This window comes from Vicugna pacos, chromosome 9, assembly GCF_048564905.1.
Source record: "Vicugna pacos chromosome 9, VicPac4, whole genome shotgun sequence".
Taxonomy (NCBI): domain Eukaryota; kingdom Metazoa; phylum Chordata; class Mammalia; order Artiodactyla; family Camelidae; genus Vicugna; species Vicugna pacos.
This window is the reverse complement of record NC_132995.1, coordinates 15,092,732-15,640,436: the sequence shown is the minus strand read 5'-3', so window position 1 is coordinate 15,640,436 and position 547,705 is coordinate 15,092,732. Positions and strand designations below refer to the sequence as shown.

Sequence of the window (547,705 nt, the reverse complement as noted above, 5' to 3'; positions counted from 1 at the left end):
GGCGGCCATCTGCCCGCCTCCTGGGACAGAGCTACTCGCCAGTCTGGAGGTTATGAGGGGAACAATTTGGGAGAAAATAGGCCAAGGAGGTCCTGCTGTTTTAGATTATCATTTAGATACTTCAACTTTTCGCTTCCTTTTACTTTTGATCTATTTTGAGTCTTTCCTTCTGAAAAGATAATCTCTGCATGTGGTAAAAAAAAATAGTACAAACATTCTTTACTGGAAAGTAAAGCTCCCTTTAAAAACAAACTGAAGTGGAAAAAGGTAAGTAACCAAACGAGGTTTACAGCCCCACCAAAGTTTTGCAGCTTTTAACAACTCACACCCACACAGGCACTCCAGCTTTCCCACGGATGCCGGTGAAGGACATACCTGGCACGTCCGAGTGGGTCCCCGCAGGGCTGGGACGGGGCGAGGGACCAGAGATGGCAGGAGAAGAAGCCAACAAAACAGGGTGGGGAAAGGGAGAGTCTCCCTCCTCCCGCTGCCCCATTTCCCCTCCTCAAGGACGTCAGTGCGGCCAGTTCCCTGTGGCCTTCCAGAGGGCTTCCCGGTGAACCAGCGCCTCTGCACTCAGTTGTCCGGAAGTTTCCATGACTGTTTTCATCAAGTCTGAGGTGGAAGTTTACACTGGTCACTTCTTTGTATTCAGATGTGTCTGTTCTCTTGTCCCTCGTGTTGAGAGCATCTTTCTCTACTATTTCTTAGTGAGGGCACCTCGCCTTTTCCCTTGTCATTGTCAAGTTCACCGTATCTTTGGTGGATGAACAGATGATACATCAACAGTTGGAAACAAATAACTTTACATGTTAGGAGCACCTAGAAGGTGAGAGACAAGAGAGGGGCTCTTCTCACGGCCCCTGCTCATTTCTAGGCCAACAGTGAACAGGTGGCGGAAAAAATTACCCATGTATCCAGACTGAGGTGCGCTGGCATACTGATATTCAAGGTGTCCACGGGCTGTAACTCCAGTGTAACACAGGTCAAGTAAACTCAAGGCACTTGTTGCAAGCTTGGACAGGTGGGGGTGTGAGGCCTGGCTGGACACCTTACCTGTCTGGAAGCCCAGTGAGTGACCTCCCCTCTCAGCCCTAGTTTCCTCTATAAAATGAGGCCATAGCAGAGCCTGCTGTACAAGGTGAGTTGGGATCCGGCAAACTGCTGTGTCCGGCATTCATTGTGCGGCTCGGCCTGCATAGAGGGCTCCATGCCCACTGGCCGCTGGACTTGGCCGCTGTCAGCGTCGGTGATGACCGAGGGCCAGGATGCAAATCACAGCCCTGTCCCTCCTACCATGTGACCTCAGATGAGCAGTCTGTTTTCCCTCTCTGCAAGGTCCTGGAGTCACGGGGGGTGTCATGAGCGGGGGTGTCATGAGCGTTAAAGGAAGATTGTGTGCAAGGGCCCAGCATGGGGCCACAGCTCGGTGCGTGCAGGTCACTGAACTCAGCGGTGGGCAACCTGCTCATCACCATTTAAGTACCACTGCCCTGACAAGAGAAACCCACTGCTCTCTGGAGGCCCGTGCTGGCCTTCCCCTCTCCCTCTCGCCATTAGTTGAGAGCTTCTTGCTTCTTGCTCAGGTAGCGGGTGTTAATCCACTTCATGGGTGGGGTAGGAGCCCCAAGGGCTGCAACCAGGTTTGCAGTTACCCCACTAATTAAGGCTGGGACCAGGACTGTGAATGCCTGTCCCAGGCCCCCGTTTCCTCCATCCTGAGACCCTGTTACCCCAAACTGAGGTCCTATTAACTCCCTGCCGGAGGCCCTGTTATTTCTGCCATAGCCACAGCCGATCTGGTGCAGCAACTCCCACAGCTCATTATAAAACAGCAGATCAACTGAGCACTCTGAACCTTCTGCTTCCCAACTGAATCAGAGGCGAAAAGAGCTTTCTGAGCCCGTCTCCCCACTCCACCTTCCAGTCCCAGGAAGGAAGCGACTTGCCCAGGCCCAAGACTTGGCTGCACCAGAACCCAGCCTCTTGCCCGGGAGGGAGGCAGCGAGGAGGATTTGCCCTTGAGCTGTCAAGCCTAGAACCGGTGGAGGGGGGTGGGCGGGGTGGGCGTGGCCCCAAGTTGGAAACACTAGAGGAGATGCTTTGCTGCTTGGCTGAGGCAAGTGAGCGTTGAGGCTCCCAGGCTCCTGCTTCAGACTGATTCCCATCATGTCTGGGTCTGGAAGACCCCGTGGGGGGCACCCAGCAGGCACGAGAGGGGAGCGGGCATGGGATCCCCCTGCTCCAGATGATCCATTTTTCTAGAGCAGGGGTTCAGCTGCCAAAGGGACTGCTTGATTCTAGCGTGTGGGTCCAACACATGGGCATCCCTGCCCCTGTTGCTCTGTAAGAATGCAGGCCTGGGGTGGCCACGTTTCGTGGTAAGTTGGCAGGAGAGTTGGGATTTTATGTAAAACTTTGTCAGATGTTGGCAAACCATTATACAGTCAAACCAACCATACTGACCTGTCAGATAGGCTACGGGCTGCCAGTGTACACCCGCGTCCTAAAACTTCCGTGAGGAATGACACAGGTGTGGACTCAGTGAAGCCGATTTCCCCTTGCCTCAGGGACCCTGCAGAAACCATCCAAGCACCTAGGAAAGCTGCTCAGCTGGTGGGGCGGAGGCCTTGGGGGGAAGAGTAGGGAGAAGGCACATGTCCCTCCACATCCTCCTCTATCAGTGAAGGGCATTGTGGCTCCTGGGCCTTCTCATGCTTTGTGTCCTCCCCAGTGTATGCTGCTGGCAAAGCAGCCACCTCTGGCGTCCCGAGCATCTACGCCCCCAGCACCTATGCCCACCTCTCCCCTGCCAAGACCCCGCCCCCACCAGCCATGATTCCCATGGGCCCTCTCTACAACGGGTACTCTGGAGACTTCGACAGGAATAGCTCAGGTGAGGCCTGGGGGAGCCAGGAGCAACCAGGGCAGGGGGTAGGCTGGGCATTTGGCCATTAAGGGGTCTGGGGCTGGAAGAGGGATTAGGGGCAGGGGAGAGGGGGCTGGGAATTCAGGATTTTGCTCCAGATGGGCAGTTACTGACAGCCAATCTCCCCCAGTTGGCGGCCACAGCTCCCAGGTACCCCTGCTTCGTGACACAGACAGCAATGTGACCTCTGGTGAGAACCAATCGTTATGAGGTTGGACATGCCTGTAGAGGAGGGGGCTGGGTCAGTGTCCATTCTCCCAAACTGATCACCTCCATCTCTTGTCCCTAGAAATCCGTAGTGGCTATAGGATTCAGGCCAACCAGCAGGACGACTCCATGCGGGTCCTGTACTACATGGAGAAGGAGCTGGCCAACTTTGACCCTTCTCGACCTGGTCCCCCCAATGGCCGTGTAGAGCGAGGTGAGCAGGTGCCTTGGGATCTGAGGGATTCTTGAGGGGGTTGGGGGAAGCATGTCTTCCTGATACCTGCCCTTGGGATGCTTGCTCCAAATCCTAGACACAATTCCTCATTCTCTACCATCATTCCAATGAAGTGCACAGGACCCTGCACATCATCACTCAATAGATGAGAAGCCTAGGGCCCCCTAGAGAGTGTATGAGCCAAGGGGTGACACCACTGGACCCCAGGGCTCCTGCCATTAGGTCCTGATCTCCTCCCACCAGTAAGTGACACCTTCCTTCCCTCCAGCCATGAGTGAAGTCACCTCTCTCCACGAGGACGACTGGAGAGCCCGGCCTTACCGGGGCCCTGCCCTCACCCCAATCCGGGATGAGGAATGGGGTCACCACTCACCCCGGAGTTCCAGAAGGTGGGAGCAAGAGTCTCCCAGGGAGCGGCCAGGGAGTGGCTGGAGGTCCGGGCGGCCCCGGGCTCATTCTGTGGATGCTCTGGATGACCTCACCCGGCCCACCTCTGCTGAATCAGGGAGGAGGTCTCCCCCAAGTAGTGGGAGGAGGGCTTATTCACCCCCCCGAAGCCGCAGCCGTGATGACCTCTACAACCAAGACGACTCAAGGCACTTTCCACACTCCCGGGATCCCTGCTACGATGACTTCAGGTCTAGAGACCGCCCTCATGCTGACTCTAGAGCCCGCTACCCTCGCTCCAAGGACCCCCGGGATGATGGCTCTAGGTCTGGGGACCCCGAATATGATGGGCGGTTACTAGAAGAGGCCTTGAGGAAAAAGAAGCCAGCAGAAAGGAGGCCTTACAGGGAGGAAGAGGAGGAGGCCTACTACCCTCCAGCGCCTCCCCCTTACTCTGAGACTGATTCCCAGGCCTCACGGGAGCGCAGGCTTAAGAAGGTAAGTGAATAGCCCTCCCTGGCTCTAAGAACCTTTCTGGACCCTCTTCTCCAGTCTTCCTCAGCTCACACCCTTGTTTCTTTCTTTCTCCCTTGCAGAACTTGGCCCTGAGTCGGGAAAGTTTAGTCGTCTGATCTCAACGTTTTGTAGGTAGCTTTTGTACTTTTTTTTTTTTTAATTTGAGGACTACTGATGATCTTCCCCTCCTAAGACTAATAAAATTTATGATCACAAGTCCTAAGTCCGGAGGGAATCGTTTGTTTTACTGCGCGAGGTGGGGAGCCCAAAAGCTGCTGTGTGTGTGTCTGCAAAGGCCGCATGTCCAGTTCTCTCATGGGACTTGCATCCAGAGCCAGGAGTAAAGGACCCGCTCTGCCTTCTCCCAGTCTCCGAGGCCAGGAGTACGTGCCCCACGCTGGCCCCGCCCCACCCTGCGTGCGCGCCCCGGCCCCGCCCAGATGTGCGCATGCGCTTCGCGGCCCCGCCATCGCACATTTCAGCCCCACCACCGGGGGCGCGCGTGCGCGCTCCACGTCCCTTCCACCCCATTCTCCCCTCCCCCACGACCTACTTTTCTGTCTCCAAACCCCGCCGCCTGCCTCGTCCTCGGCGACGAGAGCCCCTCCTCTGGGTCCCCCGGCGTTCCATCTGGGCCCGCGTTCCACCCAGGCGGCCTGCCGGCGGATGCCGGGCGGCCGCGAAGGCGGTAGTGGCGACCTCCCGCCCCGCTGAGACCCGGCCCGCGCGCCCGCCCTCCATCCGAGACAGACAGCGCGCGCGCTCCCCGGGGGCTGCCCTCCCCCCGAGCGCGCGTCGGCCCCGGGCTCGCGCCGCCGCCGCCGCCGCCGCGCGCGCGCAGCTCAAGTAAAGGAGGAAAAAAAAGGGGGAAAAAATAGAAAGCGGCGGCCGCTGCAGCAGCGATCCGCCGCCGGACTGGGCCAGGCCGGGCGGCGGACGCGCGAGCCGGCGATCCGGGGGAGAGGCGACGGCCATCCAGGGCGGGCCGGGTCTAGGAAAAAAGTCGCGGCGGCGGCGGCGGCTGCTCAGGGAAGGAGGCCCAAGGGCCGCGTGCAGCGGGCGGGGGGCGGCCTCGCTGCGTTCCGGAGCCTAGAGCTGCCCGGAGCCGGCCCGCGGGCGAGCGAGCGGAGGCGGCGGCGGCGGCTGCAGGAGCAGCGGCGGCGGCGGCGGCGGCATCTCCTCCTCACATGACCCCACTGTTTGTCCCCGTGATCAGCGCGAGCGGCTCCCGTGTCTCCTCCGTCCCCTCCTGCCGCGCGGCGTGAGCGCCGGGCTCGGGGCCCCCCCGGCCGCCCGCCCCCTCCCCTCCCTCCCTCCCCTCCCCTCCCCTCCCCCCCGGGCCCGGCGCCCCCCCCGCCCCCACCCCCCCATGGACATGCTGGACCCGGGTCTGGATCCCGCTGCCTCGGCCACCGCTGCTGCAGCCTCCAGGTAAGGACGCCCGGCCGGTCCGTGCCCCCGCGCGCCCTGCCCCGGCCCTTTGGCCGAGCGGCCGGGCCGCCATGATCCCCAGCGGCCGCCGGGCCCAGCTCAAAATGGAGGCCGCGAGGGAGGGGGGACCCGCGCGAAATACCCCTGGCCCCTGGTCCCCGCGGAGCCCCAGCCCCAGACTGGGCCGGGCGGCATGGGAGTCCTGCACCTGGGCAGGGGGGCGGGGGAGCGGTTGGCCCTGACCCCCTCTTCTTCCCGTCCTCCCCGCAGTCACGATAAGGGACCCGAGGCAGAGGAGGGTGTCGAGCTGCAGGAAGGTGAGTGCTCGCGGGGTCCACCGGGGCCGCGGCCTGCGCCCGAGGTGGGCACTGGGGGCGCCCCGGCCCGCGCCACCTCTGACCATCCCCCCTACCCTCCTCCGACCGCAGGCGGGGACGGCCCTGGGGCGGAGGAGCAGACGGCGGTGGCCATCGCCAGCGTCCAGCAGGCGGCGTTCGGTGACCACAACATCCAGTACCAATTCCGCACAGAGAATAATGGAGGACAGGTGAGGCTGCGGGCCCGGGCCCCGGCGGGGAAGTGGAAGATTGAGCCCAGGGCTGAGCGGGCGGGCTGGGAGGGGCTCGGACCTGGCCCCTGCCCGGACCCCAGCGCGGGTCTCGCTGCTCTGCCGCCCCCTGCAGGTGACATACCGCGTAGTCCAGGTGACTGATGGTCAGCTGGACGGCCAGGGCGACACAGCAGGCGCCGTCAGCGTCGTGTCTACGGCTGCCTTCGCGGGGGGGCAGCAGGCTGTGACCCAGGTGGGTGTGGATGGCGCCACCCAGCGCCCCGGCCCCGCTGCTGCCTCTGTGCCCCCAGGTCCCGCAGCGCCCTTCCCACTGGTAGGTTTCCAGCAACCCCTGGGGGGATGGAGAAGGGACACTGACTCTGTTTTGGGGGAGCCCCAAGGGGTAGGGCGGGGGGGACACAGATGCTGCCTTCAGGTCTTCTGGTCAAATCCCTGTTTTGCACAGTGAAACTTTGGGCAAGACTTTTGGAGCATATTTTTTCTCTTTTTCTGTAAAATGGGGATCATGGTAACAGGAAAGCCTTTTAGAGTTAAAAGTGGGTCAGTTCACCAAGTGATTGCTGAGTACCTGCCAAGTATCAGGGCTGTGAGACACGGAAGAGTGGCACACACAGAGGAGTTCCCTACCCTCTGTAGAGAATATGATAAACATCAAACACAGCAACTAGAGGATGGGTTGGGGAACAAAGATGGCTAAGGGTGGCCTCTGTGTCCTCCTACCCCTTAGGCTGTAATCCAAAATCCCTTCAGCAATGGTGGCAGCCCGGCAGCTGAGGCTGTCAGTGGGGAGGCACGATTTGCCTATTTCCCAGCGTCCAGTGTGGGAGATACCACGGCTGTGTCCGTACAGACCACAGACCAGAGCTTGCAGGCCGGAGGTAAAGGAAGGAAGGGGCCAGGGCGGAAGGCAGGGGAGGCAACAGGCCTAGCAGGGAGGGAAGCCCCCAGCCAGTTCTGACTCTGTCCCCATTTGTAGCACTAATCCCCGCTTTCCCTGCAGGCCAGTTCTATGTCATGATGACGCCCCAGGACGTGCTTCAGACAGGAACGCAGAGGACAATTGCACCCCGGACGCACCCCTACTCCCCGTATGTACAGGAGACCTGGCCCCAGGAGTAGGGGACACTGGGAGAGCCTGGTGCGGGGGCCCCAGAAAGGGAAGGTCTTCTGGAATGGGAGCTAGGCAGTTGAGCACACAGCAGGCAGTTGGTGTATTTTGTGGTCAGTTTCTGCTTCCCTAGTTTAAGTAAATAAGATATCCTTTTTCTCTCTCCATGTGGATTTATTTTGCATAGATAATTTCTAAGTCTGACTCCTTAAAAAACATTGGGACAAACGGCCCTGAGATGACTCGAGCCCATTTTTTCCATCCTTTTCTAGGAAAATCGATGGAACGAGAACGCCACGGGATGAGAGGAGGAGAGCTCAGCACAATGAAGGTAAGGTCAGGATGGAGCACCTGGGCCTCACAGGCACGGCCGTGCCTGGTGCTGGAAGTCATAGGTCAGCGGGTATGCTGCAAGGAGTGTTTGTTGAAGGCTGGGAAGGTGGAAACAGGGAGGAGAAGTTCATTGTCAGGAGCAGGTAGGCAGGAGGTACCAGCTGCAGTGGTTTGTCATCGTGGCTAGTGACTTTGAGTTAACCACCAGTGTTTTAAATGGCAAGCTTCACATTCACGTATGGCTTTTCTGCTCCTCTTGAAACGCTGGGTTTATCTGACTCTCCTGGACCTGCCTTCCTACGTGACAGCTCTTTTGCTCAAGTCCTTCATTGCCCTGCCAGCCTGGCTTCCGAAAATGGCTCTGCTCTAAGAGCGGGCACGGCGGAAGACGAAACTGCAGGAAGCTGTGCCGCTGGCTGAGGCTGGAGCATCCTGTCCTTCTCAGTTGATGTTTACCAAATCCCACCCTCAGGTCACTTTGGCTCTCCATACGGTGCCCCCGTCCCCAACCCCATCAGCAGCCACTGCAGTGGACGTAGCCACTCACCAGTCCAGGGGACACTTCTACCCACACATGTCACTCAGCAGATATTTCCTGAAGGTGGAGTCTAGGCTGGACAGCACATGTCCTGTGTCAGGTCTGGGGCCGGGTCTGGAGTGTCACCGAAGCTCAGAGTAGTTCAGGCTGGTGTCTGACAGAACAGTGACTTGGGGTCAGGTGACATTTCTCCAGGGAGGTGGCCTTTGGGAGTGCCTGTCTGGCAGAGGGAAGCGCAGGAAGGCAGGGTGGAGTGAGGCTGCTTTGGGGGTGCTGGTTTGCTTATGGCAGAGGTTCCATGTGAAATGCTTGGGAGGAGAGAGCTGGGAGGGTCAAGGAGGGCCTTGAATGTCAGGGCAAGGCCCTGAGAGTCCAGAAGATGTTTGATTGGGGCTGGGCTCACGCAGCTGTGTTCAGCTGCTCGGTGAACTTAAGTGTTCACCCAGCAGATACGTTACATACTATGTGCCAGCCCCTGTGGTAGGCCTCGGATACAGCAGATAACAGAACAGATGACAGCTTGGCCCTCCCAGGACGTTCACTCCAGTGGGAGAGACAGAAACTACACAAAGCTACAAAGTAACATCAGGTAGTGAAAGTCATAAATCACTTAAAGGAACATAAGGCCAGGAAAGGAGGTGCAGGGTTATGGCAGCAGTGTGATCTCTAGGCTTTTCTAGAAGTGACACTTGAGGCCTGAGTGGGCCAACCACGTTCCTGAGGAGGAGTCCCAGGTAGAGGGAGCAGCGAGTGTCAACACCCAGGCCTGAGCCGGCACACACTTGGTTGTTGTGTTTGGAGACAAGCAGAATTCAGGAAAGGAAAGAGGAAGTTGGCGGGGTTGTGGGAGGACTGGCCAGGGCCAGACCACATGGGGCCTTGTCAGAGGCTTTCCTGAGGTCACCCCTCCTCTGGGATCTTTATTCTAGTTTGAAGGGAAGCCAGCAGAAAATTTGTGTATGGAGGCTGGGTGGTAAGGGTGATGGGATACCAGAGTCTAGGAAAATGGGCGGTGACTGCAGACGTGAACCTCAGACAGGACGGGAAAAGGACTTGGGGGCGGGTAGGGAGAAGATTCTAAGGCTGAACAATCAAGGTTTTCTGAATCAGGGTTTCATGACTGGGTCAGGTCTGTTTAAAGGGAAGGGGTGAGTTGGAGCTTGGTTTTGGGTGTGGCAGGTTTGAGGGGCCTCCGACCGGCTACCCGGGCAGTCTTGGTTCTGCTGCTGACTGCTTGTGTGACCTTAGGCTGGTTCTTACTCTCTCTGCCTGTTCATAGTCTCCTGTAAGAATGAGTTAGCGCAGCTACCCCAGAGGCTCATAGCAAGGGTGCAGCGCTTTGAGACTGAACCCCCCAGCTCAGTCTCAAAGCGCCTCCTGTGTGCCTCCTGGTAAGACTGTAGCAAACAGCTCTGGGGGTACCATCCGGCCACCCTTCTCCCCACTCTCACTCTTGGCCTCTCAGAGGATTAATCCACTTCCAAACAGTCTTGAATCTTTCTCATGCTATAAGTCAGTCTTGGTCATAACCTTGCCCTTGCCCTCCAGGTGCAGCCTGCCCCCTCTCCAAACCTGCGGAGTGTTTGACAACCACCCCCCCCCCCGCCATCCCCCATGTACCCTGGGCAGTCTGGTTTCTCTACCAAAACGGCTCCATTTAAGGTCACCTGCGACAACCTCATTGCCAAATTCACTGGCTTCCTTTCTTGTCTGCGCTCCAGGCATCTGACCCTGCCTGTTCTCTCCTTTCGGGAATGTTCCTTTCTGCTCTACCTGTCTGGTTCTCCTACGCTCCTTGCTTCTCCTTCCTCAGAGGAGGGGTCCCCAGTCACTCTGGGAAACTTGTTAACAATCATGATCTGCAGACTGTCCCCACGAATCGCTGAATGGGCAGGTCAGAGGGAAGCCTGGGAGTCTCTGTCTCAGCCAGTTCCCCAGGTGACTCTTCACAGCAGGTGAGCTTAGAAACTGCTTTGGCTGTTGGTGGTTCTTACGGCCCGGCACCTCCTTCCAGTGACCTCGGGAGAGTGAAACATTAGGCCCAGGTTTGGTCACTGTCCCCAAGACCCTGTCCCCAGTTGTCAGTGTTCATCAGTTCTCCCAGGAGAGAGTCTGCGAGCTTTCTCCAGAAAAGTATGTGACTCCAAAAAGGCCCTCCAAGAAGGACACCTGCTCCTCAGTGTCCTCCCAGGGCCTCCCCCGCACCCTGCATATTGACAGTGCACAGAGCTGTCTCTGTGGAGCGCCGTCTCTCTGGAGCTCTGGGCCCGCATGTTGAAGTGCCCTTTCAGAATCTCCATTTCTGAATGTCCTTGAAACACCTTGAACCCAACTTGTCCAAAACAGAACCTGTCCCCCGTCCTCCCAGAGGCTCCTGTGCAGCATTGGTTCTTCCAGAGCAGCAGAAGTTGCCCATGTCACGATTACCCAGCCGGTCCAGAGAGCCCGGCCACCTCCAGCTCTGCCCTCTTCCCTCACGTCCGCAAGTCCTGAGAGGCTGTGCTGAGGTGGAATGGACCTCAGATCTGCTCTTTCTCCTGTATTCCCTCTTTCCCACATTTCTTGGTACCACAGGAGCCCATCTCTGGGCTGCGAAGTCCTGTGGGGCCCTGAGGGACTAAGTACACTTGGTGTGGCCGGAAATGGGTGGATGGCCCATGGTGAACTGGGGCCTGTGTGTCCCACCTGACGGGCGGCCTCCCAGCACCAGCCACTGCTGCCAGAACCTCTGAGAAGCCAGAGATCCAGAACTTGATGAGAAATCTGATTTTTGAATTACTTTTTCTATTTAATTGGTTTTCACTCTTACTCATTTACTCCTATTTAATTTGAGTTAAATTTGCTGGGGTTCCCCCGCCCACTTTTAAGGATTACTTCAAGCTTTTCTCTTTTCTCAGTACATCCCTTTACTGTTGCAGATTGCAATCTAACACGGCTTTAGCTACGTCCCGTCTGGATATATATTGTGTTTCATTATCATTCAGTTCAAAACATCTAGCTTTTCTCCTAATTCTTCTTTGACTTGGGTTATTTAGGAGTGTGTTTAATTTATAAATACTTCTGGATTTTCTGAGTGTCTTTTTGTTAATGACTTTAATCTCGTTTCGTTGTGATTGGAGAACATACCCTATGGATATAATTTCAGTTCTTTGAAATTTATCGAGACTTATTTTATGGCCCCAGACGTGGTCTATTTTAGTAAAAGTTTTTGTGTGCACTTGAGAAGCGTGGATATCTGCTCTTGTGTGTGGAGTGTTCCCTCAGCGATAACTAGGTCAAATTGCTTGACAGTGTTCAGGTTTCAATCCTGATTTTTTTGTCTCCTTGTCCTGCCCATTACTGAGAAGGGGAGTTGATGTTTCCAGCTCTGTTTGTGAATTTGTCTGTTTCTCCCATCAGTCTGCAGATTTTCCTTCTAAGTTATGTTTTGAATATTCTGTGAATATGACTGAAGCACTCTGTGGAACGGACATGGCCTGGGTTTTAACTGATCCTCCTCCATTTCAGTTGTGCCAGAGTAGTCTGCCCAAGCTGCAGGCCTGACTGCATCACCACAGAGGGATGAAAAGGCCCTAGACTCGAGGGCCTAGACCCCTGGGGAAGAGAAGATGAGGTCCAGACCTGCTGGTGGGACATTCAGGTCCTTCACAACTGGTTTTTACAACCTTTTCCTGCCACCCTGCCCCACTCCCCCACTGACCAAAGTATTCCCGTGTCACTGTTTCTGGTTTTGTTTTTTGTTTGTTTGTTTTTAATGGAGGCCTTGGGGATTGAACCCAGGACCTCCACTGAGCTATACCCTTACCCCCCATTTCTCGGCTTTTTGACACCTGTCTACCTTATGTCCCTCCTCTCAGAAACCAGCCCAAATGTCTCCTTTCTAAGCCTTTCTTTGCAGAAACACCCCACCACTCTCACTCTCACTCTTGGCGTTGCTCCACCCTGGCATTGCCCAGGCACTCAGTACAGCCTTTGGTTATAACACGTAATCCTGTGGTGTCAGTGTCTCCTGTTCACGTGCATTTCCTGGTGGTGCTGTGAGTGCCAGCAGGACAGAGGTTGAGTCCACCGTGGACTCCGGCCTCGTGGAGTGCCCTGCGCACAGCAGGGTGGGCAGTCCATTTTAAAGAAGGAAATGGGAACTGAGGAAGATGTGCCACGCCTCCCCCCCAACCCCGCCCCGGTGGCCTGAAGTGAGTGCGTGGGGTAGAGCTGCAGCCTGGTGCCCGGGCCCGGGGATGCCGGACTGCATAAAGGTAGAGACAGGCTGAGGCACCATCTGCCCGTCGAGATCCTCGGTTGGAACCTTAGACCCAAACATGCTGCCGGCTACGTGGTGGCAGTGCTGCCAGGCCCCGGCTAGACTCAGCTCTGCTGCTGCTTTGGGCCACGGAGTTCCCGGGGACTGTAGGGCGTGGCTGTCCCCGCCAGGAAGGTTCACTCAGCACAAATAATGGGGCCCAGGTCCTGTGCACTGGCTGACCCTAGGGCCAGGATCAGGTGAAGCTCCAGCCTGGGCACCGTTCTGACCGTGGTCTGGGGGAGGTTTCGGTGGAAAAAAGAGAGGGAGAAGGAGGGTCTGTGTGGGAGAGTATTGTCACCTAGGCCAAAGTGAGTGACACTTGGAGGTGGGGAAGGACTGGCCAGCACCGAATGGACAGGACCGAGCAGCAGGAGAGGACAGGACAGTTGGATTTGCCTGTGAGAGGCCAGGCATGTTCTTTGAGGGAACAGCTGGGTTGTGTGGCAGTGCTGGCCTCAGAAGAGATGAGGAGTAAGGGACGTGCTTCTGGCCCACCCCACCTTTGTCTTCCTCTACTAGACCCTCACCCAACCCCAAGAAAATGCCCTCTCGCTCTTCCTTCCAGATCCCACTTATCAGCCCCGTCCCCCCTCCTCCACAAACACTGCCTTCATTTGTTCGTGGGCCGTCCTGGCAGGGGAGTTGGGGATTGGTGGGGTGGGGACTTGTGTGTCCTCAGCAGGACCTGTTGCTGGGCAGAGTGGGTAAGGAAGGGCTTTGCTCAGGGAGCCAAACAGGGGTCTTGGCCTGCAATGTGGGCAGACGGCAGGCTGCTGTCACAGGTCGTGACGTGGGCCTGGTAAGGAGCCAGAGTGAAGACACATGAGCCCTGTCTGAAGGGGGCAGCTGCCACTTGACTCAGCAGACATAGTGAGATGGTGGCATTTTATGAAATAAAACCACAAATCTGGACTGTTTAAGTAAAACCTACCACTAGTTTGCAAACCTGCCCTTCAGGATAGGGTTCATGTTCCTGGGTGGTCCAGGGCCAGCCTGGGTTGCTGAGATTGCTGCTGGGGCCCTGGAGAAGGATTTTAAGTAGATGTGAGGCGTGTTCAGACTGTCATTTTCAGGGTGAAGAGGAAGACAGGATCATGGGCCCCAGAACACCAGGGAGACCCGAGGATTGTGGAGAATCAGACGCAGGGGCCATGGGGACTGGAGAGGGGCGCTGGGTCCTGTGTACAGGGGCTCTGGCCTGTTCTTGCCTCCCAAGAATATGTGCCCACCGTAGTCACACCTCCATTTCTCAGAAGAGGCCAATTGTTATGTGGAATTCTAAATGTTGGCTCCAATTTTTTAAAACCTACGGGGCAGGGAAACAACGATCCCCACAGCCCCCAGCCATTGGTTCTGCCCTTCAGGTGCCTGTGGCCCTTGATGGCGAGAGTTTCTTTGTTCCTCCCAGGAGGCTGCCTGGGTTCAGATCCCGGCCCCGTGCTGGCTCATGGTGAGCCTGGGCCCGCGCTGGGCCTCGGTGGCCTTGGGTCTCCTGGCATGTGCCTTGGGGGTAAATGGCCTCGGCGCAGAGGAGGCCCTGTGAGCACAGCCTTGTTCTTGCTGTCATTCCCGCAGTGGAGCGGAGGCGAAGAGACAAGATCAACAACTGGATCGTCCAGCTTTCAAAAATCATTCCAGATTGTAATGCGGATAATAGCAAGACGGGAGCGGTGAGTGTCCTCTGGCCCCTCTGCCCTCGGGGCTGCGGCTGGCCCGCAGAGCCCCGGGCGGCCCGTCCTGGGCTGAGCCGGTGGGCTGAGGCCGGGCGGCGCCGGCTGACGGGTGCCCACCCCGCAGAGTAAAGGCGGGATCCTGTCCAAGGCCTGCGACTACATCCGGGAGCTGCGCCAGACCAACCAGCGCATGCAGGAGACCTTTAAGGAGGCCGAGCGGCTGCAGATGGACAACGAGCTCCTGAGGCAGCAGGTGAGGCCCAGGCCGCGGGCTGTCGGGGGGCAGGAACCCCAGGACGCAGGGAGCCAGCCCCGGGCTGCTTGTCCCCTGTCATGTCACAGATCGAGGAGCTGAAGAACGAGAACGCCGTGCTCCGCGCCCAGCTGCAGCAGCACAACCTGGAGATGGTGGGCGAGAGCGCGCGGCAGTGACGCCCACCCCACCGTGCGGCGGGGGCTCCGGCCTCCGCTGTCCCCTTCCCCAGCCCTTAGCACAGAGAGGGACAGACGCCCCTCCCCCAGCTGCGTTTTTTTATAGTAGATTTTTAACAAAAAACGGAGAGAAATCATGCATTTCTGTGGATAAGCGCCCACCGCTCTCCTCAACTTGGAAAGGATGACCCTCCTCCCCCGTCTGTCTGTCTCCCTTCTGGCGGCCCCCACGAAGCCCCGGCACTTCTACTGGTCTCGCCCGGAGGCAAGAGGGAGGAGGACAGAGGCCCTGCCATATGCCTCTGCCTCCTTGGTCTCTAGAGGTACTGAGACAGGGTGCTTACGGGAAGGAGGGGAGCCTATGGGGGTCCCCGGGGCCTGGACCTAAGCAGGGAGGCCATGTCCCACCCCACCTCTTGTTTCTGGAACCCTGCTCCCCTTTGGGTGTGTGAGTGTGTTTTAATTTTCTTTATGGAGAAATGGACAAAAAAAAAATAGAGAGAGAGAGGTATTTAACTGCAATAAACTGGCCCCATGTGGCCCCGCCTTGTCTGTCTGTGTATCTGTCCATCTCGGGTATGGGGAGGGGGTCTGGGGCCGGTGCAGAGCTCCTGAGGATAGGGCCTCAGCTGCTGTGTTGGTGTTCCAGTCCCTGCCATCCTGTACTGCCTGTTACCCAATCTGTTGATGATATGGATGGTGAAATTAAGGAATGAGGAGCCTGTTTGAGGCCCCAGGTGTGCATGTATGGCGTGGGGGCAGGGGGAGCTGGGGTCAAGGACACGTCCCATGTTTTTGGAGGAGAGGCTGGGGTCTCCCATGTCACCAGTTCATAAAAAAACAAGACTGGCTCTTGGCCTTGCCCCTCCAGGCCGACGCCCTCCCCTCCTCACCAGCCAATGGTGGGGCCTGGCCTTGAGCCCCCCACCCCCAGGGAGGGCAGATGGCCAGGAAGCCAGGCTTGGCCCGTCAGCCTGTCGCCTTGCGCTGTAGCTCTGGCGCCTGTGCTGTGACCCCTGCCCCTGGCTGATGATGAAACCTGGCCTGAGCCAAGATGCAGTGATGCCTAGCGGTGCTGGGGGATGCTGCTCTGGCCCCCGGGGGTGAGTGTGCGGCCCCTCACCAGACTCAACCTCAACCTGTGTGCAACTCCAGCCACTCCAAGAACCTAGGCCTGCCGAGTCTGATCACCTTGCTGGGCTCGGCCCGCTGCGCCCACCCCAGATGCCCCCCGCTGGTCCCTTCCTTCTCTCCCAGAGCCCTTTCTCCTTTTCCTGGCTGTTCTCTGAGCCTGTCTTGCGAGTGAGGGTGTGTGCAGCAGGGGGACCCTAAGGTGGAGTAAATGGGGAGGCATGTGGCAGGGAGCAGCGTTACTTTCTGGAGGCCCCCTGTTTCTGTGCTGCTCCAGCGGGCCCTGGCAGGAATTCAGGGCTGGGAAGAATGTTCATCCCTTGGCAGCCCCGTACCCAGGCTCTGGTGGTAGGGTTGACACCAGATGGCCCTGGAGTGAGTGGGAGAGGGAAAATGGCCAAGGGCTCGTCTCTGGAGTCAAGGTTTGCCGTTCCAGGCCATGTGCACCCTAAGGTGGTTTGGTCATAGGTAGGGGTAAGGCTGCCACAGTTAGTTCCCCTTCCAGTGGAGTGCAGGGGACTGGCTCTCTGAAGAAAAGCCTGGTTTGTAGTGTTCGCTGATGTCTGCAGTGTAAGTACTCCTGTACCCCCTTCGCTGCTGGTTCCAGGTACCTGCATAGTGCCCCTGACTGAAGCTGGCGTGAGACACGCACAGTCTACTTGTGGAGCCAGTATGAGCCAGATCCAGCAGACCCCTGTGCCCTCCTATGTTTTCAGGGAGGCAGGAGAGCCTGTTGAGAAAGGCACAGGCCCCGGTCAGGCTGGAAGCCCAGCTCTGCCTCTGACCGGGCAAGATTGGGCAGAGCCCTCGTCTTTGCCTTTAGTTCCTCTCCTGTAAAGTGAAGGGAATCAGTCTCAGGTGGGCAGAGTGGGCTTCTGTCTCAGGGGCAGGGTCTGGGAAGCTGGGCAGCCAGGGGTCAGCAGCTGAGAAGGCATCTAGGGCCCCTGAATACAGAGCAGAGCCGGGACTGGGGCAGGCGGGAGCTGCTCAGAGGAGGGTCCCACGGGCTGAGTTAACACAGAAGTGAGTCACTACATCTGCTTGGCTCTAAGGTGCAGTTGTCAGATGGTAGCTGTCACTGTCACTGCCATCTTTTTGGCCAAAAGTTCACAAGAACATTTCCCAGACACCAGGACCAAAACTTAAGGTTCTGACACTTGGAAAAACCCCACATGCATGCTGGGGGCTCCTGCAGACACACTCTCCTGCACGTGGCCGTCACAGTGTCCCTTCCCAGAAGTGAACCCCCCAGGGACCTGGCAGGCGACAGCCATCCTCTGGGAAGTTAGGGGAGGAGGACACCTTGCTCCTGCTTAGTGACCAGTTCAGCTCCTGGGTCAAAAGGGAATTTTTTTCTGAGATCAACAGGGTGATGTCATGTTGGGGAAAGTGTTTCCCAGGTGGCTGGCCAGAGGCATGTGTCTGTGGCCGCGGCTGCCCCACCTCCTGGACACACCTCTGCTGGTGACACAACCCTGTTCCCTGCTACTCGGTTCCCGCTTATCTCTCCCGCCTTTTCGGCGCCACCACCTTCTTGGAAATGAGTGGGGCCAAAGGGGAGGGGGCTTAGCATCCCCGCCCCGCCAGGAGGTCCCATAAAAGCAACTGTAACTGGGTCCCCAGACGGCAGAGCCAGTCATCCACCTGACAGCTGGGCAGCCAGACAGACGGCAAAATGGCACTGAACATGCAGATCCGGGCTGCCTGCCTCCTGCTGCTCCTCCTGGCCAGCCTGACCAGTGGCTCCGTTCTCCCGCACCAGGTGAGAACCCCCTGGGCCGGGGACTGGCTGGGCAGCTGGAATCAGAAGGGAAAGCCAGGCCCCTGGGAGGGGACTGCTGAGGGCAGCCGGAGACCCCAGCACAGGGCCAAGCTCAGGACTGGGCAAGGCAAGGGGGACGGGCAGCTGCTTCAAGGGCAGAGATGGGGTACTGAGTGGCAGCAACCAAGGGACCCCAGTCTAATTCCACAGTGATTTACTGAGTGCCCGCTCTGTGTTAGATCCTATTCTAGACAGTAGAGATCAAGCAGTGAACAAAGGAGATGAGAGGAGATATTCTCATGGAGCTTACGTCATGGTCGGGGAATCAGTCGGTGAACTTAAAAAAAGTAAACTCTTGTGTTTAGTGAGTGCTCTTCATGAATAACTAAAAGATGGTGGTAGAGTAATGATGAGTTAGCGGAGGGGGGGACTGCTTTAGATGGAATCAAGGGCTGTTTTGTGAGGAAATGTTACTTGACCTATGACTTGGAGGATAAGAGAAGGGGACCGCAAGCCAAGACGGAGGTCGGGGCAGGTGTGGTGGACTTGAGGATCGGAGGGCTTGGTGAGTGAAGGAGATGGTACTTGGAGATGAGACCAAGCCGTGGTCGTGCCAGGTCTTGTGGGCTACCGTGCAAACACTGATTTTCCTCCAAACGCAGGGGAAGACCTGCAGGCTTTTGAAATGGGGAAAGCTGAGAACTGACTGATAATGTGTTGGGGAATGGATTGTAAGGGATGAGATGCTGGCAAGGGGCAAGCATCCAGGCCAGGGAGAATGCTCTGGAAGAGTTAACAGCTGTGGAGAGAGGAGGAGACAGATCTGGGATATTGGAGGCAGGAGACACACCTGTAGGATGATGAGAAGAGGCCAGAAAGCAAGTTCACTCCAAGGATTGCAGCTGAGCCAGGGGATGCTAACCACCTGGGGACAAGCTGGCTGGTGGGAGCAAGTCTGAGGCTCCACCTGGGCCCTGCCATCCTCAGTACCTCTTTGGCTTTCACAGACAAGACAGCTTGCAGACCTCCAGACCCAGGACGCAGCTGGAGTTGCAGCTGGCTTAACGGTGAGAACACGTGAAACCCTCTTCTGAGCCCCCCCCCCACCCCTTGCCTTCCCTACTCCCAGGCCTCGCTCATGCGCCCCTCCTGCCCACAGCCCGTGGTCCAGAGGCTAAGGAGGCGAGACACCCACTTCCCCATCTGCGTGTTCTGCTGCGGCTGCTGTCACAAATCAAAGTGTGGGATGTGCTGCAAGACATAGAGCCGCCCTGTCCCCCAACCCCTTATTTATTCCCGCTGCCCTCCAACACTCGGTGAATGGTCTTGGAATAAAATGGCTGGTTCACGCTTTTATTTTCCAAACCGAAGTCTGTGTTCTCTTTTCTCTTTGACAAAAGCCCGTGCCGGAGACTCGCTGCGGCCCCTGTCTTGTGAGGGCCAGAGCTTGGTGAGGTGTGTGGGATTGGTGTGTTGCAAGGGGTTGCAAGGAAGCTTGGAGGCTTGGTGGAGGGAATTTGTTTTCTCTTCTTCCCCTTCTTCCCCCACCTCAAAACACCTCGAATTTAGGTCATCGCAGCAGGGAATGAAAGTTAAAGTTTCCTCCTTGAAATCTTAAAACAAGGGTACAAATTCAAATGCCTAGCCAGAGTTCCCAAAGTAAGGTCTGGGGACTCCTCCAGGGCTCCACAAGGTGGAAACTACTAAGACGTTACCTCTTTTTCACTCTCGTTCTCTCGTGAGCGTACAGCGGAGCTTCCCAGAGGCCCCGGGACATGTGATGCTGTCATCACTCTCATGGCCAGTGGATTGTGTGCTTGTGTATCCTGTGCTTTAAACATTTCCCACTTTCAATCTCTAATACATTAAGCAACAATAGATATAACTCAGTAAAACTAAAGGTTTTTGGAGTTTGCAATAATTTTTCAGAGTATAAAGGGGTCCTGAGACCAAAAAGTTTGAGAATCACTGGCCTTCAGGGACCAGACAGGTGCAGTAAACAAGTGAGGTGTGATGAATTTGTTCCACAGGAGCCTCTAAACTTGTATTCTCTCAATAAGGACACACATTGCATGGGAGGCACATGGGAACTGTTTATTCCCCTCCACAAGGGGTTGAATTCCCTCCCTTTCCTCTTGAAAACTGTATCCTCAAATTAGGACTTTGGGTTTAATAGAAACACACTACTATATATAATATAGATAAACAGCAAGGACCTAATGTATAGCACAGGGAACTATATTCAATTTCTTGTAATAAGCTATAGTGGGAAAGAATCTGAAATATATATATAACTGAATCGCTTTGCTGTACACCTGAAACTGACATTATAAATCAACTACACTTCAATAAATAAAATTAAAAAAAAAGAAAAATTGTATCCCTCTCAATTGACCTAATTTCCCCACTTTGATAGAAAAAGAGATGCAAGACACATTTCACTATCTCCTTAGCCCAAGAAAACACATCAGGACTAGAATGATGATAAAGCCACTTGGCCTCAATGTTTCATAATGATAGGCAGGGGGGAGGCTTGGGACCCCACAGAAAGAGGCTGCCAGGCATGGGTGCCATGCCCAAAGGCAGGCCAAACATAGCTGGAGCTTCTTTTCAAGAGAAGGTGGCAATCCTTATGTTTCTCGGCAATTTCCTGATTTTTAAAATAATCAGTTTGGCAGATGATGAAAGGAATCTGATTTAAAAAAAAAATCAACATGCTGGGAGCCAAAATAACCCAGCTGGGAGCCAGCTCAGCCCTGTGCATCGTCAGCTCCTGCCTTGGAAGCCACGAGAGGCTGGTCCTCTGGGAGAGGGTTTCCTGAATGGAGACCAAAGGACGGGTAAGGAAGGCGAGGTGGGGAACTTGGCCTCCTCTCTGCTGCGGGATCTCACTGGCATCCTCTCCCTGCCCTGAAACCCCACCTCCTCCTCTGTAAGAGGAGAGAAGCGTTTACAGCACTCGGCTCCCTGGGCTGAGGAGGAGCGAGGGAGGGGCTTGAAGGGGTTTTGGAAATTGTCAAATGCTTCGTCAATGTAAGGGATTTATATTGACAGGGGAGAGGGAGGGGGAGGCCTTGAAGACCCCTGATCAGCGCCCAGGAGGTGGGAGAACCAAAATTGCTAACTGCATTTAATGACATCAGTGCTTTTCTCTCAGCTTAGCCAGTCCTCCAGGTGGTCCTAGTGATGTGAGGCAGTTAGCGGGCACCAGAATCTTCCCGAGGGCCTGGTAAAATGCAGATGCAGCAGGTCTGGGTGGGGCCCAGAAGGTGCATTTCTAACAAGGTCCCAGGTCACATTTTGAAGACTCCTGCTGTGAAGCTGCCAACTCTGGCTGAGGCGAGAGATTGCCTCCTGGTTGGACCAAGCACCAGCTCCCACTCCAGAGAGCATGGAGTAGGTGGGCCTGAGGGCTTGAGTCTGCCCTGAGATGAGTTTTGCTTGGTCTGCACAGTGTTTTAGAGAAAAATTGTACTAATACCTAAAGATCAAAATATTTCACATAAAATCTGAACTGCTGTAATGGGTTGAACTGAGTCCTCTAAAATTTAAATGTCGAAGTCAACCCCTGGACCTCAGATTCTGTGATCTTATTTGGCAATAGAGTCTGCACAGAGATAATCAAGTTAAGATGAGGTCATTAGGGTGGGTCCTAATCCAATAGGACCGCTGTGCTTATAAAGAGGGGCAATGTGGCCCTCTTGACTTCAGACTTCCAGCCTCCCGCACCTTGAGACAATAAACTGTTTTTTGAGTCACTGAGTTTATGATACCTTGTCACAGTAACCCTAGCAAACTAACGCACCTGCCTTGTCTGGAAGAATCAGGTGATCGGGCGGCACTGGTAGCTGGATCTGAGTGACATCTCGCCCTCCGGCTGGCAGGGACTCTGCAGTCCTCCATCCTCTGAAGGCTGGAGACGCGAGAATTCAGAGCTTGGTGATAGCGCCCTCTATGGGACACACTTTCCTGTGTATCCTGCCCCCAGGGACTGGCTTCAGTTCACACCCAGAGGGATGACAGACCCTCAAACTGCACAAGCACCCAACCCCGAGGGGGCTGGTGTTGACGCTGAAGGCTGTGACATATGAGTCCCCCTGGGATCTCTGCGTCCTCCCCAAAGCCCAGGCACCAGGCCCCTCTCTCCTCTGGGACCTAGGCGTTCAAGCCCCACCCCATTCTCAATGGGCCTTTGTCCCTGACTGGGAAAGGCACGGGCAGAGTCTGACATCATGAAGCCTGAGGTGGGGGTAGGACTCCCCCTCCCCCTCCCCCTCCATCCAGCCCGCTCTGACTCCTCATGCCCGCCTGAGGCTGCGGGATTTCCCCGCCCCTCACCCCCGCCCCCACTCCCCAGCCCAGGGCAGGGTTCTCCCTTGGGAGAAAGGACCCTCCCTCCTTTCCCACTTCTCTGGCCCGAAGGAAGACAGAGGATGCCCCAGTGTGACTGGACAGCTCATGGTCAAATCACTACTACACTTAGTCACACTACCACCACGGAAAGGTCATGACCAGTGCGAAGGGCTGGGGCAGCAGGAGGATCACTGTGATATCTGCTCATGGACAATCCCCACCTGGCTCCAAGAGTTGGCACAGTCCTTGCTGAGCACCTTCTGTGCACAGGCAATGTCCTAGGAGCTACAGAAGTGAACAAGATAGACAGACAGGCAGGAATCTGAGCTCAGGTGCCGGGGGCGGGGGGAAGCAGCTCACCGAGGGTGCAGGTGGGCAATACCGTGCTGAGGACCATGGAAGGACAGGGTAGCATTGAAATCGAGGGGCTTGGCTTGGTGAGAGGGGCTGGGCAGGCTTCCAGAGGATGTGGCATCCAAGATGGGAGCTGAAATGAGGCCGCTGCGGGCGGCGGAGTGGGGAGTGGGATGGGGTTGGAGGAGCTTTCCAGGAGGAAGGAACAAACGCAAAAGCCTCTGTTCAGAAGGTGCCACAGGGTATTTGAGGCACACATTCGTGCACCCAAACTGCATTTATGCATCTTAACTGCCAGGAGCCATTCTACCGGCAGGGTAGCCTGGGAGTAAACAGGCAAAGCCCTGTCCTCCTGGAGGTCATGTTCTCACGGAGGAGACAGTCAGTATACAAAGTCGTTTGTGATGGCCAGAAGAGCCTACAAGAGAATAGAGCAGGATGTGGGCACCAAACATGATTCAGGGAAGTAATTCTAGAGGGGGTGGGGGTTACTGGGACCCAGAGTGGGCATCCTGCCTCCTCTCCTGGCCACACTGGCCTCTGTGGCCTCCTGGGGCTGGGATTATCTCTAAATCACCACCAAAATTCCCTAGAAGCTTGAGGACAATGCCTTCTGCCTCTCAGTCTGAGACTTCCAGAGATATCAGAGCACCCTCCCAGGGTCCCAGAACCAGGGTGCGCAGTGATGGAGGGGGAATGAGTGAGGCAGCCACCCCCATCCCCTCCAGGAAGGAGCTCATGGAACCCAGGCGTCAGGCTGCCCAGTTCGAGCGGTGGTGACAAGGGCCCTTTGTGCCCCCCTCCCCCGGGGGCAGGGAGGAGCTGGGCCCTGGAGGCAGGCGGCCCCTGGCACCCAGGGGGAGGGGAGGGGCCGGCAAGTGGGGGCCTAGACCCTGGGAGGCCAGGGGACTGCGAGCGGGCCTGCGGAGCAGAGGGTGCAGAAGCAGGAGCATCAGGTGAGTACTGCAGCCGAGAGGGCCGGGGCCAGGAAGACAGCGAAGGACCAGGGCTGAGAGCCAGGGGCAGGGTCGCCCAGGGCCTGCGCAAGGCATTGTGGTCTGGGCCACGGCGGGTCGCTGTGAACTGCCACTAATTTAGAAGGGGGGACAGTGTTGCTTAGGACTCCTTTGGCCATGGGCAGGGACCCCAGGGGTTTGGGAAGAAAACACAGAGAGAAAGAATGAAGCACGCTCCTCAGAACCCCTCTGGTGGAGGTTCTGCAGCAACAGCTGCCCTGAGGCTCCCATGTTTGGGGCAGATAGGGTGGAAGTGGTCCTGGGCCAGGTGAAGAGCAGAAGGATGCCCAGCTGATCAGACACCTGCATCCTGCCATCTGGGAGGGGGTAGGGGCAGTGAGCTGTGAGTGAACGAGTTCCAGCACCTGAGTGCACGACAGGGGCGTGTGTGCGCACGCGCAGGCACCTCTCCGCGTGAGTCTTAATCCACATCAGTATTTCTCTGCCTCTTTTGACACCCCATTAAGGAAACTTTTTAGACCTGTTTTTCCTAATCTTTCTTCCCCCTTGAAATGTTAAAACTACGGATTTACTGTATATGTTTAGGTGCTGTGGCCCTTTAGAGAGCCACAAACCACTGTAGTAGCTAAGACGTTTCCGGACCCCACCCCAAGCATCATTTTTCACCCCCATTCAGAATGCCCGGTCTACACCTGCATTTTGCAGGTCTGCCCAGGCACTGTGGCCCTCACCTGTGTCAGTACTGTACCTTCCTGTCGCAGGTACAAAGATAGCATCTGCCTCTTGTCCGTCAGCACGTGTCTGGGTGTGTCTGTCCATGGACCTCAGAGTGTATGTCCAACCGATTGCCTTTGTGAGCATGTCACGCAGGCAGGTCCAGGTGTGTGTGCCTGACGGCTGGGCCCTTGTCAGTCCAGGTGTGTTATGGGCAGGATGGAGGGTGGCGCAGGTGTGCCTCTGTGACTGTGTGTGTCTCAGTGCCCGTCCATGCGTGCAGGGCCCTGGCTTCTGTCCATGCGGGTCCCTATGGTGTGCGCCTGCTCCTTCTGGCTGGGTCTAGATCTGTCAGATTTCATACCAGCATTTGCATGTGTCTGACCGTGCATGCGTCTATCCGTGGGAAGAGAGTGTTGAAAGTCAGCCACTTGGAAACCTTGGCTCCAACCCTGAGGCGACCCACAGAGCAGCCGGGTGCCAGGGGCTTACTCACCCCAAACCCTGGTCCTTCCTGGCCCCTCTCCGAACCCCGCCAGGAGTGCCCAGCTCTTCTCTCGCCCCCATCTACTCCAGAAGCCCCCCAGGATGAGACCCCCTCCCCCTGAGGGAACAGGGCTCTTTTGTACCGGGCTTGGTCCTTGGGAGGGTGAGGACACCAGGGGCCGTCTGTGGGGTGGGAGAGGGCGGCAGGAATTCACACGGCATGTTGGGAATGCTGATGCTGTGAAACCCAGTCATTGATGGGGCCGGGTCCCTGCCTGCCACCCCCAGGCCTCAGCCGTGGGACATCTGCTCCCTCCCCCCACTCACCGCCCGCCTCCCCCCCACCCCAAAGCTCTGCTGCTCTCCTTTCCTTCCCCAGAGTTCTCTTCTATCACAGCTTGTGGAGGAGAGTGGAGGGGGGTGATCTGAGTAGCTTTGAGGCTGTGTGGGAGGGTCCCAAGCATCCCTGAGCAACAGAGACCATGCGGGCAGCCTTACGACAGCCACAACTCATAGTAGATCCTGGAATTGGGTGGCTGAGGCTCAGGCCCCTGTCTCCTTGCACTTTTCCATCTCTTGTTCCAGGTTGGCTGACCGACAGCTTCAAGTGGGACCAGAAGACATTCCCAACTCAGGGAGACGGAGGTGAGGGGTGGGGTTCCAACTTCCCCTTCCTCCCAGCTTCTCCTGCTTCCTGTGGCTGGTCCACCCTGGACTCTGGCTTTACTTTTTGGAGATCCCCAGGGGCATGATGGTAGTAAAGATAATTATTAGCACATCCGTACCACATAGAGACAGGACAGTTTGGTGGTTAAGTTTGCAGACCTGAACGGGGTCTGCAGAGCTCCAAATGCTTGAATCTGAGTTCTGCCACTTACCAACTGTGGTAAGTTACTCAACCTTGCTGAACCTTAGCTATAAAATGGGACTAAGAATTGCATCTACCTCAAAGAGATCAAATTAATTCATATAATAGAGTAAAGCACTGGGGGTGGTACCTGGCTGATGCCACAGAAGTGTTCGTAACAATAAATAATCATAGCAGCAGCGGTGAACATCCGAACAGGTCTGCTTCCTGGTCTTAGGAGGGGCGCCATTTCCACTCCCGTGGCCTCTACTTTCCTTTCCCCTCTCCAGCTGTCGCTCACTCACTGTGCAAAATGATATTCCTCACGGCACTGCCTCTGTTTTGGATCATGATTTCAGGTAATGGCTGGGGGTCTAGGGATTCGGGGGTCTTGGCCCCTGAGCAGGCTGGGGTTGTTTCTGTGGGTCCCTGGACCCCACTTGGGCAGTGGAAGGTGATGGGAGCAGGGGCTGGGGGCATCCGGGAAGGACATGACCCTCCATCTCAGCGGTCCTGCTGGCCCACAGCCTCTCGCGGGGGTCACTGGGGGGCCTGGATGCCCTCGTCCATCTCAGCCTTCGAGGGCACGTGCGTCTCTATCCCCTGCCGCTTCGACTTCCCGGATGAGCTGCGGCCGGCGGTCGTGCACGGCGTCTGGTACTTCAATAGCCCCTACCCGAAAAACTACCCGCCGGTGGTCTTCAAGTCACGCACCCAAGTGGTCCACGAGAGCTTCCAGGGCCGCAGCCGCCTCCTGGGGGACCTGGGCCTGCGCAACTGCACTCTCCTGCTCAGCAACCTCAGCCCCGAGCTGGGCGGCAAGTACTACTTTCGCGGGGACCTCGGCGGCTACAACCAGTATACCTTCTCCGAGCACAGTGTCCTGGACATCATCAGTGAGTCTCCCGAGGCTGCTGCGCGGGCGCGTACAGGGGGCAGAGCAGTGCAGGGGGCGGGGGCGCGTCAGGAAGTCCTCCCAGAAGCTTTCCAGGGATGTCTGGCTGGCAGGACCAGGGACTTGTCGGTTTGGCTGGGGGGTAGGGGGATGGTAGTACAAACGCCCATACCCACACGGACAGGGCAGATGACAGACATGGGCAAAGCAGGGGTCCCAAGTAGTCAGAGGAAAACAGTGCTCTTACTCTTCTAGAAACACCTGGAGGAGGGCAGTGGGGCCCGGGGGTTGCGGTAAGGACCCTGGATCCCTGCATGAGCTGGCCTACTGTGGGCAAGTTATTTAACTTCTCTGGGCCTTGTTTTCCTCTTCTGTAAAATGGGAATAAGAATAGCACTGAAAACTCAAGGAGGGAACAGCTGTCAAGCGCTCAGAGGAGTGCCCGGCACACGGCGCCCAGCTCTGGCCGACTGGTGCTGGCTGAGAATGCAGGGCCATGGCTGTGAGATAGTCTGAATTTTCAAGGGAAACCAGAGCTGTGTATTCTGTGTATTTTCAACATTCGTTGCTGATTCAGATATTAAGAGAGTACATCCTAAATTTAGGCCAAAGGAAATGCAGCGCTCAGTGAGTTTTGGCAATCAGAGTAGGGCCCACTGGCTCATTTCTGAGAGGCATGGAGTCCTTAGATTCTGGCTTCCCATCAACTCAGCCTATCTGAGGAGCCAGGTTACAGCCTTGATGCAGAAACAGACTCCCCCAACTCACAGCCAGACATAGACACGTCTCCAGGACATACTACACACACCACACCACACACACAGGAAGGTAAACCAAAGCAAACGTGGGAAGGAGAGAGGTTTCTTTCTTTCTTTCTTTTCTTTTTTTAGTTTGATTTTGGGGGGGAGGTAACTAGGTTTATTTATTTATTTTTAATGGAGGTACTGGGGATTGAACCCAGGCCCCCGTGCATGCTAATCATGGGCTCTACCACTTGAGCTCCTCCCCCAGGACAGAGGTTTCTTGAGGAATATAATGAAGTCTGCAGAGCACAGATGATGACGCCAGAGTTATAGGGTTTGAAGGTCAGTTTACCCTGAACTAGCTGAGGCCTCAGTTTCCTCATTGCGAAATGAGCAAAATAATATTACCCACGTTCTAGTTTTAGCATGGCTGGAAGGACTGGCAAGTTAGATGCTAAAATGTACTCAGGCCACGCTATTGTTGTTTCCATTATTACATCCGGTGTTGGATCTGCGGAGGGCTTCTGGGTGCAGGGTACCCAGGAGAGAAGGTGGGAGGAATTCTACATCCATGAACAGGGAGGGGACCAGGTACCAGGAACGGAGTCAGACAAGGTGGGGGTGTCCTGGAGTCCAATGCTGCTTCCTCACGCTCCTTCTCCCCCTCTCACGTAGACACCCCGAACATTGTGGTCCCCCCGGAAGTGGTGGCAGGCACGGAAGTGGAGGTCAGCTGCATGGTGCCCGACAACTGCCCAGAGCTGCACCCAGAGCTGAGCTGGCTGGGCCACGACGGGCTGGGGGAGCCCACTGTGCTGGGGCGACTGCGCGAGGACGAGGGTACCTGGGTGCAGGTGTCGCTGCTGCACTTCGTGCCCACCAGGGAGGCCAACGGCCACCGGCTGGGCTGCCAGGCCTCCTTCCCCAACACCACCCTGCAGTTCGAGGGCTACGCCAGCCTGGACGTCAAGTGTGAGCCTGGGTGTGGGCCGGGGGCGGGCCGGGGGCGCGGCCGGGGCCGGGGTCTGCGGCTCAGGCCCTCTGACCTCGGCCGTGTCCCCGCTGCCGCAGATCCCCCGGTGATAGTGGACGTGAACTCCTCGGTGGAGGCCATCGAGGGCTCCCACGTCAGCCTGCTCTGTGGGGCTGACAGCAACCCGCCGCCGCTGCTGACCTGGATGCGGGACGGCACGGTGCTCCGGGAAGCCGTGGCCGAGAGCCTGTCCCTGGAGCTGGAGGAGGTGACCCCCGCAGAGGACGGCGTCTACGCCTGCCTGGCAGAGAACGCCTACGGCCAGGACAACCGCACCGTGGGGCTCAGCGTCATGTGTGAGTCGCCGCCCTGGGGGCGCAGGCGCCTGGCGCTGGGGACATGGCCTCACTCAGGGCCGAGTCGGGGGTCAGGGCGGTCAGGGCCACACCCCATCTGTGGTTGAGGTGAAGATGGAGAGGAGGCTGCAGGTTAAAGCGTTCCTTCATTCTTTCTATGGGTGTCTGGTGAACACCTACTCTGTACCCCTCTCATCACTAGGGCAAGATGGGAAGAGACAGGTGTGGTCCCTGCAGCCCAGGAAAGCTTGTTAAATTCAGTTTCCTGGGGCCAGATCTGGGCTTGGTCCCGGAAGTCTGCATTATAAAATGAGGGTTGAGGGAAACCCAGGACTCACCCAGACGCCATGGGCACCCCAAACATTATGGGGACCCAAGGGAAGGGGTCTGGACAGACAGGATTCTTAGCTAGGAGCCAAGGAAAGGTCATTCGTTCATTCATTCATTCACAAATATTTATTGAGGCAAAATGCCCAGGGCTGGGGATAATAATAATGACAGCCCCAGCCAACGTTTACTCAGCAGTTTCTGACTGCCTTACACAAATACTCTTCCCCCAGGCATCCCCACGCTGGCTCCTACCCGCCTCCTTTAGTCTCACGGGAGCCTTCCATCAACATCCTAGTTAAAGCTGTTCCCACCCCGATTTCCCATCCCACCTTTGTTTTTCTCCAAAGCATGTATCCCCATCTTGTCAACTTTATATTTGATTTACTTACATAACATCTGTCACATGGGCAGGGGTCTTCATCTACCTTGTTCAGGCTAAAACAGTGCCTGTCACTTAGCAGATTCTCATTGACCCCTATGAGGTTGGGAATATTGTTAAACCCATTTTCTGGATAAGATAAATAGGGTCCAGAAGGGTGACGATATGGGTCCACACACAGCTGGGAAGGGGTAGAGCCGAGATTCAAACACAAGAACTGGCTGCAGAACTCCTGTTTTTGTTAACGAGACAGCCAGGCCTGGGCTTGCCTGAGCCATCTGAGCTGGTGTGCTCAGATTAGGGGGGTCGGGGGGTCACATTTGGGGGTGGGAGTTGACTGGCAGAAGAGGCACCCCTGGCTTCTGACCATCAGCCCCCTGTCCTGCCCCCCAGATGCACCCTGGAAGCCGACGGTGAACGGGACAGTGGTGGCCGTGGAGGGGGAGACAGTCTCCATCTTGTGCTCCACACAGAGCAACCCGGATCCTATTCTCACCATCTTCAAGGAGAAGCAGATTCTGGCCACGGTCATCTATGAGAACGAGCTGCAGCTGGAACTGCCCGCCGTCACGCCTGAGGATGATGGGGAGTACTGGTGCGTGGCCGAGAACCAGTACGGCCAGAGGGCCACTGCCTTCAACCTGTCTGTGGAGTGTGAGTACCCCCTCTGCTCCCCTGCCCCTCCTGCGAGCGGCTGGACAATATTCCTGCCCACCCCTACCCCCGTGCCCTGTGGTGGGGGACACCTGAGTTCCTGGGAGACACCCACGCACCCCAACCAAGGGTCAGCTTTGCTCCAGCAGAGGAGGATCAGGGAAGCAGGGAATCCACAGCAAGAAAACAAAAGTTCCACCTGAGAGTGCTGCGTCCTCAGTTGGCTTTTGACTAAGGAGATTTCTGAACCCTGTGGCCACTGTACCTTTGCATTAACTAAAATCATAACCACAACATCTAACCCTTGTGGAGCATCACTAGGTACCAGGCACTTGTTAGAAGCTCTGTACAGGGACCCAGACTTTCATTCTTACAACAGCCCAACAAGGGAGGTTCTGTTACTGTTACCAGTTTCCAGAGAAGGAAACTGAGGCCCTCAGAGGTTATGCCACTTGCACAAGATCACACAGCCAGAAAAACGGCAGAACTGAGATTCAGATCCAGAGGTCTGGTTCCACTCTTCTGTACTCCCCAAAGTTGACCTCATCCTATGTTATGACATCAGAATACATTGATCAAGCTATTGTTATGTGCAAGGGCTGTGTGGCTTGGTGGGAGGTGGGGGATAGGACCAAGAGGACACCGAGCTTATCAGCAGATATAGTATAACCAGAGAGATGAGATGGATGCATATAAAAAGCTGACTGTCTTAGGAATGAAGCTCATTGTTCCACTGCCAGCCCGGGCCCTTCCTGCCCTCCTCTGTGCGGACAGCACGGCCAGTGCCCCACCCCCAACCCCAGCCACCATTCTAGGTCATAGCTCCCAAGTCACAGTGTCCACTCCCCCTCCTCCAGTAACTCCCTCTGGAACATCACCTCCATATTTCCATTCCCCTCTGCTTCCTCCTCACCTCCAGCCTGGCCTCTGCCACTTATCTCCAAACGTCACCACTCCAGCCTCAACTATTCCACCTACGATGGTCCCCACCACACAAAGTTGCCAGAAGGCATTGAGTACAGTGCATACTCAATACTCTGCGTGTGGCGATAGTGGTAGATACGAGTCATTCCTGGAGGGCCATCTCCCACCACTTGGCGATCGCTGTCACTGCTCCGCTAACCTTTCATCCTGGGGCACCTTCCCTCCCGGTCTTTGCTCACTCACAGCATCCGATGCTATCACGCGTGTGGGTTGTGCGATCCCCTGCCTTCTCCAAACCTGCCCTCCTGGGCCAGCTTCCCCTCTGCCTCATGCTTTTCCCTGTTACATCTGCTTCCCAAGCCAGGGGTTCTTTGGTGTAAGAGTCAGAGACCCCTCTGACAATCTGATGGATGCCCCTGAACATACATACACCTCCATCTCACGTACATTTTCGGTCACAGACCCTCCCCTATAGGAAGAGTGGCTGCAGCAAACGGTTATCAAGGGCTGAGGATTATATCGCCGGCACATGTTATTTTGCTGGGCCCTTGTGGTCGCCCCTTGGAGCAGCATTGTTCTCAATGTCTCCCTTGACTGAGGAGAAACTGAAGGTCAGAATTCCCCAAGGCCATGCAGCTGGAAGGCTGGCCAGAGCCAGGATTCTTTTGGACTCCTGTCTGCCCACTTCTAAACGCCTGGCTGCTTCACCCCCCACCACAGTCCTTGGTACCCAAGGACTCCCTTAATCTGGCCTCTTTTGAAAACAAACAACAGATTTGGAGAATAAGGCCTTCGATCTGCTGGACCGGAGGAGCAGCTGTGCCACCCCGTCCACCACTGAGCCCCTCACTGGGAACCAAAGCCTGTGTTGCCGCCTGGGAGTCTGGCCTCAGCCTGCTGGGTAGAGCCACCCCTGAGGCCCCTCTCTGTCCCCTAAGTCTGTGTTCCCTGGAGCTGGGCCTTCAGTGCTCGCTGCCACTGAAGTGGGTGCTCCTGGAGTGGGGTTCCCAGACCGTGTGGGACATGCAGGGCGCTCACACTTACTGAGAGCTCATGACGGGCAGGAGACCGAGCCCTTTGCACGTGTTGACTGACTTTGTTCTCGCAACAATGTGATTGGGGGCAGGGACTGCCCCTTACCCCAGTTTAATGGGAGGAAACTGAAGTGTTACTGATGTCCGGCACCCCGACCTGGGTCCGAATCCCAGCTCTGTCTCCATCCTGCTGCGTGATCCCGGACAAGTGACTTCACCTTTGCTGAGCCCTAATTCTCTTCTCTGAAGAATGGGTATAACAGTATCTTACCCTAAAGATGGTGGTGAAGAATGTTATGGTGAGTGGCTACAGCGCCTGACAAGTCCCACGTGCCCTGTAAGCCTTAGGCATCCTCAGTTTCCCACTCATCTCTCCTTTGGACTCCAGGCTGGAGTCGGCCCCGCCCTCCTGCTGCCAAGGCTTTGCTCACGTGCGCCCTCTGCTGGAATGGTTCCATTTATCTAATCCTGAATCCCTGGCCGGGATGTTAAGCCTTTCCAACATACACACGAGCCCACTTCGGAGCAGGGTCCTCATGGCCCTTCACAAGTAAAGGACCATTACTCCTGTTGGCACAGATGAGAAGTCCATCTTGGAGGTCCAGGAAGCTGAGTGGCCTGATGGTGGCCACTAGCCAGTAGGTGGCAGAGCTGGGATTTAAGCCAAAGCTGTCTCACTCTAAACTCATTTTTTTTTAAACTGACATATAGTCAATTTACAATGTTGTGTCAATTTCTGGTGTACAGCATAATGTTTCAGTCATACATATGTTCAGTCATACAAATATTCTTTTTCATATTTTTCATTATAGATTACTATAAGATATTGAACGTAGTTCCCTGTACTTTACGGTAGAAATTTGTTTATCTAATGTATATTAGATGCAGTTAGTGTCTACAAATCTCAAACTCCCAATTTATGCCTTCCCACCCCTTTTCCACCTGGTGACCATAAGTCTGTTCTATATCTGTGAGTCTGTTTCTGTTTTGTAAATAAGTTCATTTGTGTCATTTTTTAGGATTCCACATATAAGTGACATCATGTAGTGTTTTTCTTTCTCTTTCTGGCTTACTTCACTTAGTGTTATGATCTCTGGGTCCCTCCATGTTGCTGCAAATGGCATTGTTTTATTCTTTTTTATGGCTGAGTAGTATTCCATTGTATAAATATACACCACATCTTCTATCCCCAGTCATCTGTCGATAGACATTTAGGTTGTTTCCATGTCTTGGCTATTGTAAATAGTGCTGCTGTAAACTTCCCATTCTTTGTGGGACTTGGGGTTTGTCTAGCATCAGTCAGGGTTTTGTAGGTATTGAGGCTGCTGGCAACGCCACAGAGATGCTGAGCATGTGCAGCAAGGGTGTCAGCATTCCCACAGCACTGGGGACGGACACTGTCACAGAAGCACCAGCGGTGCGGTCTTTTTTTTTTTTTTTTTTTAGCAGTGCAGTCTTGAATGAAAGGGTTTACACAATTTAATCACTGTCAGTTCAAGTTTGTCAGTAATTTATTCTGTGATCTGTTAATACTACAAGCATAGTGCGTGTCTGCCTACCAGAATTTGGAATATTTAACTTTTAATTTACTAGACTTAGAAACGTGTATATACATTGAGGTTCCAATTGGAATCATCTCTTGCAGATACACTGGTCATGTAACTCACCTAACAGCCCATCACTGTTACCTGCATATTTTTTTTTTTTGCTGGAAATGGAAAATAAGTAGGGTAGATGGGCCCAGGGTTTTTTGCCGCTGTGTGACTTTTGGTCAGAACTGAGAACCAGACAGAGCTCAGACTAGAGTGAGCAGAAGGGAGTGCCAGACTCTCCAGGAGGGAAAAAGAACATAGTTGAAAAAAAGCAACATTCAGTGTTCACTGAATTCAGTGAATTGGAATTTCGTATTTTGGGAAATGAAAGGAAAAAAACACATACCCGTACCATTATTGTAATTCAAATGGGAGCAAAGCAAAGCTCAACATCATGATCTTGGGTGGAGGGTGGTGTCTGAGGCCCGGGGAATCCCATGTGGGAGGGAGGGTCAGGATGCAGGGAGCTCTGGGGATAAGAAGAGGCAGCTCCTGGATGGCCTGAAAGAGAGGCTGGCTGAATTCAGTGCACAAGTCTTCCCAGAGCTCCTGCAAGGTGAAGGGCAGGTTCTAAGTAGGGGGGACAGAGTGGGACAGAGCGAGAGCCTGTCTTTTTGTTTTGTTGGGTTTTTCTTGGGGGGGTGGGATGGGGGCAGCAGTAATTAGGTTTATTTATTTGCTTATTTTTTTAAGGAGGTACTGGAGATTGAACCCAGGACCTTGTGCATGCTAAGCATGCGCTCTACTACCTGAGCTATACCCTCCCCCCTGCAAGAGCCTGTCTTGATGGAAATAAGAGACCAGGCACATCAGTATATAACACAGGGAGGGCTAAGTGCTGGGGAGAAAACCCCAGTGGATGGTTAGCGAATGGAGGCACAGCGCACACGGGGTGGCCACAGGAAGAGTCGTGGTTGGCACAGAAGCTGCATGGAGTGAGGGCGTGAGTTTGGCAGGTGTCAGGGGAGTGTTCCAGGCTGAGCGAGAAACCAAAGGCCCCAAGGTGGGAAGAAGTTTCAAGCGTATGAGAAACAGCAAGGAGGCTGATGTGACTGGGAGGGAATAAGCCAGGGTGAGAGGAGACCAGAGCGTGGCTAGGGCCCGCGGGGCCTTGCAGACCAAGGAGAAGAAGTTGGTTTATTCCAAGTGACACGGGGTGGGGGTGGGGATGTGCAAGTGGAAGGCGGTTTTGAGCAGGGAGCACCACAATCTGTTTATGTTCTACAAGGCGAACAAAGCTAGAGAGGGTGTAAGAGATAGTGCAAAGGGGAAGCCCATCTCTGCGCCGGCTGCCACCCCTGCCCTTGGTCCTCAGCCCGGGAGTCCCTGCGGCCTGGCCTCGTGTTGTCACCAGCCCACCGGGTCTCGGTCTCTCCCCCACAGTTGCCCCCGTGATCCTCCTGGAGTCCCACTGTGCGGCGGCCCGAGACACGGTGCAGTGCCTGTGTGTGGTCAAATCCAACCCGGAGCCGACCGTGGCCTTCGAGCTGCCCTCGCGCAACGTGACCGTGAACGAGACAGAGCGGGAGTTCGTGTACTCTGAGCGCAGTGGCCTCCTGCTCACCAGCATCCTCACGCTGCGGGGGCAGGCCCAGGCCCCACCCCGGGTCATCTGCACCTCCAGCAACATCTACGGCACCAAGAGCCTGGAGCTGCCTTTCCAGGGAGCCCGTGAGTGGTGTGGCCAGGGACGGGGAGCCACTGGGGAAGGGGGGGTGCTCCTCTGGGATCCAAGCTCCCCTCCGCCAGGCTGACCATCGGCCCCTGAATACAGGTCAGGCTCTGCAGTGGATCAGGTGGTAAAGATTCCCTTTCCAGTCAGTTAGGAGAGGCTGCTCTGAGTTTGCTTGTACTGTACCGGCCCCGCTTCAGGGCCCTCGAGCAACTAAGGCCTCCAGGCCAGTCAGTCGGGGCGAGGATGTGCCGGCTGTGCAAATGTTTTCACTCTGCCCTAGCCTGTCTCCTAAAAGCGCAGGTGTCCTCACTCCCACCAACAGATCTGAGGGCGCCTGGGTCTTCTCTCTCCTCAGACCGCCTGATGTGGGCCAAGATTGGGCCCGTGGGGGCCGTGGTCGCCTTTGCCATCCTAATTGCCATCGTCTGCTACATCACCCAGACGCGCAGAAAGTGAGTGGCCTGCCGTGGCTGAGCTAGGGGTGGGGAGCCTTCAAGGGCAGAGCGGGGGCTGGGCGAAAGCTGGGCAGGTGGTGGGCTAGGTATGGGTGTGGAAAAGGGAATTCTGCTCTGAGAATGTTCAGCTGGATGGAGGGGAGAGGGCTCCCGCTGACATGAGCCACTGCGGTCGGGTCACGCCTGCCAGTGCCCGGGCCCAGTACTCCCCACCAGTCATTCCCTGTTCCCCACATTCTATGCTACGGGCTCCTGCCCTCCTGGAACTCTCCCATACACACTCCAGTGTGATGGGGAGAGCCGGTACCCCTGGCTTGCAGCCACAGCATCAGTCACAGCTGGTCCCAGAAGCCCCCCCGTGATTACACACATCTGTGGGAACAAAAACATTCCCCTCCCCAAACCACACCCACCTGCCACAAGTGCGCTGCTGCTGTTTTCCTTAATTCCTTGCTGGGACCGCTGCTGTGAGAGCCCACACACGTCAGCTCCTCCGACAATCAGTGAAACTCCCTGCTCCACATCCTGGCAGCGAGAGGGGCAGACAGCCCCAGGGCATATGAGGAGAACCCAGAGGAGCAAGGCTGGGGTCCTGAAAGCGGCAGAGACCAGGGGCCAGGTGGCTACTCCTCAGCCGTGAGGCAGGGGAGAGACGGGCACTGGTGGACAGGAAGAAGCTGTCACTCTGAAGGGGCTGCCGGCCCCACCTTAGGGAGATGGGGAGCAACTCTGGGGTCTTTTGGACCAAACTCCTAAGGTCGATGGGGTTGCAGAAAGGGAGGGGGAAGGGAGGGCTTGGGGTCCCACTGGGGCTATGTTCTGCCCCACAGAAAGAACGTGACAGAGAGCCCCAGCTTCTCGGCGGGGGACAACCCCCCGGTCCTGTTCAGCAGCGATTTCCGCATCTCCGGGGCACCAGAGAAGTATGAGGTGAGACTGGAGCCCCGTAGCTCCAAGCTAGCTGGAGACCTTGGATGCCAGGGACACCAAGGGTCTGGGAATGGCCTGGGGGCAGGGGGAGCTGGTCCCTCAGAAGGGAAGGAGAGGAAGTGTGGAGGGCTGGCTTGGACCTGGGCTGGGAGGCGGCGCCCAGACTGAGGCCATGAAGGGGGCTGTGGAGCTCGGGGCCGAGGGACGCCCTCATCCTCCCCACCTGGGTCTATGACTGCATTTCCTTCTCTAATAGTCCAGAGAGGTCTCTACCCTGGAATGAGCACCCCAGAAGGTAGGTTCCGGGGGCCTCAGTGTGCTCACCTCTGGGCCCTCGTTGGGCCGTGGGGTTGGCGTGCATGTGTCTGCGTCCCTGTCAGGCGTCCACAATGGTCCCCGGTTCAGTCTGGCCCTACCCAGCACTTCTGGCCTTGTCTCTTCTGTCCCACTGCTGCTCCCCTCTGTCTGTCTGTGGCCACTGTCCTGTGTGTGTGTGTGTCTGAAGGCCTGTGTCGGGGTGAGGAGGATGGAAAGCTTGCCAGGGATGCCGAAGTTACACCTGCAGCATCTCCCAGGTTGAGGAGGGGACCACACCAGACCCAAACGTACTGAGCCAGACATTTACAAAAATTGAGGAAAGCGGGCTCCCGACCAGGTGGCTTTAATTTGGTGAAGTGTTATGGACTGAATTGGATGCCCTCAAATTCCTATGTTGAAGACGGCTTCCTGGTGACATTGACTTGTAGGTGACTTTCAGGCTTAGCAGTGAGGGGGCTGTTGTGTGTAGGGATCAGCTTGAGCAGGGGCCCCAGAGGGGGCCCTGGACACTATGGGGCTGGCTGGGCTGGTGGTCCTTGAGGAAGGAGGCTCACCCAGGGTGTTGGGACTCAACTCTGGAGCCGTGGGGGTGCCAGCAGGTCTAGCCTTTGCCTCTGGAAAAGGTAGAACACGACCTCCTAATGGGTTGGTTCCATTCACAGAGTGAGAGGCGCCTGGGATCTGAGAGGAGGCTGCTGGGTCTTCGGGGGGAACCCCCAGAGCTGGACCTGAGCTATTCTCACTCGGACCTGGGAAAACGACCCACCAAGGACAGCTACACCCTGACGGAGGAGCTAGCTGAGTATGCTGAAATCCGTGTCAAGTGAGGGAGCTGGGGGCAGCCCGTGTGGCCACCCCCCCCTCAGGACCCTCGCTGGCCCCCACTGGCTGTGGGCTCCCTTTCTCCCAAAAGTAGTGGGGGCTGGGGCAGGAAAGGGATGGGGCAGGTGACCGTGAGGTCCCGGGGGGCCTGGCCTCCCCCTCCTTCCCAGCTGCCCCTGCCCTGCCAGACCCCCCACCTCTGCATTGTGGCTCCCCTCTAACCCTCTTTAACCTCATCTGTCTGGAGGGGAGCTCCGTCTGTCCGTGTTATTTATTGCTACCCCCTGCCTGGTCTCCTGCCCCTCCCCCACCTGGCCCCAGGGCCTGTACGGAGGGACATGAAATAAATGCCCTGAAGCCAAACACCCATCTAAATCCTAACGACTCTGATCCAACCCTGAGGAGCCTGCCACCCACTGCATTTCCTTCACCAAGTCCTCAGAATTCTAGCCCTGAGCCCAGGCCAGCTGCCCTTAAGTTACTCTGACTCCGAGCTGACAGCTGTGGGCTGGGTCTGGTCCACAGGGTGTCATGCTTGACTTCTGAGTGATTTCACATAATGACTCTCATTCCAGTTTCTGCCAGTCAGAGTGACTGACAACACCAGGCTTGTGCTTACACATTGCCACGTCTCACTGAAAGAGATGGTGGCTGCCCCTTCTGAAGGAGCCTGGCTCCTGACTGGCCACAGTCCCCACCTTCCCCTTTTGTCCTACACCTGGCTGGCTTCACTCACTGATGTTTCAGATCTTATGCCCTGCAGGCTCCCCCCGCTTTCAATGTTTCCAGAGCCTGTGTTGGCTTGACTCCCTCACATCCGTGCTGTACTCTGCAGCTTCAGTCTTTCCAACTTCATTTGGTTCAAGAACACCCATCAGGCATCAGCTGTGATTTATGCCCCTTCAGGGAGCTCAGGCTGTCCTGGGAAGTGACCCCCGCCCCAAGACAAACCCGTGAAGATGAGAACGCTGGGACCCAGTGACGCTAGGTGATTTTTCCCAGGGTCCCAGAGCCAGGAAATTGGCATGGCCAGGCGATAGACTCAGTTCTGCTTTGTCCATAACCCCTGTCAGGAATTTAAAGATGGCCGGATGCTCTGGCATGAGTGGTGTTAAAACTAACATTTTTGTCAAGTGCTTACTATGAGCCACATGATTCTGCCTGATTTTTAGGAATTACTCTATCTCCCTTTGCCTTCCCTAATGACCAGGACAGCAGTTCTCAGAGTGGGGTCCCTGCACCAAGAGCATGAGCCTCACCTGTGCCCTTGTCAGAAAGGCAGAGCTCAGGCCCCACCCCAGACAGCAGAAATCAAAACCTCTGGTGGGGGGTACCCAGCAGTCTGGGTTTTGACAAGTCCTCCAGGAGAGTCTGATGCACGGGTGTTGAGAAACTGGAGGAGCCGAGGCGCAGAGGTGAAACCACTTCCTCCAGCCTCCTGCTGCGACTGTGCAGCCCCAACCTGAGCCCAGGGCCCTGGCCCCCGGGGCCCACGCACTGACCGCCGGGCAGCCCTGGCGTGTCAGTGAGGAGCCGCGGGAGCTCACGCGCTCTGCAGGTGACAGAGCTGCAGGGCTGCGGGTGACTCAGGTATGGTTCCCGAGAAAGGTGGTTTTCCCTGGTTTTCAAGGAAGGCAGAGAGCACAACAGAGGCCGAAATCAACATCCAGAGGCAGGAATAACCACACTAGGCTGGGAGGGAAGGGGACGAGGCCGCTTCAGCTGGGATGGGAAATCCACACGCAGGCGACGGGAAGAGATGCGGGTGGCAGTGGGGCTGCGGGTGGCGGGGTTGGGACCCTACCCTGAGGCCCTCTCCTGATGTAGGGAGTCATGCAGGGAGGACAGTGAATAAAATACCTCACACACAAGCCTGGCTGCAACGTGCGGTCCCTGTAACAGGGACAGCTGTTACAGCTGAGAATGGAAGTGTGACTTAGGGTCTCGGGGTCGGGGAGGTGTCCATGTGGAAAGAAAGTCACTCAAGAATGCCCTGTGTGAGGGCCCCAAGTGACTCCAGGAGCTGAAAAAAGCCTGGAGAGGGTGGCCGAGGACAGCAGGGGCTTCACGGCAGCCACACTGGAAGTTTCGACCAGGTTTCCTGCACACAGGCAGGAGCCCCGCCCTGACACATCTGTCCCCTGACGAGGGACCCTGGCTCCAGCAGGTCTGGCCTGGGAGGAAAGCCCTGAAGGACTTTGCCCTGAGAAGCTGAGCATGTCAATAACAAGGGCCTTTGGCTTGAGCACCTGGCGGTGAGCCGGGGCCCCCAGGAGGGGTGTGAAGCCACTTTTACGTTAATAGTCACTTAGTCTGTAGCAGAACGAAAAGAAACCAGCAGACCAAATTTTTTTTTGTTTTTTTTTTTTTGTTTTTGATACAAGCTTAGGATGAGACTAAATTAAAAAAAAATCAAGTGAATTGATTTAAAGAAATGGATGAAATAAAAATATTTCAGGTGGTTCACAGGCAGGACAAATGTCCTGATGGTCACAGGCAAACCTTTAAAGTTTGGGAAACAATGAAATGATCTGACACAAAGACCATATCATCTCTTAGGAGGGACTAACATTCAGCGATGACACACAATTGAGTTGTCACACACCCCCCGGAGTTCATGGTTACTGAGCACCTGCTGTGTGCCAGGCCTGCGCTGGGCTCTAGCGATGCCACAGAGACTGAGAAAACTGCACTCTGACCTGGTGGAGCTGACATCCTGTGGAAGAGCCAGAGAATAGCCAGATAAGCAGGGGCGCTCGGAGAGGGAGTGTGCTAAGACAGAAACTAAGAGAGATAGGACAGGGTGTGATTGCAAGGCTGCTGATTTAGAAAGCAGTCATTTGCGTAGAGACCAGAAGGAAAGAGGGGAGGAGCTCTGTTGATTTCTGGGGAATGTGGGTCCAGGGAAAGCCAAGATCAGGTGCAAATGCCCACTGTGGGGATATACTTGTCGTGTTCATGGAACAAGAAGCTGGAGTGGTTGCCTGATCACAGAGGGACTTTAGGTCACTGTCAGGACTCAGGCTTTTGCTCTGAGGGAACGGGGGAGTTGCTGGACAATTATACACAGAGAAATGTGATGGAGGGGCTGGAAGTTTCAGAGACCCTGCTGGCCGCTGTGGGGACAGTGAGCGCCGGGGTTCAGCAGACGTGGGCAAGGGGCTCTGGGGACCATAGAGCTTGTCCGACAGAGGGGAAGTAGAGATGGTGAGAGGGAACAGCATCAGGACTCATTTTGGAGGAGGAACTGCTGAGACTTCCTGATGCTGGAGAGGAAGGAAGAGAGGAGTCTGAGGTGGCTGACCTCTTTTCTTAGATGCCAGAGAGGCCTAAAGGAACTAGTTTGGTGGAGAACACAAGTGTGCCCTGCTCAGCATGTTCAAGGAAGGCCCCTTGGGAAATTTCAAGCTGAAGGAGAGTCAGAAACCACAACATGGTGACTCAGGGAGATGAGGACACCTGCAGAAGAGGTCTGGCCGGGCCAGGATAGAGGCGTCTCATGGTTCTAGCTGTCAGGACAGATGGGCCACCCTGTGCAGGAGAGAGGACATGCAGGCACCAGGCCAGGGGCATGACAACATTGTCTCTCTCCTCCTGCCAACCTCTTGGGTCAATCCTGGCTGAGATGAGCCATCCCTAGTCACCTACCCTTCCCCGCCCCCAGGGTTGTCCTGAGCACTGTGCCTGGGGCGAGCACCTCCATTATCCCCATCAATGAAAAGGCTCCAGGCGGGCACTGGCTACTTCAAAGGCTCCCCAGCTAGGGGAGCACTCCCAGCTCGGCTCAAGAGCAGCCAAGCCTCCTTCTTTCCCCACCTTCCTCACTCTCTGCTCCGGTCGGCTGCCTGGACGGGAGGTGACCACCTCAGCTCACAGGCTGGGCAGCAGCCTAGCAGAAAACCCCTCCCCACCCCGGGGAGCTTGGTCTGCCTGGAATACATCTCCCCTGGGGAGTGAGAGGGGAACCACAGTTTGGTCTCAAAGGGCCTCTCTGTCAAACTCAGGCTAGAGCTGAGTAGCCAGAGGTATATAACTCAATGTCACCATGGAGTGTTGCACCAAGCAGAGAGAGGGGCGATGTCCCTGATAATGACAGCTCACTTTTACAGAGCACTCATTCCATGACGCCACTGTGCAAAGTGTTTTATGTGCTCGTGATTTCTTATGGCACACTCTGGAAGTCAGAACCGCCAATATCAGCATCGCCCTTTGAGGGGAAACTGACGGAGGTCACAGCTGACAGATGGCAGCACTGGAATACGAACCCAGGTCTGTTTAGCACGTGCTTGGCATATACTGCACATGCAGCTGTGTGCAGCCAGTGTGTGGCCTCACAAGAAAGGCAGTGTCATCCCTGTCTTATAGCCCTGGACAGGGGGCTCAGAGAGGGCACACAGCCAGGTGGGGAAGGCAGCCCAGGCCTCACCTAGTTGCCTGGCTCCCCTGTTTCCCGGGGCAGGGTGGGTACAGTCAAGTCAAGTCACCCAAAATAGAGATCATCTACCTCTTTGGAGGGAAAGATGGAAGGAAGAATGAAGGCCCCACAGCACGGTTGTCTGGAGTCCTGCCTCCCCATCACTCCCCTGCCCCTTCCTGCTGCAGCCCTTGGCCTTCCAGCAATCCAGACATGCTCTTAAGCTCTCAAGCCCAATTTCCTCCTGAGACAGGGCCCTCAGCAATGCCAGACACTCCTTCTAGGTGATAAGCAGGAATATCCATTCCCAGGGGACCCCTTGCAGAAGACCTCTGGGACCCTGTCCCCCCGCCAGGGAGTTTCCCATGGAGATCACTGAGCTGTTTTTTTTTTTTTTAATTTTTATTTTGAAATAACTACAGAGTCACAGGAAGTAACAAAGAACAGAGAGGTCTGGTGCACTCTTTGTTGAGTTGCCTCCGATGGTTACTTCTTGTGTAATTATGTATAGTACGGTAGCAAAACCAGGAATTTGACACTGGTCCAAGTTCTAAGTCTTTTTATCACATGTCTAGATGTATGCAACCACTGCAGTCAAGATACAGAATTATTCCGCTGCTTCAGAGATCTCCCCTGTAGTCACATCCACTTCCCTTTCCTCCGCTGTCTGTAACCCCTGGCAACTAACTGATAATCTCTTCTCCATCTCACCATTTTGTCATTTCAAGAACTTAACATAAACGCAATGGTATGTGACCCTTTAGGACTGTTGGTTTTTTTAATTTTTCCACCCAGTATAATGCCCTTCAGAATCACCCAAGTTGCTGCCAGTTCAGTACATCATTCCAGGGCTACATAGCGCCCCGCGGCACGGAGGCATCATGGTTGCTGACCGTTCAGCTGTTGAGGGACATGGTGGTTTTCCAGTTTGGGGCTATTAGAAATAAAGCTGCCATGAACAACCGGGGACAGGTTTTTGTGTGGACAGAAATGTTCATTTCTTGGGGATAAATGCCTAGAAGTGTAATTGTTAAGTTACCCGGTAGGAGCATCTCATTAGTGCTTTAAGAAGCTTACAGACGATTTTCCAGAGTAGCTGTACCATTTTACATTCCTGCCGGCCACGCATGAATAATCCAGTTGAAACTCACCAGCATTTGATATTGTCCTTATTTTTTATTTTAGCCGTTTTCTTGGTATGCAGTGATAATCTTATCGTGGTCTTGATTTGCATTTCACTGATGGTTAGTGGTGCCTAACATCTGTTCATGTGCTTATCTGCCATCTGTATATCCTCTCTGATGAAACATCTCACGTCTTTTGCCTGTTTTCTAATCGCCCAGACGATCCACCTAAAGTGTACAGTTCAATGGTTTTAAGTATATTCACGAAGTTTGGCAACCATCACCACAGTCAATTTTGGAACATCTCATCACCCCAAAAAGAAATCCATGCCTATTAGTGGTCACTCCTCATTTCCTCTCAAAACCCTCACCCCAGCCCTAGGCAACAATTAAATCTACATTCTGTCTCTACAGATTCCCTTTTTCTGGCCATTTCATAGAATTGGAATCAAACAACATGTGGCCTTTTATAATCGGCTTCTTTCACTTAATGTTTTCAAGTTTATTCATTTTGTAGGATCTATAAATTACTCCATCTCTTTTTATTGCCAAATGATATTACATGGTATGGATACATCATATATTCTTTTTTAAAATTGAAGTATAGTTGATTTACAGTGTTGTGTTGGTTTCCAGGGTACAGCACTGTGATTCAGTTTTACAAACACGCTATGCATTCTTTTTCATATTCTTTGTCATTGTAAGTTATGACAAGATATTGAATATAGTTCCCTGTGCTACACAATAGGAAACACCATGTATTCTTTATCCACTCATCACCTGATAGACATCTGGGTTGCTCCCATTTTTTGGCTTTTATGAATAATGCTGCTGTGAACATTTGTTTTCAAATTTCTGGGTGGACATGTTTTCATTTCTCTTGGGTGTACACCCTAGGAGTGGAATTACAGAGTTATGTGGTTATTCTGTGTTTAACATCTGAGGAACTGTTTGGAGAGTGTTTTCCAAAGTGGCTGGACAATTTTACTCTCCTACTAGCAATGTAAAAAAGATTCCATTACTGTACATCCTTTCCAGCATTTGCTATTGCTGCTTTTTTTTTTTTATTTTGGCTGTCTAATAGGTGTGTGTGAGTGAGATCTCACTGTGATCTTAATTTGCATTTCTCTAAAGGTTAGTAATGTTGAACATCTGTTTGAAATATGTAAGTATTTTCTATTCATATACCGTCTTCAGTCAAATGTCTCTTCATGCCTTTTGCCCATCTTTTAATTGGATTGTTTGATTTTTTTTTTGAATGTCTTGAGCGTTCTTTTTATATTCACTCTAGGTATGGGTTCTTTGTCAGAGTAGTGGCTAGCAAATATTTTCTCCCAGTCTATCGTTTGTCCTTTTATTCTGTTACCAAAGTCTTTTCCAGAGGAAAAAAAAAATTATTTTGAAGTCCAATTCATTGAGTTTTAGGGGTCATGTTTTTGGTCTTGTGTCTAAGAACTCTTCGTCAGCCTCTACGTCCCCAAGATCTTATACTATGTTACCTTCTAAAAGTTTAATGTCTTGCCTGTAAATCTATGATCCACGTTGAGTTAATTATAAAATATGAGATTTAGGTTGAAGTTCATGCTTTGCCTGTGGATATGTGTTTGCCCCACCACCATTTGTTGGAAGGCCTATCTTTTCTCCATTGAACTGTTTTTGCTCTTTTATCAAATATTAGTTGGCTGTAGATTGTGTAGATTTTTGGGTGCTCTAATGGCCCCGATTGATCTATATGTTTATCCCCCCACCCAAACCACACAGTTTAGATTATTGAAAATTACTTTATAATAAGCCTTGAAATCAGGTAGCGTGATTCTGCTTCCTTCATCCTCCATTCTCAGAAATGTTTTTTATTCTAGCTCTTTTTTCTTTCTGTATAAACTTTAGAATAATCTTGTCTACATCTACAAGAAAAAATATTGCTGGGATTTTTACAGCAATTGCATTAAATCGCTATGTCAACTTGGGGAGAATTGACATATTTACTAAGTTTAGTCTTCCAATTCATGGACGTGATATTTATTTTCTTTCTTTTTTTTAACATTTTTATTGATTTATAATCATTTTACAATGTTGTGTCAAATTCCAGTGTTCAGCACAATTTTTCAGTCATACATGGACATACACACACTCATTGTCACCATTTTTTTCTCTGTGAGCTACCATAACATTTTGTGTATATTTCCCTGTCCTATACAGTATAATCTTGTTTATCTATTCTACAATTTTGAAATCCCAGTCTATCCCTTCCCACCCTATGCCCCTTTGGCAACCACAAGTCTGTATTCTCTGTCTATGAGTCTGTTTCTGTCCCGTATTTATGGTTTGTTTTTGTTTGTTTGTTTGTTTTTGTTTCTGTTTTTGTTTTTTAGATTCCACATATGAGTGATCTCATATGGTATTTTTCTTTCTCTTTCTGGCTTACTTCACTTAGAATGACATTCTCCAGGGACATCCATGTTGCTGCAAATGGCGTTATGTTGTCAGTTTTTATGGCTGAGCAGTATTCCATTGTATAAATATACCACATCTTCTTTATCCAGTCACCTGTTGATGGACATTTAGGCTGTTTCCATGTTTTGGCTATTGTAAATAGTGCTGCTATGAACATTGGGGTGCAGGTGTCATCCTGAAGTAGGGTTCCTTCTGGATACAAGCCCAGAGGTGGGATTCCTGGGTCATATGGTAAGTCTATTCCTAGTCTTTTGAGGAATCTCCACACTGTTTTCCATAGTGGCTGCACCAAACTGCATTCCCACCAGCAGTGTAGGAGGGTTCCCCTTTCTCCACAACCTCTCCAGCATTTGTCATTTGTGGATTTTTGAATGATGGCCATTCTGACTGGTGTGAGGTGATACCTCATTGTAGTTTTGATTTGCATTTCTCTGATAATTAGTGATATTGAGCATTTTTTCATGTGCTTTTTGATCATTTGTATGTCTTCCTTGGAGAGTTGCTTGTTTAGGTCTTCTGCCCATTTTTGGACTGAGTTGTTTATTTTTTTCTTATTGAGTCGTATGAGCTGCTTATATATTCTGGAGATCAAGCCTTTGTCGGTTTCATTTGCAAAAATTTTCTCCCATTCCGTAGGTTTTCTTCTTGTTTTACTTCTGGTTTCCTTTGCTGTGCAGAAGCTTGTAAGTTTCATTAGGTCCCATTTGTTTATTCTTCCTTTTATTTCCTCTAGGAGAAAATTTTTGAAATGTATGTCAGATAATGTTCTGCCTATGTTTTCCTCTAGGAGGTTTATTGTATCTTGTCTTATGTTTAAGTCTTTGATCCATTTTGAGTTGATTTTTGTATATGGTGTAAGGGAGTGTTCTAGCTTCATTGTTTTATATGCTGCTGTCCAGTTTTCCCAACACCATTTGCTGAAGAGACTGTCTTTATTCCATTGTATATTCTTGCCTCCTTTGTCGAGGATTAGTTGACCAAAAGTTTGTGGGTTCATTTCTGGGCCCTCTATTCTGTTCCATTGGTCTATATGTCTGTTTTGGTACCAATACCATGCTGTCTTGATGACTGTAGCTCTATAGTATTGTCTGAAGTCTGGGAGAGTTATTCCTTCTGCCTCTTTCTTTCTCTTCAGTAATGCTTTGGCAATTCTAGGTCTTTGATGGTTCCATATAAATTTTATTATGATTTGTTCTAGTTCTGTGAAATATGTCCTGGGTAATTGGATAGGGATTGCATTAAATCTGTAGATTGCCTTGGGCAGTGTGACCATTTTAACAATATTGATTCTTCCAATCCAAGAGCATGGGATGTCTTTCCATTTTTTAAAGACTTCTTTAATTTCCTTCATCAGTGGTTTATAGTTTTCCATGTATAATTCGTTCACCTCCTTGGTTAGATTTATTCCCAGATATTTTATTACTTTGTGTGCTATTTTAAAGGGGATTGTTTCTTTACTTTCTTTTTCTGTTGATTTATCGTTAGTGTAAGGAAATGCAACTGATTTTTGAACGTTGATTTTGTAACCTGCTACCTTGCTGAATTCTTCAATCAGCTCTAGTAGTTTTTGTGTGGACCTTTTAGGGTTTTATTTATTTTCTTCTTTGATTTTTTTTCAGCCTTGTTTTGCAGTTTTCAATATAGACATCTTATATATATTTTGTTAGATTTATATCTAGGCATTTCTATTTTTTTAAGCCATTGTAAATGGAATTGTATTTTAAATTTCAGTTTCCACATATTCATTAGTAATATAGAGAAATGTGACTAAGTTTTGTGTTGATCATATATTTTGCAACCTTGCTGAATTCACTTACTAGTTTTAGAATTTTTTTTGTAGATTCCTTGGGATTTTCTACATAGACCATTATGAGGTGGGAGGGAAATAGCTCAGTGGTAGAGCCCATGCTTAGCACACACGAGGTCTTGGGTTCAATCCCCAGTACCTCCACAAAAAACAAAATAAGAGTACATAAACCATTATGTTAGCTGTAAGTAGGAACAGTTTTATTTCTTCCTTTCAGATCTGTATGCTTTTTATTGCTTTTCCTTGCCTTATTATGCTGCCTAGAACTTCCAGTATTACACTGAATAGGAGTGATAAGAGTGGACATCCTTGCCTTGTTTCCAAGCTTAGGGGAGAAAACATTCAGTCTTTCAGTGTTAAGTATGTTCGCTGTAGTTTTTGTAGGTTAGTTGTAAGTAATCAAGTTGAGAAATTTCCTCTCTATTCCTAGCTTTCAGAGACGTCTTTTTTTTTTTCTTTATCATGAAAGGGTGTTGAATTTTGTCAAATGCTTCTTCTGGGACAATTTATATGATCATGTGATTTTTCTTCTTTGTCCCATTAATACGAGATTCCGTTGATTGTATTTTGAATATTGAACCAGACTTGTATCCCTGGAATAATCCCCACTTGGTCACAGGTGTATAATTATTTTTATATATTGCTGAATTCTCTCTGCTAATATTATGTTAAAGAATTTTGCATCTATATTCATGAGGAAGATTGATCTGCAGTTTTCTTTTTTCTATTATCTTTGTCTTTTTGTTTTGTTTTGTTTTGGTTTCAGGGTAATCCTGGCTTCATTGAATGAGCTGGGAAGCATTCCTTCTACTGTTTCCTGAAAGAGATGATGTGGAATTGAAGCTAATTCTTCTTTAAATGTTGGGTAGGATTCTCCAGGAAAACCATATTAGCCTGAAGATTTCTTCTTCACATTTTATATTACCTTAGTAGACACAGGGCTATTTGAATGATCTAAGTCATATTGAGTGAGTTGTGGTAGTTTGTACTTTTTGAGGATTGATCCATTTAATCTAAGTGGTCAAACCTATGTGTCAAGAGTTGTTCATTGGGAGTTGGAGACTTGCAGATGCTGACTGATACATATATAGAATAAACAACAAGTTCATGCTGTACAGCACGGGGAGCTATATTCGATGTCTTGTAGTAACTTACGGTGAAAAAGAATGTGAAAACAAATATATGTATGTTCATGTATGACTGAAGCATTGTGCTGTACACCAGAAATTGACACAACATTATAAACTGATTATACTTCATTAAAAAAAAAGAGTTATTTATAGTATTTCCTTATTACCTTTTTAGATGTTAGCAGGATATGTAGTGAGATCCTCTGTTTTGCCCTTGCTATTAGCAATTTTTCTCCCTCTTTTTTAAATTTGTCAGTCTTGCGAGAGATCTGTCAATTTCATCGATCTTTTCAGTGAACTATTTTATTTCCTCTATTTTTCTGTTTTCACTTTCATTGATTTCTGCCTTTATTTATTATTTCCTTCCTTATGCTTTTTTTTGCATTTGTTTTGCTTTTATTTTTCTAGTTTCCAGAGATGGAACCCTATATTAATGATTTGAGACTTACTTTTTTAACGTAAGCATTTAGTGCCATAAACTTCCCTCCTGTGCTTTGGCTGTGTCTCACAAAATTTGGTAAGTTCTATTTTCATTTTCTTTCAGTTCAATGTATTTTTTAAATTTCCCTTTACATTTCCTCTTTGACCCATGGATTATTTAGAAGCTTGCTATTTAGTTTTCAAGTGTTTGAAGATTTTTCAGATATTGATTTCTAGTCTGATTGGGGTTAGAGAATATACTCCAGATGGTTTCAATTATTTCAATTTTTTTGAGGCTTGTTTTATGGCCCTAAATTTGGTTTATCTTGGTATATGTTCCATGTGTGCTTGAAAGGAATGTGTATCATGCTGTTTTGGGGTGGAGTGTTGTAAAAACATCCATTAGATACTGATGGTTGATGGTGATGTTAAGCTTTTATACATCCTTGCTGATTTTCTGACTAATTGTTCTATCAGTTGTTGAGGGTGGGTGTTGAATTCTCCAGCCATAATTGTGGATCTATCTATTTCTCCTTTCACTTCTGTTGAATTTTGCTTCAAACTTTTTGTAACTCTGCTCTTTGGTACCTACAAGTTTAGATTGCTGTGTCTTCTTGGTGGATTGAGCCTTTCCTCATTATGTAATATCCCCTCTCTGGATTTGGTCATTTTCTTTGTTATGAAGTCCACTTTATTTGTTATTATTATAGTCCGTCCTACTTTCTTTGTTTAATTGAGATATAATCAACATATAACAATATATTAGTTTCAGGTGTATAACAATAATGATTCGATATTTGTATATATTGCAAAATGATCACCACAGTAAATCTAGTTAATGTCCATCACCACACATAGTTATAATTCTCTTTCTTGTGATGGAAACTTTTACAGTCTACTCTCTTAGCAATTGTTAAATGTACAGTAGAGTATTATTAACTATTGTCACCAGGCTGTACGTAACATCCCCGGGACTGATTTATTTTATAACCAGAAGTTTGCACCTTTTCTCCTCCTTCATCCCTTTTGTCCATTCCCATCCCCGCCCCCTGCCCCTGGCAGCCACCAATCTGTTCTCTGTATCTATGAGCTTGTTTTCCTTTGTTTTAAGATTCCACATCTAAGCGAGACCACATGACATGGTGTTTGTCTTTCTCTGACTTATTTCACTTAGCGTAAGTGCCTCCAGTCCCATCCACGTTGTCACCAATGGCTAGATGTCCTTTTTATGGCTGAATAATATTCTTTTGTACACATTTTCTTTATCTACTCATTCATCAATGGGCCCTTAGGGCACTGCCGTGTCTTGGCTACTGTAACGAATGCTGTGCAGGGAACAATGGGGCGCAGATAGCTTTTCAAGTTAGTGTTACAGTTTTCTTCAGATAAATACCCAGAAGTGGAACTGTTGCCCCAGAGAGGCAGGGGGTGTGGCCAAGAGGAGTGAAAATCAGTCACTGGCGATATTACTGTGCTTCCCCTTTCACTCTTAGATGCTGCCAGGGTCCCTGAAGAGCGAAGACACGAGGAAACAGGTAAAAACTATTTTGTCTTTTTGCTTTCAGCAAACACGTATGGAGCAGCTGCTGCGTGCCGCGCACAGTTCCCAGGGATGGGGGCACTGTGGGGGCTCCCCTGCCTTTCCCTTGCCTGTGTTACAACAGGTCGGTGACCTCTGTCTCTGAGCACCTCCCTTGCCAGGCCTGGCACGTCTTCTAGGGTAGGATGGGTCACCGGATGCCCCGGAGGGAAGACTGGACTCGGGGAGGCCAGCTCTGAGGTCCTGCAAGGACCACAGGTCTGGACAGCATGACCTCGTCCTGAGCCTTTGCACCCAGTGCTGACTCCATGCCCTACCCTGCTCAGCAGCTTTCCAATTCCAGGCCCTGGGCGCACTCCTCATGCTCCAGAGACTGCCTGGAGCTCCCTGGGGTGAGCAGGCAGCCCTGCTCTGAGAAGCGCCCGTCTCCCCCTAGTCCTGGTGGCTTACTCCAGCGGGTCCCCAGCGAGGGTGTGACTGGGGGCTGCTGCCAGAGGGGGCGCCACGGGGAAAGGAATCCGGCCCTTGCCAGAGCCCTTGTGGAAACCCAAAGGGCATCCGTCAGAACACAGACCCTGCCGCCCTAGCAAGGTTTTCATGGAAGTTGTAAAACTCTTCCCACAGCTAAAGAAGTCCGGGCTACGTGCTGTACACCAGCGTCCATGTTGGGAGACATACCATGCACACAGCTAGTTAAAGGGTTGGAAAAGACCCGCACTGAAGAATCCTATTTCACTTTTTCTAACCCAGCTTCTCTCAGATGGCTGTGACCTGGAAGACTTTTTTGGGTGTAACACTATTAGCACCTGCAGAGCTGTATGAGTTCTGTCTGGAGAGTCCTGAGGGGTTCAGACCACGTTCCCCTCCCAGCCCTGAGTGGTATCCGGGCCAGACCAGAGTGGCTGCTACGCCTGGGGGCAGATCCCCTTCCTACTTTCAGCAGGCAGCCTGGCTTTCCCCAGCAGCCCTTAGCATCAGCCAAGCAGTCTGCGGAGATAAACAGGTGGAGGGGCTGGGGGCAGGGGCGCCGACGTGTGGGAAACGCTGGCCAGGCGGGTGGGAGAGAGACAGGTCTGTGCTGAGACCGGAGACACACTCTGCTGGCACGTCCTGCTGGCTTCCCCAGGGACGGGCCTGAAGGGCACAGCCATGCAAATTGGGACTTAAATTAACTCTATGTAAATAGAATTCTATGTAAAAGTCTAATGCAGTAGCAGTGAAGCTCACCGCACCCACCCACACGGAGATGGGCAGTGGTTGCACACTGGTAGCCCCTGGACCACCTCTAGCCCACAGATAGGTTCTGTTTGCCCAGCCCTGTGTTTGTTTTATTCAAAGCAGGACATTTCACGTGAGACTTTGGCTTCTTATTTCTTTTAAAACAGTAGAAGATCAGGCAGTGCTGAGCTGACGTTCCCACTTGGCAACAATTGGGACTGAGATAGTCATGACCTTGTCCCCACCTGGTTGATTTATGTTTCCTCCCCAGCCCCTGGGGGCATTTGAGTGGGATCCTCGGACCACATTCTCTTATGTCCTTTCAGACCCACCTAAATGCTCTCCTGGCATCATACTTATCTATTGGTTTTAGAGTTGTTTTTCTCCTGGTCTTTAAAATCAAGGTTTGATCATATCCCTCCCCTATGTGAAGCCCTTCGCTAGTCGCCCCAAGGCAAGTTCCAAGTGACCCAGGATCTGGCATTCGAGGTGCTCAGTGGTCTGGTGCCACTCAATGCTTGAGAGTGGGGCAGCAAGTTTATGCAATTCTGGATGAATGGATGGATGGAAGGAAAGAAAGAGTGCTGGGAGAGAGAGGCTAGCCCTGCATGGTTCTCAGGATGATGGGAGAGGCACGGCGTACCCAGAAAAACCCCGTGAGCTTCCAGAATTCCATATCCCACCATGCAACCAGACGTGGTCCTCCCGGGATCAGGGAAAAGGGGTCGGAGCTCAGTGGGTGAGCAAGAAAAACTGTCTGCAAGATGTAAGTGACCAGATGGCTCAAAGACAAACTCTTCCCAGCCCAGGCTCCTGCCTAGACACAGCATCATGCATCTCCTTGGCCTCTCGCTTCTGCTTCTCGGTAAGGACAGAGCCGAGGCTGGTACTTGGGTTCTGGGATGACTGTGGGAGATGGAGGAGGGGGAAAGATCGGGGGTGGAGAAGAGTCAGTGTTGGGCAGAGTAGGGACAGGGAGTGTATACCTGTGTATAGATACTTCTCTCTTTGTGTATCTCCCTCTCCATCACTCTCTCTTCAGAGAAAATTGTTTACTCCTTTGAAAGCTCTCAGTGTCCTCTAGTAATGCTTTCTCTTCACTCTGGTGGGTTCCAGAGTACTTGGCTCTCTCTGATTCAGCTTTATGGACATTTTATCATCCCAAGACCATCTACGCCTGGGACGGGGCCTGTGTCTGGATTCCCTGCAACTACAGGATCCCAGGGAAAGAAAACATCTTAAGCCACCTGATCCTGTACCACAATTTTTCTTATGACAACACCAACAAGAATTATAGCGGGACCATCCTCTATAAGAACCAGAAAGCCAAGGAGTTTCCTCCTCATCAGGAAAGGGTACAATTCCTGGGAAATGAGAGAGGCAACTGCACCCTCTACATCAACCCTGTGAAAGTCAGCGACAGTGGCCAGCTGGGGCTGAGGCTGATGACGGTGGGGCCTGAGAAGTGGATGGAGTCCATAGGCCTCAATGTCTCTGGTAAGGCCCCGGGGGCGGGTTCCTCTGTCTCGGGCAACCAGGGAGGTGGGAAAACACCTGACTCCTGGAGCAGATCACAAACTGGGTTGCCTGTGGAGGCCGGTTGGGGGTGCCAGCGAGCGATGGGGGCAGCACAAGACAGTGGGACTGGGGCAAGCTGGAGCCTGAGCACTTGTCCCCCTCAAGCATCCCACCTGCCACTCGGCTCCTGCCCATTCTAGAACCTGGGCCCCAGGGTTGCCTGATTTTTCCCAGAGAAGATGGAAACCTGAATTTTCGAGTGAAATCTCCCGATGTGTTCATGGCAAGCTGATTAATTCTAACTAGCCCTTTGTAGCTCCACGACACACGGAGGGGAGTTAAGCAAACACAGGTCTGGGGCCTTCACCCCAGGGAGTGTGTTCACTCCATTCCGCAGCCCGTTTATTCAGTGGGTGGGTCTAAGCAGCACTATGTTTGGGGTGAGGGATGGAGCTTCAGATGCTGCAATCGGAGGGCAGCCCGGTCCCGGGCAGAGTGAGGCCTGGCTGCACACAGGCGTCTCCCACTAAAGGAACCCCGACAGGAGTGCTGTGTGGGACGTCTCCAGTATTGAAGCCTTTGGACGAATGCAGGTTTGTCACCCAAGCTAAGAAAAAAAAATGCATGTTGAACGAAAGTGGTGAAATCCACCGAGAAGAGTGGGGTGATGGAAACGTTTGAAAACAAACGTCAGGGAGTGTGGACGAAGCAGAAGACATAAAACACAGTTCCTAGGGAGGATCAGCACAAGAGCTTTCAGAGAGGGTTCTGGCCGAGCAGAGAACGGCAGGCCCGGAGAGAGATGCGCTGGGCTGGCCAGGGATTCCTGAGGGGTTATTTGGAGCAGGGCGTCTAAAGGCAGTCGTGAGAAGCTAGCGCACGCCAGCCCTCAGTCTCCCAGGCCTCCAGCATGGTCCCTGCTCCTTTGCAGAGAAGGCTCCTCCACCCCACATTCAGCTCCCTCCGGAAATCCGGGAGCTCCAGGAAGTCACCGTAACCTGCTCGCTGAATTTCGCCTGCTTTGGGTACCAGATCCATTTGCGGTGGTCCCTGGAGGAGCCTGCTGTCAACGTGACCACCCTGGCCCCCAAGACCCCCCCGACCACCCACATCACCCTCACCACCAAGACCATCTCCAGCCAGAGCAACCTCATGTTCCAGCCGCAGTGGACTCACCATGGCAAGAATCTGACCTGCCAGCTCTGGGACCCCACGGAACAGCACATACTCTCTGAGAAAACGGTGCAGCTGGATGTGAAGCGTGAGTCTCCCCAGTGCTCCCATGGGAGGGACGAGGGTCATGTCATCTCTCCGCCCTCCTCGGCGGGCACAGAGGGTAACAGGGGCCCATACAGAAGGAAGGAAGTGCAATGGGTCTGTGGGCACCCGCGGCTGGGAGTGGTCCAGGCAGAGCTGTGGTCCACACTGGTGTTTCAGGCAACAGATTCCTATTAGCATCTGCTTTAGTCCAACGGAAGAAAATAATTTAGTCTATCCTCAAACCATGACATGATTGGGGGATCCCCTGCTTAAGGTTTTTTGGTTCCCCTGGGAGGCATGTGAGGAATTTTTGTCACATCCTTGTTTGTGCCTCATTCATGCATTCAGTAAATATTTACCGTGAACCTACTAGGCGCCTTATCATAGAGCAGTGAGCAAAGTTCTCACCCACGTGGAGCTAGCACTGCAGTGGGGGAGACGAACAGTAAATAGATTAACGAAGAAAGAGAGAACACCATTGTAGGCGGTGCTAAGGGTATGAAGATAAAATAGAGCAGGGCTAGGACAGAGGGAGTGAGGGACGCAGGCTTCTCTGAGGAAGGTGAACTTGAGCTGAGACTTGAGTGAAGAGAGGGACTGACCAGGCAAACGCTTGAGAGAATGTTCCATGGGGAGGGGAGAGCCAGTACGAGGCCTTGAGGAAGGAACCTGGAGTGTCTGCCTCAGTGCAAGGGGCCAGAGAGCCTCAGCACTGCACCCAGGGGGCCGAGTGGTAGGAAAGAAAGGCCGAGAGGGACGGGGACACTGGATCTCATGGGCTGCACTGAAGGTTTGGGGTTTAACTCTAAGTGTGGAATCCACTGATCGGGTTTCAAGCCGGGGAGTGGCGAGGTCTGTTGGACTGCCCTGGCCGCTGGTGGAGACCAGATCTTTGGGGACCGGGGTAGCGGGAGCAGAGAGACCAAGGAGGCGGCTGTGACAGTCGCCTGGTGCTTGGACAGGCCCACGCTTGTTGACAAGGGTGACAGTGAGGAGCCGCACACCCTTGCCCGCTCTGTACGGGTCCCTGCTTTATCAGAATAAAAACCCTACAACTTCTCACCGCTTTATACCCTCTGGGAATTCCCTGTCCCCACCTCCACTGTCCCTCTGCTCCTCCAGACTTGCCCAAGTTGAAGATCCAGGTCCTTCCCCGAGAAGCCACAGTAATGGAGGGGGCGTCCGTGACCATGGAGTGCCAGGTCATCAGCAGCAACCCACAGCACCGGCAGATATCCTGGTTGAAGAATGGGAACCCGCTGCCGGGGACAAAGAATGTGCTATTGCTGCCCGAAGTGACCAGGGACATGAGTGGGAAGTACCACTGTGAGGCCGTCAATGTCCTAGGCTCAGGAAAGTCGGAAGCCGTGGACCTCCAAGTGCTCTGTGAGCCCCTGGGTGCTGGGGGAGGGGCGGGCAGGGAGCTGGCAGGGGCGCAACCAAAGCCCCTGGGACGGGAGTGATGAAGGCCTCTGCTCACCTCCCCGCTTCCTCTGCCTCTTCTTCCAGATGCTCCGGAACCTTCCAGGGTTCAGCTCTCACCCTCGACAGTTCAGGAAGGAAATCAAGTGAAGCTGACTTGTGTCTCACGAGCCAATCCTCATCCAACAAATTACACCTGGTATTATAATGGGATAGAAATGCCTGGAAGGACAAACCAGAACTTCCAGATCCCAGAGGCCCTCCTCAGGCATGCTGGGAGGTACTCCTGCCTGGCGGAAAACAGTCTTGGTCTTGGACAAGTTGGTGAGGAAGCTGAGCTGGACGTCCAATGTGAGTGGGTGCAGATTCTGGGTTCTGGAGGGAGAAGATGGAGGTAGGAGCAGAAGGAAGGCCGGGGAGTCCTAGAGTGGACAGCAAGCAGAGGCCAGGGGCTCCAGACAGATTAGCTTCTCGGAGCGAGTGTTCTGCTGTTGATCTCAGTTGTGTCCTTAGCTTAGCAGCACAGGGCCTGGCTCGTGGGAGGTGAATGAACTGCAAGATACCGGGGTCCCATGAGGGACACCGAGACATGGCATCACTAGGCAGTGGCTGAGCCCCTGAAGGGGTCCTGAAGTTTTCAAGGAGAACCAGGGCAAAATGCCTCATTGCCTCTCTGTAGTCAGACTCTGTCTAACACGATGAGTCTGATCACTGAGGCGAGCGAGCCCAGGACAAAGAGAATCCATAGGTTTGATCCTTGCACCCTGGGATGTCATAGTCTGGGCCGCACACACTGATAAGGATGCCCAAATCCTGAATATCTAGACACCGGACATGGGGATACAGCAGCAGCAGCAGCAAGTGCACTGAGTGTTTAGCACACGTCATGTTGTTCTAACGGCATCGTGTCACTTCATTCTCACAGCGATTCCACAAGGTTAGGTACTCGGAGGACCCCATTTAACAGATGAGTAAGCTGAGGCCTGCAGCCCCAGGTCACACAGCTCTAAGTGGCAGGATCCGGCAGTCTGGCTCCAGAGCCATGCTTTTCTTTCCTTCTTTTAAATTACTGCCCTCGCTTTAGCAACCCGGCTCCATGCCCCAGACCCACGCAGAGACCCACAAACAGCAGCCCCTTCTGTGCACAGCGCCATGCGTACCCTGCCTGCCCAGAGCCGGGCTCTTAACCCCTGCACCATCCTGCCTCAAGCCACAACCAGGCCAAATGGCCAGGGCAGGGTTTCTGTCTTCAGATGCAAGGGGGAAGCACAAGTCTTCCCTTAGTTAATTAAGGAACAGTGTGAATGCAGGGGCTGGGGAGGGGGCAGAGGAAGCAGGAAGGAAAAGGTATTATGGACGGCTGACTTTTCTTCACCCGTCTCTCTGGTTTTTCTCCCAGATCCCCCCAAGGAGGTAACCACGGTGATTCAAAACCCCATGCCGATTCGAGAAGGAGACAGTGTGACCCTGCTCTGTACCTACAATTCCAGTAACCCCAGAGTTACCCGCTATGAATGGGACACTGTAGGCTCCCGAGTATTACCTGCGGGGCTGACCATTCAAAATGTTGCCTGGGACACAGGGCCAGTCAAATGCGCAGCTTGTAACCAGTGGTGTTTTTGGTCTCCCCTCGTCAACCTGGATGTCCAGTGTGAGTGTCCTGGGCGGGGGGAGCTGGGAGGTGGCCCAATCGGGGTACGGGGCTCTGAGGGTGAAGAGATTGAAGCCTGGACCAGAGTCTGCACAGAGAACCGAGGGATGAGAGTCAGGCCTCAGGGCCAAGGGGAGAGGAAGTCTAGGGGACAGGAAGAGGGAAAGGAACCCAAGAGGTCAGCCTGAGGTCCTTGCTCTCCAGATGCCCCCAAAGATGTCAGAGTCCTGATCAGCCCTCATACTGAGATTTACTCTGGGCACCGGGTCCTCCTCCAATGTGACTTCTCCAGTAGCCGCCCCGCGGACATCCACTTCTTCTGGAAGAAAAATGGAATCTTTCTGGAGGAAGGAAAGGACCTGAGCTTTGACTCCATCTCTCCAGAAGATGCTGGAAGTTACAACTGCTTGGTCAACAACTCCATTGGACAGACTGAGTCTAAGGCCTGGGCCGTCCAAGTGCTGTGTGAGTGGCTGGAGCTGGAGGCCGGGAGCAGAGATGGGCAGGTGACGGGCTGCTGGGATCCTGACTTTGTTTCTCCTTCCAGATGCACCCAGGAGGCTGCATGTGTCTGTGAGCCCGAAAGACGGAGTGATCGAGGGTGGGGAGGCAGTCCTGACGTGTGAGAGCGATGCCAACCCTCCCATCTCCCATTACGCCTGGTTTGACTGGAATAACCAAGACCTCCACCATTACGATCAGACGCTGAGATTGAATCCTGTGAAGGTCCAGCAGTCAGGCGCCTACTGGTGCCAGGGGACCAACAGGCTGGGCAGGAGCCAGTCGCCCCCCAGCACCCTCACTGTCTATTGTAAGGCCCCTGTCTATCCTCTTCAATGGTGCTGGCCACTCCTGCGGCTTGCTCCCAATGCTGTGCATTCCAGACCACCTCCCCATCCTTCCCTGCCCCTCCTTCCCCTGTCCTGCTGGGCGGCCCAGCCCCAGTGCTCAAAGGCTCGCCCCCAGCTCCATACACAGCTCCCCCGCCTTCCCTCCTTCTCACTCAGTCTCTCCTGACTCTCAGGTCAAGCTGCCTGTACCTTCCAGACATCCTGAGCTGCTACTGGCTCCCAACCCCCACTGCCTCTAGGTCTCACCTTGATGGGCCACTTGTTTGTATCATTTGAGATGCTTAGTGTTTTGTTTTTTCGTTTTTAAAGACAATACAAGTACACGATAAAAAATTAAAACAGCATGAAAGTGTAAAGAGTGGAAGGGAAGACACCTCTCCCTCCTTGCTCCTTGAGAACTCTACCCCCTCCCTCGAGGCTTTCCCTGTTGGCAGCGGGCTGTGGCCTCTCACAGAGATAGTCCGCACATGCGCAGTAGGCCTATATAGATCTGTGTCCACGCGCAGACGGTGAGAGAGCTCACACTTGGCCTTGAACTTTCCTTTCTTCCATGTGATAAAGCCACGTGGAGATTGTTCTGTATCTTCACATTATATGGGGTGTCTGAAGAGTCTGGAAACTTAGGGCAAGTATTTATTTTCTGTACTTTTTTCAGATTAATGATCGGCACCTTGCCTTTAAATGTCGAAGGTCATCACCTGCAAACTGGACCCTCAAGGGAGCCAGCCTGAGTGTGTTATTTGGAAAAGTAACATATTGTATGAAAACACGTTCCCTGGGCCTCCACCCTGGAGACCCGCCTCTTTTCCTAAGGGTGTGCTGCGGCCTCATGCACGGATGGTGCGTGGTTCTCTAGCCAGTGCCCTCCTCAAGGCTGTGTGCAGGCTATTGCTCTGGGCACACCCGCAAGGAGAGTTGCAGGATAGGTTCTTACATGCGCTTGCTGGATCAGAGGACAAACAATTGTAGGTATGGCTGAGCGGTCCTCTGAAGAGGCGGTGCCCATTATGAGGGTGACGTGCTCTGTGTGTGACCTAGTCTGCCACAGAGCAGGAGCTCCTCATGAAAAAGAGCTGCCCTTCCCTCCTGGTGAGGTGTCCAGAGGACAGGGCTGGCTTCTCTCTCTCGCTCTGCATCACGTCCCCCGTGCATGGCGGAGGAGTCGCACAGGCCAGGAGCACAGCGGGGCAGAGCTGGCCAGTACCCGACTGAGGCAGTGGCATCAACTGATGTACCCCCTTTCTCCATCAGACAGCGCAGCGACCATCAGCAGGCGAGCAGCCCTGGGAGTGGGGTTCTGCCTGGCCGTCTTCCTCCTGGCAATCTGGGGAGTCAAGCTTCAGCGGAGGTGAGCTCTTCCCACGCCCACCTCATTCGCTCTCCCTCCGCCCCTTCCAGGCAGTTACCCCAGCTACTCCATCCTGTAGATGGCCCCAGCATGCCCATCCACAGGGTCCTCTTCCCCGTCTCTTCATCCTCACTGAGCAGATCTTTACTTCTCAGCTGGAAGCGGATTCAGAGCCAGCAGAGGCTTCAGGAAAATTCCAGTGGACAGAGCTTCTTTGTGAGGAATATAAAGGTAGGATGGGAGAAAAATGAAATGGAGGGCAGACCCTGAAGTCAAGAAAGAAACAGTGGAGAGGGGTGATGAAGGGTACTTTGGGGGTGGTGCCTGGGGTATCAGAGACCAGAGAAGGGAGCTACGGTCGGGGGTGAGTGGTAAGAGCTGAAACCTTGTCTCTCTCCCAGGCTAGAAGGACCCCCCAAGCCGAAGGTCCCCACTCCCTGGGGTGCTACAACCCGGTGATGGAAGATGCAGTCTCCTATGCTGCTTTGCGCTTTCCCCCTGGCGAGACTGACTCACCAAGACTTGGGTACTGAGGGTACTGGGAGGTGACACCTGCACCCAGGAGGGCTGCGGGGGGAAGGCCAAGGGTTGCCTGCCCCCTCGGGGCCAGGCCTGTGCCTCACCCCCTCAGTCCAGCTCCGTAGCACCACCCTGGGTGATGGTCTAGGGAACTGCATGCATGCTCCATCACCAAGGTCGAGATTTTGTGATACACACATTACATACATGCATTCACTCATTTGACATATTAGCTCCTACTGTGAGCACTGGGCATAATACTTAAGGGGCTGAGAGGCTGGGGGTGCTCTTAGGGTTTAGTGAAGTTGAAAGAAGGAGCAGAGTTCATGCAATAGGTTTCATTGTGGTCATCCATCTGCCTCCCCTCTCAGAGATGCAGGGACCTCAGAGATGCAGGGACTTTCCCCAAACAGGGACGACACAGTCACTTACTCCGTGGTGCAGAAGAGTCAGCTGGTAAGAGGGCGGGGCTATGGAAGGTGGTGGGTGGGGGACCTGGCCTTGGCTGTGAGTCCCAGACAGGAAGGACTTGGCTGGACTCAGTGGTGGCACAGGCTGGGCAGTGGGGCGGGCTGCTCAGGCCCAGGTGTGGGCAGAGCCAGGGCAGGACCCTCCCAGTCTGAGATGCTGGCCGCAGCCAGTTTCTGGACAAGAGGACTCCTGCTTGGGGCTCTTGGACCCCCAGGTGGAGTCGGGGAGATAATGGGCAGGGAAAGCAGACTGTGGGAGGCTGGTGACCGTGAGGCCAACCTTCCCACAATGTGGCTTTCTCAGGGCGACTATGAGAACGTGACTCCAAGTGTCCTGGAAGATGAGGGGATACATTATTCGGAGCTGGTTCATTTTGGGGCTGGGGAGCGGCCTCTGGCCCAGGAAGGAGTGGAATACATCATTCTCAAGCACTGAAAGGCCAAACTGGTGGAGGTGGAGTTGCCCATGGGCTGAGGCCGGGGTGGTCCTGGGGCTTTCTCAGCCCCTGCTGCTCAGCTGCAGTTACACACCCTCCCTCTATACATACATACGCACGCATGCACGCACGCACGAGGTTACTGCAACACGAGTTGGTGCAGAGAACTTTGTGCATGGTCCAGAGACAGTCCTCCTTCTCAGAACTGATAGCCCTGACCCTCCAAAGGGTCTGTCTCTGGCCCTTTCCCACTTGCCTTCCCACCCAGAAATTACCCTGAGCTGTACAAACCCCCCTACCCCACCCCAGCCATCTACCACCACCTACCGCCTCCCAAACCCCATCCCCAGGTGGCCATGTCCCTGCTCAGATCAGCTGGTCATTACTTTTCTTTCTTTCTCTCCCTATGCCTTTGACAGCCCACCCCTGCTCTGATAGCCCCACTCACTAATCTTAAGCCTAATTTTTGCCTCGGGGGCAAAGCCCAGGGGAAGAGTGACAGAAGTGAGGTAGAAAGAGGCACTGCCCTGGGCTGGTTTCTCCTCTGTGCAAGCGAGGCATTCCACGGAGAGGACTATGCTGCTGCAGCCCCTACCCTCAGGGGTCTCGTGGTCTAAGACACCCACTGATGTGGACACACGTGTAACAGACACAGAGCTGCACAATAAAAATGGCTCAGGTACCACACCAAAGAGCCAGTGAACAACTTCCAGTCTGCAGAGTCTGAGTGGGGACAGGGCAAAGGGGGAGGCATCATGGGGTTTGGGGAGAGGGGAAAGGTGATTTCACGATCCAATCAGCAGATCAGAGAGTTCATTGTCTTGTTGTAAAGAGGGCATTGGCTCTGCAGGCAGGCACACTCTTCTACTTAACCAGCCAGTGATCTTGGGCAAAGTTCGCCAGCTTCTCTGAGCCTCATTTTCATCTATTGTAAAGTGGTGGTTCAAGATAGGAAGTGAGATATAATCTTATGTCATATTATATATAAGAAGGCTAACACAATAGCCCAAAGTCCCTAAATACCAAATTCCCATCTGATTTGCATCTCTTGAAGACTGTGAAAAGAGGAAGCCAATTCACTACTCACAGCTATTCTTAAAAGTGACCCAGCTAAGTTCTTTCACAACCCACAGTTGCCTGACTTCTTGATGGCCAGCTGCAGTGAGAAACCTCATGGCTTTTCTGTCTTCCCCCGTCACCCTCACTGGTTCTCTGTTGTGTGCACTAACTCCCACTTGCCAGGGAGGTCCTTCGGACTTCCCTTCCGCTTCTCGGTCTGTTCTCTCTCCACCCAGCCTCCTGCTTCTGCCAAAGGGCCAAGGCCCACCCTTTGAGGTGGGAGCTCGTGGTAAGTCAATCAGTAAGATGGCCGTAAAACTCCTGACCTGTGGTGGGTGCTTCAAAAGTGCGCCTTCCTTTCCCGTCTGCCCCACACCAGATGCTCTCGGAGAGGAGATGTTCAGGTCGTCCTTGTGATGCAGGAAAACGGATGTGGGGTGTGAGGAGGGCCGAGGCCCAGGTCTTGGTTGAGCCCCTGGGATGTGCCCCGCCAAGTGTGGGTCCTTGGCTTCACAAAGGAAAGAATTCAAGCATGAGCCACCATTGAGTAAAGGTAGATTTATTTAGAGAGATACATACTGCACAGAGTATAAGGCAAGAGAAAGGCAAGGAAAGAGGTGTGGGAATTGGGTGCTCAGGTTTAAGTCAAAGTGGGTACACACTCCATAGACAGAGTGCGGGCCGTCTCCGAAGGGGAGAGAAGAGCGCCAAGGGCCACTAGGCGTGGTGGTGTCACTTTTTATGGTCTCAGTAGCTTCACAGGTCTACAGGTGGGATCAATCCAATTGCCCTGGGGAAGGGGCTGGGATTCCCAGGCATTGGGCCACCGCCCATCCTTTGGCCTTTTGCAGTTTGCCTTGGGGCTGTCATGGTGCCTGAGGGCATGTTATTTGATCGTGCTGTTACAATGAGCATATAATGGAGCTCAAGGTCTACTAGAAGTTAAACCTGTTAATCCTCAAGGCCAACTAGGAGGTGAATCTTCCACCATTTTGGTGCTAAATTGCTGTCATTCCTTGATTGGCTGTACCCTGCCCTCTTCCATCCTGTCTCATTTGGGATACCAATGGCAGAGTGGAGCACTGATTTCCCCATCCACCCACTTTGTCCCTAGTTTAATTTCTCGTGAGCACCATTTGCATTTCTGGAGAAAGGGAAGGCATTGAGAACTGCTGAAATGAGATGGGGAGGGTTTGGGGGCCAGTATTATTCAACCCCTTACCCAGCAAACATCTACTAAACACTTACCACTTCATCCAGCACAGAGCCAGTTGTTGGGGGTTCAACAGAGACGTGACCTGGTCTTAATCTTGGGGATCTCTAGTCTAGGGTGCCCAAAGTGTTTTAGGAGCTGAAGGCAGCCGCCATCCTGATGAGGCGTGGCACAGACTACCTGGCACCCAGCCATGTCTTCCCATCCTGTCCCCAAGCCTGGCTGCTGATATAAACCTACTTCACGACCAATTGACCGAGAGATCTGCCTGTCGACAGGCCCCGCCGAGGCGTGCACAGCAGGTGACTGGGCAGCGCTGAGGACAGGGACTCCAGGACACAGGTGGCCCACGACCCAGCCCCAGATCTCACTGTCCTTCCAGGGCCCAGGCAATTGACCATTCATCCGACTCACTGAGTCCCTACTATGTATGCAGCAAGCAATGGACACAGCAGACAAGTCTCTGGCTTCACTGGCCAACGTTCTAGCAGAGGAGCTAGCAAAGCTGATGTCACAGAGGCGTGGCTGCTTGGGATAGACACAACGTGAGATGAAAACAGAGGGACTGGACAAGGGGAGCTGTTTGGGATGCTGGGGTCAAGGAAGACCCTCTGAGCAGGTGACACTGGGCAGACACCTGAATTGCCAGGTGAGAGGGCCAAGGCAAGAAGAGCTCGAAGACGTGCGGTCTCCCTCCCTGTGCACCTGGCCTCGCTCTTCTCCCAAAGGCTTGCCACAGGAGGTGAAATGGCGCTCCTGCTGATTTTTCCCTGGGTTGTCAGCTCCTCAGTGCTCCCCAAAGACAGAATACTACACAACAGATGTCCCATTCTTCTGCACTCCAAGGGATGCACTGGACGACAGATACAGGACTTGGGAGGGAGGTGACCGAGAGTCAATTTAGTCACTGAAGGAAATTAGATCATTTCTTTGAAGGGAGTTGTGGGTAAGCTGAGAATCTCCTGCTGCCTGCGCTTGAAGCCTGGGTGGGAAGCACTTCCAGAAAAACCACTCAGAGAGGCTTATTCTGGGTGACTTGGAATTTGGGGAGGAGGGGGCACGGCGACCTGGTGACTGACATACAACCAAGAAAACTGTATTGTCAGTCAGAGGCAGGGAAGAGACAGAGGGAGAGAGGCAGAGAGATAGAATTACAGAGATGGCCTGTAATCTCTAAATCTCACTTAGGAGGTCTTCCTAGAAGGGCCAGGTGACCCCCAGGGAGGTAACCCCCTGAACTTCCCAGGTTGAGAGGAAAGTTAAGCATTCAGCTGGAGGCATGAGCCATCTGTGTCTTAGCGAGCATCACCCAGCGTCCCTACAGGTGCCCCAGAGAGGCATCCCCTTTGACATTCGTGCAGCCCAGAGTGGCGACCACAGCCCGGGCACCTTAGCGCCACCAAGCAAGACTGTACTTGCTCCCTGTCTCTCCTCCTCCCTGCTCCCATCCGCACCGCGAGGGTCAGCAACCACTGTCATCAAGCCAGAGGGGAAAGGAGAGGGAGATGGAGGAGCCCGAGGCCTGCACCGGTCGGGGGAGAGCGGAAGCTCCAACTGGGAACGCAGATCTCATTGTCCCACGTGCTAACTGCCACGAGGAGATGGTTGGGTGAGTGAAGGGAGTGGAGTGAGCCCAGGGCCAGCTCACGAGCTCAGGAGAAAAGACTTAGCCCCCAGAGCAGGTTTGCACAGGCGGTTGGGGGTGGGGGGGGGAATACCGTTATGCTCTGGCAGTTTGTACCCCACCAACCCTGCTCTTTAAAAGTGCTATGTTCCTCACTTGGCCAGAAAAACCCAACATTGCTAACCTCTCCCCTTCCTGTGTTCGCATCACCTTGGACCCTCACCTCCTTCAGTCTGGCCTCAGTTCCAGCCTGAGATGCCCCATTAGCTGCTCATCCAGGCTGCGAGGGCCTCAGGCTAATGGCCCTGCCACTCCGCCCTCCTCTCTTTTCCAGTTCACTGCCTATCCTGGCCACCCTCCCTCGGGGGACTCCTGAGCCTCAGAGACATCTGGCAGCACCAAGAGGTGAGTCCCTCTTTCTGTGGCTTCTCTCCCCACAGCAGTTATTCCCCAGACCCCCAGATGTCCCTGCTTGGGGATTCCCCAAAAGGCTGCTGGTGTCATTCCCCGTGACACTGATGACTTATCCCTGGACCCTCCCCCGGAGCCCTCTGCTCCGGCCCTTTGCCACAACCTCTACCTTAGCCAAACCTAGCTTCTCCCTGCCTTAGCTTGGAGTTGCCATCACCCTGACCTGCCTACTGGCAGTGGGGGGTGGGGGGTTTGGGGCAGCTCCTCTTTCCAGGGATTTGAGGGAAGGGCGCGAACACGGGAGTCTAACTTCCACTCCTAAGAAAAACACATACTGTCAGGCTCAACTCTGTCCTGAAATTCTCTCTACCCCTTGTCTCCCCAGAGTCTCAGAAATCAAGAGGACTTCCCTCTTATGGGACCTGCACGCTGTGTTCCATCTCCTCCTGTTACACTGAGGTCGCTCTCTCCATTTTAAGGGAGGGGATGTGGTGGAAGGAAAGCAGAGGACTGAGAGCTAGAGGTCCTTGCTTCTAAACCAGCTCCACGGCTAACGGGCTGCTCCCTCCCTCTATGGGCACCTGTCCACTCAGGTCTCCCATCCCGAGCAGCAGTGCTGAAACCAGCCTGTGACCCCAGGAGCTCCCCTTCCCCGGCCCCGAGATCTGAGGGCAGGCAGCACGCGGAGCGCAGGGGTGGCCCCATGGACCTGCCCCCGCAGCTCTCCTTCGCCCTCTACATGGCCGCCTTTGCGCTGGGCTTCCCGCTCAACACGCTGGCCATCGCGGGCGCCGTGTCCCACGCCCGGCTCCGCCTCACCCCCAGCCTCGTCTACACCCTCCACCTGGGCTGCTCTGACCTCCTGCTGGCGACCTCCCTGCCCCTGAAGGCGGTGGAGGCGCTGGCCGAGGGAGCCTGGCCTCTGCCGGCCCCTCTCTGTCCCGCCTTCGCCCTGGTCCACTTCGCTCCCCTCTACGCGGGCGGGGGCTTCCTGGCCGCCCTGAGTGTGGGCCGCTACCTGGGTGCCGCCTTCCCCTTGGGCTACCAAGCCGCCCGGAGGCCGCGCTACTCCTGGGGCGTGTGCGTGGCTATATGGGCCCTCGTCCTCTGTCACTTGGGATTGGTCTTTGGGTTGGAGGCTCCGGGAGGCTGGATGGACAATACCACCAGCCCCCTGGGCATCAACACACCAGTCAACGGCTCTCCGGTCTGCCTGGAGGCCTGGGACCCGGCCTCTGCGGGCCCTGCTCGCCTCAGCCTCTCTCTCCTGCTCTTCTTTCTGCCCCTGACCATCACAGCCTTCTGCTACGTGGGCTGCCTTCGGGCACTGGCCCGCTCAGGCCTGAGCCACAGACGGAAGCTCAGGGCGGCCTGGGTGGCCGGCGGGGCTCTGCTCACACTGCTGCTCTGCTTAGGACCCTACAATGCCTCCAACGTGGCTGGCTTCCTGCACCCCAACCTGGGAAGCCGCTGGCGGAAGCTGGGGCTCATCACAGGTGCTTGGAGTGTGGTGCTCAACCCGCTGGTGACCGGCTATTTGGGAGCGCGTACTGGCCGGGGGACAGCATGTGTGGCAAGAACAAAAGGAGGGCCATCCCAGAAGTAATAGCCACGGTGAGGGGGAAGGGGCAGGGTGCAGAAGAGCCTGACTGCTTCTCTAGGCTCCTGGCGAGGCCCTGCTCCAAAGGAACTGCAGGGTGGCCTTGCCTGGGGGCATCCCTGGAGCCACTTACGGGAAGAACTGAGCCTGGCAGAAGACGGCATCACAGTCACAGAGAATGGAGGCCTGGAGCTGGGACGCAGGAGGAAGGTAAGCTGGCCTCTGCACAAATCAGCGTGACTTCCCACCTCTGTCTGTCTCTCTTCTCTAGTCCTGACTGGCCTGTCCGCCTGTGCCCCACATGGGGAAGGAGGTGGGAAGTTTGCCTCTAAGCTAGAGGAGCTGCCACTCTGATGGTACACTTTGGGAGATGTTACTCCAAAATCATTTCCTAGGAAAGAACATTTTAAATTTGTGAATAAGAGCCAGGAGGCAAGATAATGACACTGCTATATCATTTAGAACTCACAAGGGGGCAGCATTGGAACTGGGAACAGGAAGTTGGTAGGAAAAGATGCGGCAGCAGGGTGGGAGAATACACTCGCAACACCAGAAACAGTCGCAAACAAATACAGAGTCTCTAATACAGGACAAGTACCATGCCAAGTGCTTCACAAGTGTCTTATTTCATCCTCGCACAATCCTTTGATTTAGCCACACGACTGCTGTACAGTTGAGCAGGTTGCTCACTGCACAAGGGTGACCGGCAGAGGCGTAAACACTGAGTGAATGCCAGCCTATGCTTTGCTCACCAAGCCACGTGCTTGGCATGGGGCTGCTTCCATCCAAGGGAAGGAGCTACGTATTCTACTTTGAACAAAGACGCCACCCACTCCTTAAGCAGTGCACCATGATGGGGGGCTGTGCTCACCAGAGGGGGTACCTTTTCCTAATTTGCACTCAGGTGCTGCATGAGGTAGCCACAGTCCCAGAACCAGGAGTTAATATCGTCTTTATTTTGTGGGGTTAAGAAATTTGCCCGAGGTCCTACAGCAGTGAAGACGCGAGTGTAGGATGTGATCCTTCAAGGCAGGACCCTCCAAGGATGGGGGGACAGTTGGAAAACTTGAGGTATCAGGATTAATACCCATCCTTGTGGTCCCTTTTGCGAAGCTGAATGGTAGTGCCCTGAACCCGAGCGAGAGAGTGGGCAGAGGAGAGTGGCCACAAGAGATTAACATCGGGCACCCGCTCGGATGAGGCGAGGTGTAGCAAGCAGACTTGTTCCTCTAATGACAATGACATGAACACACAAAAGCAAAAAAGTGGTAGCTACGTGCCTGGCGTGCACAAACTGGTTTATACAAGTCATCTCTTTGCATGCTTAACCGTCTACAAGGGAAAGGATTTTTGTTTTCCTTGTCAACGTAACCCCAGCATCTAGAAGACAGCCAAGCACATAGTAGGCTCTCAGTAAATATTTGCTGAATGAATGAAGGTTCATAACAGCCCTCCAAAGAATGTTTTATTACCTCGGTTAAGAAATGTGGAAATATGCCCTACAAGTTAAGTAACTTGCCGGAGGTGCCACCGAAGGCAGAAACAGGTTTGTTCTCTGCGCGCTGGTGACACCAGGGACTGTCAATCACAGCCCGAATTCCAGCCCAGGTGGCCCTCTGCCCCTCCTGTAACGCCAGAACCAGTCTCTCTCCCACTGAGCCGGAGTGCCTGCTGCTGCCAGGCCACTTCTTCCAGTTACTTGTGCCTCCTCCACTTGGGGGAGATTTCAGCTCCTCCTGGGGTCCCCCAGCATCCTCTCATGACCGTCACCCCTCGGGCCCTGAACCTCAGGCCAGTGCACTGTTTCCTGCAGGGGTTCTCTGCCTCTGTATTACCGATGTCTTATTATCCTCTCACAACTCAGTCCCCGCAAGGACACCCCCCGCCACCAAGTGCCAGCACCATGACAACAGAAACTTTGCTTTGTTCACAGCTATACTTCTAACAACGTATTTGAGATAAAAGTTACCTATGATAAAAGTAACCCATTTTCAGTGTACAATTCCACCATTTTTAGTGAATTTTCTGAAGAGTGCAATTATCACTGTAATCCAGTTTAGATCATTTTCATCACCCCAGTAAGGCTTAGTTATAGTTAATCCCATTTCCATTCTCAGTCCCCAGGCAACAAGTAACCTACTTTCTGTTCTTATAAATTTGCCTGTTCTGGACATTTGGTAAAAATGGAAACATTCATAGTCTTCTGTGTTTGGCTGGTGGCACTTAGAGTAATATTTTTGAGGTCCATCCATGTGACAGTATGCATGGGTATTTCATTCCTTTTTCTTTGCCAAATAGTATTCCACCAGATAGCTATGCCACATGGTTTACCCATTCACTAACTGATGGACCACCAGGTGATGTTTCCACTCTTTGGCTACCCTGAAAAATGCTATTATGAGCAAGTCTCTGTGTGGACAAATGTTTGAACTTCTCTTAAGTAGATACTTACAGAAGAACTGGGTTGCATGGTAGATTTGTGTTTATCTTTTTAAGAAACTGCTTTCCAAAGTGACTCCAGCAATGTATGAGGATTCCCATTTCTCCGCATCCTTGCCAACACTTGGTATTATCTGAATTTTTTTTGTGTGTATAGCCATTCTGCTGGGTGTGAAATGATATCTCACTGCACTCCGTAAATATTTGAATGAATGAGGACATAATCTCTGAAGCTGGACAGAAGTTGGGTTTGAACCCTGCTGGTGATACTTAACAAACTATATTACCTGCAGCGAGTCACTTCCCCACCGTGAGGATTTCCAGACATATGGGGATGAGACAAATATCATATGATATCACATATACGTGGAATATAAAAAAAATGACAAAAATGAACTCATTTATAGAACAGCAAGAGACTCACAGACATAGAAAACAAACGAACCAGGGGGGGAAAGAGGGGAGGGAGGGATAAATTGGGAATTTGAGATTGGCAGATACAAACTACTGTGTAAAGAATAGATAAATAGCAAGGTCCTACTGTATAGCACAGGGAACTATATTCAGTGGCCTGTAGTAAACCATAATAAAAAACAATGTATATATTTATAAAGTTATAAAGTTATATATATACTGAATCACTAGATTGGTCACCAGAAAATACAACATTGTAAAGTGAAAAAAAAAAGACATGTTAAAGGGTCTTGTTATCTCACATCTTATGGAAATCCCTTTCCCTTTTTCCCCACACTTAACTTTCAGTAAAACAATAATTTCTCAAAAAAAAAAAAAGACATATGGTGATGCCCTGAGAAGCAGTATGTCTGCTGTAGATTACACGCCCACTAAAACATAGCTGTCACCATCACTGCCATCATCATCACTATTACGATCACCCCAGAGACAAGCCCGCACCAGTGACTGGGATGATGGAAGCTGACATCTGTTCGGTGCTCACCACAACATGCCAGGCTCCATTCTAAGCCTCTGACATATATTAATGGTTTAATCTACACAAGAACCCTATGAGATCGGTGCTACAATTATCCTTGTTTTACAGATGAGAAAGCACACATACAGAGGGTTTAAGTCACTTGCCACAAATCGTGGAGTTAGTGAGTGACAGGGCCAGCCCTGAACCCCGGCTCCAGAGCCCACGCTCTCCATCACTGCATCGCACTTCCTGCCCTTACAAGGCAAACTGGATGAGTGCCATTCTAGAGGAGCAGATAAAATTCAAGTGGAGGATCAGGGAGAAGATGATGAAGTCTGCTAGGGCCTGGTTAGGACATCCCCTCTGAGGCTGCCGAGGAGCAAAGCAGGCAGACAGTCGTGGAATTTGCTCCTCATTTGTGTACTGGCCCAGCAGCGCTGCTAACGGAGCTAAAGGCATCTTGTGTGCTGTTGCTCAACAGTGAGTGACGTCATGGGCACTGCTAGGTTTTTATCAGTTCTGCCAGATAATAGCTAACCATACTTGTTGTGGAGGAGTCGGCAAGGTGCCGAGCAGCAGAGCACTCTCAAACCAGCAGGTGAGCACGGGGCCCTGAGGAGCTCTGTGGAGGGTGCCTTGGTGCTTGGGGAACGGGAACAGGAGACAGGGCACCACCAGGAAGAGAGGCAGGCTGACTCTGCTGGGGAAAGCATGGGGGGCGTGAGGGCATGGGGGGCGTGGGGATGCTCCCTGCTGATAGTCAAGAGGCAGATGGTGCAAGATCCCCACCCAGACTGCTTCCATCTCTGTCTCTCTCTCGCCAGTGGCCATGACCATGGACACCAGCCCAGACAGGTCCTCCTTCCCCGGCAATCACTGGCTCTACTTCTCCGTGTACCTCTTCACCTTCCTCCTGGGGCTCCCCCTCAACCTGGTGGCCCTGGCGATCTTCGTGAGCAAGCTCCGGCACCGCCCGGTGGCCGTGGACGTGCTCTTGCTGAACCTGACCCTCTCGGACCTGCTCCTGCTGCTCTTCCTGCCCTTCCGCATGGTGGAGGCGGCCAGTGGCATGCACTGGCCCCTGCCCTTCATCTTCTGCCCCTTGTCCGGATTCCTCTTCTTCACCACCATCTATCTCACGTCCCTCTTCCTGGCAGCTGTGAGCATTGAACGCTTCCTGAGTGTGGCCCACCCTGTGTGGTACAAGACCCGGCCGAGGCCGAGGCAGGCTGGCCTGGTCAGCGGGGCCTGCTGGCTCCTGGCCGCCGCTCACTGCAGTGTGGTCTACGTCACCGAGTTCTCGGGGAACTCTTCCCACAGCTCAGGTATCAACGGGACCTGCTACCTGGAATTCCGGGAGGATCAGCTGGCCCTTCTCCTGCCTGTCCGGCTGGAGATGGCTGTGGTCCTTTTCGGGGTGCCCCTGCTCATCACCAGCTACTGCTACAGCCGCCTGGTGTGCATCCTTGGCAGGGGAGCCAGCCATCGCCGGCGGAAGAGGGTGGCGGGCCTCGTGGCAGCCACGCTGCTCAACTTCCTCGTCTGCTTTGGGCCCTACAATGTGTCCCATGTCATTGGCTACATCCAAGGCAAAAGCCCGGCGTGGAGAGGTTACGTGCTGCTTCTCAGCACCCTGAATTCCTGCGTCGACCCCCTTGTCTACTACTTCTCATCATCTGGGTTCCAAGCTGACTTCAAGGGGCTGTTGGGGAGGTTGGCTGGGGCCTGGGGCTCTTGGAGGCAGCAAGGCTGTGTGAAACTGAAGAAGAATGAAGGAGAGGGGCCGCCGCAGGAGCTGTCCAACATAGAGACCAGGTAGTGGACTCCAGGAGGGCGCTGGAGCGGGCGGCCGGGTGGACTGGGCTGAAAGGCAGATCATTCCTGGGAGCAGTTCCTCACTCAAGTCAGGTGGGACCTTGGAGGGGCAGGCTGGGGACTGACGCAGTCTGGGGCAGAGGTGGCCCCCAGCTTTCCTCAGGATGTGCTCACCGAAATCCAGCTCTCCATCTCACCACACTCCTCCCTTCCCATCCCCCCACATTCGGCCCTGGGAAGTAGTCAAGGTGAAAGAGGGCTCTGGAGGAAACTGAGCTCTCCGGGGCAGCAGGCCAGCTCCTGCACTTTTCTGAAGGTAAAGGAGGAGGTGAGAACAGTGTCCAGGGTCCAGAGGAGCTGCCCAGTGACCTGGGACAGGAGAGAGGCAGAATCTACCCCCACAGAACTAGTGACCCAGCAGATCAGGAGTGGGGACATGGGCTGTAGGCACAAAAGAGCATCCTGCTCTCACGTGGGCCTGTCCAGAAAATTCCCACTGTTCAGTAAATTCAGATTTTCAAGGACATTTATGAAAAACGATAGAAGAAAAATCACCTAAATAAATTTGGCAGCATGCAAAAGGAAGTGGCTTTTTCTTATTCTGTTTTTTTCTTATGGTGTTTGTGGGTGTTGTATATGGGTGTATCTTAGGTGGAATTAATGAATGGAAGATGCTGAAGGAAAATGATTAAACAGAAAGATGCCTAGCTGTTGGGAGAAGATCTGGGCTGGAGGGATAAAAGTAATAGCTAAACTGTCCTCAGGACTTGGCCCGACTCTGTCTTCTTCAATCTTCTCAATAGCCACGTGGCAGGTATTCTCACGGCTCCCACTTTACAGGTGAGGGAATAGGCCCAGAGAGGTGAAGCCTCTTACTGAGATCCTATAGCTAATAAGTGATTGAAGCAGGACTGGATTAGCTGACTCTGAAGCCAGTCTGCCTCCAGCTGTGTGTCATCTGCAGGGACTGGGCCCAGTCACACTTCCAGAGTCAGTGGAGGCAATCTGACCAGGACAACTGAAAACAGGCCACGCTGACAATTGAACTGATGCAAAGCAATCGACCATTTGTGTTGATACATCCTATTCTCAGTAGAGAAATCTGCGAGGCCAAATGACAACCTTCCAAGTCCAACGACACCCTCTCAGACGTCTGCTTGTGATCCCTCAATAGAAAAAGTACATTCTTTACAGGGCGTGTTTGCCCTAACAAACTGATAGCCCTAGGCAATGCCTAATCTCACAGTAGCTCAGGCTGGCTTGTTGCGCCCACCTTATCAGTCATCAACCCCACCGCCCTTCACGGACCCTAAACCTCTTACCTCACCTACAGCCAATCAGAGACTAGTGCACAAGCCGATCAGTCACCTTGGGACCCGACCTTATAAAAGATCCCAACAACCTCTCGTCTGTGTGGCCTGCTGTTGTCTCTCACAGCGTCCCCCTAATAAACTCCTTTACTATTCTCCTCCTTCATCTCTGGTAAATTCTTTTACCAACCCTCACGTCACCATGTCACCAACCAGCCACCGTTGTGTCCCACAACAGAACCCCTTTGGAAAAATAAAATTAAGAGAATTTGTCAGCCCAGTTCGGGTTACTACAAAGACAGATGTATGTTCTTCAGAGCTATTTTTATCAAAACGGGATCATTTAGTAATTTTTCATTTTCCACTGAGCGATGGTACATGAGAAAGAGTTGGTCAAGGCTTCCTCCCCCGGCAAGGCAACCCGAGAAATGCTGGCACGTGTTTGCACTCAGTCAGTTTTGGTTCTCAAACATTTATTGCTACTGTGTGCAGATGGCTGGGCTCAGAACTTCAGGGATTTCAATATTAACGTCTTTAGCATCTGCTTTCTTCCCGGGGTTAAGGTCACTGGGGAATGAGGACTGGCTATGGGTGGGCGACTGGGTCTCAGGTGATGGGAGAAAGACACTGTCTCTGTGCAGAGATGAAGGAGTGAGCTGTGTTTCTGTCCCATGGCTTATCTGTCTGTCCCGAGGCACAGGGGCCTTGATGTGAACATGGGTCTGAACATGGTTCAGAAGGGAACGAAGGTGTGGTGGAGTCCTGCAACTCCAGGCGTGGAAACAAGGACCCAAGTCGGAGGACAAAGAGGAGCTGGAAGCCATGCATTCCAGAGAGAGCCACGAAGAACAAGAGCAGACTCCTTCCCCAGGGTTTATGCTGAGGAAGAAGAGGCAAGCATCACCCAGCACCGCCCCACCCCCACCCCAGTTGTATAAGCTGAGGCTGAGGGGTGGGGACGATGAAAAGTCATCAGAGCCTGGGTGGTGGTGACGGGAGAGAGTTATAGTGTTTTCCGTATCCCTCGGAAACCAAGGGGAAAGAGGTACTCATGGGGTGGAGGGTGTACTCTGAGGGTGCTGCCCTGTGCCCATCTAGGCAGGGGAAGGAGATGGGCAGAGACGGCATGGGAGCATCTGTACGAGTGATGCAGGCATCACGCATTCTCCCCATTTGGCAGAGCAAGCAGGTGTGAGTCTCCCATGGGTGAGGGGATCCCAGGCGCAGGTGGGAGCTCTGGGGGTGCTGCAAGAAGTCAGACCAGGTTGGATCTCCCAAGACTGAGGTTGGAAGAACGCAGTCTAGCTGCAAAAGAGAACCGACGATTGGGTACCTGACTCACAGCAGATACCAAAATCTACTCAGTATAAACTAAGGCAGTGCCTCTCAGACTTTTTGTATCACTGTTCCTTCAAGGAGCCTTTCTGGATTTTTCCTCCTACTCAGTATCTTCCCTTCCCTGTCCATGAAATTTTAATGCAACAGGCATACTATATATCTGTTCATGTGTGTGGCCCTCTGGAAGGCCACAATTCGCTGTAGGATTTTTTGACTCCCCCAGAATTAATTTCCACCTCTACGGGGGCAATTTTGCCCCTGCTGAGAAAGCATGAGCTAGAGACCAGGTCTCATCGCTCACAGAGTGACAGAGCCTGTCTCACACGACAGCAGCCCAACAGAGTTAGGTTCATTATCTTGCTGGAGCAAAGGAGACCACGCTCCAGAGGAAGGGTGGAGCATCTCACAAAAAAAGAAACAGGATTATTATAGGTTTGGGGTCAGGGTGACATTTAAGTGATATTCCACTGAAATAGTGTTTGATAGGTTCAAAGCAAAGCACACCTGGGTGGAAAGAGGTGAATTTTAGGCCTGGGTTAAAGCAGACTCAGGGTCCTATTTCTTTGGAAAATACAAAATAAAGGTAAACGTAGAATTTTGTGTCTGAAAACTCTTTATCTGAAGCTCTGGGGGCTGAAGGCTGCTTCTCTGGGTCAGAGGGTTCCGCCCAGATCCTCCAAGCCGCAGTGAGGGGTCCATTCTCACTGATAGGGTTTCAAACAGCCATGTTTCTGACAGTTTGTGATTTTAGAGAACAAGGTTTCTTAGCAGCATAATGTTGTTAATTAACACAAGGAATTTTTGGGGGGGGTAATCAGGTTCATTTACTTAATTTTTTTTTTAATAGAGGTACTGGGGATTGAACCCAGGACCTTGTGCATGCTAGGCGTGCTCTCTGTCAGTTGAACTACACCCTCCCCCAGCACAACAAGTTTTTTAATGTTTACAAAAGGAAGTCACTGATGGCCATGAAGTAGGAGTTTTTCCCTTCTAGAAGGAAGGGTCTCCGTTCACCAAAACCCAGGGCAGTGCAACCGAGAAAGATGGGAAGAAGGGGAGACTTGACTCATCCCTGTCAGAGGTTCCCTGGGCCACAGGGCAAGTCTCAGCTTATTGGGAAATGGGGAGGAGGCTAGAAGTTTTAAATCACCAAGTGTCACCAGAAACCTAGGGAAGCTAACTCAAGAAGTCATGAAGAGGGAGTGGGAAGTATAGCTTAGTGGTAGAGCACATGATTAGCATGCACGAGGTCCTAGGTTCAATCTCCATCAAAAAAAAAAAAAAAAGTCATGAAGAAACGGGCAAAGACATTCACTGCAGCCTGACTGAACGTAGTGAGTGGTGAACCCCCTCAGCACAGGCTAGTCAGGAACCAGCAGCAGAAGAAGAGGGCAGAGGGGCAGGCAGGAAGCAGAGAGGACACTAGGCTGGCTTCATGCCTTTTTCCCGAGTTGAATACATCACCTGTCACCAGAGACTTTGGCTAATTTAGCAGGTTGCCTCCCAATGTGCGTATATGGGCTGGGGTTGTTGGGGGAGTGCAGGGGGTTGGCGGTGGAAGCTGGGTGAGGCGGGGGGCAAGGGAAGCTGTGATGCAAAGCAGGAGAGGTAAGTCGACTTCACCTGCACCCTGGGAAGGGGAAAACATTAGACTAGGTTAGGGCTGGGGGAGGAGGGCAGTGAAGAACAGATTGAGGGGTAGGAACAAGAAGTCTGGGAGTCTGCAAAATTAGTCACAAGAATCATCTCAAAAGGAAGTAGCAGAGCAACAATGTAAGTAGAATAAGACTTGGAAGAAAAGTCAGACCATAGACTCCAAGACAGGAGAATCAGAGGTGGAAGATAGAGTCTAGTGGAGGGGAATGGGATGGGGACAAACACAGTGAAGTAGTGTGAGAAAGCGCTCAAATTTTTACCTTCCTCTCTCTGACATGACCCCTCTGGTTAAAAAAATTTTTTTAAGATCCAAGCAATACAGGGAGTTGTGGCCCCTAAAACTTTGCAAAGAAAAGAGAGAAACTTGCTGACTTCCTGTTAAGGCCAGTTCTGAAAAATTATACGGAAGGACATCAAAGCATCAAGATGGTGTCCATGTTCTGGGGAAAGGATGCTGGGATCACATGCCAGAAAAGAATGGGCTAGAAGGAATGAAACTGATAAACCCTGGTGGAAGTAGGAAGGTGCATGGAGTTTACACCCTCCTCCCCTCCCCCACAATGGAGATGTGGGACTAGGGGACAGAAAATGTTGCAGAAGAGGAAATGGGGTACAGAAATATTTCTGGAAGAAGGTGATTTCACTGGATTCAGAACAGAAGGGTACAGTAAGACAACCAAATCAATCATCCCCTGCTGTAGAGCCCCCAGGAGTTGAATCACAGTTAGAACTAATCATGATAATCTTGTTCCCCTTTATTGGTGACTGGTCTCAGGATGGACATGTGACCCAATTCTAGCCAACAAAAGGTCTGCTAAGGGTCTCTGGGAAAGATTTTCCTCCATGCTAAAAGAGATGAACGTGTGAGGAGCTGCCCTCTCCCTTCCTGGTTTGGGAGCTTTTATGTGAGAAGGACCTGGAGCTGCAGCAGCCATTTTGGGGCCATAAGGCCGCAAACTTGAAGAGGAAAGATAACAAGCTAAGGGTGGCAGAGAAGAAGGATGGAGAGAGCTGGGGCCTTTGATGATCTTGTTAAACTGGGATCACCACCTCCAAAAGCAACAAACATTCCTATGGTTGACTCGGTATTGGCCAGATAGTCTCAGCCAAATGCATCTTAACTCTAATAGGTAAGCCTAACCTAAGAGTCCTATACCCTACTAGGATCTACCCAATGACATCTTCTCTTATTTTAAATTATTTTATGATCCTGGAATTTCTGAACTCTATTTGCTTTGCAGGAGATATGAAATCTTAGTGTTTACCTTAGTTATTATGGCTCAACTAAGGGGAGATTCCTTAAGGTTCCAGTCAGTAGCTCTGGCACCAAGATATCTGGACGCTGCTCATTCAGAAAGGGGCTTTTGAAAGCTGGCTGGCTGAGGCTGCAGGGACACAGCATTACTAAATGAAGAACAAACCTACTGGATGGACCCTTTCTAAGGTCAAGTATCATTTAACTGGTAAGTCTCGACTAAAAGCTCTTCTCCTTTTATTGATTAAAAAGTCCCACCCTTATTATCAGAGCTTGGTTGCCATGGAAACAAGAGAGGGTTGAATGAGTGGGGTGGGGATCATGAGGGATGTTGCCCTGTGGAAGGGTACATGGCCCTGCTTGGTGTTCTTGGGAACAGGAGAGCTAACCAGTCTTCTTGTTCATGGAGTCACTACAACACACATTGTGCCCATGTGAAGATGAGGATATGTGTTCCTGGATGCCTAAGTTACTACTTGTAATTTATGCACAGTTAGGGGCTTGTGGCTCACTGATTCCCTTGTCTCCTTGTTTTTCTAGTGGTTCTCTACACTTTGAGCACAACCCTCATCTTTTTTTTTAATTGAAGTATAGTTGATTTACAATATTGTGTTAGTTTCAGGTGTACAGCAAAGCGATTCAGTTACACACATATATATACATATTCGTTTTCATATTCTTTTCCATCTTGGTTCATTATAGAATATTGGATATAGTTCCCTGTGCTATACAACAGGATTTTATTATGTATTTTATATATAGCAGTTTTTATATACCAATCCCAAACTACTAATTTATCCCTCCCCCATTCCTTTTCCCCTTTGGTAACTGTAAGTTTGTCTTCTATGTCTGTGAGTCTGTCTTTGTCTCATAAATAAGTTCATTTGTGTCATATTTTAGATTCTACATATCAGTGATATCATATGATATTTATCTTTCTCGGTCTGACTTACTTCACTTAGTATGATCATCTCTAAGTGCATCTATGTTGCTGCAAATGGCATTGTTTCATTCTTTTTTATGGCTGAGTAATATTCCATTGTGTATATGTATCACAGAGCCAGTACCCTGTGGAATCTGAGACAGCTGGTACCTGGAGAATTGCTTGTCAGTGATGGGGAAAACACCCTGCCAGACTGGAATTGGTACCAGAATCCCTTTAACTGGTAGAAAGCAGATCAGTGGTTGCCAGGGGCTGAGAATGAGATGGGGAAGGGGTTGATGGCAGGATATCAGAGGGACATTTTGGGGTGATGGATAGTCTCTAACTTGATGAGGGAGGAGTTACACAGAGGTCTACATTTGTCAAGTTAGTGACCTCTGTACTTAAATGGGTGCAATTAATTGAATGTAGATTAAGCCTCAATTTAAAAAGTTGATCAAAAATGTTATGGCCCCTCACCTCTGTGCCCATGTTATATAGGTGTACATACCATCAAAAAAATCTTCCCATGTTTCAATAAGCCAAGCAGGTCTTTGCTTTTGCTGTGCCACTCTGCAGAAGTTGGAATGGCTGTGGGACAACTCAGGTTACACAAAAGGGCAGAGATCGGGGCACAAACAGGTGACAAACCAGCTCTCCTCTGGGTGCTGGAGATGCGTAGGGAGCAGTAGTGACTGCTGCAGGGCACGTGCTCATCTAAGTTCAGCTCCTGTCTTGTTACCCAGCAGGGCAGTGGGCTCAGTGCTGCCATACCTTTCAGTTTTTCAAGTTGAAAATCCAGCTGCTGTTGATGTTTTTGAGCTCTTATATTCAGAGAACCAATTCAAAATATTAAAGGATTGTGTGTGGTGAGGACAAAACAGGCCTGAAGGCTGCGGACTGGCGGCCAGTTGGCGGGCCCTGCAGCAGTGGAGGCTGAGGAGGGTTCAGCTGTCGGGGACGGATGAGTAGGGATGGCTCAGAGCGGGCTTGGGTGGGTAGCAAAGGAAGCAGGAGGAAGCATCATTTTGCCGAAAGTGCAGCTCAGAGATAATTTTGCCCAGATCTGATGGCAAACAGTTGCAGAGACCTGCTGACTTTCTAAAATCATTCTTACCAAGCCCTCATTCTCATTTCAAAGTCCCTGCCCCACTCCCTGCAGCCCTCCCCACAAGGGAGGTCTCTGGAGGACACAGCCAGGCAGGGGAGAGGTGCTCCTAACAACCCGCAGAGCCCTCCATCTCAACCCTGGCTCCTCCTCCTGCCCCCACCCTCTGGAAGGCATTATTCTGGAAGGCTCTCCCCTTCTGCTCTTGCCCTACACCCTCTCCCCAGGTATTCTAATTCATTACTAGGCTTTAATCATTAATAACTCCCAGATTTCTATCTCCAGCCTCAGACTCTTGTGTATCCAGCTGTGTCCAGGGAACAGCTCAACTTCACAAGTCCAGGCCAAACTCTTCATTTCTTCCGCCCAAATCTGGCCTCACCGCTCAGCCTAGTCCACCTCTGTAAATGGTGGAATCTCCCTTTTTTGCCCATGCCAGAAGCCCAGGTATCATTTTTTTTAATGATTTTTTTAAAAAATGGAGGTATTGGGGATTGAACCCAGGACCTCCTGCATGCTAAACATGTGCTCTACTGCTGAGCTGCACCACCCCCTTATGATTGATTGATTGATTTTAAAATGACCATAGAATAAAAAAGAACTTTTTTCAGGGAGGGGTGCACAGTTCTGTGAATTTAACACACATAGATTCCTGTAACACCACCATGATCAAGATAAAAAGCAGTTACAGACATCTTCCCCTCAGCCCTAACCACTGATGACCACAGACCTGTCCTTACCATCAGAGCTGTACCTTTTCAAGAATGTCACATACAAGGATTCATATAGTCTTTAACCTTCTGAGACTGGCTTCCATCGCTCAGCATAATATCTTTGCACTTCACCCTAGTTATTGTGTCATAGTTTGTTTCCTTTCATTGCTGAGTGGTTTGTCTGTTATATGACTCTGCCACCGTCTGCTTATTCATATATCCACTAAAGGACATTTGGGTTGTTTCAGTTTAGGGCAACTATGGACAGAGTTGCTCTGAACATTCACGCACAGGTTTCTGTGTGGATATGAGTTTCCATTTCTCTAGGTCAGATATCCAGGAGACGGATGGCCAAGTCATATAGTAATTGTGTTTAACTTTTCAAGATACCTTCAGTCTGTTTGGCAAACTGAAGGCGAATAGTTGGCTGTGCCATTCTGCATCTGCATTTAGTATTTTTACTTTAGCCATTCTGATAGATGTATAGTGGTCAGGGAATCATTTTTGATGCCTTCTCTCTTACTAGCCCCGTGCAATTCACCGTCAAGTCCAATTGTGTTTATTTCCAGAATATACCTTGTGTGAATCTACCTCTCTCCAACTCCATGGCAGCCATTACCTCTCACCTGGCCTACTGTGAAAGCTTCCAACCTGGTCTTTCCTCTTGTCTTTGTTCCCATCAGGTCGTACCACGCCAGAGGGACATTTGAAGAATGTAAATTACATCACGTCATTGCTCTGAATAAAATCTTTCACTGGCTTCTCATTCTGATCCCCTTTTCCTAGCTGACCAGCCCTGTGCCCATCTGGCCCTGCCTCTCTCTCCAAGCTCCCCCACGGCCTTCACTGATACCATTCTGCTGGCCTGACCTCAAGCTCTTAATCTCCACACACAGTCTCCTCCGCACTCTACTTGGCTGGCTCGTCCCCTTCTTTCAGGTTTTCTCTCCAGTGTCTCTCTTTAGAGAGGCTTTCCCTGTTCACCCATCTCAAGTAGTCCTCCTCCCCTCCATTATCTCAAGCTGTGCTGTGACAGTTTGATTTACACATTTGCCTATTCATTTGTTTAATATATGATTCCTCCGTGTAGACCGAGAAGCCCTTGACAGCAGTCACCGTTTGTTTTATTCATTACTATATACCCAGGTGCCAAAAACAGTACCTAGCATGGAGTAGGCATTTGGTATTTGATAAATGAATGAATAATAAAAAAGAACCTCTGACTGGTCACTATTATAAATAATGCTACAAGGAACATCCTTTTACATAAATGCTGTACATTTGGACATTTCCTAAAAGTGATCGTGCTGTATTAAGTGGTGCATACATTTGAAATATTGGCAAATTACCTCCCCTCAGTAAATCAACCCTCTCTCCCCTAACATTCTGTAAAAGACCCCATAACTTATCCTGCTAGTAAGGAAAAATACCATATTTTAATTTTTTTAAAAATTAACATTTAAAATTGAATGAATCAGTGTATTAGTTAGGGTCCTCCAGAGACACAGAGCCAATAGGATGTTGAAAGACGCATTGAAGGAGAGTTATTTAAAGAACTGACTCACTTGATTGTGGTGGTTTGGTGAGGATAGAATCTGACGGAGGAGGCCAGGAGGCTGGAGGCTCAGGAAGGAGCTGCTGTTCAGGTCGAAAGGAAAATCAGGTGGAGATGATATTAAAGATAAAGTCTGGTGGAGTACTCCCTGTTGCTCAGGGGAGGTCAGCTATTTTTTCTATTCAAGTCTTCAATGGATTGGATGAGGCCCGCTTACATCAATGGAGGGAAATCTGCCTTACTCAAAAGTCCACCAATTTAAGTGTAAATCTCATCCAAGAATATCCTCACAGAAACATTGAGAATAATGTGTGATCAAATATATAGGCACTGTGGCCCAGAAAAGCTGATAACATAGAATAAAACATCACATTCAGAGGGGGAAGGGAATAGTTCAGTGGTAGAGAGCATGCTTATCATACACGAGGTCCTGGGTTCAATCCCCAGTATCTCCATTAACCAAATAAATAAATAAACCTTATTACCTCCCCTCATCAAAAAAAAAAAAAAAGCCATCACACTCAGCTCTATTTTAATTTTAATTTCTTGGATAAAAATTGAGATAGAAAATATCTGTGTACTGTACACAGTAATTTATGTTTCTTTCTATACTGGCTTTTTTCTTATTTAATTTGCAGGAATTCTTTGAATATTAGTATATAAACCCTTTATCAGTTATATCTGTAGGAAAGTAGTGGTCTTATTTTGTTAATGATAATTTTTTCCATAGTTTTATATTTTATGTGCTCATATTTGCCATTTATTTGATGACTTCTATGATTATGTCACATTTTTTGAAAAAGGCTTATCATTTACAAGACTTAAAAATTACATAATATCTATACAACTTTCATATTTTTGAAAAACACATTTGATCTTTAAAAAACCTGAGTTTTCCTTTTGTTATCTAATTGTAACCCTTCCAAACAGACAGTCAACTACCCCAACATTATTTACTGAATAGTCCATCTTTTCCTGTATTGATATGAAACAGACTTGGATCACTTAAGTTGAAAGAATCCTCAAAATGTAAGCTAAAACAACAAGAGATCATCATTTCTACCTATCCTATTAGCAAAATGTTAAAAGATTCAAAATAGCCAGTGCTAGAGAATGTTCACGGAAAAGGTTACTCTCACACACAGCTGCTGGGGATTGTACGTCACTGAGCATCTTCAGGAAGGTAATATGGAAGTATCTGTCAAAAACTTTAGAGAGGGAACCCCCTGCTCTCCAATGAGATACACAATAAAGGGACCTCAGGACAGCCACTGGCAGAGCTTGCTATGCCCCCTGAAGTTTAGAGGATGCGAGGGCTCGTGCCAGATGCTTGCTGGGAGAAATCAAAACATGAGAGGCTCGCTGGGCCTGGCAGAGCCAACCAGGAGAGAAGCTTACACTGGAGTGAGCTGTTGTTCCACCAATAATGCGACAAAGGCGCATGGCTCTCTTGGACCAAACGAGGATCCTTTGCTGAGGAGCCAGCCTGTAGTCATTTTGTAACGATCTCATCCAAGCGTCAGCCTAGAGGAGCAATGCAGTCTACAGAGGGGATATCCAGGGGCTGAGAGGGGGTTGAATGTGGCCAAGGAGAGGAGGCACCCCACATCCAAGGGAAATGCAGGGAAAGGTGCCAGCCAGGGAGGTCCAAGAACTGGTGAGAGGTCCCCATGGGAGAATGAATGTCCCATCCGGAGGGCATCAGCTCCAGGTCATAACTATACCAGGCCAGCCCTCCTCTCTGCCCAGAGGGCAGAACCCTAGGCGGGTCCAAAGCAGCAGCTAACAGTAGCAGAGGTGATAAGACCACGTGGAGCAAAGAAAGAGAAATGGAGACTGTGCCCCACCGTCCCCTCCAAGCTATGAGTCCGAGGCGCTGCAGAGCCTGGTGGGGGGAAGTGCTACTGAGAACAGAATTCAGAATTGTCATATTAAGCTGGCCTGAAGCCATGTGATTATTTAACTGGACTGGACTTTCTATTGTCTAAGAGTGTCCAAAGAAGCCATGGTACCCAAGGAGCCATGCAAGCTGTAGGAAGAAGGAGTGCAGGGGAAGAGTAAAGTTAAGTCCAGCTCATTCAATAACATGGTTACATTTAATTTTAGATGCCCTCAGGGTGAAGTAATGTGCCTCTTTGGCACACGGCATCTGCACAACATCTACAACATTTAGGGCAGCTCTTGGCTGAGGCTGGTAGGACCAGACTGCCTGAGGAAGGGGCTGCTGCCCGAGAGTGGATCCGGTACTCAGAGCATCGTAGCTCGGGACCGTCTGCTCACACCAGGGCCTGTCAAAGCGCCAGCCTGGAGGTGTCTGGAGGTGTCTGGCCCAGGCCTCATAATTACTCTTCTGATGTGATCACTTAATAAGCTTAAAGATATCCAGTTGCAGGACTACCTTGACAGGCCCCAACTTTAAATCTGTGGCCCATTTCTGGCTCTACCCTGTTATGAAGCCCATCAAAATACAAATGAAACCTTAAAACTATTTGTGAATGGTACAATTACATTTCTTACGTCTTGTTAAGAATGCTGCCCCACTATTCAGTGCCATTTGGGCCTCATCACTTGCTTTTCATATACTGGGAACCTCAAAATATAGAAGGTGATCTAAACTGTCTTGACCTCCGAGAGGCCCCACATAGGCCTCTGGTCAACCTCTGTTTGCCTAGCATCTGAAACCCTTTCCGCGTTTAGAAAACTGACCACGTATGAATCTTGAATCTTGGTGGGAAGCAGAGCCCAGCTCCCACTGGAGAAGCGGAGAATTCTGGGCCCTTATTTTCTGAGCAGTTCTCTTGTGTTCAGCCCATCAAGTGCAACTGCCCAAATTCTGAATCTGAGGCTACGAAGTGGCACAAAGAAGCAGTGGTGGTGAACAGAATGCGGCTCTGGGGCCCGCGTTCAGTGTGTGTGTGTCTGGGGGAAGGGCTCCTGTCTCCTCACTGGACTGGGTCAGTGGCACAGCTTTTAATGTGGTCCCGGCTGGACAGCTTCATTTATTCTCCAAGCCTGGTTTTCTGGCCTTCCTGGCAAGTCTCCACTCTATCCAACATCGTATCGTATAATCCCTAAATGAGCCAGAGTTGACCTCTGTTGCTTCAATTAAAAGCCGTCTGAGACACTGTTCAACACAATGATTGTGAGCTAAGAAAGCTTGCGTTCTGTTGAAAGATGCTCAACCCATTAGTAATCAAAAAATGGGACTGCGTTAAAACAGCAAACAGACATTGCCTGATATCTGTCCAACTGGCAAAACCCCAGAAGCTGGATAATACCAAGTCTGGGAGGGAAAGTGATTCAGAGATCCCAGGGCTGTGAGGCTGGTAGCTCTGCCCATCTTGCTTTTATGTCTCCCATCTGGGGCAGCTAAACACAAGAAAAGGCTGTGGCTGGGTGATGTGGGCTGCACTGTCTTCCACTTACACGGACTGTCTCACCTCAATTAATCATAAGGGTTCACTGTGATAAGCGGCATGGATCATAGTAAATGTCCAATAAATATTAGTTACAAATATTTTTTTCCTTTTCATTTATTTTTTGAGTAAAGATTATACACACACACTCGAAAGATTTTTTTTCACAGTACACAGATTATATGGAGAAAGGTAAGTTTCCTTGCTACTCCAGCCCCCAGTTCCCTTTCCCAGAGACACGCCACTGCTAGCAGTTCCGTGGGCATCCCTTCCCCCAGTCGACTCCTCAGCCAGCATCCAGAGATCTCCTTTGGAAATGTGAAACAGGTAACACCCCACCTCAGCCCATCGTAACCCGGATGTCATCCTGACTGACATCCTGACCACAGCCACAAGGCCCCACACACTCCCTGACCTCATTCCCACGACTCTCCCTCACTCAGCATCCTGGCAGCTGCTCTGGCCTCCCCGACCTCCTTGGACACAACGTGGCTCGTCTCAGGGCCAGCCGTGCTCTGCCTGAACGTCCCCCCACCCCGCCCGGTCACACTGCTCATACTCTTCTTTCCTGCAGGCCTCTGCGCAAACATCACCTCCTCGGAGAGGCCTTCCTGGACTGCCTTTGCTCTCTGTCTCCCCTCTTAGCGCCAGCCTAGCGCCTGGTCTGAGGTTATGTATCTGTGTGGCCGCGTACTGCCTGTCTGGCTGCAGTGGAACGTCAGCTCCGGGAAGCCAGGCCTGTTCACCGCTGATTCCCCAGTGTCAGCAAGTGCAGTTCCCGGGGGGCTGCTCAGGAAGCACTCACCAAGCGTATGTGTGGGTGTATGTCCCTGCTCCTTCACAGCTCCCTAGTCTCAAACCTTGCTTTTTTCATCTCACAGCACATCCTGGAGTATGACCTACACTGGCGTACGTAGATCTGCTTAGTGTTTCAGCTGACTGGACGCCCCATGGTTTTTATTTAACCGGCCCTCTTGCTGATGGACACAGGTGGTTCCTAGTCTTTCATTATCACAGAACAAACAAGCGAAAAACACAGGGATGTGGCCTGTGTTTGTGCACACGGAAAAGTGTATCCACATAAAAGTCAACTGGTGGGGTCAGATGGTATGGGATTTTTAATTTTGAGAGATATCATCAAATTGCTCCCCCCTAGAGAAGTGTCCCAAATAATGCGGGGAGAGAGAAGAGGAGGAGACGAGGTCAGAGGGTGACGGGGGCAGGAGGTCAACAGAATTGAACTTGGAGGCCACTGTAAGGACTAGGGCTTGAGAGAGATGGGGAGACCGGGATTTTTGAGTTGAGGAGGAACAGACCTCCTTGTGTTTGAAAAGGATCACTCTGGCTGCTGTGTGGAGAACAGGCTGAAGGGGGCAACAACAGAAGCAGGGGACCAGACGGGAGATCATGAAGGAGCACAGGTGAGAGACGCTGAGGACAGCCTGCACCGGGCTGGTGCAGTAGATGTGCTGAGAAGTGGCTGGACTGGGGGTGTATTCTGAAGACAGAGTGGACAGAATCTGCTGATGGAGGGGTCAAGCCCTGAGAGATATCTTTAAAGTATCAAAAGGATCCCTCAGGATTTTGGCCTGAGCAACCGGAAAAATGGGGAGGCAAGGTCTGTGTCAGCGGGGGTCCCACTCCGAGATGCTGGAAGTGAGGGCCTGGCCAGGCAGAGTGCTGGCAGAGGAGAGGTGTCTGGGAAACCTCAATTTCTTAGCAGATGAGGTTTCTTGATCTTGGACTGTGTGTGTGGCATCAAAGGGCTGCCACTGAGCTGCGGGGAGCTAAGCTGTATGGGGGCCCAGCTTGAAGGAGAGCGGTGACTAACTCACGCCCCATTCCCTGGTTGGGCCCTGGCGCCTCCTTTCCCTTGGCATCCACTGACGGCGCACGCTGGGCTGCACACCTCTGTTCGCTATCATCTTAAAACGTTTTCCAATTGCACCATTTTTTGCCACCTCCTTCTGACCGTCACCCCACCTGTTGTTACTGGGTGCTGGAGAGGACAGCTGTGGCTCTGTGTCATCAAGATAGCGGGAGGGCTCTGAGTCAGGATAAGGGTTCGGACTGGCCCTTATCAGGACGTATCAAAGCCCAGGAGACGAAGATAAGATACACAGATGAGACAACAGCTCAGCTGAATCAGCACTTACGCGCCCAGAGGCCGAGCAGCCCGTCCAGGCCTCACTGGCCTCCTTCCTGTTCCCCCAACATAGCGAGCCTGTTCCTACCACAGGACCTTGGTACTTGCTGTTTACTCTCCCTGGAACGCTCTTCACATGGCTGGCTCCTTCTCATCAGTGCAAATATCCCTAATCAGCCCGGGCCTTTCCTGACAACCTTATGTAAAAGAGCCCTATGCCAGTCTCTCTCTCTAGATTTCCCTATTTCCTTCCTTCCTTCATTTGAAATTACCCGGTTTGTGTGTCTGCCTGTTTCCTGTGTGTTTCCTTCACTCACGTCCCCAGCACCCAGAGCAGTGCCCTGCACAGGGTAAAGCTCGGGGCGTCTGACGACTGGGAAGCGGAGTGATGGCGAAAGGGGTGGCACTGTGGAGGGGAAGCCCACAGGCATAAATCAGTGTGAACCACTGTGAAGTATCACTGAGTTGAGTTTGACCTGAGATGCTGCACGGCCCGCTCCCGTGATGGCAGCTGTGTGGGGTCGATGAAGCCTTGTGATTCTGTAAAACAGCTTAGTCTGAATTTCCTCTCTACCTCGGTGACCCTAAGACCCCCGCATCAAGGATGTCCCAGTACTGGTAAGTTGGGTGACAGAATGGAGATGAAAGAGGAATAGGAAAAAACACAGGTTCTGACCCACCCTTTGCTTGTCTCGTCAGTCAGTAAGCTCTTTCAGGCACATCCAACTTTTCATCCTTTCCCTCCACAAGTATTCAAGTGCCTGTTATATGCAAGGACTACGTTAGGTTTTTTTTTTTTTCCTAAGGACAGACTTCAAAATAGTCATTTCCAGAAGAGCAAGTCTTACCGAGACTCAAAACTAACACCCCATGAGAAGGGGTGGGGTCACCCCAGGAGGCACTGCCCTTTTCCAAGCTGAAAGGAGGTTTACTGAGTGATTCCAGAGGCCTTGGTGCCACAGTCCTGGCACCTAAAAGAGAGGGTTCTGCAGCTCTGGGAATCAGCCCTGCATGGCTGGGGATGGGGATGGAAAAAAGAGGCCCCTTCCTTAGCATTTTAAGATAATAAAAGCAGCCCTAACCGGCAATCATCACCTTTCCAGTAAATTTCTGTGGCTCAATCAAATGTACAAAGCAAAATGGCACAAATAACTTCAGTAGATAATGAAAGATAAAGATGTGGAGGGTGGGAAGGGATAGACTGGGATTTCAAAATTGTAGAATAGATAAACAAGATTACACTGCATAGCACAGGGAAATATACACAAAATGTTATGATAACTCACAGAAAAAAAATGTGACAATGAGTGTGTATATGTCCATGAATGACTGAAAAATTGTGCTGAACACTGGAATTTGACACAACATTGTAAAATGATTATAAATCAATAAAAAATGTTTAAAAAAAAAGATGTTGCCTTCATCTCATGTGTATCAAGCAACAAATCACTTTCTCAGTGTCCATCTTAGGATATGCACCATGTGTGTTAGGCAGGGCCAGCCTGCAGACATGTAGAGAAAGCACTTGGGTACCAAGGTGGGGAATGATAAGCTAAGTGAGAAGAGATCCTTTCTGGAGGAGACACTTGGCTGAGGGTCACTCTCCCGGGTCATGGGGAGAGAACGAGAGTGTCTGCTGAGAGGGTCAGGCAGCCAGGGGAAGACAAACACATTCCTTGAAGAGAGACAAAGCATCCTCCTTGAGTGTCCGCATCTTCTATGTCTGCCTGGAGACGCCACCAGAGAGCAATGTGGACCCTACACAGGTTGGTGAGAGAACAGTGAGAAGAGGAAGTGGTCTAGGCAGGACACAGACGATGGGGAGAGGGGATGAGTCGGGGCGAAGAGTCATAAACAGACTGCCTGGCAGCAACATGGGCCCAGGATAGTCTGAGTCTAAGGAAAAACATTTGTAAGAGGGGACCTAATGGGCCAAAGGAAGCCAGGCAAAGCTCAAAAGAATAATTACTATCTGGATTCTGGAAGAACTATGTTTGATAGGAACAGAAGTTGGTAGGGTACCAGGTCAAGCTGCCTTGGAAAGGGCTCAACTATTGACCTTCCTCTTTTTGACTACGTGACTCTTCCAGGTACAAGACTGCTGTTCGTGGGAAAGAGAAAGTTAGTCCAGCTAGACAAGGCTCGATACGCTTCTGAGAGCTGACGTATTTGAAAAACCATCCATCTGCCCCCTGGAAAAAGTAAGGCACCCAACTTTGCTTGTGCTCAGGAAAGAGGCTGCTGGGATCACAGCCCTAGGAGGAGATGGGATGGAAGGTGTGTATGTAGGTCAACTTACAAAAAGGGAGCAGATTATGGGGTTTATTCTCCAAGGAGGGGAGGGAAGAGGTCACAGGAATGAGAAGGGAGCCAGGACGAGTCAAGGGAGAGAGGGTGCTGGTGAGGGTGGGGGTGCAGGTGAGCGCAGGAGAGAAAGAAAAGGTGAGCTCAGTCCTAACTCGACCGGACCAGGGACTCCACCTGTTTACCCGGCCCTCTACTTCGGAGACTTCCCAGTTTGGGAAAGAGTTACGCACATGGGCCACCAGCAATACATTGCCTGTAATAGGTTAAGGACTCAAGTTTTATTTTAAATATCTATCTTTTAATGATGAATTAGAGATCAGAGGTTACTCTTGATTGATGTAATTCTCACTTACATATGCTTTCTACAGGGGGAACTGGGAGGCAGCGTATGTGAATGGTGGTAATTCTGGTGAAATCACGTATGTGGTGCAGAGGAAAACAAGCTGATGCTGAGAGGACGTAGAATGGTTTTCCCAGAGTCACCTGATCTGAGGCACGGCCCGGACTGGAATCCTGGTTACCTGGCCCAGGTCAGTCCCCTTCTGCTGCCCTGACCCAAATCTACAGGCTTTCTTTGAATGGCTCAGCGTGGAATCAAGAAGCTGGCAGCTGGGATTCCTCTTGGGCTTAAGCTGTTTTACCCTCATGCTTAATCAAACTCCCATTGGTCAGAGGTGAAGCTGAGAATCTTGTGTTCAAGCCCCATGTCCTGCAGGGAGAACAGAAAAACAAAAGAGGCAAAGATAAGGAGAGGAGAAAAGCCACAGCAGACCGAGTAGAATCTGGAGAAACTCAGAGGCAGTCTTAGGACTACCTCCTCTTTGCGATGGAGCACAGTTCCCACAGCCATTCATGTACTGACACGTTTGCTCAGCACCCACTACTTGTCAGGCACAGTTCCAGGGACTAAGGACACAATGGTGAACGAGGTAGATGATGTCACTGCCCTCGCGAAATGCCCTTTCTAGTGGGGACTTGAGATCTTAGAACTTTTCCTGTGGGAGCTTCTGAGTCATCAGCATTCTTAGGAGACCCTCCCTCCCTCCCTCTCTCCCTCTCTCTCAATCTGTAGGGTGGAAACGGAGACGAGGAAGGTTCTAAAGAAGCAGTTTGACTGGGAAGCAAGGAGGTCTTCTCTGCCCACTCCACACAGGCAGCAGAGCAGCACTCTGTCTGAAGGGTCGGACAGTCACTCGGTAAAGCAGGGCCGGGAGATGCAATGGATCTGATCTACATTGGTTTGGGTCTGGGAACCCAAAGTCATAGAGAATTCTGATCTATTTTTTGTTTCTTCAGGAAGGATGGCCCCAAATCCCTGAAGCCTGGGGTGTCTCATCATCTGTTTTATATCTTTTCTCATCGGTCTCCCTGCCAACCTCCTGGCCTGCGGGCCTTCCTGGGGCGGGCCCGTCAGCCCAACCCTGCCCCCATCCACATCCTCCTGCTCAGCCTGACACTGGCGGACCTCCTGCTGCAGCTGCTGCTGCCCTTCATGAGGGCTGAGGCAGCCCCTGACTTCCTGGGGGCTGGCCCTTGGGGGACACACCCTGTGTCCTCACTGGCTACGGCTTCTACCGCGGCACCTACAGCAGCACGTGGCTGCTGGCGGGCGTCAGCCTGGAGCGCTACCTGGGAGTGGCCTTCCCCGTGCGGTACAAGCTGTCCCGCCGGCCCCTGTACGGGCTCATTGCTGCGCTGGTCGCCTGGATCTTGTCCTTCAGACACTGCAGCATTGTGGTCAGTGTCTAATACTTACCAGCTACCAAGAGGCTGGTGAGAGACACCCAAGGCCTCCCGGTCTGCTATGAGAACTTCACCCGAGGGCAGCTGCGCCTGGTGCTTCCCGTGCGGCTGGCGCTGTGCCTCGTCCTCTTCTTCATCCCCATGGCGGCCACCACCTTCTGCTACCGGCGCTTTGTACAAATCATCCTCTCCCAGCCCCACGTGGGGACCTGGAGGCGCTGGAGAGCCATGGGGCTGGCTGTTACGACCCTCTTCAGTTTTGTGGTCTGTTTTGGGCCCTACAACGTGTCTCACGTGGTGTGGTTCTTCCAGTGGAAAAATCCAACCTGGCGGGCATGCGCCGTGTTGCTAAGCACTCCCAACGCTTGCACTGACCCCCTGATTTTCTATTTCTCCTGCTCAGCTTTGCGCAAAGCCTTTGATAAAAGGCTAGGGAGGCTGCAGAGCTGGGTGCCTCACTGTCAGGGTACTGGGGGAGCAGAGCTGGAGAGCCGGCCACAGAGAGAGGGGACGGGCGCTTAGGTGTGGCCAATGTCAGCTTCACAGGTGACTAGACCTGCCAGCTCAGTAATTTTTAAGAGTGTAAAAGCATCTTGAGGTCAACAAGTTTGAAAACTGTTGATCCAGTTAGATGACAGACATACTTGTTCTGCTGAATGCAACTGCACACTTAGAAAACATTACGCTACCTGGTGTATACGCACTTAATGATTCAAAATTTCACTGTTAAAGTTTGGTGTCACTCAGGCTGTCAGAGATGTGAGTTTAAAGTCGGCCTGGTGAAATGCAAAGCTTTTTGATGCATCAAATGAGACATAAAACCCAGAACTATTCTGTCATGAGACAAAGAATAACAAAACTGGTTTAGATAAAAAAGCTACAATTGCTCCACACAGGCCTGTATGTTCACTACTTTGTGCCCGTCAAGAATCTGGTTCTAAAGATTTTCTGAACTGCAGTTTTCCTGTTTTATAAGACAGGATTACTTCAGCTGCATTTAGGTGGTGGTATGTTGATCTAAAATACAGGTGGGATTTCTGATCTTAGAAGCTGTATTAGCAGGAGGAAGGGAAGGCTCAATACTAAACATACTTGCCAATGTCATCCTGAAAAAAACTGTACATTTGATTTTTGTCAGCCAAGATTAAGGACAGTTCGTCAGGGTAAAGGTTATGAACATGCTTAGTGAGCTTTATTTTGGAAGGGGGTGTGTTTCACAAAGCCCCAGTGAAAGCCTCAATTTTGCACTTAGATTACTTGAAAACATCTAGTTCATGCAATCTGGTTCAATGCAACCACTGTTGCCCCTGCTAAGAAAATGAATGGCTACTGGAGCACTGTGTTAAGGGGGAAAAAAGGAAGGTTTCTTGAAGATACCACTAGCAATGTCATACCTCAGCCTCTTATGGTGGTCAGGAGGGGGCAGGGTGAGCTTCCAATGGGAAGGGACTCTGATGTAAAATCAGGTCACTGGGTTTATGTAAACTCATTGGGGAGCTTCCTCCCTAAGCCGGGCTCAGGCTACCACACCCCGACTCAGCGCCTCACAACCTTTGAACACATGCCTTTTTGACCATAACACGTTGCTAACTGCTGTCGTTTATGTTACATTAAACAAATATAATTTGGCAAAGAACAAATTATATTAAACACGCATTTTCAAACCATCCCCTCCATCCTGCTAGGACAGTATCCCTCTGAGATGGTCACCAGTTCAGCTGGCAGAGGCTATGTTCCCGCCCCCACCCCGGGTGGAGAACTGATGGCTTACGGGAAGGCTGCTGAGAGCCTCGCTCTAGCACTGACAACGTGGAGGCCCCACCACAGGGGCGGGGTGCACAGCGATCAGAGGGAGGTGGGGAAGGGCGAACCGACTGGTGGACTTGAAGATTACAGTTTTATCCCATTGTGCTCTGCAACCCCATTTCCAAAAATGAGCCAGCAATCAGAGGTGGGCAGTTGCTGCTTCGGCCTTCTTGTAGCATCTCTTCTTCTCTGGTGACAGCACTCCCCTTCTGTAATGACTTCACTCCCCACCTCAGGCTTCAGTGGTAGATGTGTGACCCAGGTGATAGATCGGGGATCTCAGCACAGTTCCCCTCCGACCACGGTGATGGTTCACACGTCGGGGTGTGACTCAACCCAGGCCAAGGAAAGCTGAGCCCTGCCCTTCTCTTCTAACCACTTAAGAGGAAGAACCTCTTTTCTACTGAATTAACCCTTTAAGAATGGTGGCCCATCGCACTGGAGGCCACTTTGAGGAGAGAGGCTAAAGTCAACTTAAGGGAAGGTGGAACAGGAAGAAACCAAGTCCAGGCATTTGCTATCCTGGAGCAGATATATTCTGGGGCTTTTCAGAGTGTGACCCCTCCCCCTCTTTAGCTTAAGCCAGTTTGAATTGGGTTTTCAGTCACTTGCAACCAAAAGATATGTCATTTCACAAGTGATCAGAGTTGCAGCCTGTCTTTCTTCCATTATTTAAAAAATCTGGATGAAAAATTTAAGTATAGAAACTTAAAAACGTAACAAATCATGCAGAGCGCATGCTTATTATGTCATGTTTCTTCAGATTTTTAAGGCTGACGTTCCTATTAATGTTTCTCCTTCACTAAGCTTCCTCTCTTCAGAATGTAAGTGTATCTTTCCTGTCCATGAAATGTACTCTGTACTTGAGTCCACAAACACTGTTCAGTATTCTTTTGCGTTTTTTTTAATGCCCATAAATATCACACAGTACAAGTCTAACTAGCTCTTTTCCACCCCAGACTGTGTTGTTGACATCTACCCCTTTGACATTCGTCACTGAAGTGGACAGATCTCATTCATTCCTTTTGTCTACTGAATAATATTCCATCATATTAATAAGCCATTTTACTTTTTTTATTCTACTCTTTATAGACATTTGGATAATCTCCCATTTTTCACCAGCATAGCACTGCTGCTTCGAACATCCTGTGCATGTCCTTTTGTACACATGTGGGAAAATTCCTTGAAGGAGGGAAATACTGGGAGCATTGGTGCATTTTCAGCTTCAACAGAAACTGCCACTCTACTCTCCAAAGTGATGGCATAAATCCAGCACTTTCTGAAAAAAGGCTCACAATAGCGAGCCCCCGCTCCAAAGTCCACTCCCACCTTCCCGCAGGTTATTTTTCTGACTCTGGCCCTGCAGCCGACATACGGTGATGAGTGGGAGGGAACAGACCAGGTATGTACTACCTGCCAAGAGGAAAAAGAGCTCAAACGAGGCCTGAGACACCCAAAGTAACCCAGTGGATTGGCATACACGTCAGACACCCACGTGGTGCGTATGTATAAATGGATGGTGTGTGCATGTCCATATACATACATACACACGGGCCTAGTGGGGCAGACAACTTCTCCAGGCCCCTAGGAGTAAAGAAGTGGTCCACCTCCTTATTCCTCACCTTTCTTAACCGAATCCAGATTGTCGTGAACATTCAAGGAAAGCACACATGCAGAACCACACAAGTCAATGCAACAGAGATGCGTTCTCCTCCCTTTCTGTTGTTTATGTAAAAAGTGCTTCTGTGCTGCGGAGAAACAGTGACTGGGAGGCTAGAAAATCTTGGTCTTGGAGGAGAGCTCAGACTGACAGTGGAGTAAAGGGGAAATAAGATGTTGGGGTCCTACACTTGGGGGAAGCAGTCAAGTGTCCTGGTTCGTGGGGATGAGAATGTAGCCTCCTTTGGCTCTGGACCATATAATACAGACCAAGACAAGACACAGTTCCCGGGGAGCCATGAAGCACAGTTTGTCTGTTATGTGTTTATGTGTCTTTGTCAAATGGTTCCCAAGGAAACTGGAGCCACCTTGGCGCTATATGGTTTAAGCAGAGAAGAGGTGAGAACAAGGCAGAGGTGGTGCAGAGGCAGGCAATGGGACAGTGGGAGACAGAATCGGAGGTCTCACCTGCAGGCAGCCATGGGCCACATGAGGACCCTGGCCCTCTGGGGACGCTTGACCACGTGGCTATGCTTTCTTCTTAGGTGCTCACGTGTCTAGGGATTCTAGAGCAGTTCTGTGAGACAGGACTGGAGAACAGCCAATTCAACTGGATTCTGAGGAGAGAAAACAGACCAAACAAGGAGTGTGGCCAGGGGCGGGGACGGGAGTGCATGAGCACGCTGGCAGGATGCAAGCTCGTTTCAAATTACCAGCCCAGGGAGAGACGTAAAATAGGACACCTTAATTATGGAAGCAGAGCCAAATCTGAAAAGAATAATCATGGCTTGAGATCTAGGAGAGAGCAATTAGATTTGTGGGAACAGAGTTTGGGGGGAATAGAGAGGGCTGAGTGGCCTAAGAGCTCAACTCTTGACCTTCCCTCTTCCTGACACACAGTAAGTTCATTTACAAATGTTCCTGGCTTCTGGGAGACCCTGAGGTGGCAGAAGTCCTTGTGTCTCTGCACCTGATTCCTTGTGTCTCTGCACAAGATGGTAAATGGGTGCTTCAGGGCTGATCTCTGAGAGTCATCTGCTTGGGGACGGGATGAGGCCAGTCACCCAAAATACTGAGCAAGTCCTGGGAGAAGATGCCCTGAAACCTGACCCCGGAAAGGAAGGGGGTGAGAGGCCCAGGTGACCACAGGGTCAGCAGCTGGGGAACAAGGTGAGGAGGTCACTGCCAGTGGAGGGGTGAAGCCAGAACAGTAAAGGTCAAGAAAACTGAGTGAGGACTTAAGAGATCAGCTGCTGGAGGGATTACACAAGCTGAGGTGGGGAAGCACCAAGCAGAACTGGTCTTCCTCATCAGAGCAGAGACATACTCTGGTCTTCAGCAGTCCTAGCCTCTCTGCTGGGCCCATTTCCTGGGTGGAGACCTACCGTGAGCGGACATCTGGGGCTGTGCCTGTCTAGCATCCTTTCCTCCTTTTCTGGTAACATCCCACTGTTCCTTTAGTCTACCTCTCCTTCTATACTCTCAGTCCATGTGGCACTGGGTGGGGGGTTGGGGACAAAAGACTGGCCCCAACTCAGCTGCAGGGGAGGGCATATAACCTAAACTCAGGCTCATGCCCAAGCCAGTCCACCAAGAGTCAACCATCTCTAGACTCTTCTTGGGGAGCCATCTTTGCCACTACTTAGAGAGGGCTGGCCTCAGAATGGACCTGGTGTAAGAAAACAGCCAAGAGATGGAGACAGATGACCAACAGCTTCATTTAAGCACCTGGATCTGGCCATTCCTGAAGGTGCTTTGCCCCAGACTTTTCAATTACATAGCCAAAAATTCCCATTTTGTTTGATGGGACAAGTTTCTGGCACCCAGAATCAAGATATTAATACAAACAGTTGGTAAATAATTTGTCACTAATAATAGAGAATGAGTATTACTGATTTATATCTCTTATGATATTTTAAAAGTAAATTAGAGCTGATTTACAATTACAATTCACCAACTCATTTGCATCTGACATGCAAGGGTTAGAGGCACAGCACATGACTAGGAATGGCATATGGCTCTGGGCATGCTGGTGACTGTCTTCGCGACTCTAATAAATCAGATGCCTGGTTAACAACAATAACTTGAATGAGAAGAAATGTGTTCTGCAGTTTTAAAAGTGTTTCCGCACATATTATCACACCTGAGTCATAAGACAATCCCTGAGGTTGGTTTTTTATGCCTTCTTCGTAAGCAAGGACTCCAAGGTCCCAAGAGTCTAAATGCCTTCCTCAAAGATACACAGCCAGACAGGGATCACGCCTGGACCAGAATCTATGTTGACCCTCCAGGTCCAGCGCTCCTTCTGCTCCATCAGCTTTCTTAAAAGTCAGGAGCCAGTGTGTGGGACTCGGAGACAGCAGTACAGAATTTCATCCAACAGCAGCTGGGTGTGATGCAAGGAACACTGAAGGGCCAAATGCTAGGACCCCTGGAGGGGAACTGGGGCTGCTGGTGCTTCTCCCAGGGTCCTGGGGGAACAGGATACGTTACAGAGTACGCACAGTGGGCTTGGCATTGTTCTAAATGTTTCATATGCTCTAAACCAGGATGCTAGCTCTCCCAAAAGGCTCGCATTGCAGGGCTTCAGGAATACAAAGACCCACTCCCTTCTTCAGAGATAGAGACACCTATCTGCATCCTTATCTGTCTGTCTTTCATTCCTTCACTCAACTATATTTACAGAATACCAGCTCCACATCAGGACTCGCTCAAGGTGCGGGGAATACTATGGTGAACAAGACAGAGAAGCTACCAGCTCTTAGGAGGCTGACATTCTGGAGGCATGCTGGCGTTGGTACACCCCACCTCAGGTCTAGCATTTGGACTCTCCAGGAATGAGATGCACTTTAGATGATTACTATGTGACCGAACTAACAAAAGACTCCAGATAGTTAACAACGTTGTTTTGATAATATAAGTGTGGTTTCCTCCTCCTTGTTTCTGGGCCAAGGGGAGGTGAGAGGCAGCAAATTAAACAAAACAAAACAAAAAAATTATTTGTTTGACCCAAAAGTATGCCTATGTGTGCATTTCTAGTTATCAGGCACAGTAAGAAGCTGTTCCCGGAGCAATACAAAACCAAGTCTGCGACCTGAGTAGGACCTCCCAGTCACCAAGAACTGTGGACAAACAAAAAGATAAATGAAAAAAATAATTTCACATTTTGATAAAATATGACGAAGAAAACCAAGTGGAGCACTGTAATAAGGAGGAGAGGAGGACTCCTTCAGAGGCGGTTGCCAAGGAAGGGCTTTCTGGGGAAAGACAGAGAAGTCATCAACACTGACTTTCTGCTGATGACGCGGCCTGACCCTGGAGCAGAGCCAGATGAGGCAAGGCAGCTCCAACTCCGCCACTTTGTTAAGGAGCCCGAAGACTTCCTTTTGGGGGCTCCCGCCCCCTTGCCCAATAAAAAAAATCAAAATAAAGCAAATTCTCAGGTGGCTGCTTTTGTTCCGGGAAGGGACCATTGGTGGCAGGGAACAGAAGGAACCAGGGGAAGGCCACGCTGCTGGGGACAAAGCAAGGGGTTCACTTCCAAGAGACAGACAGGGCCAAGGAGGGGAAAGAGAGACACAAACGGAGAGGCTGGACAGCGTGAAACGGGGCTGGTGTAGGGGAGAGGGAACTGATAAACTCATGCCCACAGGCAGAGAGACATCTCTTCAGCCCCTTGGAACTTCTGACTCAGAGGCTGTAGATTCTGTCTGTTGAGCAGGAGAGGAATGGGAGAAGTCGCAGCTGGCATCCTTGGGGAGTTTGTCCAAGACATGAGCACAATCTGTCCCATGTGCAGCCACTGGAAAAAAGTTGAGGATCCCTCTAGTAAGGAGTTTAGTTCTGGTTACAGTTTACAGTAGAGGAGTAGCCGCAGTTCTGCAAAGTGTTTTCACGTGTGGGACCTCATTTATTCCCCCAAACAATCCTGCTCCATTCACAGCGGGCTGCCACTCACAAGGAAGCCCAGAGGTTAAGTCACTCCCCAAGACTCCACAGCTGATCAAGAAAGAGCCCATGTGGGAATCCAGGCTGTCTTCCCAGCTGCCTAGGGACATTCCTGAGCTCCGCCTTTGGAAGGTCCAGGAAGGAATCAGCCCAAAAGGCATTCAGAGCAGTCAGCTGGCCCCACTCTGACCTCCCCTTCTGTCTCTGGTCCCCATCTTCACAACTGAGCTTTACAGTTTCACCTGAGCACCCAGTGTCCGGGACAGGACTGTGAACTTGAACAACCCCAAACAGCCGCTGGACCTGCTCTTCCTCCGTGACAGTGGCTCTCAAACCATCATGTGCACCAGAGTCTCCCAAAGGGCTGGTTAAAACACGAACTGCGGGTCTCGCCACCCCCCCAGGCTGTGATCCCGCAGGTCTAGGGTAAGGGGTCAGCAATGTGCATTTCCAGCAGGTTCCCAGGTGATGCTGATGCTGCTGGCCCTGGGGCTGCTTTCTGAGAAGCACTGATCTAGGATATAACAGGTAGCTCCCCTCCTGAAGGGGACAGTGGTTATGGGACTCCAGGATCCTGATGAGAATAATCCTTCAGGTGGAGAAGTAGAAAGGGTGAGAGGGCTAGAAGAACTCAACAGAGACCTCAGGCGCTGGTTTTCCACGAGGTATGTGACAGAAAACCCAATAAAGAAAAGAAGCAGCAGGGTAAGAGCAAAATTTTAGTGGGAAGCAGTGAGATATGAAGTAGAGGACAGAAGTGTGTGGTCCAGCCTTGTGTTTCATTTCACTTCTCAAGCAGCAGTATCACAACTTTCACTGCATCCATGTACCATCTGCAGTATGACTGACTTATGGCTTTTTTTTTAAAATGGACTTATTTTTCTCACATATAATTTAGCCTTCTCCTAAACAAAAATAAAATAATAATGGTAACAGTCGGTACTTGTATGCACTTGCCATGTGCCAGACACACACTTACATACATTTATACGTATATGTACACATGTCCACACCCACAGACACGTGCACGCATACATAGGCATGTGCACTTCAATCCTCACAGCGACCCTACGAGGTAGGTATATTACTACCTCCATTCTACAAATGAGGAAACTGAGGCAGGCCTGGAGATGAGTCACCTGCCCGAGGTTACCCAGCTAACGAGAAGCAGAAGCAGGACTCCAACCCACATGGCTGGCTCCAGAGTCCGCGCTCTTAACTCCTGAAATTAGGGGTTTAGTGGGCTAGCTGTGGATTAGGTAACCTGCCACAGAGCACACAGCTAGCTACGGGATGGGACCTGAGGTCTGAATACAGCTCGGATGACTCTGAAGCCTGAGTGTTGAACTCCTGCACACACCCCTACGTGGGTTATGGGTGGTGACGGCAATGGAAGGGGTGCTGAGCTGGGAAGGAGTCCTGGAGAGGAGCTTGGAGCTTAACCTACATAAATCCTGGAGACAGCTCCCTCCTTTGACTTGGGGTTGAGACGCCAACTTGCCTTCTCAGGACCTCTCAACCTTTAGTAAAAATAAACCAAAAGCTGACTTGCATGGGCCCGTATCATAAAAATCGCTTTTTGTTTTGTTTTCTTCAAATATACAATTACATTAAATATGCTTTTTCAAAGTGCTTACTCCACCCCACCCCATCCCATCCCTACTCCACCCCACCACCCTCTGCTCTTCAGAGACTAAAAAGGTGGGTGGGCCAGGCCTGGGAAACAAACGCTGGCCTATTTAAAAGTTTCTTAATACTCTGCAAGGCAGAGTACAGTCCCCGGTGGCCCCAGGAAAGCACTGGACAGGGGTGGGTGAGTCATGAAGTGTGGCCTTCCTCATTCCCTATCAGACTGCAGGGCAGTAAAAGAGGGAAGGGGCTGAGCCCTGGGCGGAAAGCAGGAAGAGCTCAGCTTTATCCGGGTTGCATCTCCCCACCCAGAACCTCCCTCCCTTCCCTGCTGATCCGGGCTTAACACCTGGAGAGGAGCATCACAGACTGTCCCCAGGCGGTCACGGGCAGAAAGGAGGTAACACCAGGGGTCTAAGGATCCTGGGAACCACTTGTGGCTTGACCAGAATGAGGTTCCTCAGTAACATTCCTAGTCAGCCAGGGCGGCAAGGAAAGACCCAAGGAGAAGAGCCGCTGTCCTCCTTCCCCACACCCCCACGCCACCGAGTCTCTGTCATTCACTAAAACTCAGAATGCCGTGAGCTCCGGAGGAAATAATAAAGTAAAATGATGCAAGTAAAATTAGTCAAGAGACATGAGACTAGTCAAGAGACTAAGTCTAGAAAGTGGGCCTGTGCGGGAGGACTGTGGAGCCCAGAGAGAGTGAGGAGGGGTGAATGACAGATGCCAGGTCCTGGCGGGGCACTTGCATTGTTAGGCCCCCAGTGCCTGGGGAAGAACAAAGGCCTGACAGACAGCGGAGCAAGACACTCTTGTACTGCAGCAGGTACCCAGAGAGAGGGGTCTCCCAAACCCACGTGTCAGATCATTTCATTTCTCGCCTGAAAACCCTTCAATCGTTTCCTACTACTTTGAGAATAAAACCTGAACCTCACCTTGCACTGGAGTCCTATCTGACAGGCTTTCCCTCCCCGAGGTGGAGTCTCTGACCTCAGTTCCCATCGCTCTCCCTCATGCGTGTCCCGCCCACCACACTGGCCTCCTTTCGGTTCCTCTATCTCATTGAGCTTCGAGCTTCATGTGGCCGTAAAGTCTTTGCACAAACTGTCTTGCCTGCCCAGAGCACTCCTCCTCTGTCTCTTCACATGGAGGGCTCCCTCAGGCCTCTGCTCAAGGGCCACCCCTTCACGCTCAGCGAGAGCACCCCTCCCCACCCCAGGTCACCATAATGTTACCCTATTTTATTTCCTTCTTATTGAATGTGCCACAAAAATCATGTTCATTATGGATAATGTTCTATTCTCCCCCTGCCCCCAACTAGAACGTAAATCCCATGAAGCCAAGACCCACATCCGTCTTGTCTGATGCCCCAGCACCAGTCGTTCACCGAGGGGTGAGACACATAATCTGGCTGTCACCTTGCCCTTGGCTGTCTGATCCAAGCGATTTTCAGGAGCATCTGAGGTCTTGAGCCTACGAAGCTCAGAGAGAGGACATTGGGGAGAAGGGAGGAAGTGTGGGAGCAGGTGCTGATTCCCCAGACAGCCATGGGCTTCGTGGAGCCACCTGGACTCAGAACATTTTCCTGGGCTGGCTGAAGCCCCTGGACTTGAGGGCCCACATCCCAATTTCTAGGAAACAAACTCTGCTGGCCAAAGAATGCTTTGTGATGCAAAGCTGGAGAGATGAACCGGTTTTGACGGGATCATGCTGGAAAGGGAACAGGAACTTGGTGAACTTGACTGAGCCCTGGGTGGGGCTGGACAGGAAGGGAGGTGAAGAAAGAACAGAAGGAAGGGTACGACCCAGCTGGAGAGTAAACAGAAATGACCTGGAAGAATCCTCTGAAGAAGAAAATCTGTGTCATGTGAATTATGGATGTAAAGAGACGTCTGGGAGAACAGTCAGAGCTCAGATTCGGAGAGATGAATTAGATTTGCAAGGGCAGAGATTTGAGGACCAGCAGGGTGCTAGCTGTCTCAGAAGAGCTCACCCAGCTCTCCTCCTCTCTGACAAGTGACTCGTGGATGGGAAAGCTCTGTGCCCCGAGGACAGAACAGCCATCGAGGTGCTTGCAAGCCCATGCTCTCCCCCAGAAGCCTGGGGACTTTCCCTGGGAACGCGTGGCGAGCGCTCCAGCTCGCCAGGTACGCTGACCGCTGTTTGTGTCCGGGGAAGTGGCGTGTGGAGTGCGCATCAGATAAGCACAGGGACTTTTGCAGAACTAAGTGGATGGTGCCGCTCTGGGCAACAACCCATGGGTGGCAGCAGTGAAGAAAAGTAGATGGGGTCTGACTGAATCCCAGCAGATGCGAACCCTGGTGCCAGCCTCGACAGGGGCCCCCGGTGGAGTGGTCATCCCCGGCCAAGCCAGGACGTCTTTCCACTTACCTGATCCTCTAGCTTAGCATTTCTCAAAAGATATGTGGAGACACACTGATACGTGGCAACCAAGGGCAAGAGACACAAGTCAGTGGCTCCTGGAAAGATCGAAAGGACCAGGGTTTGGGAGGTGAGGTAAACGTAGAGATGAGCAGACACAAGGTGAGCAGTTACAAAGTCATTGCCAGAGGGGGACGGTCACAGTGTGGACTGGGAACCGCAGGTCCCGACGCGGAACTCCCTCCTGCGGTGCTTTGGGAACTTGCCTTTCCCACTCTCACTTTCTGTGGTTCAAGCAGGGCTGACCCCAGCCTTCGGCTACGGCTCAAGCAGAATGTTCTCAGAGAGCCTCACTTGATTCCACAAGTCTCTGTGTCTACGTATGACCAGTCTGGCCACCTCATGCATGTCCTCTGCCGAATGCTGCCAGACCGGCCACTTCCACCCCTTACGGCCCACTTCAGATGCCTGAGCACGAAGTAAAGCTTCGACTTTACCTCATCTTGCCTCTGCTTCTGAAGCAGTGTCCTCTGTGGCCCAAGGCTCCTGGCTGGACTGGCACTGAGGATACAGCTGCGTGGCTCTCCCTCCACCCACTGTGTGGGGCGGCTGCTCCTTCAGCGGCCGGGCTCCGGGCTCCAATCCCACAGTGCTGCAGGTGAGTTATTCTACCAAGCAACAAATGGCACTTGTGTCAGAGAAAATACAAATAAAAGTAATCTAAATTTTGCCCGGTGACAGCTGGCTGCAGTGCTAACAGAAAGCTCACGTCTAATCTTGTGTTCCTACAACAAAACTGACCACTGCTACCTGAACATGGTTTGAATTACGTTCATCCAACCCCAGGAGGGACTCCAGGGGCCACAGAACCAGACAGTAGTGTGGCTGGTTGCAACATTCTGTGTAGGATATTCTCTCCCATCTGCTGAGGTTTTCCCTGAGAAGGCCACATCTGATGGTGTAAGCTGAGATGTGCTCTTCCTTGGGCACTCATCACCAGGCCTTTGAGGATGCAATGCGAAGGCAGCAGAATTAGGGGAAGAGGAGGCTCACTGGCAAAAGTTGCAGAAGTGCAGTGTGGAAGAGACTACCAGTTTTTCACTAGTAAAAAGTCTGATTTTTAACAGCACACTGCACCCAACTAAAAGACCATTTCCTAGCCTTCTTTGTCACAGGTGTGGCCATCTGCCTAAGTTCTTATCAATGAGCAGAAGTGTTGTGGGGGAACTTCTAAGAAGTCTGTTCAGTTAAGAAGGGGTGAACTTCTTTTTCCCTTTCTTTAGTCAGTTTCCAGGAATTTAGATGTGATGGCTAGAGCTCCAGCTGCCATCTTGGACCATGAGGACAAGGGCCACACAGGACTGGTAGAGCAAAGAGCTAGAGAGAGCCAAAGTCTGCCTGGAGCTGCCAAAGACAGTCCAAGGCTACATATCTCCAGGCTGCTTTTATGTGACAGAGAAATATAAATCTCTCATTTATATCACTATTAATTACCTAGGGGTTGTTATATTGTATGCCATGGAATCCAGTCCTAACTGATTGAAATTTCATCATATGTCAACTTTACAGCAAACTAAAATTTCTATCTTCAGTTTTTGATAACTTTTTAAAAGGAAGGTTTTCAAAATGGAATTAGACTCATTTAAGAGGCAAAGGAGAGTAGCAATATCACCAAAGCAATCATTCATTTGCCCTCACCCTTCATCTCTTTTGTTCCTCTCTATCTGTTTTCCTTCCAACATCCGTAATAGTTAACGCCCTTCTCTAAGAGGTAGAAGTTGGAATGGTGGTTATCTCGAGGGTGGGAGGGTCGTTAACTGAGGGGGCACCAGAGGCCTTCTAAATGTGATGAAAATGGTCTCTGTCTTCACCTAGTCAAGTGGCTATACAAATAGATACATATGTTAACAGCCATCAGCTGTACCCCTAAGATTAGTACATTTTATGATATCTATGTTACACCTTAATCAAAACAATTTCTAAAAACCTTCTCTAAAATTCCACACCTTTTAATGCCCACCATAGATATTATAGCCTTAGAGGTATTTTTCCTCCCTATACTTGCTATTTAAGATTTGTACAATTTTGGTACTCTCCCCTTCTTCCTAACCTTATTTTGTTGGATTGGGAAAGTGCTCAGTTAAGTTTCCGAGACACCCTTGCACCCAGGAGTTGTCATGAGATACAGTGCTGGCCAATGAGATATAAGCAGAAATTGGCTAGGTAGGGCTTTTGGAAAAGCTGTAATTTTCTTGATTAAAAAAGGGATCGATTAAGGTGATAATGAGGTGCAGGTTCATCAGCTGTAATAAATGTACCACTTGGTGGGGGATGCCGACAGCGGGGCAGGCGATGCACGTGTGGAATATGTGGGAAATCTCTGCACTATCTGCTCAGTTTTGCTGTGAACCTAAAGCTACCCTACAAAATAGTCTATTAGAAAAAGGTTTTCTTACAGACCTGGCTCTCATGGGTTCTTTGCTCTCTGTCCCATCTACCCTGTTTTTTGGCTCAGAATGTAGCTGCTTCTTAAGATTGTGAAGCAAAAGGCCAAAATCTAGGGATGGGGGAGCAGAAAAGCTAGAAGGAGCAGGGGTTTTCAAGGGCTGTTCCTGAGCCACTGCGCTAGCATTGGACTCCCTATTTCCTTCATGTGACATGAGGAAAAGAAATCTGTGTGCCCAAGTCTCTGTTATTTGGGTTTCCAGGCACACTTGGTAATCCTCAACTAAGATTTCAGGCTTCTGAGCTCTATATGTGGCCAAGACTTCTTGAGACAGATGCTAATTCATGGTGGCTTTGTATCACTACATAGCAAGGGCCCAAGGCAAAAAAAAAAAGGACTCCGCAGACACCTGCCAACCCAAGACTCCATTTGCGTGGTACTATCCTACCTTCTCCGGTAAGTTTTCACTGCTCACTAGCGAACCTGAATTCTTCTGGTGATGGAAGGAGCTAGAGAAGGGTGACTCAACATGCAGAGGATCTTGGTTCATATAAACTTTCCTGGGAGCCAGCAGTCAAGTATTACATCAACTACATCACTGTTTCTCAATCTATTTTTAACCGTCTTTTCCCCTGCTTTCCGTAAACACAAACTATACTTTCTATAGACTGCATTAAGAAAACCAGGGCTTTCCTCGCTCATTACCCCCGCCCCCAGGGGTTCCTGGTATGCTCCCCACACCTCTTGAGAATCAGCGGTCTGATTTAAATTTCCCAAGATTCTGCAAACCAGAGTTACCCTGGTAAATTCCAGTGATGCCACAACTAGAAGAAGATGATGAGCTGGTAAAGGGAGGAAAGCAGAGGGAAGGCTGGGCTGAAAAAAGGCACGCAGAGTGTTCCGTTTTGCCCTGAGTCGGCTCAACTTTTGCAGGATCAGCCAGCCCCCGACTGCAAGCACCTCCAGCTTTACTGAGGGAATCTGCCCCACTTCTACTTCCAAAGACTCCCCTGCCCCTCCTTCTTTGCTCAGGGCTGAATTGAAAGGCAGTACAAGTAACAGCCTTCTGCTCTTTTCTAAGGGTGGATGAGCCCATGTAAACTACTCGGTGATCCAGACTGGAAGCTGTGTGTGACCAAGGGGACAGTGGGTGGGGTTTTATTCAGTCCTGTTCTTGCTCTAAAGGTCAGCTCTGCACAGACAGCAGATGGTGAAAAGGGGTCGGGAGGAAGGAAAAGGTCAGACAACCTCTTCAAGATTCCAAGAATAAAGGAACAGTCTTCCCCTAAGTTCTTATTTCACAATCAAAGGCAGGACCTTATAAACAGTCATGCTCAAACATGCTAAATAACGGTAAATTTAGTAGCGAGCAACAGTAAATGGTGTTTCCCCTCTATACCCTATGTATCCAAAGTGTTGACAGACAGGGAGGGAGGGATCGATGAAAGATCACAACATCTGGGATCTGGGGTTAGAGCAGGAACTAGGATGTGTGAAAGGCTGAGAGCTGTCTGTGGATCCTAGGAAACTGGGATTGAAGGTCATTCCTTCGTGATTTCAGGCAGAGTGAGGGCTGCCGGCAGGAAGCTGGGCGACCATGCAGATACTCCCTGTAGGATGCAGATGACATGACCTTACACCCTTGCCTGTGCCCTGTGTCCTCCTGTGTAGGATCTACAGGACTCCTGGGGGCTGCTAGGGAAACTGGTTCTAACCTGGACCCTCCCAGTACAGTGGGGAGCACAGTGCAGTGGTGAACACCGTGGACTCCAGAGCCAGACTGCCTGGGTCCTGAGTTCAGAGTTCAGCTCTTACATTTACCAGTCGTGTGACTTCAGGCAAATTACTTAACCCCTTTACACCTCAGTTTTCTCATCTGTAAAGTGGGGGTGAGTGTGCCAATCTCACAGAATGTTTTAAAGATTAAGTGAGTTCACCTTTGCAAAACTCTTAGCACAGTGCCTGATACACAGTATCACAGAACAGGCAGCAATGCTGGCGGGTGTGCTGGTTTACTATGTCTGCTATAACAAACTGTAACAAACTGGGTGGCTTAACTCAATAGAAATTTATTTTCTTGGGGTGGGGTTATAGCTCAGTGCTAGAGCATGTGCTTAGCATGAGCGAGGTTCTGGGTTTAATCCCTGGTACCTCCATTTTGAAACATAAATAAAGTATGAAAGAAAGAAAGAAAGAAAGAGAGGAAGAAAGAAAGAAAGAAAGAAAGAAAGAAAGAAAGAAAGAAAGAAAGAAAGAAAGAAAGAAAGAAAGAAAGAAAGAAAGAAAGAAAGAAAGAAAGGAAGGAAGGAAGGAAGGAAGGAAGGAAGGAAGGAAGGAAAGGAAAGGAAAGGAAAGGAAAGGAAGAAAGAAAGGAAGGAAGGAAGGAAGGAAGGAAGGAAGGAAGAAGAAAGAAAGAGAAAGGAAGGAAGGAAGGGAAGAAGGAGGGAAGAAATTTATTCTCTCACAGTTCTGGAGGCCAAAAGTCCAAAACAAGTATGACTGGGTGGAGAAAAACCTACTTCCTGCTTCTTTCAGCTCCTGGCAGCTCCTGGCATCCCTTGGTTTGTGGCCACATCACTCCGATCTCTGCCTCCGTGATCACATTGCCTTCTCCTCTCCTATCTGTCTGTCTAAAATCTCCCTCTGCCTTATAAGAACATTTTTTTAAAACATTTTTTATTGTTATAGTCAGTTTACTATGTTGTGTCAATTTCCAGTGTAAAGCATAATTTTTCAGTTATACATGAACATACATATATTCATTGTCACATTCTTTTTCACTGTGAGCTACCACAAGATCTTGTATATATTTCCCTGTGCTATACAGTATAATCTTGTTTATCTACTCTACATATGCCTGTCAGTATCTACAAATTTTGAACTCCCGGTCTGTCCCTTCCCACCCCACCTCCCCCTTGGCAACCACAAGTTTGTATTCTATGTCTATGAGTCTGTTTCTGCTTTGTATTTATGTTCTTTTTTTTTTTTTTTTTAGATTCCACATATGAGCGATCTCATATGGTATTTTTCTTTCTCTTTCTGGCTTACTTCACTTAGAATGACATTCTCCAGGGACATCCATGTAGCTGCAAATGGCATTATGTTGCCCTTTTTATGGCTGAATAGTATTCCATTGTATAAATATACCATATCTTCTTTATCCAGTCATCTGTTGATGGACATTTAGGCTGTTTCCATGTCTTGGCTATTGTAAATAGTGCTGCTGTGAACATTGGGGTGCAGGTATCCTTTTGAAGTAGGGTTCCTTCTGGATATATGCCCAGGAGCAGGATTACTGGGTCATAAGGTAAGTCTATTCCTAGTCTTTTGAGGACTCTCCATACTGTTTTCCACAGTGGCTGCACCAAACTGCGTTCCCACCAACAGTGTAGGAAGGTTCCCTTTTCTCCACAGCCTCTCCAGCATTTGTCATTTGTGGACTTTTGAATGATGGCCATTCTGACTGGTGTGAGGTGATACCTCATTGTAGTTTTGATTTGCATTTTTCTGATAATTAGTGGTACTGAGCATTTTTTCATGTGCCTATTGATCATTTGTATTTCTTCCTTGGAGAATCGCTTGTTTAGGTCTCCTGTCTCCTGCCCATTTTCAGATTGGGTTGTTTGTTTTTTTCTTATTAAGTCGTATGAGCTGCTTATATATTCTGGAGATCAAGCCTTTGTCGGTTTCATCTTTGGCAAAAAATTTTCTCCCATTCCATAGGTTGTTGTTTTGTTTATGGTTTCCTTTGCTGTGCAGAAGCTTGTAAGTTTAATTAGGTCCCATTTGTTTATTTTTGCTTTTACTTCTATTGCTTGGGTAGACTGCCCTAGGAGAACATTTTTGAGATGAATGTGAGATAATGTTTTGCCTACGTTTTCTTCTAGGAGGCTTATTGTATCTTGTCTTATGTTTAAGTCTTTGATCCATTTATAGTTTATTTTTGTGTGTGGTGTAAAGGAGTGTTCTAACGCCATTTGCTGAAGAGACTGTCTTTATTCCATTGTATATTCTTGCCTCTTTTGTTGAAGACTAGTTGACCAAAAGTTTGTGGGTTCATTCCTGGGCTCTCCATTCTGTTCCACCTGTCCATATGTCTGTTTCTGTGCCAATACCATGCTGTTTTCATTACTGTAGCTCTATAGTACTGTCTGAAGTCTGGGAGAGTTATTCCTCCAGCCTCTTTCTTTTTCTTCAGTAATGCTCTGGCAATTCTATGTCTTTTGTGGTTCCATATAAATTTTATTATGATTTGTTCTAGTTCTGTGAAATACGTCCTGGGTAATTTGATATGGATTGCATTAAATCTGTAGATTGCCTTGGGCAGTAAGATCATTTTAACAATACTAATTCTTCCAATCCAGAAGCATAGGATATCTTTCCATTTTTTTAAGTCTTTAATTTCCTTAATCAGTGTTTTATAGTTTTCCATGTATAAGCCTTTCACCTCCTTGGTTTAATTTATTCCTCGGTATTTTATTACTTTGGGGGTCATTTTAAAGAGGATTGTTTCTTTATTTTCTTTTTCTGTTGATTCATTGTTAGTGTAAAGAAATGCAACTGATTTTTGTATGTTAATCTTGTAACCTGCTGCTTTGCTGAATTCTTCGATTAGTTCTAGAAGTTTTTGTGTGGACCTTTTAGGGTTTTCTATATATAGTATCATGTCATCTGCATATAGTGACATTTTTACCTCTTCTTTTCCAATTTGGATCCCTTTTATTTCTCTCTCTTGCCTGATTGCCGTGGCTAGGACTTCCAAGGCATGAATAGGCATGGTGATAGTAGGCAGCCTTGTCCCAGATTTTAGTGGAATATAAGAACATTTCTGATCACTTCAAGGCCCATACAATAATCTAGGATAACCTTCTCATAGTAAAATTCTTAATCACACCCAAAAGTCCCTTTTTGCCATGCAAAGTAACATTCGGTTCCAGGGATTAAGATGTGGGTATCTTCTGCGGGGACCATTACTCAAGCACAATAGCTGATTTTATTGGCCAAGGGTGGAGTTTGATTCACAGTAAGTGGGTGGGCAGAGAGCGAAGGAAGGAGAGGTCTTTGCAGAGGGAGGTTGGGGTATGGTTACCAGCAATGGGTGGCAAACCCCACAGCGCCCACTATAGAAGCCAACAGAGATGGCGTCTGGGGAGTACTCCCAAGATGCTAGTCCTGAGCTGCTCCTTATTTCTCTTCTTTAGAAGTGCACCAGCCCTGGGGATGGCTGTGCAATTGGAGGACTGCAGAATTGGAGGACATCGCTATTGGGATGACAAAGAAAGGCTGGACAAGTGGCAACTAAAAGAGGAGATGCAAGTGGTGAAGAGCATAAATTGTCACCTTCACACTGTCATAAGGCCACTGCAGGGGCTCAGAAGGGGTAATACACACATGGAAGGAGGGTGAGCTGCACCAGCACAGGGGAGCAATGAAATCTCAGAGTCTCTTTAGATATACTGGTCTAGAATCAGCTTCCCTTTAATTCCCCAGGAGAGTTCCATTTCTCTCTGGCATCCTGCAGCTCTTCATTTATTGCTATTTATTTAAAGTTATGTAGCCCAAATCCCAGTGGATCCTCTCCACCTCCACTGCTGCATTCTCCTGAATCCATGCCATCATCAATCCCCCACTGGATGACCACAGTGGACTTCTGTTTGATCTCTCTGCTTGCAGTTTCATCTCCTGAAGACCATTCTTCACACGTGACCTTCTCAAATCATCAATCTCATCATGTCACGCTCCTCTCAGAGCCTTAAGTGACTTCTCACTGCTTATGAATGGAACCCCAGCTCCTTACTGTGATCAATAAGTTCTCACGTAGTCTTATCTCCTACTGTCATTGCCCTGGCTCACCACGCTCCAGCCACCCTGGCATTTCTGTTCCTACCACACGCAAAGGTGTCTTCTACCTGGCATGAGCCAGTTCCTCCCCCGAGACCAGCTCAACATGTCAGATGTCAGCTCACCGGTAACCCCAGAGATGGCTTCTCTGATCCCTCGGACTAAAGAAGCCTCTGTCACGCCATGACCACGCTCTGTCTCATCACCTTGCTTCCTCTCCTTCACAATGCCTATCGCTGCGTAATCACTCCCATATTCCTATTCACCTGTTATTGTCAGTCTCCCTCCGCTAGAATGTAACCGTCTTCTATGAATGCGAAACCACTTCTATTTTTTTGACCCTGATATTCCCCGGGGTCCATCACATCCTAGGGAGTAGATAACACATTTGTTGAATGAATGAATGAAATGACAGCTCTTTATTTACTGGTGGTGCTGCTACTATGTGAAATCCTGCATTTCCCTTCACTTTTGAATACTTTATATCTATACCTTCCTCATATTTGCTAAGCAGGGTCTTTATAATAAAGGCACATCACTCTGAATTATCAATATTGACCATGAGGAAAGATCATTGTGGCTTCCAGCAAAAGTACCGGGAGTGCCTTAATCTGCAAGAGAGCTCTCAAGTGGTTACTGGCTGGGATTTCTTATGATGGTCCCAGAAGAAGATAAAATGAGGCATTTGCGGACAAATATCTGAGCTTTCGAAAATGACCTCTCTCTATTCCATTCTTCCACTTACCCACCCACACATCATCCAGGAAATAACTCCTGAGTGTCTAATATGTGCCAGGCTGTATGCCAGGCCCTGAGGATACAGTGGAAGCAAAACCACCATGCTTCCTGAGTTGTGGATGGTCTTGTAAGAGAGCTGGACATTAAGCAAATCCTCACACAAATAAATGTATTATTATAATAAGCTGAGATATGTGCTATGAAGGGATAGTAAATGATACTATGAGAGCAACAAATAGTGAGAAAACAAAGATTTTTTTCAAAAAATGAAATCTGCAACTGCACCAAAAATACTTAGGAATCAATTAGAAAAGATATGCAAAAGCTCTATGCTGAACATTAGAAAGCACTGCTGAGAGAAATTAAATTCCTAAGCAAATGGAGAGAGACATCATGTTCATAGATTGGAAAGCTCAATATTGTTCCAGCGTTGATGGTCCCAAACTGATCTATGGATCCAACACAATCCCAATCACAATCACAGCAGGCATTTTTGTAGAAATTGATTTATGTGGAAATGCAAATGGCCTAGAAAAGCCAAAGCAATTTTGGAAAAGAAGAACAAAGCTGGAGGACTTATACCACCCAATTTCAAGACTTATTATTAAAACTACAATGATCAAGACTGTGTGGAAATGGTGGAAGGAAAGACATAAAGATCATTAGAGCAGAAAAGAGATAAGACCAACTTATATGCATACAATAGATTCATTTTTAGTTAAGGTGCTTAGGCAATTTCATGAGGAAAGGAAAGTCTGGATTAGGTAGGTAGGTAAAGATTTCTCGGGATGTAAAAGCACAAACCATAATAGAAAGACTAGATAAACTAAACCTTATCGAAATTCAAAACCTTTGTTCTTCAAGAGACAATTAAGAAAGTGGAAAGACAAGTAACAGGGTAAGAGAAAATATTTATAATACATATATATATATAACAGATGACTAGTACCCAGAACATAATAAAGAACTCTCAAAATTTATGAAAATAATCCAGTTTTTTTTAAATGAGCAAAAGGCTTGAACAGACACTTCACAAAAGAAGATACAAAAATAGCCAGGAAGTACTTGAAAAGATGCTCCACATCAATAGTTGGCAGGGAAATGCAAATCAGAACCACAACGATATCCCACAACACACAGATCAGGATGCCTAAAACGGAAAGACTAACCAACAGCAAGTGTTAACAAGGATGTGGAGCAACAGGAACGCTCGTACATTGCTGATGCGAATGAAAAGGGTACAGCCAGCTTGGAAAACTGGCAGGTCCTTCAAAAGTTAAACAAAATATTTTCCGTACCACCTAGCCAATACACTCCCAGGTATTTGCCCAAGAGAGATGAAAACATATTCACACAAAGACCTAAATGACAATACACATAGCAGCTTTATTTACAAGAGCCAAAAACTGAAAGAAATCTAAATGTCTATCATTAGGTGAATGGATGAATGAAACATAAAACATTCTAAAACACAACACTATTCAGCAATAGAAAAGATGCTAGGAGAATATATAATAAGGGACTCTAACTCAGTCTAGGGGGTCAGGGAGGGCTTTCTGAAGGAAGAGGTGGATACCTGAAAGAAGACTAGGGATTAACTGGGGAGGCTGGAGCGGGTAATGAGAAGTAGAGAGCATTTCAGGCGCCCTTGGCGGTGGTACATTCACAGAAGTGAAAGATGGTCTCGCTTAGGGAGCAAGGAGAGAGAAGGCTGTTGTGAGTTAAGGCTGGAAGTTGGCAAGGGCAATGCCAGGCCAGCCCTAGAGGCCTTGTTAAGAGTTTTGATACTCATCCTAAAAGCAACAGGAAGCCTCTGACATGGTTTTAAACAAGAGAGTAGTATAACTGACTTGACATTTTGAAGACTATCCCACTAACTGCAGTATGGGAAACTGACTTTCAGGAGAGTGAGTGGCTGTGAGGGAGCTGGTCATGGCCTGCTAATAGACAATGGTGGCTGACACTGAGATGGGAAGATGGAGATGCAGGGAGATGGACAAATCTGTGATGCATTTGAGAAGTATGTTGGGCTGCATCCGGAGCATAAGGAAGAAGATGGCGTTAAGACTGATTTTTTAGGATTGACTCTGAGATTATGACTCAGGGATGGAATGGGAAGAGATCCTATTCTCCAACATGGAGAATTCTGGAAGAAGGCTTAGTTTGGTGGAGAATGTCTAAAGTCAATTCCAGACACAATGAATTTGAGGTGCCTGGGAGACGTCCAAACAGATATGTCTACCAGGCCATTGGGCATGTGGATGTGAAAGCTCACAGAAGCCCAGGGCAGGGCTCCAAAATTGGATGTAGTGAAGATGGGAATTCATGCTGTAGAAGTAGATGCAATAGATTGGAGAGAGAGCATAGGATGAGGATAGGAAAGACCCTAGAACCAAGTCTTAAGGAACTCCAACGTTTAGAGGATGAGCAGGAGAAGGTGAGCCAGCAAAGGAAATTACGGAGTGACCAATGAAAAGGCAGGGAAACCAGAAGAGCACAACATATCAGAATATGTGGAAAGAGAATGTTTTAAGAAGGGTGTGGAAACTGTGTTGAATGTTAATCAAATAGGAAGAAAATGTCTTCTATTTCTTCTATAGGTCTTTTCAATCAAAATGTCTTCTATAGAAGTGAACTGAGTAACACAGAGTCACTGCTAATCAGATAAGAGTCTATGGAAAAACAGGGATGTAATCCAGATTTGTGTGAACTGAGGGGTGACTACTGAGGAATAAGGAAGCGGAGAAAGTAACTGTATGGAACTTTAGATAATAATGGGTCTAATTTCCTATTATAATAAACTGGGTGATGAGGACAGAAAATTGAACTTGAAAGAGATTGTGAAAGATATCGCTTTTATGAAAGCTCACCCCATGAATTCAGCTGGAGGCTGCATTTCTTTTTCCTGTGGCATAGGTGGGCATCGTGAATCATGAATTCAAAATTTTCCTTTCTCATGCTACCTCCATAACCACCGTGAACGTGGAGAAGGGGCTTTATGGAGGAACTTCAACGTAGGTAACACACAACAGTGATATGAGAAAGGCATGGGGGGTGCGGGGAAAGGAGAGGCAGAGATAAAGAAGCAGTCCTAATTCCTCAACACCTGTTTTCCAGTAAGTTTCCATTTTGCAATTAAATCCCAATCCTGTGAATATTTATAGAAAATCATAAAAGCCAAATGACATAAATAAATTTGGTAGCAAGCGACAGAGAATGGTCTCTTGCCTAGTTCCCCGGTTAATCTGGGAAGTACAGCTGTATGCTGGGGGAAGGAAACAAATGAAAAGATAGAACTCTTCAGTTCTAAAGGAGAGTAGAGCTGAAAAGAAAGAAAATCTAAATATTAAGATACCCAGACCCTGGGACTCTAGGCTACAAAACGAATGGCTGATTGACTGAATGAATGAATGAATGAAGAAGCAAACAGTATGGGAATAAGTGTAATAAGTGTAAGTCCCAGGAAAAGAGCGAAGAGTCTCTGAGTGGGGATCAGGCCCCAGATGGCAAAACTGAGGCCCATTCCCCAGGTCAAGAGGAAAACATGTTCTGACTGTCTTTGTTTCTTCAAGTGTGTGTTTCAAGAAAGGACTCTGAGGAGCTTCTAACCTGGAGCAACACAGGTCAGAGAGGGAGAGATTGTGAGAAAAGGACGAGGATGGCTCAGGAAGAGGGAATGCACGGGGGAAGGAAGTGCAGCCGAGCACCGTTTGCCTGCAAAGAGCCACACAGGCGCTGAGACCCAGGAGGCCTTTTCTCAAGTCAGATGGCACGTCTGGATATTCAGCCTCTGGACAGTCTACCAAGTGGCTCACTCTCTATGAAGCTGTCCAACAGGATTGGGAGGAGGGACCACTGGCACGGGCACTAAAGCACCCGCACGGCTTTACATGTACTATCTCAGGGACTCGTCACAGAAATCCTGGGGTGTAAGTATTCTCATCCTCACTTGACTGAAAAGGAAACTAAAGTTCAGAAAATTGATCTGCCCTGAGGTCACAATGAAGGGACTTGGATCTGAGCCACATCTGAGTGACTCTAAATCCTGTGCTATTTCTACCACCACGAGACACAGGCTAGGAGAAAGCAATCTGCTTCAACTGGAAGGGCAAAAGAAACTCGTTAAAGTCAGAGGGCAGGAAACTATACAGAAAGGGGAAAGCTGAAGAATAAAATGAAGTAGAAAATCCTTTCTGAGAGTGAGTAGAACTTACAGAAAAAATCACCTAGAAAAGAGAAGATGAGATGATCTGACTTGAGAAATGGGAAAAATGCCTGGGATTGAAAAAAACACTCAGGAACTAAGGGCAGAAAACCTGGGTTTGGAAATCAGAATGAGCATCTCTAAGGGGAGAATAAAGATGCCAGAGCCCTTTCCTTTGGGTTTGAGAGGAGACAGCGCTCAGTTACTGACCTTCCTCTCCCAGGTCATGTGACTTGGGCTTGTATAAAAGCTTTCTGCCAGCCAGGTTCCTTACAAGTTTTTCCTGTGTGAAATGGGCAGTAGCAGTGGCTAAAGCTCTGTTCCTCTTTTCCAGGAGCTTTCAGACTTTCCTTCAGGACAAATCCCAAGGAGCCATCTATCCGGAACAAAGACAAGGCAAGGCTGCTAGCTTAGTGCTTGCGCTCTGGGAAGTGATGCCGGGATCAGAACTGGAGGGGAAATGTTGGGGGGAGCTGGAGGAAGTCTGCTGGAAACCAAATGCAAAGATCATATCCACAGACAGAGCCAGCGGGGGCAAGGAAACGCGGACCAGCCCCTAAGCCTGGAGAGAGGATGGAGGGGCCTGACTGTGTGTGGGCAGCGAGGGTCACAAACCAAGTGGAAACCAAGTTACCCCATTAAGAAGAATTCCTCTGTTTATTGTCAAAACACCAGGCTCAGGAGCCAGTTACCACCTGTGTTCTTCTCTGAACATTCTCTGGAGTCTTTTGGGGGACCAGCCCCAAAGGACCGTGTTTCACTAGGCTCCCCTTTTCAATACAGCCCCAGGGTCAGTACTGGACAGGGGAGGCAAAGGTGGAGGAGCGCCTTCGTTCCGCAAAAGGAGAGGAAAGCAGGTAGGGAGATGGGCTGGGGGCTGGGCACCTGCTTCCTGGGCGGGCAGCGGGGTCCTGAGGAGAAACCAGCGCAGGGTGGCCCGGCCTGGGTTTTCACAGCCTGAGTTCTCCTGAGAGGCGTCTTACAGCTCCCTCCTCGCTGTGGTGAGGCTTGCCTTTTCTCTCTGCAGGTCTCTGACTGAGGAAACGGCTTAAGAAAGTTCGAAACGGAAAACAGTAACTTCCTGTGTCTGTGAGGAGAGGAGAGAGGCTGGGAAAACCGGAGGGGGAATTCCCTTGGGAAGCCAAGGGTTGGTCTCCCCAGAGACACAGGATGGCAAATGTAATAACCACTGCTTAATATCCCGCCCCAGGCAAAGTCAATAATTGCTCTGGGCAGTTCTGGCAGGTGGTGTGAGCAAGCAGTAGTAACAGCAGAAAGCCATGACCTGGGGAAAGGACAGCGCCTGGGAGGATGTCCGCAGACTGACCCAGAGGAGGGTCTGCAGACTGTGCGTGGGGCCTCCTGACCCTGCCCTCTCTCACCCTCTTCCAGAACAGTCATGCCCAACTTGCACAACTCCTTGATCCTCGCAGCCTATATCGTCATCTTCTTCATCGGTCTCCCTGCCAACCTCCTGGCCCTGCGGGCCTTCGTGGGGCGGGTCCGCCAGCCTAACCCTGCCCCCATCCACATCCTCCTGCTCAGCCTGACGCTGGCGGACCTCCTGCTGCTGCTGCTGCTGCCCTTTAAGATCATCGAGGCGGCATCTGACTTCCGCTGGTATCTGCCCAAGCTGGTCTGCGCCCTCATGGGCTTCGGCTTCTACAGCAGCACCTACTGCAGCACGTGGCTCCTGGCGGGCATCAGCCTGGAGCGCTACCTGGGAGTGGCCTTCCCCGTGCGGTACAAGCTGTCCCGCCGGCCCCTGTACGGGGTCATTGCTGTGCTGGTCGCCTGGACCTTGTCGTTTGGTCACTGCACCGTCGTGATCATCGTTCAGTACTTGAACTCAACCCAGAGGGCCACAGATGTGAGCGAGACTACCTGCTATGTGAACTTCACCCGAGAGCAGCTGCGCCTGGTGCTTCCTGTGCGGCTGGAGCTGTGCCTCGTCCTCTTCTTCATCCCCATGGTGGTCACCATCTTCTGCTACTGGCGCTTTGTGTGGATCATGCTCACCCAGCCCCATGTGGGGACCCAGAGGCGGCGCCGAGCGGTGGGGCTGGCTGTCGTTTCGCTCCTTAATTTCCTGGTGTGCTTCGGGCCCTATAACATCTCCCACCTGGTGGGGTTTCACATGAAGGAAAGCCCCAAATGGCGGGCGGAAGCTGTGGTATTCAGTTCCCTCAATGCCGGTCTGGACCCCCTGCTTTTCTATTTCTCTTCTTCGGTCGTGCGCAGGACCTTTGGGAAAGGGCTGCAGGCACTGCGGCATCAGGGCTCCTCCCTGCTGGGACGCAGAGGCAGGCAGACAGCAGAGGTGGCGGTGGCGAATGGGGACAGGGCTGTGAGTCAAGCAGAAGGAGGGCCAAGTTCTGACTTCACCACGGACTAGGGATGTCCCTGGATGAGTTGAGCAGGCCGGAAGAGGGAGAGCGTGAGGGTTCCTGTCTCAGATTCAGGAATCCTCAGACCCAATCCGATGCTGGGACTGTCAAAATCTGTCTCACTGGTTTGGTATCCCTTCCTGTCTGAATTTTCCTTCCCAAAGGAACACAGCTCCAAGACTAAAGAAGAAAATGGTTGGGCCTAGAAGCACTATCAGACCAGAGTTTCAGAAGCAATGTAGGTAATACGAATTCAGTCATTGTGAGGTGGTCAGGAGCTGAAGGAGAGAGTCCTAACGCAATCTCTTGCTAAACACCACCCACACACTGGCCTAGCTGTTGGGGCTGGAAAGAAGCCAACGGGAAAGAGATGGAAGAGAAATAGAAAAGGAGGTCAAAGAAGATGTAGGAAGGTTGTGAACCAAGGGGACTAGGAGGGAGGACTGGGGCTCAGACCTCTAATGATCTAGGTGTGGACGGTGTCCATCTGACCCGCTGCTTTGTAAGTATGATCCAGTCGTCACCGTGTGTGTGTGTTTTGTCACCCCCATTAATCTGGGAGCCACCTGAGGTCTGGGTCTTATCTTCTCCCTCCATGGTGCCACCCACAGGTCAGAATCCAGCCTGGCACCCATCAGTTAGAGGCCATCACTGACTAGCACAGGAAAAGACAGTCTGGGGTGGCAGATTGAAAATAAAGAGTATAAAACACTGAAGAGAGTGTCCACAATTTTTGTAACATTTTTGCAAGCAAAAGGAGGGCAAAAATGGGATAGAGAACCAGACCCTGCAGCAAAGGGAGAGGACGGTGCATCTGAAACCACAGAAATATGTTAAGATAAAGACGTGGAGTAAGTGAGTCATGGAGTAAGTACTGATGGACTCCTGTTTAGACTGATGAATAGAGATTGGACTCAGAAAGAGGATGAGGTGAGTCCTGGCTCAAAGCTATCAATGTATCACAGGGACTTAAAACATTTTACCCTCCCACTTAGAAACCTGCAGAGTTTTCCTATCATCAAAAGTTTTCCTCCCAAGAACTCAAATCGTATCATCTCATTGCCAGCTTTGTATCCTCTCTTCCTTCCCAGTTCCACTTGCCTAACTCATTTCTCCGCAGTAAGCACCCCTAGACCGCGTTCTCTACTTAATAGGCCCTCCAGCACCTACCCTAGTGGTTTGCACCAGAGGCTACACATCAGAATATCACACAAACGTATAAAAATAATACAGATGGCCACCCTAACCCTACTGACTTGGAATCTCTGAGGGTGCCGCCCAGCAGACGAGCTTTAAAAAGCAGCCCACGTGATTATGCTAGGCAGCTGAGGTCAGGAATCACCAGCCTAGTTCAGGGGCCCGATCTGTCCAAGAAATTATTCTTCAGAGACCTTCCCTACTTTTAAGTCCCCCTCACCTAAACCCCACATGGCTCCATCTTCCGATTGCTTACTTTTTCCCCTCTTGCAAAACCACACTCAATAGTCACTTTCTCCAGAAAGGCTTCCTTTCTTACTCCCACTCAACTGAGAGCTCATTTTCTGTTTCCCTTCCTCAAAACAACACCGGACTGGTGTCTTAAGAGCACTGAGTTCAGTGTTGATTACTAACTGGATGACCTTGAGCAAGTCACAACCTCCAGCCTCCGTTTCCAAACCATAATAATGAGGATACTGCATGCCTCTCAGGGTTATTCTGAGAAGTCAAATGAGACTGCGTAGATTAAATTGTTGGGAAATTACAGTGGTATTTAGCTCTAAGATATCAACCCATCTGAACACAGACGTACTCCCACTTAAAAGAAACGTAGTAAGCAGAAATTTTAAATAATGGAAATACCATATTAGATGGTCAACTACATAGGATGGTTTGACAGTAATGTATAAAAAAAAATCTGTGATTTTCAGCTGACTGTGAGCTTCCTATGCATCTGTGATATATTACACCTTCCCCCCCAAAAAGCTGATTTGATTTTGGTGGGGGCATTAAAAGAAACAGAGTGCAAACAAGCTGATGATAATCTCACTGTGCTGGGGATAAGCAGCAGCATGCCGAGCGCTAAGCAGCACATTTGTAAAAAGGACGTGAACTTAAAAAGAATCAAGCCCCTAAATTGACCAAATGTTTTGGAGATTTAAAACCTAATAATAATAATTATAACAATAACAATACACATTAAGTGCCAGGCACTGTTCTAGGGAAGAAGCCTGAGACAATTAAGGGCACTTTCCAAGGTCAATAGTGCGAGGGAGTTTGAATCCAGGTCTTCCGGATTCCAAAGTGCCTGCTTTTTTCACTGGCATATAAGAAGCCAGTAAGAGAAGGCTGAACACATGGCTGGAACAAGATAAGGTTCATTTTATAGAAGACGCGTTCTCTGCAGCCCCAAAGAGAAGAACAGGGACCATGGGCCAAAGCAGCAGGGGGTTCCATCTTCAACAGCCAGGGCTCAGCAAGGTAATCACTCCCGGTCTCCAGGAATATTGAGGTAGAAGATACAAAACACTCAACTTGGGACGTGGAGGAAGCTCACGCATCTGATTAGGGCTGAACCAGTGAACTGCCAGACCCCTTCCAACTCGGAGAGTCCCACCATTTTAGGGACCAGGTTGTGCCTGCTCAAAAGTGCAAGAAAACTTCCAGACCTGGTCTGAGACTTTCAGGGTGAAGCTTTAGTTACTCACCAACAAGTATTTGATCTTCATCAAGTCACTTTCTTTACTGGGAAATTAGTAATTCACTTGCTCAACAAACAGGTATTGGTTTTTATCTACTTATCTGCTAAAAGCCAGATACTTTCCTAGGCGCTGAGGATGCAGATTGTATGAGAGACAAGGTACCTGCCCTCCTGGGACTTCCATTCTAGTGGGGAAAAAATCGTTAATAAACAAGTAAACAAACAACAAGGTAATTTCAGAATGTGGACCAAAATAGGGATACGGAAGAAAGCATAAAGAGGGGTTGAGAAGTTTTAGAAGATTCTCCTGAGGCAATGGTGGTCAGCTGAGATCTGAACAATGAGAAAGAGTTGCATACAAATGCCCAAGGGAAAAGCATTCTAGAAACAGGAACCACTGGTGCAAAAGCCCTGGAGGAGGGAGAAAACCTGAGCATCTCAGGGGCAGAGAGGCGGCCAGTGTGGTGCTAGAGCAGCGGTCTGCAAACTCATACATGTATTAGGATCACATGGAGGATTTGCTGAAGCACAGATTGCAGTCTTCCCTCCGAACAGTTTCAGAATCAATAGGTCTGGCACAGGACCCAAGAGTTTGTATTTCCAACAATCCCAGGGGATACCGATGCTGGTGGTTCAGGGGTCGCACTTTGAGAACCACTGGGCTGGAAAACTGTGAATGGGAAGAGAGTGAAAGAAGAAGTCAAGGAAGTCGGCAGGGACCGGACCATGCAAAGTGTTTTACGCCCCAAAGAGAAGAATGAATTTATCCCAAGAGCTTCTGAAGCCATTTGAGGATTTTACGCAGGAGAGTGAAATAATCTGATTTCCATTTTAGGATGATCACTCTGGTATCTGTGCCCACCACTAAAGGGAGATGGTTGTTAGGATCAAGGAGATAATATGCACAGCAGAGTTAAGAGCCATAAAGTAAGGAGCAAACACGGAGGGTTTTCATCAGGCTGGTAGCTCCCTGAAAGTGGGGGCTATTTCTTCTTTCATTAGAACTGGCCGACCAAGAACCAAATAGCCAGGAGGGGGCCTTATAAGTTACCATGCATCTATTTGATAAATAGATGTCCCCAGTGTGTGCCGGCAATGTTTAACAAACAGTTCTTGGGATGGGGGTTCGGGGGCTGAGGGCAGAGGGTAGCACAGGTCCTGACCTGCAGCACCTGCCAACTTCGATGGCATACATCCCCCTCCAGGGTCAGTTTCTATCCATGTGAAGACCCTGAACATGGGTTTGGCCAGCCATGCTAATAAACCACACTTCTAAGCGAGCTCAAGCACATCGCTGGAGGCACCTCCCAGCACACAGGCACAACCAGCAGGCGGATCACAACCTACCTGAGAAAACTTTCTCTCTCCCTGGCTACATATAGTTCAGGGCTCTGGCACAGGACTTTTGACACTGAATAAACACGAGCTAAATGTGGCTGGCTGGGCCTGACCCAAGAGGATCTGGGTGGCTGCTTAGATTGTGGGACTCCTCTGAATCCCCTGCAGGATGACAGATGGGTAAACAGAAATATTAGTGCCTGGTTAATGAGTAACACAGACAGCAGCCCAGAGCCGCTACCAGGAAACAGGGGTGGAGGGAGCTGGCTGAGGCTGCCCCCGGGGTGGGGGTGGGGGGCCACCATCAGGAAATGAGAACCCTGCATTGCCTATTTCACTTCCCCTTTCTGGAAAAGATGCTGGTGTGCCCCTTCCTCAGAAATTCTCATCTGATGACACAGCCTGAGCTCCCATGCAGTGTGGTTTTGTGGGGGACACTGTGGTCGGAGAAGGCAGGCATGGGTGGGCCTGGAGAGAGGGGCTGAAGGCAAACACGTGGCCGAGATTTCAACTCCACTCCCTTTAACTTTCCTGCCCCCTCCCTCCAGGTTTCTGTTAGTTCTCTCTCCTTCTCTCTCCCTCCCTCTCTGTCTTTTTTTCAGCTTTCTCTACCTCCTGTGGTTAAATACTTCTGCCCCATTTTTTTCCATTTCATTTGTTTCTCTGATCACAGGAAATGACATTTCTCATCTACAAGTTGCACATTCAACCAGGAAATTGGGCCAAAGATCTCTAAGCCCTCAGACACTGTAGTCCAGTAACCCACTTGGTAAAGTTTCGAGCGTCTGATGAGGCAGAAGATGTGAGGTGGTGGAGGTGGGGAGCCAACAACGGCTGCGGTCAACTGTCCACCAGCAGCTTACCCAAGGAGGGACTGGCCACGGCTCTAGTCTAACCTCAGGCTCCCTCTCCCCAAACATTGTCCCCTGCCATCTGTTGCCCAAGCTACACTGGCCTCAAGGAAACAGTGTTAGGAAAGTAAATATACTACTCCCAAAGCTAGATGTTTTAAATAAAAAGCCCATACTCGTGTACAGCAGTCTAGAATTTCTGAAATGCCATGGCAGACATTAGATCATCATACGTAGGCATTCATTCATCCACAAAGCTCTGTGCAGGCCTACTATGTGTCAGGTCCTGCTCTAGGTGCTACAGACACAGCTGCGAACAAGGACAAGACCCCTGCTCTCACGCCGTCCAAGTTCCAGTGGGAGAGGCAGACAGGGAGAAAATAGACACTCTGGGGTGGTGCTAAGGGCTGTCAGTAAGACAGAGTCAGGGGCAGGCAATGACCTTGAGCAATGGATGAGTGGCTTGGGAAGGCTGCTTGAAGGTGACATTTGAGATGCAAATGTCCGGAATGACAAGAAGGAATCATGCAAGCCAAGAATGGAGGCAGGGAACAAGAGTCCGAGCAAAGGGTTCAAGGCAAGCGCAAGGCTTGAACAAGTTGAATTTGCACAAGGAACTGAAAGGCCAGGGTGACTGGGGCTGAGTGATGGTGGAGAGACAGGCAAGGGTCGGATCATAGGGGGCCTCGAGGTTTGTGATTGGAGGCACAGCACAAATCTTTCCCCTGCTTAACAACAAGGGCAACTGAGGCTCAGAGATGTCAAGTGACCGTGTGTCAGTCTTCATAAAGACGGTCTTCTGACCCCTGGACCCTGGTGTGGACTACAGACTCCCTCTCAAAACTCTCTCTCTCTCTCAATCGGTTACCTGGTTGTGGAAGAGAAAGGAGGGCAGGAAACGTGATTCATGCAAAGTGCACTTGTTCACTACAGAACGCTGGGGAGGGAGGTGACTGACTGCTGAGATTCCAAGGAAAGGAAGGATGCAGAAGTGGTACAAGACACCTGAGCGCCGAGGGCAGAGTGGAGAGAAGCCCGGGGGGAGAGCTGGGTTCTGGGAAGCAGTGGTGGCTGGGGAGAGGCCGGGGCGGGAGGCCGAGGAGGTCACCAGGAGCAGCCTCATGCCGCCTGGAACAGAGATGGAGGCATGACAACAGAATCGTGGAACTCTGGCGAATCTTCGAAAGCCTCCAGCCGGAAGATTCTCATCCCTGGCTGTACTTCAGAGCCACCTGAGGAGTGTCTAAAAATTTCAGTGCATTTGGGCACTTTTTTTGGGTTACAGCTCCCAGCTGCTTGGGAAGCCTGGAGGGTTGAGGATCACCGTGTCTAGACTAGGCTGGACTAACCAGAAGGGTTTCCACGGAGTCAGTGGGCCGTAGTAACTGGGCCTGAATCTTGGCTTCTTACGCTATGCAACTCAACTTCTCCGTGCTTTAATTTAAAAAAAAAAGGGAGAGACTTCTTCATGTTATTATGAGGATTAAGTGAGTTTAATATTATTGTACATACAAACACTTAGAATAGCATCGAGCACTCTGCAGATGTTTATACATAGTGATCTTTTAAAATTTTATTTTTCTGCCTAGAAGCCTCCCAGTGCTTCTCATGCAAGGCTCTCAGAATAAATCTTGAGGCCCTCCCGTGGCCAGCAAGGCTCTGCATGATCTGACATTGGTCCATTTGCCAAAGCTCATCTCTCTCTTCCCCCGCGCCCCATCCTCCTCACTTCATTCTTCCTCTGTGCTCTCAACACCTTGCTCTTGCCTGCAGATCCTCTGCACTTGCTGTTCCCCTTTCCTGGAGGCCCTCCTTCCCAAGATTTTCACATGGCTGAGTCCCCATCCTTCAGGCTGCCTGTGACTTAAATTTCATTTGCTCCCAGGGCTTTCTCCTCAGTCTGGTCCAAAATTGCCTCCCTCTGGAACACTCACTCATATCCTGAGTTACAGACTTTCCTGCATTGATCACTCTCCGGTATCATCTTACTTGCAATTTTTATAAAAGAGATACATGCATGAGGTTGAATGAGTCAGATGGTTTGCTGTGAAAAACAGCATCCCTCACCCTCTTGTCCCATCAGCTCATTTACCCCTTCCTGTAGGAAACTTTCACCTCTTTTCAACTAAATATTTATCCCTCATGTCTGTACGGAACTTACTTATTTCACTTTACTTTCTCGTTTTTTTCAATTATCAGGTTTTATCTGTTAATTTCTCCCTGTGGCTCTCTCTAATACATAAGTACGTGTGCGCCCTTCCCACTCTGTATCATGATAATATAATTACATCTTAGTGGTGTCAGAACAATACTCAATGTTTACAGTACTGTGACTATGTAAAGAATGGAGCTCTACGGCAAACAATGATTTTTTAATATCCTGCACAACTTTCCCCTCTCCCAGAATTAATAATTGTCTTATTTTTCATTTTCTTAGTTTTTGACATACTTATCACTGATTCCACCCAAACTCTTTGCCAATTGTCTTATCTCCTCTCAAGACGTTCAGAGTTAACAGGAGGAGATTCCATCTTCTTGAAGAGATCTCTCCTGGAACTTTCTGCTCCAGTCTGAACTGGTGGTGGTTTATGCCAGGTGTATAGCTGACCCCTGGATGTTTTTAAATTGAGAATGCTTTTTGCTTCTCTGCTCTTGCATCTCTTTCTTGGTTTATGTCCTCTAACAACTTCTCTAGAAAGTAAATGTTTTGAGACTCTGCTTGTCAGAAAATGTCTTTATTCTACCTTCATGCTTATTAATTGATAAGGGTTAGGTGTGGAATTCTAGATTGGAAATCATTTTTCTTCAGAATTTTCAAGGCACTGCCATACTGCTGTCTGGCTTCCAGTCTTGCTGAAAGTTCCCAAGACCTTCTGATTCCTGATTCCTTGATGATGGCCCATCTTCCCCTCACTGGAGGCTTGTAAGGTCCTTCAGCTTTCTCACAAGCATTCCAAAATTTCATCTGCTGCACAAGGCACTTGGACTCTTTCAATCTGCACAATAATATCTTTAAATTTGGGGAAATTCTCTTAAAACATTTTGTGATTATTTCCCTTTGGTTTCTCTTTTCTCTCTTTCTGAGACTCCTATTATTTGGGGGATCCTGGACCTCCTAGACTGGCCCACGAAATTTCCCTTCTTTCCCACATGCCATTTGTGCTACTTTCTGTGAGATTTCCTCAGGTTTATCTGCCAGCCCTTCTGTTTCATTTTTCCTTTTTGCTATCACGTTTCATATCCAAGTACTCTCTTTTATTCTTGACCTTATTTCATGGTTGTGATATCCACTTGGATTTCTTTGAGGAATTTTCATCTCCTTGCTCCCAGTTGCCTTTTTTTGGTATTGGTCTCTATCCTTTATGTCAGAAGTTGTCATTGGATATCTGGTAAAACTTGGTTGTCTGCTCATCTTAAAGAGAAGGAAGGAGACTTTTCCTGAGATATATAAAAAAGTAAATAAAAATAACATGACATGATGTCTAGGGTTTGATTTAAAGGCAGAAAAGGAAAAAAAAAAGAATGGAATATGGCAAAATCTCCATAAATGTTGAATCTGGGTGATGGACAAGATTCTACTGTTGTATTTCCCCTGCTTTTAATCATACTTGAAAATATTCACAATAAAAATGTGGTTGCTGGCAGAGTTAAGTTCCTTGAGGGTTTTTGGACTGAGGGCTTCAGTTCCTTGCTGGCTGTGGGCTGGAGGCCTCCCTCAGTCCCTTAGCATGTGGGCCTTTCCATAGGGCAGCTGGCTTCCACCAGAGCAAGCAAGCAAGAAAGCAAGAAAGGACAAGATGGGAGATAGTCTCTTTATAAACCTAATCTTCAAAGTGACCTTTCATCTTTTTTGCTGAGCCCATTTTCAAAGGGAGAGTGAGTTACACGAGAATACAAGGAGGTGGGATCACTGGGGCCATCTTGGAGACTACCTTCCATAGGTACTGAACCATGAACGGAAGCTGTGAGCACACATATTAGGCTTCATCATAGGGTGATTCAGCGGGTCATCTAGTTGGGGAACCTCCAATGTCAATACTTACGGTGTTTCTTCTTGGACTGGTCAAATTTCCCAGAGAAGACTCTTCTAATCTTCTGCCTTGAGGGTGAAAGTTGGACTGCCAGAAATGTATGAGTCAAATGGAAAAGACAGCTAGGGGAGGAGGGTCTCAACATACAGCATTCCTTTAATCTCTGATTTACATTATGTTGCTTCCTCTTCCAACTGCATCTGGTAGCCCACATTTGAAAGATCCTTTGTGTTCTCCTCTTCCAAGAATAAAACTCCAGTCTTTTCCTGGATGAGGGGGGAGTAGCTTCACATCAGGAAACTGCGGAAGAGATCTGGGGGTTCTTTTCAAATAAACTTTCAACTATCTTCCTTATGTCAGCTTGCCCTTCACCCCCATTTCCAGAGGCACCTGTTGCCTCTAGCTGGTGAGCCTTCTGTGGGCTCTGCAGCAGAAACTTGGTTGAGTCTTGGCTTTTCTTACTACTGGCTTGGGATTCAACTTTCATAGGCCTGCCAAGTCAGTGACCAGTTAGCACTTATTTATCTGCTTTCCAACTTCCAAAATCTTGGCACGATTGCATCCTCTTTTCCACTCCCTGCCTTTATGGGTCTAGTGCCTTTCAAAAAGATCTCTTTACTGTCACATACACTGTGATTTCAGGAGGGAGGCAAAGGAGACACGGGTATTCAATCTACCATCATTGGCCTCAAGTATTTCTTCTTTGTTATTGTTATTTGTTTACTTGTTTATTGCCCGTTTTCCCTTCTTGAATGTGAGTTCCAAGATTACTTGTCTGTTTTGTTCAGCTAAGCGTCCCCAGCACCCAGAACCATTCTTGACACAGGTGGGTGTTCAACAAATGACTGGATCAATTTGTTGGAGAAGGAAACTTGCTACTCATACTCAACAAGCTGGTGGCAGACCCAGGTCTCTTGACTTTCCATCTTGTATTCTTCTTGGCACAGCTGGGTAGCATGTGAGTGATTTTGCTGACTAACGATACCTAACAGGTTATAAAGTGCTCTACAAGTTACAGAGTGGTTTCAGAATCTTATCGCATTTAATCCTGACAAGAGCCATGGACAAGATAGGAAACAGATTATTATTATTATTATTATTGCCCTAATATAGTTATGAGCCTTGCCAAGAACTGTCCTCTGCCAAAGAAATCACCAACCTTGTTCCTGACCTTTCATCCCCTGCTGCTGTCATTTATCTGGCCCCTCCCATCACTTCCACTGCAAATTAGACTTTTAAGGTTTGTCGCCTTTCAAGGAAATGGTCCTCAAGAACACAAGATGAGCTCTCTCATAAAGAAGAAAAAGAGGTGCAGAGTACAGATGTGGTTAAATAATCCAAGGATCTTTGGGCAAAGAGGATGTCTGAGTTTTGTGACATGCTTAGAACAGAAAAAGAAGAAAAGCAGAACTGTTTGAATTAGTAAAGCATAGAGAAAAGGTTGGTAGTAGGAGGGTGCTTAGATCCCAGAAGGAGAAGGAATAGGTCCCAGAATGAAAGAGCAGCATTATGTGTATGGTGAGAGAGAGGTGGGATGAAAATAACCATCTATCATAAACAGCAGACTCTCAAAGAAAAAAAAAAAGAATGGAGTAGGGAGGGGATGAAAAGAAAAAAACTACTATAATCATAAAGCCAGTTACAAAATACTCTAGACTGGCATCAAGATCTCGGGATCTAAGACAAGATCGGTCTCGGGACAGTCTGAACTCTGCTTGAGGCTCCCCAGTGAAAAGCAGAAGGAGGGAATGTGGCCACCTTGTGGGAAACAAGATGCAAGATGCAACCTCAGAAGTCCCAAGGGCACAGGTCACAGAAGTGCAAGACTGCAAGGGCCCCACACTTTCCTTGTGCCACTCGCTGTCCTCTCTTGTAGTCTGCCTGCCACCTCCTGGGGAGATAAGGTTATTACCTGCCTCCAAAGCCTGGGAGACCCAGACACAACAGAAGCTGTGGTCTCTGTTGCTCACGTGCAGCTAAGGCATCTCTGAAGCAGAAATTTAGGGATGAGGAGTTGACAAGGGGTCCATGTCCTTAACCTTGCCTCAAATCAAGATGAGCTTTGGTGTGGGAAGAGGCTCAAGACATCCTACTAAGCTACAGAAACAGATGCAAGATCAATTGTATGGTGATAGATGGTAACTAGACCTTTGCTGGTGATCACTCTGTAGTGTACACAGATGTCAAATTATAATGATATACACCTGAAATTTACATACTGGTATATATCAATTTGCCTCAATACAAAAAGAGAAAACTTAAAAACTTGAAACTTTTTAAAGTGTAAAAAAAAAACAAAGAAAATTGCAGAAGAGCATAAAGGAAAAAAACATAGGAATTATAACCTTCTAAAGTGTTAATAAAAAAAAGGAAAGAAAAAACAGTTGCAGAAAAGCATAAAGAAAACAGCATGCCCATTACATTAAAATAAGTATATATAATAAAAGCAGCTAAGTGTCCTGAGATCTTCATATATGCAGTCACAGTGCTGCACACATTATTCAGCAACTCCTTTGTTCCCTTCTTGAAGTTTTATTTTATTTTTTTAATTGAAGTCTAGTCGATTTACAATGTTAAGTTTCTGATGTACTGCATAGTGATTCAGTTATACATATATATATTCTTTTTCATATTCTTTTTCATTATAGGCTATTATGAAGTTTTTTTATTTTATTGCAGTATAGTCAGTTTGCAATGTCATTTTCTGGTGTACAGCATAATGTTTCAGTCATACATATACATACATATATTCATTTTCATATTCTTTTTCATTACAGGTTACTACAAGGTATTGAATATAGTTCCCTGTGCTCGGCAGTAGGATCTTGTTGTTTATCGATTTTATGCATAGCCATTAGTAGCTGAAAATCCTGAACTCCCAATTTATCCCTCCTCACCCTCTCCCCACATTGGGAACCGTAAGTTAGTCTCCTATGCCTGTGACTCTGTTTCTGTTTTGTAAACAAGTTCTTTTGCATCATTTTTTTTTTTAGATTCCACATATGAGTGATATCATATGGTATTTTTCTTTCTCTTTCTGGTTTACTTCACTTAGTATGACAATCTCAGGTCCATCAATGTTTCAGCAACTCTTTACCAGCAGTACTGTTATGACTTTTCTTTTTACAAAAAGGGAAATTGAGACTTGGGTTGACTGTTAAATAACTTGCCCAATACCTCACAGCAATAAAGCGGCAGGGGTAGGACTAGAACCTGTGCTGCGCTGGAGCCTGAGCTCCCAGCCACTACCTTATACTGCATCCCTAAGAAGGACGTAACACACATGCACACAATGGGCGTCTGTGAAATTCAGAAGGGCTATGCAACAGTCCATAGTGGTTATTTAGGGAGTTATGGGAAAGAGTGGTAGGTCAGCTTTTATCAGCTGCTTTACAAAATCCTTTACTGTCTGCATCTTCCCAAGGAACACATATTATTTCATAATAAAAATATAAAGACTTATTGTAAGTAATAATTCTGCTCCCCAGACACACGCACACACACACACACAGAAGAAAATTCTAATTACTCTAACATTTAGGCCCTGTTTACTGAGCAATTACTATGCACTATGCCGAGTGCTAAGCACACTGAATCCTCACAACATCGTCTGGAGGGAGGATATTATCATTAGCCCCCTTTACAGAAGAGGGACCTGAAGCTCAGAGATGTGAATTGCCTTGCCGAGGTCACATAAACAATGCAGGGACTCAACCCAGGTTTGACTGGTTTCAGAGTCCATGCTTTTATCTACTTCAGTACACTAGTCACGCAGGAATGATCACGATGATAATAACAGCAATTTGAGTGCTTAATGCGTGCCAGATCTGTGCTTTTCATGCATGATCTCATCAAATCTCCATGGCAACCCCCATTTTACAGATAAGAAAACTGAGGCCCTGCAGAGAGTAAGTCACTTATTTTTCTCAGGGTCACCCAGCAGAATTGGGACCAGAATTCAAATCAACATACACGGCACTGGCATCTACCCACCTGCTCAGACCAAAAACTCAGTGGTTATCCCTGGCTCCTTCCTTTCCCTTTTTTTCCTCTCCATGTCTATCTAATCCATTGGGTCCAGATGGTTCCAGTTTCCAAGATATATGCTCACATCTCACTAACCAGCTACTGCAGCACCAGCGGAAGGCACTGCCATCTCTCATCTGAGTCACTGAGAAAGACTCCTCACTGATCGCCATCTTCCATTCCTGCCTCTCAGCCCCCATCCCATCCCAAGTGATTTTTCACATCTCTTGCTAAATATCCCCTCATGCAGCCTTTTTCAGGGTCTGGGGAGAGAATTAAGCCCTGCAGAGAATGGCATGAGTGAATGTTTTCTCAATTTCCCTAAGGATGATACTGGCTAATACCATTCTCTGTCTAATACAATAGGAGATGACCTAATTCATGACATGCAATGGATGCCTTAGAGTGATAGGGCTTAATTCTCTGCAAGAATGGGGTGGAGACAGCTGCAAAAGTTTCCCATCACACTTCAGCTATCCATGACCACAGTCCACTAGGCCCTTGTGACCTGCAGACACCACACCTCCACCTCTGCAGGCTCATTTCCTATTGCCGTGTCCCTGAGCACAAGAGTTCTTTTTCATTCCTCCATTACAGAAGCCTCATTCCTACTTCAAGGCTTCTGAAGTCTGTTCCCTCTGCCTGGAGCTCCTGCCCCTAGGCCTTTCAGGGCCAGTTCCTTCTGTTAGTCATTCCGGTCTCAGATCACGTGCTACCAGCTCAGACAGACCCTCTCTGACACCTTAAGTAACTGAGACACTGCCAGTTCCCGCTGTTCCGTTGCCCCCGTTTTGTTTCCTTCATAGCAGGTATTTACCATGATCTGAAAGTGCCTTCTTTCTGAGTTCACTTACCTATTGTGTGTCTCCCCAGTTAGAGCTGAGAATCACACAGGGCAGTTCTATTTTTTTTTCACCGCTGCATCCTCCATAACCAGCAGAAAACTTTTTAAGGGGAAGCAATCTGTAAAAATGTGTTTAGAGAATTTATCAGATATTTACTATGTGTCAGTCACTGGGCTAAGAGCTTTGCAATGTATCTTTCTATCAACCCAGCTCTGTCCAATGGAAATACAATGTAGGCCATTTTCAATTTTTTAATAGTCACATTAGAAGTAAAAAGAAACAGACGAAATTAATTATGTATTTCACCTAAGCCAACATGTTTAAAGTATATTATCTCAACATTTAATTGATTTTAAAAGAAAAGTTTTACTTTTTTCTTCTAGTCCTCTTTCATCCCTCTACTCCACCTTCTGGGCTCTGAAGAGCTCAGCGCTGCCTCAAAATTTGGGGATTCTCAAGCCCCCACCTCAGGACGGAGCCTCAACGTCCCTCAAACTATGTCTCACCTTTCTCATCTTTTCTGCACCTCTCTCAGTGCGCATGTGCCCTTTAGGGCCTGCCTGGAGAGAAACGGGGAGGTGGTCCTCGAGCGAGGCGTGAAAATGCCTTCCGGTGCAGATGCTCAAACAAAACAGGAGCGTTCAGGCGTCAGCAGCGCACTCCGGGGCCAGCCTCCATCTTAACCGGAAGTGGGTAGGGAGGAGCCGAGCAAGGGGCGCCAGACCACAGAGCATGCGCGCAGGGTAGCTCTAAACCGGAAGTGCGTATGGAAAGAAGAGAAGCGGCTGCGCAGTCTTTGAGGTCTGTGATGTCGGTCCATGCAAAAAGCCAAAGGGCTGAGATTCCCAAATCTTGAAGCTTGGCATCCCGCCCAGGCTATGGAGCTGGGGCAGCCAGGAGTTAGCGTTGGTGTTTGAAGCCAAGTTGGAACTGGAAATTGACTTCTCCACTGAGGATAATAAGAACTGCAAGTCTGATGGGAACAACCTAAATGTCCATGGACAGATGACTGGATAAAGAAGTTGTGGTATATTTATACAATGGAACACTACTCAGCCATGAAAAATGATAAAATAATGCCATTTGTAGCAACATGGATGGCCCTAGAGAACGTCATTCTAAGTGAAGTAAGCCAGAAAGAGAAAGAAATATACCATATGAGATCACTCATATGTGGAATCTAAAAAAAAAAAAAGACAAATGAACATATATAAAACAGAAACAGACTCACAGGCATAGAATACAGGCTTGTGGTTGCCAGGGGGAGGGGGATGGAAATTGGGAGTTCGAAATTTGCAGATACTGACTGGTATATATAAAATAGATAAATAAGTTTATACTGTATAGCACAGAGAAATATGTTCAGTATCTTGTAGTAGCTTACGGTGAAAAGGAATATGAAAATGAATATATGTATATTTAGGTATGACTGAAGCACTGTGCTGTACCCCAGAAATTGAGACAACATTGTAAACTGACTATACTTCAATTAAAAAAAAACATACACACGTGGTTAAGGACAATAACAACAACAAAAAAAGAACTGCAAATCTGGGCCTCAAGGGGAGGAAGGTTTATTCCTGGGCAGGGTCTTTGCACAGAGCAAGCTAGGGACAGCTTTTCTGACGTCAGAAGAAACCTTGGGAGGTTTCTTTGAGGCATATTGAGAAATGAATCCAGGCCAAAGTAAAATGTGTTACAAAAACGGTGCCATTACTTAAAGGTTTACACTGAATGAATTATACAAAAATATATCCAAGACAAAATGATTGTGCAATTTGATGTGCAAGAAATAACAAGGTGGCCTGGTAATGGGACACAACTTTTAAGCTGTACAGTGAGTGAGACGTTGGTTTCTCAATCTAGTCAGCCTGTCCCTGTGTCTCTGAATAATCTGATTCGAAGATAATTTAAGGAGTCAACAGTTAGTTTTCCTGGCTCTTGCTTCCATACGGGAGGAGCCACAGACATTCTGTTAGGAATTAGTGAGGAGGGCTATCCTGAGAATAAGCTGTAAGGAGGAACTGTGATAATAGGAAATCTCTCTTTTTTTAAATTTTTTTTTTAAATTTTGGGGGGTAATTAGGTTTATTTATTTATTTATTCTTAGGGGAGTTACTGGGGATTGAACCCAGGACCTCATAGCATGCTAAGCATGCACTCTACCACTTGAGCTATACCCTCCCCCCAATAATTGGAAGTCTTGAGGGATCTTTCCATCGGGTCAGCCTCCACTGAGGCTGCCCTGGGAATGAGTGATGAGGGGTGCTGTGTGTAGGGAGGGAGGTTTGTCATGGGAGGGGAGGATTTCTGGTTGAGACTGTAACAGTGACCCCATGACCACACATGATATCAGGAATGCAGGGCATCAGGTGAGATGCGCTGGGGGATTTTAAGGTAAAGTTCCTTGCCTATTGGAGAGGGAGTGAAAGAATAGTATGAAGGGAGGTTTACCTGTGGGCGATGTTGGGGTCATCACTGTAGGGCCAGGATTGTGTAGTACCTTGGAGAGGCGGCTCTCAGAAGGAACGTGTGAAGGAAAGTTATTGTTTGGCAGTCTCTGAAGGAGACCTGGTTGTGCATGATCAGATGTAGGCTTAGGCATAAATGGGGGCTGGTCCTTCGTTCAATTCACAAGTGTTTATTGCATGCCTACTGTGTGTGTGCCAGGCACTTGTGCTAGGGATACAGTGGGAAACAAAACAGTTCTCATCTTCTTAAGACTGACCTTCTTCTAGACCAGCTGTATGTAAGAAATAGAATTTGAGCCACATAGGTAATTTAAAATTTTCCAAGTCTTGAAAAAGTAAGAAGAAACAGATAAAATTCATTTTAAATTTAATATACTTCCTGTAACCAAATATAACCGAATGTAACCAAATATATTTCAACAGTTAATATAAAAATATTAGTGAGATATTTGTATTCTCTTTTCTTTTCTTTTTAATGCTTTTAAAAATCAGTCTGTGTGTGTCACAGTTGCCCCGTATCTCAGATATGACTAGGCACATTTCAAGCACTCCAGAACCACATGTGGACAGTGGATGGCTGCACTGGAGAGGGCAGCTCTTGCGTCCTATAAAGATAACAATTTAGTAGAGATATTTTGGGTGGTGATAAAAGCGATATCAAAAAATAAAGCAGAATTAGAAGATCAAAAAGGCAGGTGATTCTTTAGGTAAGATGGTCAGACTGGGAAGGTCTCACGGAGGAGGTGTCATCTCAAGAGAGCCAAATGAAGCGAGGGAGCAAGGGAAGGGGCAGGGGGATGAGTCATGTAGGAGGCAAAGCAAGCTTGGCCTGTCTGAGGAGGAGCCCCAAAGAGGTTGGGTGGCTGGACCACAGTGAGCAGGGAATTCAGGGAGACAGGAGAAGAGGCCTGTAAAGTCTGTCAGGTTTATCCTGAAAGTAATGGGAAATCACTGGGGGTCGAGAATGGAAAGATGGTATGATCTGATTTGACATTAAAAAAAAAAGGAGCTCTCAGGGCTCCTGGGAGGTGACTAGGTATCCATGGGTGATGGAGAGTCTGTTAGGAGGGTAGACGCCAAAGGGGTCAGCTACAGGAGGGGGCACTGAGGAGCATTACCTCCGGTCACCGGTCTGGGAGACTCAGGTTCATATAAGGAACGGGAGGATTCTGTTAGTGGGAGACGATGGGGGGAGCCTGTCTTTTGGTCTTTTGTTTGTTTGGGTTGTCACTGGTTTAAGGGAGGAACACTGGGAAATGTAGTAGGTTCATCTGTTGGGTGTCAGGAAACACAGTGGGAGGTCTTATAGGAGGGGAATCCTCAAGGGTGGCCTGTGTGTTCACTTCTCAGAAGCATCTGAGGCCATTTCATCTGTTGAAGTTCTTGGGCTGCCTCCACAGCTCCGTTGTCGCAGGGGGTTGTAACGAAGCCAGCCAGGCTCTCAGGAGCCGCTGGGCTTACGAGGCAGCGTGAGGATTGTCGGCCACGGAATTCCTTCGAGGCTGAACGGCTCTGGGCAGGTTGAAATTCAAGTGTCTTTGTTGTTGCTTTAAAATATTTTATTTTGAAATATTTCAAACATGCATAAACATATGAGAAACCATACTAACAAAGCCTGGGGTACACATTCCCTGGCTTTAGTCAGCTTAAAAATTTGGCTTATTTGCTTCTGACTTGTTTTAAGAGCTAAGCATTACAGATAGAGCTGAAGCCCTGATTGTACATTTCTTAATCCTGTTCTCGTCCATTCCCAGAGGTAACATAATCCTGAAGGTGGTGAAAATTCTGCCCACCAGGGTTTACACTTTTACTGCAAGTAGACGTAGCCACAAACATATAGTATCGACTTGCGTATTTTTAGACTTTATGTTAATGGTTTCACACCAGAGGTTTCATTTTGCAACTTGCATTTGTCACAACGTTACATTTTTCTAGACTCAGCCTTCTTAACTCCTATGAAGCATCAGTGTTGTTCTCACTTTACAGATGATAAAACTGTGGTCAGGACGGAGTGGCCACTTAGAGATCACATCGCTAGTAAAGTGGACGGAACAGAATTTGAAACCAGGTCTGACTGATGTTAAAACTTGTGTTCTAACCACCAGGCTATAGTGACTCCCGTGACTTTGGCAGCTGCCCATCATTCTCAGCAGTGATTTCTAAACTTCTTTTTTTTTTGTGAAATGGAAGCATTTTGTCCAGCAAAATCTGACATGAAACCCCAGTTTATAAAGCAAACAAAAGTTGTAGGACTCCTATGAAGGTGGGGGTAATGTCGTAGGTCCATGCCAGTTTAATCCTGGCTTTTTCTAAGTTTGCTTAGGATTTTTCTCTTTACGTACACAAGTGAATATTTATTTACAACGAGGAAAGAAATCACAAAAGTGGCAACTTTAAAAAAAGTTGACAAATGCAAAATTCAGAAAAACAGCATAATATTTATATGTATTTATTAATAGACTTTATTTTTTAGAGCAGTTTCAGGTTCACAGCAGAACTGAGTAGAAAATACAGAGTTTGCGCATAGCCCTCCCCACCCACACACATATACTCCCCTACCCTCAACATCCCTCATCAGTGTGACATATTTGGTACAATTGATGAACCAACACAGACACATCATTATCAACCACAGTCCATAGTTTACATTAGTGCCCAGTCTTGATGTTGTACATTCTATGGGCTTTGACAAATGCATAATGACATGTAGCCACCACTACAGTATCATACAGAATAATTTCATTGCCCTAAATATCCCCTGTGCTCCATCTATTCATTTCTCCCTCCCTCTCCCCAAACCCGGAAACCACGATCTTTTTATTGTTTCTGTAGCTTTGTGTTTAGGCTTTCTTTAGTTTGTTTTTTTAATTTGTTTGGGCTGAGTGAGCCTAAACAAATTACTTCAGCTCTCTGAGATTCAGTTTCTTCATTTGTGAGATAGCGATAATGATGCCAACCTAACAGCGTTCTTTTGTGGATGGACTGAGCTAATACATGCAACGCACTTGGCAAAAAGCCTGGCCTGTGATAAGAACCAAATAAGAGTGGCTGTTGTTGCCGTTGTGACCGTGGTTGTTACCACCTGCAGGAATCTCTTCACTGACCACAGGGTGGAGTGGAAATTTCTCAGCCTTGCATGCATTCAGGGCCCTCCGACATCTGACCCAACCTGCGTTTCCAGCCTTCAGCACCCACTCCATAGCCAAGCTGAATTACATCCCCAAGCCGGTCTCCGGCACTACCAGTTATGTGTTAATGCCCTGCCCACTGAGGGGACCCTCCTCTGTCCTCTCCTTTGCTCCCCAAGTACGAAAGTACGCTTTTTAAAAAATATTTTTAAGAAAACTTTTATTATGGAAAATTTCGAAATAGAAGACAAACCTAAAAAGCTGGTGTAATGAACCCTCAGGTATTTAATCACTTAGCTTTAGTAATTACTAATCTTCTTTCCTATAGATAGCCCAACTTACTCACCTCACTAGGTTATTTTGAAGCAAATCCCAGTTTATTATTTCATCTCTAAATTTGTCATCGTGTATCTCGAAGATAAAGACTTTTTTTGAAAAACATAACTACAATACCATTTTCACATCTTAAAAAAGATTTCTTAATGTCAACCTGCCTGTTCAAATTTCCTTCATCATCTCATAATTTTTTTAAAGTTAATTTATTCAAATCAGGACACAGGGAAGATCTATACATTGCATCTAAATGATATACTTCTTAAATTTGTCTTTATCTTTAAATTCTTTCTCTCCCACCTTCTGTTTTTTTCCTATGATGTTTTTGTTGAAGAAACTGGGTTATTAGTCATCGAGAATTTCCCATGGGAAGTGTCAAAGAGGGGTTGCTAATTTCTTCTCCCTGGAATCCTTTACCAGGTTCCTCTGTACTTTTTTTTCCCCCCGCAAATTGGTGGTTAGATTTAGATTCTAGAGGTTTAATCAGATTTGGGGGTGATTGTTGGTGAGAATACTTCAGAGGTGGTGACCTTTCCCTTGTCTTGAATCAGAGCTGCAGCGGCGGCTCTCCTTATCTTTCTGAGACTGTTGGATAGATCCATGGGTCCGCAGATTGTCAGCCTGACCCAGCACTCTGAAGGTCCCTGCCAGTGGTTCACCTGATGGTTTTAGCAGCCTTGGTGCCAGCCTAGCTCCATTAATTTATTAAATTTTGCCAAATGGTAGTATTATAATTCTATTATCCCTTCTTCGTTTATCAGCTTCAAATCTTTGTATAAAGAAAAATTATTTGCTTGCTCTGAGGTACAATTCGGACAGAAAAGAGAATAAATGCTTGGTCCCCTCCCTTTATTTAGCAGCTTTCAAAAGAGTGAATTGGTTCCCAGCAGCCTCTAAAGGTAACCAGTGAGTTTGTTATTCTTTTCTGGTTCCATTTTGAGTTCTTCAATGCCCAGCCCCAAAATTACTTCCCCCAGTTTGTTGGGTTTCTTGTTCGTGTGTTTTACCCTGACTCAGACGGAATTTCTCCTTCTTGCTGAATTTAAGCGCATCATTTCTAGTGGTATCCAGAACTTTCTCTATCTTCAGCTGGATCAGAAGCTCCCTGAAGTGATGCTAATACTGCTGGTCGAAGGACCACACTTTGGGTGGCAAAAGGGTGTGGTAAATGTATGGGAAATCCCTTTCATTCACTCAGTGAGAAGTGCCAGCTCTGGGCCACTTCATGGGCCAGGCTCTGCTACCTTAAAATGCAGGGGGATTTGGTGTATTTATTTGTTTTATTTTGCATTTTGGTTTTTTAAATTATTCCTTTGAATATGTAATAGTGTTCTTGGCAAAAAAAAAAAAATTTTTTTTTAGTAAAGTCCAAAAGGGCATACAGTAAAATTACATCAGTCCCCAGAGGTGACCACTGTTACTTCTCAAGTTTTCTTCTAGAAACACTTCATGTATACAAGAGCACATATTTGTAGCATCTCTCGCTCGCTCTCTCTCTTTTTTTAACGTATTGTTCACACTGCTCTATCACTTTCTTTTTTCATTTTACTTTATCTTAGAGACTGTTCCATATTTCACCATGTATCTCTACATCTTATTTAATGAGTGTCATAGAGTCCACTGCGTTTGTTGCTTTTACGAAGTATACAGTGAGGGGAGACTTCTTGGCTTCTTCCTCATCCTGCACGTTCCCCAGAGAGAACAGGTGTCTTGTCTCCTGTCCTTTGAAACCTCTGAATTATCTGGCCCGTGCTGGTGCATTTTTGTCAGCTTCATTTGATCTGGAGTACGTCTGCCAGTCGTTACACAAGCACGTCTACACTTTTTTTTCCCTTTAGATTCCAGTCTTCCTAGACTCCAGTTGTTTCTTGACTCTGTATTCCCTCAGCACTCACAAATCATTCAGAGACATTTTCTTGTTTTAATAACGTATCATTGTGGAATAGTGCATACATAAGTGTGTATAAAATGAATATATTGGAGGGGTTCAGGACGCACTATGGCAGGCACTGCAACTACCCCAGAATACAGAACCTTAGCACCACATTTCAACTTGAAGGAATTTGAGAAAATAGGTGCAAGGAGGACTCCCTGCCCTTCCCTTGAAGGAGGTCATAAGGCCCTCATGTGAGAAGTGCCCCCCTGTACCCAGAGGAAAGGATAATCCTTGTCCCCAAGATGGAGGGACCCCCAAGAGGAATCTGAGTGAACATGCCTTTCTGAGTTTCCGAGGTTCCCACACCGACCTCATACCCCTTTGTCCTATCACATTTTCCCATGACTTCCCACTCTTCATCAAACTGAGCGTGAAAACATACAGGTTTAGCTGCTTATTAAGGTCTCCTTTGACTTGTGAAGGCTCCCATGTCACATAAAACTTATGCTAAATAAATTCGTATGCTTTTCTTTTGTTAATCTGTCTTTTGTTACATTATGCCTCTCTTTAAAACAGGATGTAGAGATATACGTTGAAATATGGAACAATCTCTAACCTAGAAGGATGGAAGGCAAAGATATTTTTCCCTCCCCTTCAATATATATAAGGAAAAAATAAAAACATTAATAATAGAAGGCTTCTGTCGCTTCCCTCCTCCTCCAATGTGCTCCTTTCCTATACATGATATTCTCTCCACCTACAAGATGACTACCATCCTGAATTTTGTATTAATCATTCTCTGGCTTTCCTTTCTCAGTGGTTCTCAAGCCATTAGAAGCCACCTAGAGAGCTTGTTTAAACATGGACTGCTGGGCCCCACCCCCAGTTTCTGATTTAGTAGATCTGGGGTGGCACCCAAGAATTTGTGCTTCTTGTAAATTCCTACATGATACAAATGCTGCTGATCCCAGGGCTACACTTTGAGAACTGCTTTATTTCAGAGATACTCTTGACGTCTGTGTCATGACTCGTAGCCTCCCCTAAAACCTAGCCACTCAGTAAATGTAGCTAAAGGACTTCCTCCTTCGTCCTCGACTCCATTTCCTGTCACCCAGTTTATGAGCATTCAGTCCTTGTTAAATATTTTAATTGATTGTAGCATTTGACTAGTTTCCATCTTTTTTCTTTTCTGTTGATGATCCCACTCACAGGTTGCTGCTTATTGGTGTGTGTTGTGTGTCTGTCATTGCCAGTTAACCAGAAGGACAGGTATAAGCAACATTTACATGTCTTATTCATCTAGACTTTAAGCTCTCTGAAAGCAGGAACCAAGTGAAGGGGTTCAGAACGTGTCACCCCAAAATATTCTGCTTTGACATATTGAGTATTTTGAGCTGAAGACACTTATGAAACAGCAGATACAAAGGGGCCTCTGACCTCCCCCTTTCGACCTGAAAGCAGGTTGTAAATTTTTCCTTGAGAAGGATGCCCTCCTGGTACCACGAAGAGAACATTCTTATCTTCAGAGACTGGGAGTCGACTCCAGTCCATACAAACAAACCTACCAAAATAACCCTTATCTTCCATCAGTTTTCCTCACATACTTCCTAGTCACTGTCCCACCAGGTATGACCCCTAGTTCAAGCCCCTTTGCTTTGTCACATCCCCACAACTATTGTTCTTTCTGGAAAAATCTGTATACTATAAGCTTTTGGACCTAACTGCTTCTTCAGGGCTTCATTTTCTTTTCTTCTTCTTCTTTTTTTTTTTTTTAATGTTGCAAAGAAAACTGATGAGTTTCCTAAAAGAAAAGATTAATTCAGCAAAATGCAATTTATGTATCTGTATTTTTATGCTGCCTTCCTTTAAAACAAGCTCTCTTAGGACATAGACTTCAGTCAGTGTTCATCTGGAAATCTCACCACGTTGCTTTTGGCGACAGCAAAATGCCACCCGGGAAATCCCAGCAAGAAGGAGGACTCATTCTTCCTGGTCACCTCTCATCAAGGCCCAGTCTTGGCTCTAACCCTCCCTTCCCTCTCCACTCCCTCCCATCCTAAGCCTCAGGAGGAAATAAAAAGCATCATTATCTCAGGAAAAAGTTGGGGGATCTCTATATGGCTGACAAGCTGGGTTATGGCAACAACCTAGAATAGCTTTAAATGTACATTCTTCAGCAAGCCTTCATTTTCCTTCTGAAGACTCCTGTGTATACTTTAAAAAAAAAACTGTATGCTTTTCTCCTGTTAATCTGTCTCATGTCAGTTTAATTGTTAGTCCAGCCACATGTTTAATTTCCCTTCGTAGTCTACTTCCTCAGCAAGCTACAGGCCACAGTTTGCAAATTCAGTTGCTCATAAGGACCAAAAAAGCAAGGTCAATAAGTGAAACTTGTCAGGTGGAACGTTACCGATCTGGAGACCATGTTCTGTGTAAAAAGGGCAGCTTTAAGCCAGTTGCAGGTCCACTATTCTCCCATTTTCCTGGTTTTCAAGAGAAACCAGAAATAATCCCAACTTATTCAACATTGTAAGTATAAGAGCAGGCCCAGGGGGTACAGATATTCCACACGGAGTTCATCGGCAGGAATTGAAATGAACCATTCCGTGTTTCAAGACCTTTGCAGTGAACGGATGGATGGATGGATGGATGGATGGGTGGAATGGTGAGTGAGTAAGTAAATAATGAATCTGGGTCTTTGCAGTGGGAGTGGAGAAAAGAAGCAATTGTTGGGTACCTACTGTATACCCAGCCCTGTGCAAAGAACTTGACATACTTATCTCAATTGTCCTTTATAACAACACCTCGGGGTAGTTATTATCATTCTTGTTTATTTCCATGCTCATTTCACAGATGAAGAAAGGAGGTTTAGAAAGGCCCAGGGTCACACCACTAGTTTCCTTTATTTATAACCTACCTAATTCAATAAAAACACGAAACGATCTTAGATGGGCTCTAATGATTTAAGTTGGGTCCTGAGGCTTGGATTACAGATAGCTCTGTTATACTGAGCTGCCACCACCAGAGGAATCAGGTTCTCAGAAGGCAGGTCGGGGAGGGAGGTTTCCAGCTGTTTGGGTCTGATTCCTTGGGGGGCTTAACCAAGCAGCCCCAGCTTCGTGCTCCTCAAGGAGGGCAGCCAGTACCGAGGAGCTAAGACACAAGGGGTCTTTTGCCACCTTGCTACGTCCTCCCCACTTCCTCCTGTCTCACTGCTTACTACCCCCTCAGAAGTCAAGGTTTCCACCTGCCAGCCTTAGGGTCCACTCCATCGTAATTCCCTTCTGAGCCCAGTCAGATAAGAACAGAGACGCAGATACAGGAGCTGTTTGTTTGGAAAATATTTTATTGTTATTGAGCCAGCGAAGAGTGATTATAGGATGGTGATCAGATCCCACACTAGTGCCCTCTTTCACTGGGTATCGACAGCGCTGGGTCTTGAAGGGGATGGTCACTGGGCATCAGGAGTGGCACTTCTCATTCCTTTCAGCTGGAGGAGAGGGGGTACGGTCAGATTGGAGACCCTCGGGTGTGGGGAGCTGAAGTTCCAAGGAAGCCCAGGAGAGGGCGGGGCAGTGATGAAAAGGAATCTCCGCCCCATCTAAGTTGCTGAATATAGTAGCTAAGCTTTCCCTTGTTTCCCTTGGGTTTGATCAGAAGAAAGCTACACCCCGCCCCGCCCCTTTCCCTTTCCCCACTCTCCCTCCCGGATCCTCTGCTTTGCCCTCACCGCCAACCTCCCTACTCTCCTGATGCCCACCACCTCTTACCTTTGGAAAGGCATCCCAGTTGAGGAAAGGAAGTTTCCTTTTGATGGACTGAAACAGAAAAAGAGAACAAGAGTGGTTCTCTCTTACGGGTCAGGTGAGCACGGACCAGTAAGCGCTTGCGGAACGAGCTCTCTGTAGTGGCGACGCTGTTACTGTTTTATAATTACAGTAAGAACTAACGTTTCCTGAGCCCTTATTCCGTGCTCGCCTTAGACTAATTGCTTTCTAGGCGTCATTTCATTCGGTCTTCACAGCAACCTTTTGACATCGGTACTGTCATCATCCCCATATCACAGATGAGGAAACTGAGGCTCAGAGACCTGAAGACATTTGCACGAGGGCATATAGCAAATACATGCAGGGTCATGCACTGTGGCTCGAATTCCAGCGCTGCCGCTGACTTCGCCTTCTATGTTGGGGTAAGCCACCCCACTTAGGACCTCAATTTCTTTCTAGCGGATGAGAGGATTTGCATAAACTTGACCAATTAAGTTCTTCCTTTTCAGGGATTGTCTTTGCGGGCCTGCTGCCCCTCTGCCACGTTAGGAAAATAAGATGCGGCCATGACAGCCCCCCGGGGAAGCTTCCCACAGCTGGGCAGCATCCACGCAGGGCAGTCACTCCCTCCGAGAACTCAGGAGAGAACCGAAAGGGCTAAGCTAGAGTGTGTTACCACCACCCGGGAAAGACGGGCAAACCGTCAAGGAAGGAGAGGGCAGCCAAGCACTCACCTCAAAGAGGGCGTGCCAGTTCAGGAACTCTTCGGGCTTGAAAGCCTGTGCAGAGAGACAGCAGAGGAGCGTCAGCTCCGGGGAAGGGCAGGGCTTGGCCCCGGCCTCTGGGAAAGAGGAGGCATCACTGCAAGCTCTCTACCCAGGCCTTAGCGGCCTCTAGGATGAGGATGCTCGTGGGGCCGTACTAGAGAATTGCACTTACGGCTCGTAACTTGTCGATGTTCAGGAACTGGGTATTAACGGCCTAGGCAAAGGAGCGGAGTGTTAAGCAAGTTACTAAGCAGCATGAAGAGATAGGGGACAAACTCCTAGTCAGATGGTGGGAAGAAAGGGGGTTTACCTCAGGTCCCGATGCGTAATTACCAATGGTGGATTCTTCCTGGAAAGTGAAGGGGAGAAAGGGGCCAGATGATCACATGATGGCAAGTCCCTCACCCCAAACCCTCTCTGCCAGCTCCGCCTCCCTCCACAGGCCAGCTCTGTTCTCCACCATGGGGCCTGTCCCGGGAAGGCAGCTGGTGGGCAGATGTGTGGACCACGAGAAGGGATAGGAGGGTGGCACGTGTGACACAGGGAAGTCAAACCCGGGCCGGCCATGGTAGGCAGGGGGAAGAAGGCATGGGGAGAAAGGACTCCTCCCATGAAAAACGAGCTGGTGTTATTCTGCCATTGACTTGGGGTGTTTCTGAGACACCCACACTCGGCCCGTGGAGCTGGGTCAGGGAGATTAACATGCAGGTGGGAGCCACGCTGCCTTTAATTGATGGAGATTGGTTTGCTTTGTGACTTTATTGCCACCAGCATCCGAGTGTCCATTTCCCTCCTTCGTCTGGTAAGCCCCCAGGCCTCAGCGCGCCCCATCCTGTCCCCTCCCAACCTCAACTGCTCTGCTTCGTTGCCTCCTTTTTTGTTCCTTCTCATAACAAAGGTTACAAATAGGTCACCTGCATGTGAGACCCAAATGTCTCGATCTCATAGTAACTTGGCTTGTTTGATTTTCCATTTGAACTAAACATTTTTGATCAGCAAGAATTCATAAATCGGATTTCCAGTTTCTCTTAAAAAGTTTTAAACTCCGGCCACACGGGGTACATTTTCCCACTTAGCAGCCATCAGTAGAATGTCCCCATTTTAGACCCGGCAAGTTCACGCCCCCTCCCCAGAGGCCCCGCCCGCCCTCTGGCTCACTGACATCTCTTGCTCGAATCCTAAGCAGCTGAGTCTGTGACACTTCTTACAGACTTTTAAATGCAGCATGGACACTCTCCCCCCGCAGTGGGGTAAGGAGAGGAGAGGGGGACCTCAGGATTTTTCTTGGCTGGAGACTGGCTCCTAAGGATTCTTACTCTGGCCCAGGATCCAGAGATAGCAGGGCGCTTCCAGCCACCTGGGGGCCATTCCCAGGGATACAAACAAAACAAAGGTGGAGCTCAACCCAGACCCCCAACCTCAGCCCCCGTCTCCTCCCAGGGTGTCCAGGCTCTGCCCCACACTTCACCATCCCTTCCAGCAATGTAAGCATCTCCATCCCTATGTGTCTTCCCAGGAATGCTTTGTCTCCTTCCTTCTTTGTTTCCTTCCTCAGAGCCCCAGCTGCTCATTCCGCCCCTGGCAGCACCCCCAAATAAGAGCCACTTTTCCCATAACTGATGGAAGGTAAAGAAATCGAGAGGTAAGTGAGCTACCAGGTATAAGAGAAAGAGAACCCAGGTGCCGTGCTCACCTCCGAACTCCCCAGGGCCGCGCCCTGAGCGGAGTGGAGCGCCAGGAGAGAGAGGAGCACCACAGCGGGGAGGACTGCGATCTTCATGGTGTCAGGCTTGGGGTGCTTTGAGGCCAGGCCTCGCCGCTTGCCTTTTATAGTCCAGGGAGGCAGACTGAGCAGAAGTGGGGTCCCCACCCCACTGACTCAGCCCCAGATCCTGTCACCACCCCCGGGGCTCTGGGATGGGGAGGTAGGGACTGTTCCCTACTTACCTTGGATTTCTCAATTCCCACCTGCCCGGGGGACTGGGGAGGTGAGCCAGCGATGGGTTCTTCATGCAAATGGAGCTGCGATGGAGACAGGTTGGACCTGTCCCTCCAAGGGATTGGCATTGACACCCAAGCAACCTCTCCTATTGTCTTTGTCTCTTTTTCTTATACCTTTTCGTTCCTCTCTTATAATTCAGGCTTTTTTCCACCCTACCTGATTCTGCCTAAACTCCTTAGACTGGCATTGAAGGCCTTCCATGCCCTGGCCTCAACCTACCCTTCTAACTCTTTTGTCTTTTCCTCCCTTTGCATGCACCTCTTCTTCTGGCCGAACTGGACTCCTAACCGAAGATACCCTTCTTTTTCCTCCTGCAAGCATCTGTCCCTGCTACTCCTTATGCCTAAAATGCCCTTCTCTCATCTCTTGCTCTCAGAACCCAACATCCATCTTGGATAAAGCTTCCCTGATGTCTCCCAGCATCCGCCAGCCCCCTACCACTCCCTCCTCAAACTTCCCTTCTTGAAATTGCCAGTGCAATTCATTTGTGTTTCTCTGGCATTGAACCCATAGTAACTTGTGTTCTTCCTTCATAGAATATCATGTTCCTTGAGGTCAGGAACTATATCTTAAGCCCCTTTGTATCCCCCAGCACTGCATTTTACACCGTAGAGGTGGAGGTCAACATTTGCTAGATTGGCTATCTTAGAATCCAAGCATCCTTCCATCATGCTGCACACTTTCTCCCTTTGGGGGTTGGACCCATTGTCCAGACTCCCATCTTTTACTCTTGGGTCTTTAGAGAGGTAACTGTCTTGAGCTGAGAAGACAAAGGATAGAGAAACACTAACAGATCTCAGAGAGACCCGCTTGGCGATGGGATCTGGGTCCTGAACCTTGGGCGCCCACTCCATTTCATTCATCTTATACCTCTCCCCACCCCATTCCCCCGGCTTGGGAGTCACATTGCCTCAAAGTAACAAAACATCCTAATCAAGCAACCTTCCACACAAAGAGGTTCAGGAGGCCCAACCGGTTCCTGGTGTAATAGGGAGGTGCTGCAATCCAGACGGGCCCTGACTGGACAAAGCAAGACCTCATTTAAGAGTGGGTCGCTTTACCCCAACCTGATGCAACGCACAGAGGGAGCAGGCCTCGGCGGGGTGCGCTCCATGGCGTTCCCGAGCAGTCTGCATGACCCCAGGAGCCGGCACTTCAGTTCAGTTCTCCTGCTGCCCCCACACCCTGGTCCTGAACATCCTGCCCACATTTAGCCTCCTCAGTTTTTCTAGTGGCTTCTCCCCCTGTGCAGAGCTCCCTGAGAAGACAGTGCTCAAGGAACGCTCACTAAACATGAAGATGACCACGTCACAGCGGAGGTCCTGTGCGGTTGGCGCTACTGGAGGGGATGAGTGAGAAAATGACAGGAGGGCGGAGCACCTCCCAAAAAGGCTTTCTGGAGGACACAAGTTTTCATGTGTAATGAATTCTTACCAAGTAATTAGCAGGGACTGAAGGAGCTCAACCACCATCTGTCAGCATCAGGTCAACTCCAAGAGCAGAATGAAGAACCAACAAAGGAGAACTGATATGTAACACGGTCCAATTAGACATGCTGATGGAGGAGCACACGGCAGGGGTAATCCGAAGCCACAGATGAACCCAACACCAGCATCTCTTGGGCTTCAGGGCCCTTTTGCAACAAATTGACTTCCCTATGTTTTCCTGTCCACCGCATGCTAAGGCTGCTAATAATAATCTTAGCCAATTTATTGATGGCTTGCTACATGGCAGGCCTTATGCTAAGTGCTCTAAATGCATGCTTGTCATTGAAACATCGCAGTGCTTCTGTGAGGTAGGTCGTATAATTATTTGCATTCTGTAGGCAGGGGAGCCACAGCACATAGAGGTTAAATAACTCGCCCACGGTCACCTAGCCAGTGTGTGGCGAGGCCCGCGTTAGAGCCCCAGGAGTCCAGAGCCCGCCCCTGTCCTGCTCCTTTGCTCACTGCGAAGTCGTGTCCAGCAAAGGGCCTCGGCCAGCCCACGGAGCACCTGGTGTGAATTAATAGACCCAAGCCCTGAGAGCTGGGGGGCCAGGCTGCAGTTCGCCCAGCTTTGCCCTCTTGACAGTGTCCTTTTGTGGCGGGCGGCGTGCACAGCCACAGCTGGCAGCTCTGAGCACACGCGCATTAATTTCAGCGAATCAAACTGTGCGCTCTTGGCCAAATGAAAACAGAAAACTAAGAGATTAATGGTATTCAAGGAGTACATGTCTGGGAAGGAACCTGCGGTTGCCTGAGATTCCAGTTGCCTCTTCTTGCTCAAGCATCTTACCACACCAAGTGTGTATTTAAAGACAGTCTTCTAGTTCTAACATTTAAAGTTCTAGTGTTTAAAGACAGGTACTTTTGGGGGGAGGGTATAGCTCAAGTGGTAGAGCACATGCTTAGCACGCATGAGGTCCCGGGTTCAATCCCCAGTGCCTCCTCTAAAAATAAATAAATAAATAACCCTAATTACCTCCCCCAGCAACATAAAAAGAAAAAAGAAAAAAAAAGAATTAAAACAAAAAAGATAGGTACTTTTGTACAATGCCTCTGAACACAAGCCTAATGCTTCACATGCACAACCAAAGAAATTCTCAATGCTGGAGAAAAAACTGGCTGGGCTTGACTTAGAATTTCTTCCCATTTGGTTCCTTCTTGATGGATTCTCAAGGGTGATTTTGGCTTTACATGATTTATGCCATGGGTGCTAATCTAGAACCCAGTATCTGTCTCCAAGCTCCCTCCCCTTCTCCAGTCTAAATTGCTTCATTGAGTTTGTGTTCCCCAAGTGTCCAGTGATGGGACAGGTTGGGGAAGAGGAGGGTAGAGGAATTCTCACTGGCAGGGGGTCCCAGCATCTCGGGGAATGGATGGTGGCAGGAGAATCTGCCCTGGATTCAGCGTCACTTTGGATGCATCACAAAGGGTTAGCGGAGTCAGGCAGAGTCACGGAGTCTGGCTCTGCATGGCCCCATCTCCAGGTCTGGTTGATCTCCTGGTTCCCACTCTGAGAATACCAGTAAAACCTTGTTTTCCCACCCCGCCCCAAATCTGCCAGAACTTGAGTGTGGGTAGGAGGCGAGGCCCGGCCCTGATTACCACACTACAGACACACCTAGGGGCTGGGAGCCAGCCTCTCGGGCTCGGGGAAGGAGTAGGGGGTTTGAAGGGATGCACACTGGGCCTCGGGGCCTTGTGAACATCAGGGTGAAAAGCCTAGAATCTTTGGAGGGAAAGGGGGCTGGGGTGTGGGGTATTGGGGGGCAGAGCTCAGGGCAAGCCTGTCCCATCCTTTCCTCCCTCAGCCAGGGTTACTGTCTCACCCAGGAAGGCAGCCGCACTGCCCAGCAGGTCTGGTTTCTTCCTTTGCCGCCCACCCTCTGCCCTGTGTGCCCTTTGCTTCAGCTTCTCCTAGGAAGACTTCCTGGGTTGAGCCCACATACTTCTGATCCCTCCTTCCAGTCTCTAATTCCCAAAATGCTTATTAAACAGCTGCTTTGGCACTTGCTGCTAGGAATTCAAGATGGATGGGATCCCTGTCCTGTGGATCTTCTGTTCTAGTGGAAGAGACAGATCATAACCTAAACAAAAAACTGGGAAACAAGGTCATTTCAGAGAATGACAAGTTCTGTGAAGAAAATAAAGTGATGCGATAGTGTATAGCGTAGGTATCCTTGGTGAACCTGACTTGGGGAAGGAAATTGAAATTAGAAATTAGACCAAAAGCCATTAAGGCTCCAACGTTGTCGGGATCTCGGGTTCCAGGGACGGTAGCAGCAGCGTTCCCTGTGAGCCTTTCCCAACAGGTCCGGGACGACCCAGGAGGGAGGCCAGAGCCACACCCCCCTGAGGATGGGATACCCCCCCTGGTAGGGAGTTGGGATATTATTCCAGGACCGATGAATCTTGTGGGGTACTCTGAGCAGCGAATCCTCACTGTCTGCCACGGGAGGATGGATTTTAGGGCAAAAATGGATGTCAGAGGCTACGCTGAGTAACTACTTCAGAGGCCCTGCGAGGAGAAGGGGGTGGCCTGCCGTTTTATTATATCCTTTATACCAGAGGGCCTTACGCTTCTTCAGGTGGTACTTTAAACTTTAGAGGGTGGACCAGGGGCACCCCAAGTCCAGAAGCCTATTGACCACCTCAGCATCTCCCTGAATCCCTCCGGGACCGGCTGGCGGAGACCCGGGATGCCTCACCCAGGCTCAGGGAAGCTGGCCAGCAGGAAGCCCTGGGACGGTCGCGCTCGCCTCCCTGTGGCCGCGAGGAGGTACTGCAGAGCCCCCCTCCGCAGTTGAGACCAAAGATGCCCGTAAAGCAGTAGCCCCGATTTAAGGACAAAAGTGAGCAGAGGATGCGGATCAAGTCGGTTTCCCCTAGTGTATTTTGGGCCCGGTTTCTTTCATGTATTCATCAGCTGTTGTCCGGCCCTGTGCTCAGCACTGGGGATGGAGCAGTGACCAAGGCAGACAGGGGTAACACCCTCAGGGAACTGGCAATCTCTGAGGGAGTCACTGAAGCTGGCAGGGTGCTTCCTGTCCTCCTTTTATGTCCTGGGTCCCCGCAAGGACGTCAAGGACATCAGAGGTGTCAGGAAGTGGTGGGGCTCCTGGGTTTGGGCACCCTGTGTGGGCTTGGTGGGATTTCGCTCAGAGACTCTGAATGCAGACTTTCTGGCCCTGTCCCCAGGGCTCCTGGCTTGTGATCAGCCTGAGCTCAGCCTGCACCCGAATTTCTGCCAATTTCATTGGTACATTGACAGAGCAGAAGTTTTTCACCACTTCCTCTGCCTCCTGGAGGCACAGAGCAGCTGCACTGATAAGGCACTGGGTGTGAGCCATTCCCCACAACTCCCCAGCCCCAGCTTACCCTCATCCACACTTCAGTGTTTGTACGAGGCCGGGGCTTATTCTCCACCGGCCCACGTCCTCCTTCCTGCCTCTCCCTGACCCGCTGCAGCAGCTCTCCTTTCTTGGAACAGCGTCTTTAATATCCTTACTCCTGTTTGCATAGCTCCCTTGTTCCTTTTACAGGCTGGCAAACACCCAACTGCTTCAAGTGCAGTAAGCCTGATATTCAGAGGTAAGTTGGGCAAAGATTATTTTTTACAGATGGAGAAACTGAGGCCCAGGGAGATCAGTTAGCTGCTTCCTGTCAGGACCACCTGGGTCTTATCACTCTCGGCCCAAGGCAGATTATCTGCCCCTAAACCCCTCTTCTATTCTCCCTGATCCAGGCCATCAGCGTAGTATTGAAAAATAAAGTTTGCCAGAGTCTTAGGGAAACAAGATTCATGTTTTATTTCCACAGAGAAACTCTAAAGTAGGCTGCGTCTCCTGAATGTCTGGCGTGGTGACCTGAGGTCACAAAATAGAGCAGGTGAAGAAATGCCTGGTGTATCCGATGAGGCTGGTGGTCAAGGAGACCCCACAGTGGAGGGGGGGGGACGGGACAGACAGGCCCCCCAGGCTAGAAAAAGCAGGTGGCAGCACCCAGACCAAGAGCTGGTGATTGGTGTTTTTCGGGGCCTCAGTCGCTATTGGAAGTGATTTTCTAGAAGAAAAGAGCCAGTGGTAGAACGCGGCCACTCCAGGCTGAAAGCAGGCATCCTCCCACCCTGCTGCTGTGTGCCGCAGGTCCTCAGGGCCTGCCTGTCACCTGCGGTCCCCTCGCTTTCACTCCGCTCTAAAACAGATATCACCTCTTCTTCCTGCCTCTGAACCTTTGCACCTGGTAGGCTCACCGCTCGAGGCCCCCCACACAATTCCTGTCCTGTCTGGCTCCTTCATCAGGCCGCCCTGCCAGCCTTCTCTGTCCCCGCCTGGCCCCGCCTCTGTCAGGCCTCCCCCAGCACTCTGAGGGGTGCTTTCGAAAGTTCAAGTTCATTTTCTTAGGAGTCTCTCTCCACACTCTACACCGGGGTCTCCTCCTCTTGAATACCTTTAGCACAACCGCCCAGAGCGGGATCCCAGCCCTGCCCCGGATGAGCGTGCCCTGTGTGGCTCCCTCTGACACTCACCTACCAAAACTTCACCCACTGCAGCAGGCCAGGCTGCACCCGGGACGCCTGTGGGACAAGGAGAGTGTCTGAGGGGACATGGCACCGTCCCCGGCACCCCCTCGGGTCTCAGACCCCATCTCTCTTGAGCTGGATGTTCTGCGCCCCAGTACTTACCGAGGAAGACGGCGTGACTCCCCCCTGTAAAGAGATCAGAGAGGGTGAGGTAAGGGCTCCAGTGGCCTCTCTGCTCGGCCATGTCCTCAGGGCTCAGACCAGGATTATCGCAAAGGTCTGAGTGTGGACTCTCAGCCCATGGAATTGTTTTCCCAGGAGATGTATCAGCCTGAGTGCATTTCACCCAAGATATTGAATGTGGTCCGTGAACACACACTGACCGAGGGGAGTGGAAAGAGGAAACGTAGGTCTCCCTCTGCCAGCTCTGTGGGTAGAAATTGACCACAAGGGATGGGCGAGGTGGGTACCCACAGGTGCTATTGACTGCATCTCAGCCTCCTCTCAGTCAGCAGGCGGTTTCTGATCTCTCAGTAGACGTCCTCTCCCCGAGGGCAGGGGCTTTGTTGTTCTGAGAGATGGTGGGAAATACCGCCTGATTTTTCATCAGCCTAATTAGCATTTAACACGTTCATTTTCGGAATTTACCAGATTGCTTCCTTTGCAACCCAATAAGACCAAATCCTCCTGTTTTTCCCGTTATTTCCTGTGTGGAGTGAAGCATTTACTTTCCCGCCAACCAGGAGTTCCCAGGCTAGCTTTCCCTAACTGCTAGCGTCCCCTCCTCTCCCCTGACCCCACTGGCCCCAAAGTCAGCAACTAAAAGCTGGAGAGCAGACACTACAAAGGAAAGCTGGCTGTTTTGCCATGTGATTTTTTCTTCTTTTCTGGATCCGTGTAGTCCTTGCGAGGACACTGGCTCCCTGTTTTCTTCCTGGCACGTGACTGGCCACTGCTCCCTTGTAAGTGAGGGGGTGGGTGAGTGGGTGTGGAGAACCTTCTACCCTCTTCTTCCAAACTGCTCTCAGGGGGCTGGAGTCTCCCTCCACAGGGGTGGAGAGACATGACTATCAAAGTGAGCAGGATTCAGCCCCAGCTAACCTACGCAGAGGACCTTAGCAGTGCAAAAACTCCCTCCCTTGCCCCGATGGAGACCCCAGTGGGGATCAGGGCAGCTGCAAGTCTTACCTTAGCAGGGATCTTGGTTGCGTACTGCCCGCCAGAGGCGTTAGGGTGTGCCTGCTGGTTATAGTTGTTCTGCGGAAGGAAGCAGGGGCGGTGGGTGGGGGCAAGGAGAGAAGGGATGAGGGCACTTTGCCCCCACTCCCCTGCCCTGAATGGACCTTCTCAAAGCCCCTGCCTCCTCCGCTCCTCACGTCGCGTGTTTCCTTCTGTGGAATCTCCTGCGGCCAGGGCCCACACCTTCACCTCACTATACGGTCCTAGCCCTCCTCCGTCCCTCCCTGCCTCTCCCAAATCCTCGAGTGTCGCTGGGGAGGTGACAGTAGGAGACAAGGAAGAAAGTGAAATTTAAATCAGGTGGTGGTGGTGGTAGTGGCGGTTGTGGGTATAGCTCAGTGGTAGAGCGCAGGCTTAGCATCCACAAGGCCCTGGGTTCAGTCCCCAGTACTTCCATTGATAATAATAATATAATATAATAAATAAATCAGTGGTCGGTGGCAGTTATCTTACCTTAGAAGTTACAGGTACCACGTCTTGCCATCCTGCGCCAGGCTAAGGAAATTATAGAATAGGACATAAAGGAGAGTTTCAGGTTGGCCAGACCCAGGAATGGGGCTGAGAGGAACCCAGGGCCGGCCCCGGGGCAGGGCAGTCTGAGGGAGAGGCTCACCTGGCCAGCGCCGCCTGCCCTCTTCTGGAGCGACGAGGACGCCTCAGCACCCTGGGAGGGAGAAGGAGCCGGAGAAGGAGGCGTCGTGAGGGCATCTCCATGGACCTGCAGGCCCCAGAGTAGGGGGCTCCAGCATCCCACCCGGCCTGCCCCGCCCCCTCAGTGGTCTCAGATACGTGCTGCCTACAGAGGCGACGGCAAGCCTGGAGGGAACTAATGGCCCAGACAGATATGGGACAGATTTTCCTGCACAGTGTCAGGGGTCGTGGATAGGGAGAGGTAACCCCACTGCCACCCATGCACCTGGGGCCCTGGCAGCAGCGCTGGCCTGAGCCTGAGCTAGAAAAATCGGGGAGCTGTGCCGACCCGGGCACCTCGGCCCCACCTGCCTTCTGCCCGCAGCACACCCTGCTCCCCACACAGGCCTTTTCATCCTTGTTCCCAAATGCTGTTCTCCCCAGGGTCCTGGGAAGGATGGGCTGTTACCCACAGGGGCGAAGGGACGTGCCTTGGGTTCGCTCTGGCTCAAAGGAGGGAAAGGAAGGGGAGAAATCCAGGAAAGCAGAGGGAGCCCTTAAGAAGCACTGCAGGTGCACTTGCCCCCCAAATCCCCGGAGCAGGGCAAGGGGAAGATCTGCGCAGGAGAGGAGCTTAGTTCCTGCCATCAGCCCTTCTCTACTGGGAACACACACTCACACACACACACTCATACACTCGCGCGCGCACGCACACTTACAGAGTCAGGATCAAGATGTTCTTCCCAAGTCAGGCCTGACTCCCCGCCTTCTCCACACCTGAATGCACTCTAAACCCACTGAGGGCACAAACTGGTGGACCACAGGCCTCCAGACATTGTTTGGTCTGGATGTTTAAGTTAAGTTAGTCGCAAACAATTGAAAACCAGATTTCTAGCTTTTCTTGAAAGATCCCACGATGTGGCCCTGTCTGTCCAGCCTCACGTGCCTAGCCCATGTGGAAAATGAGTGGGCAACACTTGCCTCGATGCCCAAGGGCCCTGATTCCGGAAAGCCCCTGGCCAGATGGAATCGAAGTGTGGCCTTCTGTAGGACCCAGGGGCCCTGCCCAGATAATCTGACCCCTTCCCCCATTCTTCCTGCTCTCCTGTTTCTCTTCCACGTTCCTCCCTAGTGACCCCTTTCCAGCCCTGAGAGTTAGCCCCAGCCCCAGGCCCCTCCCTCTTCCCCACCTTGTGGTCCCCTCCACCTGCTCACCCTGCGGTACCCACCCAGCTGTGGCTTCCCTGGAGCCAGGCCACCCCCAGCAGCAACAGCAGCAGAGCGGAGACGGTGGCCGGCTTCATGATCCTGTACCTGTGGAGGCCCCAACCCTCGGCCTCGGCTTTTATCCTGGGGAGGACCCGCCACCCTACTCCTTCTTCGGTGACTCACAACTTCTCTCTTCCACTCCACCCCTGCTCTGCGTTGCATAAGGGGAGGGGGAGGAAAATGGGAAGGGAGGGAAGGGAAGGATCTGGGACAGAATCTGCAAGCCACTGCCCCGGGTCAGAACCCCAGTCCCCGGAGCTGAGCTTCCTGCCCCAGCTTTCTGCCGCCCTTACCTGAAGAATTGCTTTCCAGTTCAAGAAAGGAGTGTAGTGTTTGAAGTCCTAGAGGGAGAAGGAGAGATGAGTGGGCCATGGGGAAACAGAATCCAGAGGGTGGAGTCTGGCAGCTGGTTGGAAAAGTTTCAAGATCACGTGCAAGAGAGGGTTTTGGCACCTGGGCGTGGTCTGGGGCGGGATGAAGATGAGCTTACAGGACACTGAGGGTGTTCGCATTTCTGATGGTATTGGTGATAAGCTTTGGGTGAGATTACCTATCTCACCAGTGAAAAGAGGGGGAACTTGGCGGCAAGTAAGCTGCCTTGAGGGAGGTGGGGGGAGGACAGGATGACCAAGAGTGAGACTTCTCCTACCTCCCAGAGTCGGCTGAAGTAGAGGAGGGCGCGAGTGCTGGGGGGTGGGGCTTGGCCCTGTGGATGAAAGTAGGGCGCAGGTGAGCCGGGAGCCTGACCCCCTGCTCACCGAAGCCCCAGCTCCTGCAACCACCATCCTCAGCCTTCAGAATTCATTGTGACTAAGGTCTGGGGGAAGCTGGGTGTCTTTAGGGACATGAGAAAACTTTCTGGGAACAGAGGGTGAAAGAAGCCAGGTCTCTGGAGCCACTCGCCACCCCTCCGTCACACATACCGCACAGCGCAGCATTCTCCTCTAGCCCAGTTTCCCTCAGCCTCAGGCAGAACACAGCTGTAGTAAAACCTCAGAACCAGGACCTGCCCCCAGACCTTCCCACCTTTCACCTGCCATGCCACCTCCCGCCCATCTCCCAGAGCTGGGGGGCTGAGATCACCCTTTCCAACCCCCCTGGAACAACAGTGGAGACATAAGAAAGGAGCAGAGACCAGGAGTGTGGGACAGCTAAGATTTATTTCAAGGGCAAATGTTGGGGTTAGTGGTGAGATAGTGGTGTTTTAAGAAGGGATGGGGGCTCCCATCCATCTGGTAGCTCCTTGTCGGGAGGTCACGGGGTGCGAAAGCTCCTCTGGTCCTGGGCAAAGAAATAAGTTCTAAGAGGGAGCTCGAGGACTAGGAATTCGGGGGTAGTGGACCAAGGCAAGGGGAGAGATTGGGCCCCTGCTCCAGAAAACTGCAGGGACCTTTTCACCCATGGCTGTCATCCAGTCCAATCCAGATATTCCAGCTTGGGCTTAAAAGCCCCCATACTTGGCCAGGATGCTAAGTGGAACCCCCCTGTCCTTAGTCCTCACTCTGGCCGAAGTCCTCCTCTCCCTCATCCTCTCCCCACCAGGAAGAAGCTGGGGTTCTCCATTTCTTTGCACATCTCTGTCCTGCCCTGCTTCCTAGGAGATTGCTCCTGAGGGGAGCCACCCCAAACGGATTCTGCACAGCTGCGAGCACCCTCTTTGCTGCCACCCACCCCGCTGCCAGGTGTCAGCCTGGGCCCTCAGGGAAGCATCTGTGTGGGCCCTGGCTGTCCCGTCAGACCCTAAGTGCCCCACGCTCAGGGGCCTGGTCTCCGCATGGTCCACAGTAAGGAGTTTCGCCCAGACCAGAAACAGTTTTTCACGAAATCGGAGCAGTCTGCTCTGTTCATCTGGTTCATTCAGACCACGACTCTGCCGTAGCTAGGAGTTTGCACCTCCTGCCTTTCACCCCCCACCTTACTCCCAGGTGCCTTTCCTGAGGTGTGGGTGATCCCTTTGCCTCCCCGCCTTCCACCGCCCACTTCCCCAACAAGCTCTGCAGGGCAGGGGTCCTGGTCTGCATTCTCTTACATTAAGGGTCAGAAACTCCACTGCTCACAGGGACCAGTTGGGTGGCAGAATGACAGTGATGGGCGGGGGCAGTCTGTCCAGTGCAGAGCAAGCCCCCGTGGCAAGAAGCAGCTGCTACTCAGCTCTAGGCCGTCATAGGCCGTAGAAAGAGGGGCCCAGGGTGGACATATTGTTTTTAAAAACTAGATCAAACCAACCAATCAGTGGGCCACCGATGGCAGCTTCTGCCTCGGGGATTTGTTTGGATGGTTCGTCTGCCGTCCCGCCTTCCAGTCCACCCCCTGTGCCCTGGAGGTACACCTGCTATTCTGGAGTCAAATCAGCCTGGCCAGGGGCTCCCCCTCCAAGGATGGGGTGAACAGGGCAGAAGGAGCCGGAGGATCTAGGCCCCAGGTGTTTCCTAAAATGATGTACGTTCAGGGCCCAGACTAGAACCGGGCACCAGCAGGCTCTCAGCCGGCCAGCGTTCGTTCCTTTTCCCTTCCCTCTCAGTGTCAGTCCTCAGCTGGCCTTTTAGCTCCTGATGGTTCAGTCCACCCCCTCCCCCTGCCTCTACTTCCTCCCTGGTTCCTGAGGATCAGGCCTGAGAACTCACTCTCCCCTGCACCTTCTAGTGTCGAACTGGAAACTGAGGTTCAGCCCTGCTCAGGTCTGTGTGCTGAGACATAAAAGAGACCCCTTCCCTCCTCATCCCCAACTCCCAGCTCTTTCCAAATTCTCCCTCTGTCTTCAGGGCTCTGCTGTCCTTCCCCCTTGTTTCTATCTTTTTTTTTTAAAACACTGGCTGAAATGCTCTCCTAGAGGCATTGACATTGTTCCCTGACTCACCAAGCAGGAATTAGCTTTCTTCTCTCTGTCTTTCTCCCACAAAGATCAGAATGACACAGCCTTCCAGCCCTTACCTTGTTTATGGCATCCCAGTTAATGAAACCCAGCTTGGATTTAAAATTCTGCAGAGAGAGAGGGAAAAAAAAAGAAAGAAAGAAATGACCCAACTGGTCCACAATGTAATCAGCTCAAGGTCTCAGGACAAGAGAGGTCAAGAACCACCACTGATGGTCACTCTAGAAAGAAGGCTGCAGCCTGTGGGGCCAAGGGACAAAAGTTTGGTTTTCCAAAAGAGAGTGAGCAGAGCACTATTGCCGAACTCACCTTCCAGAAAGCTTCGAAGTTGAAGGGCCCAGGAGTTGTCGGAGAGTCCTAAGAAACCCATGAGAACAGGGTAAGAGTCAGAACCGACTTTGTGAGTATGGGGCAGGGGCAGGAGACATAGGGAGAGGCAAGGGTGGGTCTCAGCCCAAGGAGGAGTGATGCCCCCACTCACCAAGGTGTTGATTCCACTGACGGCTTCACCTGCTCCACTGGACCCTTGCCCCTGGGTGGGGAAAAGGCGACTGGTGTTCCAGGCTCATGCATCTGGCCACCAATCAACCTGCTCCTGGCCCACTCATCTCCGCCTTTGCTCAAGTTCTCTGTCCTCCCTGTAAAGCCTCCTTCTTCTCTTCTTTACACATTGCCTAAGAGCCCTACCTCCAGAAAGCCTCACTCGAATGACTCACTACTCATTACCCAGAATAACCCTACCGAGTCCTTTGAATCATATCCATATTCTTACTTCCACCCATTCCTTGCTCCCAAAACACCACTAGTAACCAATATTTAATCCCACTGTGTGCTGAGCTCTGGGTCCCATCCTGTCCCATTCCCATGCGGAGACGCCTCCGCTTTGCAGATGGGGAAGCGGAAACTGGGAGCTGTCCAGCAACTTTGCTCGGCACCTGTCTCCATGTCAGACTCCAGCGTCAGGACCCTGATCCACCTTGGTCCGGTTATGGTGCAGACAGCTCTGCAGTAACTGAGGAGGGGTGAGCAAGTTAGGCTTCACGGTCCCTCTTTTACCCAAGAGGAAGCCCAGGCTCAGAGAAGTCAGCTGACTTCCCTGGAGACACACAGATGATTGATGATACTGCTGGTGTTTGAACCCCCATCTTCTAGGTCAAAGTTCACTGCCTTTCTTTCCACTTGTCAACTTGGCCTTCTTAAATCTGGTTTTTAAAAATACCCCCTTGACCATTTTATTATTTTTGTCTGTTTTCCCCCCTCGCTACATATTTAAGACTTTGGTATATTAAAAAACCGGAAATAGAGTTACAGGCTGGGAGGAGGTTTCTTAAAACTTGTCTCCTCATAAAAGTTTAGCATCCCTGATACGTGAGAGCTTTCTCAATGTAGCCCCACTGCCCCCATGCCTCCTTCTCCCCAGGGGCGCGCCCCTCACCCTGCAGGCCACGCTCACACCAGTGCGCAGACCAGCAGCGTCGGCCTCATCCTGAAGCTTGTTAGAAGCCAGAACCTCAGCCCCACCCTAGACCTGCTGAGTCAGAATCTGCATTTTCACAAGACCTCTAGGTGATGCCTTAGCCTACCCCCTCCTCTGTCAGCGCCGCAGGTGCCGACAGAGGGCCAGATTTCCAGAATAAGCTAGGAGGGAAATGCATACATCCAAAGCACTATTTCAAAATGCTGTCCAAGAGGTCACCGAATTCTGTTCACGGGCCAGTGGAAACAATTTTGTTTCCAAAAGGACTGGTTTTCCTATGATTTTTCACCACCCCTTCTGTGGAGATATCATGTAAGGAGTTGCAATGAATGAATAATTTGGAACTTAATACACTTTCTAGGGGCACACATTTGGTTTCTTCCCCCTAAATTGTAAAGTCCCCCAGGAGGGTTTGGGACAGAGGTTAGCGTTAGGCACGGGGCCGAGCAGAGTTGAATTGAGGAGTGGGCACAGTTGCCGTGACAAACCACAGTCGCTGCAAGTGTGGCTCTCACCTGACTCCTGGATGCTCCGGACTCACGGACTTCATTCCCTGGGTTGTTACACTGTGGGAGGGAGAAAGAGGGGACGCTCTCAGTCCCTACCCAGGCACCAAGTCCAGACCCCAGACTGCAGCATCTTAACCCTGAGGCCGGCCCAGGTCCCGCATCCCCACCCCAGCCCAGCTGTCCTCTCCCCTCGGCGCCCCCATCACTCACCGCCTCTTCCCCTTCCCACAGGTAGGGGGAGATCTGCGCAGGCGCACGCTCGCCAGACACTCACCTCGGGTTTGTTTCCGCCACCACTTCCACCACTGCTACCTGAGCTGCTGCCGTATCCCTAGGAGGGGAGGCAAGAGTCTGTATGGGGTCTTCAGAGGACCTGGGCGGGGCCCATATAGTTCCCATAACAGGGATTAATCCCATAATTGGGATTATGATATTTTAACCCCCTCTCCTCAGCCTCCATGCCTTCCCAGCTTTATCCAGTCAATCACTGGGGGAAGTTATTTGGAGCACAGAGGAGGCCAGGTGTGGCCAAGTGCATTTGGAAATGTGGGATAATTTGGGGATTCTGAGCTGTTGCCCTCCAGCCCCACCTCACGCCAGGGGCAGGAAAGGCCCCGGAGCCCAACTTCATAAGAGCTGTGACCCTGGCAGCGGGGAGTTCGTTCTGCCCTCCTCCTGCCTCGCCTCCCCTTCTTCCTCTCCTGGGACCCAGAAAAGGGAAGAGACCCCTGGGGAGTCCTACCTGGGAGCCCGTGTAGACCCCTTGATCAAAATTCCTAGAGTTTTCCAAGGGTTGGTCCTAGACAGAGTCGGGTGGGGCGGTCCAGGGAACAGTAAATTAAAGCAGCTCACGTCAGCTGGCTGGTTCTAGTTACTTCCCTCCTCTTGCCTGAGACCTTCCCCAGACCCCCAAGGGACCCAGCTGTGCTCTGATGGGAGTGCCACCCTAATCCGGCTGCCAGGTCGTGGTCGCCTCCTGGTCCTCTCACCCCTCGCGTAGGGGCCTCCTGTGACTGTATTTATTAGTGTCATCTACCCCGCAGCTCACAATGTCCCTAAATCTCCACGTGCGGTCCTGCCCTCGTTCTCCTGGGCGCATCCCAGACAGGGGTTGTGTCACGGGGCTTCCATCCACCAACAAGCTCTAGTCAGATTTGCCCAGTGGACACGCCTGCAGGAGCAGAGCCTGGACAGGGGACAGAGCATCCCCGCCATCGCCGAGTGGAAGATGAGGGGACAGAGTGAATGCGGTAAGCAGGGCACATCTTCCGGAGAATCTGAGTGTGTGCATAAGCAACACTGCTCAGTGGGGCTGGGAAGGTGGGGACCAGAAGCTGGGGAGCCCCGGGGTGACAACTACAGTGACGTCACCTACCCTGGGGCTGGCAGCGTTCAGGGAGGCCTTGGAGGGGATGTCCTCAGCAGGGACCACCAGGGGCCTCCGTCCTGTCTCTGCCTTCAGTCAGAAGCAGAACTTACCCAGCTGGGTCCAGAACTGCTGCTGCCGCCACTGCCAGTGCTGCCACTGCCACTGCCGCCACTGCCACTGCTGCCACCATGGCCACTGCTGCTACCACCGCCACTGCCGCTGCTGCCGCCTCCACTGCCGTTGCTGCCGCTGCCGCTGCTGCCACTGCTGCCACCACTGCCACTGCTGCCACCATGGCTACTGCTGCCACCATGGCCACTGCTGCCACCACCGCCACTGCCGCTGCTGCCGCCGCCACTGCCATTGCTGCCACTGCCGCCGCTGCCACTGCTGCCACCGCTGCCACTGCTGCCACCATGGCCACTGCTGCCACCATGGCCACTGCTGCCACCATGGCTACTGCTGCCACCATGGCCACTGCTGCCACCACCGCCACTGCCGCTGCTGCTGCCGCCACTGCCAGTGCTGCCACTGCCGCCGCTGCCACTGCTGCCACCACTGCCGCTGCCACTGCTGCCACCACTGCCACTGCCGCTGCTTCCCTGAGGGGCAGGAAGTGAACAGAGCAAGGTCTAAAGATGAGAACACCAAGACTGCCTTCCTCCCTCCCCTCCTCTCCTGCTCAGGAATGCGTCTTCCCCGGCTGAGGGGGCAGCATCTCTGTTTTCTCCCTGTGCAAAATGCCCTGCTCGCCCTGTCCTCTTACCCCAGAGTGGCTGGAGCTTCCACCCAAGCCAGATGGCGGGGGGTTGGTGCACTGTGGACAGAAGGGGACCAGTGAGTTTCCAGACTCCCGTGGAAGCCGTCCCCATGGGCCAGGCTCTCCTGCCTCCTGTGGCTTGGCTCTCTTTCCCAACATGTCTCTCCCTCAAGGCCCAGCTCACTCTCCAGAGCCTCCTCCCCGCACCCACCTCTCCTCCCAACCAATCTGCCTCTTCCCTCAACCGTCCCCCCTCCATTTTTCTTCCCCTTTGGTCTCTCCCACTCTCCACCCCACGCATCCAGATTCCCCTTCTTTTCCAGACTCTTCCTCTTACCTCTGTATTTGGGTTGTTGCTGCCTCTCACTGACCCATAACCAGGTTGGGCCACAGCTCCCTGTTGGGAGGGTGAGACTGAGTATGGGATCGGGAGGGACACAAGGGAGGCACTGAGAGAGTGGGCTCAAAGGGAGGGAGGTGGCAGGCATCAGGGCTGGGGAGTTACTTTACCTGAGTGTTGGTCCCCAAGTTGAATGGCCCTCCATGGCCTCCTTGGCCCCAGGAGCCTCCTTGAGAGTTGGTTCCAAAGCCGCCACCTGAGCCCCCAGCGTATACCTGGTCCCAGGGAGTCCTTGGACCTCCAGGATTGCCCTGAGAGCCAGAGATGCCATGGCCATCAGCTGGGGGCTGGCCGTTGGTTCCCTGCAGGAACAACATGGCTACATTGAGTGTGTGTGGCCACCTGACTCCAGGGCAGGGGAGAGCAGGCAAAGCAACTAAGACAGAGAGGAGCCAGGGCAGGATGGAGGGAGAGGCAGGTAGAGAGAGACCCCAGGGTGGTGGAGGAGGGAGGACCACATGGAAGGAGGCTGGCTCATACAGCCACCAATAAGCGAGCCATTCACTCTTTCATCCTTTTTGCAAGATTCTCCACCCTGCTGCCCACTGCCTCCCTTTCCAGGCCTGGCTTCCAGCCACTCACCCAAGCACTGTTGCCGCCAGGTATCCCCTGCCTGGAGCTGTGGGCAGCATCTGCTCCATGTTGAATGATACCCTCTACCTGTCTGCCAGTGTCTCCAAGAGCCCGGGCTCCTTCCCCAAGGCCATGGGCGGCAGCACCTCCCGCCTCATGGCCAGGGACCTCAGAGATTCTGTGGCTGTTGGCTTCTCCCGACTTGCCTCCAAAGGCTTCTCCCAGCCCCTCTCCAACGGCTTCTCCCAGCCCCTCTCCAATGGCTTCTCCCACCATGTGTCCAGCGATCTCCCCAGCATCTGTTCCCTCACTCTCCCCTCTGTCCACCAATGGGCCAGCCTCCCCACTGCCCAGGCACAGGGCCAGCAGGAGGCAGGCCAGGGACCCCTGGAGCTTCATCTCTGCCTCTCTCCTCTCCTAAGTGTCTTCTTCCCACCCAGGTTGACTCGTTTGCCCTTTCTTTTCCTCTGCGTCTGCGTGCCCTCCTCCGTCTTCCCCTTCCTTCTGACTTTTTGTTCTCCTCACTCTAGGTCTGCAGTCTTCTCTCCTTTCTCAGATGCCCCCGCCTTCCCAGAGTCCTCCTCCCTGCCGCTACTCCTTATACTGGAGCTTGGGAGAAGGTGGCAGGGCTGAGCAGCCCAGAGTCCCTCCCCTCCGTGACTCAGGGCCAGCCACCCGATAGCGTAATGAGCTGTAATTGTGAGTCTGAGAGTCTGTGTTGAAACAGAGAGGGAGCCCGTGCAGCAGGGAGGGAGGGAGCAATGGGTCGAGACTGGTACAAAAGTCTTCCGATTTCCCAACCCCAGGAATTTGGGGCGCAGGGTGGGGGTGGGGGCATCTGAGGAGATGGACTGTTGGGTCTCCCAGAGGTGGATGGAGAGGACTTAAGAAAGAGGACTCAAGCAGGAGCCCACGGAGGGTGAGGAGGTGCGGGAAAGGGTAGGGAGCCCAGTGGAACAGGACCCACCCCAGGTGTAAGCCAGCCTGGGTCGGGGGCACCTGAATGAGCGGCAGGTGACCCTTCATGGCCTTCCCCTCTCAGTTTCAGGCAGCCTGTGTCTCTCCCATCTTGGCCCCCAGTGCTGCCCTCTTCAGGTGACTGACCACCTCACAGTCTCCCACACCCTCCAGCGGCAGAGAGCCTGGTTGCTGGGAGACGGCCCCGCGGTGGGGACCCCAGGCGTCAGAGAAGGAAGTGGCCACGACCCTGAGAGTGGTCATCAGGGCGTTTCAGTTAGCACTGGGGCTGCTCTTGCTGAGAAAGCTGGGTGTGGAACAGGAGAGATGGGCGGGCCAGCCACCCCCAGGGAATGAGTGGGAGGGACAGACCTAGGGAGGGTGCACCTGACCCGGTAAACCCATCCTGTTTACCAGGCCTGGAGGGGACACGAGTGTGAGCTCATGGCCTCCTGCGAGGGCTGGGACGACACCAGCTCACCCACCCCGCCCCCAGCCTCTCCCAGCAGGGACAGGGCAGCACGGCCAAGGGAGGAGGGGTCAGCAGAGGGGCAGGAGCCCCCGTCAGCCCCCTCCCCCGGGCCCAGCTCAGGATGCAGATCTTGGGCATCCTCCCCAGGTCTCATCACTGCTCAGTGAGCGTGGCTGCTTCTCCGCTCCCAGGAACCCCAGGTCCTCCCACTTGGCACTGCCTTGTATCACTGGGATTCATCACCAGGCTAGGAGGGGCCGGTTTCCACCTGCTTTTCTTAACGTCTTTCGGTCAGCCTCTCTCTCCACCCCAACACCCACACCCCAACTTGTAACACCCAACACCTCTCACGATGTAAACACAATCCCTGTCTGTTCTCCACGGCTCCTTCCTGCCTCCCTGTTATTCCATTGATGACTCTTTAATGAGGATAATAATTGTGGTGGTAACAGCAACAGCAATAATAATAATCATTGGAGCTCCAGTTTATCCACAGCTTTCTCTGTGCCCAGAGCTGGACTAAGTATTTTAAGGCCCAGACAGCCCTGGGAGAATCAGTCTTATTATTACCCCATTTGGAGACAGAGAATGTGGGGCTCAGAGAGGACACGGTGCGTGTGTGATCGAGGCAGAGCCAAGCTCAGCCTGTCCCATCCCTGAGCCCGGCTCCCAGCATCTTCTGTCATCTCAGCGTCGCAGACCTTCCTTGCTTTTCAAAGCCCTCATTCTTCTCTGGGCAGAACTGGTTTAGTTTTGCTCCAGGACCATTTGAGGGTGGAGAGCTTCTCTGCCACTAAGAGTTGTCTTTGAACCAGCTGACTTTCTTAAGTGTATTTTAAGAGAATACTTTATACCACTATTCTAAGTGGAAAGTCAGGCTCACTTGCCCGTAAATGGAAAGTACCAGAAAAACAAAGTGAGAAGAAAATAATAAAATCACATCATAGCTGACTGTAGCCCCTGTGCCTCTTTGTTAAAAAGGGAGATTGGCCAGTAGGAGAGAGGTATTCAGGGCACACCAGCCCAGGAATTGTCTCCCTCCCCACCCATGCAGAAAGCGTCTAGGAAAATTAAGAAAAGAGTTAAGTGCCTCGCAGTGTGATTCGGACTTATTCAAAGCCATGTTCACAACCACCTACATTCTTCTATGTTCTACCTCCTGGGAAAAACTGCCCTCAGACGTCTCTGGACCAGAGGGGTCACTTTAAATCAGCCTTAAGGCATGTTAATTACATACCTGTTGTGAACAGAAACAGAAGACCAGATGCTTTCACAAGCATGATCTCGTTTAATTTTCACCATCACCTCGAGATATAGACGTTATTCCCATTTTACAGGTGAGGTAACTGAGGCCTAGAGCTGTTACACACACACGAGATCATATACAAGATCATGGCAAAATGGAGCTGGCAGAATCTGACAGCTTTTTCTCCTACATCACCGTGCCTCCTCTGTTCTTGTCTATAAAATGGTCCATGAGTCTGACATGACTACGTCATGTCCAGGACCCTCTGATTTCAGCTGTTCCCTTTGATGCACTACTGCATTTATTCAGTAAATGTTTACTGAGTGAGCACTCTGTGCCACGCCTGTTCTAGGCACTGGGCATACAGCAAGGAACAAGGTTATCAGTCTCTCTCTCTCTCTCTCTCTCTCTCTCTCTCTCTCTCTCTCTCTCTCTGTCTCCCTAGGGAGCTCACCTTCATTGTGGGGAAGCTGGACAGTAAACAGACCAGGTGCTGGTGTGTCAAGGGAGAAACATATAGTGGGGTGAGGATATAGAGAAGACAGAGGGAAACAGCATGGTCAGGAAAGGGCTCTTTCAGATGTGATATGTGAACTGAGACCCAAAGAAAGTAAGAGAGTGAGTCACGAGGCTATCTGGAGATAGAGTATTCCAAGCTAGGGGGGAACAGCAGTGCAAAGGCCCTGAGGCAGGGGGCTGCTTACTCTATTTGAGAAACACTGTGACTGGAGCAAGGGGGGATGGGAGGAGTTGAAGTCAAAGAGGGAACAAAGCCAGATTGTGAGGCCTCGGGGACCATTGCGAGCACTTTGACTCTGAATGAAGTAGAACCTGAATGAAGTGAGCTGAGGAAGGCTGTGATCTGACTCAGGTGTTAACTGGGGAACAGACCAGGGTGGGGACATGGTATGAGGACTACAGAGACCAAGTAGGAGACTTCAGGGGGAGAAAGGAGGTTGACTCAAGTATAGAGGGGAAAAGTAAAAATAAATAAATAAATAAAGTGAGGGAATCCAAAAAAAAAGAGCAGATCATATTTTGAATGCTGCACACAATATGTAGTTTTAATGTCTAATGGCCAAGATAGCTATAATTGTCATCTGCTCAATATTACACAGTACAGAGACATTTTTGAAAGGCAAAGAATTTTAAATTGCTAATTTGTTGGGGAAAATAATTAGGTTTTCAGGCTCATGTCACTATAAAAGAGAGGTAGTGTTCCATGGTTGCGTTGAGCGATAATGGCCTTCAGTTGTATGGTAACTCATGATATATTAAAACCAAGACTGTTATTTGAGCCCCTTACTTTTCTTTTTTTAAATATTCTGATGATTTTATTAACAAGTATTTAATACATGTATTGCGTACCGTATATAGTACGAGGACTGTACAGTACAAATTTATGTTCATAGTTTGACATGACAAAATGTCATTACTGAATTCCCATTGGACTACAGGAGCCCCTTACTTTTCAATTTTTATAACCTGATAATAAAATGAAATATCAACTTCCACAATAAAATTTCTAAAAGGCAAAAGAAAAAGAGTATAGAGGGGAGATGAGATCTTGGGTGTGGGTGATGTCTTTGCTCCCTTCTCTGGAGTCCTGGGCCTCAGGCTGACATCTGCTGGCTCACTGTGTTCGCAGGGCCTGACCTGGAGCCTCAGACTGACCTGGAGTTCAAATCCCGGCTCGACCAGTTACTTAAGATCACCACCACGTCGTCTTAACACATCTGTGCAACAGGTTCCTTGTTTGTAAGAGGGGTGAATACGAGGATTGCATGAGGTAACACGTGCAAAGAGCTTAGAACAGTGCCTGGCACTTGGGAGCACTCAATCAATATGTGTTCTTGTAAGACTGTTGGAATACTTCCCTGACACTTGTTTAATTTTGAGACTCAGACACGGCTGCACAGGCACCTTGTGAAAGGCGCAAAGGCAGAAACTTACTTTTCAAGAGGACTTAGTTGAAGTAGCCCCTCACCCTCCCTAGGGTCCCCAGGGAGCATGTCACCTCTCAAGCAGAGACCCCCAGCAGGGAAGCGCTCGGACCAGGAGCCAGCCTTTACTATCTGCTAGCTGGGTGGCCTCCGTCGACTCTCTCCCTTCTCTGAACCTCAGCTTCATCATCTCTAAGAGGGGTAATCATGATGCCTGCGTCAGGGGAGGTTGGGAGGGTGGATGAATCACGTCTTCACCTAACTGCTTAGCAGAGTCCGCGCCCAGTAAAAGATGGCTGTGAGAGTCCCACCCATCTCCCTGTCCCTCTGCATCCTTAGAACTGGCCTCCTCTCTTTCCTGCTCCCTGGCCTGGCTCGGCCTGGCTGTCTCAGGTGCCTAGTTCTTGCTCACTCTTGTCCCAAGGCCTTTCCCAAGTCTGCTCAAGCCAGTAGCCTCTGCTCTACGAGTTACCAGAAACTTTGTGCCCAGCCTCAACCCCTCCTCTAGAACCTCTTAGTCTAGGGAGAAATGGAAATGGAATCGGTAAATACATAATTACGGTTTGTCACAACACTGGAAAGACCAGGATGCATGCTATGAGAAACAAGTGTGGCCCTTCATGCAGGTTGGGTGAGACCAGAAAGGGAAAGAGAGGCTGGGAGCATGTTCCCGCAGAGGGACCAGCACCCCAGGCCTCAGGGCAGGAGTGAGCCACCTGTGTTTTACCCTTCAGATCCGGCTAAGCTCTTCTTTTCCAGAAGCCTCCCAGGATTGACCCCCAGCTCACACAGATTGTCCCATATCTCTCTGGAACTTTTGAGAACCCAGCCAAGCAAACCCAGCAAGAAAATGGGCATACAAATGAACTCAATGAAAGCTTTTACTTTGTGAAAGAATGAATCCCTTCTCAAAAGGGATTCCTCTAGTCCAGGTGAAATGATGCCCAGAGAAGACTATCAGTACATGTGTGGTTCGCATGAATGCTTCCATTCATTGAAATACAGGAAACAAACAGCTGCAATTTACTTTGAATTGCATGGAAAATGTATTGGCACGTGGCTAGATGGCTAGGTGGGTGATGGGTGGCTGTGAGATAAAGCAAGCAGAGTCAGATATTAGTGGTAGAATGTAAGTGGTGGGTAGGCAGGTAGTCACTGGAAAATTCTTTCATCTTTGCAATAAAATGTTGCAGGAGGAGAGAAGGAACATAGGTGATTAAAATGGTGGTATTCTACAAATAAGGCAAAACGCAGTGAATACAAAGTGTCAAGAACATCGCCTTTACAGGGCGCATCAGGCCCCTCCCCTCCCTGGTGTGTCCTTTACTGACGCTCCTTTGTGGTTGTTTTCATATTCTGTTTGTATGCCCTGTCGCCCCAGGAAGCCTGTAAATTCCCCAAGGGCAAGAACACTGTCTCTTATTTCTGATCTCACGATTGATGGAATTTGGGAGCTGGAAGCCATGTTTGTAGTCCTCTCCTGCAGACACCCGCCCCCTTTACACGGGAGGAAAGTGTGGCCCCAAGAAGGGAAGGGTGCTGCCTGCAGGCACCCGGTCCTGTTGGAATGGAGGTCTCCCAGCACTCAGGCCCGTGCCTGGCAAGTGCTCTGGAGACTTCATAGGCAACTTGTGAAAGGTCAGGTTCTGGCAATAGACAGGCCTGCTGCTTTCTCATGGGTTACCCCGGGCAAGTGCCCTGGCTCCTCTGAGCCCTAGTTTCCTCATCTATACAATGGGGATCATAAGAGAACTTCTGCTTTTGGGCTGTGAGAGGCTTAAATGCTTACAGAGAATGAACAGGCCTTCACACGGTACCTGGAACCTACTAAGCAGCTGCTGTCATTCTTCCGGGCTTTGAGCTGCCGATAGGTCAGAAAACTGGGCGCACGTACCTCTTTCCTCTCTCTTTCTTCACTGACTCCCCTCGCTACTGAAATGAAGCAGGAAAAGACTTCTGGGTTTTCAGAACAGCCTTGGTAGCCCTGGGCTGTTTCTCCCTCCATTTACCATGTGATCTCGGTCACATTTCTTAACTTGCATGAGCCTCCGTGTGCTTCTCTATAAAATGGGGCAATAGCAGGACCTCTTACCTAACTGGATGGTTGGGAGGATTCGGTGATGTCATGCATGTAAAGCACAGGGAGCCTCGCACGCCTTAATTGCACAATACACACAAGCTACTATTGTTATTCCTTTGGTGCCACACCCCTGGATGAGGATGCTACCCCCGTGGGCTTCACCAGGGTCCCTGCCCTCTTCTCTGATGCTTTGGCCCCCATACTGGCTGGGGCAGCTTTCCCTGCACAGATGTCCCTCCCAAAGCCGAGCATGAACTTCGTACTAATGAGGCATGGCTTGTCCCCATAACCGCCCTCGGAGATCTGATCAGCCTGAAATCTACAGTTCAACCCATCCTGTGCATCAGATCCCACGACCCACAGCTCCTTCAGCAAAGTAGCAAGAGAAGAAAAGACAAGCCTTCCTCCAACCCCTTCTTAGGAAGCACCGTGGACCATGATGAGAGTACCGGGGGTTATATTTATTCACAGATCTAAGTACAGCCCCGTTCAGGGACTCCAGAAATCTTTCCCCGCCCCCCACCCCGCCCAGCTCCTTCAGGTCACTTCAGATGATGTGACAACAGGAATGTCAGTCTGTTCAACATGGCCAGTTCATCAGTTTAGGGAATGATGTTGGTGATGCTCTGGAAGAGAGAAGGAGAGAGGGAGGGAATGCAGGGCACATAGCCACGAGCCCTCTGCCCTCACACCCTGTAGAGAATGACAGGGAGGTTGGCCACTCTGGCTTTGGGGTCACCTATTTTCTGGGGACTATCTTAAGCAAGGTGGTACCTGTATGCAGGAAGAACAGGGAGCCAGCCCTCCCAGGTGGAGGTGCCGGGGGCCTCTGCAGGAACTGAGAAGCCTTGTCTGCTCTGCCTGAGAGGCTCTCCTGCCACCTCTATAGCCCAGGAATAAACAAGGATGTGCCCTTGGGTTCCAGGCACTGTCCTTAGGGTTGTTACGCAGCCTCACCCTTCTGCCCCAGTCTCAGGCAGCTGAATATACTGCATGCAAAGAAAAGAACTAGGACTTAATTTTGGGCCTAGAGAGGGGACAGGGATCTTACAGGAGCCTTTATCCTGGAGAGGGGTTGGAGGGCCAACCAGGGGGAGGACGGAGATGCAGTTTCCCGCCACCTAGCACTCTGCCGCCAGGTAGCAGGGCCAGGGCAGCAGAGGGTCCACAGGTAGGGAGGGAGTCTGGCAGGGAGATATCAAGGGGAGATGCTGGGCACAGGGAGGGGAGGGTTTCAGCAGCCCCTCCCTCCCTGGCTCCTAGATGCACACGGGCCCCTGGAGATTTTTTCTGCCTCGGGGAGGGAGGGGACGGAAAGAGCCCATAAGGTGACAGCAGGATGTGCAGGGCCCAGAACAGTGAGGCAGGAAGGCCAGAGCTGGGAAATGCGTTGGATGGTCTCCGCAGAGGCTGAGAGTCTGTCTACAGTGCAGTTGTCTGGCAACAGGAGACGGGAAGGGGACATGAGAGCATCTCCCAAGCAGGAAGTAGCAACGTGGACACTCACCTTCCACAGAGTTGGAAAGTCGATGAAGGGCTTGTTGACCGAAGCCTGAAATTCAAGGACAAGAGGGTCAGTCCCAGCGTCTGTCCCACCACCATCGGAGGAGAGCCTCCCCTCCTCCCACCTCCAAGTCCGCGCTGTGCTCGGGAGACTTACTCCAGATGTTAAGGTCGTGGTTGCGACCCCTCCGTGCTGGCCTGTGGATCCGCCTGGATGACCGCCCTGTGGACGAAGCCTGGATTCATTACAACCCCTCAGCCCTTGAGGGTCTCCCAAGTCCCTTTTCCCTGGGGGCCGGCTGGGGCTGGGGCGGGAGGCATAGGCTACCAGAAAGGTCCAGAAAGAAAACTCAGAGCCCATGTAGCTGTGGGAACTCTGTGAGAGGTGGGAGGAGAAGCCAGGAAGGATGCCTGCCCCTGCTGACTCGTCTTCCCTTGATTCCCTTTGATTTTAGTTATGAGATGTTCTTAGTTGCTGAGAAGGGGCCTGCCTGGAGAGGGAGCCCAGAGGAGCCACATGAATACCTGGACAGGGTTTCACCTCAGCCCTGACCTCAGAGCTACCCCTTCTACACACACTCTAGCCTGATCCCTAACTCGGGTTGATCCTCTCCTTAATCCTGTCCCCAGGCACTGAGCAAGGCCTCCCCCACCGCACTGCTGCTGCCGGCCTCGGATCCCCAAACAAACCTCCCTCTCTGGTCTCTGTTCGGTGAGATCTCCCATCTGACTCAGAGCTCCCTCCCTTACTCTGCACACTTTCTCCATAATTCTTTCCTCCCCACCCACCCATCCCTGGCTCCCTGGCTGGCAGCCCATGTGGCTATGGGCTTGAGACCTGGAGAGATGGTGTCCCAGAGACTCCTCATGGAGAGTGGAGGATGGGGAACTGAGGCCAGCAGGAGTCAGCCTCTCCTGGCCTCCGGGATCTGTTCCCTCTACCTAAGTGGGGATCAGGAATCCTCCAGAAGGCCTCCTCTGATGGGGCAGCATAGAGGAAGAAAAAGAACCCTGACTTGGAATTGGCCAAAGCTGAGTGCTCACCCCGTGACCTTGGCAAACCCTTAAACCCCACTGAGCTTCTGTTTCCTTATCTGAGAATCAAAGAGTCAGCAGCCTCACCCTGGCTACCTCAGAGGCTTCTCAGGAAAATTAAACAGAATAGGGCTTATCTCCAAAAGCTATTCCTCAAGCTTCCTCTGATGCTCTGGGTTTTCTCAACACTCATTCTCTCTGCAGTGTAATAGATCCTGGCCTCGGCAACTTCTTTCTGTTCCCAGGAGAGGCTGCGTGTTCCTCCCCTTAGATGTCATTAATGAGGAAGACAGCTCCCTGAAGCGGGGCTGGGGCCCGTCCACACTCTCTGACAGGGCTTTGCGAAGAAGATGGCTTAGTCTGTCTGACCAGCTAACCACCAGCTCCGTTTTAAGGGACATGGAGACTGAGAAGGAGGACACAGTTCCATAGCTGCCCAAGCTTCTGTCACCAAATGATGACTACCTAGGCTCCCCAAATGTCCCAAGGGTTTAACCTCTCCCTCCCCCAACACCCTTATCCCCATTATCCCACCCTTGTTCACCTACATTCAGCGGCTGTTTGGCCTCCTTGCCGGCTTGGTTGACCCCATTATGAACATTCTGCTGCAACCTGTCCTCCTCCTTCCCGGCCTGGCCAGCAGCTTGGTGGACACCTTGGCCAAGTTTCTCCGCTTCCTTTCCAGCCTGGCCAGCAGCGTGGTTGACCCCTTGGCCAAACTTCTCTGCCTCCTTTCCGGCCTGGTTGACCCACTCCTTCCCAGCCTGGTTGACCCCAGGATGAACACTTTGGACTATTTTGTCTCCCTCTTTCCCAGCCTGCCCAGCGGCATGATGGATGCCCTGACCAAACTTCTCTCCCTCCTTCCCAGCCTGCCCAGCTGCATGGTGGATGCCCTGACCAAACTTCTCTCCCTCTTTCCCAGCCTGCCCAGCGGCATGGTGGATGCCCTGACCAAACTTCTCTCCCTCTTTCCCAGCCTGCCCAGCGGCATGGTGGATGCCCTGACCAAACTTCTCTGCCTCCTCCCCAGCCTGCCCAGCGGCATGGTGGATGCCCTGACCAAACTTCTCTCCCTCCTTCCCAGCCTGCCCAGCTGCATGGTGGATGCCCTGACCAAACTTCTCTCCCTCCTTCCCAGCCTGCCCAGCGGCATGGTGGATGCCCTGACCAAACTTCTCTCCCTCCTTCCCAGCCTGCCCAGCGGCATGGTGGATGCCCTGACCAAACTTCTCTCCCTCTTTCCCAGCCTGCCCAGCGGCATGGTGGATGCCCTGACCAAACTTCTCTGCCTCCTCCCCAGCCTGCCCAGCGGCATGGTGGATGCCCTGACCAAACTTCTCTCCCTCTTTCCCAGCCTGCCCAGCGGCATGGTGGATGCCCTGACCAAACTTCTCTGCCTCCTCCCCAGCCTGCCCAGCGGCATGGTGGATGCCCTGACCAAACTTCTCTCCCTCCTTCCCAGCCTGCCCAGCTGCATGGTGGATGCCCTGACCAAACTTCTCTCCCTCCTTCCCAGCCTGCCCAGCGGCATGGTGGATGCCCTGACCAAACTTCTCTCCCTCCTTCCCAGCCTGCCCAGCGGCATGGTGGATGCCCTGACCAAACTTCTCTCCCTCTTTCCCAGCCTGCCCAGCGGCATGGTGGATGCCCTGACCAAACTTCTCTGCCTCCTCCCCAGCCTGCCCAGCGGCATGGTGGATGCCCTGACCAAACTTCTCTCCCTCCTTCCCAGCCTGCCCAGCGGCATGGTGGATGCCCTGACCAAACTTCTCTCCTTCCTTCCCAGCCTGCCCAGCGGCATGGTGGATGCCCTGACCAAACCTCCCTGCCTCACTTCCCGCCTGGTTGACCCCATGATGGACCCCATGAATCACTTCGTCTGCCTCCTTCCCAACCTGTCCGGCAGCGTTGTTGACCCCATGGGCAAACTTCTCTGCTTCCTTTCCTGCTTGTCCGACGCCACTGTTGAGCCCATGGGCTACCTTGTCGAAGCCGTGGTTGAGCCCCTGGATGCCCTTGTCCAGCTCCTTGCCGGCTTGGTTTCCCATGCTGCTAAGTCCATTAAAAACTTTCTCCACTTCCCTTCCAGCTTGAGTGATTCCATTATTGATGCCTTCCAGGGCCTTGCCCACCTCTCTCTCTGCATTGCTCAGCCCTCGGTTGATCCCTTCAATGACCTTCTCAATGGGGTCATCCTTGACCGCCCATCCAGGCAGGGCTCCCAACAGCAGCAGGAGGGAGCAGGAGCTGACCACGCTGGCAAGATGCATATTGTTGGGGAAGTGGGGAGGGTGCAGAGAGGAGCCAGGGAGGCAAAGCTGCTATTTATCCTATGCCTGCCTTCCTCTTCTCCACCCCTCATGACTCAGTTACCACTGGGAGGCACTGACTTGATCCCCAGTCAGGGAGGTATTTCCCAGGGAGATTTGGGGTTGAGCAATGAAGAGGAGGAGGAGGAAGAGAGGGTGAGTCATGAATGGAGAAGACTCACGTGGCATCTTTGCTCCTTATCAGGCTCAGGCCCTCCACCCCAGAGCCCAGATGTCTTCCCTTCCAACCACCTCCTCTTTTCATTCCTCACCCACTCTTTAGGCCTCCTCTCTCCCAATTCCACCCCACCTTCAATCACCCTTCGTCCCTGGGACCCAGGCCTGGTTCTTCAGGATCCTCATGCCTCCCAGGATTCAGCTTCCCCAGCAGTAAGAGACTGGAAAGATGGGAGGCACAGTCAGAGGGAGGAGAGCACCCCTGGGGAGTTGAGGGAGTCGCCACGCCTTGATCTTTTTTACCCCAGACCTTATTCTTTTCATTCTTGTTGACCGCCCCCCCCCCCCGCATTTACTGTGCTCCAGCCACACAGGTCTCCTTCCTGGTCTTCAAACATACCCAGCTCATTCATGGCCTCATGGCCTTTTCACTTGCTGTTCTCTCTGCCTGGAATGTAGAATGCAGATCTTCACAAGGTGGGTTCCCCCTCATTTTCTTCTTGGTTCAAATATCACCTTCTAAAACAAAAACAAAAAAAAACAAAAACAAAAACAAAAACAAAAACCCTTCCCTGGCCATCCACCATATATACTCTGTAATACCATCCTTCAGTTTTTATAGCTCTTACCACAATCCCAAATTATCTTCTTTTACTGTCTGTCTCATCTATCAGATTATAAACTTTCAGAGGATGGGGCCTTAGTCTGTGTTGGTCACTGCTATATCCTCCGCTTCTAGAATATTGCCTGGGGTTCAGGAAATATTTCTAGGATGAACAAATGGATGGATCAGAAGCCAGGGGAAGACAATTCAGGCCTGAGCCTGAGTCTAAAGGGGGCTGGAGGGAAGGTCACCTGGATCCCCAGAGTAGCATAGGGTCCCATGGTGAAGGGTACAGATTTTGGAGCCAGGATCACATTCTCATCCTGCCTCCCAGCCCTGGGGCAAGGGCAGGGGGCCGACTGCCATGAGCTGGGACAGGACGCAGTGTCTCCTGAAAAGCCGGTTGAGGCAGCCACGGGGAGGGGCCGAAGACTCGGGGTGGCAGGAGACTGTCAGCCAGAACCTGGGCTGAGGGCCAGGAGCTCATCCTTCCTGCCCTCCTCCCCACTGAGGCCTCCTAAGTCCCAACCTGAAGCCTCAACTGGCTGACATATTGGCAGGGGCTGGAGAGAGAAACAGCTGAGGGTTTGGCCTCGGTGTGGAGAGGGGCTGCAGAGGGACGCGCAGAGGGTGGGAGGGCGGTCTGCTGCAACCAAACTATCTAGAGCTAGTTTGGAGGGAGGCTGAGACCAGAAGGATGAGGGCCAGTGTGTGGGTACAGTTGGGTGCAGGGGTGAAAGATACTGGGGTTTTGGTGCCAAGAGGAAAGACTGGGAGAGGGGGTGGAGGTGGGACTGCTGGTGGGAAGGCCAGGTAGAAGGAATGTGCAGGGTGTGAGTGAGTGGGGTGGCAGAGCTATGTGTGTGGGTGCCCAGGTGGGGCAGGAATCTGCACGTGTTTTCAGGCTTTGCTCAAACAAGGGCGACAAGGCCCATTCCCCTTGGAGGACCCAGGGTTCCACCCTAGACCCTGGTTCCACCCAGAATCAGGCATCCCGGACCCAGAGAACCAAGGACCTTTTGCCTTCTCTAGGCTCTGCCTGCAGAGGGTGACTAATTGTGTCACCTCTCCAAGCTTGTTTCCCAGTTTCATGCTCCAGTGACAAAGCCAAATCCCTGGGCAACCTCAGCGGTGGCTTTTGTGCCCCTGTCCAGCACCTGAATGAGGGAGTTCCCTGTGCCAGGAGGTTGCTGGGTGGAGAAGGGTGAGTGGTGAGCTTCAGAATTCTAATCTGCACCAAGATTGAGAGGTGGGGTTTCTCCTCTGGAAATGTCCTCTGCTTCTCTCTCCCACCCATCTCTCTGCCCCATCCTACCATCCTCTGTCAGCCTCAGTCCCTCTCCTCAGTGCTTCACTCCCATTTGCCGTGATTTGATTTAGGATTTTGGCATCTATCCCCATACACGAGATGAATCTGGAGTTGTCCTTTCCTTGCCATCCTCTGCTGGTTTTGGTCATGTGGCGGTGCAGGTTTCCTCAGTACGTCAAGGCGGTTTCCACTACTGATTTATCACCGGTCCCCAGAGCACTCCCAAGAAGCATGCCACGTGTGTACACACAGTGTGCCTGTCACCTTGCAGGGCCTCAGAGCGAGTGCCTGACCCAGAGTCACTCTTCACAGGAGCTGCCACTGGGTTTCCCAGCTCTGGTCAGGATCTGCAACAGTTCCTACAGGATGGCAAATATTTGTTCCCCATGCTTCAGCAGATCTTGCCCATAAAATCGTCCAGATCTGAATCAGCCTTTGGAAGGACAGATCTTAAATCTGTTTCTTCTCTTGTTATTGGCCTACTCAGATTTGCCACTTCTTTTTGCACCAGTTTTGATGCTTCAGATTTTCTACAAAAATTTTGATTGCATCTATCTTTTCATACCAATGATTGTAAAGTTGTACCAAATCGGTCCCTTTGCAGTCCTGGTTTTATTTGTGCACTCTTTCCCCGCACCTTGATTATACGTGTTAGGTTTGTCCCTCTTTGTTTACTTAGTATCTGGTTTTTGGTCTTGGTTCATTCCAATCTCCCCATCTGTACGCTCAACCTCTTTTCTGTTCCACCTCACCCGGGCCATGCGAGCAGGAGGGCCTCACGCTTATCCGTGCCAGGGGCTTAGCAAACTGAGTGCCCATGGAGGTTTGGGGAAGGAAGAGGTTGTCATTCTGCCCATTCTTGCTTCCACACCTCTCTCTGGGATGATGACTCCTTCTTGGCCCAAATCCCCACACCCCCTAAATCTTGGTCACAGTTGTGTGTCAACTGGCGCTGCAAGTGAAGGTGACTTCTTGTGAGTCACAGGTGTGCACGCAAGCCCCCACCCCGGTGCCTTGGTGAAAGAGAGCCACCTGCCCATCTGTTCTTTCCCAAATGTTCATGGAAAGCCTGCTTGGTGTCAGACACAGTTCAAGGGGCTGGAGGCCCAATGACGAACTAAATGGAAAAGACAGCTCAAAAGGGAGACACTGAACAAGTAAACCAAGATCACGGCAAACTACCTGAAAAGCCATGAGGAAAAGAACAGGGTGCTGGGGGATATCAGACAGGACTTGACGGTTACTCTAAGACTAGAGATGAGAAGAAACCTCAGGAGGTGACATTTATTTACTTACTCTGGTAGTATTTATTGAGCAAACACCTTTTTAAGTGCCAAATATTCTTCTAGTCAACAGGATATAAAAGTGATGAAGGCAGACAAGCACTCTGTCCTCCCAGAGCCTACAGTCTGATGGGCAGAGGCAATGGGCAAGAAAACAAATAAACAAGATGATTTTTAGAGAGAGAGATATGCTGTGAGGAAAATCAAAATATAGAGTGTAACCCTAGAGTAGTTTTGCACATTGAAACATCTAACCCAGGATGGGAAGTCAGATGAGGTTTCCTGGAAGATGGGTAGATGGAGGGAGTGGGGGTGATGGCAGAGAGTGACTGAGAGAGGAGAGAATTTTAAATGGGGAGTCCAGAGGGCCTCTCTTAAAGGGTGGCTCCTGAAGGAATGCAAGAGGCAGCCAAGGAAAGGCATTGGCAGGGCTTCCAGGCAAAAGGAAACAGCTAGGGTAACTCCTGAGGAGGGTGGAGAACAGCACGGGGCCAGTGTGCCTAAGGAGAGACAGAGACAGAGAAAGGGCTTTGAGGATCAGCATAAAAAGTTGGATTCCATTCCTGATACCAGTGGTCGCCTTGGAACGGTGGTGCACGGCATGCAGACGTCACACGCCTCGACTGGGACACGCCTTCGCACAGCCGCCTCTGTGACGTCACTGGGCACAGTGACGCCACAGCAAGAAATACCGGTCTTGCAGTAACATCGCGCCGGGTGCCGGGGCGGCTGGGCCATGAAATCTTAGGAAGCCATGTCGAAACGCGACATCGTCCTCACCAATGTCACCGTTGTCCAGCTACTGCGACAGCCATGCCCGGGTGAGGGAGGCGGCGGAGTGACCCCGGGGACGGTTAGAAGGGCGGTCGGGGAGCACCTGTCCCCAGATGCGCGCCCCGCCGGCGAGCGTGCGCACCAGTGGTGTCCTCCCGCCAGGAGCCGGGCAGGAGGCGCGGGGCGGGCAGCCGCCGGCCAGCCCGCCCGGACCCTTCCCCCTGGAGCCACTGCCCTCGCTCCCTCCTGCTCCACCCTCCCTACCACCCGGTTTGCTGGCATAATGTTCTCTATGGAATTGGTGGAGGGGACCGGGACCCCGCCCCCAGGGCGGGCTTTGCGAGGAAGGATAGAAGCCGGGGCGGGACGGAGATGGGAGCCAGGTTTACTAGGAGGCACCTCTGAGGACAGTCTCCGGGCGGTGAAGAACCTCGGGAGCGAGATTTCACATAAAATGCTGCTGCTGGGGAGCAGCGCGAATGGGTCGCTTGAGGGCTGGTAGACTTTGTCCTCTCTGGATTGCACACAGCGAGGACGCTTGCGCCCAGGGCCGCGCCGAGCTCTTTACAGGTATGCGTTCAATGACACCTCGCAGGCCAGCGTTTAGTGTTCCCATTTTACAGAGCGGCCACCCGAGGTAAGAGGACACAAAGCATGTCCCTAGGTCTCAGCGCGGGAATAGTGGAGCTGGGACTCGGAGTCCCTGCTCTCAGCCATAGGGCAGCCCTGCCTCCCCCTGCCAGAGGTGCACACACACACTCCAGCCAGACAAACCCAAGCCTTCGGCGGCCTCAGTGGCGGCAGGCAGGCGAGGCAGGTGGGAAGTCTACGCACCGCAGGGGTGGGCGTGCTTGGGCTCGGTCAGGGCCCCAGAGTCCAGGAGGTTCCGGAAGCCGCAGCAGCAGGCAGGTTAACGGTTATGGGTCTTGAATCCCTTCCCTGTTCATCACTGGCTCAGTGGCCTCAGGCCTCGGTTTCCCCTCTGTAAAGTAGGTTTATAGGGCATGCCTCAGAGGATTCAGTGAGCTGATGCACGTGAAGAGCTCTCAGCACAGCACCTAGACAGTGGTGGCACCCAGGAAATAGGAGAATCACTATAATTGGTAGAGAGCACGCCTGCACCCGTGTTTCACCGACCAGGTGATGCTTCATCACTGAAGCTCCTCTGGGCCCTTCCTTCCCAAAGCAGCAGCTCTCCTCCAGCCCCCGTACCCTACCCTGGAGCAGAGGGGAGAAGGGAGGCTGGGGGAAGTCAAGAGAGGAGGACCACCTGAGTTTCCTTTTGAAAAGTCACTGATCCCCACTCTTAACCCATAGAGACAAATCTCCCCTTTTCATGATAGCAGAAACAGAACCCTGAGGAATACAAACATTCTTAAGGTCACCAGTAACCACAAGGTTGCTACCACCAATAAAAACTAATACTTTTATGAACCTATAGTGTCACTGGATACACTCACAGCCCAGCCTCAGGCCACAAGGCCTGTGGCAGCCTGGAGAGGTCAGGGAAAGAGACAGGCCAGCTGACAACCAGCTCCTAACCCCATTCCCTCCCAGATGCCGATGCTGGTGCCAAACACGATTCCTACCTTCACCCTCCAGCCTCTCTCCAACCCTTCCCTCTCCCTTTCTTCAGGAATACTCCTAATGCTAGGCTTTCTCCCTTCTATTAAAATCAGCACCAACTGGGCCTTGAAATCTCACTGAGTCCTCACTGTAGCCCCCAGGTGGAGGGTTGGATGTGACACCAGGAAATAGGCCAGAGAGTTTCATTCACTTGCCCACAACCACACAGCTGGCAGGTGGCTGAGCTGGGGCAGACACCCAGGCCTGATCCCCAGCTTGAAACCCTCTGCCAGCAAGGCCCCCTGACTGCGGTCTCCACCACATCTCTCCTCCTCTCTTCAAGCCCTCATCTGTAGCCCAGGTAGCATAGCTTCAAGCACAGGTGGTTTTCAACGCAGGATGGAAGGGGAAGTGTGTGTCTGGAGAGGCAGAGGCTGATACGGGTTTCCATTTTTTTATGACAGACCTGCTCCCTACACTTTCTAAAGGTAAGAATCACCAGGAGTGCTTGTTAGAAACAGGATTCCTGGGCCTCAGTACAGACCCACTGAGCCAGATTCCCTAGAAAGAGGCCTCCCTGGTGATTCTTACCAGAACAGCTTGGGAACCACTAGGCTAGATCAATTATCAGACAAGTCCGGGAACTGATCTTTGAAATACTAATGTATATGGAATGTTTCCTAGACTCCATCATAAGATTACATATATTACCTCATCTAACCCTCACAGTGACCCTCTGGGAGCACTATTATCACCTCCATTTTACAGAGGAGGAAACTGAGGCACAGAGCAGTTGTTAAAATACATACCCAGTGAGTTGGGATCTCCAGGGAAGAGGCCCTGGCATTGATATTTTAAAGCAAGCCCACCCCCTGCTCATTCTATGGATCAGGTAGGTATAGGACACACTGGGCTAGATGGCTGGCCACTACATACATATATATGCGGAGGTACAAGCTCCAAGTTGGTTTTACAGTGAAAACTGCAGGAAATTCAAACCGGCACTTGGAAACAGACTGAGAAACCACAGTGTTTCTCCTGCAACCCGTTCCCTTTGTGCTAGATGAACGAATGTCTCTCCACTTGCTCAGTTCTGAGAGATAAGTGTGTGTGAAAGCCGTCCTTCACCTAGCTTGAAGGGAACACAAAGTTTCTTTCCAGTTGCAAACCCCACTACATACACATATATGGGGAGAATATAGGAGCCAGCAACAGGTTCTGGGTGGCAAAGATGGTTCATTCTGTCACTGTGATGATGGTATAGCTCATGGCCTCTCTCCCCAACTCCCAACAGTGACCAGAGCACCACCCCCACCTGAGCCCAGGGTTGAGGCAGAGCCCCAGCCCCAGCTCCAGCCCCAGCCCGAGCCCCAGCCCCAGCCCCAGCCAATCAAGGAGGAAGTTCCACCTCCTCCACCTAAGAAGATTTCTGTGGCTCGGAAGCTGACTGTCGGCATCAATGGGTGAGTTGTCCCTGGCCCCTGAGCCATTCCTGAAGCTTTAGGGCCCAGCCTCTCATCCATTACTGACTAGGTGCATCTCCACATTTCTCACCAGTGCTTTCACCCCGCGCATCTGAGAGAAACACAGGGAAAAGGTAGACAGGGCTCCACCCTCCACTCACATTCTGGTGGGAAGACAGCAGATAAGTAACATGATAGCTCGGTGATGAGCAATATGGAACTCAGGGGTACAGGCAGACCGGAGAGGGCAGTGCTAGCTGGGGAGTCAGGCAAGGCCTCTGGGAGGGGACACTGGAGTGAGGCCTGAGTGACAGCTGTGCAGCAAGCAATGGCTCTGGGGTGTAGGTGGCAGCTCAGTGTTCTAAGGACAGGCAGGAAGTCAGCATGGCTGGTGTGGCACAAGCAAGGCAGAAGCAGGGAGGGTGGTGGAGAGCCGGCAGGGCCCTGGTAGGCCACAGTAAGAGTCTGGATCTGATTTTACTGACAGAGAGCTGTGGAGGTTTTCAGGCCAAGAGATTTAATCTGACCTGAAGTTCTACACGACCCATCAAGCTACAAGGTCACAAATAGGGGTAGAGAATGGACAGGCCGAGGAAGCACAAAAAGCACTGACAAGGCTGGCAAGGTCACCTGGGCAGGACAACAGTGGCCCGTGCAGAGCTCGTTGCCTTCTTCCCTCAGACTGAGAAATCCCACCCAGTCCCCTTGAATGGGCCTCCTTTCCGTTACTCCCTTCTCTTCCGCCCTCCCCTCTGCCTGCTGGCTGAGAGTTCTGAGGACAACCCCCACAACCCTTGTCCCTGGACAGATTTGGACGCATTGGCCGCCTGGTGCTGCGTGCCTGCATGGAGAAGGGCGTTAAGGTGGTCGCAGTGAATGACCCATTCATTGACCCAGAATACATGGTAAGCAGCAGACAAAGGGTGGGATGGGGAAGAGTGGGACCTGGGTGGGGAGCAGGTTCAGGGGAGCTCTGTGGAAGGCTCCCAGCTGCAATGCGGAACTTTCACCAAGGTGGGGACTACCTGGGGATGCTCAATTCCCCTCCACCCCCAAGACTAGGAGCCATTCTGTCTCCTGCAGGTGTACATGTTTAAGTATGACTCCACCCACGGCCAATACAAGGGGAGTGTGGAATACAGGAATGGACAGCTGGTCGTGGATAACAATGAGATCAGTGTCTTCCAGAGGTAAGGGTGCTGTCTGATGCAAGCCTGTAACGTACTGCCGCAGGGGATGTCAGGATGACCGGAATGGGATTCCAGCCTTTCACGTGGGCTTCATAACCCCCCAAATTGTGTGCACACACCTCTGGGTACTGGTTTGGAAAAGGGGCCTCAGAGAAGTTCCTGATCCCTAGAATTGTTAAGATGCACTAATCTAGAAAAATGCCCCAGTGTACTCAAAATGCTTTAACACACACGTGCATGTTTTCTCACAGGCATATCAACTCCACTTGTCTAAAATTCAACTCCTGATTATCTTTCAACCCTTAAATCTATTCACCTCCCTGCCCAGGAAACGGCACTGCTATCCAGCCAGCTCCTTCTACTCGGTTCCCATGGAGCAGCCACAGAGGCCTTTTAAAACATCAACTGGGTCTGGTTACTCCCCTGCTTAAATCCTCCAATGGCCTCCCACAAATAAACCCCAGCTGCTGACGGGCCCCCCCATGAACCACATGCCCCATTCCCCAGCCTTTCCAGGTCACCTCAGCCACACTGGCCATCACCCTCCTGGGACCCTGCACCAACACCTCTTTTTAGGACTCGCTCGACATTGTTCTCACTGAAAAACTCCTCCTTCATTTAAAGATATGTTTAGAATCTGTAAGTTAAAAGCAATAACATTAGATATTTAATGTGCTTTAAATAGGAACATTTTCATTATACCAAAAAAAATGTATAAAAGGGGAAATCGTAACCTGACTCTATCTTTCCAATGTATATCCGCCACTGCTGGCCCCATGGCTGCCTCCGATCTTACGCACGCTTGCACACACGTGCTCGGGAGCTTCCTCCAGCCCCAGGCGAGATCTGCTGCCGTCCCAGCACTACTCCCAGTGGGTCCACCCTCAGCCCCATTACTTGTTTGTGGTGAGCTGGTCAGGAATGGGTGGAGGCAGGGTCTGGAGAGTCAGTGAGAATGGGAGAAACAGCTGGACCCAAATCTGAAATCACGACTCCGAAAACAATGCCAAGTTCCAGCACAGCAGTCACTACTCATACATACTGTGTCCTTTGCTTCCTCCGCCCGGGCACCAGCATCCCTGCCACCCAGGGCATTCTCCCCGCTCTGCCCCGTCCCTACACAGCTTCCCTCAGTATGTGCCCCTCTCAGGTGCTGCCTTCTTTGGTGACTGCAGCGGTCCCTTGCCCCTCTCCCTCACAGGATGCGGGTGTCCTCCAGGCAGTCAGCACAAGCTGCACTGTGTGTGTACTTTACCCTGCTCCACTCTTTCTAGTCAGGTGACCCTGGGCAAGGGACTGAACTTCCCTGAGCCTCGGGTTCCTCGTGTACTGGATGGGGATGCTGGCGATACTGACCACAACCATGGCAGGGAGCAGGGCTGGAGGTGTGTGGGGAGCACCAGGAAGGACATTTTCCCACAAGGCCGAGCCTCCTGTCAGGGAGGGCCTGTCAGTTTGCGGCACCAGTGTTGCTCTGACACCTGCAGGCGCAGGCCCTGCCTCTGGGTAGACTCAGCACTTCCTTGAAGAATGAATGAAGAGAATCCTCCAAACAGGCCTCAGCAGGAGGGCAGGGCCCCTGACAGCCCAGGGGAAGGGGCTGGGTCCTCCTGGAGCTGACTCTGCCCCATGCCCGCTCAACTGCGACAGAGGAACCTGATGAAAGGCCTTCCCCCTACTTGGAAGGCAGGAAATGGGGGGCATCAGAGAAGAGCTAGTTGGGTCAGATGATGAAAAGTGGGACCTGACAGGGCAGATGACCAGGGAGCGAGAAAAACCATGTGTGGTGGCCCAGGGAGAAGACAGGGAGCTGCTCATGCACAGGCCTTGGGGCCAGCCCGCCTGCGCACCCAGCCCACTCTGCCTCCTCCTCTCCATCTCTGAAAAATGCCAATGATAACAATAGTAACTCCTCAGGTCGTCAAGGTCAAATGAGTTCAATACAGGTAAAGCACTTAGAACATGGGCACATGGCAGGTGTTCAGTAACATGTGCAGGATGGCTAATGAAAAAAAAAAACTCCACAAGTAGTGACTGAACCACTCTGGAGGGAGCAGACCCAGCCCTGCTGCCATGGAGTGGTCCAGAAGATGAGACAGACACTAACAAATAGTCACAAAAGCAAATATTGCAGTTGTGCTAAACCCTGTGAGGGAAAAAGCCAGTATACAGTTTATTCATTTATTGTTCATTTGCTAAAGCCAAGTGGAAAACAGCAATACTAGATGTTTAATATGTTTCAGGATTTTTTTTTTTTTTGCAGGGGGAGGTAATGAGGTTGGTTTGTTTGTTTGCTTACTTATTTATTTACTTTTTCCATGGAGGTCTTGGGGATTGAACCCAGGACCTCGTGCATGCTCAGCATGCACTCTACCACTGAGCTATACCATCCCTTCAATATGTCTCAAACACAAACATTTGATATCAAGTAAAAATGTTTATTTCTAAAACAGGAAACAGCAAACCTCCTTCACCTTTCCAGTATAAACCACTGGCCACTGCTGGCCCAAGGGCTGCCTCAAGGCTTCAGTCTCCTTGAGTGTACCATTCTCCGGGTGTGGAGTCTGTCTTCAGGGACTCACCCGGCCTCTGGCAACAGGACCCCTGTTGTAGGAGCTGGGCAGTAAAGACAAGAGGGGCTAGGAGGGCTATGATGAGGCCGCCAGGAGCAGCAGGGCGGGCCTCGCCCTCCCGTGGTCTGCATTCTGGGCATATGTAGAAAGGGCCTGACCTGGCTGGGAGTAGTCAAGATGGTTCCCTGGGTAAGGGTTGAGGCCCGAGCTGGGGAGGTGGCAGCTTGTACCCAGGCATAGCTGGAGTGGTACAGTCAAGAAAAGAAAAGTGATCTAGCAAAGGGGTTGTGATGAAAGGCAAGACCCGCAGGGCTGAACCCATCTGGGGTAGCTAGGTGTGGGGGGGGGGCAGGGGACAGACGACGAGGAAGGACGGTGTCAGCCTTTCAAATGACTATGAAAGCCATGGACTATGAAGGCGAGGCCCTGCAGGGGAGAGACTGACCACGACGCTGCCACCCCTCCACAGCAAGCAGCCCAAAGATATCCCCTGGAAGTCTGTCGGGAGCCCCTTTGTGGTGGAGGCCACAGGCGTGTACCGGTCCTTAGAGGAAACTTCAGTAAGTGGGGGAGACATGCCCAGGGCTGGCTGGGGGGTGTGGCACTGGAAGCACCTCATGACGCCTGTGCTCCTTCCCTAGCCCCACATTGAGGCAGGTGCCCTGCGTGTGGTCATCTGTGCACCCTCTCCGGATGCACCCATGTTTGTCATGGGGGTGAACGAAAAGGACTATAACCCTAGCTCCATGAAAATTGTCAGGTAATGGGCAGCAGTATTCTGCAGTGTGTGGGTGGTGCCCAGAGGACAGGCCAGCCTGCGCTGGGGAAGGGTCTGACTCATCCTTCCCACTCCCACTCCCACTCCGACTCGACCCCTGGTGCTTTTTGCACATCAGTCCACTTCTCCTTCTCAAAGTCTCAACAGCCATCTTGTTAACACTGCCCAAAAACCATCTGCTAGAAATGCAGGACTTCTGGAGAACACGCTTAGGGAGCTTCCCCCAGCTGCAGTGCTTCCTTCAGTCTGCAGGCATCCCCAGTGATCCTTCATCCCCATCCCAACTTTTCACAAAACCAAGCCTGAGTGCAAACCCTGAAAGCCAGGTAGCAGGGAGGGGTGGCCCTATGACTTGCCTCACAGTGCAATCGCACATCCGGGCCATTTCAGCAATGCATCCTGCACCACCAACTGCCTGGCACCCCTTGCCAAGGTCATCCACGAGCGATTTGGGATTGTGGAAGGGCTGATGGTGAGTTGGGGCCGGGTGGGCAGGAGGGGTGGCTGGGAAACTGTACCTCTTCTTCCCAGGACTTGGTATGTGGAGTTAATAGGGAGACACTGGTTTGGGGAGGAGAGGCCCACCAGTGATGAAGTCTTTTAAAACTCTGCAACTCACAAAAGCTGAACCCTGCCTGCATGTGCCCCTTCTGATTGGTGGTGGTGGCCCTGCCAACCTCCACCCCTGGGTCACCACCCTGGGCTTGTGAAAGAGGCATAGGAGCTTAGGAGCCGGAAGGCCTCACCTCGGCCCTCTTCTTCCCCAAGACCACAGTCCATTCCTACACTGCCACCCAGAAGACAGTGGATGGGCCATCGAAGAAGGCCTGGCGAGATGGGCGAGGGGCCCACCAGAACATCATCCCAGCCTCCACAGGGGCTGCCAAGGCCGTGGGCAATGTCATCCCAGACCTCAAAGGGTAGGAGGGCACAAGGGTGCAACCAGGGTAGGGGACATACCCCAGGAGGACTGGACTGGCCCCTAATCCTTGAGGTGTCTACTGAGGGGAAAGCAGAGACAAAGGCAGATGATGGAGAATTCCCTGGGTTCTGATTCCCACCCCTGATGTGGGATTCTCCAGGAAGCTGACAGGAATGGCGTTCAGAGTGCCAACCCCAGATGTGTCTGTTGTGGACCTGACCTGTCGCCTGGCCCAGCCTACCCAGTACTCAGCCATCAAGGAGGCCATAAAAGAAGCAGCCAAAGGGCCCATGGATGGCATCCTTGCCTACACCGAGGATGAGGTAGGGGCTAAGGCGAGGGGGCCCTGGAAGGAGCCCTCTGGGGAGAGAGCGTGATTTTCCACTTGCCAAGGAACTGTAGGGCTGGGAAGGTCAGATCTCCCTGCCTAGGGGTCTTCACAATTGCTGTCCGTTTGGCCTGGAAAGCTTCTCCCCAGGTGGCCACATAGTCTGCCCTCCTCTCCTCCAAGTCACTACTTCAGCCTCTCACCTCAGAGAGATGTTCTTTTTGTGACCCTTTTCCTTACCTGAAACATCATTTCTGAGTCACTGTTGGCCCTGCTAGCATGTGCACTCTGAGAAAGAAGGGACTTTAGGACTCTCTTTTCACTTCTGTAGCTCACTTCCTAGGGCCTGGCACACAGCAGGTGCTCAATGCAGGCTTAGTGACAAGGGCTCCCACTTGTCAGTACTTGCTCGGGGCAGGCCATGGCCAGAAGCCCTCCCTGTGAGGAATGGATGTCACCATCCCTTTGCTCCCAGTAGTGCCATCTCTGTATGTCCACCTTGGTGCTGTCTCCCTGTTTTAGGGCCTGAAGTTCCACCCTCACACAGCTGCTAGGTTCTCTTCAAGAAATCAGATCACATCACCCCCACTGCTTAAAACTTTCCTGTGGCCCTCCCACCATGCTAGGGCCAAACCCCCAGGGCCTCTGTGCTGAGCTCCCTCCACCTTAGACTATGCTGAGGGCTGGAGTTGACAAGATCCTCCCAGCCAACCAGAGCCAGACTCACTGCCTCTTCTCAGGGAGGGCCTCCTTGCTGACCCATTCCAAGTGCATTATTCCCAGGAAGTGATCTCCACTGGTGGAGCATCAGAGGCTGTTTGTGGTCTGTGTCCCTTGGCCAGTGCCCGCCCCCCTGCCCCGCCCCCTGCAAATCCCCTGCGTCTTCCTCATACCCTGTCCCCTAGAACCCGGACACAGTCGGGCTCTATTACATACTATAGATAAGTGGTTAGACATTGTGCCCAAGAGTTAGAGCTTGAGCTCCCGGAGGTCCTTGCTCTGTAACTCACTCTTATCTTTGAAATTCTGACCCCCAGGTCGTGTCCACGGACTTTATTGGCGATACCCATTCGTCTATCTTCGATGCTAAGGCCGGCATCGCGCTCAACGACAACTTCGTCAAGCTCATTTCCTGGTAAGGGGAAATGAAGAGATCAGAGAACACTGGGGGAGACTGGAGAGTCAGGAGGCATCCCCTGACACCCCTCCCTCCCTCCCCAGGTACGACAACGAATATGGCTACAGTCACCGGGTGGTGGACCTCCTCCGCTACATGTTCAACCGAGACAAGTGAAGCGGGCTGGACCGCCTCTGCTACCCTATGCTCCCGAGCCAGAACCTGTCCCTCCTGTCCCCGCCCTCAGCCGCCCCTGCTTCCCCCCAGAAAGGTGGGAGTCCCGCGCGAGGGGCCTGCGCCGCTGGGCCAACAGTGAAATAAAAACCCAGAGTGCTCACAGCTGCGCCCCGTGTCTCTGCGCCGCACTTGCTCCCTCGACCCGCGCGCTCGGCCTGGGTGCCCGGATCCCGAGACTGGCTCCCGCGGGGCGCGGGGCCCAAGACGGCGCCGCGGCGGAGCCCCGTGACGTCATCGCGCCGGCGCCGCGGACTCCCGCTCCCAGAAGGCCGCGCGGGCCGCGGTGGAGGCAGGTGGGCGCCAGGCCCCAAGGCTGAGAGGCGCGCTCCGGCGGGCCGGGCGGCCGGCGCTATGACGCTGTTCCATTTCGGGAACTGCTTCGCCCTGGCCTACTTCCCCTACTTCATCACCTACAAGTGCAGCGGCCTGTGAGTGCCCGGCGGCTGCGGGGCGGTGGGGGGGCGGTGCGGGCCGGGCCCACCCCTCACCGCCCGCTCCTGCAGGTCAGAGTACAACGCCTTCTGGAAGTGCGTCCAGGCCGGGGTCACCTACCTCTTCGTGCAGCTGTGTAAGGTGAGGGCGCCAGCTGTACCAGGCGAGGGCTTGCCGGACCCGGGGCTCCGCCCCCCCTCGCTGCCCCGCCCCACCTCGCTGCCCAGGCCCCCTAGGTGGGGCCGACCCCGGCACTAGGCGCGGGGTCACTCCAGAATACCTGCGGGAGCCGAGCTTGGAAGGGCTGGAACCTGAGGAGAGGTCCCCAAGCAACTTCTATATTGTACGTTTAGTAAAATTGAGAACATTCAGTTGTATGGTTAAGAGGGGTTTGGATACTGTTAAGAGCCGCCAACTAACCCCCAAGGCCCCTCCGGCACTGCTACCAAAGCCCTGGTAGATATCCAGCCCTGGCACCTCCAGGCCTGACCCTGATACCCTGCTGGGCTCACCACAGAACCCAAACTGCCAAGCCTCTACCCACAATCTCCCCTGCTCCTGCCGTCTTGTTCCCATGCTTCGGTCCCTCTTCTACGTGGGCCCACAGAACCTCAGTGTTCTGCTTTCCACATACACACTAACTTCCCACAAAACCCACGTGGTTGATCTCCCTCACCTTGAGGTGACCTCTCTGTTTTCTGGTCTCAGATGCTGTTCCTGGCCACTTTCTTTCCCACCTGGGAAGGCGGCATCTATGATTTCATTGGGGTGAGTGGGGCAAGGAAGGGGGAGGGAATGCAGGAGTGGGGCCCCCTGGCCCCCGTGCTTACTCAAGCCTCAACCTGACCCACAGGAGTTCATGAAGGCCAGCGTGGATGTGGCAGACCTGATAGGCCTAAACCTTGTCATGTCCCGGAATGCCGGCAAGGGGGAATACAAGATCATGGTTGCTGCCCTGGGCTGGGCCACCGCCGAGCTCATTATGTCCCGGTGTGTGCAGCATCCTGGAGCCCAGATTCCTGAGAAAGGACACCTCGGTTCCAGGGGGGTGCTGGAGGGCGGGGGCTCAGATTTTGGGTGCTGAGGGTGTCTGGGTACTGGAGAATCCCTCCCTTTGCCTTCCTCAGCTGCATCCCCCTCTGGGTTGGAGCTCGGGGCATTGAGTTTGACTGGAAATACATCCAGATGAGCATTGACTCCAACATCAGTCTGGTACGCAATTCTGCTCTCCCACACACACCTTTTTGCTAGTGGTTATACTCCTGAGGCCTGGCCCTGATCTCCCGCCTTCCTCCAGGTCCATTACATCGTCGCATCTGCCCAGGTGTGGATGATAACACGCTACGACCTGTACCACACTTTCCGGCCGGCAGTCCTCCTACTGATGTTCCTTAGCGTCTACAAGGCCTTTGTCATGGAGTGAGCTGGGTGGGGATCGAGGCTGGGTCCAAATGGGTTGAATTTTCTATTCTCCCTCCCTCATTGTCATGTTTCCTCACAGGACCTTCGTCCACCTCTGTTCCCTGGGCAGCTGGACGGCACTGCTGGCCCGAGCGGTGGTGACAGGACTGCTGGCCCTCAGCACCCTGGCTCTGTATGTCTCTGTTGTCAATGTGCACTCCTAGGCTTGGTGTCCCAGACTTTCACACACCTTTTCCCTATCTCCAGGTTTCAGTGAAGTAAACAGTGTTTGGAAAGTTGTTTCTGCCTTTATTTCTCTCTGGAACTGTCTACCAATACTATGCTCACCTGGGTCCCAGAAGCCCTTGTTTTGGCTTTGGAGCCAGGTAGACAAGCTGCAAAACTAGCCAGCACTGATTTGTCCTGTGTTTCTAGACCAGTTCCACTGCTCCTTGTTTTCCCAAAGTTGACTAAGGGCTCAGAGAAGACAGTCTTGGAGCAGAGGCAGAGACCAGGGCCCTCAGGGAATAGGTGATACAGCGGAGCTAGAGCCCAAGAGACAGTTCTTGGGGGCTCCTCCTCACAGCCTTAACCTGGTGCTCTCCCACATGGCCCTTCCCTGGCTTGTCACCTCCTAGATCCTGGCCCCAAACTGCCCCGCATCTACCTTTTATATGGCAGCCAAGGGGGTCTATCTGAAACCCTGTCTTACTAGCTCACCCTACCTTGCTTGCAGCCATCTAGGGCTCCATCTTGCACAGCAGTAGTCCAACCGCTTGACCCTTGGTTTTGCCCTTGCGGGCCTGTTTTGTAATTCTGAAGTCCTCAGTGCCCTGACTCAGTTCTGTGGCCCTCAGATTAAATCCTGGCCAGAGTTGTCTTAGGGTAGAGAACAGAGACAGCTGCCCCTGGTAGCAGAGCAGCTGAGCTCACCAATTTGGATGCTGTCCTGGATGCCACCCTCCTCACCCCAGCCCTTCGCAGGTCTGGTAGGGCCAGCTTCCTGCCCCTTTCTCTCCCCTCCCTGAGGGGAATGGGTTAGAAGTGGGGCTTTGAATGTCATGCTTCAGCTCCATCTTGATGCAGATCCTACCAGCCTGGAAGGTGCTCTCCAGCCCTGGTGGTCCCAGTGGGATCCCCCAGGGCATGGAATAGGGCATTGGCCCCCTCCCTCCACTAGGCTGTTGAGGTCCTGCCATAATGTTGTTTACCCCTGGGCCTAGGACGGCACCAAGCACAGCTCTGTTCAGCCCTGCTATGAGTCTCGGTGTTGTCAGAGGGAGCATTTACCCTCAGGTGGGGCACACAATCTGACCCCTCCCCCTCCTCAGTGCTCCTAGTCAAGACAGGGTCCACAGGTTTCTTGGGAGTGCAGTAGTGAGTGATGGTTAGGCCACCTTGACTTTGATATGAAAATGGAGTAGATGGGTGCTCCCCCAGCCCATGTGGGTGGATATGTAATAACATTGCTTTCCTCCATCCCATGCCCCACCTAGACCTTAGCGCACATTGGGACAGTGAAGGTTGCAGGAATAACTATTCAACAACTATCTGCTGAGCAGGGACTCTGATCCAGGCTCCCTGCTGGGGCCACCTGTCTGAAACAGTCCCAGCTTTCATGGGGCTCAGGGAGACAGAACAGAGTGGTTGGGGCTGTAGTGGGGATCCCACAGGCCCTGTTGTGATGGGTGAAGCCCAGTCGGAGTGGTAGGACTGATGAGCTAGACTCAATGACCAGGGCTTTGATGGGAAGAGAGGGCTGTGTCTCCCCTGGAGGAGAGGATGTGTGAGCTGAGACATAAAGGATGAATTAATAGGGCAAAGAGTCCAGGGCCTTTAGGTCAGAAAGGGGGCCTAGGCTTTCCAGTGAAACATAAGAACTGGTGGGAATGAGTTCAAGGGGGCTTGTGAGACTACAGGGGCCAGATCATAGAAGGCTCTGAGGCTGGGCTGGAGAGTTGACTAGGGCCAGTGGGGAACCATGGAAAGTTCTAGGCAGAGGAAGGATGGTCAGTTCTGGCTTTAGGAGGATCTCCATGGCTGCTGTGTGGATGGGGAGACTGAGGCCAGAAGGCCAGGCCTGGACCAGGGCAGGGCAGGGCTGGCAGAGGTAGAAGAAGGGTGGTTAGAAGCAGAGTGGAGATGTGGTGACCAGTGGTCTGTGTTTTTATTTCACTGGATGGGGTGGGGGTGGGTGATGGATGGTAGGAAAATGACAGGTAAGGGAGGAGTCCAGGGTAACACAAGTTTGGGGTTGTAAGCTCTCTGAGGACTGTTTCCCAGGGAGAAGGAAGCACACTGATGGGACAGTAGGTGGGACCAGGTTTGGAGGATGATGGAGAGACCAGTGTGGGTCCCCATGGACATGTAGGGTAGGCTGGAGACAGCTGTGGGCACCACTGCAGAGGCAGAACAGGCCAGTGGTGGTGGGAGTGGGGAGACTTGCTGAAGAGGAAGGAGAAGCTTGAGGTCCAGCCACAGAGACTCTTGTCAAAGAAGGAGGAAGAGAGGCAAGAAAGGGGGACCGGGAAAAGGATTGGCAAAGTGGGGGGCAGTGTGGACAGGGGAGTTTCCAGTAGTTGGAGAGTTAACTTTAGGTGAGAGGGTTGTGAGCAGGGGTCCTGTGACTTTAGCCTCCAGGAGTGGGTCAGGACTGACCAGTGATAGGGCGCCCCGTGCAGCTGCAAAGGCGTGAGCAAGCAGAATCAGAGTGGAGACATCTGAGAAGGGTAGAGGGCAGGGGCTGCGTGAGGTGGAAAGAGGGAGAGTGGGTGCTGAGAAAGGAGAGCCCAGAGGTGGTGTTAGCTAGTGGGGTGGTTAAAGACACCGTACTGAAGGGTGCCTGTGGTCACATTCAGCTCACCTTGAAATGCTGTAACCCTAGGCAAAGAAATGGGAATTCATTCCCCTAAGGAACATTTACTGAGTAGCCACTGTGTGCCAGACTGTGTTCTAGGAACTGGAGATACAGTCTGGAACAGAGCCTCTAAGTTGCAGGATTCTGGCCGACAAAAGAGGTTCATGAAAAAACACTTAAGATGATGCCCAACACCAAATAAAAACAGTCAGTGTGAGCTGGTTTATTACTATAACAGACATGAGTGCGTTCTTAAAGAAGAGCCCCCAGGCAGCCCTCTTACTGGCCTGGAGTCCCAAGGAGAGACCCACCTCATAGGATCTGCTAGCTCCCATTCCCCATCAAAGCCCCCTCACCCTCTCTGGTGGGGGCTTCCCTGAGGCCAGCCCAGAGGACTGGGTCTAGGGACTGCTCCTCCAGGAGGGCCCCTTGAGGAGGGGGAGGGGGAGGGGGAGGGTCCCTTCAAGGTTGAATTGCCATGGGCTGCAAGGGCAGACACAGGTAGGGCTGGGGCTCTTGACTGCTTAGATGTTTGGTAGCTGTCCAGAGGGTCCCTTGTGTTCCCCCACCCCCGCCCCCACCACTGTGTGTGCAAAGATGGCTTGGAGGCAGCGGTCCCTCTAATAATAGAGTTCCTGGTCCCACCAGCCTGGGAGAGAGAGAGAAAGGAGACTCAGTGCTGGGGGGATTCGGGTCAGGGGTGGGAGCCAGGGACTCAGAGCTTATGGATCAGGGGTGGTTTGATATGGAGGGTCAAGGGCTTGGAGGTCAAATATTGAAAATCAAAGGTCAGGGCTGCTCTGAGAATGTTCCAGCCCTCCACCCCCAGATCCCAGGTCTCCACACTCACTCCCTGGGCAACAGCGGACTCCAAGTTTCCGAATCTCATCATAGACGAAGATTAGGATGCCATAGGGCATGGGGACCAGCCACCACTGGTACCTGAAGGCACAGGCGAGATGGCAAGGTAAAAGCTATCCCCGGGTCTGTGTCCTGCATGCCCACCCCTCTTCTCACAGCTCACAACACCTCACCGAATGGGCATGAAGTTGAAGATGTTGGGCATTCCAGGGCAGTAGCATAGGAAGCAGCCAATGCAGACCTGGAACACGATGGCAATAACCAGGATCCTGTTCCTGCAGGTGGAGCAGGATGGGACAGGCTCAGGCTGACAGCCTCAGGACAAAGATAGGCCATGGGGACCAGATGGAAATCGGTACTGAGTCAAAGGAGGTCAGATGTCATCAGCAGGGAGATGTTCTAAACATTTAACACTGGCATAGCCCAAACCTCTCCAACAGTGGACGCCGGCCCTGTCAGCATCACCCCTTTAGTTGATGCAACATCGAGGGGCCAGTTGAGAGGCCCATGGTGGAAGCTATTGGCCAGCTGTCGATAAGGTATCTTAGCACATGGCACCAGCATCCAGTGCTGGTGTTTGCCAGCTGCAGTAAGCCCTGGTCAGGATCTGTTGGGAGCTGGGACCAGGGCTTAGAGGGCAGGGTGGGGTGGGGGGTGGGGCTGGGGCCAGCCGGGGACACCTGAAGAAACCCTGCTGGAAGGCAGAGAGGCGGCGTGTCTTGCGGATAAGGACGTCGGCAATCTGGCACATCTCGATGCTGATGAAGAACACAGTGTAGCAGGTATACTGCTGGTACAGGCGCTGCCGGAATGTCTGTGGGCCAGGAGGGAACAAAAGCAGCCTGAGCCCAGGCAGAGAGCCTCTCAGGGCCTGGGGCCATGAACCCCTAAATGCTCTGAGGCTGGGGTGCAGAGAGAATAGAGATGCAGGATCTGCCAGGTTTGCAGGACTCCAGAGTGTGGGACTAGAAACTTGGTCTAGCAGAGCTTGGATGTCAGTGCCTGGGCAATCAGTGGGTTGGGCCAATTGCTTTCATAATGGAAAGAGGGATGTAGAATTCCCTGGGCACCAGAAAAGAGGCACCTGTGAAGGGAATCAGAATCCTGAGGCAGAATTTGCCAAGTCCAGTGACTCCAAGGCCCTGGCAGATGGCAAAAATGAATGAAGTGGGCCAGGTGGGCCTTTGAGGAAAAAGGCACATGCCTCATTTAAAAAGGGCAGCCACTTGCAGTCAGATATTGTTTAACAGATGGAGTGGTTTCTGTTGGACACTAAGTACTGCTACAAACTGAAAAAAAAAAAAAGGGCAGCCACTATTCAGTCCATTTCTTCAATATAACTATTTTTATATATACCAGCTAGCTATGTAAGGAACACTTACTATGCTCCAGGTACCAAGTGTTTCACGCGTATTATTTAATCTTCCCAATAATCCTATGAAGTAGATTGGTGGTATTCAAACTTCAACACACATCAGAATCCCCAGAAGAGCTGGTTGAAACACAGGTTCCACCCCTAGAGTATCTGACGCCAGAGATCTGTTACTGGTAGGGCAGAGAGGACCCATCTGCAGCCGGGGTCATCAGAAGCAGGAGTTTGGAGCTCGAGGGCCCCTTACCCCAGAGCTGGCAGAGAGCCTGGGTGTCTGGGAGGTTCTGGCTGAGCTTAATCACACGTGGAGGAGTGAGTGTGGGCCACATTCAAGGTGGGTGGCATTGGAAACGAGGAACTCATGGAATGGGGCAGGGTAGGGGCTCACCCACTCCTGGCCATAGCTGTCCTGCAGATCTTGTAGGTGGTGGTCCTCCCACTGTGGCCGCAGCCCCACACACAGCAATGGGAACCAGCCCTCCTGGGCCATGGCCGTGAAGTAGTCAGTGAAGCCGGCAAATGACTGGATGGCACCTGAGAGACAGGCAGGGAGACACAGGGAGACAGAGATGGAGACACAGAGAGGCAGGGTCAGGGACACACACACAGAGACAGGAGCACAGAAACTAGCATGGAGACAGACAAGAAGACAAATAGTGACAGACATGGAGGAAGAGATACAGAGAAAAGGACTCCCAAGACAGTGCGACAGGGACATGAGAGTCAGGGACAGAGACACCCAGAAAGCCCCCAAGAGACAGGAGGCATTGATCCTGAGACCAGGTCTGGAGAATGAGGCCAAAGACAGGAAGGGACATGGGAGACCATAGAGACAATCATGTGCAGACAAGGACTCAGAGAATGACAGAGAACTAGGGTCAAACACAGGCACTGAGATCCAGAACAAGCCAGAGCCCCAGTTAGAGCCCCATGCAGCCCTGCCAGAGAGCCCAGCCTCCCTGGGTGCACACCGATCTGGAAGTAGGAGTAGGCAGCCAGGGGCTCGTTGACCAATCGGTCACGCTTCGGGTTCCGTGGACGCAGGTGCATGATGTCACTCTCGGCCTTCTCATATGCCAGGGACACAGACGGGAACTGGGCACAAGGGGAAGGAACCAGGGTTGAGGGTTTGCCTGGGCCCTTGTCCAGATGCCCTGGAGCCCCCCTACCCACAGCAGGGGGCAGGGATAGAACTGAGGTTAGGAGGCAGGACCCACAGGGACCACAAAGCCACACCTGCCTGGACAGCCTGAATCCAGCTGGCCTTTGTCAGGAATGCTGGCATGTCCAGTCCACATGTGTGTCCACATCTGTCCTGGTGTCCATCTCCATCAGAACATCTGCATTTATCTCGGCTATTATGTGTTCTCTTTCTCTGCCTTCCTCCCTCCCTTCCTCCCCTTCCCCTTCCTGTCTGTTTCTTCTCTGGCGTCCTCTGGTCTCGGCCTGTTTCCCTGCTGCACTCTATCTCTCTTTCTGTCCCCTACTCTCTTCTTTTTATTCCCATCTCTAGTCTCTTTCTCTGTGACTGCATCTCTGTGTCCCTGTCTCTGTCTCTCTCTACCTGTGTCCTCCTCCCCCACCACATCTGTTTGTGACCACAGAGTGGCAGCAGAGTGTACCGACTGCCTGGGCTTGAATCCCAGCTGTGACATGGGACAAGCCGTTCAACTGGTCTATGCCTCAATTATCTCATCAGTAAAATGGGGGTGATAAACAGATAAAGTTCATCTCATAGTGTAGTTATGAGGAAAAAAGTAATAAACGTGTGACTGGCCCAGAGTAGACACTATGTAAGCATTGTTGAATAAATACATTGTGACATGGCCATGCATCTGGCTGCATTCGTGGCTGTGTCTGTGGCTCTTTCCTGTCTGTCTGCCTTGGGGTCTATCTGATACTCTTTATCTGTCCATGTCTGTTGTGGGATGTCTGTCTGTGATCCAAGTTTAGCCAGATTTCTATGTCTGTTAAAATCTCTGTTTAAGTGTCCATATCTGAGTCCGTGTGTGTCCATGAGTCGGCCCATACCTACCTGAGTGTCCACCTGCGTGTCCATGTCTGTAATTCTGTCCGTGGCTACCTTCCTACCTGCCCGTGTGTCCCCATCTGGCTGTCTGTATCACTGTGTCCAAGAATGTCTGTAATGGTCTCTGTCCATCATACATGTCTGTGGGCATATGTCTCTGGGCACTATGTGGGTGGGGCCATCAGGACTGTAAACTCACGATGTCAGTACAGAGTTCTATGAAGAGGATGGTGATGCACCCGAGGGGCAGGGGCACGCTGACAGTGATGTAAATGAGGTACGGTGTCAGTTCAGGGATGTTCTTGGTCAATGTGTAGGCGATGGACTTTTTCAGGTTGTCAAAGATCAGCCGGCCTGTGGGGGTACAGCAGGGACCTCAGCCTTCTCGCAGCCCCCTTCCTCCTGTGCCCACACTGCCTGCCCCCATCTCTGACCGGCCCGGACCCTGCTCCACGCCTGTCACAATGGAGGCAAAGTTGTCATCCAGCAGGATCATGTCGGCTGCATTTTTGGCAGCGTCTGAGCCAGCAATGCCCATGGCCACACCGATGTCTGCCTTCTTCAGGGCTGGGGAGTCATTCACACCATCTCCCGTCACAGCCACAATTGCACCCTGCAAACAGTGGGTACAGGTGGGTGGGTGGTCAGTGAGAGAGCAACCTAGGGCCAGCCTAGCCCACCTGCCTGGCTTCATGAGCAGGGTCGCACCAGTCGCTGGCAGCTCTCCACAATCACCAGCTTCTGCTGGGGACTGGTACGAGCAAACACCATCTCAGGGTGGGTACGCAGTGCTTCTACCAGCTCTGATGGGTCCATGTCCTTCAGCTGCATGCCATTGATCACACAGGCACGGGCATCCCTAGAGAAGGAGGTAGGAAGTGATCACTGGAACCTTAGTCTCTCTGGGGTGTGGGAAGAATCACAGGGAGGGCTGAAGGGGGCTTACTTCCGATTAACCTGGTCCACAGGCACACGGAGGCGAGCAGCGATGTCCTCCACCGTCTCACTGCCTTCTGAGATGATGCCCACGCTGGCTGCAATGGCCTTGGCTGTGATGGGGTGGTCGCCCGTCACCATGATCACCTGTGGGGGGAACCATCAGACCCTTGACCTCTTCAGGACAGCCCACTCTCACTGTCCTCCCCAGTGGATATACCCCAGCCACAGAGATTGGTTCAGGGATGAACATGTGACCCAATCTTGTACAACTGCAAAAGAGGCACTCTTTTCTTGGGGTGGGGGATGGCTAAAGAGGTGGGATGTAAGTTGGAGCTACTGGAGGGTGGTCATCTTTATCCACCTAAATGGAGGGACTGCTTGAGAATAAAACCAGCAGAGCTGTGACATGGAGAAAGGCAAATTCTTAATGACATTGCACTCATGGATCCAGCTATACCTGAACCTTCAGTGCCCAGAATTTTTCAATTCTTGAACCAAGATAGCTTTTGTGGTTCAAGTAATTTTCAGGTGGGTTTCTGTCACAGGGTTCCTCATCCCCAAATACTGCCATCCTCTGTCCTCACCCTGCCTGGTCCTCTCCCCAGTGGCATACCCGGATGCCTGCTGTGCGGCACTTGAGCACAGCATCAGGGACGGTGGCCCGAGGTGGATCTATCATGGATACGAGTCCCGCAAAGCACAGGCCACTGGTTGGAAAGTTCATGGCCTCCACGTCGAAGGCATAGCCATGCGGGTAGTCCTTCTCATTCATGTAGAGCTGACAGAAGCCTGACCAGAAAACAGGGAAGTCAGAGAGGAATCCTGGGTGGGCTCTTCCATAGCAAGGGCAGCTGATGAGTAAGATAACCAGGTGCCTCACACCCAGCACCTATGGATGCCTGATCCTGTGCTGAATCCTTCATTCACATTACAGTCGGCCCTCTGGGGTTGGGTTCCACATCCATGGATTTAATCAACTGTGATCAAAAATATTTGGAAAAAAATTCCATAAAATTTCAAAAAGTAAAACACATTTGCCACTCACCGGCAACCACTTACATAGCATTTACATTGTATTAGGTATTAGAAAGTTGTATGCAAATACTATACCATTTCATATAAGAGATTTGAACAACCACAGATTTTGGTATCTGTAGAGTGAGGGTGTGGGGGAGTGTGGCAGGTGTTCCAGAATCAATTCCTGTGGATGCTGGAGGAACAACTGTATCTGAATCCATCCTCACAACAACTCCGTGAGGCTATTAGCAACCTCATCTTGCAGATGAAGAAACTCAGGTTTAGAGAAGGGACATTTCTTGCCAGATGTCACACACCAAGTAAAGATGCAGAACTGGACCACAGGTTTGTGCCTTCCAGGGTTAAGGCAGGGGTTAGGGATGTTTAAGGAGTCAAGACAAAAACTGGGAGAGGAGTGTCAGGAGTCAGGACCAGTAAAAGTCTTGGGGAAAGTTTTGAGTTGAGGCAGGGACTGGGGAAGGTCAAAGAATCAAGAGGAGGACGCTGAAAGGCAGAGGTGAAAGCAAGGGTGGATGATCATTGGGGCAAGAGTTAGGAAAAATCAAGGGTTCACAGGTCAGGTTGGGATAGGTAAGGTCCAGGTGAGCACAGGTTGGGATGGGTTGAATCAAGGTAGGAACTGACAGGGCTCAGGACTGAGATATGGAAAGTCAAAGATGAATGTGCAGATTGGGGCAGGTCAGCTGTCAACCAATGATGGGGAAGATTAGGGTCAAGGCTGGGCTATGAACACTGGGCAGGGTCTGTGCTAGCTCCTCCTTGTACACGGGTTCACCCTCTCGGCCGGCTTGGGGGTCTCACCCAGGACTCGTTCACCCAGGCCTCCCAGGCTGAGGTAGGCAGTCTGGAAGGCCTCGCGCCATTGCTCATCCAGTGGCAGCTCCTGGCCCTTGATGAGGATGGAGCTACAGCGCTCCAGCACGCGCTCAGGGGCGCCCTTCATCACAAGCACGTGCCTCGGGTCGCGTGGGTCCTCCAGTGTGTGGATGGACAGCTGCGGGCGGTAGAGGAGGCGGTGTTGTGGGCGAGGTCAAGGGAGAGGGGCGGGGCTTGGCTGACAGCGCTGCCCGTAGAGCCTTGGGAGGGGGCAGGTGGCCATGGAGGGTGAGGGGCTTGCTTGCTGGGTAGGTCCTTGTTGTGGGCTGAGGATTGGGGCCGGCCTGGGGGCGTAGGTAGGGGCCTGGGCGTGGGAAATGGGCAGAATTAGGGCCGGAGTTGAGCTGGGGCTGGATTTGGTTTGGGAGCGTCTTCCCACCGAGGGCCTGACAGCTGAGAGCCGGAGGAGCGCCCTAGCTCTCGGTGGGCTTCGGCTGTGGGCGGGACAGGAGATGTGGGTGGGGTTTGGCTGTGGAGTGGGAGGGGACTGAGAGCGAAGCCTAGCCGAAGGCCCGCGCTGAATGGGGGGGGGGCATAGTAGGCGGGGCTTGCTGTGGGCTGGACTGGGGCCGCGGCAGGTGCACACCTGGAACTTGTTGGTGGAATTGAAAGGGATCTCGCAGACTTTGGGGAAGCGCTCGCGGTAGCCCATGGAGTTGCCCAGCGTCAGCTCCGAGAACTTGAGCAGCGCAGTCTCGGACGCGTCTCCTATCACGATGCGCTGGGAAAGAGGGCCAGGGTCAGGAGAGATCCTGGCTGTACCAGGCTCTCGGGATCCCCCGAGTTCCCCGGGGCTCTCACCTTGGGCACGGGCACTGCGTCCTGGCCGGACTTGAAGGCAGCGCGGTTGCATAGGGTGAGCACGCGGCACAGTGCCCGCCACGTCTCCGAGGACTGATCAAACGTCTGCCCTAGAGGTCAAGCGTCCAGGCTGGGGCCGCGAGGAGGCTCTCCCATATCAGAACCAAGCCCATCCCTCTAAATTCAGGATTGGATCCCAGCCCCAGACCTGGGTGGGACCCAAACCCTACCTCTTACCCTGGGACGAAGCCTTCCCTCCAGACTCAGTAAAAGTCTCCTATGAGCAATACCAAGCCCCTTCACAGACCTGGAGCTGAGCCCTCTCCCTGGACCCAGGACCCACGACCTGGCCCTTTCCCAGATCGAATGGAGCTCCCTCTCCATTAAGGCAAAGCCCTTCCCAGGCTCCCTTCAGTAACCTCGGAGCTCCCATCCAGGACTCCACCCTCTACCAGATCCTGCCCCAGGGCCTGTCTCCTCCCACCCCACACCTGACTGGTCTTCCGTGGTGTCTGCGGAGTGGATGTGGTTGTCGAACCACAGATGGGACACAGTCATGCGGTTCTGAGTAAGGGTCCCCGTCTTGTCAGAACAGATCACTGACGTGGAGCCCAGGGTCTCCACTGCTTCCAGGTTCTTGACTACACAGTTCTTGCTGGCTAGCCGCTTGGCTGTCAGGGACAGGCAGACCTGGGGGAAAGATGAGAAATGCAGGCTCAAGGACGAAGACTTGCTTCCCTCCTTTCACAGCACTGGGGATCCTTCACCCTAGCCACAGCACTGTGTATGCTGCATTCCTCTGCCCAAACCAGGCTTTTTCTTGCCTCCAAGCTTCTGTCCAGCCTGCGCTTTCTACTTGGGATGCCTCCCCAATCTGCCCAGATAAACGTAGCCAGGCCCCTCTCTAAGCTGCCCTAGCTGAAGTTCTATGAATTCTCTTGTCAACATAATCAAAATGAGAAAACTAACATTCCCTGGGACTCCCTTGGCCGGGCCTCAGGCTGGGTGCTGACTGTTGAAAGCCACTCACAGCCTTTCAACACCAGACCTCAGCCTTCTCCTGTCAAAGTCCCTGCCTGTTCATCTCTGAGACCTCAGTGTCTGGCACAGGACTTAGTCAGAGTCACCTGGGTCAGTGTTTGCTGAATAAAAGGGAAAGGTGGAGAGGTTGGTTTGGGGGTGGGGGGAGGATAGGTGATGGGAAGGAGGATGGATGGATGGGAGATGAATGGATAGATGGACATTTAGGGAGCTGTTGAACGGAAGCCTGGATGAATGGAGAGACAGGCTGGCAGGCCTATGAGCTCCCTGCACCCCTCTTCTGCTTCCCTGACTCACCGTGACAGTGGCCAGCAGCCCCTCAGGCACGTAGGCTACCACGATGGCCATGAAGAAGACCATGGCTCGCAGGAAGGTGTAGCCGATGCACATGGCCACCACAAAAAATGTGCCCCCAAAGAGGATGGCCAGGCCTGCGATGATGTCCACAAAATGCTCAATTTCGATAGCGATGGGTGTCTTCTCATTTTCTACTCCCGAGGCCAGTGTTGCGATGCGCCCAATGATGGTGCGGTCACCTGTGTTCACCACCAGGCCTTGTGCTGTGCCTGCGGTGGGGCCAAGAGGGAGACTCAGGGCTGGGTGGGCAGCACTGGGGGCGTGCATGGCAGTGTGAACTGAAGGAGGGGCAGTCATGGAAGGCAGTGGAGGCAGTGTGACTTGGGAAAGGGGTAAAATGGTGGGAGCTAGAGAGGCAGTGTGACCCCAAGAGGTGGCAGTCACTGAAGTGGGGAGGCAGTGTGTCTCAGAAGGGAGCAGAGGAGGGGAAGTGGAGGCAGTAATGGGGGGGTGGCAATGTGGTCAGCTGGGCAGGCAGGCGGGGATCTCACGGACCCTCAAGGCACATGGTGGAGAAGAAGGCGATGTTGCGGGTCTCCAGGGGGCTCTCATGTGTGCACTCGGGCGAGCGGGTCTGCGGCTCAGACTCTCCGGTCAGTGAGGAGTTGTCCACCTTGCAGCCCTGGGCCTGGAGGATGCGGATGTCGGCTGGCACTCGATCCCCGCCTTTCATCTCCACCAGGTCGCCCACCACGAGCTGATTGGCATTGATCTGGAACTTGTCCCCGTCTCGGATCACAGTGGCTTGCTGTGGGGCAAGGGCACCAGAGTTGAGGAGGGCGAGGGGTGGGGGTGGAAGTTGCTGAGTGCCATGGGGATGTAGGAAGGGGAGGAGAGGTGAGGACCTGTGGGGAGAGATGGAGGCCAGGGCTGAAGGGCTGCTTGGGCCTGGTGGGAAGGGCCCCAGAGAGAGGCCAGGAGCCTGCCTGCACCAGCGTGGAGACTTGGAACCTGATGTGGCTGGGGGCTGGGGACCCACCTGGGGCACGAGGTTCTTGAAGCTGGCAATGATGTTGGTGCTCTTAAACTCCTGATAGTAGCCAAAGCAGCCGGTGACCACAACCACAGCGATGAGGGCCAGTGCCAGGTACAGCTGGGGGGGAGGGGATGGGTTATGACTAGGGGCTGGGAGCTCCCTGCACGAGGCCACCCATTTGCTCTCTGGTCCCCTGGTGGTTCCCCTCCTGGGTGTGACTGGTGTCCCTGTCCCCACATCCCACATCCAACTGCCCTGCATTCTCAGTGTCTTGTGTCCTTGTGTCCATACATGCCATATTCTCTGGCCCCTGTGTCTCCATGTCCTATGACTTGTGCCCAGTGTCACTATGCACCTTGGTGGTCTGTGTTCCCTTTTCCTGTGCCCCCAGGTCTTGCATTCCACCCTCGTCCTCTGTCTCACATTCCCATGTCCTACAGTCCCTGTGTTCCAAGTTTCATATTCTGTGTTTTCATAATCTGTGTGCCATCCTCTGTGTCCCCTGTGCCCATACAGTTCCTGGCCCTCACGTCCCCCTTTCCATGTGTGCTGCAGGTCTCATGCTTCATATTCGGTGTCCTCCACGATCCATGCCCCCTGTTCCAAATTCCAAGTCCCTATGTCCGATGCCTTCTCATGTCTGTGTATCCTTGAGTCTCCATCCTGTGTCACAAGTCCTATGACTTTTCAAACCCTTGTTCAATATCACATGTCCCTAAGCACCTATGTCATATATCCAGTGTCCTCTTGCCCTGCCTTCACTAGTCTCTACATGTCTATGCTTCAGTGTCTAATATCTCATTTCTCTCCATGCACTGTGCCCTGAGTCTTGTGTTCCCATGCCCTTGTGACCCATGTCTGAGTCCCAGCGTACCCTGTGCCCTCTGTCTTTGGTTGATCCCATGTCCTCACGTACTCTGTTTCTTAAGTCTCATATCCTAAGTGGTTTTAGATCTCTACCAATGTCTTCCGTCTCTGAGACACATTTTCTCCTGGGTCCCCCATCACCTCTGTCCTTGAGCTTATTCCATATCCCAATGTCCTTTGTCCCCTACGATGTCTTAGAGCTGCATTTCCTTGTCTCTATATCCCCATCTATGTCACTCGTGTCCTGAGTCCCATGCTCAATGTCCCCTGCCCCCCAGGTCCCTGTGTCCGACCTCAGGCCCCCAGCACCCTCCACTCACGTTGTCATCCGTGGTGAGGTCACCCTCGCTGGCCTGGATGGCGAAGGCAATGAGGCAGATGGCTGCAGCCACCCACATGAGGCACTGCAGACCGCCTGCCAGCTGCCGCGCAAACTTGACGTACTCGGGGGTGCCCCGCGGCGGCTTCAGCGCGTTGGGCCCATCTCGCAGCAACAGCTCCGCGGCCAGGCTGGCAGACAGGCCCTGGGGACGGGGCGGGGCGGGGTGGGGTGGGGTCGCGGTGGTCACTGAGGGCTCTCTCATCATACACTCCTCGGTGGGTCGCTCTTCTGCCTCCATCTCCTTCCCCTCCCCCTTCCCTCTCCCTCTCCTCCACCTTCTTCATTTCTCTCTCCATCTTTGTCTCTGTTCCTGCCCCTTTCCCCTTCCCTCCTTCGTGTTTCTTTCTTCTCTCCCATCTTTCTCTCTCTCTTTCTTCCTGCTGTCTCTGCCTCCATCTCTCTTTCTATCTCTTTTTGTTTGCTTCTCTTTCTCTGTCTCTTTCTGTTTGGCCTTTTCTCTCCAATGCATTTCCCCCCTTCTCTCTCTCTCTCTCTCTTTCTCTCTTTCTTTCCTCTGCACCCACCCCTCCCTCTGCCCCAGCTCACCTTGGTCGCGCTGGTCTGGTATTTCTGTTCCAGCTCCGCCACTGACAGCTGGTGGTCATTCTGTATGGTGGGGGCAGGACACTCGCTGTCTGGCTCTCGTGGGTCCCCACCCCCGCCCTTGCCCAGTCTTGTCTAGCCCCCTGCCCAGCCCCCAACCCAGCCCCCTGCCCCAGGCTCACAATCTCCATCTCCTTCTTCATGTTCTCGAGCTTCTCCTTCCTCTTGCCTCCTCCACCTCCCGCCTTCTTCTTGCTCATCTTGGCTGCCATGTCTCCACCAGGCCCAGGACCCAGCTCCACCTGGTACAGCTCGTAATTCTCCTGGGGTCAGATGGGGAAGGCATCAGATCTCACTGGAACCCCTGCCTTCAACCTCCACCCCTGGACCCCTGATCCCACTCACTGCCTTCCCCATGGTGCCCGGTACAGCCGCCCTGCTTTGCCGAGACAGAGCCTGGGGTCTGGACCAGCCCTGATATACCCAGGGAGGGAGGAGGTGGAGCAGGGCAGGCCTGATTACAGCTGATTACGGGGCTCCTTGGGGTGACCTCCAGGCCTGGGCAGCTTGGGCATTCCCAGCCTGCCCGGACCCCATCACAACCTGCCACTGAGATCAGGGAACCACTGGGAGTAGCCATACTAACAACAACAGGAATAGCAAACACATGGTGCTCATTATGTGCCTGGCACTGTGCCAAAGCCTGTCATCTATTAACTTATTTAATCTCACAACTACCCTTTGAGGTGGGTACCACTCTTACTCCCTACCCCCATTACAGATGGGGAGACTGTGGCCTGGAGCAGTGAAGTCACTTGCAAGCGACGATGTGAAAGAGTCAGGACCCAGAACCAGGCAGATGGCTGCAGTGTCCTCTTTTAAGCCTCAGAGCAGGCATCAGACACCTGGCGGGGAGGGCGCCCACAGAGGTCGCTGTAACAGCTGCCGACCAGGGAGCACTTACTCTGCGCTGGGTCTGCCCTGTGTGTTTGCTCGAATGTTTCCTTAGCTCCTCACAACAGCCTTACAGTTATGTTCTCTTTTTAGCCCCCATAGTACAGGTGAGGAAACCGAGGTGCAAAGAGGTTAAGGACTTGGCCTAAGGTTGAGATGATTCAGTTTCCAGGACAGGATTCCAGCCCAGGTTTGACCCCAGGAGCCTGGTTCTTATAGGGTACCACCGGAGAAAACACCCAAACAGCAGCAGCGCCAAGCACGTCTGGGGACTGCACGTGTGTGACCTCATGGGTCCTTGCAACAAACCCCTCTGAAGATGACACTATGATTCCTTTGTGCAGAGCGGGAATAGGAGGCTCGGAGGACCCCAGAGGCACTCCACACTCCAGACAGAGCCATCACAGCCGTCAATCGTGCCCTCGCCCCCAACCCAACCTGCTCAGATGGGGAAACCAAGGTGCAAAGTGGGGAAAGGATGTGTCTAAGAGGCCTGGCTCAAGCTTGGTGCTTGGTGCCAGGTTGGAGGTCTGGAGACCCCCCTCCGAACCCCCAGGGAGGGACCTTCACAGGCAGCAGGGAGGGGCTGGCCTGGTGGAATGGTGGGTATCTTGATACCTCTTGCTTGGGCCTCACAGGGTGGATGTGTCTCCAGGGGCAAAAGTGGGCAGATCCGATAAGATAATTGCCTTGGCGATGTCCTTCCCTCTGCGGTAGGTCATCTGGGAAAGCTGAAGCTGTGGAACAGCAGGAGGCCCCACCCCCACCCCGCCTGGCTGTCCCCAACCTGCTGCAGGAAACTGCAAGAGAGGAGGTAGGGCCCAAGTCACCCTCACTGCCCCTGCCATGAGTCCATGCGCTGAGCCTTCTCTATGAGCCACGTGTGTAAAGCAGCTGTGTCACTCCACTGCTTACAGCCCTCCAAGGACTTCCCTTCTCTCTCAGAATAAACTCCAAAATCGTTCCTGCAAGATCTGGCCTCGGTTCACCTCTCCCAGCTTGGTCTCTGCTACAGATCCACTGGCACTGGCCTTGCTATGCTTTGTACAGGCCAAGGTCATTCCTGCCCCAGGGCCCTTGTACTTGCAGTTCCTTCTGCCTGGTCCTGTCTTCCTTAGATATCAGCATGGCTTTTTCTCATCGCCAGGTCTCAGTTCATATGTCCATATGTTCAGGGTGTCCTCACTTGTAATACTGCACCTCATCAGGCTCCATCCCCTGACCCTGCTTTACTCACACCCCTTATCCCAACCTGACACTTGTTTGGTGTCAATCTTGTCCTACTAGAAGGAAGACTGGGACCTGTTTGTGTCTGCTGCTATACGCACAGCACCCAGAACTGTGCCCTCGGACACACAGGAGATGCTCAGCAGTCACTGTTGGATGTTGAACAGGATTTATCTCACCCATTGGTCGGGAATATTCACTAACAAACCTGGAGACCCTCAGGAAAATCTCAGTCATTGGAAACTCCTCTGGTGTATCCAGAGCCTGGGCAGATATGGGGTCGTGTCTGCAGATTAGAGAAGCCCACAGCCTAAGTCACAGATGGAGAGACCAAGGCACCATCACTGGCAGGGATGGCTGACCTGTGATACTGTGCAGACCTGTCAAAACTCAGAAACTGTCCTTCAGTCCCTGCCTCACTTGTTTTTCTCATTTCTTAGTTTTATTGTTTTGTGTTCATTTTCAATGTTTTAAGTATTTCAGACCTACAAGTTACGGGGATAGTAAAAAAGAACACCTGCCTACCCTTCACCTAAATTTAGTGATTTTACCACATCTATGCTTGATAGATAGATAGACAGACAGGCAGATAGATAGATAGGTTTTTTAAAGTTTTGCCTGAATCATTTGAGAGTAAGTTGGAGACAGGATGCTTGTTTACCCTTAAATAGTTAGGCATGTGTCTCCTATGAATAAGGACACTCTCTTACGTAACCACAGTCCAATGATCAAATTCAGGAAATTAACATTGATATGACATTATTAACAGATCTAGAGGATCTATTTGAATTTCCCCAGTTTCCCCTCTCATGTCCTTTTCTTGGTCCAGGATCCAATCCAGGACCGCACTTGACATTTAGTTGTCCTGGCTTCTTGGTCTCCTCCCATCTATGACATTTCCCCCGTCTTTCCTTGTCTTCCATGACCTTGACATTTCGGAAGAGTATCCACTATTTTGTAGTTTCCCTCTATTTGGGTTTGCTGATGGGTCCTCGTGACTGGATTCAGGTTGTGCCCTGTTGGCAGGAGCACAGCGGTGATGTGTGTCCTCCTCTGAGCCTCATGTCAGGGCAGGCTTCATTTTTTAGTCTTTAAGGGATCCGGAATGGGGTGGACATTGGTGACTGTCAAGAGGCTTAGGGAATGACCAGAGGGCTAGCCTACGATCCATTTATTTTCTGCTCAAAACACCGTCACAGCCACGGCTGGTGCTCAGCTGGACTGGTGATTCAAGTAATGGAAACATGGCCACCACCTGAGTCCCCAGACTTCCCACACCCAGCCCAACGACCCTGCTCCGGCCACATGGCCAGGTCCATTCTCACTGTGTCAGTGCCCAGGCATGTTGACAGTTCAACAGTTTTACCAGTCCTCCTGATGACACAGCCTTTAGATGCTACTCAAGTTCTGTGTCTTTGTGGGGTGGGGGTGGGGGTCTTTGCTTGTGTGCTTATTTTTTCACTGTGTGTCCAAGCAACCCTAACCCTGTCTGGGAGGTGTTGCCCACAGGCAGGATCTGGACAGAGCAGGAGGGGCACCAATGTTGGCACCTGGAGCAGAGCCTGGGCGGACTGCCATGCGGGGAGGGGACGAGCAACTCCCGGCACGACTTAGGGGCAAAGACTTCTCACCAGAAGGTTGCAAGCGTGACACAACCCACTTAGCACAGTAGCGCTAGATTTCTCTGAGCTGGGGGCATTCGGATCCCTAAGACTTTTTAGAGAGAAGTGAGTGGTCAGAACTGAAAATTTCTTTCCTGTGAAAGAGAGAGCAGAGGACAGATTAACTGGATGGTGAACATTCGAGTGGGTTTTCAGGGGAATTTGTACAAGAGTTCCTAGAATCATGAGCACCCATACTCTCAGGGACTCAGCATCCTACAGGCCTGCTGGGATCAGACCCCTGGCTGTGCTGCCTCCTCCCCACGTGCCACTTGCCCTTTTTGTGCTTGAGGATGTCTGTTAAAATTATCATTTGGAGACCCTGGCCCATGAAGTTACCTCTGCCTGAAACACTCACACTACATCCTCCCCACATTCAACTACCCCTCATCTTCTCGGCTGCAGAGCAGACATCCCTTCCTCCAGGAGATCTTCCTGGACCACCCAGCAGGCTGGGTCAGGTACGTCCCCTGGGCTCCCACAGACCCCTGTCTCAGCCCTGACCACTCTGACCTGTAATTCCTCCTTCACAAGCCTGACCACTCCGGACTGTCGCTATTTGGTGACACTTCATTTCCCACCCCCAGACTCCTGACGACAGGATCCAGGATGTCCCAGTCACCAGCCACTGTGTACTCTGCATCACCCATCCCAGAGTTGGCCCAGGTTGGCCTCAGGGAGTGTTTGCTGAGTCAAAAAATTCATTGTGACCTTGACTTTCTGTATGTGTTTGGTCTCTCTGATAAGATAGTGGACTCAGCAATGCCCTTCTCTTCCTGGGCAGGTCACCCTTCCCCCACCAGCACCCCCACATCCAGACCCTAGGAAGATTGGAGCTAGAGGCCCTGCAAGTAAGGACCTGGTTTCTCCCTCCTCTTCAAGCTGGCGGAAGAGCAGGCAGTGGGTCCACAAGTGAGGAGCAAAGTCGCCCCCCCCCCCGGCGAAGCTGGCAGCCAAGTCTCCTGTGTTTGACTCCTCTTCCACCTTTGTCCAGATGTGGAAAGGTCCACTGTCCTCAGGCTGGCTTTGCTAGGCTTCCTCTCCTGGGATCTTAAAATCATATCCCAATTCCAACTGTCTCTCCCTTTTCTGCTCTCACTCTGGTTCAACCTTCATCCCTTCCTGCCTGGTTTCTCACGGCAGCCTCATTCTCATCTCCCTGCTCCCAACCCCGCCCTCACAATCTGCTCCCCACACACAGCCAGAGAGAGCCTATGAACCCCTCCCTGAGTCTGATCAGGGCCCTCTGGCTCAGAGCCCTCTCCGGGGCTTCACTTAGCTTCCGCTAAAAGCCAAGTCCTCACATTAGGACCCAAATCCCTAGGGAGCTGCCCTGTCGCCACCCTCACCTCACCTCCTCCTCCCTCCACGTGCTGGGTCTGTGCCAGCCACACTGGCCTCCCTACTGTGCCTCAGACAGCAGGACCCAAGTCCTACCTGCTGGCCTTTGCATTTGTTGTTTTCTCGTCCTGGAATGCTCTTCCCCGAGATGTATGCATGGCCCCCTCTCTCCCTCCGTTGGGTCTTTATACAACTGTTGTCTTCCTACTGAGACCTTCTTGACTAACCCAATTAAAACTGTAACCCGCAGTCTCCCTCCCACCCTCTCCCCTTCCATTACCTTCTCTACTTCTCCCTCCATAGCACTTCTCATTTTCTAACCTATGCAATTTTTCTTATTTATTGGGTTTCTTGTGTGTTTCTTTTTTTTTTTTTTTAAGTGTGTAGCATTTTCAATTTTTTTTAACGGAGGTACTGGGGATTGAACCCAGGATTGTGTACGTGCTGAGCATGCGCTCTATTGCTGAGCTCTACCCCCGAGCTCTACCTCGACCCCTGCCTGTGTATTTCTGAATTCCCTGATAGGATGTAAGCTTCATGAGGGCAAGGACTTTTTTGCCTGGATTTTTTTTTCTGACTGATGTATCCCTAGTGCCTAGAATAGCAAATAGCGAGCACACAAACTTTTGTTGGGTGAATAAACCTCAGAGTCCTTGGGACACTCAACAGCATGCAGCAGCCATTGTAGCCACAAACACTGACATGGACACATGGTCCTGCCTTCGGGTGATGTTCTTTGTCCACCAAAGACACATGTCCCTAACCTAAAACAGAGGGACAGACACACATAGACACAATGACAGGAAGCCCACGATGACAGCTGACACTCACTGAGAACTTACTGCACTCAGCCCTGTCTTCAGTGCTTCTATGTGTGAGCTTGTTTCCTCTTCATAACAGCCTTACGAGGAAAGTACTGTTCTTATTCCTATTTTACTATGAAGAAACTGAGGCATGGAGAGGTTAAATGACTTGGCCAGGGATACACAGCTAGTCGGTAGCAGAGCCAGGACTTGAACCCAGGCAGCCTGGCTGGAAAGTCCTCACAGACCTGAAAATACACCACATCACACCAGGCCCCATTTGACAAAAAGGCCTCACATTAAAACCATCCTCCATTCAATAATTTCTGGAACGTTTATTGAGCATCTACCATGTGCCAAGCTTTTTGACCGGGAGGTGGTGAGACAACTGGGTCTTGGAGCTTACGGGAGAGGCTGGCATTGGGACCCAAGATGAGGGTGTTGTTAGTATAGAAACTTAAAATGAGGCTATGGAAAGTGAGACAGCTTCTGGCAAGGGTTGGAGGAAGAGCAAGGAGGGGAGGGCAGAGCCAGGGCACAGCTCTGGGAGACACGCTATCAAAGAATATGAAAGCACAGCCTTAGAGGCGTGAGAATCAGGACATGGGGGTGGGGTAGGGAGATCAGGAAGCAAAGAAAAAGGAAGCCTCATGAAGGAGCACATGTTCAGCAGTGTCTTGTGTGTCTGAGTGCCCCAAGTGCCCAGCACGGAGCCTGGTACACAGCTGATAGTTCATTATTTGCTGAATGAAGCCATGGTTGACACATGGTCAAAATCACACATATTTTTTATAGAAACTGTGACATCTCAAGGGTTGTTATTTTATGATTAGGACAGGCCAACTCCCCACTCCCCACTCCCCATCCCTGGCAGGGAAGCTTGAGAAAATTGAGGTTAGAAAAGGTATTCTTGGATGGAGACATATGCAAAGCTCAGAATGGGGTTCAAAAGCCAGGGATGAGGGATACAGGTCTCCTGATCCAGTCGTCCAATCTGGGAGGCAACATTTGGGAAGGGGGTTGGTGGTTGGTAAGGAGATGGGACGTCTTTGGTCACAGCTTTTTCCAACTTCCAGCCTATTAGAAAAGGAGAACCAAGAAGTAAGACAGGTTGGTGGGGTGGAGGGGGAAAGTATAGCTCAGTGGTAGAGTGTGTGCTTAGCATGTGCAAGGCCCTAGGTTCAATCCTCAGTACCTCCATTAAATAAATTAACTTAATAAATAAATAAACCTAATTATCCCCCTCAAAAAAAACAGAAGTGGGACTGGACCAACCTAATCAGAAAAGGAAGCCAGTATGCCTGTCAGCCAATTGATACAGAAAGACAGAGGGGATGGTTGAAACTGTCCAGGACACACCCCCTGTGGATGTCAGCCAATCATGAAAGGAGGGCAAAATGATGATGGGGCTGGACCAGCAGCTGGCTAGGATGAATTCCTAGGCTCCTCCCCCTTGGTTTTCCAGCCAATCAGGAGCAGGAGAGGGGAACAGCTCTTTTTCAGTACTTTGAAAATGTCATTCTATTGTCTTCTGGTTTCAATTATTTCTGATTAGAAGATAGTCCCTAGTTGATAATACTATATCGTATAACTGAAATTTGGTAAGAGAGTCGAACATAAATATTCTCACATACACACAAAAAAATGTAAATAAATATGTGAGGTGATGAATGGAGAAATCCTTTCATAATGCTGTGCACAGCAAATCATCACACTGTACCCTTTAAATACCTTACAATTTTATTTGTCAATTTTACCTCAATAAAACTGGAAAAAGAAAGAAGATAGTTTTTGTTGTTGTTGTTGTTCCCTTGCAAGGATTTTTATAGGAGCTGTTAGTACACAGGGCATAACCCAACCACACAAACACATACACAATCACACAGAAGGCATCGTATGTATCGCTCTCAGAGTGTTGGTGGAGGGAGAGTGGGATGGAGAACGGGCGGGGCTAGTAACTAGAAAGGAGCGGGAGCTGGGCAGGGGGTGGGTCCTAGGGCACCTGCAGAAGGGGAAAGGGGGCAGGCGTTGGGGGGTTCCACAGAGGGAGGACTATGGTTAATCCCCACCCCCCAAGCAGGAGAACACGATGGCAGGTATTCCCAGTAGGAAGAAGCAGAAAACTGAACAAAATAGAGAGCAGCATGTAGCCCTTTACAAGAATGTTGAAGGCTGTCTTAGAGATGGGTTGCATCACAGTGATCTTGAACTCTGGGGCCCAGACGTAGGCCACAGCAGCCACGGACTCCAGCAGAGGGGATGGGGTCTGCAGATGGACCGAGGATGGTCAGCAGATGCTGAGTAACGGGGACGCATAGAACTAAACCCACCAACAGGAGGGCGCTGAGGTGAGGGCTCACCCCACAATGACCCTGGCCACCGCCATGGGAAAACAGACCCTATGACATCCCAGTGACTCCATATAACACCCTCGCTGGCCTTACAATACCCTCCAAGTAACTTAGAAACTGCATGCTTCTTCTGGCTCCCTAAACCCATCCCTGCTCTCCAATAATGTGCTACATCCTGATTTGCCTGTGCTGTCCGGTTAGCTAAGCCTGGTCCTACCAAATTATTGAAGGCGCCCCTTTCAGTCTAAAAAGTGCTCAGTTTGGATGTTACATTAAGTCACTTTAGCCCAGTGATGCTCAAACTTGAGCATACAACAGAGTCACCTGGATGAAAACTGATAGCTGAACCCCATCCGCAGAGTTGCTGGTTCCACAGGTCTGGGGCAGGGCTCAAGAACGCACATTTCTAACAAGTTCCCAGGTGAAGCTGCTGCTGCAGGCTGGGGACCACGCTTTAAGAACCACTGTTTTAGACGTTACTGACTCTGCAGCCCTGTAACCTTCTTTGTCACTTCTGTAATCCTTTCTGCAATCCGTGCCTCATATTCCTCATCCTGTAACTCTGTCCTAGTCCCGCTTCCCCCTCTCCCAGGTTCTGTAACACCATCCTAACAGCTCCCTGCCCCATTACCCATCCCTCTTCCCATAACCTTTTCCTGCCTGCTACAACTCCCTGTTCCCCATAACTCTTGATCCCTAGGACCCCCTCCTGTAACTCCTCCTCTGTCCTAGATGTGCCCTGACCCTATAAGCCCTTCCATTTCTTCATATAAATCCCTCCCCGTCTCCCCCACAGCCCCTTCCCGAGGCCCCATAACCTCCTCCTGGTCCTTTCCTAACCATCTCCCTGTCCCACAAGAGCCTCCCTATCCACATGCCCTCTCCTTTTCCTGTGTAACCTTCTCTTTGTCTCCCATAACCTTTTCTGAGTCCCTCCTAACCTCCAGCCTCCTTGCCATCCTTCCCCCCAAACCACTTTCCTGGGACCCTACAATTCCCTCCTGGACACCCAGACATCCATTAGCCCCCTGTCTATCCCATTTTTAGCTCTGGCTGTCCTCTCCTGAGCCCCTCTCTGTCCCCTCAAACTTCCCACTATTTCACCATCCACAAACCCAGTTAATGCCACAGCTGTCCTCGCATCCTAACCCTGGGGCTGCCCTGGAGTTGAGTCACAGGGGCGTGGCCCCTGTTGGTGACCGCTTCAGTGACTGGCTGCTCTGACACGGAGGAGGCAGGGAGGGCAGTGTTTCAAGCATTTAGACCCAGTTTCCAATTGGTTCAATGTATTAAGGAGGCATTACTTAAACACATCCTCCCCAATCTCTGCCTGTCCTCATGACTGATTCAATGAATAAAGAGGTGCGGTTTCAGCTACTTGCCTTTTTGTTATTGTCGGTCCCAGTTTGAACTCATGATTGGTTCAGTGAATGAAGTGGGCAGGCCTCAAGTACAGGCTGGTAAATTCTGGACTGATTCTCTGATAGGTTCCATAAGTGCAAAGAGCAGGATGTAATTTTTTGTTTTAACATGAAAGTAGTGGGAGCCTACAGTCCACCAGGCAGTGCTCAGCTCTTGAGGGCCAAGTAACAACCAAGAGAGACAAAATCAGAGCCCTCTTCGAGTTCACAGTCCATGGGTATGATGGGGAAAGGGAGGGTGAAAACCTAAATAAATAAACAAGTGATTTCAGAAAGGATCCAAGACTATGGGGAGTAACTAGGACACAAGGGAGAGGGAACCAGAAGGGTGACATGAGATGAGGTGGGGAGTGAGGGGGTCAGGGAAGGTCTGTCTAGGGAGAGGACATCCAAGCTGAGACCTTGGATGAGGGGCCAGCCATGAGAAGATCTGGGCAGTTCCAGGCGGGGGTTGGGTGCAAGTGCAAAGGTCCTGAGGTGGAAAGGAGAGTCATGTGTTCCAGAAACAAGTACTGTGCAGCTAGAGTGTGGAGAGGCAGGAGGAGAGAGCTGGACACCTGGGGGAGGTATCTGGGTTTGAGGCCAAGAGCCACAGGAACAGGGAGGGTTTAAGCCAGGGAGGGACAGAATCTGATTTAAGTTGTGGACTTGCTCCAGGTGCCCTACGCAGAATGGAGAGTGGAAGGCAGAAGATTTCTGCCTTGCCTGAGGACAGAGCCTGACAGTTCCATTCTTAGAAGGAATGGGGCAGGGCCCTGACCCCTGGGTCCATTGGCTGTGGTGGGATTTGGGCATGGAAGGGGGTGCATCTGGCATAGAGAAGTCCCTGGGAAACGTCAGCCAGGAACAAGCCATGTGGGATCTGAGTATGTCTCTATCTGTCTGTGCATGTACGTCTGTCTCCCAAGATGATGGACTCATCAATGCCCTTCACATGTCAGGCAGTCACCCTCCTCAGTCTCTCGAAGCATGGAAGTTGGAAGGGGCAGGGGTGGTACAGGCAGAAATCATGCTGCCCAACAGTTCTCACCTTGTACCAGCGAAATCACCAACATAGGCTGTTAAGACTGAGAACCCCTTCCACGGCAGAGGGTTCCTTGGCTGGTGTACTTCTTGCCTGGTGGATCCCATGGCTGGTGGTCATGTGGCTCTTGGCCAGTGGGCTACATCCCAGGGAGACCATCATTCCCAGTGCTCCATCTCACTAAGGGTTTGACATACAACCCTGAGCAGACCCATTGCTTGGTGGAGTGTCAACAAGTAGAAGTGAACTGCAAGAGCTCTGCGCCGCCTCACGCTCCCTCCAGGGGCTTACTCAACTGGTGAAATTCCCTTGGATTACAGTCTAACGTCTGCTTTGTCCACAAAATCAGACATAAGGACAAGACTAGGAGAAAAGCTGAAAACAGCTAGGTGCTTGTGCCTGGTGCATGTGTCTGGAACCTGCCTACTGTAAAAGATCGATAAAAAGAAACCTCAATTCAATAGAGCTGAGAGACCAGAAGGGGGCGCTCTTATGCCCTGTGTCAATAGCGGAGCCCAACGGGAAGAGCAGACTCCTCTTTCCTGGCAAGGACTTAATCAATGAAAAGCCACGGGCTCTTTGTTTACTATTGCCTTCTCAACTTCCTTTTCTCCTCTATAAAAGCATTACCCTTCCCTTGCATTTTGGGAACTTGCACATGCCTCACCATGGTTGCAGACCCCAACTGCAATTCTCTACTGACCCTGAATAAACCTATCTTTGCTGGAGAAATATCTGGCAGTCTATTTGTTTCAGGTCAACACTACCCTGTGCTTTTTGTTCTGTCAAAGAATGGGTTTTCTTCTCTGTTATTTGCAAATAATGAATACAGATGGATTCCTACATTCCTGTCAAAACTTGTTGACATCAAATTTAGCTGTTCTTTGGGTATACAGTGGTAGCCCATTGTGGTTTTAATCTGTGGCTGATTGGTCAGAAGCCCAGGTAACAACGTAGGCTTGCAACTGGCATCTGGAGTGGTCGGGAGTAGGGCAGCCTTGTAGGACTGAGCCCTCAACTTGTGGAAGCTGATGTGACATCCAGATAGATAGTATCAGAATTGAGTTGAATTGTAGGACAGCCAGTTGGTGTCTGAGAATTGCTTGTTGGTGTAGAGACCACACCCCCAAAGTTGAAGTTGGTACCAGAACCTATTTAGAGATCTTCTACATTCAATTTAGGCATGGAACTCAATCTATTTAAAACAGAAACCAGAGCCTGTGTTCTCCCTGTTTAATACCTCCAATGGTTTCAATTCACATTTAAAAATCCAACCTTCTTCCTGTGACCTTTTTTCTAGGCTCTCTGTGATCTGCCTCCTGCCCACCCTCTGAGCTTACTTTGCAGCACTCCCATCACTACACTCCAGCCCCATAAGCCTTCTTTTTCCTCCCAGAACAAGCCAGGTTCCTTCCTGCCTCAGAGACTTTGCACTTGCTATTCTGCTTAGAACGCTCTTCCAGATTTTTCTGTGGCTTTCTTCCTTTCTCTCACTTCAGGCCACAGCTCAGATATTAGCTCCCCAGTGAGGGCTTCCCTTCACCACTCTGTCATTAAGTCCTTTTCCTGCTTCTCCAATTTTATTCTTTTTCATAATGTTGACCACTACCTCGAACTGTGCTGCCCAGGACAGTAGCCACTAACCACATGTGGTAAAATTAACTTAAACTAGTTATAATTAATTTACATAAAAATTGAGTTCTTCAGTTCCACTAGCCACATTTCTTGAATGGCATACGGCCATATGTGGCTAGTGGGAACCGTATTGGACAGAGTGGATTTAGAGCATTTTTATCATTGGCTGAATGTTCTATTAGAGAACACTGACCCAGAACTATCTTATTGCTTCATATTTTACTCTTTTTCCTGTGCCCTCTCAATATAGAGTGTAACTTTATGGAGGCAAATACCTCATCTATCTGAATCACTAGCACAGTAGAATGGTTGCCCAATAAATGTTCACTGAATATATGAATAAGCCCCATGGTACTCAGTGTAGTGGATACACAGGGGCATGTGAACACGTGTGCACATACACATACATACAGTAGATGATAGAAAGCAGAAACTTCCTCATAGACTCCGTTGCACTTAAAAATCTGATGGAGCGGAGACTTCCCCCAGTACAGGTAAGTTACTGATGTTCAAGTTCAAAGGCTCCAAGAGGACCCAGGAGGTACAGTCCATCACTCTCTGAGGGAAGTGAGCTTTCAAGATGATCTCATACTTTCTGCTTCAAGGCTCTGACTACAATGGAGCAAATGATCACAGAGGAGCCCACCAGGATGCTTGAGATACTGAAGCCCAAGGCCAGTCTGGAATTTATCCGTGCTTTCCTCTGATTCCCAAGGAGGTTGGCTTCACGGGTCTGTGGGGATGAAGGCAAGCTGGTGGAAGTATTTCCAAGGAGGAGGGAGGTGGAGGAGGGGCATCCCTGGGAAGAGGTAGAGAGTGCAAGATAGGAATAGCAGTGTGAGGGAGCTAAGGGCAAGGTTCAGCCCCTCAGGGGAAAAAGGAAGGAAGAAGGGAGCCAGGATGAGGGCATGTGGATGTGGGTAGAACACAGGAGGAGGAGGAACGAGGTGTGGGGGTCCTGGGGAGAAGCAAGGGCAGCAAGATGGTGAAGAGGGAGGGAGTAAATCCCCCAGGAGGAAAAAGAGAAGGACCCGGGGAGAGTAGGGAGGTGGGATGGGACAGAGGAGGTGGAGCTGGGGAAAATGGGAGTTGGTGGTAGCTGGGTGGTGCCCACCTTAATGGAGAACAAGAGGGCTGGTATTGCCAGCAGAATGAAGAAGAAGATGGAAATGACGGCGAGAACCAAATAATCCTTTTCTGGGGGATCCAAGGACATCAGGATGACTGGCTGCATCGGGTAGATGTTCTGCATTGGGATAACCTGTTGCACTGGAGCAACCCTGGACTCTAGGTCCCTGGGATCAGTCCCAGTAGCCATGGACCTTGGCTTGAGGAGGGCAATCTGCAGACAGGGGAAATGGGACCCAGAGAGGGAACATTTGAGTTCCCAAGAAACGAGGACCTCCTTAACCCCTCTACCTAGAAAGGCACTTAAAACGGACACTGCCCCAAACCAGGGGACACTACCCCAAGCCAGAACCCACCACACCTCCATGTTCCTACTTAACAGCCTTGATGGCCCTATAAGACAATTCAACCCTCCTCTGTCCTCTCCTAACCACCCCCATTACCCCATCTATGTTTCCCTCACCCCCTAACTGCTCTCTTCCTCTAAATTCTCCCTACCTATTCCACATAGACACACTTAAACTCCCCCATCCTTTTCTAATAACCCATCACAAACCTAGTTGATGTCCCTAGGACTTCCCTTTGCCTCTCAGTCCCTGAAGTAGTCTTGGGGATTTCAGTCACTGGGTGTGGTTTCTCTACTGACCACCACTTCATTATGACTGGCTGCTCCCATATAGGCGTGTCTCATGTGCCCAGACCTGGCTTCTGATTGGTTCAGTGTATGTAAGGGGTGTTACCTAGCCAATCCCCTTTCTTCCTGCCCTCTCAATTGAGTCAATGAATAAGGGGTCTGGGTTACAGTTATTTGCCCTTTCTGTTGTTCTTCCCAGCTTGAACTCCTGATTGGTCCAACAAATACTGTGTGGGTCTCACTTCCAGACTGAATCTGAGTGCCAGGCACAGTTCTAAGCTTTTTATATACATTAACTTACTTAATCCTCATGACAGAATGAGGGAGAAACTAGTATTATCCCCATTTTAAAGATGAGAAAACAGATGCACAGAGAGACTAACTGACTTGCAAGAAGTGGCACAGCTAGTCAGTGGCGTGGCAGAGATTTGGACTTACGTAGTCTGGTTCCAAGGTTCAGGAGTGTTGATTCAGTTCACATTTATCTGTTACCTGGGTTTATTTGTTTGATCATTTTAAATTCCAGAGACAAAAGGAGAGTCAGAACATGGGACCATGCTACCATCTTTTCAGAATCTCCATCCCAGTTGCATATGCTCACATCTCACCCATCTTAAAAAAAAAAATTACTCTCACTCCCATAATCCTACCCCAGTCCTGCATTTCTTGGCCCTTCATAGGCAAACTTCCTGAAAAGAGTGTCTATATCATTTTCACTTCCACATCTCACACTCAATCCATGGCTCTCTGAAATTAGGCATTGGGGCCCACATTGTTCTCAACTGTTTCACTGCCTCTTGTTTCTCCTTCACCTATAAAATTTTGGAAAGCAATATCTACATTCTGCCTCCACTGTCCCTGTTCTTGCAAACCATTTGAGTCACTGCATGATGGAACATGACCCCACTGACTATGAAGTTCCCCTCACCAAAAGCAACTATCCTCTTAAATCCAGAGGATACATCTCAGGTCTTGATGCTCTGTCCATGCCTTCCTTTCTGAGACCTTTCCTGGCTCTTTCCCAACTCTGGGCCAGGTGTCTTCTTCCCTCTCCCACTCTCCGGAGCCACAAGGCACTCTGGAAAGTTGGCACCAAGGGCGCTGGAGGAGATTTCTTGGGAACCAACACCTGTACAGACTTGCCCCTGAAGACAAAGCCCATCAGAGGGTAGATTCTCTAAGTTATTTAGGTGAGAGGTCAGCATGTCTGTCTGATGAACTAGTCAGCTGTTGAAAGTAAAGGGAGGGGCAGGGCTTGACTATCTCAATAATGGAAAAGCAGATGATGCCTTAAGTCTTGTAGCTGACTAGGAGTCAGGAGGAAGTAGGCTTGTCCCTTCCCAACTAAGGATTCTCACCAAATCCTTTACTTTCTGGAAATTGAAATCCAAGAGTCCAAGCCAAGAAAGCTACTACATACAGAAAGAAGGGCCAAAAAATAAAAAGGAAAAGAGTGAGTGAAAGAAGGAAAAAACAAGAAGCAACAGGTACATGGTAGAGAGGGAGTATTCATCCAATCTGTCCACTGCCTTTAGTCATCATAAACTTCCCCTTGGGAATCCCAGCTGTTGTCTATACTGTGAAGATGGGGCACTGTCTCCACTGCCCAAGACCTAACCTGCAGTGTATACAACCCCTTCTCCATTCCTGCACCTAATTCTGCTCACCACTGAGCACTGGAGGTGGAAGTTGTTCAGGCCCCATCACCTTTTTGGAGATCCTAAATAGTTCCCTCAATTCACTCTATAAAGTCACACATTCCTTCCAACCACCACCAGCACCCTATAGATCAAGAAAGCCAACTAGGAAGCAAACTGCCACATAGTAGGGAAATATTCATGTCAAATGCTCTTCCCGAGTTTCCTGTCACTAAACTGCACATAAACGTAGTTTCTACATTCAATTTCTTGTTGGTTAGGTGGCCCTCCAGCCGAGGGACACACCAGCTAAGGGTCATTCAAGTCAAAGGATTCACCAGACAAGGGATGCATGAGCCCAGGCACACAGAACCCAGACAAGTCACCATCCCAAAGCCACCTCGGACAAGAGACTTGCTATTCAAGAGGATCCCCACCCCCCTGCACCCCACCAAACCAAGGTACCCACCATCCAAGGGACTTGCTAGAAACCAATCTATATTCTTCATTCTACCCATCTTTGAGTTCTGTCCCCCTCCCCCACCTCATAATTTTTGCTTTGGAATTTCCACTTTGACCCTTGAAGTGATCTGAACCAATTCATTCTGTCGAGCACAACACTGGTTACCAATGCCGGGAGAGGAGTCTAACTGCTATTCCAGCATTGGCAAAGATCATCACGATGCCGACCACCAGAAATGGAAGTCCAAACCTTTCTGCCTACTACATCTTGGTATAGGAGTCACCAAGGAAAACAGAACACAGTCAAACACTGGATGGAACAACACTTCTACTCTCATAGACAAGAGGCAGAGTAAGGTCAGTTCCATCAGTGGGCATCTGTCCCACACAACTAGTGGGTACAGTTGGCCTACATGAACTCCTCTTGTCCTGCAGCAGGAGGACTCTGATCCCTTCCTCCTGGAGTCTGAAATACTAAAAGCTTGGGTGTGTGTCTGAAAGCTATTGATCCATATACTCAAGCAGAACAAAGGAATCCACACTGAACCTGAAACAGGGAAAGATAGTCCCACACAAGGTGGTAGGCTCTGCAGGTTGTATGGGCTCTTTATCTCTTGCTAAGGAAATACTCCAACCCAAGGCCCATTGTTATGTGGAAAGTGGAGACTGAAAGGCTATCCAGGTGGGACTGCTTTTCCCAGCACATTCCATGAAGAATTTTCTGATTTCTGGATTGTGTGTGTTGCTGTTGTTCTTGTTGCTGCTTCCGGGTCCCTGACTGTGCTTACATACAGTTATGTCTTTGACAAACCATGTTGGAGTATATATTTCTGGGCTTCACTGTGTTACCTCCTCCTACCCACTTACAACTCCCTGCAAATTGGCTCATCACATCCACTGTTTCCCTAAAATCACAAGCCAAGGGAACTATGCTAAAACCCAGAGGTTTAGCATCCATTGATGGTTCTTACCAGAGTCAGTAATTACTATGGTGTTTGAATGGTTGCTAATTTTCTAACGATGCATAACAAATGCCCACAACATTAACTCGGAGTTCTGTAGGTTACAATGGCTGAGTTCCCTGCTCAGGTTCTCACAAGGCTGAAATCAAGGTATCGGCCTGTGTTCTCATTTTGGAGCAAAGACCCTCTTCCAAATGAATTTGGTTATGAAAGGATTCAGATCTCTACTGTTGTAGACTTAATGCCCCCAATTCCTTGCTGGCTTACATCTGGGAGCCACTCTTATCTCAAGGTTGCCTGCATTCCTTGCCATGTGATGCCCTTCATCTTAAAGCCAGCAATGGAGGCTCTCCCTTGCCTCTAATCCACCTCCTGCCTAGAATCGTTTTTTGCCAGTAAAGTCGTCCCTCTTAAGAACTCCACTGATCAGGTTAGACCCTCTGGGGATATTCCTCCTATCTTAACATTAACTGACTGGGGACCTTAACTACATCCGTAGAATCCCTTCACAGCGGCACATAGATTAGTACTTGAAGGAGTAACTCGAAGGTGTATATACACCAGGGAGCAGGAGTCTTGGGGCCATCTTAGATTCTGCCTACCACAATGGCAATTTTCCATTTCCATCATTCCATTGACATTTATTAGATGGCATTCTACTATAAGAAAGATGTTACCCCCTTTCATCCTTTTTTCTTTCTTTCTTCCTGTCAGAATGGACTAGAATTCTTTCTTAATTTAATATTTTATACTCTGTTACTGACATTTTCATTTCTGTTCCCTTTGGTTTGTAAGCCTTCTAGCTTTCTCAGTCGGCTTGTCTACTTCCTCGCTCATGCAACTCTTGGGAGGCGTCCCTGGTACCGCGCTCCTGCCCTCTCCGTGGATAGAGTCTTCAGGAAAGAGGAGCCAGGATTCAACCTTATGACTTCCAACCAATTCCTATCAGCGTGGGCAGAGTCAATGTCCTGAGAGAGGATGGAGCCCCCTCCGAGTCCTGGAGGAGCAGAGCAGTTGGACCACACCCCCTTACGTGGGCAGCCAATCAGGACTTGGGCTGGTTTCTCCATTGTTAAGTAATGGCCTTTGACGGTTTGGGTCTTGGCGATTCTGATTAGAACTAGCGGAGGTGTAGTGGGTTTGGCTCTGTTTTTAAGACACTTGGAGTCTTTTGGAGTGGAAAAATCATGCCCCCAAAACCTGCCCCAGAGGCCCCTCCTGCTCCAGGCGCCCCACCAGCTTCAGGCGCCCCACCAGCTTCAGGCGCCCCACCAGCTTCAGACGCCCCACCAGCTCCAGAGGCCCCACCCAGTCCAGCACAAGAGCCTACACAGTCACCTGAAGAACTGGCATTTTACGCCCCAGATTATTTGTGTATGACCATCGTGGCCGCATTGCTTTTCCCTCCCCTGGGAATACCAGCAATCTTCTTCAGTAGAAAGGTAAACCAATGCCTAAGCCATGGCCTGTCCTATCCTCTACCTGCCCCCGCTGCATCTGATCCTGTCCTGGGATGTGGGTAGGGATTTTCCCTCAGTGACTGAAGGTGTCTAGCCTTTCCCCAAGGGTGTCACAAGGCTGGGCTCAGAATTCCATATCTAAAGTTCCCATTCCTACAGACCAAGGAGGCCAACAAGAAGAGCAATTGGGACAAGGCTTATATCAACTCAGGCCGAACTGGTTGGTTGGATGTATTCGCCATACTCATCGGTTTAGGCATCATTTATTACTGTATCCTATTTATGTGAAGGCCAGGCTCAGTAGCCAATGGGTTCACCCACTCCAACAGTAACTACCCAACAAGACATTAACCAGACAAATCAGCCACCATGCAAGAAACCAACAGCTGAGACATCCCTAGCCAGGAAGCCTACTAGCCAAGGAACTCAACAGCCATGCAACCCACTAGTCCAGAAACACCATACTACTTCATCCTCTAGGCCTCCAGATCTGTCATCAACCACCCTGGGGATCCTCACTTTCATGCCCTAGATGCCCTAAGCTCCTTGATACTGGGCTGCCCTTTCAGAAAAATATTTATTTCAACCAATAAAATTGAAGGGCATGTTTCAGCTTCCACTGGGTGTGCATGTGTGTGCTTCTGAGTCAGTGTCTGTGTTTCTCTAGGGCTGTGTATTTCCCAGATCATATGAAAATCTGAATGACCTAGCGGTGAAGCTAGGAGACACAGAAATCAAGCAGATGCGGGGTTACACCCCACCTCTGACACTTAAAAATTGTATATTCTTGAACAAGATGATTTTCTTGAATCTGGTTCCTTTGTAAAATGGGCATAATAATTGCCATATTTAGAAATTCGGATCAATGTTCTTTAGGCTTATTTAAGCTGTAATTCTAGGGTTCTAGTGTCTCAGAGCAGGAATAGGAAAACAGAACCCTCCTCCAGCTTTTGAGATTAAAAGTCTTCTAGGGGAAGAATGGAAAGACCTCAATAAATGCAAGGCAGCTATGCTCACCACTATACCACCAACGCCTTCAAGACCTCAATAAATGAATAACAGATTTGGCAGAAGAGCTGATGAAGACCATCTCTCCCTCAATCCTGAAAGGGAAATTGCCCCCTATTCATGGAAAAGGGAAAGTAGAGAAAGATCAGATGCTGGTATATCCTCAAGAATGTCCCTACAGCCTGCATGTCAGGAAGGGGCAGAGTGTCAAAGACCCCAGGTAACACTTATATTCCCACTTCACATATAAATCCTAGAGAGGCTTTTCTCAAGGAAAATATGCTGTATGGTGTGGAGGTCTAGGAAGCAATGGCCTCCGATAGCCAAGCAGGCTATCTCATGTTCCAGTTTGGTGAGGAGGAGATGAAGTGTTAGGGTGAGGATGACTATCAGAGGGGAACCAGGGATAACACAGGAGCCATCCAGAACGAATGAAAACAGAGATTTAGGCTGATCCTATGGACAACAAACACTCAGGGGTTCTTTCCGGGGCCCTAGCTTCATGGACAACCCCAAATTCAAACCCAGAAACCCTAGACTTAGCAGAATTAAGTTTTCTCAATCAGCTTGAATGGGGCTATCAGCAGAAATTAAGTCGAGTAGCTGTGGAAGACTGCTGTGGAAAAGACTGCTAACTCTTTCCCAATGCTCATCTCCTTGTCTTCCTGAGAGCACTCCACAGCCACATTTCCTAGCTCTCCCTTGTGGCCAGAAGATTGTCTTTGGTTTCATGGAATGTGATCAAAAGTGATGTGTGCCACAAACAACCCTGGCCTTAACCCACCTCCCACAGGCACTCCCCCATTTTCCTCCTTCCCTAGCTAACTGTGCAAGCAATAATTATGGTGATCTGAAGGCCAGATGTTGTGGGGATGGAACAGCTTCAATCAGACTCAGACCCTGAATCATTCTAGGGATAGTCACCCTTTCCCCAGTCGCCTCCCATGATTGAGCAGGAAATAAGCTATTGTGTTGTATGCCGTGTCATGTATGGCCCACCTATTTCCACAACTTAATCCACCCTAACCAGTGCAGATGCAGAAAAATAGAGTTACATTTCTTAGACATCTGGGCTTACAGCTTTAATTTCATACCCAACAAGAGAACCATCTTGGAAGGTTTATGGAAAATAACGAGTGAAGGAAAGAACAAAGGTGCTACTCCATGGTTAACCTTAACCTTAGCTTGTAAAATGCTGTTTCTTTTCCCTCCATGACCCTGGATATCTGCACAGATTATACTTGTTTGTGGCATAATGCTCCACATTACAGGTGTGTCTGGAAAAGGGAGTATGCTTGCTTGTCCACTGTGTTAGTGCACTAGATACACTAGATAGTCAGCCATCCCTGTCCCTCCCCCGACCAGCCCAAACTGAGCCTGCCACACTCAGCCACAAAGCCTGGCAAGTCAGGATGGCCCGTGTCAGCATGAACAGCCAAATCCAAAAAGAGTCACGTTGTGTTACAAGACTGGGAAAGCCAACTGGTCTTCTCTGTTTCAGCTCCCTGACTTCCCCCAACCTGTATTCCACTCTCAGGCATTCATCTGGTATTTATCACCATGTAAATATAAAACAAAACAGGAATGTATATTCTTATATCTTGAGACACCATTGGTTGAATTACTATAACGAAACATGCAGATTTAATGCCTACCCATTCTTCCCTCTCCACCCTGCTTCCCACAGAATGAGATTACAATTTTTAACTCAGTTTATCGGGCTTACATTTCATTATGGCTGTGTGAGGATTACTGCGCTCGGTGGTTTATGGTGCTTACATACTCTTTGTGAACTCATTTTTGAACTCAGAAGCCAAGCAACTCATCTGCCTGCACTCCTTCAGACTTTTTTCTCTTCCTTTTATTTTCCTCTCCCTTCTCTTCCTCTTCTTTCTGTTCGTTCTGTTTGCTCAGTTATCTCTGTACCGCTTCACTAATTGTTCCCAGACTCTCCAGAATTCTCTGTAACTGCCCTCACCAGAATTTCCCATGGTCAGACAGGCCAGGTCATTTTTTATTCTCTTTTTCCCTTGGATCGTTAAACTTTTTTATTTCCTTGGGATTTTTTTTTAATTTTGCACAACTTTCACTCAAATATATTCTCACCAAAAAAAAAAAAATCAAATAATAATAGGAGTATGAAGGAGAAGAGGAGCTCACTTCATGGCTAGTCCTGGCATCAATTTCCCCCTCTCAAAGGTAATCAGTGTCAATATTTTATTGTAACTCTTTCTAGTTACCTTTATTTGCATTTCCATGTGCCTACACGTCCAAACACATTGGTATCACACTTTCTTCCTGCTTACTGCTGGGTCTTGAAAATACTTTTGTGTTAATACTGAAGATTTTGAACACCTAACGCACTGTATTCTAATTGTCGATTATCTCCCTCTGGTCCATAGGGTAAACTGCCAGGTTCTCAGACCTGCCTTTTCTCCCTCAATGAGAGCGCATGGGACTCCAGCACTGGCATGAACCCTTGAGCCCTTCTTTCTTCTGGGGAGAGAACTCTGAGCAGGAGAAGAGGGACAATCTCAAAAGAATAAGTAGCTTGGGGAAAGCAGATTCTGTTCTACACCATGAATTGGCCTCGCAAATTTTATATCTAACCCCAGAAAACATAACAAACTTTAAGACAGTCAGACTGCAACATTACTCCCATGTCCTATGACCTATGACCTATGATTCTTAACCTCTTACAGTCTTCAATTTTGATGAGTTATCTTACTGATTGCTATTACTCTCTTAACAATGCTTGAATTGACATCCTTATTTCCTGAAAGAAAGACGTGCTTTTGAATTTCTTTATGTCAGAAGGAGACTGCAGGCATTGTCCCTCTTTTCTCACAATTCTCAGGTGTGTGAATTAAAAAGCAAAAACCCGTACTCCTCCCACCCAAGAAATACTCCCTAAGAACCTATGATAGACCTAGATTTCTCATTTAAATGAAGAGTTTGAGAATCTGAGTCTCATTTAAATCAAGAGTATACTGAGTCCCTTACTTAAAAATTATTTTTGTTGAAGTGCGTAAGAGTGTACCAATCATATGTGTATACAAATGAACTTTCACAAACAGCATACCCATGTAACCTGCACCTGAAACAAGGCAGAGACCAGAAGACCCCTGCGCCCTTTCCCAATTCCTTCTCCACAAAAGATAACCTATACTCTGATTTTCTCTCCCTCTTTCTAATAACTGCCTCTGGAGCCACGTCAGGGATTGCAAAATTTACTAATAGGACCCTCTGGTCGGATATAAAGATTATTTCTGTCTTTTGGCTGCCACAAACAATCCTGCAAAGAACATCCACAAGCATGCTTCTCTGTGCAAGTGAGCAAGCACTACCATAGAACAGAGTCCAGGAAGCGGGACTGCAGGCTTGAGTGATCAGGACTTTGTATGCGTTGTTGGCTCATGCTGTGATGACTCCTGCAAAGGCTTCACCAAGTCACATTTCCAACCCCAGGGTCTGAGAGAATCGTTCTTGTCTTCTTGTCAGCACGCCAGATCATCAGTCCTATGAATTTTTGCCAGTTTGATGAGTGAGAAATTATAGTTCTTTATTGCTTTAATTTGCATTTCTCTCATGAGGAGTTTGAGCATTGCTATGCACTGAATTGTGTCCCCACAAAATTGATATGTTGTAACACTAGCCCCTAGTATGATGATATTTGGAGACAGGGCTTTTAAGAGGTAACTAGGATGAGATGAGGTCATGAGGGTGGTGTAATCCTGGTGGGATTAGTGCCCTTATAAGAAGAAATACGTGAGAGCTTGCTCCTTTTCTCTCCACCATTCAAGAACACAGTGAGAAGGCGGCCACCCGCAAGCCAAGAAGAGAGCTCTCACCAGAACCCAACTACGCTGGCAGTGTGATGACAGACTTCCAGTCTCCAGATCTGTGAGAAAATTAATTTCTGTTGTTTAAGACACACGAGTCTATGGTCTTTTGTTATGGCAGCCCGAACTGAGACAAACATCTTTTTCAAAGTTTACTCATGTTTTCTGTTTCTTTTCTAAATTGTTTGTGATATCATTTCCCCATTTTCTATAGTTACTTGTCCTTTTTATTATGTCAAGGACCTTAGTCTTTTTTTCTGTTAAATGTGGTACAAATAGTTTGTCGTGTATTTTAACATTACTTATGCCTGTGTTTCACAGAGATATTTTTAACTCTTATCAAGTCAAATTGATCAAAATTCACTTTTATTCCTTCTGAGTTTTACATTTTATTTGAGAAAACTTAAAAACACTTTCCTATACTTTCTTCCAATGTTTTATATGTGATTTTATGATTAACTTTTTAAAATTTTAGTGTTCTTTATTAAGTTGCAGATGTTTTAGAGATAGTTCTAACACAAGCCAAAAGGTACATTTCCTATTCATGGAGCACTTTTCAGATATTTCACAGTACATTAAAAATTACTTTCGCATGCAGAAATTTAAAAGAATTTAAGTAACTTTCCCAAGGCAATGTAGAGTTACTATGATTGAGGAAAAAATGAAAGAAAATACATTATAAATTTTAAAAAAATCTAAGAAACTAGGAGAACTATTGGACATGTTAACCAGATTCTAAGAAACATAATTCTACATATCATGAATGGGGTAGAAGAATGCAAACCTATCATGATCTATATATCACATAGTTTTCAAGTGTCTGCTCTTGACTACCCCATCAACCTTGATTTTTTTAAAGTAATCTCCCAATGATATTTTATTACAAAAATTTTATGATGAATTTTTAATACAACAAATAATATCCATTTAGTTATTTTTTGTATTGTAGGTAAAGATAGTCTAATTGGATATCCAGTAAAAAAAATTATTAATTTGTTCATACTTTCCTATTGACATTAAATGCTACCTTTGCCACACAAAAACTTTCCAGATAAAAGTGTGACTATTCCTAGAGTTTATTTCTGAGCCATATCAATTTGGAAGTAATACAGTTTTATAGCTTTATATTCTCTCTGGTAGGTCAAGTCTTCATTTCTCAAAAATTTCTAGGAATCTCCATGGCTTTTCTTTCCTGGATGAGATATCAAATCTGCTTGCCAAGCTCTACTTTTAAAATTCTATCTGGGAGCATGGCAAAAATTGCAGACTAGGAGGACCCTGAGCACACCTCCTCCCACAGGAACACCAAAATTACAACCATTTTCAATGCAACTATTGATGAGAAGGATCAGAATCTAGCAGAAAAGATCTCCTACAACTAGAGATATAAAGAAGGAACACAACAAGGCAGGTCAGAGGGATGGAGTTGTGGAATAGTCAAGCTCATACACTCAGGTGGGCCACCCACAAACAGGAGGATAATTACAGAGGTTCTCTCCAAGAAGCAAGAGGTCCAAACCCCACACTGGGCTCCCCACCCGGTGGTCCTGTGCCAGCAAGAAGAGCCCCCAGAATGTTTGGCTTATTTTGGGGAGAGCCAAAGTGCTGTGGAAAATAGAGACTTACAGGGCACACAAAACCTCACACGCTCTGGGGCCCAAGGCAAAAGCAGTAATTTGAAAGGAGCCTGGGTCAGACCCACTTGCTGATCTTGGAGAGCCTCCTGGAGAGGTAGGAGGCAACTGGAGCTCACCCTGGGGACACAGACACTGACAACAGCCATTTGGGGGTGCTCTTCTACCATATGGACACTAGTGCTGACAAGCAACACTTTGAAATCCTCCTTCTAGCTTATTAGCACCAGAACCACCCACTCCCCCTGCCCACTAGCCTGTAACCACTGATACTGGAATGCCTCAGGTCAAGCAACTAGCCCTTCATAGACATAGCCATACCCACCAGCAGGCAGCCTGACTTAAGACCCACTGAGCCCACAGCCACCCTGACACATAGCCCTGTCCACCAAAGGGCCCAGGACCTGGCCCACACCAGTGGGCAGGCACCAGCCCCAGGATAGCCTAGGATCCAGCTCTGCCCACCAGCAGTCCAAAAATAGGTCGGGGACCCCTGGGCCCAGCAGTCAGAGACCCCAGGACCCAGCTTCACTGACCAGTGGGTGGGCACCAGCACCTGATATCCTGGGCCCTGGCCCCCCCTACCAGTCTGCAGATATCAGCCTCAGGACCCTCTTGGCCCCAACCACTCCTGAGTATATATCCAAGGAAAACCAAAACACTAAGACAAAAAGATACACGTACCCAATGTTCATAGCAGATTTATTTACAATAGGCAAGATATGGAAGCAACCTAAGTGTCCATTAACAGTTGACTGGATAAACAAGATGTGAGATATATACAGATATAGATATGGACATAAATATAAATATAGATATATAATGGAATAATACTCAGCCATAAAAAAGAATGAAATTCTGCCATTTGCAACAACATGGATGGAATTGGAGGGTATTATGCTTAGTGAAATATGTCAGACAGAAAAAGACAAATACTCTATGTTATCACTTATATGTGGAATCTAAAAAATAAAACAACCAAGGGAAAATAACAAAACAAACAGACTTACAGATATAACGAACAAACTAATGGTGGTTACAGTGGGAAGAAGGAAGGGGGAGAGGTAAGATAGGGGTATGGGATTAAGAGGTACAAACTACTGGGTATAAAATTTTTAAAAGGTGCAGGGATATATTTACAGCACAGGGAAGATAAAAAATATTTTATAGTACCTTTAAATGGAAAATAATCTATAAAAATTTTGAATCGATATATTGTGCACCTGAAAGTATAACATATATTGTAAATCAACTATACTTAAATAAAGAAAATTTAAATCCTATCTGGGAGAGGAGGGAATAGCTCAAATGGTAGACTGTAGGCTTAGCATGCCAGCATTGTCTTGATTTCAAAATCAGATAGAGACTATGTCCAGATCAATATCTCTCATGAATATAGATAGAAAAATTTCTCAATGAAATACTAGAAAATCAAAAAGAAGTGTACAAGTAGAATACACCACCACCAATTGGGGATTCTCCCAAGAATGCAAAGCTAGTTGAACAATAGAAAATCAATCAATGTAACCCACTATATTTACTGTCTAAAGAAAGCAAACCATACAATAAATTGATGCAGAAAAGGCACTTGAGGAAAGTCAATATCCATTCACCATAAACACTCAACAAACCAGAACTAACAGGGAACTTCCTCATCCTGATAGAGGACATCTACAGATAACCTACAGCTACCATCACATGTGGTGGTGAAAGAGGGAAGGCTTTCTCCCACAATATATGCAACAAGACAGGGATGTCCACTCCCACCACTCCTCTTCCACAGCAGACTGGAAGTCCTAATCAGCTCGCTAAGTCAGAAAGGGGTTGTGTGGAAGAGCATACAGATAGTAAAGGAAGAAATAAAAACTACCCTTACTTGCAGATGACATGACTGTCTATGTAGAAAATTCCAAGGAATACACACACACACACACACACACACACACACACACACACACACAGAATTGATAACATGAGTTTAGCAAGATGCACGTTGCAATATCAACATGCAAAAATCTATTGTATTTCTATATGCTAGCAATGAACAGTCAAAAACCAAAATGAAAAAACTGTACCATTTTCAACAGCCCCCAAATAAGCAAGCGATTTGGAGTAAATCTAAAATAACACATGTACAAGCAGTGCATGTAACTACAGCTGCTGCTGAAAGACATCAAAGAAATCCTAAATAAATGGACAGTCTTTCCACAGTAGCGAATTGGAAGGTGCAACATCTCTCCCAATTCTACTGCAACTCTGTTAGAAAAACAACAAGATTTGTAAATCTAGACAAGCATGGTCAAAACAATTCTGAAAAAGTATGAAGTTGGGGTCTTTATGTTACCCAATTTTAAGAATCACTACAAAGTTACATTAGCAAGACGCTGTGGTGTTGGCAAATGGATAAGCACATAGGTCAACAAAATAAGGACTGCAGGAATAGGATCACAATGAATAGGGCCAATTTATTGAGAAAAGAGTCCAAAGGCAGTTTATCAAAGAAAGGTTTTTAGTGTTTCATTGGACCACAATATGTAAATCATAATTAATCTCAACTAAACTAAAACTTTACACCTTACAAGTATAAACTCAAGACAGATCATAGATCTTAATGTAAATTATAAATTAAACTTTTAGAATAAAACATAGGAGAAGATCTTCTTGACCCTCAGTTAAGCAAGAATCTTAGACATGATACAAAACACAATTCCATAAAAGAAAAAAAATGTAATTTAGACTCCATCAGAATTACAAACTTTTGCTCTGCAATGGACATTGTTAGAAAATGAACATATAAGCTACAGACCCAGAAAAAAATATTTGTAAATCACATATCTGACAAAGGAGTTGTATCCAAAATAGATGAATGGCCCTCAAACTTAATTGTAATAAAAACAACTTAATTTTTTCTTTATGGGAAAAAGACTTGAACTGACACTTCATCAAAGGGTGATAAATAAGCACATAAAAAGCTGTTAATTTTCACAAAAATCACTGTCTACTAATGAAGAATCTGACTCCAACTTGTTTAATGACGCCTCTCAAGGCGCCTGAAGAAACCCAGACTCCCAGGTCCACATCACTCTTGCACCAAGAGGTGCCTTTCTCTAAGTCATTCCCGAAAATCGTCAATCACCAAAGAGAGTAGGAAGAGCCTGAACTGCTTCAGACCACTCAGCAGCCACGTGAGTACTGGCTTCCCCTATCCAACCACACACATCCTCCAATCAGCCAATAGAAGTAGAAAGATAGAATAAGAGGCGGGGCCTGCCTGGTCGCCATGGTAGTCCCTGGCAGGTTGGAGTGAGGGAGAGGATCCATAACAGCATTGGTAGTACCAGATCAAGATGCCCTAGTGGTGGAGGACTGCGGTTTGAAGGGGCAGGGAGAGAATTTATAGGATGCCAGCAGGGGGAGGAAGACAGTTAGAGAAGGAAGGGGGAAATGAGAGGGCAAGGAGGGCTTCAGAAGGAGGCAGAGAGAGTTTTGTAAGTACAGAAGTATTCAGGGAACACAGGTTTAGGAGAACAGGGAGGTTGTAATTAGTGGAGGGAGCAGGAGTTCAAAGGATCACCAAGCTGGTTTCAGAGGTAGAGAAGGTGTTAATGGGAGATGGCAGGTCTTTATAAGAGGACAGTGAAGACACTAGGAGTGGACATGGAGAGGACTCAGAGTTTATAGTTGCTCAAAGAAGGTCTTAGAGGAGCCAGGGGATAGGTTATGGGGGGAGGGGGAGAAGGGAGGAGTTTATGGGTAAACAGTTAGAGTCAAAACACGACCATGACAGATTCACAGGGACAAAGTGAATGATATTATAAATGGGACAAGCAGAGAACTATTAAAGACATTAGAAGTTTTATAGGGTAAAAGTTTTTAAGGGGACAGTGAAGGTTTCACAGATGAAAAATGAGAGTGTTGAAGTGTTGAGTGAGGGTCTTCTTAATAGGGTGGTTTATAGGAGCAAAAGAGAAAGTAGCATGGGGGATGCAAAGGGTGTTAACAGGAAAAAAACATGACAATGGATCAGTTGAGGTCCACAGAGAAATGACCGTCATCAAAATCAGTAAGGGATTTTTTGTGGGGATAGTGGAAGGGGCCAAGTGAGACGTGCTGCAGGGGCCAGCAAGACAGGCAAGAGGTTACAAGAGACAGGGAAAGGGTTACAGGGAACAGAGAGGGAATATACAGCACAAAGAGAGGGGCCTGGGGCAGTTCTAGAGGACAGAGAGGTATTAAAGGGGATACAGACAGAATAGAGGGAATGCGGTGGGAGGTAAAGGGAGTCAGAGTTTTCATAGGTGCCAGTGAAGATTCTATAGGAGCCCAGGAGTGATGTGTTGAGAGGTCAGAGGGGATGTCAGAATCTAAAAGCCATACTGAGACATAACCCACTCCCTGTCCACAGGCGTTTGAAATTATGCCTGAGGAGTCCCCCAAAGACCACCACCTGCTGACGATCTTGGCCCTCATGATGTGTTGTCCCTTAGGCAGTGCTGCCCTGTACTACTGTTTACAGGTGGGAATGCAAATTGTGGCAAACTTCTCCCACATCTCCCATCCCAACCTGGCCCTGTATCCATGTTCTCCCTCCTGTTTGTTCAGATCCCACCCTAGGTCCCTACAGACCCATGACTCACCCTCATCCAATAAGCCTTTTAGTCCAACTATTCCTGCTCTGCCTCTCCCGTCCAACTCAGACACGGAACCACCTGGACAATGATGAACCTGAACTGGCTGCCGAGACCTCCAGGAAAACCTTCCTATTTGCACTCTCAGCAATTGTTATGGGATCCATCTGTATACTTGCCATCTTTACAGTTTTCATCTCCCTTGAAATCCTAGTATTCACAAATGCTAGGTAACTTACTCTCCAGCTCACAGGAAAAACACCAAAAATATACAACTGTTTAAACTTACCGTGACTCTTAGTATCCATTTTGTCAAATGGGACACCACTGCTTCACAGTTGGGAGCAAAAGATGTTGCCAGCCAGAGCCAGCACCTTGAGATGCTTGATGGGCGAAGGAAGTTTTAGCTCAGGCACCCCACTGGACCAGAGCTCAAGACCAACTCTGGACCCCACCAAGACTGGGACATGGGAGACAGGGGAGGTCACTCTTCCCCTAGGGCGTCCTGCCCACATGCATGCAGTCATGCCATAAATCTATTTAGGTCGACCAAGGGCCCTGACTGTGCTGCCTGACTCTGGGGACATAACAGTCAGAACTTCAGATTCAACTCCACCCCTCAGAACATTTAAACCAGGATGGAAGATAGACAGATCACCAAACACTGACAGTCCAGAGTGGTTTTACCTCTAATGGGGAAACATGGGGAGATGCTTGCAAAAGGCAGGACCCAACCTGGGTTAATTGTGGTCTGTCAGAAAACCAGGGAGTCCAGCATCTATCAGAGACCTGTTAGAATTCTGGTCAAGTTATGATTGCAGAGAGCTTCTATAACAGCTACGGATGCCTCCTCTCCACCGCATCACCGATGTTTGTCAGTTAATCATTATTCAAGAATATTTTCCAAGCACCTATGATGTACCAGACAGTGCACTGGGAACTAGGAAAGCTCAAGAGCTGTATCAATAAGACTTCTTTCTGATGAACCTTACATTCTAGTGGGAAGAAATCCATAAACAAATAGACCTCTAAACAAACAAGGTAATTGCACGGAAAAGAAAATGCTACGGAGAAGATAAAACAGGGTAATAAGCTAAGGCAGTGCCAGTACTGGTCCACAAACTGTTAATGGTCTGCAATAAGATAAGTGCAGAAATTGCCAGTAAGTGTTTAGAAACACAGCAGTCTGACATTGTCGTGGCATCCAGCAAGAGTCCTGACTTGTTGAATAGGGTATAGACCAAAAAGATCAGTCCATGACAGACTGGAGATATCAAAAAGAGGTCTTCTGGGGGAGGGTATAGCTCAGTGGTGGAGCACATTCTCAGCATGCAGGAGGTCCTTGGTTCAATCACAGTACTTCCATTTAAATAAACACACAAACAAACAAACATACAAACTTAATTACCCTCCTCCAACAAAAGAAATACACATTAAAAAAAAAAAACAGGTCTTACTCCACAACCACGAATAGCTTCAGATGCACCAGGCTAATGGGCAAGAGGTCTAGAAGGTATGTTAAGCTCATGCTAGCAGCTGTAACAAACAAACCCCACTAAATCAGTCGCTCACAACATAGAAGTTTATTTCACCTCACAGAACCTCCAAATGTGGGCATTTCTACTGGCCCACATATAACTCAGGATCCACTCTTTCCACTTGGTGACTCCACCATCTCAAAAAGGCTCAGAGTCCTTTGAATCAAGGTAGAAGACACTGAGAAACCCCACTTGCTTTTTTATAAATCCTGGGTCTACAAGGGAACCCTTGTACACTGTTGGTGGGAAATTAAACTTGGCAGCCACTTTGGAAAATAGGATGGCGGTTCCTCAGAAGAGTGAAAACAGAACTACCATAGGGTACAGCAATCCCAGTTTGGGCTATATATCGAACAGAAATAAAACCACTGTCTCAAAGAGGGATCAGCACTCCCATCTGCTGTAAGCATTTTTCACAATAGGCAAGATGTGGAAACAACCTAAGTGTCTGACAGTGGATGAATGAATGAAGAGGAGGGTATATAGATAGACAGATATAGAGATAGAGATATACATACACAAATAGAAATTATTACTTTGAGAAATTAACGAGAACTAAGAATCCTGCCATTTGCAACAACTTGAATGGAACTTGAGGGCATTATGCTGAGTAAAGTAAATCAGAGAAAGACAAATACTGTGCGATACCACTTATATGTGGAACCTTAAAAAGCCACAATTGAGCACAAATTACCACACTGAGCACAAAGCCTGTGCTGGCCTGATGTTTTCTGGCCTCTGGTACTGTCTGTGGAACTGCATTCCATGACTTGATGTTATGTTAGAGAAGATTTCTCCTTATTACACAAAACAAACAAAAAAGCTGAGATAGACAAAGTCATTCTCTCCCCTCTGGCACACTGACAGTGTCTATGTGTCTGATTATAGCTGGAATTATCTGTCTTGATAGTGAAGTAATCAGGTTTAAAATAAACCATTATCTCTTAAAAATATAGATAGAAGAATTCTGAAAGAAAGACTGAAAAACCAAAACCAGAAGTATGTAAATGGTATACACCATCACCAATTGAGGCTTCTCCCAAAAATGCAAAATTGGGCCTATATTACAAATCAGTCAGTGTAATCCACTATATTATTATCTAAAGAAGGAAAACCACAGGATCAATTCACGCAGAAAAGGCACTTGAGAAAAGTCAATAGCCATTCAGCATAAACACTCAGCAAACCACAACTAATAGGGAACTTCCTCATCCTGATAGAGGGCATCTACAGATAACCTACAGCTACCACCACATGTGGTGGTGAAAGAGGGAAGGCTTTCTCCCACAATATATGCAACAAGACAGGGACGTCCATTCCCACCACTCCTCTTCCACAGCAGACTGGAAGTCCTAATCAGCTCGCTAAGTCAGAAAGGCGGCAGGGGGGAGAAGGGTGGAAAGGGCACACAGATAGTAAAGGAAGAAACAAAAACTACCCTTATTTGCAGATGACATGACCGTCTATGTGGAAATTACCAAGGAATCTACTACAATATTAAAATAAAATTTAAACTCCTGGAATTGATACCGTGAGTTCAGCAAGGTGCAGGCTGCAGTGTCAACATGCAAAAATCTATTAAATTTCCATAAGCTAGCAAGAAACAATTGGAAACCAAGTTTTTTTTAATAATATTTTCAACAGCCCCCAAACAAGCAAACAGTTGGATATAAATCTAACATATCATGTGTGTGAGCTGTGTGTATAACTAGGCCACTGATGGAAAAAAAACAGAAGAAATAAATAAATGCAATTCTCCCACAGTTGAGAATTGTAAGGCTTAGCATCCATTTAATTTGCTTGGAAATTCTAATGCAAGTCTGAATTAACGACCAAAAGATTTGTAGATCTACACAAGCACTGTCAAAAAAACTCTGAAAAAGAAGATTATAGTTAGAGTATTCATGTTACCCAATTTTAAGAATCACTACGAAGTTACATCATTAAGACAGCGTGATATTGGCAAGCAGATAAACACATAGGTCAATAAAACAGATAAGGAATGCAGATAGACACCCACATAAATATGGCCAATGTATTTAGAAAGGAGTCCAAAGGCACTTTATCAAGAAAGAACAGTTTCTTTTAATGGTGTTAGATTACATGGACCACCATATGCAAACACAACTAGTCTCAACTAAAACTTCACATCTTACACAAATATAAACTCAAGATAGACTGTAGATCTAAATGTAAAGTATAAATCTATCAAACTTTCAAAGGTGAAAACATAGGAGAAAATCTTCCTGACCCCGGGTTAAGCAAAAGTCTCAGACATGATACCAAAAGCACCTCCGTAAAGGAAAAAATAATAATTTGGACTCCGTCAAAATTTAAGACTTCTGCTCTGCAATGGACACTGTTAGAAAATGGAAAGAGAAGCTACAGTCCCAGAGAAAAGATTTTTGAATCCCATATCTAACAAAGGACTGGCATCCAAAACAGATAAATGACCCTCAAACTTAACTGTAATAAAAACAACCCATTTTTTAATTGGATGAAAGAAAGGAACTCACCCTTCACCAAAGAGGATACATAGCTGTCCAAAAGCACATGAAAGGCTGTCAGTTTCCACAAAGATCAGCCTCCATTGCTGCAGAACCTGACTCAAGTTGTTAAATGACCCCTCTCAAGGTCCCTGAAGAAACCCGAAGTTCCTAGGCCCACATCACTCTTGCGCCAAGTGCTTTCCTCCCAAGGCACTCCCGGAATTCATCAGTCACCAGAGAGAGTAGGAAGAGCCTGAACTGCTTCAGACCACTCAGCAGCCACGTGAGTACTGTCTTCCCCTATCCAACCACACACATCCTCCAATCAGCCAATAGAAGTAGAAAGATAGATTAAGAGGCGGGGCCTGCCTGGTCACCATGGTAATCCCTGGCAGGTTGGAGTGAGGAAGAGGATCCATGTAGCCTTGGTAGTACCAGATCCAGATGCCCTAATGCTGGTTTGAAGTGGGAGGGAGGGAATTCACGGGGTGACAGGTGGGAGAAAGAGAGAAGAGATGGGGGAAAATGAGAGGGCAAGGAATGTTTCAAAAGGGGGCAGAGAGAGTTTTGTAAATAGAGAAGTATTCAAGGAACAGAGGTTTAGAGGAACAGGGAGGTTGCAATGAGTGGAGGCAGCAGGAGTTCAAAGGATCACCAAGCTGGTTTCAGAGGTAGAGAAGGTGATAATGGGAGATGGCAGGTCATTATAAGAGGACAGTGAAGACACTAGGAGTGGACATGAGAGGACTCAGAGTTTATAGTTACTCAAAGAAGGTCTTAGAGGAGCCCAGTGAGAGGATAGGGTGTAAGGGGGAGAAAGTAGGAATTTATGGATGAACAGTTAAGAGTAAAAACAGGACCATGATTGATTGATAGGGACAAAGTGAATGTTGTTATATATGGGATAAGCAGTGAGCTATTAAAGACATTGGAGGTTTTATAGGATGAAAGTTTTTAAGGGGACAGTGAAGGTTTGACAGAGGAAAAGTGAGAGTGTTGAACTGTTGAGTGAGGGTCTTTTTAGTAGGGTGGTTTATAGGAGCAAAGAGAAAGTGGCATGGGGGATGAGAAGGGTGTTAACAGGAACAAAATGTAACAGTGGGTCAGGTGAGGTCCACAGAGGCCGAGTGAGAGTCATCAGAGTCAATAAGGCATTTTTGTGGGGATAGTGGAAGGGGCCAAGTGAGACGTGCTGTAGGGACCAGCAAGACAGGGAAGAGGTTACAGGAGACGGGAAAAGGGTTATAGGGAACAGAGAGGGAATATACGGCACAAAGAGTTGGGTAGTTCTAGAGGACAGAGAGGTATTAAAGGGAATACAGAGAGATTAGAGGGAACGTGCTGGGAGGTAAAGGGAGTCAGAGCTTTCAAAGGTGTCAGTGAAGATTCTATAGGAGCCAAGGAGTGTTGTGTTGAAAGCATTCAGAGAGTCCAGAAGCCATACTGAGACATAAGCCACTTTCTGCCCACAGGCATTTGAAATTATGCCTGAGGAGCTCACGGAAGACCACATCCTGCTGACGATCTTGGCCCTCATGATGTGTTGTCCCTTAGGCAGTGCTGCCCTGTACTACTGTTTAAAGGTGGGAATGCGAGACGTGGCAAACCTCCCCCACCCCTGCACTCCCGTCCTGGCCCTGACCTTAAACCAACTGTATGTATCCATGTTCTCCCTCCTGTTTGTTCAGATCCCACCCTGGGTCCCTACAGACCCATGACTCACCCTCATCCAATAAGCCTTTTAGTCCAACTATTCCTGCTCTGCCTCTCCCGTCCAACTCAGACACGGAACCACCTGGACAATGATGAACCTGAACTGGCTGCCGAGACCTCCAGGAAAACCTTCCTATTTGCACTCTCAGCAGTTGTTGTGGGATGTATCAGCATAATCTGCATGTTCACACTCCTCCTCTTGCTTCCACTCCTAGCATTTATAATTTCTATGTAACCTCCTGTCCAGCTCATGGGAAAAACACCAAAAATATACAAGTGTTACATACCATGGCTCTAAGTATCCATTTTGTCAAATGGGACACCATTGCTTCACAGTTGGGAGCAAAAGATGTTGCCAGCCAGAGCCAGCACCTTGAGATGCTTGATGGGCGAAGGAAGTTTTAGCTCAGGCACCCCACTGGACCAGAGCTCAAGACCAACTCTGGACCCCACCAAGACTGGGACATGGGAGACAGGGGAGGTCACTCTTCCCCTAGGGCGTCCTGCCCACATGCATGCAGTCATGCCATAAATCTATTTAGGTCGACCAAGGGCCCTGACTGTGCTGCCTGACTCTGGGGACATAACAGTCAGAACTTCAGATTCAACTCCACCCCTCAGAACATTTAAACCAGGATGGAAGATAGACAGATCACCAAACACTGACAGTCCAGAGTGGTTTTACCTCTAATGGGGAAACATGGGGAGATGCTTGCAAAAGGCAGGACCTAACCTGGGTTAATTGTGGTCTGTCAGAAAACCAGGGAGTCCAGCATCTATCAGAGACCTGTTAGAATTCTGGTCAAGTTATGATTGCAGAGAGCTTCTATAACAGCTACGGATGCCTCCTCTCCACCGCATCACCAATGTTTGTCAGTTAATCATTATTCAAGAATATTTTCCAAGCACCTATGATGTACCAGACAGTGCACTGGGAACTAGGAAAGCTCAAGAGCTGTATCAATAAGACTTCTTTCTGATGAACCTTACATTCTAGTGGGAAGAAATCCATAAACAAATAGACCTCTAAACAAACAAGGTAATTGCACGGAAAAGAAAATGCTACGGAGAAGATAAAACAGGGTAATAAGCTAAGGCAGTGCCAGTACTGGTCCACAAACTGTTAATGGTCTGCAATAAGATAAGTGCAGAAATTGCCAGTAAGTGTTTAGAAACACAGCAGTCTGACATTGTCGTGGCATCCAGCAAGAGTCCTGACTTGTTGAATAGGGTATAGACCAAAAAGATCAGTCCATGACAGACTGGAGATATCAAAAAGAGGTCTTCTGGGGGAGGGTATAGCTCAGTGGTGGAGCACATTCTCAGCATGCAGGAGGTCCTTGGTTCAATCACAGTACTTCCATTTAAATAAACACACAAACAAACAAACATACAAACTTAATTACCCTCCTCCAACAAAAGAAATACACATTAAAAAAAAAAAACAGGTCTTACTCCACAACCACGAATAGCTTCAGATGCACCAGGCTAATGGGCAAGAGGTCTAGAAGGTATGTTAAGCTCATGCTAGCAGCTGTAACAAACAAACCCCACTAAATCAGTCGCTCACAACATAGAAGTTTATTTCACCTCACAGAACCTCCAAATGTGGGCATTTCTACTGGCCCACATATAACTCAGGATCCACTCTTTCCACTTGGTGACTCCACCATCTCAAAAAGGCTCAGAGTCCTTTGAATCAAGGTAGAAGACACTGAGAAACCCCACTTGCTTTTTTATAAATCCTGGGTCTACAAGGGAACCCTTGTACACTGTTGGTGGGAAATTAAACTTGGCAGCCACTTTGGAAAATAGGATGGCGGTTCCTCAGAAGAGTGAAAACAGAACTACCATAGGGTACAGCAATCCCAGTTTGGGCTATATATCGAACAGAAATAAAACCACTGTCTCAAAGAGGGATCAGCACTCCCATCTGCTGTAAGCATTTTTCACAATAGGCAAGATGTGGAAACAACCTAAGTGTCTGACAGTGGATGAATGAATGAAGAGGAGGGTATATAGATAGACAGATATAGAGATAGAGATATACATACACAAATAGAAATTATTACTTTGAGAAATTAACGAGAACTAAGAATCCTGCCATTTGCAACAACTTGAATGGAACTTGAGGGCATTATGCTGAGTAAAGTAAATCAGAGAAAGACAAATACTGTGCGATACCACTTATATGTGGAACCTTAAAAAGCCACAATTGAGCACAAATTACCACACTGAGCACAAAGCCTGTGCTGGCCTGATGTTTTCTGGCCTCTGGTACTGTCTGTGGAACTGCATTCCATGACTTGATGTTATGTTAGAGAAGATTTCTCCTTATTACACAAAACAAACAAAAAAGCTGAGATAGACAAAGTCATTCTCTCCCCTCTGGCACACTGACAGTGTCTATGTGTCTGATTATAGCTGGAATTATCTGTCTTGATAGTGAAGTAATCAGGTTTAAAATAAACCATTATCTCTTAAAAATATAGATAGAAGAATTCTGAAAGAAAGACTGAAAAACCAAAACCAGAAGTATGTAAATGGTATACACCATCACCAATTGAGGCTTCTCCCAAAAATGCAAAATTGGGCCTATATTACAAATCAGTCAGTGTAATCCACTATATTATTATCTAAAGAAGGAAAACCACAGGATCAATTCACGCAGAAAAGGCACTTGAGAAAAGTCAATAGCCATTCAGCATAAACACTCAGCAAACCACAACTAATAGGGAACTTCCTCATCCTGATAGAGGGCATCTACAGATAACCTACAGCTACCACCACATGTGGTGGTGAAAGAGGGAAGGCTTTCTCCCACAATATATGCAACAAGACAGGGACGTCCATTCCCACCACTCCTCTTCCACAGCAGACTGGAAGTCCTAATCAGCTCGCTAAGTCAGAAAGGCGGCAGGGGGGAGAAGGGTGGAAAGGGCACACAGATAGTAAAGGAAGAAACAAAAACTACCCTTATTTGCAGATGACATGACCGTCTATGTGGAAATTACCAAGGAATCTACTACAATATTAAAATAAAATTTAAACTCCTGGAATTGATACCGTGAGTTCAGCAAGGTGCAGGCTGCAGTGTCAACATGCAAAAATCTATTAAATTTCCATAAGCTAGCAAGAAACAATTGGAAACCAAGTTTTTTTTAATAATATTTTCAACAGCCCCCAAACAAGCAAACAGTTGGATATAAATCTAACATATCATGTGTGTGAGCTGTGTGTATAACTAGGCCACTGATGGAAAAAAAACAGAAGAAATAAATAAATGCAATTCTCCCACAGTTGAGAATTGTAAGGCTTAGCATCCATTTAATTTGCTTGGAAATTCTAATGCAAGTCTGAATTAACGACCAAAAGATTTGTAGATCTACACAAGCACTGTCAAAAAAACTCTGAAAAAGAAGATTATAGTTAGAGTATTCATGTTACCCAATTTTAAGTATCACTACGAAGTTACATCATTAAGACAGCGTGATATTGGCAAGCAGATAAACACATAGGTCAATAAAACAGATAAGGAATGCAGATAGACACCCACATAAATATGGCCAATGTATTTAGAAAGGAGTCCAAAGGCACTTTATCAAGAAAGAACAGTTTCTTTTAATGGTGTTAGATTACATGGACCACCATATGCAAACACAACTAGTCTCAACTAAAACTTCACATCTTACACAAATATAAACTCAAGATAGACTGTAGATCTAAATGTAAAGTATAAATCTATCAAACTTTCAAAGGTGAAAACATAGGAGAAAATCTTCCTGACCCCGGGTTAAGCAAAAGTCTCAGACATGATACCAAAAGCACCTCCGTAAAGGAAAAAATAATAATTTGGACTCCGTCAAAATTTAAGACTTCTGCTCTGCAATGGACACTGTTAGAAAATGGAAAGAGAAGCTACAGTCCCAGAGAAAAGATTTTTGAATCCCATATCTAACAAAGGACTGGCATCCAAAACAGATAAATGACCCTCAAACTTAACTGTAATAAAAACAACCCATTTTTTAATTGGATGAAAGAAAGGAACTCACCCTTCACCAAAGAGGATACATAGCTGTCCAAAAGCACATGAAAGGCTGTCAGTTTCCACAAAGATCAGCCTCCATTGCTGCAGAACCTGACTCAAGTTGTTAAATGACCCCTCTCAAGGTCCCTGAAGAAACCCGAAGTTCCTAGGCCCACATCACTCTTGCGCCAAGTGCTTTCCTCCCAAGGCACTCCCGGAATTCATCAGTCACCAGAGAGAGTAGGAAGAGCCTGAACTGCTTCAGACCACTCAGCAGCCACGTGAGTCCTAGCTTCCTGTATCCAATCATATACATCTTCTAATCAGCCAATGAAAGTAGAAAGAGGGAATAAGAGGCGGGGCCTGCCTGGTCACCATGGTAATCCCTGGCAGGTTGGAGTGAGGAAGAGGATCCATGTAGCCTTGGTAGTGCCAGACCCAGATGCCCTAATGGAGGTGCTTAAGGGATTGAGGGGCAGGGATAGAATTTATGGTGTGACAGGTGCAAGGAAGAGAGTTAGAGGGGGTGAGGGAAACGAGAGGGCAAGGAACGTTTCAAAAGGGGGCAGAGAGAGTTTTTAAGTAGAGAAGTATTCAGGGAACAGAGGTTTAAGAGAATAGGGAGGTTGTAATTAGTGGAGGGAGCAGGAGTTCAAAGGATCAGCAAGCTGGTTCAGAGGAAGAAAAGGTGTTAGTGGGAGACAGGGCAGATCTTTATAAAGGGACAGAGAAGAGGTTCAGAGTGGATATGTAGAAGACTAGAGTTTCTAGTTGCTCAAAGAAGTTCTTATAGGAGCCATGTAAAAGTTATGGGGGGAGGAGGAGAAGGGAGGAGTTTATGGGTGAACAGTTAGAGTCATAACAGGACCATGACAGATTGATAGGGACAAAGTGATGGTATTATAAATCAGGCAAGCAGAGAGCTATTAAAGACATTGGAGGTTTTATAGGATGAAAGTTTTTAAGGGGACAGTGAAGGTTTGACAGATGAAAAGTGAGAGTGTTGAAGTGTTGAGTGAGGGTCTTAGTAGGGTGGTTTACAGGAGTAAAAAGATGATTACTTGGAAGACGATGAGGGTGTTAATAGGAAGGAAGTATGACAGTGTTTCCAGTGAGGCCCGCAGAGGCCAAGTGAGAGTCATCAGAGTCAGTAAGCGATTTTGTGCCAACAGTGGAAGGGGCCAAGTGGGACTTGCTGTAGAGACCAGCAGGGCAGTTATAGAAGACACAGAAAGGGTTGCAGGGAACAGAGAGGGATTATAAGGCCTGGAGGCATGGAGAAGAGAAGGTCTGGGAGTTATGGGGTTCAGGGAGGTATTAAAGTGAACAGCAAGGTTAGAGGGAATATGGTGTGAGTCAGAGGGAGTCAATGAGAGTTTTCAAGGGTGTTAGTGAAGATTTTATAAGAGTCCAGGACAGTTAAGGGAGGAGGTTATGGGAATGGTAGAGTCCAGAAGCCATAGTGAACCGTAACCAACTCCATCCCCCTAGGAATCTGAAAGTATATCTGACAAGCCCCCCAGCGACCACCTCTTGCTGGCGCTCTTGGCCTATTTCCTGTGTTGCCCCTTGGGCAGCGCAGCCTTGTACTATTCTTCCGAGGTGGGAACATACATTTGTCAATCTTCGCCCTCCCCTCCCTCTCCATCCTGACCCTGACCCTGAACCAGCTGTATCCATATTCTCCCTCCTGTTGATTCAGATCCCACCCTGAGTCCTTACAGTGCCTTCGCCCCCCTCTAATAACCCTTTTAAGCCCATCTATTCCCGTTCTGACTCTCCTCTCAAATGCAGACCAGGCGCTACAACCGTAGGAATGAACGAGCCAAGGCAATGGAGACCTCCCAGAAAGTCTACAGTTTTGCACTCGCTGGAATTATTGTGGCATGCATTGTTGCACTCAACAGCTGGCTTGTACTCATAATAGCCACTTTTGCTCGGTAACCTCATCTCCAGCTCATAAAGAGAACCGCCAAAATATACAACGGTGTTTATTACCTTGGCTCTAAGTATCCATTTGGGCCAAATGTCTGGTATATCAAGTGTTGCTAACCTGAGGCAGCACCTGAGGTGGTTGATGGGAGAAGGAAGTGGTAGCTCAGGTATCACACTGGACCAGAGCTCAAGGCCAACCTTGTGACCCCATAGAGATTTAGACCACGGGAGACAGGGTAGGGCACTCTTCCCCCAGGGCAGCCTCCCCTCTGCCCACATGCATGCATTCATGCCATTGATTTATTTATGCCAACCAAGGGCCCTGACTGTGCTGGCTGGCTCTAGGGACACAGCAGTCACCACTTAAGTACTACCCCTACCCACTCTGAACTTATAAATCAGGGTGAAAGACATGTCACCAGACAGTGACAATAGAGTGGTCCAATCTCTAACGGGGGAAACCTAGGGAGGTGGGTTATAAGAGGCCAGACCTAACCTGGGGTACTTGAGGTCTATCAGAAAACCAGGGAGTCAAACAGCTGTCAGTGAACTGGTTAGAATTCAGGTCAAGTATGATTATGGAGAGTTTCTATAACAGCTATGGTTGCTTCTTCTCCCCACCACTACCACTGCTTGTGATTTAATCATTTTTCACCAACTACTTTCTGAGCACCTGCTAGGTACCAGGCTCTGTACTAGGAACTAGGAAAGCAACAGAGAAAAATAAACGAGCTCTTCCTGATGGAGGTTACATTCTAGTGGGAAGAAAACCATAAATAAATAGACCTCTAAACAAACAAGATAATTACATGGAATGGAAAATGCTATGGAGAAAAATAAAACAAGGTAATAAGCTAGACAGTGCCAGTACTGGTCCATCAACTGTTAATGATTTTCAACAAGATAATTGCAGAAATTGCCACCAGGTGCTTTGAAACTTACAGCAATTTGACATTGTCATGACATCTAAGTATATGACAGGAGATTTGTCTTGTTGAACAGAGTATAGACCAAAGATCAGTCTGGGACAGATTGGAGAGATCAAAAACAGGTCCTACTCCACAAACACAAATAGTTTGTAATACACTGGGCTAGTGGGTAAGAGGTCTAGAGGGTAGATAGTTTAGGGTCATGCTAGCAGCTATAACAAATAAACCCCACCAAATCAGTAGCTCACAACATAGAAGTTTATTTCACACTCACAGAACCTCCCAATGTGGGCATATCTAGTAGCCCACATATAATTCAGGGAGCCAGTCTCCTTCCCCTTGGTGACTCCACCACCTCTGAAGGGCTCAGAGTCCTTTGAATCTAGGTGTAAGAAAAGTGATAACTCCCAACAGCTTTTTAAAATCTTTGGCCTGCAAGTAAACACTCATACACTATTGATGGAATGTAAGCTTGGATAGCTAATAGGGAAAACAGGATGGAAGTTCCTCAAAAATATAACTGACAAATTAATTTTGATTGCCCACCACATGATGAAGCAATCCCACTTTGGGGTATATATGTAAAAGAAATAAAATCACCGTCTCAAAGAGATATCTGCATTTCCATGATCATTGCATTATTTTTCACAATTGCCAAGATATGGAAGCAACCCAAGTGTCCAATAATAAATGAATTGATAATGAAGATTTGATATCTACACATGAAGGAATATTATTAAACCATGAGAAATATGAAATTCATAACAACATGGATGGACCTTGAGAGTATTATTGTAAGTGAAATAAGTCAAACAGAAAAAGATAAATACTGTGTGTTATCACTTATATGTGGAATCCAAAAAAATGTACTCATAGAAACAAGCAGAATAGTGAGTGGTTTCTAGGAGCTGGAAGGTGGTGGGAAAGAGATAAGCTGTTAAAAAAAAAGTAGAAAATTTCAGTTATAAGGTGAATAAGGTGTAAGGGTCTAATACATAACATAACAGTGGTTAACAATACTGCACTGTGTACTTAAAATCTGCTAAGAGAGAAATCTTCAGCATTCACTCCTTTAAAAAAAAATAAAGAGGTATCTTGAGGTGATGGATGTGCTAATTAACTTAATTATGGTAATAATTATTATTAATTATGATAACAATTTCACTATAGATCCACATAACAAATCACCCTATTGTATATTTTAAATATATACAATTATATTTGTCAAATAATAAAACAGGAAATTTTTAAAATAAAGCTTTGGCCTTAATGTAACATATATCATTTTTGCTTTCAATCCATTGGACAGAACTAGTCTTAACTGGAGGGAGGGGCCTCTGGGATGATGCCCCCAGACAGAGCCAGGGAACTGTCCCAGACCCTGAGACGGAGCCCAACCACAGGACGCCCAGCAGTGGCAGTGAAGCCAGCAGCAGACAAGGAGCCCCAGGCCACACAGAGGTTGAAAATGCAGGGGCAGCCCCTGGCTGAGGATTACCTAGCCTCCTTTGCCACTTCAGTCTCTTTCCACCCCCTGGAATCCTGGCGTGAATCACCTCTCTCCAAATGCCCAGCACACTCTACCCATGGCGGCCCAGCTTCTGTCACCCCTACCCAACCCCACAGACCTGGAGAGCCTACTTCCAGGGAGACTTGATCTGAGCCCAGGTCAGCTCTCACGTAACTGGTCCTTCTGCTTCGAGGCCTGTTCCCCTCTCTGCATTTCCATCACTTTCTTCTTGATAGTTCCAATGAGGTGGTGATCGTGGACTGGGACAGGACCAGCAGACTAAAGGATCTCCAGTGCCTCCCACCCACCTCCCTGTCCTTGTTGAGGGCCCATAAGCTACAGACCCACTGAAAATATTTGTAAATCACATATCTGAGAAAAGACTTGTATCCAAAATAAATAAATAACCTTAGACTTAACTGTAATAAAAACAACCCAATTTTTCATCCATGGTAGAAAGACTAGAATGGACACTTCATCAAAGGGGACATAAATAGATATCAATTTTTGCAAAGATCACCCTCCGCTGCTGAAGAACCTGACTCTGATTTGTTAAATGACCCCTCTAAAGGTACCTGAAGCAACTCAAGACTCCTCGGCTCACATCACTCCTGCCCCAAACTATGCTTCCCCCCAACCCCTGCAAGGCACTTCCGGAACTGATCAATCCCTAGAGACGGTAGGAAGAACCTGAACTCCTTCAGACCCATCACAGTCAGGTGAGTGTTTGGCTTCCGCCACCCCATCACACACAATCTCCAATCAGCCAATAGAAGTAGAAAGACAGGCTAGGAGGCGGGGCCTACCTGGTCTCCATGGTAATCCCTAGTATGTTGGAGTGAGAGAGAGGATCTATGTAGCCTTGGTAGTACCAGATCCAGATGCCCTAATTGGGTGTTTGAAGGGGCAGGGAGAGAATTTGTGGAGTGATAGGAAGAGAGTTAGAGGGTTTAGGGGGAATAGGGGCCAAAGAATGTTTCATAAGGGGACAGAGAGAGTTTCGTACGTAGAGAAGTATTCAGGGAACACTGGTTTAGGAGAACAGGGAGGCTGTAATTAGTCAAGGGAGCAGGAGTTCAGAGGATCACCAAGCTGGTTTTAGAGGTAGAGACGGTGTTAGTGGGAGACAGGGCAGGCCTTTATAAGGGGACAGAGAAGAGGCGAGGAATTAATATGGAGAAGACTCGGAGTTTCCAGTTGCTCAGAGGAGGTCTCAGAGGAGCCACGTGATAGGTTATGAGGGGAGCGGGAGAAGGGAGGAGTTTATGGGTGAACAGTTAGAGTCATAACAGGACCATGACAGATTCACAGGGACAAAGTGAATGATATTATAAATGGGACAAACAGAGAGCTATTAAAGACATTAGACGTTTTATAGAATGACGGTTTTTAAGGGGACATGAAGGTTTGACAGATGAAAAGTGACTGTTGAGTCCGGATTTTCTTAGCAGAGTGGTTTATAGGGGCAAAGAAAAGGTTGCTTGGGGGACAATGAGGGTGTTAATGGGAACAAAGTGTGACAGTGGGTCAGTTGAGGTCCACGGAGGCCAAATGAGAGTCATCAGAGTCAGTAAGGGATTTTTGTGGGGACAGTGAAAGAGGCCAAGGAAGACATGCTGTAAGGACCAGTTACAGAAGACAAGGAGGAGATTACAGGAGACAGGGAAAGGGCTCCAGAGAACACAGACGGATTATAGGGCATGGGAGTGAGGTGGGGGGTTCCTAGGGGCAGGGGGGTATTAAAGGAGATAGGGAGATGTTAGAGGGGACATGGGAGATGTTAGAGGGAGTCACTGAGAGTTTGCAAGGAGGTCAATGAAGAATTTATAGAAGCCAAGGAGAGATGTGTTGGCATGAAAAAGGGAGGAGGTCAGAAAGGCTGTCAGAGCCCAGAAGCCATACTAAGTCATAACCTACTCCCTCCTCCAGGTGTTTGAAAACATGTCTGAGGAGTCACCCAGCGAGGACACCATGATGCCAGATGTGGCCTGCTTCTTGTGTTGTCCTTTAGGCGGGGCAGCCATATACTACCCTTCCAAGGTGGGAATCTGCATCTCTCGAATCCTGGACCTCCCCTCCCTCTTCACAGTGGCCCTGACCCCGAACCACCTTCTTCCTTGTCCTCGTTCCTGCAGACTCAGGCCCTCTCCCTAGGTCCTTACACTCCCATAGCTACTCCCTCCACTCACATAACCCTTTTAAGCTCATCTATTCCTGTTCTGCCTGTCCCCCTAAACTCACACAAGCCTCCACAACAATAGGAATGAACAATTTGGTGTGTGGGGACACTGGAAGGGGCCAAATTAGATGTGCTGTAGAGATCAAGGCAGTTATAGAAGACAGGGAGGTGGTTATAGGAGACAGGGAAAGGGTTACAGAGAATGGAGAGGGATTGCAGGGCATGGGGACAGGGTGTGTGTGCATTGAGGGAGTTCTAGGGGACAGGGAGGTACTATAGTGGTTAGTAAGGTTCGAGGGAACATGAGGGGAGTAGTGAGAGTCAGTGAGACTTTTAAAGGGTCTCATTGAAGAAGTTATAGGAGCCAAGTAGGGTAAAAGGGAGGAGATTATGGGAATGGTAGAGTCCAGAAGCCATCTACAGCTATAACCCACTCCCTTCCCCAGGTGTTTGAAACTACATCTGACAAGTCCCCCAGCGACCACCTCTTGCTGGCGATGTTGGCCTGTCTCCTGTGTTGTCCCTTAGGCAGTGCAGCCTTGTTCTGTTCTTCCGAGGTGGGAATATACTTTTGTCAACCCTCCCCCTCCCCCTCCCCACCCATCCTGGCCCTGACCCTGAACCAGCTGTATCCATGTTCACCCTCCTGTTCGTTCAGATCCCACCCTAGGTCCTTATAGTGCCTTCGCTCCCTCCAGTAACCCTTTTAAGCCCATCTATTCCAGTTCTGCCTCTCCTCCCAAATGTAGACCAGGCGCCACAACCATAGGAATGAACGTGCCAAGGCAGTCAAGACCTCCCATCAAGCCTTCATACTCGCTGTCTCAGCAATTGTTTCGGGATGCGTCACCATACTCCTTGTCTTGGGTGTATTCCTAACAATCTTACTTAAGCGGTAACTTCCTCTCTAGCTCATGAAAAAACCACCAAAATATACAGCAGTGTTATTTACCTTGGTTCTAAATAACCATTTGGGCCAAATGAGACACCTGCTCCTCAATGTCTGGTGTGCCAAGGGCCTCCAGCCTGAGCCAGCACCTTGAGGTGGTTGACGGGGGAAGGAAGTGGCAGCTCAGGCAGCCCACTGGACCAGAGCTCAAGACCAACTCTGGACCCCACCAAGATTGGGCCATGGGAGATTGGGGTGGGGGTACTCTTCCCTCAGGGCAGCCTCCCTCTATGCCCACATCCATGCATTCATGCCATAAATCTATTTATGTCGGCCAAGGGCCTTGACTCTGCTGCTCTACTCTGGAGACATAGCAGTTGCCATCTGAGATCCAACTCTACACTCTCAGAATCTTATAAATGGAGATGGTCCATAGTGACATAATCTCTAAAGAGGGAAACCTAAAGAGAGGAGCTGTAGGAGGCCAAACCTAATCTGAGGTACTTGTAGTCTATCAGAAAACCAGGGAGTCAAGCAGCTGTCAGTGAAATGGCTAAAATTCAAGTCTCTGATTATAGAGTTTCTATACAGGTATATGCATTGCCTCCTCTCCCCCATCACCCACCAAAGCTCGTAATTTATCATTATTCATCAAATACTTTCTGAATACCTATGATGTAGGGGGCACTGTATTAAGAACTAGGAACCAAAAGAGGAAGGAAAATAAGACCCCTTTTGGATGGAGATTACATACTAGTGGAAAGGAAATCTTAAACAAACCTCTAAATAAACAAGATAATGACAGGGAATGGTAAATGCTATGGTTAAAAATAAAGGATATTTTTCCATACCCAGGGTATTTCCAGGGTAATAAGCTAAAGCAGTGCCAATTCTGGTCCACCAAGTGTTAATGGCCTACAATAAGACAAGTGCAGAAATTGCCAGTAGGTTCTTCGAAACTTACAGCAATTTGACTTTGCCATGACATGATCAATAGACTTGTCTTATTGAACAGATTATATACCAAAAGGATCAGTCCATGACAGATTGGAGAGATCAAAAACAAGTCCTACTCCACAACCACAAATGGTTTGAGAAGCACTGGGCCAATGGTGAATGAGGTCTGGAAGGTGTATTGTTTAGGTTTATGCTAGTGGCTTTAACAAATAAACCGCACAATTTAGTAGCTCACAATATAGAAATTTATTTCTCACTCACAGAACCTCCCAATGTGGGCACTTCTGGTGGCCCACATTTTAAGCCAGAGATCTAGGATCCTTTTATTTGGTGATTCCACCATATCCTAAGGGCTCAGAGTACTTTGAGTCTGGGCAGAAGATGAAAGAGTGAGAACCCCCACTTGCTTCTTAAAAGCCTTGACCTGGTGCAGCCACTATGGAGGACAGTATGGAGGTTCCTTAAAAAACTAAAAACAGGGTTACCATATGGTCTAACAATCCCACTCCTGGGCATATATCCAGAGAAAACTCTAATTCAAAAAGATACATACACCCCAATGTCCATAGTTGCACTGTTTACAATAGCCAAGACATGGAAGCAACCTAAATGTCCATTGACAGGCAAATGGATAAAGAAGAAGTGGTATATATATATATATATATATATATATATATATATATATATATACATTCACACACACACACACACACACACACACACACACACAGTGGAATATTACTCAGCCATAAAAAGATTGAAATAATGCCATTTGCAGCAAATGAATGGATCTAGACATTATCATATTAAGTGAAGTAAGTCAGACAGCGAAAGAGAAATATTATACACTATCACTAATATGTGGAATATAAAACATGATACAAATTAACTTATTTACAAAACAGGAATAGACTCAGAGACATAGAAAACAAACTTATGGTTACCAAGGAAGAAGTGAGGGAGGGAGGGATAAATTAGGAGCTTGGGATTAACATATACACACCACTATATATAAAATAGTTAATAAGGACCTACTTTATAACACAGGAAACTCTATTTAATATCTTATAATGACCTATAATGGAAAATAATCTGAAAAAGAATATATATGTATGTATACATATGTATAACTGAATCACTTTGCTGTACTGCTGAAACTAACACAACATTGTAAATTAACCATACCTGAATTTAAAAAATGGTTTAAAAAAAGCCTTGACCTGAAAGGAACATTATTGGTAGACTATAAATTTGGACAACCACTATGGAAAACAAGATGAAGTTCCCCAAATATTAAAAATGGAACTACATATGATGTAGTAATCCCACTTCTGGGTATATATCTAAAGGAAATAAAATCACCATCTCAAAGAGATATCTGGACTCCCACATTCACTGCGTCATTATTCACAATAGCCAAGATACGGAAACAAACTTAAGTGTCCATTTTTAGATTAAGAGTTAAAAAGGATTTGGTATCTATACACAAAGGAATATTATTAAGCCATGAGCGACATGAAATCCTGCCATTTGAGACAACATGGATGGAACTTGAGGGTGTTATGATAAGTGAAAAAAGTCAGAGAAAGACAAGTACTGTAGGATATCACTTATATGTGGAATCTAAAAAAGCCAAACTCATAACAACAGAAAGTAGAATGGTGGTTGCCAGGAAGTGGAGGGTGGGGGCAGAAAGGACAGGTTGGCGAAAAAAAAAAAGCACAAACTTTCAGTTATGTGATAAATAAGATCGGAGGGGCTAATACATAACATGATAACTATGGTTACTAATAATGTATCATATACTTAAAATTTGTCTAAAAAGTAAATCTTAAGTGTTCTCCCATTGCCAAAAGTAAATGAATAAAAGGTAACTATGAGGTGATGTATAGGCTAATTAACTTAATTATGGTAATAGTTTCACTGTAGATATGTATATCAAATCACCATGTTGTGCATTTTAAATATATTACAATTTTATTTGCCAAAGATACCTCAATAAAGCAGAGGGAAAAAATTTTTATATAAAGCTTTGGGCTTAAGGTAACATACATCATTTTTGCTCTCAATCCATTGGACAGAACTAGTCTTATGGTCTCAACTGGAAGTAGGAGCCTCTGGGATGACACCCCCAGACAGAGCCAGGGAACCATCCCAGACCCTGAAACGGAGCCCAACCACAATGTGATGCCCAGCAGTGGCTATCTACACTCCAGGTGGCCAAGTACACAGCTAAAATGAGACTTTCAGGATCAGGGACCACCTATGTTTGTGCCACCTTAACTCTAGTCTGGAGGAACAAATACACTTGTGATTTGTTTGTTTGATTTTACTGAATGAAAGATCCTTTAAATTAAACAGTGTTTTACAATCTTCAAAAGTTTCACATACATGATTTCATACAATCCCATAATAACCCCTTTTAAAAAAATCTCATACCCATATACTGCCCCTCCCCATTCTCTCCCCACTGGTAACCACTAGTTTGTTCTCTGTGTCTGTGAGTCTGCGTCTCTTTAGTTTTATTCACTAGTTTGTCGTATTTTTTAGATTCCACATGTAAGTGGTATCATACAGTATTTGTCTTTCTCTGACTTATTTCACTTTGCATAATGCCCTCCAAGTCCATTCAGGTTGCTGTAAATGGCAAATTTTCACTTTTTGATGGTGATAGCTTTTATTATGAAGACTATGCACATCAGTTATCAAAGGCAAAAAAAAAAAGAATGAAAATGACAGTTGGAGAATGTGCATTGGTATGAATCTGACCGACTTTGAATCAATCTAATTAGAAGCCAAGATGGAAGAATATGCAATTAACACGCTGAGGACAAAACCTCGTGCTGGACTGATTTTTTTTTTTTTTTGGCCCCTGGTACTGTCTGTTGAACTTCATTCCATGACTTGACGTTATGTTAAAGAAGATTTCTCCTTATTGCACAAAGTAAACAAAAAAGCTGAGATGGACAAAGTCGTTCTCTCCCCTCTTGGGAGACACTGTCAATGTGCTTTTCAGTATGTCTGATTACAGCTGGAATTATCTGCCTTGATAGAGAATTAATCAGGTTTAAAGTTGGCATCACTGCTCTTAAAAAGTAGCTGGAATATTGAGTCATTATCTGTGTTTTTTAAATACAGGATGAATCATTTACAACCTGGAGTCAGGGAAACTCAGAGAAGAAAACTTCAAAGTGCAATTTCCAGGCATTTAGCTTTTTAAACCCTTAGGAGAAAAGTTTAGTCTTACCTTTATTATCTTCTTACTTACAGAACTTACTCTGTTGTTCTTTTACTTATTCTTTCAGAGTATTATTGAAATTCCATCTTTTGCCCATTTTTATCGGATTGTTTGTTTTCTTATTACTGAGTTTTGAGAATTCATGATATGTTCTGGAAGCAAGTCTTTTATCAGATTTTTCCAGTCTGTAGCTTGTCTTCTAATTCTCTGAACAGTGTCTTTTGAAGAGCAGAAGTTTTAATTTTGAAGATGGTCGTTTTGTCAATTTCTTTCTTTCTTTTTTTCACAGATCATGTTTCTGTTGTTGAATCTAAGAAATATTTGCCTAACCCGAGGTTTCTTTTTTGTCCTCCTCTAGAAGTTCTATGGCTGTAGTTTACATTTAGGTCTAGGATCTATGTTGAGTTCATTTTTGTTGGATACAAAGTATGCATCTAAGTTTATCTTCTGCATATAGATATCCAATCATTCCAGGGACATTTGTTGAAAAACTGGCCTTCTCCACTGAATCTCCTCTGCACATCTTTAAAAACTCAGATGCTCACATACGTTAAGGTCTATTTCTGGACTGAAAATAGGTTGCATCCTTCCATTGATCTATTTCTCTATCTTGAGATTAAAACCACACTTTCTTGATTTCTGTGCCTTATAATAGGCCTTGAAGTCAAAGACTGTGAGTTCTCCCACTCTATTCCTCTTTTTCAAAGTTGTTTTGGCTATTGTAGTTCTTTTTTATTTACATCTGAACTTAGGAATAATCTTGTAAATTTCTATTTAAAACATTTTTAAAGGCCTGTTTTTATTGGAATCGCATTGACTCTACAGATAAATTAGAGGAAAACTGACGTCTTAGCAATATTTTGTGTCTTTTGATCTATGAGCATGGTATATCTTTCCATTTACATAGGGCTTCTTTAAAATCTCTCACCAATGTTTTGTAATTTTCAATGTATAGATATGGCATATATTTTGTCAGATTTATCTCAAATTGTTTAATATTTTTGACACTATTGTAAATGGCATTTAAAAATTATAGTAAAATATACATAACACAAAAATTACCATCTTACAGATATTAAGTGTACAGCTCAGGGGTGTTACGTACTTTTCATATTGTTGTTCAACAAGTTTCCAAAATTCTTTTCATCCTGTAATACTAAAACTCTATTAAACACAGCTCCCCATACTCTCCCTCCCACCAGCCCTTGACAATCACCATTTTGCTTTCTGTCTGTATGAATCTGACTACTCTAGATTCCTTATATAAGTGAAATTCCCTATATAAGTGAATTCCTTATATAAGTGGATTTGTCTCTTTGTAATTAGCTTACTGCACTTAGCATAATGTTCTCAAGGTCCATCCATATTGTAGCATTTATCAGAACCTCCTTTCTTTTTAAGGCTGAATAGTATACATATATATATATTTCATGTTTTATTTATTCATCCATCAGTGGACATGTGGGTTGCTATCACCTTTTGGCTGCTGTGAATAATGCTGTTATGAACATGGGTGTGCAAATTCATTTGAAAACATGGGTATTTTCAATTCTTCTGGATATATACCTAGAAGTGAAATCATCAGATCATATGGTAATTCAACTTTTATTTTTTTTTATTTTTGATGAACTGACATACTATTTTCTGTAGTACCTGCACCATTTTGCCTTCCTACCAACAGCGCACAGGGGTTCCAGTTTCTGTACTACCTTGTCTCACTTCTGGGGTTTATTTGAGAGTAGCCATCCTGACTGGTATAAGGTGGCATCTTATTGTGGTTCTGATTTTGTATTAGGGAATGATTGGTGACATTGTGCACATTTTCACATGCTTACCGGCCTTTTGCATATCTTCTTTGGAGAAATATCTCATCAAGCCCTTTGCCCATATTTTAATCAAGTTATTTTTGTTGTTGTTGGGTGAGAGTTCTTTATAGCGTCTTAGTATTAACCCCTTATCAGACCTATGATTAGCAACATTCCATAGGTTGCCTTTTCACTCCGTTATGTCCTACAATGCACAGTTTTTAGTTTTGATGTACTCCATTTTATCTACTTTTACTTTTCTTGTCTATGTTTTTGCTGCCATGAAATCATTGCCAAGTCCAATGTCATGAAGCTTTTCTCTATGTTTCTTTCTAATAATTTTAGAGTTTTAGATCTTATTTTTAGGCCTTTGATCCAGTTTGAGTTAATTTTGGTGTACAGTGTAAGGTGAGAGTCCAACTTCATTCTTTTGCATGTGAATATCCAGCTTTCCCAGTACCATTTGTTGAGAAGACTCTTCTGCTTACTTTTATTGTAATTTGATCTCCTTTTTCCAGATACTCAATGTGAATACTGACATCATTAATTTGAGACGGTTTGCTATAGATTAAATTTGTGTCTTTCCAAAATTCACCTGTTTGAAGCATAATCCCCAGTGTGATGGTACTGAGATGTAGGGCCTTTGGGAAGTGATTAGGTCCTGAGGGCAGAGCTCCCTTGTATGGGATCAATGCCCTTATAAAAGAGGCCCCAAAGAGATTCCTTGTTATTCCCACCATAAGGTTTTGATTCAGTAAATCCAGGGATTGAGAGGTGAGGGATCCTGCATTTCTAACACATCCCTGTGGGATGCTGGGGATGCTGACCTTGAACACCTGTGGAGTTGTGATTTAAAGGCATTAAAATGAAAAGTTCAAGTCTGTCAAAAAGAGATCAGGAACAGACCACAGCCTGACCTTCTCAATTGGGGATGAAAAAATAAGACCCAACCATTTTGTGTCTACAAGAAATCCCTGTTAAATGTAATGATGTATGTAGGATAAAAGTAAAGACGGGGGGTGGGATATGCAATACAAACACTCACAAAACAGAGATGGGTGGTTATATGTGTACATCACACAAAGTAGTCATCAGAACAGAGATAATTAACAAGATAATTAATAATTAACAAGATAAGGGGGGCAATAAATGATGATAAAAGAGACAATTCAATAAGAAAACAATTATAATCCTAAATGTATGAGCACCTAACACAGAGCTTCCAAATACATGATTCAAAACCTGACAGAACAACAACAAAAATGCACAAATCCACAGTTATACCTGAAGACTTCAACATTCCTCTCTCAATAACTGACAGGACAAGTAACAGAAAATTACCAAGGGCACAGAAAAACTGCACACCATCCACAAATTGGATCTAGAACACTCTATGAAATGAATGCAGCTACATATTCTTTTCAAGTGGAACTTCATTAAGATAAAACATATCCCTTGATCACAAAACTAACTTTAACAAATTCAAAGAGTCAAAATCATACAAAGCAAATCATATGAAGTTATTATCATCTGACTGTGGTATGCAGAACCCTAATGTGCCCCCATCCCAACAGCAAAAAAAAAATCCTGCCCCTGGGGTACAATCCTATATAATCTCTAAGACTGTGAATATGATGGGATATAACTCCTGTGATGAGGGGAGGTCATATCGTACTGCTGACCTTAAGAAAGGAAGATGGTCTGGGTGGGTCTAGCCTAAACACATGATGAGCCCTTTAAAGGTGGGTCTAGAGGTCAGACACAGAGGAGGTCAGACATAGAGGAAGTCAGACATAGAGTATGAGAGTGGTTTTGATGGAGGGAGGTTCTACGTTCATGGCTTTGAAGGTGAACAGGACCACACAGCAAGGAATGCAGGTATACTTTAGAAACTGAGACCAGAACCCAACAGCTAGCCAGCAAAGAAAAGAGAATGGGCTCAGTCCCAAAATCATAAAGAACTGAATTCTGCCACAACCACATGAGCCTGGAAGAGCATCTGGAGCTCCAGATGGGAGCACGTTTCAGCAGACACAGATCTCAGCCTTGTGAGAACCCGAGCAGAGAATTCAGCCACACCTTTCCTGGATTTCTCACCCTTGGAACTGTGAGCCAATATATGGCTGCTGTTTTAAGTCACTAAAGTGTAGCGTGATTTGTCACATAGGAATAAAAAATTAATGTGCTGACCATAATAAAAGTAATCTAGGAATCAATAACAGAAAGATAACAGGAAAATATCCAAACACTTGGGAAATAAACCGTGCAAGTTGAAATAATTCATGAATCAAGGGAAATTAGAAAATGCTTTTAACTGATCGAAAATGAAGTAGAGAACATATCAAAATATGTGGGATGCAGCTAAAGCAGTGCTTAGAAGGAAATGTACAACTTCACATGCTTGTATTAGAAAATAAAGAAGTCTCAAATTAACATTGAAGCTTCCAATCTAAGAAACTGGAAAAATAAGAGCAAAATAAACCAAAGGAAAAGAGAAGAAAGAAGATATAAGAGTGGAAATCAATTAAATTGAAAAGGAAAAAATAGAGAAAATCAATTAAACCAAAAGCGGTTTCTTTGAAAAGATCAATAAGTTGATAAATCTCTTGTAAGGCTGACAAAATAAAGAAAGAAGAAGACACAAATGGCCAATGTCAGAATTGAAGGAGAAACTATCACTACAGACTCCCAAGACATTAAACGGAAAATAAAGGACTACTAGAAACAACTCTTCACATATAAATTCTGCACCTTTAGAGTAAATTGACCTGTTCTTCAAAAAGAAAAACTCAAAATGTATCAAGGACAAAGAGATTATTTGAATAATTTTTTACCTATTAAAGAAACAGATTTTGTAATAAAAACTTTCTGAAATAGACCAGACACAGATAGTTTCACTGGTAAATTATACCAAACAAATAACATCATTTCCACATAATCTTTGCCAGAAAATAGAAGAGAAGGGAGTATTTCCCAACTTATTGTTTGAGGCCAGCATTACCTTGACATTAACTGATAGTCAGATATCAACTGTGTACAGAACACTACAGACCAACATCTCTTATGAATATAGACAGAAATTTTCTCAATGAAATATTAGAAAACCAAAAACAGAAGTATCTAAGTAGAATACACCATCACCAACTGGGGCTTCTCCCAGGAAAGAGAAAAGGCGTTTTTCCTAAAATTTGCAACAAAAGCAAGACCAAGTCCAGTCTCACCAATCCTATTCCACATCAGACTGAAAGTTCTAATCAGCACAATAAGTCAGAAAAAGGAAGAAGAGACATACAGATTTTAAAGGAATAAATAAAATTACCCTTACTTGCAGTCAACATGATGGTCTATAAGGATAACCCCAAGGAATCTGCCAAAAAAAAAAAACCTCCTAGAATTAATAAAATGAGTTTAGCAAAATCATACGTTGCAATATCACCATGAAAATCTATTATATTTTCATATACCACCTGTGAACAATTAGAAAGCAATTTTTTAAAAATTAATACCATTTACAATAGCTCAGGAAAATTAAGTAGATGAGTATAAGTCAAAAATATTTCATGTACAAGCTGTGGGTTTAAACTACTGTTGTTCATAGAACACAAACTTGTGGTTGCCAAGGGGGCAATGGGTAGGAAGGGATAGACTGGGATTTCAAAATGTAGAATAGATAAACAAGATTATACTGTGTATATATACACAAAATGTTATGATAACTCACAGAGAAAAAAAATGTGACAATGAGTGTGTATATGTCCATGAATGACTGAAAAATTGTGCTGAACACTGGAATTTGACACAACATTGTAAAATTTATAAATCAATAAAAAATTTTAAAAAAAAGATTATACTGTATAGCACAGGGAAGTATATACAAGATCTTATGGTAGCTCACAGAGAAAAAAATGTGACAATGAATATGTATGTGTTCATGTATAACTCAAAAATTGTGCTCTACACTGGAATTTGACACAACATTGTAAAATGATTATAAATCAATTTTAAAAACTAAAAAAAAATAAACTACTGCTGTTGATGAAAGAAATAAAAGAAGACTTAACAGTGGGGAGGGGATAGCTCAATGGTAGAACCATGTATGAGGTCCTGGGTTCAATCCCCAGTATCTCTATTAACAACAACAACAACACAAAAAACACATTAAAAAAAAAAGATCTAATAAAGGGAGAGCCTTCCCATGGTTGTTAGTTGGAAGGCTCAACATCCTCTGAAACTGATATGAAATTCTAATGTAATTTCTATTAAAAGACCAACAAGGTTTGTACCTCTAGAAAAGCATAGTCAAAACAATCCTGAAGTAGAGGACTATGTTGGAATATTCCTGCTACCTAATTTTAAGAATCATTGTAAAGTTACATTAATAAGACAGTGTGGTGTTGCCAACAGACAGAGATACAGATCAAAAGAACAGAATAGTGCAGAAAGAGACTCATAAATATGGCCAATTTATTTTTAAATAAGTCCAAAGGCAATTTATTGAGAAAGACTATCTATTGACGTTAGACTAAGTGAAAATCTGTGTTCAAAAAAAAATTAATCTTGACTAAAACTTCACATTTTATACAAACATAAACTCAATATGGATCATAGCCCTAAATGTATAATGTAAATCTATCAACTTATTTAGAAGAAAATACAGGAGAAAATATTTCTGACACTGGGTTAGGCAGAGAGTTTTTAAACATGATACAAAAAGCACCTTCTTAAAAGAAAAAAATATGTATACTCTATCAGTATTAAAAAAAAATTTTGCTCTGCAAATGACAGAAAATGAAAAGATAACCAACCAAACATAATAATTGCAAATCACATATTTGACAAAGTACTTGTATCCGATGTATATAAAAATGACTCTCAAAACTAAACTGCAGTAAAAATAACTTCCAGAATTGATCAATCACCCGAGAGATTAGAAAGGACCTGCACTATATTAGACCAATCAGCAGCCAGGCTAGTATGGGCTTTCCCCTCCCCAACACGCAACATCCAACCAGCCAATAGGAGAAGAGACAGGGTAAGAGGCAGGGCCTGCGTGGTCTCCATGGCAATCCCTGGCGGGTTGGAGTGAAGGAGAGGGTCCATGTAGCCAGATCCAGATGCCCTAATGGGGGTGTTTGAGGGGGCAGGGAGGAAATTTGTGGGGGGATAGGGTGGGAGGGAGAGAGCTAGCATGGATTGAGGGGAATGAGAGGACAAAGAGTGTTTTGTAAGCGGAAGAGAGGGTGTTATAAGTAGAGAAATATTTAGCGGGAGCATGGGTCTAGAACAGGGAGGCTCTTAAGTGTACAGGCAGTTCACAGGGTCATGAAGCTGGTTTAAGAGGTGGAGAGAAGGTGTTAATGGGAGTCAGGGTAGGCCTTTATACGAGGACAGAGAAGAGGCAATGAGTGAACTTGGAGAGGACTTAGAATTTATAGTTGCTCAAAAAGGATCTTAGAGGAGCCAAGTGAGAGGTTGGGAGGGTGGGGTGAGGGGACAAGTTTATGGGTGAACAATACGGGTCATTGCAGAACCGTGAAAGATTCATAGATACAAAGTGAGGAATATTATAGATGGGACAAGGAGAGAGTCACTGAGGTCATGAGAAGTTTGTATAAGTTGAGAATTTTAAACGGGCACAATGAAGGTTTTATAGATGAAAAGTGAGAGTGTCGAGTGAGGGTAGGGGTTTATAGGGGCAAAGAGAAGGTTTCTTGGGGGACAATGAGGGTGTTAATGGGAACAAGTGTGACAGTGGGTCAGCTGAGGTACAAGGAGGCCAAGTGAGAGTCATCAGTGTCAGTAAGTGGGACAGTGGAAGGGGCCAAGTAAGACTTGCTGTAGGGATCCGCAAGGCAGTTATAGAAGACAGGGAGGAGGTTACAGAAGACCGGGAAAGGGTTACAGAGAAGGGACAGGGATTATAGGGCAAGGGGTGGAGTGGGGGCTGGGAGGATAGAGGACAGAGAGGTATTTAAGGAAACAGAGAGAAGTTAGAGGGAATGGGGTGGGAGGTAAAAGGAGTCAGTGAGAATTTTAAAGGGTGTCAGTGAAGACTTTATAGGAGAAAGAAGGTGAAAAGGGAAGAGGTCAGAGGGGAGGTTAGAGTCCAGAAGCCATACTGAGCCATAACCCACTTTCAACTCCCAGGCGTTTGAAATTTTGCCTACCAAGCCCCCCAAAGACCATATGTGCCTGTCGATTTTGGCCCTCATCCTGTGTTTCCCCATAGGCATTGTAGCAATGATCTTCTCTATCCAGGTGGGGGTCTCAGTCATGCTAATCTTTGCCTCCCCTCACCTTCCATCCTGGTCATAACGCTGAATCGAATCCTTCCTTGTATCCCTCCTATTCGTTTAGGTCCCCATCCTGTGTTCTTACAGTCCCATGGTTCATCCCCTGTACAATAACCTTTGTAAGCCCATGTATTCCTGTTCTACTTCTCGCCTCAAATCAGACAAGGCACAGCAACAAATGGAATGACCGAGCCATGGCAGCCGAGACCTCCTACCAAGTCTTCTACATTGCAGCCTTGGGGATTATTTTGGGAAGCGTCATCATACTCAGCCTCTTGATTTTCTGCATGATGGACTTATTTTCTCGGTAACCTCTTCTCCAGTTCATAAAAAAAAAATCAAATATATCCACCACTGTTACTTACCTTGGCTCTAAGTATCCATTTGGGCCAAATGAGACACCTGGCCCTCAATGTCTGGTGTGCCAAGTGTTGCCAACCTGAGGCAGCACCTTGAGATGGTTGATGGGAGAAGGAAGTGGTAGCTCAGGTATCACACTGGACCAGAGCTCAAGGCCAACCCTGGGACCCTGTTGAGATGTGGACCATGGGAGACAGGGTAGGGCACTGTTTCCCCCAGGACAGTCTCCCCTCTGCCCACATGCATGCATTTGTGCCATTGATTTATTTATGCCAACCAAGGGCCCTGACTGTGCTGCCTGACTCTGGGGACACAGTAGTCACCACTTAAGTACTACCCCTACCCACTCTGAACTTATAAACCAAAGTGAAAGACATATCACCAGACAGTGACAATAGAGTGGTCCAATCTCTAATAGGGGAAACCTAGGGAGGCGGGTTGTAAGAGGCCAGACCTAACCTGGGGTACTTGTGGTCTATCAGAAAACCAGGGAGTCAAGCAGCTGTCAGTGAACTAGTTGGAATTTGGAAATTCGATTGTAGAGAGTTTCTGTAGTAGGTATGGATTGCCTTCTCTCCTCTCCACCCACCAAGTTAGAGATTTATTCATCATCAAACAAAACAAACTTTCTGAGCACTTACAAAATACCAGGCACTGTACTAGGAACTAAAATTGCAACAGAACATAAATAAAATCCCTTTCTCTTTTTTTTGGAGAGGGGGGACGTGGGATTAGGTTTATTTATTTATTCATTTTTTAATGGATGTACTGGGAATTGAACCCAGGATCTCATGCATGCTAAGCACGCACTGAGCTATACCCTTCCCTCCCCACAAGATCCCCTTCTGATAGAGCTTACATCTAGTAAGCTCCCCCACATTCTAGTGGGGAAGAAAGCCATGAACAAATATATAAATAATTACAGGGAATGGTAAATGCTACAGAGAAAAATAAAACAGAGTAATAAGCTAAAGCAGTGCCAGTACTGGTCCACCACTACTAACGGTCTGCAATAAGGTAAGTACATAAATTGCCAGTAGGTATTTTGAAAACTTACAGCAATTTGACATTGTCATGACATCCAAGTATATGAAATAGGCTTGCCTTGAACAGGGTACAGACCAAAAGGATCAGTCCATGACAGATTGGAGAAATCAAACAACAGGTCCTACTCCACAGCCACAAATAGTTTGAGATGCACAAGGCTAGAGAGCAATGATGTGTAGAAAGTATATTCTTCAGGGTCATGCTAGCGGCTGTAACAAATAGACCCCACCATTTTAGTAGCTCACAACATAAAAGTTTTTTTTCTCACTCACAGAACTTGCCAATGTGGGCAAGGGATCTAGGCTCCTTCCGCTTGGGGATTACACCATCGCCTAAGGGCTTAGAATCCTTTGATGATGATGACAGTAGAAAACCCCCACATGTTTTTTAAAAGCCTTGGCCTGAAAATGAACCCTTGTACACTGTTGGTGGAATGTAAATTGGTGCAGTCACTATGAAAAACAGTATGGAGGCTCCTCAATAATTTAAAAATAGAACTACCAAATGAATCAGCAATCTCACTTCTGGGTGTGTATCTAAAGGAAATAAAATCGCTGTCTAAAAGAGATGTCTGAACTCCCGCATTCAATGCAGCTTTATTCATAACAGCCAAGATATGGAAACAACCTAAGTGTCCATCAACAGATTAAGAGATAAAAAGGATTTGGTATCTCTAAACAAAGGATTATTATTAAGCCATGGGAAAAACGAAATCCTGCCATTTGCAACAGTATGAATAGAATTTGATGGCATTATGCTAAGCGAAATGCAGCAGAGGATAAACAAATACTATATATCACTTATTTGTGGAATGTAAAAAAGCAAAACTCATAAGAACAGAAAGTAGAATGGTGGTTGCCAGGGACTGGGAGTAGGGGAAATAGGAACAGGCTGGTAAAAGGGTAAAAACTTTCAGTTACAAGATGAATAAGGTCTGAGGATATAGTGTATAACATGGTGATGATGATTAAAAACATTGTGTTGTAACACTTAAAATTTGCTAAGAGAGTAGATCTTACACATTCTCACCAAAACCGAAAAAAAAGTTAACTATGAGAAGTGATGTTATTTAACATGATTATGGTAATAACTTCACAATGATACATATATCAAATCACCATGTACATTTTAAATATATTACAATTTTTGTCAATTATACTTCAATAAAGCAGAGTAAAAAATTTTTCTTTAATCAAACTTTGTCCTTAAAGTACGAACTATCACTTTTGCTCCCAGTCCATTAGACAGAACTAGTCTCATGGCCTCAACTGGATGCAGGGGCCTCTGGGAAATGTAGGCCCAGACTGGGCAGCCAATAGACACCTTTCTAAAATGTTCTTTGAGCTGAGACACAGAAGCCAAAGTTGAGAGCTGCTCCAGGAACAGCAAGTGGAAAGGAAAAGCTGGAACGAGCTTGGCAATTCAAGGAGTGATAAGGAGGCCAATGTGGCAGTAAGTTAACGTCACACATCTTCCACTCTCCAAAATAGGTGGGGTTCTCTCCTCCTTGTAAGAATCCTTGTAGGTGTTTATGAAAGTCCCAAAGATGTCCCCATTTCCACCTCTCCTGAAGAGGAACCCAACACTGGTTCTTCACCTTCCATCTGATAAAGATCTGCTCACAGGAATATTTTGCAAACATACAGCCACCCACCTGTAGGACCTCCCAACCCCCTCCATGCCTGGCTTTGTGTTGGGTGATGCTGGGGACACAGCAGTCACCAAGACAGACCCCTTCACTGCCCTCAGAAAATCCACAGTCCAGTGGGGAAGGCAGAATCATCAACAGACAGGGCTGTGAGTTGTTCTTTCATTTATTCTTTCATTCAGCAAATTTGTATTGTGCATGTTTTTTTTGTGCCAGGCATTAGGGACACATTACTGAACAAAGGAGACGAAAAAATCCTACCTCATGGGTCTTACAATCTGGTGGGGTGTGAAAGATAATAAACATAGTAAGTAGTAAAATATTAAAGAGTGCTGTGGGAACAAATAAAGCAGAGTAAGGGTGATTGGAAATACTGGAGATGCGTGCGGGGCTGTAATTTTAAATAAGGAGGCAGGTAATGCCCCAGTGCAGATCTGACTTTTGAGCTAAGTCTTGCAGGACTTAAGTGAGGAAGCCAGGCAGACATCTAGGTGAAGAGAGGCCCAGGCAGACAGAACTGTGAGTTCAAAGGCCTGGAGGGAGGAGTATGTCTGATATTTCTAAGATACAGTAAGGGGGCCAGTGTAGCTGAAGTGAAGTGAGCAAGGCAGGGAATGATTAGAGATGAAATCAGGGAGGTAATGGAAGGTAACATGGAGGAGAGCTTACTTTCCTCCGAGTGACATGAACAGACTTTGAACAGAGGAGTGACATGAGCTGTCTTGGGTGTTACCTGGCTCTCTGTGACTCCAGAGGGGAGCAGACTGTGGGGGAAATGTGATGGCAGGGAGACTGCTGTGATAGTCCAGATGGGAGGTGATGGAATATCAGGCCAGACTTGGGGAAGTGAAAAAGGAAAAGCTTTGATGAACTTTAAAGGTGGAGTAAACAGGAATTGCTGGTGTATAATATGAGTGGGAGAGAAAAAGAGAGATTTTTGGCCTCAGGAGCTGGAAGGACAGAGCTGCCCTTGTCTGAGCTGGAGAAGGGGGTGAGAAGTAAGTCTGGGAGGTATAGTGTAGTGGTCATTAGAAGTGTGGGGAGTCATGTTCTGGCTCAGTGATTAGTTCAGCAGTGGGCATGTGACCCTTACTGAGACAATGAGACTTAAATGAATGGTTCATAGAGCTTATGGAAGCAGCCTACCTCTTCCATGTTAGCCTCTAAGCCCGCATCTTTCTCTCTAACCTCAGAGAGGCAGAGTAAGCCATTCCACAGCCACATGAAAGAGCCTGGGGCTGCCAGGATGGAGGAGGAGCCAAGGAAGAAGCAAGTACTAGGAAGCAGAGGAGCAGGAACCTGGGTCCTCAGTGATGTCACTGTCATCACTGTCATCACAGCCACTGAGCAGTCAACTGGGTGCCCATCATTGTTCAAGGAGCTTATGCATATCATTTCATTTAAACCCCATAACAACTCTGAAAAGTAGGAATTATTAGTATTGTCCCCAATTCATAAATAAGGAAAATGAGGCCAGAAAGACTGAGAGACTTGCCCAAGATCATCCAGCCTGTCCGTGGTGGAAGCAGAATTCAAAACTAGTCAGCCACATTGCAGAGCCTTTGCTTATCATAACTGCCTGCCAGTATTTGAGTTGCTGGATCACACCTTACCTAAATCAGGATGAAGTAGTATACATTTTAAAATCATGTGAACCAAGATATCTCTTGTTTGGGGTGGGGAGGCACTACTTTGAGTTGAGTTTTCAGACATTTGTCATTGAAAGGAGGCTTAGATGTGACAATCCAGAGGAGGTTATTCAACAAACCAGGGGGTCAGAGAAGGCTTCCCTAGAAGGGCACATCTAAGTTAAAAACCTAAAGGATGAGGGGAAAGGTGGCAGCACAGGAAGACCTCTGAGCCCACCTCCTCCCTTGGACACACCCAGTCTACACCTACATATGGAGAAATTCTTCCTGAAGAAGAATTTGCACATAGAGGGACCACATAAAAATGGAGAGGAAAGACAGAGACAGTGATATCCATGGAAACACACTCCCCTCAACATGATGACCTGCAGTAGGGAAGGATATCACTGAAGGGCCTGAGTGCAGACTCACCCATCCTGGGACACGAGGGGGAAAAACACAGCGGTTTAAAGGACACTGAGACTATATAGAAGGGAAATCTAATTACTAACCTTAGAGTATCTGTCCAATGGGTAGGGAACTGCTGGAACTCTCTCCAGCGTTGAAGGTGCCAGCAAGTACCATGTTTGATCCTCCCAGGACTCCGCTCCAGCCTGTGTGTGCTGCAGCTCCAGCCCCAGCTGCCCTGCCGAGACTACTGCAGCATGGTGCACCCCAAGATTGCCCCAGCTCGCACATGCTCCAGCTCCAGCTGCCCACCAGGAAGGCTTGGCACAACATGCTCCAGGGTTCCCTTCGGTCCATGCTAGCCTCCAGCTGTCTGCCAAGGACACCAGCACAGAGTGCCCAGGGACTAAGCCCAGCCCATGCCCACTTCTGCTCCAGCAGGCCTGCCAAAGCCTCCTGGCATAGGCAGTCTACACAGGGGATGCTCTCACACAAGGCCCCTCCTTCCAGATTGAGAGAGGTAGCTGGTTCACCTAATTCATAAAAACAAACACAGAAAGTAAAACAAAATGAGGAGACAAAGGAATAGGCTCTGAACAAAAGAATAAGAGAAAACCCCAGGAAAAAAAACCCTAACGGAATAGAGATAAGTAATTTACCTGATAAAGAGTTAAAAGCAATGGTCATAAAGATGCTTACAGAACTCAGGAGAAGAATGGATGAACTCAGTGAGAATGTCCAAAAGAGTTAGAAAATATAAGAAAGAACCAATCAGAGCTGAAAGATACAATAACTAAAATGAAAACTACACTAGAGGGAATCAACAACAGATTAATGATACAGGAGAACAGATAAGTGATCTGGAATATAGAATAGTGGAAATCACCCAATCAGAACAGCAAGAAGAAAAATGATTTTTTCAAACAAGGATGTTTGAAGGGACCTCTAGGACAGTATCAAACTTACTAACATTCATGTTATTTGGGTCCCAGGAAGTTAAGAGAGAGAGAAAGCTTATTTGAAGAAATAATAGTCAAAAATTATCTTAACCTGGGGAAGGGAAGAGACATCCAGGTCCAGGAATTACAGAGTCTCAAACAAGATCATCCCAAAGAAATCCACACCAAGACATTATAATTAAAATGGCAAAAGTTAAAAAAAAGAGAGAGATTCTTAAAGTAAGTAATAAAGTAAGTAAGTAAGAAAATTAATTAATTAATTAATTTTAAAAATCATATCAAATAATAAAATAAAATACCTAGGAATATACATAACCAAGGAGATGGAAGACTTATACTCTGAAAACTACAAAGCACTGATGAAGGAAACTGAAAATGATTCAAAGAAATAGAGAGATATTCTGTGCTCTTGGAGTGGAAGAATTAATAATATTAAAATGGCCATCCAACCCAAAACAATCTACAGATTTAATGCAATCCCTATCAAAATACCCATGACATTTTTCACAGAACTAGAACAAATAATCCTAAAACTTATATGGAACCACAAAATACCCCAAATTGCCAAATCAGTCCCGAGGAAAAAGAACAAAGCTGGCCATATAACCCTCCCAGACTTCAGACTATATTACAAAGCTACAATAATCAAAACAGTATGATATTGTCTCAAAAACAGACACATAGATCAATGGAACAGAATAAAGAGCTGAAAATAAACCCACATACCTATGGTCAATTAATCTACAACAAAGGAGGCAAGAATACACAAGGGGAAAAGACAGCCTCTTCAATAAATGGTGTTGAGAAAACTGAGCAGCTCCACACATAAAGGATGAAACTGGCCACTTTCTTATACCACATATAAAAATTAACTCAAAATAGATTAAAGACTTAAATGTAAGACCTGAAATCACAAAACTCCTCAAAGAAAACAAAGAGAGTATACTCCTGACATCAGTCTTAGCAATATTTTTTGATGTCTCCTCAGCCAAGGGAAGCAAAAGCAAAAATAAACAAATGAGACTACATCAAATTAAGAGGCTTTGCACAACAAAGGAAACCACCAACAAAAAAGGAAACCACCAACAAAACAAAAAGGCTGTCTGAACGAAAGGAAATATTTGCAAACAATATATCTAATAAGGATTTGATATCCAAAATATAGTAAGCACTCATACAACTTAGTATTAAAAAAAAAAACCTGATTGAAAAAATGGGCCAGTGACCTGAACAGGCATTTTCCCAAAGACATACAGATGTCCAACAAGCACATGAAAAGATCCTCAACATCACTAATCATTAGGGAAATGCAAATCAAAACCACAATGAGATATCACCTCACACCTGCCAGAATGGCTATCATAAAAAAGAAAACGAATAAAAAAGTGTTGACCAGGATGTGGAAAAAAGGGAACCCTTGTGCACTATTAGTGGGAATGTAAATTGACTCAGCTACTGTGGAAAACAGTGGAGATTCTTCAAATAATTAAAAACAGAACTACCGTACAATCCAGCAATTCCACTTCTGCATTTTTATCCAAAGAAAATGAAAACATGAATTCAAAAAGATACACATATTTCTATTTTCATTGCAGCACTATTTACAATAGCAAGATATGGAAACAACCAGGTGTCCATTGATAGATGAACAGATAAAGAAGACTAAGGAAATGTGATACACACACACACACACAAAAATTATATTACCCAGTATAAAAAAGAATGAATTCTTGCCATTTGTAGCAACATGGATGAAACTGCACGGTGTTATGCTAAGTTAAATAAGACAGACAGAGAAAAACAAATCCTGTATGATTTCATTTATATGTAGAATCTAAAGAACAAAACAAATGAACAAACAAAACAGAAACAGATTCGCAGTTAGAGAGAATAAAATGGTAGTCGCTAGTGGGAAGAGGGTGGGGGAACAGATGAAATAGGTGAAGCGGATTAAGAGATACAAACTTCCTGCTATAAAATAAGTAAGTCAAGGAGGTACAATGTACAGCATAGGGAATCTAGCCAATAATATTGTAACAACTTTGTATGGTGACAGGTAGTAACTGGAATTACTGTGATGATCATTTCATAATACATAAAAATATCACATCACTATGTTGTATACCTGAAACTAATATAACGGTGTGTGTTAACTATATTTCAATTTTAAATAAATCAATAAAGTGGGGGAGAAGACCAAAAACATGAGGAGGAGGTAGCCTTTGAAAGAAGGGTGATTGGTTTAGTCGGCACAGTAGGAATAAAAGCCCAGATGTGGGAGGTAGTCTTGACAGGTACTGTCCCAGTGAGAACACTGCTTTCCTCTCTGGAAAGATCTTAACCTAAGATAAGTGCCTTCCATTCAGCCCAATCATCATTCCACCAGCCCCTGGCTATGCTTCAGTCTTGTCATCCTCTGCCTGGGTTCCCTACCCTAGCCTCAGTCTCCTCATTGAAGAGGGTTGTATCAGGGTTCAATCAGGGGGCCTGAACCACTACGACAGATATGATAGGTAGATAGACAGACAGACAGGAATTTGACCTTATACGGTTGGTGGAGTCACTAAGCAGTCCCTAAGACTGTTGTCTTAGTGTCTGATGCTGGCATTCAAAATGCACAGGAATGGCAGTAAGGGAGGAAAGACAGATGGAAAGCAAGGGGGAAGCTAGGATGAGCTGGAACAAGCTTGCCCCTGGCTTTGCCGTTGTGAGCATGCACAGAAGCTGGTATCCTTCATCATGGAGCTAAACACACACCTGGCCCAGGAGTTGAAGAAGTTGAAGGAAGATCCAGGAGAAGGGGAAACAGTTGCTGGCTTGGCTGCTGCCCTATGTAAAGACAATGAACGAGCAGCCAGCCAGTGATAACCTGTGTGATCTACAAAATGGCAACTGCCTCACTTCTGCCCTCCAAATCTTCCCCAAGAGTCTCTTGGCCCATCCTAATTGGACGCATACAGAGAAGGTAATTCTAAAATATAGTTCATTCAGCCTAGTCAAGCCAACACATTACAAAGCCACCATACAGAGACTGGAGGAGAGTGGGGAGAAGATGGTTAGTGGTTGCTGGGGAGATGGTCACATGACCATCTTTGGGTATCATGTGGGGATGTGTTTAATAACCCCTGGGCGGCTTTTTTTAGAGTTGGAGGGAAACCGCTGGTAGTTATCTCTTACATGGCTTTAATTCGTCATCCAAAACATACAGAATGCTTTTATATTTATATGTAATTACTTAGCTGGAGTCAAGTGCATCTGACTAATTGTCATTAGGTTATGGTTATAGATATTATTAAACAATATTCCAGCTTTCAGCCAATAATTTTTTAAAATAGACTTTATTTTTTGTGAGCAGTTTTATGCTTAGGGAAAAATCACACAAAAAATTAAGTTCCTATATACATCCCCTCCCTCCACACACATTTTCCTCTATTATTACCATCTTGCAGGAGTATGGTACCTCTGTTACAATTGATGACCAACAGTGAAACATTATTCCTAACTAGAATCCATGCCCTACATTAGGGCTCACTCTGTGTTGTACAATTCTATGGCTTTTTACAAATGTATAGGAAGACATATCCACCATTACAGTATCATACAAAACAGTTTCACCCTTCTAAAAAAAACACCCTCTGTGTTTCACCGTTTCACCCTTTTCCCCAACCCACCATGACCCCTTGGCAAATACTCATCTTTTTTACTGCTTTCTATAGTTTTGCCTTTCCCACAATGCCATATAGTTGTAATAATACAGCATACGGCCTTTTCAAATTGTCTTCCAAAGCAGCCTTATCATTCTGCATTTCCACCAGCAATGAATGAGAGTTCCTGGTGCTTCACATCATCAACACCATTTGGTGTTGACATTGTTTTGGGTTGCAGACATTTTAAGAGGTGTGTGCGTTGAGGTATCCCACTGTTGTTTAATTTGCAACTCCCTAATGACCTATGATGTTGAACAACTCTTCATATGCTTATTTGCCATCTATGTATCTTCTTCGGTGAGACATCTATTTGTAATTTTCGTTCATTTTTAAGTTACATTGTTCTCTTATGGTTGAGTTTTAAAAGTTCTTTGTATGTTTTGTGTATAAGTCAATAATCAGGTAAGTGTTTTGCAAATATTTACTCCCAGTCTGTGACTTGTCTTTTCATTCCTTTAATAGCCAATACTATCTAATGCCCCTTGAAAGGCTCAGAGACAGACGGCAAACATGTTGTCTAACTGATTTTCTTATATAGCAGAACAAAGGTCAGAAGGGTGCAGAAGTTTAAGAGAAATGGAAACTGTCGAAATATCAGGATCGTGGAGTAGCAGCTGCTAATCTTTCTTCCGGGAAGCCCACCTGGGTTACAGCAGCCCCTGGCAACTTCTTCTGCATCTCAGCCCTTATGAAGCATCTGAAGCTGAACTCAGCTTCTCCCTGAAATCTACTGTCTCAGTAGTGACCTCATGGTCCCCTTGTCCCTGGTCCGGAGACTCAGCTGACCTTGGGATGTCCCCTTGGCTCCTCACACCCATAGAGTCCCACATTGTATCAGCATCTCCCCCAAAGCTGTCCCTTCTCTTACTTCCCCATTTCAAGGTCTATTCCACCTAATCCCCAGCCTAGAGCCCTGGATCTCACCCCAGATACCCTCAAGTCAATCAATCTCATGACCCATCCAACCTCGTCTCTGCTCCACAGCCCTACAGTGGTCCAGCACTGTCCTCACCCTTCTCCTCCCCTCATTCTGCTCCATCCCCCTCCCTAGGTTCCCTGCTTTTGTCTCACGCCATCACCTCCCCCCCCCCGAACCCCCCCCAACTATTTGTTTACTCAACAACTTAGGAGAGTCAGGCTCTGTACTGGACACTGAGGACAGAGTGGTGACCAGTGCAAGCATATTGAATTAAAGTTCCAATGTTGCCATTTCTCAGGGCCATGTCTGACGCTGAGTGGGCTGGGCTCTCCAGGACTCCAGCCCTAGTAACCAGTGCCTTCTGGGACACTCCACATATCTCACTCTCCGTGAGTCCCACAGTGACCCACCCCTACTGCATATGTTCTACCATCCCTACCTGGTGATGCGTCTATGTCCCCACTGAACTGTGAGCTCCGAAGTAGGGAGACTGGGGCTGTCTCAGCCACCGGGGTGTCCCCAGCACAGAGTCAGCTCACGAATGTTACGGAACGGTAAGGCCGAACGAATATCTAGAAGAAAGCACGCCAGGAAGATATTAGGGTCACGTCACCTGCCCTCTATCCCTCACTCAGACCTGAGACACCCTGTGTCTTAAACCAAAGAGCAGCAAATTTGGCATCTCCTCGCCCGATTCTCAGCCTCCTAGGATGAATGCCCCATTTTGCCTAGAAAATTAAAGGAGTTATTAGGGACCTTTTGCCTCTTAGGGAACAGCTAATAGTAGGAAAGAGAACGGGCCCCACCGTTTCTCCACGCCCCTTTCATCCTGGCTAAATGGGACCGATCCCCGCCGGAGGCGTGATAGCTAGAGGTTGGCTCTGAGACCTTGCAGAGCCGGAAAAATCCCCGCCTGCCTGGCGGCGGGTTGCGTCACTTCCGGCGCACTCGTGACATCAGAGGCGGAGGCCACACTTGAAGAGGGGGCGGGAGGCGCCGGCGGCGGCGGCTGCGGCGGCGGCGCTGTCATGGAGTTAGCGCAGGAAGCGCGGGAACTGAGTTCCTGGGCGGCCAAAGAGATGGAGGCGCCTGTGGCGGCCCGGGCCTCGGAGTCGACGCTGCGCAGGTGAGGGCCGCTCTGGGAGTGAGGGCTCCCCACCCTGGAGATAGTCTCCGGGAGTGAGAACCACATCTTCATCGAAGACGCGCTTTCCTCCCCCTCCTCCTCTATCCCAGGGAAAATAATCGTTGAGGGCGCTCCTGCCCCTCGAGTGGTACATTCAGGCAGAGGATCCTGAATTGAGTGAGGACGTCCTGACCCTGACCCCCACACTCCCACCCTCACCCTGTGAGGCCACCTAGAGTGAGGTCCCTGACACCAGTGGGGATCCTCCATGAGTTAATAATGAAGTCCCCTTCATTATTATTCATGTGAAAATTGGATCTCCAGGATAAGGCTGTCCCTGCAGCACTTCACCACCCACCCCAGCCCAGCCAGCGAGGACACTTTGGAGTCAGCAAAGACCACTCCATTGTGGAGATTGAATCTGTAGGAGTGATGACTCACATCTGGTAATGAGAGAGCACTTCCTGACAGTATAGCCCTCACCTCCACCTCTAGAGGTGACTGAAGATAACCCTCTACCAAGGAGAAAGGGAGCACCCCACCAGGGATTGAGAATACCCCTACACCCAATGAGAAACTCACTATTCCCCAGGAGGGAATATCTTACCCCTGGAAGTATGGACTCACCCTCCTCCCAGAGGTGAGAATTCCCTAGTAAAGACCATACCCCCCACCCCACCCCACCCCTCTGTGAATGAGGATCCTCCACCCTGTGTGATGTCCCAAGCATACCCTTATATGCTGTTCCCACAGGCTGTGTCTGGGCCAAGGGGCCGACATCTGGGCCTACGTCTTGCGGCATGTACACAACCAGAGGTTAGCCTGGCTGCATGAGGGAAGCTGTGGCAGGGGAGGGGACCCAAGCAAGTCCCACAGTAACTGCCCTTCCTCCTCCCTCTCCACTATAGGAATGTCAAGAAGATCCGGGGAAACCTACTCTGGTAATTGGTCCTCAAAGCTATCCCCTCCTGTCTGACCCAGTCCCATCCAGCCATGTCCCCGCCCACAACCTCACACCTCCTGTCTCCCCCTGGAAGTCCCTGTCATCCTCTAACTCTCACCTTATTTCCTCAGGTATGGCCACCAGGACAGTCCAGAGGTGAGAAGCATGCAGCGCAAGATATTATTTCATCCAAAAAGAGGATCTGTAGACCTGCTCTGGGCCCAGCCTTGTACTGGGTGATGCTAGGGCCACTGTGTCACAAGACAGCCCTGATCCCTGCACTCATGGGGCTTACCGTCCAGGGGGAGAAGGCATGAGCTGGGGGTTGGGGGACACGGATATGAGGCATCAAAGCTGGTGAGGGAGATGGGAGAAGAGACTGGTTTGGGAGAGATACTGAGGCCAGTATGGGACCTAGTGTGTGCATGGTGCCCAGGTGACATCTAGGGGGAGGCTTCCTGGAGACCTCAGGACTCACAGGTGTGGAGCTCAGTGGGGAGGTGAGGACAATAAATAGATTGAGGGGTGAGGCAATCCCAGGAGGAAGAGGAGGACAAGATAGTACCCTTGTGCTATTCTGGGCCCAGAGTTTCAAGCACAGAAACTGCTTAGGAAAAACCTTCTGCCACCCACCTGGGCAGATGAGAGCCTGGTGCTCCACAAAGGGCAGTCAGGCCAGGCCGAGCCCCAGCCAGACCATGCATCTGACCCTGTACCTGATTCCACCAGGCCCGTCGGAAGTTGGAGCTGGAAGCTGCTGTTGCCCGCCTGCGGGCAGAGATCCTGGAGTTAGACCAGAGCCTGGAGCTGATGGAGCGAGAGACTGAGGCTCAGGGTGACCCATGGGGCTGGACAGATGGGCAGCAGAATAGGGTTAGGGAAGGTACTGATGGCCACCTCTGTTCCTCTCACAGACATGGCCATGGAACAGGCCCTACAGAGCATGCAAGACACCCAGCGTCGTGCTCTCCTCCTCCGGGCTCAAGCTGGGGCCATGCGAAGACAGCAGCGGGGGCTCCAAGTTCCCATGCAGCGACTGCAGAATCAGCTCAAGCGCTTGCAGGATATAGAGAGGTGGGCCTCGGGTGCCCAGGGACCAGCCCTCACCAGGCTGGGCAGACACTTTCTTAGAGGTCCCAGTGCTCTACCCTGACCCCTTCTTGGGTTCCAGAATTCTGAGTGCCACTCCTTAGGATTTAATGTCTGTGAGGCCAGGAAGTTTTGTCATCTCAGCCCCCTGTATTTCCAGGGCCTAGAACTGTGCCAACTATATACTTGGAATACCAGTGCTGGGGGGAAGACAGTAAACAAGGGATAGTCCTGCCCTCATGGAGCTCATGCTCTGATGCAATGGAGACAGACGGTAAACTAGGAAGCAGGCAAACCTATAATCGCAGGTGGAGATAAGTGCTGTAAAGAAAAAGTGATATGGTAGAAAGGGAGAGCGAGGTGCTACTCCAGGTAGGATGGCCAGAGAAGGCCTCTCTGAGGAGGGAACATTTGAGTTGTGGGAGGAATTTCCAAGCAGAGAGACAGTGAGAGCAGAGCCCTGAGCTTGGCCTGTGGGAAGAACAGCTGGGAGGCCAGTTCAGCTTAAGTTTCGTTGGCAAGAGGGAGAGCATGAGGAGGTAAGGTTGGAGAGGTGGACAGAGCACCAGGGAGGCATTGGAACTCTACCCTGAGACTGAGTTCCTGCCCTGACTCGGCCACTTAACAGCAGTGTGACCCTGGGCAAAGTATTTAACTTCTTTGTGCCTCAGTTTCTAAGGTCTGTAGAATGGGGATAATATTAATACCTATCCCTTAGGGTAGATTTGATAATTAAGTGAGTTAAATCATGCAGTCTGCTTAGAAGAGTTCCTAATACCCACTGTCATTCTGAGTGTGATGGGAACACACCACATTGTTTTTGAGAGTTTTGGGCAAAACAGTGACGTGATTTTGATTTTCTGAGGTTTTAACAGGATCATTGACTACTGGATGGGAACAGACTGCAGGGGCTAAGAGCAGGGAGACCCAAGAGGAAGTTAATGCAGCCATCCAACCAGGAGATGACAGTGGCGGAATTTGGGTTGGCCTCGGAGGTCCAGGCTTAGTGATCCCTGTGACTAGCTTTGCTGGCAGCAAGAGGGGACACAGGCATTGTTCTGCCAGTTGTCTCTTCCCAGGACCCCAGCCCTAACTGCACTCATCTCTCCAGGAAGGCCAAAGTGGATGTACACTTTGGACCCTTGACGTCAGCAGCCCTGGGCCTGGAGCCTGTGGTCCTGGTAAGAGTCCTGGGCTAGGAGGGAAGGCGTGGAGGCTCTGGGGTTAGGTAACCATCATGCCACATCTTCTTCCCAGGGGGATGTCCGAACAGCCTGCAGCCTCCGGACCCAGTTCCTGCAGAACCTCCTGATTTCCCAGGCCAAGGCAGGCAGCATTCCGTGAGTGTCCCTCAGCCCCCAGAGACCCTGCAAAGGACCTGGGCTTTGAGAGGAGTTACTTGTTATAGACACTGAATCTCTGGGCTATGTCAGCCCCAGGCCCTGCCCCAACAGGTCTCCCAGCCTGGGAAAAGGGGGAAACAGACCATTATAGACAGTGACAATCCAGGTGGTTACAGCTGTCAGTGGTGGGGAGGCCTGAGAGGCGCTGGGTACCCAGAGGAGTTGCCTCCCCGAGCTAAGGAGGCAGGGAGGATGGGTTCTCTGGTGAGGAAGGTTAAAGGTTTAGAGGGTGTTACAGCTAAACAGCCCATGTGAAAGGACCCAAGGCTAACAAGTTGATATTAAGTGGGGAACTCAAGTCTAGTAGGCATAGAGGATCTGGTTTCTCATCCTTGAAATGGGGACAGTGACAGCCCCTACCTTATGGGGTAGTGGTGATCATTAGAAGGTGAATTGATGTGTCTTGTAATATTCTCTGTCCCCTTCCTCAACTCCACAGAATCCCTCGAGATGACCACTTTGGAACTTCCTACCAGCAGTGGCTTAGCTCAGTAGAGGTGAGGGGGGCTCTCAAGAATGGCCACACCCTCTGCCCGGTAGTCAAACCTCAGGGTGCCAGGACCAAACCCCTTCTCCATGGAGTCCCAGCTCGCAGTCCCACCTCCATCCTGCCCTGACTTCACCTCTCCCCCAACCAGACACTGCTGACAAACCACCCCCCGGGCCATGTCCTGGCTGCCTTGGAGCACCTGGCTGCGGAGCGAGAGGCAGAGATCCGGTCCCTGTGCAGTCTGGATGGGCTTCAAGATACAGAGACAGCCAGGTGTGGAATGGGAGCTCCCATAGTCAGAGCAGGGCCAGTGGCTGGGTCAGTTGGGACAGGTCAGGATCAGGCAGGGTGACCTGATGGGGGTGGAACTGAAACCCAGTAACCAATCTGGCAAGTAGGCTGACATTGGCTACCCACAAGGGCCCAGGCAAGGGGACAGGGTTCCTCCTCTGAAGCTCTGTCCCTGTTCCCAGGTCCCAGGCACCAGACCAGTCAGACTCCAGCCAGGCCCTGCCATCCATGGTGCATCTCATCCAGGTGACCCCCCCAGGACCCTTCCCAAGACTCCATCCTCTTCTCAACCCAAGACCCACTCAATCCCCTCACCCAGGGACCATGCCTATCCTAACTTTGTGCCTCACTCCAGGAGGGCTGGCAGTCTGTGGGTGTGCTGGTCACCCAGCGGGGCCCTCTTCTGAAGGAGCATCAGATCCTGACCCGGCGCCTCCGGGGCCTGATGGAGGAGATGGAGAGATGTACCTTGGAATCCAGCGAGAGGTGAGGGGTCTCCATGGGCAGAGGCCTCTGGGCCATCTCTCTCCCAGTGGTGCTGGGATACTAGACTTTTTCCTGCCCCTGCAACTCCTGTTTCTGCCTCCCTGCTTGCTCTCCTGGTTTGTCTCCCTCTGTTTATGACTCCTTGTGCATCCTTGCAGATCTGGTCTCCCTTCTCTACAGTGAGTCTTAGTCACCTTCCTTCTCCTTTACTCTTTTCTACTTGTGCCCCAGGCAGGCATTGGTACTGGGGCTCCGGGGCTGTGCCTTGTGGGCAGAGCTGAAGGCCCTGCGTGCCTTGAGCCAGGAGCTGGAGGAGGCTGCGGGGCGGCGGCAGCTTCTGCTCCAGGAGCTACAAGCCAAACAGCAACGGATCCTGCACTGGCGCCAGCTGGTGGTGAGAGTCGGAACTCCAGGAGAGGTGGCAGGGCCCAGGGAGGGCCAGAGTGAGGCTGGGAGCCTTAAGATCCAGAACTGGGCCTCCTGGTGAGGAGAGGGGGCCAGTGAAACTCCCAGGAGGAAGCAGGGCCTGTGCAAAGAGGGGAGCAGTGCCAGAGGCTGGGCGGTGAGAGGAGAAGCAGCCCATCTCCCTGGCCTTCTGGTTGCCTAGGAGGAAACACAGGAACAGGTCCGCCTGCTCATCAAGAGTAACTCAGCCAGCAAGATGCGCCTGTGCCGGAGCCCCGGGGAGGTGAGAGGGGAGTTGGGGTCAGGTCTGGGTAGGGCCGGGTCTCCTAGGGAGGGGGCCGAGTGGCCTTACACTGCCATTCCCACTCCTCTCCTTCCCCACAGGTGCTGGCTTTGGTTCAGCGAAAAGTAGTCCCCACATCTGAGGCGGTGGCACCCCAGAGCCGGGAGCTGCTTCGGTGTCTGGAGGAGGAAGCCCAGCATCTGCCCCATCTTGTGCTGGGGACCCTGCTGCGGCACAGCCCCGGAGGGTGAGACCGGGCAGCCACCATCTCCCTTCCCATGGATGACTTCACTCCCTGGGCCTATGCCAAAAAACACAATCCCAGCACCCCCAGGCTGCCGGACCTCCCCCTCAGGACCTCACCCTCTGGAAGCCTAGTCCTCAGAAGTCCCTGGGCCTCCTGAGCTCACCTCTCAGCCCCCAGACCTTCTGAAACCCAAGCCTCCCCCTTAGCGCCCCACCCAACCTGGACTTTCCCCCTCAGGTTGCAGCCCCTGCCTACCATCCTCCCATCCATCCACCAGCTGCATCCTGCTTGCCCAAAGGGCTCCAGCCTCATAGTGCTGAGCCACAAGCTGGGGCTGCCTACAGGGAAGGTGAGTGCCTGTCCCCTCAGCCCTGTCTTCCCACCCCAACCCCGCCTCAGGTGACTGTCCTTCTACCTTCCTCCAGGCTCCAGAACTGCTCCTCCCAAAGGCTGCCTCTCTTCGCCAGGATCTTCTGTTTCTCCAGGATCAGCAGAGTCTCCGGTGCTGGTATCTGCTCCACATGAAGACCAGCCTGCCACCAGGACCATCCACCCAGGGTAGGCCTGCCCTGCTTCCTCATCTAGCATCCCAGCCCCTTCCCAGGACCATCAGCCTCTGGAAGAAATCACAAACACCCATGGCTTCCACAGTGCCTACTGTGTGCTTTGAGCATGCTCACAAGTTTCATCCGCACAGCAGCCCGTTTACAGAGGAGGGAGCTGGGAAGCAGAGGGCTTGGTAACTGCCCAGAAGGCAGAGCTAGGATTTGGATCCAGGCTGTCTAACATGGGTCTGTGCTCCTAACCACTAGGCGGCACTGTCCATCAAATTGCCAAGCACTCATCCATCATCAGATAGCATAGTTGAGTAGTTAAAAGCTGGGCTGTGAAATTAAACTATGGGGATTTTCTTCTCAGCCCCACCTCTTCCTTGCTGTAGGATCTCTCTGTGCCTCAGTTTCCTCCTTGGTGGAGTAAGCATAATCATAGTACCTTACAGAGTTGCTGCAAAGCCTCAGGTAACCCAAACAGGGCATCGAGCCTGGCTGCAGTCAACGCTGCATGTCTCTGGTGTGATTACAACACTGTTACCTGCACATGTGCAGCTTCTTCCAGTCCTTACCTTGAGGGAAGAGAATATGAGACCCCAGTTTACAGAGAGGAAACTGAAACTCAGAAAGGGCATTTATTCCTGGATTCATGCAACAAGCACTCGGTGGACATGTGCCAAGTGCTGGCCCTGAGAGCTCAGTGGGAGGAGAGGTGAGAGCTGTCCAGCCCCAGGGGTGTCCCAGTGAAAGAAGTAAAGAGCAAAGAACCAAAGGAGAAATAGATGGAAGAGGTGCCTTAGTGAGAAATCAATCAGGGTACCATCAACAAAGCAGGAAGAGACCATTTTCGGGCCTTTGAGTTTTGGGCTCCCTGCAGCCACCCCTGTCCAGTGGGCAGGGAGCAGTGTGAAGGAACAGCAAAAACAGCCTAAGACAACATGGCATAGCGTCGTCCCACCCCAAGGGCATCTTGGACTTTTAACACATCTGTCCCAGAACTTAGTTCCCTCTAATCCAAAAAGCAATTCTTTTTCTCACTCCTGTTTTCCTTTCCTCAATAAATGACCCCACTGTCCTCATGTAGATGCTGAAGCCAGAAACCCAGGAGACGTCCTTAATTCTTCCCAGTCCCCCACCTACAGCCTGTCAGCAGGCCCTATGGATCCAATCTCCCAAGTGCCCAGTCTGTCCCCTGCCCCACTGGCCTATGGTTCAGATAATTCCACCTAACCCTAGGAGTGCCTGAAAAAAGGGCAAGTGTCATGCCTGAGGTTGCAAGGCCAGGAAGGCATCCAGGCCCAAGGGTCTGACCACACTGCTGATCTGCACTTACTCTGAGCTGGGAACATTCTGGGTCCATGGAGAGGGACCCAACCAGTCACAGCGCCCAGGGGAAAACACCGCTGGAGTGAAGGGCTGCAGTGGTCTGAGGAGGAAGCCTGGGGGTGAGGGGTGCTGGGAAGGGCGTCCAGGAGGAAAGACGGTGTCTCAAGTGAGCCCTGGGGAATAGGTGAGGTTTTGCTCAGGAGTAGTGAGCAGAGGCCACATAATGCACCCCTTAAGTACTACGCTGAGAGCTTGGGCTCTGTCTTGGGGCACTGGGGAGCCTTAGAGAGTTCAAGCAGGAGAAGGAAAGGATTAGGTTTAGGCTGAGATCGCTCTGCCTGCTATGTGAAGGGTGGACCAGTGGGAGGCCGAGGTTTGGAGCCTAGGAAGGAGACTGGGGGAAGAGTAGGGAAGCAGTGAGGACGCTGAGGGATGGGCCATGGAGATTGATGGGCTATCAGGGGGAGGCAGAAAGCCAAACAGAATGAGGCCTAGGGCATGGTGAGCTTGCACCTGATAAGAGGACAGGGAAGGAGGAAGAGGTTTGGGAGAGATGCTGAGATCGAGACTAGATGACTAGAACTTGGTGACCCATTGGCTGCGAAGCACCAAGGAGCCAGGAGACTCAGTGCTGTTTCTCGGGTTTTTAACCTGCAGAGCTCCTGCAGATCCGGGCATCCCAGGAGAAGGAGCAGAAGGAGAACCTGGGGCAGACTCTGAAGCGGCTGGAGAACTTGCTGAAACAAGCGCTGGAGCGAATCCCCGAGCTGCAGGGCGTTGTTGGGGACTGGTGAGGGGGAGATGCTGAGGTGGGGGCGGAACTGGGCAGAGCAAGCAGAACTCAGACCACGGTGGTGGCGGGGGCAGGCTGAGGACAAGCAGGCGTGGTGTTGACGGGAGGCCAGTCTCTTACACCATCCCCTTCTCCAGGTGGGAGCAGCCGGGACAAGCAGCCCTCTCCGGGGAGCTCTGCCAAGGCCTGTCCCTGCCCCAGTGGCGGCTGCGCTGGGTCCAGGCCCAAGGCGCCCTGCAGCAGCTGTGCAGGTGAAGAGATGGCTCAAAAAGAAGTCAAGAGCTTCACATTTGTTCACGCCAACACTTCACTTACCCTAGCAAGACCTTTGGAAGAAAGCATCTCCTGGATGCATCAGCCCATTGTCTCTACCCACACCTGCTGTCCCCCTCCACAGACTGTTCTGTTGTTCCTCTCAACTGCCTTGCCCCTGTCCTGGCATCCCACCAAAGCCAAGACAATGGACTACTGTGGGCCCCACCCTACCTGGAACTCTCCGCATCACTTTTACCCTCAGCAAAAAGTAATCGAGCACCTGCTCTAAACACTAAGGATCCAGTACTGGAAAAAAAAAAAAATGGCCAGAAGTCCCAGCCTTCAGGGGAATTGTTCTAGGACTTGAAAACAGACTGCTGGCAAGATAAGTAAGCAAAATATCTAGTATGTGGAAGATAACTGCTATGGAGGAAAAGCAGTTATAGAGGTGTGATTTTAAATCAAGGGCTACACAGCAAAGGTTACACTCTGTAAAGGAAGTGAGAAGGAAACAGTGGGTATCTGAGGAAGGCTTGCAGAGTTGGGGAGCTACAGCACATGCAAAGACCCTGAGGTCAAATGTGCTGGTGTGAGGGCTGAGGAAGCAGTGTAGCTGGTGGAAGAGGGGGAGGGTTTAAGAGATGAGGTCGTCTTCTGGTTTTTATAGTTTCTTTTTTACATTTAAATCTCTGAGCCATTTGAAACTTATCCAAATGAATTCAGTTTTGTCTCATTTTAAATATATCTCAACAGCACTTATGAAAATTCTCATTCAGAGCAGTGATGCCTCTGAAAGAAAGGTGGGTGGCAGAGATCAACCAAGGAAGAGACAAACTTTCTAGAGCCGAAAATGTACACTGAAGATAGTGGGGTTTACACAGGTGTACAGGCTTGTCAGAACACATCCTGCTGTACTCATTAGATCTGTGCATTTCAGTGTGAATTCTCTTCAATTTGTTAAGTAAAACTTTGCCTACCTAAACTTTGTAAAGTAAAATTTGAGATACCACCTTTTCATACACTAAGTTTCCATGGTTACTTGGGTGTATGTGGGTTCTCTCCGAACCTTTGTCTGCCTGATTCTCCTGCGCCATCCCCACGGTGTTTTAATTATAAAGGCTGTGTAATATGTCTTCATACCTGAAATGGCTGATTGCCATCTTGCTCTCATTTTTCAGTGTTTCCCTATCTCTTCCTGCTATTTTTTTCTCCCAAATGAAATGAACTTTACATCCAACTTACCTGGTTCCAGAATGAATACAAACATGGATGGGAGTTTTACTGGGGTTGCAGTTAGTTTCCAGATTAGGGATATTTGACATCTTTGTGATCTTATACCTTGTTTTCCACCTCCCTTCTGGTAACTCCGCTCTTGGCCTCCGGGCACCCTGACTCTCCCATTCTCCTCCTGTCCCTGGCTACTCTTCACATTTGCCTTACTGTGCACCACCTTAGTGTTCCCTCTCCTCCTCCCTCTCTTCATCTCAGCTCCCAGCCTCCACCTCCCTGTTGAACATGAGGGTCCTTACCCCCTATCCTTGCTTAATTTTTCTCCATAGCACATATTCTAACATACAATATTTTATTGTATCTTTTATTGTCCTCTTCAAACAGAATGTAAGCTCCATGAAGGTGAATTCCTCTATAAATTAGAAATTAAACAAATTTTCCTAAATGTGATTCAAAATCCAGATGCAATAATGGGAAATACTAACAAAAACATAAAAGTAAATTTTTGCATGGTTTAAAAAAAAAGAACAAGGTAAGAAGAAATGACAAACTAGGGGGGTGGGGGTTGCAATTTATACTATAAAGGGTATGTGTGTGCACACGTGTGTGTGTAGTGTCAAGGTGGAAAAGAATAATTCTAAATATAGAAAAGTGGGCAAAATATATATATGGACAATTCTCAGAAAATATGCTCAAACTCAATAAGAGAAAAGCAATTAAAACCCCACTTTGATATATATATTTCCCACCTATCAGACTGGGAAAAAGGAAACCCATAATTTTGGCAACTCACTCTGTTGGCAAGACTATGGGAAAACAGCAGTTTAATACGTAAGTGTACATGTAATATGGAACACCAGTGGGATAATCGCCAGCAAAACTATACATGCATTTGTTCTTTGCCCAAATGCTACTTAGAGAAATGTATTGCTAAGACATACTGGGTGAAATAAAGACTGTGGCACCTTGTACAAAACAACTAGACCATTTTCTTCAGAAGGTCAATGGGGGTAGGGTGGGAACTATTTTAGATTAAAAGAGATGACAACTAAATACAATGCAGAATCTTGATTGAATCATAGCGTTTTTAAAAAGTGAAAGTACATTTCCCCCTCCCCAAGACAACTGGGGAAATTTGAATATGAGGAATGGGGAGTTTGTATATTGGAAAATATTAGTATCTTTGTTAAATTTCTTTGGTGTGATAATGAAATGGTATTGTGGTTAGGTGGGAGAATATTCTTAGAATGTTGATGTGTATTGAAGTATTAAGGATGATGTCTGCAATTTTCAGATAGTCTTATTGTTCATAATAATACTGGTATTTTTATTTTGATAAAATATATAGTATAAAATTTTCAGACTCAACATTACATATTTTGAAATTATAGGTTGAAGCAAATAAGTAGCTATGCTAATGTTACTGGGGACTAAGATTTTTAATGCAAGTGAAAAGAGATACAGATATATAATCAAAGAAGTAAACACCCTGTCCGGGAGGGTATAGCTCAGTGGTAGAGTGTCTGCTTAGCATGCACAAGGTCCTGGGTTCCTTCCCCAGTACCTCCATTAAAATAAATAAATAAATAAGCCTAATTACCTCCCCCCCAAAAAAGAAAAAAAAGTAAACACCTTGTAATCTTCATTTGAATTGGAAATATAAGAATGAACTCATGGGTTTTTCTCTTTATATAAAATATATATATACATATGTATTCACACATATTGGGTCAAAAATATACAGAGAGAGTCAAAAGGACTCAAGAGACAATATGAAGGGGTTGCCACTGGGGACATTTTGAGCAGCAATTAGAATGAGTGCAATGATTTGAAGCGCATAAATAAGTTCATATTGATATTTATACACACAAACCTCATTGGTCACCTTTGAAGGGTGCTAGGAACCAACTCATTTCTTATTTTTCCCCCATAAAATAGGGAAAGAATCAAGCATTATTTTGTCTTTTTCCCTGTATGTGAACAAGTAACCTAATTCCTGAAAAGGGAGAATTTGTTTATAAAAATAACTAATAATTTTCAGAGAGAATGATAAAATTTGGAAATCACTATTTTCCATACATTAATGAAGTAATAGATCAAGGGCTGCTAAACTATTAGCAGAAAGGTTGATTGAGTTTTTTTAAATGGATGAAACAGGGTAACACTGCTGCTCAGTCTTGGCATCACCAAAGGAGGACAGTCAGGCATGTGCTCCTGACTGGATACAGTAGGATTCAATGGGATATATTACAACTGACTATCTCTTAAGTACTCTTTCACCAAATTAAATCTAAATCTAATCAAGCTTCTGTCACTTCAACATATAAGAAAGGGGAAAGGGGCAGGAAGGACCAAGTGAAACAATGTAGTTAGTTAAATCCAAAATGTGAGATATCCTATATAGGACAATTGATCAATCTAACAAATAGAAAGAAAGGAAAAGAAAAAGGGAAGGAGGAAGAAAAAGGCAGGAGGAGGGAAATTTTCAGGTTAAAAAAGACTTAAGATTTTAAAATCTGGAACAATTTGAGCAAAAAGCAACTAAAGTAGTACTGAATAAGAACCCAAAGTATAAAGTATCCATGAGTCCATACCGATATAAATGATTTAATAATTAAACCCCTGTGCAGATGTATTCCAAATTATAATTTATGTAGATATTTCACTCTCAAGGAGGTGGAGCTTAACTCCACCCCTTAATTTTGGGCTGTGCATAGTAACTTCCAAAGTGAAAAGGGAGTTTTTAAAAGTAACTTTATATAGAGAAAAAGGAACCCTCCTACACTGTTGGTGGAAATGTAAATTGGTGCAGCCACTATGGAGGACAGTATGGAGGTTCCTTAAAAAACTAAAAATGAGTTATCATATGATCCAGCAATCCCAGTCCTCGGCATATATCTGGAGAAAACTAACTCAAAAAGATACATGCACCCCAATGTTCATAGCAGCACATTTGCAATAGCCAAGACATGGAGCAACCTAAATGTCCATTGACAGGTGAATGGATGAAGATGTATACAATGGAATATTACTCGGCCATAAAAAAAGAATAAAATAATGCCTTTTGCAGCAACATGGATGGACCTAGAGATGATCATACTAAGGGAAGTTAAGTCAGAGAGAGAAAGAGAAACAACATATGATTTCACTTATATGTGGAGACTTTAAAAATTATACAAATGAACTTATTTACAAAACAGACTCACAGACATAGAAAACAAACTTATGGTTACCAAAGGGGAAAGTGGGGGAGACAAATTAGCCTGGGATTAACATATGCACACTACTATATATAAATAGATAAACAAGGATCTACTGTATAGCACAGGGAAATATATTCAGTATCTTGTAATAACCTATAATGGAAAAGAATCTGAAAAAAGAATATATATGTGTGTGTGTATATAAATATAACTAAATCACTTTGCTGTACTCCTAAAACTAACGTTGTAAATTGACTACACTTCAATAAAAAATAAGAATTTTTTAAAAAGTAAATAGCAAAAATAATTTTTTAAAAAGTAACTTTATAGTAGAGAAACCTGACAAGTGCTACCATAGGAGATCAAAGTTAACATTAATAATAATTCTGTTGATAGTATGTACTCATGATGAGGACTGCACTTTACCTGTATGGTCTTTCCCCCGCCAAAAAACATAAACCCCAGCCTAATGACTAGAAAAATATCTGACAGATCCCAAATGAGGAACATTCTACAAAATACATGACTAGTACTCAAAACCAATGTGAACAAATTAAAAAAAAATTTCTAAAAACCCAAAACAAAAAAAAGAAAAACATTAAAGAAATTTAAAAAAAAACCCAATGTGAACAAAAAATACTGTAAGCCATATCAGCAAACAAAGATTGCTGAAGCCATCAAGTCACCAGCCGCAGCTACCACCTCCCACATTAAGCTCAGGGTACAAACAAGCGCTTAGACAGCCCGGTCTACAGCCACCCACAATGGTGCACTCTGAGGGGACTCAGGATGTGAAAAGACAGGATACTGGCCCTAGATAGCTAGGTGCTTGTCAAAGGAATGATTTCAATGAGCCCAGACGTTTGCTCCTTCCCATACATAGAAAACGCTACATCCTCTAACTTGAGATGTCTGGTTTTCTTTTACAGTAATCTTTAATGTTCTGATTGACTGATTTTTGTTGTAAAACTCTTATATATCCTGGCTCCTCCCCTACCTCTTTGGAGCCGTCCCTCAGACCGATCTGAAAGGCTGTCATCCCGGGCCTGAAGGAGTTCAAGTCCTCAAAAATGTCCAGCGAAGGTTGTGCATTTTATTTCAGTCAACACCAACAATGCTTTAACAGAGCATTCATTTATGCTGATTCAAACAGACTTCAAGAATCCAAGGAAAACAATAAAAATAAGAAAGAGAGAGAAAAAAAAAAAAGACCAACCAACCAAATGCAACGTGTAGACCTTATTAGGATCCTGATTTTACAAAACTATTGTATAAAGACATTTTGAAGCAGGGAAAATTGAACATAATCTGAGTGTTGAATGTTACTAAGAAATTTTCTTGGGTGTGAAAATGCTAGGGGTGTAGCGTTTTTGGTTTTTGTTTTTGGAAATTTTTTTAAAATACTCCTCATCTGTTAGACATGAAGCAATTATGGGTGAATTGACTGCTATCTGGAATTTGTTTTCACATACTCCAGCAAAAAAATAAAAAGAGAAGTACAGACGAATCAAGAAGGGTAAAATATTAGTAACTGCTGAGAGACATATGGATGTTTCTTATATTATTCGCTCTACTGTTGTGTTTTTTAAAATACTCACAATAAAACATTTTGAGGACCGAAAAAAAAAAAAAGAGGCCAGCTGTGTCCCAAGAAAGCACGCAGAGACAAAACCTACACACGTTAGCTTCAGGGTTGACACATTTGACTATTCTCTCAGCCTTTGCATGAACTAATCCTCCTACCCAGAACATCTCTCATTTTCATCTAGCAAACTCTTCAGATGTCACCTCCTCCAGGAAGCTTGAATCAGGCGCCTCCTCTGAACTTTCCACATCATGTCCCTGGTTTTTCTGGGACTCACTGTAGCATGTCTGTCTACCCCAGAGTATAAACCCACTGCCCCCAGCTGTCTCCAGCCTCGCCCTGTCCTGGGATGATGCGGATTTCCGTATGTTTTAAAACTTCCGGAACGGGTCTAGCGGTGGGACGGAAGTTTGAACTTTCGTGAGTTCTCAACGGCCCAGTTACCACTTACGGACAGGGCCAACTGACTACATAGCCCTCCCCTCAGCTTGTCCTCCTCCATGAAGGCCTGGCCATCTCTCTTGGCTGCACTCTCAGAGACCGGGTTCTTCCGTTGACTCGTTTTTCCGGAACTCTGATTGGCCTATATACCTCCTTGGGGCGGGCCCTCTGGGTGTGGCCAGGTTCTCATTGGCCCTCGCTCCAAAGGCGAGCTTCATTGGCGTATGAAGTACCGGCGCCCGTCGCTTTCGCTGATACGTCATCCGCGGGCGCCCACCCTGACGAAGCCACAGAGTACACAGCGGAACCGGCGGAGGCCACTGACCTGAGGCGGTAGTAGCAGCGACAGCGACGGCAGCAGCGATGGCCGGGGCAGGGCCAGCCCCGGGACTCCCGGGGGCAGGAGGACCTGTGGTCCCGGGCCCTGGCGCCGGCATCCCGGGCAAGAGCGGCGAGGAACGCTTGAAGGAGATGGAGGCGGAGATGGCCCTGTAAGGCCCGCGACAGGGCTCGATAAAAGCCGTCCCCGAGCTAGAGCCATCGAGCCCTGGAGCGTTCAGGCCACTATAGGCCCCTACATATGTCTCTATTTTGGGGAAATGGGACTTTCGGGATTGTGAGGGCGGGAGTAAGAAGGAGAGGTTGGCAGGGGTGACGGCGCTGTCGCGATATACCCAGCGTTCAAGAATTGGAGCAGGGTCCTGAGCTGTGGTGTCTGTCCTGCTCCCCCAGGTTTGAGCAAGAAGTTCTGGGGGCTCCGGTAACCGGAATCCCAGCTGCTGTGCCTGCGGTGCCCACAGTCCCCACGGTAGAAGCGATGCAAGTCCCAGCAGCACCAGTGATCCGCCCAATTATCGCGACCAACACATACCAACAGGTACGGCTGAACTAAGGCATATAAGAGCACGATGTTTCCAACACAGTGTTTCTATACAGAGAGCTATTGACATGTTGGCTTGTTGATTAATTAGCATGACAAATATTTTATGTGCCAGGCATTGAGGACACAGTAATGACTAAGAAGAACAATATTTCTGCCCTTTGGGAGTTTATATTTTAGATCATCTTGTCCAGTAGAACCTTCTGCAATGATGGAATTGTCCTGTATCTATTTAAAATTTATATTAAAGTTAAATAGTTACTCAGCTTCATTAGTCACATTCAAGTACTCCATACCTAAATATATATGACTAGTGGAGAGAGACACTACTAAAAAGAAAGCAAGTAAATGAAACTTGCTCACTCTCTCAACACATAATTATTGGGCGCCATCTTTGCATTAGGCAGTATTCTAGGCACTAGGCATATAGCAGAGAATGAAATAGAGAAAAACAATCACTATGTTTTTAGAATTTACATTTTACTACAGAGAGACAGAATCAAAGTAGAGAAAGAAGGACAGGTTTTTCAGCCCTATCAGGTAAGGCCTTTCAGGGAGGCCTATCTAAGCAAAGATATAAAGGGCATGATACACTATGGAAAACAGTATGGCGGCTCCTTAAATAAGTAAAAATAGAGTTACCATATGATCCAGCAGTCCCACTCCTGGGCATATATCCAGAAAAGACAAAAACTCTAATTTGAAAAGATGCATGCACCCCAGTGTTCGTAGCAGCACTGTTTACAATGGCCAAGCATTGAAGCAACTTAAGTGTCCATCAGCAGATGACTGAAGAAAGAAGATGTGCTGTGTGTGTGTGTGTATAAAATTCTATTATGTATATGTATAATGGAATATTACTTGGCCATAAAAAGAATGAAATCTTAACCATTTGCAGCAACATGGATGGGCCCAGAGATTATACTGAAAGAAGTAAGTCAGACGGAGAAAGAACAATATTATATGATATCACTTATATGTGGAATCTAAAAAATAATGCAAATGAATTTATTTACAAAACAGAAACAGACTCACAGACATAGAAGACAAACTTATGGTTACCATAGGGGAAGGAGGGGGAGGGACAAATTAGGAGTATGAGATTAACAGATAACACACCACTATAAAGAAAATAGATAAACGACAAGTACCTACTGTATAGGTAATAGAACTATATTAATATCTTGTAATAAGCTATAATGAAAAAGAATTTGAAATATATATATGTGTATAACTGAGTCACTTTGCTGTACACCTGAAACTAACACAGTATTGTAAACCAAGTATACGTCAAAAGATCAATCAATCAAAGGCATGAGGGAGGGAACCATGCAGGTATCTGGGGGAAGGCATTCCCAGCAGAGAGAACTGCCAGTGCAAAGGCTACAAGGTAGATGCGTATTTGACATGTTCAAGGAACAGCAGGGGGAATAGTGTGGCTGGAGCAGAGTGAGCAAGGGAAAGGGTGGGTGGATGAAGACAGAGAGGTGATAGAGATGCGTCTAGTAGAGCCTTGTGGGCCACCATAAGGACCTTGGTTTTTACTCTGATTTTTTTTTTTAAGGATTTTGAGCAGAGGGGTGATATGATCCAACTTAGATATAAACAGGGTCGCTCTCTGTTTGGAAAACAAACTATAGGGTGCAAGGGAAGAATCAAGGAGACTGAAGAAGAGGCTACCATAACACTCTCAGCAAGAGACAGTGGCTTGGACCAGGATGGTCACACGGGAGATATGGAGGGCAAGCTGGACATAATTTCAGATAGTGCTGAATGCTTTGGGGGAGACACAATAGGGTGATGAGAGAAGTTGTAGCTGAGAGGGGCTGAGGACAGCTTTACCTAGTGTGATCCCAAAAGCCTCCCTGAAAAGTGACATTTAGCTAAGACCTAGACCTAAAGTTGACAGATAGCCCCACACAGTGCAAAGAATGAAACCTTTGGCCTCCCAGGGTGAGCCAGCCAGGGCAGCTTGTGGGCACTGAGTCAGGCCCCTCACCTCAACCTCCTCCCCAACAGGTCCAACAGACTCTGGAGGCCCGGGCAGCCGCTGCAGCCACAGTGGTTCCTCCCATGGTGGGTGGCCCACCTTTTGTAGGCCCAGGTAAGGAGCAGTGGGGTCGGAATCAGGGGATCAGGCAGGGTGGTGAAAAGGGATGTCTGGGACTCTTCTCCCACCATTCTCATCTCCCCCTCCCAACAGTTGGCTTTGGCCCTGGTGATCGGAGTCACCTGGACAGTCCAGAAGCTCGAGAAGCCATGTTCCTGCGGCGAGCAGGTAGGTCTGGGGCCAAGGAATCCCACGTTTAACTAAGCACTCTTGTTTCGACTACTTCACCCTCTCCATTTCATCCCCACCTTGGTATCGTCTTTCTAAAGCACCAACTTGATTGTGTACTTAGTCAGTTTGGCCTTAATAAGGCTGCACTTGATCATTGCAAACCAGCCCCCTTACTGTCACTCCTAATCCCCCACCTTTGCTATGTTTCTTCACAGCACTTAATACTTTATAACAAGCTTTACAATTTGCTTCTTTATTATGGGTATCATCTTTTGCTTTCTCTAAAATACAAGCTCTGTGAGAGGCTAAAGTCTTGGGGCCTGCCACCTAGTGAGAATTACATGTTCTCTGTTGATGGGATGAACAGACAAGCACCTATGCCCTTCCCCTGGCAGTCAAGACCCTACATCACCTGGTCCCTTTCAGAGAGAGATCTCCATTTCCTCCCCGGGAGCCCCCCATATTGCTGTATGTCCCAGCACTGCTTTTGTTGAGGTCCCTTCTCTCCCCTGCTCACTGTTACCCAACTTTCATCTTCCAAAACCTATCAACTAAACCAAAATCAACTAAAATAGCCTCTCCCTAGGTCATTCTTACTTTTTGTTGTTGAGATAACCTTTATACACACAGTCAGTTTTTGTGACATTACTTTCTTATGTGTATGAAAAGGATATGCGTTCTGTAAAGTTCTAGTATAATCTCTATTGGATCAAACTTGTTAATTGGGTTACTTAAATCCTGTTACACTTTTTAATCTGCTATCTGAGGTGGTTTAATACATCTTATACTTCAGTAAGGGGTTTTTTGTTCTTGTTTTTTTGAGGAGGACGTAATTGCGTTTGCTTGTTTTATTTTTGGAAGAGGTACTGGGGATTGAACCCAGGACCTCGTGCATGCTAAGCATGAGCTGTACCCTCCTTCTCACTTTAGTAAGATTTTAGTCAAAATGCAAATCTGACCTAGTCCCGTTCCCCAGCTTCCAACCCTGCTGTGGCTCCCCAGTGCCCTCCGGAGGACATCCACAGCTCAGCCAACTAGACTCTGCTTGGATGCCTACTGACTTGACCATTCTCTTATGATGCTTTCCAGCTCCTGACTTGCTCTATTACAATTGCATTAAACTGAAGAGGGAAAAATTTCTATCTCAAAATGTTCTCCTTGCCAGTAATATTCCCACTTACTCTTTTCCTGACCAACTCTTCCTTATCCTTTGGGTCTCAGCTGACAGGTCCCTTTCTCCAGGAAGGCCTCTGTAGTCCTCCTGGGTAGGTCCTGAGGTTCTTCTGGGTTCCTACTGCTTCCCAGGCTTCCCCCTGCAGCCTCAGATCACCCTGCCTGGGCTTTACCCCATCCCCGCCCTGATCTCTCTGGCTGTCACTGCCTTGTGATGGGTCTGTTCCCTCCTACTCTGGACCAGGAGCTCGCAAAGAGCCCTTGGGCTTTAGATGTGTCCCTGGCATTGCCCTGGACAGGTCCAGGCCCAGAGGAGATCAGTATTGGTAAATTTTTACTGAATGAACAAGTGAAAAGACCCCTGCATCTCCCAGAAGGCTCCCCTTACTCTTCTCCAGGACTTCTTGGATGCTGAGAGTACTCACAGGCAAACACCTTGCCCCAAGTGCCCCAGTCCCCCATGACACACACCCCCATCTATCTCTCCCACAGCTGTGGCCCCCCAGAGGGCCCCTATCCTGCGTCCAGCCTTCGTCCCTCACGTGCTACAGAGAGCAGGTGAGGGGGCCAGGGTCATCATCCCTGCCACATAACTCCCCCCAAGCCCTCCGACTCCCCCACTAACACCCTGACAGATTCTGCTCTTTCTTCTGCAGCAGGTGGACCCCGCCCTATGGCCCTGCGGCCCCCTCACCAGGCCCTGGTGGGCCCCCCTCTGCCTGGGCCGCCTGGACCACCTATGATGCTGCCACCAATGGCTCGGGCCCCGGGGCCCCCCCTGAGCTCCATGGCTGCTCTGAGGCCTCCTCTGGTGAGTGCGGACAGGCAGCTGAGGGTCAGAGGTGCAGTGGGCAGGGAGACCCTCAATCCTGGCCTGCTGGTTTATGTCTACCAAGTCTGCCTTCTCCCCTGGTTTTTTGTGTCTCTGCCTCTTCCCCTGGTTTTTTGTATCTCTACCTTCTCACTCTCTGACTTTGTCTCTGTCTTTCCCTGTTTCTTTCTGTGGCCAAATCTTTCTGTGTTTTTGCTTTGTTTTTTTCTGTTGTAGGGAAATTAAAGAGAGAAACACAAGTTATAGGTGTATGTCTCTCTCTGTATATCTGTTTTTTCCTTTGAACTATCCCTGTGTCCATCTCTAACTAGAGACTCCCTTGTCTGTCTAGGTGTCTCTTTCCTGCTCTCAGGCCCCCAGGGCTTTGCTCTTATATGGGATGGGGATGGAAGTAAGGTCTTAGCCTGTGACCTTGCCCCCTTCACACCCTCCTTTTGTCTACAGGAAGAGCCAGCAACACCCCGAGAGCTGGGCCTAGGCCTGGGGTTGGGCCTGAAAGAGAAAGAAGAAGCTGTGGTGGCAGCGGCAGCTGGGCTGGAGGAGGCTAGTGCAGCAGTGGCTGTGGGGGCAGGAGGCGCCCCAGCTGGCCCTGCAGTCATTGGGCCCAGCCTACCACTGGCCCTCGCCATGCCTTTGCCTGAGCCTGAGCCCCTGCCCCTCCCACTGGAGGTTGTGCGAGGCCTGCTGCCTCCACTGCGCATTCCTGAGCTCCTGTCCCTGCGACCGAGACCCCGGCCCCCACGACCTGAGCCACCCCCTGGTCTCATGGCTCTTGAGGTAAGCAGGGAGTAGAGCAGTGCAGAGACAGAAAAGGCTGGTTGGGCAGAGAGGAGTCCATGGGTTTCCTCACACAGAAACACATGTAGTCTTCTATCCATGGAGGCAGGAGGGCCAGGGGGCAGAGCAAAGTGGGAAAGCCTGAAGCAGGCAGATCAGTCCAGGAGACTCCAACATCAAGCCCTTTGCTCCCCATCCCTTTCCCTGCAGGTCCCAGAGCCTCTGGGTGAGGACAAGAAGAAAGGGAAGCCAGAGAAATTGAAACGCTGCATTCGCACTGCAGCTGGGAGCAGCTGGGAGGACCCCAGCCTGCTGGAGTGGGATGCAGGTATGTGGGCTCAAGTGCAGGGTCCTGCACTGCTCAGCTAAAGGAAGGTGAAGGCCAGGCACCTCGTGGAGGGCTGGACTGTGGCTCTGCGGGGGCAGGCCCTCACCCAGCCACTGAACAGGACTCAGTGGAGAGGACTGGTGCCCAGGACCTTCTGGCCTCTGTTTTATTCATCAGGGGCCAGGCTTGCTAAAGGTGGAAGAGAATTTTTTTCCTCGTAACTTTTTATGGAAATTTTTAAATACTGAATTGCACAGTGAACAACTGGATTCCGCAAATAACATCTTGCTGTATTCACTTTATCCTTTCGTGTATCTTTTTTTGGGTCTTTGCTCAACCATTTGAAGCAAATTATAAGTGAACTTATCACTTCACTTCTAAATACCTCAGTATTCATCTAAGTGATATTTTCTTTCATATCATTACACCATTAACACATCTAAGAAAATTAACAATAATTCTGTGGTATCTCATATTCTGTTTATATTCAGATTTTCCCAGTTGTCCCCAGTCTTATTACAGCTGTTTTCCCCCTGAACCAGTTTTATGTCACTCCATTATCTTTTAATGAGAATTGTCTCCCTCCTACTGCTTTGTCCTGTGTAAAAGTTTTTTGAAGTATTCAGGCCAGTTCGTTTGTAGAAGTTTCTACCCTCTGAGTTTGTCAGATTATTTCCACCTGGGGTGGCCTAACTTGCTCTCAAAGAGTGTCCTTAATCACCACAGAAGCTGTGGACCAGCCACAGTGGTAGCCAAGGAAAGGGGCCTACCTCCCATCCTAGTCTTTGACTTCTGCCTCTTTTCCTGGGTCTGTCTGTCCACCCCAGGCCAGAGCCCTGGCAACATCAGCCCAAACATGGCCAGTGCAGGCTGTAGACCCTAGTTCTGTGACCTTGGGCAAGTCACTTAGCCCTTCAAGCCTCATTTTCCTCATCTCCAACAAGGGGATAATAATAGTGTGTGCTCATGGGGGAAGGGATTCTTTAAGCTTGAGCACATGTGGTTGAGGCTCAGGCCCAGCCCAGGGGATATGTCCAGGAGTGGCAACTGAGGTTGGCCTTGGAGAACAATCGGGCAGTGTGTTCAGTTTTCAGGAACTCAAAGGGGGATTAGAGTGGGCTTTGCAGAGGAAGCAGAGCTGATGAAGTCTGTGGTACTGGGGTGCCGTTATGGGAGCCAGTGGGTGTCTGAGACCCAGGGGATATCCATAGGGAGGTGTTCAGGAAAGTAAAGGATGCTAAGGGCTCTGAAGACAGGCCAGGGCTGGGATGACGAAGTTAGGACTCATGGGAATGGGTGCAGTGAGGACTCTGGAGCCAGATGCCTGAGTTCTTATCCCAGCTCTGCCGCTTCCTGATTAACTTTGGGCAGGTGACTAGACCTCTGTTTTTGATGTAAAGGGTTGTTGGAAGTGCCAGATGTGTAAAACCTTATGGATGCTTACCAGAGAGCCTCGTACCCAGTAAATACTTTACAGGCTTTGGCTGTTACAACTAAGAGGGCCCCAGGCAGAGACCGCTGGGGATACAGAGGGAGGAGGGCTTGAGGGATGCCTCCTGAGAAGGTGGGGCTATTTAAATAAGGCAGGCACTGGGCCAGACATCTGCATCCTCTGACCTCCTCTCTCCCAATCCCAGATGACTTCCGGATCTTCTGTGGGGATCTGGGCAATGAGGTGAACGATGACATCTTGGCACGAGCCTTCAGCCGCTTCCCATCCTTCCTTAAGGCTAAGGTGATCCGTGACAAGCGCACAGGCAAGACTAAGGGCTATGGCTTTGTCAGCTTTAAGGACCCCAGCGACTACGTACGCGCCATGCGTGAGATGAATGGTGAGTGAGGCCTCCCTGAGGGTCCTTGGGCATGGTAGGCATCTGGCCTGAGCCTGACCCCAAGCTTGACCTTGAACCTTCTATTCCCCCAGGGAAATATGTGGGCTCACGTCCCATCAAGCTGCGCAAGAGCATGTGGAAGGACCGAAACCTGGACGTGGTTCGCAAGAAGCAGAAGGAGAAGAAGAAATTGGGCCTGAGATAGGGTCGGTGGCCGGGCACCCGCTTCCACCTGGCTGGGCGCTGGCTCCTCCCTGCAGTTCTTTGGAAAACCCTCAACTATCCACCCACCCATCCTCCCCCAAAACCAGTTTCAATAAATTTACGTTCATTTCCATCCCTGGCTGGGCTTAGATGCACTCTTTGGGGAGCAGGGCTTAGCATCCCCCACCTGGGAGTAGTGGGGAAGCCTTGGAAGTTTATGCAGACAAACATGAAGATGGCATTTTTCGGTCCCTGCCACATGAGCTCTTAAGTGCATGTTGATTGCAGCCGCTCCACAGAGAAAGAAGTGGAGGCTCTGGCAAAGCCAAGCCAAGGCTCAGACCTGTGATCTTCTGACTCCAGCTTGTGTTCTCGGTACCAAGGTAGGGGCCCTGCCCTCCCAGAGCTCACAGCTTTCCAGGCTTTTGTCCATTCAGCAAACTCTCACCGCAGGTCTGGACAGTGCTGGGGACACAGTGGTGACGTAAACAGGGAACAGGCCCTGTTCCCTCCAAGCTCATGGTCCAGGGGTAAGAAGCCTGTTGCAACACAGTGAGAGTCCAGAGTGGTTGGGGTTGGGATGGGGGAGCCCAGGGAGGGAGTCACGGTGGGCTTCTTAAAGGAACTGGCCAGTTCTGAGGCTGTCTCATTCTCTTGCTGTTTACCCGCCTAGTCTCTGCAGTTCTCACCCTCTGGTAGCTGAGACTCTTCCAGTTTCTTCACTCTACCAAAACCCAGCTGACTTGTCTTGCTCTGTGTCTGTTTGTGTCTCTCTCCCTGTTTCTCTGAGTGCCCCTCTGTTTCTTGTTTCTAAGTGTCTGCATCTCTCTGAGTCTCTATTCTCTCTGTATCTGTGAGTCTCTCCCTCACTTTTTTCCCAGCTCCAAGCTTGTCTCTGCCTGTCTGAACAAGTATCCATGCAGAATGTTGAATGCCAAACTAAGTGCTCAGACTTTACCTTGAAGGCAGCAGAGACAAAGTTCAAGCAGGGCAACACAGATTTACACTTTACAAAAAGCTCTTGAGACTCCCATGTTGTGGGCTCAGGTCCTAGAAGGAGGCTGGAGCAAGGACCGGGCAGAAGAGGAAGATGGTATGGTTCAGGCATGGGGAGGGGATGAGGGTCTCCCAGGGGCATAGCCATTAGAACCCTGGTTTGGGAAGGGGATTGTGGGGGAGGGAAGAAACAATGCCCAGGCCCCTCAGGGAAGCCAGTCACCCAGGAGAGGTGTCAGATTTCCTCTGTTCCTGTCTTCCTCCCTTACTGCCTCCTCTGACGTCACATTTTCCAGTCTGGTTAGAGGGCTGAGGACCTCCCTTCGATGGCAGGAAGTGTCCTTCAGGCTTCTGCCACCTGGCCTGGACCACCCAGCCCCAGAACCCTCAAACCCTACCCCCCACCACATCACTAGCCCTCCCTACTCCTGACTCCCTTCTGTTCACTATGGGCAAGGAAGAGGAATGATTCCAGAAAGAAGGGTTTTCTGTGTGCATTTCAGTCCTGAGGGGAGAGAGAGAGATCAGTCACGGGGTTGAGAGGCAGATGGAGGGGATGTAGCGAGCAGAGACAGAGATGGGGAGGGAGGCAGAAAGGAAGAAATGGGAACTGTGGGCCAGAGGCAGTCAATGGCAAGGAAGATGGGGAGAAAACAGAGAGGGAAGGAGATGGAAACATACAGAGCTAGAGAGAGGAACACAAAGACAGATTGGCAGGGACTGAGACATCAGGAGAGACTGGGTAACAAGGCCTTGTTGTCTGGCCTAGTACAACAGAGACCCAGGGCCAGGGACACCAACCACAGGCAGAGAGACATGGAGAGACAGACACATACAGACAGGAGAGAGATCAGCTTCAGGAAGAGGAGGTCCTGGGCCTGGTGGGGCAAAGCAGGTCAGGACTCCTTTCAGACCCCTGGGTTAGATGGATGGAGGTACCGGTGATGCATGAGGGCTCCGTGGTTCACCTAACACTGGGTCCAATCCCAGTACCACCCCCCAACCAGCCACGGTGTGACCTAGTAAGTGGCTCTCCCTCTTGAGGCCCTGTCTCCCTAGCGTGACATGGACAGAAAAGCAGTGGCCAGCCTATAATGAAAAGGAATATATATATATATATATACACACACACACACATATACATATACATATACACATACACATACATATACACATACATATACATATATATCACTGAATCACTATGCTGTACACCAGAAATTAATATAACTCTGTAAGCCAACTATACTTCAATTAAAAAATTAAATTAACCATTAAAAAAAAAAAAGCAGGGCCCACACCCCAACTCCTCCCACCCCCAGAATGGCAAGTGGTTGGTGATCAAGCTAGGTGAATATTGGAATGTGCCCATATTAAAGAGGTTATTTTTAATGGTAAATATTTACTTATTAATATAGCAGCATGGGTACAAGCACAGACTCTGAAGCCAAGCTACCTGGGTTTAGGGTTGCCAGATTTAGGAAACAAAAATACAGGGCACCTACTTAAATGTGAACTTAGGATAAACAACAAATAATTTTTTAGAATAAGTGTGTCCCAAATGTTGCATATGTATATGTATATGATCCATGTATACATGGCTTGTTTTTTTTTTTCTGAATCATTTGAAACAAGTTACAGACATCATAACACTTCACCCCAAAATATCTCAGTGTTCATTTCCTTACAGAGATAGCTGTCATATCATAACACCATTAGCACATCTAAGAAAATGACTTATTCTATATCATATTCAGCCATACTCAAATTTTCCCATGTATCCCAAACTATTATAGCATGGAAGGGCATGTATTCTGGACATGAAGAAAAGTGGGAGGAAGCCCTCCTCAATTTCCCCTTTCATAATATAGGGATAAAACTAGTACCTACCACACAGGAGGATTAAACAAAGGCCCATGGCACAGTTGATGGCATGCAATGAGCCCCCAATATATGTTAGCTACTATTACTATTGTTATCATTTATATTGTTGATGTTACAGCCCTCGGAAGCAGCCCCAGAACTTCCTCCTCAAAGCCCTCAGAAGGGGAGAACTGGGCCTGGTCAAGGATCCCAGGTCGACATACCCCCACCATATCCCCCGCAGGCCCCCTGTGGATTGTGACGTCAGTCAACCAAGGGTCTGGCCGGAAATCCCCCTTCCTGTTGCAGATAAGCCTGGCGCAGCCCAGCTGACCCCAGGCCTTTCTCCCCCACCATCCCCCATGTCGCAGGATCAAGCCCCCAAGACAGAGAACCTGTCCACCAAACCCTCTGCCCCACCCGAGTCACCCTGGAAACATCCCTCTGCACCCCCAGGTCTCACCCAGCCCACTGTTCCCCAAGCTCCTGTCCAAGTACAAGCCACCCCTGCAGCAGGACAGCCCCAGCTACCAGGGAGGCCAGTGGCCATCCCTGGAGGGGGTGGGGCGGGGGGAATAGATTGGTCCCGCCTTGGTCTTGCAACTCGACCCCAGCTGTGACCCCAAGCTCTGACGTCTTGGAAAATTTCCCCCTGCTCAGGCCCCCAGGGGAGGGTGTGCATGGTATGAAATGGGGCTGAGACCCCTGACTGGGGGCAGAGGGACCTGCCAGAGGTGAGCCATGAAGTGGGGACTGGGTGTCTGGGGGCCTGGATTCCTGGTCTGAGAGAAAAGGACACTGGAAGCCAAGATTCCAGGGTCCTGGGGAAGGAGGGAGCAGAAGCCTGGACTCCTTCTGAGGGAAGCAAGGGATGGGACCCAGACTCCAGGGTCCTAAGTGTCACCAGCTCACCCTGTGCCCTCCCTCCCCCCCCCAGAATATTCACAACAGGCATCCATGGATTTGTGGAACTGGGATGAAGCATCACCACAGGAAGTGCCCCTGGGGCACAGGCTGTCAGGGCTGGGTAGGCTGCTGGGGCTGAGACAATGTGTGTGGGGAGGGTACCCATGTGGCAGCCTCCACCGACCCTGACGGGGCTCTAATCTTATTGCCTGCAGAAGCTGAACTCGACTTCTATTTCCCTGAACTGGCACTCCAAGGGGACACGCTGACAGCAGAGACAGACTGGAAAGGTGGCTGTGGGCTGGGGCCCCTGAGTGCTGGGGAAGAAGGTGAGAGGCTGGGCTCCGCTGTCTGAGGGAGCAAGGAGGTGTGCCTGGATTCCTGGGGTCGAATGGGGAGAGTGGTGTGGGCTTGAATTCCTGAAGCTGAAGGAGGAGGGGACCAGGGTCCTGAGTCCCAGGTCTGAGTGAGTAGTGGCTGGGGGTAACAACTCTCAGCCCCCGACAAATAAAGACCACTGGGTGAGAGGCTGAGTGGAGTCTCTAGTCATTGCTCACACCCTTCCCTAAACTCAGCTACGTCCTTACACCCCGCAGGGCTCCCACAGCCGAACTGGGCCTCCGCATTACCGTACCCAGAAGCTCCATGGGGGGCGGGTGAGTGTGTGCGGAGAGGCGGGGTGTGGAGGGGACCGGGGTCCCTCACTGTGACTAGAGGTTTAGACTCCCCGATCTTTGAGGGGTCACGGGGCTAGGACGGGGGACGCCTGTGAACTCCAGGTGGCATGACCTAGATACGGGAGCCTGGGGGCCCCAGGAGCCAGAGCTGAGACTCCCAGAATCCCCAAGGGGGCCAGGGATCCCGACATCTGGGCTCCTCTCACTTGGGGTCCGTTCCTCCTCACAGAGCCAGCCCCTCAGGCTCTTCCGTGGTCGGGAGACTGGACAGACCTGGCGAACACCAGCTCGGTCCCTTGGAGCCCCGTCTCCCAGGCCCTGGGCCCCGCCCCCTTGGCTGGCTCTGAAGGGGCAGCTGGCCAGAACTGCGCCATCTCCACGGGGGGTGCCAACTCGTGGTCGCGAGCCCAGGTCGCCGCCAGCTCCACCAGCTGGAACTGTTCTCTGGGCCCCGACGGCCCCACCTACTGGGGCAAGGGCCTGGGAGGAGGACCGCGCGCCGACTCTACCATTTCGTGGGGCGGGCCCGCGGGCTCGGACTATACCATCTCCTGGGACTCGGGGCTGCCAACGGATTGCACCACCTTTTCGAAAGGGTACCAGAACTCAGCTCTCACAGCATCCTCCGAAACGAGCCAGCAGTCGGACAGCGCGACCTCGGCTCGTTATCCGAAAAGTAACCACAGAGGTGAGGCCCGCGAGATTTTGGAGAGTGAAGCCAGAGTCTAGTGAGGCGGGGCCTAGGCGCCTAAGGGGGTGGGACCCAGCAAACTGGTGGTGAAGGGGCTGGGTTTAGATACGCAAGCGCTCCAGTGAGGAGGGGGCAGTGGCCCTCACTCCTGAGTCTTGAGGGAGAGAACTGACACTCGTAGTCTTCCAGGGAGCTAGGGATGAGGACGTAAGCTCCTGGATTTTGTGAGAAAAAAGAGATGAGGGTCCGGATGCCTGGGTCCCCGAGGCCAACTCTTGGGTCCCTTATATGGAGAGGGAGATCCGGACTCCTAGGTCATCGAAGCGACATGGTCTGGGGCCAGGAAACCTGAATGTTCACCTGCCTCCTGCAGGTCCCATTCAGCTGTGGCAGTTTCTCCTTGAGCTGCTCCACGACGGAGCGCGTAGCAGCTGCATCCGCTGGACCGGCAACAGCCGCGAGTTCCAACTGTGCGATCCCAAAGAGGTGGGGCAGCTTCCCAGGCTGGCCAAATCCCTCCCTGGTCTCCTCCTGTTTCACTTAGCCCTGCCCATTCGCTCTGCTTAGCACAGACCTAGGCCCCGCCCCCAGCCTCGCTCCCATCTCATTTCGGTTCTGCCAGGCCTAACCCCTGTGTGGCTTGTACCAGAACCCCGCCCCACCCGCCCATTGTCTAGCCCCGTCCCCTCCCACCCTCTCGGACTAAGCCGGGCTTCCGCCCTAGGTGGCGCGGCTGTGGGGCGAGCGCAAGAGGAAGCCCGGCATGAATTACGAGAAGCTGAGCCGAGGCCTGCGCTACTACTACCGGCGTGACATCGTGCGCAAGAGCGGGGGGCGCAAGTACACGTACCGCTTTGGGGGCCGTGTGCCTGGTCTAGCCTATCCTGACCGCATGGGGGGCGGGCAGGGAGCAGCGACCCAATAAAAATAATCCGTCAAGCCTCGTTGTGCGTGCTGACATCCTTCCCACTGATATTGCCTAGATCCACTAGACAGCCTGTGCGCACCACCAACACCCCACATCGCCCCCTAGCCAACATGTGTGATCCCTAGACGCACCGTGAGGGAAACAGACCCCGATCCTTAGGGAAACTACTGTGTGCTCACTGTGTGATGGGACACGCAGAAGAATCAACCTCAGACCCCATAGGATCTGCCTACCGTGTGCCTGCCCTGTACTGGGACTTGTACAGGAATCAGACCCAGTAACTAACTTTCCAAACTACCTACTGCGTCCCCTTGAAGGGAGGCCTCAGACTCCAAAAAGGGCTTACTATATGCCCTCCCTGTGCTAGGGATCATCAAGGAATTAGACCTAGTGTTTGCCCCGCAAAACCACCTCCTCTGTTTCCCCACCCCAAGTTGGGGGCCATAGAATTCAGACCCCCAAGGATAGCCTACTCCGCGTCTACTCAGAACCTGCTGAGTGGTCCTCCTGCGGGTAATGCTGGGGATTCAGCAGTGACCAAGACAACCCTGCATCCTGCCCTTAGGGAGTTCACAGTCCAGTGGGGAGACAGACCCATCACCAGATAGGGCCAGCCAAGAGTGGTCAGAGCTGGGATGGGGAAACTCCAGGGAGTCTAGGAGGCCCAAAAGGAGAGATCTGCCCTAGCCTGGGGGTGGGGGAATGGGTCAAGGAAAACTTCCTGGAGAAGAAAATAGCTGATTTGAGAAGTCAGGTAGGCAAAGAATGTTATAGTCAGAAGAAACAGCAGAAACAAAGGCCTGGAGGTAGATCTCACAGCACTGTTCAATGAACTAAAATATCAGTGTGGCTGGAGAGGGGACCATGGATCAGTTCACAAAGGATGTGTGGGCCATAGTAAGGGCCTGGCCTTGTCCGGAGGGCACAGGGGAGCCAGAGAGGGGTTTAAGCAGGGAAGAGATTTGGGCTTTAGGAAGATCTCATTAAGGGGGGGGGGGGTGAATGCAGGCATGTAAACAGGTAGTTCCACAAATAATTACAATGCTGATGAACACAGGATGTGTAAGAGGACCCCGGACCAGTTAGGCCTGGACAATGCACCCAACACAGTATGTGGGAAGCTTTGAAGGCCAGACTGAGGGGAGAGATGAAAGCAGTTCTGTAACTCCCTCTTTCAGACTCCAGAAGCCCCCTTTATTCATTCATTCAACAACATTCGCACAGGGTAAGCGTTCAATGAATAATTCCTGCATGACTATTTCCGCTGGGATATTTTCCCCAGGCCTACTCTCGAGCCAGCCCCAAGACCCAGAACCCCTTTCTCCTGGTAAAGACACGAAGTTGACAAGCACCTGTAACCAAGCGGCGTCCACAGCTAGAAACAGCCACAGCCAGGAGCAAGTCCAAGTGCCTCGCAAGCTCGCGATTGGGCCGGGAGTGGGGATGAACAGGCATTCGGCCCAATAGGAGGTCAGAGGTCGCATGCATGGGCGTGGCCTGAAAGGCTTCGGGGGCCGGCGCTCTAGCCGCACGTAAGGCTCCCTTATACGCTCCTCGCCCCGCTTCCGGCCGGTCTTAATTCCGCTTCCGGTCCGGCGCTGGCGTCTTTGCTGAGGGTCACATTGAGCTTCCAGCCGGTGCGGGGGCGTCTTTAGGTGAGTTTCGAGGGCTCGGGGGCCTGTGACCCCAGCCTGGGGGACTGAGGAGCCCGACCCTTGCTTCCCGGAGAACGAGGTGAGGTTTCTGGCCGGCAGTGGCCGGCCTCCCGGGTCACTGAGGTCCTGTACAGTTAGTAATCGTAGCTAATGATTATACTTCTTCCTCAATGCCATTAATATTCCAGACGGTTAATATTAATTCATTTAATCCTCCCTCTAGCCTTTACATCTGAGGTAGGGCAAGTGATTATCCGTTTTGACAAGGAGGCAGTTGAGGCTCAGATGTTAAGCAGTTTAGCCAGCGACTAGGATTTGGACTCGGTAGTTTGGACTGCAGTGTTCTCAATCACCAGGCCGCAGGTGTCCTCCCGGCGGCTGTCCTAGGCGCAGCCTGGCTTCCTGTTGTCTGGCCCCTCCTCTGCCTTAGGCGTTGGAAGGGCCGCGGGGTCATCCCTGATCCACCCTCACTCCCGGATAATGGGTGTAGATCGCTTGCAAAACAACGATGCCGATTGCATCTGTGTCCCAGCGGCTGGTGTTCCACATCTCTCCGCTCTCCGAAAGACTCTACTTTGGCGCCCCTGATCCCTATCATAACCTTGGATCGCTTGAATTTAACACTGGTCTGCTCACCTCTTTGTAACCCCACGACTCGTCGAATAATCTGAAATAGAGGCAGTTTCTTTTAGATTTCCCTAGCAAAAACAGCGTGTCACCTCATAAGAGAGATTATAGCAGAAGTTTTTAACCCTGGGTCCACAGAATCACACAGTTCAAGGGGTACTAGTGCTTGATGGAGGAAAATTTACACCTGGATATTTACTAATCTAATTGAAATGTAACAGTTCCTTTAGTAGGAATGGAGGCAGCAGCCCTAGTAGTGTTTGCATCATCAGTGACTTTGTCACCAGTCAAAATTGCTGGTCATCTTATATCACATTATGGTTGCAGATGTCACAAAATACCTTTTGCACTCATGATTATTTCAAAATTTTGATGGTTGCTGAATCTTCAGCTACCTATAATTGGTTTTCTTTGTGATCCTATGCAGTTTTTAAATGCACCTAAACATGTTCTGAGAAAGGGTTCGTTAGACCCCTGAGGAGTTTTTGGCACCAAAAGAGATTAGGAACCTCTGCAGTGTAGTTATGTCAGTAATCAAGTGCAGCTCCACCACATGTGTGCTCTATGACCTTGGGAAGTCACTTAAACACCCTGTCTCTTGTCTGTGAAACTGTTACTAATAGTTCTTGCCTTTTAGAGCGGCTGTAGGAATGAAGTGTGTAGAATAGTGCCTGGCCTGTAGTAAGCACTCAGTGAATGTCAGCTGGGGTTATGTTGGGACAAATAAGGCCTGATATTACCAAGGAATTGACCCCTCACACACACACCCTGCTGTGACTTCCACACTTAAAGTGGATTTGCCCTCCCCTTCTCCTCTGTGTCAGTATGTTGAAAGGGAAGGGGCGGTGGTTTGTGCACACCCAGCCCATTCTTCTGTGTCAGGCCTCTGCTGGGCCTGAGTGGCCTGACATCTCCATGCCCAGGCCCCCTAGGACCCCTGCCAACAGCCACTGTCTTTGCCTCCAGGAGTCAGCACTATGGCAGAAGACATCAAGACCAAAATCAAGAACTACCAGACTGCCCCTTTTGACAGCCGCTTCCCCAACCAGAACCAGACCAGGAACTGCTGGCAGAACTACCTGGGTGAGCGGGTCATGGGGCAGGGGCAGTGTTGACCTTCCCCTGGTCCCACACCTCAAGTCTTTCACCTCTTGCCTCCTCCTAGGGGACATACATCCCAGGCCTCTTCTCTTTCATCCTGGATGTCCTACCTTGTAGGCCCATGCCCCTCTATACCAGCTGTATTCAAGGTCTGGGCCAGAGTCGCAAACTTTGGTTCCCACAATTATTTTTTTTTTCAAGATGTGTGTGTGTGTGTATGGAATCTAATGCACATACAGGAAGTACATACAACTAAATATATAATCCTAAAGTGAATCCTCCGTGTTAACTATAATCTGGGAAGAAAATTAGATCCTGCCAGCACCCTGAGCTCTCCTGCCTACTCTATGACCTGTCTTGAAAACGACACTCTACTCTCCCAACCAGAGGTGTAACGCCACAGACTTACAGCAATTACATTTTGGTTTTATCACCGCTTTTAGGTTTGCCTCTTTGTGAACTTTATAAATACTGTATGTGTTCCTTTGTGTTTGGATTTCTGCGTTTAACAGTTTTGAAGATTGGTCCATGCTGTTTGGGACTCTTACAAATGACGCTGCTATAAACATCCTTATAAATGTAATTTGATGTCCACATGAATAATGCTTTTCTCTCTCGGGTGTATGCCCAGCATCTTAGCATCAAGACCGTCTTCCCCTTCCCTTGCCCTGGTTCTGGACTTCCGTAATCCCCACACTGCCTCTCATGTTGCCTTACCGTTTCTGACCCCAGAATTTCCCATTGAACAGTAGTTCTTTAGGGGTTGCAAAATCAGGTTAGTGAGGTTTGTCTAGCCCTTTTTAGTATTACGCTTGTAAGGGGATGTTTTCTTTGTGAAACTTGAGGGGTGTGTGTGTGTGTAATTAGTTGTGTATTAAAAGTATTTCTGTGAGTTTTGATCAAAAATGTGTTCTAGCCCTCGGTCTGGGCTGACCTGCTTCCCTTTCTTCACAGACTTCCACCGCTGTGAGAAGGCAATGACTGCTAAAGGGGGTGATATCTCCGTGTGCGAATGGTACCGGCGTGTGTACAAGTCCCTCTGCCCCATCTCCTGGGTATGTGCCTCCTCCTGGGGCCCTTGGGATGCTGGGGTGGCGTCTTTGCAGAGGGGAGTGTGGTGACTTGGTGGGAGCTCCTCTGTGAGAGGCAGAGGAAGGACGGGGCATCACTGGATGTGGATTCGGCCTTTTCTTCTTAGAATTGCCTCTCTTTCCTCCTTTTACTGATGCTCTCAACCAGGCAGGGCTCTCAGCCAAGGAAACGAGATCGGCTTACCCAGGCGCTCTACCTGTCCCTGTGGTGCTCACCATCTTTGGGAATCCTGTACTTTTCTCATATGAGCGTGTCCAAATATCCCCATCACCCAAACTGAATAGTCTCATGATTTTTCCACATTTCCTTTTGTTTGTTTCTTTCCTTTTCTGAAGTATTCTGAAGCAAATCCCAGACATGTCATTTCACCCTTACCTACTTCAGTGTGCAGCTCTCAAAACTAGGGATGTGTTAAGGCAGTCCTTTTAGGCCTGATCTGATCAGACATGTTGTTACTGTTCAGTATTCTCTGCTATACCCTCTTTTTTAAATAAAGAACTTATAGGGTAGGAGGGTATAGCTCAAGCAGTATGCTTAGCATGCATGAGGTCCTGGATTGAATCCCCAGTACCTCCTCTAAACAAAAAAATAAAGAAACCAACCTAATTACCTCCCTCCACCAAAAGAAAGTTTAAAAAAAAAACTTATGTTTAATATTGAATCTATTTCATCGAAAGACCCCATTGACAGTAAGAAACACTGAGAGATGTTTGAATCCTTTTTTTTTCAATGCTGGGAATGAATGTGACAAGCATGCTAATTTCAGAGATGTTAAAATGAAAAAAAAGTGTCTTAAAATCAAGATATGATGCTATTACAAAAGTAATAGTGCCGGTTTTGAAAAACAAAACTAATGTATGCAGACAGGAAAAAAGTAGAAGTCCACTGTGCTCGCCAATCCCTCTCCCCCAAGGTAACTACTGTTAACAGATTCCTTTTTCTCTATATATATTTTCCATGCATAAGCCTGTGGAACTTTTCCCTCTATGGATAGATCATACTATATAGTCTGTTCTGTGTGTCTTATCAGTGTGTCTTAGAGCCCCCATTTTTTATGACAGTGCATATAGATCTGCTTCATTTGTTTTAATTTATCAATGCTTTTACTTATCTCTCTTTTGATGGAGGTTCTGTTCTAATTTTTCAGTATTTTAAGCATCTTTGATGTACATCTTCAGGGCTTACTTCTTGAGAACAAATTACTTTAATGCACTCATCCTTGGCTTGCTCAGTTTTCCTCCCACCTCTCTGACCACACTCGTATGTTTTTGAGTCCCCTCTGCCCTCCCAGCATTTCACCTTGTTCCTGGGTGGTCTTGGGTAACACGACGTTGTGATCCCATAACATCCCGTCTCCAGCCTCAGCGCCTACATTAGGTGCCTGCTGGACGGCGTGCCAGGAAGCGTGCTTCTGGGACCTGGGCCTGCCCTTACCTGAAGCATCAGGTTGTGTGGTTCCTCCCGTCAGGTGTGCGCTGTGTCTGCCTTCTTAGGGCTGGATGTGATCCCACTCTTTATACCCAGCAGCCCTGGCTTTATTCCAGAAATTTGGTGAAATAAAAATAAGCGTTTTGTTATTGCTATTGTTTTTGTTTTTTAAGCAATATAACCACTTCACAGAAACTTAAGAAATGAAAGAAGGCGCAGGAAATTATTCCTTATCCTCCTGACCTGGCTGATAATATTGTAAAATCTTCCAGATGTTTCCTGTGTATTTTTTTTTAATTGAAGTAGAGTTGGTTTACAATGTTGTGTCAGTTTCGTCTGTGTATTTTTCAGAATTAGTCTCTGATCCCGGTGTGTGTATTTTGGGAAGGGTGGGGGTGGGAGTTCAGTGCTTTTCCTATATGAACATTTAAAACATTTTTTCCAATTATCTTTTATTTTCCGGTTTAAAAAAATCTTCAGTTTCTCCATGAGAAGCATGGTAGCTTTTTGTAAATCTTCAAAATGAAAGATTTATATAATGTAGAAAGTGAAAAACTCCTCAGTCATTGCCTTCTGAGTCCAAAGTTAATGTCCCTTAGTAATTTGGTGTAAATCTTCCACTTCCTATTCTGTGGGCCCGTGTGTGTGTGGGTGTGTGTTTATATCTATTTATGTGTAGATAAGGATCATATTCTAGGTGCTGTTTTGCCGTGGCTTTTTTTTTTTTCGTTTGCATTGTGTACCTATTTTCACATCAGTACAACCTGCTCAGTTATTGGGTAGCTGTTGGCTTTAATAGTTAAAAAATATCCCTTTTCCCTTTAGCTGGACTCAGTCTTTTTTCATTATTTTATTTATTTTTTTAACATTTTTTTATTGAGTAATAGTCGTTTTACAATGTTGTGTCAAATTCCAGTGTAGAGCACAATTTTTCAGGTATACATGAACATACATATATTCATTGTAACATTTTTTTTCGCTGTGAGCCACCACAAGATCTTGTATATGTTTCCCTGTGCTATACAGTATAATCTTGTTTATCTATTCTGCATTTTGAAATCCCAGTCTGTCTTCCCACCTTCTTCCCCCTTGGCAACCACAAGTTTGTATTCTGTGTCTATGAGTCTGTTTCTGTTTTGTATTTATGTTTTGTGGGGTTTTTTAGATTCCACATATGAGTGATCTCATATGGTATTTTTCTTTCCCTTTCTGGCTTACTTCACTTAGAATGACATTCTCCAGGAGCATCCATGTTGCTGCAAATGGCGTTATGTCAGTTTTTATGGCTGAATAATATTCCATTGTATAACTATACCATATCATCTTTACCCAGTCATCTGTTGATGGACATTTAGGCTGTTTCCATGTCTTTGCTATTGTAAGTAGTGCTGCTATGGACATTGGGGTGCAGGTGTCATCCTGAAGTAGGGTTCCTTCTGGATATATGCCCAGGAGCAGGATTCCTGGGTCATATGGGAAGTCTATTCCTAGTCTTTTGAGGAATCTCCACACTGTTTTCCACAGTGGCTGCACCAAACTGCATTCCCACCAGCAGTGTAGGAGGGTTCCCTTTTCTCCACAGCCCCTCCAGTATTTGTTATTTGTGGACTTTTGAATGACGGCCAGTCTGACTGGTGTGAGGTGATACCTCATTGTAGTTTTGATTTGCATTTCTCTGATAATTAGTGATATTGAGCATTTTTTCATGTGCCTATTGATCATTTGTATTTCTTCCTTGGAGAATTGCTTGTTTAGGTCTTCTGCCCATTTTTGGATAGGGTTTGTTTCTTTCTTGTTAAGTCGTATGAGCTGCCTATATATTCTGGAGATCAAGCCTTTGTCGGTTTCATTTGCAAAAATTTTCTCCCATTCCGTAGGTTGTCGTTTTGTTTTACTTATGGTTTCCTTTGCTGTGCCGAAGCTTGTAAGTTTAATTAGGTCCCATTTGTTTATTCTTGCTTTTATTTCTATTTCTTGGGTAGACTGCCCTAGGAGAACGTTTTTGAGATGTATGTGAGATAATGTTTTGCCTATATTGTCTTCTAGGAGGTTTATTGTATCTTGTCTTATGTTTAAGTCTTTGATCCATTTTTAGTTGATTTTTGTGTATGGTGTAAGGGAGTGTTCTAGCTTCATTGATTTACATGCTGCTGTCCAGTTTTCCCAACACCAAGTCTTTTTTCATTATTGTAAATGATACTGCAGTGTACAATTCCATTGCAGGAAATGTTTTGTTTGCCCTCTGAATGGTTTCTTTAGTTTCCTTTCCATGAATTGGGATTACTGGGCAAAGACTAATTTGCCAAAGGATCAGAGCAGCCTGATCCTTTAATTTAAAAGGAGTTGGGGTGGGGATAACAGTGCTAAGTATTGGTGGTTCTATAAATTGGTCTAGTCACTTCTGAGGTCAGTCCTGAGGGAGGATCTTTCAAAATGAAAAGATTCATACTCTAGATGTGGCAATTTCACATCTACACATCCTACAAAAATGTTTGTGTACAGGGATGCCCATTGCAGAGTTGTTTGTAATGGGGAACATTCAGAAATAACCCAAGTTTGACAAATGATAGTGTATTTATCTTGATCTGTGTGGCAGACTACAGAAAGAGCTCTAAGACTTGTGGGAAAAGCAAGTTGCAGGACAGTCTGTATAGCATGGCCTAATCTGTATATAGAGAATGTGTGATGTGTGGTGTGTGTGTGTAAATAAAACAGGCACACTTACTGTGGACCAGCTACTTTGTAAGTGCTTTATGTCATGTAAGGGCAAACATGCAAAAAAAAGGGGGTGACATAGGTACTGTTATCAGTATTCTCATTTTGCAGAATTGGAAACCGGGGCCTTGAAAGGTTAAGTAATGTGCCCAAGGTCACAGAGCTAGGAAGTGATGGAACAGGGATTCAGAGTCAGTCTTCCTTATCCGTGCATTTATCCACTTCCTCTAATACATAGCATATGAATGTGAATGTGTGAGTGTGTAAAAATGAATATGCTTCTAACCGCCTGTAGGAAGGTCTACAAGTTGCAGAGTGTTACCTCTGGAGAGTGTTGCAGTTTGGTACGGGCCTTTCCATCATTTTTATGTGTATGCATACATCTGTGAGCAATAGTAGGATCACACTATATCCGGTTTGGACCTTTTTGCACTTGACTGTGTATCTTAGCGATCCATTCGTGCTGGGGCATAGATCAGCCTCATCTTTTTCACAGCTGCCTAGCAGTCCTTCTTTCTACCATTCTGACAAACATCACTGAGTGTTGACTCCAGGGCTTCTAGAGCAGGACACCGTCATACGCCCAAAGCTCTACCTCTCCCCATGGACAGCTCTGCACTGAGTCTGCCTCTTACTCCTCCTCCCTCCCCCACCTCCTGTCCCCACTGTGGGTCAGCTCATGTCAGCTCATTCAGAACAGTGATTCTTGTCCTTCTGGGTCTCTTCTGGTTCTCCAGCTCCTGGAACAGTTACCAGTCCTGGCACAGAGCAGGTACTGGGGTTACTTGTTGACCGAACAGGTGGGCAAAGTGAGGGAGACAAAGAAGTCTGTCCGCCTGGCTTCCCCACGGGAGAAGGGAGTAACGCTGGCTGTGTTTCTACAGGTGACGACCTGGGACGAACGCCGGGCCGATGGCACGTTTCCTGGGAAGATCTGAACTGACCCCACCCCACCTCTGTCCTCCGTCCTTCTCCCCGGGGTGGTGAAGGCAGACCCGGCTACATAGTGATCCCCACCCTGGGATCCTGAATCATGGCTTAACTAATAATAAACACTTGTTGGAAAAGTGTAAGGCTGTGTATGTGTAAAAGAGCTGGGTGATGGGGCCAGATGGGGAATTAGGACCTTGACTAGTAAGAGAGACTGAATTCAGGGTGGTGGGGTTTTTTTTCTCTTTTCTTTTTTTAAAATTTTTGTTTTAATAAACTTTGACCACCTCTTCTTTACCAGACAATAGAGTGAGTGATTATACAGAATAACCTTGAGTTCCTGTGTGTGCTAAAATTTATCTGTATGTTCTTTATATTATCTGTACAATTTTTTAAAACCTTAGGTTTTGAAGCACATGAAAATAGTATAATAAAAACTCCTGTGTACCCATAGCTTCAACAGTGACAACAAATGACCAGTTTCATCTCTAACTACTCCCCTCCCCCCTAGGTAATTTTAAAGCAAATACTGGGGATCATATTTTATCCAGAAGTAAGTAAGCATATGTATCTCTTCAAGATACAGGTTTATTTTAAATATAATCATACCATAATTATATCTAATAATGAACAGTAAGTTCTTAATATCTAACAAGCAGTCTTCTGCACAGTGTGTAATTTCTCCCTATGTTCTAGGCCTCATTCATGTTGGCCATGGTCATTTAAGTAGGCCAAGTTAAATGTTCTTTCTCAGTGTCCCCAGAGGAATTGCTGCACGATAACGGTCCAAAATACCGTCCACCGCAGTCTTGTCAACGGGGAGCTCCTGAGACACTGTGACCAGATAGGGCACCATGTTATGGCCAAATCGGTGTTTCCTCAAAACCAAATAGTTGTGCAACAGATTTCTCTGAGGTGTATTCAAAAGAGCAGAGAGACGATTCTCGCATTGAGAGAAAATGGCCCTGGGGAGGAATCTTCCGAAATGGCTGCCCATGAGGAAGAGGGACTGTAAACGGAGGAGCCTCGTGCCTGCAGAGGGACTGAGGGACTCTAGAAGCTTTTGTCATGTGTTGGAAATAAGAATGAACTTAAACATGGTGAATATTTCAAACGAAAGTCCAGGGCGAGAGGGTTGAGCTCAGTGGTAGAGCGCATGCTCAGCATGCGCAAGGTCCCAGGTTCAATCCCCAGTACCTCTATTAAAAATAGTAATAATAATAAATAAGTAAATAAACCTAATGACCTCCCAAGCCAAAAAAAAAAAAAATGGATAGAAATACTGGGGTTGGGGGGGAATAAAAGGAAACAGTAAGTACAGTGAAAAGTCGAGATGCAGGGTTTCCCCTAACCCCAATCACCCAATTCTGTCCAGACACTGCCACCGTTAGCAGTTACCCGTGAATTCCTCCAGAGATAGCCCATGCCTCTAGAAGCATTTATAAACACCTGTTTTGTCTGTACTTGGTTTGATAAAGATCTGAGATGGTTCTCCCACTTCCTCTTTGATCTCCCATTTCTCATGCAGTTCCTACTGCATTGACCTCTTCATTGTAACAACCTGTGAGCTCATGAGATGTTCAAGGCACCGGGCTGGTTCCAACCTCAGGGTCTGTGCACCTGCTGTTTGCTTTGTCCAGAATGCCATTCCACAAGAGAGTGACACGACTCGCTCCCTCCTGCCTTCAGCTCTTCCTCAAGTACAACTTCATGAGCCCTTACCTGGCCACTCAACCTTCCATTTCATCTCCACACACAACACTCTGCAGCCCTCATGCCTTTCATTTCTTAAGCACTTACCACTAATATTCACTATATTTTACTTCTTTGCCCTTGATAATTGTCCACCCTAATACCAGAATGTAATTTCCACGAGGGCAGGGATTTTTTAAATATGTATATTACCTCTTTATCATTTTACGAAAATTTTCAAGCATACAGAAAAAGTGGACAACTAGTACAATACTCGCCCTTATACCCACCACCTAGTTTTAACAATTGTTAACACTGTGTCATAGCTACTTTGTGTAGGTGTACATTTTATTTTTTACTGAATCACTCAAAAGCGCTTTCCAAACATCCTGACACTTCACTCCTAAATAATTACCCATGTATCCCTGAAAAATGGCATGTTCCTTCATACCGTTATCAGTCCTGAGAAAAACTAACACGAATTCTCTAATGTCTCATATTCAGATTTCCCAAATTGTACCCCAAACCCCTTTTTTTTTTTAACTAGTGTTTAATTCGTTTATTTTTGGTACCAGGATCCAATCAAGTTTCACCTGCATTCTGACTTTTAGGTCTCTAGTAGTTTGTAAATTCTAGAATTCTCCCCCTCCACCCCACCCACTCTTGCAAGAATTAAAGAGGCCAGGCCCGCTGCCTCATAGAATGTCCCCTACTCTGGATTTGCCTAATTGTTTCCTCAGGTCATTTAGCTGCTGCTGCCATCTGTACTTCTTATAAACTGGAAGTTAGTTCTAAAGGCTTAATTAGAGGCAGTTCAGGTTTTTTTTTTTTGCAAGAATCCTTCCTGTGCGTGTCTCCCGTTAGTGGTGGCTGAGTCTAATCCCTAGGAAAGTAGGTGGCCATTAGCTGTCTGGAGAGATCTGTTTTCCCTTTTTGCCGTAGGCAGATGACCTGTGGGGTGAGACTATGGGGAACGGTTCCCCCATGGCTCCCTGACAGCCTTGCACGTCTCCACATAAGCGATATTTAACTGTGGTCTGACCCGGACCATGGCAGAACACTTGCTGATTCCTCCTGAAATAAAGGGAGGTAAGCAGGCTTGCAAAGCGCTGCCACGAGGCATTTTCCCACCTGCCTCCCTCTCCTGCAAAGACTGCCGCAAGACCATTTCTCATTCAGCTCCCCTGTGTCGGCTGAGTACAGGATTTTCCACCTCACTCCTCCTCGGAGCGTAACTGCAGGCTATAAAACAACTCTATAGCTACCTTGTGAGGCACCTTACCTGCCTTATTTATCATGGGCCTTCAGCAACTCCACGAGCCACGTATGATTATGACCCGTATTTCACAAGTGAGGAAACTGACGCTTCTGTTCCTTCTGCTGGTCCACTTGGTTGTGAGTCTGTCCGGGGCTATGCATGAGGTGCTCACTGCAGCATTATTTAAGTGGGAGTGGTGGGGTCGGGGAGCTGGAAGTAGCCTGACCCTCCTCTCTGGAGAAGAGAGTAAACTGTGGGACCACAGGTGTCCCAAGCAACCGTCAGAAGCCAATGTGTCCAGAGGAACATGGATGGATCTTAATAAAATCGTAGTGCTGAGCAAGAAAAGTAAGAATAGCATGAGGTATTTAACACAATCATGGGTATGTAAATTAGAAAATACATGCACAGGAAACCATGGCTCCCATTTTACAAGAACCCACCCAACAAAAAAAGATATATATGAACAGATTACAATGTTTGCCAGTAGGGGGCACCAAAAGAGATTGCAAATAGGGAGATATGAGGGAATACAAGAAATCAAGAGGTGTCTTGTGGGGAATAATGAGCTATAAACTGAGGGTGTGGTATTAACTCAACCCATGACACCTGCAATCTGAAAAGAAGACGGGAAGGAGTGTGGAGGAGGATGAGTCCCAAATTTAGTAGGGAAGGTGTCTCTGGGGCGAGATGGCGGCTTCGAATGTCATCTGCAATGTATGCACTTTAAAAAACAATCTGCAGTGAATCCATAAAAATGCTTAGATTTGACAGAGCGGGGTGATGAGGATGTAGGTGTCACATTACTCTCTACATTTTTTGTATACTTGAAATGTTTTATTTTTTGGAGGGGGACGGTAATGAAGTTTATTTATTTATTTTATTGGGGGTACTGGGGATTGAACCCAGGACCTCATGCACGCTAAACATGCGCTCTACTACTGAGCTATCCCCTCCTCCCTTGAAATGTTTCATAATAAAAAAATTTTTTTTGAGAAAAGTTTCCTTTCACCACTGACCATGGAAAACAAAACATCTTATTTTAAAAACATAAGTACAAAAAAATAAAAATAAATACGATGCCAATATGTTATCATTAAATCCTAGTCAGTCAGTGAGGCCTGTTAAGAACTGCTCTTAAGAAAGGAGAGGTGTTTAGGACACAGCAGCATCAAACTGCTGATATTTCTCCACGGTACCATCAGAAGGACTGGTTAGAAATGAATCCTTTACTCATCACATGAATTTTGTATCATTCCGATGCCATTTCATTTCATGTCCATGAAACACCTAAAATTAACTTGTGTGCCCTCTTTGGAAAACATCACTTTTAACACATTGAATATATTTCTTTTGAAAGGATCCACCCTCTTTAGAAAGCATTGTAATAAAAAAAAATACATTTATTGTGAGCGTACAGCTTGATGACATTTCACAGTCTGAATATTCCTATGTAGCCAGTGTCCAAATCAAGAAAGAGAAACTCCTTTCCTGTCCCCTCCAGTCACAATGCCCCCAAGGTAACCACTCCCCCTATTTTTTGTTGTTGTTGTTTATTCTAGAATTTTTTATCTAGACTCATACAGTTGTAGCCTTTTGAGTGTGGCTTTTTTTCATTTAGCAAAATGCTTTTGAGGTTCACCCCGCGGTTGCACCAATCCATTCCTTTTTATTGTTGAATAGTATCCATTGTGTGCATGCATTGTGTGCATTAAACATTCTCCTGTTAAGAGACATTTGGGTGGTTTCCGGTTTGAGGCTGTTAGGAATACACTCCCAGCGCTTGGTAGACAGAAGTGGGGGAATTTCTGGGGACAAATAGCTGGATCATAGCGTAGGTGTGTATCATCTTTAGGAGATCTTGCCATTGTGATTTTTATCATCAGCCTTCTGAGCATCTGAGTAATTAGCACTTCAAATTTTATTGTTCTGGCTTATATAATAGTAAGAAAGAATACTGAAAATTCAAAACACCCAAATACACTGGGTTCATGTTTCAGGACAAAATGAATTTCTTTTATGACAGGTGACATATTATTGCCCCCACTGATGACAACTTTCTGCTTTTACTAGACATTTTATATAACGTCTAATTACAGTTATCAACTATTTGAAAATAAAAATATTTCATATTATTAGCTTGGCCCTATTATTTTGCAAGTTATTTTAGCTAAAGTTTATAAAATGTATTTTACAGATTATATGGATTATTATTTAAATTTTCTCATTAGTACTTAATATATATATAAATCAACAGAGAAAAACAATTTTAAATGTAAAGTGGATTGACTAAAAATCAATTATCCATTTTAACTGGAAAACATCTCATGTGTCTTATTACCAAGCCAGTATCTTGACAGTGGAATTTTAAGTTCCATTTGTTTGCTCGTATCTCTCACACTGGGAGAGCCAAGGCCTAGAGAGAAATCGCTGCAAATGCCCTAGTCCTCGGGGTTGAGAAGTTCTGGGGAAGAACCAGCGCCCCAAGCCACAATTTTCGCCTGCGGAATTAGCCTTGTGCCACGAGGGGGCGCCATCGGAGGGAACGTGGGCCTCTCCCGAGCGTTGCTGGTGAGGCGCGGCCGCCTGCTGCACCAGGCCTGAAGACACCCTTTGCAGTCATCCCCGCACTTAGTTCCCACTCCCGTCCAAGAAAGTGGTATGATGGTACCCATTCTGCAGATGGGCAAATGCACATGCCAGGACGCGCTGCACGGAGTAGGCGGAACTTGGATTTGAACCTAGGTCCCTTTGATTCCGCGGACTGAAGACATTTCCACCCACGGCTCCTTGCTCTGACCCTGCTTTCTCCGCTCGTGTGCGGTGATGCTGGGGGCCACGTTTCTCCCACCAAGCCCATCAGTGTCCCCTTCTCTTTTTCTAGCACACTCGTCTCCCTGCTTGCTCTTTAGATATTCATCTCAAAATCCTCTGACACACCCCTTTTCCTTCCATCTTGCCCCTCATCCCAGAGCCCGAAAATCAGCCTTCTGAGTATTCTTCCCACTTGCCTCATCTGCTATCTCCTCTCCTTGTCCAGCTGCCCTCGCCTGCTGGGGTCCTGGCCTGCCACTTCCCCTGGCTCCCAGCCTGGGTGTGGTGGATTCACCAGCAGAAGACGCAGTTCCGGGATTGCTGCTGGTTTGACTTGGATCTCTCCCCTCCTCCCAGGAAGGCTCTAGTCCTAAGGAGAGACAGCAAGTCTCACCCTCCCCGCCCTGCCCCCTCCACCACCACGATAGCCTGAGAACCAGAGGCATGTCACCCTGCCCATTTGGCCAGATATAGCATGATCTGGAACTTCAGGTCTATAAATCACTTGGTGGGGGTGGGGGGGCTCTTAAAGCTGTTCTCCCACACTGGTCTGCTGCTTGACCTCTTGTCCCCTCCTCCAGACACCCTCCCCTCTTCCAGGAAACTGGCCCAAGGAGGGGCCTGAGCATATATAAGAAGCCACTGCGGGAGGGGCTGGCCAGAGAGGCTTCCAGCAGAGAAGGTGAGGAGGGGGTTCTGGGGGCCCGGGTGGGCAGGGGGAGCTGGGGAGGGCTGAGGCTCAGGGAAGGCCAGTGCTGAGCTCTGGCCAGTGACTGCCCCACCTGAGCCTCAGTTTCCTCTTCTGTAAAATGGCCCACTGCTGGGGTTGTGGGAGGCTGGACACACTTGATATCTGTCTGGGCCCAGCAGAAATCTGGGAGCAGCCCCTGACAGCTGGGGTGTGGAGTGGGGGCAGTGGGTCCGGCCAGGCCCTTGCTCTCTCCCAACCCCGCAACTAGCCTCATCCCTGCGCTTGTGTCCCAGGCAGGACTATGGCTTCTGCAGCAGCAGAAGCAGAGAAGGGGTCTCCAGTTGTGGTGGGACTGCTGGTCATTGGCAACATCGTTATTTTGGTGAGACATCCCCCAGGGTGGGAAGATGGGCAGGCAGGTGGGGAAGAGGGGGTCGGTCCTCAGCCTGGGGGAGGAGCATGGCTAAGGGCCCAGGACTCCCCTAATGGCCAGTGCCTCCTGGCTCTCAAGTCAGAGCTGCCCAGATTTGAATCCCAGCTCTGCCTCTCTCCAGCTCTGTGACCTTGAGCAAGCGACTTTACTTCTCTGTGCCTGTTTCCCCATCCATAGATGATGTCCTCATTGTGGGCATTGCTGTGTGCATTAATCCCAGTATGGCCCTCTGCTCAGAAAAAGTGCTTGACAAGTGCCAGCTAAAATCATCAACATGATATGGACATACAGTGCCTGCTTGGCACACAGAAGGCCCAGAGTAATGAGTAATAACAATATCTTTTAATTATGTGATACCTGCATGGCTCTAGAGCCAGACAGCCTGGGTTCGAATCCCAGCTAAGCCACCTTCTATTGTGGGACCTTGGGCCAGTGATGTGACCTCTCTGGGCCTCAGTGTTCTCATCTGGAAGATGGAAATAAAATAGGAATGCTGAGAGATAAAATGAAGTACTGGATTTGTGCTCAGACCAGAATTTGGCACACGTGGTTGCCATTTGCATTGGTCAGGACAACAGCTGGCAGAATTACTGACTGTCACACAGACAGCAGTGACAAGGGCCAATGCACACAGTAAGCACTCTATCTATGAGCGTTCGTTTGGTTGATTTCAAAGGTATCCACTGAGCACTCTTCCTCTTACCTTGTTCCTCGGCCCCATAGGTAACCAGGTTTTCGGTTTCTCCAATATTTCTTTAAGCAAATACAAACAAACAGGAACACATAAACCTATATTCTCCCCTTTCTTGCCCGAAATGTAGCTTGTTCCACGTCCTGTTCCATGCCTCCCACTTCCTCGGCTCACGTCACCCGTAGGCCACTCCACCTGCTTCCTCAGACAGCCTCCTTGCCCTTTTCCACAACGGGACAGCACCCTGTGGCAAGGCATCCTGGCTCCTTTACCCACGGTGCTGGGGGGAATAACCTTGTGGGTTTGTGATTTTCCTGCATGGGATTGATTCCTGCAAGTGGATCAGTGCTGGCCTGATGCATTTGTCATTGTTCAGTCCACGGCCAAACTCCCCTGGAGGGAAGAGCAGCACTCTTCAGGGAAGGCAGGTGGACCTGGCATCTTCACGTGCTCCAGGTTTTGCATGTCGCATATCCTTGTATCCTTGAACACACTGGCAGCTGTGGAGAGAGGGGAGGAGGGTGGGGGTGCAGGGGTCTGGCTGGGCCCGCCATTCCCTCCTGGCCTCCTGCCCAGCTGCGTCCCCACTCACAGAAGGTGATGTCTTTGCACACTTTACCAAGAGGGCAGTGGAGGCTCAGAACGGGGCACTCGCTCTTGGAGACTCATGCAGCCAGGGCTGCTGCAGCTGCATGGGCCTCGCTAACCCCCTGCCCTGTCCAGCTGTCGGGCCTGGCCCTGTTTGCCGAAACGGTGTGGGTGACAGCCGACCAGTACCGCGTGTATCCACTGATGGGCGTCTCCGGCAAGGACGACGTTTTCGCCGGCGCCTGGATCGCCATCTTCTGCGGCTTCTCCTTCTTCGTGGTGGCCAGCTTCGGTGTGGGCGCTGCCCTCTGCCGCCGCCGGTCCATGATCCTCACGGTGAGGCCCCGGGACCAAGGAGTAGGGTCGGGTGGGGCACAGAGGTCATCCTCACGGAGTCATGGTGACAACCGCACCACAGCCACTGCTGTGTGTGCTCAGCCTCGTGGCAATCATTTCATTTCATTGGCCCATAACCTAATAACCTAGGCTCGGCTGTTACCCTCATTTGGTAAAGGCACCAGGGAGGCCGGGAAGGAAGCTCTGCACAGGAGGCTGGCTCTCGAGCAGCAGGACTGGGATTTGAACCTCAGCTAGTTGGTCTCCATGATCTGAACTCTGTGGATAAGAGCGACAATAATAATAGCATGGCTACCATTTAATGAGTGTGCTCCCTGCACTCTAAGTGCTCTGGATTAGTTCATTTGTTGCTCACAACCCACCACCAGATACCATCCTGATCTTCATCTTTATCTTCCTCACCATCATTGTCATCATGAGTCCATTGAACAGAGTTGAAACTGAGGCTCAGAGAAATGAAGTCGTGTATCCAGGGTGCTAACTGAAAGTGAGTGACAGAGCCAGGATTTACACCTGAGCACTTCAGTGCTTGAGCTTGTGCCCTTAACCTCTGCCTACAGCCATGCCCCACGCCCCACACGAGGCTAAGCTGTTTAGAAAATGAGCTTCCTCAATCCTTTTAGAAGCCCCCTGAAATTAGTGCTTCTTCACCCATTTACCAGATGAGGAAACTGAGGTTCAAAGAGGCCAACAGCCCCTGTGATAGGAAGAGCGGGGATTCCAATCCTCACCCCACTGATACAGATTCAGCACGGGGCTCCCTCCACCCATGAGGGCCTTTTGGATTTCCAGAGGCAACTCCTTATTCAATGTGCAAATGTTTACTGAGCAAGAACCATGTGCCAAACCCTCACTGGGCCCTGGGCTATCTAGAGAGCAAACCAGGAAACCTCTTGCCAGACGGGAGGGTGCTCCGCTGGGGGAGCAGTGGCCAGGGAAGGGAGATTTGGAGCTGGGGAAGGGGAGAGGTCTTGCAGTCCGAGAGAGCCAAGACCCCTGGGGGAAGGGAGTGAGCCGTGTGTGCATCTGTAGGAATAGCATTCAGGGTAGAAGGAACAGCAAGAAAAAAGACTCTGAAGGCAGAGGGGACAGGAGTGCAGTGTGAGGTGGGAGCGAGTGAGAGGAACTGAGGGCGTACTGGGAGAACAGAGAGGGTGGGCATGGTGATGGGGGAGAGAGGGGAGGTGGGCCTGCCTATCAGGTGGATTTATGGGCCTTGATAAGGACTTTGGCTCCACTGTAAGTGAGACGGAGCCATGGAAGGGCTCTTTTCCTTTTCTTTCCTTTCCTTTTTTTTTTTTCTTCCCTGCATTTACTTCTCTGGCCAAACCATTGAACCAAAGCCCTAAAAGTTCACCCAAGTAGTTAAAAAAAAGTCTGTGCATCTCCCCTATTAGTTTGTCATGAACTGACACGGAACATTTTTTTTTAATTATAATGGGAAATTGCAAACAGACTAGAGTAATGCCATGATGATCCCTTCGCACCTATCACCTGGTTTCAACAGCATCACTCAGGGACTGGCCAGCATCCTCCCCTCCACCACACCCTCTGCCTGCCTGCAGTTTTCTTTCCTGGGGTATTCTGAAGCACATTCCAGACACTAAGTCACTAACTTGTAAATACCCGAGTGCACGTTTCCCTAAGTGACAAGGACTGATTGATTTTAAAGCAGTCAGGCGCCTTGGGCCATAGCATCTCACCCACTCCACCCTCTGTTGCTTTAAGGCTGAGGGGTGAGGACAACTGAGGACCAGGAAAACAATTGTCATTAAACACCAGTCAAAGAGCTTTAGTTTCTACTTCTTCTTTCTTTTTTTGTTTTTTTCGCACAACCACTGTGCTGTGGGCACACCCTGCAAAAATGCACCCTGGTCCCTCCGTATCTTTCTTCCAACACCCAGTCTGTGCTCAAGTGCCCCTGGTTGTCTGGAGAATGTCTTTATTTTTTCCTTTTCTACAGTATATTCATTTACTGCATCCAAGCCAACAGTTAACTTTGGGGACTGCTTTAGCCATTTTTTGTTGATTTCATTTCCCCCTAGTATTTTGTTAGGAAAAATTTCAAACACACAGAGAGCGTGAAAGACTTGAACAGTGTATATCCGCCACATAGATGTTTCCACCCACGGTGTCCTAGACTTTCTAAAAATTGTGTTTCTCTCCATGGGTCCTGGAGGGGTATAACTTCGCAGGCTTTGCCCTGACTGGGCGGTGCGGTGCGTCTGTCCTTCCCTCCCTCTCTCCCCAGTACCTGGTGCTCATGCTCATCGTCTACATCTTTGAGTGTGCCTCCTGCATCACGTCCTACACCCACCGAGACTACGTGAGTCTGGCGGAGGCCAGGGAAGGGGCATGACTTCTGTGGGGTGGGGATGTGGTGAGGGTCTCGGGCTGGGGGTGGAGGTCAATCTCTCTCCCCATCCAGCCCCTGTTCTTCCCGGCCCTCTGCAGATGGTGTCCAACCCATCCCTGATCACCAAGCAGATGCTGACTTTCTACAGTGCAGACTCAGACCAGGGCCGGGAACTGACCCGCCTCTGGGACCGCATCATGATTGAGGTGGGCAAGGGGAGGCAGGGTGGGTGGAGAGGGCTGGAGGACCTGGGGCTCTGATCGCAGACGTGGACAGGGCTCCCAGGGAGGGGCTCTGGTCATCACCGTTCCGGATGAATAAACAGGCCCAAAGGAGGGAAAGTCACTGGCCCAGGGTCATGTGGTCCATGTGGTTGGTAAGGGGCAGAGCTGGGATCCAAACCTGGCAGCCTAGATCCAGAGCCTCCGCTCTTAACCATTGCACATGCTGTCTTAATAATTACAACCACAACAAACCTTAAAGAGCACCACCTTTTGTTTACTGCTGTTCCAAGTACTTTTGAGCTTATTTGATCCTGGCAACCTCCCAGAAGGGAGATCAGCTCTTTAGTGATGAGAAACCCAGGCTGGAGGCTGAGGACTTGCACAAGGCGACACAGCTAGTAAGTCACAGAACCGGCAGGATTCAAACCCATGCTGCCAGCTTCCAGAAGCCACATTCTTTCTTTTCCTTTCTTTCTTTCTTTTTTTTTTTTTTGTAAAATGAACCCTGAGAGATCAGAAGCCGCATTCTTAGTTAAACCAACATGATACGACAGCACGAGAGGAGAATACTGAGGACCCATGGAAATCGAGGTCCCAGTCTGGTTCAGGTTGTTTGTCTAGCCAGGATTGGAACCCAGGTTTGAAGGAGCCTATGTTTTCATCATTTGGGAGCCACAAATGCAACACCCTCGGGGTCTAGGAGAAGCCAGAAATCTGTCTTTTGATAGCTAATTCAAAAAAATTTTTTTAAATAAATCAGGAGTGTGGGTTTGCTCCAAATCCATCAGCCTATTGTTGCTTGGATAAGTGTCTTCTGCTCCTTGCTCGCACATCGACACTGCTGCCCCTCTTCGAGGCCCAGGACACAGGGAAGTTGGGTCCAGCTGGGGCCCAGACCAACCTTGCCTTCTCTGCTGTGTGACCTCAGGCGAGTGGCTGTCCTCTCTGAGCCGAAGCCCGCCTGACCCCTGCCTCTCTCTGCAGCAAGAGTGCTGTGGCACGTCAGGTCCCATGGACTGGGTGAACTTCACATCAGCCTTCCGGGCCACTACCCCGGAGGTGGTGTTCCCTTGGCCCCCACTGTGCTGTCGGCGGACTGGAAACTTCATCCCCCTCAATGAAGAAGGCTGCCGCCTGGGCCACTTGGACTACCTGTTCACCAAGGTGTGACCCTGCTCCCACTGTGTCTGCCCGTCTATCCAGCCCTCTCTAGGGTTCTTCTGTCTCTTCCTCCCTCCTACTGTCTGCCTGTCATCTCCCCCAACCATCTGGCTTCCTCTTCCTCTCCGCTCCCTCTAGCTCTCCCAACTCTCCATCTGTCCCTCCTTCCCTCTGCAAGCCGGCGGGGCGGGGTGCGGGGTGTACGCCGGTTCTGTCTGGTCCAGACCTGGCACCCGGGACTTTTCTCAGGTTGTTTGGGAAGAAGAGCAACAATAAAAATAGCAACAATGAAGAAGAGCAACACCAACAGCAGCCAACATGTACTGAGCCTTTACTTGGTACCAGGCACCCTTCGAAGTGCTTTGCATTTTTAACCTATTTAATTCTCGCCGCAGCCTCATGCGGTAAAGGTCATTGTGATCCCATGTTACAGATGGTGAACCTCGCTCGTGAGGGATGGATCTGGGATGTGATTTCAGGCAGTCAGGCCCCAACCAGGTGTTTTTTGTTGTTGTTGTTGGTTTGTTTGTTTTTTAATAGATGGAAGACAACTTAATTGGAGCCTTTCATTTTTAATTCAGCGGGTTTTTTTTCTTTTAACGGAGGTACCGAGGATTGAACCCAGGACCTCATACATGCTAAGCATGTGCTCTACCACGAAGCTATACCCCTAACCCCCAAGGTGTTTTAACTACTGCAAGGGAAGTGCAGGGGCAGAGAGAGAAGCCAGAGGAGGTTAGACTAGGAGGAGAACCGGTCCCAGTGGTCCCGCTGGCCACTCGTGGCTGCCTGGGGACCCTACAGGAGCATGTCTTAGATCAGGGGTCTTGGAGAGGGGAGCCAGCGTGCAAACAGTTTCTGCCATCAGCCATTTCTCTGGCCCTGGCTCTGTGCAGGATTCCAGGCATCATCTCCCAGAACCCCCACAGCTGCTTTCAGAGGGCAGTGCTGTCAGATGGCCACATCACAGAAGGGAAAAAAAGGGCAGAGAGTCAGAATCAGAATGCTTCACAGCCAACAAATGGCAGAGCTGGCCCCCACCTCAGTCCTGCCCGACCACAGGGCACACAGCCTGAACATCTGTTCCTGGCCGCTTCCACATCGGGCCAAGCAGGGGTCTACATGAAGGTGGCTGGTGTGGGGCTCTGGCCTGGCTAGACCTCACCTCTAAATGAGGCGGTGGGGGCTATAGCTCAGTGGTAGAGTGCATGCTTGCTGTGCATGAGGTCCTGGGTTCAATCCCCAGTGCCTCCAGTGCCTCCGTTAAGGAAAAAAAAAAGTTAAAGAAAAAAAAAACTGAACTGACCCTAAAGGCATATTTCAAACCCTTGGAACTTGTGGGCAGCATAGAAAGCTGGCCCTAAACAAAATCACCCCCAGACTGTCATAGCCACCATCCTGACAGCACCTGCTCGTGCAGGGCCTGGGTGCCGAGCTTGGGGTGACACCATATCCCTGGCTCCCTGAAACTACCCTGGTGGGTGGACACTGCCCTGATCTGCGTGGTGGGAAAGCCACACCCACCATGATCTTACAGGTAAGAAAACCAAGGCTGGAGAAAGGAAGCCACTTGCCCAAGGGCACACAGAGGCTCTTGCTTTCAGCAGCCAGCCTCCCTAGGCCTTTCCTCAAACCTCCGTTTCCCCCCTGCCCAGGGCTGCTTCGAACACATTGGCCATGCCATTGACAGCTACACGTGGGGCATCTCATGGTTTGGCTTTGCCATCCTGATGTGGACGGTGAGAGGCAGGGAACCCAGGGGCTGAGTGGGATGTGGGTGTGGGGCTGGAGCGCCCCCCATCTGACTGTCTCCTTCCCAGCTCCCTGTGATGCTGCTCGCCATGTATTTCTACACCACGTTGTGAGGAACAAGAAGGCAAGGCCACGTGCGCAGCCCAGGCCTCCTCCTGCCCTACTTCCTCCGGCTGAGACCCGGAGGACCGCCTCACCTCTCCCCTTCCCACCCCCCCGTCTCTTCCCTCTTTCTACTCCAAAGACCCTTTACCAGGTTTCTGAGCCGTGTTGGAAGTTGGGGTGCCCTGAACCCCCTGGACATGTGTGCACAGACCCTTAGCCCTTAACCTCTTTTCACTTGGCTAATTCCTGGCCCATCTTTCGGTGTCAACTTAAAGTCCTGTCCTCAAGGAGCCCTTCCCTGACCCCCCACCCCGGTCACAGATGCCCCTCTTGTAGCCCCCTGAGCTCCTCCTTCACGGTCGATGTCGCCACCGTCACTGAATGGCAATGTGGTTGTCTATTTAAGCTCTGGTAGACTGAGACTGCCGTGTGGGGAGGGACAAGTTCTGTCATGGTCACTTTATTGTCCCCAGCATCGCCCAGCACAGGGCTGAGCACAGATACTCAATAAACACTGCTTGAATGTGTTGATTTGTTTTCTTATGAAGCAAAGGCAAATAAACAAGAACTCTTCCCATGAAAAGAGCAGAAACCCAACTGGCACTGTCTAAAACATCAAATGGAATTTACTAGCTCATGTAACTGAGTCAGTAGGGCTGGCTTCAGGCATGTTTGGATCCAGAGGTTCAGTCTCAGTTTCCAGGAAGCCCGTTTCATTCTCAGGCAGAATTTCTCTGGCAACACCAGACTTACACCTCCATAGCTCAGCAACACAACAGCAAGAAAGGGCCTCTTTCCCAATAGCTGTTGCCAAGGTCAGGGATGAAATCTCACTGTCTTGGTTTAGGTTCTAGGCCCACCCTTCGGTTGAGGAAGGGAGGGCACCTGGATTAACATTCTTGCTAAGGATGCATCCATGGGGGTGGTGTTGGGAGGGGGGTTGTTTAGCAAAGGAAAATCAGAGCAAGGGCTGCTGGGCCAGTGCAGGTGACAGACATCCTCCTACCAGGGGCTACAGCTTCCGGCAAGTTCTCTAGGGGTGCATGACAGCAGGTTTTGAAGCTCATCATTGCTCTTTTGTCCTCTCTGAAGCACGCCCGTGCTTTGGCCATTTCATAGCCATTAGGCCCTGCGTGGAGAGTTTGGCTTCCTTCCCCATCTAATGAAGTTTCTCAGGGTCCTCATTTACTCCACTGGTCGGCAGATGGTCTGAAAATGCTGAATTCAGATGTCAGCTTTTTTAAAATACACTGTTAAAAGATGTATAATGGTCAAATGTGTTAGGGTGAAAAATTCGAAACAACCTAACATTCATCGGGGGGAGGGATTGTAAGCTCATATCCTTGGACTAGAATTCTCTGTGGCTGTCAAAAAGACGAGAGGTCTATGTGAGCTGATAGAAAAAGATGTCATGATGGTATAGATAACTGGAAAGCACACATATAAGGATGTTCATTACAGTAACCTAAGTGAGCAACACCAGGCGACTGGTTCAATTAGCTGTGCTAGGTCTAGACTCCCGAATACCACACAGTAGTAAAAAATAATATTTTCACGTGGAAAAATCTCCAAGAAACGCAGAGTAGGAAAACTTCAGTACTTTTATTCCTGTAGATACATAAGCAGGGTTGGTCTTTTCTTTTTAAAGAAATGGGTCAAGGTTTGACACGACATTGTAAAATGACTATAATTCAATCAAAAAATGTTAAAAAAAAAAAAGAAAGAAATGGGTCAAGGTTTTTAAAAATCATGTTTGAAAGAACAGCAATAGATAAACAATAAGGAACTACTGTACAGGACAGGGAACTGTATTCAATACCTTGTAATAACCTGTAATGAAAAAGAATATGACAAGGAATATGTATATAAAATGGAATCACTATGCTGTACCCCACAAATTAACACAATGTTGTAAACTGACTATATTTCAATAAAAAAATAAAATAAAGTAGGATACTGCTGGAAAGTAGTTTTCAAAACAAAACAAATAAAAAAGAATAGGGAAAATAGTTTTTACTCTTTTTTGTAGTATTTTTTCTTTTTTTGTCTTTTTTCTTTATTTTACTTTTCCTCTTTCTTTTTCTTTTTCTGTTTTTCTTTTTCATTGCGGGTTTTTTTGGGGCGGTTGGAAATACTTTTTAAAAAGCAAAAATCATTTGTAACTCTTCCACCTGAAAGATGATAAAAATTTAGAAATGGAAGTGTCCCATGTTCCACTCCCCAGTAAACTACCTCCCCCTCAAATCTGGTCCAACGCCGTAGATAACTGGTAACATGACAAATGTCCTTTTTGGCTTTTCAAACATTTATATCAACACATCTACATATACTTGCATAGTATAGATAGTATACTACACAACATACACATGTAATAGAATCATTTAAATATTGCTTTGCAACTTGTTTTCTTCACTTAACTATGTATTTTGGCCATTTTTCCATGTCAGCATGTATGAAATCACTTCTTTTTTAACTGCTGCAGTGTAGATGCATCCTAGGTCATCACGCTCTGCTGTAAGTAAACAAGGCAAGGAGCAGAACAATATGCATAAGTGATTGCATTTTTATAAAATTGACACATACATATTTCCTATGAAGGACTCCTTTGAGACGAGTATGTGATGCAAGGCCAAGAGGAAGGGGAATTTTCATATATATCTTTATAATGCTTGAAAAAAATTTCTGTAAAGATAACCTAATACATTTCTAAAACAAAAACTAGTAAAGGGGTTTCTAAAATACTAAGCAATATACAGCTTTGCTTTTCAAGCCAGAATGTTTTTAAAAGCCACATAGATGTTATACGTACCATATTTTAACACCCAACAGCCCTCCAGGTTAACCGGCCGAACAGGCTTTTCTGCAGGCCCTGGAATGAAACTTCTCCCCCTTCCCTGAGCACATATTTGACCACGTTGTAAACATGTCAAGCAAAGAGGGTACTTCGTTCCAATTTACTTTTAAATCCAGGTATGTGCTCATGAGCAAGTTCACAATGACCTAGTCTGTGACTCAGATTCCTTGAGAAAGGCAAAGAGGCAGTACTGGGTTCTCCCCATCCCCACCACCGTGTGCCCCTCTATAAAATGGGGGTCCTAGAAGTCCCTACCTTATAGCATAAGTTCCAGTACTTTCTAAGAGCTCAGGAACTCGTAGACCATTTTATTATGAATCAGAGATTTTCTAAATCCTGTGTAATCAGAATCAGATGCAGAAATTAAGAGTGATAGCTAAGAAGGCAATTGAGGAAATTAAGTGGAATGCTAATGATTACTCAGTGAAATCTAAAGAAGGCAAGGAGGGGGAGACAAAGGTGCAAAATGGAAAGTAATAGGGTGGTACACAAACCTAATCATATAAAAATTACATTAAATATAAATGGACTAAACACTCCCTAATAAGGTTTTATTTTTTTTAAAGCGGCTGAGACAACTGGGTATTTGTCTGGGGAAAAAATAAATTTCAAATGCTTTCTCACTCTGAATAAAAACTTAAACTGGGGGAAAAAAACCCAAACTGCCAGGTAACTGCTGCTGCTGCATCCGGTAAACCCCAATTCCAAATGTGTGGGGCTCCACCATCCTCCCTGCGCTGAAGCTGATTCACTGAAGTGACTCACATATTTGTGCTTTAACAAGTCAAGTCATACCTGAAAATGCTTGGTGCTTTTGCTGAGAGATGTTTAACCCATGGGCTCAGCATATGTTAGAGTTAATACGATGCTTTTTGCCTGAGGGTCTTTAAAGAACATTTGTGGAGTTACTGGAGCTTGATACACATAAAATCACTTTTTCCCTTAAAAAAAATCACTCTGTAAAAGAATATTTAATGTCATAGGAAAATACCTGGGAAGTTGATAAATGAAAAAAGAAAGATTACAAAAAAGCATGCCAAGTATGATTGCTTTTCTGATAAAAACATAAATATATGTGTGTTTGTGTTAAAATTGTAAATCAAAGTCTCTCAAAGGTTGACATTGGTTATTAAGGAAGAGGAGACATTTGCAGGGGATTTTTATTTCATTCCTGGGGCATTTTGGTAATTTCCAAACATTCTATGACAACTAATCCTTTTGTCTTCCAACAAAATTCAAGAAATGCGTGTTAATAAAAATGTGACTGTGGGACATAAGATGTGCATTGAGAAAAGAATTATTTACTAAACATGTTCAAACTGTACCTGAGCAGCAAAGGCAGGTCAAGTCTCGTCAGACACTGGGGTCTTGGAGTCAAGCCGGTCTCTGGGCAGCAGGTAGGCAGGCTTCCACCTCTGCCCCACATCTGCCACTACCTCCTCTGGCTTCATCTGGTCACATATTTTGCAGAGTGCAGCTCAGCCAGACTGGCAGCAGTGTGGCCTGGCCAAGGCAGGCCTCAGGCAGCAGGACGGGTTTTTCTGCCTTGGCCCCTCCACTCAGAGGCCCATTCCTGTGGGTGAGAGGGGAACAAAGAGATGAGGGCCAAGTGAGGCTCCCAGGACCACGGAAGAGAGAGACAGCCACTCAGTGGCATTCCTACCACACTTCTACATGACCATATCTGTCCAGAGCTGCATCCAGCCTCTAACCTTCCATGGCTCCCCAGTGCCCTCAGCACAAAGTCCAACTCCTCAGCCTGGCACTGAGGGGCCCCTGTGGCTTGTCTTCTTGCCATCTCCGCACAAGCTTATCCCTTTCTTCTGTCCCACTGAGTCAACCTCTCTTTCACCATTGGAGATCATAGAATGGAAAGAATAAACTGATGTTATATAGCAATCAAGCAGGCACATGACTCTAACTACATCCTTCCATGAGGGTAAGTTGGCTGACTCACCAAAATGTAAAACTCACACCCCTTTGACCCACCTGATTCCAATTCTGGGAATCTATTCCGCACATACACTCATGAGCGTGCACAAAGACTAGGGTAACTGAAAAGTAATAAATGAGAAATAGCCTAAATCAAATCAGAAGAGAACTAGTTATAGAATTCATTTTTTCACACCATGAAATACTGTGCAGCTAAGTTTAAAGGGAGCTACATGTATATTTGCTGATATGAAATAATCTCCAAGACAGATTGTTCACTGAGAAAAATGCAAAGTGAAAAAACTGAATGTATGCTAAATGCAACGTGGTACCCTAGACTGGATCCTCAGGAGAAAAGACATTAGTGGGAAAACTAGTTGCAATCCGAATAAAGTCCAGAGTTTAATTAATGGTCTTGTAATGTTAATGGTGTTAATTTCTTGGTTTTGATAAACATACCATGGCTATGTAATACTTTAACATTAGGGGAAACTGGGTGAAGGGTATACAAGAATTCTCTGTACTATCTTTGTGCCTTTTCTGTAAATCTAAAAACCTTTCCATCATTCTAAGTGAAGTAAGCCAGAAAGAGAAAGAAAAATACCACATGATATCACTCATATGTGGAATCTAAAAAAAGAAAAAAGAAGACACTAATGAACTCATCTACAAAACAGAAACAGACTCACAGACATAGTAAACAAACTTATGGTTACCAGGGGGAAAGCAAGTAGGAAGAGATAAATTGGGAGCTCGAGATTTGCAAATATTAACTACTATATATAAAATAGATAAACAACAAGTTTCTTCTGTATAGCAGGGGGAACTATATTCAATACCTTATAGTAACCTACAGTGAAAAAGAATATGAAAATGAATATATGTATGTATATGTATGACTGAAACATTATGCTGTACACCAGAAATTGATGCCACATTATAAACTGACTATACTTCAATTTTAAAAAGTCAAAAAAATTTTAAAAATAAAAAGCTTCCAAAATAAAAAGTTTATTTGAAAAAAAACTAAATATATATTTCCATATTTATAGAGCACTAAAGATGCGGGAAAAAAGGGGGAAATTTATGGATTCATAAGATACGTCGTTTCTTATAAATTGTTTTATTTTTATGATTAAATTTCCCAATTTCAGGAATGATTATCTAGTTGGATAATTAATGAATATTTTAAAAATAATTTACACCCACAGTTGCATCATGATTTTTTCAGAGCACACAATGTCATTATTTAAAATTTTTTATCAGATGGCATTATTTCAGAATGCCTTCATTTAGGATTGCAGAGAGAAACGGCTGAAGAATGCAGTGAAAGTGAGAAAACAGGGCAAATTCTCTAGAAACCAACTCACAAAAAGTTCAGGTTACAAAATGGCCCACTCACTGAATCTATCAAAAATGCTTTTATCAGTATTAACCAGAATAGTTTCACAAGCTGGGGGGAAATGGATTTTTGATTATGGTCCTCTCAGAACAACTGAGCTCGAAGAGCCTGGAGTCAGAGACAGAGCAGACAGCAGGGAACGGGCTTCCCAGAAGGGTAAGACTCTGGAGGCAATAATCATCTTTGGGGAAATCCACTGACTTTCCTGGCTCCCCAATGGGGCCTTAGCAAGTTGGGGATGAGAACCAGGAGTCCAATGTGGGTTAACCGCCCTTAATTAGGAAAGTTGACAGTGTTATGGAAAGTCTTCCAGAGTGATAATGCGAGTCCTGGATATTCGAGGGCTGCAGTAGTTAAAAGAACTGAACTCTCCGGATCTGGTGACAGCCTGTCTTATGCCGACTATGTCACTGATGTCTTATGCCTCCGGGACTGAGGGCCCAGAAAGCTATGTTGAGACAGTTTGCACCTGCCCCTGTCCTAGGTGGTAAAATTGTGAATATCATTGACTCGTTCATGCCTTCAGATATTACTGCTAACCTTATCATGGGCACCAGGCACTGTTCTAGGTTCTGGGGACCCAGGGGAACAAACCAATCCCCAGGCTCTCCCTTTATAAACCTTACCTTCTGGAGGGGGAGATAGGGAAAACCAATAGGGGAAATAGACATGCTGGAGGATAAGAAATGCTAAGGAGAGAAATAAAATATAAAAATAAAAGAATTTTTACAAATCAGCGGGGAAGGGAGGCAGGAGTTTCAGCACCACTGCGGCATCCTGACTGGATGTATAAGCTTCCGACAGTGGCCGGTGCCCATCTGGGTTGTTTCCCATTGTCCCCTCACCATGTGTTGGGGGCTGGGGAGACCATTCCTGGGGTACACGCCTACCTTGGGGCAGGAATGGAGTCAGTGCCACCCCATGGGCTCGGCCTTGGAGCGGGGGGGAGTTGGATACCCAGAGCCTGCTCAGGTCTAGGAAGAGGTGAACAGACCCTGGGAGCAGAAAGAACCACTGTCCCCTCTTCCCATTAAGCCTTCCTCCTGATGATTTGGAGATAAATGTCACATAAAGCACTGAGAAGTCAATGTTAGTTATTATCATCACTGTCACTTTTATTAATATCAAGGGCCCCCATCACTCACCTGTGCCAGTTATCAATTTATTGCCTCTAAATTCCAACATTTATCAGCTGGCACAAGGTTAGGCCTGTCAGTAGAGGGCGCTGAAGGGACACTGCAGAAGGTAGGGGCGTCTCTAGATTCCAGTGCTTTTTTCTTGTTCCTACTGGGCTGTGACCAGCAGGTGGCTGTGGTTCCTCTCCATACCTTCCTGAGCCTAGCTAGGGACACACCACTTAACCCACATAAGAAACCTATTGAAAACATGAAACAGAATTAGGATTTCCCACTGAATTGACTATCTTTTCAGATGCTCTGAAAATGGAAATAGGAAGATGTGAAACAGAGAAAATGGTCTTTCTGAAGAGCCACTTCCAATCCTGCTGGAAAAAATGATAAAACGATCCTGGCGTTTGATCCCTGGCATTAACGTTCATCACATAAAGATTCATTCAGAAAACTGAGGAAACAAGTCTGGAAACTGAAGGAATTTTTCAACTTTTGAGAACTCTACCCAGAGCCAAGGAAAGTGATATTTGTTGTCTAGAAGCCACTGGTTAATAGTTGTTAACCACTGCAAAATACAGTGGCTTAAAATAATGATTTTTTTTTAGTTCCTGATTCTGTGGAACCATTTGGGCTGAGCTCAGTCAGCCAGGCAGTTCTTCTGTTTTTTTTTCACCTGGGCTAAATCATGCAGCTGCAGTCGGCTAACGGGTTGGCTGGTGGTTGACCCAGGGTGGCCTCCCTCCATGTATGGCTGGCTGGGAATTTGTATAGATGGCTGGGATGATGGCTCTGACTGCGCCATATGTCTACAGCAGGCCAGCCCAGGTTTATTCACACGATGGTGTTTACAGGGTTCCCAAGAGCAGCAAGAAAAGACAAGTCCGAAAGTATGCAAACAATTTTCAAGTCTCTGCTTTTGTCACATGTGCTATTGTCCCAGTGGTCACAGCAAATCAATGGATAAAGCCAGATTTAGTGTGGAAGGTGTGCAGGAGGGAGGAGAAATACGGAGTCCATTTTAACTCACAATCTACCACACAGGGGATCCAGGATGATAAAAAGGTGTCAGCAGTCCCCAGCAGAAGTAGTCAAATGCCTTTATTTGAGAGTGTCCCACAGTTGTGACCTCCTCAAACTGCTACAGTTTCCAGGAGGAAGCTGGATGGGAAACATGTAATGCCAACAGTAGCCGGGAACTTGGGCCATTCCTCCAAAGAGTTGTCCTATGAAAAGGTGCCTTTTTCTGAATTCTGGATATCACAGAAGGTTAAGGAGACAATGTTTTTATTAAATTCATGTTTCAAAACCCAAGTGGGAAATCTATTAAAGACATCTAGTTTCCCTTAGCCATCTCTCAGATGGCTCTTCAGATGCTGTGGGCACTGGAATGGAAACAAATAACATATAAAAGATAAAAAGCTAAGAAACTGGTCTTTTTGTTTCCACTTCAGTACTGTTGGACATGTAATTAAAAGAAGGTCTCAAATATTGAAAGTTCTACTCTAATAGAAAAGAAGCAGGAAGCTATAGAAATGAGAAAACCATAATTGAAAATGTGATAACTACAACGATTTACAAGAGAACAAACACAGAGATGTAAAAAAGAAAAAAAGGACAGAAAAATCATAAAAAGTGGAAGAGGGGATCAGGAAAATATAGATTTTCTCTTTCTCTCTCTCTTTTTTTCACTTCATTCTTTTTGGGATGTATTTGAGCCTACATGACTACCAGTGTAAAGCAAACAGATATAGCAACGGGTTAACATGCTTGAAAAACAGGGTAACCACAAATCAAAAGCATACAGTAGAGTCACAAAAACCAAAAAGAAACTGAGCTAATACAAAAGAAAATTATCAAACCACAAAAAGAAAAACAAAAAAGAAAGGAACAAAGAAGAAATACCAAATCAACTGGAAAACAAAGTTCAAAATGGCAATAAACACACACCTATCAACAATTACTATAAATGTCAATGGACTAAATGCTTCAGTCAAAAGACACAGAGTGGCAGATTGGATAATAAAACAAAAGCCTACAATATGCTGCCTATAAAAGACTCACTTTAGAGTGAAGGACATACATAGATTAAAAGAGAGAGAGGATGGAAAAAGACATTTCATGCAAACGGAAATGACAAGAAAACGGGAGTAGCAATACTCATATCAGACAAAATAGGCTTTAAAACAAAGTTATAAACGAAGATAAAGAAGGACACTATATAATGATCAAAGGAGCAATATAAGGTGAGGATATTACACTCGTTAACATATATGCACCCAATATAAAAGCACCTAAATATATAAAACAAATACTAACAGGCATAAAGGGAGAAATTGATGGGAATACAATAATAGTAGGAGACTTTAACACTCTACTAACATCATTGGACAGCTCTTCCAGACAGAAAATAAATGAGGCAATGGAGATACTAAATGACACAATAGAACAATTGGACTTAGTTGATATTTTTAGGACATCATACCTCCCCAAAACAGAATATACATTCTTTTCAAGTGCTCATGGAACATTCTCTTGGATAGACCACATACTCAGGCACAAAAGAAGCCTCAACAAATTTAAGAGGATAGAAATTATTTCAAGCATCTTCTCTGACCACAATGACATGAAACGAGAAATCAACCACAGAAAAGCAAATGAGAAAAAAATGACAGCATGGAAACTAAACAACATGCTACTAACAGGCTAATGAGTCAAAGATGAAATCAAAGAAGAAATTTAAAAATTTCTTGAGACAAATGACAATGAAAACACAACCACACAAAATCTATGGGATGGAGCAAAAGTAGTCCTAAGAGGGAAGTTTATAGCAATATAGGCCTTCCTCAAAAAACAAGAACAATCTCAAATAAACAACCTAACCTACCACCTAAAAGAATTAGAAAAAGAAGAACAAACAAAACCTAAAGTTAGCAGAAGGAAAGAAATAATAAAGATCAGGGAGGAAATAAATAAAATTCATTAAAAATAATAGAAAAATCAATCAAACCAAGAGCTGATTTTTTGAAAAAGTAAACAAAATCAACAAACCTCTGGCCAGGCTCACCAAGAAGAAGAGAGGACACAAATAAACAAAATAAAAAATAAAAATGGATAAATTACAACCAATACCACAGAAATGCAAAAAAAAACCCATAAGAGAATAATAATATGAACAATCATATGGCAACAAATTGGACAACTTATAATACATGGACAAGTTTCTAGAAACATACAGTCCACCAAAAACTGAATCAAGAAGAAATAGATCATTTGAACAGACTGATCACTTGAAGTGAAACAGAATCAGCAATTTAAAAACAAAAAACCCTCCCTGCCAACAAAAGTCCAGGACCAAATGGCTTCACTGGGTAATTCTATCAAACATACCAAGAAGAGCTCATACCAGTCCTTCTCAAACTCTTCCAAAAGATTGAAGGGGAGGGAATATTCCCAAACTAATTCTATGAAGCCACCATCATCCTGGTACCAAAGCCAGACAAAGACACTACCAAAAAAGAAAACTGTAGGCCAATATTGTTGAAGAGCATAGATGCAAAAATCCTCAACAAAATATTAGTAAACAGAATCCAACAACACATAAAAAAAGATTAGACACCACGATCAAGTTGGGCTCATCCTAGGGACACAAGGATGGTTCAACATATCCAAATCAATCAACATGATGCACCACATCAACAAAAGAAAGGACAAAAATCACATAATCATTTCAATAGATGCAGTTTTTCTGCATCTATCTGATAAAATTCAACACCCATTTAAGATAAAAATTCTAACAAAAGTGGATATAGAGGGAATATATCTCAATATAATAAGAGCTATTTATGACAAACCTAACCTACAGCCAGTATAATACTCAATTGTGGAAAGTTGACAGCCTTCCCGCTAAAATTTGAAACAAGACAAGGATACCCACTCTCACCACTTCTATTCAATATAGTATTGGAGGTCTTAGGCATAGCAATTAGAGAAGAAAAAATAAATAAAAGGGATCTAAATTGGAAGAGAAGAGATAAAACTGCCATTATATGCAGATGACATGATACTATATAGAGAAAATCCTAAAGGTTCCACACAAAAACTACTAGAGCTAATAAAAGAATTTGGCAAGGTAGCAGGATACAAGATTAACATACTTCTGTGGCATTTCTTTACACTAACAATGAAATATCAGAAAAGGAAAGCAAAATAGAGCCAGTGAGCTTTTATCCAAAAAAAAAAAAAAAGGAAAGGAAAGAAACAATCTCTTTCAAAATTGCATCCAAAAATATAAAGTACTTAGGAATAAATCTGACCAAAGAAGTGAAAGACTTATATACGGAGAACTACAAAACATTGACTAAGGAAATTAAAAATGATTTAAATAAACGGAAAGATATCCCGTGTTCTTGGATTGGAAAAGTTATATTGTTAAAATGTCCATATTACCCAAAGCAATCTACAGATTTAATGTGATCCCTATCAAATTACCCAGGACATTTTTCACAGAACTAGAACAAATAATCCTAAAATTTATATGGAATCACAAAAGACCCAAAATTGCCAAAGCAATAGAAGAAAAAGAGTGAAGCTGGAGGAATAACTCTCCCAGACTTCAGACAATACTACAGAGCTACAGTAATCAAAACAGCAAGGTATTGGTACAAAAACAGACATATGGATCAATGGAATAGAATTGAGAGCCCAGAAATAAACCCACAAACTTTTGGTCAAATAATCCTTGACAAAGGAGGCAAGAACATACAATAGAGTAAAGACAATCTCTTCAGCAAATGGTGGGCAGCTGCATGTGAATCAATGAAGTTAGACCACTCCCTCACAATATACACAAAAATCAACTCAAAATGGCTTAAAGACTTAAATATAAGACAAGACACTATAAACTTCTTAGAAGAAAACATAGGCAAAACATTATCTGACATAAATCTTAGCAATGTTCTTCTAGGGCAGTCTACCCAAGCAATAGAAATAAAAGCAAGAATAAACAAATGGGACCTAATTAAATGTATAAGCTTTTGCACAGCAAAGGAAACAATAAGCAAAACAAAAGGACAAACTACAGAATGGGAGAAAATATTCACAAAAGATGAGACTGACAAGGGCTTAAGTTTCAGAATATATAAACAGCTCATACAACTTAATAATAATAAAAAACCCAATCCAAAACTGGGCAGAAGACCTAAACAAGCAATTCTCCAATGAAGACAAACAAATAGCTGATAGGCACATGAAAAAAATGCTCAGCATCACTAATTATCAGAGAAATGCAAATCAAAACTACAATGAAGTGTCACCTCACACCAGTCAGAATGGCCATCATTAAAAAGTCCACAAACAATAAATGCTGGAGAGGCTGTGGAGAAAAGGGAACCCTTCTACACTGTTGATGAGAATGTAGTTTGGTACAACTGTTATGGAAAGCAATATGGAGATTCCTCAAAAGACTAAAAATAGACTTCCCATAGGTTCCAGCAATCCCACTCCTGGGCATATATCCAGAGGGAATCTTAATTCAAAAAGACACATGCACCCCAATGTTCACATCAGCACTATTTACAATAGCCAAGACATGGAAACAACCTAAATGTCCATCAACAGATGACTGGAAAAAGAAGCTGTGGTATATTTATACAATGGAATACTACTCAGTTATATAAAAGAAAAAATAATGTCATTTGCAGCAACATGGATGGACCTGGAGATTGTCATTCTAAGTGAAGTAAGCCAAAAAGAGAAAGAAAAATGCCATGTTATATCGCTTACATGTGGAATCAAAAAAAAAAGACAAATGAACTTATTTATAAAACAGAAATAGACTCACAGACATAGAAAACGAACTTATGGTTACTAGGGTGGGAGTGGGATGGGAAGGGATAAATTAGGAGATCAAGATTTGCAGATACTAACTAATATATATAAAATGAACAAGTTCATGCTATATAGCACAGGGAACTATATTCAACATCTTATAGTAACCTATGGTGAAAAAGAGTATGAAAACGAATATATGTATGTTCATGTATGACTGAAGCATTATGCTGTACATCAGAAATTGACACAACATTGTGAACTGACTAGACATCAATAAACTATATATATATACACATATATATGTGAAGGCCCCTAGTATTCAAGTTCCTCTTGCTGTACAAAAAGAACACCTAAGATCAAATTGCCAAGGATGTCTCATCTCACCACTTTTTTCAGCATCATACTGGAAGCCCTAGCTAATGCTTTAAGGCAAGAAAGGGAAATAAAAGGTACACAGATAGAGAAGGAGAAATAAAGCTGTTTTTGTTTGCAGATAACATAACTGTCTACATAGAAAGCCCAAAAGAATTGACCAAAAAAACCCTCCTAGAACTAATAAGTTATTATAGCAAAGTTGCAGGATACAAGGTTAATATATAAAAGACCAAATTGCTAGTCCCAGCATTACATCTGTTGATCACATCCCTGCCTAATATCAACTGAGATACCACTCAGACTTACAAAGGATTGATCTAGAAATAACAAGTGCAATCACTGACACTTTGGAGATTTACAATCATGAGACACAAGTGCTATTCCTTATTAGACTTTCCTGATCTTCCTAAAGGAAGTGACTACCAATCAGGCCAAAAATAGATTAGTTTATGGTTCATTTCCATGCCATGGCAGCAATTTATTCAGTAAAGGTAAATTTTCTGATCAGGAAGAAATGAGGTCAAAAGACACCATGATTCCCATAATATGTTTTAAATTTAAATATCAAGATACTTTCTGGGTAATAGCCCTATTTTGAACATAGATGCTTATATTTAGAATGCTTACCATATTAATCCTCAAGCAGAGTGAGTGATAAAATCCCAATCAAATTTAATCTTCCAAAAACATTCTTTTAAAATACAGGCATACTTCAAAGACATTGCAGGTTCAGTTCCAGACTACCTCAATAAGGTGAATACTGCAAAAAAGCAAGTCAGAGAAATTTTTTGGTTTCCCCACATATAGTAGGTTTACACTATACTGTAGTCTATCAACTGTGAAGTGGCATTATGTATAAAAATACAATATATACATCCTAATTTTAAAATATTTTATGGTTAAAAAAAGGTAACCATCATTTGAGCCTTCAGAGAGTCATAATTTTTTCCCTGATGGAGCAGGTTGCCTTGATGTTCATGGTTGTTGACTGGTCAGTGTAGTGGTTGCTGAAAATTGGAGTGACTACAGCAATTTATTAAAATAAAACAACAATGAATTTAGCTACATCAACTGACTCTTCCTTTTAAACTGCCTCTTCCTTCTCTGTAGTATGCAATGCTGCTTAATAGCATTTTACCAACAGTAGAACTTTCAAAATTGGAGTGCTACTTTATCAACTAAGTTTATGTGATATTCTAAATCCTTTGTTGCCATTTCAACAATCTTCACAGCGTCTTCACCAGGAATCGATTCCATCTCAAGAAACCACTTTCTTTACTCGTTTATTAGAAGCAACTGCTCATCCGTGAAAATGTTACAATGAGATTGCCACAATTCAGCCACATCTTTAGGCTCCCCTTCTAATTCTAGATCTCTTGCTATTTTCATCACTTCCTCCATGGAAGTCTTGAACCTCTCAAAATCATTCGTAAGTGTTGGAATCAACTTTTTCCAACCTCCTGTTAATGCTGATATTTTGACCTTGTCCAGTGAATCACGATATTCTTAATGGCATCTAGAATGGCAAATCCTTTCCAGGTTTTCAATTTACTTTGCCCAGATCCATCAGAAGAATCACTATCTACGGAAGCATAGCCTTACAAAATGTATTTCTTAAATAGTAAGACTTGAAAGTCAAAACGCGACTTGATCCATGGGCTGCAGAGTAGATGTTGTATTAGCAGTTGTATTAGCAGGCATAAAAACACCATGAATCTCACTGTACATCTCCATCAGAGATTTTGGGTGACTAGGTGCATTGTCAGCAAGCATTAATGTTTTGAAAGGAATCTTTTTTTTTTTTTCTGAGCAGTAGGTCTTAACAGTGAGCTTAAAGTATTCAGTAAACCATGTAACCAGATGTGCTGTCATCCAGGCTTTGTTGTTGCATTTACAAAACACAGGCAGAGGAGATTTAACATAATTCTTACGGGCCCTAGTACTTTCAGAATGGTAAATGAGCACTGGCTTCTACTTCAAGTCACCAGCTACATTAGCCCCTAACAAGTCAGCAGCCTGTCCTTTGAAGTTTCAAAGCCAGGCATTGACTTCCCTTAAATCTCACACACCAACCTCTGCTTGCTTTAGACTTTTCTTCTGCAGCTTCCTCACCTCTCTCAGCCTTCACAGAATTGAAGAGAGTTAGGGATCTTGTTCTGGATGGGGCTTTGGCTTAAGCAAATGTTGTGCTTGTTCGGGTCTTCTATCAAAAACTTTCTCCATATCAACAAGAAGGCTGTTTCACTTTATCACTCATATGTTCACTGGAATAGTACTTTTAATTTCCTTCAAGAACTTTTCCTTTGCACTCACAACTTGGTGAACTGTTTGGCGCAAGAGGCCTCACTTTCAGCCTGTCTGGGCTTTCAACATCCCTTTCTCACTAAGCTTAATCATTTCTCGCTTTTGATTTAAAGTGACAGACATGCAACTCTTTCACTTGAGCACTTAGAGGCCATTGTAGGGTTATTAATTGGTCTAATTTCAACACTGTTGTTTTTCAAGGAATTGGGAGACCCTAGGAGAGAGACAGACGGGGGAACAGCTGACTAGTGGAGCGTTTAGAGCACACACAACATTTATCAGTTAAGTTCGCTGCCTTGTGTGGGCGCGGTTTGTGGTGCTCCGGAACAATTACAATAGTAACATCGAATATCACTGATCACAAATCACCATAAAAATAAAATAATGAAAACGTTTTAAATATTGCAAGAATTACCAAAATATGAGACAGAACCATGAAGTGAGAAAATGCTGTTAGAAAAATGGCACCAATAGACTTGCTCCACACAGGGTTGCCATAAACCTTTAGTTTGTGAAAAAAAATCAAGTATCTACAAAACACAATAAATTGAGGTCTGCTTGTACTTTAAATGCTATTGGTTGGTGCCAAACATTTTTAAGGCGTTTTCAACGTATTTCACAAAATGTGTCATTTAAAAAGTGTACATTATCACTAGATAAAACCAAGTGTGTGTACATTTTCTCCCTAATAAAGTATGTTTGTATATTTCCTTCTCAAGAGATTTTTGTCCCAATAGCTTTCACTGTTGAGTAGACTATGTTCAGGGAGAAAAATACTTAAAAGGAAAAAACTAAGAGTGTATTGATGAAAAACTAAGAGAATGTTATATAGCACAGGGAACTATATTCAATATCTTGTAGTAACTTACGCTGAAAAAGAATATGAAAACAAATGTACGTGTGTTCCTATATGACTGAAGCATTGTGCTGTACACCAGAAATTGACACAACATTGTAAACTGACTATACTTTGATAAAAATATGTATTTTTAAAAACTAAGAGAATGTTGATTACTCTTGCATCTGGGTGATAAGTACATAGGGGTTCATTAAACTGTTCTCTGTTAAAAAAAAAATAGACACTTCTGTGATTTTGTATGGCTCTTAGGAGAATGCCAGCACTCCTGAGCATGACCAACTAGACCAGGTCCTGCCGACCACATCCAGCCTCTCTCTCCCCTGCCTCCCCTGTTCCTCCTTGCTTTGCTCTCCCTGCTCCAGAGACATTGGACTTCCAGGCCATGTTTCCTCCCAGCCCAGAGCTCTGGAACCTACTTTCCTACTGCCTGGAACCCTCTCCCTAGTCTGGTTAGTGAGTACTCATCCTTCAGATCTGAGTGCAAGCATCACTTCCTCCAGGAAGTCCTTCTTGAGAACACTAGCCAGATCAGAGTTTTACTTTCTTAATCTATCTTGTGGCCTTTCTTTGGAGCATTTAGCACAGTTTTAATTTTATTTTTAATTAATAACAATAGCCAGCACTTACTCTGTGCCAAGGGTTGTCCTAAGGACTTCATGTGTATCTGCTCATTTGATTCTCTCAACGCACAGAAAGTGGAAGAAACTTGCTCAAAGTCATACAGCTGGTAAATGATAGAGGCAGGACTGAAACTCTGTCAGTCTGATTCCAGAGCTGACACCTTAACCATTCTGTTCTGCTCCTTCGTCGTGATGTGAATAATATGCATCTCTCCTACCAGACTGTGATTCCTCAATGGTAGATACTTGGTGTTATAGACTGAATTATGCCTCTGCCCCCAAATTCACATGTTGAAGCCTCAGCCCTCAATGTGACTGTATTTGGAGATATGGCTTTTAAGGAGGGCATTAAGTTAAATGAGGGCATAAGAGCGGGCCCTAATCCAACTGGACTGATGTCCTTCTGTCTCAGTCTGTTTGGGCTTCCATAAAGGGTTATCATAGACTGGGTAGATTATAAGGAACAGAAGTTGATTATTCACAGTTCCAAAGGCTGGGAAGTCCAGGATCAGGCACTGGCAGATTTGGTGTCTGGTGAGGGCCCAATTTCTGGTTAATAGATGTCTGTCTTCTCACTGTAACATCACATGGTGGAAGGGCCAAGGGAGCGCTCTGGGGCCTCTTTTAGAAGGACACTAATTCCATTCACGAAGGCTCCACCCTTATCCTCTAACCAACTACCCAAAGGCCCCACCTCCAAATATCCTCACATTGGGGACTAGATTTCAATATACGAATTTTTTGAGGGACAGAAGCGTTCTGTTTATGACACTTTGATACAAAGAGGAAGAGACAGCATGCACAGAGAGAAGACCATGTGAGGACACAGTACAAACCAGAGAGAGAGACCTCAGGAGAAACCAAACCAACTGGCACCTTGATTTTGAACTTCCAGGCTCCAAAACTGTGAGAAATAAATTTCTATTGTTTATTGCTGTAACAAAATGCCACACAGTCTGTGGCATTTTGTTACAGCAGCCCTAGCAGACTAACACACTTGGTCTCTCCTGTTTGCCATTATATATACCTTGGGGTAAACGCCATGCCTAGCATATAGTAGGGCTTCCAAAAATATATACTTAGGTGTCACCATCTTCTCTGGAAAGATTCTCTTCCCCTTCTCCCTCCCCCAGCCTTGGCTTAAGTGCCCCTTCTGGGCTTTATTTGCTACATTTTCCACTTGGTTCTGGAAGGATACGTTTTAAGGTCTAATTCCTTTGTAGGGGGTTAAACCTTAGAATTAAAAAAAATTGTCTTGGGGGGAGTAATTAGGTTTATTTATTTACTTACTTATTTTGATGGGGATACTGGAGATTGAACCCAGGACCTCATGGACGCTAAGAATGCACGCTACAACTGAGCTATATCCTCCCCACTTAAATCTTCGAATTTAAAGATTTCAGAGGGACTGAGTCTTCTCCAGGGCTCAGCACAGATGGCGTATGCTGTTGGAGTTTAACAAATATTTGAGTAAATGCAAGTCTCCTGACCTCTGGAGCCTTGGTTCAAGTCCTAGTGCAAGACAACCTGAGTTCTAAGCTTCATCTCTAAATTCCTGTGCAACCTGGGGCACTGACCCTCAAAAATAATCATGGTCTTGAGTTTCTCCAGAGATCAAAGCTTGGGTAAAGTGCATGATGCTCTGGAAAGTACAGGGTCATTTTGATGCCTGTTATAAGAATGTATATAGTTGAGCCGAGCCCCTGAGTCTTAGTCATCTGCCTAACTCCAGCCAGACTTCTAGCTGCACCTCAGACATGCTAAGTTTACTCCTGTCTCAGGGCCTTTGCACTTGCTACCTCTTCTGGGAACACACTTCATCTAGACATTCCCATCGTAAATATTTTGTCTTAATTTTCAGTGTCTACACCAGAGTCAAGGCAGGTGATGTGGATTGCAAGGAAATAGTTTGGTTTCAGGGCATTGGGGAAGGGAAGAGATGTCACTGTTCTATTAGTTCATTTAATCCTCTCAGCAGTCCTGACAGGTATTTATTGTCACTATCCCTACCTTACAGATGAGGAAGTTGAGGCCAAGAGACGTTAAGTAACCTGCCAGAGGTCTCACTGTTAGCAAGGAGGAAGGCCAGGACATGAATCCAGGCAGTTTGGATCCACTGTCCACTTTCTTTCTTTTCTTTTTTTTTTTGAATTCTTAAATGTAAACTTTAATGTGATTTGATAAATGTATGTTATTTGTGTAGCCACCGCTAAACTCAATATACAAAACATTTCCATCACCCCAACTTGGGTCCCAAGATGACCCAAGCCACTGAGATGTTGTCATTATTGTTGCCATTGTATGTAAGATTTGTTTTTTCTGGAGGTTCACAGAAATGGTATCATATATCTTGCATTTTTATGTGTCTGGTTTCTTTCACTCATCGTGTTGGTTTTGGATTTGGCCACTTTGTTGTCTCAGTTGTTGCTTCTTTTACATTGCTGAGTAGTTACCTGCAAATCCTTTTCCACGTGCCTCTTTTTTTTTAACTTTTTTAATTGAGTTATGGTCATTTTACAATGTTGTGTCAAATCCCAGTGTAGAGCACAATTGTGCAGTTATACATGAATATACATATATTCACTGTCACAGTTTTTTTCACTGTGAGCCACCAGTGTCCACCTTCTTAGCCACAAAGCTCTCTGTTTCTCAGTATACATTAAAGTGTAGTTGACACAGGGCCTGGCATGAGGTAGTTGCTCAATAAGCCATAGCTATTTCTTTACTTGTCTAATCTTACAATCCAGCCTCCAGAATGAAGCCAATAGCCTTTCCTACTCCATCTTGCCAGAACCCAGGATCCCTCACTCCATCCTCTCAGGCCTGAACACATTGGGTAGCTGGAACTGAGGGCTCTATACCAAGGCTCTTGAGTTCCAGTCCAGGCTCCACCATTCACTAGCCCTGTAAACACAGAAATGTTGCATCCCTCCCCGGGCCTCAGTTTCCTCACATGTAAAATGCGGACAATAACAATCCATATATCCTGGAATCATTAAAAGATTTGGTGAGATGACACACTCAGAATGCTTTCCACCCCACGTGGCTCATAAAAAGTGTTCAATAACTGGTTGTTTAAAAAAAGTGTTCAATAAATTGTAGCAATTATGATTAAGGCTTCTTAATAAGAAGCTCCCAAAGGTCTGAGGCTGTGAAATATGTCCCAACCACCTTTAGGGCCAAAGTTGGGACCAGATGACCTCATTGCTTGCAGACAAGGCTGGCTGGCTGAGAGGACTTCTTACCTGACCCAACACAGGATCTATAAGACAAGCGCTTCCAGGAGGCAACGTGGTTTAGGGGGTGATCTCTTGGGTCTGATAGAACTGGTTATGAATCCTAGCTTTGATGTATCCTCAGGACCTGTTTCTTCATCCATCAAATGGGAAGGAAACAGTGTGAGAGGTGATTAAGAATGTGGGTTTGGATTCAGAAGATTATATATCATATATATACTCCTTGATCAGCCATGGACCAGCTGTGAGAGCTGAGATGAGTATCTCAGCTCCATGAGCCTCAGTTGTCTGTTTCAGTGGTCATTGTTATCTTTCCTTTTCCTAGGGTGGCTATGAGGATTTCCCAAGACCATGGGTGCCCACACTCTGGACACTGTAGCTGTTAGAATGGGAGACAGTGTGTATCAATGTTTAGGAGCTTAGATTCTGGAGTCGAACTGCAACAGGCCTAGTTCAATATTATCATACTAATTTTTAAAATATCCTTTTCTAAAACGCAAATGCATTTGCCTGAAAGTTTGAGTTGTTGAAAATACGTGCTGAGTGCTGAATCCTTCAGGATCAGATTCAATTCCAAAAAAAATCCCAAACCAACCAAACAAAACCTCCTCATTTATAAATGAAGTAAACCAAGGTCAACCACGACCACATCAGATCCCATTCCACAGCTACTAGATCAATCCTACTTAATGGTAGTGTAGCTTGAATGCTGGACTCTCACCAGAACAAGGTCGGAGTCCCAGCAATGCCCACACTCGCTATGGGATCTGAGGCAAGGGACTTCACCTCTGATCGTTAGCATTTAGTCCGACATAGTAATCTGCTCCCTCACAGGTATATTTAGAAGGATTCAATGAGATGATGCACAAAGTGTAGTACACGGAAAGGGCTCAGCAACCTGGAGCTCTTTTTACTGTTACTACAGCGCCTGTATCCCCTATTTGAAGGGGTAGAGCTCGCGTGCCCGGTACTCGCCTTAGGCGATCTCGGTCCCGATTATCCCAGGCTCTTCTGAGTCTCGGCCTCCTCAGCAGGGCCTCTCCAGCTCCTTCCTCACCACACTCCCCACCCCCAGTTCTTCAACTAGCCGCAGGAAAGAAGACGCCAGACAGCACTCACCAGAGCCCCGAAAAGCAGAAGCAAAGGGACAGAACTCTAACCGCGGCCCGAAACCGTTGGGCTGGGCTCCCGCCTCCCGGTCCGCTGACCAATCAAAGGCAAAGATGAAAGCCTCTGGACCAATCAAAAGTGGCAGCGGTGGAGCAATGCCCGCCTCCGTAAAGCGCCTTCTCTCCTCATTGGCTGTGTCCAGGCTAAGCCAGAAAGTTGGGCCAGCCAATCAACGGTGCAACCGCAGCGGGGCTGGCGAGAAGAGAGTCGGTCGCCAGTGAGAGATTGGCGCGGTGCGTCAGCGCCAAGACTTGCCTCGTCAGAAAGCCCACCGGCCAGGCTTTAACCCCTGGCCAATTAAAGGCAAGGCAATGCCATGGGCCATTCTCTTTACGGTGGGGGCCGGTACATGAAGTACGTAGCTAATCCTGGCTCAGCTGTCAGTCAAGGCATTAATGAGTATTTGAAATGCGGGCATCTAGGCCAGTGAGGGGGTCAAGGCACTGCCACTTCTTGAGTCTTTTCTGTCCCCGTATATTTCCGGGTGAGGCAGGGTGCCAGTCCAGTGGTAGGGCAGGACAAGATGCGGCAAAGGGGAGCTGGCCACAGGCACCCAAAGCCTGGCTGGCTCTTCAGGGCCTCCCATCCAATCACAAACTCTTCTTCACCGATTGTAAGGGGTTCAGACAAAGGGGAAGGGGGTTGCAAAGAGAGCTACTCAGGGTGTAAAGACAGACGCAAGAAAGTGGTGGTATGCCTGAGCACTTGCGGAGGGAGATTCCAAGGCTATTTAGGTGGGCGAGGGGGTTCAGCACCCAGTCTCTTCAAAGAGAGAGTAGGACAGAGCAACTCCGCAGCCAGTCAGCATTGAGAGCGGAGTGTCAGATGAGATCTCAGCGTTAGAGGCCTGAAGCTTAAGTCCACGGACCAATCAGACTTAAGGTCCTGTCCCTCCACAGCGCCAGCCAGGTGGGCACGAGCTCCGGAGCCAATCAGCAGAGGGCACGAGGCAGGAGTGAGGAAGTGGAGCTGTCCTCGGTGCCTCCCAGGCTGTTGAGGACGCTCAGCAGGCGGGAACCCCACAGAGGGTGTGGCCAGCGCTGCAGCCAATCAGCGTCTGCCTCGGGATCCAGGCGCAACCGGCGAACTGTGCACGCGGTCGGGCGTCGCTTTCCAAGCCTCGAGCTGCTCCCCACTTTCTAACGGCCACTCGGGCTTGGGCCGCCCTGAGTGTATGTGGTGCTGAGTGGGGAGAGGAACAAGGCCTGAGTCGGTGAGTGCCATGGATTTTCTTACTTTTCTTTGGGCTTGGGCCTGGCCCAGGCAAAGATGGCATATGGGGAACTGAGTGGTCGCCGTGAGGGTCAGGAAGAGCTTTAGGCTCTGCGGACACCCTCTGCCCTACAGAGGCTGGAAATGGGGCCTCTTGAGCAACTTTGGGCCCAGCTGGGCAGAGGCCAGGCTAGTCTCATGTGAGTTGGTCCATGGTCCCTAAGGCAGCCTGGTTTGGAAATGTGTTGTGGGGCATTGGGAGGCCCTTGGAGCTCTGTGTGGGGTCATTGGCCATGAGGTATGGCCTCTGAACTGTGAGAAATTGGACTGAGCCCAGATCTGGTGACTAGGAGAGGTCTGTGACTCTCCAGAGGTTATTACGAGTTGTTGGCCAAGAAATGAAACTAGTGTGCACTTGAGAAGTTTTCTGGGATCTTTGGATCCAGCCCAGGCTGAGAGTAAGTGTTAATGAGGTCAAAAGCACAATGTGGAGTTGTAAAGAGAAACTGCATCCAGGCTGTGCTGGGAATATGTGGCTGCAAGGCTCGGGGGGGTCTTTGGATTCTGAGTTGATGTGCTCTTGGCAGATTTTCCAGTACTGGGTCCAGGCTGGGCAATGTGGCCAGGAGATTAGGCTCATGGTCTTCTGGAGGTTCCAAATCCCAGCAGATTATTTGCCCTCCATGAAGTATTATTGCTTTGTGGTGGCTCTGGACAGAACCAGGACTGAATTGTGTCTGGGGCCTTTTAGTCCCTGTCCCCACTTCTTCCCTAAACCCTTTCTAGTCATGCCCAGGAGATACCAGGCTCTAAGCATGGGGCAGGGGCATGGGTAAGGTGGATGCTGTACTAGAGCCCAGAAGAGACGTGTGAGATATCCTGCTCTTTAGGAAATGACCCAGGTTGTCATTACTGAAGATCTTTTTATACTTATGGGGCAGGATGTTGATACCAGTTTCACTCAGCTGTTCAAGCTCTGCATGGTATTAAAGCTTTCAGGGTGATTTCATGTACACCCAGAGTTCTTAAACCAAGGGTGAGGGGGCGAAGGGATGGTCTACGAATGGATTACAAGGGTCTATGGGCTCCTGGAAATACTAAGAAAAACTGTATGCATGTTGTCTGGCAGGAGAGGGGACAAAAGCAGCCACAAGGCTAAGTGAGAAGGAGTGTATAACTTGTCCAAGGACGAGCTTCAGAGCAGTCTGCAACTCTCTTCTCACTCATAAGCAAAACAGTATGAGAATCTACAATTTTCTGATGTAAAGAGCTGATTTCATGACTTACAATTTTTAAAGGGCTAGTGACCTTCTGAGAGGTTAAGAACCACTGGAATAAATCAGGCTCCCATATTATTTATGGGGCTTAGGCAAGACTAGAAGCAGAGATTTCCCCTTTTACCCCATACCTGGTGTTGGCACACACTTCAAGGTGTCTCGTATACTAGCCTGCATGTCCAAGCTCAGTCTACGTGTCCCTTCCACACAATCAGGGCCACACAAATATATCAGTCACACAGTCCACTCTGAAGGGTATAGACCTGGGGCCGAGGAACATGTAAGCCTTGGAAGTGGGCCATTTGGGCCAGGAGGTCCAGGGTTCTGAGTTTCCAGAGCATGGTCTAGAATTGAGGGGCAGTGTCCAGGTGGGCACTTCCTAGATACCCATGCACTCTTCAGTCCACAGGGAGGGACACAACTAGAGGAGGTCAGAGTGAGGCCCTCTGCCTGAGCTTGAGGCAATGCTGATACTCAATACTGGCCTTGAAAACAGTCCCTGTAAGGAAGCTGAGGGTCTCATAAGAGTTAGCCCCATATTAGGACTGTAGAAAAAGTCCATCCACTGCGAGGATGCAGTGGAACCTCGGTTGTTTTTAATTCTAGTCTGGTCCTTTTGCCATTTAATCCACAAAAGGTGTGCTGATAGGGTGTTTGTGACATAGATTCAGCTCACCTGCCTATTACTATATCTGGATCTTGTGTTGCGTAGAACACAGACTTAAATTATGTTTCAGAAAGAAACTAATTCACCCTGTGTTGTCTCTTCTCTGGCATGTGTTGGATGTACTTAACTAAAAAGAGTGACTATTTGAAAGTTCATATAAAATTTGGATAATTGCTCTTAATCTATATAAAATGCTGTGGAGAATTTAACTAGTTTGCAGAAAGCGATGTGTGTTCTGGAAGAGTGGAGAGTTCATAGAACTTTTCTAAATTGAATCTTGTTTAGCTTGGCTTTGGGGTACTCAATATTTGGGGTTACTCAATATTTATACATGAGATAAAGGGAGAATTTTTTTGTAAAACAAGCATCCCTCTAACTGGCATATTCTGATGATTTAGTTTTAATTATAATATTTAAAGAGAATCTATACTTATATTGCTGTGTTGACATTTTTACATCAAGCTGGGTTGTGCCTGAAGGCAGGTCAAGTCCATTAGTAAGAATAAAAAAATCAGATTTCAAATGTTATTAAGTAATACGAGAATTAGAAAGGACTGAGGCAAAAATCACACCTCACTTTCCCATATATTTCTCTTCCAATTATATCCCACCTTATCTCTCCTACCCACTCTACCCTCTCCCAGAATGCAGGCTTGTGTCCTCATAATCTGTGCTTTCCTGGCCCCACACCTGGGAGACAACTACAGGCAATTCCTACTGAATCAGCCTGGGAAGAAGGCGGGCAAGGCTTCTGAGACTGGGGAGGAGAGCCCTTTCAAGAATGGAAACAGTCAACAGTGTCCCTGTCCTTCCAAGTCAAAGTGCTATTTGTTTCTGCTTCTGCTGTCACTGCTCAGTGCCAGATGGTTTGGGCTGTGCAGTCAAGAATGTAGGAAGAAGGGCTAACGTGCAGAAGGCCCTAGAGATACCTCTAAGGAGGCGGTCTCTAAAGGGATATCCTTAGGTAGGGGTAGACACCAAGCGGGAGGAAAGATGGGGTTTCCCATTCTTGGGGGCTTTCGTTCACTGAACGGGGAGTCCCCTTGCCCCTTCTACTCCCTTTTAGGTTTCCTGAAAGCCCGCTGACACTCCTTGTCAACTGCATTTGGATAAGAGGATGCTGCCCTTTGAGCACAGCCTCCAACTCTTTTGATCAGCAATGGGCAAACCTCCAGTGGGCGACCTGAGTCATGGACGCACGATGTAGGCCTGGGAGGTGTGAGGGACCACACTGCAGTGGGTGATGACGTAATAGTCTTCCAGACCCCTATACCCACATGGGGTTTCTCCCTTGTGTCTTCCCCTACTTGTTCCATATGCTCAGGGAGGGTGGATTTCTGTGTTGGAGGAAGGATGTTTCCCTCTGTATACGCAGGAGTCAGGGATTGGAGCTCTTCTGTGTCCAAGTCAAGTGTCTTATATGGGTAGCTAATGAGTCCCTGGGTGTGGTGGTGTGAGGAGTTAGAAAGCTCAGAAATGGAAAATATTTAACGATCAGAGTAGCAAATGAATACAGCCTGCCCATTTGCATTTTCCCTTTCACTCTGACTCATCTTCCCCTCTCCCCACACTATTATTGCCCCTCCACCAGCCCCACCCATTGGCACACCCAGTCTGATCTAGGAAGGATTAACATCTGCTTGCACCCAAGCTAGAATGAGGTAGAGGAAAGGTATGTTAGGTCTGGAGAGAGAGAAGGCTGGTCTGAACACTGTGGGGTCCTGGACCCAAAAGGTGAAACAGGAGTTTAGAGACATTTGAGTATTTGAGTCTAGGAGGGGACTAGAAGCCTTGGGGAACCAGAATGTGTCTTGTCTTGTCACTGGAGCAGCCTGCCAGTGCTTGACTTGTTCATCTCCCAGTTACTTATCAGGCATATGTGATATGCCAGGCACTATCATAATCAATTTATTGACACTTGTTCTTTATCATGAAAAATTTGCCATAGGATGAGGAATAATGAAATAGCAAGAAACAGAAAAAAAGAAATTTGAGTCTCTCAGCCCTCCCCTCTTCCCCAGGTTAAGGAGTGCTAAAGTGTGAAAAGAGGGGAAATCTCTGAGGAGCTTCACCCCCTAGGCAGGAAGTGAAAGAAACCCCGGAGTCCTAATTTCAGAGAAATGTCATTTGTCATCAACCTTAGAAAAGGAGTTTTTCTCTTCGAAGACCACCGCAGGCCCTTCCTGGGGTTGCCCCCTTCAGAGCCTGAGGGAGGATCTGAGTCACACACCCAGTCCCCACTGGTGCCCCAGATGACAGGGGTCATTCCCACAGAGCAGTGCAGGCTTCCTAGTACTGAGCAGGGAGAGGAAGGAGCAGGCATGCTTTTGGCCCTCCTTCACTCTCTCCCGGGAACCCAGATGTTTCAGTCCTTTTTGCTTCTGAGAGACTCGATTTCTTTTTTTGTCAGAGCTCTACTGACACCTCTAAGAAACAGAACTAAACTATTTGAATGATGCCATGTACCGAGAAACCACTTTCACATTCATCATGTCATTTCATCTTCACCCTTCCTCCAAATGAGGTAAGCAGAGGTTATCCCTATTTCATGGCTGAGGTAACTGAGGATCAGAGAGGTGACTTGCCCAAGGTGACTTCACTAGTAAATGGCAGAGATGAGACTCAAATGCAGGTCTGGTTATTCCAAAGTTTTTGTTGCTTCAGATACACTTCTTTGCCTCTAACAGTTCACAAGTGAAATGAGACAGGAGGTTAGGAGGCAGAATGCCTGGGTTCTGGAAGTAGAGGAGTGGTCTCTCCTGGAGGGGTGAAACAGAGCCAGGGGTATAAAACCACACCCCTCGGGGGAGTGTGGCAGACTGATACTTGGGACACCCAATGGAAGACTGTGAGGTCAGGGGCGGGGCTAGCCCCTGGGGGGCCCCAGGAGCCCCAACAGCAGTTCAGAGCATGCGGTGTCCAGGAGGAAGCTACAATCGGTGAGTGGTTGCTTCTCCCCACCTGAGACTTTCCTCCCATTACACCCCTCTTTCTGTCCACTTCCTGCCAACCTGCAGCCCTCTCCCTGAGGTGTCCAAGTAGTAATCCTACTTCCTCCAGGGTCCATACTCGCCATGAGCCCACACCCAGGAATGTGCCTGCCGGGCTCTGGGACACTTGGGTCTGTCTCTGTATCTGGGTTCCCCAGTTCTCTTCTTAAAAGCCAATGTGGTGGTTTTGATGTGTGATAAACTTCTGCGTTGTTGGGTTCTGTCTTTCTAGTCTTCACTTTTGGCTTATGAAAAACAAAATTGAACCATCTCCTTATCCTAATCTTGAGAGGAAATAGCCTCTTCCTCTATAGTTCCTCTTTTCCATTCTCCCACTTCCTCAGGGGTCAAAGCCTTCTCCAAAGTCTCTCCATCCTTGGGTGGGGAGCCTTCTCTCCTGTGGCTTCTGACCTGCTCTCTTAACTCACTGCATGGGAGTCTTTGGTCTCTTCCAGTTCCTTCTCTGAAGATGCGTTCTAGAAGTTTCGGCCTCAGGGAGACGATTGATGCCTTAGAGACTGCCCTCCTGCAGCTACAACCCCTGTTTTGCTGCCGTTTCTTCCTCTCAGGACCTTCAGCTCCACATGACGGGATTGCAGGGGGAGGACACACTAGTTTTCTAAACTCGCCTGTGAAGCTGTGTCTTGCTCCATCCCTAATTCCCAGGGATGACTGGGTTTTGTGACCTTTTTGTCTGGAATGAGGACAGCCTGGCCTGCTCAGAGGTCTTTCCCTGCAGAGGATCCTGGAGAAGCAACAGTATCAGTGTCTGCTATCCTTTAAGTCAGACATTGCCAACTGGCAGGACACATTTATATTAGTCTTAAACCCACCAATTGATAAGAGTTCTTAATTGTCTGGTTCTTGCTCTTTAAGTCCTGAATTTGGTCTAATTTCCATTCTCCCACCATCCCCGACCCCTGTTATGATTCTGGATAAGCTCAGGTCTTCTCTTGGGTTAGTTTATTTGCTCCATTCAGGACAGAGGGCTCTGATCCAGAACCATCAACTCACTCTTTCTCCCCTCACTTCCACAGGCTTGAGAATATGCTGCTCCTCCCTCCCCTTTCCACCATGGACCCCACACTGTGGCCTTTCCCTCAGAATTTCTGAGATTGGTACCCAGGAAAGGCACAATGCCCCTGTCCCTGACAAGACTGCCCAGTCCTTATGGCTCTGATCGGCTGGTACGGCTAGCAGCCAGGATCCGGCCAGCACTATGTGATACCCTGATCACCGTGGGGAGCCAGGAGTTCTCTGCACACAGCCTGGTGCTGGCAGGTGTGAGCCAACAGTTGGGCCACAGGGGCCGCTGGGCTCTGGTGAAAGGCATCAGCCCTTCCACCTTTGCCCAACTCCTGCACTTTGTTTATGGGGAAAGTCTAGAGCTGCCACCTGGGGAACTGGGGCCCCTTGAGGAGGCAGCCAGAGTGTTGGGGGTGCAGTCTCTGGAAGAGGCATGCAGAAGGGCTCGAAGGGACATGGCTAGAGAAGAGCTGGGCCCAGGGCTGAAGGAACAACAGGAGGAGCCAGAGAAGCCCACAAAGGATTCTAAGAGAGGACTGGGGGACCTTGGAGAGAAGCAGAGACCAGAGAAGTTTGTTAGAGCTGGCAGGAAAGAACAGGAGACACTGCATGAGCACAGGCCACCAGGAGAGAGCCCTGAAATGGCAGAGGCAATGTGGGAGGGTCAAGGGGAGCAGATGAGATCAGAGGAGAAATTCGACCAATCCCCCATTAGCCATGGGGGAGTAGGTGGGAAGCAAGAAGTGATCACGTGGGTGAGGGACAGTCCAGGGGGCTCTGAGGAAAGCCTGCGGGAGTTCCCTGGCCCCCTTCCCCCACCAGGTTCCCTCCAAACCGGCCTCACCCCTAGGCCCTGGTGGGCTGAGGCCCCTTGGTCAGGGGAGGGCCAGCCTGCCCTGTGGAGCATCCTGCTGTTGCCACCCAGATATGGCACTCCCTTCTCCCATAGCACCCCCATCACGGGAGCCTGGCAGGAGGTCTGGCCTCAGGAACAGAGGTGAGTTCAAGGAAGACCTCTGGCTGGGAGGGAGTGGCTCAGGAGAGGCAGCAGTGATGGGCTGGGCGGAAGGGTATCACATCGCTTATCTCTACTGTACATTTCCTGAGGTGGGACAAGAAGTTCCCACCACAGGGAAAGCTAAAGCCCAGCCCGTGAGGACTCATGACACCACCCTTCCCAGAAAGGGATGGGCCAGGATCCCAGGTGTTGTCAAGGCTATAACTCTTCCCCATCCCACCCCCAGGATCCCATTGTCCCTAAACCTCCACAAAGGCCTCTGGAGCCAGAACCAGTTGGCCTCCTCCTGCCCCACCCCAGGTAAGCCCCTCACTGCCCTGCATGCACTCTGTAACATGGTCTCTTGGCCGGGGGAGGGGGGGGGAGGCCTGGGGCTAGTGCCCAGGAGTCCAGCCTGAGGAGGGCCCCTACTTCACTCTGCTCCCTCCAGGTTCCCTCCCCCAGGGCCCCACACAGCTCAGCCCTGGGGAGATGGAAGAGTCTGATCAGAGGCACACAAGTGAGTAGGGTGAGGGCACTTTTGCCTCAGCCCCACTGTAGCCCCTGAGGTCTTGCCTGGGTGTTCCAGTAATCTGGCTCTTGGATTCCCAGCACGGCCCTCCTTTCCCTTTTGTCCCTACAGGTAAACTTGCAACCTGTGTGGGTCATGTGGGCACAGCAGGCCACCCATCTCGCCGACACCCTCCCCCGCCCCCTCCTGCTAGGTCTCGGCCCTATTCTTGTTCTGTTTGTGGGAAGAGATTTTCACTCAAACATCAGATGGAGACGCACTACCGTGTCCACACAGGTATGGGCGCCCTGCCCATTTGAATTGTGTCTCCTTCCTCACTCCAGTGGACCCACTCCTAAGTCCCTCTCTGCGTGCCTTGCTCCCGTGCAACTCCCTTGCCAAGTAGCCCCAACCTACCCCTAGGCCAGCCTTTGCCCCCTTCTTCTTTCCTTCACGGGCCTTACTCTTCACCTGCCCTAGGAGAGAAGCCCTTCTCCTGTAGCCTCTGTCCTCAGCGCTCCCGGGACTTCTCGGCCATGACCAAGCACCTGCGGACGCACGGGGCCGCACCCTACCGCTGCCCTCTGTGCCAGGCCGGCTGCCCGAGCCTGGCCTCCATGCAGACGCACATGCGTGGCCACTCGCCCAGCCAGCTCCCGCCAGGATGGACCATTCGCTCCACCTTCCTCTACTCCTCCTCTTCCTCCTCGAGGCCATCTCGAGTCTCGACCTCTCCCTGTAGGCCCTCTTCCTCCACCACCTGATAGGGTGTCAGCAGCTTCTTTGGCTTCAGCCAAGGGCCCAGTTAAAGAATGAACGACGGGCCAGCGGGCCCACACCGCGGGTTCTGACCCCCGCACTGCGGCTCCAGCAGCCTAGCAAACTCAGCTCCAAGAAGTGCCGCCAAGAAGGTCGCCTAGAGTCCTCTCCTAGATAACCGCAGGCCGCAGAAGCCTGGACCAACGAGTCCGTGTGGGGTTAGGGCAGTGAAGTTTGCACGAGTGAAGGCTAACTGTGCGGGGCCTGGCAGTTTCATCACCAAAATAAAGAGTTTTCTGTGCCCTCCTCTCAGGATCAGAATTCTGAGTCCAGACTTTGGTCTGCGCGCGTGGGGCAGCCTTGACCCTAGTCCTGTAGCGGCCCCTGGTGGCAGTGGGTCCGCTGTTCAGCGCGGCGGCCACCTTGTCCATCTCCCAGAGCTCCCTGTCCTCCCCCGGAGGCAGCGGGCCGCGAGGGCTTGGCGTCTAGGCCGACGTAGCAGCAAGTCCTGTAGGGGTAAGCTGTCAGAACCCAAGTTACTCGTCCCTTCCACAGCAAGCAACGGAACGCGGAGTCGGAGTCTGGACCCCCGTCCTGGGGCTCGAGAGGAATGCTTGCTCCGCCCTACTTTCGGCCACCCACCGCCTCTCCTTGAGCACAAGGGTCGAAAGGCCCGCGCGCGGCCTCTCTGGCACCTTCCCTCCACGCTGTACGGAACGCCTGTCGGGTCGAGCCCCGAACTGAGACTAGCCCTTTGCCGCCACCCCTTCCCCAGCACACGCCTCCTGCAGTTGCGAACTTCATTTCCCAGTGTCTCTGGGGGTCCCCAGGGCCCGAAGCCCACTGCACTCTGGTAGTGGTAGTTCATGCGGGCCGCGGGCCTCGACAAGAGCAATGGGAGGAGTCTGGGGCGAGAACTACACTTCCCGGCGGCCCGAGAGATGGCTTTCTGGGTCTGGTCAGGACTCCATAGTCCCAGCTCTCGCGGCCCTAGCTCCCAGCGGAAGGAGCGAAGCACTCGGACTACATTCCCCGAAGGCCCTTGCGCCTCACCCTCTCCTCCCGCGACGCGGGGTCTGTGCTCTTCAGGTGCGGTCTCAGGGTGACGGCCGGCCGGCCGGCCTCGGACTCCCACTCCCGTGGTGCCCCGCGCGTGGCCGACCCAGCCCTCGGCTCCCGCCGACCCCATTGCGGCGCTGCTTGTTGTCGTGAGCTGCAGCCGCCCCGCCCCTCCTCTGCTCCCCTCCCCCCTGCCCTGCGCACGGGCCGCCCCTCCCCCCGCCTCCCCGGCCCCTCTCACGGTGCCAAGATGGCGGCGGCGGCGGGCGGCGGCAGTTGCCCCGGGCCTGGCTCCGCGCGGGGCCGCTTCCCGGGCCGGCCGCGGGGCTCCGGCGGGGGCGGGGGCCGCGGCGGACGGGGCAGCGGGGCCGAGAGAGTGCGGGTAGCTTTGCGGCGCGGCGGCGGCGCGGCGGGGCCGGGTGGAGCCGAGCCCGGGGAGGACACGGCCCTGCTCCGTTTGCTGGGGCTCCGCCGGGGCCTGCGCCGGCTCCGCCGCCTGTGGGCTGGCCCGCGTCTTCAGCGGGGCCGGGGCCGCGGCCGCGGCCGTGGCTGGGGCCTGAGCCGGGGCTGCCTGCTGGAGGAAGAGAGCAGTGACGGGGAGTCCGACGATGAGGTGAGGCAGTCGGAGGCGTCCCCAGCGCCGGGCGGGGCGGAGGCCGGGGGCTTCCAGGGGTCTGGGTGGCCCTGAGGGGTGGCGTGGGGAAGCGGGTCCTCAGGGCCCCTGAGGAGGGAAAGGCCTCTGGAAATAGACATGGGAGGAGTTAGGTTGCACGGAGCTGTCGGTGGAAGGGGCCTCTGAAAAGTGGATAGAGAAGCCCGGGCTGCAGCTGGGCACTTGGGCCCGAGGCAGGTCCTGCTGAAGTGTCCTGGGTTCATCCTTGGTGGCTGGCAAAGCTAGTGGAGGAGAGGTTTGGGTGAGGAGGCTGTGGGGACCGCATGCCCAACCAAGGGTTGTTGACAGCAGCAGCCTGGCTTTAGTGGACCCAGCTTAGGGCTCTCTGGGCTCTTACCTGTAGGCTGCCCCACTTGGCCTCATAACCTCCGCAACACATCCCTGGTTTCGCCAGTGCCCCAATTCCTTCTCTGACTCAAAGTGGAGAGATGATAGAATGATGGAGGGCTTCCTCTTGGGGGCACAGGTTGAAGAGAAATGGAGTGAAGGCTGTCTGGGTACTCTAGCAGGTCTGAGTTCAATTCAGGATTTATCTGCACCAGCTTTTCTGAAGAGGCAGGAAAGTGTGGGTTGAATTACTTAGGACAGTTTGTAGCCACCTGAAGGCTCAGGGTAGATCATAATATGATAAATCATTTGATATATACACAGATACCCCATTTGGGTGCCCCAGTTCCCACCTTCTTTCAGAAAGAAACTACAGCCTGAGAGGATGTACATGGAGGTCCCACTTTTTTTCTGAGTTGGTGTATGAGGAAATCTGAGGGTAGTGCCTACTGCCTGGTCTGAGAAGACCCTGTTTTGTTCCCTTTGGGCCAGTGAACCACTTATGACTGTGCTGGTGTGGTCTGGAACTGGGGATGGAGGTTCAAAATAGTCTCTGCCTCCATCCCCAGGAAGAGACCATGTTTTCTGTTCCCCTCACCATCCAGTCTTTTAAAATAGGGATATGTTAAGGGGGAAGCTGGGGATATTCCTCAGTACCTGAGTCTCAGGTGAAACTAGGGCTTTGGCACTGACTGCTGTTTCTCCCCTCCACCCCTGGTCCCCTAAATCAGGAGTTTCAGGGTTTTCATTCAGATGAAGATGTGGCCCCCAGTTCCCTGCGCTCTGCGCTCCGATCCCAGCGAGGTGAGTGATGGGGAAACTCTACCTCTATAGCTTTACAGGAATGTTATTCTTGTTCTTCATGTCAGCTCTTCCCTGCTCAACTCGAGTCTGCATCAGTTATCAAGTGTGTTCTGTGTTCAAAACCCAAGTTAGGCTGGGCTGTGGGTGAAACAGACAAGTAAGCCTTAGTCCCTGCCCTCCTCGAGTCTTCCTCAGTCTGCAGGGCTAGCTTGACCCATCTCCCCACACCTATTCTCCTTTTAGGTCGAGCCCCCCGAGGTCGGGGCCGCAAGCATAAGACGACCCCCCTTCCACCTCCTCGCCTAGCAGATGTGGCTCCTACCCCCCCAAAGACTCCTGCCCGGAAACGGGGTGAGGAGGGCACAGAACGGATGGTGCAGGCACTGACTGAACTTCTCCGGCGGGCCCAGGCACCCCCAGCCCCCCGGAGCCGGGCATGTGAGTCCTCCACCCCCCGTCGGTGTCGGGGACGGCCCCCAGGACGGCCAGCAGGCCCTTGCAGGAAGAAGCAACAAGCCATAGTGGTGGCAGAAGCAGCTGTGACAATCCCCAAACCTGAGCCCCCACCTCCTGTTGTTCCAGTAAAACACCAAACTGGCAGCTGGAAGTGCAAGGAGGGGCCCGGCCCAGGACCTGGGACCTTCAAGCGTGGAGGACAGTCTGGGCGAGGAGGCCGTGGAGGCAGGGGCCGAGGCCGAGGTGGGCTCCCCCTCGTGATCAAGTTTGTTTCAAAGGCCAAAAAAATGAAGATGGGACAATTGTCCTTGGGACTTGAATCAGGTCAGGGTCAAGATCAACATGAGGAAAGCTGGCAGGATGCCCCCCAAGGAAAGGTTGGATCTGGACAGGGAGAGGACCCCTGCTGGAAGAAGGAACAGAAGCTGGAGGATGAGGGAGAGGAGGAGAAAGAAGAGAAAGACAAGGAAGAGGAGGAAGAGAAGGAAGAGAGCACTGTAGCCAAGGAAGAGATGGTGCTAGCTGAGGAAAAGGAAGAGGCAAAGCTGCCATCACCACCCCTGACCCCTCCAGCCCCTCCACCTCCTCCATCCCTCCCACCTCCCTCAACATCTCCCCCAGCCCCACTTTGCCCTCCACCACCCCCAGTGTCTCCTCCACCCCCACCATCCCCTCCACTGCCTCCTGCCCCAGAGGAGCAGGAAGAATCCCCTCCTCCTGTTGCCCCAGCTACATGCTCCAGGAAGAGGGGCCGGCCTCCCCTGACTCCCAGCCAGCGAGCAGAGCGGGAAGCTGCTCGGGCAGGGCCAGAGGGCACCTCTCCTCCCACTCCAGTCCCCAGCACCACCACAGGAGGCCCTCTGGAAGACAGCCCCACTGTGGCCCCCAAAAGTACCACCTTTCTGAAGAACATCCGGCAGTTTATTATGCCTGTGGTGAGTGCCCGCTCTTCCCGTGTCATCAAGACACCCCGGCGATTTATGGATGAAGACCCACCCAAACCCCCAAAGGTAGAGGTCTCACCCACTCTACGGCCTCCCGTTGCCACCTCCCCACTCACCCCCCAGGAACCAGCACCAGCCCCCTCTCCGCCGCGTGCCCCAACTCCTCCACCTACCCCAGTCCCACTCCCACTCCCTGAGAAGAGACGGTCCATCCTAAGGGAACCTACATTTCGCTGGACCTCCCTGACCCGGGAACTGCCCCCTCCTCCTCCTGCCCCTCCACCAGCCCCACCCCCACTTCCTACCCCTGTCACTCCGTCCCGGAGGCCCCTGCTCCTTCGAGCCCCTCAATTTACCCCAAGTGAAGCCCACCTGAAGATCTACGAATCGGTGCTTACTACTCCTCCTCTTGGGGCCCCTGAAGCCCCTGAGCCAGAGCCTCCTCCTGCCGATGACTCTCCAGCTGAACCTGAGCCACGGGCAGTGGGCCGCACGAACCACCTCAGCTTGCCTCGATTTGTCCCTGTGGTCGCCACTCCTGTTAAGGCCGAGGTGCCCCCTCCTGGGCCTCCAGCTCCAAGCAGTGGGCAGCAGCCTCAGGCTCAGCTGCAGCAACCCCTGCAGGCCTTGCCAACTCCACTGCTGCCCCAGGCACAGCCACCACAGCAGCCACAGCTGCAACCACAGTTACAGCTGCAGCCGCCGCCACCACAGCAGCCTCCGCCACCAGAAAAGGCCCGGATCCCAGGCCTTGGTTCCTTACCACTGTCTGGTGTGGAGGAGAAGATGTTCAGCCTCCTCAAGAGAGCCAAAGTGCAGCTAATCAAGATTGACCAGCAGCAGCAGCAGCAAAAGGTGGCGTCTCTGATGCCGGTGAGCATGGTGCTTTGTCCAGACCCCTACACCCAGTCAGCCAGTCTCGATTCTCTGCAGCCCCTTAACCTTTCCTAGACACCCTCCAGCACTGCAGGGACCCCCCCAGAACCAGTCCTTCCCCTGTCCCCTGGCTGCCTGTGTTTCTTTCCTGGACCCATCCATTCCCAGCGCTAGTCCCTTAGCCCCATTTTTCCTCACTTTTTAGCCTCTGACGTTGTTTATTCCCCCTCCAGCCGAGCCCTGGGGGGCAGATGGAGGAGGCTGTGGGGACTGTCAAGCAGATCCCAGATAGAGGTTCTGTCAAGTCTGAAGATGAATCGATGGAAACTAAGAGAGAGAGGCCATCGGTATGAAGAGGGAGGAAGCCCCCTCTGAAGAAGGCTGGTTATAGGAGCACTAGGGACAGCTCTCCACATGTATTCCTGGTTTCTTCTCCCCCAGGGCCCTGAGTCCCCTGTGCAAGGCCCCCGCATCAAACATGTCTGCCGTCATGCTGCTGTGGCCCTGGGTCAGGCCCGGGCCATGGTGCCTGAAGACGTCCCCCGCCTCAGTGCTCTCCCTCTCCGAGATCGGCAGGACCTCGCCACGGAGGGTAGGGGCGGATGTATTGTGGGGAGATTTGACAGCTGCGTCAAGTTTGGGGACGAGTGAAGGCACCAAGATCCTCGGAGAACTGAGTTGGGTGTTGGGGCTAGGTGGCAACTGGGTTGGAGTGCTAGGTCTCAGAGTGGACTTGGGAGCACTTGGAACCTGAGCACTGTGGAAAAATGGGGGCCAGAGGGCCAGTTTAATGGGATCTAGGGGAGGTCAGGGAAATGATATGGAACACCTGATGGCTTTGTGGCTCCATCCCCACCTCTCCGCTGCACTAGATACGTCATCAGCATCTGAGACTGAGAGTGTCCCATCTCGGTCCCGGCGGGGAAAGGTGGAGTCGGCAGGGCCTGGGGGAGACTCAGAGCCTGCAGGGTCTGGAGGGACCCTGGCCCATGCACCCCGGCGCTCACTGCCCTCCCATCATGGCAAGAAGATGCGGATGGCACGGTGTGGACACTGTCGGGGCTGCCTGCGTGTGCAGGACTGTGGGTCCTGTGTCAACTGCCTGGACAAGCCCAAGTTTGGGGGTCCCAACACCAAGAAGCAGTGCTGTGTGTGAGTAGCTGGGGTGCAGCCTCCATTCCCACCCGTGGTTGTCAGTCACCCAGGCCTCCTGCCCCACCAGAGCAGTGGGATTGGCATCCTTGTGGAGAGCTTCCTCTCTTCCCTCAGACCACCAGTCCCCTACCCTGGTGACGTGCTGCTCCCCTCCCCAGATACCGGAAGTGCGACAAGATAGAGGCTCGGAAGATGGAACGGCTGGCCAAAAAAGGTAACGAGGTTTGAGGAGTGTTTCTTACATGGTCTTAACTGAGATTCATGGTATGGAGGAAACCATGTTTTCTTTGCTTTCCTCCCCTTATGTTTGCAGCCCACCATCTTTGTTTTCTTTTCCATCGTGTGCTTTTTGTATCTTTCCTGTACTTGTTCTCTTCTGCCCCACTTTTTTCTGGCTTTCCTCCATCCAAGTGTCCCATGTCCCTGGCTGAGCTCAGATCCTACTAAGTCCCCTGTTCCCACAGGCCGGACGATAGTGAAGACGCTGTTGCCCTGGGATTCCGATGAATCTCCTGAGGCCTCCCCTGGTCCTCCAGGCCCACGCCGGGGGGCGGGAGCTGGGGGGCCCCGGGAGGAGGTGGTGGCCCCCCAAGGGCCCGAGGAGCAGGACTCCCTCCTACTGCAGCGCAAGTCAGCCCGGCGCTGCGTCAAACAGCGACCCTCCTATGATATCTTCGAGGACTCGGATGACTCAGAGCCCGGGGGTCCTCCTGCTCCTCGGCGTCGGACCCCGCGAGAGAATGGTGCGAATTGCTTATTGCTTCCTCTGTCATTAATTCTGTGTCTTTTTTGTGGTAGGATCAGGGTTCTGTCAGTCTCAGAAATTAGCTGAGTACAGAAAAGGGGGTGGTCTTAGTGGACAGGGAGAACAGGTGCAGAGGTTTTCAGGAGCTTATTGAATAGGGCCTAGATCATCCTAGTGGGCCTTGGCTAATTAAAGAAAACCCTGGGCATCCAGGTTACATTTGAGGGTTGTAAGGGAGAGGGAATGGGGCAGAGAAGAGCAGGAACCTCACCGCCCACATGTCCTTCCTAGAGCTGCCAGTGCTGGAACCTGAGGAGCAGAGCCGGCCCCGCAAACCTACCTTGCAGCCTGTGTTGCAGCTCAAGGCTCGGAGGCGCCTGGACAAGGTCAGCATAGCCCTTGTGGAAGGCATGGCTCTTGCCCCGAGGAGCTTCCTGGCAAGTCAGAGTGACAGGCTCACCTGAGTGCCATGGTGTGTCCACGCCAGAGGACAGGCCCTGTGGGGTGAAGCCAGGCCTGTCTTTCTGGAAAGCAAAGTAGGATCTGGGCAAAAGGTGGGGTCAGTTAGACTCAAGAAGAGGGCAATAAGGAGAGAAATTGGTGTAGGGTTGGGCTGGCAGCCCTCTGAGCATGACTGTCCCTCCCTAGGATGCTTTGGCCCCTGGTCCCTTTGCTTCTTTTCCCAATGGCTGGACTGGAAAACAAAAGTCCCCTGATGGCGTGCACCGGGTTCGTGTGGATTTTAAGGTATGGCGTTGAAGGGGCGGGTGGCAGGGACTGTGGCTATGTTGATTATGTCTGAGAAGCCAGAGCTTTAAAGTTGCATCTGGCATGTGTTCCTGGCTGCTCTCTGATTCCATGTCCTCTCTTACCTCAGGAGGATTGTGACCTGGAGAACGTGTGGCTGATGGGTGGCCTGAGTGTACTCACCTCCGTGCCAGGGGGGCCACCGATGGTGTGCTTGCTGTGTGCCAGCAAAGGCCTACATGAGGTTGGATCCCTGCCTTTCTTCACAGCCCCCATGTCTTCGTGGGCCCTTACTGCCTGATTTCTTGGGCCCTCTCAACAGGGTCTCATTCCTCGGCTTCCTGGCCTCACGCCGTGCCCATCGTTCACTCTCCCCACCCTCAGCTGGTGTTCTGCCAAGTCTGCTGTGACCCTTTCCACCCATTCTGCCTGGAGGAGGCCGAGCGGCCCCTGCCCCAACATCATGACACCTGGTGCTGTCGCCGCTGCAAGTTCTGCCATGTTTGTGGGCGCAAAGGCCGGGGATCCAAGGTTTGGGCCCAAGGGCAATGGATGTGGGTGGAGGCATGGAGGAGAAGTGGTATCCCTACGCCGGTAGGTTCTGCCATTGCTGTCCTTCTCAAACATCCAACAGCACCTCCTGGAGTGTGAGCGCTGCCGCCACGCTTACCATCCAGCCTGCCTGGGGCCCAGCTACCCAACCCGGGCCACACGCAAACGGCGCCACTGGGTGAGAGATGAAGCCCACACCCCTTGCTTTGGAGTTCTAATTAATGCCGCCACCACCACTAGACTTGCTCTGGGCCAGGGTTCTCAGGAGGAGGGAAAGGTTAGAGGTCCTTTGGAGAGTTTGATAATCATCACATATTCTCTTCAAGAATTTCACCTAAATGAGGTTTATGTGCAGAATTTGTATATGATGGTTTTGGGGGCTCGTGGATTCCCCTGGGCTGAGAACCCTCTGCTGTAGCCTAAAGTCCTTCCCATCTCCCTCTGCCAGTCTCCCCACTTCATTTCTCTCCTGCCCTGCTGCTTTTTCTCTCTCTTCCTCCTCTTCACCTCTGCTGCATACCTTTTATCCTCTTACCCATCCTTCCTCACCTGTCTCCTGCCCACTGTCCACTCTTCTTTGCCCATCCCCCTTTCCCACTGCTTCAGCCTGGTGTTTGGCTCTCCCCCTAACATCACCCTGACCCCCCAGATCTGCTCAGCCTGCGTGCGCTGTAAGAGCTGTGGAGCAACTCCAGGCAAGAACTGGGATGTCGAGTGGTCGGGAGATTACAGCCTCTGCCCCAGGTGCACCCAGCTCTATGAGAAAGGTGGGGACCTGGCAGGGGACTGGAGCCCTGGGGGCCACCTGGGGAGTGGGCCAGGTTCCTAGAGAGGCAGTTAGAACAGATACTCTTTTCTAGTGGCTTTATACCCTCTTCTAGCTATGGGACTATCTTTTCACTCAGAGTACTGTTTCACAGAAGCCCATCTAGTACACAAAGGAGGGACACAGCCCTTCTCAGGGCAGTGGGAGTGGAGGGCCTGGACCCCACCCTTTTGGGGGCCCCTGAGGTATCTCCTGGAACCTCACGTCTCCACTGAGCTCTTTGAAAACCTGGGCTTCCTCATTTACTCAGGCAGCATGCTTATCAGAACTTTTCTTTGTGGGGTGTTGGGGCTACAGAGTTAGAAAAAGAAGCCTTATTCTCAGCCAGCTTTTTGGGAATGGTAGGGACCCAAGATGGGACATGACAGAGGCAGCCCATGCAGCAGTCAAGGAATGGCTGGCCTCTGGACAGGGACTCTGAGGGACAGTAGTGGCCCCAGCCCCTCTGACTTGCCTCATCTTTGCTCTTGCTCCAGGAAACTACTGCCCAATCTGCACACGCTGCTATGAAGACAATGACTATGAGAGCAAAATGATGCAGTGTGCACAGTGTGACCACTGGGTGCACGCCAAGTGCGAGGGGCTGTCAGGTAAGTGGGCAGAGTACATGGGCTGTAGCCTCAACCCTGTGGGGATCCCTGCCTACCCTCCACCATAGGCCCTCAGAGGACAGGGCTAAATATTCTTGGTGATCTGGGGACTGCTGAGAGCTCTCACATCCTCTTAAACGGCTTTTCCTTTCCCACTCTGGCTGTTCTAGATGAAGACTATGAGATCCTTTCTGGGCTGCCAGACTCGGTGCTGTACACCTGTGGACCATGTGCTGGGGCCACACACCCCCGCTGGCGAGAGGCCTTGAGTGGGGCCCTGCAGGGAGGCCTGCGCCAGGTGCTCCAGGGCCTGCTGAGCTCCAAGGTGGCAGGCCCACTGCTGCTGTGCACCCAGGTCTGGGGGCTCGGGTGTCAGGACGGGGTGGGGCTAAGCCCAGCACCAGCTCTACTGACTTCCCCTCTTTGCAGTGTGGGCAGGATGGAAAGCAGCTGCACCCTGGGCCCTGCGATCTGCATGCTGTGAGCCAGCGCTTCGAGGAGGGCCACTACAAGTCCGTGGTGAGTGGGACACTGAGAGGAACAGGTGGGTGCCAGGAGGAGAGGGCTGGGGCTGGGGTGGGGGCTCGTGTCCTGATAAACCCCCTTACAGCACAGCTTCATGGAGGATGTGGTGGGCATCCTGATAAGGCACTCAGAAGAGGGAGAGACCGCGGAGCGCCGGGCTGGAGGCCAGACAAAGGGGCTCCTACTGAAGGTGAACTCTTTGGAGGATGCCTGAAGGGTGGCTTGAGTGATAGTGGGGAGGAGTGGGTCCTTCAGACCCTGCCCCCACCAGCTTTTCTGGGGAAGCCAATACTCATCCTGTTAACCCACTCCCCAGCTGCTAGAGTCTGCGTTCGGCTGGTTCGACGCCCATGACCCCAAGTACTGGCGACGGAGTACCCGGCTGCCCAAGTGAGCAAGTCTGGGTAGCAGGGGGGGAACCAGGGAGTGAGGGCAAAGGCAAGGGCATCAGGGTTAAGCTGGGCTGAGAATAGACAAGGAGCAGAGTTAGGGTCTAGAGGGTGGTGGAACCAGAATGAGTATGCCCAGTGTTTCTAGACGAGCAGGCCTCAGATTGTGTAGTTAGTTCTCACTTTGTTTCTACTTTGTGCTAGGCAGTGTTAGAGACAGCAGTGAGCAAGCCATGTTTGGCGGGTATTGGGCAGGCACTGATGACCCAGAAGGTCAGGGCGGTAATGGGAAAGCCCAGGGAGCTATGGGAGCCCTGCCTAGGAGCCCAGGGCCTCAGCTTCCCAGAAGAGATGATATCCAAGCTGAGGTGTGGAGGAAGAGTATTCCATGCACGAGGAACAATATTTCATGTGCCAAAGGTGGCATAAGAGGGCCTAGATTGCTTGGGAGACTAAGAGAAATTCTACATGGAGAGGACCAGGGGTGTCATGGCATGTCTTGGCTGATGTTGTGGGTGGGCCCCAGTCCAGCCACCCCTGTTAAACAAGTCAGATGCTGACCCTGCCTGTCCACAGCGGAGTCCTTCCCAATGCCGTGTTGCCCCCATCCCTGGACCATGTCTATGCTCAGTGGAGGCAGCAGGAACCAGAGACCCCAGAATCAGGGCAGCCTCCAGGGGACCCCTCAACAGGTATTGGGAAGTGGGGGCCGGAAGCCAGAGACCCTGCGGTGGTGGACAGGTCCCACATCCTCATTCTTGGACTTCCCTTCCCACACCCCTTCCAGCCTTCCAGGGCAAGGATTCAGCTGCTTTCTCACACCTGGACGACCCCCGTCAGTGTGCACTGTGCCTCAAATATGGGGATGCAGACTCTAAGGTGAGGGCTACTACATGAAGCCCCAGGTTGTGGGGTCTGGTCTGTGGCGCCTCCCCTCAGGTCACTCATCCTCTGCCTCCAGGAGGCAGGGCGGCTCCTGTACATCGGGCAGAACGAGTGGACACACGTCAACTGTGCCATTTGGTCAGCTGAAGTGTTTGAAGAAAATGATGGCTCCCTCAAGAACGTACACGCTGCTGTGGCTCGAGGAAGACAAATGGTGAGGGCACAGGCATGGAGAGGTGGGCAGCCTTCAGGGCCCTAGATGGGGCCCCTCTTCCAGTGGAGACAGTCACAAGACTCTCTACCACAGCTTGTCCTTTCACTGCTGGTCCCAAGTACCCTTTTTATTTGTCCCAAGATCCTAGTGCTGCAGTGGCAGCCATTCTTTTCCTGTTTGTGCCCCCGGACATAATATGGGCCTAAAGCCTGTGAGACTAAAAGTTAGATGACCTCCTGTTGATTAAATCTGTGCTAGATGTTTTCTATATCATATAGCATTTAGCTCTTACTATATCCCTGTGAGGTGAGGTGTTGCCTGGGTTAGAATCCCCCCTCAACCAGTGTGGGACCTGAGTGGCTACTGTAGAATGCCTCTAGCTCACCATCAGGAAGTAGGACAGTGGGATTACCTACACAGGGGGCAGGTTGAAGATCAGATGAAATAGTACAGATTCCACATTAGAAGAGGTGAGGAAGATGGTAAGCGCCGGTCAGCCTTAGCTCTTGTTACTTTGATTCCTACTGCAACTCTGTTTTAAAAGCTCTGAGATAGTTTTGATGTGCACTTGGCTCTGGATGCAGCTAGGGGAGAGCTTGTTTGGTGAGTACCTTTGCTGTTTGAGGTGCTGGGCTAAACAGGCCCAAGCAGAGTCTCAAGGACAGTGGTGCTGAGTGTCAGACCCTGGCCCCAGTCACTGGCTTCCCCCCTTAGTAGCCCCTTCCACCTGCAGCGCTGTGAGCTCTGCCTGAAGCCTGGAGCCACGGTGGGCTGCTGCCTTTCCTCCTGCCTCAGCAACTTCCACTTTATGTGTGCCCGGGCCAGCTACTGCATCTTCCAGGATGACAAGAAAGTTTTCTGCCAGAAGCACACAGACCTGCTGGATGGCAAGGTGGGCCCGCACCTTGGGGGAGGAGCTCCTCACTGCTCTTGCTCCCTTCTCCGCTCAGGAACCCCTGCAGCCCCTCCGACCTGGCGCCAGCTGCCTCAGTGTCTCCTCCTTGTTCCCTTAGCCCCTTCCCCAGTCCTTTAGCCAAGCCCCTGACTTTGCAGTGTCTGCCTCCAGAGCCTTCCCTCGCGTCCCCCTCACCCCTCACAAATCCAGCAGCCACATTTGCCACCCACCTCCCAGGAGATCGTGACCCCTGATGGTTTTGATGTTCTCCGCCGAGTCTATGTGGACTTTGAGGGCATCAACTTCAAGCGAAAGTTCTTGACGGGACTTGAACCTGATGCCATCAATGTGCTTATTGGTAAGCAACTTGCTCTCTACCCTGATCTTCCTCACCCTGCCTGGGCCCACCCTCCTGACCTCTTCTCTGCACCGTAGGCTCCATCCGAATCGACTCCTTGGGCACTCTGTCTGATCTCTCTGACTGCGAGGGACGCCTCTTCCCCGTTGGCTACCAGTGAGCTGTCCAGGGGGCCTAGGTGGGGTTGGGGGCCTCCAGGACTGGATCTTGTTTCTGAAATTGTCCTGACTTTCTTGTCACACATGTCCACCCCACAGGTGCTCCCGTCTGTACTGGAGCACGGTAGATGCTCGGCGGCGCTGCTGGTATCGGTGCCGAATTCTGGAGTATCGGCCATGGGGGCCGAGGGAAGAGCCAGTTCACCTGGAGGCAGCAGAAGAGAACCAGACCATTGTGCACAGCCCCGCCCCTTCCTCAGGTACAGCCTTGGAACTCCCTTGTTTACTTCCCTGAAGGCTGTTCTCCCCAGATGGTTTCCTACCAACTCTTACTCTCCTGTCCCCTAAAGAAACTCTAGGATGCCTGACGTTCTTCCATTTGTTGTAATGGCAGTAACTTAAGATAACTTAATGTCTACGCATAGTGTGCTGGGGGTGTGCTCAGGATTTCAGTAGAAGTGAGGGGAGATGAAGGGAGAATACCATGCTACCTGCTTGTTGGGGGTGGCAACTTTTGGACAAATGGAGTGTTTATGGCCACCTGACCTGGGGCTACCTGCTTGTGTAATGCTCCCCGCAGCCCTTTGAGGAAGGTATAAGCTTGGCTTTGCAGCTTAAAAAGGGCAGTCACTCCACAATGACAGTGGTAGAGCTAGGATTCCAGCCTAGATCTACTGAATTCCCAAACTGTCACCCTCACATCCATGCTATCACTGAGGGATGTAGCTGAGGGCCGGAGGGCGCAGAGCAAAGAACGGGCTTGGAGATAGGTAAAGGGAGTGGTAGTTGTGGGCTGAGTGGGAGGAGGAAGAGATTTGGATTGTGTGCTCACTGGTAAGGTGTTTGTTCTGGGTTGGAGCATGGCATGGAGTAGAGAGGAGAGGAGGATACAGCATCCTGGCTGGAAACAAGGGAGTATTGGGAGGAGGCGGCAGAGATCAGCTTGCACAGATTGGGTGGAGCCAGGTAATGGGGAGCTGCAAGCGCCAAGATGGGGTGGGTGCGTTTGATGTGGCAGGGATGTGTGGAGCAGGTAAGAAAGTGGTAGGACCTGCCGTGCTGGAGAGAGGGCAGTGCCCTGCGTGGGGCCTGAATCAGAGAGCAGTAGGCAGCTAGGAAATGGGGAGATGGCAAAGGATGGGTGAGGAGGGATCACAAAGGAACTCCAACCCCAGTGTGGATGTTTTGCAGAAGCCTTAGAGGGGTCTGAGATCTGGGTAATGACTGGAAACCCATGCATCTTGTGCCCAGGTCAGGAGCCAGGAGGAAAAGGCACAGTTGGCTCAAAAGAAGGGAGGGAATGTGAAGAGAGGCTTTCACAAAGAGCCCCTGCCACCCGTGATGTCGTTCTCTTGCCTCTCTAGAGTCCCCAGATCATGTGGACCCCCCACCAGATACAGATGCCCTTATCCCTAGAGCTCCTGAGCACCACTCACCCGTTCAGAGCCTGGACCCCACACTTCGGCCGGATCCAAGCAGCGCCCCTCCTCCAGCCCCTCGCTCCTTTTCAGGGGCTCGAATCAAAGTGCCCAACTACTCACCATCCCGGAGGCCCTTGGGGGGTGTCTCCTTTGGACCTCTGCCCTCCCCTGGTGTGTACCTGGGAGTGTCCGGGAGAGGGGTGGGGCCGGGTGAGGCAGGAGCTCCTCTGACTGAGGAAGCTGACACTGACCCTTCCCCCCACAGGAAGTCCATCTTCTCTGACCCACCACATCCCTACAGTGGGAGACCTGGACTTCCCAGCTCCCCCCAGACGCTCCCGTCGTCCCAGCCCCCTGGCCCCTAGGCTGCCACCATCACGGCGGGCCTCTCCCCCTCTCAGAACCTCTCCTCAGCTCAGGGTGCCCCCTCCTACCTCAGTTGTTAGAGCGCTCACACCTACCTCAGGGGAGCTGGCTCCCCCTGGCCGGGCCCCATCTCCTCTACCACCCCCTGAAGACCTGGGCCCAGACTTTGAGGACATGGAGGTGGTGTCAGGACTGAGTGCTGCTGACCTGGACTTTGCGGCCAGCCTGCTGGGGACTGAGCCCTTCCAGGAAGAGATTGTGGCCGCAGGGGCAGTGGGGAGCAGCCACGGGGGCCCAGGGGACAGCTCAGAGGAGGAGGCCAGCCCCACCTCCCGCTATGTCCACTTCCCTGTGACTGTGGTGTCCGGCCCTGCTCTGGCTCCTGGAGCCCTCCCTGGAGCCCCCCGCATTGAACAGCTGGATGGAGTGGATGACGGCACAGACAGCGAGGCTGAGGCAGTCCAGCAGCCTCGGGGCCAGGGAACTCCTCCTTCAGGGCCAGGAGCCGGCCGGGCTGGGGTCATTGGGGCTGCAGGGGACAGAGCCCGACCTCCTGAGGACTTGCCATCAGAAATTGTGGATTTTGTGTTGAAGAACCTAGGGGGGCCTGGGGAAGGGGGTGCTGGGCCCAGAGAGGAGCCACTCCCCCCAGCACCTCCCCTGGCCAATGGCAGCCAGCCCCCTCAGGGCCTGCCCCCTAGCCCAGCTGACCCCACCCGGACGTTTGCCTGGCTCCCTGGGGCTCCAGGGGTCCGGGTATTGAGCCTGGGCCCTGCCCCTGAGCCCCCTAAACCCGCGACATCCAAGATCATCCTTGTCAACAAGCTGGGGCAAGTGTTTGTGAAGATGGCTGGGGAGGGTGAACCTGTCTCACCCCCAGTGAAGCAACCACCTCTGCCCCCTGCCATCCCCCCCACCGCCCCTGCATCCTGGACTCTGCCCCCAGGACCCCTGCTGGGGGTGTTGCCAGTGGTAGGGGTGGTCCGTCCCGCCCCGCCCCCACCCCCACCTCCATTGACGCTGGTGTTGAGCAGTGGGCCCCCCAGCCCACCCCGGCAGGCCATCCGCGTCAAAAGGGTGTCCACCTTCTCTGGCCGTTCCCCACCAGTGCCTCCCCCAAGCAAGACTCCTCGGCTCGAGGAAGATGGAGATTCCTTGGAGGACCACCCCCAGGGTCCAGGGCTTTGTGGCAGTGGGTAAGTAAGTGTGCCTAGACTGCAGAGCGGGAGAGAGGTGGGCAGGAGAAAGCAACTGAGCCTTCTCACGGTTCCCCCCACCACCAGGTCTAGCCGAGTGAGGATGAAAACGCCCACTGTGCGTGGAGTTCTTGACCTGGATGATCCTGGGGAGCCCGCTGTGGGGGAAAGCCCACGGTGAGTGGCCAGCATCCTTTCCCTGAAGGCTCCAAGACCTCTGTCCCCTCCTCCTCCTGACAGGTCTCTCCTCACAGGCCCCTCCAGGACCGATCCCCTCTGCTGCCACTCCCAGAAGTTGGTCCTCCCCGGGCCCCTGATGGTCCTCCCGACCTGCTGCTTGAGTCCCAGTGGCACCACTACTCAGGTAGGGACCAGCCTTTCCCTCTCAACTGCCTCCTTCCCTGTGCTTGCCTCAGTTGAGTAACTGACATACAGAATTGATCCATTTTTAAAAAAAACATCTACTGGTTGTTGCACGCTGGGTATGAGCCTGAGACCGGATGCTAGAGTTAGAGACACCCTTGGGAGCTTATGGCTTGTGGCAGAAACAGACACAAAGATGAAGTTTCAGCTTGATGTGAGAGGTCCTCTGAAAGTGCCTGTCCAGTGTGCCCAAGAGTCCAGGAAGAGGCTTCAGAGCCTAGTGTACCAGGGTCAGAGGGTTAGGTACCTAGTAAAACCAAAGATGAAGTTCTGGGGATCATCCAGTGAGGATGGAGCCCACTTAGGACCCAGAGGAGGGATAGGAACAGTAGGAAGGAGATAGAGGAGAGTAGTGTCCCAGAGGCTCAGGGAAGCATGTAGTCAGTGGTTCCAGCTGCCACAGAGGACACCAGGCACATGGGGTCTAGGAGTGGTGTACTGTCCAGGCAGGAGGCACAGGGTGGGGAGGATGTGTTAGAGTTCAGAACTGAAGACAGTGGTTGATGAAGCCAGAACAACACCCAGGTACCTTGCCAAAAAGCTCAGCTGAGAGTCAGGGGAAGGAGGTGGGGCAGAAGCTTAGAGAGGTTTGGTGTGAGGGCTGAGACAGCAAAGTCAAGGATGAGGGCAAAGGGGACTCATGGATGGAAAAGGAGATGGGAGGAGGCATGGCGGTCAGGTTTGAATACGAGACTCCTGAGATGGAGGAAAGTAGGTGAGGAAGGTGTACGGACATAACTCACTTTATTTCATTTTTCACAAATTGCAGGTTTGTGGGAACCCTGCATTGAGCAAGTCTGTCTGTCATTTTTTAGCAATATTTCCTCACTTCATGTCTCTGAATCATGCTTTGGTAATTTTCATGATATTTCAGAGTTTTTCTTTATTTGTTATAGTGATCTGTGATTTTTGATGTTACTATTGCAAAAAAAAGATTACAACTCACTGAAGTCTCACATGATGGTTAGCATTTTTTAGCAATAAAGTATTTTTTTAATTAAGGTATATATGTTGGTTTTTTTTTAAACCTTTTTTATTGATTTATAATCATTTTACAATGTTGTGTCAAATTCCAGTGTTCAGCACAATTTTTCAGTCATTCATGGACATATACACACTCATTGTCACATTTTTTTTTCTGTGAGTTATCATAACATTTTGTGTATATTTCCCTGTGCTATACAGTATAATCTTGTTTATCTATGTATGTTGTTTTTCTTAAGACTATGCTGTTGCACACTTAATGGACTATGGTATAGTGTGAATATAACTTTTTATGCACTGGGAAGCCAAAAGATTTGTGTAACTCGCTTTATTGCAATATTCACTTTATTGTGGTGCTCTGGAACAGAACCTGCAGTATCTCCGAGTTATGCCTCTACTTGGAGAGGTATGAGACATCAGTATGCAGATTGGGAGCACTTGGAGCAGTTTTGGCTGATAGACTCAGTGAAACTGGAAGGGCAGTTCTCTGTTGGTCATGGAGGGAAGTGGGAGAGGGGGTGGGCTACAGCCAAGTAAGCTGGTAATTGAGTAGTCTGAAGCTTGGGATTTCCTGTGACTTCAGTCCTGTCTAGATGTGTAGATTTTCTTATTATGCAGAGCTCAGCTGCTGAGTATGGAAGTGGAATGAAATAGACTGAGGCTGTTTAACTGAAAGGCTGCTTACAGGGGTCAGAGATGGCATGAGGATATGGCAATGATCAGGACAGGCAGGTCCCTGCCCTTAGAGACTAGGCTACATTTTGCTAGAGAAAACAGACACGTGCATTAGCAAGTGCACTCTAACTTAAGGGTGAGTGCTGTGAGAAAGAAGACAGTGAGTGTGCCCTGCCGAGGCCTCCCTAGTCTGTCCTGTTGTGTTCAAGGAACAGAATGGAAGTGAGGATGGGGAAAGGTAGAAGTCAGAGGTGGACCTCGGGGCAGTGTGAGATCTGGAGATGATGTGGATCCCACAGTAAGAGTTAGGTTTAGACTCTTGCTTAGGGCCGTGAAGGCACATGGACAGGTTGGCCCAGACAAGTGATGTGGGGATAAAGTATGGCCGCGTGAGTCTTGCCTCTCCTAAAGTGTGCTCCACTCAAACATTTGCCCCTTGCCCCCCTCAACTCAGGTATAGTGGTCAGCCCTCAATTCACATCCTACTTGAGCCAGTAGCAGCATTTGGTCCACTGATCCCTCCCTCCGTAAAGCCCACCTCCCTCCTCATTTCTGGTTATGCCTCCTCTTTGCCCCAACCTGTGGTGTGTTCCAGGGCCCTGGCCTTGACTTCTCTGTCCTCACTCACTCCCAGGTGCTCCTGTCTGGCTTCTTGGCTCTAAATCTCATCTCAATTCTGAGAGCCCCCAGATCACTAGCCAGGCTGCTATATCCTGCTGCCTGCTCGCCATCTCCACCAGCAAGTTGAAGGGGGAGGCTTTCTAAGGGGAATCTCAGACTCAACGTGTCCCAAACTGAGTTCTCGACCTTCACCCCAAGCTCATTCTTCCCTCACCATCTCAGTCAGTGGCAGTTTCATACTTCCAGTTGTTCAGTGTCCACACTTCAGAGTTGTCCTTGACCCCACCACCACTGCCACCTTCTCTCATAGCTGCATCAACTGTGTCAGCTAGTCGTGTCATTTCTAGCTTTAAAATTTTTAGCCCTTGAGAAATCCCTCATTGTGTACCTACACTTGATTCTCTGAGTATAGGCCTTTATAATAATATATTGGTAGTGTCTACAGAAATGTACTGCACTCAAAAAAATGCATGTGCAAAATATAATAATTCTCCAGTATTTTATGTTTTGTGTGACACAGAGAAGAAAGAGGGGTAGATGGACATTTATGGTAGATTGTGTTTGGGTAAGCCATTAAGTGTGTCCTGCAGAAAAGGGACTGCAGGCCCTTTAGGAAAAATAATGTCCCTTCTGTAGGGCTCACTGGGCAAATATTGCAGGAGCAGGGCCATCAGACCCACTGTCTGTGCGTATAAGCACAGGGACGAAGGGAAGGCAGAGGGGGAACCAGGGACTTTTGTGTCCAGGAGGGGTGATCCTCACCAACTCTGACCTGCTCCTTGGGACCAGGTGAGGCTTCAAGCTCTGAAGAAGAGCCTCCGTCCCCAGAAGACAAAGAGAACCAGGCTCCTAAACGGGCTGGCCCACATCTCCGTTTCGAGATCAGCAGTGAGGATGGGTTCAGCGTGGAGGCAGAGAGCTTGGAGGGTGAGTTGGGAGTAGCAGTGACAGGGAGGGAAGGTTCCCATAGAACACCATCCTGACTGCTCTGGCCCTGCCCTCTCCCCAGGGGCGTGGAGAACTCTGATTGAGAAGGTGCAAGAGGCCCGAGGACATGCCCGGCTCAGACATCTCTCCTTTAGTGGTATCTGAGGAGGTCCACAGGGATGCTGGGGGCTGGGATGACTCCTGGATGACAAGATGGGCCTCCAGCATGACTTGTGTGTCCTCACCTTTGACTCTCATTAGGAATGAGTGGGGCAAGGCTCCTGGGCATCCACCACGATGCTGTCATCTTCCTGGCAGAGCAACTGCCTGGAGCCCAGCGCTGTCAGCACTATAAGTTCCGCTACCACCAGCAGGGAGAGGGCCAGGAGGAGCCACCCCTGAATCCCCATGGGGCTGCCCGCGCTGAGGTCTATCTCCGGTAAGAGGTCTGGGGTGTGGTGCCTGGGTTGGGATAGCCCTGTAGGAGTTCTCAAGGATGGGAATTAAGTCTGTACGGATTGGAAACTGAGGTCTGAGGAGAAGACACTAGACTACTCCAGAAAGTATTTCTGGAGTTTGCATCAGCAGAATGAACCTCATCTGCCCATTTTGCTGTCTTCAATAGTAGCAGTATTCCTCCTACCCTACCAGCAGTGGACTCAGGCCAAAGAATAGATAGGGGTAGCATTTTCTTGAAAGAACGGCTGTGAACCTCCCTCTTTTCCTCCCTCCCACCTGCAGGAAGTGCACCTTTGACATGTTCAATTTCCTGGCCTCCCAGCACCGGGTTCTCCCTGAGGGAGCCACCTGTGACGAGGAAGAGGATGAGGTGCAGCTCAGGTCAACCAGGTATGGAGGGCAGGTCAGGGTGCTGAGGGTGGTCTGGAAGGGTCCTGAAGAGGAGGGTGACCAGGGCAAGAGAGAGTTCATTCCTGGGTACCAGCCTGTGTGACACTGCCATCCCCCACCAGACGCGCCACGAGTCTGGAGCTGCCCATGGCCATGCGCTTTCGCCACCTCAAGAAGACATCCAAAGAGGCTGTGGGTGTCTACAGGTTAGTGGGGTTGGGGGGAGGATGCCCCTTGGGTGGATGGACAGGTGCCCTAGTGTGGGCTGCCTTGATTCTGTTCCCCTGCCCCCCTGAGCTCCCCCTTGCCCGTCCTACCCTGCAGATCTGCCATCCATGGGAGGGGACTGTTCTGTAAACGCAACATTGACGCTGGCGAGATGGTCATTGAGTACTCTGGTATTGTCATTCGCTCTGTGCTGACTGACAAGCGGGAGAAGTTCTATGATGGGAAGGTAAGCTCTGTCAGGCCATGGGAATAAGGCGGGTGAAACAGGGTAGTCCATGGGAACAGAGCCTCTGACTGTCCCACCCTGTCCCTGTAGGGCATTGGGTGCTACATGTTCCGCATGGATGACTTTGACGTGGTGGATGCCACCATGCATGGCAATGCCGCCCGCTTCATCAACCACTCCTGTGAACCCAACTGCTTCTCTCGAGTCATCCACGTGGAGGGCCAGAAGCACATCGTCATCTTCGCCCTGCGCCGCATCCTGCGTGGTGAGGAGCTCACCTATGACTACAAGTTCCCCATTGAGGATGCCAGCAACAAGCTGCCCTGCAACTGTGGCGCCAAGCGCTGCCGTCGGTTCCTTAACTGAAGTCGTGGCTACCTGCCACGCCCCCTGCTGCCATCTTGCCCCTAGCCTGGGGGCTCCCTCGTCCCTCCCAGAGCATCTCACCCCCACTCTCATGTTCAGGGTGGATGTGGGCATGCAGGTGGCAAGGGCCCTGCCTCCATCCCTCCAGCCCACCCAGCAATCGCCCCCTTCCTGTCCTGGGGGCCCAGGATGTAGATATTGTACAAAGGTTTCTAAATCCCTTCTTTTCTATGCACTTTTTTATTTAAGAGGGTGGGATCCCAGGTGGGAACCCCCCACAATAAAGTCTGTCAATGTTTGGAGAGGTGGTCTTCCTATTTGTATGGTGCTGGGGACAGGTAACAGCTCATTTCTCTGTGCCCCATACTCATCCCGAGCCAGGGTAGCCCATCAGCCTGAACAGGTCGGTGAGAAGCCATCTTTCAGAATTAGAAACAACTTGTGGGGTCTTTTACAGCTCAGAGTATAAATGTAGAACCCCGCTGAGTGCGTGTAGATGAGCTCTCCCAGGGATAGCAGGGCTGTTTCTCAGATGGGAATCTGGTTGCCCAGAGGCAACCCACATCTGGTCTTGTGTATATAGTGGAATTGGCCCCTTCCCTGCGGGGCAGGGGACTGAGGATGTCTGTTGGTTTTGGCCCAATTAAGACTATCTTAAGAGGACCCCTTAATAAGGCCCAGAGACAGCAGGCACTTATTTCAAGGGAAACTTTATTTTTATTGAGTACTGGGCCAGGCAAGCCCCAGATCAGCCAAGTTTGGACAGCACTTGTAGTGCATCTGCCCGCCCTATCTGGGCCAGATGTGTGCCAAGCTGGCCCAGAGAGGCAGAGGGCTCCCTTGCCACCATCATCTCGATCAGGGCTCGCAGAGGTGAGCAGCTGGGCCGCAGTGAGTAGGCAAAGGTGGACCAGGCTGAAGGCAATCCATATCTTGCAGCCAGGTGTCGGGTGGTACCACAGGCCATCCTTCCACCTGGCCCAGGCTCAGGATCCAGCAGGACGATCAGCTCCTCCAGCACCTCCAGCTCATCCAGGAGGCGAGACAGGGGCTGCGATTCCAGACTCTGCAGCCCTGGGAAACAGAGGAGGAGGAGGGGTGGAGGGAAGTACAAGTTTCCAGTCCACCTTCCCCCTCCTTGGTGTATCTTTGACTAACCCTTGCCTAGGAGCAGAGGCAGAGAGACCTCCTTCCATGAGTCCCCTGCCTCTGTATCCTCCAGGGAGCCTGGAGAGGACGAGTGCAAGAAAAGGGTGTGGGTGTTGTCGCTGCAAACCAAGCCAGGATTGGGGTGTTGGACAGCTTTCCCCTGGTGGCAGCGACTGCGGTGCCTTTGCAGGGCGAGGAGGAGGATCATGGCTGAAGTCACGATCAGAACCAGCACCAGGGACAGGGCAAAACTCAGAACTGGCAAGGCCTGCTGAGGGACTTTTTGCTCAGTTGTCCACAAAAGCCTGGGAATCGCCGATGAGCCGGGCTCTTGGGAGCCAAGGATGCTTGGTTTTCCAGGCGTCAGGGGGCATGGCTCCTTGTTAGGGACAGGCTTCTGGAAATAAGGGGAGTAAAGTGGGAGGCACGCCCTACTCTTGGCCCCTCAGCGCAAACCTCCCAACCTTATAACCCGCAATGGGGCACATCCCACCTGACCCAGTCCCTTCATCCCCCTCTCGGACTTCCTTAACCCAGGCAGGTCACCTGATACTGCTATGCTCGCATCCCTAGCCTCTTCCCTTGGCTACACCCCTTCCTTTGATACAGACCTCGCCCACCCGACCCCAAGCCACGCTTCCAGTCCCGTCCCCACTTCACACCCCCAACTTTCTGCAAGCTACACCCTTGCCCCGCTCTCCGGAGTCCCAGTAGCACCTCTCTGCAGCGCCGCCGGTTTCCATTGTGACTCCCCGCTGGAGTGGGGGCCGTTACTCCGCCGCCACAAGGGCTACATAGCTCCGCGCTTTTGGGGTTGCACTGCCCAGGAGGACACTCTTTGAAGGGGTGCGTTACGTGATCGCCAGCGTCATTGAGCCCGCAGTTTTCCGAAAACTCGTAGTCTAATGGGAGACAGAGTCTAATGTTCGGCCGCCAAGCCCGCCTCCTTAGTGCTAGCGACGCCCTTTCCCGTCTGTCCAATCCCAGTAGGCCCCGCCCGTTATGCTCTACTCACCCAACCTATCAGCGGACGCGCCCCACACTCTTTCTCCATCAGCGCCACACTAGCCTGCCAGTCTCCCAGCCTTCTCTACACAGGCCCCGCCCCCCTATTCTCTGCCCGCCCCTTCCATTCCCCGCCCACCTGTTCCTCACCGCCCGGATTCCGCCTCTCTAACCCGTCACACCCCTTAACAACGACCCTCTCTTAACCCACACCATCCCGTTCTTCGCAAGCTCAGCACACCCCCATCCCCGCCTTGTCTACCTAAGGCACACCGCCCCTACCCCGAAGAAAGCCTCACCAGCCGTATCCCACGGACCTCGCCCCTTTCCTCGCTCCCTATCACCCACTACCTCCTCCCGAAGATATGCAAACGCCCAGTCCCTGCTCCTCACCCGAGCAAGGGGGCGGCCCAAAGCGCTGCAGGCAGCTACCACAGCACAGGTTGTCAGGGTTCCAGTACTCAAGGCGACTGCAGTGCTGGGAGGCTTCCCGGGGCACCGCCAGGGCCAGGAGCAGCACAGTAGTCAGTAGGAGGCGTGGGGGCCCCATCTGAGCAGAACCTGTATTCTGGGGGGCCATGACCACAGGACTTCCTGCCACAGCGCCTCTGCCGCACTTGCCAGGAAACCAGGGCAGAAGAAGGAAGCAGTGGAGGTAGGGGCATAGGATCCTCTGGCCCCTTCGGAAGCCAGGAATCTACCCACCTCCAACCCTCAGTCCAGCTCCTGGCCCCTTATTAGAGAGGCCACAAGGCCTCAAGATGGCTAGAGTGAGGATTCTGGAACCAGACTGCATGGATTCATATCCCACCTCTGCCATCTCTTCTCATCTGTAAAATGGGATAATCATAATACCGGTCTCATAGAGTTATTATGGAGAAGTAAAGCATTTACAACAACATAGAGTAAGCATAAGTATTAGGAACTACCTATTCCCATTTCAGGGCAGCAGATATGGAGGACCTGGCCCTCACCCACCGGACACTCCCTCTCAACTCCCAGCAATCTTACCTTAGCTCCTAATCCCAATCTCCTCCAGACTGGGAACCCTCCAATCTGCCACAACCAAGAGTCACCCCCTTGAGGAGCCTCAGATGGATGTGCTTAAGTTTCCAGCACAAAAGCAGCCCCACCTAACCACCCTTACTTGGGGATTTCTAGGACCTGAACTCACTGCTTTGCCACCTATAGTTACAAGTTCCTTGGCTGAGGTTGTGGCCAGAGCTCAGCCCCGCTTCCCCTTCTCATCATGAGGTGTGGGGGTGGAAGGAAACCAGCTCACAGCTAGGCTCAAGCTAACAAAAAAGATCTAAATCCTCAATACAGAATTTTATTAGTGGAGGGGCAGCGGGAGAAGGTCCCTGTGTTGAATCTATTACATCATGGAGACCTGTAGCCTGGAGAAGATGGCACTGGGGAGTTAGGGAGCTTTGAGGAGGGGTCTTGGCCAGGAACATCTGTGCCTGCCAGAGGTGTAGGGCAAGGGGGTCAGGGTCTTAGAAACGGCCATGCCGATGGTCTGGGGACCGTCGTCGGTTTCTTTCTCTGGGACGGTGGCCGGTATGGGACCTTGGGGGTGACCTGGGGACAGGAGAGAGGAGGGTTAGAGCTGTGGGGAGGGGTGTGCAGACCCCCCAGGTCTGCCTCTTTGCTCTGGAATAAAGCAGGGCAGTTGATGAAGTAACTAGAGTTTCTGGGGATGGTCTCAGGATAGGTGCATAAGGGCTGATGTCAGGATTGGAGATCCAGGATGGTCTTGGGTTGAGGTTCAGTCTGGTTTTGGGTTTGGGACTTAGGTACTGGTCTTGGGATGGGGATCAGGGCTAGTCTTAGGGTATAAGAGGCTTGTGACACTGTTATTAGGGCATAGGATCAGATTCTTCTCAGGGGGTATAGGGAACTTGGGGTATGAGGAAGTCTTAGAAGGCTGGTCCTGTGGTACCTGCGCCTGGGTCCTCGCCCGTAGAGCTGCCGCCTGAGGTTGCGGGAGATGGGCCGCAAGTGCATGAAGTTGCAGAAACCACCGCGAGTACATTCCCTGGGTAGAGGATGAATAGATGGAGGAGGGCACTATCACTGACAGCCACCCTAACACACACACACAGAAGTCCGGGACTCCAGGTGCCCATCTCACCCCGTACTACCATACCCCATCTCATACTGTCGACAGCATGACTCCCGGAAGTCAGTGACAGGAGACAGCTCAGCATGCACTGCCTGCCCGTTGAACCAGCGGTTATTGAGTTCAGCCACTGCTCGCTCTGCATCCTCCTCCCGCCGAAACTGAAGGGAAAGTCGGTCAGGGTCAGCAATCAAACTCAGAAATCTTCAGGGGATTAGCTAGCAGCTCAGGAGCTGGACTGGATTTAGTGATGGGTCTCAAGCTGTGAGGCTTCAGTGGTGGCTGTTAGGTATTGAAATGCCTCCACCTCTGGACTCTAATGGGGGAACAGCAGGCACCTTGACATAAACATTGCCCACGAGGTGATCCCCCAGGTTGTCGCACACATTCATCTCTTCAATCTCCCCGTACTTCTCCTGCAGTTCCGTGAACACTTCCTGCGGAAGACCAGGAGGAACTCAGCTGAGCTCCTGGCCCACAGGAAACTCAAGCCACCCCTGCAAACCCTCACCTCAAAGAAGTTATCATAGTGTTCTTGCACCTCCACGTCGCTCACGTGACCTGGAGGAGGGGGCAGGTTGGAATTAGGGAGTGGCCTGCGGGAGGGCTGTCCGCCCTGCCCCCAAGACCTGTCCCTCACTCACAGTGCGATCCGTCTGCGGTTTGGGCGGTGTTCTGTGGGTTCCGGTACAGGTTGAGCAGCACTATGGTCTGAACAGAATTTAAAGGGGGCGGGGCCTGAGCTCAGAGGGCGCGGCTACATGCAAAGAGGTCGGCTATGACGGTTGGGGGTGGAATTTGCACCAGAGAAGAAGCATAAATATCTTGAGTGCCTCAGAAAACCAGAAGAGGGGATATCTGGCAGTGAGGGACAGCCCAAGGGTGCAGTCTGTACGTACAGGGGCGTGGCCAAGTTCTTGGGAGAAGGGCCTGAAGGTTGGGGAGGAACCTGCAGAAGTCCAACAAGAAAAAAGCCGGGCAGTGGGGAGGGCCTTAGAAATCCGGAAAAGGCGGGACCTCGTGATGATGGACAACAGAAGGGGAATGCCTGGGAGGCGTTAACCCCCAAGGCTCCCTGCCGGGTCTCACCTGGCTGAAAGTCGGTTTGTTGTGAAGCCGGGAGCACCGGTCCCCGTGCCGGCAGGCCCCGATCTTAAAGTAAAAAGAGCAGTTAACCCTGGAAGAGGTGCAAAGACAGAGGTGAACCGAGGGCCGGGGAGCCGGACACCCCAGAAACACCGCCCCACGCCGCCCAGCCACCAGGAAACCAAGTGCCCTGTCCCCAGCACCCCCGAGGGGCCACTCCCTGCGCCCGTTCTCACTTGTCCTTCTCTGTCCCGAATATCGAAGCTAAATATTCAGCCATTTTTACCCGAACCCTCCAACTCTTGTCTGCTATTTACGTCACTTTCCGTTGCTTAAGAGCATTGGGAAATGTAGTTCGTTGCTGCCTCCGGACACTCAGAAACTCCCTAGTGCGCTTGCGTGTTGGAGGCCTGCGCCCTCCTGGACTCACCCACTGGAGTTGCCTGAAGACGCATGCGTGCAGGGTTCCTCACCAAAAAAGACTACAAACTCCAGAGACACTTGCGGCATCTCGCGCAAAAGTCCGTAGTTGAAACTGGCAAAGGGGTTCAAACCGGAGGAAGTAAGACTCCACCGGTGAGTTGGGGGTCGTTTCGCGCACCCCAATAAACATAAAAAGCATCTCAACTTAGTCAGCTTGCCTGGTAGGGGCGGGGTTGCTCTTCTTTCAGAAAACCCATCCTTCACTTTCTCTCCCTTTTGTCGTAATAGGGCGCGGTTGTTTGCGGTCCTTTCATCTATCACTTAGGGTCAGGGCTTGGGTCTTGCCCCGCAGACCCACGGAAGACCCGGCCCCAGCGCAACTATGAACTTGGAGCGGGTGTCCAACGAGGAGAAGTTGAACCTCTGCCGGAAGTACTACCTGGGTAAGGGCCGGTATTCCAGGGTCCCTGGAGAAGAGAGGGAACTGGAGTAGAGCGCCTGAGGGAAGAGGCCTAGATTCTTGGGTCTAGAGGATGAAGTGGCTGGGGACGCCGACTACTGGGTCCCAAGAGAGGAAAGGGCCTGAGTCCTGAGGATGGAGGAGACTGGGCCTTCAATTTCTGGGTACCAAGAGAGGAAGGGAGTTTAGGGGCTGGACTCCTGATTCTTCCAAAGAAGTGGTTGAGGACTCCGATTCCTGGATCCCAGGAAGGAGCCAGGATTCCTGAGTCCCTATTAGCGAGATCTCCATTTGAATTTAGGTATGGAAGAGGACCTTCCAAACTGTTCATCTAGGTGGCACTGGGGAGGACTTTTCATTGCCTTATGTCCCAGTTTGTTTTTCACTCTTTAGGTGGGTTTGCTTTCCTGCCTTTTCTCTGGCTGGTCAACATTTTCTGGTTCTTCCGAGAGGCCTTCCTTGTCCCGGCATACACAGAACAGAGCCAAATCAAAGGCTGTGAGTCTAGGGCACAGATTAAGGGAAGCCATCATGTGTGGGGAGGGGGACTGGGGGAGCCTTGGTGGGAGGAGATGATGGAGGTTCCAGAATTTTGGGACTCTATGGAAGAGAAGAGGGGGCTGGTCTCAGGGAGACCAGAGAGCAGGTAGAGGCCAACCCTCTCCCTTCCTGTTCCCTCTGACAGATGTCTGGCGCTCAGCTGTGGGCTTCCTCTTCTGGGTAATTGTACTCACCACCTGGATCACTATCTTCCAGATCTACCGGCCACGTTGGGGCGCCCTTGGGGACTACCTCTCCTTCACCATACCCCTGGGTACCCCCTGATAACATCTTCTGCGCAGGTCTGAGGACCAGGATGGGCTCCTCTCTACTCCAAGCCCACTCTCAAGCCCCTCTGACTTGTTCCTATCTCCTGTGTTCTCTGCTGACATCCCCCAATAAAGGACCCTAATTCTCAGTGTTGACTTACTGCAATCTTTTGGAGGTTGAAGCATAAAATGATTATTAATATTCAGAAACATTTACTGATTGCTTACTTTGTGCCAGGCTTAGTGCTTCATACTATTTCACTGTACACTACTCAAAATCCTCAAAAATAGGAACTTTCTTTCCTGGGAACACTATTTTACAGATTTGGAACCAAGAAAGGAATAATACTTCTATTACTAGGGGCTGCTATCCTGTACTGGTAGTGTGTGAATTGAAAACATTACTTTCCCACTTGGCCTCACTATTACCATCAAAAATGTAGATCATAATGCTACCCCTTGGAATTTATCTGGGCCAAGGCACATGTGGTAAATAGAAGTTCCCTATCTTCTAAAGGAGATTGTCTGCAGCAATAAGGCATGTATTCAAGAGCTTTATTAGAGAAGGCTTCCCTCACCATCCTATTTAAATTTTCAATCCCCACCTTGGTACTCCCTATGTTCCTTTCAGCTCTATGTTCTTTCTCCTATTACATTTCATTTAAAATGTTCAACTTGTTTATTGTTTATCTTCCATCTTCTAAAATAAAGCTCATTAGCGCAAGGGTTTTTGTTTGTTTTGTCCACCTGGGTGTTCAGGTACCTAGGAGAGTACTTGGAGCAGTAATAGTTGCCAAGTGAATGAGTCGCATATGAAAAGAGATTAACAGGTAGCTGGCACTTAGCGAGTGCTCAGTAAGAGGCAACCCAGCCTAACTCCAGGCTTGTTTTCCTCTTGGGGATCAACAGGGACTCCCAAGGTTAAATAACTCCTGTCATTAGCTAAATCGGTGTTACTCAAAGCTTCTATCACTAAGTTCCTGGAAGCCTCGCGACGCTCCAATCCTTCGTCTCCCACCGTGCCTCGCGCGGCGCAGGCGCCGTTACTCCGGCTGAGTCTCGGGAGCTAGAACTACACCTCCCAGAAAGCGCTCTGGGATGTCGTTGGTTTGTTTCCGGAAACGGGGCCCCAGAAAGGTGGGACTTAGAACTGGGAGCCGACAGCGACAGCTGTCAATTGGTCAGGATGCGAGATCGACGGTTCCACTGACTAATGGAAACAAGCGGCTGCCGAAGGGGCCCGCCCACAGAAGGGGAACTGGAGGAGGTGGCGGCATCCGCAGCGGTCGCGGCATCGGCGGCGGTCGCCGCCCTACACAGCTCAGGGCGGAGGACTGGCTACACAAGAAGCTTACCTTTGACCTCTCCCCGTCTGCCTCCGGCCTGGACTTGTGATTCTAGACTCTTTTGGGCTCCTCTGACCCAGCTAGCCAGACCCCAGCCCCAAACCATGTTCCCGGTGAAGGTGAAAGTGGAGAAATCAGGTGAGGACCCCGAGGTCGGGGGCCTGTAGGGGAGCACCGGACTGATCAGGGTATGGGAGTCCTGATAGACAGGATTATCGCGATAAGGCGGGCTACGCGACTGCTCCCTGCAGCCCATCTGACGATCACTATCAGGCATCAAGCGATTCCTGCCACCTGTATACCCTGCCGGTCTATGCTCAGGATAGTTTTGAGATTGAATGATGGTGGTTCAGGCAGTGTGATGCGGTAAGACATGGGGATCCCTAGCCTTGTGAGTCTGAGAAGGACTCTTTTCTGGGCTCTGCCTCCTTGTCCCCATTTCTAGCAGTAGTTATGGGTCAGACACTGTGCTGAGCACCTGAAGTACCGGGAAGCTTTTAATCCTGGCAGTCACTGTATCCCAATAATGGGTTGGAGTCAAGCTGATGGGAACCCAGGACTGGCATGTTAAGGGCGGTGGGAGAGGCACGGCATCCAGACCAAATAAAAAAAGTAAAATGATGTAGTGTGTTAAATGGTGTAAGTGGTAATAAAATGAAACTGGAGAAGGTAAGGAGATCAGGAGTGAGGCAAGGTAAGGGAGAGAGCCATGAGGAACTTAAGGGAACAAGGAACCTGACAAAGGAAATAGCTTTGAGGCTGTGAGGTGGAAGCCTTGTATGGCATGTTCAAGGACCAGTAGGGAGGCCAGTGAGGCTGGAGCCGAGCCAGTGAGGTTGAAAGTGTGAGGAGATGGGGGCAAAAGCGCAGGGGTGGGGGGTGTCAGATCTTGTGAGCCCAGGTTATGACTCTGGCTTTTGCTCCGAGGGAAATGGGGAACAAAGGGAGGGTTTTGAACCGAGGAGGGAGTTTTATGGGATGCCCCCCAAATGCCAACAAAATTGTGAGTGGAAAAGTGAAGGGGGCCTGACCACAAAATGGTAGTGAGGAAAGGGCAGGCAGGGTCATGGAGGCTTGTGAACACCTGGCTGAAGACTCTGTCTCTGGCAGGGGCAAGGGGGCAAGGGGGTGGGCACTGCAGAGTCATGGAGGGTTCTAAGCAGGGGATAGTCAGGGTTAGGTTTGGTTTTAGGACGATTCCCCTGGCCAACTTGTGGAGGGTGGATCAGAAGGGGAGACTGAGATGAGGAGCCCAGGGGGAGGAAGGGAAAAGACCTGGGTGGCCAGGCTAGGAAGTGGGTATGTGGGAGAGACACTCAGGCAGGCCATGGGGTGAGTGGGGGAGGGATAGAGGTGACCATGTTGAGGCTCAGGGAGGGACTAGGGGACAGTGGGGCTACCCTTGAGATACGGCTCCAGGAAAAGGGGTAAATTTAGAGAGACACTGAGGCCACTGTGGGCCCAGTAGGTGGAAGGAGACTGGGGGGATGTCCAGGGGAGGTGTCCAGGAGTCCCTGGAATCCCAGCATCTGAGGTTCAAGAGAGAGGCAGGACTAGGGAAAGAGATGTGGACATGAGCCGTACCTTGGCTCTTACCCAAGGCACTTTGCTAGAATCTCAGCTGCCCCCAACCCCTCATCCCCACCCTGTCTCTCCTCTGAGTAACATCTCCTGGTCTCTTCTGGAAGTCTCAGGACTGGCAAAGCATGACTTCAGGTGTCCTTCCAGGCCCTGAGCACTGGTCAGAACTCCTAGCAGTTGGAAGAGGAGCATGAACACTCCCACAAGTGAGAGGAGAATATTTATAGCATCATCACTTCCTTAAGTTCTGTGATGAAAAGAGGCAAACACACAGGCAAACAGGGCTAGGCAGGGCCTGTGACGTGCAGGAAGAGGGGCCCAGATCATTTCTTGGTGGGGGGCAAGCCCAAAATGGGTATTTTCAATGAAATCTCTCAATTATTATATGTAGTCATCTCATTCAGATTTAACTCAGATTTAAAATAACACCACTACCACAGCCAAACAAAGCACTTCTGGGGGCTGGATTCTGCACCCAGTTTGAGCCCCTACCTCATAACTTCAGTTGTGGAGCCAGATGACCTGAGTGCAGATCCTCAGCCTTGCAATTTACTAGCTGTGTGACTTTGGGCAAGTAGCCTAACATATCTGTGCCTCAGTTTCATAATCTGTAAAATGGGGATAAAAATCATATCTACCTCCCAGGGTTATTGCAAAAACTCAATGGGTTGATATTTGTGACGTGCTCGGAACAGTGCTTGACACATAAGCACTCTGCATGTGTTACTTATTGCATCCTGCTAAGACAGTCATAGACAACATAAGTTTGTTTGAACCTCAGAACAGTTGTGGTAGGTAGGTATCATTCAGAGACCCATTTTCAAGATGAGGAAACAGGCTGAGTGAGGTAAGGTTACTTACTTTAGGTCACACGTGAGCAGGTAGGTCAGCCGTGGAACCCAGAGCTCCTGCTCATCACTTCAGTAGTCTCTGCCCACTGGACCCTCCCAGCATGCCTGGGCTTGGCCGAAGGATGGGATGTGCATGCCCTTCCCTGACCCTGTTGGCTGCCCACCTGCCTTCAGCCTGGGAAGTGACTCCTGCTCGGTACCCTCTTCCCTAGAGCTGGAGATGGCCAAGGCCCGGAACCAACTGGATGCTGTTCTGCAATGTTTGCTGGAGAAGAGTCACATGGACAGGTTGGGATCTGGCCCAGCAGGGGGTTATGGGGGATGGGGAGCCCTGTCAGGTTGGACCCTCTGGCCCTGGGTGGGACCCCAGACACTGGCTTAGGGAGGAAGGGGCCCAATGTGAGGCTACTGGGTACCTTCTCACTCTTGGGCCCTTGGAACCTTGAGCCCACAGTTCTTTTCTGCTACCAGGGAACGTCTGGATGAGGAACCTGGGAGGACCCCCTCAGACACCCACAACAAGTAAGTTTTGTTGATGGGATCTGTATCCGAGGGTTTTTGGTGGCTAACTTCTTTCCTCATCAGATCCCTGACCACTGTGACCCATGCTTTCTCCACCATAGTCCTAACCACTCTACCTGTACAAAGGCCCTGGGGCAGCAAAAGCTTAGGTGCCCTCATGATGGCATCCTGAGCCCCAGGGGGTGGGACACAAGACCTAAGGAGTCAAGGGGTCCTTGTGAGCTTGATCACAGCACCTCCAGGGTTCCTTTTGGGGGGTTTTGAGCAGGCATTGGTTGTTCAAGGATGAGCGTGCTGACGCCTGGTCTCTCCCCACAGGGATTGCTCCATCACGGCCACTGGCAAACGGTAAGGTGGCAGGGGCCCCAGCCAACTGATGAGAGATCCCAAATTTCCTCCCCATTCCTGATGTTCTCCCTCCCCGCACAGGCCATCTGCCCGATTTCCCCACCAGCGGAGGAAGAAGAGGAGAGAGATGGATGACGGGCTTGCCGAGGGAGGGCCACAACGATCCAGTGAGTAGGCAGTGGCCCTAGAGGGTGGGCAACTATATAGGGCTATGTGAAGATGTTCACATCCCTCCCTCTCTCACCACCCTAGACACATACGTGATCAAGCTGTTTGACCGAAGCGTGGACTTGGCTCAGTTCAGTGAGAACACACCACTGTACCCGATCTGCCGAGCCTGGATGCGCAACAGCCCCACAGTGCGCGAAAGGGAATGCTCACCCAGCTCACCGCTGCCCCCACTGCCTGAGGATGAGGAGGTGGGATTGGGGGGACAGTGGGTAGACAGTCACAAGGTACCCTCCCCTCAAGCTAATGGGATAGACAGGGACAGGGCTCTGAGTCCCTCAAGCGCCTCCTGGATCCAGTGAGGCACACGTTTGGGAACCCTTAGGCCAAGAGAATGGTTGGAGCGCCCTAAAGCAGACAGACATGGCTATCTGGTCTGGAAGGAAGAGGGGACATGGTTCCCCTTGGCAGATAGAGGTGACCTCCAAAATCAGGGTCCCCAAGAGCTGGGGGATAGGGAGGGTACAGGTGTAGTCACCTGGCCTAGGGGAGCAGGTGGGGATCCCTTGGGCTGGGAAGGGTAGGTGGAGGTCTCTATGCTGAGCAGGGGTAACTGGGGATCCCTGGGTTGGGACAGGAGAAAACAGAGATCCTTGGAGCAGACAGACATGACTCCTCACCATAGGTCCCTGGTGTAGGTCCCATAGGTCCCTTTTGTCATGGGTACCCCTGGCCCTCCTCTCTGATTCTCTGGTTGGGGCCCTTGTATCCCCAGGGTTCAGAAGTCACCAATAACAAGAGTCGTGATGTGTACAAGCTGCCTCCACCCACAGCCCCTGGGCCACCTGGAGATGCCTGTAGATCCCGAATTCCATCCCCACTGCAGCCTGAGACCCAGGGTACCCCCGACGATGAGGTGGGTTTGCAAGGCTGTGCCGGGGTGATGAGGCATATGTTGCGGGGCTTGGGCATGGCCACTCAGCCTGGCCTGTCTATCTCTGCAGCCCTCTGAGCCTGAGCCCTCACCCTCCACACTCATCTACCGAAACATGCAGCGCTGGAAACGCATCCGGCAGAGGTGAGCATCCGCCATCCTGCTTGTTCCCCATGGCCTCTGCTCCAACTACTGAGTCTTCCCTCTGCCTTCCCACCCCCACTGCAGGTGGAAGGAGGCATCTCATCGGAACCAGCTTCGTTACTCAGAAAGCATGAAGATCCTACGGGAAATGTACGAGCGACAGTGATGTTCCCCTGTCCCCCCGCCAAATAAACATTCCCCTCCTCCACACTGGCCTCCACTTGCTCCAGCCCATCCTTCCTGGCCCAGACATAAACCCATTGGCACAGCTCTAGTACATTTATTAGGAGAGTGGGCCTAGGTGAGGGGATGGGGCACTTAGGAATTTGAGGAGGGAGAAAGACTGGAGGGAATCAAAGAAAGTGGCTGCTTGATTGAGAAAAGGGGGAGTGGTGTGGAAGGTGGATTGCCTGGGATATGTGGTTGGAGACTTGAGGGTCAAGAGAAAGTGACTGGGGAGGTTCTGGTTAGAGCTGGGGATGGGGGCCTGGGATATCCGTGTAGTCTGGGGAGATGGGGTGGGTATCTGTACGGTTTGAGGTTGAGGGTTCTGGTTGGTCTAGGTCTACAATAGGTCTACAAGGGTGAGGGTCAGAAAAGGGGTTCAGGAGTCTGGGGATGTCTGGCTGGCGTTTTAAAAGTCAGAAGATAGGGTTGGGGGAAGTGAAGTGTGGGGTTGGAATGAGGGGAAGGATGCAGAGTCTTCGGGACCAGGCCAGGGTGGTACAGGATAGGAGGTCTGTGCAGAGTCTGGGACATTTGAGGGAAAGGTTAGGGGCAAGGGCGGGTGGGTTATACCTGACTGGCCTAGGTTTAGGGTAGGGGGCAGGGCTGTCTACACTATGTGCTGGTGCAGGAGGGAAGACTGAAACGGGATGTGGAGATCTTTTCGTAGAGGACTCAGAAGGAAAAAGGGAGTTTGGAGTGGGGTTATATGCCAAGTGAGATCTGTGGGGATGAGACACTGTAGGCTGAGGGATTGTGCTTGTAGGGTCTGGAAGTTAGAGGGGTGAGGAGGGTGTGAAAGCTGGAGAGGGTATGAGAGCGAGAGTTTCAGTGGAAAGGTCTAGGTTTTCAGGGCTGAGTCTAGGTTGGAAGGGTCAAGGCAGATCCCAGATTGGGTGGGCGGGTAGTCTTGGCGCGCGCTCCGGGACATCTGGCTGGGTGGAGTCAGGTCGGCTTTAAAACGCGGGGACTGAGGGGGGCCCCCGGGATTCAGGCAAGGCCTGGACCTCTACTTGGCAGCAGCCGGCGGCGACGTAAGTGGGGCCTGGGCCGGCGCAGGTGCGGCCTGGATGGACAGGACGCCCTCAGGGGACAGCGCGGACGTCACGGCAGCAGGGTCCACGCCAGGCGGCAAGCGGTAGCGGCGGTGGAACTCGCGCGAGACGTATCCGTGCTCATCCTGGAGGGAAAGAGGCTTGAGCGGCTCTGTCAGTTCCCAGTAGATGCCCCGCCCCTCCGGCCTGCGGGTCCCGCCTACGTGTTCTGGTCCCGCCCCTCCAGCGGGCTCACCGGGCGCTCCTCGTGGCGCGCATGCACCTCCACGTGGTCACCAACCACCTTGACGGCGATTTCCTCTGGCGAGAAGTGCTTCACATCGAGCAGCACCGAGAAATGCCCTGGGTCGGTCGGCACCTGCGCACGGCCCGATTGTCATCGGAAGGGACGAGTCTCTAGGGACCCAGCAAGACCCTTCCCCCGTCGGTTCCCCGTCCATTCTGGTGCTGCAGCTGATCCTGGCCTCCGGAACTGGATGTCTCCTTTCTACTCGCAGCCACCGAGAATCTCTTCACCCAGAATAAATGGGATCATCCCTCCCCTTGTAATCACTGGGATTCCCCTTTCACCCAGAGTGATGAGGCCCCCTTCCCCTGCAAGGTCAGGGACCTCCACCCTCACAGCGTAAGGCCTGCCCTCTCCACCAGTGTCAACAGCCCCGTAGTCAGCCCGTCCTTCTGGACACTGACTCCTCAGCTCCCTTCCCCTCAGAGCCCCTGGGGCCCTTACTGCTCCACCCCTGCCAGAAATCACCAAGATGCCTCCTCCCCCAGTCTCCGGAGTCCCCTTTCTACCCTCCCACTCGAGTCACGGGATTGCTTGAGCCCTCAGCATTTACTAGTACAACTCCCCCGCTTCCGACTGGCCAGACCCTCCTTTCTCAAGTCGCAGGACCCTCCCTCCTCTCTACCTCTCCAAGAGGCAGTCTCCAAACTCTCCCTCAAGAATAACAAAACATTCAGTCCCTTCAGGAGTCACTGGGAGCCCTCCGCCCTTCAGAATGACTGGGCTCCGCTTTTCCCCAAATTCCCTGGGTCATCAGCCTCCCGCGGAGTTACCAAGACTCCCCTCAGAGTAACTGCCCCCACCTTATTAGTGACCCAGCCCTTCCACTCCTGTCGGAGCTTAGACCCTCCTCAGATCCACGGGGACCTCCCACCGCTTTCAGTAATCTGGCCTTCGAGAATCCATACGCAGGGAACTCCGGAAGCCCCTCTGAGTGGCTGGATTCTCCACCCCGTTCAAAGTCAAGGGACATTCCTTTACCCACCCCCACCCCCCGCCCCTCTCAGGATAACCAGGGACCCCAGCCTCGGAAGTGGTCGGGTTACCGCTCCTCCCCCAGGCCTGGCACCTGGGCGGTAGGCAGCGCCACGCTGGGTGCGCGCAGGTAGTAGGGGGCCAGCGCGGCCGGGCAGAGCGCAGCCAGCTCCGCCTCCAGCAGCCCCTCTCCAAAGCGCTGGTCGAACAGGCGCCCGGGAGCCGAAACCCCGGGCAACGGGGCTGAGACGCGGCGCAGCCAAGAAGGCTGCACAGGCACCGGGATCTCCATCCTGCTCCGCCGCCGCCGCCGCCGCCCTAGGCTCCGCAGTGCCCCAGCGAGCGCCGCCGCTGCTTTATAGTAACGCCCTGCGTCCGCCCCTCGGCGGGCCGCCCGGGGACATTGGGACCGCGGCCAGAGCCGGCCATTAGTAGAGCCTTATTTAGAAAGCCCAACAATGACTTGGCCATTTATTAAGCGCCTGCTGGATGCCAGGGAGGTATCATCCTCCAAATTTCCGCAGGGGAAACTAAGGCAGAGGAGGCGGAGCCTTGCCAGAGTGGGGAGCACAGCGTGGCGTTTGGGACCCATGGCCTGAGAAGCCCACCGAAGAATTCCCAGTCCCTTTAATCTACCCCCGCCCCGAAGGCGCTCTAAGGATGACGCAGATGGCGGTCTTAGGAACAGATTCCTGGGTACAGGGAATGCGGTAGCCAGGCCAGGCTGTCAGGAGGACACAGAACAGACCCTATTCCCATCTCAGCAAGGCCCTGGGCCCAGCCCCCCAGCAAGCCGGGCCTAATTCTGTGCCTCTGACTCAGCCTCGGGTGTGTAGGGCAGCGGGGTCTGCCAGGTGAGCAGCAGCCAGTGGGCGCAGGCACGAAGAGTCCAGGCTGGCCCCCCGGGGGCCGCGAGCAGGGGACCGAAATAGCTCATTTTGATCCTGCCACCTCGGCCAGGAGCCCAGGCCTGGCACTTGGAGCAACCAGCTGCTCCTGGAGCAAGACGGAAGGGGTTAGATGATCGAGTGGGATTTGTAGGCTGGCTGGACTGATGGAGAGACGGCGGTTAGAGAGGGGCTAGATTATCTGATTGCCCCTGCAACGGGAAAAACCGTCATTAGACTGGAGTCTGGTTGAGATTTATGCGGCAAGAAGGGAGTGGTTAGAATACACGACTACAGAAAAGTGAGAGTACATTGGAACCCCTCCTACCTGTGAGATCCTTTCCATTGGTCCACTAGCTTGCCAATTACTGCAGCTCCCTACGATTCTCCAGTCAAACATGCCTTCTCATTCACGTTACAGCCAATTGTGAGAAATTAATTTTATTTTCCTCTCTATCATTGGTCACCTTGGAGGCCGCTCTCTTCCCGCGCGGGCACTCTCAGAGAGGGGAGGGACTGATAGGGCATTGCTAAGCGACAGAGATGCGCTCCGGTTGAGTCCGGTGACCCAGCGGAGTAAGCGGAATCGCCGAGGTAGCTGCGGGATGGACCGCAGGTGAGGCCGATCCCTCTTCCGGGGATTACAGGAGACCTGGAGAGGACCAAGGGTGAGAGCAACACAGCCTGGGGTCAGGCTTGCTAGGGTCTGGAGTCTGTCGTTCTCAGCTGCACTGGAACTACAACTTCCAAGATGCTCCACAGCCTTAAGCTGCTTCCGCCTTGAATTTCACCATCCTGTGGGTCCCATTGCGTTTTACTTTCCTCTAAGTGGCCCCAAAGGCTTTTTTACCTCTAAGAGTGTCCAGGGGCATCTTGAGAATTAAATTTCTTAATTTTGAAATTGTCCCCAGACTCCCATGGGTGTTATTTTTTACCTTTCTTTCTTAGGCGGATCCCAAGGACTATAGGGATTGTAGTCCATCTACCGTTTTCTTCTTAAAGTCCCAAGGGCTTATGGAAAACGTACGGCGATCGGGTTTAGCCTTGGCTCTTAACCTGAGCTTCAGAATCACTTGGGGCTCTGAGAAAAAGATGTATGTGGATGCCTAGACCCCTTCCAGATATCCTGGTTCTTTGGATCTGGAGTGTGGACCGCGCACCTGTATTTTTAACAGACTCCTTCTAGACTGGATCCAGGGTTAAGAATCACTTGCTAACAGTTCCTGGAGTTTTCACTTTTGAGGCCGCTCCAAGGGCTGGTGGGAATCGTGCCTCCAGTATCATTATTTTGAATGTGCAGTGGTGCTTCGTGGGAGTTAGTCCATCTCTTCCAGGGATCCATGGGAATTGCATGGTTCAGCCCTCCTTTTCCCAGCCACTGCCAACTACACTCCCCCTAACAGGGCTGCAGTGACCATGCTCTGCCTCCCAACCCCCTCTTTCTTTGCAGCTTGCCAATTTTCTCCACCCAAGACAGACCCTCTGGGGATGCTCCTCCGGGTCGTCGAAGCCACTACTGGACATCCCGAAGCCAGAACTGGCATCCCAAGGTGTCCAAGGTGAGGACACCCCAAAGGGAGTGCTGTGTGCCGGCCCAGTAGCAAGGGAGTGATGACTAGAGGCAAGGAAGATGTGATGAGAGATGGGGGGGTGAGAGATTAAAAGGCTGTCTCCTCTCCTCCCCACCGCGCTGCCCTTATCCTGTCTTCTACCACTTGGATCCCCTATTACAGCCCTGATAACTCTGAGTTGTTGCCATTGTGAGATGTGTTTCCTCCCCTCTGGAATGACACTTCTTATGTAACTTTGTTCCCTAACTCAGGCCTCACTTTTTCTTCTCCCTACCTCCCCCATCTTAGACCCTGAGTTCATCCAGGTCCCAGAAATCCAGGCTCCCAGAAGCTCCCAAAGCTCTAGCCACTGGTCCTAACTCCCCTGAGCTGTTTGAGGAATCCTGGCCATCCAGCTCAGGGACCTCTTCCCTACCCAGCACCACTGAGGGACAGATGGGAGCATCCCCACCACCCATCCTGACTGACAGTGGGGACTCCATAGTGGCCAAGTAAGTCCCAGCAACCCTAGGGGGAAAGAAGGGTTTGGATCAGGGGAAGGGGGCAGACATCTCATAATAATAACCAGAGCCAGAGTTAGGGTCACATTTCATACATGATATTAAGATCTCTGGAGCTAGGTTCAAATCCCAGCCTTGTCACTAACTTTCTATATGATCTTGGCCTCAGTTTCTTCATCTGTAAATTAGGAATGTTAATATCACATATCCTCTAAGGCCGTTTTAAGTGTTCAATGAATTATTGTTTGCACACCATCTATAACAATGCTCATCACATAGTGAGCACTTGGATTTGTAGGATCCAAGTTCAGCTGCTGTAACAAAGAGTCCCAAATTACTTCTGGATTAAACAAGAGAGTATTTCTCCCTCACCTAATGGTCCAGGCAGAAACAACCAGGACTGATATGGCAGCCCCTAACTGAGGCGTCAGAGGCACTATTTCCTTCTATCTTGTTGCTCTCCCTTCCCTAGGCTGTTGCCCTTTCCTTCATGGACCATAATGGCTCCAAGCCACATTTACTTTCCAGGATCACATCTCCTCATATCTGATGGTCAAGGACATAGTTATGTGGCCATAAAGCTACAAAGGCACCTGGTAAATGTATTTATAGAAAAACAGCTATGTGCCCAGGATTTTATCGTCTTATATAATATTGCGTTACCATACAAGAAAGGAGAGCAAGATATTGAGGGACAACTCCCAAGTGCTGCCATGGTGCTAGATAAACATTGGCTATTGTGATTATTTTGTTATTATTGTTTGGCTCCCCCTCATCCCACTCACCTCCCAGTTCTCTGATGCTCACAGGTACATAAACCGGTTCCGCCAGGCTCAGCCGACAAGCCGAGAGGAACGCCAGCCTGCAGGCCCAACCCCAGCTGACTTTTGGTGGCTACAGCCTGAATCTCCAGACCCTAGCAGTCAACTTGCAGCAGGTACCTTCTTCAGTCTCATCTTCTCCTGACCTATAACCTTTCCTGAGCGATACCCCCAGCTACTCCTCCTGGCCTCCCTCCCCTAAATCAATTGGGGCTTCTCAGCAGGAGCCAGTGAACCAGAAGGAAGACCCAACACAGCAGTTCCAAGTCTTGCCAAGGTGGCCAGCACATCACAGGCTAAGGCTATGGCCCCCCTTCAGGATATAAAGCAGGTGACACCCCCATTTGCTCCTTCCCCTGCACACCTTAACTGACAGCACCAGCCCTGGGATAGAACTAGAGCCAATCCCCAATTCAAGGGAGCTTAAACAAAAAAGGGGGGATTTGTTGGCTAATGCAATCAAGAAATCCAAAAGAGATGCTTTCAGGCTTAGCTCGATCTAGGTGTTTGAACGATATTGGGAGGAACTCAACTCTCTTGGTGCTCTGTTCCTCTTTGTTTGGCTCAGTCTGAGGTAGGCTTTCCCCTCAAAATAGCTAAGATGGCCCCAGTAGCTCTAGGTTTCTAATGTACTTAGTTACTCCATTGGAAACGAAGGCTTTTCCAATAGCTCCATCCGAAGCCCCAGGGCTTACTTTCATTCGCTCATCTTTGAGCCGATCACTGTGAACCAGAGGACAGAAAGTTGTGACTAGCCAGGCCTGGTCAGGAAGGTAGAGTCAGCCCTTCTACCATAACAATGACTGCACTGAGGGGTGAGGTTCCATAGAAGAAAACTGGATCTCTTTTCCTGAGGAGGAGCAGATTCTAAGTCAGCATGTGAGGGTACCAGGTGGAGTGCAGACCTGCCTCCAGTCCCTCTGTCCAGAGCCCCTTTCCCAGCAGCCTTTGGAAGAGGGGCTGGCCTCTGACCCCTCTCACCTCACAGAGCCTGAACACGTGGAACTCATCCCTGCTGGACTTGGAGACACTGAGCCTGCAAAGCAGAGCTGCCAAGCTACTCGAGCGCAGGTGCGTCACCTGCCCCATCTTCCCCTCCCCACACCTACCTCCCCGGGCCTGGCCCAGGGCCTCTGAGACCCCTGTTGCCTCAGTTCTGCCTTCCCCCTACAGCAAGGCCTCCATCTCCTCCTCCTCCCTCAGTCCTGGTGATGCCAGCAGCTCCTCATTCCCCATCAGCTCTGATGGCCTCTCTCCCTTCTCCATGACTTTCAACCCTGACTCCATCAAGGGCTCTGACCCAAAGGCACAAGGTAAGTTCTGGGAGGCAAGGATGAGGGCAGTCTGGGTGCAAATCCCAGCTCTGCAGCTTACCAGCTGTGTGATCTTGGGCCCCTCTGAGCCTCATGTCCCCAACTTTAAAACAGGAATAATGATTGTATTTCTCTGCTGTGTGTGTTGTGAGGAGTAAATGAGTTGGTGAGTACGTGGAACACTTAGCACAGCTCTGTTAACAGTAGCTATCACCAGTATGCTGGTTCTCCCTCTGACCCCTGTCTGTAGTTCTGACCACAGAGCTCCAAAATCAGGATTTTTGCAAATTTGGCATCATACCTGATTTGCCAGCAAAATCTGACTTAAATAGTATGAAGAATATTTATGATCTAAATATCTATCTCGGGGGGTCGGTATAGCTCAGTGCTAGAGCACATGCTTAGCATACATGAGGTTCAATCCCCAGTACATCCATTAAAAAATAACAATAAAAATAAAAGAAATATCTATCTTATTTAGGGTGAATATTTATACTTTTCAAAAATGACGCATAGCCGATTTATAATACTAATAAAAGTTTCAAGCATACAACATAGTGATTCAAAATTTTTATAGGTTATACTCCTTTTAAAGTTATTATAAAATATTAGCTATACTCCCTATGCTACACAATGTATCTTTTGTAGCTTATTTATTTTATTCATAGTTGGATTTGTACCTCTTAATCCTCTACCCCTATCTTGCCCCTTCCCTCTTTCCTCTCCCCACAGGTAACCACAAGTTTGTTCTCTGTATTTGTGAATCTGCTTCTGTTTTGTTACATCATTCATTTGTTTTATTCTTCAGATTCCACATATAAGTGATAACACAGTACTTGTCTTTCTCTGTCTTATTTCGCTAAGCATAATACCCTCCAGTTCCATCCATGTTGTTGCAAATGGTAGAATTTTATTCTTTTTTATGGATGAGTTGTATTCCATTGTATAAATACACCACATCTTTATCCATTCATCTGTTGATGAACACTTAGATTGCTTCCATATCTTGGCTATTGTAAATAAAATGCTGCAGGGAACATTGGGGTGCATGTAGTTTATCAAGTTAATGTTTTTGTTTTCTTCAGATATATACCCAGGAGTGGAATTGCTGGATCATATGGTAGTTCTATTTTTAGTTTTTTGAGGACTCTCCATACTGTTTTCTATAGTGGCTGCACCAATTTATAGTCCCACTAACAGTGTACAAGGGTTCCCTTTTCTCCACATCTTCACCAATATTTATTATTTGTGGTCTTTTTGATGATAGTTATTCTGACAGGTGTGAAGTGATATCTCATTGTAGTTTTGATTTGCATTTCTCTGATGATTAGCAATGTTGAGCATCTTTTCATAGGCCTGTTGGCCATCTGTATGTCTTCTTTGGGAAAATATCTATTCAGGTCTTCTGCCCATTTTTAAATTTTTTTTTAATGTTGAGTTATATGAGCTGTTTATATATTTTGGATATTAACCCCTTATCAGTCATATCATTTGCAAATATTTTCTTCCATTCAGTAGGTTGTCTTTTTGTTTTGTTGATGGTTTCTTTTGCTATACAAAGGTTTTAAGTTTAATTAGGTCCCACTTGTTTATTTTTCTTTTTGTTTCCTTTGCCTTAGGAGATAGATCCACAAAAGTATTGCTACAGTTTTTGTCAAAGAGTGTTCTGCCTATGTTTTCTTCTAGGATTTTTGTTTTCAGGTCTTACATTTAGATCTTTAATCCATTTTAAGTTCATTCTTGTATACGGTATTAGAAAATGTTCTAATTTCATTCTTTTACATGTAGCTGTCTAGTTTTTCTAGCACCACTTACTGAAGAGACTTTTCTCCATTATATATTCTTGCCTTCTTTGTTGTAGATTAATTGACCATAAGAGTGTGGGTGTATTTCTGGGCTTTCTATTCTAGTCCATTGATGTATGTGTCTGTTTTGATTATTGTAGCTTTGTAATATAGTCTGAAGTTAGGGAATACATATTTATACTTTTTACTATGGATATATAATATTGAGCCATATAAAATTTGTCTTTGTTTAGATAGAAAGGGAATTAAGTGTAGAAAGGGGAAATAAGGTAAACAGAAAAATATCTGTATATAAATATAAAAAGACATGGAAGAATTAAATTGTTAGTCATTGTTGTTCTGGGGAGAGCAGTGTTATTAGGGAAGGGGTGAAAGTCATTTTTACTTTTTAATCCATAGATGCTGCACTGAACAGTCATAAATTTATACAGTAACTTTTAATTGAAAACTATGAAAAGTAAAAAAAAATTAATTAAAAAAAGTTTGTGTCTTTGTAAGTGAAAAATGGTTGAATATTGGTAATTTCATATTGTTCAACCAAATATCAACGTTTTTGAGTCTGGTGTACTGACCTAGACTCCTATCAACACTGTACATACTGTGCGACATTGCTAAAACATGCAAATTGTTGAACTCTCAAATTTCTGTCCCCAGGATTTCAGAGATTGGATTAAGGACCTGGGTTACTATTACTGTCATCATTGTCATTACTATTGCTCTGTGCCCAGGTCCTAGGATGCAGTGGTGAACATGACAGATGTTCTCCACATCTCTTGGGACTCCCGTGAGGGGGGACAGGCAAGCACAGAAAACAGAGCAGTGTTTGTGCATGTTGTGTGATCCTGTCCACACACTTGCTTGTCTGATTCTTTGCTCCTTCTAAGCTTCCCTTTTTATTCATGTCTCCTTCCTGAGCCTCAGTTTCCTCATCTGTAAAATGGGGATAAAACTACTACCTCCCTCATGGTTGTTTTGCAGATTAAATGCTCATTCCTTCATGTACCAAACATTGACTACCTATTGTGTATGAGCCTGTGAGCAGGATTGGGGATTCCTTAATGAACCAACATATGTGGGTCCACTTTCATGGTCCTCATGGCATAGCTAGTGTGGGGCCAAGAAAAGCTACATAACCCCACAAACAAATGTGAAATGTAAGCAGAAATAAGGGACATGCCAGAGAGGATTGTGATGCTGGGAAGTCAGAAAAGGCCTTCCCAGAAGAGGTGCTATCGAAGTGGAGACCTGAATGATGAAGGTGGGGACTGTAGCCTCCCCCCGCATGTACAAAGGACCTGAGGTGAGAGGAAACATGATGCAGACGATGGACTAGAAAAGGAAAGAGCCAGGGGTAAGAGTAGTGGACGATAAGTTGGAAGAGATTGGTGGGGGTCAGATTACATGGGGCCATGTAGGCATGTGAGGCGTTTGGTGATTATCTTTTGGGGAGCCACAGTAGGGTTCTAAGCAAGGAGGAGATATGATCATTGTTCGGTGTTGACAAACCCCCTCTGGCTGCTGTCAACACCTAGTGAAAGATGCTGGTAGTTTGGCCTGGGCCAGAGCCTGAGGGGCAGAGTAGAGGGAATGGGCCAGGTTGGGAAGTAGAATCACAGGACACAGAGGGGAGGGGAGGAGGAATCCTGGATGATGCCCCCTTCTCTGTGCAGCATCAGGAGGCAGGGCTTCTGAGAGGTAATGGTAGATCATGACTGATGAAATGATGCTCTGGGTAATGGGGTATGATGGCTATTTGGGCAGCCAGTGGCCTTGTCCTTAGTCACTGCTGTATCCCTAGCAAGGGCTGGGCACTGGGACGGAGCACAAGAAACAGTTCATTTTGCATTTATGCCACTAATAATGACACTAGGCCCTGTTCCTGACACTGGGGATATGGTAATGGCCAGACAGACAAAAATTGCTGCCCTTATGGAAAACATTATGGAGATTCCTTCAAAAAACTAAAAGTAGAGTTACCATGTGATCCAGCAGTCTTACTGATGGGCATGTATCCAGAAAAAATGAAAACTCTAATTCGAAAAGATACATTCACCCCAATGTTCACAGCAGCACAATTTATAAGCCAAGACATGGAAACAACCTATATGTCCATCAACGGATGATTGGATAAAGAAGTTGTGGTATATATATGTATATACACATACACACAGTGGAATACTACTCAGCTATAAAAAAGAATGAAATAATGCCATTTGCAGCAACATGAATGGACCCAAAGATTATCACACTGAGTGAAGTAAGTCAGACAGAGAAAGACAAATATATATCACTTATATGTGGACTCTAAAAAAATGACACAAGTGAACTTATTTACAAAACAGAAACAGACTCACAGACAAAGAAAACAAATCAAAGGGGAAAGGGGGTGGGGGAGGGATAAATTAGGAGTTTGGGATTTACAGATATGAACTACTATATATAAAATAGATAAACAACAATGTCCTACTGTATAGCACAGGGAACTATATTCAATATCTTTCTTGTAATAGCCTATAATGAAAAAGAATATATGTATGTATGTATAGCTGAATCACTATGCTGCACCCCAGAAACTAACACAACACTGGAAATCAACTATAGTTCAATTTAAAAAAATTGCTGCCCTCATGTAGCTGGCATTGTGGAGGGAGAGATGAACAGTAAATAAGCATGGAAGTATGATATTTAGTAGTTAGAAGATGATAAGTGCTAAGGAGAGAAATGGAACAGAAAGGAGGAGAGAGAGTGGGAGGGCTGGGATTGTTGCAGTTTTGAGTACAGAAGCCAGGGAAGGCCTCACTAAGAAGGTGACACTTGGGCAAATATCTGCAAGACTTGAAGTAAACCCTGTGGGTACTTGACGGAAGAGCATTCCAGGCAGAGGGGACCGCAAATGCAAAGGCTTTTGCTTTTGAGGAAAGAGGTGCAGCCTGGGGAGGATTCTCAACCCGGAGGGCTCTGAATTGACTCAGGTGTTCACAGGCTCCCACTGGCTGCAGGCAGGAAAAGTTTGGGAGGACAGGCGAGAAGGGAAACCAGGAACCAGGGAGGAGGTTGCTGTGGGGTTGGCAGGTGAGGGCAGTAATACAGGGGAAACTGGGCAGATTCTGGAGGCTCTGTCGTGTTCACTGCTGTAACTACAATGTCCAGAACAGTGCCTGGCACATAGTAAGAGCTCAATAAATATTTATTGATGAATGAAGAATTGAATGATGACAAGCTGAGAAGCCTATGAGTGCTCTCTTTTCTGATTCTGCCCCACTTGTTAGTCTACAGAGGAGTTGGGACATTATTTGGAGAGCCTGTCTGAATGACTCACTTTCCAGTGCGAAGGGTATGTGCTCAGGCTGTCTTTGCAATACTCATCACCCCAGGCCCTGCCTTACCCCCTCTTCCCTCTCCTTACTCCACAGCAACCCCAGCACCTGCCCCCATCCCTTCTCCAACCCCGGCCTCTTCCCAGGCACCCTTGCGGCCAGAGGATGACATTCTGTACCAGTGGCGGCAGCGGCGGAAACTTGAACAGGCTCGAGGAAGCCAGGGTGATGGAACCTGGGTGCTACCCCGAACCCCTGCCCTCACCACTACGGTGAGAATGGGGAGGGAGGAGCCTGAAGGGGCTGGAGGGGGGATCCTAAGAGAAATTGGAGGAAGGGGGAGGCTGAGGGGGACTGAGGACCCCCTATCCTTTCTCTCCCGTTCAGGTTCCTACCCCCATCTGTCTACAGACCCCTCCTGCTCATGAGGAGACCCTTGGTTCCCTGAGAACCCAGCCTAACTACATCCCACTTGGGAGCAGTGTGGCTCTGCCTCCTCCCCCAGAAGCCTTCCATGTGGAAAGGCCTCTTATTCCTCCGGGGTTCTCTCCACATATCTTTTGGGGCCCCAGTCATCATGGGTTCTTCTGGGGCCCGCCGCCCAGTCCCTGGGTATCTCTTGGGGTCCTTCCTCCCACGCCCCCCGTCTCCACCTCGGCGCCCCCGACTTCCATTCCTGCTCCCCCAGCCTCCACCCTTGCGACCCTTGCCTCCACTCCTGCGCCTCCTGCCACCCCCCAGGGCTCGCCTACCCCTGCACCAAGCAGCCCTGCCAAGCTCGAGAGACAGGATTCCAAGCTCTGGAGAAGCAGAGTCCCACGCTGCCGGGAGTCTGCTGGGCGAGTCACGGCAGCGGGCAAGGGGCCGGCAGCGGACGAGGGGCCGGGCCCGCAGCTCAGAGGCGCCGTGGGCCAGGTAGTAACGGCTCGGCTGTTTCCCGATAGCCTGGAGGACACGGCTCCTCGCCCTGACGGTCCTCCTCCACGGGAGGCTGAATCTTGGAAAGTCAAGGACGCACACCTTCAAACCAGGATTACATCCCCTCGCTCAGAGGTCACGGCTCCTCTGTCTGAATCACGGTTCCCACAGGCAGAGACCCCGCCGAGTCGCTCTAAGGCGAATGCCAAGACCATGCTCCCCCTATCGGGGTCTGTGCCTAGGAAGAACAAAGATACTCCCTCTGCTGAAGCCGAGCATCTGCAGCCCAAGGTCCCGCCCTCTCCAGCTGAGGAGGCGGCTACAGGTGTCAAGACCCCGCCCCCTCCATTTAAGACTGGGTCGCTTGAGGTCGTGGCCACGCCCTTATCTACTGATTGCCACGCCCCCTCAGAGGACCTGCTCTCCCAGGCTGCCAGACTCCTGCAGGCCGCGGAAGGTGAGCAAATGTGCGCCGCAGGTGCGCGTGGCTGCCCAGATCTGGTTGGCAGTCCGGCAACCCATGAGTCCCGCCCCCACGAATCTCTTTTTCCTCCAGACTCCGACGGCAGCGAGTTCCAGGACGACCCTGTACTGCAGGTGTTAAGGGTTCAGAGGGCGGAGCTGCGGCGGCAGAAAAGGTGACCATCACCGGGATAAAAACCCCCGAATTCTTTGAGATCCTCATTTGGTGCACCTCTCCTGAGCCCCTTTCCCAGAACCGTCTACAGCTCCAGACCCCAATCCTGAGCATACACCTCAGCCTCTACTGCCCTGGCTTTTTTCAGGAAAGTGGATGCCCAATTATCCCGCTTGCTGGGCCAGACTGAAGACCTGGGATCTTAGTCTCCTCTAGACAGGTCGCCTCCTGGATCCCCAAGGATGCGGCTGCGGAGGGAGAGAGACTCTCTTGAGGCCAGATGACTTTGAATTGCACAAATTCTGTTTTTCCTAATAAATTTTTTTTTCAGGTTACTAGTTGTTTTTGAGAGTTATTCTGGAAAGGCCAAGGGTCATGCTAATTTAGGGAAATGGCTCCCCGCCACACCTCCCCCCCCCCCCGTGGCTCTGCCTTGCCCCACCTCATCCTAGTTTCTGACCATTGAAGCAAAATCTCTTGGTTTCATCCTCTTTGAGGGCAGGAGAGGGTTTTGAGCAAGACTTTGGGCAAGACTAGGATTCACCTTATCTGACTCTCAACTCAGGAGTAGATCCTCACCATTCACTTTCCCCAATCAATGTTTAATTAAAAAAAAGTTTTTTTAATAGAGGTACTGGGGATTGAACCCAGGACCTCATGCATTCTAAGCATGCACTCTACCACTGAGCTATACCCACCACCCTAAAGTTTTTTTTTAATTTTCTTCTTAATTTTTACCTATAGAACGTAATCACCTTCTAATATTCTATATTTTAAAACATTTATTTTGTTCATTGTCTTCTCCCACTAACTTTTGAGCTCCATGTGGGCGGGGTATATTTCCCCCTGTTTTGGTTACTGATATATCCACAAATTAAGTGATCAGAGTTTTTGAATGAATGAAGGGATGGATCAAGTGTGTACCTTCTGAGGTGAGGGCTTTGTTGAGAACATGAACAATGGAAGGTCCTCTTGGAGAAAGAATTGGTACAGAGTGTTTTCTGAGCCGCAGTCAACATCAGGAACGATTGGGATTGGCATTATGGTAGGAGTGATCGCATCCTGGCATCAGATCTAAATTTATTCCTAGGAAAAAGGAGTCAAGGCTGGAGGCCAGCCTGTAAGAAGCAGTAGAGGAAGAGACTAGAGGAAGAAACAAGGAAAGTGTCCAGGGGGTACAGGGAGGCCAAGTCGCAGAGTGCCTAGGGTTATGTCCCAGGCAGGGCATCTGAGTCTGAAAAACATCCATGGGCAAACACTTAGTATTCTGTGGGCAGGGGCGGAGCAGAAGTGACAAAGTAGGGCTAGAGGACTGAGACTTTTGAAGAGATGCTTAGGGGATGGAGAAAAGCCCTGAGGCCATGGGAGAATCAAATTAAGAGTGTCAGAAGAGCGCTCACTGACAGCGAACTATGGGGATGGCCCACTGCTTAGTGATAGAAATGTTGGAAGCAAAGCATAAAGAACCTGGGGGTGTGTCTCAGGAGGGGAATGACAGCCAATGAAAAGCAGACATGGGCGTGGTACTGTCAAACTTCACGGGGCGGGACGGAAGAGACAGACCCAGGGAGGGAGGGGACCCAAGCCGGAGCCAATGAAAAGCCTCCAGGTGGGCGGGGCGTAGCCCTAAGGCCAACGGTGGAGCCAATGAGAAGCGGCGCCGAGCCCCCACTGCTCCCGCCCCCGTGGGGCGCGCGCGCCAGAGCCATGGGCAGCCGTTAGGGGCGGGGCCTGCAGCCGCCCGCGCGCGGCTCGCGCCCTCCCCTTTGTGTCGCCATGGCGGCGGCATCGGCGACGAGGACGACGAGCGAGGGATCCAGCGCGGCCGGCGCCTGAGGAGGCTACGCGACCATGGTGGTAAGGGGTCCACGCGGCAGTCAGTCTGTCGGCGAGTCAGTCTGTCTGGGCGCGGCCACGCCCCGCGCGCCCCGCCCCCGGCCCCGCCCGAGCCTGCGGCCTGCGCCCTGCGCCCTGCGCCGCTCCTCACCCTTCATCGCGGTCCCTCTAGACCCCCGGCTTGGTCTTGGGCCCAAGTCCTTATCCCGGCCCCGCCCCCTCTGCGCGCATCCCCCTTCCACGCCCTGGATGGGGGTGACTGTTTCAGAAGCCCCAGACTTGGGAGTAAAAAGGGCTGGTTCAGGGAAGGATCCCTCATCCTTCCAAGTGGCCCCAGCAGGGGCCCGCTGAGGCTCTCTGGGTCCTTCACCAGCCCCTATCCCAGAGCCATCCTCGGCGTCCTCATCCCAACCTCCACCCTTCCCTGGCCTAGCCCCCTCCTCCTCATACCTCCAGCCCTTTTCTCATCCTTGAGCCCCACCCCCACCAGGCTCCATCCTCAGCCTGACCCTTTTCTTCTTCTCATCTTTCTCACCCCATCCCAGTCCCTGTCAACCAACCCTCCCCTACCCTCCATCAGCCTAAACCTTTACTTCAGCCTCTCCAGCTGCCCCCCTCCTCCTTTCTCCACCCCAATCCCAAGCCTGCATTGTACCCCCAATTTGATCCTTAGGGCCTCTCCATTTTCTTACCCTCATCTACCCTTCCTGCTGTCTCCCTCTCTCACCATGCTGCTCCTGCTTATTCAACCATTCCCTCTCTCATTCGCTCACTTCACTATCACTGAGACCTCTGTGTAGCCCCTTTGCTCCAGGCACAGAAAGAGTCAGATCCCATCCTGCCTTGGGGAAGGAACTTCATGGGCTGGAGGAGGGCAGACCCAAGGGTGAGACCAAAGGATGAAGTCAGGATCATAGGGATATGAAGGAGGGAGAGGCTAGAGCCCAGTCTGGGGAATCCTCATCTGGCAGATGGTTAATTTATTCATCAGATTTTACCCGGCCCCTGCTGTTCAACCGAACTGGCACTGGACCCTGGGACTCAGAGTGGAATCAGACACAACCCTACCTGTAAGGCACATCAGTTCTGTGCCCAGCTGTGTGCTGGGCAATGCTGGGGAACTAGGAACTCAGCCCCAGTCCAGTGGGGGAAGATGGACTCGTCACCAGATGGTGACATCTCAGTGCTCAGGGCTGCGATGAGGGAAGCTCAGGCAGCATCCTCAAGCCTTGGATGGGGGAGGTTCAGGGGATGCAGGGGTCCAGAAGAGGGGCCTGACACTGTCTGAAAGGTCAGGAAGAACTTCAAAGTGGAGGGAACAGGAGAGTTGAGACCTAAGGGATGAGGAGGTGTGAACCTAGTGAAAGGATAGGGAAGTGTGTCCCATGCAGTGGAAACAGCTTTTGCAAAGGCCTGGAAGAAAATGAGAAGATGGTGCTTTTGTTGGACTCTCAGAAGTTTGAGAGCTCTGGAAGTGGAGGCAATGTGAAGAGATGAGGCTGGAGAGGTAAACAGACCAGAGAATTTAGACTTCATCTTAAAAGACAACAGGGAGCCATTGAAGAGCCATAATCTGTGGAGAGATAGAGGCAGATTTGTGTTTCGTGAAAGTTATACTGGCTCTTGCTGTGAAGAAGCTGGCAGGAAGGGAGAGTGGAGGCAGGAAGACTGATAAGATGGGAGCTGTGATTGTCCTGACATCAGTGAAAGGCATGCAGAGGCACATATGGGAGACTGTGCTCTGCAGGGGCTATGGAAGGGTTTTAAACAGGGAGAGGTGGTACCAGATTGCTCTTTCCCTGACTCACCCTTGGTCCCTGCTCTTCCAGCCCCCCACCGCAGGCCACACACGAAGAAGCAGCCCTCCCCTCAGCCCCGCCTTCACCTCCCCCTGACCTACCCTTCTACTCCATGCTTAGGGCAGTGTGTAGAGCAATTCGGGCCTGCGGGCCCAGGCTGACAGATAACAATGCGCCCGTTGTCTCTCTGCTCCCATCTCTGGGGGCCTCTGATTCTTCTTTCTACTCTCCAGGCTCGCAGCACTGACAGCCTGGATGGCCCAGGGGAGGGCTCCGTGCAGCCCCTGCCTCCCACTGGCGGGCCCAGTGTGAAGGGGAAACCTGGGAAGAGGTGAGAGGTGAGGGAGAGGCTCAGCTTCGGAGGGAGGCGCCAGGCACAGGAGCCGCTGCTCATCTATCACCTGTCCCCCAGGCTCTCGGCTCCTCGGGGTCCTTTCCCCCGACTGGCAGACTGTGCCCATTTTCACTACGAGAACGTTGATTTTGGCCACATTCAGGTATGGGGTCTGTACCCAGGTGGGAAGGTCAGATCCCACCCAACCCAGCACTATCAGCAACTTTACCCCTGAAACCGATCCCTGGGACAGGCTGCTCCTGGGCAGGAGCCACAGGGCAGAAGGGGAGAGCTGTTCATTCATTCATTTCTTCCTTTATCAGTTCAATGACAACTTTTTTTAGGTGTGTGTTCTGTGCCAGGACCCTGTACTCTGACTGATACATCACCAGGCCCTGTCTTTGGGGGAGACCCAGGAGGGGGACACAGACCCATCCCTAGATAATACCAATCTGGAGAGGTTGGAACTGGGACCAGAGTGAGGCCCTCGCCTGGGCCTTTGTTTCCCTCTACAGCTCCTGCTGTCTCCAGAGCGTGAAGGCCCCAGCTTCTCTGGAGAGAATGAGCTGGTGTTTGGGGTACAGGTGACCTGTCAGGTGAGCCCAGCCACCCCGGCCCCTCATTTAGCCTGGCAGACTGGTTGCCATGGTCTTCAGCTCAGTGTAGTGGAACCACTGCTCCCTTCTGTCCTTCCCTGCACCCACAGGGCCGTTCCTGGCCAGTTCTCCGCAGTTATGATGACTTCCGTTCCCTGGACGCCCACCTCCACCGATGCATATTTGACCGGAGGTTTTCCTGCCTCCCAGAGCTTCCTCCACCCCCGGAGGGTGCCAGGGCTGCCCAGGTAAACTGCTTTTTGTCCCAGCCCTACCTCAGCCATGGTGTGTTCTCACTGGCGATGTGTGAAACCATCAAGACAGGAGGATAGATAAATATTTAAACACTGGTATGGCCCGAGTCCCAACTAATCAGAGGTCTTACAACTGCAGCAGGGTTCTGGAGACTCCCTCTGGTTTTAGGATCATGGAGAGTTCTAGGGTGTTCCTTGGGAGGGTCAGCAGGGCCAGACCAGTGGGGGCACACAGGGGCTTGGCATAGCCTAATTAGCAACTGATATGACCACATTTCAGGACTTAACAGAAAGCGGCATCCACGCATTCAAGTTGAATTTCAGCCCTGCCCCCTGCCAGGGGCAAGCCCGGGTGGTATAGGAGGGCAGTGGGCTTTCCTAGGGTCTCCTCACAAAGCCCACCTTGACAACCTGCCCCCAGATGCTGGTGCCACTGCTGCTACAGTACCTGGAGACCCTGTCAGGACTGGTGGACAGTAACCTCAACTGTGGGCCTGTGCTCACCTGGATGGAGGTGGGTCCGGCAGGGGGCTTGGAGCTGGGAGTGCATGAGGCATGTCTGAGGAGCAAGAACCAGGCTGGGAGGGTGTGTGGGCAGAGGAAAGAAATGAGCCGGAGTGGAGGAGGCAGTGGTATTTCAGTGTCTGCGTGGGCGCATGCCTGTGAAAGAGAATGCGCGTGCGTGTGTGTGTGCATGTGCACGTGCAGATATTGGGTTATGGGGATGTAAGAATTCCAAAGTATATCAATTAAAAATAAAAATAGGTTCGGCTCTAACGCACAAAACGCCAAGCTAAGAGTAACTTAAAGCAGCAGGTTTTTGGAGAGCAGATGTGCAGTGTCAGCTATGGAGGGTGATATGCAGGGGTGTATCAGGAAGACTTCAGGCAGGGGAGTCCTGGGACACGGAAGGGTCTTTGTTTTGCAAGATGCACGGCTGGAGGTGTTTGATCAATAGCTCTCAGTGACAGGGGCTTTTAGGTGGGGGACAGGTGGCGACCTCCACTTGGCCCAGAGGAACCTTCTCTGTCTTTATTACCGCCTTCCTCTGGCCTCTCCCTGCCACATTCCCCCTCTATCTCAGCTGGACAACCACGGCCGGCGGCTGCTCCTCAGCGAGGAGGCCTCACTCAATATCCCCGCGGTGGCCGCTGCCCACGTGGTAAAACGGTACACAGCTCAGGCACCGGACGAGCTGTCTTTTGAGGTGAGGCTGTTGGGGAGCAGACCCCAGCGAGGCTCCCCACTTGCCCTGCCCTCTTGACCCTCCCTCCTTGCACCTGCCCACTCCCAGGTGGGAGACATCGTCTCAGTGATCGACATGCCACCCACGGAGGATCGGAGCTGGTGGCGGGGCAAGCGGGGCTTCCAGGTGAGCCTGGCATGGGGTGGACAGGCGGGGTCAGGGCACTTGCCAGCTCAGGTGGCCCAGTCACTGACCCTGAACCCTCCTCAGGTTGGTTTCTTCCCCAGTGAATGTGTGGAGCTGTTCACAGAGAGGCCCGGTCCAGGACTGAAGGGTGGTGAGTGCCCTGGGCTAAGCTGGGAGGCCCTCCTGCATCCTTTGCCTGCCAGCTATCCTTTCTACCCATGGTTCACCCCACAGATGCTGACGGTCCCCCAGGTGGTGTCCCGGCTCCCCAGGGTATCTCTTCTCTGACCTCAGGTAATGCAAATTACAGGCCAGGCCCCTGCCCTCCCCCTCAACCAGACTGGTGGCTGCCCTGACCCTGTGTGTCCTGCCTTTACCCCCACAGCTGTGCCCCGGCCGCGTGGGAAGCTGGCCGGCCTCCTCCGCACTTTCATGCGCTCCCGCCCTTCTCGGCAGCGGCTGCGGCAGCGGGGCATCCTGCGGCAGAGGGTGTTTGGCTGCGACCTAGGAGAGCATCTCAGCAACTCAGGCCAGGACGGTGAGGCTGGGCCCACCTTTCCTGCCCACCTCTCCCATCCATGATGCGACCTGCCCAGCCCTGACCCCGCTGCTTTCTCCCAGTGCCCCAGGTGCTTCGCTGCTGCTCTGAATTTATTGAGGCCCACGGGGTGGTGGATGGAATCTACCGGCTCTCCGGCGTGTCGTCCAACATCCAGAGGCTACGGTGAGGGCCCTGCACCAACCTTGTCCCCCCACAAACATTTACTGGGCATCAACTCTGTTCCAGGCGCTGTGCCATGTGCTGGGGACACAGAGGTATCGGGAGTTAGGAGGGCATAGGGCGGGGTTGGAGTGGTGTGGGGGCAGGGAGAGCTTCCTTGAGGAAGTGACACCACAGCTGAGGTCTGAAAGGTGAGCATAGAACGAGCATTCGAAGCGGAGGGGTCAGCCTTCCCTGAGCACCTGCCACACGCCAGACATTGGGCACTGGGGGTGCAGTGGTGAAGGAGACAGCCAGAGACTCCTGCCCTCGTGGGGTCCGCGTGCTGGAGGGAGAGACAAGGAAATGAGAGAGTTTACAATAGGTGCAAGTGGTACGGAGCAAAGAAGACCAGGGTGAGGAAGATCATAATAGGAAATCAGGGAAAGTTATTGTGGTTTTAAATAGGGTGGGCAGAGAGGGCCTGCTGGAGGAGACCTCACGTGGAGGAAGTGAGGGCGCGAGCCACGTGGGTACCCGCGGTGGAGGGAACAGCCAGCACAAGGGGAAGCAGCAGGAGATGATGTCTGAAAAGCAGCTAGTGGCAGAGCATGCGGGGCTTTTTGGATGGCTGCTAGGATTCTGGCTTTTCCCAGGAGTGAGGGGGGAACCACAGGAGGGGTTCTGAGCTGAGGCGGGGCAGTGTGCCTGACAGTCTTCGAGGTGAGAAGCAGTGAGGCAGGGTGAAGGGTCTGACAGGTGAGAGCCCAGAGCCTGGGGCAGTGAGAGATGAGGCAGAGGTCATATGCAGAGCTCTGACCTGGGAGGGTGGGACACCCCAGAGAACTGTGAGCAGGGCCCGCTGGGATTTCAGCTGCATTTTCCAGTGACCTCTTGGAGCCAGGAAAATGGCACAATTTGGTGGAAGGAGCACAGTCACTCTCTGCAGGCAGAGAGCCTTGGGTGGCTACAAGCAGAGGCATCTCCCACCTGAGCCTCAGCGTCCTCCTCTGTAAAATGGGGTGCCCTTGTCTTTGGCACACAGGGTTGTTGGTGGGGAGGGAGTTCAGTAAGTTTCTGCTTCTGAAGAGCCCAGCACAGGAAGAGGGTGGCACCCACCTGTAGACACTGAGAGGAGGGGAAGGACACCGCCAGGTGGGCCAGCTCTGACCCGAATCTTCCCCTCCTTGACCTGGTGGCCTCAGGCATGAGTTTGACAGTGAAAGGATCCCTGAACTGTCCGGCCCCGCCTTCCTGCAGGACATCCACAGTGTATCCTCCCTCTGCAAGCTCTACTTCCGAGAGCTGCCCAACCCCTTGCTCACATACCAGCTCTACGGCAAGTTCAGCGTGAGTAATGGAGCTGGCAAGTGGGGAGGGTGCTGGGCTGCGAACAGCCCGGTCCCCATCACACCCATGCACAATCTCAGGAAGCCATGTCAGTGCCTGGGGAGGAGGAACGCCTGGTGCGGGTCCACGACGTCATCCAGCAGCTGCCCCCGCCGCACTACAGGTAAACCAGGAGGGTCAGGGAAGGGCTATGGTGGGTTCCCAAGGGAGCTGAGGCTCAGGTGGCCCCTTCTGCACCCACCCCCAGGACCCTGGAATACCTGCTGAGGCACCTGGCCCGCATGGCGAGACACAGTGCCAACACCAGCATGCATGCCCGCAACCTGGCCATCGTTTGGGCACCCAACCTGCTACGGTAAGCTGGCAGCTCACCAGCCTCCCCCATCGCCTCTCTCCCATAGGCTGGGTCTCCAGTCTCCCCCTACCCTTACCCCACACCAGAAAATCACCCAGCTTTTGTTCTCTTGCTCATTTCACCCAACACATACTTATTAAACACTTCCTGTATGCCAGCCCCGTTCTCAGCACTGGGGACACAGTGGTGAGCAGGAACCTGTGCTCTGCGCTCGCATTCTCATGCAGAAGATGACAGTGAACTGTTAAGAGAGAAATGCAGTATACTGTCTGATGGTGACGAGTGGCAAGGAGAAAGATTACAAAGCAGGGACAGGAGATGTTGCAGGATTATGGCATTTGAAGTTTTTAGATAGAGTGGTAGGGAAGGCTTCAGTAAGAAGTCTTCTGTGGCCAGCAGCAGGGTAAGCCCCAAAGGATTTGATGGTGACCAACACAGGCAAGCTGTCTGTTCTGGAGGAGTTCAGTTCTTCCTGGGAAACAAATAACTAAATAAATAAAATAGGTGGTACATCAGATGGTAGGTATAAGAACTAAGGGGAAAAATAAAGATAGACATAGAATGTAGAGGCTTAGAATTTTAAATAAAGTATATGGGGAAGATACTATTGAGAAGGTAACATATGAGTTAATACCTGCAGAAGGTGAAGGAGGGACACGTGGATATCTGAGGAGGAGCAAACCAGGCAGAGGGAATAGCAAGTGCAACGGTCCTGGGGCTGGGTCAAGGCCTAGTATTTTGGAGGAACAGCAGGGAGGCTAGTGTGACTGGAGCTGAGTGAGTGAGGGGTTGAGGGGGAGGAGATGATGAGGTCAGAGAGGTGACAGGGGACCAGATAGGGGAGTGACTTACAGGTCGTGGGTCCTGGTGAAGACTTTGGCTTTTCCCAGGAGTGAGGTGTGGCCGGGGGATAGCTCTGAGCTAGGAGGGCCCTGAGCTGACTTAAGGGTTCACAGGATCCCTCTGGCTCTGTGTGGGGAGTAGGCTGCAGGGGCCAGGATGGGAGCAGTGAGGAAGCTGTATGATGATCCAGGAGGGAGAGGATGGAGGCTAGTCTGCGGTGGGGGCAGTAGGAGAGCAGCGTTTAGATTCTGGATAGATTTTGTGGATGGAGCCCATAGGGTCTGCTAAGATTGGATGTGGGTGTACGGGAAAGGGGGGTCGAGGACAATTCCAAGGTGCTTGGCCTGAGCCACTAGAAGAACTACACTGACTGAGATGGGATAGGCAGAGAGGGAGCAGGTTTGGGGAAAGCTTGAGAATCCAGTTCTAGGTGTGATCAATTTGATAAGGTCAGAGACATTGAATGACAATCATTGCTCCCATGGCTCCCCACCTTGCCTGGCCAGAACCCACCAGCTGGGGCTCAAGGCACCCGGCCACCCTCCCCCTCCTCCCATTCAGGTCCATGGAGCTGGAGTCAGTGGGGCTGGGGGGGGCAGCAGCCTTCCGGGAGGTGCGGGTGCAGTCAGTGGTGGTGGAATTCCTGCTCACCCACGTGGACGTCCTGTTCAGTGACACCTTCACCTCCGCTGGCCTCGACCCTGCAGGTACGCCCATCCCAGCCCTGATGTCCTGGCTACTGGCCCCTCATTGTCAGGGCTGCAGAGGGAGGGCAGGTGGGCTCCCAGCCCCATCCCTATCCCACTGAAGCAAGACCTCCACCCTGGCTCCTTGAGGACCCCGCCCCGGCCTCTCCCTCCCCTCCCCACCCTTGTCATTTCAGCTCCTACGCTCAGGATCCCCACTTCTTGGCCCGGACATCGTTCTTCCTTCACCCCTTGTAGCTCCTGGGGGCGTGTGGGGCCATGGGTCCACCTGGGAGGAGGTGGGAGGTCCCCAGACTTGACCCCACCCGGGCCCCACCCAGACTCCCCGCCCTGCCCCGGACCCCAGCCCAGTCAGGATTCAGCACGTCGGAGGGCCCTCTGGGCCGAGGTAACTGAAGCCAGAGCCGCTGCCCTCGCTGGCTGCTGGGAGCTGCCTCCTCATCAGCTCGTTTCTGCCTCACTCCTCCTCCTCACCTGCCTGCTGCCCACCCATTCCCGCCTGATCCGTCCCGGCCCCCTGCCTTGCCAGCCCGGGTGGGCACGCTGCGGGCCGGGGCTTGGGCTGTAGCGCTTGGCTTTGCCTGTGACCTTGAATGGCCCTGGGGCTGATAGCTGCCCCCTTTCCCGACTCCCCAGGCCGCTGCCTCCTCCCCAGGCCCAAGTCCCTTGCGGGCAGCGGCCCCTCCACTCGCCTGCTGACGCTGGAGGAAGCCCAGGCTCGTACCCAGGGCCGGCTGGGGACACCCACCGAGCCCACAATACCCAAGGCCCCAGCTTCACCTGTGGAAAGGTGAGTGGGATGCCCTGGATGGAAGGGGCCAGCCTGGAGGCCCCAGCTCCTCAGCCTGCTTCCTGTGTCTCACTCAAACCCCAGGAGGAAAGGGGAGAGAAGCGAGAAACAGCGGAAGCCTGGGGGTAGCAGCTGGAAGACCTTCTTTGCATTGGGCCGGGGCCCCAGCATCCCCCGAAAGAAGCCTCTGCCCTGGCTAGGGGGCACCCGTGCCCGACCGCAGCCTTCAGGTCAGAGGTGGAGCAGTTGGGGTGGTTGGGGAGGCGCTCTGGAGGCCCCCATGACCTTTCTACTTCTCTCTGCAGGCAACCGACCTGACACAGTCACACTGAGATCCGCCAAGAGTGAGGAGTCTCTGTCATCGCAGGCCAGCGGGGCTGGTGAGCACTGGGTGGCCCATGCCTGTGCCCAGGTGGTGCTGGGAGGGACTGGGGCCCCAAGCTGGCCTCCAAATGATGTATTCAGAAATGGGGATCTTGAGGTTTTTTTCATTTTTAATCTGGACCGTACGTACAATGAGTTGGATAAAGCTTCACCCTTGGTCCAGGCAAAGTCCCTTCAGTCTTTTAATCATTCCTTTTGAAAAACAATTTAAATAATATAATGAACATCCATAAACCAGAACTAAAAGAGCCCCACTACCTCACCTGTGAGCTCATCCCCCTCCCACCTGCTGCCACTCTACCAGAAGCATCCCCTAGATTTGATGTCTTCATCCCCTTGCTTTCCGGGTTTTATCACGTACAGGTGTAGAAGTGTAGGCACCAATAACACTGTGACGTCCTAGTTTTTTGTTTTTTTTTTTTTTTGTGATGTGAATCTGCTCTTTTATTATTGTGACTGATTTATTAACTTCAGCAAGGTTAAGCGAAGTCATCCTAGTTGTTTTGAAACTTTAATTGAAAGATATCATTAAAAAGGGTATTGTGCTGTAAGTGGATTCACTCACCACTACGTTACAGGCTGCCGCCCGCACTGCTGAGTGTAGCTCAGGCTGCTTCCTCTGCATCACTCTCTAGTGTTCCAGGTGTGGGGATCCCCTTGGGAGTTGCTTGTCCTTCCTCTTCCCGATGCATCTGGGGGCTCTGAGGAGCACACCCAGGAGTGGAGGTGCATACTGTACGGTATGCTCACATCCAACTCTACAAAACAAGGCCCAAGAGTTTCCCAGGGGTGGTGGCCCCGGACTGTCCTCCAGCTTCCGGGTACAAGATCCTGCTGGTCTCATGCTCACAGCCCACGGGGTTGTCACACTTCCTTCTTGTCTTTGCGTCTGGAATACTTCTTTTCATGGACTTGCCATTCATTTCCTTTATCACCCGTGAGTCTAAACAGCTGTCCCTGGATTCCCAGCCATTGTGACACCATCTGGGGGCGCCGGGGACGTGCCTCTTCCTGTTATTCCCCCAACTTACTGGGTGGTGCCCTGTTCTCACTGCTGTACAGGGGTATGTAACGTTCTGTCCCCTGACCCCTAACTGCCCCCCACACTGCCCTTCCAGGCCTCCAGAGGCTGCACAGGCTGCGGCGACCCCACTCCAGCAGTGATGCTTTCCCTGTGGGCCCAGCACCAGCTGGCTCCTGCGAGAGCCTGTCATCATCTGAGTCCTCCTCTTCCTCTGCCTCCTCCTCCTCCTCGTCCTCCTCGTCCTCAGCAGCTGGGCTGGGGGCACTCTCCGGTTCCCCCTCACACCGAACTTCAGCCTGGCTAGATGATGGTGATGAGCTAGACTTCAGCCCACCCCGCTGCCTGGAGGGGCTCCGGGGGCTTGACTTCGATCCCCTTACCTTTCGCTGCAGCAGCCCCACCCCAGGGGACCCTGCACCTCCCGCCAGCCCGGCCCCCCCGGCCCCCGCCTCTGCCTTCCCACCCAGAGCAACCCCCCAGGCTCTGTCACCCCGTGGGCCCACCAGCCCTGCCTCACCCACTGCCCTGGACATCTCAGAGCCCCTGGCTGTATCGGTGCCACCTGCTGTCTTGGAGCTGCTGGGGGCTGGGGGAACACCTGCCTCGGCCACCCCAACGCCAGCCCTCAGCCCCAGCCCAGGCCTGCGCCCCCGTCTCATCCCCCTGCTGCTACGTGGAGCTGAGGCCCAGCTGAGTGACACCTGCCAACAGGAGATTTGCAGCAAGCTGGCACTACCTGGTCCCCGTGGAGCACCAGGCCAGCAAGGTGAGTCCTGTCCAGCCCAACCCACACGCTTACAGACCCTGAGGCTATGCCCAAGACCCCGCTGACTCCTCTTCTCATTCCTCTCCTAGGTCCTGGTATGGAGTCACCGCTGCTGCCCCCACCCCTGTCCCTCCTGCGCCCTGGGGGGGCCCCACCCCCACCCCCCAAGAACCCAGCACGACTCATGGCCCTGGCCCTGGCTGAGCGGGCTCAGCAGGTGGCCCAGAGACAGAGCCAACAGGAACAGGAGAGCACCCCATCTGCTCCCCACTCCCCTTTCCACCGCTCCCTGTCCCTGGAGGTGGGCACTGAACCACCTGGGACCTCAGGGAGTGGGCTGCCTCCCCAATCCTTAGCCCACCCAGGTGCCTGGGCTCCAGGACCCCCACCCTCCCTTCCAAGGCAACCAAGTGATGGGAGCCTGGTCAGGAGCCAGCGGCCCATGGGAACCTCAAGGAGGGGACCCAGAGGCCCTGCCCAGGTCAGTGCCCAGCTCAGGAGGGGTTGGGGGTACGGGGATGCACCAGAGACAACAGCCCAGTTCCTGTTTTCTGTCCCCCAACAGGTTCCTACCCCTGGCTTCTTCTCAGCCCCCCGGGAGTGCCTGCCACCCTTCCTTGGGGTCCGCAAACCAGGCTTGTACCCCCTCAGCTCCCCATCCTTCCAGCCCAGCTCCCCAGCCCCAGTCTGGAGGAGTCCTCTAGGTCCTCCTGCACCACTTGACAGGGGAGAGAACCTGTACTATGAGATTGAGGCGGGCGAGGGGTCCTCCTACTCTGGCCCCAGCCGGTCCTGGAGTCCCTTGCGCTCCATGCCCGCAGACAGGCTCAATGCCTCCTATGGCATGCTTGGCCAATCACCGCCACTCCACAGGTCCCCCGACTTCCTGTTCAGCTACCCACCACCGCCTTCCTGCTTTCCCCATGACCATCTTGGCTACTCAGCCCCCCAGCACCCTGCCCGGCGCCCCACCAGACCTGAACCCCTCTATGTCAACCTAGCCCTAGGGCCCAGGGGTCCCTCACCTGCCTCTTCCAGCTCCTCCTCCCCTCCGGCCCACCCCCGAAGCCGCTCTGATCCTGGTCCCCCAGCACCCCGCCTACCCCAGAAACAGCGGGCCCCCTGGGGCCACCACGCCCCTCATAGGGTGCCCGGGCCCTGGGGCCTTCCGGAGCCTCTCCTGCTCTACAGGGCAGCCCCACCAGCCTATGGGAGGGGGGCTGAGCACCACCGAGGGTCCTTGTACAGGAATGGGGGGCAAGTAAGGGAGGGGGCTGGTCCCCCACCCCCCTACCCCACTCCCAGCTGGTCCCTCCACTCTGAGGGCCAGACCCGAAGCTACTGCTGAGCCAGAGCTGGGAGAGACCTTCTTTCTCTTCCCCCTCACTGACCTTGGCCCAACCCAGTCCCTTGTTTTGTATTCTTGAGATCCTGACCTCTACCCCAGGTTTCTAACTTTGTAACTTGCCTCTGATGTGGGTCCCTAACCTGTGACCATAGCTTCCCTACCCTTGGCTGACGGGCACACCCATCCCCCCACCATCCTCCATCCTGGGGGCTCTCGCACAAATCTGAGGACTAGGCTGACTCCCTGTCCTCCCTCTCCTTCCAGGAGCCCTCAGCATGTCCTGACCTGTGCACAGGGGGTGGGGGGACAGCTCCTGCCCATCTCCCCTCGCATACCCCACTAAACCATCTGACAAAATTAATGAATAAAAATGGTGAAAACGTGGCTGCTAGTGTCATGCTGGGGCCAGGCTCAGTGAATAAAGAGGCAGTGACAGGTGGGTCACTTTATCATTTTATCATTTCAGCAGGTGCCAAGTGCGGAGTCCCTCCTGGGAGGCTCTGAGGAGCGATATCTGCCAAGGCGGGGCCGTGGGTGCCCTGACAATTTGTGTCAGGAGTGGGATTGAGCTTGGGTCTGTCTTCAAGTTGGTATCCACCTTTCATCTCTGTTATGATCTCCTCCAGCAGATCCATCCTGGGGGTGGGGAGACAGTTGGGTAGGGGTGGACTGAGGGTTACCTCAGGGATAAAGAAGGGGCCTGGGACCCTCCCACCAGGGTCCCATTTCTCACTTCTGCAGGCTGGAGAAGAGACTTCCTCTGATTAGCTCAGAGCTGGGATCCTGCAGGAGAAAAAGACTGGAGCTGCCACCAGGTGGCCACAGAGCTCAGGATGGGCCCGGGGGTGGGGGCAGGGCCTGGGCTCAGGGTCTTCTGCTTCACCTGCCCTCGTGGCTTTCCCTGCCAGCAGCCTCTAGGATGTGGGAAGCCTCCCTGTAGGTCAGTAGACAGGGGGTGGGCTCATGGGGCTGGGGGGGTCCAGCAAGGCGGCCCTGTGTGTGTGCTGCCTCAGCCCCTGCAGGGCTTGGATCTTGGCTGAGAACTTCCTCTCAAACTGCTCCTCAGAACTCAGAAGGCTGAGTCCTGAAGGCTGGAGTGCAGGGCAGGGCCCTAGGGGAAGCAGGGTCAGTCGGGGGTCACAGATCAGTGAGGGGACAGTTGGGGATGACAGGGGCTCCCTGGTCAGAGAAGAGGTAGCCAGGGAAATTGGGGTTGGTGACAACTGGGGAGAGGGATCACAGGTAAGTGAATGGACAGTCATGCGGGGCTCAGAGTATCCATACTGTGGATCTGGGCTCCAGGCAGCGGTGCAGGCTGACCCTGGCCGTGGGGCTGTGGCCTGGGCAGAGGCTAGGGTTGGGACTTGGGCTGCTGCCTAGAGTCAGGCTGCTGCCTGAATTCCAGGCTGCACCACTCTGGACTCTGCTGTGGCCCATGACCTGCAAAGAGCAATGACAGAGAGCTGGCGTGGGTGGCCCAGGTGCCCTGCAGCTCCCTTGATCCTCCACATGCCTGTCCTGGCTCCTACCTGGGGTGGGGAGGGGCCTAGGGACATCACGGGGGGCACAGGCCTGGGTGTAGTGTTGGCTCTGGGAGCCACATCAGGGTACAGTGTCTCTGGGGGGGACAGACCAGGTGGTTGGAATGGGGCGGGGGCACAGCCGAGCTGTGCTCAGCACCTGCTACCATCCCCCCTTGCCCTCTAACCTGGTGGGAAACCCTGGCGTGAAGGGCACAGTGTGGTCCAGTCCACCGGGGAGCTCACCTCGGGAGCCGAGTCCTGTGGGGAGGAGGCTGGGTGTGGGACGTGGGCCTGCCTGACGTTCCGTGGCTGCCACCCTCCTCTGCCTGCCAGTCCCATACCTGGGCCATGGCCTCCCGCAGCAGGTATCGTGTACTCTGCAGGCTGCCCCGGCGGTCGGCAGGCCCTAGGCCCAGCCCAGCCCGAACCAGGGCCTGGTAGGGGGCTGGCACCAGCGGGTCCAGGGCCGGGCTCTCACCTGCCTCCAGTTTGGCCTTCACCTCAGGTCCCTCTCGTCCAGCCCAGGGCAGCTCTCCTGTAAGGAAGCATGACTGGAGGACCGAAACGGGTGGGAGCTGCAGGGGGGCGGGGAGCAGGGTCACTCACTGACCAGTGAAGACCTCCTGGGCCAGGATGCAGAAGCTGTAGAGGTCTGAGGTGGCGGCAGGCGTGTCACCACAGATGAGCTCAAGTGGCAGCCATGGATACAGTTCGGGAGGTGGGGGCAGTCCTGGGCCTGGGCCTCCCCAGGGGTAGCCCTGCTGTGGCCTGTGGAGGCCGAGGCACCTGGTGAGCCAGTGGCCTCTGGGCAGGGACACAGGCAGGCAAGTGAGGCAGGCACTCACCTGGGCCTCAGCCAGCGTTGATGCAGCGAGCGCCCGTGTTCCAGGCTGCCCACCTTGGCCAGGCCTGGCCGCACCAGCTGCACGGCATGGGAGCTGAGGCCGCCGTGAGCACGCCAGCGGGCCTGCAGGAACAGCAGGGCCTCCAGCACCTGCAGCAGCAGGCGGCCGGGCAGCAGGCCTGGCACAGGGCGGGGTGCCCCGCGGGGCCCTGCCGCTCTCGGTCCCTGTGGGTGCAGCACCACATGCAGGGAGCCCAGCCACACGGGTTCGAAGAGAAGGCACAGCCCCGACAGGTCCGCCGAGGGGCTCAATGCCATCAGCAGCAACAGGCTGGGGTGGTGCAGGGTGCTGGGCAGGAGGAGAGCAGGCCACTCACGAGGGGGCCCTAACCCACACGGGGTGGGGGCTGCTCTTGGGCACAGAGACTGACGCCAGGGACTGACGATCCGCCTCAGCCACGAGACAGAGGAGAAACCGAGACCCAGGCTCACACAGCCTGGCGGTGGCAGAGGCAGCAACCAGTTTACACCCTGTCCCTGGTACCCCTCCCTACACCCACCTCCTCTCTGAGGCCTACAAGGCCGCACACGGAACTGGGTGCCCACCTTCCAGTGGTGGGGTAGTCACTCCAGTAGGAGGGCTCCATGCCAAGTACTGGCCCACAGGGGAAGCCTGTAAACAAGGCCACTGCCACAGTCCCTGGGCTTCTGTTTATGACACACTTGAGTCAGGAGGGCAGGCAGCAGACTGGCCTGCGGGCCTGGGCTGGCCCGGAGGGAAGGCTCGGGGGGACATACCTGCAGTGCTGAAGGTCAGCCAGCAGCACGTCAGGCTGGGTTCCAGGTGCCTTCAGCTGCCGCACGGTCACAGGGTGGCCCCTCCACAGGAGGCTGGAAAAATGGGGAAGGTGAGAGAGTGTAGGTCTGAGCCACGGGGTGTCCCTGTGAGGGGAGCAGGAGAGCTGGACTCTCCCAAGAGCTCTGCTGGACAGCCAGGCAGGGGTGTGGGAGGGGGCGATCTCTCACTTGGCCATGAGGGTGTGGGAGCTGCTCTCATAGGTGCGGTCGGGCTCGCCCTGGGCTGGCAGTAGCTCCTTGGGGTCTGCGAGGGGTATGCCTGTTACCAGCCCCAGTGGCCACAGGCTGCTCAGCTGGGGATGGGGAGCGAGACCATGAGGCACAAAGAGGACAGGTGGTCCTTGCTCCCCTCAACATCCCCCTCTTACCTGGCCGAACCCTGAGGCTGGAATTCGGGGGGATCTCCTGATCTGCTCTGGCCATGGTGCCCTGGGGTAAAGGGCAGTCCGAGAGTAAGTCTGGAGTAGCTGGGAGCAGTGGGTGGGCAGGCCTCAGGGTGTGGACTGTTACCTGTCCGCTTGCACCAGCCGCAGAAAGAACAGGGAACCACCACACAGGCTGTGTCCAGAGCCGGCCTGCAACTGGTCCACGGATGCAGTGGGTGCCAACTCACTGCCGTGTACTAGTGCTGATATGTTGGCCCGGCAGAGCTGTAACAGCTCCCGCATCTGGATGGGGTGCGTGTGGGGTAAGGCAGGGCGGGGGTGCTGGCCCTGATGCCCTCACCCCACCCTGGCTGTGGCTCACCTCACAGCTCTGCTTGGCACCACCCTGCTCTGCCCAGTCCCACGGGGTGTGACCCTGCTGGTCATGCAGACGCAGGTCACCCCCTGCCTGCAGCAGGTGCAGCATAACCAGGCTGCGGCCGGAGAAGGCGCCCGCATGCACGGGTGTGCTGCCATCGAGGCAGCGGCTACAACAGAACAATGAGAGCAGGAATGGACTAGGAAGGGGACAGGACGGGGGACAAGAGGTGGCAGGATGGGAGCACTGAGGGATAAAGGGGTCACCATGATCATGGGAGGTGGATATCAGGATGGGGGTCACTTGGGGACACAGTGGAGTCTTTGAGAGGACGAGAGATCGCTGAGAGCATGGGGCACCGGAAGAATGGGAATAGACACTGGAGGACAAGAAGGGGTTAACTGAGTGAACAAAGTTGGGGGTAGTCACAGGGATGGGAGGGGCATCAGGGGATGGAAGGGGGTCTGAAGGAATGAGACCTCTGGGGAAGAGAGCCCTGGATCTCAGGCTCTCTGGGGCTCAGACTCAGGGCCCTGGGAGTGTGGGGGCATCACCACCTGTCCACTCACTGGTTGGGGTTGGCACCAAAGGCCAGCAGGAGCCGCACAGCAGAGCTGTGGCCCAGCAGCGCAGAGAGGAAGAGCGCCGTCTGCCCAGCAGAGTTCTCACCATCTACCTGGACAACTGAGGGGCAGCAAGGTTTAGGACTGTCTCTGCCCCTTACTCTGGGGGCAGAGGTCCTGGAAACACCTTTCCCAGTTCCCAGCCCCTACAGTCCCTGCTTGACTGGGTGATCCTTGACGCCAGGTTCCGTCTCTATGTCCCAGAACCCCCGCCTTCCAGTTCCAGCCTCAGAATCCATCTCAACACAGTGCCCACCACTAAGTCCACAGAACTGGAACAAGGTGACATCCACCTGCTTTGCCAATATCTATCCCCGATCCCAGAGCTGTCAGTCATACGAAGGTACCCAGGGGCCAGGAGGAAGTGGACTTCATGGGCACTTGGGCTTACAGGAGCCTCGTGCACTGTCTAGGGCAGGCAGGCTCCACCCAGCTCTAATTCAGTGTACGTACAGCTCCCATGTGGCTAGCATCAAATTTAAGATCAGCAAACTCTCTGAATTTTTTTTTAATGGAGGTACTGGGGATTGAATCCAGGGCTTTGTGCATGATAGGCATGCGCTCTACCACAGAGCCATACCAACCCCTCCACCAAACTCTCTGGATTTTATCAGGAAATCTCTCAAGTTTATTTCTGAACACTGCACAAGGCAGTAAACTCCTCTGGATTCAGCCTCCATGCCCTTGCCAATCCCCTCGCCTCCATCATCCTGCTCAGATCCCTCCTCCCAACCCCTCATCTCCACACTCATCGTGCCCCAAGTCCTGTTTCTTTGCATCCATCATCCCTGAGTTCTTATTTCAGACCAGATCCCACATACCCAGGGAGGGCAAGTGCATGGTGTCTTTTTCCTTGCATTCCTATGTAATTGGGAGACACAGCTAATCAGTCATGCACTTGGACCAACCCAGCTTGGTCTCTGCCATAAAAATCCCTCCAAATACAGTCTTTCAGGAACCTCTGAAAATCACATTTACTATATCCTATTTCACTCAATAGCCTACCATCTTTTGCAATGGCATCCTAACTGATTTTCTACATTTGTCTTACCCTGCAGAGAGAGCATCTTAAAATACAAATCATTTCAGGATATATACAATCTTTACAATAATCACTTCATTTCATGTATAGATAATCGTATACAAGTTATTCCAAAAAAGAAAAACAGAAAAAGAGGGCAAGGCTCATTTTATGAGGCTAGTGTGACCTTAACTCCAAAACCAGATGAGAGTTTTCAGAATGAGAAGTGAAATTATACATCAATTCCGTTTATGATCATATATAAAAAGCCCCTAAAAAGAAAAGCAGTAACCCAATTGATTTATTCCCAGAATGCAAGGATGATTTAACAAAAGAAAATCTGTCAACATAACAAAACACATTCAAGGATTAAAGGATAAAAATCATGTTTAATTAAGTAGATACAGAAAAGACATTTGATAAAATTCAATACCTACTTATGATAAAAAAAAACCCTCAGAAAACTAAGAATAAATGGGAACTTCCTTACTTCATAAAAATTATAAACCAATACCCAAGAGCAAGCATGGTACCTAATGCAGAAACACAGACTCATCTCTCTAATAACAACAGAGAAAGAAATGTCCATTGACAACAAAGTTTGGGAGTTCTGGACAACAGCTTATGACAGGAAAAAGAAATTAGAATTTAAAGACTGAATAGCTGAGACCAAACTGTCACCATCTGCTGATAACAAAAAAGTGAAAGGATCAACATACAATTACAACTGTTAAGCAAGTTCAGAAAGTGACCAGATACACAACCAACTTACATAAATCAATGAAAAACAGAAATTGTAAACTGGATAGTGTTAATTTCCTGCCCACAACTCCAATGGTCTCCAATTACACACAGAACAAAATCCAACAAAATGCACACACACCCCTTCCAAAACCATCAGCTTCAGTTCTCTCACTGAGTCCCTTGCTCCCTGCTGTTACTTACATATACCCAGTTTGTTTTGACTTCAAGGCCTTTGCAATGGTTATTCCATCTTTCTGAAGTGTGCTTCCCCTAGCTTTTTGCATGACTGGCTCTTAAATTGTTGGACTCAAATATCACCTTATCCAAAGAGCTATCCTTTCCAGTGTATCTACCTCATCTTAAATTCCCATAATAGATTACATTCACAATGACCCAGAAGGTCATGTTCACCCCTAAATCCCCATCACAAACAACAGAGCCTTAGCACACACACCTATTGTGTCAACACAGTTGTGTCAACACAACTGTTGACTGGCTGACTGAAGTCCCACCCTCCATACCACCCCTTGATCTTGCTGCCCCCCTCAACCCCTTGCCCGGCATTTCCGGTAGCCAGACCCTCACCTCTCTGCAGAAGCCGGGTAAGACCCCAGCTTGGGCCCCCAGCCACAGCAAGGCGATGCAGACGGCCCACCTGGCCTTCTGGATCCCTAACGGAGCCCAGCTCCACAGGTAAGCGAGAACGCAGCGAGGACATCTGTGGGCTCCAGATTCAGTCAGCTTCTGGCCAGGGATCAGCTAGGGGTTCTCATGAGGGCAGGAGGAAGTGATGGACTAGGCCTCTGGGGACAATAAAGACAGACTGGTGGGGAGTCCTGGAGGACAGTCTGAGAAAGGAAGGTGATTCAGGAGGGGTCTTATTTGGAGAGAAACGTCTGAATGAGAAAAAAGGTGGGCTCTGAGAGAGCTACAAGGTCAGGAATCTAAGGGAGTCTGAGAATGAAGAGGATCTAAGGAAATCTGAGGGCTAGGTGCTCTATCTGGGAGATGGGGTCTGTGTAAGGGCTAAAGGGACAGGATTTGGGCCAAGGAAAGGAGTCTGAGGCCTTAGGAAGAGGGTCTGAAGACTACCTAGTGGCTGGAGGAAGAGGGGCCTGAGGGTTAGGACCAGAGAGGGGGTGGGGTCTACGGGCTGTGAGAGGGAAATGTCCAAGGGAGGACGACAGTTTGAGGGCAGGGTCTTCCGGCTGCGGAAAGAGCCCGGGGGAGGGATCTGAGGGCAGTGGCTGGGTCTGTGAGCTGGGAGAGGGTAGGAGGGTTGGGGGCGTGGACTGAGGTTTAGGGAAGCATCTATGTGCTGCGGAGGGGTCTACGGGCTAGGAGAGGGGACAGAAGTAAGGAAGGGGTCTGAGGGCTGTACCTGTGGGCAGCAGAGAGGGCGAGCTGGATGCTGACAGGGCCTGATAAAGACGTGGTGTCAGAGGGCGCAGGAGCCGAAGGAAGGGAGGAGTATGAGGGAGGAGGCGCCTGAGGGCGGGATCTGCGCGCTGGGGAAGGGGTCTGGTGGAGAGCTGAGGGCCCAGTCCACACAGCTTTACACCTACCGTTGGCCTCCTACAGTGATCACCACGTGACCACTACATGATGCCACGCACTACTTCTGGCAGTTTGGGCGGGAATCCTTAGCGCATGCGCATCAGTGGTCGCCTGCCACCTTTGCACTTGCGCAGTAGCCTTTTTCCGTGAGCGCTGCTCTTCCGGTCTCGAGGTGATCCGGTAGAAGAGACAGCAACGTCCACTGCTGTAACTGTTGGCTGCACCCTGCATGTTACCACCTTCTTGTGGGTCCTTCCTGATCCCTGTCCTTGGCTGTCTTCCCACGCTCCTCACCCACCCACACAGGCTTTCTCTCCCTTTTCCCCTGCCCCAGGCTCTCTTCTTTGCCCCACATCTGGGGCCTCACAGTGCCCTGGACACCTCCCCCTGGATGTTTCCCGGGAGCCTCACACCCACCGGGTCCCACATTAACCTTAGAATCTCCCCCAAACTGCACTTCCCCCCAGAACCCCGTCTCAGAGTTGTCCCCACTGCCCCCTCTTTAAGCCAGAGCCCTGACCTTTCCCTGAATGTCTCCCTCAAATCCAGCCTGTCGGCTCCATGGCCCTTCCACTCAGCCTCCTGATTGTTCTTTCCACCAGCCCCCTCCTTCCTTCCCCACAGCCTGCCCAGCTCCACCCAGCTGCCAGGATTCCCTAGGCAGCTTCCTCTGGGCTCTCACACAGAGAGCTCAGGGTCCATCCCCCACATGGCAGCCAGCAGACTCTTCCTAAAGTGCAACCTGACTCTGTCCCTCCTCCACTTCAAACCCTCCTGGCACCCCAGTGCCCTTGGGACAGAGTCCAGGCTCTGCAGTGTGGCATCTAAGACGACATCATCTGGCCCTGCCACCCTCCATCCTTGTCTCCCCACTCTGCAGTCTGTTTCCTGCTTCTCTGTTTATACACATGCCATTTCCTTTGAATGCTCTTCTCAGTATTCACTTGGTTCTTCTTATGAATTCTCTGGGAAGCCCTCTTGGTCACCAGGTGTCTCCTCTGGCCTCCCACAGCCTCCAGGCTTTCCCCAGCATTGCCCTGATATTCCACCTGGGCTCCCCTCCCCATCACAGGCCTGTCCACCCTGGCTGTCACCGTCTGAAAATGGGCCTGTCTCCCCCTACTGGACCAAGAGCCCTATGAGGCTGGGCCTGGGGTTGTCTTTACCTCTGTTGTGTCCTCAGCATTGTTCACCTCAAAAGGGGCTTCAGTAAATGCTTATTAAATAATAAAGTGGTTTGGTTCTTCTCTCTGTCCCTCCCTGGAGGTGTGACCTTAGCCTTGCCTCTTGACTTCAGTGCCTCAGTGTCTGCTGTTTAATAAACTATGCTCTTCACTTGGAGTGAAAGAAGTTCTCACATCAGCCACTAACTGGCTGAATAGAGCTGACCACAGGCCCTTCTCAGGACAGGCTACCTCAGGGCTCAGGGGGAGCCTTCACTAGTCTTTGATTAATGCCCTTGCCATCTTCTAGGGTCAGCTAAAGCTCTCTCTTGAGCTGCAGAGCCCCCTAGCTTGGGCTGGCCAAGGTGAAGATTAGCCCTTCTCCACGAAGACGGCTTCAGTGCAAGGCAGCCCTCTGGGCAGCAACTCAGGACCTTTATTGACCATGTGACCCCTGGGGGTGCTAATGGGATGCCCTCAGGCCCCGCCCCAGAAGCCTCCGCCGAAGTTCTTGGCTGAGCAGCTCCTGTTCCCTGCGGGCGCCCTGCAGCACACTTCGGTTCTCCTGGGCCCTCCGGATCAGGTAGGGAATCACCTCCTCCAGGGAGCCATAGGGGATGGACTTGTACACGGCATAGCCGGCCTGCCCTGGAGGGAGAGTATTGGCAGGGTAAGGGCTCATGTTTGAGGAGAGGCTCCCCCAGGCCCTACATGGAACAAAGACTTCCATGTCTGAGAAAATGGCAGACTAGATGTATTGGACAAAATTTCCCACTAAAAAAAACTAAAAATCTTGGAGTAGACATTTTAAAAAATCTTCTCCAAGTTATTAAAATGCTGCCAAGTGAATAAGGAATTTATACTAATCCAAGAATTAAGAGAAAATGGGGACCGAGAGAAGGAAGGGATACACCAGAGGCATTTCTACCCTGAAGATAAAATTGAGCTGCTATTCGATGACTTCAAAGTTGAGAGGGTACAGGAATGAAGGCCCAAAGCCTGACCAGAGTGAGAATTATAAAGGAGAATTTCCCCAAATTAAGTTGGAACCCAAACATCAAGACCTTCAGAGTAAGAGTTAACAAGAAGTCAACACTCCCACTTTCCCCCACTCCCAGAGAATGGCCTTGACCGTAAGTAGAGCAAGGAAGAAAACGGAAAAATCCATCTCTGAGAGCCTGTGGCCATGGGTTAGTCCCCTAACATATTTGCAGCCCAAATTTGCATCTCTGAGATCTCTCAAGAAACCTCGAGCAGTGAATTTAGGGTGCAGTGGTTTTGTACCCCTTAGCACCTGGCAGAAGAAAACATACATCTTCTGGTCTCAGGCCCTGAGGAGCAAGACAGTAAAGATCTCACAGGAAACAAGATACCATGACCAAAGACCGACAAAAACAACAAATTGCAGACACAGAGATACAGGCCTGCAAGGCCTTCAGATATGGGACAGATCTATCTGGAAGGGTCTGGCAGCTGGGCCGGCTGCAGGCTCTGCATGGGAGCCTGGCCAGGCGTTGTCTGGGAATGGGAGAGGGGGTCTGGCTGGGAGAGAGTAAGGCCTGGGGCTGGGGGTGGGGGGATGGATCATTCACATACCTAGTGCCAAGGAGACGTGGTCACACATCCCCAGAAGTTGTCCAAAACAAACAGGCCCATCCAGAGGAATGCCAAGCTCCCATATGCTACAGAAAAAGCCACATCATCAATCCAGACATTGACCGGATCTGGAGCTGGAAATCAGCCACTTTGTACTCACATGGCTGTTCCAGGCATTCAAATACTGACATACTTCCAAACTCACTGATAATAACCACTGCCCTGGGGCCTCCTGAAAGCTCCCCAGTGAGTCCCAGCTCCTTCCCTGGAAGCCTCAGACCTCCCAGGCCCCAGCAAATAAGGAGCAATGCCTTGTTCAGCTGGGGCCTATGGGACCTACAGGTGTAGCAGGGGTTAAGTAATTTGAATATTCTCCCAAGGTCCCCTTTGGACCTACTGGCCCACATTGCTCCTCCCTTTGTTCCACGTCCACTACCCTTTGGGCACCTATTTCCCATTCCCCCACTTCATACCGCTTGGTTGCCTGGCGAACAGAATCCTCATTGTGGGAGGCCACCATGAGGTGGCACATGGGGCCACGATGGGACACATGGGTCAGCATCAGCTCCAGACAGCGGCTGTAACTGGAAGGAGATGTTCCATTCAGCTTATAGCACCTGGCACGTGAGGGTTAGGCATCAAGGACCAGGAGTTTCTGTCCTAGGGAAGTGGGGTGCCTCAGAGCAGGGACCCCAGAGTCAGGAAGTGCTGGCACCCCACCTTCCTCAGCTGTGAGGGACATCCCCTCTCTGGGCCTTTTTCTTCTCTCTTTTTTTTTAAACTTTTTTTAAAATTGAAATATATTCAATTTACAATGTTATGTCAGTTTCTGGTGTACAGCATAATGTTTCAGTCATACATATACATACATATGTTTCTTTTCATATTCTTTTTCATTATAGGTTACAACAGGATACTGAATATAGTTCCCTGTGCTATACAGTAGAAACTTGTTGTTTATCTATTTTATATATAGTAGTTAGAATCTGCAAATCTCGAACTCCCAATTTACCCCTTCTCACCTCCTTTCCCAGCTGATAACCATAAGTTTGTTTTCTATACGTGGAGAACTACAAAACATTGATTAAGGAAAGTAAAGATGATCTAAGGAAATGGAAAGATATTCCATGCTCTTGGATCGGAAGAATTGATAGTGTTAACATGGCCATATTATCCAAAGCAATCTACAGATTTCATGTGATCCCTATCAAATTACCCAGGACATTTTTCATAGGACTGGAACAAATAACCCTATAATGTTTCTTCTCTTTAACAACGCAAGTTCACCTAACAGCGTTGTTGTGAGGATGGAGTGAGATGAGGGTGGACAGATAGCCTTCGGCACCAGTCTCACAGCAAAGGGCCCCATCACTCGGGATGACATTTACCTGAGGTCATTCACTGCAGCATCGTCTACAGAACAGGGTTAGCAACAACCCAGATGACTGACAGTGGGGGAATGGCTAAACGAACACCCAGAGGATAGTGGCGTGCACGCAGCTGTAAAGGAACAAGGGCACTCGGGACACTGATGTGGAAACGTAGGAAGACCGGCAAAGGCTTTCTCAGCTTGCTGTAGGCCAGGTGCCACCTCCAGACTTCACGTACTGCACTGGTTCCTCCCACTGCCCTCGAGACGGGTGCTCCGCCTGTCTCTGCCCCTGAGGAAGCTGGCTTTTATGTCCTGCATCACCGCATCACCCATGGAGTCATGGCAGGGGATCAGGAGGTGGGAGGCGAGAGAACTCGAGTATTTCACCCCTAAGTCCCCTCCCTGGCCCACCCTCACTGTTCTCCGTGTGGCCACACCACCCCTGGGGTGGCCCCTCCTCTTCAGCTGTAGCACAGGGGTCATAACAGCTTCCTGCTCTTGTGAGGCCCTGGGCGCCTCAGCATTCCTTGTGGGTTCCCCTAACCTTGCCCAGTCCCCTTAAATAGACCCTTCACTAAATTTTCTTTAGCTAAACCCCTTTGCTTGGAATTCTGTTTCCTCTGTGACCCGGCCTGACATGCATACATTCACTCATCTAACTCTCAAATCAATTCTGCGAGGTAGCTGTTCCAGTTACCGCCATCTTACAGAGGGCAAGACACAGCTGAGAGAGGTTATGTCTCTTGTCACCACACAGCTAGAAGTGGCTGAGCTGGGATTGGAACCTAGGCTGTCTCATGCTCCAGGGCCAGGGCTCATTAACATTAGACTATTCTGCCTCTAAAATACGCAGTTGAGAAGAAAAGCAAGGAGCTGTGTGTAGACATGATGCCTTTTACATATATATTCTCAAAAATTGTGGTGTTTGCCTGTAGATGCATGAAGGATCTCAGGAAACACATGAAGGAAACTAACAAAAGTGGTTCCCTGTAGGGCGGGAAGACTCCATGGTTAGATGGGGGTACAGGTAGAAGTGAGATGTGTCAGTGTGTTCATTTTCATATCATTTAAATTTTTGAATCATGTGAATGTATTATCTATTCAAAATCTATATTAAAACATTACTGGAGAGGGTGTGGAGAAATAGGAACCCTCACACTTTGCTGATGTGAATCTAAAATGCACCAGCCATCTTGGAAAACTACCCGGCAGTTCCTCAAAGAGTTAAACATGGAGTCACCGTATGACCCAATGAGTCCACTCTTAGAGAACTGAACTTTTAAGGGAATTGAAAATGTATGTCTACACAAAAATGTGTGGGCAAATGTTCATAGTTGACAAAAGTGGAAACAATCCAAATGTCCATCAACTGATGAATGGATAAATAAAATGTAATCTATCCACACAAGGGACTATTATTTAACCATAACAAGGAATGAAGCACTGACACACGCTACAACATGGTTCAACCTTGAAAACTATGCTGAATGAAAGAAGCCACGTATGAAAGCACATATATTATATGATTCCATTAACGTGAAATGTCCAGAATACACAAATCCCTAGAGACAGGGAGATTAGTGGTTGCCAGGGGCTGAGGGGAGGGGGCGAATGGAAAGTGACTGCTAATGGATATGGGGTTTCTTTCTGAGGTGATGAAATGGTCTGGAATTCAATAGTGGTGATGGCTGCACAATCTTACACATAGACTACGAAAGCCACTGAATTGTATGCTTTAAAAGAGCAAATTTTATGGTATGTGAGTTATATCTCATTACAAAGAAATAATGGTGCCAGTGGTTAAGCCTATGGGACACAAACATGCCTAGTAGCCTCCATGGGTCTTGGATGCGAGCCTAGGTTCCAACCACTGCTTGGCCGCTTGCCCTGGAAGCTGGGTACGTCCCTGCGGCTCTGCAGACCCCGCCTTGACCCGCTGTGAATGGAGTCGGGTTTTGACAGCTCCATGAGGACAGGGCCTGGAGGCCACTGTGGTGGCTGCTGTGATCAGGGTCCAACACAGGTCAATATAGTCCATATCAATATGATGTCATTGTATGGTGACAAATGAAAACTAGGCTTATTGTGATGTGTTGAAAGAATACATTCCTTCCTTGCGGGCCATAGGATGGCGGTCTAAGGCACTCACCCACATCTCACCCCCAGCAAGGGGTGATTTGGGGTGGGTCAGAACGCAGGTTCTAGACCCAGTCTGCCTAGGCTCAACTCTTGGAGCTGTCACTTGCTAACTCTATGACTCGGAGTAAGTGATCCCACCTCTCCGGGCCTCGTTTTCATCGTCTGTAAAGTGGGGATGATAATAATAGTATCTACTACTTGGGATTATTCATTTATTCACTCAACAGGTCTGTACCCAGCACCTACCATGCAGCAGGCATGATTTTAAGCACTAGGGGTTCAGCAGTGAAAAAACAAATCAGAAAGCCCTGCCCTCCTGGGCCCACACTCTAGTCAGGGAGACAGACAAGGAACAGCTGAATGTGAAACTGGATAGAATCTCAGCTGCAGATAAATCCCGGAGAAAAATAAATCCAGGGAGAGTGGGTGTAGGGAGTTTTTAGATAGGGAGGGCAGGAAGGTCACCTGAGAAGGTACCAACAAGACCTAAGGAGGTGAGGGATTGAGCCAAGCAGCTGTCTGGAGGGAGACCATTCTGGGCAGTGGGAACAGGAAGTGCAAAGGCCCTGGGGTGGATCATCAAGGGGACCACTGTGGCTGGAGTCAAGTGAGCGAGGGGATCTGGGGCTTATGGAGGGTGAACAGGGATCCACGGGAGGAGTTTGAACTCAGGAGGGACAAGATTTGACTCAGGTGTTAACAGGATCCCTCTGGCTGCACAAGAGAACAGATTAGGGAGCAGGGATGGAGGAGGCTGCTGTTCAGGTGGGAAGTGGCGGTGTCCTGGGCCAGGGAGCAGGACTGGTCTGTAGACACAGGCAGGACACACATGGGACACGTAGCACCACAGGCAGTGAGCTCTAATGAGAGGTTAGAGATTAGCACTATTCATCTCAGAGGCCAGTCTAGCCCAGTCCCACCTCTGATTGGTCGCCTCGTAGTCAGGCTGAGTGGGATCTTCAGTCCCCTGGAGCCGGGCCACCTCTCTCTCCTTGTCCAGATACGCCCCTCGCACCAACTTCACTCCAAAGGCCAGGCCAGCCTGGTCTGCAGCCTCAGCATCCTGCCTCAGCCGCTCGTAGGTGTCCTGGTGGCGCAGCTTAGGGTCAGGGTGCTGGAACCCCGGCCTGCGGTCCTCCTACCCAACCCCGAGTGCACCACACACCTTCAGATAGGCCTGGTAAGTGTTCCACACCCAGGGCCCGCCTTCCCTGGGGCTGTTCCAGCGCACGGCCAGGGCAGCCACCAGCAGAGAGAGGGCAGGATTCAGCGAGGTGTACTCGGCATCCACCAGGAGTCTCACGTGCTGGGCCCGGGCACGCTGAGGGTGGGAGAGTCTGTGGTTGGGCCCCTAGGTGAGCAACAGGTGCAGCAGAGCCAAATCCCAGCAGAGGTGTTACCTGTACCACCCAGTGCAAGCGGCTCAGAGATGCCTGGAGATGCCGGTTTTGCTCAGCACTGAGGCAGGAGATCTGGAGGTCCTGGAAGGGCAGCGGGGAAATGAAAGCAGCTAGGGCTACTGGGCACTTCTGGGTCCTAAGTCTCCTCTCCCCACCACCAAGAAGGGGGAAAAAAAGTTTAGAAATTGTTAGAAATCTGAAAAGTAGCTATGTCACATAGATACTGTTTGTTGACGTGTAATACAGCGGTTAAGAGCCCAGAATCTGAGTGTGACTCCTGGCTCCACCACTTACACTGTGTGGCCTCAAGCAAGTCAGATAACCACTCTGTGCTTCCATTTTCTCCTCTGTAAAATGGAGATGCTAATAGCATCAATCTTATGTAGTTGCTGTGTGGATAAAAATGGGTTCATATGTGAGACGTGCCAGGACAGGACGGTGGCCACATATGATAAGCACTCAGTACATGTTCTTATTGTTACAGTAATAGGTGACTTCATACACTGTCATATTGATTTACAATGATCATAGTGAGCCGGTGTTATTCCAAGCTCCCTTTTCCAGTGAGACCGAAGCTGAGAGAAGTGAAATGACATGGAATGAAATAACATGTAGAAAGTGCTTAGAATATTAACTACTATATATAAAATAGATGAACAATAAGTTTCTACTGTATAGCACAGGAAACTGTATTCAATATCTTATAGTAACCTATAATGGAAAAGAATAAGAAAAGAAATATATATATGTAAATGTATGACTGAAACATTATGCTGTATGCCAGAAAATGATGCAACATGGTAAACTGACTATACTTCAATTTAAAAAAAAAAAAAAAAGAAAGAAAAGAAAGTGCTTAGAACAGTAGCTAGCTCATAATCAGAGCCACAAGTGTTACCTCATATTAGTCTCTTGGGACTTCAGTTTCCTCATGAAATGCCAAAGGCATCATTGTAACACACAAGGCTCCCCTGTCCGGCCCCGAGCTCTCACCTCCTCCCACCCTCCACCTCACTCACCCACCTCCAGCCTCCCTGGCCTCCCTGCTAGTCTTCAACTATGCCAAGTACCTTCTCACCTCAGAGGGCTTTGCTCCAGCTATTCCTTCTGCTGGGAACACCTCCCCTCAGATGTCCGCCTACCTCTCCGCTAGGTCTTTGTTCCAATGTCATCTTCTCCACGAGGTTTTCCCTGGTTTAAATGTGCAACTCCCTACCTGGGGCTTTCCTTTCTGCTTCCTCAGCCTTATTTTACTGTTCAATGCTTTTTTATACCTAACTTGTTACATATCAGCTTTGGCTTTAATGACTGATCGTCTCTGGTCCTTACTGACTGGCCATCAAGTGCCTCAGGGGCAGAGATTTTGCTTGTCTTGGCCATCAGCTCCACCCCCAGCATAGCACCTGGGACATAGTCGATGTTCAGTAAACATTTAGGAAATGAATACATTTGTAACGTGGAAATAATTACTGCCCCTAACTCACAGTCCTATGGGGATTCAAGGGTGATTGTGAGCTGCTGCTGACTCAGGGAGTCCAGCTGGGGTCAAAGAAATTGGGAAGTTAAAGACAGAGAAGCAGGTGGAATTTAGTGCTCTGTTATAGCCAACAGGATCAATAGGGACCCCATCTTGGGGGAGAAAACTCTCTCCAGAAGGAGGGAAGAGCTAGAGACACCTGCCCAGTTCTCCCTAATCAGAATTGTCTCCCTCTGGCTTAAGTTATCACCCCAGGGGTCGGGGGGTGCTAGGTACAAACAGCTGGTGAAGCTGCCACCCTCACAGAGGGCTTACTCAGTGCCAGATAAGTACCTATTTCAGGTACTCATTTACCCTTCATCACCCTCTGAGGTGGGGGCTATTATTATCCCTGTTTTACAGAGGGAGAATCTGACGCACAGAGAGGCAAAGACACTTGTCTAAAGTCACACAGCTTGACCTGGGATTTAAACCTCAGCTTCTCCGGAGCCTGACCTCCTAACCATCACCCTATACACCTGCTCATAGGCAGAGAGTAAATGTTTCCCCTAAACATATAGAAATCACTTAGGACAGTGCGTGGCACGTTGTGAGTGATCAGAAGTTTTTCTACCATTAATTTGTGGGTTCAAACTCACTTGCTTTGTGCATTTATTCATATATTTAACATTTGTTTGTCATATCTTATCTAGGTGCCCGGGGGTGGGGGATATGGCAGTGAAAGGGAACAGTCATGAATTGTGCTGTGGAACCAGTGGATGCGAAGACCGAGGATGGGTGGGGGCTCGGATCTGGGATGGTGGTGGTTGGGCTGAGATGGGGATGGGAAGAAGGGGCAAGTTGGGAGACACTGAGCCAGCTTGGGACCCAGTGGGTGTGAGGGGTCTGGAGGACATCCAGTGGGAGGTGTCCAGGGGGCTCAGGGGAAAGGCTGGGGCTGGAGACAGAAATGAGGGCATTGTGAGTGCAGAATGGAGAAACTGAGGCTGAGAGTGAGAAGGCCCCTTCGAGAGGAGCAAGGAGTGAGAGGGGAGTGAGCCGAGACCTAGCCCTGGGGAACCTCCAGATTTAAGAGTCAGGTGGAGTAAAACCTAACAAAGATTGAGAATGAGCTGGTGGAGATGGAAAAGGGAAAGCAGGTGTGATGGTCTTGGGACAGCCACGGAAAGCAAAGGACGCAGAAGGAGGAGGGCCCCTCTGTTCCTCATGCAAATGCCAGCCTGGCAGGGGCTTTAGTCCTTAAAAGCACCCTGGGAAGAAGTTACTATCACTGTCCTCACATGAAGAGGTGAAACTCGTTACACTTCAGAGCGGATCCTTTGAAGCATTAAATCCTGCTTCTATGCATTCTGTGACACAATTAAAATTCACAGATTAAAAAAGGACACATCAGCAGGTCCTGGGCAGCACTGTTTTGGGAGGTGGAGACTCAGAGGCCACCCAGGTGTCCATCTCAGGAGAGGTAAACCTAGCGGCCAGAAGCAGCAATTAGAAACAATGGGTTCTATGTACACAGAGACATTTGGGTGGATCTTAAAATTGGAGTGCTCAGTGGGAAAAGTAAGAAATAGAATAAGATAGACAACATAATTCCACTTGTGTGCATTTAAAACTATAAGCCTCAGAGTGCAAATTGGTGCAGCCGCTATGGAAAACAGTATGGAGATCCCTTAAAAAACTAAAAATAGAGTTGCCATATGATCCAGCAACCCTACTCCTGGGCATATATCCTGAGGAAACTATAATTCGAAAAGATACATGCACCCCAGTGTTCATAGCAGCGCTATTTACAACAGCCAAGACATGGAAGCCACCTAAATGTCCATCGACAGATGATTGGATAAAGAAGATGTGGTATATGCATACAATGGAATACTACTGAGCCATAAAAAGAATAAAATAATGCCATTTGCAGCAACATGGATGGACCTAGAGATTACCATACCAAGTGAAGTAAGTCAGACAGAGAAAGACAAATACTATATGACATCACTTAAATGTGTAAACTAAAAAAATTATACAAAAGAACTTATTTACAAAACAGAAATAAACTTACATAGAAAACTAACTTATGGTTACCAGAGTGGAAAGGGGGTAGGGGAGGGATAAGTTAGGAGTCTAGGATTAGTAGATACAAACCTATTATATATAAAACAAGTTCCTACTGTATAACACAGGGGACTATATTCAATATCTTATAATAAATCATAATGGAAAAGAATATGAAAAAGAATATATATGTGTGTAACCAAATCACTTTGCTGTACACCAGAAACTAACACAACTGCAAATCAACTATACTTCAATTTTTAAAAATAAAGAAATAAATAAAACTCTACCCCTCAGCTTGATGGAGAAGGGCACAAGGTGGCCTTTATGCAGTGATGGAAATGTTCTGTACCTTGATAGGGATTTGAATTGCTCAGGTGTGTATTTGTCAAAGCTCATCAAAGGGTACATTTACAATTTGTGCGTTTCATTGTATGTAAATTTTACCTGAAGAGAAGTAATTACTGAGCTCTAATTAGAGATGTGCATTCTGAAGCCTTTGGGGAAGAAATGTGCTGATGTCTGCAACTTACTTTGAAATGCATCAAATAATAAGATGGGTTGATGGGTGGGTAGAGGAATGGATAGAGGGAGAGATGTGATTTAAAGCAGGTATAGTTAAGGGGGGTGGAGCTCAGTGGTAGAGTGTGTGCTTATCATGCATGAGGTACTGGATTCAGTCCCCAGCACCTCCATTAAAAAATGAAAAAATGAATCTAATTACCCTCCCCCCAAAAAATAAATAAATAAAATTTTACAAAAATAAAGTATGTTAATGGTGGCAGATACATGTGTTCACTGTAAAATTCTTCCAAACTTTCTGTATGTTTGACAATTTTCATAATAAAATGTTGGGAAAATATGCCCCCAAACAGCATATACTTGGCAAAACAAAATCATGGTAACAGGGAGATACATGTTATGTAGGATGGAGTGGTTGCCAATGGCAGGAAGGGTAGAAATAAGACAGGGAAATAAAGAAGAAATGAAAGAATGAATGAATGAACCCAAACCCCATTGGTCTAATCATAAGCCCCAACTAGCGCAGCTGAGTTGATTGATAAAATATAGATTATTTCCTTCCAGTTGGTGAAGAACTGGTGTCTCAGTCACTCCTCTGAGAGCTCCCAGCCCCCAGGCTCCTCCTCTAAAGTCCCCAGGTGGCCCATATTCCCTTTATTCCAGCCATGCCTCAGGGCTATAGCCACATTTATTCTGCTCATTCTAAGCCTGAGAAGCAGACGTAGTTAAATATTTTGAACATCTTGCTTGCAAATGCCTGCTGCCTCCAAGTTCAGGGGACTCCTCTCCCCCAATTTCCCCCACCTACCATTCGATCTCCCCCAGCCTGTGGTCCTTACCCGCCCCGAGTCCATGGATTCTGCCAGTCTCTCAGGGCTCAGCTCCAAGGAATCCCATGGCCTTCTGAGACATGAGGTTAGCTCCTTCTGGAAAGGGTGGTGGTGGGATGGTGAGGGGACCTGGTGGGTTGCCACACCCTCCCCTCCCACCCTGCCAGTCCCTTACACAGAGCCGAGTGCTGGTCAGCGCCGTAATCTTCAGCTGCATGAGGATGTTTCCGGTTGGGCCAGGGGTCTCCAGGAGGCCTCGTGACAGGTCCACACATCGCAGCATAGCACTGAGGTTCCCCTCATACCAGGCCTCACTGCCCAGCCAGCAGCCGTCAGGGCCTGAAACCCACTAACCCCCGCCCTGCCATCCTCCCGGCCTCCCTGGGCCCTGGGCCCCTACTCACCCAGTCTTAACAGCTGAGTCTGGCTCCTCCTCAGTGGGCACTGCCAGCAGGGGCCGGAGGCCCAGGGTCTGGAGCTGTTGGACACAGCCCTTCACCTCCTCTGTGGTCTCACCGGCCACAAACTGCCCGTAGATGGATGCTCGGAGAAGCGCACCCGACAGCCGGGAGCCCAGGAGTCGCTGAGACCAGGCTTGGAGCTGGAGTGACAGGGAGCGAGGGCTTAGAGGCTGGCCCTGGGAATCACCAAGGCCAGTCCCTGGGGTCAGTGCTCACCGCCAGGCCGTGGGTGACCAGAGGGGGCCAGGCACACAGCCGTAGCACCAGCAAAGCCCGGGTCAGTTCTCCCGTGCCCTTGAGGTGGAAGGCCCCACCATCAAAGCTCAGGGGCTGCCAGCCCCCAGCAGAGGGGCCAGCTTGGGAGTAGAGAACACGACAGGTCCGGAGCATCAGGAATCCTTTGCCACTTCTGCACCAGGTAAAGGGGCTTTGAAGGCAGTAGGTCTACCAAGTGCCCCTTGCCCGGCCAGGGACAGTGACTGATTAACCAGGCAGTGGCCAGGGAAAGGCAAATCTTTAAGATCACAGGCTCTTTGGGGGGCAGTTAATTATTAACTTATGGGGACATAGTTCAGAATAATGGCAACAGGAATGAACCCCCAATACCAGCCCCCAAAGACCCTCAGCATAACAGCTCATAATTATTTGGTGCCCATCATATGCCAATGGGTGTTAAGTGAGAGAGAGTGTGGGCCCTGGGAGGAAGGCAGTGTGGCTTTGTGCTCTTGGGAAAGTTATTAACCTCTCTTGTTGCAATCGCTTCATCTTAAAATGGGAAAGAGTGTAATGCTATTGAAGAAATTTGAAAATGTACATAACCTTTAACCCACCTGCTCAATATTAAGTACATATGCTAGAGAACTTGAACATCAGGAAACATACAGGAAGGAATGCTCATAGCAACACTGTCTGCAATAGCCCCAAGTGGGAACTACCCAAATTTCCATCAACTGGAGAATGGATAAATACATTGTGGTATGTTCACACAGCAGAATACTATACAACAACGAAAAAGAATAAACTACTGATACATACAACCACATGGATAAATCTCACACACACGTTGCGGGAAAGAAACTAGACACCAACATGCTATATTACTTTATTCAATAAACTTGAAAGCAAGGAAAATGAAATGACAATAGTGTGGGGGATACATACATAAGTAGTCACACTGTAAAGAAACTATTATCACAAAAGGCAGAGAGGTGGTTACCTCAAGGAATTAGAGGATTTTTAACTGGGTAGGGGCTCATGGGAACTTCTATGTCCTTTTTTCTTAACCTGATGATGGTTCACAGTTATTCACATTATAAATATTTTTTAAAGCCATACACCTATATTTTATACTCCAAAATGTACATTTCACAATAAAATAAAAGAAATTAATCATGATATGAGTCTCACGGAGTTGTTTTGAAGATCCAGGGAGCTCATGGATACACACAGCCCAGGACACAGTATGTGCTCAGTAAGTACTGACTGTGATTATTAAGTTCTGTGTATGTACAACCTCATTGCTCCCCGTGCCCCTGCTGAGATATATGCCATTAATCACCCTCATGCCTAGGGATCCCCCAAATGACCTCAAGTTCACTGATTCACCAAAAGGACCCACAGAACTCAGAAAACTCATTTTACTCACGGTTATGATCTATTACAGTAAAAGGATACAGATTAAACATAGCAAAGGGAAGAGGCCCAGAGGGTCCTGCAGACATCAGGCTGAAACTTCTTGTTGTCCTCTCCGTGTGGAGCCAAGCGAATGGTGCTCAATTCTCTCAGGAACAACATGTGACAACACACATGGAGCACCACAGCCAGGGACACTCCCATGAGCAGTGGCATCCAGGTTTTTTATTGGGGGTCAATCACATGGGCATGGCTGACCTCCCACATGATTGACCTTAGTCTCTAACCCCATCCCAAGGGTCAAGCTTAGACTGCATGACCCAAGGACCCTAGGTTTAAAAAGACACTCTCACCAAGCAGAATATTCCAAGGGCTAAACTCCCAGGAACTGGACAAAACTAATGCTTTATTGCACAACCTCCAATTCACAGATGGTAAAAGTGGAGGCTCAGAGAGGTCGAGATACCTATCTGAAGTCACACAGCCAGTTGGTTAAGATTTTAACCACCCCTTTCTACAGTCTTTTCTTCAGTACCCAATTCGCAGAACCAAGTGACAAGAGTCAGACTATAAATCCAGCAAATCCTGAGCAAAAAAAAAGTCTTTAAACTTATTTTATTACATGCACAGTTCACATTAAAGAACTAAAATAATAACAAAAGGGAATGGAGTGAAACAGTCTTTCTCTCACTCCTGAATTTCATTCCCTCAATTTCCCACCTCTAAGGCAATGGGATATCCTTGCAGAGGATAGTTTGTAAGTAGAAACACACCTACGTATCTCCTTTTTATTACATAAATGAGAAAATATTACTTGTCCCTTTGCATGTTTTTTTCACTTAACACATTTTGAAGGATCATTCCCATCTCAGCACATATAACTGTGTCTCAGATTGGAAAGATTTTATGTTATTTCTTCCTTTAATCTTTGATAGAATTCACCAGTGAAGCCATTTGGGTCTGGAGTTTTCTTTGTGGGAAGAATTTTAATAATGAGTTCAATTTCTTTATTAAATACAAGGCTCTTCATATTTTCTATTGCATCTTGGGTTAGCTATTATATGTTGTGATTTTCAAGGAGTTGCCATTTCATCTAAATTGTCAAAGCTATCGGCACAAAGTCATTCATAATATTCCCTTTACATCCTCTTTTTATATTTTAGTCATTTATTACTGTATTATTTAATTTTCTAATTTTGGTGGGGAGGTAACTAGATTTGCTTACTTTTAGAGGAGGGACTGGGGATTGAACCCACGACCTCATGCATGCTAGGCATGTGCTCTACCACTTGAGCTATATCCTCCCCCTCCCTTTAAATACTTTTAATGATGATAAAACTTGGCATGACAACCTCTCTTTCATTTTTGGTGTTGGTAATTCCTGTTCTCTCTCTTTCTCTCTCTCTCTCTCTCTTTTTTTTTTTTTGGATCAGTCTAACAGGATTTTTATCAATCTTGTTGATTTTTTCAAACTTTGGTTTTGCTCATTTCCTCTATAGTTTGCTGATCTGCCCTATTTTTCACATTTGCAGATTGTTCAGTTGTATGGACTCCTGTTATTGATCATTTCTCCACTTTCCCTGATATTTACCATGAAAATCTGCAAACAAAGTTTAAAGTTGTCTTGTAGAATGTCCTCCAGATTGTATTTGTCTGATTATTTCCTTGTAATGTCATGTAATGTGTTCCTTTATCTTCTATATTCCCTGTAAACCACAGTTTGGATCTAAAGCCATAATTCGTTTGGCCAGTCTCCTTCTGGTAACCATTTAAGTTGTCTCCAGAGTCCCCAAGCCCAGCTTCTTAACTATCGTGTGATTACCTTCCTAAATCCTCAACAGCTCTGCCTGACCATCTCCGACAGGAGCATAGGAGGCAGAATGAGGGGTTAAGTTCAATGTCTTCACATGTTTCACTGGGGGACAAGGAGGACAAGAGTTTAGGAAAATGTAGGGAGAGAAGAGAAGCCAGAAACAAAATAATCTTTTGAGGTGATATTATGAGGGACTTTAAATATTCATTATGAATGGCTGATTTTACTTTGAGGGCAGTAGGGAGCCATGGAAGATGCTAGGTAGGGAAGACAGACTCTCAGATTTAGACGTTAGGAAGATTTCCCCCTGGCTGCCAAGAAGAAAGTAGGTCAGAGAGAGAGACTGAGGCAAGAAGCCAGGGGAGGAGCAAGACTGGGGCACAAGGATAAGGCTGGATTGGAGTGGGGCTGGAGGAGGGGATTCACAGGGGGCTGTGTGGATGGGGAGATCCCCCCAAATCCTTCATGGGAACCCTAAGTCCCAAAGGTTACAGGCACAGAGACTTTGATCAGGTGACATGAGGGATACTGTCCTCTTACTCTGATCCCCCAAAACTTTCCTATGGGAACTCCAGCTTTCAGGAATGAATAGAGACTCCAGCCAAATGTAGGGATCAGAGACACTTGGCTTCATCTGACCCCCTTCCCAAGTTTCCCCTTGCAGTCTCTAAACTACTCCTTCCCCTTCCCTAAAGGCTTTGTTTTGTTTTGTTTCTTAAGCTGCAGTCCCCATGTACAAGTTGCACATATTAGTTGCAGAATAACTCTTTATTGAATGAATGGATGAAATGAACTAAGAATGTGTCTCACTCCTCTGACCTTTAGAATAATGAATGTCCCACTCCCTGGATCAGGCTCAGCATGGGACTCCTCCTGCAGGGCTCCCATCTCAGGGATGCCCTACTCTTGCTCCCCATTGCTCTGAGGATAAAGGAAAACCTCCAAATGGTCTCCAGGACCTGTCACCATTGTCTCGACATTGAGATCACTTGGCAAGATATTTTTTACAATTTATGTTTTAAATTATCATATGCTAAAAACAACTTTTTTCCTTTGGTGTACAGTTCAATGAGTTTTGACATATGTAAAGTTCCATTTAACCCCCGCATTTCAATCAAGATAGGAATTATCTCATCATCACTCCAAAACTCCTTTTATAGTCACACCCTCTCCCCATTCATAAGCCCTGATGACCACTCATCTCTTTTCCATCACTGTAGTTTTGTCTTTTTGAGGATGTCAAATATATGAAATCATACAGTATGTAATTTTTAGACTGGATTCTTTCACTCAGCACATGCCTTTGAGACTCATCTCAGTTGTTGCATGTATCAAGAGTTTGCTCCCTTTAAATGCTGTGTGGTTTCCCACTGTGTGGATGTATCCCAGTATGGCCATCCATCCATTTGCTGAAGGAGATTTGCATTGTTTCCAGCACTCCGTGGGTTCTTTAAAATTCTGATGTTTGGGCCCACCCCAGAGAGTCTGATATAACTGGTCACGGGCATTGGGTGTGTCACCAGCTCCCCTGGTGATTAAAATGTTCTCTCCAGCTAAGAAGTGTGGCCCCCACAACCTGGCCCCTCACTTCTCTGACTTGCTCCCACATTGCCTCCGGCCTGCATCCTCTTTTACTCCTAGCTGCCCCTCAGGCACACCAACTTCCTCCTGTTTCAGGGCTTTTCCACTTACTGTTTCTTTTCCCTTAAAATTCTTCCCTTCCTTCCTTCCTTCCTTATTTGCCTAATTAACTCCCACATGTCCTCAGGTCTCAGGAATTAAGACACCCCCCCACCCCATGAAGCCTGCCCTGTCCCTCCTTTGAGGGGAGATTTAACCATTTCATACTCTGATACCAGCCTTGTAGTTTCTGTCACCTTCCAGTGAATACTTAGTTCATCTCTCCCAGGGCACTAGACTGTGAGCATCAGGAGGGTGGGGGCCACATTTGTTTTCACCCTTAATATATCCCCGCTTAGCGTAGGACTTCATTTTTGTTGAAGGAATGAATGATTTAGTGATTTCTTTTGGCATTTGCTGGACAAGGGACTTGGAACAATTAGGTGCTGGATAAGACTCACTTCTTTGTTTTTTGTTTGTTTGTGGGTGGAGGGTAATTAGGTTTATTTATTTATTTATTTATTTATTTATTTAGTGGCGGCACTGGGGATTGAACCCAGGACCTCGTGCATGCTAGGCATGCGCTCTACCACTGAGCTGTACCCTCCCCCCATAAGACTCACTTCCTGAGTCAGTGCTGATCCAGCAAGAAGTAGAAGAAGCCCCAAGCATCACTCCCTCAAAAAAATCATGACCTGGCAGGAGACAGAGTAAGGGTCAGCTGGGAGACATAGAGCTGCTTGGAGAGTGGTTGCTGACAGCAGCATTGCTTATCCAGGTGCTGTGGGGTTGTATTCATCACCCCAGCAAAGGCAGTACCAAGATCGTCCTCTCTCTGGTGAGAGGGTCTCATGATAAACTTAGTTACCCAGCATGATTGATGTTTTCCCAGGATATTTAGGCTGATGGGTAGGCAGACGGGCCCAGATTGCTCTTTAATTAAGTTTCAAGGAGATATACAGCAGTGGGAAAACTCAGTTCTAGGTGGAAAAAAAAACACCTTCGTAGCATTTGTGGAAGATAATTTTTATTTCTCAGCTGGCGGGTCTTACTGTTTTCTCCCCCTTGCTTGTTCTCAAGGAGATAGAACCAAACATAGCAGGTGAATTGCTTGCATTTAGGGATCTCAAAGGTTGATGGCGATAGAGGGAGATTATTGAAGGGAGAACTAATTTGCTCCTTTCTCAAATTAGGCATAGGTGAGCCACACGTACACGGAACTGGTGATGTGTGTGGTTGTCTTGTTTCCTGTAGTAGGAGGAGGAAGTCCTGCTCTCTGACCTCTGACAACGTGTTAACCAATCAGAATTTAGTTCTTCTCCTACGGTAGAGACATGGGGGTAAACTGGGATGTGGTGATGAGATTATTATCAGTCTGATGTTGATACTTACAAATGTGAAAAGTACAGATTGTCCCAGGATGGGATTTCTTTGCAGCATGGTGATCGAGTTCTTTTGTTGTTGAAGTATAGTCAGTTTACAATGTTGTGTCAATTTCTGGTGTCATATTTACAGCATAATGTTTCAGTCATACATATACAAACTATATTCGTTTTCATTCTTTAGCGACAATTTTAGGAAAATCCCTCCCGAAACGGTGCTCCTGCGGTCCTCTATGCCTCCATGCCCTGCTCAGTTACTTAGCCTTTAATCTGGGACTCGGCAACTGCCTAATATTCAGAGGACACTCCTACCATCACCATCACCAGGTTTTTATCTCCAGCACTGTCCTGCGAGCTCCAGATCCCAGTACACAACCTGCTAGATTGGATCTTCTCAAACGGGGTAGTACCGCCCCCTGGTGGGAGTTTTGTAAATTTGCGGAAACGTTTTTGGTTGCCTCAGTGATTTAAAGGGCGCGACAGAGATTTAGAGGCCAGGGACAAGGCAGGCTGGAAACTCCATCTGAGTCTTGAACAACTTGAAATCACCCTTAAAGGCATTCAGAAGGGTAAAAAGAAAAGTTTATAATTATCTGAGATTATTAATATAACACGAATACACGTGTATGAAAAGTTTTGGTATGGTTTAAAATACTTTTTTTCTGAAACTAAACTATGATGTAAATAGAGTGACAATTATAATTTATGTGTTCAGAATGGTACCATGAGTTGTTTTTCATATCAGAAAATCATAATTCCAACATAGTGCCATATATGAGCTGTAATATGAAATTTTAATAACGTATAACACAGATCACAAGTATTCAGTGTGATAAATTTTCAGAAAGTGACACCACCTGTGTAACCAGCATCCAGGTCAAAAAACAACACTATCAACCCCTTAGAAGCCCTCCTTTGTGCCCCTTTCCAATCACTGTCTCCCTCTCTCCAAAGAAAATCACTCTTGACTTTTAATATCACAAATTAGTTCAGACCATTTTTAACTTTAAGCAGATGAATCATACAATATGTTCTCTTTGGGGTCTGACTTACTTGATTCAATATTGTGTTTGAGAGATTCACCCATGTTGTTGATCAGTAGTTCATTTGTCCTCACTCTCATAGTATCCACTAGATGAATATACTGTATAGTTACTCATTCTCCTTTGATGGACACTTTGCTTGTCTCCAATTTCTGGTAGCAACGAACTTTCCAGTTCATGTTTCTTATTCACATTTATAAGCATTTTTATTGGACGTCAACCTAGAAGTATAATTACAGGGTTGTATGGTATTTGTATGTTCAGCATTAGTAGATATAGCCAAACAGTTTGGCAAAGTGTCTTAATTTACATTCCCATGAGCAAGAGGCCCGTGACATCCAGTTTTTCCCTATCTGATAATGTTAACTTTGATAATTTGGTAAGGTGACATTTGTCAGGTTCCCTCCACTGTGAAATTTACCGCTTTTCTCTTAGTAACTAATAAATGCTCTACTGGTTTGAGTGAGTTTCTGCCCCTTGCAAATTGTTCATTTCTGTATCAGTTTACTAAAGACCCCATTCAAACTGGCTTAAAGGAAAGGGTTGCAACTAACTGAAGGCACCGTTCATATTGACCTAAGAGGGAAGGGGCATTTATAGTCCAGGAGTAGCTCTGACTTCAGGTATAGCTGGATCCAGGGGCTTGGCATAATTAGGAACTTGTCTTATTCAATGATATCTACATAAATTAATACAGACTCGATTCTAAGCAGACAGAAGCAATAGATATGTGTTACATTTATTCAGGCAGTGGCAAAGAGGAAGTCAGAAATGCCTGAAGAGACCCAGCTGCAGCCTGGGGGTTCCTTTGGAGTTACCCAGGTGGTTTATGTGGTGCTGAGCAACCCAGGACCTGGATTATCCACATATTTTGTTCCCTGGCCATAATGATTAGTTCAGGAATGGACATCAAACTGGGCTGATGAAAGACAGTCCTAGCACTTTCCAAAAGTGTTGGCAAAAGAAATACTCTGACTACTGAACTTGTGGAATGCCAGCCTGGAACTGTAAGTGGCCCTCTTTGTCTCCCATATGAAGGGTCTACCCAAGAATGAAGTCAACACAGAGAAAAGCAAAGTCAAGAGATACAGAGAAGTAGATCTCTTATAGCTTTGTTTCCATACTGGATCCAGCGGTGTTTGAAGCCAACACTCCCTTGGGATTGTCAGCCAGAAGAGCCAATAAATTCATCTTTCCTGCTTAGCCAATGTGGAAATAGAATGTGGTAGTTTTCTTCTTAGAAAAGGAAAAATACAGTTAGAAAAATTCTACTCTTAGGAACCGAATAAATGCTTAATTAAAGGGAAATCATTTGGACTGTAATGTATTTGTGTATTCAAGTGCTGTGGTATAAAAACTTACCTTAGTCTATGTTAATAAAAAATAATATATGGACAAGCATTTGAACTAAACAGTTTTGATAATATGGTTAATAAAGTAGAAATGGAAGCCTAAAGAAAGATTACACTTAACTATACTCTGTTCTCCATGGAAATAGACAAATTTCCCAGTTATCTTTTCCTGTTTTGAATGCAAAGAATAACAATTCTCTTGCTGGGCTGCTTTATTACGGACCCTGTTTTCACTTTGTATTTTCTTTTTTATAATGGAGGTACTGGGAATTGAACCCGGGACCTCGTGAGTACTAAGCATATGCTTTATCACTAAGTTATACCCACCCCCCTGGACACTGTTTTTAAACTTACCTTTACTGAAGCATAATTTATGTATCCTAAAATGCACTCATTTTAAGTGTACTGTTCAATGAGTTCTAACACATCTATACACCTATGTAATCATTACTACAATCATGATATAAAACATTTCTATCACCCTCAAAAAGTTCTCTCATGCTTTTTTTGCAACAATTCCTTCTCATGGCCCCAGGCAATCACTGATCTGCTCTGTCACCATAGATTAGCTTTGCTCATTCTAGAATTTCTAGAAATAAAATTATACACTGTGTATTCTTTTCTAGCTTGTTTCAGTAAAATCTATTTATTTTATTTTCTATAGTCTATGTTTACATATGTGTCATAGCTTACACATTATGTTATAGATAACTGTGGAAAATAATAATACAGGTAGGATATAACAATGGTTCATAAATTCCACTTATTATTAGATATTTCAGATGTTGTTGAACTCAAAATGAATTGAGTTTTTAATATGTCTTTCCCCACTTCTGAAATTTTACTTTAAAACAGCATAAAGACCCTCAGAATAGCTTTTCATTATTGAGATGTCTTTTACAATTCACTGTGTCCCTTTGGACTTTTTGGTTTCTAAAACCAATCCCAGGAAGAGCCTTGTTTATACTTTGACACCAGCTTGAATCACCTTCTGTCACTTACATACACCCCTCTGTGTCCTCCTCTGAACAAGTCCAGTCCCTTTGTGGCTTGTGGAGCTCACTTAAGAAGCTCAGCCAAGACTGGAATAAAAAGAAACGCTGGAATATTATGTCTTGCAGATGGAGGGAAAGGGTGTTGAGAAGGCTCTCAAACCAGGTGTCCCCTTAGCTCAAAGGGTAGAGCATCTGGTTCCATAGGGTCCAAGTCTCCTGCCACCTGATCATAGATTCCTCTTGGATCCTCATACTTGTCTTCAGGCCAGCGGACGTCGCAGGAGCCCTGACAAGCAAAGATGGAGTTAGAACCATAGACAGATTATTTGTGGCACATCATTGCAGCTCTGGGGGATACACTCTCAATATTCAAATTTCTGGGAAAAAATATTTTAGTGTCTAATTATGGGGGAAAATTCCAACATATACAACAAGGAGAGTGATAATAATGACCCCCCATGAGCACATCACCTAGCTTCAACAATATCAACATTTGGTCGATCTTGATTTATCTATATCTCTATCTTCTCATCCTCCACCCCCACTAACTGGATTTTTAAAGCATATCCAAGATATCCTATGATTTCCAGTCAGAGAAGTGATTTAAATGTCAGAAATATGAAAGTTTTAAAAGCTCACAGTATCAGCTATGGGAATGAATTGTTGAATGTGAATTATGATTCTATTAGTCTTATGAATTTCCAAAGCATTTCCTCACTAAAATAGAAGAAAAAAGACTATGTAGGGTGGTCCTTATTGGGGATGTGCTTTGCCTTGAATTTGGGAGAAAATGATTGTTTTAGCTCAGCAAACTTTAGAGCAGATTTGCCCATGGGGAAAATATGGCCTGCCACATGTTTTTTTGTACTGCCTGAGACCTAAGAATAGCTTTACATTTTTTAATTGCTGGGAAAGTATCAAAAGAAGGCTAAAAACTGTGACATGTAAAAATTATATGAAGTCCCAACTTCAGTGTCCCAAAGTAAAATTTCATTGGAACTTAGCCACACTCGTTTGTGTATGTATTGTCTACGGTTGTTTTTACATTACCGTGGCAGAGATGAGTAGTTTTGAGATAGACAGTATGTCTGGCAAAGCTCAAAATATTTACTAACTGGCCCTTTACAGAAAAAATGTGCAGGCTGCATCTGTGCTTAAGGGGCACATTGCTTCAGCACCATGGACAGCATTAAACACGTGGAGTTTTTTTCTTTTTTTTTTCCCCCCACCCTGGTGGAGAGAACAGTGCTCCCTCTGGAGCAATGTTACAGAGGGAACTCTTTGGCCCACAGTTGCCAGACCATTAGCCAAGGCCACAGAGAAAGTCAGGGGTTCTGCCCCATGTCCCTTACTGTGGGGCAGTAGGTGGGGATTAGTGGATGGTCAAGGTGCTTGCCTATTGTTTTTGCCTGCCCAGCCACCATCTTCACTTCCCTCTGGGCTCTCCATCCCTCTCCCACTCTCAGTCCAGTGGATTGAGTGGGGCTGACCCACTCCCTGATGCCGTGGGTGGGGCTGATACAGAACTATCAAATTGTCATATTCTATTCCCGACTCAGCAATGTGAGCCAAGCTAAACCAGTAAGTATCAGCACTGGAGCTTTGGAGCTATGGAAAAAAGAGACATTCTTTTTCTTTGAAGGTTTTTAATCTAATAGGATACAAACCTAGATTTGCTACGGATATCTTTAGGGAGGAAATTTTAGGTCCAGATGGGTGGGCCTGAAGACAATTCTATCCTTTGATTTTTCAAGTGAATGCACCAAAAAATTATTTCTCTATAGCTCTTTGCTTAACCAATATAGTGAAGATGACTAATTATCCAATGAAATGCAACCTTCCTTCTTCCACAGTAATAGAATTGTAGTAAGGCATATAGATGCCAAGTAGACTACATCTCTCGGCTTCCTTTGCAGTTAGGTGTGGCCAGGTCTCACTAGTGGAATGAGAGTAGAATGTACCATTTCTGGGCTTGGACCATAAATTGAAGTCGTGCCTCTACCATGCTCTCTTTTTCCCTTTCCCATCCGTTGCAACCCTCAGTGAACTGGCCCATCCATGCGGAATTGGTCAACTCACTAGAGTTGATGGAAAGAATTTGGGTTCTAGAAATAACCCCATGCAGCAGGGCCACTCACTTCTGATGGCTATGTGAGAAAGAAATAGATTGTCTAGTTTAGGCCACTGGGTAATTGCAGGCCTCTTTGTTACAGCAGACAGCTTACCCTAACCAATACAAGCAGTAGGAAGTGGGCTTCTGTCACTACTAGCCAGGAAAGACTTCTGCTGATACAAATCTCCTTACCATCTGTACTTCATTGTAGAGGGGTCCCCAGGCCCCAGATGGGGCATACAGTCTTTCCACCTCATCATACAAATGCCCAGGAAAGGCCATATCCTCCCATTCAAGACCTGTGAGACCTGGAGTTGGAGTGAAAGGCAGGGATGATCAGGGCACCAGGTCTGGATGTCAGGGTATTTATGAGAGGGAGGAGTTCAAAGGTGCTCATGACTCACCTCGAGGATAAGACACCTCCTCCAATGTGGGGGGCAGCTGGGGGCTGAAGTCCTTCATGGAGTGGTAATATGGCTCTACATCTGTTGTGCTAACCTGTCAACACCCCCCCCCCAAAAAAACAGATAAAGTCTTTTCCACCTTCTGTCTCCATCATTCCTGGAAAGGGCAATGATTAGCATGAAGGTAATGGTGGAATTTGAGTCACTGTCAGTTCCCTATCAGTGGGGTGTCAGGACCACCCCCACTCACTGTGGAGCTTCGAGTGTCCCGGTCTCCAGTCCACTGGCTCTCCTCATATTCATTCCTGACTCGGTCTTCCTCTGACCTTCCAGGATGGAGGCATGGAGGGCAATTGGGTGCTGACCCTCTGACAGCTGTCAGTCTCAAACCTCCTCCCCAGAGTCTCCTTACAGACAAATATCCCCACTTACCCTGCTTCTGTCTTCTCTGAGATGCCTGAGGGAAGTAGGAAAAATAGGAGTCAGAGACACTGCCCTCAGGCCCACCTGGCCCTGGGAGACCTTCGATATGCAGCAGCCCCAGGGCTCCCATCACCCTTAGGCCTCCATTCCATCAGGGGAAGGAGCTCTCCTCACCCTCAGCAAGACGCTTCAGTCTCCGGTGCCATAGGAATCCCCCAACACAGGAGGCATTAGAAAGCATCAGAAGACCCCCAACAGCAAACAGCACAGGCAGCAGGGGCAGCTCTGAGGGTCCTGTGGGGCAGAAGTTATCCCTTAGTGAGCCCAAAACAATTGGTAGACCTCAATTAGGGTTCTATATAAAAGCCTGTCCCTGACCAAGCAAAGCCCTCCTCTTAGGTCAGGGAAGCAAGTGAGGAGTTTCCATGTCCACTCATCCTTGCCACCCCAGAGCAAATGGCTCCTTTCTCAAACCAAGCCATTAACAGTGGGTCCTACCTTTGCCCAAGCCAAGGCCCATGTATGGACTCAAGCAGGAACTTCAGCTCCTTAGCTGGGCATTCAAGACCTTCTGTGATCTGGCCTCTTCCCAGATCTCCATCCTTGCTTGTCTATAGTTGATTGTCCAATTACAGTCACTGATATTGGACCCTCCAGCCACACAAACTAACAACTGGCAGTTTCTAGAATCACTGAGGCAAACCCTCACCACTAAGCCTTTAAGTAGTCAAGTGTCTGTATTTAAATGTCCTTTCTTCTCAAGCAAACTTCTATTCTCCCTTCAAACTCCATCACAAATGACTTCATCTTTGCACAAACTTCCTTCCCAGACAATATCAGAATCTTCTGCTATATCCCTGAGGACAAGACTAAGTACCTCTAAGTAGATATCTGCTTAGCATCCACTTCCCCATCTTCTGCTTCCTTCTGTTTCCTTTAAGGAAACAACCACTCCCCTGCTCTCAGTCTGGATGGCTCTGCAGGACTCCGTGGAAGACAGATGGCCCAGCCTGGCTGATAAGAGCACCCATCTCTCTTCCCACAGTGGTCAGTTCAGAGACTAGCATCTGACCCACAGTGGATTTTTTTTTATAGTATCCTTCCCACCAACATTTCACTTTTATTCATTAGTGTGTCATATTTTATTTTTCCCTTAACAGAGGCACTGGATATTGAACCCAGGACCTCATGCAGGCCAAGCACACGCTCTGTCACTGAGCTATACCCCCACCTGCATCTTCACAGTGGATTTTTGCCAAAACATTTAGGATACTCTTCTGCTAGCTGCTAAGAAGTAGAATGAAAGCTGAAGGTGTGGAAGGACTTCTTTTCCTTCTTAATGAAAGAACTTGAGAAGGAAATCATCAGAGATAAAGGCAAAGTCGAGACAGAGTGAGAAACATATCCTTGGTGAAATTTTTGAGCACCTGAATGCAGCCACACTTGGAGTTTTCAATTTCATGAGGCAAGCAATTCTTTTCATTGCGAACAACAACTGAATTTGCAACCTTGCAAACTTCTCAGGCTCTACAGGGGATTATTTGCAAAATGGTCATAATTCTCTCCCTGTTTCCACACTCTCGAGTATTCCCCTTCCACACTGACTCTGAGTTGAGCCATGTCATTTGCTTCAACCAATAAGACAACAGTAAATACGACAGCATCAGAAGCTTGAAAAGTGCCTATAAATTGGAACTTGTCCCCTCTTGCTGCTCTTGGGACTCCAGTGACCATCTCCACGTGAACAAGCGAAGCAGAGACATGTGGCCCATTGTCCTAACCAAGAGTCAGATTGTTAGACTTAAGAGGAGGGGGTCATCCAAACCAACCAGTCCCAGCAGAGCTGCTTGCTGACTGTAGCCCAGACCAGAACTGTTCAGTCACTCATAGAATCACAAGAAATAATGTTTGTTGCGCTAAGTGGCCATATTTGGGGTGGTTTGTTATGCAGCAAAAACCAACTGATGCAGGCTCTGCACAGGGCATGAAGTCTACTAATTCTTTAAGAATTAAACTGAACTGGGAAGAGAGAAAATTTATCACATCTAGGCAAAAGGAAGAGCTAAGGATATTGGTGAGGGCCTACAGGGCAGAGTTAAGGCTTAAAGGGCTATGGCCACACGACAGAGGAAATCGAATTAGAGACCAAAAATTTTTTCAGGGGAGACAGGGGTGTTCAGGGATTGAGGACTTGCCTGCAGGCTGCTCTGTGGGCAGCTGGTAGTCGGGTTCTCCAGAAGGTTGATCTAGACCTGGGAGGTGGATATAGAGATTGCAAATTAACACCAACAATCTGGGATAAGCCTTAAATATTTCTCAGTCTCCTGTGAAGATTTTCAATCCATTTTGAGACCCATGGGAACTAATTTATGACTTAAATACATTTCAGAGAGAATTGGAAATTGCTGATGATAATGGCAATACTATTCATAGCCATTCTAATGCTAATAATAATAATAGTAATAATAATAATAAAATAATAATAACAAGTGTTCTATGGTGTGGAAACTCCTTTTAACCTGAACTGTCAAGTTGCAGGATTAATCAAAAACGATGCTGGATTCTCAGGATGCATTAATAGAGGTATAAGTTCTAGAAAAAGGGAGGTGAGTGTAGTACTAGTTTATGCTTTAGTGCTTAAAGGGAAAATTGGAATGGGGGTGGGAAGAAAAAGGAGGGAATATTGTAGGGATGGAAAATTGTCCTTACTCCCATGAGGAAAAACGCTGCTCTGTCAGGAAGGGAAGGACAGAAAGAGGGAGATTTCATCGGGCAAAGTAAATGGAAGGTGAGCAGGAGGCATTTGTTTAAGCTAGCATTTACACAGCACATATTTCTTACAGGGTCCTGTTCTAAGCACTTTGGATATATTAATTTATTTAATCCTCACAACTGTCTAAGATAGACCTTACTTTCAGAAACCGAGATACAGAGATTGGAGTTACAGCTTATCTTTTAGAGACTGAGTCTCAGGATTATACTGAGGCTTAAGTAACTTGCCTAAGGCCTCACAACTAGGAATCTGCAGAGCTGAGTCAAAATGGTCTCAGTCATAGTCAAGGAATTTGGCCGTTTCATCAAAGTTGCTGACTTTATCAACATGAAGTTGTTTATAATATTTTCTAATTTCCCCTTTATGTCTGTAGGATCAGTAATAATGTTCCCCTTTTCAGTTCTGATATTGGTTAAGTTGTGTCTTCTCTCTTTTTTGCCTTGATTGGCTTTATAAATGTTATTGATCTTTCCAAAGAAACAGCTTTTAGTTTCACTAATTTTTCTTAATTTTTCTTTTTTCTAGTTCATCAATTTCTGCTCATTATCTCCTTCCTTCTGTCGACGACGAGTTTAATTTGGTCTTCTTTTGCTAGTTTTTAAGATGGAAACTTAGACAGTCAATTTGAGGACTTTAAAAAAAATCTAATATGAGCACTTAATACTATAAATTTCTTGCTAAGCACCACTTTAGATGCACCCCTACAGTTTTCATTTTCATTCAATTCAAACTCTCCTAATTTCCCTGTGTCATTAATCACATTCAGACAGTATAGTTTAGTGGCTAAAAACTAGTCTCTGGAGTTCATCTGCCTGAGTTTAAATCTCATCTGTTGCTCCTTCTACCTGTGTGAGCTTTGACAAATTGCTTAACCTCTCTGGGCCTCAATTTCTCCATCTACAAAAAGGGAATAATAGTATCTCCTTCACTATACCACCCTATAAGTCCTCTGAGGAATTCTGCAACCTGCCCAAGAATGTCCCTTCCCACCTGGGGTGGTGATAGAGATCTGGGAACCCTTGTCAGCTAATCCACTGTCCCCCAGGGCATTACTGGCCAGCAGCCAGACCCTGTATCGTGTAGAAGGCTGCAGCCCAGTCAATGTGAAGGTGGTGGCCTGGGGTGGCAGGACATCCATGTAGAGGAACCCTGGAGTCCCCAGGGCCTCATACCTGCACAAAAGGGAGGGAAGTCATTCAGGGAGGTGCCCCAGCCCTATTTGCTGCCACCCCTTCCTGCCATGACAAGGACCCACCTGATTCGGAAACTCTGTGGCAAGCCCCCATCAAAGCCAGGCTTCCACTCTAACCCCACTGAGTTTGGGGTCATGCTCATGACCTTCAATCCTGATGGTGGATCAGGGCGGCCTTTGAGATAAAGGATGGGGGATAGAGTCAGAGAATACCGAAGGATTCTGGAAAGATTCTTTCCAGATTTTTTCCTAAGCACATCTTTAAACATACAGTTGATTCTCATTATTCGTGGTGGTTACTCTCTGTAAAGTTGCTGTGAACACAATTAGCAAATACCAAAGCATTCCTTCTAGGGGAAGCGCAGGCTTAGATTTCTGCAAGCCTCTAGTCACAACATTTACATCAACCAGTTAATATGGGATCTGGTTTCATGCATGTTTCTGTTTAAAGATACCTTATTTAGTACATCTTGTTGATTCATTAGCGTTCAACTCAAGGCCAACAGTGCTATAACGCACGCCTGAACGAAGCTTATCCAACACAAGTATTTTCTCCAGACCCCACATCACAGCCTTCTTGAGCTTAGGAATGCTAGACAGCACCTTACCACTGTGCTTGGAGGCCATTTTACACAGCAAAATAACTAACAAAAAGCACAAAAGTGCAAAAAATGTGGCACTAAATAGACCACAAAAAGGACATTTATTTTCAATCTGAGAGCAGGAGCAGAAGGCAGAGTGTGGTCCTGCCCCACCTCAACTGAGAATGTACTCATTGGGTGACTTAAATTTTTCACCCACTCTGTTCAGTCCCCTGAAAGACCGAGAAAGGAGCATGAATATTGATTTGGGGGTTACAAATAAATTTTTAGCAAGTAGGCAAATTTGCAAATGCAGACTGATAAATAATGAGAATTGACTGTATAATATATATTTCTTGCAGTGGATTTTTTTGCCTACCTCACATCCATCCCCTCTCATTTCTTCTGGTTACAGAGCCCTGAATATCCTTTGTAAAACCACTCACCCACATTCTCAGGCCAGGTGATTCTGACGAAGTGACCCCACCCCTTTCAGGATGGACATGTGACCAGATCTGGCCAACCAGAGCATTGCCTTCCCCTCACCACTTGATTGGTTCAGGGATGGGCTGGGAGCCAAGTGGAGCCCATAAATCTTAATTCTAGTACTTTCATATCACTGTTAAGAAGAGAAAAAATTCTAAGAAAAAAAATTTTGTTTCCCCTGGAAAGTTTAACAGCAGCACTATGAGAAGTCTTAGAATAAAACCAACACAGAGAAAAACAGATCTGAGAAATGGAGAGCTCTTGATGACATCTGAACCTAGATCCAGCGACTCCTGAAATACTACTTTTCAGTTACTTGGGCCAATTGAAAAGTAGTTCTCCTTTTTTTCCTTTGTTGTGGATTTTCCTAAAACTCCAGTCTCCATTTGGGATTTTGAGGGCAGGCAAATCTCCATCTTCATTCATAAACACCTCTCAGGTTGCCATTCTGGGGCCAACCAGAGACTTGGGGAGACTCAGGGAAGCACCCTCCCAACACCCTCACAGCCCCCTCCCACCATACTGATGCTGACGAGTTGAATGTTGGTATGGTCTGAGCCGAGGGGGTTGGTGGCTGTGCACGTGAAGAGGGCATAATCCTGGGCTGCAGACACATTGGCAATGGTCAGAAGGCTGCTGTGGACACCACCCTGGTGGTATGTGTGCTCCGTGTACCTGGAGTGAAGGTGTGGCAGGGACTTAGGCAGGGTGATAGGGGCTGGGGGATCAATGTTAGGGCTGGAGTGCTACCTGACTGGGCTTGGACTCACCTTGGATCTTGGAGATCCAGAGGGACCCCGTTTTTGCTCCAAGTGAAGACGATATTGGGGACACCCCGGGCTCGACAGTGGAGGGTGGCAGAACTAGTGCTGTCTCCAGCTGCAGCCACCTTAGTTAGGGGAGCTGGATGCTCCACGTGGGGGGCAACTAGAGGGGTTGTAGGTCAACATCAGGTATATGGAAGGACATGATATATAGATTTAATGGCAGGTCTTGAAGTCAGGGCTTTGGATGTTACTTACATCTGACCACAAGACGGACCAGCCCTCGAGCTGGAGGTGCCACCCCATTGTCCACGATGCACTGGTAAGCACCAGCCTGGGTCAGCTTGGCATGGTGAATTCGAAGACGCCCAGTGGATCCCTTTGACATATTTTCCATGTCATCCAGGCTCTGATCCTCCGCCTCTTCTCCCTGGAGGCTCAAAACTCAGCAAATGGGCCCCCAGTCTGTCTCCAGCTCCATTATCCTGCAAACTGGGTCCTATCAGTAGCCTCATTCTCCCAGCCGTAATCATCCTCCCTAGCAAGGAAAAAAATTCCCCTTGTCATCCACCCATTCATCCATCCATCCATTTATCCAACATTTCATACATAGATCCGTCCATTCATCCACCAATCCAGCCAACCCCTCACCCATCCATTTCTCCAACCATTTATTCTTGGAAACACCTATCCACTCATCCGTCCATTTGACCACCCACCACTCATCAATTCATCCATTTATCTATCCATCCATCAACCTCTTCTTCCATCCATTCACCCATTTATTCATTCAACCATTTGTCTTCCTTCTATCTGTCCATCCACCTGTCCACCTCTCTGCCTATCTACCCAGTCTATTCACTCACATATGCACACACCAATGTATCTGTTCACCAATTCATCTAGCTACCTATTTATTCATCTCTCTGTCTTCCATTGACCTATGCATCCCTCCATCCACCCATTCATTCATTATCTTTCCACAAACGTTTTTTCACTGATGGTGTATCTATCCATCTATCTACTCTCTAACTGAATTCATTTATCTACTTATTTCTCTCATTCATTCATCCAGCTGCCCATCTATTGATCCATTTATCCATTCATTCACTTGTCCATTTGTCCACCTGTTCTTCTATTCACTCATTCACCCTGTTCATCCACCCATCTAACTATGTCTATCCATATATCCATCCACCTGCCCACCCACTCACCTGGTTATCTATTCACTCATCCATCCACCCACCCATCTGCCATTCAATAGTTAGTTCTTGGAGCATGCCCCCAAAATACATAATTAAACAGGGTCATATAGATGTGATCCCCTCTTCTCAAGGAACTCACAGTCAAGAAAGCACATCCCCCAGCCCCTACTTCCATTTGGCAAAGGTTGGATTCTTACCAGCCTCTCCCAGTTGAACATCTCCGGAAGGATGGGATTGGCATCAACCGTGCAGACTATGTCCACAGAACCCCCAATATTCACCTCAGTGGGGTCTTGGAGAGCTCGAATAGTGGGAGCATCTAAGGAAGACAGGAGCTTGAGGAAGGCATTTGGGCCCAGACAGGCCATGGTGGAAGAGGGTCCCAGATGGGAGAGGTGTCTTAGAGGTGCCCAGGAAAGTTACAAGTGTGATAAAGTCTGCCTTTGGAGTTAAGTTCTCAGGGTTAATGAGACTGTTCCCACCATCTACTGTGCCATTGTGGTGAGAAGAGTAGTTTTGGTAGACTTCTAGGATTGTGTGGAAGTGAGGCTTCCACAGTGGGTTTGGCTTCCTGATGGAAATGGGTGGGTAGAGCTTCTACATAGGGGCAGGTTTCCCAAAGTGGGTGTGGCACCATCACAGTGGGGGTCTCTGAGAGTAGAGGGCTTCCAGCACTGGTGAATATCCCTGGATGGATGGAGCTTCCACAAAAGAGGAGACTCCACAGTGGTCAAGATTTCCTGGGTGGGTGTGGTTTTCGTGATGGGAGGGGCTCCCAGAGCTCCCCAGTTTCCTAGGGTTAGGAGGGGTCTCACAGTGTACATCCAGCCTCACGAGAGCTTCAGCGGTGCCCTCCGAGTTCTGGCAGTGCAGCTGATAGAGGCCATCGTCAGCGCGGGTCACGTTCCATAGCTGCAGAGCTCCGCCAGATAGGATCCGATGCCGGGGGCCACCAGCTGGGGAAAGTCAAGGTGAGGGGTCTGCCAGACCCTCCCGTCCGAACATTCCGGAGAAGTCTCCATCCCCCCTCCTTGCACCTGGACTGAGGCGGTAGCCGCGGAAGGTCCAGTTGAAGGCTTCTGGGGCAGGGTTGGCAGACACGGACACAGGCAGCAGTGCCTCCCCCTTCTCCACCGCTGTCACCACAAGCACCTGCTCCCCCAGGAACTCTGGAGGGTCTGCAGAGGAGGCGCAGCCAGGATTCAAAATTGTTAAGGTTGGGATCCGGAGTGGATTTGAGATCAGATGCAGGTATAAGGGTTAAGTTCCGGGTCACGACTAGAGTTTAAGGTCGTAAACAAGGTAAAACTTTCAGAGCTGAGATGCAGGATTAGGTTCAGGATCGAGGTTAGGATCCAGTTTAGAAAAAAGTAGAGGCCAGAGTCAGATTTAAGGATGGGAAGAGGGTTCAGGATGGGGGTCATGGTCAGGGGTTAGGATAGAGGACAAAGGCAAGATGGGGGGTGGGCAGGATAGGAGTTGTTCAGGGTCTGGTGTCAAGATAAAGTTCAGGAAAGTTTCAAGGTTTAGGATGAAAGTCAAGGACAGTGTCAAGGTGAAAACCCACGTAAGTACGGGGTCAGGATGGAATCAAGGAGAATGCCAGGTACATACACAGCACGTTGAGGCGGTAGAAGGCGCTCACGGTTTCCTGCAGCTCGGTGCTGTGAGCGCGGCAGGTCACACGGTGGCCGTGGTCGCGGGGTGACATTCTCAGAAGGACGGTCCTGGCGGCGGCAGAGCCTTTGAATGGAGCACTCTGGGGCCGGGCAGCCACGCTTTCCAGCCTGAGGACCGGACAGGGCGGGGAGCGGGATCAGAGCCAGAGTCTGGGTACTAGGTATTGGGTACTGGGCAGGACAGCAGGTAGGGTGGGGATGGGATTCTGACTGCAAGGAAGCATGACCAGAACCAGCGAGGGACAGGGCCACTCGCAGTCTCACCTCTCCCCCTCTTTGTCCCACGACAAACTGACTGGAGGGTTGCTGCTAACGCTGACGCACGTCAAGTTTAAGGCATCTCCCGGGCGCAGAGTCGACGCGTTGGCCAGGATCGTCACATTAGTTGGGGGGACTTCAAGAACCGGTGGGAGAAGCGAGGCTCAGAGGTGAGGAGGAAGGCTGGCCTGCCTCCGCCTCCGCCTCCGCCTCGACCCAGGCCCCGCCCAGCCCCACGTGTCCGGGCCCTGGGGCGTCCACTGCCCGCTGATCCTCCCCCTCCGCCCACCCCGCCCACTCCCCGCGCCCCTTCCCGGCTCGGGCTCAGTTCCAGGCAGAGGCCAAGCCCTCCCTCCCGGCCCGGCGGTGGGCCCCTCACACTGCACCACAAGCTGCGTGGATGCGCTGAGCTGGCCGGCTTTGCACGTGAACTTGGCCCGGTTGTCCGATGGACCCGTGACCAGCACCAGCTCTCGGGAGAAGGTGCTCCCGGACTTCTCCAGGCTTCCCAGCTGCACCCGCCGTGGCTCCTGAGGCGACCGCGGTTCGGTCACGGTGCGCGAGTCCTGAGGGTCGAGACTGACTTGGGGGACCGCGGGTAACTGCCATTCCCCGCTGAGACCCTCCATTGGGTTGGCTGCAGCCAGCCCAGATAAAGCCTTTGTGTGTTGAAGAAATGGCGTTCCCTTCCACTGGCACGGGCTAGGGTAAAGGAGGGGGACTGGAATTGAGCACACCCCACCGAGAATCTCTCCCACCTACTGAGCCCCTTGAGCCCTGAGATTTTGCTGTCTGATCCTGCCTCCAATCCCACGTCCCACTGTCCTGCCACCTCTACTCTCTGGAGACTTGCAATTTTTGGTGCCCTCTGCAGACCCTCAGCCCCACTCCTCAAAATCCATTCCAGCTATATCTACGGAACACCCTAGGCCAGGAAACTCCCTTGGAATTCCCAAACCTTTCCCAGAATTCCTTTATTATTTTTTTTCCTACCCTTAGTTCTTTTTCTTTAGAATCTCCACTTCCCTCAAATATTTCCTTTGATCTTTCCCTTAATTTCATTCTCTGGCCGCAGATTTCTGAATCTTTCCCCAATATTTTCTTATTATCCTAATCTTTTATTAGAATCTTTTGCTTTGCCCCAATTTTGGGCATTTCCGCAGAATTCCATCCAATTAAATGGAATTCAACTTCACTCCTATACTTCTTAGTCTTTCCCCCAGAATTTCCACTGGATTCCTAATTTCCCAAGATTTTCCCAGAATTCTGTCAGACTTTCTTTCAGTTTTAATGGAATTTCATTGTCTTACCCCCAAATCCCAAGAATTCAATTTCATATTAATGGATTTTCAAGTGTTCTGTGGAATTACTAGTCTTTCTCCCCAAATTTCTAGCCTTTGCCCACCATTGTCTTTGTTTCTGGAATTCTTGGTCTTTCTCTAAAATTTCTGCCATTTCAGTTAAATTTCAAGATTTCACCAGAATTTCCTTTAGTTTTAATTAAATTAATTGCCTTTTCTCTAGAACCCCCAATCCTGATCCAGAATTCCTTCTTTTACTCTAGAATTCTCACATTTTCCCCTAGAATTTCATCTATTTTCCTAAGATTGCATTTGATTTTCATGGCATTTGTGTCTTTTTCAATTCCCTGCCAAAACTCAAAATCTCCAGTATTTTTAAAGAAATATAAGTTTTCCAAGATTTCCCAAGATTCTGGAGGGCAGAAAGGGCTTCACTGTTCCCCCATATTCCTGGCCACTCACAACCCTTGTGTGGCACCAACCTTGTACCAGATGAGGGAAGGGTCTGGGTTCCCTCCAACAGCCAAACACACTAGCCTCACCCGGGTCCCAGCCCGGAGATGCTGCCCCTCTGGGGGGCCCTCGATCCACAGCTTCTGGGCAGGATCTGTGGGGAAAGCCAGGAAGAGTGGCTTTTCTGTCTGGGATAGAGGGTGAGGATAAGGGTGTCCAAGGCATGGGGCACCCCCAGGTGTGGGTGGAGTCTCACATTTCACATTCAGGGTGAGAGACTTCTTGAAGGTCTCCTTGGTAAAGGCCTCACTAAAGGCCTCACACGTGAGAGTCAGACCATTGTCCTCCCGTCGCGCCAGGAACGTCAGGTTTGACATGGAGATGTGGCCACCATACAGGCCCTGGCAGGGAGCAAGCTTCAGACTTGGAGACTAGGGCATCCCCATCAGTGGTACCAGCGACCTGGGTCCACCCCAGATGCCAGCAGGACACATGAAGAATCTCTACTGTCTCCTCTGTGAGACCCAGGAGGCCTGAGCCCCAGTCCACACTCCCCAGGAACCAAGGCATCCAAACTGCCAGCCCCCCAATCCCAGATCCAGGAATTGTACTCTCAGCTCCCTCCTCCCTCAGACCCAGGAGCCTGGCCCCCGCCTCACATCCATGACTGTCTCCTCTGTGGGGAGCAGCTGCCGCCAGCCTAGCCACCATCGCAGCAGGACCCGTGGGCGGCTGGACTTGGTGATGCAAGAGAGGGTCACATTCTTGTTCTCAGACTGGGATGCAGATCCCAGGATTGTAACGGCACTGGGAGGGACTGCAGGGATGATGAACAGAGGAGAGACACTAAGCTGGGCTGGATGGCTCACAGATCAGCCCAGACAGACAGGAGACTGGGGACAGATGATGAGGTCTTTGGCATCAGACAGGCATGATTTGGGGGCAAGAACAGATGGTTCTCTGGGGCACAGACTAACAGATGGGCAGCTGGCACCAGGACTCACAGGTGACCTGCAGTGTGACCCCGCGTTCCTGGATCCCTGTAGATACGCTGTTGTGGGCCTCACAGCTGAGCCTCGCCCCATGGTCTTCCGGCCGCACAATCATGACTAACAAGCTGCGGGCCACCGCCTGAGCATGCTCTGTGCCCCATGCTGTGGACACGGGCTGGCCATTCTGGAGATAAGGACAGGCCTGGGCCAGCTCAGGGCCAGCTCCCGGTCCCCGCCCTCCCCCCCCACCTCCATTCCTGCCTCTGCCCTCACCTTCAGCCACTGCAGTGTGGCTGGTGGATTCCCTCCTCGGGCTGTGCACAGCAGCTCCAAGCTCTGCCCTGCCCGCACGTGCCCCTCATCCAGGCCTGGCCACTCAATCACAGGGGGTCCTGGGGGGACTGGGGAGCAGCAGTCACTCAGGGGGCCTGGGGAACCCATCCATTCTTTCCAGACCCCACAACCTGCCTCTGAACCCTCTTGTTTCCCCCTTGAGATCCTGAGACTTCCATAATCCCCAGGCTCCCCAGGACCCCCAATTCCTGTTCCCCATCCCCAGTGCCAACAGCTGACTCAGTTCCCCACTTACACAGAATATTCATGGTGACTGAAACCTTGATAGGGGTTTCCAAAGCTGGGCTGGATGCCTCACAGACCAGTAACTGCCCATTATCCGAGCTCTGAGGTGTAACCCTGGAGTGGGAAGTTGGGGTTCTGAAGTCAGAGTCATCCTATGAAATTTGGGGAGTCAGGATGAAGAGGTGGGGATCCCAGGTCCCCACATCTGGTCTAAGTCTCTCTGCTGATTTCCTTTAGAATCTAGCATTCCATGGAAGAGATCTGGGGGGTCAGCTGTGAGAACTGAGGTCCCACAGGCCCATCCCTGGCCAAAATATTTCTACTTGGTACTCTGGAACTGTTGTTCCCATGAAGAAGCTTTAGAGCGTCGAGGTGAAGAATTGGGTCCCAGGTGTTCATACCTGACCCAAGATGCCATGCTTGCATCCCTGGAATATGGGGTTTTCATGGAAAAATTTGGGAGTCAGACTGAGGGGAGGGCATCCTGAATTCCATACCTGGCTGTAGCCTCTGTGGTGAAGAGTTTCTCCCGGGACCCCTCATTCACGTTAGCAGAGATGTCAGAAATGGTTTTTCCACCTTGGGGAAACAAGAGGGCTGGGGCGGGTGCCAAGATTCCCTCCAGGTAGATCCTGGGGAGTGTGGCCTGGAAGTCCTCAGGGGGCCCCCTCTCTCCTGGTCCCAGAGGAAAAGCACTAGCTCCGTTCCCTCCACACATTCAGGCCTCCCTGAATCTTGGAGTCCCAGGGCTGGGTCCTAGCATCTCCCCTCCCCTCCCACCCCCTCCTTGCCAGGTTGGATCGCCCACTCCCATCACCTTGGCTTCTTGTTTCTGCACCAAAAAGGACATTCGTATCTCCATCTAAGAGCCTCAGCCTCTTCCCTGAGTCCCAGTCCAGCAGTTCCATGAACTCCTTGGTGATTTTCCCTGGATGTCCCCTCCCACCCACCAGGTCCCACACTGGCCTCAGCATCTCCCCCAAGTCTGCTCCTGCATCCCTATCTCAGGAATGCCATTTTTTCTGGGGCCCGTAGGAGGGACCGGGGCAGAGACACACTCCCTCCCCATCAGTTCACCCACACTCACTCTGGAGGAAGGCGATGTCAGGTGCTGGCTTTGCATCCCCAGACACACAGCTGACAGTGTACTCCTGCCCAGCTACCCACGTGACCATGCTCCCTGCCTCAGGGGTCAGCTGAAGCACCTTGGGGGGCACTGGTGAGAAAGGATCTGGGGTAAGCTGGAACCAGCAAGGAGGATATGAGGATTTGGGCTTGGAGTCTCATGGCTCCTGAAATGAGTTCTGCACCCTGGGTCTGAGGAAGGAGGAGCTGAGGGCTCAGGCTCCTGGGCCCTGGAGAAAGTGAGGGTGGAAGTGTAGACTCATGGGTCCTGGGGCTCTCTCACCCATACCCAGGACGGAGAGGATCACTCTGGGCGACACAAGCTCAGGGCCTGTCTCTGAGCGGCCGACCTGGCACTCATACTCTGCGTCGTCGCTGAGGTCACACTCTTCAATGTGCAGGTGGAATTCACCTGCAGGTAGGACCCAAGGTCAAGGCCACAGTCGGTCTCTGCCGGTGGTTCCAGATCTCAGGCTCTGGTCCCTTACCTCTAGTGGGGTCCCCTTCCAGGCGGTACCGCGGGAAGCCAGGGATCCTAGGATCAAGGCCGAGCAGCAGCCCATCTTTGGCCCATTGCACCGCGCTGCCAGGGGAGCTGACCCCACACCGCAGCTCAGCCGCGGCCCCCTCCACCACCGTCAAGTTTTCAGGCAGAGCCCAGAAGCCTCGGGGGGCCGAGGCTGGGATCGGCACCTGGGCCAGGCCTGGGGACGCAAAGGTGTCAGGAGGAGAGGGCAGAGGGTCTGTCTGGAGAATGTGGGTGGGAATTTGGGCCATTTGGCTCAGGTCACGGGCCATGAACCCACTCACCTGTCATCAGCAGCTCCATGAGGAGAAGGGGAGCCATTATGGGGATCCTCGGGGCCATCCCAGGTCCTCTGCCTGTGGCTCCCGCAGAGCCCACCTCCTGCCTCCTGTTTCTGCCTCTGCCTCTCTCTGGGTCCCTCTCTCTAGGTCTCATCTCTTTGTCTCTCTTTTTCTATTTTCTCCTTTTTCTCTGTTTGTCTCTCTTCCCAGGAGTCAGTCTCCCCGGCCCCACGCCCTCTCCTTCTGTCTCTCTCTCTCTCTCTCTCTCCCTACCCTAAGTCCCCTGCATGCTCCCTCCTGGATTCTCTCTCTTCCTCCCCCTGTCTAAGGTGCTCTCTTTCTCTTTCTCTCTGAGTCTCTATGTCCCTCCTAGTCAGTCTCTATTTTTCTTTCTTCTCTCATGCCACCTCCACCCCTGGTCTCCTCTCACTACTCACAGCCCCTCAGAGAGGACACAATGTTCAGAGTTCAGCAGGTTCCATGAGCCCCAGAGAGCAATGATGCGGTCAGTGGCAGAGTTGTTGTCAGACCCAGTGGAATCTCATGCTCACACTGCTACCTCCCCCAGGCACACTCCCAAGTCTCCAGCTTCAGGCCTATACACAACAGGCTCCTCCCAGCACAGCTGGAGCTAGAAATCCCCTGTCAGCACATGCCAGGCACATTCTTGGGTGCCTCCCCTGCCCCCATGACCTCCAGGGCCTGGCTTGGGCCAGGGGTGAGGGGGAGCTGGTCAGACCCAAGTGGTCCCAGCTCAGCATGGGGAGCAGAGAGCTGGGCCTGGCATGGGGGTAGGACTGCCCCACTCTTCCTGCCCTGGTACGTGACCTTCAAGTCCCTTCCTTCCCTGAGTGGACATCTCACTCTCTGATGTCAGGGAGCTCTGCCGGAGACTGGGCAGAAGTGTATGTGAGAGGTTGGGAGAGTGCAGGTATCTGTGTGCACGTGTGTATGTAAAGGGAACATGAGTGCATGAGCGTTCATGTGAGCCCGGGGAAGGTGAGAGTGAATTGTGATCTGTGGAAGCGTGTACAGAGTGTATGAGTGGATAAGTGTCTAAAGAGTAAATGTGCAGGGCAGTCAGAAGGGATGGGAGTGAAAGGCAGGATTAAGGCCATCAGCGCTGAGCTCAGGTGGGAATCCTTTGGCTAGAGCCATGAGTTCTTGTTCACGTAGCTTCCCTCTGTCTCTCCCAGCCTCTTCTTTCCTTCTGAGTATCTCTGTCTCTTCCTCTCTCCCTCAACCCACCTCAATTTATCTTCCTATCTCTCACCATCGCTTTGAGACTTTCCTGCTCTGTCTCAGTGTCTCCCGCCACGCCATACTCGGCAGTTACATCTCAGTCACCTTTAACTCTGTCACTGTCTAGGCCTCTGTGTGTCTCTGTTTTTCTCTTTCTGTCTCTTTTCTCATCTCTGTCTCTCCCACTCCATACTCTGTCTCAATAAATATTTGTTCTCGGTCAGCCTTTGACTATGCCTCTTCCTTTTATTTGTTTCTCCATCTCTGAGTCCTTCTGATTGTCACATCTTTGAATTTTATAACCATATGCTGGCTGGCCTGCCCTCCCCACCCCAGCGTGGACATACACACCCACAGGGGATAAGCTTCTTCTGCCCGCTTATCTCCTACAGGAATTGGAGCTGCCCGTTTTCTCTCTCTCTCTTCCCCCGTGACCCCCCATCTGGCCCTCCTCCAGGAATAAGATGAGGCAGCTGGCCTGAGCCCCACAGCTCCATCCTTGATGCTCCCTCTGGTGTTTCTTCTTCCCTCCCCTTACTGACTCCTTGCCCTCCTCCCACATCCCCTCTCCCAACTGCCCTGTGCCTCCTGGGGACTGAACTGGATACAGAGCCGGGGGTTCTGTCATAAGGTCGTCACCAGATGGTGTCCCTCAGGGTCACCGTGAAAAGCTGTCCATTGCTGGGATCTTTAATTAGCACAAACCTTCCACCCTCCACCTTGGATATTTTTCTTCTTAGATGCTCCTGAGACCTCAGGCTCTCTATCTTTCCACGTCTGTGGCCCCAGAGACAGGAAGAGGAAGCGATATCAGGTGTCTGGAAAAAATAGCCTTACTATCTGACTCAGGTGTCCTGGCTCCAAGCTCAACCTATTTCAAAAGCCAGGGACTAGATCCCCAAACCCAGAAGCCAGAAGTTCTAGAAGTCTGGGACCCCTTGGACCCACTCTCTCAGATTCAGGATTCCAAGCCTGCAGCCCTCTCTCCCCAAGGACCGGGAAGTTCAGGCCTCCAATCTCCCCCCTTCCCACTCCCCGCCCATAGGACTTAGGGCAGATGTTCACTGTCTGTTGATTTTCAAATCCTCCTGGGCCTGTGTAGGGGTGGGAGAGAGATTGGTGGTTAAATCCACTGACTCTAAGACTTAAGATCAGATTTTCTGACCCCCGGTCATCCTCTCCCAACTGCACCCTGCTGCAGGCAGAGGACCTAGTTGAGTCCCCAACTCTTAAGAAACTCGGAGTTCAGGCCATTGGCTTCGCAGTCATCAGAGGTCTGAATCCCCAGGCTTAGAATCCTGGGCGTCCATGCCCCGCTATTAAGGGACACAAGAATCTGAGCTCAGGAACAACAGAGAACCTGAGTGTGGCTCCCCAGTCCCTACAGGCTCCAGGATGTCAGTCAGATCCACGGTCCTAGGCCCCCGGCCCCGCCCCCCTCTGTCGACTCGGGGTCCCACCCACCTGTCCCGCCAGCTGCGCAGCGCACCGCCAGCCCGCAGCGTGGGAACGCCCCAGCTGGGCGGCATGCAGCCGTCAGGACAAGCTGCGCAGTTCCCAGCCTCCCGGCCTGCCCCAGCCCGGGCACCGCCGCCTCCCAGCCGTCGCCCAGCAACCGCTGCTGAGTGGGGCGAGGGGGGTGGTCCCGGCCTGCGGGGGTCCTGGGACCGGAGGGGCTGAGGGGCCTGGATTCCTGGATCTTAGGACGCTATGGTTTGCAGCGGTAACAAGGCAGGAAGAGGAATATTCTGAATAGGGGTTTTGAGGTGGGGAGAACTGAACCCCCTTTCTCAGAGGTCCCAGCTGCCCCCCCCCAGAGAAACCCTGTGCCCTTTTCCTGACCCTCAGACCCAGGGGAGCCCCGGGCCCCGCCTCCCCAGGGCGCGGAAACTAGCAAGTCCCCAAGGGTTCCCATTTATAGCTCCGTTTCCACTCAGCGAGGTCCCTCCAGGACCCGAGCTGAGCAAGTTTCTTCCACTCCCTCCCCTCCCTCCTCTTCACTCTCAGCCACCCACTAACCCCGACAGGGTACAGGTGTCCAACCCAGCCGGGACTCCTTCCTTCCACCCAGGTGTTCCAGCTCCCAGACCGAAAGGGAGCTGGGGCGTCCACCCGCTGGGGGGATTCTGCCCTGCGTGCCCCCATTCATCCGCGTCTGGGCCGCGGGAGTTTCTCAATGGGAAGAGGGCGGGTCTCCCAGGGGGCGGGGCGGGGCGGGGCGAGTAGGATCAAGCCCTCCCGGATCTTTCCAAGAACCTGCGCGCGGAACTGGCCAGCGTTTCAGAGCCTCGGAACCTGCGGCTAAGCAGATTAGGGGAACTTCAGGCCAGAGAAAGGGGGACCTCTAGCCTGGGGCGAAGAGTCGGGAGCGAAGGGATCTCCAGGCCAGAGTGGTGGGAGGTGTGCTCCCGAGGAAACGGCTGGCAGGAAAGCCAGTGCAGCAAATCGCCTGGACCTTAGGGGACACACGCTCACGATGCTGGTTCCCACGTTCCTGGTCCTCTTCTTCTGCCTCAGAGGGCGTGCAGGTACCGGGAGTGGCGGGGACAGATAAACATAGATGAGAATTCTTTGCCAGCTGCTGCTTTACTGGGGTGGGTGGGCCTGAGGTCTCGTACTCCTAGGTCTGAGGGCGGAGAACTCCGGCTTCTGGATCTGATGAAAGGGCGGGCTGGGGACTGGACTCCCGGGTCCTGAATGAGGAAGTTCTTGAATGTGCCAAGCTCAGCTCTGCTCCCGCCTCACTCCTTTCTCCTAGGCCTGTCACCCCATTTCCTACAACAGCCTGAGGACCTGGTAGTACTTCTGGGGGATGAGGCCCGGCTGCCCTGTGCCCTGGGCGCATACTGGGGGCTGGTTCAGTGGACTAAGGATGGGCTGGCTCTCGGGGGCGAAAGGGACCTGCCAGGTGAGACTGTTCTCCCTATTCAGGGAGGGGTTGGCTCCAGGGTGAGGGTGCTGGGCTTGTGCAAGGACTGAGGTTTCTATTTTGACATTTTTAAGTTGGGGTAGTTAATGCGCTCAGGTAAACATTTGGGAGTCCTGTATTTTCAGCTTTTCTGGAGGTGACTTACAGGGTTTGGAGATTTTAATTTTTATTGTAAAATATTACATAAATGCAGAAAAACACATAAAACATAAATAGAAGGTTTGTCAAATAATTCTACCATAGACATGCGTGTAACCACTACCGAGGTCCATTGCCAGCTCCCAGAAGCCCTCCTCACTCCCTTCCCACTCCCTTCTCACCCAAGAGGTGGCATCTAATTTGACCTTTATGGCGATAGTTTTCTTGATTTTTTTTTAAAAATTTATCACCCCCAAGCTGCAGTGATTCTGGATTGGGAGAGGGTTACTGTTTCTCTGGCCCAGCACCCATGTTTGGTAGTGTTTTTCTGGTATGAGATGTCTAGGAATGGAGGCCTGGGGCCAGGAACTCACAAACATGGTTTGACTGCCTCTTCCCTGACTCCAGGGTGGTCCCGGTACTGGATATCAGGGAATGCAGCCAGTGGCCAGCACGACCTCCACATTAGGCCTGTGGAGCTAGAGGATCAAGCATCGTACGAATGTCAGGCTACACAAGCAGGCCTCCGTTCTCGACCAGCCCAGTTGCATGTGTTGGGTGAGGATCTAGCCCACTCATCCCCAGGGAGCCCTGGGGCACCACCAGTGCTAACTGGGAGTCTGAATCCAGGAGAATGGAAAAATGGCGGGTTAGAGCTGGGAAGATCAGGGTCTCTGGGCCAAGGATCTAGCTCTGACCCCAGATCCACCCCCACAGTGCCGCCAGAAGCTCCCCAGGTGCTGGGCGGCCCTTCTGTGTCTCTGGTTGCTGGGATTCCTGCGAATCTGACCTGTCAGAGCCGTGGGGATGCCCGCCCCACCCCTGAGCTGCTGTGGTTCCGTGATGGGGTCCGGCTGGATGGGGCCACCTTCCACCAGGTCAGGTCCAACACTCTGTGCCAGCCCTTGCTCATTCAGGGAAATTTGGGAGTCCACTCAGACCATAGGCTCATCCAGAAGAGAAAAAGCAATGGGAGGGCAGGGATTCAAAGCCTGGGATCCTTGGTATGTGATTAAGGATAAGGGCTCTAGGGCCAGACTACCTGGGTTCAAATTCTGACCCAACAATTCACCAGTTGATTGATCTTAACCTCTCTGTCCCTCAGTTTACTTATCTGTACAATGGGGTCAATTGTAGTATGCACCTCTAGGGTAGTTGTGCAGATTAAATAAAGTAGTATTTATAAATGCCTAGAAGAGTGCTTGACATAGTAAAGTACTACATAAGGGTAGGTGAAATTATTATTATTCATAACCTGATGAGATTATTATTATTATTCAGACCCTGTTGAAGGAAGGAACCACTGGGTCAGTGGAGAGCATCTTATCCTTGACCCCTTCCAGCCATGATGATGGAGCCACCTTGGTTTGCCGGGCCCGGAGCCAAGCCATGCCCGCAGGAAAGGACACAGCTGTCACACTGAGCCTGCAGTGTGAGTGCAGTTAGATACTGGGCTTTGAGGCTGAGATCCTTGGGGAAAGAGGGGACTGGAACCTGGACTCCGGGATAAGAGGAAGGAGAAGGCTGTGAACCTGAAGTCCCTGAGGGAATTGGGAACTGGAGGCCTAGACTCCTAGTTGAAAGGGAAGGGAGGACTGGGGACTCAAACTCCTGGAGTGAAGGAGCTGAGAATTGGGCTCCTAGGTCGTCAGTGGGGGTATTCCATGTCCTTGCCCATCGCTGACCATTGACTCACCTTCACAGACCCCCCAGTGGTGACTCTGTCTGCAGAACCGCAGACAGTGCAGGAGGGAGAGAAAGTCACTTTCCGATGCCAAGCGACTGCTCAGCCTCCTGTTACCGGCTATAGGTGAGGAGGAAGATCATCTCTTCCCCAGCCTGAAGCATGGGCTTGGGGAGGGCTGGGGCTAGGATGTGAGTAGGTGTGCATGAAGAGCAAGGACAACACTAACAGCCTATCACCGTCGCAGGTGGGCAAAGGGGGGATCCCCGGTGCTTGGGGCCCGCGGGCCAATGTTGGAGGTAGTGGCGGACGCTTCATTCCTGACCGCGCCGGTGTCCTGTGAGGTCAGCAACGCCGTGGGTAGCGCCAACCGCAGCACAGCGCTGGATGTTCAGTGTGAGCCAGGGCGAGGCCGTGCCTGTGTCCAAAGTGGGGCGCGCTGGATGGGCTGGGGGCTATGGTGGGGCGTGGCTGTGACCCGCTGAGGGAGGAGGTGGGGCCAGAATAGGATTTAGGCGGGGTTTGGCAGTGCTGGATCCAAGCCAAAGTGGAGCAGGGACGGGGCGAGGGCGGGGCCCAGGGGTGTGAGTCGGGCATGTGAGCCGGGAGTGTGAGCTGTGGACAGGGGCTTAAACCCAGAGGGCTCTTGTGGGTGTCGTTTCTGAGTAGCTGATCCCGAGTCAGAAGTTGCAGCCCTCCTTGGTCATGTGACCCGCTCAACTCTCTCCTCCAGTCGGGCCGATTCTTCAGGCAAAGCCGAAACCCGTGTCCGTGGACCTCGGGAACGATGCCTTCTTCACCTGTGTCTGGCGCGGAAATCCGCTCCCACGGGTAACCTGGACCCGCCGCGGGGACGCGCAGGTGAGACCCGATCTGGGGCTTGTGGTGGTGGCTGGCAGTGGCACTAATCCTCCCAAGGTCCTGGCCGTGACGCCCCTTCACTATCCCAGGTGCTGGCCTCCGGGCCCACGCTGCGTCTTCCCGCGGTGGGGCCCGAGGATGCAGGCGACTACGTGTGCAAGGCTGAGCCTGGGCTCTCCGGCCTGGGGGGCGGCGCTGCTGAGGCTAGGTTGACTGTGAACGGTGAGAAAGGGGTGCTTTCTAGTGGACCCGACAGGTCCTAGATAAGGAGTGGGCAGAGGGGACGAGGTCTAATGAGAGTGGACATGGTCTTTAGAGGGGAAGCTCAACAGACGGCGGGACCTGGGGATTGCAGCAGGACCTAGCGAAGGCCAGCCCCAGTGGGGTTCCAAATTTGTGGAGAGGCGTGGCCTGGTTCGTTGGGGTTAGTGGGGAGTGCCCAGGCCTGGCCCCGCCCGATTGAGAACGGGCTTGAGGGAGGGCGGGGCCTCTCCTCTGATTGGTCCACAATCTCCAAACCAGCGCCACCAGTAGTGACCGCCCTGCACTCTGCGCCCGCCTTCCTGAGGGGCCCCGCCCGCCTCCAGTGTCTGGTCTTCGCCTCCCCCGCCCCAGAAGCCGTGGTAAGGAAATGTCCCCGCTCTCAAGACTCATCCAAGCCATGATCCTGGACCTCTCAGCCAGACTCCCAAAACTATTGTGACTACCTCTGACATTCCTCACCCCGCCCGCCGCCCCTGCCTGCCCTCCCTAGTCTCCTCAGTGATCTTCCTCTTTTGTGCCCCCAGGTCTGGTCTTGGGATGAGGGCTTCCTGGCAGCGGGATCTCGGGGTAGGTTCCTGGTGGAGACGTTCCCAGCCCCAGAGGGCCGCGGAGGACAAGGTCCAGGCCTGATCTCTGTGCTACACATTTCCGGGACCCAGGAGTCTGACTTTAGCCGGGGCTTCAACTGTAGTGCCCGGAACCGGCTGGGCGAGGGAGGCACCCGGGTCAGCCTGGGCCGTAGAGGTAAGACTCTGGGCCTGAAGACCCCAAATCTGAGGATTTCAAACCTCCAAAATGTGACCATTCCCAAACAGAGGACCCTCAAATGCAGAGACCCCCAAACCTTGGGAGCCTCAATATCATGAGTCCCTTGAATCCTGAGACCCCTAAACAATAAGTTCCCTCGGGTACAGAATCCTAAACTGAAAGACCTCTACACTTAGGTGTTTCAAAGAAGGCAATCTCCAAATATAAAGAATTGCAAAGTAAAAATGCCCTCAAACTCTAAGACTGCCTAAAGTCAGGGAGTTTAAACTTGTAAAACCCCAAGTTCATGAGCCCTTAAACACAGGGATCCCAGGCTACAAAACTTGGGAATCTCCAAACTTGGTGACCTTTGAACCCAGAGGTCCCTACCCAAGCCCTGAGCCCAGTCCGCCAGTTCCTGCTCAGTCTTCTGCTCAGCCTCCTCAGGACACCCCTCTCTTTCCTGCAGACTCGCTGCCCATGGTGAGGATTGTGGCTGGAGTGGCTGCTGTGGCCATGACTCTACTTATGGTCATCACTGGGGTGGTCCTCTGCTGCTGGCGCCACAGCAAGGGTCAGTGCCTGAGCCCCACCCCTGCCCACTGGCGGGCCTGGCCTTGGGATCTGGTCCCAGCCCTGCCTCTCTAGACCTTCCCTTGACTTGGCTCACTTTCAGGACCTGATTCCTCCCTCAAGCTTTAACTCCAACCCCTCAGGGTCACACCCCCTGCCCTCCTAGGCCAGAGTTCTCACTGGTTCCCAGCCTCTCAACCTGATTGTCTCAGTCCTCTCTCTTCCTGCTCACTGGCCTCCACAACCCGTAACCCAGCCCCATTGCTTACCTCTGCCCCCACCCTCAATGTCCCTGGCCTCAGCCTCTTTCTCCAAGCAAAAGAACCTGGTACGAATCCCAGGAAGCAGCGATGCATCCAGTTCAAGGGGCCACGAGGAGGAGGAGACAGGCAACGGTGAGGACCAGGTAAGATGCCAGGGTCCCCAGACCTGACTGTACCTCAATTCTCAAATAGTAATGCAGTCTCAATTGTGGTATCTGTCCTCCCAATCAGGCCCCCCCAACTCAAATAGAACCCCTGGCACAATTATTCCCTAGATCAAATATGTCCCCAGGGCTCCTAGTTGTCCTGAGCCCAGACCCTAGCTCCCAGGTGCCTTTGGTCCCTCCTGCCTGGCCCCAGATGTTCCACTGAGGGTCTGACACTAGGGAAGGAGGATCTTCTACACTCCCTCTCACTAAGTACCCCACTCCAGGGCCCCATCGTGCACACAGACCACAGTGACCTGGTGCTGGATGAGGAGGGGACTCTGGAGGCAAAGGTGAGTGTTGGGAGAGGAGGGGCTCCCTTTTCTGTGTCACTAACTCTCTCTTCACTTCTGTCCCCTCCTTTTTCATTCTGTTGCCCCCAGAGCTGGCACCTCACCCCCTCTGCCCACATCTTGCCACCTCCTGGGCCATCTTATCCACCTCCCCAGTCTCAGTTTGTATATCTGCTGTCTATGCCCACATATCTGCTCCACCCTTGGCCTCCATCCCAGATCAAGATTGACTCTGCCTGTGCTTTCCCATCACAGTCTTGTTTCAGGCCTTCTAGATGCCTCTCCCTGGGTGCTTCTCCTGGTCCCTTTCCACCTTCCAGTTTCCACAGTGACCTCACATCTCCCCAGATCTGCCCTTCCTTTGGGGGCCCATCTCTTTAGGGCCCCATTGACCCCTGTCCCCAGTCCAGAGTCCTTCTCTCTCTTCTCTGTACCTAGTACATTGCTATTCCCCTGGTCTGAAACACTCCTACTCTTCTTCACATACCTACCTAATTCTATCATTCCTCTGGTCTCAGTGCAAACATTTCTTGTTCCAGAAAGCATGCTTCCCTCCTGATCATTCTGTTTCACCTATTAACATCCACAACCACTGTGATCTCAGCTTCTCCGTCCCAGTCTGATCACTATCGCATCACCGTCCCAGTCTCTCTGCCTGAACTTCCCCCATCACAACCCTGACCCTTCCTGGCTCTGTCTGGTGATTCATCATTTCTCCTTTGGCCTGGGATCTCCATGAGGACAGGGCTAGGTCTATCCTTGTGACACATGTCTCCAGCAGCAGCACAGGGGATGACACAGAATCAAAGCCTTGAGCTACTGGGCAAATGAATGAATTAATATCTTGATCTCAATTTCTCTATCTTGTTCCCTTTGCATCCCCTTCCACACCTCCACCCTTCAGCAGGCCTAGATCCCTTTGTCTCTGCCTTTCTCTGCCCATCTCCTTCGAATCCTTTGTTTCTTGTCACTGTTTTTCTCTCTCACTTTGTTCTTCTAGTCTCTATGTCTCTGAGTTTCTGCCTGCTCCCTTTCTGTATCTCCTGATGTCTGGTTCTATCTCAGTGTGTCTCTCCATCAGTGACCCTCGCCTCTCTATACCCTTATATACCTTACCAAATCCCATTTTGTCCTTTCAGGACCCAACCAATGGTTACTACAAGGTCCGAGGAGTCAGTGTGAGCCTGAGCCTTGGAGAAGCCCCTGGAGGAGGCCTCTTCCTACCACCCTCCTCGCCCCTTGGACCACCAGGGACCCCTACCTTCTATGACTTCAACCCACATCTGGGCATGGTCCCCTCCTGCAGACTTTATAGAGCCCAGGCAGGTTATCTCACCACACCCCATCCTCGAGCTTTTACCAGCTACATCAAGCCCACATCCTTTGGACCCCCAGATCTGGCCCCCAGCACTCCCCTCTTCCCATATGCTGCCTTCCCCACACCCAGCCACCCTCGCCTCCAGACTCACGTGTGACATCTCTCCAACTGAAGAGCCCTGGGATCTTCAACTTGCCCTGATGGACTATCCTGACGTCTGAGGAACCAGAGCAAGTTGGCGACCTTACTCTTCCAAAATTGGACATCGAGGAGAGGGAGAGTTCATTACAATTGTCTGGGTCATTGATGAACAGCTCAGCCAAAGGGGATGCCCCAAGTGGGAGCAAAATGGCCACTGTGCCAACCCAATTCCCCTGTGTAAAAGAGATTCGAGATGGCAAATGGGCCCTTTGCAGAGGGATGGGGGACAAGGGGTGGTAGAAATTAGGGGCAGAGAAGGAAGTTGTTTCCAGATACTGACAGAAGATATTTCAAGATGACCACCTGCACTGAGAAGAAAGGCTACATAAGGCAGAATAAGATGGAGGCCCTGTCCTGGCTGTTTCCAAGGGGTACTAGGCTTCACCCATGGAAATGCAGCCAAAATGGCCATTCACTCTCCAGAAACCCAAGATGACAACCATCTTAATTCCTTCTACCTCCCTTAAAGGCCCAGGAAGAACTGGACCCAAGGAGCAAAGACAGGGTGAGAACTGCCATGGCAGGAATGGGAGGGGGTGTTAGAATCTAGGAATAAGAATATTTATGTTTAATTAAAAAAGTCAAGAAGTGAATGTCTTAGAGATTCTCCTGGCATAATTGCCATCCATCAAGAGAGCCATCAAACCTGCCCGAAGGCCCTTCCTCTAGACTATGAAATGGGTATAAGAAAAACTGTGAGCCACCCCCAGCCTTTTATTATCCATTTAGTGCTCTGAGCTCTTTTAATACATATCTACACAAACATATATGCACAGATGCATACACATGACAAGGCCCAGTCCCCTTGAGGAAGACAGTTTCACTAACACTATCTTTTGAGGAGACAAAGCAGTGAGCCTTGAAGGAGAAGGCGGTCAGGGAGAGGCCAGAGGTGGGAAAATAGAAATGCCCTGGTGCTTAGAGCAAGGTTGGGGGTCCAGATCCTTATACTGAGGTGCTGGGTACCTGACCCAGCTCATCCTTAAAGAAAGGGCCTGGAGGCTTTGGTTCATGGATCTTTGATTTAGGAATTAAAGGCCTGGGTGCCTGGGGCCCCTGGGAAACAGCAGACGGCCTGGACTCCTGGGTCTTAGGGAGAAAGGGCTAAGGACTTGGTCTCTAGCCCTGAGAAAGAAGGTTCCTGGGGCCCAGACTCCTGGATATGAGGGAGAAGGGGACTAGGTCTCAACCACTGTGTTCTTGACTGGGGAGATTTTGGAGGCCTGTATTCCTGGGACCTCAAGAGAGGATAGAGGAGGTAGGGAGTGGTATCCAATGCTGGCACCCCTGGAAGAAAAGGAAGATGATTTGTTAGTGTCTGGGTCTGAGGGAGGAGAAAGCTTGGGGTGAGCGTTCTGAACTCGAAATCCACAACTGCAGAGTCCATGACCCAGGCTCCTGGCTGCGCCCTTGCGTGGGGTGGGACGCCTGGACTCTCAAGGGGGCAGGCGCCTGGCTCAGGGTCCCACCCGGGGTTTCCGAGCCGCTCCACTCTGCGCAGAGCTGCCACGCTATTGTCCTGGCCAGGAAGGCGGGGCCGGCGCGGGGCGGGGCTGGCGGCGCCGGCGCAGCCCGGGGGCGGCGGGAGGAGGAGGTGGCGGCGGTGGCGCTGGGAGCTCCTGTCACCGCTGGGGCCGGGCTGGGCTGGGCGGGAGTGCAGGGGACGTGAGGGCGCGAGGGCCGGGACATGGGGCCCGCCAGCCCCGCCGCTCGTCGCCTGGGCCCGCTGCTGCTGCTGCTGCCACTATTGCTGCTGCTTCTGCGCGCGCAGCTGGCCGTCGGGAGCCTGACCGGTGGGAGCCCCAGCGCCGCCGAGGTGAGGCTCCACTGGGTTCTGGGGGATGGGGGAATGGGCGGGACTGGGCCTCTGGACCCCGACGCGGACACGTCCAGAGCAGAAAACGCAGTCTTTCCAGCCAGGTGGCCGGTTCCCAGGGCCCCTAACAGCACTAGACATTCATGAACCCAGAAGTCCAGGCCCCATCTCCCCCATCATCTGTCGTCCCAGTCCCAGCCCCCTCCTGCCCCCAGTATAGAAATTGGATTTTCTAGAGCCCCTGGTCCCAGAAGTCCAGCCCCCTCAGACCCTATCGACCTGGTGACTCAGCCCCAGCCCTTCCCCACCTGAACAGGACTCACAGGGCAGCAAGGCACCTACAGCCAAAAATCTGGGCCCTTTGCATCCTCTGGACCCATATGAGGGCTCCCTCAAGCCTCCCAGGACCCAGGCATCTAGGCCTCCTGCCACCGCCCCTCAAGTCAAGATGTAGCTCTCCATCCCTCAAGGATTTGGTGTCCAGGCCTGCAGGGCCCTGAAGCCAGGCCTTGTGGTCTTTGCACCCGAGAATGGGAGCCTGAGCTATGGATGTAGGGAGGAGGGGCCAGAACGCCTGGGTTCTGGCCTCCTCCCCCGCCATTTGGGTTTAACCCCTTCGGGCTCTAGTGCGACTGCGCTGGGGTGAGGGCGGAGCCTGTCTCCGCGGCAACAAGGCCGCGAGAATCCCGGGGGACCCAGGTCGCCGTAGCAACGGCAGAGCTGGGGCGCCCCCGCCCTGTGGGAGCTGTTTCCCAGGGAACCGAACCTCTACGGAGGCGGGTGCGCGGTGCGTGGTGGAGAGGGCTGGTGCTGGGGGTCTGAACGTTTGGGTCCTAGGGAGCAAAGACCAGGGGACCCACATGCCAGCGTCCCCCGTGCCCTCGCTGACCCCTCCGCCCCCACCCCCAGGCTCCTGGGTCGGCCCAGGTGGCTGGACTATGCGGGCGTCTAACCCTTCACCGGGACCTGCGCACCGGCCGTTGGGAACCAGACCCACAGCGCTCGCGACGCTGCCTCCGGGACCCGCAACGCGTGCTGGAGTACTGCAGACAGGTAGGCGGGACCTACCGGGAGGGGCGTGGCCAGCAGGACAGCGGGTCCAACTTGGGGCCGGGTACCCCCGAAGAAGCTAGTAGTGCAAAAGGCAAGGTCCAGGGAGATGAGGGATCCAAGGCGGCATGGAAAGCTAGGGGGCGTGGCCAACAAAGAAGCGAAGTTAGGATAAGACAGGACCTGGTTTTTTGAGAAACCAAGTCAGGAAAAGGGTAGAACCGTGCAAAGACAGACAGCTAAGGGAAGTGTCGAGTGAAGAGACAGAGTTTAGACATATTGGTGGGCTTTTTAAAGAGTAGGGTCGTAGATGGGCGTGGCCAAAGGAGAGGCGGGGCTAAAACAAAAAGACCTGGACCAGCGAGACTAGGAAAGGGGTGGACCCCAGTGCGGGAGAGGTTATGAAAAGGCAGGTCTAACACAAAGAGAAGGGCTGTCTACTGAGAGGCCTAACAGCGAGAGAGGCGAGGCTTAAAGGGTGGAATCTAGGGGAAATGAATCTAATTGGGGAAGGGGGCAGAGACGACTACAAGAGAGATGGGCTAGGAGGGACTGAGCTGTGGGCAGGTCGAGGGATCTTTGTAAAGAAACTGGGCAGGCAAACGGGCGGAGCCTAAGGATGGTGTGGCTTTTAAGAGTGCTACTAGGGGGCGTGGTCAATGGGCTTGAGGGGCTTAGATACCTAAGACTGGTTCCACAGAGCAGAAGAACCTGGGGAGGAAATATCCTTATGAATACCAGAGTCTTGAAAAGGGACATACCAGTGCAGAAGCGCCTTTGGCAGGGACAGGGCAGGGGGTTGATCGCTTCCACCTGGTGCCCCTAGATGTACCCGGAGCTGCAGATTGCACGTGTGGAACAAGCGACGCAGGCCATCCCCATGGAGCGCTGGTGCGGGGATGCCCGGGGTGGCCACTGTGCCCACACCCACCACCAGGTTGTGCCTTTCCGCTGCCTGCGTGAGTCACAGGCTAAGGGAGGGGAACGGAAGTGGTGGGAGAGTGTATCCAAGGGGTGAAATTCTGGCCCTGGTTTCCGGCTCACATTAGAGAGGATGATGCCTGGGTCCAGAGTGGGGCAGAGAAGACTCTGAGGATAAAAGATCTGGATTCTGAGGAGGGTAGGGCTCGTGGCTGTGGGAGTGTCTCACTCTGATGCCCCTATTTGCCAGCGGGTGAATTCGTGAGCGAGGCCCTGCTGGTGCCTGAAGGCTGCCGGTTCTTGCACCAGGAGCGCATGGACCAGTGCAAGAGTTCAACCCGGAGGCATCAGGAGGCACAGGAGGTCAGGACCCCGCCCATTCATTCTCATCCCCTCAGAACCCAGGGGTACAGTCCTCTAACACCCTCCTCCTCCAGAACCCAAGTCTGGACCTCAGCCCCCTCTTCCCACTGGGGTAAAATGAGAAATCCAGGCTCCCAGCCCCATCAGTCCCCAAACCCCTGGCATCCTGGCTCCTTGTCTACCCTCTCTTACCCCACAGTCCTGGCATCTGGGCCCACTCTTCCCGCAGGCCTGCAGCTCCCAGGGCCTCATCCTGCATGGCTCGGGCATGCTTTTGCCCTGTGGCGCAGATCGGTTCCGAGGTGTGGAGTATGTGTGCTGCCCCCCTCCAGTGACCCCCAACCCGTCTGGGACAACAGTTGGGTGAGTGGGAGGGCACCCTCCATGCTCAACCCAAGGCTCCTGAGGCAGAAGATGGAAGCCTGGGGGCCTGGGCCCAGGTTCTTATTGCCTTGGGTCTTCTGCTCCCTCAGTGACCCCTCCACCCGGTCCTGGCCCCTGGGGGGCAGACTAGAGGGGGATGAGGACGAGGAAGAGGAGGACTCCTTCCCACAGCCAGTAGATGATTACTTCGTGGAGCCACCACGGGCTGAAGAGGAAGAAGAGGAGGAAAGAGTCCCACCCTCAAGCTCTCATACCCCTGCAGGGGTCAGCAAAGGTGAGGCAGTCTCTGAACCCCTAGTCCCCTCCACCCTGGAAGGAGGATGCTTTAAGGGAGCCTTGGTATAGGGGCATCTTTGGGAGGGACCTGTGGGGGAGAAGCCCTGTTGGAGGAAATGAGAGGAATGGGAGGGGCTTTGCGTTAAGTAGAGGTGGAAGGGCCAGCCTGTTAAGTACGCAAAGAGTGAGGGTGGTCTGAGGGTACCTGGAAGTGGAGGAGCCATTTGTTAGGTCCTGAAGATTATTTGAGGAAACCTTGGAGGACAGTGTAATGGATTCCTAAGCTTCTCAAGAACAGGCCCAGTCCAGAACCCCGTCTCATATGATGCCAGGCAGCAACCATGGCTAAAGTGAACACATGATGGTCTCCAGTGTGCTCCGGGAAATGCATTTCTCTGGGAAGGGAAGGTGACCTGGAGGTGGGCTTCAGGCTGTCTCCCTGATTCGTGGCCTTGCAGTGACTCCCACCCCGAGGCCCACAGATGGTGTGGACGTGTACTTTGGCATGCCTGGAGAAATCAGCGAGCATGAGGGGTTCCTGCGGGCCAAGATGGATCTTGAGGAGCGCAGGATGCGCCAGATTAATGAGGTGATGGTACTGGGGGCCCCAGGATCCCCCATAACACAGAGCTCCCTAAATACCAGGGAATTCCTCGGGGACACATTGAGACTATCTCTAAAGGCTCCCCAAGCCCCCATCAACCCCCATCCCTCAACACTACCCCTAAGTTGATCAGGGTTCCCTCACCCATCTAGAATCCCACTGACAGATTCTGTGCAAACTCTGGTGCATGACACTCTTCCACTTTAAATTCCTTCTGAATCCTCGCTCTTGGGAATCCAAGAGGCAGTGGTATTTAAGTGATCTGGAACTTCTGAAGAGGGGTTGAGGGACTCACTGGGTAGAATAGGGTGGATTCGAGGATCCTGAAGCTCCCCTTTTCCCCAGGTGATGCGTGAATGGGCCATGGCGGACAACCAGTCCAAGAACCTGCCTAAAGCTGACAGACAGGCCCTGAATGAGGTAGCATAGCCTCCAGGGGGTCCTGCTCACACCTGTCCACCAGCTGGGGCACACGGGGTCTCAGCCCTGCTCAGGCTTTGTCTGACCTGGGCCAGTTTCACCTCTTTTACTTATATGGGCCTCTTCTGGCCCCACCCCTGCATTTGGCTCCACCTTCTTGGCCTACATCCAACCTGACATTGCCCTCCTCCGATTGGCCATGGTTTCCTCTGCCTTAACTTGATCCCAACCCCTGAGGGCTGGCTCTGGAGCCCTCTCCCAAGCAGGCCCCCTGCAAAAACAGCCAGGTCCTTCTCAGCCTCTTTTTGATGCTAGGCCCTGCCCCCTGACTCTAGTCCTGCCCCTCCAATCTCACTTTTGCTTTGTCCTTCCTCAGTGGGCCTCATGACACTCCCACCCACCTCTCTCAGCCTCACCGTGGTACAGCCCTGCCCTGTGCAGACCCTGCTCAGTTAGCCCCATTCCCAGACTCTTTCACCCACCCTCTACAGTCTCATTTAGGCACAACCTGTCTCCATCTGGCCCTTCCCAGACCTGGAGCCCCACATTTCCTACAGCACTTGGTCCATTTCACCATAACACAGGCCAGCTGTCCTAAGATTGTTCCCATCCAATGCCATTTACACCTTCAGCTGCGTTGCCAGTAGGCCTAGTGCTGCCCCTACTCTACCTGGCCCTGCAGCCCCACCCCCACCAGTCTGTGATCACCCGCCGTGATCTAGTCCTGCCCCAGGTTGGCTCTGCTCAGGCCTGGATCCACTGCACCTCACCCCACTTGGCCCTAGCGCCCTGCCTTTCCAGACCCCCTTTGACCCGTGCTTCCATCCATCTTCGCCTCTCCTGACCCGGTGCCCACCCCCTCGCCAGCACTTCCAGTCCATTCTGCAGACCCTGGAGGAGCAGGTGTCTGGTGAGCGACAGCGCCTGGTGGAGACCCATGCCACCCGAGTCATCGCCCTCATCAACGACCAGCGCCGGGCTGCCTTGGAAGGTTTCCTGGCAGCGCTGCAGGAGGATCCGCCTCAGGTGTGGGAGCCATCAGGGCAGAGGGCGGAGGGCAGAAGGCAGAGGGTGAAAAGGGCTGGGGCGGACCTGGACAGCCTTCACCCCTCCCACAGCCAGAGCGTGTCCTGCTGGCCCTGCGTCGCTACCTGCGTGCGGAGCAGAAGGAGCAAAGGCACACGCTGCGACACTACCAGCACGTGGCCGCCGTGGACCCCGAGAAGGCCCAGCAGATGCGCTTCCAGGTGCTCAGATTCCTCCAGCTCCCAAGTACTCCGCTAGCCCTCAGACCCCAGTCTCTTGGCCTCCATCTCTCAGACTCTTCTCTTGCCTCTCAGACCCTCTTTCTGTCCCTTGGACCTCCTTCCTACCCCTGGAACCCCCTCTCTGTGCTTGGGACCTATTCCAGTCCCTCAGATCCCTACTTCCTGACCTTGGAACACTGTCTCCCCCGCCCGCTTTGAACCCTTTCTTGTCCCTTGAATCCCGACTTCCTGTCCCTTGGTCTCCTACTTCCTTTCTCAGATCCCCCTCCTGTGTCTTGAATCCTTTTCCCGTCCCTCAGCCCTTCTTTTCCCCTAACCCCACTTATTCTCCCTGGAACCCTTGTTCTGTGCCCTCAGATCCTAATTGCTGTGTCTTGGGTGTTCTCTTCCTGTCCCAGAATACTCCATTCTATGCTCTTGAACCCCAAGCCTCGCCCTTGAACCACACCATTTCTATATGACCCTCCAACCCCACTTCCTTCTCCTGAACCCCATCAAACCTCTCTTTTGATTCCTTAGACCCTACTTTCTGCCCCTCCTACCCACTTACCACCACGCCCTGTCTTCTAAACCATGTTCCTTGCATCCTGTACTTACTCTATCTCTTAACAGCTACTTCTTTTCCTTCTCCCTTATTTTCTTTCCAAGACTCTCACTTCCTGTTTTCTGTACATCTTTTCCTTTTCTTTGTATTCTCCTGCTCCTCCTTCAGTTTCCTGCCTCCTGTGGCCCACTTCCCGGCCCTTGTCCGCTATTTCCTGTCCATTGTATGTGCTACTTTTCCTTCGGCCCTACTGACCTCCCCCTGCACCCTGCCTCTGTTTCCCCGTCTCTAGCCTGCACTGCTCAGTTCATCCTTCATATTCACTCCCCAACAGGTGCAGACCCACCTTCAAGTAATCGAAGAAAGAATGAATCAGAGCCTGGGGCTGCTTGACCAGAACCCCCAGCTGGCGCAGGAGTTGCGGCCCCAGATCCGTGAGTACTTCATCTTGACCCCCGACCTTTGACTCCCCACCCCACCCGCCATTTCCAATATCTATTCCTATGTAAAAAATTGAAGGACGTAGTTGCTTAAGTCAAGCACTTTCTTTGCTCATGATTCTGCTGTCTGGTCTGGGTTCCACTGGGTGCTTCTTCTGCTGGTCTTGTCAGCAGTCAAGCGTGGAGCTACACTGGCTAGTGGGTCAGCCAGAGGCTGGGACTCTGGCACAAGTGAGTCTCTCTCCCTCTCTGTGAAAGCTCAGGGCTTCTCTCTGTGGAGCCCCTCCATGTGGTCTCCCCAGCAGGGCACCTGGACCTCCTACATGGTGGTTGAGGCTCCCCAAAGCACGAAAGTGGAAACTGCCAGGTCTTCTTAAGGCTTGGGTCCACATTCCAATGGTTAAAACAAGTCACCAACCCAGTCCAGATTCAAGAATGTGCCAGCCTGCAGATCTAATGTGACTTCCTCCTGGATGTCCCATGCCTAACCCTAATTCTCCTGCTCTTTAAGGCCACTCTCTTGAACTTCTCCATCCTCCTCCATTCAGCTCCGCACTTCCCATGATCCCTGTATGGCTACTCCCAATCATTCTACTGTTGGGGTGCCATCCGTTCACCCAGTTCTGTTTTTTGGATCCCTGTGCTCATGACCTCACACCTCTCTGCATGTTCCCCTCAGAGGAACTCCTCCACTCTGAACACCTGGGTCCCAATGAATTGGAAGCCCCTGCCCCAGGGGGCAGCAGTGAGGACAAGGGTGGGCTGCAGCCTCTGGATTCCAAGGACGGTGAGTTAACCCAACTATAAAGAATCTCAGACTTTGGGAGACAGGCCCCCAACCTCAGTTCTAATCTCCTGAAGTCTGAGGGGTCTTAGCCACTGCAGTGAGTGGGAGAGGGTGGGAAGGGATGTCTGAGATTGTGGAGGCCTCTGCAGGGTCCTTGCTCCTCCTTCCTTGGCCCCTGGGAGGGTGTTCCCCATACTTTCTCCAGTGATGCTCTCCTCTCTTCACTGTTCCACCTGTCTTTCCTTCTGTGGCTGCCAGCAGACACCCCCATGGCCCTTCCAAAAGGTGAGTATCTCACAGAGTAGCCCCCAGCCACCAAATCCCACTGAGCCCTTGAGCCCAGGCTGGAAAAGGGCCCATGCACTGGGAACCTCCTGGGGTGGAGTCCAGTGCCCCTCTGACCCCCTCCTCAGGTGGGGGTAGCACCGTTCTGGACTCTCAGAAATAAGATAGGATTTGGGGGGTAGGGTCCACAGAACAAGATGCTGCATCCTCTGGAAAAGAGAAGATGTCCCCCCTGGAGCAGTATGAACGAAAGGTAAGCTAGACCTGTGGGTGCCTGGAGACGGGGACTGGTCTCCTAGGTCTGAAGGAGGAGGTGCTAGGGGTTTGACCTGAGGGAAGAAGGAACTGAGGACGTGGACTTCAGGGTCCCAGGGAAGAAAAGGGCTGGTGGATGTCTTCTTGGGGCTCAGGGGAGGAGGAGGCTGGGACCCAGACTCCTGGTTCCCTGACACCTCCTGCTCCCCCAGGTGAATGTGTCTGTTCCAAGGGGTTTTCCTTTCCACTCATCGGAGATTCAGAGAGATGAGCTGGTAAGAGGAGGAATATTCTGTGTACCTAGGGGGAGAGGTCAGAGGACAGTGGCTAGGCTGCAACTCCCAAAGCCACACAGGGCCCTGGTGAGCCTCAAAGATGACCCTGCCCTATCTCCTCTCCCTGCAGGCACCAGCTGGAACAGGCGTGTCCCGAGAGGCTGTGTCAGGTCTGCTGATCATGGGAGCTGGTGGGGGCTCCCTCATAGTCCTCTCTATGCTGCTCTTGCGCAGGAAGAAGCCCTACGGGGCCATCAGCCACGGAGTGGTGGAGGTGAGAGGCACAAAGACCTGGAGTGAGGAGGAGTTCCAGACCCTGGGCGTTGGGGGTGGAGTGAGAGCTGCGGTCAGGTCCCTATGCCCCACTACCCCTCTCCCGCCTCTACTGCAGGTGGACCCCATGCTGACTCTGGAGGAGCAGCAGCTGCGTGAACTGCAGCGTCATGGCTACGAGAACCCTACCTACCGCTTCCTGGAGGAACGACCCTGAACCAGCCCCCTTCACCCCTTCGGCTGAGCCCAGACCTTCTCTCTTCCTGGAGCCCCAGAACCCCAACTCCCAGCCTGGAGGAGGGGTCTTGAAAAAGGTCATTACACATCCTTTGTGAAGGGGCTGGAAATTCTCACTTCCCCTTTCCAATTCCAAATTCCATCCCTGAGAAATCCCTAGGTATTCCCAGCTGCCTCTCCGCTTAGGACCTCCTCACCTTAATTTATTTTGTACATTAATTTATTGTTTCTTAAAGTGGCTACCAACTTGGTCCTAGTGTTTGTTGTTCCCTGGAATCTATCCTCCCACGTGTCCCCCACTAACACCCCAATAAAGTTCTCTTCCCCACCAGGCCATCCTGTGTCTCTCTGGGGGAATCAATGTGTATCAAGCTCTGGACGCTGATGTGCATCTTTGGGCCTCCTTCACCTCTTTAAACTGTAGGAGAGCTCTTTAAATCTGGGTGGGGCCTATGGGAGGAGGCAGGGCCCAGAGAGCTGGGATTGCATCCAGGAGCTTTCCGTGGTGCTGATTTCTAAGCCTCTATCAGCTGAGTTCCAGAGTGGACTCTGAGGAGGCTGGGCTGTAGCAAGTTTCCCCTGCCTTCTACTCACCCCCACATACAATCACATGCAGCATCCACCCCCAGCCAGTGAGCCCAATGAGGAACAAGGAATCTTGAATCCCTCTTCCCATTCCCAAGTCTTCACTTCTTGGGGAGTCCATAGGAGTCCCCCTGGAGCATGGAAATCCAACCACGTGTCCCAGAGTGGCTTATGTGATGTCTGCAAATGCGTCCATTTTGTGACATGTTGGAACTGTCTCTCTACCTATACTGTTACCTGTCTCAAGAGGATTGTTATGAGGATTAAAAGGATTAATATTTGTGGAGACATTAGAACTGTGCCTGTCTCTTCACAAATGTCTGTTGAATAAATTCTAAAATGTCATGGCAGCGAACACTCATATGGCACTCATCATGTTCCAGGCACTGCTCCAGGGGCTTTACATGCATTGGCACACTTAATCATTACTTCTACCCCACAGATTAGGTATCATGACTATCCTCTTATAGATTAGGGAATGGAGGCTAAGAGGTTACATCAGATTCCCAAGATCACCTTCTAGGAAGGGTCAGAGGTAAGATTTCAGCCCAGGAAACCGGGCTTCAGTACCCATACTCTTGGCCATTTCGCTAAACTGGTGCCTAATAATTTGTGACTGTCCCATGTGGTGTTCTGGTTGTGCACTGCAAAATTTCAGGTGATACCATTCATCTAGATTCATCTGTAGATTTGTATTCTCACAACTTCCCAGCAGATGGCAGTAGTGTGCCTTGTTCTAATGTCAGGATTGCACAATTTCCTGACAGATGGCTAAGGGAGGGACCACCTATTTTTAATTCTCCCAAAAGATCTATGAGCTCACAGTGGCTCTTCATAATATATACACGTAAATATAGGTCACATATATTAAATATAGAGGGTAGGTATTGAGGGGAAGATGTCTACATGATGCAAGTTGGATGCAAGGCCCCAGTTTCATTACGAACCCAGTTTGCAACATTATTCTGATACTGGCTATACCATCAAGTGTACCCTAGCAGAAACTCATAACTAGCACCACAAGCAGGGGAAAAACTGCCTTTGTATTTTCATAGCTAAGGGTGGTTAACAGGCTAACAATGGGTAAGGAGCTCCAAGCAGGTGGGATAGACAATAAAAGGCCACTTTGCTCAATATGCTCAGTGCATGATTCCTTAATAATATTGCATTTTAATGGCAATTCTTACAGTAATTAGTTTAAAAACACTGTTTTTATTGAAATTCCAGCAGGAAAAATAACTTTGCTATTGCTCATTTGTTGCTTTTGTGCCCCCAAGCTACTCTTCTTTTCCCACTGAAAACAATTTAATTCTTCTTTTAATAATGCAGTTTCTGGGGGTGGGGGGAGAGTATAGCTCAGTGGTAGAGTGTGTGCTTGGCATGCACCAGGTCCTGGGTTCAGTCCCCACTACCTCCATCAAAATTAATTAACTAGTTTATTTACTATTATGTTAGTGGTGTGTGTGTGTGTGTTGATACATGTCAGGACATACATCTTGTATGTCAACAGAATCAAAAGCGCCATAAATAATAAGAAGTACTATCATTTTAGGTACCACAAAGGAAAAAAATGCAGATGTTAAATTATGCCACATAGTTGACTGTAAGATGAATTCAAATTAAGTTCTTCTTAGAATTGATGAAACACAACATATTTTTATGAATTTTTCATAGGTCAGCTGCCACTATGTGAGTACACACGGAAGAGCACACGCGTACTGGTCCAAGGCATCAGATGTGGAAGACTTGTCCTGGCACCACTGATAAGTCCACCCAGCCAATATTCTTGTCCTTATGTGCTACCCCTCCCTTCATTGATTCTGGGCCTGGTCACGTGACTGACTTTGACCAATGGGGTATCAGCAAGCAGGATGCAAGCAGGGGCTCACTCTCTTGGAAAACTTCTTGGAGCCACCCCGTGGAGAGATCCCCCTACCCTCCTGGAGAGACCACATGGAAAGGGATGCTCGGCTCACTCTCAGGGGTTCCAACATCTCAGCCGAGCTATCAGACACGTGAGTGCAGGTGTCCAACCCCATCGGGCGTCTAGCTGACTGCAGCCACATGAGTGACCAAAGCAAGACTGTAGGACTGCCTAGCTCAGCCCAGTCCAGATTGCAGAATCATGAACAAAAAAATGGTGGTTGTTTTAAGCCTTAAATTTTGGGATACAGATACTGGCACATACCCTGAAGTGTACTTAGTTTGTGGTCTGGGAGGCTCTGAGCAGTGAGGGGCTACAGTGAGTCTGAGGGCTTCCTGGAGTGAAGAGCCTGGGATGGAGGCCAGAGCAGAGGCTGCAGGGCAGGTATGAGAAAGGAGTGCTGTTTGGGCTTCTCCAGAAGCAGAGGCTGAGGCAAGGCTTTGGGGACAAGATTATCTGGAAGGGGTGGAGAACATTCCTAGGGGAGGCAGAAAGTGACACACAAAGGGGAAAGCAGCCAAGAAACGGTATGTTGTCAAGCCAGAGCCACTGTGGGGAGCCAGATCTTCATTCATCGCGGAGCTCTGAGAGCCCAAGCAGAACATGTACTTCCGAGCTATCCCCACAGAGGCGAGGGGCCTGGGCTACTCACGTACCGTCGTCTCCTACCAGTCAGTCACTGGTTGAGGGCTGCTGGAGTGGCAAGTGGCAGGAATCTCCTGGCATTTGGCTCTTGCCACACTCACACCCAGGGCAAACTGGGCACGGGTGGTCTGAGAATGCCCACAGGCAGATTCCTGTGCTGGCCCTGGCAGTCAGACCAGCAGGCGCTGAGAGGGTGATGGGGTATGGACTGGGCACCCACGGCATCTGCTGTAACACCCACCCAGACACACTCATCCAAACATGATTCCTCAGCCGCGTCCCTGCACCAATGATTAGAGATTACACAATCGTAGCTCTAGTTCAAATTGAGTTTAATAGAGGCTTTCAGACAGGGGAGGGATTCACTGGAAATACTGAGTTCTGGGACAGGGGCCTGGTTGGGTTCTGAATTAAGAAGCAGTAGGACCTAGGGGACCCTAACCCAGGAGAGGCTTTCCTGTTTTAGGGCTAAGGACCTGAAGGGAGCGGGTCCTGGGGAGGTTAAGGGGGTCATCTTAGGAGCTCTACTGGGATGGTACTGGAAGCTGTTTAGGAGTAACCCAAGTACCATGCAGGGGAATTACATGTGGGGTTCCAGGCGTAAAGAACTGAGTTAGGGGAGGGGATCCCAAAAAATCCCGGTGGGGAAAGGGTTAGGGGTCCAGGGTGTTTCACAGAAACAATCAAGGGGCCTCAATTTCACAGAAATCATCAAAGGGGCCCCTTGTGGGTGGGGGAGGGGTAACATACCACCCCAAATATTGGGGACTGTTTACCCCCCAGCAGCCATTGTGGGGTTTTAATGTAAGACCCCAATGGCAGGACATTCCACATACATTATCATGGATTTGCAACATTAGCATACGCTGGCTGTCCCACAGGACGGTGGGGACTGGAAAATCAGTCCAGGTTCTGGGTTTGAGTCCTAAGAGGACAGGCCTGGGGTTGCCACACGGCTCCTCTTCAACAGCTGCCGGAGCTGTGGACGAGACAAAGCAGGGCGAGGAGTTTGGGAGGCTGCAAGGAGAGGTGGGGCAGACGTACCCCGTGAAGTTGGGGGTTAGAGAGGAGAAGTGAGTGAGGCTAGTTGAGTTTGAAGCTCAGAGGTTCTGAGGCAAGACGTGGGCTTGGGGGTGAAGGTTCATTCACACACTGAGTAAAGGCTCAGGAGCCAGAACTGGGGATGAAGGGAAAGGTGTGGCTGGTAGGAGGTTCCCACCTGGGGACTAGCATTGAGGACGCGGAGTCAAACAGGAGAGGCGAGGGGTCAGAGTCATATTTGAGGTGAGAACAAAATCCCACTTTGAGGTCAGGACTAAGAGTTCAGGGGCAGGGGGCTAAAGGTCATACTTGAGGATCAAAGGTCATTCCTTGAGGTCAGGATTCGGGGTTGGAAGTAGAGGTCATACTTTAAGGTCAGAGTTGAAACAGAGGTCAGGAGGAGCCACCAGTACAAGGCAAGGGATCAAACACTGAGGTCAAGGGGCACATTTTGAAGTCACGGTTGGATAAGGGTCGAAGTCACCTCCTGAGATTACAGGTCACCCTCTAAAGGCAGGAATGGGTGGGGTCAGGAGTTCACCAGGTTAGGTCACCCTGAAGTCAGGGTGGGGTCACTGCTCACCACCTCGGGGCCCGGCCCGGGCCGCAGCAAGTGGACAGGCTGCTCATTCTCCAGGTTGCGCAGTGTTGGATCCGCCCCAGCTGCCAGCAGGCGCCGCACAATGGCCTCCTGGGCCGGCCCTGGGGGCAGGGCGGCCGCCATGTGGAGGGCTGTATTCCCATGGGCCTGGGGACAGCGAAGGGAGGATTGCTAAGGACTCAGACTCAGCTGGCCTGGGCCTCAACCTCACATTCTGCCTCATCCACATCCCACATGCCCCCTTTCACATCCCAGAACCTCCTCCACAACCACATTCCACACACCCCTCGGCCTATGCTGGACACAGGCCCCCATCTACGTCCTCATCCTATGTAGTCCCCGCCCATGTCCCATGCATTGTCCCCTCCACAGCCACAGCCCACAGGCCTCCTAATATCCCCCTGCCCCTGTCTGCCATTTCTCACACCATCTGCACATTCCAGCCTAGGCCCCCACCTTCATGTTGACAAAGGCCCGCAGGTCTCCCCGTGGCAGCTCCAGCAGCAGCTGAACCAGAGTAGGGTTGGCAGCCTGCACGGCCAAGTGCAGAACAGTCTTGTTGCTCTTGATCTCCTGTGGGGTGGGGAATGGTAGAGGTCAGGCTAGTTCTCACACTCAGGCCTTCTCTCATGGAACCCGAGAGACTTTAGAGACCCTGTCTCCCCTTTGCAAGCACTCGCGGGTACCAAGGATTCAGCTTTAGCTGACCTGGGCTGTAGAAGCGGCCCTATATGGTTGTATGTGTTGTGCACTGTACAAGAACACCAGGTTATGGGGGTACCATTCAGATCACACGCATCACAGAACTGTACATTTATTAAGACAATTTTCCAGCCGAAGCATCTTTAAGATAAAGACTCCTTTTCCGTTCCTCCAAAGGAGCTCTCTGGACTAGCAGCTGCACTGGCCACCCCACATTCTATTAAACACAGTAAAATGCACCCACATCCCACGTGGGCTGTACTTTACAAGGATGAGAGTTGAGCAGTGTTAATCAGTGGACAACCTAAGCTTGTATCTACTTCCATACTGAATTGTTCTCTTCATCGTTTGAAGCAAATAAAAGCACTTTCCATAATGAGACTTTATTATGTGCCTTTCCTTTTTTTTTTTCTTTGTTTTATGAGGGGGAGGTAATTAGGTTTATTTATTTATTTATGTCTGGAGGAGGTACGGGGGATTGAACCCAGGACCTCGTGCATGCTAAGCATGCGCTGTACCACTTGAGCTATACCCTCCCCCCATTAGGTGCCTTTAAAGCGTCTGTAATGACAGTAAACATTAAAAATTTTGTGTTTATATAGGGCAAAACAACTTAGTTGGTTCACTAAATAAATTATGAAGAAAAAAGAAAGAGATGGAGAGTAAGTTCTAAATGTCAGTGTAAAAGGACATATCATTGCAATGTGTGGGTTTTATTTGGATCCTAGTTGTTTGTTTTATAAAAAAAGTAAACATATGTCACTTTAGAGCCAAACGAAAATTTGAACACCGTCAGGATATTTGATATTATGTATGAGACGGTTAATTATTTTTAAGGTGGAATATTTCTTATCTTTTAAAGACATACAGACATTTATGGATAAAATCTTATGCCTGAATTTGCTTAAAAATAATACAGGAGAGCAGAGAAATGGATGGGACAAGACCGGCTATGAGTTGCTGGTTATTGATGTTGGGTACGTGAGCTCATTATATTACTTTCTGTACTTTATCTGTGTTCAAAATTCTTTAACTGGAAAAAAAAAAAAAGCCCAAAACAATGAATGGATGTTTAATTCTCAGCCAGCCTGTGAAGGAGTTACTGTCAGGAAGGAGGAAGGTATAATTATTAAAAGCTAGATTTTGGGGTCAGCCCACCTGAGTTTTAATTCCCTCTTTGACACTCATAAGCTATAAGATTTTTGAGTCCTTGTGCCTCAGTTTTTTTATCAGTGAAACAGAGAAAGTAATAATGGCACACGCATCAAAGGGTGTTTGTGGAGATTCAATGAGCTAATCCATGACACTCAGTGCTTGATGACTAGTAAGTGCTTGATAAATATAAGCTAAGGTCAGTAATGTTATTCACAGTTGACAACTGGGGCACAGAGAAGTCAAGTAATGTGCTTAAGGTCACACAGCTGGGAAGAGACAAGTCAGCATTTGTTGAGAGGCCCTGGACATCCAGGAGCCCCCATCCCACATGCCCTCCTAGGGGCCAGCTGCCCACTGCCCAGCTCACCTGGCTGGTGTGGTCAGCACCCATCTGCAGCAACATCTGGACGCAAGCCAGCCTGTCTTGGGCCTGGGTACTCAGCACCGTGGGACATAGGTCAGGAGGGTGCATAGCAACATTGAGGGCCAGGATGGCTGTGTGGAGTGGAGTGAGGCCTGCAGAGTAGAGACAGGGAGGGCTCTGCATCTGGAGCTCTCATCCCACGCAGCCCACTAGCCACACCCACCCTCTCCACCACCCAACTTACCCTCGAAGTCTCTGGCTTCTAGGTCAACGCGAACCCCTGAGTTAATCACAGCCTAGGAGAAGGAAAGGGCAGAGTGCTGGGTTAGAGTCTCCCCAGGTCTCCTAGTTCTGGAAGCTAGGATCTAGGCAACCAGTCCATCTCATTCATCCCACTTCCAGCTGGACATACCGAGAGGACCCTTGGGAGCCCATACGTAGCGGCCACATGCAAGACAGAACGTCCTTGATGATCAGTGGCATTGGGTTCAGCTCCCAGGTTCAGTAGATCCTCCACAATCAGGGGCTGGTTGGCAGCAGCAGCCACCAGGAGAGGGGTCTGCAGGTATCAGGAAACATCAGTCTGGGCCCTCAGCCCCTTAGTCCCCTCCCGTCTGAAAACCAGGAATCCAAGCCCCCAAACCCTCTGCCCTCAGATCCAGAAATCCAAGCCCCTGGCCCTCACCTTGCCCTTATGCTCACGAATGTCCAGATGTCTGTAAGCTTGGAGCAGCTCAGCTGCAGCGTATGCTGCCCAGCGCATCCCCCGAGCCGCAAACAGGTGCAGGAACCTGAGGATGAGTGGGGGGCAGCAGTGAGCACAGCACCCTAGCTGAGCAGGAAGCCTGCAAACTCCACTCCCCTATACTCACGTGTCTCCCTCCTCATCCTGGGCCAGCAGGTTCTGTGGCCCTAAAGCCAGCATGTGAGCACGGGCAGTGTCCAGGGATGGTCCGGTGACCACAGGGGGCAACTGTGGGGGTCCTGAGGGGAGTCCAGAACCTCTCCAGGATCCCGTCTGTGGCAGGGAAGGGTCTACATAGAGCCGGGTATCCAGGGGCTCCTGAAGGGTGTAGGTGGTGGAGAGAGCCAGTCAGCTGAGAATCCCCTCTTCCTAGCCCACCACAGACATATACACATACAGAGTGCCAGGTAGAGTGGTTGGGTGTCCCATTTGTACCAAGTGACCCTGGACCTTTGGGCCTCAGTTTTGCCCATCTGAGGAATGGGATCTTAATCTAGCCCCAGACATCTCAGGATGCTGCATGAGGACAACTGGGAATCTTGGGGGCCCTTCAGCATCCTGTTCCCACTCTGAATCTCACCTCCATCCCCGGGGGAAACGGACACGGCCGCCCTGGGTCCGAGGGTGGGTAGAAGTCAGGAGCCAGGAAAACGTCAGCAGCAGAAGCAGGGTAAGAGTAGTGGCTGTCTGTGTAGGCAGCATGCGTGTTGGGGTTCCAGTCTGGAAAGCCCGTGGAGGGGGCCAGGCTGCCAAGTCCAGAACCCACAGTCTCCTGGTGTGCTGGGAAGTGAGTATGGCCTGCATGTGAGAGGAGGAGCAGGGGCAGGCCTGGTTACCAGAGTTAGGGAAGTCACAGTCCAGACAGAAACCTGGAGTCTCCCAAGTTACTGAAAGCAAGTACTTCTGGGGCACCACAGGGCTTGGACCCAGAATCCTGGGACACCAAGGGGTTGGAAGTTTGGATTTTGAGGACCTAGACACCTGGGACACTAAGGGGTTGAGGGCCTAGACTCCTAGAGCACCGAAAGGCTGGGAGCCTGGGCCCCTGAGACTTCGGGAGATCAAACTTCTTCCAGGTCTCAGCAAGAATCAGGGCCTAACTCCTAAATTCCCTAAATTTCTGAGAGTTGGGATGTTTGAGTCCCTGAGGGAAGCTGGGGCTGGGAGCTGAGGGAACCAGGTAAGTTTCCAGACTTACTAGCTTCACCTTCATTCACAGATGGAGCCAGAGGCTGGGCCAGGGGAAGCGGGAACTGTCCCTGTAGAGGCAGAAGCAAAAAGAAACAAGGGTGAATTTATCTGGCAGAGTCCTCAGCACCCATTCCCCAACCTACAGGGCATCTGAGTCAGCCCTGAGGGCCCAGCAAGGCAGCAAGCCCCTGCCCAACAGACATGGCCTCATGGGAGTTGTAGTTTACAGGGCTTCACGGGCCTCACCGGTAGCCCAGCAGCGTCAGGCTGCTGCTGGCGGCGCCTCTGTTCTTCCAGGAGTTTCTTCACCGTCTGTGATGGGCAGTGGCTGCGCTCATTCCGGCTCACTGCGGGGTGAGGTGGGAGGGAAGTTATCAGGGGTCCTTAAGTCACCCAAGTACGCGGGGGCGTGGATTTGATCGCCCTCCCGCGCGGAAAAACTGGCACACTGATGCCGCCTGAGAACTCCAAAGCCAATCTAAGATTTCGAGTGCTGCGCCGCCTCCGCCGTTTCCTTCCTTTTGCTCCGCACTTTCCCCTCTGACCCAACTTTCCACCAGCGTCGTGGAAAATGAGGAAGGGGGTGGAGGGTGCCCTCTGCTGCAACCCCCCCCCCCGCCACTTCCGTGAAAAATCCCACTCCACCTCACCCCCAGATCTCCCAATACTGAGGGATTCCGGGCGTCGCCGGACATCCCTTCCCAGAGACGCACATATCCCAATTATCTCTCTGCTCTGGAAGCTGCCCTGATACCCTTTCCTCAAGAAACCAGCCATCCGAGTCCCCAGCCCCTCTCTCCGAGAAACCACGAAGCCGATAGCCCCCTAGCTCATCAGGGATCCAAAGGTTCAGACCTCGCCCTCTCTTCAGGGCCAGGAGCCCAGCCTCAACCCGAAGGAGTCTGGGAGACCCGCACCCTCTTCCCCAGGACCCAGAAGTCCGGGCTCTCAGCCTACTTCCCCCTAGGACCTGGGAGCCCCAGTTTCCAGACTCCTGGTTCGCACGACCCAGGAAGGCCGGGCCCTCAACCCTCAGCCCTCACCCTTCCGAGCTCAGTTCCGGCTGAGAAAGAGTTAAGCGGAGTAGGGCGGGCTCGGAAACAGCCCAGACGCGACGCGCTGACGTCACAGAGCTCACGCAAGGGAATCTTCCACCTCCCTCTTCCTCTCTGCCCCGCGCCCCAGGTGTCCGGCTCTGAGACGCGATGCGTGGCCAAGCGTGGCGCACGTGGGGAATTCCTCCTCAGCCCCGGGACCCAGGCCGAGTGGTGACTCGGGAAATCCCGAGGCGGAGGCAGGGTCACGACCAGCGTGGATCCCTGCGGCCAAGCGCCGGACGTTCCCCACTGAAACCTTGGCTGATTTTAAACAACCACGCCCCCCAAGGACACGATCCAGCCTCTTTCTGGAGCTTGGAGTCCAGGCCGCCAGCCCCCTCCTCCCAGGACCCAGGCGTCCGGGCTCCCAGCGCTTTCACCCGCGGGTCCTAGGATACCGGATCCCCAGTCCTTTAACGCCCCCGCCCCCCTGGGACTCTGGAGTCCAGAATCCCAGCCGCTCCTCTATCACGACCAAGGAGTCTGGGCCTTCTGCCCCTCCAAACACCGGGTACCCTCACTCTCAGGACCCAGGACTTGGTGCTCTAGCTCCATCCCTTAGAGCCTCAAGTGACCGCCTCCCAGCCCCACTCTTAGGGGCCAGCGCGCCTCACCTCCCTGCCCATTACCTCGGGGATTCCGTGGCGTGGATTGTGGGCCCCCAGGGCCCCGGCCTCGGCGCTGCGCCAGTCTCGCTGTTTCCCCGCGGAGCCGCCGCCGGGTCCCCGATCTTGTGTCGGGTCCCCCGCGAGTTTTTAAACTGAGGTTCTGGCACCGCCCAGTCCTAGGCAGGGCCCCGCCCACAGGCCCGGGAGTCCCCACTTTGCGCTCTAGCAAACCCAGTCTCTGAATGGGCGGGGCTGACTCTGAGGGCCAGACTCCTGAGTCAACCCGGAAAGAGGGGTTTGGGAGCCCCATCTTTGGTCTGAGGGAGAAGGGGCCTGGGGTGGAGGACTCCTGAAGGAAGAGGGAACTGGGGACCTGGGTTTTGGCGTCTCTGTCCAAGAGGGTGTTGGAGGCCTTGACTCCTGGATCCTGGGCTGGCATAGGCGGGTGGTGGTGGCATTATTACTGGGTCCTGAGGAAGAAGGCGACTGGGGTTCTGGACTCCGTGGTCTCCAGAGAGGAAAGATCTGTATACATAAAAGTGATATAGGTGGACTCAATTTCTCCCTCTTTCCCACATCCCCTTCTTTTTCAGAGGTCAGTTCTCCTTTATGCATTCATCATTAAAAATAATTAATTACCACAAGGGAGGCACTTTGCTGGGTGCTATGGTATAGCTGTGAACTCAGCAGGCAGGAATTCCCAGCCCTCTAGCAGACTGACATTCCAGGGGGAGGCTCATTCTCAGTTCTCAACTTGGTGACGATGTAAATCATATTTCTCCCCTGCTTTCAAGACTCCATGCTCTCCTGATTCTCCTCCCTCGCTTGCTGCCCCTTCTGTTTTCCTGGCTGTTTCCTCCTCTTCATCCATTCTTGGTGTTGGGGGGAGGTGGTGTGTTGGGTGTTGCGCCTCTGTCTGGACTCACTTCCTCAATGATCTCACCCCGTCTCATGGCTTTAAATACCATCCATAGGCCATCAACCCCCAAATTTACATCTCCAGACCAGATTTATCCCCTGAACTTATAGAGGCAGCTGTGGTCATTCAGTTTCTCCACAGGGAGATCCATCAGGCATTTCCAACTTAGTGTGCCCAAACCTTGGCACTTCCCCCCAAACCTCCTTCCCCTCCTCTATCCGGTCAAAGGATGCTCATCTTTCCAGTTGCTTAGGCCAGGAGTTTGGTCATCCTGGAACACTGTCTCTTGTACATACTCATATCCACTCCATCAGCAAGTTTTGTTGGCTCTAACTCCAAAACCTTACCAGAATCTCCCCAGTGCCCACACCCTGGGCTACCTGTCACCTCCCATCTGAACTATCAGAACAGCCTCCCTGGTTCTCTGACTCTCCCCCCAGTTTGTCCCCAAAGGCAGTCACAGGGATCCACCAGCTCTTCCCCTCCCACACATGCACACAGGAAGCAGGTGGCCTTGTCACCAGCAAGAGTGACATCCGCTATTGCTGCCTCTCTATTCCCCCACTGTTCCTCAGGACCTCTCTGGAAACAAAGCCCTTTGCCAGACCCCTTCCAGCCTCCAGCCTACCATGGTCCCTTCAGGTGACATCCTGTTCCTGCTTTTGCTCCCAGGTGAAGCCAGTAGCTGTGGGGGGTGTTAGGCAGAGTTTTGTGAAAGGGGAGGTTTTGGGTGGCATCTGAAGGGAGGGGTGCTGAGTGTGGGTCCTTCTCCGGGTGTCCCTTCTCTTCTAGAGATAGGCTTCTGGGCCTGGTCCTTTGGGGGAGGGAAGCTGAGTTTGGAGTGGCTGCCTGTTCATCCCCTTCTCACTGCTGGGTCTCTGCCTTTACTTCTGATTTTCTGCCTCTCTCTGTCTCTGGGAGCTCCCCTCCCATTGGGCCCCTTTTTCTCATTTGATCTCTCCGGAGTGGAGGTTACTTCTCAGGACATCACCTTCCCCTGCACCCTGTTTTGGGAACCACCTCTCCCTGCTGATCGACCTTCCCTCTCCTTTTACAGTGGCTGCCGCTCAGATGACCCCAGGTGAGAAATCAGCACCCCTTCCCCTTTGCTGCATCGCTTCAGGTACTGCTTCCATCAGTCAAGTGTGGCCTGAGGGTCCTGGAACATCCCCAGAGGTTCTCCAGGTCACCATCTCACCTCTCATCCCCTCTCTGGGTCCCCATCTCATCACCAAATTGAAGGCCCAAGGACTTGGCTACCCCCCGGCCTGTCTTCAGGTGTACCCACTATACCCAAAGCAGAGCCTCGAGAGCCTTGGGACACCCGCAACCTCTCTCTGGATCTCCATCTCCCCTCTCATTCCCCGGGAATCTGGGATACCCACACCCACAGGGACTTCCTCTGCCCCCTATACCCAAAGCCCAGCCCTGAATGTCTGGAAGCCCCCTCAGCCACCTTCTTGTCTTGGCCCCCACCCTTTAGGTTCCTGTTCCGGATGTGGGCCCCTCTCCCTGCCACTCCTGGTGGGGCTCGTGGCCGCAGATGCTGTTGTGTCACTGCTGATCGTGGTGGTGGTGTTTCTGTGTGCCCGCCCACGCCGCAGGCCCACCCAAGGTGGGGGCAGGGACAGAGCCAGGCCTGGTCCCGAGGGACGGGGTCCCCCGGTGGGGGCCCCCGGGCAAGCCCTGGAGGTTCTGGGGAAACCCTGGGGGCGGTGCTTGGGGGAACTCCTGAGGAAACCCCTGAAGCAGGGGGTCCCCAGGGAGGTGGCGATGTGGGTGGGAGGTGGGTGGTCAGGCCTCGTGCTTTCTCTCCCCCACCCCCAGAAGATGGCAAAATCTACATCAACATGCCTGGCAGGGGCTGAGCCCTGGAACTCTGTAACTGAGACCTTTGACTTCTGACCCTCTCATCCTGGATTGTGTGTGGCGGCACAGGAAACCTACTCCTCTTTGAGGCTGGAATAAAACAATTGAAATACCTCAAGTTCGAATTCTTCCTAAGAACCCAGGGTCCCCCAAGCCTCCTTCTTTCTCATTTAGCTATTTCTGAGTCTTTGATCTCCCCCAGAACCCCACATATGCCCATCCCACCAGCCCAGGGATCTGGAATAACTCAACAGTGTTTATGTGCTCCATGTTTATTTGGGGGCAATAGTGGGAAGAGGTCTGACATCTCATGGAGGACACTGTGGATCTGTATCGTAGTGGGAGTCGAATAGGGTGCTGGGCAGGTGTCAGGAATGACTGGATCCAGGCATCAGGTTGTTGACTGCCCTGGCTGGGCCTCATTTGTAATACGGCCTCTGTGTGTTGAGGTCGCTGTAGACATCTGACCTCTGGCCTTGGAGCTCCTAAAGGGATGGACAGGGCAGGGACCATCAGTGAAAGGGATCCACCAAATAAACTTAAAACAAAATCCAGCTGTCTCCCAGTGACCTACAAGGCCCCCGGCAGCTTCTTCAAACTTGTAGCCGTGAAAGAGATCTGGATTTTATTGAAGTGCCTTTGATGTTCCCCTTCCTCCTCAGCTTCATCATCATGCCCCAGCCAAGGGGCCTTTGTATCTGCCATTCTCTTTGCCTAGAGCGCTGGCCCCCTAGATATCCCCAGGGATGGTTCTTTCTCCCCCTTTAAGTCTCAGCTCGAGTCACTTTCTCAGAGAGGCATTTCTTGATTCCCCCATCTATAGTTTCTTCCCCCCACACCCCAGTCACTGCCACATCAACCTGCTTTATTTCCTTCATGATGTCTCCCCAAATGATCTTATTTGTTAATTTGCATCAAGTCTGTCTCTCCAATTAGGACATAAGCTCGCTGCTGTGTCTCCAGCATCTAGCATATATAGGTCCCCAACAAATTCCAGCAAAGGAGTAAATAAATTGGGGTAATGCTTTGCCACCAAAATTTCACTGCCCCCAGTAGCTGGAAAGCCCCTTCAGTCTTCTGGACCTCAAAGAGCGAAACTTGAGATTCTTCTACTTTACAAAGAGACTTTTTAATCCACAAGAAAGGCAAAGCGAAGCTAGCTGCAGACAAGTAAAACAGACTTTGCAGAGCAGGGTTCACAATGGGGGCAGGGGGTGGTCTATGGCCCCAAGATGCAGGCCTCAGATAGAATCCCTGAACTCAAACGCACATGCCCCGTCTGAGTGGGCATCTTTATGGGGAGGGTGTTTGGCTTCCGTTAGATTCTCAGAGGAGCTCATGACTCCCTGAAGAGTTAAGAATGGCACTGACAGAGAGGCAGAAGATGGAAATTTTTCACAGTTTTCATAAAGGTCTATTTCTTCATTGGTGGGTAGCGCGTTTCACAGTTAAATACATTTCAATCGTGTATAGATGACTGCACGACTCCAGCATTGGTTAACTAGATAGATAACCAATTCAACTAGAAACCACTAACCAGTAACTGTCTAAATATTTAAAATACAGCTCTTACTTAGATCATCCTTTGTTTTGATCACCTTCTTGGGTTGAGGGGGTGGGGAAGCCCACTGGTCACACTAGAAATATCTTAAGGTCACTCTCTGCATCGTGGTTCTTAAGAAGGGTTTCAAGGATACTTGACCTGCCCTAGATTATATGCACAATTTTTATTTTGGGGGTGGATTTTTCTGAGGACTCTCTAGCTCTCATCAGATTCTCAAAGGGATGCAGATCCCTCCCCCCAAATTTCTAGAACTCCTCTCTTCATAGTTACCAAACTAGGGCTGAAATGTATATATACCCTCTGCCCTTATGAGGACTTCTCTGGGAAATCAGCTTGTCCTGGGCTGGGCTTTTCCAGAAGAATTCAGAGCCTGCCCTCTGGCTGAGGCAAACCATCTTGTATTTCCCCTCCACACATTTTAAGCTGAGCATAAAGTCATGATTGATCATTGAAAGCAGTTTTGGGCACTCTGTCTTCAAGCGTTTGAGGAGCTGCTAAGAAAGTGGCTTTGGGGTCTAGGTTCTGCAGGGACTGGGGACTGGGCAGGGCGGGGGTGGTTTCTCGGACAGACACCCGCAAGGCAGGACTGAGGTCTGAAGAAGAGAAGCTGGTTTCCTCACCTGATAAGGCGACTCTGTCTCAGTGATGTGCTGTTTCCGGGTCACTGCAGGGGGGTGGGGAGCACCAGCGTTTGGAGACGGGGTGTGAGTTGGGGCTATTTTGTTGTTACAAAATCAGCCCCTACAGTCACCTCCCTTTGGAGGGTTGTGACTTGGGAGTTTACCCCTCCCCTCCAGGCAAGTCCTCAGAGCATCCCAGGCCATCTCCTGCCAGACCCACTCACCCTCCGCAGACCCTCGACCCCGAGGGACCAGCCGGCCCAGGGAGTACACGGCCAGGGCGATGAGGAGGGTCAGCACCAGGTCCCCCAGCACGATCCCTGCCAGGACGCCAGGGCTCACGGTGGAGCAGTTGCATTCTGGGAATGTATGCATGGCACAGGGGTTGGGGAGGTCAGTGGGAGCTGGGAGGAGGTGTCAGTCATCGGGGGAGGTTTGGAGAGACTGGAGAAGGGACAGAGATGGGGTGGCATTTGGGAGGGAGGGGAATGGCAGGGTCTAGGCCTACCTCTCTGGGCCTGGACAAGGCTGACACCTGAGGAGAGAAAAACAAGGTCAGCTGAGACCTGGGGCTATAACTTGCCAGGGGAGTGGGCGGGATGGGCATAGAAGCCGGGGAGGGTGGAAAACAACGTCTGATGGGACGTGTGGGCTGGCATCAGGGCCACCGGGCTATATTATTTCTACATCGACTTGTGCTGTTGCAACACTGTTTGAGTCCCCTCCCTCTGCTTCTACAAGAGGCCGCGTCTTGGGGGCACATGCTCTGGGAGAGACCCATAGAATTTAGGGGGCTGCGGAATCTGCTCCAGTTCCAACCCCCCCACCCCCACCCCCCCCGCCACCTTTGGTTCTCTCTTTCTGCCCTGCTCCCTGCCCTGTCCCAAGCTAAGCCGAGGAACTGCAGAAGCCCCCAACTCACCACCCACAGTCAGAAGGAGAGACAGGAGGCTGTTGGCGGGTCTGAGGCCTCCCATGATGCAGGCGACGGTGCTGGACACTGCAGTCCACGGCGGATGGGATGTGGCGTAGTGTCCAACCAAGTAAAGGAGGAAGTCTGAGGTGGGTGGCGGCAGGACGGAGGAGGAGACGTTGGGGGAGGAGGAACAGAGACAGATAACACCAGAAAGAATCAGGCCCAAACACCCCAGGGGCCAGGCTGCAGCCCCCAGGCTGGAATGAAGGGCAAAGTGTACGTGTGTCAGCTCGGCCTTCGTCTCCAAACAGGGGTCAGACATCATCATAACAGGAGGGTCAGTGGCTGACTATGAGTGAACCCATCTCTCCTTCTTCCTGGCTGGGCAACCTTGAGCAAGTCACTCAACCTCTCTGGGCCTCAGTTTCCTCATCTGTAAAATGAGGAGTAAAATAGTACCTACTTTGTAGGGTGTTGCGGGGATCACATGAGTTAATATTTCTAGAACAGGATCTGACACTTGCCAGCTTTTTATTAGCACCACTTACAGTTATTTGATAATCAGAACCTTGTAATGTTCAGAGAATATTAAAAGAGAACCATCAGGATATGGATACTAATGACATGTGGACACTCTGTCCCAAATAGTAATGCATTTAACCCCCAACAACACCCTTCTGAGGGAGATGCTCTTAGCCCCATTTTACAGAAAGATAATCTGTGCCAAGGTCACACAGCAAGTAAAGGTGGAAATGGAACCCGGGACCCAAAGACCGATATTTGACCCTTAGAGAGAAAGAAAAAAGAAGCAAGGTGGAAGATAGGGAAGAAGAAAGTGATGGCAAGGCAGAGAAGGAGGAAGAGGAATAGGCAGTGACACAGAAGCACACAGCACAGACCCAGGACTAGGGCTTTGGGGTGAGGCAGGTGGGGGACAACGTGGTTGTGACAGCATGAGCCAGGCTGGGCGGCCCCCACCAAATGAGGAAGTGGCTGGAAGCGAGTATCAAGGGAGGCTACGCAGGAGATGACAAGGACTTCTAGCCTCGAGCAGGAGCCTGAGCTGGGGCTGGGAAAGGAGGAACCTGAGGTTAGGGCGCTGGGGGGGATGGGTTAGCAGCAGGAAGCCCTCCCCCGTCCAGGCAGCACACCCACCACTCCCCCTGGGGCTGGGGCTCAGGAGAGAAAAGGGGAAACTGGATGCTGGTCATGGGACAGGCGCTGAGTGGTCTGCTGGGGTGGGGGATGGAGAGTACTTGGAGTCCAGAAGACCATCAGGACCAAGTCCCAGGGAGCACTGGCTGCTAACGCCGCTGACACTGCCCAGGCCTGGCAGTCCTGTCGCAGAAGAATCGACACCCACCCGCGCCCCCACCCCACCCCCACCCCAGGTCTGTCTGGAGTGGGCCCAGAGAGGACAGATCCTGCAGGCCTTACCGGCACGCCTGGCATCTCAAGGTGGCTGAAGCCCAGGGAGCAGCGGGCAATCAGGGAGGAGAGGAAGGTCTGAGCCAGGAGGGCCTTGATCTGACTCAGGTGTTCACAGCCCCCTCTGGCTGAGGGTGGGGAGCAGACTGCGGGAGGCAAGGGGCCAGGCTGCTGCTCCGGTCCAGTTTATTGGGAGGACTTAGGGAGGTCTGTTAGAATAATGCCTGCCTGGCACACTGAATCTGCTCAATGAATGTTCATTATTATCAACATCATTATTGTTATTGTTATTATAATGCTTCAAGTCTCCTGCTCTGGGCTCACCTCAATAGAAATCCTCCCACCACCTCTCAGCCTCAGCCTCCTGATGTGATCCTTCCAACGCCAGCCAGGCCTAGGCTGTTCCCAGAATTCAGTCTAACAGCCCCCACACCCAGGCGCCATCCAATCAGAACAGATGTGGCCATAGGGCTGGGTCAGAGTCCTGGAACCACCGTTTGTTGCTGAGATGTGGGGAAGTCCAATGTGTCCCAAGGAAGCGGACTGGGATGCTGGCAGATACTTGTGGGATGTCGGGTAGAGACTCTTTATCAACCAAAAGTCAAACATTGCAATATTTTAGCAACAGGTACAACCGAACTGGTGCAGACCCCAAGAAGCCAGCCTGGGCTGGTCTCTGCTCCACGGTCCCCATCCCACTTAGTGAAGGAAGAAGCTGAAATGCAGGGCACCACCATCCTCACAGTGCCAGAATCCAGGAAGCAGGGGTGCCCCCACCCCCACGAAATCTGTAAAGTGTCTCAATCTCTCCTGGCAGCAGCCCAAGACTTGGGGAAGGCCAAGGCTGCCTTTCCCAGAAAGCAGGCAATGTTTTGAACCTGTGACAAGCTCACTTCTGTGGAAGCTGGAGTCCCTCCCCACCCTCCTTGCCTCCACTTTTCCCCCCAGCCCATCCTCCCCACAGCAGCTTTCTGAAAAATCAGACAAATAACCCACTTTTTTTAAATGGCCAAAAGAGTTGAACAGACACGTCACAAAAGAAGAGATGTGAATAGCCAATAAGCATGTGAAAAAGCTCTCCATATCATTAGTCATTAGGGAAATACAAACTAAAAACCACAATGAAATACCATTACACACCCACTGCAATGACAAAAATTAAAAAGACTGACCCTTCCAAGTGTCAGCAGAGATGTGGAGCCATTGAAAATCTCACACACTGCTAGGGGAAGTGGAAAACAGCCACCACCTTGGAAAAGAGTTTGGCATTTCTTTTCTAAAGTGAAATATTCACTTACTCACAGATCTGGCCATTCCGCAAAAGTAGGCATTTACCCAAGAGAGATAAAAACGTATCTTCAACATAAAGACCTGCCCATCTCTCTGTCCTCCCCTCCTGCCTCTCTTCCCCCTGTTACCCTACTCCAGCTACGCTGGTCTTCTCGCTGTTTCTTGAGTAAGTCAAGCTCATTCTCACCTCAGGGCCTTTGTACCTGCTGTGCCCCCTGCCTATGATACTTTCCCCGAAGTCTTTGTATAACTGACCCCTTCTCATCCTCCAGGTGTCAGCCCAAATGTCACACCCTCACAGAGGCCTCCCCTGATCACTGCTGCTCAAGTCACCTCCCACCAATTTCATTTTCTTCCCATATTTGCCATACCTGAAATTCTCTGACTTAGGTATTCCAATTTCTACTGTCTGCCACTTCCTCTAGAATGGAAACTCCGTGAGAACAGGGACCTTTCTGTCTTGTTCACTGTTGTATTCCCCAGCACACAGAGGAGATGCTCTATCACTGTTCTTTGGCTACTGGATCGAATGACCACCAGTGGCAACAGGTTGGATTAAACATGGCTCCTTGTCTCTGCAGAGGTTTAAGGGTATCCCAGACATGCCCACTATTTCTTCTGGAATTAATCATTTGCCAGATAAGAACGGTAGTGTCCCCCATATCCTCCTGTTCCTTCTTGCACAGAATTTTTATCAGAGTGTCTGGTCACTAAAGACTGCATTATCCGGCCTCATTTGCATTTAGAGTGGCCATGTGACTTCATTCTGGCTGATGGGCAGCATGGGAAGTGAATGAACTATTTATGGGTCTTAGCTTTTGTGGAAGGATATAGTCAATTTCCTCATTTGCTAGAATTTGAACAAGGGAAGTGTCATCTTGGAACAAGCGGGTAAGGACACCATCATAAGGACAAAACAGCAGCAAGACAGAAGGAGCCTTAGTGCCCATCATCTTGGAAGAGCCGCGCCAGCCCTGGACTGTTATGTGAGAGAAGACCTCCTCCCTCATTTAAGCCACTCAAGGTAGGTAGTCTCCAAAAACAGTCACCAAGAATTTCTTCTGCCCAATATACACATGCCAACCCTCTCATCAAGAGTTATAGAAAAAAGAAAGAGTTATAGAAAACAACAACTTTATACCACATAGCGCAGGGAACTATATTCAATATCTTGTAGTAACCTATGGTGAAGAAGAATATGAGAATTAATGTATGTTCCTATGTGACCAAAGTATTGTCTACACTGGAAATTGACATAGCATTGTAAACTGACTGTACTTCAACAGAAATATGTATATTTTTAAAGTTATAGAGTCCATTTTCCCTCCCCTTGCATCTGAGCTGACCATGTGATCGCTTTGACTTAGAACACAGTGGAAGGGATGCTGTGCTCGCCCTGAGCCAAGGCTGTAAAAAGCCTTACAGCTTCTGCTGTTATGCTCTTGGGACCCAGCTGCCATGCTGCAAGGAAGTCCAAGCTCCCTTCCTGGAGAGTGAGGCCACACAAAGAGGCCTTAGAAGATGAGACACCACGTAGAGAGAGGCCACGGGGATAAGAACCAAGGCAGCCCAGCCAACAGCAAATGCCAGAGCCCCAGAAAACCCAGTCGTCTTGGACCTTCCATGCCTTGCCAGCCCCCGGCTAAATGCAGCCCCTTGAATGACCCCAGGCAACACCATGTGAAGCATAAGCACCTCCACCTCCGCCGCCAGTTCACAGAATCATGAGAAACAATCAGTCTTACTGTTTTAAGCCACTGCATGTTGGGGTAACCTGTTACAAAGCAAGAGACAATGGAAACAGCACTGTTATTTGGGGGAACTTTGTTACTGCAGCCAAATCCATATTCTTTATGACATAGTTTCGAATGCCTTGCTTGAACTCGCTGAGCTTAGAGGGTGATGTTGGTGAAGATTCAGAGGCCAGCGCACACGTGCTCTAAGGGAAAGCTGAGCACATGAACATCAGGGGAAAGAGGTGATGGAGCTTTAGATGGATCTGGACAGACTCCAGGACTGTCTTTCCAGAGATTGTCTCTGCTTCTCTCTGGGCCAGCTTTGTTCATCCCTCTCCATTCCTTATGGAAAAGCAGAGTTTCTGCCATCAATAGCTCACTCTTGCTGATTCCTTGATTAATATATATGCATATTATACCATATATAATATACTATATATAAGTATACACATATACACTAGGAAAGGGCTAAGACTGGCTCAGCACAAATAACTTGCCCATCTCAAAATAATCACCTATGGCTGCGGTTAGGGGTGAAGTCTATGAGAAAATGCAGGATCCCTGAGAACACTAAATGGAGCAGGAGGGAGGAACAGTCCCTAGAAGCAGCACGGCAGGGATGCTGTTGGTGTCTCATCCATATTCCCTCAGCAGTGATCATTTCCAAGCACACAACTGGGCTTCCAACTGCCTGCACTGCGACTGTCTTCTGAATGGCTCTTTCGGGCTGCTAGAACCCACTCTGCCCAAGCTGGAAAGGGCCAGGGAGTTAGTGCTTCTGGGAGCAGCCCTCTACTAATAACTGATGGGAGTTGGTGGATAAATACTCCAGCCCCCTCACCCCTTGGATGAACAACTTTAGGATTCTACCATCTTCCAGAACTCCCCAGCAAGATTAAGCTCCAGCTGCTCTAGATAACACATTCTTCATTGGCTCACCCTTCCCTGTCTGCCTTCCCCACTCCCTGCTGGCATTCTCTGAATTTCCCAAGTAAATGGCTTGACTTGAGTCCTCTTTTCAGGTTCTGGTTTTGGGGGGAACCTACACTAAGACAAAGGGAGTTTAATTCCCAGAAGGGAAGAGGGGCACTGGGTCATCAGCACAACAGATGCCCAAGACAGCTCCCATCCCCGCCTCTTTCTCAAAGAACCCGCGTCTTCCACAGTTTAAAAGTAGGAACGCCATGTGCCCTGGCTCTAGTCATTTAATCAATATTATGCCTGATTCCAATGTAGCAGTCAGGGTTCTTCACCTCATACCGTAGAAACCAAGGTAACTAGTTTAAACAGAAAAGCAGATGTGTTCAAGGATGTCCAAATCCCTAGGAGGGCCAGAGAATCAGTCCTGGGATTCACAAATCCTAATGCCACCCAGAACTTTCTGCTAAGGCTTCTGATATTTGCATCAGAATCAATTTTCCAGATTGTCTCCTTCTTCCCCTCACTCTCTTTCAAATCAAATTCTGTTGTGAGTCCCAAAATACCTACAGATGAAAGATGGTAATTGGGACTTGCTACATAACAACACAGGAGAGAGGAATGAGTGGGAAAGGATTGTTGGCTGGATTGTTGGATTGTTGTTGAGGGTAGATAGATTATTGAGGGTTCCTCACACTTTTCTATTTTTCTGTCTTTTCAAAATTTTCCAAATTAAAAAAAAAAAATTAAACATGAGCACATTTGCTTGACAGAATGCAGAACACACACCTGCATCACAGCTTCAAGGAAGCTTGGGAATGTGGGTTTCTGGCTTCTAGATCCAGGAGGCTGAACTCATAAGTTAGGAAATTCCTGTCCAAACAATGACCAAAAAGAATCTCTCATAAATATGCATATATATGTTTGCATATTTGAGTGGTGGTAGAGAAAGCTATGTAAGGATATGCCCAGGCTGCTAATGTTGGTAATGCTGGTGACATGGGTCAGGATAGGAGATGGTGGAGGGCAAGCACAAAAGAAGGTTGAAAATAAAGGAACTATATGAGAACAATAGTGTCTATAATGATGCTGTTTATATAAAATGATGTATGTAAAACTGTGTATATCTGCATAGAATAAAGAATGAATGTGTAGTCAAGAGAATGTCAACAGTGGTATCTCTGGGCTGTGGAATTTAGATTATTTGTAATTTTTTTAATTTAATTTTTTTTATGGGAAGTATTTTCTATCTATATAATTGGGGGGGAAAGGTATTTTAATTTCAGAAAACACAACAAACAAATAAATTCAATTCTGCACAAGAATAAAACACAGGACTTCTCCTGCCAGGAATGGTGTTCTAAAGAAATCAGAAACCACCCTTCACTAGATAACAGATAAAAATGCAAGATAAAATCTATGCGGAAAAAATATTACTAAAAGCAGTAAAACACTAGTAAAGAGGAAAAGGAAATCAAAATGAAAATTCAGAATAACATAAGAGAGGATCCCCAAACTTCATTTGTTCTGAAGGTATTTTCCAATGCGAAAGGCAGCCTGGGACCAGAGGAGCAAAAGTAACCCAGGTCCCCCCAGATTGGAGAGTCTGAGCCTCAGCTCTCCATTTCAAGCAGAGACCTGAAGGCCATCACGCTCCAGGTCAGAATGGGCCAGGAGTCACCTGGCCTTCATGTGAACTTACAGTTTGTCCTTGTACCCCCTACACTGCACTATAGCTACACGTATTTTCAAGAAAACAAAACACAAGTTTGAAGTTTCCATCAGAAAACTGGAAACTATAAAAAGTGAGAGAGCATATTAGAATATAAAACAAAAAGCATTCTAGAACTGAAAAATGCAATCACTGAAATTAAAAACTCACTGGATAATAAAGATTAGTGTTTACAGAGATTCGATGTAGCTGTAAAATGGAGGTAGGTTGGAAGAAACTCTCCAGAATTCAGTGGAGGTAAAAAAAATGAGAAATATGAAAGATTGGATGAAAGAGAATTTCTAACTCAAGTTTATTGTTGTCCTAGAAGAATGAGATAGAAGCCATATTTGATTAGATCATGATCAAGTTAGAGTTATAGTGAAAATGCAAGGCTGGCTGAGTATTAGTAAATCAATTAATGTCAACCAGCACGTTAACAGGTTAAGGGGGGAAGTGTATGATTATCTCAACAGATGCCACAGGTGTTTGATAAAATTCAGCATCAACTCATGAAAGTCTCAGAAAACTAGGACTAGAAGTGTATTTTAAAATTTGATGAAAAGCACTAGCAAAAGCTAACATCGTTTATGGTTAAGTATTAAAAGATTTAATAGTTAAATATTTAAAGCTTTCCTCCTAAGTTTGGAATAAGAAAAAGAAAGATGCTCGTTGTCACCACATTTGTTCGGTTTTGTCCCAGAGACCTTAACTCTGCAGTAAAGCAGGAAATGAAAGTTATTGGCCTCATTATTAATAGATTATATGATTCTGGCTAAAGAAAATTCAGAAGACTCTACAGACCATTTATTAGAATTCATATCAGAATTTGCTAAGTTACTGGATATAAAATCAATCTATAAAAATCGATTTCATTGCTGCGTGCCAGCCATAAACCAAACAAAAGTGGAGAAAAGTAACGATTTACATTAGCATAAATGGTCAAGTACCTAGCAATAAATCTAACAAACTATGTGAAAAGTCTGTACAGGGAAACTTTATAAAAGACTTTTTAAAAAATCGAAATAAATGGTTTGATATATCATGTTATTGGATTGGATAGCAGTTTTCCCTGAATTTATCTATATATTCAATCCATTCATAATCTAGAGTCTAAAAGTTTTTTCTTATGAAACTTGCAGGCAGATCCTAAATTTTGTGCAAAAATATGAAGACCCAAGTTTAACAAAGATGCTCTTGGAGCAGAACAAGGTGAGAGGTCTCACCCTACCTGATATCAAGACCTACTGTAAAGCTTTGGAAATTAATGCAGTGATTGGTGAACTAGGACAGAACAGAGATTCCAGAAATATACCAATATACATACGATCACCTGCTTTGTGATAGAGGTTTTCCTGCAAAACAATATAGAAAAAGATGGTCTTTTCAGGGGGGAGGGTATAGCTCAACCGGTAGAGTGTATGCTTAGCATGCACAAGGTCCTGGGTTCAATCCCCAATACCTCCTCTAAAAATAAGTAAGCAAAACCTAATTACCTCCCCACCTTAGAAAAAAAATTTTTAAAGACAGTCTTTTCAATGAATAGGCTGAGTTAGTTTGTTATCTAAATGGATGAAAATTACATTAGACTCCTACCTCATACCATGCACAAAAATCAACTCTAGGTAGATCATGGACCCAGAAAGGCAAAACAAGAGTTTTGAAAAGATAATGTAGGATAATTAATTCATAACCTCAAGGAAGAGAAAAGATTTCTTAATCAAGACCCCAAAAGCACTAACTGTAAAAGATGACGTGGTTACATTTGACTAATTAACACTAAGAATTTGCATTTCTCAAGAGATATCTTAAAAATAAAATAAAATAAAAGAGATATCTTAGAGTGATATGGTTATACAGTTATATTTTTATATTTACACTTACAGATACCTACTTACTAAATTTTGGGGGGTAAAATAATAAGATATTTGGAATTTGTTTAAAATAATCCAAGGAGGAAGGAGTAAGTACAGGTAGAGAGGAAATAAGATCAGCTATAAATTGACAACTGTTGAAGCTGGTTATGAGTTTATGGGAATTCTGTTCTCTCCACTTTTGTGTATATTTAAGATTTTTCACTTAAAAAAAAAGATACTGTTAGAAAATGGTCACAGAGTTGGAAAAGATATTTGCAACATATAGTATAGACTAAGGATTTGATACATACCCAGCATATACAAGGAACTCCTTAAAAATCAAACAGCCGACCTCAAAAGAAAAATGAGCAAAACTCTTGAGCAGACACTTTACAAAAGAGAAAATCCAAATGCAATACAGGTATGAAAAGGTGCTCAACTTCAATGGGAAATGCAAATGAAAACACCTTCCCTCTTCACCTAGAAATGACAAAAGTGGCAAAATCTGACAATACCAGGTGTGGTGAAGATGTGGAGCAACAGAAACTCTCAGGCACTTGCTGAAAGAGCAAGTGGAAGTGGTTTAACCACTTTGGAAACAGTTTAACATTGCTTTTCCTGGTGACTTGAAAATTCTGCCCCCGGATCTGTACCCTGGAGACACTGGTGGGTGGACACCAGGAAGGCTGTGCGAGGCTCTTCACGGTTGCCCTATTTGCAAAGCCCTTCAGGGGAATCAAACCAAATGTCCATCACAGGAGAATGGGTACAGACATTGCAGCGTACCCATAGTATCCCACTGTGGGATCAGTGTTCTACATGTCACAATAAATAAAATTTAAAGATCTGATAATGCTTGCTCATTTGGAAAAATACAGCAAAATACAAAATGAACAAGAAACTTCACCTACCTCAGAGAGACAACTTCATTACAATATTTTGTTGTATTTCCTTCCTGTCACTTTACTGGGAATATTTTTAGATATTTCTGACCATACCATACATGCAAATTCGCATCCTGCACATTTTTGCAAACAACTTGTATTAATATGGAACAAGCAGCTATATTCCCTTCGACTGTTCACCTGTGACCTGACATGACTGTTATACATCTGCTCTTTGCCCTGGGAAGAAACCAGAGATGACCCTCAGAATAAATTAGGCATCAAGCTAAGATTTTACTTCTCAATTCACCCATGCTCAGAAAGAGCCACGGGATGGGTCTCCATTTCCCTTTCGCCCTCCCACTGCCTGGAATGTGGATGTGGTGGGAGCCATCTTGGACCACTCAGGTCGGGGAACCCTGGGGATGCAGGACTGTAGTCAAAGCAATCTGGATCTCTGATGTCATAAAACCTCCATACTGATGCCGTGAAGCCCTGGACTATTTATGCTTGGTCTATTGGTGAGGCAGAAATACAGTTCTCCTTTGTTTTGGCTACTGTTACATTGAATTCTGTTATGGGTTCATAGCCTACCTAACCCTAGACCCTACCTAAGTGCCCATTATATGTGAGTAATTTCTCACGTTCCCAAAAATCTCCTTACATATATCAGTCTTTAATTGGCTCATAAGATTACATCCTCTGAAGATACTGAATTTTTTACTTACTCATGCATTCATCCATTCATTCCACACATATCTGTTGAGTGCTCAGTGGGCCCCTGGACAGGTGATGGGTATGCAATGGTGAATAAAACTGCCCTCGTGGAGGAAGACATGTGATAAAGAAAGCAAATAAACACACATCCCTTCTCTACACTCAGATACAGCATGTTCCCAAATGTGTGGCAGAGACTAACTGCTCACTAAAACTGCTCCCCTGTTGCCTCTTGGCACACAGCTGGACCACATTTCCCATCCTCCCTTGCAATCAGGTCTTTGAGGCAATGGGCAAGTGAGCAGATGTGTGTGTGATCCTAAAAACTTCCCACTTGTGGCTCTCACCTCTTTCAACAGCCACTGATGGAGAAGACTGGGGGCAGGAGCAGGGGAGATAAAGGAGCCCGGAGTTGCCGGATGGGATGAGCCTGAGTCCCTGATACCCTACATCACACTATCATGTGAAAGAAGACAGATTGTATCAAGCCACTGAGATTTCGGGATTTTTTGGTTAACAATTGCTAGAAGTTTGCTTTACCTAATACACATGAAGAAAGGGCTCCAGAAAGGGAAGATATAGCTTGAGTGGTAGAGCACGTGTTTAGCATACACAAGGTCCTGGGTTCAATCCCCAGTACCTCCTCTGAAAATAAATAAATAAGTAAAACTAATTACCTCCCCCTAAAAATTAAAATAAGTAAATAAAAATTTTTTTAAAATTTTAAGGGCTCCAGTGGACTGCAAAAATGGCCCCAGTTTTTCACCCCTCCCTGTCTCCATGCCCTTTGCCACCTGACTGCACAGCAACTTCCACCGAAGAGTGGAATCTATTTCCCCACCCCTTGAATCTGAGTGGGTCTTGGGACCTGACGTGGCCAATAGAATGAGGCAGAAGAAACAACATGATGGTTGCCAGCAATAGCTGAATGACTGAAAATAAATTCAGAAATAAATAAATAATTTCAGGAAAAAAGTGCCTAGGACGTCCCCTCTTGTACAGGTATCATGGACTCCAGCATATTGATGAAAATTCCTGCAACTCACCTAAATTCATTCAAGCCAGCATTTCCCATATTTATTTTATCAAGGAGCCTTTTATTATTAAATACTAATTAACATCCCATGGATCTTTGTCAAGTGGTAGTAGGACATAATCAAATTATTTCCAGTTTGTTTTTATTTGTTTGGCTACTATTTTTTAAATGGTGCCATGAAAATCCTTCTAGTGAAATCTTTTTCCACTTGCTGGATTCCTTCCAGGGGCTAAATTCCTAGTAGTGTAAATGGTGAATTAATAGATATGCACATTTTCAGGCTCTGGACTCAGGCTGCCAAATCTATCTCCAGAAGGGTCATTCCAATTCGGATTCCATTCACATCCCATTCATGGTGAGTGGGGTCTCCCATTGCCTTGAACTCTTCTCAGCCAAAGGGAACCATATTTCAAACATCTTTGCTGATTCGACAGGCAAAGGGCAACATCTCAGTGTTTCAAGTGGCAAATTATCTGACTATTACTGGGGATAAACTTGATTTTCATCTTTTTTTGGTTATTTATAGTTCTTCTTTGAATTGTCTTTTTATATTAATTGCCCATCTTTCTTTGGGGGATTGGCTTTTCATGTTAATTCCACATTCACTTATTAATATCTTTATTACATCATGTTAACCACTTTTCTATCATATCTGTTGCAAATATTTTTCTTTATTATTTGTTTGACTTCAATTTTAGTCATGCCCTTTTTGAGCAAATGGAATATTCAGCTTTTCTAGACAGTCAAACCCATCAAAATTTTCCTTAGTGATTTTTTTTGTTTTTGTTGTTGTTTTGTTTTTTTGTTCCACTTTCAAGTTCAGAAAGTCTTTCCCAACCCAGAGGTCGTTAAATATTTATTTCATCTTCAAGATTTTTATTGTGTAATTTTCTTCCCACATCTTGCTCTAGTCCATCTGGGATTTATTTTCATTTATCATGCAAGATGAGGCTCTAAGTTGATATTTTCCCCCAAATGGCTGAGACATAAATCCAACTGGTGTGACATTATGCTTCTGTTCTTTAATCTATTCTTGCTTTCTTTACTCAGTCTTTGGCCATTCATTCTGGTACATTACCCAGGATGCTTGCCCTTACACTGAAATCACACTTTATAATATGTGTACTCCATGATTTTGTCTGTCTCGTCACCAGTGTATTCACAGCACATAGAACAGAGCTTGGCACATGGCAGGATCTTAATAACTATCTGGTGAAAGAATAAGTAAGTGAATGAATGAATAGTGAGCAAATAGATGAATGCATACAATATGCTAGCCCTGATCTTGGCAGTGAGTGTATTTATGCTGGGAATAATATTCTGCCCCTTCCTCTGTGAGGCCTGCAGATAAATAGGAAACAGTTTACTCAGGCTGTATCAGGTAGCTATTGCTGCATAACAAAATTTCCCACAACTAATGGCTTCAAAGAGCAACCATGTTATTATTTGTTCAATGCCCTGTGTTTCAAGAATTTGAATAGGACACAGCAGAGACTGTTTCTCTGTTCCATGTCATGTCAGCTACAGTTAGAACATCCAAGAGGGCTTCTTCACTTGCAAGTCTGGTGCTTCAGGAAAAGTTTGAATGGCTAAGGGATAACTAGAACAGCTGGACTCGGCTCATATATCAGAGGCATCAATTCTTACTGCTGTCTGGCTTCTACAGGTCTCCACATGGACTTTCCATGTGGTCTCGCCAACAAGGAGCTCAGGGCTCCTGAGTGCACAAAAGCCTTAGGCCAAAACTGGCCAAGTGTGACTTCTCTCTCATCTTTTTGGTTAAAGCAAGTTATATATCCAAGGCAGATTCAAGGGGAGAGCACTATATAAGATTGTGAATACGGAAGTTTAGTTCTTTGGGAATCTCAGTGTAATTGACTTCCACAATCCATTAAATGGCTCCTTATTGACCATTCACAAGGGTCAGGCAGGATGCAGATACAACGGCAGACCACACAGACATAGGCTCCTGAAATGCAGTGAATGCAGGGGCCCAGGCCATTCCTGGGCCCTGAGGGAGTACCTCTCCAAGCCCAAGAAAGGAAGTGACTTCCAGTGGAGGTAACCCCAGACATGTGTATTAAAAATGAGGAGAACACAGTCAGTCAAATGGAAGAGTGTGTACAGAGGCACACAGGTGAGAAACCACTGAGACTGTCTTGGTGAATCCCTAAAGTCCAAGGCAGAGAGACAAGGCTGGGGCAAAATCAGAGTCCATATAATAGGGGAGGTGGAGGCCCTGAATGCCACAGTAAGAAATCTAGAATTCATGTTTTTTTTTGAAGCCTGCTAAGTCTTTTTATTTTGTTGAGTCCAGACTTCATCTTGATGAACAGTGATTCCCAACCAGCAACTGGGTATCTGAATTACCCAAGTTTAAATATTTTGAGACGTCTGAGCAATATCTGGGTCAGGAAGATGTCCAGCTGGTAGCCACTCTACACATCAAAGGATGATCTGGGCAGCTAACAGGACTGGGAATCGTAGCCATGTCATCAAAGCCACCAGAACATAATGGAGAAGTTCATCTAAGGAGAATGTCTAGAGTCAGGAGAGAAAAAGACTCTTCAGTGCCTTAAAGAACATTCTTTGTAGCAAGATGTGGCCACCAGTTCCTCAGACTTAAAGGTGGGGTCTACATAGGTTCATGTTGAGTCTGGGTGGGTCTGTGACTGCCGAAGTGATGCTCTGTGACTTCTGAGGCCGAGTCAGAAAAAAACCCATACAGTTTCCGCCTGGATCTTTCAGGACAAAAGCTCTGGAATAAGTCAGCCACCATGTAAGGTCACCATGCTGGAGTGGCCACGTGTAGTTGCTCTGGTCAACAGCCAATGAGCTCTCACCTGACAGCCAGCAACACTGCCAGCAGTGTGAGTGAGCCATCTTGGACATCAGCCCAGTCGCTTTTTAAACACCTCCAGCCCCAGTCAACTCTGACTTCAACCACAGGACAGATACTCAGTGAGAAAAGTCCCACTGAGCCCTTGGTGTATTTCTGATCCATAAAGTTGAAGGGAAAAGAAGATGATGGCTTTAAGCTCCTCCATCTGCAGCATAACCACCCTGATATGTTAACATCCCTCTGTTCTAATATGGGAGTGGTTTCTGTAGCCTCATGGGGCCCTCACAGGTCTAGCAACTCCAGCCTACTGGGCCCAAGCAGGAAAGCAGGCTCTGTGTCGTCAGCTATCCCAGTGTGGCAGAAGCCAGAAATCAGATTGTCCTGGGGAATGCTCCGAGATTTCAAACATTATGAATGCCAACGGTCCTCTGACTTCAGAGGAGGAGGAGGCAGGAAGAGAGACCGAGGAGGGACAGCTGCAGCAGTTTACGTGCTGGGTCAGTGAGCAGACCTTTTCTGAGCACCTACTGTGTGGAGGCACTGTAGGGGGAGCTGGAGACAAGGTGGTGGGCTCAAGAGATGACTTCCTGCCCTCATATGGGTACGTGATAGTGGGGGAGACAGACAGACAGATGAATGGAGAAGAGGAAGAACAGTGTGTGGTACATGCCATGCAGAGAATGAAAGATGGTTGATATGGTGTGAACGTGGTTGTGGGAGAGTCGGGCTTTTTAGTGGCACAATGGCTGCATTGAGAAGGGGGCATCTAAGCTGAGACTGAAGGAAAAGAGAGAGCCAGCCCTACAAAGGGAGAACCGTGCTCTCAGAAGAGGGAATGGCCATCACAAAGTCCCCGAGGTAGGAAAGAGCTGGGAGTGTGTGAGTAACGGCGAGAAAAGTGGCAAGGCTGGGGCATGAAGAGCAAAAGGGAATCAGAGGATGATGTGAAGACAAGGAGGCTGCAAGGATCACAGGAAGGAGTTTGGATTTTACCTTAAGTGTAACAAGAAGCCATTGGAAGGTTTTAAGCAGGGAAGTAATGTGATCTGATTTATGTTTCTGAATCAGCCCGAGAGCTGTGGTTTGAGGATTACAAGTAGGACCAAAGATTAAATGCCAGCAAACCAGTTGGTAGAAGAGAATGGTTCTCAGACCAAGGTGTTAACAGTTGCAGGGTGAGAGGTGGGTGCAGTTGGGACAGCCCTGTGTCACGGGAGGGGAGTTTTCAGACAAGAATCGTCAGGAGAATTTGTCAGAATGCAGACTGCTGGGTCTCATCCCCAGAGATTCTGGTTCAGTAGGTTTAAGGCAACAGAGAATTTGCATTTTTAACAAGTTGTCATGTGATGCTGATGCTGATGCTGAAGCTGCCGGTCCAGCAATCACACTTTGAAAACCACTGGTCTAGAACAATACTTTCTAATAGAAATACAATGCGAGCCATCTACGTGATTTTAAAATTTCTAGTAGCTACACTTTAAAAGGAAAAAGAAACAAGTGAAATTAATTTTAATAAAATAGTTCACTCATGCATATTATTAATATATCCCAAAGACTATCATTTCAACATATTATCAATATTTTTTAAATTCTTGAGATATTTTACATTCTTTTTTTGGTCCTAAGTCTTTGAAATCCCAGTGTATTTGTTTATATTTACAGCACATCACAATTAGGACTAGTTAAGCTCTCAAAAGTCACTTGCATGGCTAGCCGCTACCCTACTACACAGCACAAGAAGACAGGCCTATTATTGCAGGACCAGTGAGTTGAAGATGGAGAATTGCCTCTTGAGTTTAGCAACAAGGAAGAACTTTAGCAACAGGAGGCAACATTTATGAAATAGACAGGGAGAGCATGGAGACACTTCCTTTCTGAAGTTTGGCTGTGGTATTATAATGGATGGAATAATAATAATGGATTGGCAACACTCAAACCCAACACTGAATATTAACATCACACACAAGAAAGAAACACCCAGACATTATTATATGTCTCCTGTTGGAAGAACTCGACATCACCCATGAAGTACACTTACCAGCAAACTGAAACTGAATCTGACCCAGCCTCTAGATTTATCAGTTTGCAGGGCATACAGGGGATAGAACATATTAAAGTACGCCAAGAAGTGCAACCTCCCAGATCAGACTGTGAGATGAATGAGAGTGAGGGAGGACTATCATAAAATAAAAGACTTTAAGAGGTATCAACAAAATGCAATGCACTATCCTGTTTGGATACTGATTTGAAAAAGCCAAGAGTTAAAAGACATTTAGGAGACAATCAGGGAAATTTGGAGATGGGTTGGGTATTAGATAATATTGTGGAATTATTCATTTTTAGGTGTTATAATTATGTTTTTTAAGAACCTCATATTTTAGAGATATATACAGAAGTTTTTATGGATGAAATCATATGCTGTCTGGGGTTTGCTTTCAACTAATTCGGCGCCGAGGGAAGCGGAAAAAATAAAGTAAGATTGGCCATATGTTAATAATTGTTGAAGAAAGTGATGGGTACCTGGAGAATCACCATACTATTCTATTTTTGTGCACAGCTGAACATTACCATAATAAGGTTTTCTTTTTTTAAGGGGGGAGGGGGTGGTTGTGAAGGACAGGAGAGAAATAGGGGAAAGGAATTTTTTTTTTCCTCTTAAGACCGGAGCGCCATGAACAGACTCCAGAGGTGGAGATGCAGGTGAGCCGGAAGGCGGCTGAGCTGGCTCTGGGGCAAAACACAGTGTGAGGGTCTCGCTCTCCCTCGAGTAAGGAACGGCAGAGCCTCCACCGCTGCCTCAACTTCTAGTTGTGGCGTCTGTGGCACCTGGGCCACCCACCAGCTAAGGTCCCCCGGGCGCGACAGACCACCCACGCCTGCGCAGCACCCCGTCCTCGGTGCAACGGACTCAGCCCCTACACCCCATAACTCCCCGCGCCGCCCTGCAGGCGCGCTCTCTGAGGCGAGGCCTCCGCCTCCAGATTTGAGCAAGGTGAGGCAGAGGGTGTCGCATGGCCTTCTGGGAAATGCAGTTCGCATGCCTAGCCGAAGTCACCGCTTAACCTGTCCGCGAGACTACGTATCCTACAACGCATCGCGCGCGCAGCGGCTGAGAGGTGTGTTGCTGCCCCCACGTGGCGATTGGGAGGTTTCGCCCCGGCCCGGGAAAGGTGCAGAAAGGGACGTGGGCGGGGGCGGGACTGGGGACTTCTGGGAAACTCTGGGAAGACTTTGCAGAGGGTGAGACCCTCAGACCTGGGCCAAGGAAGGATGACGGTGGTGAAAAACTGCACGTAGGGCCCGCTATCGGAATTAAATCAAATCAGAACAGTAACTGTTGGCTGCATATTATCATTTTTATTACAGCTAGTACTTACAGAGTCAGCACTTAGGTGCTATGCACTGCTCCCAGTGCTTTACTTGTACTGACTCATTTAGTCTTCCCAGTAGACATCTGAAGTACTACCAGCCCCCTCTTTACAGGAATGGAATTTGAACCCAGGCTGTCAGGCTTCAGAGTCTGTGCCCTTTTTCACTGTGAATATGACACCCTCTGATCACTCTGTTAAATTACCCTAAGATTGTAATTAGCACATGAATCAACTCAAGATGGCCATTAGCAACGTGGATCTTTGGGTTGATGACTATCAGTACCTATTCCTGCCCAAGTCTGTGATATAGCCCTGCTCCGGGACAGAGTTTACAATCAGCATAGATTTATAATTAGCAGATGAATCAGACAGGTTTGTGTTCACAGGTATCAGATTTCTGATTAGCACTTGAATCAGCAGTGGTTTGTGTTAAGAGCTGGAATCATTAGGTTTCTGATAGCACTTGGATCTGCACACAGGGGTTATGCTCTTGCCTAGAAAACCCTACCCCCTTTTGGTCCAGGTGACCTCCTCCTCAAATGTTTCCATCCATTTCCTGAACCCCATCCCCACCATCACCAACTAGGCAGGCAGACTTGGTGATTTCCTTGCCCCTTTTCTCTCCCTCATCTTGTTCATAATGAAATATCACAGCGACAACCACAGGTTCAGAAATTATCTGTTCTCTTTCTGCTTTATGAGGAGACACAATTCCAAAGCCCGACTGTGTCTGATTCACGGTCATGTTCCCAGCATCCAGCCTGGCACACAGTAAGGGCTCAATAAGTGCCTGGAAAAAGAACACTGAACTCACCATTATCCTTCAGCACTAACCTAAAGATGATCAGATCAAGCCAGATTCTGTTTGCCCTCAAAGGAGTCAAATTTGTGGTCACCCACTCCAAAGGCAGGAGATCAGGGCAGGTGAGTGGGTGGTCAGAGTGGGGCTGGGAACTTCCCCCTGCAGCAGGACTTGGTGCAGTGACTGGAAGGAGATCCCACAGCCTCTTCCTGCTGCCTCCCCTGAGGTTGTGGATCTGGTGGTGGTTGATGTTTGGTCCATTATAATCCACATTCTTTGCATAATTGTGGCGGGAAGGGAGTTACCCAGCCTGGGAATATGTTCTCAGCCCCCCCTTGCATCTCTCCAGTAAAATATGGGCAGAAGGGAAATTGTAGAAGGTCACTTCTGGGCCAAGTTTTTTAAAAAGCTGGTGAACCTTCTCCACCCTATCTCTTCCCATTTGCCAAGTAGAAGCAGATAATTCTAAGCCCCAGGAAATAATGGAGGCACAAGATTAACAAGTCTGGTGTGTGAATCAACAGATGGAAGATAGCTATCAACCAAGCAGGATGCCTGTGGGGAGAAATAAACTATTTGTATTGAAGTCGCTGAAATTCAGAAGGTTATTTGTTACAGCAGCTGGCATTACTAATACACTGATCTTTCCTTTCTGGGCCTCAGATATGAGTAAGGCTTGAGCCCCCCTGTCGTTCTGTAAAATGAGCCTCTAATCCCCAACTGTGGTGTTCAGGCTTTCACAGAGCAGATCTATACAATGGCCCAAAGTCTCTAGGTTTGCTAGTTAAAAGTTTTCAGCATATTTTCCTCCACTCTTTGCACTAATGTAAACTTTCCCCATGTTCTTACAGAAGTCTTCGTCCATGGTGATAGCTGGAAGTCATCAAAGCAGCCCCTGAAAGCTGCATTCCGTCTTCTACCATAGTTAATCAGAACCTCCTGCACAGGGTCTTGTGGTTGCCGTGTAGAAGTCTGTGCTTGCCGGGGACCCATGAGTCTGATCAGTGTATGTATATGGGGGGTGGGGGTGGGAAAGACTTACTCATCTTCCTGCCCCCTTGACCCCTCCATATCAGGGTGCACCTTCAGACATGATCTTTAAGGTGACTCCTAGTCCTCAGTTCTGGTTCATGTGCTGTTTACAAAGCTGAGCTAATTTCAGTGAACCCCACCGGCTGGACGTAGGCTGTACTAGTTGATGGGAACCAGTTGAGTATAAGGAGATGCTACCCCCAACCCTTCTTGGTCTAACAACCCCCTGACTTGGAAGTGGCCTGAGTTTATTTGACGCTTTTTTGGCAGACAGACCGACTTCATTGATTTTAGTGTATACGTGCATGGAAATGTGTGTGTGTGTGGGTGTGTGTGCCCAACCCTTACAGTGTTTGAGCCCAACCCTTACAGTGTTTGATGTGACTCTGAATATGTTCCTTGTGTATATATGTGGGCATGTGTCTCACACATGTGTACAAGAGAGAATCTGCATGCAGTGTGTTTCGGCACGTGTGACCTCTCACATGTCTGGGTGTGAGTCTGTGTGTGTTTTGGAAGTGTGTGTCTAAGTGTGCACTTGTGTATGTCCCCTGTATTTGAACAGGAGACCAGATGATGTGTGTTCCACGTGTCTGCTGTGTCCTTGTGTATTCTGGTGAGCCTCTGAGGATGTGATGTGCATGTGTGAGTATGCATGTATATTTTCATGGAGATTCCGTGTGTGGATATGAGCAGTTCCCTTCCTCCCTCAGCTCCCTCAGCTCTCAGACAGTTTAACCTCATTCTTCCTGCTGTGGCTGTTTCCGCTGCTTCTGTCCCCTTCTCCAGATGTTGCAATTAAGTAAACACAGCAATTAAGCGGAGTCCCTGAAACAACCATCCCACTAGGATCCCTTCCGGGAGCTAATGAGGGATTACAGCACATGCAGACACACTCGTGGTACCATTCAGGCACCACAGGGACCCCTAGACTGCACATGCCATGGCGTGAAGACACACAAACAGCATAGGGGTTCCCTTTGGCCACCGGCTTCATTCGTACTTATCTCTCAGTATAAAGTTCCCTTCCTCCAGGAAGCCCTCCTGACTCTGGGGGGAGGGGTGGAAGGGTTAGACTCTGCTTTTGGGGCCCCACACCCTCTGTTTCCCTCAACAGAGCCCTGATCACTCTGGCCTGTGCTTTGTTATCAAAACCCTTATTATTTTGCCCTCTGCTTCCCTGATCACACCCTGACCACTGTGGCCTAGGCCTCTGTCATGACAGTCCCAATCTTTTTACACCAAGATTCTCCCATCCTGGCCCTGACCACTCTGGGCTGTCTGGAGATGTGTCTTTCTCCCTTTTGGAATGTGAGTTCCATGAAGCCGGCCCTGATGCTGTCTTGGTCACACTTTTACTGCAGTGTCATTTAGTACACAACCATGCCCAGAAATCCAAAGTAAATGTTGAACTGGCATCTTTGCCTCTGCCTCCCTCTAATGCCAAATCCCATTTTATGTCTCTAAACATGTTGGTTTCTTTGGCACACACTTAGGGTGTAACATGCCCTCAGAGCACCACGTTTTGGCATAGCTGTGGTGGACAGAACCATGCACACTGCTGATGTTCCTGGTTTAGCCCAGTGGGTCTCAAAATATGGTCCCTGGGCCAACAGCATTACCATTGCCTGGGAATTTAGAAATGCAAATCAGAAACTGTGGGACTAGGGCCTGGAGATCTATAGTAACAAGTCCTCCAGGTGATCCTGATGCAGCTACAGTGTGAGGACCTCTGGTCCAGCTCCCGCAAGGCATCCCTCTCTGCTTTTTCGCCTCAAATTTCAGATGGCTCTCAGCACCACCGCCTCTCACCAAATGGACAGTCATCACCAAATGCGGCAAGATTCGGTGGATAAATGCCCCAGCCTCTCTCCTAAATGTTCCCCAGCAGAACTGAGCCCCAGTTGTCCAAAGGAATAACCTGCTCCTCATCTGAACCTCCTATTAACTGTTCCTCCTCTGCCTCGCTCTTCCCCATCCCTTGCCCATTTCCTGGGGCCACGCCCCAAATCAGCCCAGTTCCACTGAATTCTAATCCCTGTCTTTTTGGGATTGTCTCCAGGTATTTCCCTCTATCTCACCCACCTCCACCACTTCTGTAGTGTCTCTGAAACGTCTCATCCTTTTTCTGAATGTCTGGGGAGCCAGCATCTGCTATGCTGGGCCAGGAGCACTGATGAACTTTGCTAATGATCGGGAAAGGCGGGCCCTTGAGCTGAGTTAATTTTAGCTGCAATTTTTCAATACACAGAAGTGGAAGGAGCCAAAAGTCTGCTCTGAAACCTTCAGCAGAGCTAGGGATGCCAGGGTGGATGTGCATTCATGCCCCTGCCCCCAACAAGTCTGCTTTACTCTTCCCCTCAGATGGGCGTTCCCTGGGTTGGCGTGATCAGGTTTCCCCAGGGTAGGGCTGCGACCACAAACAAAAGTGGTGGCCCCTTCAGACCAGAGCTCCCAAGATTAGGTCCCCGTGTTGCCATAACCAAGTTCCCAAGCCAGGCTTGTGGACCACGGCCCACATCCCTCTTCCTGCAATACCATCTGTCAGGAAACATGTGGGACCCCTCCCCCCGCTCCCCTCCACTATCTTCCACAAGCATCAGTACAGGCAGACACCGCTCCCGGTGAGTCATGTGTTAGTACAATTCTAGTAGGGTACCCTGCAGAGCAGTGGACCTGAGTTGGGGAGAGAGGAAGGCAGTGGACATACTTTTCTGGGTCAGTCTGACCAGCCCCCTGCCTCTGTCCCAATTCCTATCTTCCTCTTCCTCCATGGGATATCTGGCCAGTGTGTCTTGAGGTCTAGCTCTAATTCCAGAGGCATAGGGACTTGGAGCCAAGCTTTCCCCTTGCAGCCAGGCCAGGGAGACTTGGGAAGGAGCAGAGTCTACCCTCTGGCCTGAAAGATCAAGCTTGTTGCTGAGCAGAGTCCAAGTAAGGAGACTCCACCTGTGGGAAGGACATCCCAGAACGGCAGTGCTGAGACAGAGGGGCAGAAGGAGACAGGCATGGGGGGCAGGTGGCTCTGAGATGGAGAATCAGATTCAAAGCTGTGAATGAGATCTGGACACACCCACACACACATCCCCATCCTCACAGCTGAGTCGCTCAGTCTGTCCCTGTCTCTCTCTCTCTCCTCGTGTCTCTGTCTCTTTGACTTTCTCTATGTCTCTCTGTCTATCTCTAACTTGTCCTGTCTCTTGTCTGTTTCTTTCTGGGTCTCTCACTGTCTCTGTATTTCCATCTCTCCTTGAATATGTGTGTCTTTCTATCTCTCTGTCTCCCCATCTGCCCCTTTCATTCAGCTCTTCTCTGTCGCTCAGTCTAAGCATGCCTATCTTTTTGTCTGTCTTTTTCTACCTCTGTGTGTCTCTCTGTCTCTCTTGACTCTGTATCCAAGGGTTCTCTCTCGCAGGCAAAACCAGGATGACTCCATGGGAGGTGGGGCCAGGGACTCGCCTTTGAGAGAGGGGCCTGCCTACACCTTTAAGCGCGGGCGCGCGCGGGGCCTGCGCCTTTAAGTGCGGGCGCGCGCACGGCCCTGGGTTCCCGGCGAGGAGGCCGCGGGAGCGCCAGGACCCGGCCCGCCTGCCCGGCCCCCGCCCGGCCCCCGCCCCGGCCCCGGCGGGGGAGGGGTCTCTGAGCGCGGCCCCTCCCCCCTGCGCCCCCGCCTGTGCTGCGGTACCCGTACTCTGCCTGTTCCTGTCTGTCCGTCTGTCCGCCTCTCGGCCTCGCCCCACCCCGGCCCCCGGCGCTGCCTGGCCGCCCCCCCACCCCCTCCGCAGCCGCCCCCTCCCTCTGGGCCAGCCCCCACCTCAGCCCGGGAAGCAAGCCAGGACGCCGCGTTTCCAGACCCAGGGCCTGCACCCCGAAATCGGGGGCCTGCACCCTGAGATTGGATCCAGATAACTGGACACTCAAGCCTGAGAGCCTAAACTGGGGCTGGGACCCCAAGACCTGGAGCCTGAACATCCATATCTGGGGCTGAAATCTCAACATCAGTTCCTGGGACCCCAAGATTTGGAGCCTGAACCCCAAGAATTGTAATATGGACCCCAAGATTTGGAGCCTGAACCTCAAGATTTGGCATCTGAAACCCCAAATCTGGAGCTAAACTCTGAGTTGTGTGCCTGGGACTTTGAAATCTGAGACTGGCTTCTCATTTCTGTACCCTGGAACCTGCTTTTTGGGACCTGAACCCTGAGTTTTAGGCCTCAGATTCCAAGATCTGAACCCTGGCATTCAAAGGGGCCTAAACTTGAGTTCGGGCCTGAAGTCCTTGCTGCAAAACTGAATGCTGAAATTTGGGGCAAATCTTGACTTAGCACCCCAATATCTGATCCCAAGACTGGGCTTGGGACTCAGACCTTAAACTCTCCATTTGTCTGTTTAGCATCCCAAGCCTGGAGCTGGGAGACCCTGACTCTGAGCAACCCACACTGGGGCCTGGGTCTCTAAAACTGGACCCTTAGAGGCCCAATATTTGGAGATCTAGGACCCAAAGTGACAAGATCGAGAGACTCTGTGGCCACAAATCTGAACTGAGATCCAACAGACAATCCCTCTGCAGAGGCCTTGGGGACAGGGAAGGCATGACCAGGCACCCTCTCCAGAGTCCTGACCCCTGACCCCCTTGGAGCTTGAGGACTCTGCTCCCTGGGGCAGCTTCCAGCTCAGGTAAGGCTACTGGGAGACCCCCATGGTGGGGAGAGACTTGGGAGGAACTTTGTGGCTCGGGGTGGAGGTAAGGAGGACCAGGTCCCCCTGGACACCCTTAGAATTTCCCCAGATAACAGCCATACCCCATCAAGTATCTGCCTCCAGCTCCTGCTCTGCCTCCAACACTCTGTGGACACTTGGCCAGCCCTGCCCCTCTCTGACCTCCTCTTCCCCAGGTGATGGCATCTCCAGGTCTATGACCACCTCCACCCTGGCACTCCAGCCTCTCCCTACCATCTGTCTTATTTGATCATCTCCAGCCGCCTCTCCTGTCCACCACTCCTCTCTCCAGTCTCCTTTCGCCACCTCTCCTCACTGACCATCTCTATTCACCTCTCCTCTCTCTAATCATCTTTGACACTTTTGTCCACTGCTCTTATCTCTGGCCCCTCTGGCTACCACTCCTCTCAGTGACCATCTCTGTTTGCCTCTTCTGTCTTTGATCGTCATCTTAAACACCCCTGTCCATAGCTCCTCTCTCTGGCCACCTCTGTCTACTGTTTCACTCAATGACCACCTTTGACATCTCTGTCCGCGGTACCTCTCTCTAATCATCTTTTACCGGCTCTCTTGCCAGTGTCTACCCCTGACTTTAAGCTTTGATGTATGACTGTCTCTGACCATCTTTGACATCTTTCTCTCCAAATCTTCTTTCCAGCTGCTTCTGTCTGTCTCTCCTCCTGGCTTCTTCTGTCGGCCTTTTATCTCTCTGACCATCTTTCACCACCTCTTTTGCCCTCCACCCACTCCTGACCCTAAACTGCCAGTCTATGACCATCTAACCACCTCTCGCCTTTACTGACTGCCTCTGTTCTCTCTGTCTTTCTTGCTCATTGGTGTTCTCTGACCATTTTTAACATCTCTGGCTGCCTTTCCTCTCTCCCCATACCCATCTGTCCCATCTCCAACTGTCTCTACCATGTCTGTTCTCTCCTCTCTCTAACTACCTCTCTGCCTTTTGACCATTTCAGACCCTCTCTCCTGGACCTGACCGCCCCTGGCCACTTCCTCTCTCTCTGTTGACCTCTCATCTTCTTGATCATCTCTAACTACCTCTCTCGTCTGGTCATGTCTGGCTACTTCTAATCATTCCCACCGCCCTAACTACCTCTTCTCTCTTGGGCCATCTTGGAGCATCCCTCTTTGACCACGTCTAAAGCTCTCTGGCTTACCTTCCACCGACCCTGACCCCTGCTCCTGTTCTCTGACTGCCTCTGATCATTTCTAATCACCTCCTTCCCTCTAACCATCTTTCCTCATTTCTGCTTAACTCTATTCCCCCGTGACACATCTCTCTGAGTCTGTGACCATCTCCTCTGGCTTTTGATCTGTCTGACCACGCCTCTCTCTGACCATCTTTGACCAACTCTTATGCTTCAGCCCCCTGTGACTTTCTCTTCTGGTCTTGGACCACCTCACCCCCTCTGACACCCCTCTTCTGACCTCCGCCTGCCCTAACATCCCCCTTCTTCCCCGCAGGCCACCCCTGCCCGCGATGGCCATCCTCCCGCTGCTCCTCTGCCTGCTGCCGCTGGCCCCTGCCTCGTCTCCACCACAGCCAGCCACAGCCAGCCCGTGTCCCCGCCGCTGCCGCTGCCAGACACAATCCCTGCCCCTAAGCGTGCTGTGCCCAGGGGCAGGCCTTCTGTTTGTGCCACCCTCGCTGGACCGCCGGGCGGCCGAGCTGCGCCTGGCTGACAACTTCATTGCGGCCGTGCGGCGCCGCGACCTGGCCAACATGACGGGCCTGCTGCATCTGAGCTTGTCACGCAACACCATCCGCCACGTGGCAGCCGGCGCCTTCGCTGACCTTCGGGCCCTGCGCGCTCTGCACCTGGACGGCAACCGGCTGACCTCGCTGGGTGAGGGTCAGCTGCGCGGCCTGGTCAACTTGCGCCACCTCATCCTGAGCAACAACCAGCTGGCAGCCCTGGCGGCCGGCGCCCTGGACGACTGCGCCGAGACCCTCGAGGACCTCGACCTCTCCTACAACAACCTGGAACAGCTGCCCTGGGAGGCTTTGGGCCGCCTGGGCAACGTCAATACGTTGGGCCTGGACCACAACCTGCTGGCTTCCGTGCCCGCCGGCGCCTTCTCCCGCTTACACAAGTTGGCGCGGCTGGACATGACCTCCAACCGCCTGACCACCATCCCGCCCGACCCGCTCTTCTCCCGCCTGCCGCTGCTAGCCCGGCCCCGCGGCTCCCCCGCGTCCGCCCTGGTGCTGGCCTTCGGCGGGAACCCCCTGCACTGCAACTGCGAGCTGGTGTGGCTGCGGCGGCTGGCGCGGGAGGACGACCTCGAGGCCTGCGCCTCCCCGCCGGCTCTGGGCGGCCGCTACTTCTGGGCGGTGGGTGAGGAGGAGTTCGTGTGCGAGCCGCCCGTGGTGACTCACCGCTCGCCGCCCCTGGCGGTGCCTGCCGGTCGGCCAGCCGCCCTTCGCTGCCGGGCAGTGGGGGACCCCGAGCCCCGTGTGCGCTGGGTGTCACCCCAGGGCCGGCTGCTGGGCAACTCGAGCCGGGCTCGCGCCTTCCCTAATGGGACGCTGGAGCTGCTGGTCACCGAGCCGGGCGATGGCGGCATCTTCACCTGCATTGCGGCCAATGCAGCTGGCGAGGCCACAGCTGCAGTTGAGCTGACCGTGGGTCCCCCGCCGCCCCCCCAGCTAGCCAACAGCACCAGCTGTGACCCCCCGCGGGACGGGGATCCTGATACCCTCACCCCGCCCTCTGCTGCCTCTGCCTCTGCCTCCGCATCCGCCAAGGCAGCTGACACTGGGCCCCCTACTGACCGCGGCGTCCAGGTGACTGAGCATGGGGCCACAGCTGCTCTCATCCAGTGGCCAGATCAGCGGCCTATCCCTGGCATCCGCATGTACCAGATCCAGTACAACAGCTCAGCCGACGACATCCTCGTCTACAGGTGCAGGGTCCAGGCGGTGGGCAGTTTGGGAGGGGGAGTGAGGTGGAGGGAAGGTTGGAGGTACACCTACTGATACCCTAGGCTGCAGCACAGGAAATGAGGCTGCAAGGTTACAAAGGAAATCAGATGACAAAGGCAAAAGAAATCATGCAGCAGTGGTAAAAAGAAAGAAGGCAGCAAAAGTAAATAGTAGCAGAAAAGAGGAAATCAGGCAGCAGGAGTAAAAGAAATCAAGCCAGAGAGTAAAAAGTTAATTGGAGGGTGAGGGGCAAGGTTGAGGGGATACAAACAAATTTAAGTAGAAAAGGAAACCAGGTGTTTCCAGATAACAGGGCTAGATTCAAGCCAGGCTGCAGGAAGAAAAAGAGATCAAGCAGGTAGGTACAGGGATCATGGGGAAATGAAATGAGCCAGCCCTGCTGCAAGGAACTCAGACCAGAGGTTAAAGGGAAAATGGGGGAGAAATTTACATAGCGATTATGATTTAGGTCTCTGTGGTGTGACCTGCTCCACGTGTCTGGAGGTCTAACATGATATCTCAACGTTTGGTTTTCTAAATCAAATTAACCCTAGTTCAAGCTCCACCACTGGGTGAACAGGAATGTTCAGTTTGCCACTGTTGGGGACTCCCTTCTCTGTTCTCTGGTTGCAAGCACAGAACTTGGGGCTTACACACTCCAAGAGGTGGATTAGCATAATTTCTGCCCCCTAGCTGGAGAGCACTTGGAACATCTGCTGTGGCCACATGTGGTCACTCATGGTGGCTTTCTGACCCAGGGGCTGCTGACACCTCTGACCTAAGTCCAGCCTTTCATGCACGGCTCCCTGTTCTCACTGCCAGGCTGGGCCAAGGGTTCAGGCCCTGAGGCCTGGCTACAGAGGACCAGGCCTCTCAAGGCATGGGGTCTGCACCTTGTAAACCCAGGACCTGAGTTCCCTTTCCCCCCTCAGAAGCCCAAACCTCAAGAGATCGTCGCTTGATTTCCTTTTCAGTCCTGGAAATCCAGTGAGCTTTTTCCATTCTCTTTCTAAGACAGCAGTACTCAGTACATTCCACTGAGGGCCCACACCTGAAAATCACACAAGTCCTGTCCACCTTGCCTGGCAGGGGATGGCACAATGCTCTCCTAGAGACAATCACAGAGTTCCCTCATTAAAGCAGTTTAGGAATAAAACAGAGATTATGAAACAAGTTAAATCTCCAACAGGGCGTTCTGCTACAAAAGGAAATAGAGTGGAATTGGGTACTAAGGATAAAAGGAAATGGGAAAGATAAGGATATATCGAAACCAGGCCACAGAGATGAAAGGGAATTGGGAGACAGAGCTGGAAAGAAATAAGGCAACAGGGAGAAAAAGAAATCAGCAGTGGTGACTGAGGCTCATCAGTTTAATGAAAACGGAATCAGATGACAGGGCTCACTGGAAAGCCGTCTATGGCTAGAGTAATAATAATACAGCAGCAGGGTTGGTGAACATTCATTGGCAGGTTAGAAGGACATCAGGCAGCAGCCTGTTGGGGGAGTCAGGCGGTTAGATCAGAGTGAATTCTAGCTTTGCACTAGAGGAAAGTCAGGCAGCTGGAAAAGGGAAATAAGGCACTGGCTGGAGGAAAGTCAGACAGGAGAACAGAGGGAAATTGGATGAGCGTCTGGAGGGAGACTTGGAGGTGGGATTAGAAGGAAAGTGAATGGGGGTGGTCAGAAGGAAAAGGTCACTGAGTTAGAGGAATATCAGAGTTAGAGCAAAACAGGGCAGTGAGAGTTGTCGGGCTAGAGGGAGCTTGGGCGGTGGGCTGGTGGGAAATCGGGAGGTAGGCTGGAGAGACTCAGGCAGTGAGCTAGGGGAGAATAGGGTGGGGGAACCAAAGTGAAATCAGGCAGTGGAACAGAGTGAAAGAGGGCAGTGGAACGGAGCAAAATCGGGCAGCAAAGCTAGAGAACTTGGGCTGCAGGGAAATCAGGTGGCAATGCAAGACAGGAACTTGGCAGCTGGGTATAAAATGAAGCAGGACTCAGTGTGGGGGGTGGGGGCCAGTGGGGCTGGCATGAAACTGGGCAGCAGAGCAGAGGGAAGGTGGGCAGCAGCACTGGAGGGAATTTGTGCATTGCAGCCAGAGGGAGATCAAACGGGCATTTCAGCAGCAGGCAACAGGAAAGCGAGAGAGTGGGCTTGGGTAGAACTGGCTAACAGAATGGAGGGACACTGGGCAGCTGATGGCTATCAGACCTAACGGAATTCAAGTGGTGGTTAGAGGGAACTCAGGGACTAGGGTGAAATGAGGCAGCTGACGGGGGAGAAATCTTCCAGACTGGAGGGTTGGGGCAGAGTGTAGGGTGAGTGCTGACCCCCAGCTGCCTGTCCCTCCAGGATGATCCCGGCCGACAGCAGCTCCTTCCTGTTGACGGACCTGGCATCAGGCCGCACCTACGATCTGTGTGTCCTAGCTGTGTACGAGGACAGCGCGACAGGGCTGACGGCCACGCGGCCCGTAGGCTGCAACCACTTCTCCACTGAGCCGTCGCTGCGGCCCTGCGGGGCCCCACACGCACCGTTCCTGGGCGGCACTATGATCATCGCGCTGGGTGGGGTCATCGTGGCCTCGGTACTGGTCTTCATCTTCGTGCTGCTTATGCGCTACAAGGTGCACGGCGGCCAGCCCCCAGGCAAGGCCAAGGCATCAGCGCCTGTCAGCAGCGTTTGCTCCCAGACCAATGGCGCTCTGGGCACCATGCCAGCCCCACCGGCCCCTGAGCCTGCTGCACCCAGGGCCCACACAGTGGTCCAGCTGGACTGTGAGCCCTGGGGGCCCAGCCATGAACCCACGGGACCCTAGCTTGGAGCCCACCTCAACGACCCTTCTGGCCCCTGGGGTGGCAGGACCCAGACACCCCATGGGATCTGGCCTCAGACTCACCAAATTGCTCATGGTTTTTAAAACTCTGATGGGGAGGGTGTCGGGGCACTGGGGCACAACAAGAAAGTCCTATTTTTCTAAGCTTGGGCCTGGGCCCTTGCCCTTGTCTCTTGTCTGTTGGGGTTGGGGGATCGTTCAGGGGTCTGGAGCTGGGGTGTCTCCTCTGGTGAGAGAACCTCCCCATCCCAGTTCCATCTGAGGTACCTGGATGGGGCTGATGATGGTTATGCCTCAGTCAGCAGACATTCCTCGAGTATCCTCTCTGGGCCTGCCCTGTGCTGGGTGATGCTACAGTGACCCAGGCAGCCCCAAGCCCTGCCCCTCAGACAGTGATAGCTCAAGTGATCAGAGACCTGGGGATGAGAGAAGCCTAGGAGATTCTAGGAGCCCAGAAAATGGGCCTGACTCAGCACAGGTGTGGTCAGGGAGGGCTTCATGAAGGAGACATGTGATCTGAGAGTGACATCTGAAGGAGACAATTGGGCAAAGAGCAGAGGGAAAGATGTGCCAGGCAGAGGGACAGCACAAGCAAGGGCTTAGGAAGTACCAGGCCCCGGGGGTGGTAGAAGTGAGGCAGGAGGGGTGAGAGGGGTCAGAACTCCCATTCAGACTCCAGCCTGATAGTACTGGGGAGCCACAGAGGGGTCTATGCAAGGGAGGGACAGGGTCAGGTTTGGGCTTTAAGATCCTTCTAGCTGTTATGAAGAGGGAGGACCAGAGGAGAAGACTGAAGCTGGGAGCCTAGGGGAAAACCAGGGCAGGGAGCTGAGTGGGTGAGGACAAGGCTGGACCAGGGCAGGGCTGGGCGAAAGCAGCAAGGGGTGGGTAAGAGACAGTCAAGGAGCTGAGTGGGTGGGTTATGGAGCTGAAGGGCCTTGGGGGAAGGAAAGTGTCCAGGATAAGGCCCAGGGCTCTGGCCAGGGGAGGGGACAGTAGAGCTGCCCTGATGCAGGAAGGGGGTGGGGGGGTTGGGGAAGACACTGAGACCAGTGTGGAACTTGGTGGATATGGGGAGCCCAGAGAATGGGCATGTCACCAAGGATGCCTCCAAGAGGTGGCAGCCAGGAGGCCTCAGGACCCATGTTTTAAGACAGGAGCTTGGGAACAGAAATGAGGGCTCTGTCAGCTGTGATGGGGAACTGAGGCCACCAGACTTCTCATATGTAAGGGACAGGCAAAGAAAAGCCTAAACTAAAAAAGACAAAGACTAAACAGGGGCATTAAGTGGAGGGACAGAGTAAAGCAAACCAGGCAAGTCAGACCCAAGTGGCTTCTGTGTTTGTTTAACGACATCAAGGCTGTGGTGACCTCCGTGAGAGCAGTGCTAGGGGATCGGGTGGGCAGGTGCCAGATTCAGCAGATTTGAGAGTAGGAGGTGAGAAAGTGTACACAGGGCATGTAGACCCTGCAATTCTGGGGGCCTAGAGCCTAGTTCAGGTGGATCCGGGCCTTTCCACATGCTGTCTCTCCAGGGCTGGTCCTCACTCTGCCTAGGACTGCCCTAGGCCGCCCTCACAACACCAGGCTCAGAGGTTTGGGGAACCAAACCCTGGGCCTTGGGAATGTCGAGCCTCAGTGGAGATCCAGGAATGGGATCGACAGTCAGAGGAATAGCGCCCCCTGACCTCAGGCCACCTCTGATGATCCAGAGGCAGAGATGCAGAGGGAACGTGGGTCCTGTCATTCTTGTCTGTAGTGATGTGTGAGGGGCATGGGGAAGAGGGCCCAAGATTGGACTGACCATTTGCGTGATCATTTTCGGTGCACACATGACTTGTCCCTGTGAGATAACATCCTAGATTCTGCCACACTTTTTTGTTGGGTATAGGGTTAGAAATGATCCCCCATTGGACAAGGGAACCATCTGAGTCCCAGGGACCTGATCTGACCCCCGAGTACTCCAGCAGCATCCTGAGGTTCTTCTTGTTTGTCACCCTCGGTGGCTGAGGTCAGGTGAAGCCACCAGAGAGAGTGAGGTGCCTAGGGAGTGGGAGGATTGGATGGCTACCTAATGCCAGGTACAAAATACCAGTTGCTGCCATGAGGGGGAGCTAGAGTGCGCCATTCCTCAACCCTCCTTTTTCAATTGGAACAATTTGTTGCGTGCCCACTGTGTGCGACGGGCCGGGGATTCAATACTGAACAAATACAGGCCTGTCCTGCCCTCACATATCTCACCATTTGGTGGGGGAAACAGCGTTAAATAAGCAAGTGTAAAGCATCTGTGGTGACAAGATGGGCCATGGGGGAGAGCGCCTTGGAACTGAGAGACCCTATCACCAGGGGGTTGGATCCAGGAAGAGAGGTTGAGGGAGGCTTCCTGGAGGAAGTAACGCCTCTGCTGAGACCTGAAGGATGCTCAGGCTGAAGTTTACTACGCAAGGGGTGGAAAGGGCACTACAGGCAATTGCAACAGCATCGCTGGAGGCCAGGAGGCTGGAATGGGGTGAGGGAAGGGGGGTGACGCCATGTTGAGGCTGGAGAATGGGAAAGGGGCGGATGATGCAGGACCCTTAGGCCACTGGGAGGAGCGTGGGTTTTATTCTCAGTGGCATGAGAAACCTTTGGAGGGTTTTGAGCAGTGAGGAGAGTAGTGCTCCCTGATCTCGAGGAAGCTCCAGGGGCAGTTCTGTTTGCACATGTGGGACAAAGGGGAAGCAGGGAGTTGAGGGAGGAGGCCAGGTGATGGTCCAGGCAGAAAAGTGACCAGACGAGGTTGGGACCTGAAGTGGCTGGATTGAGAGATTTGAAACCACCTCACCAGAGGCCTCCATCTCCTACACAGAAAGGGACGATGTGGACCACTGACCAACTACATGGATCTCAGGCAAGACTGCAGAGAGACTGGGGAAGAAGAGTTGTGGGGCCTTGGTCTCTGATATCCAAGGATCCATCCCTTTGATGGGGGAACTGACTTCTCTGTAGTACAGGAATTAAGGACCTTTTCCAGGTTCAAGGGCTTGGACTGAGACTGCAAGACAGAGGCCACGACTGGTTGCGGGGAATGTGGACACAGGAAATGCAGGACCAGAAGGGGGACACACACTCAGTGGTAGCTTATTACACATTCGGAAGTAGGGAGGTGGGAGGAGGTACTCAGGGGCAGGCTGGTCCCTCTAGCGTGGTCCCCCTCTGCCTCCCCCACAGGATGCCTGGACCATCCCCCATCACCGTGCAGAAACAATATGACTGTGGACAAATGATCACATGTATCTAGAATTTAAAGTTAAAATGCAGCTTATCTGACATTGCCCAGTGAGTCTACCAGTTTCTTAAGCTCAGGGAGTGATAATCTTTCCACTGTCCATGCTCTACCTGGCCTTGAGAATTCTCTGCACATTTTTGAGACCAGCTTTCCAGAGGCCAAAAGCTCCAGGCTACTGGAGCATTTTCTTGAAGACACTGTAGTCCTGATACCAGGGCTCTCCCCTGTCTACTTCCTGCCAGATCCAACCCATGTGTCTGGGTGTGGGTCATCCATCACAGGCCCTGAGTGATGACATACCTGCAGACTCTCGTAAGGCCTCAGCTAATACCAAGCCTTCACAGCTCTTTACCTGGACATACATGTGAGAGAATCAGATAAAGTGTCCTCAGGATGGGGATACTTTTCTCTAGGTTGAACTTGGGCGTGGCTCTTATCTTTGGTTCCTCCCTGGTGCCTGTGTCCTTTCCTGCTTCACAAAAGCAAGGAGAGGTGTCAGTGTTCAGTGCTGCCCTGACCTGTGCAGAGTGATGCTGGGAACACAGTGCTGACCAGTGCAGCCCCAGACTCTGCCCTCTCAGAGTTCCAGTCCAGTGGAGGAAATAAACAGTCACCAAACAGTGGCAGCCCAGGATGGTCAGGTCTAGGGTGGGGGAAGCACAGGCAAGAATGATTGGGACTTGTTTAAGCCAAAGGCTCTGGGAATCCAGAAGGAGCTCCTGACTGTGCGTGGGAGGGAGGTGGGGAGAGTCCAAGAGTTCCTGAAGGCAGGGCCGGCTTCATGGCAGTGTGACTTGTATGGTCGCACAGCACCCTATGTTTAAAAGGACTCTGTGCTTGGTTGATGCCCCGCCGTCACCACTGTGAAATTCTTAATGATTTTTGAACAAGGGACTCCACATTTCCATTTAGCATTGAGCCCTGCACACTTGAAGGTTATACAGAGAACCTGGAAAAAGAGAAAAAAATCCTCTCTTACCTGGAAAAGGTAAGAGAGGATTGTGTGCTTGGAGAGCTGGTCAAAGTTCTGTGTAGCTGGAGGACAGAGTGGGAGAAACGGGATGGTGACAGGTGAGCTCATGAGATGGGCAGGCACCTGATGCCAGACTGAGAAACTGTGACTCCACGCCAGGGGCACTGGGGAGCCAAGAGAGGGACAGGGTTGGGTATGGACTTTAGAAAGATTATCAGGCTACGGTGGGGAGGATGGCTAGGGGCACATGGCAAAGAACAAGGTCAGGGGTGGGAGGCTTAGTTGCCTGTCGAGGGGTTGGGAATGTCTGGCCACTGGGCAGGCTTGTGAGGAGCCTGAAATGCTTGGGCGACAGACACCTCAGTGCAACAGGAGACTGGGCAGGGAGATCCTTAAGCCACAGGCTGAACCCAGAGCTTCATTTTCACTTGAAGATTTTCACTGGTTGCGGAGGGGGAGGGATGAATACACAAAGGTGGATGAAAGGGTGTCACTGGCAATACTAGAAACCTTTTCATATGAGAACTCACATGGATAGACCGATGGACATGAATGCAAAATTGGCAAGAATTTAGAGTATAAAATGTGAGACTTCAAAGGACTTTATTCTGGGTATACTCTGGCTTCACCTTTGTGGAACCCCTGGGATACACTTCACTCTGCCTGGTCCTGTGGATGAAACATCAGTTCTTCAGGAACTTCCTCTTCATCCACGACCCTGAATGCTGTGGTCCCCAGAGCTGGGAACTCACCCCCTTCCTGCTTCTCCACTCACCTCCTTCTGGGCCATCACCCGCCAGCACACCCCGACGCCTCTGTTTTCTTTTTCTGCTGATGACCTCCACATCTCTGTCCCCCACCCTGGCCCCACTGCGAAACCCCAGGCCTGGCTGACCTTGGCTTCCTGGACATCCTTCAGGCCTCTCACACACACTGGGTCCCACACTGGTCCTGTCTCAGGGCAACCCTCACTCGGCCTCCTGAGCATCCCACCCACCTTCTCTTCCTCCTTTCTCTGGCCCCTTCCCGTTCTAGCTCTGGTCAACCGCCTGGGTCTCTGCATCTCCTTTCCTTGGGTTTCTGTCCAAAAGTCTCACCCTCTGGTCCAGGGACGCTTCCTAAAGCCAAACCTGACCCTCCTCTGCGTAGAATCCTCCATGGCTCTCCAAGTTTCATGGGACAGGGTCCTGGCTCTTCAGCAGGGCCGGACAGGCCTTGCCCTCCCACTCGCCTGGTTGCATCTCTAGCACATACGTTCCCCACCTCAGGCTGGAAGGAAATCACTGCTCCCTGAAAGGCCCACACCTTTACACTCCCACACCAGTCCTCACCTTGTTCCCTGTGCCCTCGGCAGAGCCTTCCCTCACCTCAGCTTGTGATGAAGAGCCTGGCAGGACCGTAAGCAGGTAAGAAATGAAGCTACTGAAAGAAACTCGGTTCCTTCTTGAATATTCCCCCTACTTCTCCCACCAAAGGCAAGGATTCTGGGGGGAAAGGGCCAAGGGCACAGGCTCCAGGGACCTGGGGGAGGGAGGGGCTGGAAACTGTATCCAGGGTCCCTGTCTAGAGCCCCAGCTTGTCCTTCCTCCCAGATCCTCCACGGAGGGTGGAGGGTGTGGCTTCATTGTTCTTCAGCTCAGGACCATTCTGGAAGGATGGGAATGACTGGAAGCCATTGTCTTCCCTTGGGGAGCTCCACCCCCAAATCCTCCAGCCCTCCACGTACCAGGCCCATGGTGTCCTCTCCTGCCTGTCTCCAGTCACGTCCAGGGCCTAGGGTCCAGGCCGCAGCCCCCTCCTTCCCCAGGCTCAGGAGTTTAGGTCCCCAGTCCTCCTCCCTCAGACACAGAAATCCAGTCTCCAGTCCCTCCTTGCACAGAATCCAGGAGTGTGGGCTCCTGGCACCCTCTTCCCCAAGATCCCCAAAGCTCAAGCCTGAAACCTCTCCTTCCTCAGCAGGCTCAGGAGCCTTTCTTTTCTGAGGAACCATGGTATTGTTGCCTGGCCCACTTCAATCCCCTAATGTGTAATTTTCTGTCTCAAACTTGGAGCAGTCACTCCTTTCAGACACAACCACTTCCTCCACACTCGAAGGCCCCCTTGAAGAAATATCTTTCTTGTCTCTCTTTTGGTCCTTATGTCTGTCCACCACTCTGAACTCTCTCTACCTTCCTCACCCTGTCTGTCCCTCGCCCCACACCCATCTCTCCATCTCACAGTAATTTTCTTGCATTTTTTTCCCCTCTCCTTCTTTCAGTGTCTCTGCTCACTCTGTCTCTCCCCTCCCCTCCCTGTCTCTCCACTGCCCATTCTCCCTGACCCCGCCAACATTATGATCAATGGCACCAGGTCAGGCTGGAGCCAATGCTAATGGGGGCATCTGTGTGCTGACCCTGCAAGAGTGCTGAGGGCCAGGCCCAGGCATCTGGGACTATAAATGCCCCCACAATATGCCTGGCCTTAGTGTAGCTCCTGGCAAGTGAGACCCCCAACCTTGCCTTTTCCCCTGGCTCTGAGGCCCAAGCCTTTCTCTGGAATTCCTTTTGTGTCCCCTTCTGCTCCTGCAGTAGGAGGGCTGGAGGGCAGACTTGGGGGAGAGACTGCACTGACTAGCCTGGATCCATCCCTTCTCTCTCCAGCCATGGCTGCCGTCACACCGGCCCTGCTGTGCCTGGGGGCCCTGAGTTTCCTACGGGGTGAGGGATCCATGGGAGACCCAGTAGGCTGGTGATCTGGTCTGGGTCTGCAGCAGGGACTGGTTGTGCTGGCTAGGGTTGGGGGGCTGCCTGGCAAATTCTGGAATTGGCCACAGTGGAGCTTCTAGGGACAGGGCCCTGGCCAGCTGGGACAAGGGACTATTTGGGCAGACTCTGTGGAGAGGGATTGGCCAAACTACTTGTAGGAAGGGGACCAGTCACACCTTTCTGGGACGGTAGCCCAATGGAACGACTGTATTTTAAGCTGATATTTATATACCAGACACTGTTCCATAGCCTTTACGTATATTATCTCATCTAATCTTCCCATTAGCCCTGTGGAATGTGCGCTAAGAACTCCTCTTACAAATGAGGCAA

General features: G+C 49.9%; 38 protein-coding genes, 7 long non-coding RNA genes, 3 other non-coding genes and 1 pseudogene across 107 annotated transcripts in view; 34 read left to right on the top strand and 15 right to left on the bottom strand.

The window, feature by feature from the left end:
• LSR (lipolysis stimulated lipoprotein receptor) overlaps positions 1-4,497 on the top strand; it is a 13,986-nt gene extending 9,489 nt beyond the window's left edge. For all 3 annotated transcript variants that reach the window (XM_072967217.1, XM_072967215.1, XM_072967216.1), the window contains 5 exons: positions 2,735-2,896; positions 3,060-3,119; positions 3,219-3,350; positions 3,640-4,256; positions 4,355-4,497. In XM_072967217.1, the coding sequence (XP_072823318.1) occupies positions 2,735-2,896; positions 3,060-3,119; positions 3,219-3,350; positions 3,640-4,256; positions 4,355-4,390 (1,007 nt within the window). In that variant the 3' untranslated portion in view covers positions 4,391-4,497. The remainder of the gene's footprint in view (positions 1-2,734; positions 2,897-3,059; positions 3,120-3,218; positions 3,351-3,639; positions 4,257-4,354) is intronic.
• Positions 4,498-5,066: 569 nt separating this feature from the next.
• On the top strand, positions 5,067-15,215 carry USF2 (upstream transcription factor 2, c-fos interacting). The gene is made up of 10 exons (XM_072967218.1): positions 5,067-5,705; positions 5,976-6,022; positions 6,134-6,252; positions 6,389-6,589; positions 7,004-7,154; positions 7,277-7,364; positions 7,657-7,715; positions 14,134-14,228; positions 14,356-14,484; positions 14,574-15,215. The coding sequence occupies exons 1-10, from the start codon at positions 5,644-5,646 to the stop codon at positions 14,661-14,663; spliced, it is 1,041 nt and encodes a 346-aa protein (XP_072823319.1). The 5' UTR covers positions 5,067-5,643; the 3' UTR covers positions 14,664-15,215.
• A 1,969-nt stretch (positions 15,216-17,184) lies between these two features.
• HAMP (hepcidin antimicrobial peptide) lies at positions 17,185-18,866 on the top strand. The gene is made up of 3 exons (XM_031672019.2): positions 17,185-17,556; positions 18,564-18,623; positions 18,716-18,866. The coding sequence occupies exons 1-3, from the start codon at positions 17,470-17,472 to the stop codon at positions 18,818-18,820; spliced, it is 252 nt and encodes an 83-aa protein (XP_031527879.1). The 5' UTR covers positions 17,185-17,469; the 3' UTR covers positions 18,821-18,866.
• A 1,461-nt stretch (positions 18,867-20,327) lies between these two features.
• On the top strand, positions 20,328-37,730 carry MAG (myelin associated glycoprotein). Of its 2 annotated transcripts, XM_072968799.1 has the most exons (11): positions 20,328-20,396; positions 25,026-25,085; positions 25,578-25,646; positions 25,815-26,183; positions 27,601-27,897; positions 27,997-28,254; positions 29,357-29,617; positions 34,551-34,838; positions 35,198-35,294; positions 36,128-36,227; positions 37,208-37,730. In XM_072968799.1, exons 3-11 carry the CDS (start codon positions 25,601-25,603, stop codon positions 37,370-37,372), a joined length of 1,881 nt encoding a protein of 626 aa, XP_072824900.1. In that variant the 5' UTR covers positions 20,328-20,396; positions 25,026-25,085; positions 25,578-25,600; the 3' UTR covers positions 37,373-37,730. The 2 variants fall into 2 exon arrangements, with proteins under 2 accessions (XP_072824900.1, XP_006217135.3); XM_006217073.4 differs by lacking the exons at positions 20,328-20,396; positions 25,026-25,085 and adding an exon at positions 36,484-36,522 and having other exon boundaries at positions 25,539-25,646; positions 37,208-37,312.
• Positions 37,731-41,563: 3,833 nt separating this feature from the next.
• On the top strand, positions 41,564-61,637 carry CD22 (CD22 molecule). The gene is made up of 15 exons (XM_015250196.3): positions 41,564-41,636; positions 50,210-50,251; positions 52,279-52,339; positions 52,591-52,971; positions 53,924-54,253; positions 55,375-55,638; positions 55,762-56,025; positions 57,074-57,325; positions 57,530-57,790; positions 57,873-58,136; positions 59,428-59,524; positions 59,680-59,755; positions 59,926-60,050; positions 60,415-60,499; positions 60,818-61,637. The coding sequence occupies exons 2-15, from the start codon at positions 50,210-50,212 to the stop codon at positions 60,947-60,949; spliced, it is 2,634 nt and encodes an 877-aa protein (XP_015105682.2). The 5' UTR covers positions 41,564-41,636; the 3' UTR covers positions 60,950-61,637.
• A 3,502-nt stretch (positions 61,638-65,139) lies between these two features.
• Positions 65,140-66,988, top strand: FFAR1 (free fatty acid receptor 1). The gene is made up of 2 exons (XM_072968798.1): positions 65,140-65,251; positions 65,643-66,988. Exon 2 carries the CDS (start codon positions 65,961-65,963, stop codon positions 66,861-66,863), a length of 903 nt encoding a protein of 300 aa, XP_072824899.1. The 5' UTR covers positions 65,140-65,251; positions 65,643-65,960; the 3' UTR covers positions 66,864-66,988.
• On the top strand, positions 66,951-72,470 carry FFAR3 (free fatty acid receptor 3). Its single transcript, XM_031672018.2, has 2 exons — positions 66,951-67,067; positions 71,055-72,470. The coding sequence occupies exon 2, from the start codon at positions 71,060-71,062 to the stop codon at positions 72,047-72,049; it is 990 nt and encodes a 329-aa protein (XP_031527878.1). The 5' UTR covers positions 66,951-67,067; positions 71,055-71,059; the 3' UTR covers positions 72,050-72,470.
• Positions 72,471-90,251: 17,781 nt separating this feature from the next.
• On the bottom strand, positions 90,252-132,425 carry LOC140698431 (uncharacterized). Its single transcript, XR_012076218.1, has 3 exons — positions 132,335-132,425; positions 95,448-95,596; positions 90,252-90,480 (listed from the first exon to the last, which is right to left on the bottom strand). It is a non-coding gene; the product is annotated as an uncharacterized lncRNA (long non-coding RNA).
• Positions 91,073-92,068, top strand: LOC102538042 (free fatty acid receptor 2-like; annotated as a pseudogene).
• Positions 116,448-124,499, top strand: LOC102532330 (free fatty acid receptor 2). Of its 2 annotated transcripts, XM_072968796.1 has the most exons (4): positions 117,556-118,581; positions 119,232-119,237; positions 123,808-123,817; positions 124,489-124,499. In XM_072968796.1, the coding sequence occupies exon 1, from the start codon at positions 117,570-117,572 to the stop codon at positions 118,563-118,565; it is 996 nt and encodes a 331-aa protein (XP_072824897.1). In that variant the 5' UTR covers positions 117,556-117,569; the 3' UTR covers positions 118,566-118,581; positions 119,232-119,237; positions 123,808-123,817; positions 124,489-124,499. The 2 variants fall into 2 exon arrangements, with proteins under 2 accessions (XP_072824898.1, XP_072824897.1); XM_072968797.1 differs by lacking the exons at positions 119,232-119,237; positions 123,808-123,817; positions 124,489-124,499 and adding an exon at positions 116,448-116,566 and having other exon boundaries at positions 117,563-118,578.
• Positions 132,426-143,461: 11,036 nt separating the features above from the next.
• Positions 143,462-146,557, bottom strand: KRTDAP (keratinocyte differentiation associated protein). Of its 2 annotated transcripts, XM_031672014.2 has the most exons (6): positions 146,361-146,517; positions 144,978-145,016; positions 144,840-144,881; positions 144,635-144,679; positions 143,904-143,951; positions 143,462-143,623 (listed from the first exon to the last, which is right to left on the bottom strand). In XM_031672014.2, exons 1-6 carry the CDS (start codon positions 146,445-146,447, stop codon positions 143,585-143,587), a joined length of 300 nt encoding a protein of 99 aa, XP_031527874.1. In that variant the 5' UTR covers positions 146,448-146,517; the 3' UTR covers positions 143,462-143,584. The 2 variants fall into 2 exon arrangements, with proteins under 2 accessions (XP_031527874.1, XP_031527875.1); XM_031672015.2 differs by lacking the exon at positions 144,840-144,881 and having other exon boundaries at positions 146,361-146,557.
• A 5,381-nt stretch (positions 146,558-151,938) lies between these two features.
• Positions 151,939-164,383, bottom strand: DMKN (dermokine). The gene is made up of 19 exons (XM_072967213.1): positions 163,783-164,383; positions 163,311-163,502; positions 163,138-163,197; positions 162,807-162,857; positions 162,151-162,642; positions 161,414-161,470; positions 160,946-161,002; positions 160,678-160,728; positions 159,167-159,217; positions 158,995-159,042; positions 158,745-158,792; positions 156,463-156,519; positions 156,107-156,154; positions 154,528-154,578; positions 154,368-154,409; positions 153,864-153,932; positions 152,838-152,861; positions 152,682-152,729; positions 151,939-152,215 (listed from the first exon to the last, which is right to left on the bottom strand). The coding sequence occupies exons 1-18, from the start codon at positions 164,170-164,172 to the stop codon at positions 152,682-152,684; spliced, it is 1,836 nt and encodes a 611-aa protein (XP_072823314.1). The 5' UTR covers positions 164,173-164,383; the 3' UTR covers positions 151,939-152,215.
• A 6,528-nt stretch (positions 164,384-170,911) lies between these two features.
• Positions 170,912-175,349, bottom strand: SBSN (suprabasin). Its single transcript, XM_072967214.1, has 5 exons — positions 174,530-175,349; positions 173,558-174,367; positions 172,132-172,197; positions 171,979-172,023; positions 170,912-171,097 (listed from the first exon to the last, which is right to left on the bottom strand). The coding sequence occupies exons 1-5, from the start codon at positions 175,280-175,282 to the stop codon at positions 171,074-171,076; spliced, it is 1,698 nt and encodes a 565-aa protein (XP_072823315.1). The 5' UTR covers positions 175,283-175,349; the 3' UTR covers positions 170,912-171,073.
• A 4,017-nt stretch (positions 175,350-179,366) lies between these two features.
• Positions 179,367-189,744, top strand: GAPDHS (glyceraldehyde-3-phosphate dehydrogenase, spermatogenic). Of its 2 annotated transcripts, XM_072967212.1 has the most exons (12): positions 179,460-179,515; positions 182,329-182,497; positions 182,592-182,631; positions 183,306-183,402; positions 183,581-183,687; positions 186,730-186,820; positions 186,902-187,020; positions 187,429-187,510; positions 187,807-187,958; positions 188,121-188,283; positions 189,326-189,423; positions 189,510-189,744. In XM_072967212.1, exons 2-12 carry the CDS (start codon positions 182,494-182,496, stop codon positions 189,580-189,582), a joined length of 1,026 nt encoding a protein of 341 aa, XP_072823313.1. In that variant the 5' UTR covers positions 179,460-179,515; positions 182,329-182,493; the 3' UTR covers positions 189,583-189,744. The 2 variants fall into 2 exon arrangements, with proteins under 2 accessions (XP_006217125.1, XP_072823313.1); XM_006217063.4 differs by lacking the exon at positions 182,592-182,631 and having other exon boundaries at positions 179,367-179,515.
• Positions 189,745-189,888: 144 nt separating this feature from the next.
• TMEM147 (transmembrane protein 147) lies at positions 189,889-191,775 on the top strand. The gene is made up of 7 exons (XM_006217061.3): positions 189,889-190,070; positions 190,146-190,215; positions 190,783-190,842; positions 190,928-191,064; positions 191,202-191,286; positions 191,372-191,493; positions 191,576-191,775. The coding sequence occupies exons 1-7, from the start codon at positions 189,994-189,996 to the stop codon at positions 191,697-191,699; spliced, it is 675 nt and encodes a 224-aa protein (XP_006217123.1). The 5' UTR covers positions 189,889-189,993; the 3' UTR covers positions 191,700-191,775.
• Positions 191,776-194,539: 2,764 nt separating this feature from the next.
• ATP4A (ATPase H+/K+ transporting subunit alpha) lies at positions 194,540-277,320 on the bottom strand. 10 transcript variants are annotated; one of them, XM_072967203.1, is made up of 24 exons: positions 224,419-224,711; positions 219,946-220,173; positions 219,243-219,564; positions 206,597-206,737; positions 206,418-206,477; positions 205,810-206,013; positions 204,626-204,739; positions 204,142-204,394; positions 203,587-203,855; positions 202,740-202,938; positions 202,249-202,358; positions 202,034-202,168; positions 201,373-201,565; positions 200,147-200,322; positions 199,541-199,677; positions 199,303-199,453; positions 199,039-199,207; positions 198,794-198,948; positions 197,537-197,660; positions 196,954-197,099; positions 195,874-196,007; positions 195,367-195,468; positions 195,183-195,274; positions 194,540-194,981 (listed from the first exon to the last, which is right to left on the bottom strand). In XM_072967203.1, the coding sequence occupies exons 4-24, from the start codon at positions 206,684-206,686 to the stop codon at positions 194,953-194,955; spliced, it is 3,042 nt and encodes a 1,013-aa protein (XP_072823304.1). In that variant the 5' UTR covers positions 206,687-206,737; positions 219,243-219,564; positions 219,946-220,173; positions 224,419-224,711; the 3' UTR covers positions 194,540-194,952. The 10 variants fall into 10 exon arrangements, with proteins under 10 accessions (XP_072823304.1, XP_072823303.1, XP_072823305.1 ...); XM_072967202.1 differs by lacking the exon at positions 224,419-224,711 and adding an exon at positions 221,522-221,786; XM_072967204.1 differs by lacking the exon at positions 224,419-224,711 and adding an exon at positions 220,516-220,596 and having other exon boundaries at positions 219,243-219,630.
• On the top strand, positions 196,324-196,483 carry LOC116277588 (small Cajal body-specific RNA 13). Its single transcript, XR_004187083.2, has one exon.
• On the top strand, positions 224,745-225,733 carry PMIS2 (PMIS2 transmembrane protein). Its single transcript, XM_072967211.1, has 2 exons — positions 224,745-225,096; positions 225,274-225,733. The coding sequence occupies exons 1-2, from the start codon at positions 224,842-224,844 to the stop codon at positions 225,400-225,402; spliced, it is 384 nt and encodes a 127-aa protein (XP_072823312.1). The 5' UTR covers positions 224,745-224,841; the 3' UTR covers positions 225,403-225,733.
• On the top strand, positions 229,092-230,054 carry LOC140698095 (uncharacterized). The gene is made up of 2 exons (XR_012075545.1): positions 229,092-229,666; positions 229,926-230,054. It is a non-coding gene; the product is annotated as an uncharacterized lncRNA (long non-coding RNA).
• Positions 234,860-236,514, top strand: LOC140698430 (uncharacterized). Its single transcript, XR_012076217.1, has 3 exons — positions 234,860-234,929; positions 236,004-236,114; positions 236,296-236,514. It is a non-coding gene; the product is annotated as an uncharacterized lncRNA (long non-coding RNA).
• Positions 246,373-247,990, top strand: LOC140698092 (uncharacterized). The gene is made up of 3 exons (XR_012075540.1): positions 246,373-246,449; positions 247,485-247,595; positions 247,788-247,990. It is a non-coding gene; the product is annotated as an uncharacterized lncRNA (long non-coding RNA).
• Positions 251,245-253,497, top strand: LOC140698093 (uncharacterized). Its single transcript, XR_012075542.1, has 4 exons — positions 251,245-251,600; positions 252,297-252,407; positions 252,993-253,103; positions 253,296-253,497. It is a non-coding gene; the product is annotated as an uncharacterized lncRNA (long non-coding RNA).
• LOC140698094 (uncharacterized) lies at positions 264,512-266,092 on the top strand. 2 transcript variants are annotated; one of them, XR_012075544.1, is made up of 3 exons: positions 264,512-264,563; positions 265,583-265,693; positions 265,793-266,092. It is a non-coding gene; the product is annotated as an uncharacterized lncRNA (long non-coding RNA). The 2 variants fall into 2 exon arrangements; XR_012075543.1 differs by lacking the exon at positions 264,512-264,563 and adding an exon at positions 264,633-265,234.
• A 45-nt stretch (positions 277,321-277,365) lies between the features above and the next one.
• On the top strand, positions 277,366-287,113 carry HAUS5 (HAUS augmin like complex subunit 5). Its single transcript, XM_006217058.4, has 19 exons — positions 277,366-277,530; positions 278,284-278,346; positions 278,439-278,471; positions 278,605-278,629; positions 279,203-279,308; positions 279,388-279,547; positions 280,674-280,743; positions 280,820-280,902; positions 281,405-281,462; positions 281,604-281,728; positions 281,929-281,992; positions 282,102-282,232; positions 282,464-282,626; positions 282,840-282,920; positions 283,022-283,167; positions 283,405-283,516; positions 283,593-283,725; positions 285,702-285,834; positions 285,975-287,113. The coding sequence occupies exons 1-19, from the start codon at positions 277,433-277,435 to the stop codon at positions 286,090-286,092; spliced, it is 1,902 nt and encodes a 633-aa protein (XP_006217120.1). The 5' UTR covers positions 277,366-277,432; the 3' UTR covers positions 286,093-287,113.
• A 5,682-nt stretch (positions 287,114-292,795) lies between these two features.
• RBM42 (RNA binding motif protein 42) lies at positions 292,796-300,991 on the top strand. 2 transcript variants are annotated; one of them, XM_006217057.4, is made up of 10 exons: positions 292,796-293,042; positions 293,284-293,428; positions 295,451-295,535; positions 295,635-295,709; positions 297,378-297,443; positions 297,521-297,696; positions 298,162-298,494; positions 298,705-298,822; positions 300,460-300,654; positions 300,747-300,991. In XM_006217057.4, exons 1-10 carry the CDS (start codon positions 292,915-292,917, stop codon positions 300,857-300,859), a joined length of 1,434 nt encoding a protein of 477 aa, XP_006217119.2. In that variant the 5' UTR covers positions 292,796-292,914; the 3' UTR covers positions 300,860-300,991. The 2 variants fall into 2 exon arrangements, with proteins under 2 accessions (XP_006217119.2, XP_072823301.1); XM_072967200.1 differs by lacking the exon at positions 297,378-297,443 and having other exon boundaries at positions 297,542-297,696.
• A 3,663-nt stretch (positions 300,992-304,654) lies between these two features.
• On the top strand, positions 304,655-306,935 carry ETV2 (ETS variant transcription factor 2). Its single transcript, XM_072968795.1, has 6 exons — positions 304,655-304,744; positions 304,839-304,952; positions 305,220-305,279; positions 305,530-305,988; positions 306,365-306,477; positions 306,716-306,935. The coding sequence occupies exons 1-6, from the start codon at positions 304,675-304,677 to the stop codon at positions 306,914-306,916; spliced, it is 1,017 nt and encodes a 338-aa protein (XP_072824896.1). The 5' UTR covers positions 304,655-304,674; the 3' UTR covers positions 306,917-306,935.
• Positions 306,936-308,422: 1,487 nt separating this feature from the next.
• On the top strand, positions 308,423-316,610 carry COX6B1 (cytochrome c oxidase subunit 6B1). Of its 2 annotated transcripts, none has more exons than XM_006217054.4 (4): positions 308,423-308,574; positions 310,168-310,284; positions 311,257-311,357; positions 316,422-316,610. In XM_006217054.4, the coding sequence occupies exons 2-4, from the start codon at positions 310,179-310,181 to the stop codon at positions 316,473-316,475; spliced, it is 261 nt and encodes an 86-aa protein (XP_006217116.1). In that variant the 5' UTR covers positions 308,423-308,574; positions 310,168-310,178; the 3' UTR covers positions 316,476-316,610. The 2 variants fall into 2 exon arrangements, with proteins under 2 accessions (XP_006217116.1, XP_031527852.1); XM_031671992.2 differs by having other exon boundaries at positions 308,509-308,653.
• A 6,040-nt stretch (positions 316,611-322,650) lies between these two features.
• Positions 322,651-331,096, top strand: UPK1A (uroplakin 1A). The gene is made up of 9 exons (XM_072968794.1): positions 322,651-322,723; positions 322,813-322,913; positions 323,216-323,304; positions 324,770-324,970; positions 327,243-327,317; positions 327,446-327,553; positions 328,556-328,735; positions 330,388-330,471; positions 330,553-331,096. The coding sequence occupies exons 1-9, from the start codon at positions 322,707-322,709 to the stop codon at positions 330,595-330,597; spliced, it is 900 nt and encodes a 299-aa protein (XP_072824895.1). The 5' UTR covers positions 322,651-322,706; the 3' UTR covers positions 330,598-331,096.
• Positions 329,914-329,986, top strand: TRNAS-GCU (transfer RNA serine (anticodon GCU)). The gene has a single exon. It is a non-coding gene; the product is annotated as a tRNA-Ser (tRNA).
• A 1,076-nt stretch (positions 331,097-332,172) lies between the features above and the next one.
• LOC140698429 (uncharacterized) lies at positions 332,173-352,337 on the bottom strand. 3 transcript variants are annotated; one of them, XR_012076215.1, is made up of 4 exons: positions 352,250-352,337; positions 344,739-344,871; positions 334,769-335,016; positions 332,173-333,101 (listed from the first exon to the last, which is right to left on the bottom strand). It is a non-coding gene; the product is annotated as an uncharacterized lncRNA (long non-coding RNA). The 3 variants fall into 3 exon arrangements; XR_012076214.1 differs by lacking the exon at positions 352,250-352,337 and adding an exon at positions 352,106-352,242; XR_012076216.1 differs by lacking the exon at positions 352,250-352,337 and adding an exon at positions 351,140-351,237.
• A 149-nt stretch (positions 352,338-352,486) lies between these two features.
• Positions 352,487-362,060, top strand: ZBTB32 (zinc finger and BTB domain containing 32). Of its 3 annotated transcripts, XM_015250217.3 has the most exons (8): positions 352,487-352,603; positions 353,200-353,513; positions 357,867-357,980; positions 359,484-360,469; positions 360,717-360,790; positions 360,921-360,989; positions 361,113-361,277; positions 361,461-362,060. In XM_015250217.3, the coding sequence occupies exons 4-8, from the start codon at positions 359,583-359,585 to the stop codon at positions 361,742-361,744; spliced, it is 1,479 nt and encodes a 492-aa protein (XP_015105703.1). In that variant the 5' UTR covers positions 352,487-352,603; positions 353,200-353,513; positions 357,867-357,980; positions 359,484-359,582; the 3' UTR covers positions 361,745-362,060. The 3 variants fall into 3 exon arrangements, with proteins under 3 accessions (XP_015105703.1, XP_072823300.1, XP_015105707.1); XM_015250221.3 differs by lacking the exon at positions 352,487-352,603 and having other exon boundaries at positions 353,221-353,513; positions 360,422-360,469; XM_072967199.1 differs by lacking the exons at positions 352,487-352,603; positions 360,717-360,790 and having other exon boundaries at positions 353,219-353,513; positions 360,422-360,469.
• Positions 362,061-363,031: 971 nt separating this feature from the next.
• Positions 363,032-383,501, top strand: KMT2B (lysine methyltransferase 2B). Of its 2 annotated transcripts, XM_072967198.1 has the most exons (38): positions 363,032-363,411; positions 364,530-364,602; positions 364,846-365,040; positions 365,185-366,875; positions 367,112-367,225; positions 367,320-367,470; positions 367,751-368,030; positions 368,192-368,247; positions 368,498-368,776; positions 369,070-369,164; positions 369,427-369,525; positions 369,656-369,769; positions 369,910-370,056; positions 370,160-370,255; positions 370,727-370,844; positions 371,380-371,493; positions 371,664-371,848; positions 371,923-372,012; positions 372,104-372,208; positions 372,335-372,408; positions 372,984-373,099; positions 373,195-373,286; positions 373,369-373,506; positions 374,240-374,398; positions 374,639-374,759; positions 374,837-374,915; positions 375,017-375,177; positions 376,282-376,509; positions 376,604-377,900; positions 377,988-378,077; positions 378,155-378,264; positions 381,393-381,530; positions 381,613-381,687; positions 381,792-381,969; positions 382,272-382,379; positions 382,502-382,585; positions 382,704-382,833; positions 382,924-383,501. In XM_072967198.1, exons 1-38 carry the CDS (start codon positions 363,049-363,051, stop codon positions 383,197-383,199), a joined length of 8,019 nt encoding a protein of 2,672 aa, XP_072823299.1. In that variant the 5' UTR covers positions 363,032-363,048; the 3' UTR covers positions 383,200-383,501. The 2 variants fall into 2 exon arrangements, with proteins under 2 accessions (XP_072823299.1, XP_072823298.1); XM_072967197.1 differs by having other exon boundaries at positions 364,846-366,875.
• Positions 383,502-383,892: 391 nt separating this feature from the next.
• Positions 383,893-386,523, bottom strand: IGFLR1 (IGF like family receptor 1). 2 transcript variants are annotated; one of them, XM_072967196.1, is made up of 5 exons: positions 386,365-386,523; positions 385,747-386,183; positions 385,066-385,250; positions 384,358-384,745; positions 383,893-384,273 (listed from the first exon to the last, which is right to left on the bottom strand). In XM_072967196.1, the coding sequence occupies exons 2-5, from the start codon at positions 385,931-385,933 to the stop codon at positions 383,948-383,950; spliced, it is 1,086 nt and encodes a 361-aa protein (XP_072823297.1). In that variant the 5' UTR covers positions 385,934-386,183; positions 386,365-386,523; the 3' UTR covers positions 383,893-383,947. The 2 variants fall into 2 exon arrangements, with proteins under 2 accessions (XP_072823297.1, XP_006217153.2); XM_006217091.4 differs by having other exon boundaries at positions 385,747-385,969.
• A 140-nt stretch (positions 386,524-386,663) lies between these two features.
• U2AF1L4 (U2 small nuclear RNA auxiliary factor 1 like 4) lies at positions 386,664-388,969 on the bottom strand. Of its 2 annotated transcripts, XM_006217050.3 has the most exons (8): positions 388,798-388,966; positions 388,565-388,652; positions 388,120-388,186; positions 387,987-388,036; positions 387,814-387,912; positions 387,503-387,636; positions 387,296-387,391; positions 386,664-386,934 (listed from the first exon to the last, which is right to left on the bottom strand). In XM_006217050.3, the coding sequence occupies exons 1-8, from the start codon at positions 388,839-388,841 to the stop codon at positions 386,850-386,852; spliced, it is 663 nt and encodes a 220-aa protein (XP_006217112.1). In that variant the 5' UTR covers positions 388,842-388,966; the 3' UTR covers positions 386,664-386,849. The 2 variants fall into 2 exon arrangements, with proteins under 2 accessions (XP_006217112.1, XP_015105732.1); XM_015250246.3 differs by lacking the exon at positions 387,814-387,912 and having other exon boundaries at positions 388,798-388,969.
• A 30-nt stretch (positions 388,970-388,999) lies between these two features.
• On the top strand, positions 389,000-390,402 carry PSENEN (presenilin enhancer, gamma-secretase subunit). The gene is made up of 4 exons (XM_006217049.4): positions 389,000-389,137; positions 389,273-389,427; positions 389,838-389,942; positions 390,130-390,402. The coding sequence occupies exons 2-4, from the start codon at positions 389,367-389,369 to the stop codon at positions 390,267-390,269; spliced, it is 306 nt and encodes a 101-aa protein (XP_006217111.1). The 5' UTR covers positions 389,000-389,137; positions 389,273-389,366; the 3' UTR covers positions 390,270-390,402.
• Positions 390,403-391,475: 1,073 nt separating this feature from the next.
• Positions 391,476-396,355, top strand: LIN37 (lin-37 DREAM MuvB core complex component). 2 transcript variants are annotated; one of them, XM_006217048.4, is made up of 9 exons: positions 391,476-391,737; positions 394,244-394,319; positions 394,503-394,553; positions 394,872-394,901; positions 394,983-395,068; positions 395,154-395,320; positions 395,845-395,985; positions 396,074-396,147; positions 396,232-396,355. In XM_006217048.4, exons 1-9 carry the CDS (start codon positions 391,704-391,706, stop codon positions 396,311-396,313), a joined length of 741 nt encoding a protein of 246 aa, XP_006217110.1. In that variant the 5' UTR covers positions 391,476-391,703; the 3' UTR covers positions 396,314-396,355. The 2 variants fall into 2 exon arrangements, with proteins under 2 accessions (XP_006217110.1, XP_072823296.1); XM_072967195.1 differs by lacking the exon at positions 394,872-394,901 and having other exon boundaries at positions 391,496-391,737.
• A 57-nt stretch (positions 396,356-396,412) lies between these two features.
• HSPB6 (heat shock protein family B (small) member 6) lies at positions 396,413-399,030 on the bottom strand. Its single transcript, XM_006217047.4, has 3 exons — positions 398,783-399,030; positions 397,663-397,785; positions 396,413-397,552 (listed from the first exon to the last, which is right to left on the bottom strand). Exons 1-3 carry the CDS (start codon positions 398,978-398,980, stop codon positions 397,382-397,384), a joined length of 492 nt encoding a protein of 163 aa, XP_006217109.1. The 5' UTR covers positions 398,981-399,030; the 3' UTR covers positions 396,413-397,381.
• A 611-nt stretch (positions 399,031-399,641) lies between these two features.
• PROSER3 (proline and serine rich 3) lies at positions 399,642-410,785 on the top strand. 2 transcript variants are annotated; one of them, XM_015250204.3, is made up of 11 exons: positions 399,647-400,191; positions 401,026-401,134; positions 401,435-401,637; positions 402,456-402,583; positions 402,689-402,798; positions 403,456-403,538; positions 403,641-403,780; positions 408,999-409,174; positions 409,290-410,277; positions 410,377-410,458; positions 410,606-410,785. In XM_015250204.3, exons 1-11 carry the CDS (start codon positions 400,181-400,183, stop codon positions 410,661-410,663), a joined length of 2,088 nt encoding a protein of 695 aa, XP_015105690.1. In that variant the 5' UTR covers positions 399,647-400,180; the 3' UTR covers positions 410,664-410,785. The 2 variants fall into 2 exon arrangements, with proteins under 2 accessions (XP_072823295.1, XP_015105690.1); XM_072967194.1 differs by lacking the exons at positions 409,290-410,277; positions 410,377-410,458; positions 410,606-410,785 and adding an exon at positions 408,855-408,919 and having other exon boundaries at positions 399,642-400,191; positions 409,049-409,110.
• A 298-nt stretch (positions 410,786-411,083) lies between these two features.
• On the bottom strand, positions 411,084-411,156 carry TRNAS-AGA (transfer RNA serine (anticodon AGA)). Its single transcript has one exon. It is a non-coding gene; the product is annotated as a tRNA-Ser (tRNA).
• A 1,024-nt stretch (positions 411,157-412,180) lies between these two features.
• ARHGAP33 (Rho GTPase activating protein 33) lies at positions 412,181-425,299 on the top strand. 3 transcript variants are annotated; one of them, XM_031671981.2, is made up of 21 exons: positions 412,181-412,314; positions 414,326-414,423; positions 414,505-414,589; positions 414,942-415,022; positions 415,133-415,270; positions 415,698-415,790; positions 416,361-416,483; positions 416,571-416,648; positions 416,733-416,799; positions 416,883-416,942; positions 417,034-417,186; positions 417,270-417,372; positions 418,554-418,698; positions 418,779-418,861; positions 418,946-419,053; positions 420,458-420,603; positions 421,240-421,393; positions 421,478-421,623; positions 421,699-421,773; positions 422,896-423,567; positions 423,657-425,299. In XM_031671981.2, exons 1-21 carry the CDS (start codon positions 412,309-412,311, stop codon positions 424,913-424,915), a joined length of 3,873 nt encoding a protein of 1,290 aa, XP_031527841.2. In that variant the 5' UTR covers positions 412,181-412,308; the 3' UTR covers positions 424,916-425,299. The 3 variants fall into 3 exon arrangements, with proteins under 3 accessions (XP_031527841.2, XP_072823280.1, XP_072823281.1); XM_072967179.1 differs by lacking the exon at positions 412,181-412,314 and having other exon boundaries at positions 414,312-414,423; positions 423,657-424,048; positions 424,133-425,299; XM_072967180.1 differs by lacking the exon at positions 412,181-412,314 and having other exon boundaries at positions 414,312-414,423; positions 420,569-420,603.
• A 57-nt stretch (positions 425,300-425,356) lies between these two features.
• LOC107034821 (inactive serine/threonine-protein kinase TEX14-like) lies at positions 425,357-433,000 on the bottom strand. Of its 15 annotated transcripts, none has more exons than XM_072967185.1 (18): positions 432,838-433,000; positions 432,654-432,693; positions 431,858-432,108; positions 429,454-429,568; positions 428,888-429,053; positions 428,651-428,808; positions 428,509-428,569; positions 428,309-428,433; positions 428,081-428,173; positions 427,284-427,631; positions 427,049-427,206; positions 426,780-426,973; positions 426,624-426,696; positions 426,445-426,533; positions 426,200-426,355; positions 425,799-425,849; positions 425,649-425,698; positions 425,357-425,551 (listed from the first exon to the last, which is right to left on the bottom strand). In XM_072967185.1, the coding sequence occupies exons 3-18, from the start codon at positions 431,988-431,990 to the stop codon at positions 425,365-425,367; spliced, it is 2,157 nt and encodes a 718-aa protein (XP_072823286.1). In that variant the 5' UTR covers positions 431,991-432,108; positions 432,654-432,693; positions 432,838-433,000; the 3' UTR covers positions 425,357-425,364. The 15 variants fall into 15 exon arrangements, 13 of the variants coding, with proteins under 13 accessions (XP_072823286.1, XP_072823283.1, XP_072823287.1 ...); XM_072967182.1 differs by having other exon boundaries at positions 431,858-432,075; XM_072967186.1 differs by lacking the exon at positions 432,654-432,693.
• Positions 433,001-434,393: 1,393 nt separating this feature from the next.
• PRODH2 (proline dehydrogenase 2) lies at positions 434,394-446,228 on the bottom strand. The gene is made up of 10 exons (XM_006217045.4): positions 446,055-446,228; positions 445,782-445,978; positions 445,553-445,691; positions 445,387-445,473; positions 440,500-440,580; positions 440,265-440,420; positions 440,020-440,186; positions 436,062-436,172; positions 435,589-435,674; positions 434,394-434,640 (listed from the first exon to the last, which is right to left on the bottom strand). Exons 1-10 carry the CDS (start codon positions 446,226-446,228, stop codon positions 434,456-434,458), a joined length of 1,383 nt encoding a protein of 460 aa, XP_006217107.2. The 3' UTR covers positions 434,394-434,455.
• Positions 446,229-455,829: 9,601 nt separating this feature from the next.
• Positions 455,830-472,850, bottom strand: NPHS1 (NPHS1 adhesion molecule, nephrin). The gene is made up of 29 exons (XM_006217092.4): positions 472,814-472,850; positions 472,492-472,707; positions 472,293-472,415; positions 471,966-472,094; positions 471,376-471,457; positions 470,889-470,992; positions 470,573-470,700; positions 470,312-470,483; positions 469,967-470,124; positions 469,564-469,708; positions 469,337-469,461; positions 467,933-468,119; positions 467,560-467,689; positions 467,231-467,403; positions 466,654-466,794; positions 466,432-466,572; positions 465,814-465,935; positions 464,670-464,841; positions 464,418-464,574; positions 464,171-464,322; positions 462,644-462,755; positions 462,379-462,560; positions 460,811-460,867; positions 458,790-458,909; positions 458,625-458,649; positions 458,443-458,518; positions 458,193-458,286; positions 457,981-458,096; positions 455,830-455,961 (listed from the first exon to the last, which is right to left on the bottom strand). The coding sequence occupies exons 1-29, from the start codon at positions 472,848-472,850 to the stop codon at positions 455,830-455,832; spliced, it is 3,708 nt and encodes a 1,235-aa protein (XP_006217154.4).
• A 3,521-nt stretch (positions 472,851-476,371) lies between these two features.
• KIRREL2 (kirre like nephrin family adhesion molecule 2) lies at positions 476,372-484,112 on the top strand. Of its 2 annotated transcripts, XM_015250268.3 has the most exons (16): positions 476,372-476,580; positions 476,811-476,960; positions 477,528-477,677; positions 477,837-477,997; positions 478,401-478,551; positions 478,824-478,929; positions 479,051-479,199; positions 479,537-479,664; positions 479,754-479,886; positions 480,187-480,287; positions 480,453-480,672; positions 481,145-481,249; positions 481,551-481,654; positions 481,945-482,010; positions 483,150-483,188; positions 483,458-484,112. In XM_015250268.3, exons 1-16 carry the CDS (start codon positions 476,529-476,531, stop codon positions 483,527-483,529), a joined length of 1,887 nt encoding a protein of 628 aa, XP_015105754.1. In that variant the 5' UTR covers positions 476,372-476,528; the 3' UTR covers positions 483,530-484,112. The 2 variants fall into 2 exon arrangements, with proteins under 2 accessions (XP_015105754.1, XP_031527824.1); XM_031671964.2 differs by having other exon boundaries at positions 483,150-484,112.
• Positions 484,113-485,115: 1,003 nt separating this feature from the next.
• Positions 485,116-496,376, top strand: APLP1 (amyloid beta precursor like protein 1). Of its 9 annotated transcripts, XR_012075537.1 has the most exons (18): positions 485,116-485,345; positions 486,255-486,398; positions 487,222-487,354; positions 487,567-487,679; positions 487,879-488,042; positions 488,153-488,337; positions 488,798-488,928; positions 489,289-489,363; positions 490,231-490,389; positions 490,482-490,610; positions 491,510-491,609; positions 492,295-492,402; positions 492,661-492,687; positions 492,870-492,940; positions 493,155-493,217; positions 493,348-493,491; positions 493,609-493,804; positions 495,987-496,376. XR_012075537.1 is itself a non-coding variant. In XM_015250216.3 (17 exons), exons 1-17 carry the CDS (start codon positions 485,217-485,219, stop codon positions 493,705-493,707), a joined length of 1,941 nt encoding a protein of 646 aa, XP_015105702.2. In that variant the 5' UTR covers positions 485,116-485,216; the 3' UTR covers positions 493,708-494,060. The 9 variants fall into 9 exon arrangements, 8 of the variants coding, with proteins under 8 accessions (XP_015105702.2, XP_031527831.1, XP_031527829.1 ...); XM_015250216.3 differs by lacking the exon at positions 495,987-496,376 and having other exon boundaries at positions 487,909-488,042; positions 492,664-492,687; positions 493,609-494,060; XM_031671971.2 differs by lacking the exon at positions 495,987-496,376 and having other exon boundaries at positions 487,909-488,042; positions 493,609-494,060.
• An 816-nt stretch (positions 496,377-497,192) lies between these two features.
• Positions 497,193-504,504, bottom strand: NFKBID (NFKB inhibitor delta). 4 transcript variants are annotated; one of them, XM_006217043.4, is made up of 12 exons: positions 504,407-504,504; positions 502,927-503,027; positions 502,688-502,748; positions 502,070-502,287; positions 501,617-501,807; positions 501,430-501,535; positions 501,157-501,303; positions 500,989-501,040; positions 500,748-500,896; positions 498,980-499,096; positions 498,506-498,670; positions 497,193-497,860 (listed from the first exon to the last, which is right to left on the bottom strand). In XM_006217043.4, exons 4-12 carry the CDS (start codon positions 502,073-502,075, stop codon positions 497,807-497,809), a joined length of 987 nt encoding a protein of 328 aa, XP_006217105.1. In that variant the 5' UTR covers positions 502,076-502,287; positions 502,688-502,748; positions 502,927-503,027; positions 504,407-504,504; the 3' UTR covers positions 497,193-497,806. The 4 variants fall into 4 exon arrangements, with proteins under 4 accessions (XP_006217105.1, XP_072823272.1, XP_072823274.1 ...); XM_072967171.1 differs by lacking the exons at positions 502,070-502,287; positions 504,407-504,504 and adding an exon at positions 503,724-503,762; XM_072967173.1 differs by lacking the exons at positions 502,070-502,287; positions 504,407-504,504 and adding an exon at positions 503,724-503,762 and having other exon boundaries at positions 498,509-498,670.
• On the top strand, positions 503,862-507,287 carry HCST (hematopoietic cell signal transducer). 5 transcript variants are annotated; one of them, XM_072967178.1, is made up of 5 exons: positions 503,862-503,948; positions 505,880-505,946; positions 506,362-506,385; positions 506,788-506,919; positions 507,132-507,287. In XM_072967178.1, the coding sequence occupies exons 1-5, from the start codon at positions 503,886-503,888 to the stop codon at positions 507,170-507,172; spliced, it is 327 nt and encodes a 108-aa protein (XP_072823279.1). In that variant the 5' UTR covers positions 503,862-503,885; the 3' UTR covers positions 507,173-507,287. The 5 variants fall into 5 exon arrangements, with proteins under 5 accessions (XP_072823279.1, XP_072823277.1, XP_072823278.1 ...); XM_072967176.1 differs by having other exon boundaries at positions 506,362-506,427; XM_072967177.1 differs by having other exon boundaries at positions 505,880-505,976.
• Positions 507,288-507,434: 147 nt separating this feature from the next.
• On the bottom strand, positions 507,435-520,460 carry TYROBP (transmembrane immune signaling adaptor TYROBP). The gene is made up of 6 exons (XM_006217038.4): positions 520,124-520,460; positions 510,280-510,414; positions 509,866-509,892; positions 509,582-509,716; positions 509,358-509,401; positions 507,435-507,658 (listed from the first exon to the last, which is right to left on the bottom strand). Exons 2-6 carry the CDS (start codon positions 510,332-510,334, stop codon positions 507,593-507,595), a joined length of 327 nt encoding a protein of 108 aa, XP_006217100.1. The 5' UTR covers positions 510,335-510,414; positions 520,124-520,460; the 3' UTR covers positions 507,435-507,592.
• Positions 520,461-533,690: 13,230 nt separating this feature from the next.
• On the top strand, positions 533,691-540,542 carry LRFN3 (leucine rich repeat and fibronectin type III domain containing 3). Its single transcript, XM_031671963.2, has 3 exons — positions 533,691-534,573; positions 536,095-537,537; positions 539,907-540,542. Exons 2-3 carry the CDS (start codon positions 536,111-536,113, stop codon positions 540,370-540,372), a joined length of 1,893 nt encoding a protein of 630 aa, XP_031527823.2. The 5' UTR covers positions 533,691-534,573; positions 536,095-536,110; the 3' UTR covers positions 540,373-540,542.
• The last annotated feature ends 7,163 nt before the right edge of the window (positions 540,543-547,705 follow it).

Excerpts from the sequence above, each read along its gene's own strand:
- LIN37 (XM_006217048.4), top strand. The coding sequence starts at position 391,704 with ATGTTCCCGGTGAAGGTGAAAGTGGAGAAATCAG. Across the intron at positions 394,554-394,871 it reads CCCTCAGACACCCACAACAA|GGATTGCTCCATCACGGCCA; the intron begins GTAAGTTTTGTT and ends CTCTCCCCACAG. Across the intron at positions 395,321-395,844 it reads CACTGCCTGAGGATGAGGAG|GGTTCAGAAGTCACCAATAA; the intron begins GTGGGATTGGGG and ends TTGTATCCCCAG.
- LOC107034821 (XM_072967185.1), bottom strand. The coding sequence starts at position 431,990 with ATGTCCTCGCTGCGTTCTCGCTTACCTGTGGAGCTGGGCTCCGTTAGG. Across the intron at positions 429,054-429,453 it reads TTTGGTGCCAACCCCAACCA|CCGCTGCCTCGATGGCAGCA; the intron begins GTGAGTGGACAG and ends GTTCTGTTGTAG. Across the intron at positions 426,697-426,779 it reads TGCGGGAGGCCATGGCCCAG|GACTCGGCTCCCGAGGTGAG; the intron begins GTATGGGACTGG and ends TCCTCCCCACAG.
- ATP4A (XM_072967205.1), bottom strand. The coding sequence starts at position 206,686 with ATGGCAGCCAAGATGAGCAAGAAGAAGGCGGGAGGTGGAGGAGGCAAG. Across the intron at positions 202,939-203,586 it reads GGCTGCTGGCCACTGTCACG|GTCTGCCTGTCCCTGACAGC; the intron begins GTGAGTCAGGGA and ends TCTTTCCCCCAG. Across the intron at positions 199,208-199,302 it reads TGGAGAGCTGCCAGCGACTG|GGTGCAATTGTGGCTGTGAC; the intron begins GTGCGACCCTGC and ends CACTGTTTGCAG.
- IGFLR1 (XM_072967196.1), bottom strand. The coding sequence starts at position 385,933 with ATGGCCCCCCAGAATACAGGTTCTGCTCAGATGGGGCCCCCACGCCTC. Across the intron at positions 384,746-385,065 it reads ACCGGCGGCGCTGCAGAGAG|AAGCCTGTCCCTAACAAGGA; the intron begins GTGCTACTGGGA and ends CCTTATTTCCAG. Across the intron at positions 384,274-384,357 it reads GCCTCTGCTCCTAGGCAAGG|GGCTGCAGAGTCTGGAATCG; the intron begins GTTAGTCAAAGA and ends TCTGTTTCCCAG.
- SBSN (XM_072967214.1), bottom strand. The coding sequence starts at position 175,282 with ATGCATCTTGCCAGCGTGGTCAGCTCCTGCTCCCTCCTGCTGCTGTTG. Across the intron at positions 172,024-172,131 it reads CCACGACCTTAACATCTGGA|GCTTCGGTCAACAAGCCCTT; the intron begins GTAAGTCTCCCG and ends CTTGAATTTCAG. Across the intron at positions 171,098-171,978 it reads ACTTTCCAACTCTGTGGAAG|AGCATCACCAACATCATTCC; the intron begins GTGAGTGTCCAC and ends TCTCTCTTCCAG.
- LRFN3 (XM_031671963.2), top strand. The coding sequence starts at position 536,111 with ATGGCCATCCTCCCGCTGCTCCTCTGCCTGCTGCCGCTGGCCCCTGCC. Across the intron at positions 537,538-539,906 it reads GACGACATCCTCGTCTACAG|GATGATCCCGGCCGACAGCA; the intron begins GTGCAGGGTCCA and ends CTGTCCCTCCAG.
- PSENEN (XM_006217049.4), top strand. The coding sequence starts at position 389,367 with ATGAACTTGGAGCGGGTGTCCAACGAGGAGAAGTTGAACCTCTGCCGG. Across the intron at positions 389,428-389,837 it reads CTGCCGGAAGTACTACCTGG|GTGGGTTTGCTTTCCTGCCT; the intron begins GTAAGGGCCGGT and ends TTCACTCTTTAG. Across the intron at positions 389,943-390,129 it reads ACAGAGCCAAATCAAAGGCT|ATGTCTGGCGCTCAGCTGTG; the intron begins GTGAGTCTAGGG and ends TCCCTCTGACAG.
- TMEM147 (XM_006217061.3), top strand. The coding sequence starts at position 189,994 with ATGACGCTGTTCCATTTCGGGAACTGCTTCGCCCTGGCCTACTTCCCC. Across the intron at positions 190,216-190,782 it reads TCTTCGTGCAGCTGTGTAAG|ATGCTGTTCCTGGCCACTTT; the intron begins GTGAGGGCGCCA and ends TTCTGGTCTCAG. Across the intron at positions 191,287-191,371 it reads TTGACTCCAACATCAGTCTG|GTCCATTACATCGTCGCATC; the intron begins GTACGCAATTCT and ends GCCTTCCTCCAG.
- PMIS2 (XM_072967211.1), top strand. The coding sequence starts at position 224,842 with ATGCCCCCAAAACCTGCCCCAGAGGCCCCTCCTGCTCCAGGCGCCCCA. Across the intron at positions 225,097-225,273 it reads CAATCTTCTTCAGTAGAAAG|ACCAAGGAGGCCAACAAGAA; the intron begins GTAAACCAATGC and ends CCATTCCTACAG.
- ETV2 (XM_072968795.1), top strand. The coding sequence starts at position 304,675 with ATGGATTTGTGGAACTGGGATGAAGCATCACCACAGGAAGTGCCCCTG. Across the intron at positions 305,989-306,364 it reads TCCGAAAAGTAACCACAGAG|GTCCCATTCAGCTGTGGCAG; the intron begins GTGAGGCCCGCG and ends TGCCTCCTGCAG. Across the intron at positions 306,478-306,715 it reads AACTGTGCGATCCCAAAGAG|GTGGCGCGGCTGTGGGGCGA; the intron begins GTGGGGCAGCTT and ends CTTCCGCCCTAG.
- NPHS1 (XM_006217092.4), bottom strand. The coding sequence starts at position 472,850 with ATGGCTCCCCTTCTCCTCATGGAGCTGCTGATGACAG. Across the intron at positions 468,120-469,336 it reads CTTCCCTCATCTGGTACAAG|GACTCGCGCACCGTGACCGA; the intron begins GTTGGTGCCACA and ends CTCGACCCTCAG. Across the intron at positions 467,690-467,932 it reads CACGCAGCTTGTGGTGCAGT|TCCCCCCAACTAATGTGACG; the intron begins GTGAGGGGCCCA and ends CGGTTCTTGAAG.
- DMKN (XM_072967213.1), bottom strand. The coding sequence starts at position 164,172 with ATGAAGCTCCAGGGGTCCCTGGCCTGCCTCCTGCTGGCCCTGTGCCTG. Across the intron at positions 159,043-159,166 it reads TCAGTGGAATCAACACCTTG|GACTCTCCGACAACTCCTGG; the intron begins GTGAGTGGGGGC and ends TGGGTTTCTTAG. Across the intron at positions 152,862-153,863 it reads CAACCAAGATCCCTGCTAAG|GGGGGAGTCACGCCGTCTTC; the intron begins GTAAGACTTGCA and ends ATCTCTTTACAG.
- APLP1 (XM_031671968.2), top strand. The coding sequence starts at position 485,217 with ATGGGGCCCGCCAGCCCCGCCGCTCGTCGCCTGGGCCCGCTGCTGCTG. Across the intron at positions 486,399-487,221 it reads TGCTGGAGTACTGCAGACAG|ATGTACCCGGAGCTGCAGAT; the intron begins GTAGGCGGGACC and ends TGGTGCCCCTAG. Across the intron at positions 487,355-487,566 it reads TGTGCCTTTCCGCTGCCTGC|CGGGTGAATTCGTGAGCGAG; the intron begins GTGAGTCACAGG and ends CCTATTTGCCAG.
- PROSER3 (XM_015250204.3), top strand. Across the intron at positions 401,638-402,455 it reads GGGGACTCCATAGTGGCCAA|GTACATAAACCGGTTCCGCC; the intron begins GTAAGTCCCAGC and ends TGATGCTCACAG. Across the intron at positions 409,175-409,289 it reads CCCCTGCCCTCACCACTACG|GTTCCTACCCCCATCTGTCT; the intron begins GTGAGAATGGGG and ends TCTCCCGTTCAG.
- UPK1A (XM_072968794.1), top strand. Across the intron at positions 327,318-327,445 it reads CCTACACCCACCGAGACTAC|ATGGTGTCCAACCCATCCCT; the intron begins GTGAGTCTGGCG and ends GGCCCTCTGCAG. Across the intron at positions 328,736-330,387 it reads TGGACTACCTGTTCACCAAG|GGCTGCTTCGAACACATTGG; the intron begins GTGTGACCCTGC and ends CCCCCTGCCCAG.
- KRTDAP (XM_031672014.2), bottom strand. The coding sequence starts at position 146,447 with ATGAAGATCGCAGTCCTCCCCGCTGTGGTGCTCCTCTCTCTCCTGGCG. Across the intron at positions 144,882-144,977 it reads ATTACGCATCGGGACCTGAG|GCCGTTAATACCCAGTTCCT; the intron begins GTAAACCCCCTT and ends TCCTTTGCCTAG. Across the intron at positions 143,952-144,634 it reads ACTGGCACGCCCTCTTTGAG|TCCATCAAAAGGAAACTTCC; the intron begins GTGAGTGCTTGG and ends TTTCTGTTTCAG.
- ZBTB32 (XM_015250217.3), top strand. The coding sequence starts at position 359,583 with ATGCCCCTGTCCCTGACAAGACTGCCCAGTCCTTATGGCTCTGATCGG. Across the intron at positions 360,470-360,716 it reads GTCTGGCCTCAGGAACAGAG|GATCCCATTGTCCCTAAACC; the intron begins GTGAGTTCAAGG and ends TCCCACCCCCAG. Across the intron at positions 360,990-361,112 it reads GTCTGATCAGAGGCACACAA|GTAAACTTGCAACCTGTGTG; the intron begins GTGAGTAGGGTG and ends TTGTCCCTACAG.
- MAG (XM_072968799.1), top strand. The coding sequence starts at position 25,601 with ATGATATTCCTCACGGCACTGCCTCTGTTTTGGATCATGATTTCAG. Across the intron at positions 34,839-35,197 it reads GCTGCCTTTCCAGGGAGCCC|ACCGCCTGATGTGGGCCAAG; the intron begins GTGAGTGGTGTG and ends CTCTCTCCTCAG. Across the intron at positions 36,228-37,207 it reads GGGCACCAGAGAAGTATGAG|AGTGAGAGGCGCCTGGGATC; the intron begins GTGAGACTGGAG and ends TTCCATTCACAG.
- FFAR1 (XM_072968798.1), top strand. The coding sequence starts at position 65,961 with ATGGACCTGCCCCCGCAGCTCTCCTTCGCCCTCTACATGGCCGCCTTT.
- HCST (XM_072967174.1), top strand. The coding sequence starts at position 503,886 with ATGCGTGGCCAAGCGTGGCGCACGTGGGGAATTCCTCCTCAGCCCCGG. Across the intron at positions 506,428-506,787 it reads CCTTTGCTGCATCGCTTCAG|GTTCCTGTTCCGGATGTGGG; the intron begins GTACTGCTTCCA and ends CCCACCCTTTAG. Across the intron at positions 506,920-507,131 it reads ACGCCGCAGGCCCACCCAAG|AAGATGGCAAAATCTACATC; the intron begins GTGGGGGCAGGG and ends CCCCACCCCCAG.
- NFKBID (XM_072967171.1), bottom strand. Across the intron at positions 501,304-501,429 it reads TTCGTGAGCATAAGGGCAAG|ACCCCTCTCCTGGTGGCTGC; the intron begins GTGAGGGCCAGG and ends TGATACCTGCAG. Across the intron at positions 501,041-501,156 it reads GGCTCCCAAGGGTCCTCTCG|GCTGTGATTAACTCAGGGGT; the intron begins GTATGTCCAGCT and ends TCCTTCTCCTAG.
- HAUS5 (XM_006217058.4), top strand. The coding sequence starts at position 277,433 with ATGGAGTTAGCGCAGGAAGCGCGGGAACTGAGTTCCTGGGCGGCCAAA. Across the intron at positions 281,463-281,603 it reads AGTGGCTTAGCTCAGTAGAG|ACACTGCTGACAAACCACCC; the intron begins GTGAGGGGGGCT and ends TCCCCCAACCAG. Across the intron at positions 283,726-285,701 it reads ACCAGGACCATCCACCCAGG|AGCTCCTGCAGATCCGGGCA; the intron begins GTAGGCCTGCCC and ends TTTAACCTGCAG.
- U2AF1L4 (XM_006217050.3), bottom strand. The coding sequence starts at position 388,841 with ATGGCTGAATATTTAGCTTCGATATTCGGGACAGAGAAGGACAA. Across the intron at positions 388,653-388,797 it reads TTCGGGACAGAGAAGGACAA|GGTTAACTGCTCTTTTTACT; the intron begins GTGAGAACGGGC and ends CACCTCTTCCAG. Across the intron at positions 388,187-388,564 it reads ACAAACCGACTTTCAGCCAG|ACCATAGTGCTGCTCAACCT; the intron begins GTGAGACCCGGC and ends AATTCTGTTCAG.
- HSPB6 (XM_006217047.4), bottom strand. The coding sequence starts at position 398,980 with ATGGAGATCCCGGTGCCTGTGCAGCCTTCTTGGCTGCGCCGCGTCTCA. Across the intron at positions 397,786-398,782 it reads TGGCGCTGCCTACCGCCCAG|GTGCCGACCGACCCAGGGCA; the intron begins GTGCCAGGCCTG and ends GGCCGTGCGCAG. Across the intron at positions 397,553-397,662 it reads CGCGCCACGAGGAGCGCCCG|GATGAGCACGGATACGTCTC; the intron begins GTGAGCCCGCTG and ends CTTTCCCTCCAG.
- PRODH2 (XM_006217045.4), bottom strand. The coding sequence starts at position 446,228 with ATGCTCCGGACCTGTCGTGTTCTCTACTCCCAAGCTGGCCCCTCTGCT. Across the intron at positions 445,979-446,054 it reads TGGTCACCCACGGCCTGGCG|CTCCAAGCCTGGTCTCAGCG; the intron begins GTGAGCACTGAC and ends CTGTCACTCCAG. Across the intron at positions 440,581-445,386 it reads AATCCATGGACTCGGGGCGG|GACCTCCAGATCTCCTGCCT; the intron begins GTAAGGACCACA and ends CTGCCCTTCCAG.
- COX6B1 (XM_006217054.4), top strand. The coding sequence starts at position 310,179 with ATGGCAGAAGACATCAAGACCAAAATCAAGAACTACCAGACTGCCCCT. Across the intron at positions 310,285-311,256 it reads CTGCTGGCAGAACTACCTGG|ACTTCCACCGCTGTGAGAAG; the intron begins GTGAGCGGGTCA and ends CTTTCTTCACAG. Across the intron at positions 311,358-316,421 it reads CCCTCTGCCCCATCTCCTGG|GTGACGACCTGGGACGAACG; the intron begins GTATGTGCCTCC and ends GTGTTTCTACAG.
- ARHGAP33 (XM_031671981.2), top strand. Across the intron at positions 416,943-417,033 it reads TATCTCTTCTCTGACCTCAG|CTGTGCCCCGGCCGCGTGGG; the intron begins GTAATGCAAATT and ends TTACCCCCACAG. Across the intron at positions 417,187-417,269 it reads CAGCAACTCAGGCCAGGACG|TGCCCCAGGTGCTTCGCTGC; the intron begins GTGAGGCTGGGC and ends GCTTTCTCCCAG.
- LOC102532330 (XM_072968796.1), top strand. The coding sequence starts at position 117,570 with ATGCCCAACTTGCACAACTCCTTGATCCTCGCAGCCTATATCGTCATC.
- GAPDHS (XM_006217063.4), top strand. The coding sequence starts at position 179,449 with ATGTCGAAACGCGACATCGTCCTCACCAATGTCACCGTTGTCCAGCTA. Across the intron at positions 187,511-187,806 it reads GGATTGTGGAAGGGCTGATG|ACCACAGTCCATTCCTACAC; the intron begins GTGAGTTGGGGC and ends TTCTTCCCCAAG. Across the intron at positions 187,959-188,120 it reads GTCATCCCAGACCTCAAAGG|GAAGCTGACAGGAATGGCGT; the intron begins GTAGGAGGGCAC and ends GGGATTCTCCAG.
- FFAR3 (XM_031672018.2), top strand. The coding sequence starts at position 71,060 with ATGACCATGGACACCAGCCCAGACAGGTCCTCCTTCCCCGGCAATCAC.
- KMT2B (XM_072967197.1), top strand. The coding sequence starts at position 363,049 with ATGGCGGCGGCGGCGGGCGGCGGCAGTTGCCCCGGGCCTGGCTCCGCG. Across the intron at positions 367,226-367,319 it reads CTAAGAGAGAGAGGCCATCG|GGCCCTGAGTCCCCTGTGCA; the intron begins GTATGAAGAGGG and ends CTTCTCCCCCAG. Across the intron at positions 378,078-378,154 it reads GCTGTGGGGGAAAGCCCACG|GCCCCTCCAGGACCGATCCC; the intron begins GTGAGTGGCCAG and ends CTCTCCTCACAG.
- USF2 (XM_072967218.1), top strand. The coding sequence starts at position 5,644 with ATGGACATGCTGGACCCGGGTCTGGATCCCGCTGCCTCGGCCACCGCT. Across the intron at positions 6,023-6,133 it reads GGGTGTCGAGCTGCAGGAAG|GCGGGGACGGCCCTGGGGCG; the intron begins GTGAGTGCTCGC and ends CTCCGACCGCAG. Across the intron at positions 7,365-7,656 it reads CGGACGCACCCCTACTCCCC|GAAAATCGATGGAACGAGAA; the intron begins GTATGTACAGGA and ends ATCCTTTTCTAG.
- CD22 (XM_015250196.3), top strand. The coding sequence starts at position 50,210 with ATGCTGCCAGGGTCCCTGAAGAGCGAAGACACGAGGAAACAG. Across the intron at positions 54,254-55,374 it reads GGTGCAGCTGGATGTGAAGC|ACTTGCCCAAGTTGAAGATC; the intron begins GTGAGTCTCCCC and ends CTGCTCCTCCAG. Across the intron at positions 57,791-57,872 it reads CTGGGCCGTCCAAGTGCTGT|ATGCACCCAGGAGGCTGCAT; the intron begins GTGAGTGGCTGG and ends TTCTCCTTCCAG.
- KIRREL2 (XM_031671964.2), top strand. The coding sequence starts at position 476,529 with ATGCTGGTTCCCACGTTCCTGGTCCTCTTCTTCTGCCTCAGAGGGCGT. Across the intron at positions 480,288-480,452 it reads CCCCCGCCCCAGAAGCCGTG|GTCTGGTCTTGGGATGAGGG; the intron begins GTAAGGAAATGT and ends TTGTGCCCCCAG. Across the intron at positions 481,655-481,944 it reads CAGGCAACGGTGAGGACCAG|GGCCCCATCGTGCACACAGA; the intron begins GTAAGATGCCAG and ends ACCCCACTCCAG.
- RBM42 (XM_006217057.4), top strand. The coding sequence starts at position 292,915 with ATGGCCGGGGCAGGGCCAGCCCCGGGACTCCCGGGGGCAGGAGGACCT. Across the intron at positions 293,043-293,283 it reads ATGGAGGCGGAGATGGCCCT|GTTTGAGCAAGAAGTTCTGG; the intron begins GTAAGGCCCGCG and ends CTGCTCCCCCAG. Across the intron at positions 297,697-298,161 it reads CTGCTCTGAGGCCTCCTCTG|GAAGAGCCAGCAACACCCCG; the intron begins GTGAGTGCGGAC and ends TTTTGTCTACAG.
- TYROBP (XM_006217038.4), bottom strand. The coding sequence starts at position 510,334 with ATGGGAGGCCTCAGACCCGCCAACAGCCTCCTGTCTCTCCTTCTGACT. Across the intron at positions 509,893-510,279 it reads TCTCCTTCTGACTGTGGGTG|GTGTCAGCCTTGTCCAGGCC; the intron begins GTGAGTTGGGGG and ends TTCTCTCCTCAG. Across the intron at positions 507,659-509,357 it reads AGACAGAGTCGCCTTATCAG|GAGCTCCAAGGCCAGAGGTC; the intron begins GTGAGGAAACCA and ends CCATCCCTTTAG.
- HAMP (XM_031672019.2), top strand. The coding sequence starts at position 17,470 with ATGGCACTGAACATGCAGATCCGGGCTGCCTGCCTCCTGCTGCTCCTC. Across the intron at positions 17,557-18,563 it reads GCTCCGTTCTCCCGCACCAG|ACAAGACAGCTTGCAGACCT; the intron begins GTGAGAACCCCC and ends TGGCTTTCACAG. Across the intron at positions 18,624-18,715 it reads GAGTTGCAGCTGGCTTAACG|CCCGTGGTCCAGAGGCTAAG; the intron begins GTGAGAACACGT and ends TCCTGCCCACAG.